Source organism: Rattus norvegicus, chromosome 13 (assembly GCF_036323735.1).
Source record: "Rattus norvegicus strain BN/NHsdMcwi chromosome 13, GRCr8, whole genome shotgun sequence".
NCBI lineage: Eukaryota > Metazoa > Chordata > Mammalia > Rodentia > Muridae > Rattus > Rattus norvegicus.
The window spans coordinates 48,521,138-48,974,700 of NC_086031.1; the positions used below are offsets into that span (position 1 = coordinate 48,521,138).

The following is a 453,563-nucleotide window of genomic DNA, read 5'->3' on the forward strand; positions in this document are numbered from 1 at the left end:
GGACATGGTTGTGCTTCTGCCAATTGACTTGGGATGTCACAGAACCGGGTCTCTCTACACTCCCCACGACCTCATAACCTCCTAATTTTTTTTTGAGGGGAGTGGGAATTGGCTTTTCTGATATGGGGTCTCATGTAGTCCAAGCAGGACTTGAACTCACTGTATAGGTGAGAATGACCCGGACTTTTCTTTTTTTTCTTTTCTTTTTTTTTTTTTTTCGGAGCTGGGGACCGAACCCAGGGCCTTGCGCTTGCTAGGCAAGCGCTCTACCACTGAGCTAAATCCCCAACCCCATGACCCGGACTTCTGATCATGCTGTCTCTGCACCTCTGGCTCCATTCTGTTTTCCCACACATTAAAACAAGCAGGAACGGGGTTGGGGATTTAGCTCAGTGGTAGAGCACTTGCCTAGTAAGCCCAAGGCCCTGGGTTCAGTTCTCAGCTTCGAAAAAAAAAAATAATAATAAAATAAAACAAGCAGGAACAAAGCTGGGTGTGTTGGCTCAGCTGGCTTCATCCCCGCACTCTGAAGTCAGAGCAGGCAAATCTCTGAGGTCTCCGGGTTAGTCAGAGTTACACAGGGAGACCGTGTTTCAAAAAAAAAAAAAAAAAAAAGGGCAAGGACAGTCCTCTTTGTTAAATCTGCACGTTACCTTGACTCTGTACCCTACCTCTACACGCCCTTCATAGGGCTGAATCACTGGATGAGCCTTGCCATGATCCTTTTGATGCTGGGAACTGTGGTGGTTTGGATAGGAACAGCCCCCACAGACTCCCAATGCTTGGCCCACAGGGAATCGTCCTATGAGGAGGTGTGGCTTTTTGGAGTAGGTGTGGCCTTGCTGGAGGAAGTGAGTCACTGTGAGGGCGGGCTTTGAGGTCTCAGAAGTTCCAATCAGTTCTCTTTCTGCTGCCTACAGATCCGGATGTAGAACTCTCTGTTCCTTCTAAAGCACAGCGGCTCCTTGCACGCTACCCTGAATGTTTCCTGCTATGATGATAATGGACTGAACCTCTGATCCTGTAAGCCAGCCCCAATGAAATCTTTTCCTTTGTAACAAAATTGTTGTGGTCATGGTGTCTCTTCACAGCAGTAGAACCCTAACTAAGACACAAGTCCTGAGGGAATGAGGGTGGAAAAGGAAAATTCTTGCTTTAATAGTTGTGTCTGAGCCAGGCGTATGCCTTTAATCCCAGCACCTGGGAGGCAGAGGCAGGAAGATCTCTGAGAGTTCAACGGTAGCCAAGGCTATTACATAGAGAAACCCTGTCTCAAACAAAACAAAACTAGAGGGGGGGGAGAGGGGAGGGAGGCAGGGAGGGAGGGGGAAAGGGGGAGGGGGAGAGGGGGAGGGAGGGAGAGAGTTGCGTCTGAGGGACTGGAGAGTTAGCTCAATTGTTGTCCTTGTAAAGAACACAGGTTCGATTCCCAGCACGCACATGGAGGTTCACCACCTTCTTCAGCAATAGACACACTTGTGGTTCACATATACACAGGCAGGCAAAATACTCTAATAATAAACCATAGAAAAAGAAAATTAGGACTGGAGAGATGGCTCAGCGGTTAAGAGCACTGATTGCTCTTACAGAGGTCCTGAGTTCAATTCCCAGCAATGACATCATGGTTCAAAACCATCTGTAATGGGATCTGATGCCCTCTTCTGGTGTGTCTGAAGACAGCAACAGTGTACTCACATACATGAAATAAATAAATCTTTAAAAAGAGAGAGAGAGAATTGAGTTTGAAACTGTTGACCCTTAACGAATCTGATTAAGGGCTCAAAGTGGCCATGCGTACGGATCCTGTCTCAAGCAGTATTACAGAAACTTACAGCAGGTGAACTTGACCCTGAATGATCTGCAGGAAGAGTCACCTGTTTCTAACCCCCCCCCGCCCCCCAAGGAATCCACAGGCAGCTGCCCCATGGAGGCCTCAGAATAGTGATCCAAGGACCAAAGACTGCTTGCCTTAGGATTGGCCTAAGTGAGAAGGAACTCTAGAGGCTCATCCAGGGCCTGTAACCTAACCTCTGTTGGAATTTAGCAAGCATGCTTCTGGCCTGAGAATGTAGCTGAGCATGCCTGGGTTCAGTGTCAATGGGTAGGGGAGGGAGAATGGGAAATAGGAAGAGAGAGAGAGGGAAAGAGAAAAGGCAAAGGGGGCTTGAGAGAAGGCTCAGTGTTTAAGAGCACTGGCTGCTCTTCCAGAGGTCCTGAGTTCAATTCCCAGCAGCCATATGGTGGCTCACAACCATCTGTAATGGAGTCCTATGCCTTCTTCTGGTGTGTCTGAAGATAGTGGCAGTGTACTCATATAAAATAAATTTAAAAGGAAAAGGAAAATAAAACAAAAATAAAAACAAAATAAAAAACAAACAAACAAAAAAACCCCACAAAGAATTGGAGGGAGAGAGACAGACCAGGTAAGAGTGTCAGGATACATGATGAGTTCAAGGGCAGCCTAAGGTACAGAGTGAAGCCACCTCAAACTATCCCACTTATTCACCCACCCCTCCAAGAAAGTATACAAACCTGAGGAGTAGAGGTGAGAGAGTCTCAAGTTCCAGTATAGCCTGAGCTACATAACCATCACAAAAAGAAAGGAGTTAGTCATAATTTGTGCTGTTCCCCTAGGGGAATAGGAGAGACCCAGCAGCCTGTATCACACCTCCCCCCTTCTCTCTCTCTCTCTCTCTCTCTCTCTCTCGCTCTCGCTCTCGCTCTCGCTCTCGCTCTCGCTCTCGCTCTCTCTCGCTCTCTTCCGAACCTTGAGCTAGAATCCCCACACATGGCCACCTCTAAGAGGTCTCTAGCACATGGGGCATGACACCTTCTTGCCATGAGTCTGGGCTAAACTGGAGCAGAGGTAGGAAGAGGAAGCTATTCTGTGAAGGTAAATCCCAGTATAATTGACCGTCTGAATAGACGCGTGAGTGAGGGCCAGAAGCAGAGCAGATGGTGAGCTCATGACAGGATTGTGAGGACCAAGTAGGTTGGCTAGGCAGACCACGAAGAATCAAGACAGAGGGGGCAGTGTACTACTGTCTTAGAACAAAGTAGCGACCTAAGGCCTGTGCCAGGGAGGTTGGTGAAAACAGGCTGTGTCCAAGGAAGAGGCAGGAGATCCCATCTCATTACTCTGATGAAGGCTGGGACGAAGAAGAGAGAAGACCCGGTTCCGAGGCATGGGAGCCTTTGAGGGCGGAGTGTGCTGGTTTTTGTTGCTGGTTGTATGTTTCTAATGCTCAAATATGTGTGCGCATGCGCGGGTTGGGGTGGGGGCGGGGACGTGTCGAGGTCAGAGAAGGAGTTGCTTCTCTCTTTCCACCTGGTAGAGTACAGTCATTAGACTGGGCTGTCAGACTTGGTAGCAAGTATCCTTGCCCAGCCGAGCCATCTTGCTGGACTCAGAATGGGCCCTGGTATAGTTATGGTCAGAGAAATATAGGCGGGGATATCCATTTTTCTGGACTTCAGCTGCGTTATTAGTAATTAAGACAGAAGACTCTAGGGGCTGGGGATTTAGCTCAGTGGTAGAGCGCTTACCTAGGAAGCGCAAGGCCCTGGGTTCGGTCCCCAGCTCCGGGGGAAAAAAAAAAAAAGACTGAAGACTCTAAGCCAGAAAGCCTGGACTCAAATCCTAGGTTTGCCAGCTACAATTCTGTGTTCTTGGCCATGGTGCCCGACTTCGGTTTTTCGCTCTGTAAAACTAGACTAGAACCATATTGCTTACCTCGGGGTGACTGGAAGAGCTGCTACACAGGGCTTAGAACAGCACTGAGGCTCAGGAAGTCCGAGGAGTTAAGCGATTATCAGTCACTGCGACTGTAGCCCTCCACAAAGGAGGAAAGGGGCCTTTCTGTATTTAAGCACTTGTTCCTCCACCACCGGTCTCCAGATAATAACCTTCTGTTCCTGTTCTACGACATCACTTCTTTGTGCTTCTCTACGACTCTTCATTCTCCCCAATTACGCTCTTTTGAAGACACTCATTCTTAATGGTTAATTATTTCAATTTTGCCGAAGCCAAGGCCTCTCACCACTTGTGTTTCTCCTCTTGCCCCCTCCACCCCCCGAGGTTTCAGTGTTCTGGAGCCCACACAGTCTGCTCTGTGCGCCCAGGCTCTGGCTGGGAGCCCACCTGAACAAAGCACCACTCAGTACCCTCTGTCCCTCCCCTGCACTCCCAGAGCCCCAGATTCTCACCCAGGCACGAAGAAGCTTTTAGGTAGGTCAGAGGGGGCTATTCATTTTATACAGGCCCAACTTTGTCCCCATTCCCAGCCACTCAGTCAGCAGTGAGACCCAAGCACTTCTCTGAGCCATGGGCAGACACTTGACACTGACCGTCTACAGAAGGAATCAAGCAGTCATTAAGAAGGTGGCCCCAGGGGTTGGGGATTTAGCTCAGTGGTAGAGCGCTTGCCTAGCAAGCCCTGGGTTTGGTCCCCAGCTCTGAAAAAAAAAAAAAAAAAAAAAAAAAAGGTGGCCCCAAATTCTTGCACTTATCTTTTTCTTTTTTCTTTTTTCTTTTTTTCGGAGCTGGGGACCGAACCCAGGGCCTTGCGCTCGCTAGGCAAGCGCTCTACCACTGAGCTAAATCCCCAACCCCTTGCACTTATCTTTTGCTATATTATAAACTACTCCGGGCTGGACAGTGGTGGTGCACCCCTTTGATCCCAGCACGTGTGAGACAGAGGCAAGCAGATATCTAAGTTCAAGGCCAGCCAGGTCTACAGAGCTAGTTCCAGGACAGCCAGGGCTACACAGGGGAACTCTGTCTCGAAAAACCAAACCACCATCACCACAAAACTACCCTGGAACTAAGTAGTTTATAACCATCGTCTTTTCCCCACTCATGATTCTGTAACAGGCAGGACTAGATGTTGGTGGTATTCAGCCTCACCTTGTGGGGTTGGGCAGGGCAACCCAAGATGGCTGTCCCCATATCAGAGACCTTATATGGAAAGGTTATGGGGAGGTCTTTCCTTTCTAGTCTCATCTTCACAGACCTTACCAGTGCAATTAGACTTTATAGGACTGAGTCCAGAGCAAAAACAAGTTATAAGGCATCTTGAGACTTCAGATTTTAAAAATAAAAATCAGAGAGAGAGAGAGAGAGAGAGAGAGAGAGAGAGAGAGCGCTCAGATTCATTGGGAAGTATCATGGATTAAATTGGGTTCTTGCGTTCTTCCAGGTTGGACAGATGGTTCAGTGATTAAGAGCACTGGCTGTTCTTGCAGAGGACTGGGGTTCAATTCCCAGCATTCACAAGGAAACTCACAATTGTTTGTAGCTCCCACTCCAGGGGATCTGACACCTTCACACAGACATACATGCAGTGAAAACATCAATGTACATAAAATAAAAGATAAGTTATTAAAAAAATGCTGGGGGGCTGGAGAGATGGCACAGAGGTTAAGGGCACTGAGTGCTCTTTCAGAGGTCCTGAGTTCAATTCCCAGCAACCATATGGGATCCGGTGCCCTTTTCTGCTGTGTTTGAATCCAGTGACGGTGTACTCACATACATAAAATAAATAGATTTTTTTTTTTTTGGTTCTTTTTTTCGGAGCTGGGGACCGAACCCAGGGCCTTGTGCTTCCTAGGCAAGCGCTCTACAACTGAGCTAAATCCCTAACCCCTAGATCTTTTTTTAAAAAATGAAAAATGCTTCTTCTTTGGAAAAACACCAAATGGCGGATGATACCGGTGCAGTGGGAGGGCCTGGAGGACCCAGGGGTCCAGGATTAGGAGGCCACTGCAGCTTCCATGAAGGATTTGGCAGCAGGCTTAGGGGTGGTGGTGCCACCCTGGGCAACTTTGCCAAGGCCACCTTTGATACCATCTCCCAAGACCTACCCCTGACCTCTGGAAAGAGACTGTGTTACTAAGTCACCTAATCAGGAATTCACTGACCATCTTGTGAAAACCCACACTAGAGTCTCTGTTCAGAGGACCCAGGCTCCAGCTGTGGCTACTACATAACAAGGGTTTTTATACAAGAAAAATAAATGAATTAAGTCTGTAAAAAAATTAAATGAAGAAAGCATCCTCTTTTAAAGGGGGAGGGAAAGAACCTAGACCTAAAGTGCACACAGGAAGAGTACCTGGGGGAAGGCTAGAACTATGCTAGGAACAGAGGCTCAGAATGCACCCCTACAAGCCAGCACCCCACAAGCCAGCACCCCACAAGCCAGCACCCCACAAGCCAGTTCTGCTCACACTCTCACCTAGGACTCCCAGCCCTAGTCATCTGTTTGAGACAGGGTGTGTCTGTGTAGCCCTGGCCACCCTCTAACTCAGGGAGATGCACCTGCTTTTGTCTCCTGAGTATTGGGATTAAAAACCTGCCTGCCTTCCTTCCTCCCTCCCTTCCTCCCTCCTCCTCTCCCTCCTCCCCTCCCTTCCTCCCTTCCTTCCTTCTTTCTCCTTCTTTCCCCTTCCTTCCTTCTTTCCTTCCTTTCTTCTTTCTGTTTTCTCTTTTGTCTGAATTTGGCTTATTTTTCACTTAACAGCAACATTTGGATTTTTTTTTTTTTTCGGAGCTGGGGACCAAACCCAGGGCCTTGCGTTTGCTAGGCAAGCGCTCTACCACTGAGCTAAATCCCCAACCCCAACATTTGGATTTTTGACCCAGAGAAAAATGATTTCCTCTCTCTGACTTTTAGAACTAAGAACCAATTTATTTTTCTTTTTCTTTGCTCTTTTTTCCTCCTCCTCCTCCTCATCTTTTTTGACAGGGTTTCTCTCTGCAGCCCTGGCTATCCTAGAACTTGCTGGCCTTGTCCTCACAGAGCTCAGCCTGCCTCTGCCTCCCAAGCACTAGGAGTAAAGATGTGCACAACCATTGGCTGAAAAAAAAATTCTTCTACTGCTTTGAGTGACAAATGCAATTTGTTTATTAGGCCTGGGAAATTGATGTAAATAGGAATAATAAATGTTTCATGTGGTAAATAGAAATCGAGGAGTCATAAACAGGGCTCAGTATGACTGAAAAAAAAAATCAAAGAGGTGTGCAGAGCACTCCAGGTGAGGGGAAACAGCAGAAAGGTATTTGTACAAGACAAACGTAGAGAGGACTACAAGCAGATTCAAAGGCAGGGTGGAGATGGTATATACGTATCATCTTGACTACAGTAGGGAAATCTGGGGAAAAGAAATTTGACATCCAAGCCCTTGGCTTTTTGTCACATCTAGTATTTTACAGAGCCTGTTCCTTACAAGTTTTAAGGACTGGGGTGAAGTTTTCTCAGGACTTAAACCCCCACCACCACCACCAAACTAGGTATTTGGAAAATGGTGAAGAGTAGAGACTGTTCTGTGTGATTGCCCTAATGTGCCGCAGAACTTGAGTGGCAATTCTGTTCACACCCACTCAATTAGAGATGGCGCTATGGAGCACTGTGGAGAAGAGACCAGAAGATTGTGGCAATCAGGGAAGCTTTTGAAGTGCTGTGGTGGGTATATACAAGTGACCTGAATCGCTCTATAGCATAGGTTCTCAATCTTCCTAATCTTACAACCCTCTAATACAGGCTCCTCACGTAGCAACCCCTAACTATCAAATTATTTTGATGCTACTTTACAACTAATTTTGATACTGTTTTAAACCATAGTACAAATATCTGATATGCAGGAGATCTGATCCTGTGAGTGTCTCGCCACACAGACTGAGAACTGCTGCTGTAGAAGGTAAGGGGGTGGCTTCTTCAAACCCTTTTTGCTTTTACATTTTCTAATGTTAAGTACAGGAAGAACTCCACTAAATGGCGCAATCTATTCGTTAAGCATGCAGTGCTGTACTCAAGTACACACGATGCCGAAGGTAGGGGCATAGAAAAGAGAGGATTGTTCTTCTGTTTTGATCCCATGATGCCAGAGTATCAATTGCTTTAGCTAGAAAGACATTGGGCATCACAGCCTGCTGTCTGCCTTAGGATTATGCAACAGCCAACTGGCTGGATGTTACCCCACACTCGACACTACACTGGTTCTCGAAAGCTGGGAGGGAGGGGGGTATGGAAGGAACTTGTCTTGGTTGGAGTTGCCATTGCTGTGAACAGACACCATGACCAAGACAACTCTTATAAGGACAACATTTAATTAGGGGTGGCTTACAGATTCAGAGGTTCAATCCATTATCAAGGCATGAACATGGCAGCATCCAGGCAGGCATGGCACAGGAGACAGAGCTGAGAGTTCTACCTCTTCCTCTGAAAGTTGCTAGGGGAAGACTGGTTTCCAGGCAGCTAGGAGGAGTGTCTCAAAGCCCACCCCCACAGTGACATACTTCCTCCAATAGGGCCATGCCTACTCCAACAAGGCCACACCTCCAAATAGTGCTATGCCCTGGGCCAAGTATATTCAAACCACCACAGAACTTGAAAATAACACTTGATAGTTTGGGGACAGGACTCTACAAAAACAATTACACACCAGTGGTTGGGACCCATGTCAAGGGTAATGCAGGCCACAATCCTAAGTGATAGTTTCTTAGAGCAGACTAGAAGCTTAGAACAGACCAAAAAGATTTACTGCTTAGAGGCTTAAAGTTTGTGAAATAAGTCAGAAACAAAAATACTGAATGCCACATGTATCACAGTGTTGCTGTCATGAGGAAGGGATGATATAGACGTCTTTGTCTTGGGTACAGTCCCACCATTACAGGTTGGCACATGGAGGAGCTGTAGACCAAGTAAGGGAGTCTCCCATTAAGCCTTTCAGTAGTTCTGGGAACCCAGAGACATCAAAAATGCCAGCTTCCTTTGAAGTGGGCACCTAGAAATAATTGCAGCTCTGACTCACCTGACTGTGGAACCCCACGCGAGGCAACCAGGTCCTCACCAGCCAGGCAGACACAGGTGGCCAAGGGACAGTGCACAGGACTGCTGTCACCTCCCTTCCAATGGCTTTGCTGGCTTGGAGTCTTATTTGGTCAATCCCTCCCTGTCTTTATCGCTGGACCATAAGTTGAAATTACTGAGAGATGATTAAGTTTCCCCCTTCTGGGGCTGGGGATTTAGCTCAGTGGTAGAGCGCTTGCCTAGCGAGCGCAAGGCCCTGGGTTCGGTCCCCAGCTCCGAGAAAAAGAAAAAAGAAAAAAAAAAGTTTCCCCCTTCCTTCTTTAATTAATTAAGGTTGGTCTCTCTTTTTTTTTTTTTTTTTTTTTTTTTTGGAGCTGGGGACTGAACCCAGGGCCTTGCGCTTGCTAGGCAAGTGCTCTACCACTGAGCTAAATCCCCAACCCCCAGGTTGGTCTCAAAGTATCCTCTCAAGTGCTGAGATTGTAGGCACAGCTGCCTCAAGCCTTCCTCTTGACATACACACACAGCGATGGAATTGTGGCCATCCTTGTGGACCATGGACCACAAGGCTTCCCATGGCCGACAGGACAACAAGAGGTGAGGACTGGATATGGTAAGCTCAAGTAAGCCTGAGCTCTGAAGCACTGCCCAGGACTTGATGGAAAGATGCTTAACTCCCTCCTCTTCCCATGGTACAAAGGACAGAGCAGTAGTATAAAATGTGATTATCTGGACTGGAAAGATAGCTCAGTGGTTCCTGCTCTTCCAAAGGTTCTGAGTTCAATTCCCACATGATGGCTTACATCCATCTGTAATGAGCTCCAATGCACTCTTCTGGCTTGCAAGCAGAACCCTGTATACATAATCAATAAATAAATCTTTAAAAAGATGTGATTATCTTGGGCTACACCAGAATCCTTGGCAGGGTTTACAACCACGGACCACAGGCAGGCCTGGTGCCCAGTGCCCTCCAAGATCTTAAGAGGGCATCAGCTTTGGGTCCTCTGCAAGAGCAAGATGTGCTGTTAACTACTGTACTGTCTCTCCAGCCTCAAGAGGGACAGCTTTTAAGAACTACTGATGCGGGGTTGGGGATTTAGCTCAGTGGTTAGAGCGCTTGCCTAGGAAGCGCAAGGCCCTGGGTTCAGTCCCCAGCTCTGAAAAAAAGAACAACAACAACAACAACAAAAAAAGAACTACTGATGTCTCTCAGCTTCACCCCAGAGCTGTGGATCTGGTCCGGTGTAGGCCCAGCTTTATTTTTTTTTTTTAAATATAACTTTCCTAAACAAAGCAGCCAGCATTGAAAAAACCACAGCCCTGGGGTCCCAGATATTTGAAGAAACAGTATGACCAGATGGTGTATACCTTAAAAATCATCCCTCTGGGGCTGGGGATTTAGCTCAGTGGTAGAGCGCTTACCTAGGAAGCGCAAGGCCCTGGGTTCGGTCCCCAGCTCCGAAAAAAAAAAAAAAAAAACATCCCTCTGCCTAACATTCCAGGCCCAAACAAAAACAGAGCTTTAAAGTATGTTCGCTAACATCTTGAAGTCAGCCAACTTGAATCCAAGTTCATGGACTCAAATTCCGGTCACTTCTTTTGAATGCACTGTGATTGTCTGCTCCCTATGCTTCACTCCATGTTGGCAATTGAACCAAGGGTCTTGTACATACATGTGTTGGATAAGCACTCTGCTATGGAGGGCCGTCTGATTCTTGCTCCATCGTCATTCCTGAGGATCCTGAGAGATACTGAGGTGGTGAGAGTTCATTCCTACGAGGGAGTCTGTGCACCCCACGTCTCAGACATGATCCCAGAGGCACACGATCCAAGTTGGCTTTGGGAGACAACCCTTCTAGCTGCTGACTGGACTCGGGTCTAGATAACTTCAACTTCTTTGTACCTGTCCAGCCTCTCACTTGAAAGAAGAGAGGATTCTGAGTGTGGCTGCTGGGCAGGAAGGAGGCTGGGCCTCTGACGGGAGCCTATCCAAGTTCACACAGCTAAATAGTGGTGTGAGCATGTCTCTGTTTCACTCACTCCGTGCCTAAATTATAAACCTCAGGTAAACATAAGATGGAGTCTGTCGTACTGCACTGCACCGAGGAAGGAAGTGCTTAGCACAGCGTCTGACACACACGGTAATTGGGATACTTCACGATGCCGACCATTTTGTAAAGTATCCCTGTGTTCTGCTGCAGAAATATGTCCATGGTCGTATGTCTGAGATGGCACACAGACTCAGAATGCCAGGGGTTGATCTAGGGTCAACATAGAGAGAGGGTGGCATCCACAGGTTTGCTGACTGGTTCACGGAGCAGCCCAAATCTAAAGGTGATGCGGTAAGCAGGGTAAGTTCCAGGGTCTCAAAGAGGAGTCTAGAGTGAGGATGCAGATGATTGGTGCTAATCCCAAAGATGGGAGGAGGAGAAAGGTGACTGACCCAAATCATCAAGGCCAAATTAATCAAATCAAGCTTTTCTATTTGTGTCCATGGGTTACCTCCCACTAAGGTTCAAAGGGTCAGCACTGGATGTGACAAAGGCTTTTCTAGCTCAGGGGTAAGGGGGTTCCAAATGGGGAATTTGGCAGGCAGAACATCAAGAGCAGAACATATGTATAACAGGCTAGTCCTGGGGCTGGGGATTTAGCTCAGTGGTAGAGCGCTTACCTAGGAAGCGCAAGGCCCTGGGTTCGGTCCCCAGCTCCGAAAAAAAAAAAAAAAAAAAAAACCAGGCTAGTCCTAATGGCCTCCTGAAACAAAGACAGGGTTGTTGCAAGGTGGGTATCGCAAGGTAGTCATAACAAGATTGTCATAGGTAATCTTATAAGCTTTGGGGAAAAGGTAGGGTTGCAAGTTGGTCATAAACAACTTTTTGAAATGAAGGCATGATTGCCATTCCTGGAACAGGCCGTGCACAACCATTTGTAGTTAAGGTTAGAGGTGGGCATAGCCTGATCCTTGAGAAACAGGTTTAACCGTAAACAGGTCTGAGCCTCGTTTGTCTTTACTAGAAGATGGCTTTTTAAGCCTCAGAGGGAGGCAGGCTGGTTCTTCAATATTTTGGGTCTTGACAGACAGGGGAAGGACACCTCCCTGGACTCTTCTGGTAGACAAGGCAGGTGCCTGGCTGGCTGAGTGTTTGGGGTGGGGCAGCTGGTGTCTGATTACCTCAGACTTGGGGCTAAGGAGAATGAGGAGACTGGAGGTTCGGCTGCCTCTGATTTGGTTGCTTTTTTTTTTTTTTTTTTTTTTTTTTCCAGCAGATAAAATACCTGCCATGTGTCAAGTCCTCTGTGAGGCCTCAGGCACACAGGGATAAAGAAAATAGACATGCCATTTCTAACCTCAGAAAGCACGTGTTTGGGGTCTAAAGAGAGAAGGGATTAGGAACCTTAAAAAGCCACACCTCGGTAAAGACCTGCAAAATAGAAGACAAGGTGCTAAGGGAGCAGGTAACAGGACCTAGCCATGGTAGCCTTGGTGGTGGCAGAAAGAAGCTGACAGACAGTAGTAGTCAGTGAGGAGGGGGAGATTCAGGCCTCAGCCAGAACATGCAAAAGAGCAAGGGCAGGGGATGAACTCACAAAAGGTGCTAGAAGAACTCTGCCACAGACAATGGTTAGCCATGAGCTGAGCAAGGAGGGGGCTGCGTTAGAAATGCCTGTAACCTGTCTGGAGAGATGGCTCAGGGGTTAAGAACAACCACATGGTGGCTCACAACCATCTGTAATGAGATTCGATGCTCTCTTCTGGTGTGTCTGAGGACAGCTACCGTGTACTCATATACATTAAATAAATAAATCTTTAAAAAAAAAGTTTGTAATTCAGCAGCTATGGGAAACCACTGAAGAATTTTAAGAGTTTCTTTTTAACTTTTATTTCTATTGTATGTGTATGGATGGTTTTCCTGCATGTATGTCTGTATATCATGTATGTACAATGCTTTGAGAAGCTAAAAGAAGGCTTTGGGACCCCTTGGAACTGGAGTAATAAACAGTTCTGAGCCACCATGGGAAGGCTGGGGGTCAAATGACCTCAGGAAGAACAGCCAGTGCTTGCTTGCTTGGTTGATTATTTATTTATTTATTTATTCATTTATTTATTTATTTACTTATTTATATTGAGTACACTGTCACTGTCTTCAGACACACCATAAGAGGGCATCTGATCCCTTTACAGATGGTTGTGAGCCACCAAGCAGTTGCTGGGAATTGAACTCAGGACCTCCGGAAAAGCAGTCAGTGCTCTTAACCGCTGAGCCCTCTCTCCAGCCCCCTGATGAACTTGGGTGACGTCATGACCCCATGAGATATATTTTTGCTTTATGATTCGGAGTCCTCGCACGTTTGTCACACTTGATTGTCACAGTAACCCTACAGAGATGTCACCTCTGCCTTACATCCCAGACCCAGGGCTCTCCCACAACTAGACCACATCACGCCCACCCTTCCTTCTGGTACCAGCTGATACCCGTCTCCACCCTCACTGATGGAAGGAAGGTGATAGGCAATGTTGCTAGTGGGAAGTCAGGGAGCCCCGCTTCTCTGTCCTATCTCTTGTGACATATTGATTCTTGACGCTCAGGTTTCTTAAAGTAGCCCAGCCAGAAGGGAGGGAATCCTACTCTGAGGCCTTTTGGTTGGAAAAAACCCACCCCTTCCTTCTCACCTGGGTGGGGATGGCAATAACAGAAATGTCCCACGTGTCTGGGCCTGTCTGAGACTTTCTTTTCAAACCCAGTGAGCAGGGCACGTAGCCGCTGAAGGCTAAGGTGGAGGATGCTCCACTCAGAGACACGGGCCTGCTTTCCTGTCTACCGTCCCCTTGGATTGCTCAGATTGGCTGGATGAAACGGTTCGAGCTTTTAATTGTTCGTACTGACATAGCATCACCACTTATCATATCTTTGATTATTTCTTCTGACTTCGGCATTCTCCCCCCAGATGTAGATATGCCTGACCATGAGACCACCGACCTGATTAGCGTTCACTGCCAGCTTCACGCAGCTTACTTCAGACCCAGCGCTTTTCAGGATGATCTGATCCATCTGCCCCTGCACAAGATGGCCAAGCAGGGTAAAGCTGGTGCAGTTCGGGGGCGTTCCCTCAGGCTCGTAGCCTAGTTCCACCTGTCCTTTCTCTAGGATGTACTTTCCATCCATGATGGAGCCTGTTCTTACTTGCACTCTGTCGAGGTTCGCTGGATTGTTCAAAATCAAGATCAAGTAGTTCCCTGTACTGACATTGTAGGACCAAAAGAAAGACTCGTCCAGAGTGTAGGCCGCCTGCGGGGAATGAACATCAGAGAACCTCATGTCTGTGAAAACAGTTCCAGTGAGGCTATCGGGACAAGGAAGATCTTGTTCCTGGTCTGTTACGTTGTTTGTGAAAGTGGAGTGAGTCAACCTATGGTAGAAGAGAAAGGGTCTGTAGAGGATTGGACTTTGCTGGGCCAAGAGGGTACAGAAATGACGGATCAGCCAGTCGAGAGGTCGCTCCTTGTGGAAGAGGAGGAGGAAACGGGTCAGGAGTGGAAGGTCCTTGCTGTGGAGAAGTTTACCCAGGATGCCCATATTAGAGAACTCCAGGAGCACCCATGTGTTGGGCTTCCTGCCGATCACCTTTGAGCGAATGTGGTCGACAAAATTGGGGGCACAAAAGACATCGTCCTCTATCAACAGGAAGTAAGGGGAGAGCTTTGTAGCAAAGCTCATGAGGAAAGCGTGATCTACATTCTGCTTGGAGTAGATCTGCCCCTGAGAGATCTCCTTCTGGACATTAGACACAGTGGGGTAGGCATCAGGTGGGGCATGGATCAGTAGTAATTGCCCTGTCAAAATCTGGGACCTGTAGAGACTTGAAATGCGGAAGATAGTTCTCTTGAGCCAGGTGGGGTCAGAGTCGGCCAGGTGGACCAGCACAGTCATTTGTCTCTGCTCAGACGTGGAGGAGGCGTGGTACAGGGAGGCCAGGGTATCCAGGAGGCCATTTTGACCGTGTCCTGACTCTGAGGTGATCCCCACTGTCAACCATGCTGAGAGGTAAAACAGGGACAACTGTCAGTGGATGGTAGTGATGAGTGCTCAACAAGATTAGAGAAGCTAATGGTGAAACCTACGGTGAGGCATGACTAGAATCTAACCTCTGTACTAAGGAAGCTGAGGTAGGAGGACCATGAGTTCAGTGAGACCCCGTCATAAATAAAATAAACCTTAGAGTCCTGGGGAATAGTCCGGGAGTAGCGGCTCATCCTCTGGTCTTCCGGAAGGCGCAAGTTTGGTTCTCTGTACCCATGTTAAGAGGCTTACAACTGCCTGTAACTTACGTTAGCAGATTCAGCACCTTCTGACCTCCATGGACACTGACTCACACACAAACAAATCTTAAAGATTAGAGGGTGACATTTGGGACTTTTTTTTTTTTACTGGGCAGAAAGAATATGCACATTGCTGCTACTTAAAAAAAAAAACAGATCAAGAGTTCTGTTTAAAGACTGATTTGTTTATCTATTTATTTTTATTCAGTTATTTATTTAATGCAAATTGGTGTTTTACCTCTAAGTCTATGAGGACATCTGATCCCCTGGAACTGGGGTTACAGACAGTTGTGAGCTGCCATGTGGGTGCTGGGAATTGAACGAGGGTTCCTGGAAAGAACACAGTGCTCATAGCTGCTGAGCTATTTCTTCCAACCCCATTCTTGGCGCTCCTAAATGTGGTCATCCGTCCAGAGATTTTAGCCTCATCTGCAACTTTATTAGACATACAGAATCCTGAGGCCATCTCCAGAATGTTTCAACTATGTCACTTGTATGTACTTAAGAGTTGAAGAAATACCAAGCTAAGTGCCCCAGAATCCCAGTGGATCCTTCTGAATATTTCTTCTAGGACAAGGTTTTTGCCAGGTGTGGTGGCTCCTTCCTTTATTCTTAGCACTTGGGAGGCAGAGTGGGGTAAATCTCAGCTTGGGCCAGCCTGGTCTACAGAGTTTCAGGACAGCCAGGACTACACAGAGAAACAAACCACCACCACCACCACCACCACCACCACCACCACCACCACCACCACCATCACCACCACCACCACCACCATCACCACCACCACCACCACCATCACCACCACCACCACCACCACCACCACCACCACCACCACCAACAACAACAACAACAAGAGAAGGTCTTTCTATGTAAACATTGCTGCCTTGGAATCACTTTGTTGTCTAAGCTGAGCTTGAACTCTCAGCAATCCTCCTGCTTCAGCTAAGTGCTGAGATTGCAGCCTTGTGCCAGCATGTCCAACCTTTCTGAGTGTTTTCTTAAACTTGAAGCTTGTGGTTAAAGAACTTGATAAATACTAGCTAATTGTTATGGTTATTATTTTTATATAAGTATATGAGTACACTGTCACTGTCTTCAGACACATCAGAAGAGGGCATCAGATCCCATTACAGATGATTGTGAGCCACCATGTGGTTGCTGGGAATTGAACTCAGGACCTCTGGAAGAGCAGTCAGTGCTCTTAACTCCTGAGCCATCTCTCCAGTCCTGTTATGATTATAATTCCTTCTGCTTTAAGCCTTTCAGCCAACTTATCTTCCCAATGATCCCTTTTAAAAAGATACATTAGAAAAAAAGAAAGAAAGAAAGGACATTCTTTAGCATCCAGGAGCCTAAGACATTTGTTTTGTTCTGATGCACTGTCTTGGTTTTTGTCACCATGACACAAGTTAGAGTTATCCAGCAAAGGGGAATCTTAATTGGAAAAGACGCCTTCATAAACTGGGCCTGTAGGCAACTTTGTGGACATTTTCTTCATTAATGACTGGTGTGGGAGGGCTCAGATCCCTGTGGGCGGAGCCACCCCTGGACAAGTGGTCCTGGGATATGGAAGAAAGCAAACAGAGCAAGTAGTCTCCCTCCGTGGCTTCTGCATCAGCTCTTGCCTCCAGGTTCCTGTGAGTTCCAATCTTGACTTCCTTGAGTTTTGACTGTCAACTGCAGGTGTAAGCAGACAGAACCCTTTTCTCCCACTGTGGTGCTAAGATACACACACACTCTGGAGAGCATCCAGTCTACACTGTTCCATTTCCCCAGCCCAGGACTTTTACCCGAGTTCTGCTACTTCTGACTATGTTGTTGGCCAGTTCCTTTCACCCCCTTTCACCCCTGAGCTTAGACCTAAAAACCATAAAACAAAAAGATTTGTGCTCTTTGATCTAAGACCCTCCTGTTTCCAATATTCTTCTTTTTTCTTAAAGATTTATTTATTTATTATATAGAGGGCATCCCATTACAGATGGTTGTGAGCCACCATGTGGTTGCTGGGAATTGAACTCAGGACCTTGAGAAGAGCAGTCAGTGCTCTTAACCCCTGAGCCATCTCTCCAGCCCTCCAATATTCTTTAATCCAGCGATTGCTTTTTCTTACAATGACTAACTTTATTCTTCCCCACAGTGGTTTAATCTTCTTTTTCACTCATATATTTTTCTTAATCATTGAATTCCTCTACCCCAAAATGCATATAGGCAACTTTAGCCACAACTCTTTTTTTAAAAATATCTCAACTAATTCCTCTTCCCTTTTATTTAAATGCTCTAAAGTTAGGCACGAGGGTACATACCTTACTCCCAGGACCTAGGACACTGAGGCAGGAAGAGTTCAATTCAAAGCCAGCCTGAGATACATAGGAAGGAGGAGGCCAGCCTTGGCCAGATATGGAGACCTTATCCAAAAGTTTGACCCTCAGAGGACCTGAGTTCAGTTCACCGAACCCAAGTGTAAAGGAATTTTAATTCAGCAACATGGCTGCTCTGACTGGAACACAGACACCCCTTTAATCCCAAGAGACAGAGGCAAGCAGATCTCTGAGTTCAAGGCCATCCAGGTTTAGGTAAAGAAAAGTTTTGGTCCAGGTATGGTAGTTGTATACACCTTTACTCCCAGAGGTCAGGAGACAGAGGCAGGAGTTCTAGTCATTTTGTCTGCGTCTGTGAGTTGATAGGCAGAGCAGGAAGAGAGAGTGGAGGAGTTGAAGTTGGTTCAGTCAGTTGAGTTCAGTTCAGTCAGTCAGTACAGTGGAGTTGAGGTCAGCTTCATTCAGTTTGTACAGTAGCTGCAGTTGAAGCCAGAGAATGAGGAGCCAGGAGGTTAGAACAAATCGCTGGAGTTAGTTTGAGTCCAAGCAGAGAAATTCAATGAGAAGCTGAGAGAAGTCAGATTGGATCAGTCAGCTTGGAGAAGAGTTTGAGCCGGAACAGCTGAGTTGAACCAGCCGGCCAGAGTTCAGAAAGAGGGAAAGGGTGAGTTTATTCAGCACTAAGCCTCTGAGATGACAATTACATCTGGCAAATAAAAGTTACATTCACACCCAAGCCATGCAGCTCACAATACCTGCACCTGCAGCTCCCAGGGATCCATACATATTCTATGCCATAATATACGTATGTATATGTACACATACTGTACACGCGTAAGTCAACAAAAACCAATAGTTGAGGCCACCCCCCCCTCCAAAAAAGGCCCCATGAGGGCTGGAGGGATGCCCCAGTGGTTAAGAGTGCCTACTGCTCAGAGGACCTGAGTTCAGGTGCTACAGCGCAGCTCGAGGGCTCACAACCAACGGCCTGTAACTGTAGCCCCAAAGAATCTGACGCCCTCTTCTAGCTTCTGTGGACACTTGTACTCCTGCACATATGCCCAGAGACAGAGACACATGTGTCCATTTAATTAAATAATAAAATGAAAGGCATGGCATGATGGTGCACACCTTCAATTCCAGCACTCAGGAGGCAGAGGCAGCAGGATCTCTGAGGTCCACTTTGTCTACATGGTGAGACCCTTTTTCAAAGTCGGCCAACAAAAGCCAAAGGATCATCTATTCCCCACCCCCACCCCATCCCGCAGAAGGCATGTAGCCAACCGTTCCAAGGGCGTAGTCATAATTGCAGATTGAACTGTTAAATTACACAAGGGAGTCACTCCTTGTTTACCCAATGCGGAGATGTATGGCATTGCAGGTAAGTGTATATACAAGGTAATGTGAAGAGATATAGTATGTGATCAAGATATTGTTTCTGCCTGTTTTTTTTTTAGTGTTTTGTATGTGGGTGTATGCATATGTTGTGTGTGTGTGTGTGTGTGTGTGTGTGTGTGTGAGAGAGAGAGAGAGAGAGAGAGAGAGAGAGAGAGAGAGAGGGGACATGCTGGAAACATGAACTCAGATCCTCGAGAGGAAGAGCAAATGCTTCTAACCACTTAACTATCTAGCCTTTATCCCCATCCATCCCATTTAAAACAACTACCTTTATCCCTCCTTTCTTCCTCATACTCCTGGTTTGTCAATGTCCTGGGTCTGGGGAGGGAGTTGTCAGGCAGATTCAAGTGTTTCTGGACACAGAGCCTTTTTCTCCTCCTGCCCTCTTCTTTCCAGGTCATCTTCCCTCCTGTGGTCCTCCTCTTCCTGTGACAGTGTCATTCCCAAGTCCCACCCCCACCCCACTCCCCATCTTCCCTCCTGTGGTCCTCCTCTTCCTGTGACACTGTCATTCCCAAGTCCCACCCCCACCCCACTCCCCATCTTCCCTCCTGTGGTCCTCCTCTTCCTGTGACAGTGTCATTCCCAAGTCCCACCCCCACCCCACTCCCCATCTTCCCTCCTGTGGTCCTCCTCTTGCTGACACTGCACTCTCCCTCTCCCTGGTACTCACTCTTTCTTCTCTGATGGATTTCTTTCAGGTACTTGGAAGTGATGCTCTGCCAGCTGTTTAGTGATTTGGAGTTCTTACTGCCATGCTTGATCACCTGGACCATTGACAAAGACCAACAGATACATGTCTTTTCACAAAACCACAGCCTTTATTTATTTCTCCCAACTTCCCATGTGCCTTTTAGGTAGAGAGAGGCCAGTGCAGTGCCTGGCCATGAGCCCAGAGATCCATGGGCTCTGGTGGAATCTGTCTTGTCTCTCGTCTTGAGAAGCATGGCAAGTGGATGTAGTAATTTACAGAACAGTGGGTAGATCCACACCCCGTTCCACTCAGAGGGAAAGCTTTGGAAGGGAAGTCCAGAGGCCTTGGGCAACCTGCCTGTCCTCAGCTCTCCCACCACATACTCCCAGTGTCCCAAAGAATAGTCACCATAGTTTTGACATCTTTGTTTTCCTCTGGGACGTGCAGGACGATGAGGAACCACAGGACCATGAGGGCCACAGAGACTCTGAAGAAATGTCTGATGAAACAGCGCATTGTGTCTGCTGGGGTCGGGCTCCTACAGCAAGAGGTCAGTGCACACACTGGGAGGGAGGCTGCTCTCCTCCCTGCCCTATCCTCCCCCGCCCTAAGATTACTGTTAATGTACAGGAGCATACACTGAGCTAGAAACCTGAGAGAACACAGCCTTGTTCCCTTCCTAGATAAAGAAGGCCACTTGTCCTCTGATGACATTTGCTGCCACTCTTCCTACATTTGTTTGGAGTTCCAACTCTCCCAGAGTTTCCCCTGCTCAGAACGGTAAGTGCTAGCAGGAACGTTATTAACAGGCCAATTTGTGCTAGAAAACAGGTGGGCGTTGTACGCTATGCATTTGAAACAGAAACAAAAACAAAAAGTCAAACTACTAGCCAGGCGGTGGTGGCTAACAGTTTGATTTTGCCATTGTTGTTTGTTTTTCGTGACAGGCTTTCTCTGTGTAGCCCTGGCTGTCCTGGAACTCACTCTGTAGACCAGGCTGGCCTCCAACTCAGAGATCCACAAGCCCCTGCCTCCCAAGTGCTACCACCACTTGGCTCAAAGATATTCTAATACATTCCTGTCTTTACTCATACTTATAGGCCCCCATTAGAGCAGGCTTCTGTTTCCTCGAGTAAGTTAAGTGAGTGCTGGGTTATTGGGACACAGCTCAGAGTCAAAGGGGTCTGCATCCAGCCCTGTTCTGGAGTATCTTTTCTGATTGCTCCTCAACTATCAGAAGCCAGGCTCCCATGTGTCTCGTCAACGAGTTCCATTCTTGCTCTGCAATACTCAGGACACTCAAAAAAGGGAAATGGTAGTCACGTGACTTCTGTGCTCCAGCGGCCCAGTCTCCTTCATTCTTAGGAATGTCTCCCACCTTGGTCGGCTTTGACATTTTTTAATTAACTAATTAACTAATTAATATTATTATCTTTTTCTCCCTAAAGACAGGGTCACTCATCAGGATAGCTCTGGCTGTCCTGAAACTGTTTGCCTCTACCTCCAAAATGGGAGGATTAAAGGGCATATGCCACCACACCCGGCCTAAATTTCTTTTTTTTTTTTTTTCTTTTTTTTTTTTTTTTGGTTCTTTTTTCTGGAGCTGGGGACCGAACCCAGGGCCTTGCGCTTCCTAGGCAAGCGCTCTACCACTGAGATAAATCCCCAGCCCCCCCCCCCCCCCTTTTTTTTTTTTGATTGTGAGTCTAGCCTTTGATGGCTGAGCCATCTCTCTCTCTGGTCTGATTTCTTTTTTTTTTTTTTTTTTTTTCTTTTTTTCAGAGCTGGGGACCGAACCCAGGGCCTTGTGGTTGCTAGGCAAGCGCTCTACCACTGAGCTAAATCCCCAACCCCTTCTTTTTTTTAAATTATGTGCTTATGTCTGCACACAAGTTAGCACAGTGCTTGTGGAGGCCAGAAGAGGGTGTTGGGTCCCCTAGAACTAGACTCGTAGGTGGTCATGAGCTCTCTGCCCTGGGTATTAGGAACTGAACTCAGGTCATCTGAGGTAACATCTCACGCTCCAGTGCTGAGCCCTTCCTCAGTTCCAAATGTTTTGATAGGCATTAACATGCATCTCTCTCCTAGGGTTTTTTTTTTTTTTTTTTTTTTTTTGGATAATAGTTACAAAACAAAACCCCTTATGCATAATAAGATACAACTTTTCTTACTTGTTTTCCTTAAGGCTTTTTGTCATGTGAGTGATTCACTTGTGAACTTCTGTATAAGATACCCAGAGGGCTGGAGAGATGGCTCAGCGGTTAAGAGCACTGACTGTTCTTCCAGAGGACCTGAGTTCAAATCCCAGCAACCACATAGGGGCTCACAACCATCTGTGATGAGAACTGATGCCCTCTTCTGGTGTGTCTGAAGACAGCTACAGTGCACTCATATAAATAAAATAAATAAATCTTTAAAAAAAAAAAAAAGATACCCAGAGGACCTATAAGATACCCAGACGACCCAGACTTCTGCAAACCATAAACACATGGACAAGTGTGCTTAATGAAAAAGGGCTATATAATTTCAGTTAAAAGACCTCGGCACAATAGACATACCTCAGTTCCCTTCGTTCCTTCCAGTGACAGCTTGGGGCATCAGGGAATTCTTTTCTTATTCAGCCCTCTCAGGTCAACACTGTTCTGGAAAAGGCAGGACAAAGAGCAAGAGGGGCTGGAACGGGAGTCAGTCACTGTAGTCACTGTAGGAGTTAGGGACAGAGCCTGAGGTCTCTGCTGCTTACTCCCCTGAGCTCAGCTCCCTCTGTGATGTTACTATTGTGTCCCAGTCCCCCACTCACAGCATCAGAGGGGCACAGGTACAGGATACATGTGATGAGTGTGTGCTTCACAATCCCTCTCTACAAATTATTATTTGGCCTGAAAAGCAGCAGCAGCTCTCCTTGAAGGGAGAAAAGAGACGCAGAGACCACAGCACAGAGAACCATGGCGCCAGCTCCATCACACGGAGCTTTGCTGTGACTCCGCCCGGTCTCTACTTCCTTCCGGGTTCTTTCCTCGCCTCCTTCCCCCTCTCACCTTCTGAGTTTGTCAGCTTTCATTCTTTGCCTTTTGCATGATCTCTTCTCCCTCTCTATTGGAACTTTGTCACTATGGAAAAAGCAGGTCTGTTATCTTCTTGTGGAAGAAAAGTCAAAAAGGATAATACTTCTCTTGAACTCATGTTTCAAGTTCTGTCCTACTTCTGTGAAATTCTGCACAGCAAGTCCTTGGGAGTGTGGACTTTAACCCACTTTGGATTCTTTCTCAGCAGATCTACATTTTTCATTCCACTCAGAACCGTTTCCTTTCTGACACCCGCCTTCCCCAGACTCATCTTTTTCCTTATGCATCAGTGCACGTGGTCTTAAAGCTTTCTTTCTTTTTTTTTTTAAGATTTATTAATTTTATTTTATGCATCAGTACACTGTAGCTGTCTCAAACACACCAGAAGAGGGGATCAGATTCCTTTACAGATGGTCGTGAGCCACCATGTGGTTGTTGGGAATTGAACTCAGGACCTCTGGAAGAGCAGTCAGTGCTCTTCACCTCTGAGCCATCTCTCCAGCCCGTCTTAAAGCTTTCTTATGTTCCTTCTCATTCTCTGGCTAATCCCAGGCCTCTGTGCGTGTGTGCGCATGTGCAAAGGTGTTACTATGTCCTCCCAACGTGACCCTTCCACATCTGCTAGGACTAACTGGTTCCAAGTCTGTACCACTCTTCTGTAAGCCAACTTCTACTTCAAAGTCAGAGATAACCTTTTTAAATTACAAATTGAGCTGGGTGTGGTGGTGCAAGCCTTTAGTCCCTCTTTAGCACACTGGGAGGCAGAAGAAGGTGGATCTCTAAGAGTTCAAGGCCAGCCTTCCCTTTCAGGAGGTAGTGAGACCTTATCTCAAAACAAAACAAAATGCAAACAAGAACCCCAAACAAACAAAACAACCACCTCCAACCCAAAAATTATAAATCAAAGGCTGGGAGAGATGGCTCAAGGGTTAAGAACACTTGCTGGTCCTGCAGAGAGCCCAGGATTGAGTCATAGAACCCACACGGTGGCTTACAACAGCCCAAAACTCTAGTTCCAGGGAATCTGATGCTCTCCTCTGAGACGTGCATGTGGTATATACATACATACATACATACATACATACATACAAACATACATACAAACATACATACATACACACATACAAACATGTAGGCAAAAACTTATACACATAAGATACTTTAAAAATTAAAATTATAAATAAAAATCCAGTGTGTAGCATATGCCTACCTAGCACTCAGGAATCAAAAGTAGGAATATAAGTTAGAAGCCGATATAGATTTCATAAGAAGACCCATCGAAAAAAAGGGAAAAGAAGCAAGGCTTTAATAATATACACCTTTAACCCAGCACTGGAGACAGAAACCGATCTCTGAATTGGAGGCCAGCCTGATTTACAATTCTAAGATAATCAGGGATACACAGAAAAAAACATATCAAAAATGCCGTAATCAATAGGTAGGTAGGTAGGTAGGTAGGTAGGTAGGTAGGTAGGTAGATAGATAGATAGATAGCACAGACAGGTAGATAGATAGAAAAAGGAAAAGTCCTAAATCGGGTGCGATCCCTTTTCCTCTTGCCATTCTCTGAGGGCCTCTCACTGCAAATAGAAGAAGGTCCTGGCTCCTGATTACAGACAGCCTGCCTGTGAGGTCTCTCTCTCTAGACTTAGAGGCTTGTTTTCTTGGAGGATGGCCGGTAAGGCCTGCAGGACTCTTGAGTCAGGGTCTTTGAACTCCTCGGTAGGATTAACCAGTGGCTGCCCCTTCCCTGCCACTGAGCCCAAGCTCAGATGCTCTCTTTGCTGCCCTGTTCCTGTCACTGGCTAATGGAGCCCAGTGCCGCTAAGTGCCACCACTGTCATCCTTCTCTACTTACTAGATGGTCTGTTATGTTTTCCTGAGCATTTGTTGCTACCAGAAATGATCATGACTTGGGGACTGGAGAGATGACTCAGTGGTTAAGAGCACTGACTGCTCTTCCAGAGGTCCTGAGTTCAATTCCCAGCAACCATATGGTGGCTCACAACCATCTGTAATGAGATCTGATGCCCTCTTCTGGGGTGTCTGAAGACAGCTACAGTGTACTTGTATACATATAATAAATAATATTTAAAAAAAAAGAAACCCTGTCTTGAGAATGCAGAACTAAAATAAAAACAAATAAAAAACAAAAAACAGGGGCTGGAGAGATGGCTCAGTGGTTAAAAGCACAGACTACTCTTCCAGAGGTCCTGAGTTCAAGTCCCAGCAACCACATGGTGGCTCACAACCATCTGCAATGAGATCTGATTCCCTCTCCTGGTGTGTCTGAAGACAGCTACAGGGTGCTTATATATAATAAATAAATCTTTAAACAAAAACAAACAAACAAACAAAAAAAAACAAAAAACAGATTATAGGCTCAGACAAACTAGGCTAGAATTGGCTTCTGTTTGGCTCGTTCATGTGAACTTGGCCAAATGACTCAGTCTTTCTGAAGCCCAGCTCCTCCCCTATCAACGAAGATGACAGATGACTATCCTCCAGTGCCTAAGGGTTCTTTTGTTGTTTAAGACAGGACCTCATGTAGTTCATGATGGATTTGACTTTTCTCTGTAACTCAGGCTGGCTTTAAACTCCTTACTCATATTGGCAACCCATAACCTTCTGTAACTCCAGTTCCAGGGCTCTAGTGCTCTGTGGGCACTAGGCACATGCATGCATGCAGGCAAAACACATGCTTACATGCAGGCAAAACATATACATACATGTAGGCAAAACACTCACATACATAAAATATTTGAGTTGGGCATAGAGGTGCATGCCTTTAATCCCAGCACTAGGGAGACTAGGGGTGGGGTGGGGTGGGGTGGGGTGGTGGAACTTTGAGAGTTCAAGGCCAGTTTGGTCTTAAATAAATAATGAAACAAATAAATAAATGAACTTCTGTTATGTGTGCTTTCACCTCTCAAGTGCTAAGATTATGGCTCAAGGGTTCTTGTAAGAACTTAAAAAGATCATCCACACAGTCATACTTGGCATGTACCAAGAACTCATTGCAACTTTATCCTCTACATAATGAATCTCTCACTCTTGACTGGGTCACACCCAGTAGCTTAGAGGCCTGCCTTGACCTCATGGCAATCCTCCCATCTCAGCCTATCAACTGCTTGGACTACAGTAACCACTCTTCTCTACCATGGCAGTCAGTTTGGCCTTCTTCCATCGGATGTTTGAGAGTTCCAGCTCCCTCATTTCTACATTGCTGTCCACATTGTACTTTTGGATACACAACCACTCAGAGAGGCTGCCTGTCTGTTATCACCAGATCCCTACTTCTCTGAAGGATTTAGAGGAAGCAGAAACAAACAAACAAACAAAATCAAATCAAAACAAAACAAAACAGAGAGAATAAATATGAAAGAGGCCTGACACCTCTCTAGGCCCTCATCAACATTGCAGTTAGGGGCAGTTGTCAGTCTGCCTCACAGTGCTTGTTAGTTCTGGATGTCCTCACTAAGGACTTGAATTTGGCTGAGGTCAGGATTCTCCTCCAGTCCTGGGAGGATGAACCATACCTGCAGGTTAGGGATGGTGAGGAACATGCTCCTCTTTGTGCCCTTCTCCCCAGGGGGCTCAGCCTTGCTCTCTTGACAATCATTTACTTGTTTGGGGACCAAGGGAACTCGTTAACCCACTGGTTTCATCTGGTCAGTGGAGAGGCCAGTGCTCCACAGTGTGGCCACACATTTTGAAAGTCTGAATTTAAAAAAAAAAAAAAATAGGAGAGCTCCAAAAATTCAAGTTAGTTGGGCTAGATTTAATTCCAAGCAGAGAGGCAGGGAGCTCTCTGTGAGTTCATTGCCAACATTATCTACATTGGAAATTCCAGGCCATTCAGGTTATATAGTAAGACCAAGCAAAACAAACAACCAGTGTGGTGGCACCCACTTGTTATCCCAGCATTTGGGAGGTAGAGGAAAGAGGACCAGGAATTCAAGGTTATCCTGGATGGTGAAGTGAGTTCAAGGTCAGCTCAAGAAACAATGACTGCCTCCCCAAAACCCAAACAAAACAAAACTTGGAAGAACTTACATCTTGGCCTTATGCTTGGCACTTATTTTGCCTAAGGTGTTGGGAGTTGGAACCCAGTCAAGGGTGGGGTTTGGGGGAGAGGCTGGGAGGGGAGTGGTATACACCTGCAATCCCAGCTCTGGGGGGCCAGCCTGTTTACAGATCAAGTTCTTAGACAGTCAAGGCTACACAGAGAAACTCTGTCTCTAAAAGCAAAAAGCAAAAACAAACAAAAAAAAAAAAAAAACCAGAGCACACAAAAAGATGTGGATCTCAAAGTGGCCCCTAGGTCTGATGGGCTGGGAACAGAGTGGGGAGGGGAATGAGCGGAAGAACACAAATGAATAAGCCTCAGCAAAGCCCAATCTGAAGAGCCACCATATAATTCCTGGCTTTCTATACCGTGGGGACAGTGTTTGGGGGGGGGGGGTGTCAGTGAGGAGACATGGGGGAGGGAGGGCAGTGGCTGAAATTAAATTAGTTAGGTATTTGAGGAAGACTCAATATTGGATAATTCCTAAGGGCCCTCTAGGGAAAGGAAACCAATAGGATTTGTGGCTACATATTGGTATCATACTCATACATCTGCATTATCTATATATAAAGAGAGAGACCGATTGAAGGAATTTGTTTAAACCCCACACATTTATTGACAGTTCTGGAAGCTGCATGCCCAAGATCAGAATGTTAGCGGGACTTTTTCTCCAAGGCCTCTCTCCTTGGCTTGTGCCTGGTGGCCTTCCAGCATTTTCACCGGCTCGTCCGTCCCTCTGTACCTTCCGTACATCATTTTAAAGTTGCCAGAACTTTAGGAAAAACCAGCCTTAGAGCAGTCTATTCTCAAACACAGTTCATCTTGGGTCTTGGAAGTCAATTTCACAAGGCTCAACCAGCATAGAGTTTCACCACTGTACAAGGGTATTATGTGAAACTATGTAGACAAAACCCTGGAGATCACTAGAGTCATGGTTTACAGCCACAGCGGCCTAGAAGGAAGTGGTGGGACCCAGGCAGAAGGTGAAGGCATGGCTGGTGGGAGATGAAGTGAGGTCCCTTCTGATACTTTTAGAAGCTAGCCTACCTAGTGTTTGGCAAAGATTAAAGGCAGGTCCCGACTGACTTTGCCATTCTCATCCTGGTTTAGCTGTTATCAGTGTGATCTTGGCTGATTAATGGGATTCTGAGTTTCTCTATTTGAAAAAACGATGGCAACAAAACCATCTACTTTTTTTCATAGGGTGGTGTGCCTAGTAGACTATGACTTACTCCTGGCTAGCAGCCCTGACTTATGCTAGAGTACTAGAGCAATAATGCAGTATTTCAGGTTTCCTTTTCTTTCTTTCTTTCTTTCTTTTTTCCTTCTTTCTTTTACTTATTTATTTTATTTTTTTTTTTTGGCTCTTTTTTTCGGAGCTGGGGACCGAACCCAGGGCCTTGCGCTTCCTAGGTAAGCGCTCTACCACTGAGCTAAATCCCCAGCCTTACTTATTTTTTTTTTTAATAAACACATTGGTTGTTCATGTCAAGGAAGAAAAATGTGGGGAAAAAAGCCTCCTTTTGCATTTAGAAAGTCATGCTATACTGAACATACAATGGAATTTAGTTGGTTGGTTAATTTTAATTAGATAGACACGGTGATGCTCTGGAAGGTTCCAGCGAGTTACATCCCAGATACAGAGAATTCTAAACATTTGAGCTATCTGAGGAACAGGACATGCTGAGAGGAATCTGGCAGTCAGTCTGGAGACCTGAGTTAGGAGTTCTGGGGGAATAAACAGAGAATGTGACTTTCACCCTTCAGGTGCACAAGATTGCTCCTTGGCTCAGAACTAAGGGAGGTTGTAGCAGGAGAATTGCTGAGAGTTTGAGGTCAGTTTGTGAATCCGAGGCCATTCTAAGCTGCATAGAAAGACCCTGTCTCGGGGTTGGGGATTTAGCTCAGTGGTAGAGCGCTTGCCTAGGAAGCGAAAAGAAAGAAAGAAAGAAAGAAAAAGACCCTGTCTCCAAAACAAACCATAAAAAAGATTAAATAATGTTCCTTGAGTCTTAGGCTTCTGAAGTGGCCCAACCGGAATGGGAAGAAGCACCTGAAACCCAAGCCTTGGTGAGGGTTACCTTGCTCCTCCCAGCCCCTGTGGGTAGGGCCAGCACCACCGTGGGAACATTCCACTTAAGAGTGTCTGATCCACACAAGGGTCTGGTTCTTTGGGTCTCACACCCAGTTACACCGATGCCGATGGTGTATGTTTTCTGGCTTTCAGCTTTCAGCTGAGCTGCTGAGTCAGCAGAGATTCCGGGAGTGGCGAGGGGCAGGGTTTGGGACAGACAGTAGCTCCGGTGCAGTGCCGGTCTAGGAGAGGTCTTCCCCTCCCTTGTATGTGTACCTCAGAAATGTGTAGGGATGAGGCTGTCGTGTTTAGTTAAAAGATGCTTCCTCAAGACCAGACCCGCTTTCCAAGGACAGAGCCCGTAATGAGACCCTTTATCATGATGTCAGCTGGGGGTGAGGACCAAGAGAGTACAGATATCCCACGGGCAAGGCCTTGCCGCTGAGAGGGAGGGATACTGGTTCCAGTGGATTTAAGCAGAGGAGGGCATGGGAAGGACGCTTTATCTCACTGTATTCACACACTGTGTGGGCTGTCCAACACTTCGCCACCGAGTTACTGAGAGACAAGTAGAGTCTTCTCTATGTCCAGCCCAAAGCCTCATCCTCAGACAATTGGAGTCACAGAAACTCAAGGCCATTTCTCCCCCACCCTCCTTTCTACAAATATTTGTGGAGCAGCTCCCACGTGCCTGGTACTGACTTTACTCCTTCCCTCTAGCGGCTTACCAAGGGGTGGGGCACGCGCTGAGGAGTTAGCAAGGGCTACGCTGGGAAACAGATGCGGAGCTATAAAACTAGCAATAAAGAGTAGCAACGAGACGTTTTGGAAAGACACAAAACAAGTAAAGCAGAGGGACGTCCCATGGTTACCCCAAGGGCACCTGACACCAAATATTCCAGAGCACGAAAGGTGCTGAGTTTAGATGTTATCACTGAACTGGAGATGAGAAACTGAGACCGTGCATCGCGGGTACTTGGGAAAACAGAAGGTGGGGACGGGAAAATACGGGTGGTAGTAGACCCGATGCACTGAAGTAAGGCCAGGGCGGAAAGAAGGCACACGGACGACTTCAGAGCCCCGTCGAGGCGGCAGCGGTGCGGAGGGGGTGGGGAGCCGGACCGACACGTGCGCTACGTGCTGCGCCGGCCGCCGCCCCTTTTTGGGCTTCTGGGGACCAGGCCTGCCCCCCCCCCCATCTGTGGCTCAGACCCCGAGCCAGGCAGGAGGGGTGGGGCGACATCGACGGAGAGCGAGAGGAAAAGTCCTCGTGTTTGGAACCCAGAAGCCTGGTCTCCACTGCACGGCGACCGGAAGGAGGACGACCAGCGCCTCTTAGACCAGCAGGCAGATTTAGGGCACAGGCTGCGCTCTTGGGGTGCAGGCCGGGGGCGGAACTCAGCCTGCTGGGGGTAGGTTGAGGTCTGACGACTGAGTAGGCGGGATAAAGACACCCATCCCTAGAGATGTATCTAGAGGCTCTCCAGCACTCATGGGGTGGTTGGGGGGACGGAGTCCGGGGCGGAGGCGGAGTGTTGTCCAAGAGTAAGGAGGGGGGGGTTCCTGGAGACGTGGCACTCCGAGCGGGCTCGGTTCTACTCCGGCCGCCGGGGCTGCAGTCCCTCTTTACCCGAGAACCTGGCGCTGTGGCTCCGCCCAGCTCTCGCTCCCAACCCTTTGGGTACCCGAGACCCGGCACCTCCAGGACGGGGTTACCCAGGTCCGGCCTCTAGGGCGTCCAGCCGGCCCTACACTAGACAATGCGGACCGGGCCCCGCCCCCGGAGGCTGATGCGGCTCGGGCCGCGGCCAATCATCGCCTGTGGCCAGGCTCTTTAAAAAAAGAAGAGCCGGCCGCGGTGTGGCTGTCAGCTGGAGAGGGATCCCTCCGCCCATGTAAACACACATCATAAAGGGCAAGGGGAAACGTCTTCCGTGGGGCGGGGGAAGCTGTTACCTTTAAAGCAGAGACCCTTCTCAGGCCCTAGGTTCTCTTTACTAGCTTGGCAACCGCCACTCCCTCCGTGTCTCTCTGGGTTGGTGTGAAGCCTATTAGTTGCTGCTTGATCTGAGAGGAGTAGTATCTCATCATTTCGGATCACTACCGGAAATGGAGGAAAGAGGACTAGTAGACCTTGAAAGTTGGGAGTGAGAGAAGATGCCTAGGCCACAGACAACTGAGACTTTTCCTAAGCTCGTATCCTCTAGTTACATACCCACAATTCATGTATTTCTGAAGTCTGAGAGTTATAACATACTTGGTTTCTAGGATGCCAACGTCAAGGGTAAAAGTACTGTGTTCTCCCAAGGCAGAGAATATGAGAGGGAATCAACTCTAGGAAGACCCTCAAATGCGCAAAGGGCATATGACACCCAGGGCCAGGGCCAAGAGGGACAATAAAGGATTTTTCTCAGTCAACATGACGGATCATCTCAAGTCCTAGTCTTTGAGGTCAGCCTGGGCTACATCGTGAATTCCAGGCCAGCTTTGGCAACAAGTATGCAGTCCTGTTTCATTTTTTCCCCTCCTCAAAACATTATCAGGAAAGAAAAAAAAAAAAACCCCAAGGTTAAAAAATATGGCAGGCTGAGTGAGGTGACTCATGTCTTTAATCATCGAATCTTTAATCACCGAATCTCCGATTTGAAGGCAGCCTGGTCAGTATGTGAGTTTCAGGCTAGTCAGAGATATACGGAAATCTTGACTCAAAAATTTGGTAAATTCTGTACTTCTTACCTAGGTTTTCCCCACGATTCTATAGCCTGCCGGATCACCTTATCTTATGGTCTTGTTTTCGGAATAGGTTACTTGCTGCTTTGGTTGCATCTCATTGGCAGCAGAAGACTCAGGCTCCAAATCCCTGTGGAGCTAAGAAAAGCTTTTCCTTCTCCAGGAACTGAACTGTTTTGGAGACCGGGTAACTGTGGAGCATATTAAAGAGTGAGACTTTTCTCCCCTTTACTGAAAACTGTTTTGTATGTTGTATTTTTTATATTTTAAAAATTGTGTGTGTGTGTGTGTGTGTGTGTGTGTGTGTGTGTGTGTGTGGGGCCTGGAGAGGCAGAAGAGACATCAGAGCCTCTGAGGCTGCAGGGAAGAGGCAATTGTGAGCTGACTGATGGGTGTTGATCTGGAAACTCAGTTTATATCCTCCAAGACAGAAAGCAAAGGCCCTTAATCCACTGAGCCATCTCTCCCGGCTTGTTTTTTGATGCAGGATCTCATTATGCAGATAGATCAGGCTGGCCTGGAACTTGTGGAGGATTGAAGGTGTGTGCCACCACATAACTTCTACTTTCTTCCTTTTGTAAGCTGAAGAACGATGGTTCGTGTGTGATGGGATACATTTGTTAAGGCAGGAGGATCAGAAGATCAAAGTCATCTTTGGTTATATAGAGAGTTCCAGGCCAGCCTTGGCCACATTAGTCCTGTTAAAAACTACACCCAGAGACTAAGAGAGGTAGCCTATTCTGAAGGGAGGGCTCTGGATCCACTGATCCCTCCTTATACAGGGGCAAGCAGTGTTTCCATGAGCTTGGTTGCTTTCTAGATTAAAGAAATCATTGTTGTGTTCAAGTTCTACTTAGGCCCTTCTGACTTTTTACAGGGCATCCCCCGTCTTTGTATTTCACGGTTACTTAATCTCTCAGCCCCTTTGTTGCTTCCTCTGAAACAATGGGACCAGTTCCAATCTCTTTACTAAAGACTTGTACCTTCTGGTCTGCTGGAAATCTGTATATCAGAGGCATCTCGAGCTCAGCCCATTCAGGAGTGAATACATCTTCCCTGGAATGACATGCGCATGGCATAATCTGGATGCTTGTCCCAGCAACACCAACTGGTCAGGCCCTTAGTATGGCATTCCTATGGTCCCTTCCTAGTCTAGCTTTTAGTTCCTACAGTTTCGTTTCAATCTATAGATAGGGGTGTTGACTTTATTTAGGCCCTCCCTTCATTCCTTGACTGGGTTATTTCAAGATCTTTTTGCTCAAGTCCAACCCTGTATATGTGTAGACTTCTGTGCAGCACCCCCACTTTCCAATAAACAGTCTGAACTGTTGGAATGGTCAAATGCTTAAGCCCCTCACAGACTAAACAATCCCGAAAAGCATTTGCACTTTACAATGTGTCTAGGATAAACAAGTGCTCGAAGAGTTATTCTCCTCATTACTATAACTTGCGTCTATCCTTGCTGTTCTTGTGTGCAAGTTGTTTACTTGGAGAATCCTCCAATTTCAGTACTCTGCCCCTCGGGTTTTACTATGCAAATCCTTCATGGCAAAATGTATGACGTGATTGATCGATTGTACCTCTGTTCTCTCTACTGGACTGTTAACTTCTTGAGAGCAAGAATTCTGAAACTTCAGTGGTCAACTGAAGCATTAAGGATAAACATCCCAGGCAGAAGGCCCCTTGCCCCTCCCGGTTAGGGGGCGGGGCGAGACCTGGCTCGGGGTGGCAGCCGGGACTTTTTTCCTCGCCGTGGCGGCGGAGGCGCACGGCGTGGGGTAGCGGCAAGACGTCGTCGGAGGAAGGCTGAAAAAGCCCTAGGTGTTGCCGTTGCTAGTAGAAGTCGGACTTGTCGCCCGAGCTGTGCGTGTGCACAGGTTTCGGACGGAGCGGAGCTCGCTGCCGCGGTTGCGGAGCTTGCCCTGTGCTCGCCCCTGCCCACGTCGCGGTGATGGAGCCGGCCACCGCGCTGCCCCCAGGCCCGCGCCCGGCGCTGCCCCTTGGGGGCCCCGGCCCGCTGGGAGAGTTCCTGCCTCCCCCCGAGTGTCCGGTCTTCGAGCCCAGCTGGGAAGAGTTCGCGGACCCCTTCGCTTTCATCCACAAGATCCGGCCCATAGCCGAGCAGACTGGGATCTGTAAGGTGCGGCCGCCGCCGGTGAGTCAGCCAAGCACCCCGGATCCTGCTCGCGGCTGGGGGAGGGAGCGAGGACGCGCGGCCCGGGAGGCCGGAGGCGCGGGGGCGGGGAGAGGTCGTCCCGCGGGCCCAGTCAAGTTTGGGGCGGCTCGGAGGGTGGGAGATATAGCGGTGGGAGGAAGGCGCCCCGGGGGCTCGTCCCGGGTGGGATGCGGGTCGTGAGGACAACCGGCTCTGGCAGGGCGGCCGGAGGGCCAAGTCCGTGCCGCTCCGGGGGTTGGTGCGCTGCACGATCCGGCAGCAGTGAGGGCTGGAGTGGTGGCAGCCGCCGGGGTGGTCGCTGGGGAGTCCTCCCGAGCCCGGCTGAGACGCGGGCGGGGAGGCAGGGCTCTGGGCCCGCACGGCTCGGTGGCAGGTCCTCGCCTCCTTCTCGGGGTGCGGGGGTGTGTGATGGGTGGGGGTGGGGGACTTGCGAGTTGTCGTGTGAGGAGGAAAGTTTTCAATATGGCGGCGGGAGCCCCTGGTCCTTTGTGTGGTGGCGGCGTCGGCCCAGAGCTGCCCTCACCTGAGCGCCCCACCCTCCGGACCCGGGTCCCCCACCACCACCTGGTCCCTCGGCCTCCGGGAGTCCCCGGGGCGAGCTGGGGCAGGGGGCGGCCAGCGCCACTGGGGGCGGGGAGGAGCTGCGAGTCCGGTCTGGAGCGGCTGGCTGAGTGGTGGTGGGGGTGCAAGGGTGTGGGGGGGCACTTTGAGGATTGTGGGGGCAGGCCAGGAAGCGGGGGGCCCTGATGGCTTGCTCGTCCTGGCGGACGCTGCCACACAGACTTCGGGCCGGACCGCTTTGCTCCCGGGGGAGGCCTGGCTGGGGCTGAGGTGCAGAGGACGTGCTTGTAGGGGAGATGTCAGACGAGCCCTTGGGATTTCATCCCGGTCCCTAGCCTTCCCTACTCGGCCCTCCGGCGGTGGCTCTAGCGCCTCGAGCTTGGGGGGCTGTGAGGGGTAGGGTGTCCCCCGAAGACAGTCCTAACGGCTGCAACGTCCGCGGAGAGCCCGGCCCACTCCTTCCCTGTCCTCCCCCCCTCGCCCCCCCCCCCGCAGCCGGAACTGGATGCGCTGCGACACCCCAGGTTTTTCCGTCTACCTTTTGGGATGACCTGAGTCTGAGTTGGCCTAAACGACCGTTGGACCGGCCGGGACGGTTGGGAAGGTTTAACTGCCTTGCCTACCGTTTAAGAATTTTCTATCTTTCCCTGCTCTCTCACAAGTGGAAGAAGACCCTCCCCCCACCCCCGCCTTTTACCCCTTAAACTTGCTCTTTGTAATGGCATTTTGAGTTGCGGGATTGTGTACGTAGACGTTCTAGAAAAGCTGTTTTCGAGAGCCCCCTGAATAAGCCTTATCTTTCCACTACTCCTACGAAAGAAAAATTAAAACACAGACAACACATTTTAGTTGCTCTTGGACAACTTTGAGGACAGAAATGAAATGCCTTAGAAAATAACTGGCCAGGCCAGCTAGTATGGGGAAAATGTTTGGAAATAGATTCATTTCTTCTGGTGAAATGGACAGGGTCGATTGTTGTGGCTTAAAGGAAGGTTTCTGTTAGTGTAGAGGCCTGAAGAAGTTACACCCTTGCCTCGTTAGACCTAAGGTTTTAATTCTAAAACATAGACCACGTTTCAAACATTGAGCGATTTAGCTTTATTATTTAGTGTATCAGGGAAGATGAATGTGACTAATTGCATGTTTGCATTAATGGGATTTTATCCAGAAATTAGGAAACTTGACTAAGTTATTAGAAACCAAAATATAAGAGGAGTTAGGTTCCTGTGAGTTGTCCTCCATGTTGGCATTGTGGCATACTAGGACTGGGGTGAGTCCTTTTTCTTACTGTCTTTGCCTTTTATAGGGCTATTTTCTTCGAAAAATAGAGTTGCTTTGGTTAGGTTTGGCTACTCATTTCCTCATCTGGGCTAGCAGCTTAATGGCAGTCTTTAGGATTTGTGCGTTTGTTTTGCTTTTTCCCATTCTGAATGTCACACATGATGGCCACCATTTTGTATTGCGAATACTATATACCACAGCCTGAGAGGAAAGGGGTGAAGAGGAGGAAATAGTGTACACAGAACTAGTGCTGCTTTGGAACCCTCCTTTGTGTGGAGGGGACTTGCTTCCTCCTTTGTTTAACAAACTCTATGCCAGTGTGGAAGAGTTTGCCAGTATTTGCTGTTAGAACCACAAAAAAGAAAATCCAGAAGTTGTAGCTCTTGAACAGAGGGGTCCTGGAACAAAGGCTTCTTAAGAGACCATAAACAGTCTTTGTTTGGGAAGTGTTTTGTGTTAGGAAAGCTGGAACAAGTGGTTTCATATAGTTGAAATGTGGCAACAAAATAAACCTTAAAAAAAATAAGAAATATTTTCCATGGTGTAGCACTTTATAATTCCTGTATCTCTAGATTTCTGTCCATTGAGTTTTGGAACTCTAATGGCTAAATTTAAGTGATTTAGAGATTGTGGTATACTTTTAGTATGTAAGTGGTAGAATTATAACAGCCTTTCTATTTCCTTTTGTTCTTTCTTAATTAGCTTTGTGTCTTTAATTAATGGTACTTAGATAGCTTTGGTCTATACCTGTTTAATAAGTGAGGGCCGTAAGCTGCCTGGCTTGTGCAAGCTTAGGGTGTTTACATTATTTTGTGTATGAGTTAACAGAAATTTATGGAAATCCAACACAGTAACTGATAAAACGATGAGTCAAGACTACGTGCAGACCTCAGGTTTAAGGACAGTAACCAATCTTACTTCAAAAGCATGTAAGGGATAGCTAAGCTTATTTTCTGAAAGTTTTACTTGTTTTTTTATTTTCTTTAAAATGCAAGTATTTCCTCTGAGTACATAAATGTTTAAGTACAAATGCTATTTTCACTGTGTAGTATTCTGCTGCTCAGTAGATATTTTTTGAATTTCTCCAGTGTGCTAGAAATGTGTGATGGTTTTGGTACCTTCATTGCTCTCAGAAACCTTACCTGGCTGCAGTTAGGCAGAATCCACAAGATTCTCCTTCAGTAATGACCAAAATCAAACACCAAATGGCACAATCAACACTTCTTTAATTTCTAACTTCCTGTGGTTGTTTTGAATCCCCCATCTCCATCTTTCTAGCCATTACATGTAATACTGTTGTAGTGAAGTCAGCATCTTCGAGGGAACTTGTTCATTCCACTTGGAGGACAAGGAGGAACTTAAAAACACTTTGTACTAATTACCACAGTGCTTGAGGGGCAGGGGCGTGTCTCACTGTAGCTTTGGCCAAAGCCTTGAACTCACAGGTCTGCAGGGATTAAAGGTGTGTGGCACCACACCTGCGCTCGAGCGCCTCTCTCTTTCTCTCTCTCTCTCTCTCTCTCTCTCTCTCTCTCTCTCTCTCTCTCTCTTTTTGTCAAGACAGTTTTTTCTGGCTATCCTGGAACCCTCTATAGACCTGGCTGGCTTGGAACTCTGAGATCCGCCTGCTTCTACCTCTCTAGTGCTGGGATTAAAGGCGTGGCCATCACTATTCATTTCGTTTTGGTTTTACATGTGTATGTGTACATTGGCACACAGGTACACAGGATGCACTGCAGTACATTTGTGGAGGTCAGAAGACAAGTTTGTAGAACTCTGGTCATTTGGGTTCTGGGATCAAATTCATGAACTTGCTTGTTTAATTTGGAGGGCAGTAAAAGTCAAGGATGTTTGGAATACAGGAGTGGGTAGGCAGTTCACCAAAATGGTGACCTGCTTTTAGAGGGTTTAACATACATTACAGAGATATGCATGTGGACATATATAGTCAGTGTAGTTTATGTGCAATTATGGCATCGTTTCATAGACTTACCAACTTTTTTTTTTTCCGTTGTGATTGATTTTTACTTTGTTTGGCCTGTATGTGTATATATATGTGACCCTGGGCATGGCTGTTGTCCACAGAGGCCACAAGAAGGCATTGGACAGACCACCTGGAACTGACGTTAGAGAGGGGTGTGATCTTGCTTTTTGGCATGGGACCAGTGCCCTTAGTTCCGGAAGCATCGTGTGGCCACTCATTGCTGTCTTAGTGGGCTCACATTCAGCTTTCTAGAAGGAATGTGAGGGCTTAGTGTGATGCACAACAGCCCGATCTACTCAGCAGTTCCAGGCCGGGCTGCTTAGTAAGAACCCACCTAGAAACAGAACAAAAGAAGGCTGGAGAGATGTTCCTGGGTGAGCATTTGCTGCTTTTCTGGGAGACTCAGGTTTGATTCCCAGTGCCCACAGCCGTCCATATCCAGTTCCACAGGATCTGTCGCTGCCTTCTGACCTCCCCAGGTAGAGGCACCCATGTGGTGCTCACATATGCATACAGACAAATACTTAACACACGTCTTAACTATTTAAGGGATGAAGAGGAGTTGCTTCTATGATTAAGAGTTATTGGGGTTGGGGATTTGGCTCAGTGGTAGAGCGCTTGCCTAGGAAGCGCAAGGTCCTGGGTTCAGTCCCCAGCCCCGAAAAAAAAAGAAAAGGGAAAAAAAAAAAGAGTTATTTACTGCGCAAACAGGAGGACTGGAGTTCTAATTCAAATATCCAGACAGCCACATAACAAATTGGGTATGGTCTATATTCCCTGGTAATCCCAGCACTGAGTGGGGAGTAGACAGAGGACTGCTGGGCTTTCCCTGGCTTCCAGCCTAGTGCAGAGAGTGATAGAGGACTGCACTTGCTGCCCTCCTCTGGTGCATGCACTAACACACACACACATCACATACATGCAGCATATTCACACATGTGCACATATACTCTTCATACAAAAAACTTTAAAAAATCACATCTTTTTTTTTCCTGTATATAAGATTTTTTTTTTTTTTTGATAAAGCCATAACTACCAGGGTAGAATTGAAGTTTTAAGCTTCTGTCCATGCCTGTGGTTGTGTGTGGGAGGAAGTGAGCAGGTGCACACATGCTTCTGGCTGCTGTAGGTCAGAGGACAGCTCTCAGGAGTCGTTTCCTCAGTCTGCTCTGCTCTGGGCCAGGTGTGGTTTCTGCCAGGTGTGCTGCTGCCCAGCTAGCTGTGGGTCCCCGGGACCAACCTCAGGTTGTTAGGCTTGTGCAACAAGTGAAAAGTGTTTTCGTCCACTGTGCCATCTCCCCATCACCATCCCCTAACTTCTTTGTTGAGTCAAGGTTTCTCTATATAAATAGCCTTGGCTACTCTGGAACTCTCTGTAGCTCAGGCTGGCCTCGAACTCAGATCCAGTTGCTTCCACCACCTGAGTGCTGGGATTAAAGGCATGGGCCAACATGCCCAGCTCTAACTTTTTTAAAAAGAAAAAAGTTACTAGTATAGAAAATAGTTGCTGTAGCTGTTTTTCTAGATAAAGTGAGGTGCAACATTCCTGGAGGGAGGCCCAAGCTGACTGTAGAGAACATGTGAAGTCTTTGTCTTATTACAGGTACACAGGTAACACTGCAGCAGGTCACAGTGAGCTCTCTAGTATTTAATGAGTGGTCACTTCCCTAGTTAAGTGTGGTTATATTGCCAGGGTTCTGGCCAGTACTTGGTTGCCTTGTTACAGTTTCCGGAACTTGTAAAGAAACTTGATCACTTTAAGAACAACTCTTAGCAGGTGTAGAGGTGTGGGTAGTGGGTGGTCGGATTTTCTGTCTGCCTTGTTCCATTGCTGGGATTGGTCGTATTTTATATCAACTAATTTGGAAGGGACTTTTGGTTAGGTTGATATTTGTATCAAGCTAGCCTGGAACTCCCAGAGCAGTCCAGGCTGGCCTCAAACTCAGTACTTTGCTTTGAGTTTTAGGGTTACCAGAGTATATTAACATACTGGTCAAACACTCCTTTAATTTTAATTTCTTTAATTTTAAAATAAAGCTGTTGCCAGTCATAATGACGATGCCTGCTTGTAAGCCCAGCATTTAAGGCTCAGGGAAGAGGGTAGAATGTTTGAGGCCAGCTGTTAACCTCTTAAAAATCTGTTTCTACCAAGAAAAATTTTTTAGGGATAAACATTATTTATCAAATCTGTTTATGTCATGTGTGTATTCTTAAAAGTCAAGTTTATTATGTAGAGGGAAGGACTATTTTAAAAGCTGCCTGGAGTTGTTTTTGAGTGCATCTGTATTTGTGCATGCAAATGACTGAGTGCTCATTTCACAGCATGTGCACCTGGAGGTTGGAGAATAACCCTGAGTGTGTGTCCATGCTTCTTGTGGGAGACAGTCTGTTATTCTCCTGTGTATGCCAGGCTACCTAAGTCTTCATACTTCTGTCTCCTTGCCCTCGTCCCATAGAAGCACTGGCATTAGGAATGCTGTTTCCACGTATTTGACTTTCCGTATGTTCCGAGGATTCGAGTTTAGATCTCCATCTTTGTGCAGCAAGCTCTTTTACCCACTGAGCCATCTTCCCAGGCAGCCCTAGAATTTTTTAATCTGATTGCATCATGACCTTGGATAAAGTCTGTTTACCCCAGTGTGTATACCTTCTCATCCGGCTCTAAAGGGATCTGACACTGACCCAGGGCCACTGTCTAGATTAATTAATGGATTGCAGGAGCTTAAATCTTCAAGTTTTTCTTTTATCCCCCTTTCACATTGCTAAGAAGAGTCCGGGAACAGATGTAGCAAGACAAAGGTCTGGGTCGAATACACATCCCTCATTTTCCTACAGAGAAGAGTTGATCTTAGTGAAACTTAGAAAGGCAAAAAGCCCAATGTCAAAGCTAGAATAAGAACTAGGCATGATGATACATTCCAGTCTGCATTAGTTTAGAGGCAGTTAAAGGCCAGCTTGGGTTACTCATTCTAGGTTACTGTTTGTTCTAGGTTAGTTTTGGAAATATAGCAAGCCTTCCCAGTCTTATTTCTAACCCCAACCTTAGAGTATACCTGGATGTGATAGGTTATTCCCAGTATTCAGGAGGCAGAGACAGAATCATGAGTTCAAGGCCAACCCAAGATACATAGTGAAACCTCTATTAAAATATCCAAACTAGGGCTAGATGGTGGTGGCACACATCTTTAATTCTAGCACTTGGGAGGCAGAGGCAGGCAGATCTGAATTTGAGACCTGCTTGGTTTACATAGTGAGTTCCAGGACAGCCTGGGCTCTTATTATACAAGAAAACTCCTCCTTGAAACAAATTGCAACAAAACCCCCAAAACTAGTCGGGGCTGGAGTGTGGAAGGTCAGCTGAAGGGCAGCCATGGGGAAGTCAGCTTTCATGCTGGGGTGAGACTTTTCAGTGATGGCTGTTTGGTGTCGTCTACATTCCTGTAAGTGTCCAATAAATTCACTGAAATAAAAAAAAAAAAAAAACCAGAGGAAACCCCCCCACCCTTGAGTCTAACAAATAGAATCTTACTGTTTATTTAAGAGGACTTCACATAACCAAGGTGTCCTTGGCCTCCCCACCTCCCAGGTATTGGATTCTAGCTATGCATTGTCACATGGCTCGCCTGTGTGTGTGTGTGTGTGTGTGTGTGTGTGTGTGTGTGTGGACTGCCTGATGCCTAAAGTGATCAGAGAGGGGCATTGTATCCCCTGGAACTAGGGTTAAAAATTGATAGGAGTGGCTTTGTGAGTGCAGTGAATCGAACCTGGTCTCACAATCGAACCTGGAAGAATAGCAAGTGCTCTTTAACTACTGGACCATCTCTCCAACCCCTATTTGTTTTTATTTTTTAAAGATTTGTGTGTACTTGTTTCTGTGTGAGTGTATGTGCGTGTATATGTGGGGATTCGTGTACTTGTGCATCTGTGAAGGCCGGAAGAGGACATCAGACTTTAGAACTTGGGATAACAGTGTTGGTGGATGCCCTGCTTGACTTGCCAGTTCTGGGATCAGAACCCCAGTCCTCACGATTTTGCAGCAAGTGCTTTAGGTGCTGAGCCACGTGCTCTAGCGCCCTTCTTTATTCTTGAGACAGGGTCTTATTGCATAGTTCAGGCTGACATCTTGCTTGATTCAAATGTAGGTTTTCCCGGTACCCGAATCTTTAATTTGAAGCCTGCCAGGTCTATAACTAAAAGTCTTTTTTGTATGTGTGTGCACCTATATAGTAACAGCAATTGAACCTAGGCCTCATGCACGCCAGGCAAGCATTGAGCCAGTGAGCTACAGCCCCAGCAAATCTCCCGCCACTTTTTATGTGTCTTAAATAATAGAGAATTTTCAATGTGGGACTAGAATTCATAATCATAAAACTCAGATCTATGCGTCTGGAGGGCTATGGATCTTATACTGCTCTGGTGAAGAACCTGATTGGTCTCCTAACTGCCTATGACTCCAGCTCCAGGAGTCCAACTCCTCAGACCTCCAAGGACACGATGGGAAGCCCCATGCATGACCAGAGCCTTAGGATTCTGTAATGGCTTACATTATTTCTTAGGAGGATTTAGAGTTTATATTTTATCTCAGGTGGATCTATGCACCTTACACTTGTTTTTTACTTGTTTATACTTTTGTGTATGTGTGTATTAGTCTTAAGCAACTTAATAATGGTGCTTTCTAGATGTATTTAAGTACTGTCAGCTGGAGTGATGGCTCGCTCATTTAATAAAATGCTTGTCTCTATGAAATATGAGAGCCTGAGTTTGAGACCAAGAAATATATAAAGCCTGGTTAGCCCATTCAGGTGATACCATTGCTGGGCAAGCAGAGAAGACAGGAAGATGCTTGGAACTCACTGGCCTGCCCAGATAGCCTAATTGTTCAGTGTTAGGTCAGCCAGAGACTCTTGTTTTAAAGGAGTTGAGTGTCCTCTCTGACCTCATGTACTCCTCAAACACCTGTGCACCTGCATACATATACACATACTCGGAAAGATACTCCGATGATGGTATTCAGGGCCTGCTATTAATGTATTACTTTGTATATTTGCACGATGTGTATGTGGGTGCACGTACCATGGCAAGCATGTGGGGGTCAGACAGCAACTTTGTCAAGTTGGCTCTCTCTTTCCCCCTTTATATGGGTTTTAAGGATTGGTTTGTATGGCAAAAACTTAACTGCTGACCCACCACTATAGCCCATGTACTAAGTTAGTTCTAAGTCTTCAAATGTTAGGTTTGGTTGGTACTGTAGTTTGGCTAGGTTCTTTTCTTAGCTGTGTTGTCCATGTGGTCATCCTAGGACGATCTGTTCATTCCTTTTAGTTTTTGTCATATTGACTTGGACCAAGTTGGAGTGTCCAGAGAACTGGTCTAAACCTAGTGTGTTTTTTAAGCACTTACTTGGAGCTATTGTTTTTTGAGGTGGGTTCTCTGTATACCTTGGCTGTCCTTGAACTCACTTTGTAGACCAGGCTGTCCTTGAACTTGAACTCACAGATTTTCCTGCCTCTGCTTGCTACCACACTTGGCTGGAGCTCCTTTTTTTTTTTTTTTTTTAAAGCATATATATAATTTAAATATTACATCATTTCCCCTTTTCTTTCCTTTCCCTAACCCCCTCCACATACCTTCCCCTCAAGTTCATGGCTTTTTTCTTTTACATACATACATTCCTAACTACATAAAGGCAGCTTGTTTAATCCATGCATATGATTATGAGTTCAGGACTGACCTTAGTATTGGATAACAAGTAGGACTTTCTTGTTGAGACTTTCCTAGTCATCTCTAGTTCTTTGTCTAGGGTTCAAGTCCACATGAAATTTTCCTTCTGTGATAGCCTGTCTATTGGTGTCATCCTTGTTCCGGTCCTGTTTAGGCAGCCATGTTGATGAATCTTTATGGGTGTAGCTTCTCTGGCATTTCTAAGGGAAGCTCTCATATCAAACTTCCTATTCTTCTAGCTCTTAAGAGGTTTCCCATTTCCTCTTAATGATTCCTGAAGCTTTTGTTAGCAGTTGTGTTGTGTATGTATCAGTTGGGGCTGGGCACCACACTTGTCCCCTGAGTTTTGATAGGTTATAGTTTTCTGTAGTGATCTCTGTTGTTTCTTTGAGAGATGAGATCTACACTGACCTTTTTATGAGTGTCCTGTGTGACACTGACATGTGTCCTGTAGGCTGCAGTGGCGAACAGATCCCTGTTACACCTACATAGTTACACGGATCTTCAGGCAGTGTCTCGTTTTCTGTCCGGCGGTTACACCAGCTCATCATTTGGAGCTGTTTAAACAGATGCAACTTCTCATTGTTGCCAGGCTGATGTGCAGGTAAAGACAAAGTGAGTTCTCTTCCTTCACATCTGTGTGTGTGTGAGGCAGGGAGGAGAGTGGAGGATGAAAGAGGTGTGTAGGGAATTTTGAAGTCTAACCTCTGCTTTGTAAAATTCAAAATATTTAGACTCTTCCTTGAGGTACTCATCCAGTATTATGATGCATTTCGGACAAATTGAAAATGGTCACCAGATCTTCCAGTGGGAGGATAGATTCAGGGATTTGTGTAGAGATTGGGCTTTGATTCTTTTTTTTTTTTTAAAGATTTATTCATTTATTATATGTGAGTACACTGTAGCTGTCTTCAGACACACCAGAAGAGGGTGTCAGACTCCATTACAAATGGTTGTGAGCCACCATGTGGTTGCTGGGAATTGAACTCAGGACCTCTGGAAGAACAGTCAGTGCTCTAAACTGCTGAGCCATCTCTCCAACCCCTCTTTTTTTTTTTTTTAAATTATATTTCAATTCTGTTTATTCTCTTAGTTCTTTCATTGTTAGTCTTATGTCTTTTCTGTTTATAAAATATGTCTTTGCTATAAATAATGGATTCATAGATTTTTATTTTTTTGGTCTTGCTTTTTTTTTAAAAAAAAGTGTTTAGGATTTGATTTTGGATTCTAAAACTTGGTGTGTGTGGTTTGTGTGTGCATGCACAAACCACACACACACATGCACAGGACATCACTAGGCATCTAGTAAATGAAAACTTTAAGAGAAAAATTTTAACAGATGGTATGCACTCATTGATAAGTGGCTATTAGCCCAAATGCTTGAATTACACTAGATGCACAGAACACATGAAACTCAAGAAGGATGACCAAAATGCGAATGTTTCACTCCTTCTTTAAAAGGAGAACAAGAATACCCTTGGCAGGGAATAGGGAGGCAAAGTTTAGAACAGAGGCTGAAGGAACACCCATTCAGAGCCTGCCCCACATGTGGCCCATACAAATACAGCCACCCAATTAGATAAGATGGATGAAGCAAAGAAGTGCAGGCCCACAGGAACCAGATGTAGATCTTTCCTGAGAGACACAGCCAGAATACAGCAAATACATAGGCGAATGCCAGCAGCAAACCACTGAACTGAGAACGGGACCCCCGTTGAAGGAATCAGAGAAAGGACTGGAAGAGCTTGAAGGGGGTTGGAGACCCCATATGAACAACAATGCCAAGCAACCAGAGCTTCCAGGGACTAAGCTACTACCCAAAGACTATACATGGACTGACCCTGGGCTCCAACCTCATAGGTAGCAATGAATAGCCTAGTAAGAGCACCAGTGGAAGGGGAAGCCCTTGGTCCTGCCAAGACTGAATACCCAGTGAACGTGATTGTTGGGGGGAGGGTGGTAATGGGGGGGAGGGTGGGAAGGGGAACACCCATATAGAAGGGCAGGGGGAGGGGTTAGGGGGATGTTGGCCCGGGAAACTGGAAGGGGAATAACACTCGAAATGTAAATAAGAAATACCCAATTTAATAAAGATGGGGAAAACGAGAAAAAGTTTAGTAGAATAAAAATTTCATGGCTTCTGGTGGCACTTTCATTATTACTACATTGTTATCCTGGACCTGGACTATTTTCAGTGTTTTCTTAGTTTGCTTATAAAAGAAAAACAATGCTGACCCATCTTTACACACTGAAGTTGGAGAGAGATACTATATGGCGGAGCTAGGATTTGAACCTAGACAATGAAAGTAGACAATTAGTGATCATTTATTAAGAATGAAGAAACAGACACAGGATCTTACTGTGAAGCCAGCCCCACCTAGGCAGAAACTCACTAATTCAGGCTGGTCTGAAGCTCTGAAGGTCAGCATGCTTCTTTCTGCCTTAGGAGTATTCCATGGTGCCAAGTGACTTTTTCTTTTTTTTTCTTTTTTTTCTTTTTTTCGGAGCTGGGAACCGAACTCAGGGCCTTGCACTTGCTAGGCAAGCGCTCTACCACTGAGCTAAATCCCCAACCCCGACTTTTTCTTTTTTTAAATAACTTTTATTAGCCTAAAATATGGAAAGCCTACAGTCAGATGAACTGGCCATCATTTAAATGCCTGTTTGGTGTCTTTTTTTTTTTTTTTTTTTTTTTTTTTTTTTTGTTTTTCCGGAGCTGGGGACCGAACCCAGGGCCTTGCGCTTCCTAGGCAAGCGCTCTACCAAATCCCCAGCCCCTTGTTTGGTGTCTTTTTAGTTTTTCAAGACTTTTTCTGTGTATCCCTGGCTGACTTGAAACTCACTCTGTAGACCAGGTTGGCTTTGAACTCTGATCCTCCGATTCTCTACTGCCATGAGTTCTGGGCTTAAAGGGGTGTGCTACCAAAACTAATTTTTATAGCCCAGGCTGGCTTCAAACTCAGTTATCTCATGCAGGAATATTAATGCCATTGTGTACAGCTCTTTGACAGCCTTAATGAATGTAGCTTTTCCCTTCTGGTCACTGAAATATAAATATGTGGAAGTCGTAAGCTACAGATACACAGCATTAGGGCCTCATTTTAAGGGAGCCCGGCTGTCCTGAACTCTAGCAGAGAGTGACTTGGGATTCCTGATTCTAATCTAGCTGCTAATGTACAAGTGTTAGAACAAAACAAAGAAGCACTCCAAGAAAGCTGGAGATTGTCAGTTAGATTCCATCCCTCCTCGGCATGGGTCTGTGTGTCCCTGTGTTCAGGGTGCGTGTGGTCAGCAGCAGCTTTGGGAATTGGTCCTCCTTCCACCTGAGGTCACCTCAGCTCGTCAGGCTCGTCAGCAAGTGCCTTTATCCTTTGACACCAAATAGGCATTTAATGATGGCCAGTTCATCTGACTGCAGGCTTTTCATATTTTAGCAGTAAATGAAAGAAGCGAGTCAGTTGACTGACAGCAGCGACATCCTTTACCAGTGTGGTGGAAGAAGGAAGCTGTCGTGGGAGGGCAGGGAGGGGCCCACTTAGATCTTTAATTGGGCGTGCTCATTACATCCTTTTCACAGGGGAACCTAGAAACTGAGTCAGGAGGAGGATGGGGAGTCTCTGAGCTATGTATGACCAGGAAACTTGTCTCAGAAAACAAGAACAAAAAACTGTCAACAGCAAGAGATACCCTGAAGCCAGTGCCTTAGTATGTTTGTGCTGCTATAACAAAATATTTGATAAGGATACATTATAAGTGGTACTACAAAGTCTTTTTAAATTGTCAAAGTGGGCAAGTGTAGATTAGGCTCTTTTCTGGGTTTCAGTCTTACAAGGGCAAGCTAGATCTCTATACTCCAGTATAGAGTATACATGTACAGAGTAGTAAATGGAGACCTACTCCTGAACCACAGGTTTCTTTTTTTTTTTTTTTTTTGTTCTTTTTTTCGGAGCTGGGGATCAAACCCAGGGCCTTGCGCTTCCTAGGCAAGTGCTCTACCGCTGAGCTAAATCCCCAACCCCAAACCACAAACAGGCTCCCAACATCGTGATTTAAACCACTCTCAAACACCCCACCTCTTAATATTATCACACTGGTATTTAGTTTCAGCGCAGGGATGCCCAGAGGGGCACAGACACTGAAACCCAGCAGTTGGGATTGTACTGAGGAGCTGGGTGTTATGGCTCTGTTTACAAATGCTTACCTGGTTTAAGCCATGGGTGGTGGTACAGACCTATAATCCCAGCAGTCTGGGAAGTAAGGCTGGATGTTTACAAATTTGAGGCCAGTTGGTGCTAGGATCCTTTGACCATTAGGAGATCTAGCTTCCTAAATTCAGGTTTTGATAAGTCTTATCACTGCCAGTGAAATGAGCCAATTCAAGCCAGATTAAAATAGATACAATGCAGGTTTATTGGGAAGCTGCTCTCAGGCCAATTGGCTGGCCCAAGGGAGAGAGAGGAGAGGGAAAAGAATGAGAGAAATAGCCCATGCAGGGCGGGGGGAGGGGGGAAAGGAGAAAGCAGGGAGCCTGGCTAGGAAGTTTGTGGTTGGGGGCAGGGTATGCCAGGTAGGGACTGAAGGATGCTGGGAGAGCCTGGGGGCCAGGTCTGTTTTGATATGTAAAATATGTACCTTAGCCCCTTGTCCTGGTGGTGTGAAACCAAACAGGTTTAAATTCAGGGCTATTTGGGATCATCCGGGTTTATCTAATTGTTAATGTTAACAATCCATCCTTAACGTTAACACTGTCATAATTGTAGCAGGGCTAAACATCTCTACTTTTTGGAAGGAACACAGTTTTTCTTTTTTTAAGATTCATTTATTTTTATTTCATGTTCATTGATTTGTGTTGTGCCTGTACATGTCTGTGTGCAGTGTCCATGGGATCCCCTGGAACCGAGGTTGGACAGTTGTAAGGTGATGAGGCCACCTGGTGCTGGGTGTCCTGGAAGAGCAGTCAGTGCCCCTGACGCGGACTCATCTCTCCAGCCCCACTGTCTTACTCACTCTACAGACTAGGATGGCTTGGAACATAGAGATCCCCCTGCCTCTGCCATCCAAGTTCTGGGATTAAAGGAGCTCACCACCACCATTGCCCAGCTTGGTTTGTACTTTTGAGTCTCGCTATATATGTAGCCTTGGCTGGCCTGGAAGTCCCTATGCAGGCCATTTTGACCTTGAGCTCATAGGCTAGACTTTCTCTGCTTCTCTAGTGCTGGGATTAAAGGCATCAATTAATTGAAAAATTTTTTTTGATAGCTTCTTATTCAGAAGCCCAGGCTGGACAGGTACTTGCTTTGTAACTGTAGGCTGGCTTTGAACTTCTTTGAGCTGACACATTTTGTCTCTCACCTTTCTGAATGCTTAGATTACAGGTATGAGCTACCAGACCTGATTTACCTAACTTGTTTTTGTTGGATATGGGTGTGTGTGTGTGTGTGTGTGTGGTGTGTGTGTGTGATGCATGATGTATGTAGGCACTTATGTCACTGTCCTTTTGTGGAGGTCAGAGGACTAGAGGACCACTTGGGGGAAGTCTGTTCTTTCCACTTTTATTGGGTTCTAGAGATTGAACTCAGGTCATCTAGTTTGCAAAGTAAGTTTTTATATGCTGAGCCATTTTACTGGCCCCTGGTTCATTTTTTTAAAGTGATTTATTTCTTTATGTGCATTGGTGTCTCGCCAGCATGTGTGTCCGTGTAAAGGTCCCCTGGAGCTGGAGTTACAGAGAGCTGTCATGGGTGCTGGCAATTGAACTCAGGTCCTCTGGAAGATCAGCCAGTGCTCTTAACCACTGAGCCCTTTCTCAGCCCCTGGTTTATTTTTTTACTTTTTATGTATTTTATATATTGTTTTAGTTTTTCCACACAGGGTTTTTCTGTGTAGCCCTGGCTGTCCTGGAACTGGTTCTGTAGATCCTGTTTTGACTACCAAACGGTAGGATTAAAAATGTGCCACCTTGGGGGCTGGAGAGATGGCTCAGCAGTTAAGAGCACCCGACTACTCTTCCAGAGGTCCTGAGTGCAATTCCCAGCAACCACATGGTGGCTCACAACCATCTGTAAAGAGATCCGATTCCCTCTTCTGGTGTGTCTGAAGACAGCTACAGTGTACTTATATAAAATAAATGAATAAATCTTAAAAAAAAAATGTGCCACCTTTTAAAAAAATTCCTGTACACAAAGTTGTTCTCCTTAAGGCAGAGTTCACGGGGTCACCATTGGACGGGAGGAAGACAGGATTTTATAAAGCTCAGGGGTAAGGGGTGTCCGAATGGGGGATTTGGCAGGCAAACAGGTTACAGGAGCAGACATCAGTGTAACAAGTAAGTTCTCACCACCTCTGAACAAAGACATTGGCACAGTAGGCATACCTAGGCGGTCATAACAAGGTGGTCGCAGAACCTGTGAAACAAAGGAAGGGTTTCAAGATAGTTCTGAACAGCTGTTTGAAACGAAGGCATGATGGCTGTTCTTGGAACAGGCAGTAGTTAAGGCTACATACAGGTGGGGATAGCTCAATCCTTGAGAAACAGGTTTAACCATAAACAGGTATTAGCCTAGTTTGTCTTTAAGATGGCTTTTAACTTTTGAAATGGAGGCAGGCTGCTTCTTCAAAGAACAACTATTAGGAGTCAGTGTTGACATGGGTCTCTCTCAGTTTTTCTCTGCAGTGTATATTCCAGGGTAGCTCACCTGACAATGGGGCAAAATTCCCGTCTCCTCCCTTCTCTCTGCAGGGATGCTGAGATCACAAATATGCACCAGCTCCTCCAGCTTTGAGTGGGCTCCTTGAATTGTGTTTATGTCCTTAGGTTTGCATAGCGTGCACATTTACCATCTCCCCTAAATGTTCTTTGAAATAAGTTGTTCAAAACTGAAGGCTTTGGGCCAGCATAGTTGCTCAGTGAATAAGGTTGTCTGTCACCAAGCCTTGCAATTTGAGTTCAATTCCCAGAACCCAAACAATGGAAGGAGAGAATGAAATCCTGCCGATCATTCCCTGAGTGGTCAGGAAAAACAGGATGGCGGCTCACTGTATGTAATCCTCGCACTCGAGAGGCCAAGGGTCGAGCACTGTGCGTTCAGGCTCAGCCTGGGCTTAGTATTGAGACTGAAAGCAAAGCAGGGAAGTTGGCGTTCCTGGGCTTCCGCTGTTATTAATTTGTACATTGTAGTTTGCACTGCTGAAGATTGAACTCAAGGTCTCTTGAATGCATGGTAAGCTACACTCGCCCATATTTGAATTACTTTTTTTTTTTTTAAGAGACAGTGCTCAAATTGGCCTTGAAGTGTTGGGATTATGGGCATGTGCCACTCTTCCTAGTTTTACTTTTTTTTAAAATAACTTTATTTTGTTTTGAGTGTTTTGCTTGTGTTTGTCTGTGCACTATAATAAGCATACCTGTTGTCTACCGAGTTCAGAAAAGGGAGTCCTATTTCCTGGAACTGGAACTGCATATGGTTGTAAGCTACCCTTGAGTGGTGGGAACAGAACTTTGGTCCTCTGCTCTTAGCCACCAAGTCTTCTTTCCTTCCAGCCTCCTGAGTTCTAATTGGAGTAAAGCTTTTGTCTCTTGGAATTTATTTTGAGAAAGAGACTTACCTGTAGCCTAGGCTATCTATCCTTTTGCCTTGGGCTTTTAATTGTTGGACTAACAGTACTACCACACCAAGGTGGGATGATGATGATGATAGTGTTATACTATTTATTATTATTATTATTATTATTGTGTGTGTGTGTGTGTGTGCACATTCTCACATTACATTACTTATCCTGGGGCACTGACATTGTGTCAGTGTTGATCAGAAACAACTTCCACTGTAAGATTTCAGATAATCAGGCTTTAATAGCAAGAACTTTTATGTGCCGAACCATCTCACTGGCTCTGGAATTTATCTTCCTCCTGAGACAGGGATTCACTATATAACTCTGTAGCTCGCTCTGTAGACCTCACTGGCCTCCAACTCCACTTGTCTCTACCTCCCAAGTGCGGAGATTGGTGTTCGCCACCACACTTGACTGGAATTTGTTAGTCACTTCTTTATTCAGTTACACTTTATTCAGTCCTGGCATCAAACTGGCGAGTCCTGCTGTGGGTGCCAGCACCCCAGAGGAGGGAATCCCCTCCCCTCAGCTACGAGACGAGTTCTCCAAAGACCACAGACAGTGACATCTCTTCATTCCTGTTAGTTACTTTTAATTCAACTGTTGAAAGTCTACAAATGAAATGGGATCTGATAGTGCTCAGCTGTAATGCTAGAACTTAAAAAGACAGAAGCAGGAAGATGCCAGGCTACATAGAAGATCCAGTTTCACAAAACAACACAAGTAGATTGCATCACAAAAAAAAAAGTGTGGCGGGTACACTGTATGTACGTGTACAGGCCCACATGACAGCAGAGATGGGAGCTGGATGGAGTGTCTTCCTCTACTGCTTTCTCCTTATGACCCTAGACATGTCTTTCACTGAGCAAGAAGAGCTGGCTTTTTTAGCTAGGCTGGCTTGCCAGGGAGCTCTGGTGATCTGCCCATTTTCATCCTGTCTATTTCATGCCTGACAATTTCAAGTGCATGCTGGCTTTTCAAACCCAGGTTTTTTTTTCAGAGGGAGCATTCTGACTCATTGGGTCATCTGCTGAGTCCCTTCATCTATCTTTTGCTTCTATGAAGCAAAACAAAGTGTTTCTAATCAATCCGTAAAGAGCAAATAATATATATTTGCTTACAGTCCTTGGGGGGCAGAAGCAGTTGGGTCTCTGAGTTCAAGGCAATCCTGTTCTACATAACGATATACACAGTGAGACTGGAGAAGAGACAAGACAATAAACATGATATTATATACTGGATGGGATGCTGGAACACAAAAGGGATCGTAGTTTTAAAAAATACATGAATAAAGGATCAAGTGTGAGATTTAATGTGGTATACTAATCCAAGATATTAGAACTAGTTTGACATAAAACTTCTAAAAAGCCTATTAAAGATGATTTTAATTGTTACGTTTTGCACTCCTCTGACACCAATTGAAGAGCTCTCAAAAGGATAAGAATAGCCGGGAAGTATAGCTCTGTGATTCAGCACTGTGGTACACATCTTAAGGTCCAGGGCCTGATAACTAGCACCACTATTAAAAGGTATATAAGGGTGGGTGTTAGAGAGGTAATTTAAGCTGTAAAGGGCACTGGCTGTTCAATACAACGGAGGCCCTTGAACAGCAGTTGCCACCAGGCATTGTATGTGTGCATTGGTTCCTACTGGAGCTGAAGTTATGAATGACTGTGAGCCACCTGATGTATGGGTAATGGGATCTGAACTCAGGTCCCCTGTAAGAGCAATAGGTGCTGGTCATCTCCTGAGCCCCTTATATTACCTTTATTCTTCATTTACTTTGTCTACGTGTGTACACATGTGCCACTGCAGAGGTGGGGGTCAGGACTATTTTCCAGAGTAGTACTCTCCTTGCACTGGGTGGGTCCTGGGATTGAGCTTACATCTGACAGGCTTGGTTGGTAGCAAGTGCTCTTGCCCACTGAGTGGTCTCACTTGTCCTAATCACTGAGGAAGCACCTAAGTTGTCTGCTGTGTGTGCTCCTTAAGTCCTTATGGTAATTTGTGTCACCCTCAGCTGAAAAGGATTGCCAATCTAGCTTAAAATACTCCCTAAAACAGATTTCCTTAGATCGTAGCAATTTTGCATTGAAGTTTTGTGTTAATTTTTAAAACCTGTAAACTGTAAGAATATGGGTTTAGGCATCTGCTCTTCCATCTACTGGCATTGGATTGTGACCCCGTGAATACATAGTTCTGATTATGAAAATAGACTAATCCAATAATGCCCATAATCTTGATGACAGAGTTTCATAGAGTGCGTGTAATTAGAAAAATGTTTTGGTCCTTACTTAGTTAATGTTACTTTTTGTACTGTTAGCAAACTGATAAAAAATAGGCTCTTTTTTTGATAAGTTTTAAAATCGTTATCATCATCAACAACAACTTTTTGAGTCAAGTCTTCTCTGTAACAGCCTGGCTGTTCTGGAACTCAGCTCTCTCTGTAGACCGTCCTGGCCTTGAACTCAGATCTGCTTGCCTCTGCCCCCTTGAGCGCTAGGATTAAGGATGGGAGCCACTAGTAGCTGGGCAAATGTTCTTATACACTGTGCTGGTCATGTTCTTCCTCCTAACTTACCAGATCCTCTCCACCTCCCTCCACCTAACTTGATGATCTTTCTGTTTTCTCTCTCCCTCAAAAAACAAAAATGAAAATCAGAGTTAAAAAAAAAAATCCCAAGTAAAACAACCCCCCGCCCCAATAAAACCAAAACCTAGTCCCCAAGTACCCACCAAAGAATCATGGATTCTGTTTTCTGTTGGCCAACTAACTACTCTTGGGCATGGGGTTGGCCTTGGAATGTGGTTGGTAAACTCAGTGACCCTAAATTGCAGAAAATAGGTTTTCTCTTTCCAAGCAGGTATCAATTGCAAATAGCTCTTTGGGTTAGGGGCCACTTTTGTTCCTCTTCCCCAGGTCTCAGTGCTGGAATCTTGTCTGTTTTGCTGTGGTGCAGATCTAGTGTGTGCTGTCAGCCTTTGAGCTCTTCTGTGTAGCAGCCTGCTGTGTTTGGAAGGAGCTGTTTCCCTGGAGTCCTCCTCCACTTCTGGCTCTTGGAATCTTTCCCTTTCATTCTTTACAGATCTCTCGTGGGGAGGGGCTTCAGACATTCCTTTTCAGACTTACATAAGTGCTCCAGATCCTCTTGCTCTGCGGTCATCCAGCTGCCCGTCTCTGTTAATCACTGCCTACTGCAAGGAGCTTCTCGGAGTTGGGCCAATGGCCTCTCCGTGCGTCTGGCAGGAGTCAGAAGGAAGGATGGAGATGTGCTAGAAGAAAGGAACTAGGAGAACCCTGGGTCTGCACCAGCATGCCTAGGAGTAGGGCATGGATGTGGGCTCAGAGGTGGGCTTCTCAGGAAACACTGTCTAGCTTCTTCTGAGCATATTTTCTCATTTGGCTAATTAATAGACCTCAAAATGATGATAGACTTTCTGTAATTAGAAACTTTTTTTTTTAGATGTACTTATTTATTCTATATAAGAACATTGTAGCTGTCTCAGACACACCAGAAGAGGACATCAGATCTCATTACAGATAGTTGTGAGCCACCATGTGGTTGCTGGGATTTGAACTCAGGACCTCTGGAAGAGCAGTCAGTGCTCTTAACCACTGAGCCATCTCTCCTGCCCTAGAAACATTTAATATGTTAAATATATGGATACTAATAGTTGGTTATCTATGAAGGAAATTTTTATGGCATTTAAGAAGACTGTGAAGCAAAAAAAAAAAAAAAAAAAAAAGAAGACTGTGAAGCATTGTTTGAACATTGTTAGCCCTCATGGGCTAACTTTTGCTTTTGAACCATTGTGGTTAAAACTGATTGTTGCTGGGCTGGAGAGATGGCTCAGCGGTTAAGATCACTGACTGCTCTTCCAGAGGTCCTGAGTTCAATTCCAGGCAACCACGTGGTGGCTCACAACCATCTGTAATGGGATCTGATGCCCTCTTCTGGTGTGTCTCTCTTCTGAAGACAGCAACAATGTATACATAAAATAAATAAGTAACTTTTTAAAAAAAACTAATTGTTGCTAAATTAGTGCTGGGATTAAGGAAGATGTTTGCTTCTTCTCAGTCCTCTTAGGGCTTGGGTCTTCAGCTGTTTGTTTTCCCAAGGAACACATTTCTGACTGCTAAGGAAAATAATGGAGCCTTTTAATAATGCAATTCTCATAATTTCTGTTTTGAAAGAGTTAAAACTTTCGTCGGGTAGTGGTGGTGCATGCTTTTAATCCCAGCACTCCAAGATGCAGGCAGAGGTAGGTGGATCTGTTAGTTTAAGGCCAACCTGGTCTACAGAGTTCCAGGAACTCAGGGCTACACAGGAAAACTTGTCTCAAACTAACCAACCAGCCAGCCAGTCAGCTAGCCAAACAACCAACCAGCCAAACAACCAACCAACCAACCAGCCGAACAGCCAGACAAGCAAAAATTTTTTTTTTCTTTTCTGAGCTGGGGACCGAACCCAGGGCCTTGCACTTGCTAGGCAAGCGCTCTACCGCTGAGCTAAATCCCCAACCCCCAAGCAAAACTTTTAAAAGCAAAGGAAATGAAAATAAATCCAGCAGGAAATTTATGTAGAACTGCTTTATAGTCTATAACTTGTTCATTTCACCTTTTTTTTTTTTTTTTTTGAGATGGAGTGGTCATGTTTTGTTTCCCTGCCAGGTCTAGTACTCATTATGTGTAGTCTAGCCTGGCCTCAAACTCACAAGACATCCTCCAGCTTCAGCCTCCCAAGTGCTGGTACGCTGTGTCCTGTACCTGGCTTCCTGTAAGTAAGCGTCTATTACTCACACTTGCAATGGGAGCTCTATATTCTGTGAAGAGTGATTCGTGGTCCACATTATTGGTAGGGGATAAAAATTTCACCTTTTTGGTTAGATTACCTAGACTTGGCCCTATGTCTTAGTTCTCTTGATAGTTGGGTACCCAAATGGGGCGTGGTTTAAACATTAGGTCAGGAGTGGCAGTGCATGCCTGAACGGCAGCAGGCAGGAAGACCTGACTTAAGGCCACCCTGCTCTGTGTCCATAGCTTTCCAGGTCAGCCAGGGCCCCAGAGTAAGAATCTGCTTCAAAACAATAACCATAAACACGACCAGCCAACCAACAGCCACAGACACTTTGAAGAGCCTTTTTATTATGTCGTACTTTGAAGTATATTTTTATTTATGACTGTTGTAAGAGGACAACTTTTGGAGTTTTGTTTTGTTTTTTTTTAAGATTAAATGAAAACAAAACAAATGTGTGTGGGGGCCTGTGTACGTGGTGTTGGTGCTGACAGAAGAGGCAGTCTACTCCCCTGGAGCTGTAGTTACAGATGTGAACTGCTGTGTGGGTGCTGGGAATTGAACTCAGATATTCTGCAGGAGTGGCAAGCAGCTTTAACCACTGAGCTTCCCTTTAACCCTTTCTTTCCACCGTGGCTCTAGGGCTTGAACTCAGCTTATCAGGCCATTTTTAGAATTTATTTTATTTGAATCTGCATAACTAAGCAACTAAGCACACATAATTTATGCTTATGGAACTTAAGTGTGTGTGTGTGTGTGTGTGTGTGTGTGTGTGTGTGCGCGTGCGCGCGCGCGCACAGGTGAGTGCAGGTATGTACTCCTGTACTGCTGTGGAAGTCAGAGGATAACGTGGAGAGTCAGTGCTTTTCCTTCTATGGTACCCAGGAACTAAACTCAGGTGTTTGTGAGGCTTGTGACAAATGCTTTTACCTACTAAGCCATCTCTGGGCCACATAAAAAACTTTTATATGCTTTTATGAACATAATCTCCTCACTCCTTCCCCAACATTTCTTGTAGCAGAGGCTGGCCTTGCACTATCCTGATTGATCCACCTCTGTTTCCTGTGTGGCACAGGAGTGTAGTGCCGTGCCCGCATGACATATCTACGTCTTTTAGGATATGCAGGCATGTAAAGAAGAGGTCAGCCAGGGAATAACCTGGCTATTATTTCTTAGTGTATAAAAGTTTGGGACACGGGGCTGGGTATTTAGCTCAGTGGTAGAGCGCTTACCTAGGAAGCTCAAGGCCCTGGGTTCGGTCCCCAGCTCCGAAAAAAAGAACCAAAAAAAAAAAAAAAAAAAAAAAAAGTTTGGGACACAAGAGCAGTAGAGCTGACTGACTCAGCAGGCAGAGAGAGGCACTAGCTGCTAGGCTTGGTCACTTGAACGCCACTCTCAGGACCCACATGGTGGAAGGAGAGAGGTGACTCCCTAAAATTGTCTTAACTTTTCTGATAGCTATATTTTATGTTTTGATTAACTGTTACCTCCTTTCCTTATTCCCTTTCCCCTCCCTCCCTTCCTCCTGTATGTGTTCCCCTCCTCATCACTTAACTGGGGTTGAACCTGGAACCTCAGGCAAGTGTTGTACCTCTGAGCCATATACCCAGCCCTAGTTTTTTATGAAAGCCAATAGCTTTTGTAAAGTATAAGAGAGCAAAGCTCTGAACAAGTCTTCCTTTTACCGTGGCACAGGGCATTAAGAAGGGATGTGGTTTTTTTTCCTATGACATCTTGTTGAGTATAATTTAACACATCAATATCTTCAGATATTGATCTAAACATAAACTTTAATCTTTTTGATTCTATGGAGTATTTTCCGTGACACCCCCCCGCCCCCCGCAGACAGAATCTTGCTATGTAGTTCCCAGGCTAGCCTTCGCTAAAGACGACCTTGAACTTCTTCTGATCCACTCTGTACTTCCCCATTGCTGGGGTTACAGGTGTCCTCACCACGCCTGTTTCATTTGCGTGCAGTGTGTGCATGGACTTGCCTGTGTTGTGTGCTTGCTGGTGCAGACTTGTCTGGAGACAGGTTTGCACTGAGGTGACTTCTGGGATCTGCCTGTCGTCACTGGGGTTACAATTGTGGGTAACTGCTGCACAGCCGTGGTTTTTGTTTTTGTTTTAATTTATTCACTTTACATTCTGATCGATGCCTCTTCCTCCTGTCCCCCTCCCCCATACACACAGTCTCTCCCATTTCCTCTTCTTTGAGGGTGGGCTCTCTGGGTATCACCCTACGCTTGCACATCAAGTCTGCAGGAAGAGTCTTGGGAGGGAAAGGATGTAAGGCAGCTCAGTTAGGGGACCGGGATCCATAGACATTCAACAGATTTAGGAACGGCCTCTACTCCAGTTGTTGGGATCTCTGAGCTGTGCATCTGTAGGCCCCATGTATGTTCTTTGGTTGATCTTCCCTAAGAGGACTCCCCAAGGGTCTCCAGCTTTTTTTTTTCTTTTCTTTTTTTGGTTCTTTTTTTTTTTTTTCGGAGCTGGGGACCGAACCCAGGGCCTTGCGCTTCCTAGGCAAGCGCTCTACCACTGAGCTAAATCCCCAGCCCCGTGGGTCTCCAGCTTTTGACTGGGCCCCCAAGGGTCCAGATTAGTCTACTCTGGTTTTCCTGTGGAGTTCCTATCCCTTCCATGTCCCTCAGTCTTCCCCCTCCTTTCTCCCAATGGTTGGCTGTGGGTTTCTGCATCTCTTTCCCCAGCTGGCAGGTGGAGCGTCTCAGAGGACAGCCATGCTAAGCTCCTGTCTGCAAGTATAGCAGAATAACATTAGTGTCGGGGATTGGTGCTTGCCCATGGGATGGGTCTCAAGTTGTGCCAGTCAGTGGTTGACCATTCTCTTAATCTCTGCTCTTTTGTCCCTGTACGTATTGTTGGCAGGATAATTTTGAGTCAAAGGTTTTGTGGGTGAGTTGGTGTCCTTATATCCATTGGGAGTCCTGTCTGGCTACAGGAGGTGGCCACATCTGTCTGCATATCCCTTACTGCTATGAATCTCAGCTAGAGTCACCCTCACTAGACTCCTGGAGCCTCCCCCATCCCAGGTCTCTAGCATGTCATTAAGATTCTCCCCTCACCCCAGCTACCAATCAGCTCTTGATCAGCTCTTCCAGCCCCCTGGCCCTCTCCCTGTCTCTCCCTACACCTTCTAAGTGAGAGTCAAGCATACTCACTTGGGCCTGCCTTGTCTAGCTTCTTTGGATCTGTGGGGTGTATCATGGGTATCCTGTACTTTATGGCTAACATTCACTTATCAGTGAGTACATACCATGCATGTCCTTTGGGCCTGTGTGTCCAGCTTTTATTGGGTTCTGGGTATCTGAACTCAGGTCCTCATACTTGGACAGTAAGCACTTTGCAGGGAACTACTTCCCAGCTGCTCCAGCCCAGTCCCGTGTGTGTGTGTGTGTGTGTGTGTGTGTGTGTGTGTGTGTGTGTGTGTGTGTGTGTGACAGTTTAGTCTTCATTGTCAAACTGAAAATCACTGGTGTGATAGAACTCTAGGCACGCCTGGGGGTGGGTTATCTTACATTAATTGTGGAAAAACCCATCTTAACTCTTAACTGTGGGCAGGACCATCCCCTGTAGAGATCTTGGACTGTGTATGTGAGAAAGTGAACTGAGCAGGGGGCTGCATTGATTTCTCTCTGCAGACTGGAGCTCCTGCTGCTTTTACTCTCCTTCAGTAAGGGTCTGTTCCTCATGGATTGTGGGTGGAGTGGGGCGGGATGGGGGAGACTTCGTTCTGGGTGATGGGATCTATACTCATGATTATGCTGTAAGCGTTCTTAAAGGCTGAGTCATCTCTCTAGCACCACTTAAGGTGGTTTTTTTTTTTTTTCCTTTATTTTTGGTCAGAGTATTTTATTGAAGTATCAGGATGATAAGCTAGACAGGAGCAAGTACTTCGCTATCTGAGCCATATCCCCAGCTTGAATACACTTCTGAGTATGAAATTGGAGTAAAGGCTGTGAATCTTCTTGAATTAACATTCTCATAATCTAATATATTATTTTACATATTTTGGTTTGTATTTAAATCAGATAAGGAAGAAAAATTACCAGTCTTTTTTTTCTGTCAATAAAATTTTGTCTTATACCATTTGTCTCTATTTGCCAAGTTAAAGTACACAATATAAAACTTAACCCATAGTCACTGTCTAGAGCTTTCATTATCCCAAACTGAAGTCAGCAGAACAGCACTTTATTCCTTCAGTTGTACCCTTACTTTAGATATTAAAGTTGTCTTCCAGTTTGCCCCATGTTTGGGAACAGTTTACCCAAACTTTGATGGGACCTCTACACTCTGCAGCTTTCCCATGTGAAGCAGACACGGCTCCCACCGAGCCACACCCTCCCTTTTTATTTTGGACATTGTTAAAGACTGAGCAATTTTCTTACCTGTATTTCCTCATTTTGCAGCTCCTCCATGATTGCAGGATGCTGTAGAGAATAGATAGACTTTAAGAATAGAGTTAGAAATTACCGTGTTGACTCTTTTACTGCAGAATTGATCCTCATAAAAAAGCATTTTCTTTCTTCTCTTTTCTTGTTACACAAGGATATCTCTATGGCCCAGGACCCGAACTCACCACTAGCTGAGGTTTTGAACTTTCTATTGTATCTAATAGCTTTTGCTTTCCCCTAGGATTGGCAGCCACCATTCGCTTGTGATGTTGATAAACTTCATTTTACCCCGCGTATCCAGAGGCTTAATGAGCTGGAGGTAATGTTCTGTCTGCCTGTCTGTCTGTGTGGGGATGAGTTGCCACTAAGATTAGAGTCTGAGTGAGAAATAGTTTATGACCATGGCCTCCAGGCAGGCTTTTGCAAACCACATCTCAGTAAAGATACTGATGTATGTCTGTTTCCTTTTGTCTGCTAAGTAATACATGGGTGATTGCATCTTTAGAATATAATCAATGGAGGTTTTGAAAATAATTAACTTTTGAGAAGAATGCAGTAGGAAAGGTTTTATATCCCTAATTTTCTTTTATACTTAAAACTTACATTTAATTTTTAATTTTCAAAAATTTTATTTTGTCTATGGATTTCATCTGCGCCATATATTTGCCTAGTACCCTGGGAAGTGAGAAGGGGCCATCACGTTCCCTGGGACTGAGTTACAGATGGTTGTGAGCAGCCATTTCTCTTAACCCAGACTTGATTTAGAAACACACTTTACCCAATGAAGAGACTGTGGCATAATCACATGCCTTTAGAATGCACATAAAGATTTTGCTCTTTTATTTTAATTTTTTGGTCTCCAGGCTGTAGACTTTGGTTGTTTGTTTGTTTTGTTTGTTTGTTTGTTTTTTTAACTTTCTGTGCATTGGTGTTTTCCCTGCATGTATATTGAAAAACCTGAAGCTGGAGTTACTGAATTTGCAGACAGTTGTGAGCTGCCATGTGGATGCTGGGAATCAAACCTGGGTCCTCTGGAAGAGCAGCCAGTGCTCTTTAACCACCAAGCAATCTTTCTAGACTACAGAAAGTTTTAAAGTACAGGGTAGAAGGGTTAGAGAAATGGTTTAGCTGTTCTGAACATTTCTTGTTCTTGCAGAGGACCCTGTTTCATTTCCTAACCATTTATAACTCCAGTTCAAGAGAATCTTGATGGTCTTATGCCCTTCAGCCATTTGGCATGCGTGTTGTACACATACATGCAAACAAAACATTCATACACATAAAATAATAAAAATAGTACAAGCTAGAAAGTACTAGGTTTTTGATAAGAGTTTATGCCAGTGTTTTACAAATTCCTTTTTAATTTTTTTTTATTTTTGAGACATAAGTAGCCTAGGCTGGCATGAAATTTACTATATAGCCTAGTGCAGCTTCTAAACTGTAGCCATCCTCCTGCCTGCAGCCTATAAGTGCTGGAGTTACAAGTAAGAACCTTTACCTCTGTTTTATGTGGTGCTGATGATTAAATCCAAGGCTTTTATATGGTAGGGAAGTGCCTCTACCAGTTGAGCTTCATTTTAACCTATTTTCAAGTTTGCAGATGAATGTCAAGGTAGTAGATATTATCCAGGTACGGTGCCCACCTTTAATCCTAGCATGAGGAGATAGGAGGATGAGTAGAGGACAGCTGGATTGGTGTAGTGGGCCAACTGGGGCATGTAGTGAGGCCGGCCCTCCCTATCTTGGGAAAAAAAATAACTTAAAACTATTGGGATTGCCATTGGGAATTACCTGAATATGGATGGAACTTCCAAATTGTCCCCTTCAGTTGGGCATGGTGGCACACACTTTTAATTCCAGCGCTTGAAAGGCAGAGACGGGAGGATCTCTGAGTCTACTGGTGTGCCAGGACTTGGTGGGAAATAAAATGTTACTACAAGCCATTTCTGAATTTAACCAATAACATTAAATTGTCCCTGTAGTGATTTGTAGTTGAGGCATTATTGTTCAGAGCAACTCTATTTTGTATGCTTTTGCCTATTTCTGTGTTGTATGCAGAAAATATTTTGACTGAAAATGTTTTAGTAAGTCCATATAGTAAAATACAGGAATCTTTTTTTTTTTTTTTTTTTTTTTTTGGTTCTTTTTTTCAGAGCTTGGGAGCGAACCCAGGGCCTTGCGCTTCCTAGGCAAGTGCTCTACCACTGAGCTAAATCCCCAACCCCAAAATACAGGAATCTTTTTTTTTTTTTTTTTTTTTTTTTAAGATTTATTTCATGTATGTGAGTACACTGTCACTGACTTCAGACACACCAGACAAGGGCATCAGATCCCATTACAGATGGTTGTGAGCCACCATGTGGTTGCTGGGAATTGAACTCAGGACCTCTGGAAGAGCAGTCAGTGTTCTTAACCGCTGAGCCATCTCTCCAGCCCAAAATACAGGAATCTTAAGCAGTGTTAAGTGACAATGGTATTTTCCACGAACAGCACCTACGTTTAATATACGACTTAGACAAGCCAACACTCTTGTACTTAATAATTTAATAAGTAGAATACTTTAATAAGTAGAAGTTAGTTTTGTTCTTAGTCTTAAGAGTCTTAAGAATGAAAAAGGTAACAGGGGCCTTAAAACAAAATGGCGCCAAGTGCAGTGGGGAGTGCCAGCTGTGGAAGCCACCCATTCCCTCCCGGTGGATGAACTCGTTCATGACCGAGAGCAAGCTCATCCTGCACAAACAGCAAGACCCTTGTGCCATAGGGAAAAACAGTAAGTGACGTTAAAATGCATCTCTTTGATGTCTAGGCCCAAACACGTGTAAAATTGAACTTCCTGGACCAGATTGCCAAGTATTGGGAGCTACAGGGAAGTACTCTGAAGATTCCTCATGTGGAGAGAAAGATCTTAGACTTGTTCCAGCTAAATAAGGCAAGTGCAGCTATCTTAACTTTTTATTTTCCCACAACTTTAGAAAGAAGCTACTTGTTTGAAATAGGTAAAATGAGTTTATATTTCTTTTTGTTGTTAAGCATATTGAGTATGAGAGCTTTGCCTGTGTAGTCTGTAAGCTTTATTTTATAGAAGATTTTGTTACATTTGAAATGTCTCAAAGGGACCTTCCCATTTTGGTTTAATAAGGAAGAACCTAAGGCTCAGGGAATTTGGCTCCGCTTCATTTTCCCAGATGTGATGGCGCACTTGGTGCCCTTTTGCTATTTAAATAGAGATTTTTAAGGTAGCAAGGAAGGATCAAATATGGGGGCCTTTGCCTTAATACAGATGTGATTGTTAGTCGTCGTCTTTGGGGAGTGAGAAGGGGCTTTGAGAGCAGTGAATGAATCCCAACAGACCACACCACACTGTCAAAAGAGCTGTTCTTATTTTCTACCTTAAAATCAATGTTTTCTTTGTTTTGACATAGGAAGTGAAAAACAACAAAGGAAGCAACTGTAACCAAAGTATAATGGGGTTCGTCCTTAGTTAGGTTCCTACCTAGGTGTGACGGAAGTACAAGTGAATCCCTCTAATCTTTTTCTTTCTAATTTTTATTTATTTTTGCTCTTAACAGTTAGTTGCAGAGGAAGGTGGGTTTGCAGTTGTTTGCAAGGACAGAAAATGGACCAAAATTGCCACCAAGATGGGTTTTGCTCCTGGTAAAGCAGTGGGCTCACATATCAGGGGACATTATGAGCGAATCCTCAATCCGTACAATTTGTTCCTATCTGGGGACAGCCTGAGGGTGAGTATGAGCTGCCTTCACCGTTGATTTAGTGCATATTTATTGCTACATTGTTTTTTGGGGGAATGAGATAGTTTTAATCAAGTTTATGTCCTTTTGAGGAAAAAAAAACCTAGGGCTTTGGTTTGGGGATCAGCTGTATTTAAAAGTTTGGCATCAGCATGAATAAGATTATAAAGGGAATATTTTTTAACTGTCGGATCCAGCTAAACTATGTATTTATATCACTATAGGAGTCAAGTACTTTTTTTTTTTTCTTTTTTCTTTTCCTTTTTTCGGAGCTGGAGACCGAACCTAGGGCCTTGCTAGGCAAGCACTCTACCACTGAGCTAAATCCCCAACCCCGAGTCAAGTACTTTAAATACCCTATTTAAAGCATCCCTCCCTGGCTGTCACATGAAAGTGTAACCTGGGAATTACGTGGCCTAACATTTGTCTACTAAGATTTCCAAGGACAGACTATTTAATAAAGGGGGAAGGACTTAGTGCTGCGAAGTGCCTTGCTTTCTCTCCAGCATTTCCTCTCTGCAAGCCTCTTTAGTTTTAGCCAAATGCTATAAAGCTATCCCACATTTTTAAAGGCTGTGGTAGAAAGGAGTGTCTTAATCCATTTGCATCCTTTGAGATACTCTAAATACTAGAGTAGTAAGTCCTATAACTTCATTTCTGTGCTGTGAAAGATTGATAATACAGGCCAAAACAGTTGCTATAAACTAGCAACACTGTAATGCTAAGTCCTAAATCATCATGTTTTTTTGTTTTCTTCTCTCTTTTTTTTTTTTTTGGAGCTGGGAACCGAACCCAGGGCCTTGCGCTTCCTAGGTAAGCGCTCTACCACTGAGCTAAATCCCCAGCCCCTTGTTTTCTTCTCTTGATTCCTTCTTGAACTTACTTTTTAGACTAGAAGTGATACTTAAAAAGGTTTTAATATTTTTGCATATTTGCATACTGGTCGTCAAGCTGAAGCTCTCTTCTATGTTGAGAAGGGTCTTATATAAGTCAAGCACTTTACCAACAGCCTTCATCCAAATCTCTCTCCCCCTCTATAAAAATAAATGTGTGTTAATGTTTTGTGAGCCTGGCTGAGGTAATTCATTTTAGACTGTTTAGCTGTATGAGTTCTTGGGAGTTTATAGTCCATTATGGCAGGGGAGCGTGGCATCAGAAGCATGATGAGTGACAGTGGTCATGCTGTGTCTGATGTCAGGAGGCAGGGAGAACTAAACACTTATCCTACTTCTCTTGCTCTTCATGCGTTGTCCACCACCGGCCCTGGGATGGTGCTGCCCACAATTAGTGTAGCTCTTCCCACCTTAATTAGTCTAGACAATTCCTTAGGGTATGAAATGTAGCTTGTCTCCTAGGTGACTGTAAATCCTGTCAAAGGGACTTTATTAGCCATCACAGTGTGCATCCTGGGCTGCTCTTGAACAGGTGATTCCCCTGCCTCAGCCTCTCAAGTGCCGGGGATTATAGTTGGGGACCATATACTAGATTTTAATCTCTGTTTTATAGTTATACCCCATAAGCATTTAGTTGCCCTATATAGATATTCTGTGGAGATTAGAGTGAATAGGGAAAGCAAAGATCATATCTAATTTATGAATCGCAGCCTTTTAGAACTTGCAGTTGCCTAGAGAGCCAGTGTAGTTAAAAAACGAAATCAAATGAACAAACAGAAGCCCTCGGCATCAGAAGTGTTATATGTAACACTTGCAGTCTTGCATAGATAGCAAGGCCCACTCTCAAGCATGTAAAGGTGGGGTATCACGTTGAGACTTACTCTATACCGCTATATTCTGAGCACTGGTACATTTTCCTTGTAGAAAGTTTTAAAAGGGGCTGAGTGCCTACCTGCTGTGCACAGGGCTTCACAGACTAGTCATGGTGGTGCACTGGAAGCAGAGGCAGGCGGATTTAATTCAAGGGTTATTGTTGGTTACACAGTGAATTGAAGGCCAGCCTAGGCTATATGAGACTGAGCCGTGTGCAGGCACAATGGAACACGGGCTCACTCTTGCATCACCGTGGTTTTTGAATTCCCTGAAAGAGGAGCACAGCGGTCTCTGTGGGATGAGGTGATTATGATGTAATGATAATCTCTTTGCAAGGAGAGATTAAAGTCTATATTAGTAATAAGACCAGTGTGTTAGGTTTGTGTTTTGAACTATTGTTTGGAACAAAAGATAGATTTTTCTTTTATTTATTCTAAAATGTTGCTCAGATTGATTTTTGCTGAGGTCTTAGAGAGCCATGAATATAGATGGTAGAACTACTAAGACCAGTGGGGAATAGAGATGAAATCTGTGATAGAATATGCGAATTAGGTCATCACTACTTGCCTAATTCCATAGAATTTTAACCTCAAATTCACATAATTTTTTTTCACAAAGTTCATAGAGTGTATAAAAAGTATACATTTTTTTGTTTCTGGAAGACAGGATCTCATGTATCCTAGGCTAACCTCTAATTTTAATGGTGTAGCAAGGATAGTTTTTTCTGATCCTTCTGCCCTTACCTCCTGAGTACTAGGATTAGAGGTGTGGTCACCACATCCAGTTCATGGTTGCTGGAGATTGAATTTGAACCTGGGGACTCAGCCTGCTACATAAGCACTCAGCCCCACCCGGACTCCTGCCTTCTTAAAAATTCATTCACAAGAACGTTGATTGAGCTACACCCTAGTTAATTCCATGTATCCCATGCCAAGCATAAATGATGTGCCCTCCCCTGGATGGACCAGATAGTTGCATTGTGGATCCTACTTTCAAAAATGCTTCTCAAGTGGCTGGAGAGGTGGATCGGTGGTTAAGAGCACTTGATGCCCTTGCAGACTATCTGGGTTTGAAGCCCAGAACCCACAAGGTGGCTCACAACCAACTGTAGGTCCAATTCCAGGGACCCTGATGCCTCCTTCCTCTGGCTTCCTCAGACATTAGTCATGTACACAGTGCACATATTCAGGCACATAAATGCTCATCCAATACAGATTTTAACAAATCCTCCTCGGGGTTGGGGATTTAGCTCAGTGGTAGAGCGCTTGCCTAGGAAGCGCAAGGCCCTGGGTTTGGTCCCCAGCTCCGAAAAAAAAGAACCCAAAAAAAAAAAAAAAAATCCTCCTCACTGAACTTACTGTCTTCTTAGGAAAAAAAAAATGCATAACTGAGAAGTTCATGTAGCTTCAGTAATAATTTCTTATGTTATGTTTTGTCATTAAATATTGTCTTTCTGTCAGCTTAGTATGAAACTGAAAAAAGAAATGAAAAGGAGCATTCCTGATAAGAACTGTATCACTTTTCTTGTCCCTGTGACTGAACACCCGTCCTTAGTAAGCAAATTAAGGCAGGAAGGATTGATTTGGTCTCACGATGTGAGGGAGGGTACAGCCATTGTATCCTGGCTGGAAGCATGGCGGCTCATGGTAGTGAGGTGGTGTGATTGGGACCCTTCACATGGTGGACCAGGGAGCAGAGGGCAAGATTATAATGGGACAGGCCTAGAGCTCATATGGCTCACTCCTGGTCAGTGTTTTCTCCAGGTAGGCCCCAACTATTAAAGGCCATGAAACCTCCCAAACAGTGCTGCCAGTGGGGGGCCAAGTATTACAAACAGGAACCTATGGAGACATTTTCATCTCTACCATTATATAAACATTTTTCAGGTTTGAAGCAGTCTCTATGAAGTTGAATGGCCTGCAACTTACTTGTAGATCTGGTTGGCCACCTGCCTCTGCCCCACAACTGCCGGGATTAAAGGTGTGCATCACCATGCCCTGCAAAGAACTAATTTTCTGTGGAGTACTTAGTACTCTTTGTCAAACTTACTAGATTTTTCAGGGATATAAAAAAATAAATGAAAATCCTAGGTAGGTAGAGAGGTAGGTAGAGAGGTAGGTAGGAAGGGAATGAGGGAGGGGAAGGAAGACTACTTTATAGTTAGGACCTATTTTCTCAAGTTAGGGTACTTTTGATTACGACTACTAGTCATGTTAGAATCGGCAGGATTTATGAAGTAATTCATTTTGATTTAGATGTTTGAGACACTATTTAGCACAGGGTTCTTGCCACAGCTTCCTGAGTGCTTGGTTACAGACATGCACCACCATGCCTGCAGGGCCTGCCGTAGCTTTTTAAAATCCTAGGAGATAAGCACTTGAAGAGTGATATTTTTAGATTTGATTTTGTTCTTTACATTTTTAAAAAGATGTTTTGTTTACTGTATAAGTAATTATAAGGGAAAGAATTCATTGGTACAACTGTTTTCTTTTTAGTGTCTTCAGAAGCCTAACCTGACCTCGGACACAAAGGACAAGGAGTACAAACCCCATGATATTCCCCAGAGGCAGTCTGTGCAGCCCTCAGAAACCTGCCCTCCGGCCCGCCGAGCAAAGCGCATGAGAGCAGAGGTGAGCATTCTGTTGGCTTGATGAGGAGAATTTCTTGAGTTTAGTGCTAGTTCATCACTAACTTTGTCTGGAATGTAAGTGCTTTGTAGTTTTGAGCCTTGGTAATCTCATAAGGGGTCTGTCTTAAGGTCCGGCTTTTATGTCAGTGATGGGGGATGGTGGTGTCCACAGAGCGGGAAGGAGCGGAAGAGTCCCCGGGTTGCTGAAAGCTGCTTAGTTGTTTCTAGTCAAAACCAAGAAAACGATTTTCATTGTGCTCCTGTGAAGGGAAAACTATGCTTGGAAGACAGGGACTTGTTCATAAGTATGGACTCGGGGACATATGTACCATGAGTGTAGGAAGGCTACCAAGGTGGCTTGTTTAGGATTTTTTCTGTTCAGAAATGAAGAATGTTCTCGCTCTCTTCCCTTAGAGAGGTACGCTTGGATTTCTGTCCAGCACCTGATAGCATGCAGACTTGAGGGACAACTAATGCTGAGGGGGCTTAGGCAGCATCTTGCTTCTGAGGCTTCCTTGACTATTTAATGATCCTCGACAATGTGTTTTCTGTAATGTAAAATTTAGAGATGCCATATTTCTTAGTAGAAGAAAGTAATCAGAATAGGAAATTATGATTATGTAAACTCCATAGACACGTTTAAAACTCCTTAATCTAAAACTAATATTCTTTGGGGGGTGGGGAGGAGAGCATATCTTGACTCTTGACTTTTGTGACAGAGTCACACTGTAGCCTTCAACTTCCTGTGATCCTCTTTCCTCAGCCTTCAGTTGCTAGGAAACAGGTGTGTCCCATAGTGTGTGATTTGTCCTGGACCTTTGTGTAAATGTCAGATGTGCCCAGTGCTGTGGATGCCTGGGGTCTGCATTGATGATTCAAATGTTATGCTAATGCCCACAGAAGAAATGTTTTTTGGCTGTGAACACATGGGAAAATTAATGATAAACACTTCAGTAGTTTTGCTTATCAATAAATGTCAGTCTAAGGAACAGGAAGGTTGAGCTTGGCTCATTTGTCCTCACTGAGAATGAAGGTGCTTTTCAGTTTTGTGTTTAGATATATAACTAACTTACTCTTGAGATGTAAATTTTTAATTCTTAGGTATTTTTCTTGAAGGTCTCTGTGTGCTATGAGTACACAGTGCCCATGGAGGCCAGAAGAGAGTGTCAGATCCCCTAGGATTGGAGTTAAAGATGGTTGTTAGCAGTCATGTGGGTGCTCCGGAGTCAGACCTAGGTCCTCTGAAGTTCTGCATTTCCTCAGCCCCAGAGGTGTAATATATAATAACAGTAACTAAAATGACTTTAGTGCAGCTAAAGGGGAGAGCGCTTCTTCTGCAGAGGACCTGGGTTTGGTTCCGAGCACCCACATCAGGCGGCTCACAATCCTGCTGTATCTTCAGCTCCAGGGGTCTAGTGCTCTCTTCTGGGCTAGGAGGGACCTACTCATACATTCAAACAAATAAAAACAAAAGCCTTTGATTTTATTCTTATTTTTTTAAAAAAGGCAGGTGTGGTGGTGCAAGCCTTTAATCCCAGCAGTCAGGAAGAAGGCGGGCAGAGTCTCTGGCCAGCCTGGTCTGCAGAGCAAGGCCCAGGCTAACCAAGGCCACCTTGTCTTTTAAAGGAAAAAGTCATTGAAGATTGTGGAAGCCAAACACAAGTACCATTACACCTTCCAAAAGTTTACATTTTAGAAGCAATAAAAACATGATGGTTTCATAATCATTTTGAGTTTAGTAATAATTAAAGCAAAGTTTCTAGAGGAAAATAAGGCCTTGTTATGTCTAGTTTGGGTACTAATATGGGTTATAAATTGATCCAGTTTCTCTCTCTTTCTTTTCCTCAAACCTATTATTGGAGAATAGTCTTAGTTTGTGTGTAATTTTAAAAATGTGATCTCCTAAGAAAAGAACAAGGTGTCTTTTGAATTACTAAGTAATAACAGAAAGAAGAAATAGTCACGTTTATGATAATTTCTTTAGGCTATGAATATTAAAATTGAGCCAGAAGAGGCAACAGAAGCCAGGACTCATAACCTGAGGCGCCGAATGGGCTGTGCCACTCCAAAACGGGAAAACGGTAAGAGCTCATCCACTGGTGAGAAGGACAGAAGGACAGAGTAAGTGATATGGGCTGTTATCTCTTGGTCACTTGGTAGGGTTGGAGAAATAAAATATATTGTCTTTAGTTGTTTAGTTTATTTAGAAATAAGAATAATTGTCTCACAATTAACAGGCGGTAGGACAGTGGAGAGTGCCTATTGGAATATAGGTGACTGTCTCAGCTGCATCCAGCTGACGCTTGGGAATGTAGTTTAGTGAGTTGACTTAATTGGTGATTTGAGTATATAGGTTCCTTTTTATTTCCGACCAGGCAGAAACTGAAGTTCAGTTGTTACTGCTTGCACGTGTTGTGGTTGTCCCTGTTTGCCTCCCCATTCTCTGTCTTCTTTTCTTAAGATAAGGTCTTACTGCATATTGTTGTCTCCCAAGTGCTGGCACTATGGGAATTGCTAGTGTACCTGACTAGAGGTAGATTGGTAGTTGATCTAGGGTAAGTACCATGTGCTGTAAGCCCAGGGGCATCTGCCAGAACAGTGTAAATGAGGTAGGTCTTCATGTGTTAGTGCAAGGGCAACATGGTATAGTGGGGAGGGAGCTGCTCTGAGGTCTCAGTTCTGGCTCAGCCACTAACTAGTCGTAAGATTACAGAGGAAGTTCTTACCTTTTTTGAGGGTCATGTTCTTTGAGGTTTTGTTATGAATGAATCACATGATAGTTCAATAACTGAACCAGGAGATCATCCTAGATTATGAGAGACAGTATATTATGTGGTAGAGATCCAGCTGGCAAGTTGGTGAAGAGAAACATGTCCTGGTCTTTTTCATTTTTTTTTTTTTTTTTTCTTTGAGACACAGTTTCAGTATGCAGCTCTGACTGGCCTGGAACCCACAGGCCTGCCTCCCAAGTGTTGGGATAAAGGAACATGCTACTGGGCCTGGGACATGGCTTACTCTTTTTTTTTTTTTCTTTATTTTTTCCAGACAGGGTTTCTCTGCGCAGCCCTGGCTGTCCTGGAACTCACTCTGTAGACCAGGCTGGCTTCCTGCCTCACCTCCCAAGTGCTAGGGATTAAAGGCGTGTGCCACCACTGCCCATCTGGCATGTCTTATTCTTAATTAAAGAAGACTTTAGCTCCTGTTTTGAAGACTTAAACTATTCATAATAGCACTCACATGCTCAACTTTCAGAGGTGGTTTTGTATTTTATCAATCAGTATTGAGCTCTTGTGAGTAGGTGACGCTAGGTGTTACTGAAGTGAAAGTAAAGGTGGAAGTGCATTGGTGTTCAGCTCTCTGTGGAGGGAGGGAGAGGATGAGGTGCTACAGGGAGCAGAGAAAGGCATAGCGCACAGAAAGAACTAACTTTGGATTGCTTCCTGCAGAGAAAGAAGTGAAAAGTACCATCAAGCAAGAACCCACCGAGAAGAAAGACTGTGTGTTAGAAAGTGAGAAGGACAAGCCCAAGAGCCGTGCCAAGAAAACCGCCACTGCTGTGAGTTGACACTTCTGTCCCTGCTGCTCCATTGTCTTACTTTCCTCCTCCATCAGTTACGAACGAACTCTAACAGGATCTCTCCCTATTTCAGGTGGCCCGGGATCTGTGATTTGTCCCAGCCTCCTGAGTAGCTGGGGCCCTATATATAAGTCTACCCTTCCTCCCTCTTTCTCGTCCTCGTTCACATCCTAGACGAGCCCACCATGGGCTCCATACAAAGCTCTGGGAAGTGAGCAGAGCATTGTGTGTGTTTGATTTTTATTTTAGCAAGTGCTCTGCCACTGAATCCCTAGCCTATTCCTTTTCCTTACCCTACCTCCCCCTCTCCCCTTGGTCACCCCATTACCTATGAGCATACACTTATGCGTTATGTAGTATTGGTTAGCTTAGGGTCAACAAAGGAAAAATAGTTTAACGTCTGCTTGGTCAATTTAGAAGTAAGGAAATACCTGGTTCTAGTAAGCATTATCAGTGTTCCCCTCTGTGTTTATTCAGTTTGTACTGAATAGTTATGAGGAGCTAAAGGGTAGATAAACTTCAAACGGCAGTTTGTACCTCCTCAAGTAGCCAGGGGAAAATGAGCACTCAGTCGGCTCAAAGTGATGCTCACATTGCATGCGGTGGGTGACTCAGGCCGGGCGGTCGGTCGGCAACCCTGGCTCTCAGAAGGCCTACACAGGAGGATCACTGAGAGCTGAAACTTCAGCATGGGTTATGTTGTTGAGCTTGTTTCAGAAAGCCAAGAACAAACAGTCTCCTTCTTGTAGTATTAGAGAGTATTACACTGACCTCCTCTGCCTGTGATCTTACTACAGGGTCCTGACAGAGTGCCTTAAACACTACTCTGAAGTAGCCAGGGCTACACAGGGAAACCCTGTCTGGAAAAAAATAAACAAACAAAAAAAGAGTAAGCCATGTCCCAGGCCCAGTAGCATGTTCCTTTATCCCAACACTTGGGAGGCAGGCCTGTGGGTTCCAGGCCAGTCAGAGCTGTACTGAAACTGTGTCTCAAAGAAAAATGAAGAGATCAGACATGTTTCTCTTCACACTATTCCTTCCCACCATATGTACAAGAAGATACAAGTCCAGACTTTTTTCTTGAATTAGGAACAGATTTAACTGGTGAGACTTGCTGTTAGTGACTTCTCAGCTTCCTGTTAGCAGGTTGTATATTAGATGGGGAGGTGGGGCCCACCATAAGATAGGATCAGAGACTCCATAGCGTAAATAAGTCTTAAATCTATAGGCTGTAAACTCAAGGCATTGGCAGGGGTCGTTCCCCTGAGGGCACTCTGTTCAAACTGCTGACTGGATGTGTATGTGACAGTTCATCCCATCTATAACTAATAACTATGCCTTATCATTTCTTCTCTCTCTCATTGGGGGTGTATAAGAAAGAAACAGGCTCACGTAGCTGACCTGAGCCTTGAACTCATGATCCGTCTGCCTTCCAAGTACTGGGATTACAAGTTTGTACCACCACTAGCTGAGGGCCCTTAGCTCAACTCTAGAATTGAACTCAAAGTGGTAGGATTTTAAAAGTTCTGCTTGTTTGGTTTTGAGACAGTTTCTCTGTGTAACTGTGGCTGGACTGGATTTCTCTCTGTGGACCAGGCTCGCTTCAAACTCAGAGATGCATCTGCTTCTGTTGTTTTGTTTTCTAATTAGCTCTTGTTTGTAATGAGGTCCTTCTGAAACTCAGACTAGCATTGAAGTAGTAGATCTTCTGCCATAGTTTCCTAGTGCCATAATCACAGGCTTCTGACACTGCACCTGCCTACAGTATTTGTTTAATGTAGTTAATTGTTTGGCTAATAATTTATTATTTATGAGAATTATACTTTTTTAAGGCTTATGTATTTTAAAATAGAGCGTTCTGCCTGCATGTATGCTTTTACACCAGAAGAGGGCACCAGATCTCATTACAAATGGTTGTGAGCCACTATGTGTGGCTGGGAATTGAACTCAGGACCTCTGGAAGAGCATTCAGTGCTCTTAACCACTGAGCCATCTCTCTAGCCTGGAGGATTATTTTTAACTTACCAAAATGACTATAGCAGGGGTAGGGGAGAGAAAATTGAGAGAGTTTGGGAGAGCACAGTTCAGAATTTGGAGAACATGATTATGAAAACTTTTTATAGAAATTGCGGATATTTGTCCGTCCATCACGTCCCCCCCCCCCCCCCCCCACGACTAGAGTAGACTGGCCTTGAACTTCCTCAGAGTGCTGGGATTAAAGGCTTGTACCACCTCTTAGAAGGTGTAGATTTTTTCTTCAAACTGTGTGTGAGCTGCAGAGATGGATTATGATTTGGTAAAGACACTTCATTCCAGACTTCAGTCTCTGGAACTTGTATTGTAGAAGGGGAGACTTCTGGCTTTTACATGTTGCCGCCATGCAAACACACACTCATTCACAAAAATGTGCGCATTAAAAATGCAAAAAAAATTTCATGCATATTTTTATGGAGGTTGGTCCGTGACTGTCTGTTAAAACACTTGCCTAGCTTGACTAGCATTGTGGAATCCAGGCGCGGTGCTCCCTGCCTGTGATCCCAGTACTTAAAGGTGGAGTCAGATTCAGAAGTTCAAGATCATCCTCCACTAAGCAATTAAGAGGGCACCTGTTTTACCTGAAGAGAAAACAATATGAAACAAGAAACTCAAATAATCAATTCTGCCCTATGTGTGCTTCCTTCACTGTAGGTGGACCTGTATGTGTGCCTCTTATGTGGCAGCGGCAATGACGAGGACCGGCTGCTCCTGTGTGACGGCTGTGACGACAGTTACCACACCTTCTGCCTGCTTCCCCCTCTCCATGATGTTCCCAAGGGAGACTGGAGGTGTCCTAAGTGTTTGGCTCAAGTAAGAATTGGTGACTGAGGGGTTGGGGATTTAGCTCAGGGGTAGAGCGCTTGCCTAGGGAGCGCAAGGCCCTGGGTTCGGTCCCCAGCTCCGGGGGTAAAAAAAAAAAAAAAAAAAAAGGAATTGGTGACTGAGAGAGAGAACTACATTTCCCTTTGCCTGTGGGCTTTAGATTCATTGATAATAATTTAAAGTCCGTGAACAAAACAAGACTTTGGAAGTGAATGGGAGTGAAATCTTCCAAAGTTCCTCAGTGTATGTGTGTTATTCAGAGGCAGAATTTCTTTTAGACAATTAGATTTTATTCCTTTAGTCACCAACAGAGTCATTGTCAAACAATGTATGTTCTTTGTAGGAATTTATGAGCATTTAAAAACTTGGATGATTTCATAGGCATAGTAACCACTATTAATGTCTAGTGTGTATTCATCCATATTTTTTCCCCCTTTCTTGCTCCATGTGTGTGTCTGTATATTGGGGTGAGGAATCTTTGAATCTGTCACTGTGCATGCATATACGAGTTCATTTGTGACAGGATCTCTGCTGACTCAAGCATATTAATTTGGTGACAGCTGACTGGCCCAGGCACTTCAGGTGTCTACCTGCCTCTTTTACCCCTACACATCAAACACTAGTGGCCTGGCTTTTGAGTTCTTAGAAACAAACTGAGGCCTTCATGGTTCTGTGGTAGGTACTTTATTGAGTAATCTTCCTAGCGCCAGACATTTTTTTCTGTTTTAAACAAATATTAGACAATTAATCTTAGAATTTACTTTTTTATCCTAAGTATTTTCAGTGTGTTGTATGTAGTGTTGATATTAATACAATGTAGCAAAATTGGCTGTTTCCCATATAAGGAAGTGCTCAGTCATTGGAATATTACATTTTAGAATTAGGTTATAACATAAGAAAGCTTTTTAGATTTTCTGTAGAACTATAGGGTAAAATGAGATGATGACCCCGTAAGGACTGGTTATTAGGCATGGAAGTCAGAAAGGTTCCATGGTGTTAGACAAATATTAATATTTAAATGTTTAAAATATTTAATACCTGTGTAGAGATAACCTTGTTAAATAGGTCTGGATATGCAAATCTATTTGACTCCATTATGTAGGAGAGTGTTATAATGCATCTGTAACCTCTTAGTGTTTTGGTTTTTGGTTTTGATAGCATTATTTTGTTATAATTAAATGTTTCCATTCTGACTGCTACATTGTTTCCATTTACTTATCTTTATTTTGATATATTTTAAGTTGATTTTATAGTTTAAACTCTTGAACATTATTCCCCTCCTTTTCAGTATTGAAGACGTTTTATCATGAAAGTAAATGAAAGTTAAAAAAGTTGTAATTGTTTAAACATTTTATTTGGTCAGTACTAAATAAAAATTACTTTATTTATTCACTGGACCATTCTCATTCTTTAGACATATTTGATTTTTCTAATAGGATGAAAAAAAAAATCTTAAAAATCTTTAAAATTGCCTTTGTGACTGACTATTGGCTAGATAGGTTTGGCATTTTCAAATGTCACCTAGAAACAGCTTTCTTCTTCTTTGCAGGAGTGTAGTAAGCCACAAGAAGCTTTCGGCTTTGAACAGGCTGCAAGGGACTATACACTCCGTACGTTTGGGGAAATGGCAGATGCATTCAAATCTGATTACTTCAACATGCCGGTCCATGTATGTAGATTTATCCTACCTTGATTTAGACCTTAGACATTTTTGTTACTAATTAATTTATTGCTTATGTGTGTGTGGGGAGCGCAGGCAAAACTGACCGTGTGGAGGAGATTGGTTCTTTCCTACTGTGTGGGCTCTAGGGAGTGGATTCAATACATCTGGTCATCTGTGATTTAAGGTTTATTTTATGTTACTTTTTGAGATTGGGCATCTTTTTTTTTTTTTGGTTCTTTTTTTCGGAGCTGGGGACCGAACCCAGGGCCTTGCGCTTCCTGGGCAAGTGCTCTACCACTGAGCTAAATCCCCAACCCTGAGATTGGGCATCATTTTATGTAGCCCCATCAGCCTGGAATTCACTCTGTAAACCAAGCCAATATACATACAACTTAAGGGACACCACCACACCTGGCTTAATTACACATTTTTTGTTTGTTTTTTGTTTTGAATGAGGTAGCTGGTGAGGAAGAGTTCCTATGGACAGTGTTGTCAGTTTCCCTGCCACTCCATTACTGGATAAAGAAAAGCTCCATTCTAACAACAGCACACACCAATTCAGAAAGTCCTTCAGTTCTTGTAGTCCAGTAGTTCCAACTTATAAAGCCAGTTACACAGAGTGGGTGGACAGCACGCTCTGTACCAATCTCTGGAGTGTGTCCTGTGTTTTGAGGACACATTTGCTACATTGTTGTCTAATCATTAGATTGTAAATGCTACAATAAGATTCCATTGTTACTCTGATTATTTAGAAACATAAGCAATATTAATATTCTATCAAATAAAATAAGTCAAAACTAAATGGTTTCCAGCATAATTCTGGATATTTAAGGTGTGATTTTTCTCATGTGTGCCATAGCAAACAGCTAATGCATGAGAACATCTGTCTAGCCTTCTTTTTTATTTTTTTAATCCATCCAGGTTTAGTAAAAAAAAAAATGTGTTATAACTTTATATTACCCAAGTTGGGTGTTGTATTTCTCAAAACACAAGCATATCTCAGAGTATTAAATTTTTTTTAAAACTTCCGCATTGCTTTCTTTGACTTCATGATCAATGAACACGAATTCTTTTTTTTAAAAAATTAATTATTTATTATATATAAGTACACTGTCTTCAGACACACCAGAAGAGGGCATCAGATCTCATTACAGATGACTGTGAGCCACCATGTGGTTGCTGGGAATTGAACTCAGGACCTCTGGAAGAGCAGTCAGTGCTCTTCATTGCTGAGCCATCTCTCCAGCCCACGAATTCTTCTTAGAGAGTTGGTTTTTTGTTTTTTTGCAAGATAAGATTTCTCTGCATAGTCTTGGCTGTTCTGGAACTCTCTTTGTAGACTATGCTGTTTCCAGCTCAAAGAGTCCCCTGTCTCTCTGCCTTCTAAGTGCTGGGATCAAACGCATGTGCTACCATGCATACCCAGCTGATTATTACAGTTCTTAGTTTTAAAATTTATGATAGAAAAGAGAGAGTTGCCTGAATAGTTTTTCACCTGCGGGAAATTATGAACAGAATTTTTGCTTAGAAGTTTATTCTGTGATTCCCATCTCTTAACTAGTCAATTTGTGAATGAATGAAAATAATTACTGTTAATTTGCTTGTACTTCAGATGGTTCCCACAGAGCTGGTGGAGAAGGAGTTTTGGCGGCTGGTAAGCACTATTGAAGAAGACGTCACCGTGGAGTATGGAGCTGATATTGCTTCAAAAGAGTTTGGCAGTGGCTTTCCTGTTCGAGATGGCAAAATCAAGATTTCTCCTGAGGAAGAGGTAGGCTTCAGCTATCAGGCTTGCTGTGTGAGTGAGACTTTTCATGGCATCCTCACTTAACCAACAAAAGCCTTGGAAATAGTTAGTGAAATTCTGTTTGGCTAGCTTGAAGTTTTTTGGTTTTTGTTTTTAATTTATGAGTACACTGTCTCTGTCTTCAGACACACCAGAAGAGGGCATCAAACCCCATTACAGGTGGTTGCGAGCCACCATGTGGTTGCTGGGAATTGAACTCAGGACCTCTAGAAGAGCAGTCTGTGCTCTTAACCGCTGAGCCATCTCTCCAGACCAGCCTGAAGTATTAATAATTACTTTCATTCAGCACGGCCTTAATTACTGAATTTATTAATTTGAAGAAAAATTAAATTGTCAAACAATCCTAGTCCTGGTCATGCCTCCCCTATGTTCCCTCACCACCACAGGGCAGGCACGACCATCTTGTCTTCTTCGTCAGTTCCTCTCTCAGGACAACCATCCGAACATCTACAGATGTAGATTCGCCTGCCTGGCTTTGAATTTCATGTTTATGTTCAGTTCATGCTCAATTTATATTCTTCTGTCTCCTAAAATAAAACAAAATGGGCAGGTAGAAATATACATATATATATTTTTTTAAGCCCATTTATTCAAAGTCACAAATCACTACAGTGCCACCTCGGCTTCAAGCCCTAAGCACTTCATTTCATTTTGAAGGCGTTCTGTAGACAACTTACAGCAATGGAATTCTAGGCCTGGAGAAATGGCCCAGCAGTTTTTTTTTAATAGATTTATTCATTTATTATATATAAGTACACTGTAGCTGTCTTCAGACACACCAGAAGAGGGCATCAGATCCCGTTACAGATGGCTGTGAGCCACCATGTGGTTGCTGGGATTTGAACTCAGGACCTATGGAAGAGCGGTCAGTGCTCTTACCACTGAGCCATCTCTCCAGCTCGGCCCAGCAGTTTTAAGACTCCTTGAGTATGTTCAAAGGATCCAGGCTGTTTGCTGCACCTAGGCCAGATTGCTCACAACTGCCTCTCTCTAGCACCCCCCTCTGACTTCCTTGAGTACCTGTACACAGGAGCCACCCCCAATAGAAATATAGTAAAGATAAGGAGGAGCAGGAGAGCCATGGTTCTGATCTGGTAGTATGATCCTCGTCTTTGTTTCTCTCGCTCATTTTAGGAGTATCTTGATAGTGGCTGGAATTTGAATAACATGCCAGTGATGGAGCAGTCTGTCCTTGCTCACATTACTGCTGATATATGCGGCATGAAACTGCCTTGGTTGTATGTGGGCATGTGCTTTTCTTCCTTCTGTTGGCATATCGAAGACCACTGGAGCTATTCAATCAACTACCTGCACTGGTGAGAATTCCTTATGGAGTCTGTGAGAAGTATCCAAGCTGGGTAGGAAGGAACATTTCCTCTTTCAGATGTGTTTCCCATGACAGAATAACAAGTTCCTTTTGTTTTAGCTTCTGTTAGGTTTCCTATCAGGTTAAGGCACTTCATTTCTATACAGTCCTCTGAAATCATACACTATTTTGCAAGTATAGCATGTTTGTAGGAATAGTATTTATGAACAAGTTTAAAAGCTCTGTGTAGCTTATGCACGCATGCACGCACGCACGCACACGTGCTCCCCCAGAATCACGCTGGCAGTTTCCCAGCTGTAACAGGAAGATGATGCTTTTTATACCTCACAGGGATGGCACTGATTAATTGGTTAATAATTTAAAGTGTTTTGAAGAATAAGGGCTCTTCAGAAATGCTAATTGCCTTATTCGTATTTGATTTAAGCATTTTTCAGCTGAATGGGCAAGGGAAAAGGAAGATGGAAGGGTGCCATTTTTCTCGGTTGCTGTAGGGAGTTGTAGTAACTGTGCTGTTTCAAACGTGATTCCTTATATTTTTAGAAAATCTAGACACTCCCACGTTAGTAGGTAGAGTGGGATCTGGGAGGATTCAGTTTTGTCTTTGTATCGGTGTGTGTTCCACTCCGACTTCTCCTGATAGCTCTTAGATTTGAACGTTGGTTTGTAGCTCAATCTTAATCAAGGTCAGGAAATAGGAAGTAGTTAGTTAACAAGTTGCTTTCTGTTACACATCAAATTGATTGGTTCTTATAATCTGTAATCTTACAATTCTAGGGGTGAGCCGAAAACCTGGTATGGAGTTCCAGGATATGCTGCTGAGCAGCTTGAAAACGTAATGAAGAAGCTGGCTCCAGAGCTCTTTGTGTCCCAGCCAGACCTCCTCCACCAGCTTGTGACGATCATGAACCCCAATACGCTGATGACTCACGAAGTGCCTGTATGTCTGCGCTAACCCCTCCACCACCATGCACTGCTTCTTGAGCACCCTTTCTTTCCTTCCCCCATAATGTAACCTGTAACAGAAGCAGCTATTCGGTGCCTTACAGCACTGTTCAGTGGGCCAGATGCTTAGACACTGAAACCCTGCATTACTAAACTGACTTGCTTTGCAGAGGAGTACAGTACAGTTCAGTAAGTTGGAGATTGTGTAACCATTCCTGTTAATGATTTCTGTACTATAAATTTTGCTTATAACTTTAGTAAACAAAAACATAAAAAGTTATCTGTCAACTCAAAGTAGTTTACTGTGAAAATGGTTAGCTAGTTACAATTAGATCTAAACTTTTAAAATTTTTGTGAACATATTTATTTATGTATTTTTTTTCTTCTTTTTTTCGGAGCTGAGAACCGAACCCAGGGCCTTGTGCTTACCAGGCAAGGCTCTACCACTGAGCTAAATCCCCAAGCCCCTTGAACATATTTATAATTATTAGAAATTTATAAAACTTATAAACAAAATATTTATAAATTTATAAAGTGTTCTTGACTGTTGAGCTATTTTTCCAGTTCTTGGTGGTAGCTTTTTATGCGTTTTTCCTCCTCTCTAAAAGAGAAAGTTGAGTAGGGATGTTTGTTGTTCGTTGGAGTGCTTGTCTAATAAGCACAGCCCCTGGTCTTAATGTCCAGTACTCCATAAAGAACGAATAGTGAATATTTGTGATCTCATTGTTAACCAAAATGGAATGCTGGGTAGGACTATTTTGATGTTGGTATTGAACCGATAGGACTTAGTCCCAGTGCTGCTTCCTAACCAGAACTGTTTTACAGTGCACGCACACGCACACACACATGCACATCACAACACACACACACACACTCCACACACACACACACACACACACACTCCACACACACACACACACACACACACACACACACACACACACACTCCACACACCCCACGCACAGGTGCTGCTGGAGCACGCGTACGTGCGTGCGTGTGTGCATCTGTCTCTCTGTTGCATTTGGGCGTTGTTCCTCAGAGACCATCCATCTTGATTTTCAGACAGGATCTCTGAGGACTCCATTTGTGGAGGGCCCACTGAGTCTGTATTCGTGGACCATAAAGTAATGATGAAAAGTATAAGACATTCTCCATACCTTTATTGTTAGCATTTTCCTGGGTTTTTCCAGTTCGTCAAAATTGGAATAAAATCTAGGGGCTAGATTTTAGGGCCTTGGGAAATCAATGGATTAATTCTTCATTCCTGGTCTGGAACTTGCTGTGAAGTCTAGATTGTTCTCCATCTCAGAGACCCGTTCTGTGCTTCATTGTGACCAAACCCTAGGAGATTCCTGATTGCATCTGTAAAAAAGATCTTTCTTGCCTCTTAGGTGGGGTCTTATTTGTGTGGTATGAACCCTGACTGTCTTCTGTTCAGGGACGGTTTAGTTCTGTTAGTGTGGTAGACCATTCCGTCTTGTGGCAGAAATCAAGTGATTCTAACAGTAATTTTTTTCTCCTTACTTTTGATAGAAGGAAGGTATGTGTGTGCGTCTGCCTGTGCGAGCGTGTGTTTTGGGTTCTGTCCTATTTGTCTAGAGAATCATCTAATGGTTTATGTCCAAATTTTCCTAGAGACCATTACTACAAAACCTTGACCTCCCCTCCCGTCTCTGTAGGTGTATCGAACGAATCAGTGTGCTGGGGAGTTTGTCATTACGTTCCCGAGAGCCTACCACAGTGGCTTCAATCAAGGCTTTAATTTTGCTGAGGCAGTTAACTTCTGCACTGTTGATTGGGTATGTGTTCATGCTATGCATCTGAGCCTTCTGAAATCGTAACCTATTTATTTATTTATTTATTTATTTATTTATTTATTTATTTGTGGAAATAGCATAGAATGCTTTAAAAACTGTCACATGGACTTGATAGTCATCTGGCTTCTATGCAAAGTCGTTTCCAATCTACAATGAGATAACACATTGACACTTGATAACACACTGTGTGTCAACTCTGACATGCACCTCGTGGGTGGGTGCACGTGTTTGGCTAAAGAAATGCAGATAGCTGGGAGTAGCCTAACAGGGTCTGGGAACTGTACTTTGCACCTCTCTATAAAAAAATCAGCATTTTTCTCTTACTGCTGAGTCACCTCTCCAATGTCAAGACACTTGTTTTAAATTGTTCACGTTTTAAATGAAGTTTTGGAGAAAACAGCAGTGCTTTTTCTCTTTGGTTTTTTTTTTTTTAAATTCAAACAATCCTGCTTCTGCAGGTTTTGGGAAACCTAACTTAGAGCAAGGATGCTAAGATGCTTCCCGAAGAGTAGGGGCTTCATAAGGCTGAAGCTTATAAAGCCTGCAAACTGGAGCAAATACCCTAGTCTTAGACTTATAGGGTTTCAGTTAGCACTGTTGCCTGAGGAATGGTACTAATATTACCAGGCACTCTTTGAATTACTCGTTAATTCATTATCAATATATCTTTTTCCTAAACCAGATTTCAACTAAGTTACCTAATGTGTTAGATCTTTAGAGCGCAATAATCGGCCCAGGGACCTCGGAATCTGGGGTTCCAGTCTAGTTTAGGGCTGATCGCTGTTTTGACCGTGAGTCAGAAGTGTGAGTGCCTGTCATTCCTCTGCCTTGCACACAGCTGCCGTTGGGCCGCCAGTGCGTGGAGCATTATCGCCTGCTGCACCGCTACTGCGTCTTTTCCCATGATGAGATGATATGCAAGATGGCTTCCAAGGCTGATGTGTTAGACGTGGTAGTGGCATCCACTGTTCAGAAGGACATGGCCATCATGATTGAGGATGAAAAGGCTTTAAGGGAAACTGTCCGTAAACTGGTAAGGTTTTTGGAAATCCAGTTCCATGTTGTTGACTATAATTTACCACATTCCTGTGCTTTTTCCTACTTTCGAACTTTACTCCTGCTTTATGAAGCTTTTCCATATTGTATTTAATGTCTACAAAAGCAATTCTAATTGACTTGTAATACTTTGTTGTTTTTATACTGACTGTATTTTATTCCTTCTATCAGTTTCTGTAAAATATGTCTGTTTCAGTTATAAAATTATTTTGTCAGTGCTGCTCCACCTGTCTGACCTCCTCCCTCTTTCCATCCCTTCTTTCCTCTCCTAATAGTGTTTCATGAATCTTAGCATGGCCTTGAACTCTCCTGATCTTCCTGCTTCTATTTTCTGAGTACTAGAGTACAAGCTTGCCTCTTTTAAATGTCATTTTATTATGTACCCTTCTAAGGACATCTGTGCACAATAAAGAACTGGAGTCACGAAGATTCTCTGTCTCATACTTTTAAAGTATCAATGGCCTCTGGATCATTTTAAGTAATTTTGCTTCTATAAAACAGAAATCTAAAGTATTGTTGGTTTATTTTTGCATATGGATGTCCAGTTGTCTTAAAAACTATTTTCTCTCCGAATGGCCTTGGTACCTTGGTTTAAAACCTGTGAATTTAACTTGTTGCCAGTACTAAATTGGTAGTTATTACTTACGTGATTCTCTCCACCGGCCCCTGTACGTATGCAAGTAGTACTGTGCATGTGAGCTCAGCGATCACACAGATCAGAATAGGGTGTCAGATGTAAGCTCAATAATATGGGTGCTGGGAACTGAACTTGTGTCCTTTGCAAAATCTGCACATTTAACGTTGCTGTCCCTCCATCCCATTAATTTTTTAAAAGCCTCTGACATAATTAGTGTGAGTCTTCCAATTTCCTTTAGGAGGCAGGGTCACAGTCAGCTTAGGGTGGCCTTGAAAGTCTTTTGGCGGGAATGTCCTTGATCTCTGACCTCCTTCCTCTGCTTCCCCAGGATTAGGATTATAGGTATAGGCTGGCATACTCAGTTTCTTTCAGTGCTGACATGGAATTCAGGGCTTGGAGCATATAAGGCAAGCATTCCACCAATCCTAACCCCTATCTTTGGTCTTTATTTTAAAAATTATTTTTATGTCTTTTAGTTCTTTTGCATTTTCCTGTTATGATTTCGATTTAGTAGATTTTTATTCTTTTGGGTCAAATACAGCTAAGCAGTGACTTCATTTTTATTTGCCACTGTGTATGGAGTCCTGGACTGTTGCCTGTGGGAGCTCACTGTGGAGCTCAGCAGGATGGATGTCTGCTGCCCCAAGATGTTTAATGTTGAAGACAGCAGTTCCTAGTGGATTTAAGTGACTTGCCAAGGTCTACATCAATAATGGTAGCTAGTGATTACCTTCACAGTACCTGCCTTAAGACCAAAATTCCAGCCTGGTGGAGTAAGTTCCTGCTTTAGCTGAAGAGCTCTTAGCAGTTTCTAGCGGCTAGAGGAGGGAGAGTGGGTTTTCTTAGGGGCTGTACCAGCGGGAGGCTGTCTGTACTCCACTGGGCCCACACTCATGTGCATGTGGAGGTACTACAAACACAAAATGACAGAAAACTGGGACAGGCATGTTGGGAGGGGGTAGATGTAAATAAAATACATTGGTAGAAAAATCTCAATAAAAATATTTCATAAAAAATAAGGTAGCAATTTCTGCAACTTTGAAAACTATCACCCCCCACCCCCTAAGGTGTGGAATTTACAAGTTAAAATTGTTCAAATTTTCATTCTGAAGGCAAATTCAGAGTTGTTTTTTGTTCTTCTTTAACCTCGACTCTTTCCAGTCTACAGAAGTCCTTTTCAGTGATCCTGATTAAAATGAAATCTGTTCATTTTTACTTTGTCACTGTTGACTTAACATGTAATTGTCAGAAATTGTTAAAATAGTAAAGTCAAACAAAGTCTAATGAGCTATAAATTGAGTTAACCAGAATTGGCCTTCTTAAGTTTGGATTTGGATCCAGATAAGAAAAGATGGTAGGAATCTGCCTTTAAACGACAAGAGATGTCGTCTCTCAGCAGGGCTTGCTGGAGTCAGATGGGAGGTGCTGCAGTTCACTTAGGAAAGACTTGCGACTTTAAAATGTTTTCTGCTTTATTTCTTAATGAGTTTATTATTTCCTGGATTACACATTCTCTGAATTATTTCAATACTGATCCCTGTAACAGCTCTCTGCATAAAGAATTGGGAGACCAGGAATTGACCGGCTTTGGCTGCATAGCCATTTTGCTTTGTTTCCTCCCTCCCTCCCACATTTTTATTTTGTTTTAAAAGTGTGTGTGTTGGTAGAAGGCATTGGATCTCTGGCCACAGCTAGAGGTACGAGGCTGTGAGCTACTTGTCGTAGGTGCTGGGAACTGAGGTCCTCTCCATAGTCCTCTTAGGAGCGGCTCTGTTTGTCTTGAGGAAAACACTAAGGATCAAGTTCAGAGCTCTGTGCACTGTAGGCCAGTGCTCTCAAGTGTCCCAGCTTTTATTTTCTTCTGTGATAGAAGCATGTGTCTTTTGCTCTTCCTCTGTGCCCTAAACTTTCTGTAAGGTAAGTTTGGTGTAAGGCTGCTGACTTCAGCAGTGTTAATAATTCAATGATTTCATAGTAAGTTATACTTGAGGACTTGCCTTACCCAAAGAGGGATTTATTCTCCTTGGACAATAGGAGTAACATGCTATTGTTATTTTTTAGATTATATAGTTCTAAATAGTGCTTATGAATTATACTAAGGCTTTTCTTTTTACTTCAGTGCATATTTGTCTTGGGTCTTTTATTATCCTTTCAGATCCTCTAATACAGATTTTATTGTAGGGAGTGATTGATTCTGAGAGAATGGACTTTGAGCTGTTGCCCGATGATGAGCGGCAGTGTATAAAGTGCAAAACTACGTGCTTCATGTCTGCCATCTCCTGCTCCTGTAAACCTGGCCTGCTTGTTTGCCTGCATCATGTCAAAGAGCTGTGCTCCTGTCCCCCTTACAAGTATAACCTGCGGTAAGTAAGGATGGGGTTTGGGAGAGCATCCAGTCAGTCATTTACTTCTCTCCTGTGTGTGCATGTGCTTGAGTGTACAGACATCCACGTGTGCGGCATGCATGTGCACGTGAGATCATAATTATGTGTGAATGTGGTTGTGGATCTAAAGGCAGCAGGAAGAGAGACACTGGGCCTAGCCTGAGCATTTGAAACCCCAAAGCCTGGTCCCAGTGACACTTCCAGCAAGGTTACACCTACTAATCCTTGCCGGGTTGCACCACTCCTTAATGATCAAGCATTCAAATATTGGAGTATACAGGGGTCCTTCCTAGTCAGACCAGCACACGTAGGTTTTGGGGATTGAAACTCGGGTTCTTGTGCTTTCAGTAAAGTGCTCTACTGGTTGAGGCATCGTCCCAGCCGACACTGAATCATTAGTCACAAGCTCAGTGACATCTCTATAGGTCTCTAAAATGTTGAGGATATAACGTTTGCTTTTCTCCACAGCCCTGTCTGAACGCTGCTTGTGTTCTTTGTCCAGGTATAGATACACTCTGGATGATCTCTATCCGATGATGAATGCGTTGAAGCTTCGAGCAGAGTCGTACAATGAATGGGCCTTAAATGTGAATGAAGCCTTGGAAGCAAAGATTAATAAGAAGAAAAGTACGTAATGCAGAAAGTGACTCTCAGTAGCTTGCAAAGTCTAGTTGGGTTATTTTGGGGTCAACTCTTTTGAAATAGCCTAATTTCACCCTTAGCTCTTATGTCTAAATAAGTTTCCAGACCCTTGGCAGTTTTTAACCAAGATGGATGAGGCGTCTAAATGGAGTCTGGGCGCATAGATTATACAAGAGGATTTTGGGACTAGAGCGGTGGCTCAGTGGGTCAATGCACATGCCACACAAGCCCAGTGACCTTAGATTAGGTTCCTGAAACCCATGTGAAGGTGGGAGGAAAGCCAACTTCACAGCATTGACCTCTGACCCCCACTTGCACACCATGCCGCACATTTCCCTTCTTCTTTGCCCCCTTCCCCTGCAAGAAAAAGAAATAAAGAACAAAGTAAACTTTTAAAAATCAAAATAGAGCTGGAAGGTTGGCTCAGAGGTTAGGCTATTCTTTCAAAGGACCTGGGTTTGATTCCAGTCATCCACATGGTTGCTCACAACAGCCTGTAACTCCATTCCCAGGGGAGACAGTGCTTCTTTCTGTCCTCTGCAGCCACTTTATACATATGGTGTATAGACATACACACAGGCTAAGTATATACACATAGAAATAAATAAGCCAAGCCGTATGTGGTAGCACATGCCTTTAAATGCAGCACTCAGGAGGCAGAGGCAAGGAGTCTGGGCCACAGACAGGACAGCCAGGGCTACCAAGAAGCCAAAATAAATAAGTGATTAAATAAACCATATCTTAAATGTTGGCTTAGCATTTCCTAGTTCTAGTCAGAGTTCAGTGTCCTGGGCTCTTATCCTTACCTTTTAAAATGGAGGAGTTTTCTTTGTATTTGTTTGCCTGCATGCATTTGTATGTGTGCCTACTCTGTGTGTGCCTGATAAACACTGAGGCTAGAAGAGGCTGGGTCCTTGGAGATGGAGTTGGGGATGATTGTGAGTTGCTGTGTGGGAGCCGTAACTGAGTAACTGAACCTGGGTCCTCCTTAAAATCAAGTACTCTTAGTGGCTGAGTCACTGCAGCCATTCTCCTCTTTTCTGATTTCTGTTTGTGTGTCCGTGCGTGTGTGTGTGTGTGTGTGTGTATGTATGTGTGTGTGGGTGCTTACAGAGGCCAGAAGAGAGTGCTGGATCCCTGGATCTGGGATTATAGACTCATGAGTCATGTGGGCTCTGGGATCAAAATGTGGCTTGAACAGTGAGTGCTCTTAGCTGCCGTGGCTCGCAGCTCAGCAGGTCACTCTCCCCCTTTTCATGGGAGGGAAGGGAGCACCACCACCACCAGTTTCTTGTCAGCTGTAAAGTGAATCGAAGAGCCGAGAATTGGGTTAAGCCACAGTAGAATCTCTATTACTTTTCTTACAAAAATCAGCAGATTTTCACTTGGAAAAAAAACCCTACACTTGTAGCCTGAAGACTCAGCTCTAAGCACACTTTGTCCAGCTACTCCCCATCCCCTAATCAGATGAACATTGCTTTTGTCTCATTTCTGGGTATAATTGACAGAAGGCCTCTCCACTCTGTAACATGGATTATGAACTTGATCCCGGACCCCAGGATGACTTGTTCTTTGTTTTAGGTCTCGTCAGCTTTAAAGCTTTGATTGAAGAATCAGAAATGAAGAAATTCCCAGACAATGATCTTTTGCGTCACCTTCGCCTAGTTACGCAGGATGCAGAAAAGTGTGCCTCTGTTGCCCAGCAGTTGCTTAATGGCAAAAGGCAAACGAGGTATATATATATATTTCTGACTGTTGGAGACTGGAATCCATTGTACCTGAGCCTAGAAACCTATTATGATTTTTGTTTCCGTTCTGGGTTTCTGTGACTTTGCGTCTGTGAGTAATGCCTGTCTGTCGTGTGGCTTCCTCGGGCCCTTGTCTTTTAGGTATCGATCTGGTGGAGGGAAGTCTCAGAGTCAGCTGACAGTGAATGAGCTTCGGCAGTTCGTGACTCAGCTGTGCGCTCTTCCCTGCGTCCTTAGTCAGACACCACTGCTAAAGGTAACCATGTAAAGATGCGTAGGAGGGCTTCTTTGTTAGTTGACATCATTATGTAACCTCTCTTGTGGTTAATTTGTCTGTTAGTCTTTGCGTGTGGGTATGTGTATCTACAGAGGCCAAAGGAGAACATCAGGTACATTAAATTCTGGAATTGACAGTGGTTTTGAGCCACCTGATGGGGGCTGGGAACTGCAATTCTGTCCTCTTGAAGAGTGGCAAGTACTCCTAACCTGAGCCGATAATTTGCACCCAACTAATTTTCATTAATTTACAAATATTTGAATGATGCATTAATGTCTGGTTATACTGGGTGGGTATAAGGAGATTATATTAAAAGGAAGATAAAGTTAAGATTTTCTTTGTGAAAGTGACCACTGAATCTAGCATGGTGACCCACAGTTCCAACATGTAGATCCCAAGGCAGGAGGACTACCATTAGTAGGAAGCAGTCTGGGCTCCATGGTAAGTCCAAGGAGCTGGACAGATATATGAGCTCTTGCTACAACTAATGGATCAGAGGCTGGATTTCCTATACCTGCAGGATTATGGCTAAGGCACTAAGGCCTGTTGGCTTCCTAGCTGAAAGAAAATGTGAGTGCCATTGAGGTTCAGGGAGAGAGGCTGCCTTGGAGAAATGGAGAATTCTTAATGCCCTCTTCTGCCCATCACAAGATGAATGCAGAAACAGATGCAGATACCCACTGAATGCACATGTATATGAACTCACATAGACGTATAAAAACTTACACGCATGCACACATGCACACCAAAACTAAAGTAAGAAAAAGTGACTACTGACCATTTCCTAGGGTTGGTATACACTTACTCTTACGCCCTCATTTTGGTCATAGCACAGTTAGTGGCATTTATGTTGCCTCATTTCCTCGAGTTATTACTGACACAATGTGGCTTGGTGGAGAAAGTCAAACCTCTTCAGGTCTTTCTTTGTTCTTGGTTTCCTGAGACAGGGTCTTTCTGTCTGTGTAGCTGTCTGGAACTTGCTTTGTAAACCAGGCTGGCCTCAGAGCTTTGCCTGCCTCTGCCTCTTGAGTGCTGGGATTAAAGGTGTGCCCTTTTAAGGTCACACAGTGAACTTCCATTTTGATGTTTGACTGCTACTGTTCGCCTTTGTTTTCATTTAGGATCTCTTGAATCGTGTGGAAGATTTCCAGCAGCAAAGCCAGAGACTGCTGTCTGAGGAGAGGCCCCGTGCTTCTGAGCTTCAGCAGTTGCTGGATGTCAGCTTCACTTTTGATGTTGAACTTCCACAGCTAGCTGAGATGCGTATCCGCTTAGAACAGGCCCGTTGGCTAGAAGAGGTTCAGCAGGCTTGCCTGGACTCCAGCTCCCTTTCTTTGGATGATATGAGACGACTCATAGACTTAGGGGTGGGGCTAGCTCCATATTCTGCCGTGGAGAAAGCTATGGCCCGCCTGCAGGAACTGCTAACAGTGTCAGAGCACTGGGACGACAAAGCCAAGAGTCTCCTCAGAGCAAGGTAAAGCAAACACAACGTAGTCTCTAAGCTTTGTGTAGTAGGTGAATGTTAAAGTGTAGAACACTTGTGCAAAAACCTGATCTGTTTGAGCTTACTTTGACACATGAGTAAAGAAAATTAGTCAGGGTTTGTGATACAAACTTTTAATCCCATCACTTGGGAGGTAGAGGCAGGTGGAGCTCTGTGAGTTTGAGGCCAGCCTGGCCACACAGTAAGTTCAGGACAGCCTGGGCTACATAGTAGATCCTGTTTCATAAGAGAAAATTTTTTCTTATTTTACTGCTTATAAAATAAGTGGTAATAGATGGAAATGACTTAGGGATGGGGTTGAATGAGATTTCCTGGTCGTCTCCAGTGATGCTGTTTTTGTAGGAAGAAAAGTTTACAATGTAAATAATAAGTAAATAAATGAATAAGTGCAAAATAAATAGAGCCCAGAGTCATGCAAGATGTCATAGAGTATTTTGAGTAGAAACAGTTAGTTATTGTTCCTATTGCTTGGTAGGTCTGGACGCTTCATCTGTTTTAGATCTTAGATAGAGGTATGACAGGCATCTGGGCCAGGGGTGAAAAGTGTTAGTCATTTCCCAGTCCTCCTTTCTGTGCGGCAGATCTTCATTGGTTCACCAGACCACATAGGCACTAAAGCGTCTAGGTTACAGATGTTGGTTTGCAGTAGTCGTCATTGAGCTGAGAGGGTGCAAATATGTTTTGCTGTTGTGCTTTGAGTGTGTCAGTGTTTTAGAGAATTTTAATTTTCTTAATTTATTTGATTCTTAACATTTTACCTACCTCAACATAGATGATATGACCAGTTATTAGTATCAGTAAGTTACTTTTTACATTAGGACTTTGTTATTACTTAAAATCAGGGACATGTAGAACTAATTGTGCTTTTAGACTCTGTGGCTGAAGAGATGAAGGTTGAAGGTGCCCCTGCCGTGCTAGACACAAGTTCACAGTTGCCTAAAACCAGCTCTGGGGCTTCCGGTGCACTCCTGCGTGCACACGGAAAATAAAATGATGGAAACCTTCCTTGTTTTCAAAATCTTGATCATTTGAAATGAGCCGTTTGATATGTAGTGATCAGTTCCATTAATACATTTTTTGTTGTTTTTGTTGTTGTTGTTGTTTTTGTTGTTGTTGTTGTTGTGATGGTGGTGGTGAATTTCTTTAGAAATGACTTTCTTAGTCTTTTGTATAAGAAAAATGTAGTTTGTGGCTGCGGTTAGGAGCACTGACTGCTCCTCCAGGGTACCTCAGTTCAATTCCCAGCACCAGTGGCAACTTGCCACTGTCTGTAACTCTGTTCCAGGGATCCATGGCACCAGGCAGGCACAGGGTGCATATACATGTGTATGCAGGCAACAGTTCATATACATAAAGAAAAATAAACCTTTAAAAAAGCGAGAGAAAAGAAAAAGAAAGTTCTGTTAAGTCTTTGTTTTGCTTTTGCAGACCTCGGCATTCCTTGAGTAGCCTTGCTACAGCAGTAAAAGAGATGGAGGAGATCCCCGCCTATCTGCCCAATGGTACAGTCCTGAAGGATTCTGTGCAGAAAGCCAGAGACTGGGTTCAGGATGTAGATGCATTGCAGGTAGGTTAAAAAGGAAAAACAATGTCCTGAGTCTGTACATGCAGTTAGCTGTGGTTTCCTGGGTAGGGCCTTCAGAGTTTGACAGCAGCGAGCAGAGGATAGGCAGGTGGAAGCAGGAGCAGGAGGCTACAGTCCTCTCAGACATGTATGACCATGGCCTGCACTTTTCTTCTGACTTCTTAGAGCGTTGTCCCTCATCTCGGTGTGTGTGTGTGTGTGCACCAGCACACTAGATTTGTTTTTCACGTGTATGACTATTGTGCCTGTATGTGTGTCTGTGGTTCACATGGATGCCTGATGTCCGATGCCTAAGGAATTGAGAAGAGGGTGTTTGGTCCCCTGGAACTGCAGTTGCTTGTGGGTGCTGGCAATCAAACCTGGGTCCTCTGAGCCATCTCCCGATACAGTTCTAGAAATCCTAACGTCTTTCTTCTCCCACTCCTTAGACACCTCCAGTGGGTCCCCTTCCTCCCCTCTCTTTTATTTACTTATTTTTTTCTTCGGAGCTGGGGTCTGAACCCAGGGCCTTGCGCTTGCTAGGCAAGCGCTCTACCACTGAGCTAAATCCCAACCCCTCTCTCTTTTATTTCTAACCCATGTATCTGTCAGTGACATCCTGAATCAGAGTAGGAGGAGAACTAGGAAATTGTATATTAGTAAGTGGGCCTTGCACATGATTCTTCTATGTGCTAAAGTTTTAAAAGCATTGGGCTTTCTAGCCTATATTTTAATTTCCTGAGTAAGTCACCACTGACAAGGGAGTTGGAATAAAATACTATCTTTTAAAATGCAAGTCAACCTTACTCTTAAGTTAGTACAGATATTTCTGTTGAAGTAAATTTCTTTGATACTGATCATAGGAACCAGTGTGACAGATGACTTTATCTATAGGTGTAAACAAACGGTTTATAGATGGGTATGAACAGACAAAAGATGAGTGTGTCACATTCTGTCGTCCTTTGGAGCCTAGAGTCAAGTGTTAAGTGAAAAACAAGTGTTGCTCACTGCTCCCGCACCCCCCCCACCCCTGCTGAGTTTAACATGGGGAAGTCATTGAGCCATCGACCGTGAGCTAGACTGAAACTTACTTTTCCTACTTTACATAGAAGTATTCTTTTCTTAATTTATTAGGCAGGAGGACGCGTGCCAGTGTTAGAAACACTCATTGAACTTGTCGCAAGAGGCCGATCCATCCCGGTACATCTGAATTCTTTACCCAGATTGGAAATGCTAGTATCCGAGGTTCATGCTTGGAAAGAAAGCGCTGCTAAAACATTCCTGCTTGAGAATTCGCCATACTCTCTGTTAGAGGTAAGTTTGCAGTGAGCATGCATGCCGGAGCTTTGATCTCTAGTTTGAACACAGTTTGTAGCATGAAAAAGTGACCTCATTGTATCTATCTTGTTGTGAGTTGTTTTTTAGCAACTTAAATGTTTTCTGTATAGCTGAGAACATTTTTTCATTAGTTTTTGTGTATGTGTGTAAGTCTCTCTCTGTTCTCAGGGAGCCTTGAGTTATGACAGTCCACTGCTCTGCCTCTTAAGTTCAGGGCTCACAGGTGTGCGCAGCGCCACGCCCGGTTGTGTAAAGGTTCCTATTTAGGTTCTAATTAGACTCTAAAGCTGGCTGTGATTCACTACCTTTGTTCTATGTGTATGCGTGATTTGCCTGCATGTATATCTGGGCACCATTTGTGTGCAGTGCCTATGGAAGGCAAAAGAAGTCTGTCCTTTGGAATTGGAGTTAAACAGCTGAGAACCATGTGGGTGCTGGAAATTGGACCCCAGTCCTCTAGAAAAACAGCCAGTGCTCTTAAGCACTGAGCCATCTCTCCAGCCCTACTGTGCCTACATTTTTAGTGAGCCTTCAAAAAAAGTGAGCCTTTAGTGAGTTTTCAAAAAAAGCTTGAGTATTTTTATATTTTCTGTAAGCTGCTGCCCATACGTTACTGTTGGAATCAGTTGGTGTCTATCATTTTTACCTATTTCATTAAGTCTGGAGTAATAGACTGTGTTTATGGAGCCTGCTTCTCCCTCCTGTCCCTTTTTTTTTCCATTTTTAATCACTTATTTTGTGTGTGTGTGTGTGTGTGTGTGTGTGTGTGTGTGTGTGTGTGTGTGTGTTACACGCATGCATGCCTATGAGTAGAGTTTTTAGAGTCAGCATGCTTCAAAGAAAATGGTTAATTGTAAGAAATATGTGTTGCACTGCTCAGGCCTTTGACGTGGCTAATCTGAAATCTGTTTGACCGTTTGGCTGTGTTTTCTCTCTTACATTAGGTTCTTTGTCCTCGGTGTGACATTGGCCTTTTGGGATTGAAAAGGAAGCAGAGAAAGTTGAAGGATCCCTTGCCAAGTGGGAAGAAGAGAAGCACCAAGTTAGAGAGTCTGAGTGATCTGGAAAGGGCTCTGACTGAGAGCAAAGAGACGGCGTCAGCTGTGCGTAGCAGGGTTTCTTTTGCTCTATTTTGGGGGAGGGTAGTGTTTTACCCTATCGGAACTATTAGGAGTAGTAGAATAGTTAGGAGAATAACTTGAAAAGTGCTTGAGTTTGCCAGAAGAATTTTTGAAAATGGTGAGGTTTAAAGACTGTTCAGATCGGTGAGGTCGTGGTAAAGCCCTTGCCTGGCATTAGTGATTGCCTGAATTGTAAGACACAAAACATCCCCCCCCACAGGTGCATAAAATTTGAAATAGCCCTGTTGTCTTAGAACTCACTATGTAAACTGTGATGTCCTTGAATTTGCCTTCTAAGTGCTGAGATGAAAGGTGTGTCACCATGCCTAGCTCAGTCTGAGTCTTGAATATGCCTATGGATTTATCTAGAAATGCTAAGGAGATGAAGGCTGCCAGAAAGTTTAACTTGTTAACTTGCCCCAGGAAGCACATCAAAAGTATATCGGGGGGCTGGGGATTTAGCACAGTGGTAGAGCGCTTACCTAGGAAGCGCAAGGCCCTGGGTTCGGTCCCCAGCTCCGAAAAAAAGAACCAAAAAAAAAAAAAAAAAAGTATATCGGAGCTGGGTGGGGTGGCACCCAGCAGGCAGGGGCAAATGGCCTTGAGTCCAGGACTGTCAGAGCTACATGAGGAGATGCTATCCCCAAAGTTAAGAAAGAGAATTATATAATTGAGTCTTGCCCACATTTTGTAAGCATTGTTGATTCAAGATAGTACCCAAGAAGGTTCAATGGTGACTAGCTGATGCTTAATGAGCAGAGTCTTGGTGAAAGGGCCCAGCTGTGTGATTGCTGGGCTTCTGAGGGTCTTTATCAAAGCAGTCTACAGAGGCTAAGACAATAAGTCTTAGCAGGATCTCTGGATTATACTGTCCGTTGTTGACTAAGACACTGTGTACTGAAACTTGACTGGAACTAGACTGAATGGACTCGTTTTTGGGCCACAGAGCATTCTCTAGTAGCTATCTGACATTGACATGAACTTGCCTTAGTTTGTTTTATAAATTTTGTTACCTAGAGTCTGTTCTTTATTTAAGACAGTCAACAGTCAAATCTTTGGAAACTTTCATGGTATGTCTGTCTGTGTCTGCCACTTGGGCGCCTCAGGTACCTCATTATGAAGACTTGAGTGAAAGTGGTAGTTCTCTGAAATCTACAAATGCCTGTGTCAACTTTGCATGCATTATCTTTCATAGGTTCTAGTGTCCTCTCCTGGCTTTGTGTACATACTCTGTGGTTATTCTATGGTCTTCACTTCCTCTCCATTGCTGAGCTTTGGAGGGGACCTTGTTAACACATAATATACACATGCATACACGTGTACATGTCTATGAAAGTTAATTTAACAAAAATAGATGTTATTTTAATATACCATAAGTTCGTTACTGATTTACTTCTATACATACTACCCACCCCCCAAAAGAAAAAACCTCCATTATTTGTGTATCTACTGAAAATCTGAAAAAAATGGAGAATTCATTCTGTCCTTATGACTCAGGCATCTCACCTGATGAATCAAGATTGATCTGGCTTGGTTCTTAAAGAATGTGCTTTCACTGGTGTATCTGTTCTCTCCTGGTCCTTTTCCTTGAGACAGTTGGCCAGTTAATCTGGACAGATCCCTGGTATCTAGTAAGCGCTTAGTCTCACCTTGTAAACGTTCCCTTTATGGATAGCTTGTAAGTGGTGTCTAGAGAAAATGTGTTCATCTGTGAAGTTGATCCTGCTTAGGTATTTTCAAGCTCCTTCATAAGTCTAAGAGGTCTGTGCCACCATGTCCAAGTTATGGAGTGCTAGGGACGGACCCCAGTGTTTCAAACTGCTAAGTACGAATTCTTTATCCACATCCTAGCTCCAGATGGTTTATAGGTTTTGTGGGGGTTTTTTTGTTTTGTTTTGTTTTTGTCAGATACTAATTTCATAGCATATTTATTGCTGCTGTGTTCAGTGCATCTAGATAAATGCCTTAGCAGTGAACAACAGTAAGACAGAGCAGCCCACTATGCAGTGGGTGCTTAAGCGCTCCCCCCCCCCCCCCCCATTGTAGTTCAGACTGGATCGAACTCTGGCTGCACTCAGTCCTCTTATCTCAGCCTCCTGAGTGTCACATTTTCGATCTTGAGCTACTGCTCCTGGCTCAAGACTTTGTCTCCTGTATGTACCTTTCTAGAAAGAAGACCACAACATCTAAGGAATGAGTACTAGTGGAGGAGGTCAGAAATGAGTAGATATAAAGTCTTCTCAGAGAAGCAGAGTCCAGGCAATCAGTCTGCAGGTTGGACTTTAGGAGACGCGTTAAGTAGTTGCTGAGAAAACACTTGTGTTTACTATGTGCAGAGCAGAGCGTTCCGTCTCACAGCTCATCATAGGCTTTGTTGGGTTGCAGCCGCTGTCCTGTTCATTTTGTGCATGCAGAAATTTAGCCACAGTAGAATGTGGCTTAGCTTGAGGCAGAGCTTGCCCTGGATTTGAATGCGGACAGTCTCCTCTGGAGCCCATCTAATTATAATTAACCTTTAGGATCTTGAGTTGTGAGGAGAGATAGTTCTCTGTGACAGTGTCTTTGGTGGCTAATTCCTTTTCAGATGGCAACTCTTGGGGAAGCTCGCCTACGAGAGATGGAAGCTTTGCAGTCTCTCAGATTTGCCAATGAAGAGAAATTGCTGTCACCTGCCCAAGATGTGGAGACGAAGGTTTGCTTGTGTCAGAAGACTCCAGCCACTCCCATGATTCAGTGTGAACTCTGCAGGGATGCTTTCCATACTAGTTGTGTGGCGGTGTCCAGTATTTCACAAAGCTCCCGAATCTGGCTTTGTCCTCACTGTCGAAGGTCAGAGAAGCCTCCATTAGAGAAAATTCTGCCTCTGCTGGCCTCCCTACAGCGTATAAGAGTTCGTCTTCCTGAAGGGGATGCACTCCGATACATGATTGAAAGAACCGTGAACTGGCAACATAGAGCCCAGCAACTGCTTTCTTCAGGGAATCTAAAACTTGTGCAGGACCAAGCGGGTTCTGGACTGTTGTTTAGCAGATGGCCAGCCTCAGCAGGAACGGCGTCAGCAGCAGACAAGGTGAATGTGCACTTTTTGGGATACTGTGGCTGGCATAGCTCTAATTCTGGCTGGTGTTGCTGGTCCCGAGCCCTTTCCCTCTGGCTCTGGCATCCTTTTACCTTACGTGGGTTCTGACAACTCTGACCATCAGGCTTATGCAGCAAGCCATCTTGCTGGTCCTGCTTTTGTTTTTTTTGAGAAAAGGTCTCAGCCAGCCCAGAATGGTTTTTTAAGTTACTGTATGTGAGGATGATCTTGAACTGCTACCTGCCTCTTGTGAGTGCTGGGGCTATGGGCGTGTGAGACTGGTTCTGGGCACTAACACTAGAACTTCCTACGAGCTAGTCAGACACTTGAGGAACCAAATTGTACCCCACTGTCAGGAGTCTTTCTTAGGCTTGCTGTTTGCTGTGCCCTTGTATACCTCTTTCAGTATCTGTTAGTCTGTATGCATGGCTAGTTTATGCTTTTTATGCGTATAAGTTTTTGCTTGATTGAATATTTGTTTCCTTTCATGTAAGTCATGGTGTGGAAAGGGAGACCAACACTTGCTTGTCCTTTTTAGCCTTTAAGGAAGAATAATGTTTGAAGGATTTGGATGCGTTTGCGTGCGTGCGTGCGTGCGTGCGTGCGTGCGTGCGTCTGTCTGTCTGTCTGTCTGTCTGTCTGTCTGTCTGTCTGTCTGTCTGTGTGCGCGCTCCTCTGTGGAGCTGCTTACCTTTGTTCTGAGACAGGGTTTCTTCGCTGGAATCCGAGGCCTGACCAGTTGGCTAGCTTGGCCGACCAGTGACCTCTGAAGATCTGCTTATCTCCTACTCCTACGGTGCTGGGATTAAGAACATAGGCTGCCACACCTCGCTTAGTGTTTGTGTCTGCTCTAGTGTGGGTGCTGCAGGAAGAGTGTGATGGGAGGAGGGGAAGGAGCATGCATGCAGTTAGAATGGCAATGGTCAAGCTTTACGTCTGGTTCCTGTTTCCTCTAGATTTATTATTTATTATTTGTGTTTGCCACATGTGTGACTGGTGCTGACAGAGGTCAGAAGACGACACTGGATCCCCTGGAACTGGAGTTATACCATGTGGGTGCTGGTTGCTCTGAGCCAACCCTGCAGCCCTTTAATCTTTTTTTTTTTTTTTTTAAAAAACAGTTCCTTTCATCCTGTGAGTCCTGGTTATTGAACTCAGGCCAGTAAGCTTAATGGCAATCACCTTTACCTGGTGAGCCATTTTGCTGACCTCCCATCCCAATATATTTCTGTAACAGATATTTACAAACTGGGTATAGTGCTATTCACCTGTACCCTTTCCGAAGGGTGAGATCACTCAAGCACAGGAGTTTAGATCAGGCTGGACCTGCATCTCTCTAAACAGCTTGAGGATAGGTATGTCCTGGTGTGTTTGCCTGAGGTCTGACCCCCAGCATCACAGAGGTGGAGGAGGAGATTGCTGTCATGGCTATGGAGTTAGGTGATCCACAGGACACGGGTGTAAGGACTGTAAGTGGCCTCCTACTTCATCTTTTCCTCTAAGTACTTCTGAAATAGCATGTGATTGCATGCTTAGTGCTGCTTGGGTAGCCAGCAGCAGAGTCTGTTGTACTTCTTGACACAGGCTGTGCTGGGAGTTTGATTATAAAGGGGAAGGACAAAGTTGTGGCTGGTTTTTGAGATAGGGTTTCATAGAGCCAGGGATACAGGTGTGAGTGAGCCTCCGTGCCTGGCTCGTGACAGTTACATGCCGTCTGAGTAGCTTGTCTTACCCTATCAAAGCTTAGTAAAGAGTTACACAAGCACTGAAAGGTGGTATGATCTGTTCGCTTGCAGAGAAAACACGGTTTGTTTCCCAACCTCTGTGAGGTCAGTCTGAGTTAACTTGGGTAGTTGAATGGCTTTGTTTCTGTGAGGGTGGAAGGCCAAAGCCTCGTATCGTAATAAGCTGTTTCTCTTCCATCAGGTGTCTCAACCTCCTGGCACAACATCCTTTTCATTGCCGGAAGACTGGGACAACAGAACCTCATATTTACACTCTCCCTTCTCTACCGGTCAGAGTTGTATCCCCCTTCATGGTTTGTATTTTATTTTACACTATTCCTAGATAGGCCTAGGCTTTGTAGTAGATGATCTGGTATTCTAAAGAACCTCGTGTAACACGAGCATTCTGGAGGCAGAGGCAGGGTGATTATGGGTTCAAGGCCTCGGGGATACAAAGCAAGGAAGACCTGTTACTGTACATTTTCTAATAATGATGTTCATATTTGAAGATCTAATGTAAATGTAAAGGATACCAGGATGCATCGGCTACTCTGATTTATTTAAGGATAAGAGATAATCCAGTGCCATTTACCACCAAGGACCATGCATTCAGGGCCCATGCTAAGTCGTAGATGCCAACCTCGTTTGCGACTTCTGGCAGATATTGAAAGTCACTCATTTTAAATCTACCTCCTTTCCTCTTCCCTTCTGGGTGGCCTTAAATTCATTCTTTAGTCAAAATTATCTCTTCTTTTAACATTGTTATTTTGTGTGTATGGTGTTCTGCCTATGGTTTGTCTGGACCATGTGCATGCAGCGCCTACAGAGACTGTCTGGGACTGGAGTTGTAGACAGTTGTGAGCCACCACGTGGGTGCTGGGAATTGAACCCAGCTCCTCTGGAAGAGCAGCCAGTGCTCTTGATTTCTGAGCCATCTCTCCAGCCCTGGAAAATGATCTTGAAATCCTGGTCCAGGCTCCTCTTACCAAGTGCTAAGATTACAAGTGCGCGCTCTCAAACCTGGCTTTCTCCTCTTCGTGTGTATGTGTGTGCAACACGGGCTTCGTTAGGTAATGTTGGCCACAAACTCCCCGTGTAGCTGAGGGTGAGTTTGAGCTTCTGATTCTATTTCTAGTTCTGAAGTGCGGGGATTAGAAGCGTGTACCACCATTCATAATCCTCGTTTCTTCAAGAGTTCTTTTTCTCGGTGTTTAGTCATGTGGTCCGAGCTCCTTGCTCTCCTCCAGTTGGTCATGCTCCGGGTGACAGTGAAATCTGTCGGTTGCGATGGAGTGGGTTTTCCCCTGTAGCCAGAAGTATTAGGGAATCTACTTTAGCCTCCCTTTGTCGTATTGTGGTTTAGGTACATTAAGTAAACCTAACAAAACTGACTACAGTTAGAGGAATGGTGGAAGGCGGTGTGGAGATGGTCTTCTGTCCCTCACAGGCTTACCAGTGCTTGTATTAAATGTCTCCATCCCCATTCTGATTGGATGTGGCTGTCAACAGGTTTGAGTCCAGAGGTGAATGAATTGCTGATGGAAGCCCAGTTGCTCCAGGTGTCCCTCCCTGAAGTCCAGGAGCTTTATCAGACTTTACTTACGAAGCCAAGCTCTGCTCAGCAAGCCGACCGAAGCTCACCAGTCAGACCCAGCAGTGAGAAGGTGAGTGAGCCTCTGAAGACCTGCCTCGGTGTTGTACTCATGTCGTTCTAATGATTTTACAGAGGCGATGGCGGTGTCTCTGAGCCACAGGAGCGTACAAGCTGTCCACCTCCCAGGTCTACTGGACAAGGACACATTGCACACCTTTGCCAGCAGTTTGAGTGTCACAGCTTAGATCGGGGTCCTCAATCTTTACATCTTTTTTTTTTCCTCTTTAAGGGAACTTTTCTTACCTCTCCCATATGATAATATTGCGAGAAGTAGGGTTATCTTCCTCTATAGAAGCATTGCTATAAGGATGAAAATATAATTGTAGCTGAAAGAGCCTTTTGTTAGTAAATATTTTAAAGATGCTAGATAAGAGATGCTTTCCATTATCCCTCCCAACAAGTAGGTGGATGCAGCCAGTACTGCAGGTGTAGGGCTGAGGGTGCTTACCCTGACAGAGACTCGGTAGTGTCTCCCATGTCCCTTTCATGTGTATTTTTGTGTGGTATGTTTATATGTGCAAACTCTCACATGTGCATGTCCAGGTGCACCCACCTCACACGTTGATTCTGAGTCGTGGATTGCTCTCCAGCCACCTGATTCTCTGAAATTGGATCTCTGAATTGGGCTCAGAGATAGCAGATAGCCAGGCAGACAGGCTACCACAGCCACTGAGTATTGACATGGATTTGGGGTCCTCTCTTGCTTTTATGGCGGATGCAATAACTTCTCTCCAGTCTCTAATGTCCCGGGTCTCTGCACTGTTAAGGAGCTTCTGCTCCCTTCTAGCTCTGGGAGGAGCCGTCACACAGAGTGCCCCCGAGAATATAATCAGGATGAAAAACATACTAGGGAAGCCTGAAGCCACAAGGAAAAAGATCCTTACGAAAGGTGCCCTGAAACACTGATCATAGCCCACCTAATCATCTCACTCCTCTAAGGGTTGTAAGAGGCGTCCTTCACAAATGCTTGGCGTAGCCCACCTCACTGAAGGATTTGGGGAAAGATGTGTCTGTGTGCTCTCAGGCCTCCTTGAAGGTTGGTTGTGTCGTTACTGCCCTTTCCCCGTGTTAGCCCCAGCTCAACACAGTGAAGACCCAGGCTGTGAAGATGGTTTCAGTGGTTCGGATCAGTGCATTCCCGGGATCCTTTGGTTTCTCATTTGCATATATTTCTCTAGTTGCATCAGTTTTAGTAACGAACAGACTGAATGCTAAAATTGAATTTGCCATCTCCCACCCAGAACGATTGTCTTCGAGGGAAACGAGATGCAATCAACAGTCTTGAGAGAAAACTGAAAAGACGCCCAGAAAGAGAAGGCCTTCCCAGTGAACGGTGGGATCGAGTTAAAAAAATGCGGACCCCTCAAAAGAAGAAAATCAAACTGAGTCACCCCAAGGACATGAACAATTTCAAATTAGAAAGAGAGCGTAGCTATGACTTAGTCCGGAATGCTGAAACTCATTCCCTGCCCTCAGACACATCCTACTCCGAGCAGGAGGACTCTGAGGATGAAGATGCCATCTGTCCAGCTGTGAGCTGCCTGCAGCCAGAAGGAGATGAGGTCAGTGAGGTTTGGGCCATAGAGGACGTGCTTTCCCTTAACTCAGAAACCCTGTAAGCTAGACCTCATCTCCTTAGGTCTTTCTCTTCCGCTTGTCTGCTTTGAGCTGATCTGAGTGGATTGCTCAGTTCTCCCCTCCTGATAATCTCTGCTTTAACATCGTCCTGGGTCTCCTCCTTTTCTTGAAGAAACTCTCGTTCTTCCCTTTTTATCTCCTCTCGCTCCTCCAGCTTTCACCTTCCCGGCGCTCAGAAGGTGGGAGGGATGCTGATGGAGTGCCCTTTGCTTACTGTCACAGGGCGGCGCTGTCTACCCCAAAGCAGAAGAGTGACTCTGCCTCCCTCCCTCGGTGGCTTTGGCGGTGGAACAGCTACACTCCTGTGGTTAGCTGTTGTGCCAGAGGCCCCAGTGCTGGGACAGTGGCAAACGGCCTGAATATCTTGAGGCTGGCCTGCCCAATTTTGAATGGCATTTTTTCCTCTGAACACCCCATCTCCCTGCTCTTTGTAACCAGGTGGACTGGGTCCAGTGTGATGGCAGCTGCAATCAGTGGTTTCATCAGGTCTGTGTTGGTGTCTCTCCAGAGATGGCAGAGAAAGAAGACTACATCTGTGTGCGCTGTACTGGAAAGGACGCACCAAGCCGAAAGTAAAAACAAAACACACACTCACTTCATGTAATTCAGGACTCCAATAAAGAAGATTTCCTCAATCTCAGCAAAGCTACAGGACTGGGATCGAGCCAGCCTGTACACGGTGCTATTTCTATTCCTTATGGGATCATTTTTCCAGAACTCTTTGAAAAAAAGAAAAAACAACTAAAAAATTTTTGACACTTTTTTGTAATTTTTTCCTTAAAAGCTGTTTGTGGTTGTTGAAGTTTAAAATGCTGACTGTTTTTTGCAGGGGTCTCTACTGATTTCGAAGGTCTTGGAGTTTGCACCTTTTTGTGTACAGCATTAACATTGTACTTGTGCCTGGGATACACCGGCCTAAGAGTCTAACTCAGTGTCAGGGCCCAGGACGGGCACCAGAATTCCAGTAGCCCTCGCTGAGCAGCCGCTCTCCTTTCTCTGTCACCACATTGGGGGACTTTTAAGTTTTCACTTTGGGGTTTTTGTTCCTTTCTTTCTCTCCTTTTCCTTTCTGGTAGGCTAGGTTTATTTATCTGAGCAATAACTTCTATGTTGGTTTCAGTGGCTGGAATTAAAACAAAACAAACTTCTAAACAGTGTGTTGGTTTAGCATTTGGTTAATGTACAGAAAGCAAACGTCTAGTTTCTGGTGTCACTGAACTAGTGATGTAGGAAGAGACTTCGCTGTAAGTAATCGCCACGGCTGTATTTTGGCTTTCTCCCTACTCAGTTCTTCCCCACCCCCATCTCACACCCCACCTTTTTTTTTTTTTTTGGTAGAATGTATCAAATGTTGCAGTTTTTATTGTGGAATAATAAATCCTTGGTCCTCTTATAACACTAGACTACAGAGCTTCTTCTGCCCTCCCCCCTGTGGGCCTGCACAACCAGAGGGGTTGTTTGCATTTGCTCCTTCCCAGGCAGCCTGCAGCAGGAGTGTGTGTGCTGGAGGAGTCTCTGTAGCCTGATTCTTTGTGGGTCTGGGCCCTCTTGTCCCACTAATAGAGAGTCCCTGTCTTCAAAGACCACAGCCAGTTCTTCAAGCCGTGTTCTTTTTCCATAATCTCTCAGAATGTTGGAGCTGTCCCTCCATCACTCCAGACTGTAAGACAGCACTCCCGTGGAATGCTTGACAGGGAAGTTTGGCCGAGAGTTAAGTTGCTGTGGCCCATCATCTTAGAGGGTTGGTTCTCTTGTATCATTTTTGGAGAACCTTGGGCCTGCCTGGGATTCCTCTGCCTTCTATGTAATTCCATCAGTCTTTCTGGTTGTGGACGGCCCATACCTGTTTGCCCCTGTTCTGTAGAGAGGAGGACTTCCTGGTGAACAGAAGGACAAGCTCTCGCTCACTCGTCTTCCTCACTGTCTATAGCCATACGCCTGATGGTGGGCAGAGCTAGCAGACCTTTACTAAAACATCAAAAAGCGGTTTGTAAAGTAGCGAGAATTTAAATGTACTGTCCCCTATGCAATCCAGATAATTAAATCTGTTTAAGAATAACTCCTAGTGGTCTGCAGTGTCCTGCAGTTGCTGTGATGTCTCTTCTTGTCTGCGGATGAAAGTAAGCTTTGAAGGGGGCATTACTGATCCTGGGGTGTGCCTTAGTGGTAGAGCACTTGCCTAGCACAAGCAAGGTCCCAGTTCCTATGGCTGGCACTGCCCAAGGAAGTAAATATGTGTCAAAGAAGGGCTGCTGCTAAAACTCAGTCTGACTTCTGAGAACTTTGACCCATCGAGTATGAGCCCTCTCTGGAGGCCTGGCTGTCCTAGAAGTCACTCTGTAGACCAGGCTGGCCTCTCACTTAGAGATCCACCTGCCTCTGTCTCCTGGGTGCTGGGATTAAAGGCCTGTTCCACCACCGCCACCCAGCTCCCTCCAGGTCTTAAAGGTTTTGCTTCTTCATTTGTGTTTCATGGGGTCCAGGCTGGCTCTGTAGCCAAGTGGTCTTGAACTTCTGAATTCTTCTGAATCCTCCTGACTACTTTATGAATCCTGTGGTTAAAACCTGTGCACCACTGTGCCCAATTTATGTGGTGCTGGGATTCAAATATGAGGCCCTTCTGCATGCCAGGCAAGCAGTCTACCAAGTGGGCTATGTATACGTCCCTCACCAGCTTTTCTTGTGTGCACCTTGTGTATTGCCTGTATCTGATATTAGCAGTCTTGCTGATAATATTGGAAGTATAAATTGTCCCCTTCCCAAGTGGGAATCGTGTTTTGTTTATGTGCGTTGATACCAAATCTGAGATGTCAGCTGTGCAAAATCAAGTGACACCCGGGATTGCTTCAGTTCTGCAAGTGCTTTCATGCAGCCAACCTTGTGCAGAAGCAAACACTGCAAATCCAGCTTTCAACTGAGGCCACCTATGTGCCTGATGCAAACTAAGGTGTTACAAAAACAAAACAAAAACATTATGTGTGAGATTTGAAGCTTGCTGATACCTTAAAGCTGTGGTTCTTAACATGTTCTTCACAACCCTTTGGCAAACCACTGTCTCCAAAAAATACATTACAATAGCATAACAGCCGAATTACAGTTACAAAGTAGCAGTGGAACTGTATTAAGGGGTCACAGCATTAGGAAGGTTGAGTACCACTGCCATGGAGGAATGTTGGGTAAATGGAGAAAGAAGATAAAACGGCCACTGAGTTTCTACCCTGCAGGAGAGAAGCCTGGAGTTATTAGCCCCTGAGTCAGGAGGATGGTTGTTGGGCAGGTAGTGAGATGAGAGAAGTGTACTAGCTAGACTGGATAGGGTGGCATTCCAGTTGTGGTGGTGGACAGAGCTACACATGCCTTCATTTGTCACGGAGCGTGTAATCCCGAAGAGGGTCTCGCCTCAGATCAGGTCCGCCTGGGTCAAGTAGCAGGGCCCTGTATAAAAGTCAAACCCTGAAAGAGAGGGATTAATATTTATTGGTTTGGTAGAATGGCTAACGTGCACCTAGTCTGTCTACCACTGAAAGCAGGGTTGTAAGTGGCCCTCACTTGTAATCCCAGCACCTAGGATGCTCAGTCAGGAGGGCTGTGGGTCTGCAGCCATGCTGGGTGACACAGTACAGCTGACTCCAAAGTACAGACAGTGAAACATGGTTTTGGGTGTTGGTGTGTGATTAGTGTGTGATTAGCTAGAGTATCCTTTTCCATGGCAGTGGTTCAGACTGGGCTTCTCGACAGGGCTGTGCTATAAAGGTCCCATGGGCTCTTTTCTCTTCCACCTTTGTCAGGCTTCTGCAGCAAGCACCTTTGTCCACAAGCTGTCGCCAGCCCTGGGGCCTTTGCGCAGTGGATTTCTACATTGCCCTCTAACCACTCATACCTGGATGGATATTTGGCAGACTTAGAAGACCTACTTGTGTCCTGCTTGGGATGGGCATGGAGAAGTTTTTGGTGCCTATGGGTGTCTTACTGGGCCCAGTCGTGCCTAGGGTTGTTAATATAACTTGGCTGTACTAGATTCCTATATATTGTAACAGGAAGTGCATCGAACAGCAGACATTTTAAAGGGACTAAGCACGAAGCCAGAGCTGCTCATTCAGTAACAGGTGACGGAAGCTGCTCTGTGCTGCGTGTCAGCCTATATTAAAATGTTCTGTTGAGCTAGGAGGAAACTCGGGAGGCCCTGGATTTGATTTTTCAGGCACATCAGAAGAAAGGTTTTCTCCTGCCACAATGCTGCAGAAACAGAATCTGGAATATCTTGCTTGTTGAGAAGAGTTTGGAAGAGAGCATTGACGAACCCCATTGTTAGCATCTTGTGGGTTACATTTGGATCTGTCCTTCCTCAACGTGACTGAAACACTGGAGTTGATGGCTTCTCTCTGGGTTGGCCTTCTGTCCTCATTCCTTTGCATGTGGCTCAAGTTTCTCAACTTTGAGAGACTTCGTAAACTTGTACAGAAAATGCTGCTTAAAATATTCTGAAGACCGGGCTGGGGATTTAGCTCAGTGGTAGAGCGCTTACCTAGGAAGCGCAAGGCCCTGGGTTCGGTCCCCAGCTCCGAAAAAAAAAAAAAGAAACAAACAAAAATATTCTGAAGAAAAGGCAACGCTGTCGTAAATCCATGTCTAAGCCACAGTCCACTTGTAAGGTACTCTTGGACTTTGTAAACAAATTTCATGTTTAAATGTTCCCTCAAATGTTCTTGTACATTTTCATCAGCACAGATGAGACATCTCAAGCCAGCCCACAGCAGAAGCAATGATCCCACTCTTAAGTTTGGTTTCTGAGAAAAAGGGTAGAGGGCTGTGTTGGGGAGGTCACGTGTGGTGGGTGTTTGGATGGCCTGCCTGCCTTGGAGTGATGACATTGTGTGATGGGTTTCAGGTGAGTAGAGACCACAGGACTGTTGTATTTATAGAAACACAGAAATGTAAGTTACCTTCAACACTTGCCTCCCAATGTGAGGCAGACCAATCAATGTATTAGTCCCTGGCAAGCTTCACGCTAGAAGTAGAACATTGTTGAGCTGCCCCGCCAGTGCTTTCTCATTGTCTTGGCTCCGCTGTGAGCACGCACAAAAGACTGGACATACGGTCTGACAGCAAATGACAGCAGAAGTTTGCATCTAATTTTAGTCTACATCATAACCATGTGTATTCATTATACTTGAAATTGTTATGGGATGAGGGCCTATGCAGACTCTTAAGTGCTCTAAGGCAAAGACCATGAGTGAAGCATACTGGGGAAGTGAAGAGATGGTGGCAAAGGAAGACCAGTCACAATCCTTGCAAGGCATCCTAAGCTCTCAGGAGACAGTGCCAGTCAGGGCGAGTGTCACGGATGAAATCTTGAGTTTATTTATCCAGGTGGCATTCAGTCCTATTAACTTCCTTTTTCAGCCTCCATAATATCTCATACAATGTAACTACTGTTGATTAAAATTTAATAGGGACCCATGCAAATTTTTGGGTTTCTTTTTTTTTTTTTAAAGATTTATTTATTTTATATATGAGTACACTGTAGCTGTCTTCTGACACACCAGAAGAGGGCATCGGATTGCATTACAGATGGTTGTGAGCCACCATGTGGTTGCTGGGATTTGAACTCAGGACCTCTGGAAGAGCAGTCAGTGCTCTTAACCGCTGAGCCATCTCTCCAGCCCCAATTTTTGGGTTTCTTTATTGTATTATAGTTCTTTCTGTGAAAAAATTTCCCACTTCAGCAGTACAAAGTCCTGGTCCAATTGGAGGCTACTTCTAATGCTCAAGGTGGAGCTCACTTAGCCCCACCCTCAAACAGTGCTAGGAGCACAGGTGACAGCGTGATTAACATGGTCCAGAGACAGCACAGACCCAGTACAGTGGGCATGTGCCCCTAGGGTTCAACCTACAGTTACCGGCCAACCATTGTTTCTGTAGATGGCCCTGGTGTTGAGGTACCTTTTAGAGAAGTCTTAAAATCTTGTGGTCATGCGTAAGTCTTGAAATGGCCACCCTCTGTGGAATTCCTCCTGGTCTGAGTCCTTTGCTTCACCGATGTGGAGAACACATGCCCTGTGCTGTGTGCCGTGGTTACTCACAGGCAGAAAGCAAGTCCTAGTTCCAGCTTTTGGTAGTTGTCTTGCCTTGGAAAACTGGCATAGGTCAGGGTGGCTTTGAGGCCCCAGCTTGTTGCCTTGCTCTGTTTCTATCCACTACATCCCTCCCCTCTCCATCCACAGAAGGAGCAAAAGCAAACAGGACTTTTCATGGGTGAAGTAGTGTCCGGAAGTAAAGGGGGTGGGGGTGGGGTGGCCAAGGTTGGGAAGGGGATGAGGGAGTGAGTAGGCTAAGGCCATGGCCCAGCTGCTGGTTTTCCAGCCTGCTGTCTGCTACCCTAGCGGTGGCCACCAGATGGTGGTATTGTTTCCTTGACTGTTACAGAGCCTCTTGGTATTTTTCAGGTTCATACCGTTTAGTGGCCAAAAGAGGAAAAACATGGGGCTGGGGATTTAGTTCAGTGGTAGAGCGCTTACCTAGGAAGCGCAAGGCCCTGGGTTCGGTCCCCAGCTCCGAAAAAAAGAACCAAAAAAAAAAGGAAAAACATTAGGCAGTTTTCAATAAGATTATCAGCAGATTTTTGTGGTTTTTTTTTTTTTTCCAGAGCTGGGGACTGAACCCAGGGCCTTGCACTTGCTAGGCAAGCGCTCTACCACTGAGCTAAATCCCCAACCCCAATTATCAGCAGTTTTAAAGGCTCCAGGTCTTTCTAGAGGAGAGAATACTATGCGTTGGATTGGTTATTTGCTTTGTTGCAGCACGATTTGACACAAGGAAGTTTATAGTTTTGAGAGTGAAGTCCACCATGGTGAGGAAGCCATCCATGGTAGCAGTTGTAGCTTGAGGCAGTTGATCAGGGTACATTTGCAGCAGGAAGCAGGGAGACTACCAATGCCTCTCTTGCATGTAATTCAGCACTTTGAACCCACTCAGACATGCCCACAGACTTGTCTCCAGGTGATTCCACACCCTGTCAAGTTTGTAGTGGAAACCGTCACAGTAGCTTTCTCCAAGTCCTAATTTAGGAGTAGATGTATGTACTGACCAGGGTAAGCACAGGTGAGAGTGGTCCTCTGGATGTTGGCATTACCATTTGGTGCCTGGCTTTGGTCAGGCTGAGGTATGCTCATGGGAAACCTCACTGTTGTTCCCCAAGAACCATCTTCATTGGAGAAGGATTGAGGACCTTACTGAGAGCTCAGAACTTCTGGGTCTTTTTTTTTTAATTTACTTTTTATTTTATTGTATATGAGTACACTGTAGCTGCCTTCAGACACACCAGAAGAGAGCATCAGATCTCATTACAGATGGTTGTGAGCCACCATATGGTTGCTGGGAATTGAACTCAGAACCTCAGAAAGAGCAGTCAGTGCTCTTAACCACTGAACCATCTCTCCAGCCTGAACTTCTGGGTCTTAGGGATGCAAATGGGAGGTGATAACTTTCTCTTTGCTGACCAGCCTGTGGAATGAACCTCAGGAAAGCCATTGTTTACGTAACGTGAACTGGGGTAGGAACCTATGTGAAGCATGACACCAGTTCCCAGGCCGTTCACTTCATATTTCCATTGTCAACGATAAAGTTTTCATTGCATTTGTGTGTCAGTGCATGAGTTGAGTCAGGACAACTTGGGGGAGTTGGTCCAACTCAGGTTGTGAGGTGCAGTGGCAAAACCATAAACCCACTGTCTCATTGGTCCCTGCTTTTAGGAAAACATTGCCCACCAGACATGATTCCTGGGGTTTAATCCTTGAAAGACGAGATAGAATTTCTTTGTAGGTAAGGGTAGGATACTTTGCCTGCATCTGTGTCTTTGCACCATGTGTCTGGGAAGGAAAAGAGGGTGTTTGATCTGCGACTGGAGCAACAGACAGTTGTGAACCATCACAACAGACAATTGTGAACCATCACGTGGGTGCTGGGGATTGCACCTGTGTCCTGTGGAAGAGCAGTCAGTGTGGTCTTCATCACTGAGCCATCTCTCCAGCTCCAGGGTGGTTATTTTAAAAAAAAAAAAAAGTGTGTGTGTGCGAGTGTGGGTGCTGGAGAAGTCCTATCTGGAACTGCAGTTCCAGGCAGCCATGAGCCCCCGTCACAGCGGTGCTGGGGATGGAACTCGGTTCTCTGGAAGAGTAAAATGCAAGTACATGGAGTCATCCTTCCTTGCAGCTCTGGGGATTTTTAAAAATATCAGTGAGACGAATGTATGCCACGTGTGGGTGGTACCTTCAGGAGCTAGAGAAGGGAGTAGATCTCCAGCAGCTGTGAGCTGCCGAATGTGGTTGCTGGGAAATGCTGGGTCCTCTGGAAGAGCAGGATGGACCCCTAACCACTGGGCCTTCCCTTCAGGCCCAAGGATGCGATTTTGATGGCAAAAATTATGCCCCTAATCATGAACTTTATACAGTTTGAAGTAAACATGTTTGTCTTCTGTGTCTGCTAGTGTTCCGGTGGGGGAGGCCATCTTCAAAGAATCTTCTTTTTCTCCTTGCTCAGGAAAATCATGGCTCTTTTCCTAGTCTGAATTAACACCAACCACAGTTAACTCTACTTTGGATCTAATGCAGTGAAACCATTGGGCAGGGTGGGAGGTTGGAGAAGAGTGGGCTGTTTTTCAGCCTTGGAAGAAGTCACAGGAAATTATTAGCCCTCAACAGAAGAGGGCAGCAGAGGACAGGACTGGTTCCTCTTCTAGGTCCCAGGGCTGGAGCTGGGCCCACAGGAGGGAAGGCAGGGTAGACTGAGGTGCTCAAGGTCACAGTATGATCCTTAGCTCTACACTGGACACCAGGATCTGTCGTTTACACCTGCACCTGCTGTTTGGGGGGAGATTGGGTTGTAGAATTAAATGAAAGGTCGGGGTTTGAGTTTGCATTCCACCAATCGATAGAAATCGGCTGGTAAGTTAATGGTGCCTGCTATGTGCCCAGCAGCCTATGTTTCCCCTGTATTCTTGGGGCTGGACAGCTACATAGATTCATGAGCTTTTACAGAACCTGGTATAGCATTTGGAGGTGCTGGGCATAAAGATCTTAGTTTCTTTGGTCATATTTTAAAAGGTCATATATAACTACACTGTCACTCTTCTTCAGACACACCAGAAGAGGGCATCAGACCCCATTACAGATTGTGAGCCACCATGTGGTTGCTGGGATTTGAACTCAGGACCTCTGGAAGAGCAGTCAGTGCTAACCACTCAGATTTGCTTGCCTCTGTCTCCTGAGTGCTGGGATTACAAGTGTGCACCACCATGCCTATTTCTTCTTGAGTTCTTGCTGTACTACACATGATGGAACTTAGAAGAAAGAGCAAGGCTTTGAAAAGGCAAAAAAAAAAAAAATTGAATTGACAGGAACTGTGTCACTGCTATCCTGACTATGTGACCTGGCTAAGGATTCTGGCCTGCCACTCAAAATGAGACCGGTATACAAGATCCTCATGGGGATGCTGGAATGAGGGCACATGCCTGAAACCCGGATACTTTGGAGGCTTTGGCAGGAAGATTGCAACTTTGAGCTTGCATTCAGCTACACATAGAAAGCAGCCTGGATTATCTAGAAAGACTGTACCAAAACCTTCCCAGCCACACAGTCTATCTGCTTCTCTCCTATCAGGTTGGTTTGTCCTGGCTCCCTCAAGCACCATTTTAGATCAGAGGTATTGACAGTGGACCGTTTCAGTACAGTGCTTCCTCAGTGGGGCCAGGTCTTGGTTCAGTAGGATTCTTTGCTACTGAGACTGGATACCAGCCTTCTGATAACAGGTATGGAGAAGGATGGAAATGGTTTCCTGCGCTAGCTTACTACTAGTAAGGGAATGGCAGGAACCTGATGTGTATTTGGGGAAAGCTGAGGAAGAATAACTTGGAATGGCTTGTGTGGTGGTAATGAGAGAGTGAACTAGTAGAACGTGTAGAGTGGCAGTCTGTGCTGTGACTACTTTGTTATCAAATTTACCTGTATCAACCCATAACCATGACTTCCTATGGGGCACTCTTAGTTTTTAGATAAGGAAATTGGGAATCAATTGTTAAGGCTAAATTGGCCAGCCCTGAGGAGGTCAACACAAGGAGATCATGGGTATTAAGCTAGCCTGGGATACACTGTGAGATTGCTCCAAAACAAAAGAAGCATAGGTTGGGGAAAGGCTACCCAGCTGGTACACAGAGTAGGCAAGAGAACCCTGACCCAGATTCTGAGCCTTTGCAGAAGGTGGCCTCTGACTCCTCTGGAGACTAGACTCTGGGAAACATGTCTCCAAGGCAAAAAACCTGGCCCTCTGCTGGGCAGTGGGTTTCCTTCCCCACTCCGCGATGGGCAAGGCTTATAAAAGCTTTTCTTTTAGGGAGCATTTTCTTAAGCTGGGTGAGTATTTCATTCCAGCCAGAAATGTAGTTGAAGAGACCCTGTAAGGCTAGGTGTCTTGCTTCAGAGGGTAGGTCTCATGCTGCCCTTGGGGCTATGGCAGGGGCCTGGCAGCCTTGCCCTGTCTTTCAGCTTCCAGACACCTTCCCCACTGTGAACAAAGTGCCTGGAGCTTCACCTGGGCCAGTTTTTGGTTATTGAGTTTTTGGCAAAAAGCAACTCAATCTAAGAAAATTAGAAGCCCTTTAAGTGATGTAAGCATCTAAGCAAAAGTGGAAAGTCTCAAGATGACTTGTCTGCCTGGGAAGGGAACCTTAGTTCCAGGCAGGTTGGGTTCCAATAGACCCCTCTTGTGTCAGAATCTTCCTTGGTCACAAGCACCTGGTTTGCTCCACAGCCAGGTAAGAGACCTACCTTGTAGGCTGCTGTGCTGCTGGGCCTGATCTGTGGGGAGGAGCAGAGAGCCAGCTTGGAGTTTCAACCTTAATCTCCCAGCCAGCAGTCTCTAGGCTGGGCTTCTAGAGGTACCGACTTTCCTCTGCAAAGACAACTTCTCTGAGGGAAATCACATGGAGTGTTGTAAGACTTGGGAGACCTACTGGACCTGGATAAGAAGTAGTCACCGTGTTGCCTGACACGGAGCACTTCCTAAGCATCCGTGCTTGCTGGTTCTCATCACTTCTAAATGAACTGATTTACCCAAGGACTCACAGATTGAGAGCCGAGCTGAGATTCAAACTCACACCATCAGGCTTCAGAACTGAAACTGGTGAATGTCCTCCCCACCCCACCCCCACACTGCCTGTGGACACTTTGATTTAGTGATTTTTTTTTTTTAAAGAAAAAGGGTTGCACTCTGTATTCCGAGTTGGTATAGAGCTTGCTGTGTAGCTCAGGCTGGTCTTGAACTCAAATCATCCCATCTCAATGAACAAAATTCCAGGAATAGCGGTCATTCCTTGCTTTTACTGTCAGTGTTGGAGGCTCGAGGCTTGGTTCCTAGAGAAGTGCTGCCCCACCGGGCTACAGGGCTACATCTCCTTCCCCGTGAGGCATCTTTTGAGAGGCTAGCAAGGGGAGGGACCTTACAAGCCCTTCAGTCAAACTGCAGAGTTTTCCTGAACTTAATTCCTTCACTGCCTTTGATTCAGTGCCTTAACAAGGAAAATCAGAGCTGGTGTGTGGATTCTAGCGTGGTCTTGCCCTGGCTTCTCTGACCTTTCAGGACTCCCCACGCACACCCTACAAAGCTATTTTGATTTTTCCTAGTATGGCTTTTTCTGAGGTAGCTAATTTTTTTTTTTTTTTTAGATTTATTAGACGTATGTGGAAGTTTTTGCCTGCATGGATGTCTGGGCACCATGTGCATGCAGTACCCACGGGGGTCAGAAGAGGGCGTCAGATCTCTAGTAACTAGAGTTACAGATGTGAGCCGCCTTGGTGCTTGCTGCGTTCTGAACCAGATTGAACTCTTAACTGCTGGGGCTGGGGATTTAGCTCAGTGGTAGAGCGCTTACCTAGGAAGCACAAGGCCCTGGGTTCGGTCCCCAGCTCCGAAAAAAAGAACCAAAAAAAAAAAAAAAAAAAAAAAAAAAAAGAACTCTTAACTGCTGAGCCACCTCTCCCGTCCCATGAACTATTTAGCCAGTGAGTCTCTTAAGGTGGTGAAAATCTCCATTCAACCATAGGGAAAGGATTTGGTGGGCTCAGAGGGCTGTCCTTCTCTGCTCAGGATCTTCAGTGAGCACACTGCATACCCTGACCCATGAGTGCCTGTGTTTATCTGCACTGCATCCCCGGGGAACATCCCTCCTACAGAGGCAGATGGCAGGTTCTTAGGGGGAATCCACAGTCTTTTGCTGCTCTTCTTATGAGGCAGTGGCTCTCACTGGGGACCCAAGGACACCTTAACTTTCCTGCTGGTACATATATCTCTCTCACAAGGTAGCTGTGAACTTGAGGTTTGTCAGTGTCCCCTCCTCATTGTCGTCCCTAGCAAGGCTCCCAAGAGCCAGACGCAGGCAATGAAGTGTGTAGTGGGCAGAAGATGGGTACGTTGATGAGTCCGGACCTCGAGAGAATTGCTCCATCTTTATTGGTGACAAATAGAGAAGGGTGGTAGGTGGGCCTGGGGAATGTGGGCCGCAGCTCTTTCCCTGCCTTCTTCTGCTGTGGTGTTTGGTGCTCACCTCCCACAGCTAGGGGTTATCTGAAAGGCAGTTAGTTCTATGATACAACCCCAATTTATGGAAGTTTTCATGGGCACTGGGATGTTAAAGCGCGAGGTTAATTGTACCGAAAGGGTTTCAGCTCAGCGCCTTTCATCCTGTCATGGTGGCGGGCTTCAAAGCCCGTGGGTGCCCTCTGCAAAGGGAAGACGTCCTGCCTTTTCTGATTGCTAATTCTGAGCCAGTTGTTCTTCACGTTCCAGAAAGCTTACAACCGGATGCATGGAGTATCTCTCTGTCTTAGCTGGTTCACCAACAGTGGGCGGGTAAAGCAGCTCGGAGCCATCTCCTGCCCATTCAGAGCGGTGAAGGAGAGCCCAGGCTCAGTCCAACTGTCTGGGCATAGAGCTCAGTGTGACATAAAGCTTGGTGCTTCACCAGGGAGCAGTTGTCTGCTTCCACAGTGTAGGGCACTGCTTGTTTTGAATCTGAGAAGATTCTTTGCACTTCCAGACAAATGAGGTGAGAGAAGACGGGGAAAGACCAAATCCTTATAGTTGTCTCCACTCCCCGGGATCTGATACACCTGCAGTCATTAGCAGCAACTTTATGAGCTTCTTCAGTAAGCTAGATAGAGAACTAAAAACTTGAAGACGTTTTCTTCCGAGGGCCACAAAGTTACACAGGACTCCTCTGCCCTCCACTCTCGTGCTGTAGTCTAGAATCCTCTCCTAGCTTGGTAGTAATGTGCTATACGATTTATTATTTTATGTGTAGGAGTGTTTTTATCTGCATACATGTTTGTACCACCTGTGGACCTGATACCATGAAGGCCAGAAGAGGGGATTGGATCCCTGGGAACTTGATTTATGGATGGTCGTGAGCCACCATGTGGGTGCTGGACACCAAATCCAAACCCTCTGAAGAGCAGTGAACGCTGTTAACTGATGAGCTGTCTTCCCAGCCACAGCAGTAATGTTTTATTATTTTGTTATACAATGAATAAATAATTATAATTCTCCCTGGGAAACTCGACCCTTGCCACTTGTCATAGGGGACTTATTGACCGGTTAATTGGCTGATTGAGGCAGGGTTTCTCTGTGTAGCCCTGGCTGTCCGAGAACTGTCTATGCAGACTAGGCTGGCCTCAAACTCCACCTGCTGCAGGGATCAAAGGTGTGCATGGCTACCCTCTGCTGGGATCTTTCTAATTAGGATAGCATAAGGATCGCATGGTGTCTCACTTTATTTTAATTCGTGTTTTACCCTTCCCCACTTGATGGCCTAATGTCTTCTGTACTTAAGGCATTTTTATGGGAGATCTAGAAATCAAGTAGACTAGTATAAGCATACTAACTTGAATAAAATATAGCTTAAACTACACTTAAGCTTGGCATGGCTACAGAATCAGTTGGTGAGCAAACCCGTGGAGCCAGGGATTGCACGTGTGTCTGTGTGTCTTTGTCTGTGTGTACGCAGTCCCCTGCTGGTTTCTCTCCCCTATGTAGGCAAAAACAGAACACAAGAGCTCAGGGAAGCAGGAGAAGGCAGAGAAACAATGGCCAAGGGGAGGCAGAGTTCCCATCCACATTGGCTCAGAACGATCTTTCATGGAGGCAGAGTCCTTGGATGGGAATGCACTTCAACGATGGGCCTGTGGTGGCACCCCATGGCATATCTTCTTAAGGAAAACAGTTGAAACGTGAAGTATCTAGGCACGCGCTGGGGGTGGAGGAGCATGTGCCTTTTAAATTCTTTCCTCTTCTAGTCTTGAAGCCTAGGGAAATGAGCAAGAGGGACAGCAAGCTGATTAGCTTTAGAACCAGACATTCTCGAATTAAATTCTTGAATTAAAAGAACATTAACGCTGTAACCAGGGACACCACACTTTCACTTAACCAAACTGATTGAGGCACCCGACTCTTCTAATAGCCTTGGGAAGCAGACTGGCTTCCAGGCTAAGCCGCTGGGTGCAGACCTGTGCTTGAGAGGAGCTGGGGTCCAGACTGACATGGGCTTCGACTGGACGAATGCTGCCAGCCCCATGGAAGAGTTGCACTACATGGGCACTGCAGTTTTTCTGACTGAAATCCTGCAGATACATGTTATCAGGAGGGGCACAGAGCTTACCCCTTGGACAAGTCCTCAAACACATCTAAGGCTAGGGTGGCTGAGCAGAGGGCAACATGATGACACCCGGTTCCACCTCACTTCCCAAAGATTCAAACTTGTTTCCTCACTTCCTCCTGCGTTGTTTCCTTCAGACAGTTGCGTGGAGGCTGTTATGGGGCTGCAGAGTGGTTTAAGAACATTCCATTGTCTCATGACAACTACTGACCTGCCACTTGTTCCCTTCCTCTGAAGAATTCTGACATTGGGTGTGTGATCCGGAAGGCCCCCTCTGCTCTGTTCTCTCACCTTTAACCCGGAACCCCCACCTGTGCTTTGCAGTCCCTCATGGTCCGTCATCCCACCTGTCATTTTCTCAAAGAGCAAATATGTATGGAGGACTGACTTCCGGTCCACTGTTTGGTATCCAGGAGCAAGGCAGGACGCTACTGCCTGTTATTAAAGTGGACTCCAAACTGGGCGGTAGTGGCGTACTCCTTTAATCCCAGCACTCAGGAGCCAGAGAAAGGAGGATGTCTGTGAGTTCGAGACCAGCTTGGTCTACAGAGCGAGTTCTAGGACAGCCAGGGCTACAGAGAAAAACCCAGTCTCAGAAACAAAAGTCTACTCCAAGAGGGTTAAAGTGGGGTGGGGGTGGGGGTCTGAAAGGAGGCTCAGTGGGTAAAGGGAGCCCAGGATCCCAGGGCTCACATGGAAGGCAGGAGCAGTAACTACTGTAAATTGGAGAGAGAGAGGGGGGGGGGGGAGAGAGAATGAACAAACAGCAAATGTAATTTTAAAAATTTAAAAATATTTTAAGAAGATTGTGCACCGGGAGCAGTCTCCCGGTGCCCAGCATCTGGGCAGGCTAGCGGTGCTGCGGTTCTTTCTGCCCTGGCTCTACAGCGCAGGGAGCTGCTTTTGGCTCAGGGCCTCGAAGCTGTTTGTCCATCAGCAACCATCCGGTAATCTCTTCACAGCAACATCTTACACTTTTAGAAAACAAATGTGTGAAAAAGCCCTCATTTAGTTGTATTTCTCTCTCCCTTACTAAGGTACATTTCATCCCCAATACTCTATTTTCACAGCCCCCATCCCGCCTCCCTCTTGCAGGGATTCTCTTCCTCATTATTCTTATCCTCTCGGAAGCCCCACTGTTCCCGCAGACCGCTATAGGTGGAGATGGCCTTCCTGCGAGGGGGAGGAAGAGGAAAGAGGTCCAGGGATCCCAAAATGGTTATGGGCGCTCTTGTGCCCAACTCCTAGCCCCGGGCTGCAGTGAGCGGTTGCGGAGGTCAGGTGGAAGCCGGCTCTTGGGAGCCAAGCCACCTGGGGTGGAGGGGACAGGACCCTTCCCCTGCCTGCTCTTCCTGTCCCGGGAGCGGCCTCCCTGACCTTGACGGGAGGCGAGGCGGGGGTGCGGCGCCCAGCGTGCTGCACACCGAGGACAGTCCCGCAGGCACGCCCGCCCCGCACCTCCTGGCGCGTGCCCGCTCTCCCGCACCGCCCGCCGGGTCTCCTCCCCTCACTGCAGCGCTCGCCGCGCTCGCGCTCGCCCATCGATCAGCCCCTCCCTCCGCCCGGTCGCAGACTGCTAAGCTCAGCAAGTCTTGCGGCAAAGGCACTTCGGAGCGGAGTTGGACCCGGGGCGGAGCGGGGACTCCGCGCCCCCAGGGAACGGCCACCGCCGCTGGACCGTAGCCAGCGCCGCATCCCTGCAGCCCGTCGCTGCTTTCCGTCGGGGACCGCGGATCTCTGCTGCCGCGCCGGGGTCGCCTTCGGGTGAGTCCCGATGCCCCTCCAAAGTTTCTCTATCCTGGCTTCTGAGTCCAGGTGCAGAAGGGTTCCGGCCCCTGAGGGTGGGTGGGGTCGCGGGAGTTTGGGGCCAAGGGAACCGGACGCCCGCACCGTCCTTTGCGGAGAGTTTTCCTAGCCTCTGGCTTGGGAGAGCCGGAGCCGTGGAGCGAGAAGCAGGCTCCTCTGCAGGTTTGCGCGGCGAGCTGTAGGGTGGAGGAGACGGGGGTCCCTTGCGCCCTCCCGCTCTGTTCCTGGCATTTCCGTCCCTGGACGCCCCCACTTGCGCCTCGCCCATCCCCCGCCTGTTTGCGCCGTCTCCAGCCTGCCTCTTTTGCCCCGGGTCAAGCTTCAGGGATCTGCGGCACCGTCGTCGTGGGAGGAGAGGGGAAGGTCGCCCGTGCGAGGCTAGGGGGCCAGAGAAGAACTCTGAAAGTGAGGGGTCCAGGGAAGCAGTCTTGGACGCGACGGAGGGTGGGGGTGGGGTGGTAGATGGAGATGTCCCTTCAAATCTCATGACTCAGCACCACCTAGGACGGCTTGTCGCTGCTCAGCCCTGGTCGTCAAGGCCCAACAAACCCATTCTTCTTTCTGGACTCTTCCTTTTTTTTTTTTTTTTTGCCACTCGTTCTTTCCACTACCACGAATTTTCTATTTTAACTTAGAGAGAGGCCGCATCTTTCCCCTCTCTCATCCCATGAATCCTCGTGCCCTGTTTTTTTTTTTCCTGCCTTCCCACATTCCACAGGTGCCTCGAGCGGCATGGGGTCTCCCTTTTTCAGTCCTGGGGTGCTGGTGGAGGTCTCTTTCCTTGGCAGGCAGCGGAAGAAGCCAGCGCAAGGACAGAGGAGGCGCTGGCCCAGCAGGACCACTGCAGTGTGGAAAGGGCAGGGGGAAGGAGACGGTTGGAAGGGGGTGAGCAGAGGAGAAAACCCTCAGGTTTTCAGGGGGCACTTGAATAAAGACTGGGGTCAGCCTGGGGAGCATGGGGTAGGCCCTCTTTTTCCTCTTCTGCTGTGGGTGTGAGGTGGCGTCTCCAACATAATAGGTTGTCCTCAGTCCAATCCCTAGCTCAAGAAAGCTGGACATTTCATCACTCGGGTGCTGAAGAGGAGCAGGACCAGAGGCCCTTAATCCTTCTAGCTTCCTCCCCGGCCCCGGGCCCCAGCCCCAGCCCCAGCTCCAACCCCAGTTTACACCAAGCCTTTGGGCTGCTTTAAAAATGAAGAAATGGGCATGAAATGTGCCCCTCAGGCTGGGCCAGAGGGGCAGGGGCAGGGGCAGGGGCAGGGCAGCTCCGATGTAATGAACCATGCCTGGCTGACACTGCAAGCTTCAGCTTGTGTCAGGGCTCAGGAGTGAGTCAGTTTCAGAGGTCCACACCAGGCACACTGCAGCCTTCAGAACTGGGCTCTGGCCTCAGCTGCCTCTGCCCTGCTCCTTGATACATCGTTGCCACATCCTCTTGGACTCCCTTTGGATTAGGGCTTTTCCTTAGCACCACACCGGCTTAAATCTCACTCTTTACCCTCTATACCTGGCCTATGGTGGCAACGGGAGCCTAGGGACTGTGGAGGGAGAGGACACACAGGTGGAGGTGTAGGGCCAGACCCTTTGTGTGAGTCAGTTTTGTTCAGCACTGCACAAGCTTTCCCCAAACAGCTTGGGGTCCTTCCTGGGGAGGGGCTGTACGAACACATTTCTTTCCACTTTGTGCCTCCAGCCCCTGCATCAACACAAAACCAGGGGAAGGGAAGGCACTGGTATCTGCAGGCTGCCTGGCCTCACCTGAGTAGCATTGGTTTTACCCCTTGATCACGGAGCACCTTTCCAGAGCAGGGCAGGATCTCCTGACCACACTGCAGCTGCAGCTCATTTTAGCCGTTCACCTTCAGGCTGTTTCCAGGTAATGCTACAAGGCTGCCCCTAATACCTCAGAGATCCAGGCAGGGGCAGGAGGGCTGGAGGTGTCTCTTCCCTGCTGGGCTACCCGATTGTCCTGGATCTGGGCATCTGACCTTGAGTGGCTTCTGTTCTATCCTTGTGCTCCCCTGTCTGAGCCCTCTCTTTCCTCTCCACTGAGCCTGGGCTGCCCTCTCAGGGGAGGGTGGCTAGAGAGACAGTGAAGTAGGCATACAGGCACACAGGAGGACAGCAAGGGGAGACCTGGGGCTGAGGCACACTCCTGGAGGACAGAAGGCTGAGCTAGGTACAATACTGACTGCTTCCTTTAGCTCTTGGATTTGTTAGGTAGACTTTTCTTGGTCTAGACAGTCTCTAGTATTAGTTAAATTTGCTTGTCTTGACTAGATATCATAGATGTATGTCTAGGTTAGAAGGATATTGCCTGGGCACTGGAGTGACCAGCCAGAGGAAGCAACAGAGGACTTAATACAGCCGATGGTTAGAACAGGAAGTACAACGCAGGGCCACAGAAAGCCAGGTGGACCTGGGCTCTAATCTCAGGGCCAGTGTAATGGTCGGTTTCGAGGGTCAGCTGGGTCGCATTAAGAAACTCCTAGGACATCAATGGGGTGTACCTCGGAGTGTTCTCTATGAGGACTTTTACACAGATTACCTTGAAGGGACAAACCGGCCTTCTATATGAGGGGCACCATCCTCTGGGCTGGGGTCCGGGGCTGAATTAAAAGAAAAAAGGAGAAGCCAATACAGCAGCAGCGTCCCCCTGCTCTCCGCTTCCGGATCTGTCCACGTGTATGTTCTCCTAGCTACAGCTCCCTGGTACTCCTGTGCCCACGGCTTCCTCACTGTGGTGGACCCTAGCCCCTGACCTCAGAGCTAAAAGCCAGCCGGCCAACCAGAAAACATAAACCTGGTTTGTACAGTGCTGGGGTTGTTTTGTACACACTAGGCAAACCTTCTGCCGACTGAGTTACGTTCTCCACCCCCAATCCCTGCCGCTCCAGATTCTGCATCCCAGCGGACCTTACTGAGTCGTTTGGCTGCCTTATCCGTTCTCACGGTTTTTCAGTATCTACCTACGACTTGGTTATTGTTTTGAGACAGGATCTTGTTATATAGCCCAGGCTGGCCTTGAACCAGCTCAGGCTGGTCTCCAACTCATTATCCTCCTGCCTCAGCCTCTTCAGTGTTGGAATTACAGGTGTATACCACCACTTGACTATTACCCGGCTTTTGTTTGTTTGATTTTACAAGGTTTCTCCATGTAGCTCTTGCTGCCCTGAAACTTGCTCTGTGGTTCAGGCTGGCCCTTAACTCAGAGATCTGCCTGCTTCTGCTTCCGCACTGCTGGCATTAAAGGTGTGCACCCCACTGCCTAGATGGCTATTACTCATTGACAGCCTGTCTGGGTCATGCTAGGTGGCTAGCATTCAGAGGGGAGTGAGCTGTGCCTGGCTCCCACACCTGCACTCACTCACTGCCACACGGGTGAAGATGTCATCACAGAGAACTCATGGCAACTGTGACAAAAGCCATTAGTGAGAGCTGGCGGGAGAACAATGCCTTAAACAGGTCTCATGTTTTAATACTTGCAGGGTGTATGTGTAAATACCGTTAATACCATCGTCACGGTAGTCCATGGCTTCCTGGACTGATGCAGTCTGACATGCTCCACTCGAGCATCCTCACTTACAACCGGTCGGTTCCTCACCATCTGCTCCGCCGGAAAGCCAGGCCAGCAAGCAGAGATTTAGCCTGGACGCCCTTGGCATCCAGGAGGCCTGTGGTAAATGACATAGTTTAAGTGGAGAAATGCCACATAACGCCCCCACCCCCACCCCCAAGAGGCAGTGTAGTGACTACAGACATCACCTGCTTCTGCGCACGCTCTGACTTCAAGCAAACTGTTAATCAAATCTTATTCTCTGTCGTCTCATGTGTGGAATGGAGCTTAACTGTCTGTCCCCAGCGTAGGGTAATGGGGGACCATAAAGGGAATGAGTGCCTGTATGTTCTGGAACAGTCCAGGGCGAGAGCTGTGTGCGTAATTTTTAGCCACGTTTGTCTGTCCTTGTCCACAACAGAGTAGACGCTCATTCCAGAACCTCCAACTTCCAGCCAGTTGTGTCTGATGCCCAATGAGCCGTTTCTTGCCAGAGCTTAATTTCCGGGAAGGACCTGTCCCAGCCACCCTTCATTCCACGTCTGGAACAGGCAGTTCGAAGAGGTCACTGGGGTGACAGGTGGCTAGATCACAGTCCTGGGGGACTGGGGTCTGGTTCTGGACTGTGGGGGGCATTCAGCTGCTATCCCCAAAAGTAAATTCCAGGTCAGGCTCCCAGATGCAGGTCAAGCAAGAGCTGCTGTGGAAGCTTGCTTCTTGGGTGGTCTCCAGGCTGGGGCACCGTACCCTGCTGCTGAATCCTGGGATTCTGGATGCCCTTCCAGCCCTGGCCACATAGGAAAGCAGGGTGTGAGTTGCACCCAGCATGCATTTTCCAAGTAGCCCCCAGATATTTATCGGCTAGTTTATCTGGGGCCTCAAGATTGCAGTTGTAGAAATAGTTATAAGAGAAGGTGGAGCCTGGGTGGGTCATGCGTGGGTGGGTCATGCGTGGGTGGCGGCGGCAGAACTCAGCCCCACCCATTTCCTTGCATACCTCCTGCCCTCCGTTTTGGCGCAGCTGCCACTGGGCCAGTCTTGCAATAAAGGAACAGGGCTCTCTCTACTTTCTACTTGGAGGGACTAAGCAACACTCTGAAAGACACAAGGCAGGAATGATCCCAGAACACCAGGGACCCATAGCGCACAAGAGGAACATTCATGATAGCCAGTGTAGGGCGGTGATGCCGCCAGAGCCTGGGTTGGCTGCCTGCCAACACCAGCTTCCTCAGTCACTGGAGCCTCCGTCCTCTCTGCAGGGCCCAAGCACTCAGCACTGGGCAGCCTGGGCATTTGCAAGGGCAGGTACTTCTGAGCGGGGCAGGGAGTCCTCAGCCATGGAGAACCCTGTCTGGGCGGCCTATAATTGGGCTGATGTGGTGGCTCCGGAGCGGCAATTAGGGAATACTGCAATTAGAGGTGGAATTTTCCCATTACCACTCCCTGCCTCTTAATAGTGAGTGCAGGTGGTTGTGACGGGTGAGGAAGGCACCGGGGAGATGGGAGTAGAAATGCGGGAGAGGGTGGGACGGGCTTTACTCTGAGGCTGGCAGGCTTGGGCGGGAGGAGCTTAACCCTCTCTATACTCTCACACTTGGGCTAGCCAGCGGGTGAGCTGGTGGTGAGGCAAAGTTGGGGCAAGGGGTCTTTGGTGTGTTACAGTGTAATCAACAGAGGCAGAGCCACTCAGGCTCAGCTTAGGTGTGTGTGTGTGCACACGTCTGCATGTGTGCATGTGCATGGGTGTGTGTTGTTCCAGATAGGGTTATTACCGTATAGCCCAGGCTGGTCTGAATACTCTGATTACAGAATATCCCGGGATGATCTTAAACTGGGCATTCCTCTTACCTCAGCCTCATTAGTATTAGGATAGCAGGTGTGAGCCATTACCCAGCTTTTTAAAAAATATTATTTTTGCTGGGTGCCCCTTTAATCTCAGTACTTAGGGGGCAAAGGCATGTAGATCCCTGTGAGTTTGAAGCCAGCCAGGTCTACAGAATGAGTTCCAGGCGAGCCAGGGCTACACAGTGAGGCCCTATCTTTAAAAAAAAAGAGTATTTTAACTGACACAGAATAATAGTGTATATTTACTGGCTAGAGTGTGGTATCTTAATATATATATCCTACAATGTGTAATGCTCGGATAAAGACACTTAGCACATGACTTGCCTCAGACTTTATTATTTATTTAGTACTATTTTTTATGTTACCTGGGTTCGCCCAGACAGCCGGAAATTTTAAGGAAAATAGCTTTTTCCATTATCATTGACTCTGGTCTGAGCTAATGGCTCAGATGTATTGGACCTCTGCTTTCTGCTTTGAAAAATAACTGGGGAAGTTTTAATGAATTTATTGGAAAAGAAATTCTTTGTGCTATGCAGCCCTTACCTTTTCCTGCTCCACCACAGCTTGCTGGAGCAGAGAAGAGCTTTGGAGGCAGCTTTGAGGCGCCTGAGGAGGGGGCCCAGTGATATGAGGGTCCTCTATGTCTTAGAAGTCTGCACTCACTTCTCCTATGTGTCATTTGCAGGAGAACTCATTTTAAAGACACATAGTCCTTCATCATCATCTTCTTCTTCAGTCTTCTCTTGCCATGTTCACAACCAACCATGGGTCCTTTTGTGCCTCATCGCTGGAGCAGCCACAGGCACCAGTGAGGGACCTAAGATCAGATGGTGGGAGGGGTGGAGACTTGGAGGAGAGAGCTGTCATCCAGTCACAGCGCAGGCATGGGGGAGGAAGCTGCACGAAAACCTATCAGGACTGGAATCCAGCTTCACCACTAGAATCCAGAGAAGTTAGAGGTAAACCTCAGGGGCAGGAGCTGTGTGAGCAGGAGCTGTGTGAGCAGGAATTGTGTGAGCAGGAATTGTGTGAGCAGGAATTGTGTGAGCAGGCAGTGTGGAGTTAATTGGTGGGGGAGGGCTCCCTCTCCCAGTGTCAGTCTCCTGTGAGGAGAAAAAGCATCACTTTAATAAGGCCGCCCTGGTTCCAAATCAATCCTGGCATTGCAGGAGGCAAGGGGGAAACACAGCCACGAAATTGGATTAGCGCTTTGATGCCGGGAACCATGCTGGCTTCGGTGGGAGGCCGAGAAGGGAGGACTGAAACTGTCAGGGATACCTGGCTCCCATTCCACCCAGTCTGATGGTAGAGGGGCAGCAGTGTGTCCAGGGGGAGGAGCCAAAGCTTTAGCCACTGCCAGGCTGGGAGATTTCCCTGGAGTAGGTGTGAGCTCCCAAGTTCCTCAGGGGCTGAGAGGATGGGAAGGAGGTAGAGAGGATGCTCGCCCCCAGCCCAGCGGGTCCCACAGCTGCACATTCTGAGGATGCTGTATAAAGGGACACATGTGGCCAGGAGTTGGGGTTGGAGGAGGGGGTGCTGTGCTGCCTGTGTGTCCACAAGCAAGTTAACTCCCGAAGCCTCAGAGGCCCCCTTAGAAGACAGAGTTAGTCACACGGGTTGCCGCTCCCAGTTGCCAAAGTATGCTCCCTGGGGGAGTTCCCAACAGGTTTTCAGAGGGTTCCTTTAAGTCAGGGCAGTTACAGCAGTAGCATCAAAGTGCACAGTGTGTTCACAGGAGACAGCTTTGATACCGAGGCAGTGGTGCATGGAGACGACTGATACCTCACGTGAGTCAAGGCCACAGTGCCAAACTGTCCAGGTCATTGTATTCTCCACAGCCTGCAAAACAAATGATCATAGAAGGAGGTCTTTGGCGAAGCTGTCAAAATACTGATTCCAGTGAGCCTAGACCCTGGAATGAATGAATGGATGGATGAATGAATCTTTTAAACTATCTTCTAAAATGAAATGAGTAGAAAGCACTTCTGTTGTCCACAGCTATCAGACCGGAAGCCCAGCGCCTGGGCTGTTTGTATTACAAGCTGAACTAGCCACTTTCTTCATGGGCCGATGTTTTCAACTTGAGAAAATGATTGACAAATACAGTCATTTGGAGTAGCTATCTGTGCAAAAAACCAAAAACAAACAGAAAACAAAACAAGCAACAACAAAAAACCCCGAGTGGAATTGAGTTTGTAATTTTAAAATCCCCAGGTATGTCTGTTACCAGTGGTGCAATTCAAGCCTTCAAGCAAAAAAAAAAAAAAAAAAAAAAAATATATATATATATATATATATATATATATATATAATTTTGGAAACCTGCTGTCATGAAAAAGACTCTTCGGGAATCTTACAGAAGACCGGTTAATATTGGCGAAGTTGGTCGGTATTTAGAAGAGCTACCCAGCTGACCAAGCTGCTGTCTTCTGTGATACACAGGAAGCGCTAGGCTCTAGAGTCTAGAGCCGTCCTTAATCATCTGTCGAGTACAAGGTTGCAGAGTCCATGTTGCAGTGACCCTAGAAACCACGACGCGGTAGATTTCGATGTCCTATCAAATCACTAGCCATAGTGATTTGATAGCCTCAGGTGTGGTGCATACCGGTAATCTCAGCACTTGGGAGGCAGAGGCAGGAAGATGAGGGGTTCAGAACCAGCCTGAACCACGTGCAACCCTATCAGAGAATAAAATAGGACTAGCCAAGTGGCTCTGTGCATAAAGGTACTGCCACCAGACTTGATGCCTTGAGTTTAATCTCTGGGACCCCCACACTGGAAGGAGAGAACAAACCTCTGAAAGTCCTCCCTTGTCTTCACGTGCGCACCACTCATAAAGCTCCCCCTGACAATACAAGTAAAATACTCAGAGTTTCACTGTTTCCCGTTCCCTTCCCTTCCCTTCCCTTCCCTTCCCTTCCCTTCCCTTCCCTTCCCTTCCCTTCCCTTCCCTTCCCTTCCCTTCTTCTTACACCCCTCCCTGTGGTAGATCAAACACAATCTGGGATGGGAGATTTCCGTTCCTTCCAAGCCAGACATTAAAAACCCTGGACATTTCTTATGTGATAACACGTCTAGATTCTTTCTCCTCTTAGAAAATAGGTTTGGAATTGTTTCCGTCCGCCAATAATGGAATAGTTTCTCAGTCTGGATTTCTAATACAGCAGCTCTCACTCTGACGCACACAAATACATGTTGTTAGTGGGTCTGCTGTATGGCCCTGGGGTAGCCTGTGTGGGAACTGGACACACACAGAAGGGCTTCCCAAGATGTAGTACCTCAGAGCAGAAGTCAGGGGCGCTCTTGTGTCTCAGATGCCCCAGTGACCTCGCAGTCTCTCTGGGAAGCCTGCATGGGAGAATGGGCAGAGACGTAGACTGCCAGTGTTGGGAAATCCTTAGAACAGTCAATCTTCTGGCCTCAGCTGGCCTCTGGGGTCCAAGTTTCATCCCATGTTGACTTCCCTTAACTTCTGCCCTGATCTGCCTTGCATATTGGGATTCTAAATGTTGGGGTTCTTTTAAGCTATCTAAAAGGGGGCAGTGGTAGTTGAACCATTAGAAACATTTTTATATATTGGAGCATAAGTCTTTGTTCTAAAGACAAAGCCCAAGTCCCAGTACTTGAGGCAGGAGTGTGAATTTTAGTCTAGCATGGGTTACATGGTAAGCAGCCCCTGAATCCAAAGAAGCAAAACAAAACAAAGGGAAAGGCTGTGTGTACACAGGGCAGACAGTGCACTGGACCATGATGAGGTCAAGATGGCCCAGGAGGCCATCTGCTGTGGATGGAGTTTTAGCTCTAACAGTGCTGGCACACAGGGAACTCAGCAAATGGTCACATCCAGGTCAACGGGCTTTTCTACTCTGTCTTTGTAAGAAGCCTCAGCTCTTACATGGAGGTGGCATTATCAAGTCAAGTGTGCCTGCCTCAGGGCTGTTCTCCTAGCCGCCCACCTTAGAGAAAGTCAGGCTGTCTCTTGGTTGGGGACTGTGGACAAATATGACCCCCTAGGCTAGTGTCATAGGGCTTTGCCTGGAATAGGTCCTGTCTACACAGTCTAGGGATGCTGAGGGGAACCCAGAACTCAGCCCTTCTCAGGAGTAAGGTTCCTGATAATAATGGGCCCATGGGGCCTTTTTTGTCCTAGCTTGCAGGAGACCCAAAGCTCCTTCTCAAGCAGACCCTCTAATGGCTTGGGAAGTAAAGTTTCAGGAAGTAAGGCTCTATCTGTTGTGCTGGTTACCCAGAGGAAGTTCTTCCTTCTATCTAGCCACACATTCTGTTGTCCTGATTGCCAATTTCCTCTTCCTGTACACCCTTCCTTCCCTCACACCTGCTGGAAGGCCTTGTATGTGGGGAAAGCTGAGAGCCAGACTCAGCAATGAATTCTGTCAACTTGGCATGTGGCCATTGAGTTTAAGACTTAGCTCCCTGATGTCTGAAGCTCAAAGAGAATTGTTCTTCCTGTGTGAAGACCAGGTAAGCTTCGTGTCTCTCCCATGGCATTTGTGGCTCTGGCCCAGAGAAGATGGGCCAGTTGGTGCAGGAAGGACAAGCCAGGGCTGGCCAGAGAGGCTGTGTAGGACAAGAGAACTACCTCCAGGTGAGGGTGTGGCTGAAAGGGGATGTGCCTTTCTCTGTTGGCACAGGGCTGTGGCCGTTGCTGCTGGCTGCCTTGGCTTGTGGCTCCTGCACAGCCTTGCAGTTGCTGCCCTGTCCTCAGTGCACCCCTCTAGGGGCTGTTTCCAGTGCTAATAGTAATCAGGAGTGGGGAACAATCAGGACAGAGCAAAAGATGAGGGGAGGGGTACTTTCTGGGTGACAAAGATCACTTAGGTCAGTGATTCTCAACTGCTGGGTCATGAACTTTTGAGGGATTGAACCACCCTTTTCACAGGGGTCGTCTAAGACCATCGGAAAACACAGGTATTTACATTTATAACAGTAGAAACATCCAGTTATGAAGTAGCAATGAAATGATTTCATGTCTGGGGGTCAGTACAACTCCATAGGAACTGTATCCAAAGGTCACAGCATTAGGAAGGTTGAGAGCCACTGGCTTAGGTGGCTTGGACTTGCCTTGTGGGAGGGGTGCTGAGACCCTGGACACTGTCCCTTGGGGGTTCTGAGTCTTCTCCCTTCTAGTGCCCCAATGCACTTCTCCTTCCTCCTGGAAGCCTTTTTTTTTCTTTTTTCTTTTTTTCGGAGCTGGGGACCGAACCCAGGGCCTTGCGCTTGCTAGGCAAGTTCTCTACCACTGAGCTAAATCCCCAGCCCCTCCTGGAAGGCTTTTGTGGCTCTGACCTGCTGAGCACAGTGAACATCAGTAGTGAACTCAGAAGTACTCGGAGGCAGACAGGTGTCTCACTAGGATGGATTATTTTTAAATTAAATTTTATTTTTCTGGCTTTATTGAGGCAAAATTGATAAATATTACAGATACTCAGGGTGTGTGATGACTTGTGTACTGGCTAGTTTTGTGTGTCCACTTGACACAAGTTAGAGTCATCAGAGAGGAGGGAAATACCTCCACAAGATCCAGCTGTAAGGCATTTTCTCAATTAGTGATCAATGAGAGAGAGTCCAATCCATGGTAGGAGGTACCATCCCTGGGCTGGTGGTCCTGAGTATTATAAGAAAGCAGGCTGAGCAAGCCATGGTGAGCAAGCCAGTAAGCAGCACCCCTCCATGGCCTCTGCATCAGCTCCTCTGCCAGGATCCTGCCCTGTTTGAGTTCCTGTCTTGATTTCCTTCTATGATGAACAGCATTATGGAAGTGTAGCCAATAAACCCTTTTATCTCCAACTCGCCTTTTGGACAGCAATTGGTAAACCCTAAGACAACTTGGTATGTGTGTACTTTGGTGACATTTCCCACTATCACATAAACTAACATATGGCCATAGGGTGATCCTATAGGGACAGAAGATGGTGCCCACGGCGCCCCTGAGACTTTCAGTTCTGGGGCACCTGGCTCTTGACCTTCTCTCCAAATGAGCCATAGGTATTTCCCAAATAGCCCCTTGTAGTGACTCCACCATGGCCTCTCAGAAAGCAAATGCTTGTCTGATTCATGGTACCCGGCAGCATTAGGTTGGGAGAGAGTTTCTCAGGTGTGCGTCTGCACACAGATACAATTAGGCAGCTTTCTGGCAGAGTGCCAACGGGCACCTCTAATCCTTGTCAGAACGTGACAAGGAGACTTTCTGGTCCCACACACCCTTCCCTGACTACACGCTGCTTTCTGGCAGGGATTGTAGGCCAGGGTCTAGTTCAGGTACTCAGCAGTTGTGTGGTCTCCTTGTAGACTTGGGAACTCTGGTTCCTCACAGGCCATTGCTGCCTCCCCAGCCCTGGTGGTGGCTCCCACCTGCTGTTAGGAGTCAGTCGCTGGAGCTTTGTCAGTTGTAGTCCTTCGTGTGGAAAGTTGAAACCGGGTTGGGCCCGCTCTTGTCAGAAGCAGTGGTTCTCTGGAAGGTGAGCGATGGTGTTGGGGACCAAAGCCTGGGGCTTCACTTATTGTTCTGGTGGCAGATGTGGTGGAGTCTGGAGGGAGAGAGGTGAATGTGAGGCTCCTGAACTTACTCTGACAGAACAGGCTTACCTGAGCTTCCTGCTTTGCCCCACAGTGGGAGATTCTTTTCTGTGTCCAAAGTTCAGCATTGTTCCTTGTTCTCTGTCCTGGTGGTGGGGCTAGAACTTGGGGACCAGGACCCAATTCTGTAGTTTCTCCCATTCTCATGGGATTCCCTTCCAAAGGTCTCTGTCACTCACTCAAGCAGGAAACGGTCACCACGCCAGCCCTCTGTGCAGAGAATGGAGTGTGTGTGTGTGCATGCCCATGCACATGGGAAGACAGCAGAGAGGCCTTGCTGGTGACCCTTGCAGCTCAAGGAACACAATGTGTTAAGCAAAAATCATACCACAACTGTTTAACTCCAGGGTTTACAGTGGAGGCACAGAGGGGACTCTGACATCCCCAGCCTTATCCCAGCATGTCAGCATGCTGTGTGGGATTCCAGGAAGTGCTGAGCTCAGAGGCACAATCTGGCTGTAGAATCCCAGAATCTAGAGTTTCTGACTCTGCCTCGAGCTCCCTAGGTGTCACCACTGTAAGAAAATCCAACTAGAAAATGTCCCAGGCTTCTAAGGGCCAGCTGTAGTTTTTATCCAGGATGCTGAGAGAGGAGTTCTAGAATTGGCCTCTCACCCCAGAGCACTAATGAGTTGGGGTAGGATGTTCAAGTAAACCTTGACTCTCTGCTCTAATTGTCATCTCTGAAGCTTAATCACCTCTGTCTGCTAACCTAGGCCCAGTCCTGGAAGCTTCCAGCCTCTGCACAAGCTTATGTAGGCCTAGACTGCTGTGAGCTTCTGAGACTTGCTGTGAGTAAGCTCACCCTTTGTTCTCTCTGATCTCTGGCTGGCTGGTTTAACTCAGCTCTTCTGGCTCAAAAGGCCTCTCCAAGCTGACTGACTCAATCTGGCTTCTCGCTTGGCCTTTCCTGAATTGCTCTGCTTGACCTCAAATTAACTCTAGTGAATTGTTCTAATCTTCTGGCTCCTTCTCACTCTCTGGCTCGTTCTGTCTTCACCTGTGTCTGCCCTGTTCTCTCTCTGCAATGTCTCTCTATAATTGTCTGGGAAAACTGGCTCTTCCCTCCCTCCCTCTGCAGTGGTCCCTCTTGTTGACCTCCCCTTTCTCTCTCTCCTCGTGAGAGTCGGACATATCCCATTCTGTCAAATCTTTCTCTGATTCTTCGCTTTGCCACTCAACTAGACACCACTTTCAAACCCGGGTGCTTCTTTCTACAAATTAATTTCACCTTTACTCTTTGGGATTAAATTGTGTACTAATTGTGTATTCCAGCCAGAGGGATACAAGCTGTGTGCTAAGGCTGAGTCACACCACAGCTAAAAACAGGCTTGCCCCAGTAAATAGCACAGTCTCGGGGCTCACAGTGTGAGCAAGTATCCTGCAACAGGAGAACAGCTCAGATCAGGGAATCACTTGCCCTCGACAGCACACAGATGATGCGTGTGGCAGGAGAGTCCCGGAGCGGCTGGGCTCAGGGAGGAAGGCTAGACTGCCCTTGCACTAGGATGGGATAAGATCAATGGTTGCAAAGGAAAGCAGGCAGATTTAGGTTAGACATTAGGCAGTACTTTCACACTCATAGCACTAAGGAATCTGGCAACTGATTAAAAGAGCGTGGTAGTGTTGACTAGATGTTTCAGGAAAGCAGAGAGAACATTTCTAGGGGAGATGCTTGCATGGCGACTGTGGCAGTGATGGCCACACAAGGCTCCCCTCAGACACGTCCATGAATCTCTTCTTGCTTTGCAGCTGAGGTCAGTGCTGTCTGGACGTCTGTGAGAGGAAGATGTTGGGCTCTCTCAGCAATGAGAATTTTAGCATAAACTATCCCCAGTTCACGTCTCTTGGTGACACATGTGGCTAACTGCAGCTGTCACATCAGTCAAGTCAAGCCCAATTACACCTTTGCTCTCTTGTCCTGCTGTGATATAAATATGGCGTCTGAGAAGTGTGTTAACTGCTGCTGGTGGAGGAATGGGTCAGCTGGCCTTCAAGACAGCAGGGAGACAGAGAGATTCATGTTTCAGACAGGCTCCTTGAGGATGTGGAAGGACTGGGCGGCTTGCAGCTCTCCTCTCAGGGGACCCTGAAGAGTTCATCTATAGATCGGCAGATGCTTTCTGAGGGAGGGTCTTTGTGTCCTTGCATTCATTTTAATTGTTGCCAGTAGTTCTGGGCTCCTCTTGTATGCATGGGTCTACCTGCAGATGCTGGAAGGACCAAGGATACACAGCAGCCTCACCGTTGAAGCCCATGCTGTGCCCCTGTACACATGATTTATGTCGTCAGGAAGTTGGTGACAAATCAATCCCACGAAAGACCTCAGGCTTCTAAAAAGAAATTGGCAGCCACTAAACACAGACGGAATCACCAAAGACCAAGCAGGTGGTGAGGCCATCTCACTCCATGGAAGGTCTGACACAGGATAGGCACGTGGAAGGAAAACTTGATAAGGGCTTTCTATAGCATGGCTTGAGTGTGTATGTAGACGTTCTAGGGAGAGCTGAGTGTGTGCACAAGTGTCAGCCAGCTAGCTTACATATCCTTCATGTCAGAGAGGGGAAAAGAGGAGGAGATGAGGAGAATAGTCCGGCTTAGTAGGGTGGGGTCTTTATCTCTGCCATGATGTTACCTGGAGATGGCTGATGTGTAGTTGAGGGTAAGCTTTGGGCACCTAGAGACTTCATGAGACAAAGCTTGCCTCAGGACAGATAGACTGTCCTGCTCATGTGGGCAGGGCCGCTCGTGTCCTCTGTCCCTCTGTCTGCTTAGACATGCAGAACTTTTGCCCTGCCAATGAGCTGTTCCCTCAACACCGGAGGGAGAGAAAAGAGCCAGAACTTTGGATGAATGTGACTTCTAGATTAATTTAACAGGAACTCTAGTCTGGAAGCTGACTTAGCTCATTCCTGTGTAACACAATTCTGATGTCACTGAAATGTTTCCAGGGGTAGAGGTGGCTCAGTGGCTAAGGGTACCTTTTGTTTTTATAGAATACGTGAGTTCGGTACCCAGAACCCACATGATGTCTCGCATCTGTCTGTAGCTCTGTTCCAGGGGACCTGATACCCTCTTCCGGCCTCTTTAGGCATCTGTCACACAGGTGGTGTACACACACTGAGACGAAACACTGATGCACATAAATCTGTACACAAATCACACTGTTTGCTGGAGAATCTCAGCACCGATGCTAGAAAAGGTGGAAACCAAGGTTGGGGAGATGGCACCCACCATCAAATGCTTGTCCTGAAAGCCAGAGGACCCAATTTCAGTCCCTAGAACCCACATTTAAAGATAAAAGGAGGGCAAGGTAGCTCACAATGAGAGACCCTCTTCTCAAAATTGAGTGGAGGCTGGAGAGATGGTTCAGCTGTTCAGAACACTTGTTCCTCTTGCTGAAGACCTAGCTTCGATTCCCAGCAGCGACCTGGTGGCTCTAAGCCATTGGTGACTCTAGTTTTGGGAAATCTAATGTCCTTTCCCATCATCCGTGGGCACCAGGCACACATGTGATGTGCATGCATAAAGGCAAAACATCCACACTCATAAAACAGTCTTTAAAAACCCAATGAAGTGGATGGCTTCTGAGGCCTCACACCCAAGGTTGACATATGACTTGTACTTATGCATACATGTGTGTGCACACAGAAGTGTGTGTGCACATAAAGTGCACAAAGCATCTATGACTTCTTCACCATCACAGAGTAGGATTGACCAGTGACCCTTTATCTTCCGAACTTGACTCCAAGGATCACAAAAGGATTGGTGCTGGTTTCAGTGGCAGTGTCCCCATGGGCTCATATGTTTGAATGCTTGGTCTCTAGTAGATGGAATTGTTTGGGGAAAGTGTATTTTCAGAGTTCTTTAGAATAGCAGAACTTATAGAATGGATCTCTCTCTCCTCCCCTCTCCGAAAGGGGATTTATCAGAATAACTTACAGGCTGTGCTCCAGCCAATCCAACAATGGCTGCTTATAAATGGAAGGTCCAAGAATCTAGGAAGTAGTGTTTAAGTCCACGAGGCTGGATGTCTCAGCTTGTTTTCAGTGCATGTGAGATCTTGAAGAAGTAGGGTCTAATTTCAGAGAAGAAGTGGACTTGCTAGTGAGGTGAAAGCAAGCAGGCAAAAAGGGACGCTTTCAGCTCTGCTTCCCTTCTGGAATTGTCTCTTGGATCTTGTCATCTTTCCCTGAATCTCCTCTAGTGCCTTGCAGGGCAGGAAGCCCCAGGAGGCTTAAAAAGCCAAACTACGGCTAGGCCTTAGGATGTTCAGCACCACGGACAGCACCCAGCGTGCTCCTCTGAACTGACTCCAGCGTTAAGCGCTGCCAGACGGAAGCTGGAGAGAAAACGGATGGTGTAACACATTACCTAGGCTAGGGGCTAGGTTCTTTCAGAGGAGAGGGGACTACTGGGATTGGAAGAGAGATTCCAGGCCTTGCAGTGTTGGTAGGTGGGACAGAGTGAGGTCTCTCCTGGTCACAATGGCTTTGCTTAATCAAAAGGCTTGGGCTGCAGTGGAAGTAGTCTTCCCTGGGAGAAGAGGTATGGTGGCAGCTTTAGGGTCAGAGCTGTCGGGGTGAGAGTGAGAAAAGGATCAGATGCTAGCTGCTATTGTGTCCTTAGGTCCCTGCTGCAGGGCAGTGCTGTATTTCTAACATCTTGACACCATGGACCACCAGGGAAATTCTAGGCAGTACTGAGGCACCTCCTATCTTGAGCTAGTATTTCTGCCCTTAAGTTCTCCTCAGAGATGCCAAGTGTGCCCGCTCCCACTTGGATGCTTACCTCATTGTCTTAGGTAGGGTTTTACTGCTGTGAACAGACACCATGACCAAGGCAAGTCTTATAAAGGACAACATTTAATTGGGGCTGGCTTACAGGGTCAGAAGTCTAGTATTATCAGAGTGGGAGCATGGCAGTGTCCAGGCAGGCATGGTGTGGGCAGAGTTGAGAGTTCTACATCTTCATCTGAAGGCTGCTAACTGGCTTCCGGGCAGCTAAGGTGAGGGTCTTAAGCCCACACCCATAGTGGCACACCTACTTTAACAAGGCCACATCTCCAAATAGTGCCACTCCCTGAGCCAAGTATATTCAAACCATCATGCTCACCTTCCTCCCCGGTCCCTGGGACATTATCTCAGTATATAGCCCCTGCTCCCCGAAGGCTCCTTCCAGCAGAAGGCACCAGTCTCCAGAGCCTGGATAAATGGATATGGCATCCAGGTGTGGTAGGACTGTCAGAGAAGTGCTTCCGGAAGGGTTTCCGGAAACACTTCCAGTACCTAATAGTTCACTCCCTACCTCAGGCCAAACTAATTCTTGGGGTGACTGGGGCTGGGGTAAGTGGGGACAGACTTACATACTCAGCACAAAAGACATATGTGCATGTGTCATTACAGTGTTCTGGAAGGGAAGAACTTGAGACTTAAACCCCTAAAGCCAGCGCTACCAATTGCTCAAGTCCAACCATTGCCAAAATAAGAGATCAGTTTGAGAGCACAGGGTGAGCCTCAGAGAGCATGCTGGGATTACAGCCTTACTGCCATGGCCTACGCTTTGACCCACGAGGAAAACTGATTTCACATCTCATCTCCTGCCAGGCCCAGGAAACACAAACTATCTGGCCACTGTATGTATGTGCACCATGTGTGTGCCTGGTATCCAAAGAGGTCATCGGATTCCCTGCAACCAGAGCTAAGGATGGCCGTGGCCCACTCTGCTAGATAGATAGTTTTATGTCAACTTGACACACAGTAGAGTCATTTGAAAGGAGGGAAGTTCAGTTGGGAAAATGCCTCCGTAAGAGCAGGCTACGGGCAAACCTCTAGGGCATTTTCTTAGTTAGTGATTGAGAGAGGCCCCAGCTCATCGTGGGTGTTGCCATCCCTAGGCTGCTGGTCCTTGGTTCTGTTTGAAAGCAGGCTGAGCAAGCCCTGAAGATCAAGCCAGTAAGCAGCACCCTTCCATGGCCTCTGCATCAGCTCCTGTTCAGTTTGAGTTCCTGTCCTGACTTTCTTCAGTGATAAACACTGATGTGGAAGTATAACCCAAATGAACCCTTTCTTCCCCAAGTTGCTTTTGGTCCTGATGTTTCTCCACAGCAATGGTAACCATGACTATGACAACCACCACGTGGGTGCTGGGAACCAAACCCAGGCTCTCTGCAGGAGCAACACAGGCGCCCTTAACAGCAGAGCCATCTCTCCAGCCCCTGTTTGACCCACGCCTACGCGGATGATTCCAACAGAGCCTCCGTCTACCTCAGCTGTGAAGCTGATGCCTCATTGGGTCCCCAGTGGGTCAAAGATACTCAGTGGATATGTAGGACCAGTGAGGGGTTTTATCTGCTGTTTTGGATGAAAGCCTTTTCCTTGAGCAGAACTCAGCAGAAGCCAGGGGACCATTTGCATGTCATGCTGTGGGAAGGACTGCAGGCTTGGGGGCCCGTCTCCCCGGCTCTGAGAACTTGTAATTCTGAAGCTTCCTTTGAAGAAAGGGTACCTCAAAACATGGCTTGTGGCTGAGTTGGTGATGGAGGTCTCACAGGGACAAGAAGTCTCGTGCCTTTTGCCCAGCCGCCTCTGCCATCTCAGCCTGTCACCAAGTGTGTTTACCAAACTGGGCAAAGTGACTGAGTGCGTCCTCCTGTCTTACAGATCCTCCTTGGAGGGTCACGGGTCCCACCTCAGCTTGATCTGTGACTTGTCTAACATCTGTTCAGCAGGGTGATGACCATGTGTACTTTCTAGAGGTGGGTCCTTGCACATGCATGAGGGGGAGCAGAGAGAGAGAGAGAGAGAGAGAGAGAGAGAGAGAGAGAGAGAGAGAGAGAGAGAGAACACGAGCACCGAGTGTCTCCTGGGAGAGTGGAGAGAGTAGGTGCGACCCCAGCTCAGGCCGCTCTTCTTCTGTGTTCCTGCCCTTGACTGAGGATGGGGATGAATAATGGATGCTGAGTAACGCCTCACTGCTCCCGTGGAGCGTTCAGAAGGCCTCTAGCAGGTTTGTGTGCTCAGGTGTCATCCTCCTGGTGGGTGCAGACTCTTGGGTTTCCTTTGCTCTTAAGGTAGGAGGCTCATCTCCCTGAGACAAGTGGCCTGTGCCAGGGACCTGAGTCAGCGTTCTCAGCCACATGAACTGGAGAGAAGGTGGGGGCTCACAGTCCATGATTCTAGGGAATGAACTTGCCCAGGGTTGAACTGATCGGTGTTGATCAGTTGGGGGGAACCCTTAGGAGGGCTGATTGGGAGCAGTGTTCCTAGGACATCTAGTGGGATGCTAGATGCCCCCCTCTGGGTACTAAGACCTCTTTAAACAGTCTCGCTATGCCATTGAGGAAAGGCTTCTCCTAGCAGAGTGCCACCCCACAGCATTGGCATAGGTCAGCTACAGCAGACTGTTGGTTTCTTCTTTCACCCAACTCCCACATCTCCCTGCTTCCAGCCTCTACTGACCCTGTGGGGATGGTGTCACTGGGATTCCAGGATAGAATTACAGCCACAGTCACCATATGCTTGGGAGGGCTGGCTGTTCCTTGGTGTGTGTGTGTGTGTGTGTGTGTGTGTGTGTGTGTGTGTGTGTGTGTATGTATGTGTGTGTGTATGCACATATGCATGACCTTATACATTGGGAGTATAGCTAGCACATTCTTACATATGTCTAGTGGTATGCCTGTCTGTGAACTCTGGGAGGGGGTTGTATGCTACTCTTCCCCTCCTTAGGAAGCAGAGGACCAAGAGTAGCCTAGTTGCTGTTACTCCTCTGACTACTAAGACTCCCGAGGACCCAAGAACACAGGAAGTTCCCTGATGGGCTTTAGAAGGCTTCCCTGCTGGATGTGTGGCCCTGAGGGCTCTTCTGTGACTATGTGTTTTTACTTCAGCGGAGTTCAAGACCACACATGTCCTCGATTCTCTGTTTGGATCATTCCTCTGCCACACTGCCCTCCTGTCTCCCATGACTGCTGGAGGCTGGGCCAAGAGGCCATCTGAAGACCGCCCTCCACAAAGGCTGAACAGCTCACTTCAGTTTGGAGAGGTGCCAAGAGAGGCTGATCTCCAGCCCCCATTTATCTCTGGCCATCAAGAGCATCTTCTGTTGTCAGGAAATTCTTCCTGCTTTCTAGTCTGAGGTCTTCCAGCTGCAACCAAATATGTCTTCCTGTCCCTCGAGGTCTCATGTAACACTGTGGGTGTGGGAGGCAGATGAGTAATGTCTGCTTAAGAGAGAGGATAATGCAATTCGGGATTTGGACTTTGGAGCCAAATCCCTCCATGCCCATCACTCATCCCCAACTTGACGTCTCTCTCCTCTCACTAGCTGGGTCCTGTCAGGGATGCTGGGGGAGAACATCCTCTCAGGAGACAGTGAGAACCAGGCAGTCTTCTCATGCATGCAGTACAACCCGGTCCAACTCCCACTGGGTCATCTCTGCTAAGGAATGTGCGAAAGCTCAGTGATCTTTGCCAGGGGCTCGGGGTGCTGTGGCTGATGGCATTAGACCATTTTGCAGCTGGCAATAGGTATGAACAGAGGTTTACCCAGTGGGCTTTGGGAGTTTGAAGAGCATGAGGAGACCATGGCCAGGTGGAGAGGTGTCAGGGAGGAGGGCTGTTAGTCTGGCCACATGCAGGGCCTCAGAGTCCTTTATCATCCACTTAGTGACCTTGCACCTTCTAGAGGGCAGGCATGTAGCTAAGTGCTGGGGATGTAAAGATGTATTGCCTGCCCCTGCCCTCCACAAGCCCATGGCCAGCATACCACAGGTAATTTCAGTGTAGAGGGACAAGTGTCACCATGAGTGTGTGGGGCACAGAGAATTTAGGGTCTGGTTCTCTCAGATGCCACAGAGCAGGAGGATCTGGTTTTGCTGCCTAGGGAAGGAGTTAGGCATCCTTCAGACGGGCAAGGAAGGGAGCCTTGTATAGAGGAACACTCAGAAGGGTGAGGGCTGGGAGCAGGAGGACACAGAGACTTGAAGGCTGGAGGAGAGGCAGGGAGCGACCAGGTTGGAGAGGAGAGGAACTTCGAAAGTCATGCTCAGTGGCAATGAGGGGAGGTGAGAGACTTTAGCGGGGCATAGAGAATAGCCTGGATGTGGTAGGCACCAGCAGAGAGGCAGAGGCAGGAGGATCTTAAATTAAGGCCAACCTGGGCTTAGTTGTCTTTACAATCAAGCACTTGGGATACAGCCAGTGGCAGGGCTCTTGCCTAGCATGCATGGGGCCAAGGGTTCCATCCCCAGGAACCAAATACTTCACTGAGCCTGGTAGCACATGCCTGGGAGCCCAGCACTCAGGAGGCCAAGGGAAGAGGACTGCTGAGAGTTCAAGGTCAGTCTGAATGACATAGCGGGTTTAAGGTAGCCAGGGTTACCTAATAAGACCTGATCTCAGGAAACAAAGGAGTGTTTGTGCAGGGGAGGCCAGCCTAGGTGTAGCCTTAGATAGTGTTAAGAACTGGGCAGGGCAGATGAGTTCCCTGTCTTTACTCAGCAGAGTGGGTTTCAAGATGTTCATTCTTGATCGAGTAGGGAGGCCTTCCCCAGATCATTCTTCTTCTGTCCTAGGCCAGTGGAGACATCCGCTGATAGAACAACTCAAGCAAAGGAAGCTATGACTTATGTTTTTCTTGTTTTCTGTCTATCCGAGATTGGGGCGGGAACAAGAAAGCAGTGGGAGGCAGGAAGCAGTGAGGATCCATGGACCAAAGCCCTAAGCACTGGGCTGTGTTCTTCTGGGCAGACGCTCCCTGCGGCAGGCTTGCCTGGCCTCTGCACTTGCACGCAGGAGTATAGAGAGTTAGACCCTTCCCCTGCCTCCCCTGCCCAGGACCAGGAGAATGCCAATGACCTCATCCCTCATCTGGCTTGCAGGGAACATGCCTGCAGTGCTAGCCGTGGGAGCCCGTTTCCCTACTTAATGGAGCTGGGGAAATGTGCACTCATTTTTCCCCTGAGCTGTGACAGGCGAAAGGAAATTTACCCTGAAATATGGTTCATTGCGGATTGAAATAAAACATGCAGTGCTCTTTGCAACAGAGAATTAGGAAGGAATCATGAGGACGTGTCACCCCCACCCCAGCTTTCGGGCTCCCCTGTTTTCTTCTCCTCCCCATGTAGGTATCCCTGTGTGTGCTGGGATAAGATTAGACGGTAACTTTCCTGAGGTAGAGGTGAAGATGGTCAAGGAAGGGATCAGATACTAGCAGACCTGAGGCCTTAGGGTTCTAGACCCATGGTGACTGGGACTCTGAAGGCAAGCACTGGCGTGTTTAAAGGCCTCTGTGAATGACTTGAGTGGACTTCAGCTATTCCTTGCATTGCTGGTAGAGCATTATTAGAGCATAGAGGGTGTTGGGGGAGCCTAGGGCAAAGGGTGCGGATCTGGTCTAAGCACTCACTTCTAGTTCTCACAACCTGCTTACACACTATCCCAGGATAGATTAGTGCTTAGTGGATGGACATGGCTCTGTTTCCTTGGGTGGTGGATGTGCTGTTGGTTCAGACAGTCACCTCATTATCAAGTTGCTTTGCAGGGCTAGACACTTGCGACCTTGCTCTGCCCAGGGCTATCTCCTTCCTGGTGACCTCAGATTTCCCCAGGAAGTCCACCTTGGTAGGTTGTCCTGGACCCCACACCTCTCCTGTCTCCCTTCTTTCTAGCTGCCACCCTCCTAGTGTGAGTTAAAGCTGGGCACATTTCCCCAGCTCCATTAACTCTTTTCTGAGGCTCCATTAAGATTCCTAAAATGCCTTTTGATCATGTCCTGACCCCTCCACCTCATGCTGTGCCCTAGCGTGGGGTTGGGGTGCTAGAGAGAGGAGGGGGATGTCAGTGTCAGGGCAAGTGTCAGCAGGACATGGAGGGGCAGACAGGAGTTTGCCAGGATACCATGGCTTGGAAGGGAAGTGTAGCAACATGTTAAGAAACATGTAAAGTCAGAGTCAGAACAGGGATCAAAGACAGAGTTTACCAACCAGCTAAGAGCGAGTTATGTCGAGGAGAGAGCCAGGGTGGAGTGGAGGACACCAAAGGCAGGTTCCTGTAACCAGAGCTCTGCATGAGTTCTTGTCTGGAAGGGACCTCTGCACTCCCAGGCTCAGAAAAGCACTATTCACGGTGGCTAAGAACCTCCTGGAGCTGCAATCACAGGCAGCTGTGTGCCACTGAACGTGGGTGCAGAACACCGAACTCCGGTCCTCTGGGAGCACTCTTAACCAGAGCTGTCTTAACCACGGAGCCATCTCTCCAGGCCTCCTTACTCTTCTACCTCACGGTCTGCTTCTTATTGAGTTGCGGGCATGGTGGCACATTTCTTACAGGCCCACATCCTGATTCTTCCCCCTGCTTCTTCTAAAGCAGAAGGGCTGGGGGTGTTGGACCGGGATCCAGGTTGTTAACTGCACAATGCTGGTTTCCACTGTCGCCCGCTTACTAGATCAGATTTGCTTTGTGCCTGGCAGGGAGGCTGGGCTATGCTTGGCTCTGAGTCGACTCCATCTCTCAGTGCTCGCCCTCCGAAGGCTTGCACCTTGGTCAGGTCAGATCGTACGCAGGACCTAAGTCGACGTGCTCCTCTACCCCCATGCCGTTGCTCAGGTGCGCTGTTCTGCTGGAATGTGGTCTAGGAGTCTTTGGGCTCAGTTAAGGTTTGGATGAAATCTCCCTTCCTCTGGAACCCTTTCCCTGCCCCAGTGGCTCACCTCCTTGGCCTGGAAGCCTCCTCCTTGTCGATTGACCTCCATGATCAATTATTTCCTGTCCTGTGATCACTCCCCCCCCCCCAATGTGTATGAGTGTTTTCCAGTGTATGTGTCTGTGCACCACATGCATGCTTAGTGCCTGCAGAGGTCAGAACAAGGCGCTGCACCCCCTGGGAACTGAGTTGTGAATGGTTGTGGGCCACCATGGAGGTTCTGGGAGTCCTCTGCAAGAGCAGCGAGTGCTCTTAACCACTGAGCCGTCTTTCCAGTCTTCTGGATCACTCTTACAGCTGGCTCATCTTGTGATCTGACTTCCTGTGTGCTGAAGTCCCAAATCCTACCTGGGGGTAGATGGTGTCTCTGCTCCCACTCTGTATACCTGCTTGAGTCCCAAAGGAGAAAGACACTGAGGGATCCATCACAGGACAGCCATGACATGCTGTACCTACTAGAATGTTCAGTTGGCCGAATTGACTTCTGGGTACCTTCTGAGGCCTGAGCTGGGGAGGAGGCAGCAGGGGGCGCTATGAGGCCACTCCTCTGAGGAGGTGTGGGCAGAGCAACCCAGGCTGGTCTAGAAGGCCAGACCACAGAGATGTAGACCAAGTACATTGGTCTCTATGGCCCTAAACTTAATGGACAATGCTTGAATCACTTGGCTGGCTGCTTGCTGAAGCACTTGATGAGGTAGGGTCACAGGCTCAAACCGGATCGCCATACGTACTCTGTGGCTCTCAAGCAAGATGTGCAGCTCACTCTGTTCCATTCGCTTGCTTCCCTGCCTCTCTGCTGAGGTGGTGCAAAAACACACAGTCAGACAGACAGACAGACACAGATACACGGTTCAGCTTGTTTGTTGAAGTTGCTAGCCCTGTGTGTTGGGGGTGGTTTTGTGTTACTCTCTGGGTTGATACAAATAACCATTACCATAGTGCTCTGAGGCCCTGAGGCCCCCTTACCAGAGGCTGTCACCTCTGCCTGCCCTGCTCCATAAGCTCTGTCTGAGAGCTTGGGAGACTTAGCTCTTGTAAGAGACCTTAGCTCTTATCTGAAGATCCTGGACTTTGGCTGAAGCATCCCCCCCCCCCCCCCACCCAGAGCTGCAAATGAAAGGCTTTCAGTGCAAGTCTCTCAGAGATTCCATTTAGTGTTTCCTGAGTGCTCAATGCTGTCTGCTGAGGCTGGAGGAGTTAAGGACCCTGCCCTGGGGACTCTCCGGTTAAATAAGATGAGACCATTCGGGCTGTGGAAGATTCCTCACAGCTGCCGGCAATCACCCCAGGGACTCTTTCTTTCTCTCCCTTCACTGTAGTTGCTGGCCATGAGGCTAGATCCCTGGACAGCCTCGGGTCAGGAGCTGGGCTGAATAGCCTTAGGGTGGTGAGAGATTAGAATTGTACGCAGAAAGGGAAGGTAGCCTGACCATGGCTAAGGTGGAAGGACTATGAAGGGGCTTGGCAAATGTACCTAGACTTCTAACTTCACTGAGATTATAGCTAGACCGACTGTGAATCAGGACATGGGCAGAGCCTGTGCTCGAGCCAGTCATACCCCTGGGTCCTGGGTACCAGGAGTGCTGGCAAGATGGCTGGTATTTTGTTCAGGGCTTTTTCTCTTGCTCCTCAACTTGCAGCTAAGCCCTGATGTCTAATTTGCTATCTATTGCTGTTTTAAATACCAGAACCAAAAGTGATGTGGGGAGCAAAGAGTTTTATCTTACAGCATAGAGTCTGTCTCAAAGAGAAGTCAGGGCAGGAACTCAAGCAGAGACTATGGGGAAAGTTGCTTCCTATGGCTTGTATCCTATGACTTTGCACAGCCAATTTCTTATAAAACCTAGGACCACCTGCCTAGGGGTGACACCGCCTACAGTGGACTGAACCCCCCTCCTCCATCAATCATTAATCAAGAAAATGTCCCATAGATATACTCACAGGACAATTAGATGCAGGCATTTTCTCAACGATGTCCTCTTCCTAGACCTGTTCATGTTTGTGTCAGGAGGAATAATACTAACCAATCGGCTGTGCCCACTGCCTCCAGCAGGCAGGGGAGGGCTGGGCATTTCACATTTCCCTCTGCTGCCTGCCCCTCCATGACTTTCAAGTCTCTGCTACCTGTGAGTCTGGTATGGGCTGGGCTCCAGCTTTGGGAGTATATTTATATGGAGAAAGGCGGTGGAGAGGGGCCAGGAGGAAGTTTGGAAGTGGTGGGCTGGAGAGATGGCTCAGCGTTTAAGCACACTGACTCCTCTTCCAGAGGTCCTGAGTTCAATCCCCAGCAACCATATGGTGGCTCCCAACCATCTGTAATGGGATCTGATGCCCTCTTCTGGTGTGTCTGAGGACAGCTACAGTGTATAAATAAATAAATCTTAAAACACACACACACACACACACACACACACACACACACACACACACACACAAGGTAACTGGAAGTGGTGACCACAACTACCTCAGCTGGGGCTTGGGGTCTCTCTTCCTTGTCCCTCACATGTGCTTCCTGACCTTTCCTGTTCTTGTCTCATGTTAGCTACCTCAGCAGTGAGCGTACCTGCCACCTGTACCAAGTGAGAGAGAGGCTGGCTCTCTCAGGAGTGTCCCAAGGGCAGATCCTCTTAGCTCTGGCTTCCGGGGCCAGGCCCTGGTTCCCTACTTCATCAACAGTTACTAATGGCCTAGATCCATTGGAATCCTCTGGATGTTCAGGTTTGGTTTCAAGAATTTTATATTTGCCGAAACGATGGATGGAACCCCGAAAGGCAGGCATCGTGGTGGGTTTGGGGATGCAGAGATGAAGAACCACAAACTCTAGTGTTTGACAGCAGGCGTCTTAGGGAAACTGAGCCTGCTTCAGAAGCGGACGCTCAGGGGAACGAAACACTGGCCAGATGGAGGTGCTGTGTGAGACGTGTCCTGTGGAGGAGTACAGCACACAGCTGGTGAACAGAGGGTGTTGAAGGCCCAGACAACCCCAGGAGAAGTGGGGTGAGTATTTGCTAAGGGTGCGACTGGTCAGGAGGCTGCCCACGCCACCACATATGGCTCTCACTGAAGGAAACTAAGTAGGCGGGAGATGGCCATACGAGCATTTCGGAAATCTCACTTGGGTGGGGTTGCGAGTCCTGCTTTGAGGGGAGCAAGGCAGACAGCATGGAAAACGGTTAAGAGTTAATTGGAGAATCTAGGTAAGAAGTGCTGCGGGCCTGGGCCACTGGGAGACAGAGTCTGCATTGGAGGGATAATTAGGAGGAATAATGCACCAAACGTAATAACCAGTGTTGAGTGAGAGAGAGGGGGAAAGGCAGCCCGGGGACAATTCCTAAACCTCAGAGCAGACGACCGAGTCTGCAGTACCTCTGGGGCAGCTGTCTCGCTTCCTGCTGCAGAGACAATACCAGAGACTGATTGTCATGAATGGGAACTGGCTTGGTTCATAATCCTAGAGGCCGCAGAATCCAGGGACGAGGTGCCGGCATCTGGTGAGGGGCTCTGTCATCTGGTGAGGGTGGAAGACTGAGAGTAGAGAGTGTAAGAGCGAGTATTGAATTTGGGGCCTTAGTCTACCCATGAGGGCAATAACCTCCTGGTATTGACATGATCTCCTCCTTCCACACTGTTGCCCTGGACATACAGTTTAGCCCATTATAGTATCTGCATGGAAGTCACATGTGCATGACTACGTATAGGTCTGGTGCTTCAGATCAGGCTGGCTCTAGTAGTCTTTCCCTTCAGGGAGTTGGGGCAGAAGAACTGGGAGGGAGGGCGGGGGTGGTGACAGGGCATCCTGAGGGGTTTCAGTGTCAGTGGGTCAAGCCATGTGAGGACAGCAGAGGAAGGTCAGAGAGAGGCAGGCCAGAGGGATCGTGGCCCTTGTCACAGTGCAAGAGAGGAACACTTCAGAGGTTGTCGAGACCTTATGGAAAGCCCTTCTGCTGGCTGAGAAGGACCAGCTACAAAATGTGTCAGATGCAGGGCTGTGGGTCAGTTATGGGCTGAGAGTGTCGGAGAGAACAGAAGTGGGTCCGTGTTTTAATTTGCAGTTGGGATAAACGGATGATTCTACGGATAAAAGATAGGGGAAAAGATGGGGAAGGTAGGGGGCAGGATCCCGACAGAGGTGACAAGCACAGAGGAAGACAGGCCTGACACAGGACTAAAGACCCGAGGGACCCTGGAGAAAGATCGAAGATTCCACAAAGGTATCGGTCTTTGCGAGGGCTGGAAGGAAGCCAGATCTCAGAGGCCACAAGAATATCATGAGCCTTGGAACAGAGAGAGAGTGGAGGCAAAAGTGGAGATCTGGCGATACCTAGAAAGAACATATCAAATCACAGACTTGGGCTGGGGAGATGGCTCGGCAGCTAAGAGTGGGCACTTCTCTTACAAAGAACCTCTTCTGGTCTCTGTGGGTACATGCACACATGCACACATGCATACATGCTTACACACACACACACACACACACACACACACACACACACAACTGAAAATTAAAATAAATCTTTAAAGAAAAACCACACAAACTCAAATCAGGACTCACATAGATCATGGAATCAGAATTGTTCTTTTAGGAGATAAGTCTTTAATTTTGTAGGTTAGACTCCTAGTCCTCCCAAGTGCTGGGATTATGGGTGTGTGCTACCCTGCTCTGCTAGGACAGAATCTTTACAGTGGTAGTCAAAACTTTTGGGGCCAGGCATGGCGGTGCATACCTGTGAATCCAGCACTCAGGAGCTTGTGAACTTGAGGCCAGTATGGGCTGTACAGCAAGATCCTGTTGCAAAAACAAAACAAAAGTCACCATGATGGCTGATTTGTACAATTCCAGCACTTGGGAGGCTGAGGCAGGAGGATTGCTGAGAGTTCAAGGTCAGCCTGGGCCACGTGAGACCCTGTCTCACAAGAACAAAACAAAACAAAAAAAACCACCAACAACAACAAAGAAACCAAACTAAAACGCCTAAAGCTGGACATATAGTTCAGTGCTTGCCTTGCAAGCTCAAGGTTGTGGGTTTGAGTCCCAGCACTGGAAAAAATAATCAAAACTATTACAAAACAGAAGGGAGAAATAAAGTGTTTTTTTTTTTAAGTTAAACTAGGTACATGCATAAACATCCATTTTAATAGAATTATTACCTGCTCTTAATGTTGTTCGGGGGTTCTATACCTTTAAAATCAGTACAGGGCTGGAGAGATGGCTCAGTAATTAGGAACATTGGTTACTCTTCCTGTGTTTGATTCCTAGCACCCACAAACAGGCTCACAGCTGTCTAGAACTCCAGTCCCAGGAGATATGATGCCTTTTTCTGGATTCTGTGGTCACTGTAAAACATGACATTCATACATGTGTGCATGCATACACACATACATGTATACATGCATGAGCAATACATGTACACACACACACACACACACACACACATACACACGACCCTCTCACTTCCCAGGCAAAGCTGATGACTGTGTGTGTGTGTTGTGTGTATGTGTGAATGTGTGTGTGTGCGTGTGTATGTGTGTGTGCGTGTATGTGTATGTGCGTGTGTATGTGTGTGTGCGTGTGTATGTGTGTGCGTGTGTGTATATGTGTATGTGTGTGTATATGTATGTGTACGTGTGTGTATGTGTGTATGTGTGTGTGCGTATGTATGTGTGTGTATGTGTGTGTATGTATGTGTGTGTGTATGTGTGTCTGTATGTATGTGTATGTATGTAAGACCCATCTCTCAGTAGCTTCTTCGCATGGTTAGTAAGCCTGTGCTGGCTGGGGGCTTTCAGTTCCTGTGGGTGGCTTGAGCTTCCTCAATGCATCGTGGCCAGTCATGAAGAATGAGTGTTCTGAGGTAACAAGGAGAAGTGTATTAGTTCCTGTTGCCTAGCCTTCATCATACAGCATATGTCCTGCCAATATCTGTTGGTCACTGAATCTGCTGGTCACTGGAAGGGGACATAAAGCCTCTTTGTGCAAGTCACATTGTAGGACCGATATGTGAGACAAGAGGTAGCAATGGCAGAGGTCCGCTACATGGATGACCGCTCAGCCTCCCTTAGCCTCTGCTCTTTAGCTAGCCTTTCCCCTCGTACCATGATGCTCATGGTGTGTAGAGCATAGCACAGCACAGCAGAGCTGGTGCTCTGGTCCCGGGTATTAGAGAAGAACTATTGGTAACATGCATCCAGCTAACTCCTCTGTGATTAAGGCTAAAATGCTAACTGGGGCAGCTTCTAATTTGATCCAAGCTATCACACCCACAAAGCCAAGCCCCGTCTGACATGAACTATGAGATCCCATGCCACTTACTTAAGCATGGGCCTCAGCATAAATGGGAGGAGAGGCGCTCCCTGCCAGCATGAACTGAAGGGCGGGGTTTAGTGTGGTGGGAGATGTAAGGTACACACAAGAAGTTTCAGGAAGGAAATACCTAGGAGAGTTCCTGCCTTTGAGAAGCCAGTGACCCATCAGGGGAGTGAGAGAGTCCTGTGGATGGTGGCAGGGTTTGTGAGTGGAGACTTGGGCTGTGGCTAGGGCGGGACACGTGATTGAGCATGAAGGGTCAGCCCTTTGGAGAGGCTGCTGTGGTCACTTGTGCCTCCAGCCCTGGAGGTCACCCTCAAGCCTCCTGACCCTTTCAGAGAGCATCAGACTCACTGACTATGCATGATTGTGGAAGCTGGATAACACAGACTCTGAATTGAGTGGAAAAGGAAGCCGGTGGGCATCTATGGCTTGGACCTCAGCCTGGGCACCTGGGCTGTTGGGAAGGCTGTCGGGGTGGGAAAGGCAGAGGCTTTGGTGAGACTGGCCTGCTCTGGAGTGGGGACAGTAGATGTGGGGGCGGGGGGCTGAGCTGGGAGCAAGTTTGCAGGCTTCCTGGTTGTGAAGGAAGACAGCTGGCTCTGCCCAAAGCGCTATGCTGGACTGAAGGAAAGGATGTGAAGTGTCTACGCCCGATTGCAGGAAGCCTGGAGAGATGTGTGCAGTGGCTGGCCAGGTCCCTTGACTGATCAGATGGAGAGCTGCCCTTTGACCCCTAGGTGGTGTAAGCTTGTTTACCTGACTACCTCGGGTGAGGGGTGGTCAGAGGAAGTGGGGGATACAGGGAGACCAGAAAAAATACAGCGAGTTCATGTGCTTTATTTCGAAAGCTGGAAATGTTTCTAGCTGGACTTTAGGACCTGGAATGCCAGCATTGGGAGTGCGAACACACATGTGTGAGCTGGATGTGCAAACGTCAGCTTGTCCCAGCGTCAGCCCTTCTGGAGAATCTCTGCTGAGTCTCCAGCTCTACACCGCCCTCCCTCAAATCCTGTCCCAGCTCTGTGTTCCAGCCTCTGGGTGATTCTGGCGGTTTTGTGTGTTTCCTCTCCTGCTCTGAGAGCAGAGCCGATTAGTGTGCAAGGCGCGCGGTCGATGAGAAGCAGCCGTTGGCTGAATGGATGACTGTAGGTTGACTGTGCGGTCATCAGACTCATTCTAATTCATGTGCCCATCACGCTCAGATATTCACAGCATCCTGTTTTTTCTTAATGTACCTGGTGCACATCACATAAGCTATCCTCCTTTAATAGGCTCTCACAGAACCGCTCTGGGGACCCGGTAATAAACTGGAAGGCAATGGCCTAGATTCCATCCTTTCTCTTAGGCACCAGCAGACAATAACCAAAGCAAAACTCTGGGTAGTGGCAAAGACCTGTCATCCCAGCACCTGGGGGTTCTAGGCCAGTCTGGGCTACAGAGTAGACCTGCCTGAAACAGACAACAAAACCCATTGAGATACCAAGGCTGACCAGGGGGCTTGGGATGTGGCTCACTGGTAGATAGAGTCATTTGTAGTATGCACAAGGCCTTGGGTTTGCTGTCTAACACTGTACTAGTATGTGGGGATCAAAGGAAATACAAGAAAAAAAGGAAAGAAAGACAGATAGGGCTGGAGAGATGGTTCAGCAGTTAAGAACACTGGTTTCTCTTCTGGAGGACGCATGTTCGATTCCTAGCACCCCCATGGCACCTCGCAATCCTCTGTAACCCCACTTTTCCGGGGAACCAGATGCCCGCCGTATGCAGGTGGTGCTCAGATGAACATGAACTAAAGATAAACAAACCTTTAAAAAGAAGAAGGAAGGAACAGCAGAGCAGGCTCTCTGGTCCCCGAGAGCCCTGGGTGACGGGAGTAGCTGAAGCCGGCAGCTGTGAGGAGGAGTTGTGCTTCTTGGAGGAAACACTTGAGAGTGGAGAGATCAGTACAAAGGATCTGAGGTGGGAAAGGCCTAGCCGGGAACTTGTCAGGCTGGTCCTGTCAGAAACCAGCATGGTGGATGGAGGGGACACTCGAGGAGTGTCCATGTCACCAGAGTTGTGTCTGAACGCTGATCATTTGGAGTTATGATCAGCAAGGGAGGTGGGGGCCGACAAGGGGGACCTAGAGGTCAGGGCATGGTGTTGGCGTTCCCCACTGAGCCCTGTGGAGTTCTTTGCTTGTCTTCAGCCGAGGAGAGACTATTTGTTTACTGTTTCTGAAGAGCCCCATGGTTGACGATGGCTGGCGCCCTGTCAACCATGTAGATATGGATGAGGATGTGAGCCTGCACGGTCCCACGTACACGCAGGCTACTACAGCTTCCACGTGTACATTTGTGTGCACAGACTCTCACACAGAAGCTCACATATTCCAGCACGCCAAGCCGACGTCTGGAAAATGACGCTTCTGCTCTCACATGTCCAGATTCACACATCTCTCCGCCCGAAGTACACACTCGCCTGCCCACACCCCTGCCCAGGTCACCCTCGAGCCTCACATCAATGTAAAGTGTGCACAGGCACTCCCACTAGGAACCAGCCAACGCCTGCTGCCCCTCAGCCAAGCACTCGCACGCACACGGGCACGCAGGCACGCAGCCGCCAAACTGCAAATGAGATCAGAGCTCCGCAAGGGATTGTCCTCTCTGCTGAGCGCGGATGTGCTAAATAAATCTCTCGGCCTCAAATAAATCCTGTACAGATGTAGAAAATGCATTAAAGGCTGGGAAACTTGCGGCAGCTCGAAACAGTGGAGACAGAGTAGTAAATCTGGGGAGGGCTGGCAGCTGAGGCTCAGGAGGCAGCTGGGTGAGGGGTAGAGAGAGTGTGGCTCCCACCTTGAGGGCATCCCAAGGTAACTATGGCCTCCTCCTTGAGTGATCTGTCCTTTCAGCTGGAGCCGGCTATCCCTCCTCCGAGGATAGGGGCGAGCATTGGTCTTTGCAATGCCGAGGCATCTGTCTTGTTTGGTTCATTCTGAGAGGAAAAGTGACCCTTGCATTGAACTCTTTCAAAGTGTTTCTAGAGGGGAGGAAGGAAAATCAGTAGGTTTTTGGTTTGTTTGCACTGAATTTAGATATAGATTGACGACTCTTTCTTGCATGTAGCTGGCATCTGAGGATGGTTTTATTATACTATTATTTTCACTTACTTTTTTTTTGTTTTTGTTTTTTTGTTTTGAGACAGAATCTTGCTGTGTAGACCAGGCTAGCCCCAACTTCCTGAGTGCCAGGATTATGGGCGTTTGACACCATGCCCGGCTCTTTTTTTCTTTTTTAAAAACCCTGACACTGGGGATTGAACCCACCCCTTGGCCACATCTCCAGTCTTTCACTTAAACACATTATGTTTTTACATTTAAATGTGCGTGTGTACTCACATGCATGTGGCTATGCCACAGTGCATCTCTGGAGGTCAGAAAACAACTCGTGAGAGTCAGTTCTCTCCTGCCATGAGGGTCACAGGGATCGAACTCAGGTCATCAGGCTTGGTGGCAAGTACTTCCCCACTGAGCCCTGTCACCAGCTCTTCACTTGCCTCTATACTTAAGAGGCTCATCACAGACACTGACCGCCACACCCAGTCCTCCACGACTGCCCACTGTTTAGTCTAGAAGACATCTCATTTCAATTTCTAAGCAAGGATGAATAGTATGTATGGCTCATTCAATCCCTGCCGCCAGTGATGTATTAGTGTCTAATAAATCTAGGCCCGTGTCTACACCATGTGACAGCTCGTTTGTCAGTTCTTCATCACAGAAATATTCTTTGAGCTCCCTGCCTCCCAACCATGGGCCCAGATGTCGGGTGAGGAAGTGAAGCAAGTTTTCACTCATTTATACATGGGCACACAGCTGGCTGGCAAGACTCGTGGGTGCACAGCTGTATGCAAGACTCATGGGCACACACCTGGCTGGCAAGACTCGTGGGTGCACAGCTGGCTTGCAAAACTGGAGAAGGCACAGCTGGCTGGAAAGACTTGTGGGCACACAGCTGGCTTCCAAGACTCGTGTGTGCACAGCTGGCTTGCAAGACTGGTGAATGCACAGCTGGCTGGCAAGTCTTGTGGGCACACAGCTGCCTGGCAAGTCTCGTGGGCACACACCTGGCTGGCAAAACTCATGGGCACACAGCTGTATGCAAGACTCATGGGCACACACCTGGCTGGCAAGACTCGTGGGTGCACAGCTGGCTTGCAAAACTGGAGAAGGCACAGCTGGCTGGAAAGACTTGTGGGCACACAGCTGGCTTCCAAGACTCGTGTGTGCACAGCTGGCTTGCAAGACTGGTGAATGCACAGCTGCCTGGCAAGTCTCGTGGGCACACAGCTGTATGCAAGACTCATGGGCACACAGCTGGCTTGCAAGACTCGTGGGTGAACAGCTGTATGACAAGACTTGTGGGCACACAGCTGTATGACAAGACTTGCGGAGCCTGGGCTGTCCTCTGAAGGTGGCTCTATGGTAGACAAAGGTTTTCTTAAGGTTTTTTTTTTTTTTTGGTTTTTTTTTTTTTGTTTTTGTTTTTGCAGTTCCTAGATGATATATCTAGAGATGAATTTCTATTTGTTTAGGATTTGTTGGCATTTAAAAATGTATAGGTTGATATCTTTTTTTTTTCTTTTCTTTTTCTTTTTTTCGGAGCTGGGGACCGAACACAGGGCCTTGCGCTTGCTAGGCAAGCGCTCTACCACTGAGCTAAATCCCCAACCCCATTATGGCACTTTTGATATCTTTTGTTTTGCTACTGATTTTTTTTCAATGTTGGCTTTTTAAATCAACAGTTGTTTTCTAGTCAGTATGTACTGATTTGTATACGTACATCTCTGTGAAGCTCGTTTTATCTCCGGCCCTGCCTGTCTTCCTAAAGGTACCTCGAGGGTCCTCACACCCTTACCTGTCTTCTCTCCTTCTCTTTTTCCCTTCCTTTTTTGTGGCAGGGGAGGGATATGGTCCTGCTATGTGGCCTGTTGCCTCAAACTCACTAAGTAGCTCAGGCTGACCTTGAACTCCTGACCATTGGCAGGCTGAGATTATAGGTGTGCACCACCATGTTTTTTTTTTTTTTTTAAAGATTTATTTATTCTATATAAGTACACTGTAGCTGACTTCAGACACACCAGTAAGGGCATCGGATCCCATTACAGATGGTTGTGAGCCACTATGTGGTTGCTGGGATTTGAACTCAAGACCTCTGGAAGAGCAGTCAGAGCTCTTAACCGCTGAGCCATCTCTCCAGCCCACCACCGTGGTTTTTGCTAGACACCCTTTTGACAAATCATTTGAGAGGATAATTTTCCATGTGTGTCTGTGTGTATGAATGTGTGAGTGTGGGAGTGGGGTGGGTCTGTGTGTCTGTGTCTGTGTGTGTCTCTGATTGTGTCACTCAGTGAACCAGGGCCTTGCATGTGTACAAGGAACAAACTCTTTGACTCAGTCACACTTAAGTGCCTTTTTTTCATTTAAATTACTATATCTTTTTTAAAAAAAGATTTATTTTACTTTTAAAAATTATGTGTACATGTGGCGGAGTCTATGTACACACAACACAGGTACCTGTGGAGGCCAGAGGTGTCAGGTGCCCTGGAGCTAGAGTTATAGGCAATTTTGGGCCACCTGACATGGGTGCTGGGTCCTTCAAGAGAAGAAGCCAGTGCTCTTAACCACCAGTGAGTGTTCTCTCCAGTCCCTTATTTACTTATTCTGAGACAGGAGGGTCTCATGTAGCCCAGGTTGGCCTTGAACTTGCTGTGTAGCCGAGGATGATCTCGTACTTCGGATCCTCCTGCCTTGCCCTTCAAGAGTGGAGATGACAGGCATTTGCCACCACAGCTATTTTGTGACGTGCTTCAGACTGAACCAGGCCTGCCAGCCTGTGAGGGACTCAGTACTGCCAGCCTGTGAGGGAATCAGCATGGCCAGCCTGTGAGGGACTCAGTACTGCCAGCCTGTGAGGGAATCACCATGGCCAGCCTGTGAGGGAATCACCATGGCCAGTCTGTGAGGGACTCAGTACTGCCAGCCTGTGAGGGAATCAGCATGGCCAGCCTGTGAGGCACTCAGTACTGCCAGCCTGTGAGGGAATCACCATGGCCAGCCTGTGAGGGACTCAGTACTGCCAGCCTGTGAGGGACTCAGCATGACCAGCCTGTGAGGGACTCAGTACTGCCAGCCTGTGAGGCACTCAGTACTGCCAGCCTGTGAGGGACTCAGTACTGCCAGCCTGTGAGGGAATCAGCACGGCCAGCCTGTGAGGGAATCACCATGGCCAGCCTGTGAGGGACTCAGTACTGCCAGCCTGTGAGGGAATCACCATGGCCAGCCTGTGAGGGACTCAGTACTGCCAGCCTGTGAGGGACTCTGTACTGCCAGCTTGTGAGGGACTCAGTACTGCCAGCCTGTGAGGGAATCACCATGGCCAGCCTGTGAGGGACTCAGTACGGCCAGACTGTGAGGGACTCAGTATGGCCAGCCTGTGAGGGACTCAGTACTGCCAGCCTGTGAGGGAATCACCATGGCCAGCCTGTGAGGGACTCAGTACGGCCAGCCTGTGAGGGAATCAGCATGGCCAGCCTGTGAGGCACTCAGTACTGCCAGCCTGTGAGGGACTCTGTACTGCCAGCTTGTGAGGGACTCAGTACTGCCAGCCTGTGAGGGACTCAGCATGACCAGCCTGTGAGGGACTCAGTACTGCCAGCCTGTGAGGGAATCAGCATGGCCAGCCTGTGAGGGACTCAGTACGGCCAGCCTGTGAGGGACTCAGTATGGCCAGCCTGTGAGGGACTCAGTACTGCCAGCCCGTGAGGGACTCAGCACGGCCAGCCTGTGAGGGAATCAGCATGGCCAGCCTGTGAGGGACTCAGTACGGCCAGCCTGTGAGGGAATCAGCATGGCCAGCCTGTGAGGAACTCAGTACGGCCAGCCTGTGAGGCAGGTGTTCTGGAAACCAAGCTCCACCCCAGCTCCATCCTTCTGATTTTTAATTTTCTCTTTCATTCAGAGATCACTTGTATTTATATCTTCAGAGAGCCTGGGGGACATTCTTAAGCTTGGGCACCCAATTCTAGTTGAAGGCTTGAGTTTACATGAGCAGAGAATGAAAAGTCTGATTCAATTCCATCTGCTTTGACTGTGGTAGGTATGTGATAGGAGATCCCCATCCTAATCCCAGTATAGGGCAATAGGTAGTTAGGAACTCTGGTGGACTCTGGCCACAGAGTCTGTTTCTCTAATCAAAGGGGCAGACGAGCTACTGAACCACAAAGCCCTGGGGCAAAAGTATCTTTCTTTCTCTTCTCTTTTTCCTTTCCTTCCCTTTCCTTCCCTTTCCTTCCCTTCCCTTCCCTTCCCCTCCCTTCCCTTCCCCTCCCTTCCCTTCCCTTCCCTTCCCTTCCCTTCCCTTCCCTTCCCTCTCTTTTCCTTTCCTTTCCTTTCCCTTCCCTTCCCACCTTCCTACCTTCCTACCTTCCTTTCTTTCTTTTTCTGTTTTTGTTTTTCTGAGACAGGGTTTCTTTGTGTAGTCTTGGCTGTCCTAGAACTAGCTCTGTAGACCAGGCTGAAGCCTCGAACTCACAGAGATCTGCCTGCCTCTTTTTCCTAAGTGCTGGGATTAAAGGCATGCACTACCACTGCCTGGCCAAAAGTGCCTTTCTGTCTGGATCTCCAGCTCTGGGCTTTCTTTATCTGTTGTATAGTGTCCCAGCATTTCTTTGGGGGTATTGTTAGGACCCCCTGTTTATTCAGTTGCTAATCATTGCCAGGCCAATCCTCATGAAGGTGAGTCTGCCTCAGGAGGTGTGTGCTTGGCCAACCATAGCCCTGTGCTGGAATCAGGACCTGTGACTCAGACCTAGGCAAGAGAACAGTCAAGCTTCTCTTTGGCTCTGACTCAAGACACATAGATGGTGGGTTGGCTCTGGGTCTCATTCATTCCCCAAGCCTCTGTTAGATTGTTTTCAAAGGAAAAGGGAGGGCCATGGCTTTGCTTCCTAATAGGAGCTTCTTATCACAGTGGTTGGGCATCCGTTGGGATGATGTAAAAGTTACTGGAGTCGAATGGGTACCTCCTGTTTCTTTCTCTTATCTAACTGCTCATTGGGCCAGCTGATGGCCAACAGAAATGTTTATCACATGGCCTTCTTCCAGTTGTTTCTTCGTTTGTCTCAGTGTTGTTATGTAGCCCAGGCTGGTTTGGAACCCATTACATAGCCTGAGCCCGCCAGGGACACAGCCTACCTGCCTCAGTGTCTTAAGTGCTGGACTGACAGGCAGGCCACCAACTACACTCACCTGGACTGGTCCTCTGACCAGCTTCACATACCTCAGCACGGACCAGGTGACAGATGGAGACCCCACTAGCCCCCAGATCTGAGTATGGATGGAGGTAAGATCCAGAAATGGGAGGTGAGTCTGGAGAGCCACGTTTGAAGTTGGCTGCCATCAAAGGTCATTGGCAGGCCATTTCTCTTGTCTCATCAAGGGTAAGCCTCGTCTGTGCTTGACTAGTCGGCCTGTGCTGATCATAGGGTAAGCCTTGTCTGTGCTTGACTAGTCGGCCTGTGCTGATCATAGGGTAAGCCTTGTCTGTGCTTGACTAGTCGGCTGGTGCTGATCATAGGGCCGAGGACACATGAAGGATGGAGTCGGTGCAGAGCGGTGACTGGGGCTGTGGGAGGAGCCTCCCCGAGACACACTGCTGCCTTTGCAGCTGCTTTCAGAGCTTAGGTCGTCAGAGGGTGAGTCACGCGCCCCATCCCACCCATGCTGTTGAGAGCTACCATTGGACATTATGAATGGCCATGGCCATGTTCTGCTCCCAGCTCTCAGGGAGTACAGTAATTAATTCTAGCAGGGACTTCATTAATCTTGATTTAGTGCCCAATGTAGTGTCCTCTTTCCCCCTTCGCCTTCATTGTCTACACAGTAAGTGACTGAAGGAAGCGCTGATTCCTAGAGAAAGGAGGTTAGGGACTGGGGCGGTGAAGCCACAGTTTAGTACCCTGGAGCCTCCCTATTCTCCAGCCAGACTAATTGTACTGCAGAGAGGTTAAAGGGGTGGATACCCGTCCTTCTCTTGACTCTCCTCCTGCCTCCTGCTCCCTTCTAGCCTTGGTTCCTAAGCCCTGAGGACAGCAGTATGTTCTAGTTCCTTCCGCCTGCTCCACCAGCTCAGGTGGGCTCCTCTGGGACTTCATGCTGAGGGCTAATCTAACATTAATCTACCATTGAGCGTCCTCCTAGACACTGACAACCCCTAGCTTGGGAGCCCTGGCTCCTATTAGGAGAGGTGTTCTTGGGGTTTTTCTCTTCTCTTATGCGTGTCGGGGAGTCAGTTGGAGCTGCCGAATGCTTGGGCAGCATGTGACCTCACTGCTGGCTGGGTCCTGGACCCACAACATCCCCCCACAGCAACCATGACGCATGGGACCAGAGAGATGGTGGCATCTCTGTGAATTGACCGAATGAGAGTCAGGTTTCATTTCTTCTCCTCAGCTATGGTTCTGAGTTCTAGTAAAGACAAGAATTACACGTTGGCTGGGATTATAGAAGTTCCCTGTTAGAAGAGTCCAGAGACGTGACTGCCAGAGTCTCCCTTTGTGTTAGGAGCTGCTTGGCCGCGGTGTTTCCATGACTTGCATGGAACTGATGTACAATGAATGTGTTAAGTAAACCCCAAACTCTCAGAATCAGTCACATGTCTCCAAGTTCTGAGGCTTAGATAAAGATGAACTGCAGACATCTGAGGGCCACAGGTCTCCCCCTCCCCCACAACTGCTCACTATGTGTCCTGGCTGGTTAGCCTTTGCTTGGTGTCTACTTCCAAGAACTGCATGTGATTTCAAAACAAAGGCTACCCACTCCCCAAGTTGATGCCTCCTGTGCTGGCTTGAATAGGTTTGGCCCCAAGGTCTGACGTGTTTGAATGCTTGACCCAAGGAGGAGGTGTGACTGTGTTGGAGGAGGTGTGGCCTTTTAGGAGGGGGTGTGGCCGTGTTGGAGGAGGTGTGGCTATATTGGAGGTGTGGCTATGTTGGAGGTGTGGCCATGTCGGAGGAGGTGTGGTCATGTTGGAGGAGGTGTGGCTGTGTTGGAGGTGTGGCCATGTCGCAGGAGGTGTGTCACTGTGGAGGTGGGCTATGCTTAAACTTAAGCTCCACCTATGCTTAAGCTCCACCTAGTGTGGAACTCCAGACTCCTCCTGGCTTTCTCTTGTCTCCTCCAGCACTATGTCTGCACAACCCCAAGCTTCCTACCACAATGATAACGGGGTAAGCCTCTGAAGCTGTAAGTCAGCCGTAATTAAATGTTGGCCTTTATAAGAGTTGCCTTGGTCCTGGTGTCTGTTCACAGCAATGAAACCCTAACTAAGACACCTCCCATCAGGGCTTTGCCTGTCTGTGAGAGATGCCCTGACCAGTGGGGGGTGGGAGTCAGACAGACTCCAGCCTCAAACCTAGCTCTGGCCACAGCACCCTTGCAATCTCACGTTAACTTATTAATCACTTTCCTTTGAAACTGGTTGAAGAAGCATCAGCCTTGCAGGCATTCTCCAAGGACTGAGTAGACTGCACTGAATGGCCAGTACCAGGCCTGGTGTAGAACAAGCATGCCACCGACGGTCACTGTCACTGTGGTCTTTTCTCCCCAATAAAAGGCCCCCTCCTCACTGTCCCAGGCTCTGGCCCTGTAAATTTTACAATTTTACCCACGGACATCACTCTCAATTTCCACTCATAACTAAATACATCTCAGTGATGTTTTAGTGTTTGCTTGAGCGATACGTTATAAACTTCCTAAGGCACTTTCATGCGTATCGCCCGTTCATCTCCCACAGCACAACAGAGGGGTTTAGACTGCATGAAAGGAAAAATTTAAGGCAGACTGTGCTGTGTCTTTGGTGCACCTTTCTGTGTGTGTGTCTGAGTGAGCAGACAGTCGTGTGTCTGTGATTGTGAGTAGCAATTGTGCCTTTGTGGGTTGTTCGCACACATCAAATCACATCTCTTTTGTTCCCACAAAAGGGTCCTTGTGTCCACTTCTGTCCTGCTACTAGAGGGGCTTTGACAGTGCTGGTGGGGAGAGCAGTCAAAACTACCAGGAACTACCCCACCTGTTTAGGGTTCAGCTAGGGGCTCGCATGGGATGTATTTCCAGTGGACACAGCACATTAGCAATGCCACCTCTTTCTGGAAGCACTACACAGACAGACACACAACTGCTCTTTGTCATCCACCCCCTACCTAGCTTTGATTGATTACAGGAAACCTTGTTCCACAAGCTCTCAGGCCAATGGGATGTTGAGTATTTGGGACCACAAATACATACTGCAGGGACTGGAGATCAGATTCCTGTCCTGGCCATCAGCTGCCTCTTTGGTGAAGCCCTACTCCTCTGTGTCTCCACAGAGACATCCTAAGCAGATGCTCCCTGTATCTGTCCATCCTGACCAGACTGCCTCCTGTCTCCCTCCAGCTCTGAGGCGAGCATGTGTCTCTGCTATTGTATTTCTTTGGGTTGGATCTTCTCTGACAGTTTTTTCATTCCTTATCATCTATTAATCAACCATTCCCTTTATCTGGTGTGGATTTTGTCTTTCTAATCACACACACACACACACACACACACGTAGACACATGCACAGATACACACACACGCAGACACATACACATACAGACATGCACAGACACAAGAGACAGACACAGACATGCACAAACATACACACACAGACACACACAGACACACAGTCACACATAGATACACGCACACAAACACACAAAGATACATAAAGACACATAGACAAACACACACAGACATACAGACACATATACAGACACACACACAGACATACAGAGACACATGCACAGACACACAAGCAAACACATACACAGATACATCCAGACACATAGACACACATACACACATGCACAAATACAGACACACACACATGCACAAATACAGACACACACACATGCACAGACACATATAGACACTCATAGACACACATATGCACAGACACAGACACTCATAGACACACATATATGCACAGACACATACATACATGCACAGACACATACAGACACTCATAGACACACACATATACAGACACAGACACTCATAGACACACATATGCACAGACACATACATGCACAGACACATACATACATGCACAGACACATACAGACACTCATAGACACACACATATGCACAGACACAGACACACATGCACAGACACATACAGACACTCATAGACACACATGGACACACACACATGCACAGACACAAACAGACACTCATAGGCACACACAGACATACACACACATGCACAGACACATACATACACACACTCATGTACAGACACATACACTCATAGACACACAGATACACACACATACACACATGCACAGACACAGACACTCATAGACACATATGGACACACACATGCACAGAAACATACAGACACTCATAGGCACATACAGACATGCACACACATGTACAGACACATACTGACACTCATAGACACACAGACACACACACACATGCACAGACACATACATACACACACTCATGTACAGACACATACAGACACTCATAGACACACAGATGCACACACATACACACATGCACAGACATATACATACATACACACAGACATGCACGACACCATAGTAAAGACTATGAGCTAAGATTCAAGTGATGTTAGACAGATGGCTGTGGGAACATGCTGTTCTCAGAGAGCCCAAGAGATTGCAGGTATGTCAGAGTATGTCAGGCATGCCCAGATACCTCTACTGTTGACCCTCAAGCCCTCCCCTTTATTCATGTGTAGGACACAGAGCGGGTTCTGAGTCCTAGGGACCTGAGACAGCCGGGACTGCTCTGGGAGATGGGTACTGTCCCCGTTTCCTGGATGAGAAACTTTTCCCAGTCCTTAGGTTTGTGGATTTTGACAAGCAGGCTTGTTCTAGCTTCTGCTGATACAGCACACTGAAATGTTAGATCACTAGGGAAATCTAAGTTAAATCAGTGCTTTGGCATTGTGACAACCTAGGTAACTTCTTTCTGCTGAGAGCTGCTGACAAACTTATTTACTTGGCTCTTTAATGGAATAAATTAGTTCCCATTTTCTCTGCTTCTAAAATTAACAATTATGAACCTAAAATTCTGTTCAATAAATACCACAGACAATAAAAATATATACTTTGTACTGGTGATCAACTAAGAAGAGAGACAAGACAGAGGGAACAAGAAAGAGAAGGGACTTTGAGGATCCCACCTCCACTCCCGCCCCACCCCCACCCCTGCCTGACCACACAGATCCTAAAGAACCCCTAAAGGAGAGAATGAAGAGATCGGGTGTCACTCCTGAGGTAATCTTCCTTCTCTCTGGCCTTCTGGGATTGCACCACAAAAGCCTTTTCAGGTGGCTGGGACCTCTCCAAAGCAGAGATGCATATCCCAAACTGTCCCTTCTCAGGGTGGCTCTGTCCAGGAGGACGCACAGTCACAAGCTCATCCGCCAGCTCCCTGACAAGTGCCTTCAGGAAGGACCTTGGTCAAGAGTCGGTATGGAAGAGGTGCTGCTGTTTTTTGTTTTTGTTTTGTTTTGTTTTTTTTTATGACAATCAGTTTAAAATTGCTGGAGATAGCATTCTGAAAGAAAATCAGAATGCTCAAAAGACATCTGTACAGTGTCTAGAGGGGACCTTTGATCTCATATTTATATAAGACATGAAAGCCAACAGTCTCAGTCCTTCTCTCTCCCTCCTGCTTTCCTCCTCCTCTGTTTCTCTTCCTCTCTCAACCCGCTCCCCACCGTGTGTGTGTGTGTGTGTGTGTGTGTGTGTGTGTGTGTGCACGCGTGCTAGTGTCTGCCTGCCTGCCTGCCTGCCTGCTTGCCTGTCTGTCTTTAAGACAAGGTCCCATGTAATCCAGGCTAGCTTTGGTGTAGTTGAGGCGACCTTGAACTTCTGATCCTCCTGCCTCTACCTCCCCAGTGCAGGGATTCCAGGCCTGCACCACCATGCCTAGTTTTTTCAGCTGAGGGCTGAGAACAGAAGCCAGGACTTCTGCATGCCCGGCAAATGCTCCTGCACCTGAACCATAGCTTCATCTCCTTGTTTTACTTTTTCCTGTCTTGCACTTCTGTTCTAGGGACAAACGAAGAATGCAGTAAAGTTTCTTGGGAGACTCTAGGTGGGAAGAGTAAGAATAGAGTGGATATGTATGAATAACTTTCAAGCTATTTTAAGCTTACGTCCAGTTGACACCCCATAGGAAGCATACTATATTCAGTAATAAGAAGCAAAGGGCTACTTGTCCCTGTAACTCTGTGGATAAACTGGCAGAAGAATCCTGCTGAGCTCAAAGTCGCAGCCCAGGGGAGGGCGGTTCCATTTTCGGTGTCATTGCAGACAGCAGAGGTAGGTGGGTGTGGACGTGCACACCTGTAATCTCAGCACGTCAGAGGTGGAGGCAGAAGGATCGAGGAGCTCAAGACTTAACTGTGTAGTGAATTCAAGGCCAGCCTGGGCTACATGAGATTATCTCCAGAAACAAAACCAGACGAATCCGGGGGTAATGGAATCTGTGTTAGAAAAAACAAACCAGTACTAACCAGAGGCTGATGGGGATGAGGTGTATGGGGGCAGTGGGCTTGCGTGATTACAGTGCTGTACGCCTTGCCTGAGGTGGTGGTAAAGTGGCCACTTACCCATAACTCATTAAATGGACACTATATATACACATATATGTACATATATACACATGTAAGTATACCTGTATGTAAGTACACACACACACACACACACACACGTATACTTATTTACTTGTGTCTGTGTGCACACAGTATGTGCTTATGTGCACTGTGTGTACAGGTGCTCGTGGAGGCCATTAGATCCCCTGGAACTTGAGTTACTGGTAGTTTCAGTTGTCTGATGTGGGTGCTAGGAACTAAACTGCAGTCCTCTGGAGGAGCAGTAAGTTCTCTTAACCTCTGAGCCATCTCTCCAGTACTCAAATGAGTGAGTTTTATTGTATGTTTGGGATGGGACCTCAATGCAGTTGTTTTGAAAGCAAAAACAGGGCCAGTGAAGACAATGGGAATCCACTGCTGTCCCACGCTGTCAGGAAACCTAAGCAGGACTGGGATGAGCCACCTTCAATCCAGCTAAGGATGGCCTGGGGCTAGGTTTTTCCAGGGGTGTCTTCCTAGGCAAGTCCTCTACTCCTGAGCTAAATCCCCAACCCCTGGAAGCCTCTTGGGGAGTTAGAAAGGGGCTGGGTGTCTTCCCTACCTCCACCCCTCCCCTGTATTCACACCTTCTGTTTAGGGAAGCCTGGGTTCACATGATAGTGGGCTCACCATTCCTACCTGTGTTGGATAAAAGGGAGACATGTGAAAGCGGAGGACTATATCCCCATGTTGCCAGCACATGGCCCAGCCCCTCCCTCGAATGGATGGAGGTGAGATTCTGCCTCAGTCCCGCCCGTCTCTGTGGCTAGGGCATAGATCCCGCAGCCTGTCTGTGTGGAAGGCAGCAGGGATCCTGGAAAGCCTAGAGAAGGGACCTAAAGCTCTCTATGTACACTCCTGCAAGGAGCAGGCTTTCTTTTCTTTCTGAACTCTTTCTGCTCTGGCTTTCACATGCTGGTGCCAGACCCAGAATCCCAACCGAAGACGTTTCTAAACGTCCTCAGATTCCCATAGCCCTATCCTGTCTGTCCAGTATCGCTGTTGACATTCTGTAAACTTGGGTGCAGTGCTCTAGTACATGCCAGGCACTGTGCAGTTGGAATATTACAGCCCCGGGTTATACAAATAAAGGGGCTAATGAGACAAAGAGGCTCGGCATGTGCGGGTGTCACAGTGAGTCACCAGGAGCCCTTTAATATGACAGCCATTTAACAGAATAGTAGTAGTAGATTTTCCCTTAGGGCCTAGAACCTGTCAACCCACAGACTCCTGGTACTGATAATGGTGTCAGTTCTGGGATCGGCCACAGAGTGGGTTTTCAATCAAAGCAGAAAGTGATTGGCTATTCCTAAAACGTTTGCGCCACTGTTCCATCGATATGCCCCTCATCTCTAAGCAGGGAGCTGCTTCTTGTAGGAGGTGGCACTTACCACAGAGTCCCACAACTGGTCAGTGTGCCGAGAAAAAGAGACCGCACGGTGCTCATCCCTAAATGGGGCATCTAGATCGCACTGTAGCGTTGGGGATCACCGGGGAAGAGGAGGTGCACGACTACAGGCAAACAATGTTTTCTCAAGCACAACAGGTCAAATGTACACACAACTCACAGAGATTGCGACAGCATGCACAGGACTTGTGTTAAGTTCCGGCCAGACAAAAATCCCAGCATAAAGGGGAGGGACGTTACCTTAGGTCCTATCAGTAGCTGAGGGGCATTCCATAGATGCTGGGAAATGGAGAGTCATTTTTCTTCTAGGGCATGACCTCTGGTAGGCAGAGCACTTTGAAGGGATTGGCCCCACACCTGAGAACATTTGAACAACAGTAATTTTACCAGGTGGGTTTTAAGATGGAGAGAACATGCAACTGCGGCAGGAGGGAGGTGGGGCGAATATGATCAAAATATATTGTATACAACTCTCAATAATTAATTAAATATAATTTAAAGTATATTCTAGGCATAATGAAAACAGTTAAGGATGAGACAGGGAAGCAGGCAGAGAGAAAAAGTGTGTTTGAGGTTTCGAAGCAGTTGGTAAGTTGTACTGGCTGGTTTTGTGTGTCAACTTGACACAAGCTGGAGTTATCACAGAAAGGGAGCCTCAGTTGTGAAAATGCCTTCATGAGACCCAGCTGCATTTTCTCAACTAGTGGTCAAGGGGGAGGACCCAGCCCACTGTGGGTGGTGCCATCCCTGGGCTGGTAGTCTTGGGTTCTATAAGAAAGAAAGCTGAACAAGCCGGGGGAATCAAGCCAGTAAGAAACATCCCTCCATGGCCTCTACATCAGCTCCTGCTTCCTGACCTGCTTGAGTTCCAGTCCTGACTCTCTTTGGTGATGAACAGCAGTGTGGATGTGTAAGCAGAATAAAGCCTTTCCTCTCCAACTTGCTTCTTGGTCATGTTTGTGTGGGAATAGAAACCCTGACTAAGACAAATTGGTACCGGGATAGTGGGGTTTTCCTGTGACAACCTGACCATGTTTTGGGGAGGACTGTGGAAGGACTTTGGAACTTTGGGCTAGAAGAACCATTGGGATGTTAGAAGTTTCTGTAGGAGCTTGGAAGATAATGTTGTAGTGCAGAAGATGGAGGTCTGGCTAGTGAAATTTCAGAGGGAAGATTAAAGACTCTTATCAGGGCTGTTGCTATTTTGATTGTGAAGATTCTGTGGTTTTGGTTAGCTGGGGCTGAAGAATCAGCTGTGATTAACAAGATACCAGAACTACTAAAGCGAACCTTTGAGTTACTGGGACTACTGGTGCTGGTCAGCTGGAGCTAAGAAATTAATGGTGATTAAGAAGAGACAGCATCGGGGTTGGGGATTTAGCTCAGTGGTAGAGCGCTTGCCTAGGAAGCGCAAGGCCCTGGGTTCGGTCCCCAGCTCCGAAAAATAGAACCAAAAAAAAAAAAAAAAAAAAAAAAAGAAGAGACAGCATCACTGAGGTGAAATCTTCTGGGAAGTGTTTTCTGAGAGCACAAAGAGGCTGTGTTCCAGAGATAGTCAAGGTTGTACCTTGTGCTGCAGCTGTACTTGGTAATGTGTAAAAGTCACCCAGGTGGTACAGGTTTTGAAGGCATGAAGGGGTCATGAAGAACAGCTGAGGCTGGGCACTGTGAGAGGCCATGGAAGGCCGTTGGTGAAGGTGCAATCGATGGCCCAGGACTGAAGGGGTCATGCAAAGGAGTTGAGACTTGGCACCATGAAGAGAGCCTGTGAGAGGCTATTGGTGAAGCCTAGCTGCAATGGAAGACAGCAGAGTTTTGGAGATGCCAGTCCCATGAGATGACCACCAAGAGCAGCAGCAGCAGTGGAGAGAACAGGCAGCTAGAGCCTAGAAGACAAGGTGTGTGCTACAAAGGGCAGAGCTGGAGAAGGGACCCAAGCCTAGGAAGGGAGGAGCCTAGAAGATCGTGAATGGATCCCAGACATTGGACAGTTAGTTTGATTTCCCTTTTGATTGTGACTGTGCCCTGATATTTTTCCCCCTTGAAGTAAGAAATATTTTAGTGGGGTCCACAGTTAAGAGACTTTGAATTTTAAAAAGACTGAATTTTAAAAGATATTGGATATTTTAAATGGATTGAACTTTTAATATGTAAAAACTGTGGAACTCAAAGTTATTTAGATCTTGGGGATGAATAAGAAAGTAAGAGTTGAGGTTTAACAGTGATGTGTTGGGCTGGAGGGATGGCTCAGTGGTTAAGAGCACCGACTGCTCTTCCAGAGGTCCTGAGTTCAAATCCCAGCAACCACATGGTGGCTCACAACCATCTGTAATGGAATCCGATGCCCTCTTCTGGTGTGTCAGAAGACAGCTACAGTGTACTCATATACAAAATAAATAAATAAATCTTTAAAAAAACAGTGATGTGTTTGTGTGTCAAGTTGACAAGGGGTCAATTGTACTGGCTGGTTTTGTGTGTTAACTTGACACAAGCTGGAGTTATCACAGAAAAGGAGCCTCAGTTGTGGAAATACCTCCATGAGAGACCCAGCTGTAAGGCATTTTCTCAACTAGTGGTCAAGATGGGAGGACCCAGCCCATTGTGGGTGGTGCCATCCCTGGGCTGGTGGTCTTGGGTTCTAAAGAAAGCAAGCTGAGCAAGCCAGTAACATCCCTCCATGGCCTCTGCATCAGCTCCTGCTTCCTGACCTGCTTGAGTTCCAGTCCTGACTTCCTTTGGTGATGAACAGCAGTGTGGATGTGTAAGCTGAATAAACCCTTTCCTCCCCAACTTGCTTCTTGGTCATGATGTTTGTGCAGGAATAGAAAGGCTGACTAAGACAGTAAGTCTGTGGGATACTTATTGGGGCATTCAGTGCTTGAATACAAAGGGTGAATGAAGAGGTAAGGGGTTGGATGAGGTTGGACTTGCCGCCTCCTGAGTCTTTAGAATTAACCATGAGTTTGCAGGAAACAGGAGCAGCTGAGTGAGGAGGCAGAAGCACCCAGCTGGCCCAGGGTGTGGGACTATGTGTGCAGGACACAGGGCGTGGGGCCATGTGGGAGACAAATGATCTGTTTCATCCACTTAACCAATGAGGTGAAAAGGGAGAAGGAACCTGGATGTACGGATACACACTCGCAATCTCAGTACTCTGCAGGAGTCAGGAGGACCAGCTACATAGTGAATTCAAGGCCAACTTTAGTTACATGAGACACTGTCTCAAGAAAGCAAAACAAACAGGGTGAACAGAATCTTGTAGAATCAAAGGAAGTCAGCAGACTCAACAACCAAGAGGGACAGTGTTGACTGGAGGTTTTTGTTTTCTTGTTTGTTTTGAGACAGAATCTCACTCTACAGCCCTGACTAGCATAGAACTCACAGTATAGACCAGGCTAGCCCTGGGGCTTCTGCTTCTCAAGTGTTGAGATTACAGGTGTGTGTCACCACACTTCACAGTTAAAGAAGCTTTAAGAAGGCATTTTGAGCCCTTTAGGGATATTTGAGTGTGAATTTTTCCTAGTGTAGAATCTGAGTATGCAAGGCAAGATGATGCCGTGATGTGTAGGGATGTGTGTCCAGCCTCCTTTAAGGTAGAGAGCTGTACTGAGATTCTTAGGAAATAGCATTGAGGTTGGGGATTTAGCTCAGTGGTAGAGCAACTTGCCTAGCAACTTGCCTAGCAAGGTCCTGGGTTCGGTCCCCAGCTCCTAAAAAAAGAGGGGGGGAAAAAAAAAGAAGGAAATAGCATTGAAAGACTCCTGGAGCAGGGAGACCCTCACTCAAGTCTCAGGGACGGGACCCCCCCAAGAACTCATGTGAGACCGTCCTTGCTGTAATCACACAAGGTTTATTGATAGGAACCAGTGCACTGGGGTCAAGACTCGTATCCCACTCAGGGGTAGAGGAGTTTGACCCCGAGTAGCTGGGAGAAGAGGTATTTAAAGGAAGAAACCACAACCTAAGGGGGTAGGGATGGCGTCATTGGAAAATGTTGAGAATACCAGTGAAAAATCACAAGGAGAAGCTTCCTGTTTCTCAAGATTGTTTTTAAGATTTTAATCTAACTTTATGGTCAGCTAGTTCCTGGGAGAGAGTTGTCGAACCGGCTGGCGTAATCATCAGTTCTGTGGTCAGTCAAGTTCCTGGAACAGCGTCACTGAACTGGCTAACCTACACTTTTGGCTCTACTCTGTTTGCTAGGGGGTCTGAATATTTTCCTGGTCCTTCAGCACGATATCCTGATTCCTTTCAAAATAACTCCAAGAACAAGACACAGAACCCCCATAGTCCCAGATGTGGAGGGTAATAGGTAAAACGAGACTATAAATTTTCATAAATGTTAGCACTCGCAGGCTCTTTCCCAATCCTATGTAAATTTTAAGAATATTTATAATGAAAGTTCATAAAGATGCCCACAAGAATAGACCATGAGCTATGAATAGACACAGAACATGGTGGGAAGAAACCTGACGAATGGCCCAGGACTGCTGTGTATGGAATACGTGTAGTGGGGCCACTTAGCCAACACAGGGAAAGGATCAGCAAGGGCTGAAGAGCACATGAACTTCAGGGGACCTCAGTGTGCTTGGGGAAAGGATTGTCAGGTCTACCTGAGAACCCAGGTGGCTAAGGGAGCGGCTTCCGCAGCCCGGCTAGGCGGTGGTGGCACAGCCTTTTAATCCAGCACTTGGGGGGCAGAAGCAGGTAGATCTCTATGAGTATGAGGCCAGCCTGGTCTACAGAGCAAGTTCCGTGTGCGTGTGCGTGCGTGCGTGTGTGTGGTGGTCTCTTGTTATATTGAAGCACCACGACTAAGGACAACTTACAAAAGAAAGCGTTTAGTTGAGGGTCTTGGGGGTTTGCTTACAGTTCCAGAGGGTCAATACCTGACCATCATGGTGGGGTGTGAGGTGGCAGGCAGGCAGCTATGAGCCTCATAGGTTTGGCCACCGTCTTTCTTTACATACCTGTAATCCAGGATTATGTAAGAATGTATCAGAGGAGTTGTGCCAGGGCTGACACCAGGCGGGGTTCAGCGACTCGGCTAGCACAGAGCACATCTGTGGACCACTGCTGTTCCCTGCTGCCATCTCCTTCCACAGACAGAGAGCAAGCGTTTCCTCTCCAGCCCCACCTGGCACCACTGCCTCTCTGGTTAGACAATCACTCAACGTGGGCCAGATACTTTGCCAGTAGTATTTTATTTGAGACGGGGTCTTTTGTAGCTCAAGCTGACCTTGAACTCACATAACCTTCTTTTTCTTTATTTATTTTGGTTTTTCCTCAAGAAAAACTTTCACTGTGCAGCACTGGCTGTCCTGAAACTCACCATGCAGACCAGGTTGGCCTCGAACTCACAGAGATCTGTTTGCCTCTGTCTCCTGGGTGCTGGGATTAAAGGCTTGCACCACCACACTGTCCTTCTGGTATTTGGACAGTTTTAGCATTGTGTGTGGTTGTGCGTGTGCCATAGTGTCAGAGGACAATTTTTAGGATTTTGTCCTATTCTGGGGGTCCTTGGGGTTCAAACTTATCATTAGGCTTTTGATGGTAAGCAGCCTCCATGGTCCCAATCTTGAATTTCTGATTGGCTTGACTTTACCTTAGTTAAGTCTGAGCTGACCATCAAACAAAGCCCGTGCCATGCCGAAAGCCTGTATTTGGTACCACAGGGCACATCTTGTGGTGAACTTGGCATGTGGCTGAAGAAGTTAGGAGCCTGCATACTCAGCTCAGAGAAGGTGGGACCCCAGGATCTCCTCAGTCACTCCACTCCACCCCCTGCTGATGATTGACATCTGTCCTATTGGCGCCTGTGTTGTGTCTGCCTGTGGTGTGGTCACGTGTGTCTCCTCACTGGAGTGGGCGCTGCCTGAGGTTAGACACCATCTCGTCATTGTTGTATGTCAGGTGGTGAATGCAGTTTCGGCGTAGGGAGCACTCTCAAGGCGTTTGCCAAGTGAATTAGTGATGGAATAAATAAGGGAAATAAATGACTAGTTCTGAAGTCGACTTTGAGCAAATCCAGGCCTCTTTTTCACACCGCCCTGTTTACAAACCGTGATGCTCCCTTTGTGTGTCCACAGACCCTCCAGAGGCTGCACTGTAGTATATCTCAGTGGTGGAGTTCTTGAGTAGCAAGCATGAGGCCCTGGATTCAGTTCCCAGCACTGAGAAATACAGTTAAAAATTTCCAGTAAGCGCTCCAGCAGGGCTGGTGGAGCAGGCCAGCAGCAGCACCTGCAGAGTGTTCTCTTGGAGCACCTGCCCCCTTGGAGCACGAAGAGGAGCTGGCAGGCTGGTGATGGATGTGGGCATGGCATGAAAAATCGAGGCCATGGGCTGAGCTCTCCCTGCCAGGCTGCTCGAGGGCTGCAGAATGGTGCAGGGCGGCCATGGGGGAATGTTATCGATGGCCTGCCACGACATTTGGGGGAATTAGCTTACCCTCACATGTAATTATGAAGCACAGAATTATACAAAGGGACAGAACCGGATGGGAGAAAGAAGAAATGGTTTGTACCCAGCAGTGACGGTAAGTGAGCCAGGGAGAAAGGCCAAGCCATCTACCTCTTCCAGGTGCTTCCTGATCTGCAGTTGGCGAGGCTAGCAGATGGCTTTGGGGGGTGGGGGAGGCAGAACCTCTGAAGGACTTAGGAGCTCGCATGCTCAGCTCAGAGAAGGTGGTTCCCCAGGATCTCCTCAGCCACTCAGCTCCACCCCCTGCTGATGATTGACATTTGTCTTACTGGCACCTGTGGTGTGACTGCCTGTGGTGGGGTCACTGCCCTAAGCCTTAGAGGGGTTTGGAACAGAAAACCCATAGGGCTTGGGTGGCCCCCAAGGATCCTCCCCCTTAGATTTCTTCTGGTCACCATCTCTGTACTCAGCTTTAGTGTCTGTCACAGTGCTTGGCAAGTGGGTATTTATTGAATGAATGCCAATAAACATATGAATTATAGGGTCCATGAGGACAAGGGTGCTTTGTTATGTTTTGAGACGGAGTCTTGCTATGTAGGACAGGCTGGCTTTGAACTTGGGATTGTCCTGCCTCAGCTGTCCAAATACTGGAATTACAGGCATGCACCACTACGCCTGGTGGGGAGTTTTGTGCCCTTTTTAATTGCTCTCTCTGTCCTCAGCATGTAGAACAGCGTCAGACGTAGCACACGCTCAGTGAGCATTTGCTGATTGACTAAATGAGTGCAAAGAGAATGGTTGCAGAAGTGTGAGACTGGCAGGGAAAGCCAGAATGCTCAATGGCAGGGGTGACGGGCTGAGGGAAGGGAGGCTGGGACAGAATTCTGCCCCTTGCAAGCATGGCTCTATGCCCATACAGTCCTTGGCAGTAGCCTCAGGACCAGCTCTTCTGTCTTTTGGGGTGATGGTTCTCAAAATGCAGCCCATAGAGTCCCAGCTCAGGCTCCTCTGGGAAGACTAAACTCAACCCTTCTTTAATTGAATCTGGAATCGAGCCTGGGAATATGCATTTTAAGGAAAATTCCAGAAGTTTTTGTTTGTTTGTTTGTTTGTTTGTTTGTTTGTTTGTTTTTGACGACTCTTAAATCTAGGAGCCAGTGAGGTATGTCTGCCTGGAGAGGGATTTCTTGCCATTCTCTGGTATTCTGGACTAGTTGTAGCCTCTGCCTACTGGGCAGATGCTTTGCCACTGTCCTGGTGAGGTAGGGGTATCGTTGTTCCTTCACATTTGAGGAAAAGGAGGCTGACTCAAAGGAGGCTGATGCGCTAGTGACATTGTCTCAGGTCACAGCAGTGACCCAGTAGCAGGGTCAGGGTGAACAACCGGGCTTTTTCTGATGTGGCTTCTGCATTCCTAGACTGATCTCTTTCACAGAACGCTCGGCCTGCTTCAGCCTCTTGTCTGGACCCCGCTGGAGGAGGACTGTCATTTCCACTGCAGTGACCTTGTGCTCTGGCCTGTTTTGATGGACACATGGGAGGTGGAGGGCAGCCCCTCTCTGCAGACAGGCGTCAGTCTGTTTTCACTGAAGACCTACATGCTAGGCCCAGGGCCGAGGGAGTCTGTGGGTTGGGGGTAAGGTCCTATAGGAAGCAGCCCTGACCCTATCGACCAGACTGTCTGTCCCTCACCCCGCCTTCCATGTCAGCAGCTGTCACCTGCTCGGCAGATGGGCCGACTGGCAGTATCCCTCCCTGGGCTGCTCTCAGATTGGCTCTGTTGTACCCTGGCTGCCCCTGAGCTACAGCCATCTGTGCCTGAGAGAGACTAAACATCACAGAAGGGCAGACAGGGCCCTCGCAGCCCTTCTAGCTTGTGGGGAGGGAGTTTGGGACCTCTTAGTACATAGACCTCTGGTACTCAGTCCAGGCACATAGCTGGGTCTGTTAAGCCTCTCTGAGGTGGAAATGCCACTAACTACACTTATCTAGCTAAGCGGTGCTGGCCCAGCCTTGCCTCTAAGCCACCTCTTTCTGTGGCTTTCTGTCTGTCAGCTAAGTGACCCTGGTGTCTCTCCACTGCAGCCAGAATCCCTGGAAACCTTTCTCTGAGGGAGTGCTAAGTCAGTTCCTGATTTAATCCAACCATTCTTCTGGTTTTATTTTCATAAGCGATTCAGTTTAGAGCCTTTGTTTCATTGTTGTATTTATGAGATAGAATCTTACTATATAACCCAGGCTAGCTTTGAACTCATGATTCTTTTGCCTTAACTGGCCAGGAACTGGGATTACAGGCCCATGTTTGGTTGCCTGGCTGTTGTTGCCTTTCTAATAGGAAATGCAAAACCTTGCATTTTCTGACTGTAAGACTTAAAGACCAGAAGAAAATGAACCCAGGCAAGCTTGCAGGAGGGAGCAGGGTCCTTGTATAAGCACTCCCTTCCCCAAACCCTGCAGCTTACAGTGTATTTGGTATTGCCAAAGAGGGCACTGCTCCCACTGCAAAGGTTCATTAAGAGAAAGAGAGAGTGATTGATCTTTGGTGAGCCCAGCCATATCCCAGCCTCTCTGTGGAGGAACCTGAAGCCCCAGCCCCAGGGACCGGGAAGCTCAGAAGTGCTCTAATTCAACAGACATTTATGTTCCATCTGTGCCTGGCTTTTAGGAAGGGAAAATCAGCTCCTTTACATTCCTCTGACCAGGAGCAGGGTCCAGGGGCTCTTCACGGCCAGGCTGGTGTCCCCGATGGTAAGGAGTTGGCATAGTCCCAGGCAATCTGGCCACCCCCTTTGGAGAGCATTTGGCTTCACATTTCCCTAGAAAATGAGGACTTTTAGGATAAAAACTAACATCAACAACCAACCAACAAAAAAAAAAAAAAAAAGACTACTGCATTGCAGTGCGGCTGAAATGCAGGCTGCCCAGCAGAGCACAGGGACTCTCCAGGCACACGGGCTGCTGCCTCCTCGCCCCCTCAGGCAGCCGCTGTCACAGCCCTGAAGCCTAGAGTTGGGGGAGGGGGCTCCGGGAACTCTGGACAGCCCAGGCAGAACTCAGGAGGTAAACAGTAGAGACCTAGATAGGGATGATATGGCAGAGGGGCAGAGGAGGGGGAAGGTGGGGAGGACAGCAGATGGGTCCGAGCTGGGAGGCAGCTCTGTGTGTCTTATACTCAGGGAACCTTCAGTTAAGACCTATGCATGCCCATTGAGGGCCCACTTAAGAGTGAGACACCCTCCTAATTCTCTCTGCGGTCTCTCAAAATAAAAAGTGGGAGGATGCCTTTTCCATCCACCCACTTAGAGTATCCCAGCTTAGAGATTCAAACGCATGGACCATAGGGGCTGAAAGGGAGCTAAGAGATCATCTTCTCTTCCCTTTATCTTCAGGAGAAGGACGCAGCTTAGCCAAGGTTGCTCAGCTGGGACAGAGCTTGTTGTAGAGCCCAGGGGCAAGGCAAGAAGGGATGGGAGCTTGCTGAGGGAAACCCAGCCAGAGGGCTCTCAACGGGGGCCAGTGGCTTCCTCCTGACTCACTAATGAAGTCATCCAGAAGCTGCTGTTCAAGGCAGCCAAGGAGGTGATAACAGGATTTGTGTGGTGTGTCCCCTTCCTCCTCCATGAGCATACACATGTGTGTACATATATGTATGTATGGGAGTAGGGATGTATACATGTGACTATGAATGTGTGTACACACAGGTACATATGTGTGTGTGCATACACAAGCACGAGTGCATACACGTGCAGACGTGTACACATGGTTAAGTGTTCCAGAGCTCACTTCCTCCCTGTGACACTGTGTTCTAGCACCACTGATGATACCGGCCAGGTGCTGGGAAACATCTCAGTCATCCAAGGGCTTCTGCAGCCCCTCCTTGACCCTTCACCCCTCTGGAAAAGTCCAGGCTCTGTCCCAGGCTTGGACTTTCAGCTTCCTTCAGTTGGGATCCCAGGTATGCACTGGGTATCAGGTGAGTGAGTGGTGTAGGTGTGGGCAGGACATACTCGGAGCCCTTTGCCCTCAGGGTTGTACAAGGGCACAAGGTGCCCAGACGCTTGCTTCTTTCTTCTCTTGCTGCCTGACCTCCAGCCACAAGCTAGTACCTTGGGAGTTACTTCTAAAAAAAGTTTTTATTATTTAAATCGTGTTTATGTACTTGTGTCTGTGTGTGTAAGGGTGTCCATGGGGGTCAGATCCCTCTAGGTTAGGTCTAGAGTTAGAGCAGCTCCCAGCTGCCTGACGTGGGTGCTGGGAATCTAACTCCAGTCCTCTGAGAGAGCTGTCCCTGCTCTGACCCACCTCTCCACCAAAAGGACTCTTGATGCTGCTTCTCTCTCCTCACAGTTAATCCAACCCCAAAGTCTGGTCTAGCTATTAGCACAGGCTAACCTTCCTAATGGCTGCAACCCCTTAATACAATTCCTCAAGTTGTGAGGACCCCCCAACCCTAAAATTATGTTCGTCGCTACTTCATAACTGCGATTTTGCTACTGTTGTGCATCGATTGTAATCTAAACACCTGGTATGCAAATGGTTTCAGGCGTCCCTTGTGAAAGGGGTTGGTCGACCATCACAGGGATTGAGACCCACAGATTGAGAACAACCGCATTACCATCTCTCCTGCATCATGCACAATCTAAATAATCTGCCCACAGTGCACGTTCTTCCTCACTGTACTCTTACTATCTGTCCAGCCTCCAAGTCAGATCAAGCCCTCCTTCCTCCAGGAAGCCACCCTGGTTTCCCTTTGTTGCACAGCGCTGTTCCATTTTTTTTTTTTTATACCACCGGTTGCATCACAGATATGAGGGCACGTGTGTGTGTGTGTGTGTGTGTGTGTGTGTGTGATGAGTGGTTGGTGTCCCCTCTGCAAGCACGCCAAGGGCTCCCTGAGGACACGGCCTTGTTTGCTTCTGCTTACCGCTGACTCCTCAGCCAAGCCTTAAGTGTAAGCTGCCGAGTGGGTGGGGAACTGGCAGGTAAGTAGAGGCAGGCTTCGTGAACAGAGGCAGGTGGGATGCGTGGCTGAGAGTTCAGCTGTAGGAACTGGCCTGAACGCAGAGTGCGGTGGCTCTGTTCCCAGCACCACAGGAAGCTGGTTCATCGGTGGGGGTATGCAGACAGCAGAAAGGCCATGGAGAATGTGTTTCCTTGGGTCATGTGACTGAAAATATTAGACCTTGGGAGCAATTAGTTAAGTTAATTGGCTCATCTATTTAAGCAGCAGCTAAAGCAACGGGGCCTGAAGACCATTTTGGGAAAGACACTCAATTATTTGCACCAATGTCACCCTAATTTCCCAGTAAGCTCGGCTGTGCCTGGGCAAGGGAAGAGGCTTGAACACTCAATTAATTTCCCCATTTGGAGGCTGGAGTGGGAGGAGGCTGGCAAAAAGCAGGCTGTTAATGCCTGGAAGCCCCAGTGGTCATCTTACTGAAGGGCACTGACCCTTCTGACACAGGCTGAGATGTGACCCAAAGACAGACCGATTTAGTCAAGGTCACCCAGCAAGTCAGAGCCGGTGACACACCAGATCCCGGGTCCCTGCCTCCCAGCCGAGGACCTCCACTTCACTGCCAGGTATCACCATGGTGACAGAAGGCTGCAGCATGGCTCACCTAGGGTAATGTCCAGAAATGAGGCCACACCTCTGTTCTGGATTCTGAGCCCGTTTCATCCAGTGCTTATTTGAAGTGGGGTTGGACATATATTAATTCCCTCTTCCTAGACTATGAGGAAAGAGGCGTTCATGCTTCCAGTTGTTCTCAGATACAAGGTCAGCATCAGTCAAAGATGATGAGGGGGTAACTGCAGAGACCCACAACCCACCAGCAGAGCCTCTGGAGACCAGTGAGGGACAGAGCAGAGGAAGTTCATGAAGCCTGGGTGTGGAGGGCAGGAGTAAGAAGCTCTGACTCAATCAGGAAGCTGAGCAGGGGAGAGGGCAGGGCGGAGACTGGGGGCAGTGCTGGGGCCAGAGGACTGAGTGCTGAGTGACCAGGTGGGGCCATGGGAGAGGGGCCATGGGAGAGGGGCCTTCGTCGTCAGAAAGTAGCACATTGGCTGGATGCTTCTGGGAAGAGGGGTGTTAGCGGTTTTTGTTTGTTTTTTTTTTCCTCAGTTACATTTAGAATGATGCCATTGAGACAGTAAGCCATACTATTATATGCAAAAAGACAAGGACATTCTGCCCTGGGAAGGGGCATGTTTCCATGGATTGTCAGGTAAGGGCTTGCACTGATGGCTCAGGAATCAAAACTCAAAGGGGCGGTGGGAAAGAGAATTAGTCAGCACCGGAGCCCAAAGATCCAGGATAGAATCCAGTTACGGGCATGGGTTTTCCCTCTAGAATGACTTTCAAAGGCACGTCTCCTGTCCAGAGCTTCTTCTGAACCCCACATCTGCATACATACGTGACGTACGTGCCTGCAGGGTGTTGATCCCTGAATGTAGTCCAGGATTCCAAACTGGACATGTCCCAGATCAAACTCAACTCCAGTCTCCCTGCACTCTGGTGACAGACTCCACCATTGCCTCAGTGATGCACTCCAGTGTCCCAGAAGTTGCCCCAGATGCCTGTCTCTCTCCCTTGCTTTCTGATGCAGCTTCTCAGTCAGCAGGGAGCCTTCTAGCCACACCAGCCCCCTCTTGGCTTTCTACTCAAAGGGCCCTGCCATGGGCCACCTGTCTTGCCTTTCCCGTAAGCATATCTGCAGTACTGGCTCTGCTCTGTCTGGGTCTCTCTGGCTGCCAGTCTAGCCCTGATATAAGCTTTCTACTGTGCCTCATTGCTCACGGCCTGACCTCGAAGGCCCTTTGAATTCAGGCCCCTGATACTCGAGTCCCATTCTGCTCCTTCTGACCCTGTTTATTCCTACAGTGTGCATGAGGCTGGGAGTCCCTGTCTTTTCAGCAGGATCAGAGCGGAAGATGAGCTCTGGGTGCCAGTTAGAGTCTGTCTGCCTTGGGAGTTTTCTCTGAGGGTCAGGCTTTCTGCTTCCAAGGACACACCCTCACCCGGTGGGTTTGCCCTTCCCTGAGCTCTTGTGCCTTTCTCTGCTAGTAAGGAAAGTGACCTCCAGCAGGTCTTCCCAGGCCTAGGAGAGTGTGTGGTACATAGTGCCTCCTCAGGAAGCTTATCCAAAGAATGTGGGACAGAAAGTTCCAGGCTGCATTCTTTTTCTCTGCAGGAAAAACCCAACTGTACTAGATGGGATCATACAGACTGTGTGTTCTGACCAGTAGATGGCGATAGAGGTCACTGCGTGAGCAAGCCCACCCCTAACCCCTTTCAGGTGGGCAGGCTTACCTGGAGGGTGGTACCCTCGATGAGGTACCTCCCTCCCACAACTGTGAGAGGCTGTCATCTTGGCTTCTTAAATTCTCTGGAGAGAGGCTCAGGGTACAGCTCCAGTTTCCTTTCCCTCTTCAAGGCCCCTCTGCCAGACACGGATTCTTCATAGGTGGCCTGGGAATTGCTACTCATGTCTAGGAAAAAGCTCTCCTTGGGGGGACATGGAGATGCTGTCTTTGAGTACAGCTGGCACTGGAGCTATGACTGGAAAGAGATTAAAACTGGCAGTATGGTCTTGGACTGTCCCTTCCCTCCCCAGGAGGTGGGTGGCTGTCAGAACCCACAGATCGGGCCTTGAATTCCTCAGGCCCTGGCTCTGGAGACTGGAGCAAGGCAAACCCTTGGCCTTTTCCTATTCTCAGCTGTGAAGCCTGGTGCTTCTGGATCTGGGGGGGCTCCTGCCTCAGTGACTAGGATGGGTGGAGGGAGGGACAACATGTCATCACTGGCGACAGTCACGGTGGCATCTGCAGGAGCTGACACTCTTTGCAGAAATCTTAATTTCTGTGTCTTTGGAAGGGAAGGACTGGAAATATTGTTTTGTCTGGATGGGCAGGAAGCCGGGAGCAGACCTGGTCACTTGCTGCGACCTCTCCCCTCATCCCTCTCCCCTTCCTCAGGGGAGACTCAGGAGCGCTAACTTCCAGCAGGGTTCCCTCTGCACTGTTCGAGCAGCAGTCTCACTACTTTGCAGGTACCAGCTGTGGTGTGCTCCTGCAGGAGGAGCCTCCAGCGCAGGCAGCACTGACAGGAAGGAGGACATCTGGGTGGCGACAGGCAGAATGCAGAGTGGGTTTCAGGGTACCCTTGTGTGGATGATCCCACCACCCTCCGTATTCCATCCAGGGGCTCTGGAAACAAAAGGCCGGGCTGTGCTGCTTAGACACAAACAATCTGCAGCTCCCTGTCTATGTGGGAGGGGCTTAGAGCTGCCTCTCATTGGACTGGAAGGGGAAAGACACTTTGCTCACTCATAGATAGTATGTGGACTTATTGAAAGTGACCTTACCCTAGCCATGGAGGAAGCAAGAACCTCTTACCCCTTCCCTGGCCACTCCTGGGTTGGCCAAGGCATGTGATCATGTTTTAGGGCTGGGTTGGTTTGAGTTAGCACCTGAGGCTGCCTCGGGGAGAACAATGGGTCACAGCCTTGCTGGGGTGAAGCCAGGTGGAGAGGGGGAGAACTGGTCCCAGCTGCAGTCCACTTTCCCCAGGAAGTCTAGAGCAGAAGTCAGGGCTCAAGAGCCACCAAGTGAGGTGTTATGGGGACTGGGGGGATGGTAGGTAAGGAGTTCGTCGTTGTGAGTGACCACCTATACAGCTTTGTCTGAATTCCCTCCCACTTACCATCCCTCAATCCTTTGGCTAACAACTCTGTTTTATAGTTAAATTCCTACGCTGCTGATGAGAAAGATGCTTGAGTGGTTTCACTGTCAAGTCCCAACCTGGATGTGTGGCAGTCTTGACATTGGATACTCAGCCTTGAGGCTACACTTGCTGAGGGTTTTCTGTGCCCAGAGGCTAGACTCAACAGGAAGGCCTCCTGTGGAGATGACAGTTAGAATTTAGGGTATGGGAACCAGAAAGGACAAGGGGAGGGGCAGGGAACCGAGGCTATCGGTGCTGGGGGTAGGGCTGGTATGAGATTGTGAGGGGATAGAGGACAGTGCCCTGCTCTAAGAGAACAGCAAACGCAAAGGTCCTGAACAGGGCAGAGCCTGGCCCTTTCAGGTCCTGCTGGGCAGGGAAGACATCTGAGAACAGGGATGTGGGCCAGGGTAGAACCAGCTGAAACTGGAGAGTGGGAAAAAGTTAGCCAAAGGATTGAGGGAAACTCTGGTACAGGATGCTTGCTTGAAGACAAAGGACAATTGGATGGGAGGAGCCACAAGGAGGAGGGGGGAGGTATAGAGAAGTAATCAGCCCACAGGGACTAGGGAAAATCAGCATCGAGAATCACAAGGCCCACGGCTGGGCCACTATGACTCCTTGGCTCAATCACCCACATTTTAGGGGACTTCTGGTCCTTCATTCCATAACAAAATATCCCTGTCTTGCCCCGAAGCTTCCAGTGATGGTCTACATGGATTAAGAGTTCAAAGCTGTAAGGTTCATTGTTACCACCCCTGCCAGGGAAGGGAGCCAACTATAGATGCCTTTCTCAGAGGACCTGCCCCATCTGCATAGGTGCCTCTGGATCCTGTCCTGGCTGCATATGTGCCACCAATAGTCCACTGTCCCTCCACCCCAGGAAGGGACAAGCGCATGGAAGCAGTCTGTAAACTAAACAGGCATTTCTAAAGTGTGTGGACATAGCTTTACAGATGGACTCCATCTCTGCTGTAGACCCCACTGCATGGGGGCAGTTTTGAGGAAGGCTCAAGGCCTCTTTCCATCCATTGACAATTTACCCATTCCCATCCTGAAGGCACGGGGTCTCCTAATGCAGGATGCTGTTGGGCACTCTTAGCTACAGGAAATCCTGTAGTCTAACCTGAGTGCAACCTACTGAGCCTCCTTCAATGGGGGACTCCAAAGAGGGGTGGTGCTACCCCCCAAGGAGGAGCAGGCCCTTTACACTTCTTCAGCCTGCCCACTTACATGGAGCAGTTCTCAGCTCTGTGGGTGGCATGGGCAGGCATGGGTACGGGAAGACTCCTAGTACTCCTTAGAGTCTGACCTTGAGCTCTTGACCCTCAGGCCACCCTTTCTGGAGAATAGACGCCTGGGAACAGCCTTCCCAGCAGCCATGGGCAGCCCCTGTCAGGTGTCCAGAAACATGCTCCTGTTCAGGCATGCTGCATGAAATCAGCTCTTCTGTAGCTGAGGGCCCTTCAGCAAGCAGCGGCCATTCTAAAAGGAGCCACTAGCCCCTCCCGAGAGCAGCAGTGTTGTGGGAGCATTGCAGCTGGTGGGGATCGACCGAGAGGGGAGGAAGAATGGGTTGATGGTAGATTGGTAATTTCCGGTCTCCCCAGGTATGCCCATGGAAAACATAACACACACACACACACACACACACACACACACACACACACACACACACACACACACACACACAATCATCACTTCCTGTGTCAGGTCCTGAACTTGATTTCTGTTTGAGTGTACAGAACAGGAGGGAAAGAGGAAGGTGTTGCCGCAGAGGGTGGAGCAAGCTGGACCCGCTAGAGCGAAGGTGGGCTGGGCCAGGTAAGCAAGCCTGGCACTCCACTTGGGGACCGGGATCCTGAGGTCTAAGCAGCAGGGGAGCTGAAGACTGAGGGTGAGGCACAAGGGTCCGACCAAGGCACTGGGGATGAGGGGGCACGATGGTTTCAAGCCTCCCTGTCACTCCCTACTCAGTGTTCCCACTCAGGGTTTGTGGAAATCCTTGCCCAAGAAGAAGAAAGCAAGATTTAGGGGCAAGTAGGAAGGGCTCCAGGATATAACCCCTTTACAGGTAGCTTTTCCACTTCCACGCTGTCCCCCCTCCCATAGCTACCTATGGAAAGACCCCGCACCCTGTCCAGACTCCACCCTCCAGAGACTGGTGCAGTGCCCCCTGGACGACTCTCTCTCTTTTCCTCCCTTTGCTGTCCCCCTTTTTGTTCCCCTTCTTTTCTTTTCTCTCTTGAGTCTGAAAAGCCTTTAATCTGTATCCCTGAAGCTCATCACCCCTCTCTCTTCTCCCCTGCGATTCCGTCAGGCGGAGGTCCCCCTTTCTCACTCCCCTCCCCCAGCCACTCTTGAGAACCGAGAAGCTCCCGGAAAAGCTTGCAGTAGCGGGGCGGGTGGGGAGTGTCGTAGGAGGGCACTGCGCGAGAGTGGTGGGGATTCTCCGCAGAGCCGGGGGGAGCCCCATGCGGTTCCGGGGTCTGAGCCGCCCAGCCTGCAACTTCTGAAATGACCGCATGCGGCTAAACCCCTCTGCCCTGTGATTCCAGGCAGCACCTCCCGGGGACTTCTCAGCTGCCCTCTGCGGACTGTCCGGGCTGAAAAACGGGGTGTGGGGTGCCAGGACAGGTTCCTGCTCCCCAAGATCCGGGATCTGGATCGGGGATCGCCTCCGAGGGGCCGCACGCGCGTGTGCAGGCGGATGTGAGGCGCATCTCAATTGGCGGGCGGGGGAAGCGGATCAGGTTGTTACTACTGCAGAGCGCGCGAGCGAGGGAGCGGGAGGAGAGCCGCAGCGCTGGCCGGCGCGGGAGTGGGAAGAGGGGACCTGGACTTCGGGGCGGCAGACTCCCGCTGCCTTCTCCACCAGCCCACACCGATCGGCTCCCGGAACATCTCCGGGTAAGAGGGAGCCCAGGCAGGGAGCCCTGCGAGGGCATCCCAAGTCCCGCAGTCCCAAGTGAGGCCACACCCAGGACACCAGCAGCCTCCCAGGGCCTGGTGTTGGACCCCTGGGATGCTGGATCACCAAATGTGACCCTGACTTTCTGGGTTTTGCACTTGCTGAGGCATAAACTAAGAGCAGGATCAGCCCTTGGTGAGATCGGGCTCCCGAAATCCACTTCTTTGTCCCAGGGGATATGTCCCGAATATCCTAGGAACCCCTCCACCTAGACCTGTTCTAGTGCTGTGCCTAGGATAACGCATCTGTGCTGGGACAGGGGGCAGCTAGGGAGCGAGGGCACTCACAGCTCATCTTGGGAAGAGGTGCCTAGAGGATGGAGTGGGTGTGTGGTGAGAGCATGTGTGGGGAGTGAGGGACCCTGCTTGCCCCCACCGCAATGAGGATGAGTTGGTGGATCCCACGTGCTCCGAGCTTTGGAGCCCCCTGGCGCAGAGTGGAGCGCAGTGGGGTGCTGGCAGGACGCAGGACTCAATGTGCTTTACACTCCTCGGTCTGGTCTATCCAGACCAGAATCTGCGGACATGTTTAGTGCCCCGTTTTCTCCTGAGAACTTTTTCATCCACCACCCAGAGCCATGGCTTTGTGCACTGGAGGAATGGGGGTTCTCAAGAATTGTGGCAAGCAGCCAGGGAAGGGAGAGTGGGCAGTAGCTCTCTCTGGGTTTGCTGTGTGACCTTGGACAACTGGTGTACCTCTGGGAGTTTCAGTCTGATGTAGGGGACTGGTGTACCACACAGGGGTGATGTAGGGGAGATGGAGAAGGGGAGGAGGAAGGCTGATCCGAGTCCATGAGTGAGTCTGCCAAGCTTTCTGTGCCTGGAAATTCACTGTCTTTGATTCTTGGCCTCTGCAGAGAGCCCTGTGCACACTTGGGAGGGTAACAGTGTGAAACTCTGACCCTAGAAGAACCTCGGGGGGTGTCAGAAGGCATTCTGACCTGTTTGCTGACCTTGAGTAACTAACTCATTTACTACTCTAGGCCTTATTCTCTAGATCTGGAAATGGGGGTTTGGGATATTAAGGATCTTAAGTTTTCCCCATCCTGATACCTCTTGTCTGAATTGAAGGGGAAGAGGAAACGGGGGGGGGGTACAGAAGGCTAGCCCCTGGGTATGTAGTTCTTTAACCTTCCAAGTGGACTGAGGCCTACAGTCCATACTTTTAGCACTGCTCCTCACAGAGTCCCTAGCCCTGACAGGCCAGTGTCAGTCCAGAACTGCTTACCCTCTGCACAGGGCTTAACTTTCTCTGGGGAGAGGGTCCCTGGGGTAGATGAGAGAGTCAGAAACCTCCCAAGGTCATACTGTCTTCTCTGCTGTCCCACTGCCTCAAGAACCCTTCCTTCATAGAAAGAGCTCCAGTGTGAGCTACACCAGCCCATTGTACAGCCCAGGCTGCCTGCATGGCTTCTCACTGAGGTCTTCCTTGGGGACTCCAGTTGAGAGGAGTCGCTAGCTTGGCACTGTGGCACTGGTGCTTCCGGAAGACTCCTGGGCAAAGACAGGAAAGTTAGGCTGAGTTTCCAGGCTTTGGTTCTCATCTGTACGATCTTATGTGACCTTGGGGAAGTCCCTTTCTTGCCTACCTCACCTGTGTATGAAGCAAGTTCAGCCAGAGACCGCCCCAGAACCCATTCATCTCTGACGACTTGGTGCTTACTGAGTACCAGAAAGCTCAATGGGAGCAGGGGTGACCTCTGGAACTCCCTGCACACAGCCCCTCCCTGCTTCTACCCCCCCCCCCCCAGATACCTTGAGACATGGTCTGAGAAACAGAGTCCTCTGCCAGGCTCTACACAGCCCTGGAGTGAGACCTGGGAGCCCCCATTCTGCTGGTTACCACTCAGTGACCTTGAGTGAGCGCCTTTATATCTTTGAGCTCCAGCGACTTCATTGTCAAAACACAGTGATAAAGGCGGTAGTGTTCTAGTGTTCCTATGGAGATTAAAGAAGAAATGTGTGAAGTGCTTAATACAGCGTGGCTCCCAGAAGAGCCGCAAGAGCCTTGGCCATTATTCATAGTATCACTCAAAGCCCTTGGCAAATTGGCAGTGGGGCAGCTAGAAGCAGTGACCAAGGGGATGGGGGTGGGAGGCTCACAGTATGCTCAACCCCAAGGAGCTCAAAGCTTCTGCGAGGTGTGGGAGTAGCCACTGTCTCATTCCCTGTCCCTCTGGCCACTGGGCACTGTGCAGTAGCAACTTGATGGGGAGGAGACACCGATGGCTTTCTTAGACTGTCATACCCTCTTTTCCTCAGTTCTGCCTTCCTCATCTGATGTCACTTCTGGTCCTTTCTGGGGTTATGACAAAATGGGCTTTTACCTCACTCCAGGAACTGACTAGAGAAGGATAAGGCTAGATGTCTCTGGAGTATGTATGTCCAGCAGCAGAGCAAAGAGACCAGCTTCACGGGGGCTCCCAGGATTCTGGGTCTGCACCAGACCGTGTGTGCGGGGTGATGGGGAGAGGGACACAGGGCCGGGGTTTACCCAGACTTGCTGTGTGAGCTTAGATAGATTAGCCTCTCCTCTGGCTCTCCTTATGTGGAGTGGAAGGCCAGTCTAGAGGAATGGGCGTTGGCTTGTTGGGAAGTTTGCTAGGATTGTTCAGGCATCTAATGTTCACTGCCCCTTGGTATCTATCTTGTGACTCAGCCTGACTTGGAGAGGTGATGACGATCCCCAGCGAGCCCTGAGGGTTAAGAGCAGAGGTTTCTTCTTAGTGCATTCTTTAGTAACTGTGATTTTAGGCTAGTTCTTTTATGGCCCTGAGCCTCATTTGTCTCATCTGTGAAATGGGCACCATGTTCCTTACCTTCGAGGTTTCTTAGGAAGAACACAGGGATAATTTATGTAAAACTCTTGGGGTCTGAGATGTTCCTAGTGTGACCATGGATGCTGCCTGGGCTTCTCTGTCGTACAGTGGGAGATCAGAGTTCTCTGTCTTGCAGTTGCCACATGCACAGGCATCCAAGAGAGAGCTGTGTCTCCTGTGTCCTCCCGCTCTGCATCCTGGAGTGTGTGTGCTGGGCCAGTCCTGGTCACGGGGCATGTGTCGGGGAAGCTCAGCCATGGGGTGGCCATCATAATGAGTGTCAGTTAAGGGCGCTGGAGGCAGAGAAACAGAGGTGCAGCATCCTCCTGTTCAAGGTTTCTGTGAGGAAGGACTCATGGAGCCAGGACATTGCTGCCTGCTGGGGGTCACTGGGTAAGGGGACCTGGGAACAAGGCATCCAGAGGGACCTCAGGGCCATCTCCATTCGTTCCTTTGATTCTGATTGGGGGGAGCACCTTGCCCAGTGTCACACAGGGTGTTAGGAGGAAGATGGAGCTGAGTCAGCACTCTGGAGCCTCAATCTAAGGCTCTTTCTACAGTCTTTTTAAAGCACAAGAGACAGCTATTTTCCGTTGCTTCTAGGGATCAGAGCACGAGGTACAGTGCTTTGATGGCCAGAAGGACATGGGTCCTGAGAAGGGATGTCCTCATCTAGACACTGAGTTCTCTGAGTCTTACAGCCCCATTTTGTTGATGAGAATGTTGAGTCCTTGGAAAAATCCAGAGCTAGCCCAGAGTTCCTCAGTGTGAGGCTGGAGCTTTGTAGGCACACCAGCCACCCCATTCTGCTCTTCTCAACCCAGACATGCGTGAGAATAAACCCTCGTGGGCTTGGAAATGGGGGAGGGGGTTGGGGGAGGAGCAAACCAAGGCTAAAGGACAGACATCTGACTCTAAGACCAGCTTTGCTTTCTTGACCCATGTGGGATGGCGGCTGCTCTGGGCCGACGGGTTGACAGCCTGCCCTGCCTCCCAGAGGAGGGAGACAACAGCCAGTGCTTTGCTCTCAGTTCCACTGGCCAGCTGAGTGAAAGAAAGTCAATATTTGCCAGTGGCAAAGGACAGCAGGACTTGGGCTGGGGCAGGGAGGGTGGAGTTGGGGACTGAGTGCTCTCATCCTTCAGGCTCCCCGTCATGAATAACACTTTCTGTGTCCAAGTGCATCCTGAGCTGATCTGGTCTGGCCCGCATGCCCACGTGCCCTCCCTGCAATGCTCTCCCCTAATACATCCCCTTTATTACAAGCCGCTGCCTCCCGGGCTTCCAGCCCCCTAGAGAGATGGGATTGGAGGCTTTTTTGTAGGAAGGTCTGACAGCAGATGGCCCATTGAGCTGCCTGCAGAAGATACTACAGAGGCACAGAAAGGCAGGCTTCCGTACCTGGATCCCCAAGCCCAGGGACAGATGTGCAGAGGCCTTGGCCGGTCAAAAAGAGAATGACTTCTTTTGGCCTTTGTCATGGTGCCTGCAATTTTTTTTCAACTCAAAATCCCACTCCCTTTTCTCTGTCCTGAAGTCCCGGAGGGGCTGCAAGAAGACTGGGCCATGCCGCCTCCCTCTACCAAAGTGACACCCGCCAACTGTTCGAACGCTTCTTTTGATTTGTGTGGCTCACAGAATCTTCACCTAGCAACTTAACAAAGGGTGCGTCTGGCGGCAGATGCCTGTTGTGTGTGGTGACAGGGTTAGCAGGATGAGCTCCTGTGAGGTGGAGGGAAGGGCTCCGACTGTGGCAATCATCAGTGAGTGGTGAATCTGCCAGATGGGCACCCATGGGAAGCGACGTATGGAGCTTGCTTACTTTTCGGGACCAGTCAGCATTGTTACTTGACCCTGAAGGGGACAGCATCTAAGAAGAGAACTGGCCAAGGCCACCGGCTCTAGGCAGGAAAGATGAAGACCATCGACAGGAGTTGCTATGTGGCTGAGACCTCCAGCTTGGACTTGAGGGTGATACACTGCTTGGGACACATTATAGTCTGGCCCTGGCCTTCCCTCTAGCACAAGGCTCTTAGCACACTTCCTTTCTGGCCCCTGTGATTCTGGGAACCCACAGGATCTCTTGTCATCTTGAACATGGCTGGACCCAGTGGCCCAAGTGCTCTCCAGGTTAAGCTAAGGCGGGAAGAGGTTCTGTGTGCAAATCCCAGCTCCTCCAGCGTTTTGTCCCGGGGGAGGGTGGGGTGGGATGGGGCGCTCTGACTAACTTTCCTTATGATAGAAATGGAAGTAACATGGTTCGAAAGCCGTAGGGTTGACATGAGGATCTAACGTATTAATATTTACCTAGATCCTGGAGGATATTAGTGACCATGAAGATAATGTAGTCAAATGCTTCAATGGTCTCTGTAGGTTGTTTGATAAAACAGAAGGGAGCAGGCCGAGGAGAAAGAGGTTTAGAGCTGGGAGTGGGTGAGGCAGGATGTGAGCGAATTTGATTTGATAAGAAGGTTCTGAAGTATGGCGGGCCCCCACGAGAAACCATGGACAAGCTACCTTATATCCTTGCCTTTATAACGCCTTAGTCTGTGAAGTGCAGTGAAGGCCGGTCTCCCCCCCTCTCCCCCAGTGTCCTGCAGTGCATGACGGCCTGGCAGAGCCACAGGGTGGCTTCTTCCTGCCTCCCCTCTGGACGCATGCAGGTATCCTGGCTGAATCCCTGGCACCAGACCCAGTGGGCTGCTGTCCCGGTGAGGCCGCTTGGCTTCTGGGTGGCTTTGGCTAAATCTGGTTGTTTCTTTTCTGGTCTTTGTTTATCTAGGGAAGCAGCCTGGTGGTTTTGTGCTCTGAAATGCGGAGGCAGGACACTGCCACATTGTTGTGGCTTGATGGCCAAGCAGAGAGCAGGGTGGAGGGGACTTCCTTCAAGCCTGGATGCTCTGGCTGAGAACCCTAGACCACCTGAGGTAGAACCAGCTCAAAGCGGGTGGCCCAGAATCAGAATCTTGGCTTTACACCTCATCCAGCATCTTTCCTGTTTGGAGAGTGAATGCCCTGTCCTTTCGCTTCCTTCTTCCTGAGGTGAAGCAAGTAGCCAACAGGATCTGACAGGCCACAGGCCTCTCATACATCTGCCAGAAACTGTGGACTGACCAGGCTGTGCACACCCAAAGCCAGCAACTGGGAGATGCCCACCGCCCCTTAACTCCCCACCCACTCATGTGACTGGCAGACTAGAAGAGGGGAGTGTATTGCTTCAGTGCTGTCCGGGGTCTTGGAAAGGACTGCCTAGGGACTGTCCCCGAGTGTCTCCCCAAATATCATCTTACCAGAAGCCCAAAATATGAGGTTGCTTGGCCAAGGTCACTTCTAAAGTCAACTATGAGCTCATGGCTTGGAGTCAGTTGTGTTTTTTTTTTTTTTCTGCCCCATTCCCCAAGCTTCACTTGATAAGGCTTCAACATTGGCTGGCACTGTGGGGTTCTCCTCTGGTGCTTGTCCCCTGCGACCTTGGTCCTGACCTTTAATCTCCCTGTATATCATCCTTGTGTAAATTGGATGTGTTTAGACTAGATAACAGGTAGAACTTGTGGCGTCCTTGGTATGGGTGTAGAGGCTCTTCCCACGACGAATATGTATGTGCATATGATGTATATGTATATGATGTACATGTATATGCATGTATTAGAGACAGTGTCTCTCCATATAGCCCAGGTGGTCTCAAGTTCACCATGTGCCCCAGACTGGTACAAGACTCACTATGGAGCCCAGGCTGGCTTCAGACTTGCTGTGAACCTCCAGCACTTCCTAGTGTCAGGGTTAGGGCCATGAGCTGCCATGCCTGGCCCTTCTAGGACATTCGAGGGCAGGCATGGTCTCCCACGGATCTGAGCTGATATAGGACATAGGGAGCCCTGGACTTGAAGTTTTAGCTGAGGTGCTAAGGGTGCCTGCCACCATCCCTGACGACCTTCTGAGCCTAAAATGATGTCGGCACTACCTGGAGGGGTTTGTAATACCCACCTCCTTCAAAATTAGAGCTCGGTTGCTCACATGCCAAACAACTTAGGCATTTTAAGCTGCCGTACACCTCGATGACGTCACCACAGCTATACTCACCTTTAGAACATTTTACCCACCCCCCAGAAGCCCCAGATATGTTGTAGTTCATTCTTCTACCCCTAGCCGGCTAGTAACCGGCTTTCTCTCTATATAACTTTGCTTCCTCTGGATTGTTCCCTACGTCAGGTCCTGCACTGTATGGCAGTGCTCCGAGGTGCCTTACTGAGGTGACCCCACACTCCCTTTGTCCCTCGTGGATGTCCTCTGGATGTGGACATGCACTGTGCTTCTGTGTTCATCAGCTGACAGGTGTTTGGGTGGCTCTTCATGGCTCCTGGACACTGCTTTGCTGCAGGAACTGGGGACACGGCTGTCAGTGCCATATTTCCATTCCTCTCGGCTATGTACCTGGTGTTGGAATTGCTGTATTCAATTACCTATTTTTAAAAAATAAATCTTTAATTATATTTATTTCCTTATGGGGGTGGCACATGTCGCAGAACTCATGTAAAGGTCAAAGGACAACTCACAAGAGTTAGTTCTTCCACATTGGGGGTTCTGGGAATCAAAATTGGGTCATTAGACTTGGCAGCAGGAACTTACCTTCTGGGGCATCTGGTTGGCCCAAAGGTTTGAATGATTGGTTTTAAGCTGTGTAGACCAGGCTGGCCTTGAACTCACAGAGATGTGCTCACCTCTGTCTCCGTGTGCTGGAGTTAAAGGCTTGTGCCACCACACCTGGTATTTGTGTATATGTGTGTTTGTGAATGTTTATACACATGTATGTGCCTCTGATACTTGTGGGGATCAGAAGAGGGCACAGATCTCCTGTAGCTGAGATTATAGGAAGTTGTAAGTTGATTGATGTGTGGATACCGAAAGCCAAGATGTGTATCTTCCGCAAGGTTAGCAAGCACTCCTAACCACCGAGCTATCTTTCCAGTTCAAAGGACTTATTCTTTTCTATTTTTTTTTCCTTTTCTTTTTTTCGGAGCTGGGGACCGAACCCAGGGCCTTGCGCTTGCTAGGCAAGCACTCTACCACTGAGCTGAATCCCCAACCCCCAAAGGACTTATTCTTAAGTGGCATGTTTATATCCTAAGGCCCTAATCTGAGTATTCATGTGGCTTAGCTCCTTAGTCAACACAAGACAAGCACTGTTATTTCTACATTTCTCCAATGAGGAAACCAAGGCATCATTTGTAAGACCTTCAGTTAATAGAGCTAGGACTTGGATGCTGGACTGTTAGGTCACGACTCTTGCCTCCATGTGCACAGAGTGGAAGAGCACTGCCAGCTCCTGCTAGGCCTTCTGTAGGGGCTCCGCGCTCGGTTGCTAAATCCTGGAATGGTGACCAGACACTGTTTCTCTTTCTGACTATGGTGTGGTTTTAGGGAATTTATGAGCCTCAGTTTAGTTCTCTTCGAAATATAAAGCATTCGACATGGCATCCAGTAAGAAGGAGGGAGGGAGGGAGGCCTGCTATTCTCCTGTGAGTCCTTTCTGTCTACCCCTGCCCCGGTCCTGTTCCCTCTGTAGCTGCTGCAGCCACCTCCTGAGGCTGGCCCAGCTCCTGGTACCGAGTGTTACGGATGCCCAGCATGTGTTGGTTGACTGGGGCATGGCTCCATATTGGCCAGTGGTAGCTACAGCGGTGATCCCCAGAGCACTTTTCCGAACCCCCTTTCTGTGAAAGTGTGACTTGTATCTGCACTGGAACCCCTTTTCAGTGGACATGACTTGGCATTCTTCCTCATCAAGCAAGGCAGCCACAGCCACATTGCATTTCCCAACCGGAGCATGCATGTCCTCCAAGAGCGCCCTTTACTCCTCCAGTCAGCTCACCTCCTGGGTTTCAGCGGGACGTGCAGGTGCTGCAGTTAGCCTTGTGTGCGGGAGGATACAGCATCTCTACAGTGGGGGAGCAAGCTGAGGGCAGAGAAGGGACCTCTCTAAGATCATCCTGCCGGAAGGAGGCAAGGGAGAGATCTGAGTAACCATCTAGTCCTGAGTCTGTGGCACCAGGCTGAGAGGAGTGGTGAGGACTTCTAAGGGGGATGCCTGGAAGACCCAAGGCTGCCAACTCTTGGCGGGCTCACTCCGACTTCCACTAGGCCTCTTGTCTCTTTAACCTTGAACAAAGTAGAGGTCCCACTTGGCTTTGTCTGTCTGTCCTCTTCTGAGCCATTGTCTTTCCTTACCCTCTCCCTCAGTTTTTTAAATTATTGTTCTGTTTTTGTTTGTTCGTTTGTTTGAGACACATTCTCCTATAGCCTAGGTTGATCTCAAATTCTATGTGGCTGGGGCTAGCTTTGAACTCCTGATTTTTGTGCGTCTACCTCCAAAGTACTGGGGTTAACAAGCCTTCACCATCACACCAAACTTGGTTTTTTGAGTGTCTAGCCCAGACTGGCCTTGAAGTCACTGTCCTCTTGCCTCTGCCTTCCCCAGCGTGCATCACCTCACGGCAGGGCTGCCGGCGAGTGTTACCCTGGCATCCTGTGTGTCAGACTTTACACAGAGGGCTTGGTGCTGACCCCGTGGCTTTCTGCATGACCGTGGAGGCCTCTGCCATGCTGCTCCTGCCTCTGGTATGCTGAGTCCCAGTGGAGCCCAGCTCCCTTCCCCCTCTGCCTGCGCACTTCCCTATTTTTAAGCTCTGTGGGCTTAATGAGCTGCGTACTGATACACATCTCAGCAGTCACCTTGCTCTCTAGCAACCTCAGAAACTGGCTGGGCTCTTCATACCTGACAGCCCTGTCCTATCTCAGGCCAGATCTGGCCAGCTTCCCATCCAGACCCAGCAATGGCTTCCAGATGGGCCGGGCAGTGGGCCCTTGGCTCCCTTGGGGGTGGCCTGCAGATCTCAGACCCTTGAGAAAGGCCCTTTCTCCTTATGCTGTGGTCTGTCTCTTTTCCCTTCTTCCCCCATGTCAGTCCATCCTGCAAGAGGACAGTGGAGCATCCCACATACTGACAGACGCTTCCCTTAGAGTATAATCTAGAGACCTAAGGGTTTGGGTAAGGCTAACTTGACAAGGCCCGGGACAGTGATGTCAGAGTTGAAAGACAGTTGAAAGGGAACCCTGATGTCCTCCAGGCCAGTCCCTTGTCACCTGTCTGGACATATCCTCAATGACAGGGCACCTGTGCCTCAGAGATGCTCCTCGATGCCTTCACGTAACAGTGCTGACCTTGCAAAGATTCTCATGTTGATTCTAAGTCAGAGGTCCCACTCCAAAATGAGGGAAGGACCTTCTTCCTCCAGTCTTCATTGTGTTAGAGAAGGAGAGGGGAGTCAGAGGAAATGTTGGTCATCTTTCTAAGGAGCCACAGCACGGTGCCTTGGGCAGGGCCAGAGGACCTCAGAGCCACGGACCAATGTAGTAGACACTTTTGCTGAAGGGACTCAGCTGGGGCAGCGGCTCCCTGGAAAGAGATAATGCTGGATGATTCTGCCTTCCTGCCACTCACAAGGAGGTCCTCCGGTCTGTGACAGAAAAGTTAGAAATGTTGAGTTACACCAGTGACCTCTGTGGATACAAGGGAGTTCTGGCTCCCCAGGGACTTGGGTCAGGTGATTGCAACACACGCACACACACGCATGTACTCCCGCACGCACACACCGAGGGCTCCAGAACACTGCTCCAAACTGGGGTGGGGGTAGGAGAACAGTGGCTTGGGAGTCAGACTACTCTGTCACTCTGTAGCTTTGGTTTGTCACACCCTCTGGCTTAGTGACTGTAAAGTGTTGCTGTAAGGACCTCCCCAGGTGGTGTGGGTGGACGTGTGCACCCTGGGGTGTGCTCTGCAGGGCAGTTTCTTCAGTGAGCATGTGACATATGACGGGAATAGACCCCTGTACACTTTCCGTGGGCAGCCCTCCTGACTTCTGTGCCTCTGGTGCAGAACAGGGAGGCCAGAGCTCTGGGCGTTTCTCCTCTAGTTAGAGAGGGACGGTTCCCACGTGTTCATCCTCCTCGGACATCAGTGTAGACGAAGTGTCACCTCCTGAGAGAGGCTCTTGTCGGGGTCACCTGCCCACAAGCCAGGTGACAAGATTACCTCTCTCACCATGCAGCCATCCAGGGTGTCAGCTCTGAGAGGTAGACTCTTGGTTCCTATTCAGGAGACGCTGATATGCACCTGCTACTCTGCTAGATGCTTGCTGCTGGCACCTGGATGCCGCCTCTGAGCCCAAATGTCTCCTTGAAACCCTTGCTTCAGAGCTGCTAACTCGGGAACCTCCCCGAGTGGGCCTCTGCACCCTTCCTTTGTGCCTCAGTGGCCCCTATATTCCCCTGTCTGGGGTTGTCCTGGAGGGCTGGAGAGAGAGCTGAGATGCTGTATGACACTGGCCATGGCTTCCTGTGTTGTGTGCTCTGTTTTTCTTCTTCCTCCTTATTGTATTTTAACCCACACAGAGCTAACAGCTTCACCAACCAAATGTAGATGTAGTGGCCATGGTGGATGAAGGAGCCAATGTTGAGATGCATAGGAAGGTGAACTGGGGTTAGGGGCAAATCAAGCAGAGGGAATTGGAGGCTTTGCCACAAGCCATACTTGACAAGATAGTCTGGGTCAGCTGAGAAAAGGAAGGTTTATGCGGGGAGGTAGAGTTTGAGACAGGGTTTCTCTGTGCAGCTCTGGCTGTCCTGAAACTCGCTCTGTAAACCAGGCTGGCCTTGAATTCAGGGATCTGCCTCTCTCTGCCTCCTGCGTGCTGAGATCAAAGGCCTATGTTATCAATGCCCGACTGAAGGAGGGTTTCTTAGTGGAAGTTTGCCAGGTTGAACAGAAGCCTGTATCCATGGCTCTCAACCTGTGGGTCATGACACCTTTTGGGGGGTTGAACAGCCCTGTTGCAGGGGTCCCCCAAGACCATCAGAACAGATATTTACATTATGATTCATGATAGTGGCAAGCCTGTAGTGATGAGGTATAGTGTGGCCCGGAGTCCCCACAGCATGAGGAACTGTGTTAAGGGGTCCCAGCATTAGGAAGGTTGAGAGCCACTGCTCTAGAAGGCACGTCCAGGGCACCGAGCCCGTCCTAGGAAATTACAGGCATCCAGTCGACTGCTAACCTTGCCTTCCCTTTTGGGTCAGGCACAGTTGTTCCTTGAAGGCCGGTCCCTGAAGTCCCCAGAACCTGTTCTGTGTGTGACATCCTGCTTCCCTCACTGTTTCCAAACCTGCTTACTCTCTGGAGGCAGGTTCTGCCCTGATGCCACTCTGCAGGTAGAGAGAAGAGGCCCAGAGAGGTTAAGAGACCCACGTAAGCCCACTGACCTAGCTGTCCCTGCCAGGTGCTGGCTCAGCCCACTTGGTGGCATCTGCTCTTTACTTGGCCCCTTGCCATCAGGTTGAATCACCCAGGATTCCAAGGTGGGGCTTTGCAGCATACATCTTCCCCCACAGTGCTCCCTCTGCCAGCCTGTTGGCGCTCTGCGCTTTCTCCAGGCCCGTTTCCATAGCTCTTCCAGCCTCAGGTCATGCAGGAGAAAGTTGGCTTCTGGGACTCTAATTATGCCCCCAGGACTTGGCATGACCCACTTTCGTTCCCGGATACTGTGAGCTGTCAGGGGCGCTGGCAGTAATGGGCATCTCTGTCTGGGCTGACATTTCTTGGTCCTTGTTTCTGGCCAGTGTCTGGGAGGAGAGTATACTCTCGAAACAAAGGGACCAGACTGTTCTCCCTTGGTGACCCTTCGCTGAATATCAGAGCCCCCGTTATGCGCCAGGACAGACTAGGATCTCTAGACTTTTGGGGACTTCTCTCACAGCCCACCCGGCCACCTGTTACTAGAAGGTGCAGCTCTCTTCAGCATTTGGGAAAGGTTAACGAGGGGGTGATGTGACAGCGCTCTCTCTTGTAACCTGCTTGGCCTCAGTTTCCTCTTCTGTCAACCTGGAGTCATCAGCGTTCCCTCGGTGGCGAAGAGCACGGACTGCACCTTAGGGTTGGTACCCCTTCATCTCTCCCCTGTGAGGCCAGCCTTCTCAGAGTGGCTGATGGAAAGAGAACCCTTGGGTGGCTGTGCCAGGGCATTCAGGGGTTCACCGTGCCATCTTGGGTACGTCCTATCGAGGAGCAGGAGTCAGGTCTGCCCCACCATCTCGCAGAGGCCTGAGTTGGCATCTCCTTGGCGAGCTGCTTTGGGATAGAGTTGGATCTTCTTCAGGGTGTGCTTTCAGCACAGGACATAGTATGTGGTTTGGGGTGGAAGAAATCGAGTATCAGAAGAACAGACATGACTTAAGTGCGCTAGGAAGGGTCAGTCTCAAGGCTGGGGAAGTTAGGCGTCAGTGAGCAACGTCATCCTGTAGGTTTCGTTGCCAGACATGGAGGGTGTGCTGGCCAGGATACTGCCCACCCTCCCCTCAGGTGAGTCACTCCAGGGTGGCCGGCTTTGCTACTACCCTGCCACCACCCTGCCACCACCCTGCCCTGATCAGTCATTCTGGCTTGCAGCCTCGGAGTCTGGCCTAGAAGTGAAACAGGTTTCCGGGAGAAGCCCTTCCTGGTGAGACCCCACCTTCTCGGTCGTCCATTGCCAGAATGTCACCAGGCTGTTTCTTTGGGCAGGGTTGGGGTAGAAGTGAGAAAACACAGGAAGAAGAAACAAGCCACTTCTTTCCCATGGCCTTTGTGGGCTGCAGGTAACTGATACCAGGTAGCAGTGGGCAGTCTCAGAGGAAGGGATATATAGAGCTGGGGGAGAAGGCTCTGGATCTGACTCCCAGCCACCTAGCTCACCACCTACCCACCTACCCACCCTTCCACCCTCCCATCCAGTTACCCATTCACCCTCCCACCCAGTCACCCATCCATCTACCCACGCTTTCCTGCACCCACCCACCCTCCCACCCATTCCCCATCCATCTACCCATGCTCTCATGCACCCACCTTCCCACCCTCCCAGTTATCTATCCACCACCTACGCTCCCAACCATCCACCCACCCACCCACCCACCTGTCTGTGTGGTAGCCCTGGCTTTCTTGGACAGAGCCCGGGCATGTGGTCAGAGCATAGCTCTGGACTTTCCTGTGGATAAGGATCGCAGCCCTGGCTATTCTGCAGCCCACATGGTGCTATTTGTGTCTGAGGATGGAGCTGTCCTACATTCAGGTGAGGTCTTCAAGGCTGCGGGCCATCTTGGCAGATGCAGAGCACTTTCCAAGGGCAGTCAGATAATATCTTCATTACCCAAGTGTAGGGCCTTCAGCTGTGACCACAGCATCTTAGGCAGGTGCTGAGTGGGAGACCCAGCTGTCCCCTCCCCCTCACTGTTTTGCCCCTGTGGCCACACTCACACCTAGAGTTATGCTCAAACGCATGGTGTCCACTTGTAGGTGGGCACACACAGCCTCCTGATAACATGTGTACCCTTCATGGCCTGAGATTGGAGCCAGCACCCCTTCTAGCTGAGGTTGAAGATGGCCTGGCACCAACGTCAGGTTCCATTACTTGGCTGGCAGAGCCACCTTCTGCAGCTTCCCTCCTCCTTCCGTTTTCAGTTCCTGGGCCGGAACCTTGCCCAGGCCTGTGGTCAGCCTGGCTCCTGGACAGACAGCAGGGGGCACTATGGGCCCAAACACTCAGTTCAAGCAGCAAGCAAGGAGAGGAGCCTTAGCCACCTTCCCTGTCACCTGGCCACTGTACCTGTCACCCAGACAGTCCTTGCCCTCCCCCCCCAGCACAGTCTCTGTCACCTGGCCACAGTCCCTGTCTCCCCATCGCAGTCCCTGTCACCCAGGCCACCCTCCCTGCTTTTAAGGCTATCCTCTCCTTACAAGTTGATACAAGTTCCCACCAGGTAGGAATACATACCACGCCATAAATATACCCCACATCCATTATACACAACACACCCACCGTACCATGTCCCTTTATGAGCTTCCCTGGCTCAAGCGCCATTCCCAGCCCATCCCCACCGACCCCTACCCATCACAGACACCATATAGCCTCCAGAGCCCCTCCATATACCACACCACATACACCCTACTTACCACACAGCATATAACCTGATGACACACCAATCGGCACACCATATACACACCACCGTACCCCACTGCCTGTCACTCATAGCCCCAGCCCACCCCATACACCTTACCATCACACCTCTACCTGCCCCCACACCCCTACCTCTGTGCCCCACCCCACTAACTACCTGCACCTCGCTTTCCACTGTACGCTAAACTTCATACACCTATAACCTGTGACACATATGTGCATACATAATACATACATATACACATACCTACACACACACTGCACACATCCAGTATATCCCACCTACCCATGTACCTCATACTCTTGCCAGCCACACCACTACCTACTTCACACACCACACACCATAGTTCTATGTCCCCGTGCCCTATTACATACTACATATGTAGCACACATTCCTACCTCCCATTATGTGCTACAGATTCACATATGACCCCCTCCTCACACCACACTCTTAGATTCCATAGCTAAACAGCTGCACGTGACACCTCACACAGTCCGTGTTTACACACCACACACCCCTCTGAAAGCCCGAGATGTTGAGCAAGGTGTTTGTGTGGTCAGAGAGGAGGAGTGTCCATTCTGAAATGAAGATAGGCCTCTGGTGTGAAGGGCAGCAGGGCAGGAGGGAGACACAGTGTGCTTCATGGATGGCAGAATGTCTCTCTCTCTCTGTCTCTCTGTCTCTCTCTCTGTCTCTGTCTCTCTCTCTCTGTCTCTCTCTGTCTCTCTCTCTCTGTCTGTCTCTCTCTCTCTGTGTCTGTCTGTCTGTCTGTCTCTCTCTCTCTCTCTCTCTCTCTCTCTCTCTCTCCCTGTCTCTCTCTCTCTCCCTGTCTCTCTCTCTCTGTCTCTCTGTCGGTCTCTCTGTCTCTCTGTCGGTCTCTCTGTCTCTCTCTCTCTCTCTGTTTGTCTGTCTCTCTCTGTGTGTGTATGTGTGTCTGTATGTCTGTCCATCCTCTGGGCTATCTTGTCCCCAGCCATACTTTCTAGATTATGACCCGGGTCAGAGAACGCCTCTACCCTGCTTGTCTCTCTTCCTCTCAGACCATGTGCCCACCAAGGCTCCCTAAGGCCCATAGCCAGTGTCCTACCCTTTGCTTCCACCTGTCCCCACTTAGCACCTAGGGGATCCCACCCTTCTGTCCTTCCAAGTGTCATGATGCCTAGGCAGCAGATGGCCAGATAGTGGGCAGTAAGGCATCCTTCCTTCCAGGAGAGCTGCCTGCAGGGGCAGGGTTGGGGGATTCTCTGTAGGCAGCTGGGGTCAGGTGACCTGGTTGGCAACTGGTTCAGCAACTTAAGTGTCTTGGCTGACAAGGTCAAGGAAGCCTCGTCCCTGTCCTTAAAGTGGTGGCTTTTCCACTCTGTCTAGTCAGGCTGAGGCCCTCACTTGAGGGGTGGAGAGGAGGCTGCAGATGGAGGCTGATGGAAACACCCACTCTGATGGTTAGTTAGCCAGGGGTACAGTAAGTACCCCACCGGACAGGCTTGGTGGGGTGTGGAAGGGGTGGGCAGGGGCAGGGAGTCCAGAGGTGACTGCCGTGGTCAGCCATGTGACGTATCAGGCTTGGGGGGACGTTCTGCCTTCAGTTTGGGTGTCTCCAAAAGGCAGGCTTGGCCATGCAAGCTCTGAGAGGCTCCTCAGTGCTCAGACCCTGGGTGTGGGTTGAGAGCTCTGAGCCTTGGGGACCACAGCGGCCCTTCAGGAGCAGAGCAGGATGGGTAACCTTTGCTTAGGGCTGTGCAAGAGCTCAGGCCCAGGGAGGCTGACAGCCCTGCCCAAGGTCACACACCGCCATTGAACATGCAGCAGGGCTCAGCCCCAGCTGTCGGATCCTGAGCCTCAGCCCGCAGCCTTTGGCTTCAGGCCATCTCCCAGGTGGCCTGAGACTTACCCATCTTGGCCTAGATGTAAAGAAAGGTGAGTGAGTATTGCTGCTGCAGCAGGAGAGATGGAAGTTAGACTCGGGGATGGAGGGGTGGGGGGTGGGGGGACCCGGGGGTAGGCAGCTTCCTATCAAGAACAGACCCTGTTTCTCTGTGTGAGGAATGACAGCCTGTTCTAAGGCAGAGGGACATGTGGCTGACCTGGGAAGGTGCACCAGGCCGGCATGCACAAGCAGCTCAAAGAAATGGGTGATTTATTTTCAATGTGAGCTAGAGAATGAACTCATTAAAACTTTATTCTCTGCCTCCCGGCACCAAATGTTGGACTGGAGCTTTGGTGCAAACTGAAGTTGTGAATTTATCCTTGAATATCGATCGCTTGAGCCTGACATCAGCGGCTACCACCCTCTGGCTGGCCGTCTCCATGTCATTACCCTGCCTGCTACAAACACTGAGCTAGGAAAGAGTAAACCAGCTGAATCTAGTCACCCCTCCCCCACCCCCTCCCCCACAACTCCCCTCCCCACCCCTGTCTCAGTCAAGGCCAGAGCAAGCAGAAAATCCGCAGAAGTCCACAGTCCCCAAATCACAGTTAATTGGTAAAGGTGGCAGTTGTGGGCGGAGTGTGCACTCACAGGCGTTTTTGCTGTACTGGAGTCAGATGTGGAAGGAAGGCTTGGTGAACTCCCATGCTGCAGGATGGGGTGGGACTCCAGGGAAGGAGCCTCCGGCAGGGCAGAGGGGAAATGGGGCCCTTGGGGGTAAGTGTGGCCCTGGTGACATTTCCAGCTGTAAGGCCTCTCAGTGTGGGGCCTGTTGCTGTCTCTCTGATGGTGGGCACCACCTCCTGGGTGGTAAGGGGTGATTCTGTGCAGATGTGTTTTTCTCGGATTCAAACACTCAAAACAGAGACTCAAAGGGGAGCATATGCCTCCATTCCCAGGGTCTCCTCAGGGGCCATGACAGCCAGTGCCATCCTGCTTTCCTGAGCACTGTGCTGTGATACGATCTCTGTGAAGGTTATTCCGTGTCCTTTCGTGGAAGCTAGCCTGCTGTGATGGTGAATGACTCTCTTAGGAGGCCTTCACCTCTGCTCCTGGACCTTCCTTGACATGCTCAGAGCTGAATGGGAACACAGCAAGGTCTTTTCATTCCCACCTAACTGCTCTCCCCAAGTCTAAGGGCATAGAGAGTCTGCAGACAGGGGCCATTGACGTGTAAGGTAGAGGAGGGGCCCTGTCCACCATCTTGGATTTCCTAGCTTGCTCTCAGGGTTCTTCTCTGCCCAACCACAGTCCTGCTTCTGGCCCCAAGAGGCAGCTTCCTGTCAGTTTGTTCCACAGAGGAACAGACAGATGAAAAGACTCTTCTGCCAGGTGGTCACCTGCTCTCCAACCCATCCACTTCAAGCCACACTAGTTATCAGACAGAGATCAGGGACCCCTGGTGTCCTAGGCTTTGCTAGGATGCAGGCTCTGCTCACCTGCCCAGTGGTTCCCTGCCTGGGGCCATGTCTACCCTGTGCATTGTAACTGACACTATGGCCAGGGGAAGGAGGGGGCCTTTTGTACCTTCTCTCCTGTTTAGTCCTCACACTAGGGCTCCATCCTCTGGCAGTTGGCCCACAGCTCCTCCCCCAGCCTTACACCTAACAGAGTGGAAAGGCAGATTTAGGCTTGAATTGTTCAGCTGAACCACAAGTGTGACCTTGGGCAGGCTGCCACTCACCTATCTTCCCAGCAGCACTAGCCAACCATGTTTGTCCTGGCCTCCTCCCACACCAGGTGAGCTGTGGTCACTAAGCCTGCTGTTGCCACGTGTTCCTAGTGGTCCCTTCACTTCCCAATTCTCTTGGCCTCTGCCTTCTCTGGCAGGTCTTTTCAAATCACATGGACACCAGTGTCCCCGTATACTCCCCCACCCCCAGTATACTCTCCCCCCAGTATACTCTTCCCCCCCCAGTATACTCTCCCCCCACTATGCTCTCTCCCCCCCAGTATACCCCCCCATATGCAGAGGACCTTGGGGTGAAGTTGCAATGCACATTGCCGGGCAATATCGCAGCCCACTGGCCCGCTGGCCTGCTGTGGGAGGTACCAAAGGGCATGTGCATGCCAGCCAGTCTCCAGGGTCACAATAGTGACCATGCATGCCTAGGAGACCCTCCCCCAACCCCTCTTCCCTCCACAGGCCTTGACCTCAGGCCCTGTATACAAGGCACTTTAGCGGGGCTCCTCTGGAGTAGCTTCCACCGGCTCTAACTAATGGGCCATTTCATGCTTCCCTGGTCAGGTGATGCCAGGCGGGCAGGAGCTCCTCTGGTCTGGGAGCGCCTGGAACAGATCCATTTATCATCTTCCACTCCTCAGCTGGATGCCTTAGGATCCTTGCTGGGTTACAGGAGCCCTGCCTCTCAGAGTGTGCCCAAGCTGGGGGCGGGGTGCAGTTAGGAGCTAGGACTAGGGGTCCAGAGACAGATTCTGTTGCCACGTTGCCTATTACCCATGTGACCTTGACCCAGTCGGTCACTTCCCTCTCTGGCCCTCCTTTTCTTATGGGAGTCGAGGCTCCAGGCTGTGTCTTCAGCCTCTTCTCTCCTGACTTCTGGGGATCTTTGGGGATGGAGACTCCGCGTCTCTCCTCTTATATAAAGACAAGAGGAAGGTGGTTTTCTGAAGTGCTGTAGACGTGGTTGGTAAGCGGCTCACACTGAGGTATCTGAGGAGAGCCGCTGTTGACCTAATGGGTAGAAGAGCTAGCAGCCAGTCTTGTCACTTAGTTACTGAGCACCTACTAAGTGTTAGTCCAAACTCCAGCGAGTTTGTGAATATTGAACTCTAGGGAGTGGAGATGGACAGATGTGGTGGATAAAATAAAGTGTCTGTGGTGAGCAGGTGGTGAAACGAAGTCTGGGAAGGAAGCATGAGGTGCCACTGTTGGGCAGAGATGCTGTTTTAAATGCAGTCTTCCGTGATGGGCTTTGCCATCCGAGGACATGAGCTATGTAGACCTGGGTGGGAAAGAGTGCGTTTTTGGAAAAGGAACAGCAGCTGTAGGGCCTGAGGTGATGTCTGGCATGTTTGGGATATGCAGGGAATCTAATGTGACCTGAGGGACGATTGCAAGACCTGCCGGAGAGACAGGGGTGAGGGCCAGTCCTGGAACATGGCCCCAAGGTCTGGCATGATGTTGTAATCATGATACAAACCAAAAGCAAGCAATTCTTGCTTGTAATCCCAGCACTGAGAGACTGAGGCAGGAGGATTACCAGTTGGCTGCCAACCTGAGGTTATAGTAAGATCCTGACTCAAAACATCAGCAAAACAAAACAAAACAAAAACAAAAAAAAAACAAAACAAAAAACAAAAAAACAAAACAAAACAAAAAAACAAAAAAAAAACCCCAAAAAACCAAAATGGCACTGTGGAGTTGTTTCACAGAATCATTCTGCCTAGTGGACAGAAAACAGACTGGGAGGGTACTAGGGACAGGAGATTTCCCCAGGGGGACTTAAGGCAGATACCTGTCTCTTTTTCCTCTTTGGCTTTCCTTATATCCACTGCTAAGACGATGGGGGATGGCATCTAGGGGACAGGGGTAGTTGGTCACTTTAGGGCTAGGCTCCTGATGATGAGTTTCTGCTGTAGTGATGGATCCGAGGGCAGGTAGACTCAAGTAGATGAGGGGCAGGCTCTGCACTGGGCATTCAGGCTGGGTTTGTGGGTCCGCAGCGTCAGCCAGTCCAATACCAGCCCCAAACCCACACTGGGTGTCATAGCTGCCTCCCGTGGTTCAGAAGTCTGGTGCCCAGAAAGACTACCCCAGGTCACATGGCTGACTGAAGTACTGGTCTGATTCCAGAGCTTGGGCCTGAGACAGGAGAGGGAGGGAGAGTGAGTGGTTCTCATAACCTCCAGGCTTCGGTTTCCTCCAGTCTGTTTTTGGGTGAAGCCCTGGACTTGGTGGATACCTTCTGGAATAGTCCAGTCCATAGCTGTGGAAAGACCTGTAGATTCTACCTGTCCCCAGTGCTCTGGTGATGTGGAAAGCCATGGTCATTGGCTTCAGGATAGCCTGGGAATGACATGGTCTGATCCAGTGACCTAAGGATCTCCTGTGAGCGCCGTGAGGCAGGAATCTGTGTTTGCTCCCATCTGCTTCAGAAGGTGGCTTCCTGGTCTGTGAGTATAGTGGAATACCGTTAGGGGTCATTTTATGACTACTTTTGAAAGGAGCCAATGGCACTTGGTTTTACCCAGTGTCTCTGGACTATATTCTCTGGTTTTGGCCATCCAAGCAGTGTTGGGTATGAGTTAGATCTTGTGGAATGGGTCTCAGACATTGACTGGTCACCCCAACAAGCTTTGTGTCAACTTACCCTAGCATAGCTTGCAGGCAGGACAGCATTGCAGATCAAAGGTTTTGTGACTGGGTTGGTGTATACATCTTCCTTCCTTCCTTCCTTCCTTCCTTCCTTCCTTCCTTCCTTCCTTCCTTCCTCCCTCCCCCCCTCCCTCCCTCTCTCCTTCCCTCCTTCCCTCCCTTCTTTCTTTCTTTCCTTCCTTCCCTATTTCTTTCTTTCTTTCTTTTCTTTTTTCTTTCCTCCCTCCCTCCCTCCTTCCCTCCTTCCCTCCCTTCTTTCTTTCTTTCCTTCCTTCCCTCTTTCTTTCTCTTTCTTTCTTTTCTTTTTTCTTTCCTCCCTCCCTCCCTCCTTCCCTCCTTCCCTCCTCCCTTCTTTCTCTCTCTCTCTCTCTCTCTCTCTCTCTCTCTCTCTCTCTCTCTGGTAGCTTGCAGAGTTTCTTGTGGAGGAAGAAGAGGCAGAAAGAATCTAGGATTGAAGGACACCAGAACTCTCTCTTTTTTTTTTTTCTTTATTAACTTGAGTATTTCTTATTTACATTTCGATTGTTATTCCCCTTCCCAGTTTCCGGGCCAACATCCCCCCCTCCCCCTCCCCTTCTATATGAGTGTTCCCCTCCCCATCCTCCCCCCATTACCACCCTCCCCACAACAATCACGTTCACTGGGGGGTTCAGTCTTGGCAGGACCCAGGGCTTCCCCTTCCACTGGTGCTCTTACTAGGCTATTCATTGCTACCTATGAGGTCAGAGTCCAGGGTCAGTCCATGTATAGTCTTTAGGTAGTGACTTAGTCCCTGGAAGCTCTGGTTGCTTGGCATTGTTGTTCATATGGGGTCTCGAGCCCCTTCAAGCTCTTCCAGTCCTTTCTCTGATTCCTTCAACGAGGGTCCCGTTCTCAGTTCAGTGGTTTGCTGCTGGCATTCGCCTATGTATTTGCTGTATTCTGGCTGGGACACCGGAACTCTTAAGTCACCTGAGCCAAGCTCATGTAAGCTCACAGAGACCGAAGCAGCAAGCACAGGGTGTGGATCTGCACACCCCGTCCTTTGTGTGTGTGATGGATTTTAGTTTTGTGTTTTTATGGAACTCCTGAGTGTGGATGAGTGAGTCTCCGATTCTTGTGCCTTCTCGTGAGCTCTTTTCCTTCTGTTGTTATTTTTTTTTCTTGTCCAACTTTGATGCGTTGGTTTTATTTTGTGTTAGTGTGTTTTATTTTGTAGCGTTTTGTTATCTCTTAGAGGTCTGCTATGTTCCAGCGAGACACAGAAAGGGAGTGACCCAGAGGGAGGCAAGTAGGGAAAAGACTGGGAGGGCCGCATGTAGGGAAACTGTAATTCAGGGTATATTAGATGAGAAGAGAATGTTTTTGATAAGAGGAGAGAAAAAAGAATATAGCAAGAGAGGCTAGAGAAATAGCTCAGCTGGGAAGAGTACTGACTGCTCTCGTGGAGAACTGGGGTTCAGTTCCCAGCATACACATGGTTGGTGACAACCATTTGTAACCTTATTTCAAGGTGATCTGACTTCCTCTTCTGGAAATACTGGAACTGACTGTAACCGCTGAGCATTGACTGTTACAACAGGAAAACAACAGAGAAAGCCTAAACCTAAGTGAGGTCACAGCTTTGAGGTTAGGGACGAATCTGTCTCTGTGACAGCTGAACTAGTCCAGCACCACAGCCCATACTCAGGGCTTAAATGTTTTATCCTCTTTATTTATCTGTGTGATTGTGTGTGTGTGTGTGTGTGTGTGTGTGTGTGTCTGTGTCTGTGTGTGTGTGTCTGTGTGTGTGTGTGTCTGTGTGTGTGTGTCTGTGTGTGTGTGTGTCTGTGTGTGTGTGTGTCTGTGTGTGTGTGTCTGTGTGTGTGTGTGTGTGTGCGTGCGCGCGCGCGTGTGTGTGTAATTACCAATTGTTTTATTCTTTGGCTGCGTCTTCCTGCTGGGTGTTTAAACCCTGCAAGGTGGCCCCAGGTTCGCTCATTTCCAGTTACTGATAAGGTCAGTGGAGGCTCCTCAGAAGTTACTCTTAGGGACTAGGTAGGAACTCCATGGCTCCTTTAGGTGGTGGTGGATTTTTTTTTAATTTATTTTTAATTTTGTGTCTGTGTGTGGGTTTGTGCAGGTGAGTGCAGGTGCCCATGGAGGCCAGAGGATGTCGGATCCCCTGGAGCTGGAGTTACACTTCAGCTGTGAGCTGCCCTGTGTGGGTGCCGCAGATTGAACTCAGGGCCTGGCAGGAGCGGTAAGCATTTTTAGGCACTGAGCTATCTCTCTGGGCCCTTGTGCCCCACCCCACTGGTGTTATCTCCTGGGATGGGTCAGAGTCTTCCTGACCAAGTAGCTTTTCTTGGAAGTGTTGGGGACCTTTTCCTCTGCGCTCATCTTTCTCTTTGTAGAATAAAACCGGTGAGTTCAGCCTGCGGACTCTCCAGGCCTCTCTGACCAGGAGACCATGGCATGTGACTAGCTGGAGCTTCGGGGTCCTTCCTGGGTTGTCCCCTCCCCTGAGACCTTGTTGACTGGGGAATACTGGCTGTCCTTTGGGTCCCTTGTGTTCTCATCTCTGTGTCCATTGAGGGTGGTTTTGAACACCCAGCCCATGACATCATGTGAAAGAAGGAATGGCGTTTAAAACTTAGCTTTTGTGTGACACCTTGGTAAAGCTCAGACGGGGACATTTAAAAAGAAATCCTGACTCTGTAAAGGCTTCTTTTTCCTGATTAGAAACTGAACTCATATCTTAATAAAATCTTAAGAGAAATGAAATCTTGGTTCTTTAGGTAAGTTTCTGTAAACCCATGCTGTTTTTAAGGTTTAAATTCCATAAAGCTCTCTGTGACGTTAACCCTGTGACATTAACCCTGTGACTGTGGCGTTAACCCATTGGTTTTACCCTAATCTCTCTCTCTTCTTATTCTGATAGTCCTTTGCCTTTGAACAGAACTTCTGTACAAAATCCTCTCTCATCTAAATAAATTTCTTTTCTCTTTAACCTTCATTAAAATATTTTATAACATACACACATATACATATAATTTTTTTTTGCTTTTAACAGAATGTCTTTTACTAATTCTTTGCCAGTTTCATACATGTAAACAGCGTATCTTGGTCATATCACCCTCAGCTATCCTTTCACACTTCTTGGGGTACCCTTCTCCACTTCAGGCCCTCCCCACTTTTTTGTTGTGACTCACCGAGCCTGTTAATGTTGCTCATTGGAATATTGACTGATTTTTGTTGACTTGATCTTGTGCAGGTCACCATAGCTAAGGTCGGTTCCCAGGAGGTAACACCCCAGGGGTGGTGCACAAGGGGCTGGAGAGATGGCTCAGTGCTTAGGAGTGCAGAACTGCTCCTGCAGAGGTCCCGAGCTCAGTTTGCAGCTCCCACATAGGACAGCTTATGTGAACCCCGTGGCCAGGTCATATCCTGAAGACAGAATTTCACAGGACATCCCCCTGTCCTGCTCTTACTTTCTGTCTTCCTCTTCCAAGATGAGATGCTCCCTGAGCCTCAGGTGGGAGTGGGTGTGTCTGATACAGATGCCCCACTTAGAGCTGAGCACCCAGTAGTCGATTTATTTTCAATACTTGTACCAGTTGTCTCTGCTGTGACCGCTACAGAAAGCAGCTTCTCTGGCCAAGGCTGGGGGCAGCACTAATCTACAAATGTAAATACTTAGAAAATGGTCTGGCATCATGCCCATATAGACAGAGTAGAGCTCCCTCGAGAGCCTATGCCCTCCGTACTTACAGGCTTTTGACCCATTTCGCAGAACCTGGTATCAGTTTCCTCCTGTGGAGTAGACCTCAAATCCAATCCAAAATTGGTTGATTATCCGTGTAACTGTCATGCCTCTATTATAGCAGTGGGCACGTCATGCCTAGAAAGTCAGTATTGTAGCATGCAGTGCTCATGGCTTGGTAATACCACTGCTGGCTTTTCTCCCCCTACCCCCCAGCGGCATAGCACATTGTGGCACTATGAAAGCCAGCTGTCTTAAGTTACTTTTCTACTGCGGTGGTAAAACACCATGAGCAAGAAACATAGCTAGAAAATGTTTATTGGGGGCTTACCATTTTGAAGGGTGCGAGTCCATGACCATAATGGTAGGAAGCATGACAATAGGCAGGCAGGCATGGTGCTGGAGCAGTGGCTCAGAAGTTCACATTTTGAGACCCAACTAGGAGCCAGAGAGAGCTAACTGGGAATGGCATGAGCTTCTGAGACCTTAAAACCCACCCCTAGAGAGACACCTCCTTTAACAAGGCCACGCCTCCTAATCCTTCCCAAACAATTCCACCAAGTATTCAAACATATGGCCTATAGGGACCATGCTCACTCAAGCCGCCATGCTAGCTGTTAGGAAGGTTTTAGGTGACCACCAGCTTGATTATCTTTGTCCTGAAACCAAGGTGTGTTAGGTTCCTACTATCTAGGTCTGGCACATAACTAAGAAGAGTGGTCACGGTGTGGTCCTATGAGGCTTTCCTGACTAACAATACCTAGGGAGACATCCCACACTTGGCACTGAGATTTTCATTAAGTAACCATGTCTTTTGGGGGAGCACTGTTCACCTATATAGGGAGGGTATCTGTGCTCAAACTCCTTTAAAAAAAAACTATATTTTAAAATAAGCTTACCAAGTAGTGGATCGCTAAAGGATTTGTCACATATCCTAGGTTTTAAGTGACTCGCTCTCCCCTGTTTATCTCCTTTTTAATTTTTTTGTTTTATTTTTCCTTACAAAATTTAGAAGACATTTTTAATGAAGCTGCTTTGTATTTTAATGAAACCCAGAAAGCTATGTCTGAAATAAAGGCAAAACATTTTATAGCAGCCATCGAGATAATACATGGGTTTTTTTTTAACCAATAAACTTAAATGAACTAATTCATTAAAGATTTAAGTATTTAGAAACTGAATTTGTTTTTTTTTTTTAAATCATTTCTTATTTAGGCTCACGAAGCTACAAATCAGGACACAGCTCTGGCTTTTACTTTGCATTTGTTTAGTGTCTGCCCCTTCCCTGTGGTCTAGGTGTATACTTCTGCGGGTGAGCGTCTCATTTCTCTGGGAGAGCTGATAGCACAGGCGTAATTCATCATTCCAGGTTGGGCTTGCGGGAGTAGCAGAGCCCATAGAGTCCCATCCCCGAAGAGGGCTGTGCCCTATTGTGAAGGCCAGGTTATTCACTCAGCGGATAGAGACTCCAGAACTAATATCAACTAAATCCCACCTGACGGAGGCTGTTAGGTTAAATATACCCTTTGCTTTTTATTTTACTGTCTTAGTTACATTATAAACTAAAAGGCACTTGGGCCAACAACACCGTTGTCTTATGGACCACGTGAACAATATAGAAGCCCTAGCCAGCAGCATACGGATACACACATAAAGACCAGTTTTAAAGGTACAGAGCCTGACATGATTGGTCAGGGGTATACACAGGGTGAACAGGCACCAATGCTACGTTCTGAAATTTATTATTATTATTATTATTTATTATTATTATTAATTGAACAAGAGTCTTGAAAGGTCTGATTTCAGAAGGGGAAGCACAGGTGAACAGGCAATATCTTTTATATTTTAATGTCAATAAAAGTAAGTTGAAATGTACCTTAAATTTTAGGGATTAGTATTACTTCAAGATTTAATAACAGCCATTTTTATTACATTTGGAGCGAGTGTACCCAGATTTTAATTTACTGCTGGTTTGGAGTGCACTGCCTATAATTTTCACTGTGAAAGGGAAATTTAATGTAAAGACCTTTGGTAAACATTTTATCCACTTTTGAAGGAAATCTATGTATCCAATGTAAAATTTCGTGGAATTTTCTTTACCTTATGACACTGGTGAATATTATTTTATATAAGGGAACAGCAAAGTCTTATGAAGAGCTGGTTGGATGTGTTGGGGATAGTGGGACTAGCAGTCAAGCCGGATGACCTGGGTCGATCCCTGGAACACACACAGTTGGAAGCGAGAACTGAGTGTCCTCTGACCTTCACGTGTACGCTGTGACACGTGAGTAACCCCATCAAACAAAGGCAGACAGGCAAATGCTTTATGAGCTGTTTAGTAGACCCAGAGGTATCACACTAATACTTTTTTCTTTTAAAGATTTACTTATTTTATGTATATGAATACACTGTCTCTGTCTTCAGACACACCAGGGGAGGGCATTAGATCCCATTACAGATGGTTGTGAGCCACCATGTGGTTGCTGGGAATTGAACTCAGGGCCTCTGGAAGAGCAGTCAGTGCTCTTCACCTCTGAGCTATCTCTCCAGCACTTCTAATAGGTTTAAGAAGCTAAAAGTGCCTACATTTTTAAGGCAGGGTACCTCTATTAGGACTTTTAACACAGTCCACAGACACTCATGTTTATACATAGGCCCATACAGTTTTAAACTCCGCATGCCAAAAGAGAAATAGAAAGTAAATTTAATGCACATTTTTAAAAATAAAAAAGCATAAGAAAAAAACTGACGCAGCTACAGGTTGAGCTGGGGGGAGGGGTTCTATAGACAATGACATGATAGTCACGTGGAGGCCACCGGAACACACCTGACACAACTGTGTTAGTGAAGTAAAAAGTTTTTTTCCTCTGCCTTTGGAGACAAAGAGGCTGAGTCTCAGGGCATCGGTAATTCCGACTTTTGTTTGTCTGTTGGTGTTTTGTCTGGTACTTTCAGTCCTGTCCCGTGAGGTTGCCACGCCAGGGCCCCTTTGTCCAGGCTGCAGTGTGAGCACCAAGAAGGCAGTGTGCAAGCACTGAATTCGTGGGTCTGAAGGTAAAGTTCCTGGGCTGAAATATTCATGTGGGCTAATGAGTTCTGGAATAGTCTTTGGGCAGTAAGAAGAGAGAGCCATAGGTCTGGCATAAGGAATGTGGTTGTACCCCTGGGAGGGCAAGCATAGGAAGGCAAGAGTCTTTGAAGTCCCCATGAGACCAGAGACAATTAAGCTAGAATACAGACTGAGGCATGGCAATTCCTGTGCACTTGTTCTTAGTCATGTTCTGGGGAGCTTTTAGAGAACACCCCAGCTTTCTCTTGAATTGCTGAAGTTCCGTGGCTGAAGAAGGAGCACGGACTCTAACCGTCCACAGTGTCCAGACACTTCCCTAAGGGGAGAGCTGTAGGTAGAGGAAAGATCGGGGAAAGTAACTGTGCCGTGTCCCACCGTCCTCCCTCTGCCGTGTCCCACAGTCCTTCTCCCTCTGCTCTGTCCCACAGTCCTCCCTCTGCCGTGTTCTACAGTCCTCCCTTTGCTGTGTCCCACAGTCCTCCTCCCTCTTTGCTGTGTCCCACAGTCTTCCTCTTTCTGCTCTGCTCCACAGTCCTCCCTCTGCCGTGTCCCACAGTCCTCCTCCCTCTGCCATGTCCCACAGTCCTCCCTCTGCTCTGTCCCACAGTCCTCCCTTTGCTGTGTCCCACAGTCCTCCTCCCTCTTTGCTGTGTCCCACAGTCCTCCTCCCTCTTTTATGGGTAAGGTGGACTGAATAAGAGGGAATGGAGGTGGTCCAGAGCGCTGCAGAGTGGGACAGAACATGTTACCTGAGTCCTGTTGCCCACCACTTCTGTTTAAAGGGGGTGGGCACTAGGGGGACGTTGCTGCCGGATGTTGCCGCCGGACATTGCCGGTTCTCTTTGCATTTCCCCCATTTCTCACAGAGAGCCACGAGAGGCTCTGTATCCTTTCTGTCAATTCTTACCAAACCTGTCCCGCAGCAGGATGATGTTATCATTTAATTTCCCGTCTTTATCTGGATTTCCCATCACACAGCTTGTACTGAGGCCAGAGAGGATTACAGGAAAAAACCGGTTCCTATCCCTACATGTTTTCAGGATAAACCTTATTCCAATACTTGAGGCTGAATGGTCACAAGGGACAGGCGTACATGAAGAGAAAACTGTTGGGGCCTCTGGCGAGAGTCCCTCCTCACGTCCACTCCAAGTCCTAAGGACATCTGATAGATCTCTCCCATCACTTGTTGCCCGGGCATCCCAAGGCAGGCCTGAGAGTAGCCACAGAAGGACCGGAAGCTCTCTCTGGTTTGGATCTATCAGCTTGTCCACACTTACTCGCTCCCCAGTCAGAGTCCGAACCCACTGTCTCTCTCAGAACTGAGTCCTGTGGTCCTGTCCCTGCTGTGACGCCTGTGGGGTGATTTCAGTTTCCTTGGTGAATTAGGATAATTCTCTCACAAAGTGGGGAGCAATCAACAATCTGTCAGAGAAGACACTGAGTTTTATGAATGGCTTTGGCTTTGTTTTTAGTTTTAAATTGCCATTGAGGAAAGAGCGCAAATGGGTAGCTCCCCCCCACCTCCTTTGGACCTCATATTCTGAAGACTGTCTTGTCACCTGGGGAATTATCTTAGCATTCTTGGGGATAAGCTACAGTAAAGGGACACCGGAGGAATTGAATGTGAATGCAGTTAGGGTATAATGAAGAAGTAAACAAGGCATTAATGTGGTGATGTGGGCGGTCACAGTTAACTAAGAGTTCCCTGGGAGTCTGCATGTGAAGCCTGTTGGATTTAGGACCCTGAGGGAGACAGAGTCCAGTGGCGTCTATGGGGAACTATGTCTGTAGGGTAAGAGCCATTGCAGTACCCTGTCCAGAGTCCTGCCTGCCATTCCAGTCACCTTGGTGGGTGCTGGGGAAGGTGGAAGGAAGGATAGAAGAGACTGAGTGACTCAACAGCCCAGGAAAGCGTGAGTGTGGTAGGGTCTCATTAGCACCCGCATGGCTGTCCCCTATATGGTCACCCTGTGGTCAGTGACCATGTGGTCAGTGGTCAGCTCCATGAAATTCCCAGGTTCAGCCAATCTGAAATGCCACTGTACTATACAGTCAACACTCAGTGTGTGCATCGTTGTCTGGCTTACATCCCAGAAGGGCGAGAGAAGAGGGCCGGGCACAACACTGGCCCTTGGCCATATGGACTATGGGAAAAAGACAGGCAGGGAGAGGCGGCCCCGTGCTACCGTCTGTGGGAGCTTGCCACAGACTTCCAAGTGCTCTGGGCAAAGAAGGCAGGCAGGCAGGCAGGCAGGCAGGCAAAAAAGGAAGGATGAAAAGGAAGGAAGGAAGGAAGGAGAAACGGTGCCTATCGTTCTTCCTGGCTGGCTTGCCAGCTGATTCAGATACAGATTTGAATCCAAGGCTGACCTGCTGAGACTTCCAGGATCTTGTGTCCCAGAACAATAAATGAGATGAGGGACACACAGAAATAGAAACAGAGTCAGTTTATTACGAGAGGAAACAGCCCCCCACAAAGGTGGAAGCAGGCTAGTGATTTGGGAAGGCAGACGCTCAAAAGTCCAGTGTTGTATTTAGGGCACTTCCATAGCACCTGCCCTCCCAACATTTGTGTATTAAGGGCATTTCTCATGCATGCCCTGCTCTGTTAGTTACACATGGCCACAATGGTGCTGCTTGCTATGTCAAATGGACAGTCACACGACCCCTTCCCTCCACATCGCAGATACCCACCACTCAACGTGGCTGTAGACCTTCACGCAAGAGCTAAATTTATAATCGCGAACCTCAGATAAATCTGGGTGACATTCGCTGCGCGACTGGTTCTTAGCCATACCACTGAAAACTAGCAATCAAAGACATGGGCGTCATCAAAATTAAAGGCTTTTGTATTTTGAAACTCATCACAGAAAATAGAAAGATGGCCCTAAGGTTAAAGAATTGTTTTGTAAATCCTGTGTCTGATGCTCCCCTGGTTCTCTGTGGGGTGAAGACACTGCGGCTGTCTCTCGCAGCCGTGTAGGTAGGGAATGCAGCCTGTCAGGCTGTAACTCCCCACTGACAGGAAGCTGAAAGCCAGAATCTGTAAAGGACATGATTCAGCAGTGTAAAGACGGATATTCAAAGGGGGAGAATGGATTCCTTAAGTGGTCCTCTGATCGCCACAGTTACACAGTGCCCAATAAAAATAAAATGATTTTTTTTTAAATTGGTAAAGGATTTGAATAGATATTTTCCTAAAGAAAATAATCAGGGCTGGAGAGAGGGCTCAGCAGTTAAGAGCACTGACTGCTCTTCCACAGGTCCCGAGTTCAATTCCCAGCAACCACACGGTGGCTCACAACCACCTGTAATGGGATCCGATGCCCTCTTCTGGTGTGTCTGAAGACAGCGACAGTGTACTCACATACATTAAACAAACAAACAAACAAACAAAATCACCCAATAGCTGATGAGTGGTGTCCAGCTGCCATTCAGACAGTAGGGAAATGCAGCTTATGACCAACAGGAAATGCAAACAAGCCACAGATCAAGACCGTGTATCTTAGGAGGGGGCATATGTGACACAGAAGCAGCCAGTGTGAACACAGCGCAGCCCTGTCCTCTCAGGATGTGAGTTGAAGAGGCACACGACCCTTTGAGAAGGGGAACGGTGTCGGAGAGCGCACAGAGCGCAGGGCAGAGTTTGGAAGCTCATCAGAGCACAGCTTTAAATGAAGACCAGAGTTTATGCTTACTGTAGCTGTGTGTGTATAGATGTGTGGTTATAGCCACACGTGTATGCATAGCATATATAGCATATATACCATGCATGGTTATACAATATGTATATGTGGATATTTATATTATACATACGTGTGTCTGTATAGTGGTGCTGAGTATAGAACTCGGGCAAGCGCGTGCTAAGCAAGTGCTACCATTTAACTTTACCTCCAGCCACAGAGCACTGGAAACTCTGTTACTCATGGGGTGAAAACCTCACGGTATCGCCATGGACAGTAGAAATTATTGAGCCATTAGTGATGAAGACAAAATGAACTCACAAAGGAAAAGATAAAGAAGAATGCCAACTCCTGCATGGTGTGGTCTAGACACGTAAGGCAGAATGGATACAGGCGCAAAGTGCGCCAAGTGTCTTAGTTCTCTGGTTGGTGGGATCGTTGAGTCCCCCCATGTCTCTGCCTCTGTCTTTCATCCCCCTCTCCTCTGGCTTCCCAACCTCAGCGAACAGCACCTCTTTGCTCTAGGGCTGTTGGGAGGAGCAGGGCTAGAGATGTGGACCTGAAAAGACCCAGAGCAAGGGCTGGAGATTAGTACAGAAAGGGAAGGGACTGGGGGTGCCCTCGTGTCATGGGGCGGGTTGAGCCATTCTGTGGAAGTCAGGGAGCATGGAGTGGACCTCAGTGAGAGCCTCGGCCTTCCTAGAGCTGTGGGAGATTAGATTGAATGACACAGGTTTTGGGGCCAGGCAGATTCTGTCAGGCTGGGTTCCCACTGGCAGCTGGGTGGTCTCAGGACAGTTCAGTGTCTCAGCCTGTTCCCCCAGCTGTTAAGTGAGAAGAATAAAGAGACAACACAAAGGGCCTCAAAATGTAGTGGCTCACACCCAGCAGGTGCCTGTCACAGTCCGAGTGTGTCCGCACTACCCTACTGAGGGCTGTTGTCTCTGCACACTCTGAACACTGTGCTTAGCACCTTTGGCTACAGAGGGAGGAGCATCCTTAGCCTTTGGCGCAGAAGCGGTTCCTGGGCCTTTGTGCAGAACATCTGGGAAAGCACCCTGCCTTCTTCCTCTCATCCCCAGCTGTCCCCTCTGCCACCATGAGAAACATCTTCAAGAGGAACCAGGAGCCCATTGTGGCTCCGGCCACCACCACTGCCACAATGCCTCTGGCACCCGCCGCACCTGTCGATAACTCTACAGAGAGCACGGGCACCGGGGAGAGCCAAGAAGACATGTTCGCCAAGCTGAAGGACAAATTCTTCAATGAGATCAACAAGATCCCTTGTGAGTGGCCCTGGTGGCCAGGAGGGTTACAGGGCTAGCCTGAGAGGCCTTTGACAGGCCAGAGGAGGTGGGGAGCCACTGGGATGGGATTGGCTGGCTTCCTTCTTTGGTCTCAGTTTGGATTTTTCCCCCAGAGGCATGGGCTGGGGAGTATGATCTGGAATTAAGGAAGCCACCAAGGGAGTTTATGTTACATGCCCCAAGCTACAGGGGCCAAGTCAACTTTAAGTATGACTTTAAAATCCCTACCACCCCTCAAAAGAGGAAGATATAAGGTGAAACAGGATAAAGACATTATTCAGGGTTTCAGCAGCATTCAGAAACTGCCTTACTTAGGAGTGTGTAAAATGAGGCTTTCTGAACTCCCGGGAAAGACTCTCTGTGTGGAACCAGGTCTGCTTGCAGGGTCAGCCACATTGGTGGGAGCCAGGACTTCAGGTATCATAGGAAGCAGGGTAGGCATTCTCTAGCCCCTCTGGCTAAGCAAGACCAGCCTTCTGGGAGAACTAGAGCTCAGAAAACCTACCTCTGAGGACTGTCCCAAGGCTGTGATGAGTATCTGCTAGTTGCGAAAAGATCAAAGTAACCAGAAAACCCCAGCAACAGCCTGAACTTATTCCATGTACACTGCGGCTGCTAGCTCAGCAGGCTGTGTCCACAAGGGAGGCAGCCAAGAGCAAGGTACACATACACACACACACAGACACAGACACACACACACATCACCTCCCTCCACACACATACACACACACATCACACTACACCACACACACACAGGGGGCAGGAGAATGGGGGAACACACACACACATCACACCACACCACACACACACAGGGGGCAGGAAAATGGGAGAGCACACACACACACACAGGGGGCAGGACAATGGGGGAACACACACACACACACACACTCACACACTCACACAGGGCAGGAGAATGGGGAACACACACACACATCAAACCACACCACACACACACACACACACACACACACATACACGGGGCAGGAGAATGGGGGAACACACACACACACACACACACACACACACACACACACGGGGCAGGAGAATGGGGGAGTCCCAGTCCCAGCCCACACACGCCCATGCTTGGGATGGGGCTGGTGAGGCTCAGAGTGTCTGTGCTGTGCTGTGTCCACAGTGCCCCCCTGGGCTCTGATTGCCATGGCCGTGGTTGCTGGCCTCCTGCTGCTCACCTGCTGCTTCTGCATCTGTAAGAAGTGCTGCTGCAAGAAGAAGAAAAACAAGAAGGAGAAGGGCAAAGGCATGAAGAACGCCATGAACATGAAGGACATGAAGGGGGGCCAGGTAGGGGGCTGGGGAGGGGCCGGGCTGAGAGATGAGGCAAGGGCCTCGGGCTCCTCCTCTGTGTGAGCCGTTCCCCTCTGCACTCTCTAAGCGGGGGCCATAGTCTCCACATGGCGCCACGTGCCAGCATGCGCTCAGCCTGGAAAAGGTGAGAAAGACGGGGACAATGTATGGACTCCCGAGGAGGCCACTGGGACTAAGTGCTAGACACCATGATGATCATCAGGAAGTCACTGTGGGTAACACTGACTCTTCCTGCCGGGAGATCTGAGGGACAGATACACTTGGCTGGGCGGGGTCCGGGCTCAGATGGGTTGGGGGCAGGTTTGAAGGCACCAAGACGGCCATGTGGAATCCATCACTATCAGATGATGATCTGTCACCCCCTGCCTGTTGGTGTTGGTCTCAGCAGGTCCCTTGGCAAATTGGTGCTTCCTCTAAGTTTAGTCTGGGGCTTCACTGTCCTCTGTTGTCTGTTTGGGGAATGACTGGGAGAAGTCTTTTCTCAAGGCTTCACACTGAAGGCTGGAAGCAGGGACTGAGCCCCAAAACCAGCCAAGGGTCATGATGGCCTTTGAATGCTCCTGTGTCTGTGTGCCTATTGGGCCTCAAAGCGTACAGTGTGTGTGTGTGTGTGTGTGTGTGTGTGTGTGTGTGTGTGTGTGTGCACGCACATGGGTATATATGTCTGCCCATGTGTTAGTATGTATATGCATGTGTGTATGCATTATGCATGCATGTGTGTTCCTGTATACATATGTGTGTGCACACATGTGCACATGGATGATGTGCATGCTTGTGTGTGTTAGTATGTATATGCATGTATGCATGTGTATATGCATGCATGTGTGTTCCTGGGCATATGTGTGTGTGTGTGTGTGTGTGTGTGTGTGTGTGTGTGTGTGTGCAACCCAGCCTGGTCTCACCAGGCAGCCACAACTTCAGGGCAGGTGTGGCTGGAAGGACTTTCTCTTATACCACTTCCTTCTCTTTCTGCCTCTCTGGACTCGCTCTGTTCCTGACTGGACTACAATCCTGGTATGTCCCATCCAGGTTGGGGAAATCTGGGCCGGGCAAAAGACTGAGAGGATTTTACAAGGAAAGTGAGCCCCTGCCCCTAGAAGCTGTTTGGCCTGTGGTGTGGTGCCTGACCCCACAGGGAGGAGAGATTCTTGCCCAAGCCAGAGTCATGTCTTCCAAGTGTGGGGCTGTGGTCTGCCTGGGGGGCCTGTGAGCTGTGGGGGAGCCGAGCCCTGCACAGGCTCAGCTGAATGTTGGTCACTGTTGCCTGCCTTGTACCCTAAGGCAACACAGGTCCAAGTCTGCGGATCTTCCCAGGGCATCCTCTGGAAGTGCTGAGTCACGCTTTGGGGCAGCTTCTGCTGCTTTGTGAAGGCCGTTCTGCCTTCTCCTTCCAACTTTCTCCCTACCTGCAGCTCTCCTAGGATGATGACGACGCGGAGACAGGCCTGACTGAAGGAGAAGGAGAAGGCGAGGAGGAGAAAGAGCCGGAGAACCTGGGCAAATTGCAGTTTTCTCTGGACTATGATTTCCAAGCCAACCAGGTGTGTGTGGCTGGGCAATGGGGATAGCGTGAGTGGAAGCCGTTACCCTAGAGACAGTCAGGCCTTGTGCCTTTCTGTGGAGCAGGACAGTTGGAAGCCACAGGGCATATGCATCTTTAACTTTCGCCATAAACCTCTACTGTGGAAGGTCTTAGATGAACTTGGCTGTTAACTTACTGGCCTGGACCCACTCCCAAGGTTCCCACTTGGGGTGAGGGTGGGGTGTTGGCAGGAACCCACTGGGACTAGATCTGGTGCTGGAGCAGTCCAGAGACTCAGACATACCCCCTTTTCCACAGCTCACCGTGGGCGTCCTGCAGGCTGCTGAACTCCCGGCCCTGGACATGGGTGGCACGTCAGACCCTTATGTCAAAGTCTTCCTCCTCCCAGACAAGAAGAAGAAATATGAGACCAAGGTGCACCGGAAGACACTGAACCCAGCCTTCAACGAAACTTTCACCTTCAAGGTGATGGAAACTGACGATGGCTCTGGCTCTCTCTGCCCCTGGGTTCTGCACTCCTTGCTCCGGTCCTCAGCCATGGCTGGATCCCTGGGCTGTGTTCAGTCTGGCCCAGCAGCAGGCTGTAGTAGCCTCCCTTCCACCTCACACGCTGGGTTTTCCAGTCTGCCTTGGTACCCTGTGAGCAACACAGGCCCACACCCTGGGATCGTCCCATAGCATCCCCCCGGGAGTGATGAAGCCACTTTGACCCTCTCTGTGCCCCACAGGTGCCATACCAGGAGTTAGGAGGCAAAACCCTGGTGATGGCTATCTATGACTTTGACCGCTTCTCTAAGCATGACATCATCGGGGAGGTGAAAGTGCCCATGAACACGGTGGACCTTGGCCAGCCCATCGAGGAATGGAGAGACCTACAAGGCGGAGAGAAGGAAGAGGTAAGGTCAGAGCGGCCAGGCTTCTCACCATTTGATGAGGTTGGCTCCGACACACGTATCACAGGGAGAGCAGTGGTTTGAGTCAGGTCTGCCGGTGAAGAGTCTAGTTCCCCGCTGTCTGGCTGATGATGATCCAAGGGAAGCTGAGGCTTTGGTGCCTTCCTCTAGACGGTACCAGCTGGGAATTAGCTGCCCAACTGAAGTACCTTGTACAGTGCCTGGCGTCTGTCAAGCAAACTGTGAAATAAGGACGCCATTATCACTTCTTCCCATCAGACTCTGTGCCTCGGTTTACCCACCAGAAAAGCCAGCCTTGATTCAATAGGACTCCCCATGTTTGGCTTGTCTTCTAGCTACAGCCATCAACCCCTCATTTGCTGTGTGCTGGAATTCCCATCTCAGCTACTTTGCCAGCACCAGTGACCTGTTTCAGCCTATGCGGGGCCCTGAGGAGGTTTGGGGATAAAAGCACTCGGCCTCCTTCTGTTGTCCGAGGTGAAGGTCTGCATACTGGAAGGAGGGCATGATTGGTTGGTCTTATCCTTACCTTGGCGGCCCCATCCCTGAGAAACTGGGTGCCGGCAGAACCTCAGGTTGGGAGTCCTGAGACCTCCCCTGCCCAGAGCTGTGCTGCTGTCTGACTCTGAGAACAGGTCTCCCTGGCAACCTGGATTTCTTGTCGGTTACAAAGTGTCCTTGTGCCTTGTCACACACGAGGTTTAAGGGACATAATACATGGGAAAGGAAGTGCTCTGAGAACCATGCTAAGCCCCACAGCTGACAGCAAAGGATGATGGGGCAGGAGAGATCAAAGAAGAAGGTCCCCAACCGCTTGGCCGCCCAGCACCTGCTTCTTGTGTCCCTTTCACTCAGCTCGGTGGGGATCTGTGCATACCCAACATCCTCCAGGTCTGCTAGGTCCCTCCGCTATGGCTTGTCCTCTGCCTTCTTGAATGTCAGCTTCCTAAGGCCGGGACTGCAAACCACAGTGTGAGGTACTGATGTTGGAAGCTGAAGACCACCTCTGCTTCAGATGTGGGGACTGGTGACTGGGCTGAAATCCCTGCTTTGCCGATCTTGGCAAGATGGGGTCAGCCACACTAGAGGCCACTGGGATAGCTGAGGTGACCCGAATCCTGCTTCTTTCCCCCAAACAGCCAGAGAAGCTGGGTGACATCTGTACCTCCTTGCGCTACGTGCCCACTGCTGGGAAGCTCACCGTCTGTATCCTGGAGGCCAAGAACCTGAAGAAGATGGATGTGGGGGGCCTCTCAGGTGATGCAGAACCACTGCGAGCCACTGTGTGGCAGCAGTGAGCCAGCCACCGTTCCGAGTCCCCTGGGGAGAATAGAAGGTCTTACCCCATTCTGGTCACAGGCTTTCCAGTCCTCCACAGATGCCTGTCCCTATCTGAGTGTCTTCCATAACCTTCTGGCCTTGCTCTGTGGGCCGAGGAAGAGAAGACAGAAAAATGTCATTCTCCAAATGAGCTAACAGCACAGAACTTTTCTCAGGAAGTGTCGGAAGTGTCAGGGCAGGGCTTAACCCAGTCAGTCTTTCTGCCATGCCATCAGAGTAGGGGACGTTTTTTTCCAGAAGAGGCTGAAGGCTCTGCCAACTCTGTTCTGGAAGTGGGTGCTGTTGCCTTCAGACTTACTTGACAGTAAATCTGGCATTGGGCTAGCCTGTGCCACAGGATGCTAATGGTAAAGCTTACTACCTCTGTTGAGCCTCCTCCGACAACGAGCCTTATAGCTGAGATTTGGCTGTCACTGATCAGACTTGTCACCTTGGGCTGATTGTTTCCCTTGTGTGTCCTCAGATTCTCATCAGCCAGGTTTGGAAGACTGGATATGCAGGGTCAGGACTCGGTTCAGTCACCTCCTAGCCCAGGCACCTGACCAGTTAGTCCCCACCCTTCCTTACAAGGTCTTTCTTTTTTTTTTTTTTTTGTGGTTCTTTTTTTCAGAGCTGGGGACCGAACCCAGGGCCTTGTGCTTCCTAGGCAAGCGCTCTACCACTGAGCTAAATCCTCAGCCCCACAAGGTCTTTCTTAAACTCAGAAATTCCCCCAACTTTGTGCACTAGGAGCCCATAAGTGAACAACAGCTAGAGACAGCCTAATGCCCTTCCTACCGGTGACCCAGATGACCCCTCTGCTTCTGGGGCTTACTGTCCCTCCTCTGGGCTTCCCAGGGGCCTGGTTCTAGCACAGTGGAGACCTTGGAGCACGAGGAGGGTTGTCGGGGCTGAGGCACCTCTTGGGTTGGGACTCTCTCTGCAGACCCCTATGTGAAGATCCACTTGATGCAGAATGGCAAGAGACTCAAGAAGAAGAAGACGACGGTGAAGAAGAAGACCTTGAACCCCTACTTCAATGAGTCATTCAGCTTCGAGATCCCCTTTGAGCAGATCCAGGTGCTTAATCCTCGAGGGCCTGGGGTTCTTGGGCTCTGAGCTAACCAGACAAGTATGGGGAGTTAGAGGTCAGCCACGGGCCGGGTGCATTCCACTGGGGAAGGATCTGGATCTGACAGTGCTGGGTGGGACCCTGCATAAGGGCCTCCATTATCTGAACATGAACTACTTTTAAAAAAGTTAGATATTTTTGTATATCCATACCGTTCACAGTATAGACTGACAGAGGTGAGAGTGTGCATTTAAAACGTCATTTGTATTTGAGGGACACTCGTGTATTTATTATGTCCAACACTTGCCTGTTTTTTTTTTTTTTTTCTTTTCTTTTCTTCTTTTCGGGGCTGGGGATTGAACCCAGGACCTTGCGCTTCCTAGGCAAGCGCTCTACCACTGAGCCAAATCCCCAACCCCCACTTGCCTGTTTTTTATTACGTGTCCACTGACATCATTAGAAGCCGTTCCCCTTCCATAGGTCTTACAGTGCCTAGAGCGTTGTGTATGTTCAAGTGCGCCTGCTGGCAGAAATATAGGTTACTTAAAAAAAAAAAGTTGTGTCTTCTACACTGACATTTAATGGCATTGGGCTGAAAGTCAGAAACCTGGAGGCACTTCCCTCCTTATCATTTGCATGCGGAGTGACAGAGGGCATGCCACGGGCTTCCACTTCTCCTCTGAAGTCCTTCCTTCCTTTGCTTGCCTTGCAGAAAGTCCAGGTGGTCGTCACCGTGCTAGACTATGACAAACTGGGCAAGAATGAAGCCATTGGAAAGATCTTCGTAGGCAGCAACGCTACAGGCACGGAGCTGCGGCACTGGTCCGACATGCTGGCGAACCCTCGGAGGCCCATCGCCCAGTGGCACTCTCTGAAGCCTGAGGAAGAAGTGGATGCTCTTCTGGGCAAGAACAAGTAGGCAGCGGCGGCTGGGGCCACGCCCCAGAGGACACTGACGAGCTCCAGAGCTATCAATACCTCAGTTATGCGACCTTAGAGGTTTCTTCATTTGTTTGCGGTGTGTCCTGTTTTCCTTTCCTTTTTCTTTTTTTGTCTTTTTAAAAACCAACTTCCTTTTGGTGGCTATGTGAAGAGTCCCCTAAGACGTGAAAGAGAAGCCTGGCTCTGTTATTGTCCCAGGAGCTGTCCTTGTTGCATGCCCTATCACGGTTTCCCCTCACCCCAAGTGGGGCCCTCTACTGTCAGAGTGGAAGCACTTCCTGCTTTTCCTGGGTTTTGGACCAACAAAGTGGCAAGCACATTCTGTGTCTCGACTGTGTGTGTGTGTGTGTGTGTGTACACGTGTGCCCATCCATCCCCACCTTGCCTCTGTTTGGAATATCTCTTCGTTTCTGGAATGAGTCATGGACAATGATGCCGTGTGAGAGAGGAAAGTCTTCAGGTACTCCGAGGTGAGGAGAGCCCACTGCTTAAGTGGTCAGAGGCCAGAAGCTCTCATAGTCCTTGCGAAAGGCCATTTGGAAGACGCAAGATGTGATACTGGATGTGTTCCGAACTAGGACCAAAGGCTTGATGCCATCCCAGACTCCCTCTTGTCAGTCATGGCTTCCCCAGGAGTGGGGCTTTGGGATCATTCATGAAAATAAACTATTTACTCGACTGGTCGGATTCAGCCAGGGACCGCCAGCTCCAGGATGTCATTCTTGTTGACGACATCAAACTTTGAAGAAACAGAAGTCCCATTACTCAGCTCTGGATCTTTGCCTCGTCCAGTGGGAGGCAGATGCTTCCCCCCTCTGCAGAGTACAAGCAGTGCGTTCATTTGCATTCACGCACCATCTGCTTTTGCCTCTGTTTCCCTTTTTGTGTAAGTGGAAAAATACCATCTGACGATAAGTGCTTTGCACAGAGCCAGAGACCTATTAGAGGGACGCTTGGGTGTTTAGTTCCCTTGAGGTCCAGGTAAGGAGGAGGTGTCAAGAAGGGGAGCGTTGGTGGACAGTGACAAGCTAGACATTGCAGAGCTCCTCACAACTCCTATTCCTGACCCTCTGGACCCTTTGACCCTCAGTGATGGTAGCCGGAGTAGCCCAGGCAGACCTTAGGAGAGGCCCCGTCCTTCCCTTCCTTAGACAGTTTTCTCAGAATGCCAGGAAACACAGCGCATTCATTTCAGATGGGTGGTGGAGAAAATGTGCTAAGGTTTGCACCCTATGTTCAGTTTGTGTTTCCTTCCTGTTCCCTAGTTGTCCCCAGCATTGATAAAAAAGCCATATATATGTTAGTCAGGCTTGGACTAAGTATCCTTCCCAACCTTCTGCCTGGGCAAGGGGCGTAGGCTCCTTGTAACCTGAGGCTGCTCCTTTCCCTTGGTCTTACATTTGTTCTCCAATCTCTCAGGCCTTTGTTCTCCTACCACCGGAAGTATACAGCTTTCCGGAAGTCGGTGGGGGACGGGGCGGGGGGGGGGGAGGATGTGGGGCACTCGATTCAACAGCAAATGTGGCAGGACTTCTGCTCTGCCCCACCTGGGTCCTTCTGCTTCTTGTGGGTCTCAGAGATGAATGGTGTTGTAGAGTTTGGCTATGAGAACCCAGCATGGAGGAGGTGTAGTGTCTTAATTTTAGTGAAAATGGGGGATATGTGGGTTTGCTTTGCTTTTTTGGTTTGTTTGTTTGTTTGTTTTGGTTTAAGTAGGGAGTGAGGTAACACTTCCACCAGAAACAGACTGTGAAGTAGGTTCGACCTGCCTCTCTTTTAGAGACCCTTCTGCTATTGGCCCTTGGTACATGGGAAGTTGTGTATTTTATACACTCTCTGTGTTTATGGTACACATGGAGAAGGGAGGACTCTGATAGGATTATGGGCTGTAGTCCTTGGGACCAGGGTTCATTCTGCTAATGGTAGAACATCGTTAGGCTATCAGGTACACTCAGAGTTCAGGTGGTTGGAGAGTACCAGGGTCCTGGCATGGACATCTGATGTCACTGGATTCCTTTCTGTAGAATTCTGGTGCTTTCCCGGCCCCTCCCCACACTGGCTCTTCTCTCACATTCCATAAACTCCATTCACAGAAACTCCCGTCAATCTTACCCTTCTTCCAGCTTTCCCCAGTCATACTTAACTCCCTGGCTTCTCTCCTATAAACCTCATCTAGCCCTTCCTTCTACAGTCCTACTGTCCTGCTGACAGAGGGAAGGACTGACAGAGGGAAGGAAAGAGAGAAGGAATAGTGGGTGCCTCTGCGGTTTGAATGTCCCTGGGCTGACACAGGCTAGGGCTCATTACTGTGGGCAGCCTGCCAGGACTTTTTAACTCTAGTTTGGAGTCAGCGTGGATGCTGGGAGTGGTTCCTCTTCAGGCTTGGGGCTGGTCCCAGACTAGCCACCCAAGCAGATGGCAGCGGTCCAGGTCCAGAGGCTAGGCAGGAACATGTTGGGGCTTCAGGTTTTCTGCACTAGGGGGGGCTGATATGACCCAGACCTCAGCACTGCATTCCAAACCTTCACTGCCACCGGGCTTCTCTTGGGATGCCAGGGTCCTGGGTTATCAACACTGAGCAGAGAGAGTCAATGTTTCTGGCTGGCGAGGGATTCTGGATACTTCTGTGGATGAAAGTTTTTATCCCAAAGAGAGGAAAGTATTTACTCGAGGGTTTGTTTGCTTTCGTTTTTAAAGAGAACTTATGACCATGACTACCCACTCAACTCCACTGAGGATCTGGGGGCACCAGTTCTCCTTGAATGATCCTCCCAGAAGCAAGGCAACCTCTGCAGTGCCTGGGGGCAGTTTTGGTGACTTAGAAACACAGGCTGGCCCAGGGACCAGGGAGCTCCCAGCCAAACAAGTGCTTGGAATGAGCAGGGTGAGGCCCAGCCAGAGACCTGTCTTTCTTCCCAGGAAGCCAACATTGTTTTGTTTTGGTAGAAGTGGTCTGTGGTGATTTTGCTGGCCCAAGACCCAGTGAAGGAGGTGGGAGGCTTTTTACCACAGGCCTCTTCATAAAGGTAGCTTTTAGAAACACGCCTCTGTGCTGGACGTTAAGGGTGGCTGATGCTAGCAAAGTGGAAGGACTCCCTCGTTCATTTAATGTCACGTCAGTTCTTGAGAATCCCAGGCCTCTGACCCCTGCCTAACCCTAACCCTAACCCTAACCCTATATAGCAGCCGTCTTCCTGAAGGTAGGGAGAGATCAAAGTTTCCCCATCCTGTGCTCAGCCTGCTGCTGTGTGTTCCTCTCTGCAGGCTGCCTGGGGTCTTTTCTCAGAGCTAGTGGGTAGCAGTAGGGGACCTACAGCCCCACGATGGCTGCCAGATTTGGCAAATACAAATACAGGATACTTGGCTAAACTTGAATTTCAGATAAGCAAATAATTTTGGAAGTATAAGGATGTCCTATGCAATATTTGGGACATACTGTACTATAAAGTGACCCACTGTTTAATGTGAAATTTAAGTTTAACTGGCTAATCCTGCACTGTGTCTGGCAACGCACCCTCTGGCTACTTCGTCCCTCTTTTCTTCAGTCCCAGGGGCCAGAGGCCGGTGACCACCGTTTTGATTTAGCCTGTCTTTTGAACTGCAATATCAAGAAGGGGACACTGTGGCTTGAAGATATAGGAATATACTTTATTTTTGAAGTAACAACAAAACAGGAACCTTCTGAAGCCATTGAGCCTCATTGGATGCCCCCCACCCCCATGTTCATTTAGTTATATATTATAAAAGAAGATGCTATCTATAAACACACGAGCAGAATCTTGTTTAATCAAGATGCATGTCTACAATTCTGTAAATAGCCGCATGGCCATGCTGAGAGCCCCCTTGATCTCCCAACCCCACACCCGTTTTACAGAACTGGCTGCTCCTTGATTCTGTGTTGTGTAAAGTCTTTGTCCTCACCTCCCCTGCAGGGAATGACCACAGTGGGAGATAATGTTCTGGCCCTGGTGCCAGCCCTGCCCAGGGAAGATGCTGAAGGATACTAGCCCTGAAGGCAGGTCTGCCTCGTGTCTGCAGGGCTAACCCTTGGGGCACGGTGCACTGTCTAGCCTGGCGTCTGGTGTCCCGTTGCTTCTGTGTTCCGTGTGTGTGACGTGATTCTTCCTTCCCACTGTCTTGAATAAACTGAAAAGCCATAAAGGGCCTCCTACTGGAGGGTGCCCTAAACTCCTTCCAGGAGCCCCCCTGTCCCTCTAACTGGCTCCCCACAGAACACTTGTGAAGGGCTCACCTGTCCGTCACCCTCTCTTGCTCCCTTAGCCCTGTGTCATGAGGACAGTTGGTGTTTCAGGGCTTCTGGTGGGGTCTCAGGAGATGCCCCTGGCTGGCTTTTGTGGCCTCAGTCTGATGGTTGAACTCTACTGAGTATAGGCAGGGCAGTGGTTTTGACTCTGTGGCTTGGATATCCTCTGAGAGGCCTGGAGGCAACCAGGGTTTTCAGAAGCAGTCAGCAGCCCAGCCTATAGTCAGGTTCTCAGTGGCAGCCTGGGATGAACAAGGCCAGCCCTGCCTACTTTTCCCTGAGCTGTCAGGACCACAGAAAGCAGTGGAGGAGTGGCCCATGGGGAAAACCTGAAACTGCAGTGGTTAAACTTCCTACCCTCTCTCTCTTTTGTCTAGCAGTGCCACAGAGCAGGGTGCTCGAGAGCATGGTGGTAGTGTGGTGGCGATAAGGGGTCACTCACAATGGAGGAGCACATCCGCTCCCAGGGCAGCCTGAGCAGGCATGGCATGTAGTGATTGTTTGGGTAGACAGGGCTGGAGCAGCTTGGGCACCCAGAGGACTCCCCAGAAGCCAGTCATGTAGTACTAATCCAGGGGACCTCAGGCAGAATTGGGCAAGTGTATTGGCCATGGCCAGGGGCAACAACGTGGGGTTGGCTGGAGACTTCCAGCCTCCACAGAAACTGAAATTGGGAACCGTGGCAGCGGAGTCATGCAAGGTGGCAGGAGCTGTGTGTGGATCTCAGTTTCACCCCCAGCTTTACTCGGCAGCTGGGAGTTCAGGGAAGCGATCTCGAAGTCCGATCATCCTGCCCTAAGTCCAGCTCATCTAAGGATTTGATTTGCTTTCTGAAAACCATAGGCCCAGAAACTTCCAAAGCTGGGGCAGAAGCTGGGTGAGCCCTGCTCCCCCTGGAATACACTGGCCCACCAGGAGCCCTCCCTGTCTCCCTAAGGAGGACACGTGTAGCCCTCCCCTTCCCTCCCCACTCTGCTTGGCAATGCTTCCTCCATTCCCTTATGTGGGCTCCACTGTTGTCTGATCTCTTGTCAAATTGTTATTTTGTAACGAGCTGCGTCTCCTTATTAAAGAAAAGAGCTGAAAGCAACCTGGGGGTGGGGAGCATTTCTTTTCTTTTTCTTTCTTTTTTTAGTGGGCCAGGGCAGGGGGCAGGGAGCTGCTGGCAAGGGCCAGCAAGGTTGGGGAGGGAGGAGAGCTGGTTTCCAGCTCAAAATGAAAGAGTCATGGCCTACTCTCTTCTGGGTTTGGGAGGACGACAGATGGAGTATCTAGTGGATCGGAGTCACAGGGGGTCTACCCGCCCAGGGTGATAAGGACTGTCCTGCATCCTTAAGTTCTCTCTAGAGGACCTGGGCTTAGGGAACAGCAGCAGTCGGACCCTGACAATGGGGAGGCTGCTGGTCCCAGAGTGTAGATGTTTAAAAAGCAGAAAGTACAAAGTCTCCAATCTTACACTGTAAAGACTGCTGTCTTTGATGATGCAGAGATAACAAGGGCCAGTAAGGCTTTGGGATGCTTAGGGACAGGGTCTGGGGCAGTATGGCCAAGACCAGGAAAGGATTAAGCTCTGTTTTAGTTCCCAGCTCCAAAGACTTTCACTTGTCTAGGACCATAATGTATGACACTTTCTCGTGTATTGTGTCAAATCCTGATGGCCAAGGAGCAGGAGAGGCAGGTGGGCAGCGCCCGTGTGCTGGCAGGGCCCGGATCTGGCTGTCGGGCTGTTTTGGCCCGGGTGGAGGCCATGGGCTAGGTGACCTGGTTGCACAGGACAGAGTTTGGGCACCTTGCTCTGTGGCTGGGAAGAACAGGAGGGAGGGCCGGTGCCCATGAACAGTAGAAGAAACTGCTTTACAGGACCTTCCCCAGCCGGTGGGGTCCCAGAGGAACCATGTCTGTGGTCTAGGAGCCTCTATATCAAGCTCTGCCTCTGCCTCAAGTCCCAAGGCCAGGGCTGAACTCTTCAACTGTGACATCATCCTCAGTTCTTCTTGCTGCTGGAGCTACAAACAGCTGGGTGACAGCAGGGGAAAAGAATCTTCCCTCCCTCCCTCCCTCCCAAGTCAGTGACCAAGGATTTCCACTTGGCGGAAAGCACACCCAGAGTCTGGCTGCCCACTCCCCAGCCTTGCCAGCAGCCTGTGCAGTGACTCCCTGAGGTAGGCGCCCTTCCATTAGGATTCAGAGCCAACCTCTAATGACCTCAGAGTTAGTTTCATTTGCATAGTTTGCAAGTGGTTTTTGGAACTTCTGAACCAATGACCTAAGGAACCCTTCCTTACACAGTGGAGGATGGAGATAATGTTGGAAGCCTTAAGAGCCCAGCACCACCACCAGCCCTTAGCCTAACTTTTCCCTGTGGGGCATGGCTATTAGGGTGTTTCTTCTCAGGGTTGTTCCAAACCTTCACTCGAGGCTTTTCTTGCTTCAGGAAATAGGTCGGGGTCCCAAGAGCCCTTCCCTGGGGAGGGTCCGTGGCGATGGTTGGGGCTGCCCGGTGGATGGGAGGTTCTATCAATGTCATGGCATAAAGTTAAAACACAGTTTTATTTACTCATTTATAAATACTGTTGTGTTTACAGGCATCATATAGATGTGAATATTATTCCCAAACTTTCAAACACAGAATACTTAATACTATATAACAACAACCAGTAAAACAAATCCATCCATCTCAGGGTTGAAAAGGCCACTCAAAATTGCATAAAAATACATTCAGTTCGGAAAGCCAGTCTGGCTCCCTCCCTCTGGAGCTCCTCCAGGTGTATTTACAGCTGACTGAAGTTAATCCTCACAGCTCAGCTGGCAAACAGTTCCACTCGGTGCGTTAAGCGTGGGTGAAGGGTGGAGAGAGGAAATAACACAATGCCCGCACTGAAGAGGTGACCAACATGGAGCTGAGGACACAGGCCCAGAAGGAAACCGTAAGCCAAAGCTGGGGTCTGAACCACTGATGACCCTGCAGAGGGAATCATGGCTCTGCTTGAAGGGACCAGCCAGGAGGGGGCTGAGGTGCCGAGGGATCAGGGGATGCTGACTAGAAGGTGGACATGCTAGATGGGCGCATCCTCTCAGAATCCTGTCCCCTGTACTGGCCTGCTGGTACCTTTACCTACAGCTGCTTTCGCATAGTCTCCCCCATCCTAGGATAAGCTGCGATCTGCTCGAGGTTTCCGGAGAACAGGGTTGAGAGCAGCACAGACGCATGCGCTTCAGAGAGAACCAAGTTGGTACCAGCCTGAAGTGTCCCTTGTTCAGGATCCAAGCTGAGTTCAAGAGCACGTTAGAGGCTCTTCTGACTCCTCATGGTCAGGCCTTTTGTGAATCTTCTCTCCTGCCTGGCTGAGTGGCTGTCACTATGCAAACAAACTCACCCAGCCTGTGCTGAGGAAACACTTCTGCCTTAAGCCGGCACCAGTCACATCTTTCAGAAAAGATGGGATGACAGATGTGGCCCGAAACAGAGGGGTCCTGTAGACCTATATAAGCCAAGCCTGGTCTCTGAGGTTTGAAAGCGAATGGGGGCTAGCCATGGGTGGTGGGCGGAATGGCATGCTGTTGGCATTTGAAAATCTGCCAGAACTCTTTCTGATTCATGGAAAACCTCTTCCCTCAAGCACCATCAAGTCCGAGTGTAGAAAAGCCAGGCCTAAGGCTCGAGGAGGGAACTGGGGGGGGGGGGGGAGGGCGGGGGAGGTGTGCTTATTTTTGAGAAGTCTGGTTTAGTATCTTGGTGACACCTTAAGGGGCCACCCAAGCAAAATTTTATTGGAAACATTAGGGGAAAATTTAGAGGCAAAAATGATGAAATGTTGTTCTGGCAGATTCCCAGTCTGGAAGATAAGCAGAGGAGTGGGAGAAGTGCTCCGGGAAGCTGGGAGGGTATTCGAGGAGCAGGAGTCAGTGCACTGGGATAAATGCATTCTCATTCTAATTGAGGAAATGCAGACCTCTTTTTGAAAGCTTCAGCCAAGTGCGTGCATGTGTGTGTGTGTGTATTTTGTGTATGTATGGTGTGTATGTGTATGTTGTATATATGTGTGTATATGTGTGTATATGTGTGTGCATGTGTGTATGGTGTGTGTGTGTATGTGTGTGTGTATGTTGTATATATGTGTGTGTATGTTGTATATATGTGTGTATGTGTGTGTATGTGTGTGCATGTGTGTATGGTGTGTGTGTGTGTGGTGTGTGTGTGTGTGTGTGTGTGTGTGTGTGTGTGTGTGTGTGTGTGTGTGTGTGGTGGTCCCGGGCTTGGAGAGACCCTCACATGTCAAGCCTGCTGAGGTGAGGCCAGACTATACTTCAGCTCTAAGAGCTTAGATACCCCTCCTGTACCATCTAGCCACGGTGGGCGTCCGGGAACTGGGTAGCAAGGCGCCCCAGGAGATTTGTGACCCTTAACCATAGCTCTCAAGGATACAACTTGAACCTACTCTCTGGCTTCTCAGGGGTCCAGCTGATTTTCCTCAGCCCTCAGAGGCCACTTCATTCCTTTGTAGCTGTGACAATGACAGCTTCTGGGCTCTAATGAAGTTGATCTATTTTTCCAATCTAATCAGAACACAAGCCATCAATAGTTGTCCCTGACAGAGTTGACTGCTCCGTGGGGTGTCAATACCCATTAGAGGAGCTGATTAAAATCTCGCTCAGCTGGAGCTGAGGGGCGAACGCAATGAGACAGAATACACTTCAGGTGCTGAAGCCTGGCTTCCTCTCTCCCAGGCTCCGGCCTCCATCCTGTTCCACATTCACAGACCTTCCTTTGCCTTTTACACACAGAGCATGCAGGCACCCAGTTCCAGGGTTTGTCCCTTTCCTCCATCCAAGCCCCAGCTGTCAGTGTCTGGTAGAGCTGGGCCCCATTCTGTGCTATGTGGCCATGGCCTCTCCCGTGAACGAGCACCTTGCACAGCTGCCCAAGGAATGCGCTCCTGCTGCTCAAGGCAGAGCTCAAGACTAGAAACCAGTTGGTGCCCAGCAGAAAGCCTGCTGCTTGGATGCCGAGAAGCAGGCTGGTCACATGGAGGACAGCAAACCTCCCCGCAGCAGCTGGTTCCCCGTGATGGACAGTGTGTCCTCTGGCAGCCTGGAACACTGCTCTAGCCATCCCTGCCAGCTCCCACCTCCACCTCTGCGGTTGGTAATATTTTTACTGAGCTCCCAGGAGGAAAAGCAGTCACACCCCTATTCAATTGTTCTCAATGTTAAACTCACTTTCCAACATGGAGGGACAGTCGCCCTTGACAGGCCAATCTTAAACAGCTTGAATTTGGGAAGAAAGCAAGACTGATCTTGAAAATTCAAAGTTAAGCACTTTTTGAATCAGAAATCTAAGTTTAAAAAGTCCTCATATTTGAAGTATCCTGCCCTCAAAGCTGCCTTGCTTCCTGGGTTAAAGGAGCCCATATTGTTTGAGTTTCCATCTTCAGAGTAGAATGGCAGCTGGGCTGCAGCTCTCCCTGGGCATGGGTCTGGACAGGACCCGCCTCTGAAAGGCAGGCAAGCAATGGGTTGGAGCTGCCTCTGCTAGGAAAGGGACAGAGAGCAGAGTGCCGCAGGGGCCTGGCATGGAGAGCCTTTCAGCTCTGGTTCCTATACTCTTCTGAGGCCTGCAGACTGTGCCTGCACTTCCTGAGTGGAAGCTGCTGGCAACCCCACCAAACAATGCTTGTGGGTCAGGGGCTGAGGACTGGGGCAGAGGCAGGAAAAGCAGGGCAGGACATGCCCCACTGCTGGACAGGCAGGAGGAGATGCGGGTCCAGACAGCTGTTCTAAAGAGTCTCTCTAAAGAGTCTTTAAAGGCAACCCTGAGAATGTGCGTGGCTCTTCCCCTAGAGACAGGGACGGAGCTGAGGAACAGCACTTCCAGGAGCTGTCTGGGAAGGGTCTGAAACCCCTGAACATCAACTAGGCAAACTCCAGCCAGAGATCCTCTGGACTGACCGACCAGCTGTTACTCTCAAAGTCGGCTGGGGTATGGAAAACTGTCCAGCGAATAAGAACATTCTCGTCCTGTCTTGATTTCCCTTGAAGACTGGTGTGACCAGGCTAAGTCCTTCCTGCATGCTTGCCTGCTTGCTTGGCTCAGTAAGCTCCAGCCACAAGGTTACTCACGAGAAGCCAGTAGGTGAGGCTGGTGGCCACTGGGGAGACCAACGGTGTGTAACTGGCCAAGCAACACGGGAAAGGGAGACTGCACACACACAACAGCCGGCCTCAGGAGGCCCATGTCTTTCTTGGGAGCTCTCAGTCAGTATGAAGAATGCAGTTCTCTTCTCTGGAAGAGACCAAATTCACAATGCTTCTAATAAAATTAGTGGCCTGAAAGGAATTGCCACGAATGGTCTGGGACCAGGTGTGCTCTGATGGGCTCTCGGCCACAGAGGCTAGCACTACTGAGATTGAAAAGCTTGTCAACAGCTTGTCACAAGAAAACAGTCCTGGCAAGAGGTGGCATCTTAACATGAAGGCCAGGTAGAGCCGCAATATAATGCCAGTTTGAGGGTTTCTGAGAACCTTCCCTACAAGGCCCAAAGGCACACAACTCTGAACACCTCCTCCTGGCCTGAGAAGGAGGAGGCTCAAACTGTTTCCCTACAATCCCACTTTCTTTTCCCAAGACTGAGGCAGCAATCCCCTTCCCCAGTATACAACCCATGCCAGGAGAGCCGGTTGGCTGACATCTTGTTGACGTCTCCTAGCAAGAATGGAGTGATTCCTATAGCAGAAGACTGGTCTCTCTCCCTGCAGGGCTCTTGTTTCACAAGAGTAGTGCAGTCCAACACAGAAGAATGGGTTGAAGTGGAAAAGAGAATCTTATGTGCTGAAAGCGTGTAAGAGGAGATACAGTTCCCATTCTGTATCAGGGACCCTGAATTAGAACTTCTGTTTAAGAGCACACAAAGTCTGCAAGGGCCACCAAAAAGGACAGTGGCGTCCTCATGAAAGAAACTAACAGAGGTAGTGTTAGAATGGTCCACATCACTAGCAACCCTCAAACAATGAGGCATTAAAGGACACGCCCTTTAATGTGAACCAAAGGACAAAATGCCTACAAAGCCACATTGTACCCATCAGCACGGGATCAGTGACAAGAGCTAGCAGTGTAACTGTGTGTTGGAATTACGGAGTACTCTATGTACACGGAGGCATGATAAGCTGAAGGGCTGCTTTTGTCTAGATTCTGGAGGATGGTAGTCAAGATGTGACAGGCATCAACATCACATCTGAGGAGGGACCCAAGGGACTAGGTAAGGAGAGATAATACCTAATGTGCTATCTCGGAAGGAAGCAGTAGGCCGCAGCTTCTACCAGTAAAAACTGTAGTAGAGGTGCCCAAACGTCAAGTATGACATGCATAACTCCCAGAGGCTGACCACAGGTCAGAGTTATGGCAGCAGGACGCTGGGCCAGGTGATCTATGGGCTTTGCCACTCTTAAGAGTCCACGAGTACTCTTCTTCATCCTCAGTCTCTACCCAGCAGCCACCTCTTCTGTTGGCTCCTAAGAACAGATCTCTCCCCTGAATATGGAAGCAAGTGACCACCATCCTCTGAGCGTAAGCACAGCGTTCCCAGTGTCCTCAGATGCTCTCCATGTCTCTCTAACCTAGCTTCCACCCCTGCTCTCTCCCAGGCCTCCTTGCAACGACTCCACTTCTCATTAGGAGCAGGGGCCTGAGTGGAGAGTAGAACAAAGCCAAAGGAAGTGAGGTGAACTGAACATCCAATACCCAGGCTTCCTTTTTCTAGAGAGAGGGTCTTGCTATATAGCTGGCCTCAAACTCCTGATCCTCCTGCCTCAGCTTCCCGAGTGCTGGGATTAAAGATGCACACTACTTGTACAACTTGAAGAGTTCAGAAAATCATTTTGTAAGCAGACAAGCAGGAGACATGAACAACGGGCTGACCCTTAAGACGTCCTCTAGCTTCGCAGGGACAGGGTCATGGCACCAAGGCCGCAGTGACAAGTTTCCAAACAGCTGAGGGTGGGAGCTCAGTTTCAGCTTTTACACCATCAGGGCGGGAGGAGAAATCACCAAAGAATAGAAAAGGAGCAAGAGAGTCCAAGGCTGCCTGGGTCTTGTGGGAGAGGGAGAAATGAGGTTAAGACTAGTCAGCGATGTCCCTAGGTCACTGATAGGAAAGTAAAAACAAGTCAGTTCCTGAGGTGAGTAAAAGACTCAGCAGCACAGAGCCACAGCCCCAGAGGCAGCCCAGACAGATCCCACATTCCGCCCTTGCTCTTGGCACCCACATAGGATCCCAGAGTGGCCACCACAAGATTCCCCTAAATCAAAGAACACTGGGTCAGTGTAAAGGCTATGGGTCAAAGCCTTACATATCTGGACCAAAACTAATGTGGACAAAGCAGCAGAAAGTTGGGGGTCACAGCTGAGCTTGGTGTACCCCACAAAGCTTTCTCCAGATTGCTTGAAATGGTCACAATCATGCTTCAGTTAAAACTGCCGTAAAACTTGGGGTAGAGGTGCGGGGGCAACGGGGCATGGAGAGTGCAGAGACAATGTACAGTGCAGAGGAGATGCCCTTCTCCAGCACATTCAGGTCTTTCAGCCAGAGGGCCAGAGCTGGAAACGGAGGGAGGGCAGCAAACGCCGTCTCCCCCCAGACCTGACCTCGTCTATTTGGACAGTTTGCTGATAACTCTGATGAGGGCACCATTTTCATCTTTCAGCCTCTGATTGTCAGATTTCAGTTCTGTCAACACCTGTGGAGACAGAGGGAAAGGTGTGTCAGAGCACAGCATAATGGCTGCCTTGACCCTCCCAGGGCCTCCTGACAGTCACGTGATCAGCTGTCACTACCTTTCTGCTCAGGGATAAAACCCCTTGGAACTTCCTATTTACTGGGTCAGAAACCTAAATCTTCAGGGGAAACACAGTTGCTCATCTTCTGAGCCAGCTTCACCAGCTACAGCATGTGGTTCTCTTCTGCCGAGCCAGTAACTGTCTGCAGTTGTCCCTGCCCTTGAACTCACCTGTAGCCTAGAGAATCTGGGGAGACTGCCAGAGCAGCTGGGGGGCACAGAGGGGAGGAGTTCGGCAAGGAGCCAGAGAGACGGTGACCTTTAAGAGTTAAAAGTTCTGCTTCCCACTTCTTGATATGAGAACAACATATCAAGATGATGGAGGTCATCCTGCTGTCTTTGGCAACCAGAATCCATCCAGGTTCTTATTGGTCACACTATACACACCTATTCTCAACATTAACACCCAGAGAACTCACAGCTACGGTCAAGACCTGGGGCCTTCGCCAGCACTTTAGTGGATGGTGCTGTCATTCTGGCAGACAGAGGCTTCGGGAAGAGGGGTGGAGTGGAGACTCCATCTGTCAGTTTTTCCATCTTGGAACACAACACACATTGTCTCTCAACTCAAAGAACACAGGAAAATCGAGTTCCAGCTTGGACACCCCAGGCTTTAATACATGATCAGGCACTTTGACAGATGTTTTGTATATCTGAAAAATCTTACTGAACTACAGTTCATGTATGGGCATTCCAGGGATTAGAAGGTAAGTACATTTTCACAACAAAGGCTCCAGAAATCTGTGTCCTCCCTGTTATGCAGATGCCCTTTCTTTACTGATCAGTCATTTCAACCTTCAGGACCCACACAATAAGAAAGGCCTTCATAAAAGGGTGGCTGGGCTCAGGAATCACAAGGCCCATGTAGTTTTATCTCTTGGCACTGCTGTTAAACTTATATTCCTGAAGGAATATAATCTTTGTCTTCCAAACCTCACAAGGACAATGCAGGTTATGTCATACAATCGTGTGTGTGTGTTTGTGTGTGTACACGTATCCCCACACCCCACGTCAGGGGACAGAGAGCAACATCTACAGTGTGGGGAGTCTGACAGTCTCACTGGCTCCCTGGGAACCGGTGCTGCAGCTGTTCTTATCACTGAAAGTGAGGACAGATGTTTGCCTCTCGTCTACGGTAGTTACTAGTTATGTACCGACGATGACATTATGCCCATCTGTGCCCAAGTCCGTAGGCCGTCTCTTCATTACAGGTGATAGATAACAAACACCAGAGCACTTGTAGCCCAGAGACAAACTCAGAAGTGGTCACTGTCAAGACCCTCTCATTGAGGTCACCTAATACCATTGGAAAACACAGGTATATATATTATTATTCATAACAGTACAGAACTACGGTTATGAAGTAGCAATGAAAATGGTATGGTTGGGGGTCACCGTAACATGAGGTATTAAAGGTCACAGCACTAGGAAGGTTGAGAGCGACTGCTAAGGCACAGTAAGTGCCGTATTCCCTCAGATGGGCCTTGAAGAGGCTGGCATCTATGACGGGGCCCCTGGGGACCCTGGGAGAGCAGGCAAGTCATCTGCAGTCAGCAGTAAGACTGTATCTAAGAGCACAACGGAGAGCTTGCCTTTGACCCTGTCCTCCCTGACTCAGCAGCGCCCGTCAGAATGGGGTGCTCAGAAACTCAGTCAGCGAGCTCTGCCCAGGTGGCCACCTTCCATCTCTGCTCTAATGCTCCGTGTCTGGGGGCTTGCGTGCCTGGGTGGGACGTCTTCATTAAAAACAAAGGTTTTTTTATGTGTATGGCTGTTTTGCCTGCACGTGTCTGTGTCTGGTGCCTGTGGAGGCCAGAAGAAGGCATTAGACTCTCTGGAACAGGGGTTACAGATGGTTTAGTTGTGAGACCACGTGGGTGCTGGGAATTGAACTTGGATCCTCTGGAAAAACAGCCAGTGCTCTTAACCAGCCCCTGAAAACCCTATTTCTAGTAGGATCGCCCAGGTATGAAGAAGCTGTGGGTTGTATTCCCTGCTTATCAGAATTGAGCTGCTTTAAAAAGGAGGTACAAGTTGTTGAGTGTTGGTGACTTTCTTTTCCTCATTAAGAACTCAATTCCTTGGGGGCTGGGGAAGAGGGACAAGACAGCTTCATAGCTGCAACGTCTAACATCTTAAGAAAACGTAAAAAAGTGCCAGTGGCGTGCAGAAAACCGAGAAAGAGCACAGACTCCAGGCTGGGGGGGGGGGGGAGTCTGTCTGACATTAAGCTGACGTCAGGGTTAAGTAAGAACATGTGTGAAGAACTGAGCATGCGTGAGGTTTTACAGAGTGCATCTTAACTCTCTAACTTCAGTTTCGCCATTCCTAATCGGTCTGATGTTTAGATACTTCAGATATACAAGATCAAGTGCACATCTTCTTACATATTACTTCTTATAGCCCATGACGATGACTGTGTTCAAGCAGAGGGTGGGGCCAGGGGTCCTAGAGCTTTAGGATGTGCCAGGGAAAGGCAGGCTGTGGGTGGGAAGGTCTCACAGTGAGCCTTCCCCATGGGAGGGGTCTTCCCTTTCTGGAAGGCACTAAGTGCTGGGAAAAGACTTGCAGGGGACGACTCAAGAGGGGTGACGGTGGGTTAAACTCTCTTGACCATACCGCCTGGAGTCAGCCGGCAGGCTTTTTGTGTTGAGGCCTGCACAGTGAGAACCTTAGACTAGACCACAGGCCACACAGGCTTGCTGTGACCACTTTGTCCCCTGAGTGTGGCCTAACACATACTGATAACCAGACACTCAAGTTTTGATTTGCTTTCAATAAATCTTAGTTTCTGGACATTAAAATCTGAATTCCGTGGGGATTTTATTTGTCAAATACAATTCTTTTGACGTCTTTTCTAACCACTGGCTGGCTGTGGGCCACCGTTTGCTTTCCCTGTTACAGGTCGTGTACCAGGGAGAGACTTTATAGTGACAGAGTCTTTGTAGACTATGCTGGCTTCACACTTACAGAGGTCTCCCCACCTGCCTCCCAAGTGCTGGGGTTAAAGGCGTGTGCCACCATGCCTGGCTGAAACTGGCCTGTGAAGCCAGGGTAGTGAGGAAGCACAGTTCTGTCTGACTCCTGTGCTGTAGTTGCTTGACAGATTGTTCCTACATTGTTTAGACTATGTGCTTAACAAATGATTAAGATTGTGCAAAATATGCAGATGGCTCATACCACGGTGTGCAGAGTGCAGACTCCGGAGACTAACAGTGTTTTAGCTTCTATTCAACTGTTTACTCTCCAAGGGACCTTGGGCTTGGTTCTGATCTGTAACCTATGCTTTAAACCTATGTTTAAGCACTGGTGCTGAGGAATCCATGAGAAAACAAAGCACTCAGCCTATGCTTCAATAAATGCCAGGATGACATCTAATTTTGCCGCATGTCCTACACTGTCTTGCAACAAATAGGGAGACCAAAAATAACTGCACCATCTTTGGGGGGGGGGGTGTCTCTATTTCATTCCAAGTCAAAATCTCCCATGCATGCCAAGACTGAACCAAGGGTCCAAGGGTCAGGACTAGGAGGATGCCCACCACACAGCTACATGTTAGCACCCTTTCGGGATGGTTGAGGCTGAGACACAGAGTTTAGACCTAACGCTGGCTGCTCACTGCCTGGCATGGTAACACATTCCTTTCCATTTTCTTTCTACCCGTGACAGCACCCATGAGAGGACATTAGCTCAGCCTATGGTAATCTGGGTGTGTCAGTACTAGTGGGTATTAGTTGCCGGCTACTGACCCCAAAGGCAAATGCAAATCGGCAGAAAAAAGGACAGGCCCTAGCAAGACTAATTAGATTGTTACTGAAAATCAAAAACTCATTCGGGGCAGTGTGGCCCCATCACACTATCTTCCAATGGGAAAACAATCTGCTTGAGATCCACAGCCAGAGGAAGGTTCTAGTTTGCCAAACACTTTTTTTTTTTTTTTTTTTTGCGAGGTGGTTTCAGCTGAAAACAAGCCCTGCTCTCACTCCACTGCCTGTCACTTCCTTTGCAAGTCAGACTCATTAGGAGGGGCCCACTTAGACCCCTGCATTCTGCCTCAAGGCCCCCACACACAGGGCAGGGAGGGAGGCATCCCTCCAGCCAGAAGACTTGGGAGGGGAATGAGACGAATGTTTCAGGAGGAGGACAATAAAGCAAAGACTTAGAAGGAGGTAAAGAATTCGGATCTAGCTCTGCCCCAGTGGTGGAATGGAGGCTGTTTTGCTGGTAACAGAGGTAGGCTTGGGAGGCGTGGCCTTAGGCCTACTTCTTCCCATCAGGAGTGCTGTCTGTCACTTGGATTAAGTTCCATCTGGTATTCAAAGGGCTGTGATTCTCAACCATGGTCACATACCCATCAGTAGGGGACCGATGCCCAGGTCTCAATCAATCCAAACCATAGAGCACTTGGTATATGGTAACAGCGCCCAGATGGATCTAACGTTTGAGAGCTCCTGTCCTTGGTTACTTTAGTCCCTAATTGGTACACATACATTTGGGTTGCTGTTGGCTGAGAAAGTGCTCTGTGCACTTCACAAAGACCCCACCAATGAAATAAGTATGTGTCCATGGATGCACACAGGTAAATGTACACAGCTGTGTATCTATGTGCAGCTGAGTCTCTAGGGGAAGAGAAGGTGATAATGGCAACTCTAACAGTGACCCCTGCTTGCCCACTACCACCCTGAACTGGGTTCTTACGTCCATCCCATTCTACAGACTCCATCTCCAGAACCAGTTTTACAGATACCTGGACGTGGAGGCGCTCATGGAAGGGATGGGTACTGGGCTTCTGGGACCAACAAGAAGAGAAAACCTGCCTGGAGTAGCGGAGGAGGGAAGTGAGGTGGACAGGAAGGGCAAGAGCTAGAGCTCCTGCGTGTCCGAGGACTCGACGGACCTGGAGAGTCTGGCCACCACTCGGGTCAGGGCCCTGTTCTCAGCCTGCAGTTGCTCGTTCATCTGCTTCAAGGTTTGAATCTGTTTTAGCTGGTGAAGGTTCTGCAGAGAGTGAGACACGAAGACAGACAAGACAGACAAGACAGACAGAGGGGGAAAGTAGGACAAAGAAACGACGTGACTTTCTGTTCCTGGTTTTAGTGTGCATGCAAAGAGGGAGTTGGGATAAGGCAGGCGTAATGAGCTCGAGCTGAGACAGGAGGAGGAAGAAGAGGAGGAGGAGGAGAGGGAGGGGGAGGGGGAGGAGGAGGGGGAGGGGGAAGAGGAGGAGGAGGGAGGAGCAGGAGGAGGGAGGAGGGAGGAGGGAGGAGGAGGAAGAGGAGCAGGAGGAGGAGGAGGAAGAGGAAGAGGAGCAGGAGGAGGAGGAAGAAGAGGAAGAAGAGGAAGAGGAGCAGGAGGAGGAGGAGGAAGAGGAGCAGGAGGAGGAGGAGGAGGAGGAAATGCACTGGAAGAGGAGGAGGAGGAGGAAGAGGAGGAGGAGGAAATGCACTGGAAGAGGAGGAGGAGGAAGAAGAGGAGGAGGAAGAGGAGGAGGAGGAGGAAGAGGAGGAGGAGGAGATGCACTGGAAGAGGAGGAGGAGGAGGAAGAGGAGGAGGAGGAGGAGGAGGAAATGCACTGGAAGAGGAGGAGGAGGAAGAGGAGGAGGAGGAAGAGGAGGAGGAGGAGGAAATGCACTGGAAGAGGAGGAGGAGGAAGAGGAGGAGGAGGAAGAGGAGGAAGAGATGCACTGGAAGAGGAAGAGCTGTCTGTGGTCTGTGGATGAGCCCTGAGCATGCTGGGATTAGCTACATCAAACCCCACAAGTGATCACTAGAAACGAGAGGCCAACAAATGGCTTGGACCTTCTGACAAATTCACATGCAGAGCCACAGCCTAGGGACTCTCCTTCATTGTCACTGGGACTGGGCTGAAGATTTGGGAGGGGATTCCTAAATCAAACATCACCCTTCTCTCTTCATCTTGTCCTCACACACTTGACCCCCACCCCTATTTGTTTTCTTGCTTAATTAAAAAACACAACCAGAGGGGTGTTTTCTTTAAGCACTTCCTGCATAGAGCATGCATTAGTAAGAAGGCTGATGTGACACCTGCCAGCTCTTTGGGTGGACCTGCAACCTGTTTTGCAGGAAGCATAGTCAACTTTCCCAGTTCTCCCTAAAGCACACAGAGCTCGTGAGGTCCTGCAACTGTCAAACGGCCTCTGACCTACTCTACATGAGTATATGTATCACGAAGTTCACAGCTAACTTGTGCTCTCTGCCCTAGTTCGTGTCGAGGCTTGGAACATAAATACGTTTAAACAGATGTATAGTTTGGGAATTATAAATGCACAAAAGCAGAGACCTTGTAAGTGCCAGGTGATGATGGAACTGGCTAGGTCACTGTGCTCTAACCTTGCCCGTGCCTCAGTGTTGCAAAGGAATAGATAACCAACACAGTCAGTCTTCCTAATATTTCACAAGTGACTCATAGACTTCAATAAAGGGATCACAGCACAGGCTGCCAACTCTGCCACGTGCCTTCCTAAGGACCCTCTGCACTGACCTGGAATCTAAGACTATCAGTCCTCTTGGAAGAGGGAAATGGCTTTGTTATGCAAGGTCTGGGTCACAGTGGTGACAGAAAGGTTCCAGGTATCAGAGCAGACTCTCGTACTACATCACAGTGAGCGAGGACAGAAGCGAGAGATTAGCGGGGTGATGGTCTGCGAGTGAACCGGCAAGGAAATGAAAGTAGCAGGAGAGAAACAGTAAAAAGAAAAACAAATGGAGACACACTGCTCAAGAGTTCTTTGCCCAGAGAGGAAGAATGACTACCCCAGAAAAGGAATGGCCCCCAGGCACCTCTGGCAACTCTAAGTATCTTGACCACAGAGGGGACAGGTAAGGGAGACCAGAACCGCCATGGAGGGCTTTAAAGACATGAGTAGAAACACGGAAACCCCTGGTAATGCCGTTCATTGGTGCTGACCTCTGATCAAAGCTTGGAATACACACACAGTCATTACAGGGAGTGGCCATTGTCTCTGAGGGGTTTCATAGCAATCCACTATAAAAGTGGCCTAGTCTGCCATGTGGACACAGGCAGCTCTAGGTGGAAGAATCTGGAAGCTATCTGCGTGGAGGGTGGTAGGGAACATCTGGTGGAGTGTTCTGCAGGAAGCAGTCATGAACACAAGCATGGCAGAGACTTGATGAGGACAAGGAGGAAGAGGAAGAGGAGGAGGAGGAGGAGGGCAGAGCATGGAGCCCAGGGTGGGGCACAGGGCAAGCTGGCTAGCATACTTCCAGAGTAAGCAAAGTGGAGTCCAGAAGCACCTTACAGGGGGATGGCTGCTGGGCCCTTCTCATGCAAGGGCCTGAGATAGGGAGGGTAGGATCTAGCAAGAAGCTGAAGCTTAGTGGAGGATGCATCAGTACAAAGTCGTTGGATATGGACACCCAAGACAAGTGCAGAGCAGCTCAGCTCAACTGACATGCACCCCTGTCAGATCTGTCATATAGCTCTACTCCGATCTGGTGGAGTAGAGTTTCTCCTAGGGAGAGGCACACTTACCTTTGTGGGTAGACACCATGACCATCTCTCAACCACAGAGCCCTCCATATGCCTGGGAGGGCCCTTCTCATGGACCTTTGTGTTTTGTTGGTATCGGGGAAAACAGGCAGTGATGTCACTTTTGGACTTGAGTGACCACTGAGCTTTCAAGCAAGCACAGGAAGTCACCCCTACACATAGCGCCCTATTAATGGCTCCAGGAGACACTGGACTGCATAATCTGAGTGCACAAACACAGAACGGGTCCCGAGGCCTGGTAAGATTCCCCAGACGTGACAACTGTACTATTCACTGACCATCTCACACAGATGTTCAGTCATCAATCCTCAGAGAGTTGGTGAGCATACGTGATAACCTAATGAAGACCTTGAGAACCAAACAGTCACATTCTTCAACTCCTTTAGAGCCAGCCACAGGATTTCATAATATATTCATAAAATTGAAGAAGGTACAGACAGAAACTTAACTGAAGCGTGACTGGGCAGTCTGAAGCACTTCCCCCTTAGGCCTGTACAAATTATGTTTAGGGCAGTACAGCCTAGGTGTTTATCCCCCATTTGGCTTTGCAAATGGCAGGAGAGAATAATGGGGACTGAGTGATGAGGTGGATTTCTAACACAATCTCAGAAGCAACTTACTCACTGATTTGGGGGCCAGTTACGATCTGGTTCTACTTGATAATTTATATATTTCTCCCTTTATGTCTATGGGCTTTAATTGCATGCATGTCTGTGCACCACATGTGTGCAGTACCAGAAGTGGCCAGAGGGGGCACTGGAACCTCTGGACTGGAGTTAGAGACGGTTGTGAGCCACCAGGTGGGTGTTGAAAATTGAACTCAGGTCCTCTGGAAGCAGCTGATGCTCTAACCTCTGAGCCCTCTCTCCAGGCTCTTAAATTTGGCAAATGACTTTTGATTAGAAGGAATAAATACTTGCATGTGTTGTAAGCTCTTGAAATGCTGAAGAAATGAATGCATGGCCTAGTTTAGAAAAAAACACAGTTTGATAGGATAAGAATATAGAAACATGCAAACCTGTGTCAACCCAAAGGATCGAGAGCAACTTGGAATACCAAAGAGCTTCTGTACTTGGCAGTTTAGTGTGTGTGTGTGTGTGTGTGTGTGTGTGAGTGTGTGTGTGAGAGAGAGAAAGAGAGAGAGAGAGAGAGAGAGAGAGAGAGAGAGAGAGAGAGAGATAAGCTCCAGGTCAGTATTTCGGTCCGTTCTTTCTGCCCCCTGCATCTCCCTTCCCTTGTTTTTGAGATTGGGCCTCATGTATCTTACACTGGCCCAGAGCTTGCTGGGTTACATATATGCATCACCATGGTTGGTTTATGTGGTCTGAGGATCAAACCCAGGGCTAACTGCATGTTTTGTAAGGATTCTACCTAGTAAGCTATATTCTTTTTTCTTATTTTATTTATTTTTTGAGGTTGTTTATTTTCTCTTCTCTTCTCTTCTCTTCTCTTCTCTTCTCTTCTCCCCTTCTCTCCCCTCCCCCCCCCCTCTGTCTGTCCTGAAAAGGTCTTCATGTAGACCAGGCTGGTCTTGAACTCACAGAGATATATATGCACGATGTATGTGCTTGGTGCTCACAGAACTAGAGTTGTGTATTATTGTAAAACATCACGTGGGTGCTGGGAACTGAACCCAGGTCTTCTGCAAGAACAGCGAGTGCCCTTAACCACTGAGCTGACTCTCTAGCCATCCATGTCTAGGCCCTTCTTACCAAGTGTATGGACAGCAGCCTAACCACAGAGTACAGAGGGCACAGCCGAGGGTCTTGGAAGATACTACAGTAAGCGGGGTGGATTTGGAAAATCCAGAAGATGAAAAAATGCCATGGTGTTTGTGAGGGTAGCGTTCTGTCTGCTCAAGAGAATCAAACACTATTCCTACTTGCTGGTATTTTTGGGTCAATTAGGAAATGTGTAGTGTCTGAAGGGTACCTGTTACTGCTTCAGATTCTACATGGCTATTACTAGTCACATGGTGGGTTGGCGACCAGGAAATGAGGGGTAGGCTTGACATTTCCCCTTCACTACAACTGTAAGGGGTAACGGGACTGAGTACAGGCTCTGAAAACTTTTCCTTGTGTGCGGTGAGGTATCCATAAGCAACATCTTTTTAGGCCATTAAAACCACCACTGTCTCTTGGGAAGTAATCCACTTGCACACCAGAGACCTCACTCACCGAGGACACTGGGGATTTGTCTGACACTGCCCCAGGGTTTCTGCCTGCTAGAAATCTACATCTGACATTGCAGTCCACTAAAATAACATTTGTGGAGGAAGGAAGAATCTGAGCAAGCTGACATGGCCATGTATCGCCATGAACTTCAGGGATGAGCTGCTCCGATATCTTAGACAGGTGGCTCCCCTAAGCAGCCCCATGTTCCTTGCTTCCTTTCCTATGGCAACGGTCTGGCACTCAACATTGGCAACAATCCATTCAGGAAGCTAAGGGAAGTAGTAATGGTTGCTGTCGGTCATCCTTGAGAAGGATGGCAGTAAGCCCTCAAGTAGGTCATGTGGAGGTATGAGTTGCTCTAGTTCTAGTGGGTGAAGGTCAAGAACTCTAGAATACTGCAGAGGAAATGGCCTAGGACAGGAAATCAATATGCAAATCAATTTTGATACTGCTATAGAATGACTCAGCGGCTTTCCTCCTGCTAGAGCTGTGTTTGGTGAGGAAAGCCTGAGGCCACGCCAGAGCGGGGAGAATTTGTCCTAGCTCTTTCACCAGTCTCCCAATGGGAAGTCTCTGCTTTGAAAACCTTGCAAGTTCGGCTTGGGATTTTTGCCTCCAGCCTGCTGGAGGTCTGCCCTGTGTCCCAGTCAGTCGCTCCTACAGGGCCCCTGCGGTGGCCACAGTAGATGCGGTATGAACTGAGCGAGCACCGAGGTGCTAAGGGGAGCTGCTCACTTCCTGACTTCCTGAGCATGCGGTTGGCAGTGACATTTAGAGCAGGCGAGCCCAGGCTCAAGTGTCTGCTTCAGCAGGCGTTCAGACAACAGGCGCGCCAAGACAGACAGACAGAGAGAGAGAGAGAGAGAGAGAGAGCGCGCCTTTACCTTCATCTCTTCCTCCATCTCCGACATCTTCCGCTCCAGCGCTCGCCTCTCCTATTGAGAAACAAGGAGCTTGTTGAAGAGAGAAAGGCATCGAGAGCTTGTTGAAGAGAGAAAGGCATCGAGAAGCTGCCTCCACATGCCACTCCACGAGCAGCTTCATGATCTTTGAGTCTGTCTCGACTAGGGCCGCCCTTTCTCCACACATGCACTGTCCTGCCACCATGGGACAGTGCTACTTCACTGACGATGGATGGTCCTATTACCTAAGTCTTCTATAAGAAAAGTAGAAGAAACAGGGGTGGCATCTGGCTAACGTCCTTTGCAAGTTAAAATTTTCAAATGACTGCAAGTAACTAGGACCCTTGCTCTCTACAAACAAAAATCCACCGCCTTTAGTATCACTCCACCTAGGTTCCCAGGGAACTTCACCTCAGGGAGCGGATGGGCGGACATCACTGCCTGCAACTTCTTCCTCCCCTTGCTTTCTCTCAAGTTAGTAACTCTTAGTTTAGCCTGAATTCATCGAGGAGCTGTTAAGCAGATGAGATGCCAAGGAGGACTAGTTATAGGCCAAGGGAACGAAACAGAAAACTTAGCTTTTCCCACAGACAATGAGAAAGACAGGAATATACTATATCCTTAGAGTCAGATAGGGGTCATCACTAAATCTAACTGGGATTCCCCAATCCAAGGATGTAAAGTCCCAGATATAAATATCTGACATCAGGTCAGGAATCTGACTAGAACGTCCTCTGCCAGAGGGCTGATGAAAGTCTGACTGCCCAGGTCTTAAATCATAAGACCTAGGTCAATGGCAAAGAGTCTTGATGAAAAACTTCCTTTAAAAAATATTTCTGAGTGTGTGCACATGTGCGTGCGTGTGTATCCATACCGTGGTATGGAGGTCAGAGAACAACCTGGGCCCAGTCCTCTCCATCCACTGCGGGTTCTGCTGTCAGGCCTCACACAGCAAGCATTTGACCGTTGAGCCGCCACACAGGCGTCTGCCTTCTTTTGAGACTAGGTTTGCTAATTTTGTGGATGGCCTGGAACTCGCTATGAAATATAGGCTGGACTTGAATTTGTGACAATCTTCCTGCCTCTGTCTCTGCCTCTCAAATGGGATTACAGGTGTGTGACCAGATAAAAACTTCCTTTCTGTCTGAGGTCATGGAAAAAGGGAGAAAGCCCTTAGACCTGTGTGCATGTTTAAATAACCAAATATCTTGGAGCTGTGTGTATGTGTGCAGTTCTGAAGGCAGAAGAAGAATGCACAGGATGACTTCCCAAGGCTCCTTCCCACCCAAAAACTGGCACGTTCAAAGTAACCAACTATACGGGAAAGCCAGACTGGTCATCAAATTACTGTCCAGAGTTAGACCAAAAAAAAAAAAAAAAGAAAGAAAAAGATTAAGCTGGGAACGGAATGTGGCAGAGCTCCTGCCTTCTTAAGATGAACTTTTTCCATTGGCACGGACAACAAAGTTAGAGAAGGTCAGAGGAAGACGTGCAGCAGGCGGCCAAGGGAGACAGATGAGCATACCCGCTTCTCCACCTCCAGCACCGAGGACCGGTCAGAGGTCTTCTCTTGTTTCTGCTGTGCAAACACAAGGACAACACCTGTTGTTTAGGCTGTCTCACGTGTAGTCAGGAGCCCCGCTTTGCTCTGCTTTACCACTACGTCCAGAAAGAGGCAGCAGGGTTCTGGGATTTCCCTTTAGCGAGAGTCTCAAGCAAACAGACTGTGAGATTTCGAACCCTGACACTTGCCTTGAACAGGAAGTGGGATGGCCCCCAGGGAGGGGAAGGTAAGAACAGTTTCTGAGGCTAAGCATGTGTGTGTACAGATGCTACTCGTAATACATCCCCAGCTCTCATCTTCCCTCTCCCAAATACTAACTCTCCTTACACCAGATTACCCCTGCTCCGCTCAAGAGACTCAGCTTCCCTTTATAGTCTGCAGGGCCCCAAACTTGAATGCAGTCCTTGGGGCACTCTTGTAGCCATCTTTCCCTGTCACTTCTGTTCTGAGCACTGAGACCATTTCCCTTCTAGTGCGGTAGTCTCCTTAGACAGCTTCAGGTGTCTGAACAGAACATTTCCACGTTTATCTGTTAGGCTTCCTTCTTAATCTGTTAAGATTTTACCTGACAAAGGATTTACAGTACATTTAGATCACTACTGACTTTCAGTTCAATCCTGCGGAGGAGTAAGATGATTTGTCCACTACACCTAAGAAGAGTAACTCAGGGAGTGGCCCTGCCTTCAGTCAAGGAATGTAGGAATCTCTAAGTCTCCTTTGGTCTTCAGGTTAGAGGACTAGGCAGAATTTCGTGTGTTCAATGGGCGTTTAGTGACAAAGGAGGATTCTCCTCTCCTGCCTAGCACAATGCCCAGACTGCCGCAGTAAGAGGGGACACTAGGCTGCCCTGCAGATGTTCCCTCCTCTTCCTTCCTTTCTTCTCAACTACCGAGTAGCTAAAAGTAACAACAAAACTTAGAATTCTGGCTCTCATCCTAGACTTTCACCTTCTGCTCTCAAGGTCATGGCTGTCTGCCTTTATATCGAATCTCCTGAGAAGTGGAAAGGAAAGGGGGAAACGTATTAGGGATCTCGGAATTTGTTTATAACTTCTTTTGTTTCTTTCCTAAGCTTGAAGAGCTGGGAAGATTTCGATATTTGTGAAGTTCAGAAAACAAAGGACTAGCTTTTTGTTTGCTTGTGTAGTTTTAAGTGAGTTGGCATTTATGTAGGATGCTGCATGTGTCCATGTGGGGACTGTCTCCAAACAAATGCATGAGGCTGACAGGCCCACCCGCCCTCCCTCCACAATCCCAGCAAACATCTCCATTTTTGGTAAATAGACTTGGTCTGTAGCACTATCATTTCTTTCTAAGCTTCAAATAGCTTGTACTTGGTAAAATTAAGTATATCCCAGCATACCTAGCAGAGCAGCTGGCTGGGTTGCGATGGCGCCCCAGGGACTGGGAAGGACCAACTAGATTCTGATCTGTGTGGGTCACTCTGAGCAGTTTGTTATGCTGGGGAAGAACTCCAGGAGCTCTGGCTAGCGTCAGCAGCCCCCACTGAGGAGCGGGGCTGCAGTGCTTTTTGTGGGGCTGCTCCTTTATGTTCTGAGAGGGGCACAGCTTCTGGGAGCAGTGTAAGGGCTGCATTTAGTACTAACACTGCCCATCTGGAAGCTATTCAGAACTAAACTAGTCTCTGACAAGACATACTGCCTAGTTTAGCAATGCGGAGGGGAAAGTGACCATAAAACGTATTTATCCTGCCCCCCCCACCTGATGGCAGGGTTATAATTTTGTCATGGACTTTTCTTTAAATCAGAGACCTTCCTTCCCACCCCCACAACATGGCTTTAAATCTAGTGTGTGTTAGCTGTAGGCCTCAGAAAGTGCAGTAAGAGCCACGTATGGCTCCTGTGCCCCTCTTTGCTGCCTTGTGCACCCCACAGGGGCTACAGTAAGATGCTAAGATAGTACTCAACCCTTCCCTGACTACATACCATGAGCCTGGGATCCCAGGAGCCTGTAATTTCATTTTTCATTTGGGTTATATCATATTACCAGATTAAGCAGCCACCTCTGGTTTTCATTTTATATTCTCATAAAGAATCCTTTTTTACCTCAGTTCTGCTTTTGAAATACTCAGTCGGCAGGCATTCTGGGAGGGAAATAACTGAACAGGCTTCCTGAACTCTGCACCAACGGAAGGCCAGCTGCTGTAGCTTTCAGCTGCAGGGCTTGTTTCATGGGCAATGAGACCATGTCCCCCAGTGGCCTCTCAGATTTGTGTAATTAAATCAGGCCTGGTGGTAAGAGGGAGTGGCTTACCCCATCTCACTGTCACCAGTTCCATAGAACCAGATGCAAGGGGGAACACCTTTGCTTCAAGGTGGAGTCCCCTGGAACCTAATCTGGACCACTTCATCTCGGGCGTAAACAAACCACTTAGGTTATTTGGGCTCCATGTTGGGTTTTCTATACTCGGTTATAGTCTAGTGCTTATTTCTCTCCACAAGGTGAGGCACAGAGGACCTGAACTGGAGCACCAGCAGGATGGGAAGAACCACTTAGAACTGACCCAGTACTGTCCCGACTGTCCTTCCGCTGTGAGAAGCTATATTAATATCAACGGCTAGCATTCAGAACATCAGTTAGTGGTTCATGGAACTAACTGTCAGTTTTCAAACTTATTCCATTATTTAGGAGCTCCCGCCTGTCGGCTTGAGGAAGTACCACCTGGATTCCATCTCCCAGCTTGTCCCCTAGATAGATAGCACCCCCTCCCCTCCCTCCCTCCCTTTCACCTTCCCCCTCCTCTTCACCCTCCCTGGCCTTGCCCACCCTTCCTTACCTGGGCCATCTTCTCAAGCTTGGCTTTGATATCAGCAAGTTCCAGCTGGGCCTCCTGAAGCTTTGTTTTCAGCTTTTGGTTTTCGGTCAGGGCACTCTCATAGAGCTGTGAAGGGAACAGAACCAAGTCACTGCATGGGCTCCTAGTAGAAGAACTCATAGTTCCGCTCTGAGCTTCCATGATCACCTAGGTGCAGAAGAGGAGGGTGGTCTATGAAGAGCCACTGCTCTCTGGCTCAGGGCAGTGGGCTCTCAGGTGCTGACACAGGAGAGAGATGGAGAGCCCCACCGTCAGGGAAGCTAAACCCTGGGGGGAAAACCACACACCCATTTCTCCCACAAGATATAAAACAGACTTATTGTTTTTGGAACTGGGTTTGTTGGGTTTTTTTTTTTTGTCAAATTTTGCTTAACAACAACAAAAAATATCAACCAAAATATTTCCTTAACCAAAATGTTTTGGTTCCCCATCACCCCCTGCATCTCAAACACCTGAAAGGGAATGTTTCCAAAGTCCAAAGAGCAAGAGCCGAGAGAAGTAGATGGTAATTTTTAAAAACTAGCACCAAAAAGTATTTGGTTGATATTCAAAACACCTTATCAAAAGCATTTGTTTCTTAAAGTAAGTCTAACTGAATAGTTCTCATGGGCTCAGACACACAGAATTATGCTTTTTACTCTTTAAAAGTAGTACATTTCTTACTTTACCCTACACTTCTGAATATTTAACTCTAGGCATACGCTCACTACGGTAATAAAAACAACACGAATAGTCTTCCGTGGGTAGAAGGTGAAGCAAACAGCTCTGAGAAGTACCGCCGTACTCCTTATTCAGAACTTTGTTTTACTACTGGTGGAAAAGGCTAAAAGTTTTATATGGCAAAAGTCAAGAATAGGAACCTGGAGAGAGATCCTACTTTTTTATAATCCCTGCTGCTGTCCTCTTCTACCCGGCTGGTCAGGCTGGCTAGACGAGCCTCCCTGGCCTCCCGACGGGCTCTTGCTGAAGCACGGTCACTGTGAGAGTCGCTGCTGGTCGGGTTACTGCCTCCTGACTCCAACCTGTAAGAGAAATAGTGAAGATGAAAGTCGGTTTTCAGAACAAAGTGTGTGTGTGTGTGTGTGAGTGTGTGTGTGTGTGTAAGAGAGAGACAGAGAGACAGATGTAGACAGAGACAGACAGAGAGAGACAGCCTAAGTCTAGTCAAGTCTAGTCTGTGCCTTTTCTAAGAGGCTAAGAACTCTGGCCAGAAACTTACCTCCCTTGACTCTCTTAGCCAGCATGCACAGGTCTCATGGACACACTGTGAGAGTGCGAATGAGCAATAACACAGATTGGGGCGAGATGCTATCATTTGCCAAGAATGGAGCTCACTTGAAAAACTGGTGGCTGGGACCATGTGCTGCTTTAAGTGTTAGAGCTTTGAAATTAACTGGAGTTGAATAGCTTCCTTCCCTAAAGAGTGTGCCTTTAAAACAAGTTTCTTGTGTCTGAAGGGCTCTTGGAAAATGATCACCATGAACCATCAATGAATCAGAAACACATGGGTTTGGAGAACGAGCCACTGGGAAGAGAGAGAAGGAATGGCACCCACAGCAGGCCACTTGGACTTCTGGGTGCACAACAGGTTTGCTGGAATGAAACATCCCAAGCAGCCTATTTTCTTCCCTGTATTCCATATCAAGACTTAGGCTTGTAGTTAAGATATCTATGCCTGGCAGGCGAGCTTCTAGAGCTGCTGGTGGCTCTATTTCCAGCACTGCTAAGAGTATCTGAGCTAATTACCAGCTAAGTGTCCTGGTGTCCTTTTAACCCTTCACACTAACTCCTGTTTCCTGTGCGCTGCTCTCTGCTCACTACTGGGCAGCACATACCAAAGCGCTGTACACTAACCAGCCCTCCAGAGCACTGGCCCCTGAACTGCTTTGGTTTGCACCATCACAGCTGTGAGACTGTCTGGTGTCTGTGGTGGCTGCCGGCAGAGCTGGCAGAGCTGGAGTAAGCACCGGGAAGGGCAGAGCAGCAGGTCCAGGAGGAGAGGGGGTGAGAGGAAGGTGGCAGCTGCACAGGGGGCTGGGCCTTTTTCTCTTAGAGACGCCAGAACCTGTGTCTTATTGCCCTCCCCACTCCCTGTGTTCACAGAAATCTCTGCACTGGTGATTTTCCTGACTATAACTGCCATTAACAGTAGGTCTCATATACTTCTGTAATGTCAAATAGCAATATGTTAAAATATATAATCCTATAAAGCCAGATGAGACCTCCATTATTTAACTCCTCCCTACACTTAGGATTCTGTGAGCACCTTCCCATAAAAATAAAAATATACTTCCTCCTTAAAAATGACTACATAGTCCATTCCTTGGTTATCTGGTAATTTAACCAAATGTCGGGTGAGAGACGCACTGCTTCACAGTCGTTAGCTGTCACCACATCTACTAACAACACCAAAACATGCAGTCTTATTTGTAAGTCTTGGTTCAGCTAGCCAATCACCTACCTTCCTTCCTTCCTATTTATTTAATTAATTAATTTATTTATTTATTTGGTGGTGGTTGCTTTCTGTTCGAGACAAGGCCTCTCACAGGCCAGAGTAGCCTCAAACTTGCTGTGTAGTGGATGTTGAACTCCTGACCCTTCTGTCTCTACCTCTTGAATGCTGGAATTACTGAGGTGTGCCACTTGCCACTTTTTTAGAAAAATGTTTAGAAATGTAGTATGTGATCGCGGCCAACTAGATTTTGAACACTTATTATGTGCGTCTATACTGCCTTCCAAAGAGACTTATCTCATTCCACCTGTCCTGTTTGCTTTCTGTATCTGTAATAAACACCGTGACCAAAAGCAACGTGGTGAGGAGAGGGGTTCATTTCACTTTATATGACAGTCTGTCATCCAAGAAAGTCACAGCAGGAACTTGAGGCAGGAGCGTCAGCAGACTAACTGGGAAACAGTATGTACTCGCTTGCTTCCAGGCTCGAGTGCTGTTATCTCTTCTTATTCAACCCAGGTCCACCTGTCTAGGGATGACAACACCCACAGTGGGCTTGGCCCTTCTGAATCAATTAGCAATCAAGAAAATGGCCCACAGACAAGCCCAAAGACCAATCTGATGAGGATAATTCTTCAAATAAAGAATTCTTCAAGTAAAGAGGGAACTCTTCTTAGGTATATCAAGTTGACAACCAAGATTTGCCATTGCACCGAGTTTACAGGAAAATGGTATTCTTATCGTCCTGTTTTAGTATTTTAAATTGAGGGGAAGGTTCAGTGTTTGGTTATTCAGTGCTTTTGTTTCTGGATGGTTAGTCACACTTTGTAAAGTGTACAGCTTTCTCTGGTCACACCTCGGGAGAATGCTCTTACACACCAGGGCTTTGACAACTGTCTAACACATCTCACAAACTTTTCACTTCCCTTTACTTTATGATGTTTACAGAAACTCTTTTCTTTTTCTCTATTTTAATTTCTTTGAGACAGGCCTTGTACTGCCTAAGTTGGTCTAGGACTGCCTATGTGGTCCAGGCTGACCTTGAAGTCCTGACCCTCCTGCTTCAGTCTCCCAAGAGCTGGAACTAGAAGTCTGAGTCACCATGCCCAGCTAGTTACAGCTATTTTTTAATGATAACAGTGTAAATTTACATAATGAAACTTGATATTTTATAATCTTTAGGGTACTATTTGGGAAGATTTTCCTTCATACAGATAATAAAATACTATCTTGTGTTATTTTTGTAGAAGGGGACTTTCTCTTTAAAATGTAACTATTTGAAATATATTTGTTCATTTCTTTAGCATGCATTGAAGGATGTGTTTTCTCAAAACAAGCAAACAAACCAAAAAAACAAAATAGTACATTTTCTCAAGTACTTTATATCCACCCATGAGATGCAAATTTATATTATATATCTGAAGGCATTGTGACACAGACTGTGTTCTGTCAGTCTCTGCTTACTTTACTTTTTATACATTTATTTGTGTGTGTGTGTGTGTGTGTGTGTGTGTGTGTGTGTGTGTGTGTGTGTGTGTGAAAACATCCATTAGGAATTGGTTCTTCAGGGCTGGGGATTTAGCTCAGTGGTAGAGCGCTTGCCTAGGAAGCGCAAGGCCCTGGGTTCGGTCCCCAGCTCCAAAAAAAAAAAGAAAAAAAAATTGGTTCTTCCCGTCTGTCATGTGTGTCCCAGGACAGCACTTTGTTGTCAGGTGTGGTGACAAACCCCTTTTCCAGTGAAGCCATCTCACCGGCCCTCTGGCCTTACTCTTGAACTGGTACACCAGTATTTTAATCATGACAATTTTATGATATATTGTGAAGTCTGCTGAGAAAATGTAGCCATTATAACACAACTGAGTTCTCTAAAGATGAGATAAAGCAAACAAAACAAAACAAAACAACAACAACAAAACCCTCCTTGCATGTTATAAAGCAAAGGCATTTTATACTGCTTGGCAAGTAAATTATTCCTTCTTGGCTGGGCCTTGGTGAGAGGACAGAGAAGTGACACATATAAATCTTAGCACACATTAACAAGTTCGAACTAGCTCAACTACCAGACAGATTTAGAGACCAATTTCCCCATGATGTCCTAGAACTACATCTGTTCCCTATCCCATCTCCTCGTGATTTCTCCGTCACAGGGATAGTGGAGAAGAAGAGGTTCAAACATTTAGTTCCAAAGACGCTGTTATTTTTATTTTCTTCTTTAAGAAGATCAGTTTTGCACCTTAGATACTGTGTGAAAAGATTATAGAGGATTCTTATTCATCTATTTTAGTAATTGCAGATCAGGCTTTTAGTTGATGGGATAAACTGTCCATAAGCACCACTCGGATATGAGATCTAGGGCTAGGTTCATTATACCGTGACAGTACCTCACCCCAGTCTCAGCTCATGGTCTCCTTGGTAACAATCCTGTCTTCTGAATTATCAGATTAGGTTAACTGCCTCTCCCCACACCCATGATACCCGCCTGCCTGTGGAATGGCACTTTCTGCATTCTCCTGAAAGGATTGTTGTTCCAGTAGATTGTAACTAGCTGCAGGTAAGGGCAGTGCCTCACTCACGCCATTTCCCAAGTGCCCACAGGGCCTGGCCCTGATGCAGGACCCCCGTCAGCTGGAAGCACACACAGTGGACTTGAAGAAGAGTGAGTTGCAGCAGGAAGGTGAGTTGAAGCTGTTTTATAACACTGGGCAAAAGGTAAGTCTGACTATTACGGTGACTGGAGAAATGCAAAGGAAGGTTACAAAGCACACCACTTAACTATTACATGACACCAAGGTTAACTAGGCATACATTCTCTCATAGGATTTAAGCATGCATAAAAAACAGAGTTCTTACCTAGAAAGTCTTTCATGCTAGAGAAAGGAGACAAAAACAAAAAGAAAAAGAAAACAGCATTAGCAAGAGACTAATTTATATATCCATTCATAAATTGTACTTTTTGAATCAGATGTGTCAACTTTCTAGTGGAGACAGGAGTTGCTAATTGAACTGACGGCACGCACGGCTGCTTGGCTCTAACTCAGAGGTCTTCGTACCACAGCTCACCCGGTCTGAGGTTTTGGAGATAGCGTCCTTTCAAATGGGCAGACCCCAAAATACAAAGTGATCAAACTCCTCTCTCTTCCAACTAGACAAGCTTGTGCTGAAGGAGGGCCCATCACTGGCTACTGTGTGACATGGAGCCATTTGACGTACAATATCCATCTCATTAATTCCCGTCAGGATCCCAGACACCCCAGCCTCCCTGAGTAAACAGTGCAGTTCGTAAACAAAACCTCAGGTCAGCTGCTGGTTCCTCCCAGATCACAGTAAAGATAGGGATGAGGGAGCTGTGGGCACAGTCCAACCCTAGTCCCTTAGATGCTGGTACAGACTTAAAAAAGAATAGTAAAGTATTTTGGGATCTCAGAAGCAAAGTATTTCGCAGATGCAAACTACAAGCATAGGCCTTGTTTAAATAAAAAGCAACAACAGTGACTATGTCTTCATCTTCCACCTAAAAAATTATAAATGACCTTGCCCTTCTATCCTTTCATAAAAAAAGAACTCAAGCAAACAAGCATTTAACTGATTTATGTGACTTTATCTACTTCCTCTTCTGAGATGTTAAGAGAGTAACAAAACCTCAAAGGACAGAAGAGAAAAGAATGAAGAGACGCAGAGTCCAGCCATATGTAAAAGGAAGGGGATCTTTCACCTGGGAGCAACACTCCATGCACTGCTTTCCCTCCGGGGAAGACACTATTTTGTCAGTCCAGGCACAGAGCAGCCTCGTACATCACACCCGAGAGAGTCTCTGGGATGTGTAGTGTCACAGCACATCTCAGAGGTAGGTGGCTTTCTATGGACTCCCTCTTCAAGTCAAAGGCTGTACTCAGAATGGTGAAAAGAGCACATCCTAATTCTGTGGGGTTTCCTGTAGCTATGGAGTAGGGACTTCTTTTATGTGTTCTTAGTTAAGTTTACACACAATTTTGTGATATATTTCTGGTTACAAATACATTTAAATTCTATTGGTCTGCCTGTCTGTCTGTCCGTCCATCCGTCTGTCGTGTGTGTATGCATGTGTGCACATGTGCTACAGCACAGGTGTGGAGGTCAGAGGTGAGTTTTCAGTAGAGCATCCTCTCCTTCCACTGAGTCTCAGGGACTGAACTTAGACCATCAGGCTTGACAGCAAGTATTGTTATCCACAGAATGATCTTGCCATAAAAACGAGACAGGTCCCATTTGAGGTAAAAGGAAACCATTTAGAAAAAATTATGGTGTATCTATAACATTCTCCTATATTTGTGATGTTCTTTGAAAACTCTAAAATTTAGTAATCTGGAGTTATGGCAATTTTTCTTACATTTTTATATCTGTTTTTGTTGTTCTGTCTTCTTTGTTTTGTTTTTGTTTTGACAGAGTCTGGTCTCAAACCCAGAGATGTGCCAGGTATATATTTCTATCAGGTTTTAACATGTCATATCTATCTGTCACTGGCCACCAACATTATTTGTTTGTTTGTTTGTTTGTTTCAGAATTAAAAACAAGAACAGGTCTGGCAGTGGTGTTGCACGCCTTTAATCCCAGCACTCAGGAGGCAGAGGGAGGCAGATCTTTGAATTCAAGGTCAACCTGGTCTACAAAGTGAGTTCCAGGACTTGTCAAATACTTGTGAATAACTGGGCTACACAGGCTACACAGAGAATCTCTGTCTTGAAAAACAAACCAACCAACAAAACAAGACAAGAAGGCAAACAAGAACAGCAACAGTAAGGACAGCAAATCCATGCTTGGCAGGCGAAGGTGTGAAGGAGCTCACCACCCAGTATGCTTGCCCGAGTGCGACTCCACATGGCAGAAGGAGAGATTCCTGAGAGCTGTCCCCTGAATGCTGAGGCACGTGGGTACACACAAACACGATAAATAAATGTAAGAGCTCAGTGTGGCAGCACAGGCCTGTAATCACGGCTGTTCAGAAGGCTAAGGTGGGTCGAGCACACATACAAAGCCTATGTGGGCTGCACAGTGAGTTCAAGGCCAACCTGGGCAACTTAGGAAGAACTCGCCCCAGAATAAAAAGTAAAAAGAAGTAGGGTATACAGCTCTGTGGAGCACTTAACCTGGCAAGACCCTCGCTTCAATTCCCAGGATGGGGGCGGGTGAGAGAGAAGTCAGGGTACTGAGTTTGCACCTTTACTAGCTTTGTGGAAGATCTCCCTACAGCCTGTGAGTGAATACCTACCTACAGGGAAATGTTAACTGTGACTTGTCAAATACTTGTGAATAACTGGGGCTGAACGTGATCCTGGCCAATGTGAAGAAACTGTTCTATACTTAAAGCCTATGGTATGCAGAGCCTTGCAGGAGAGGCCCAGAGAAAGAGGCCTAACTGGTTCCATGACACAGGGAGAGTCCTGCGAGCACACGTCAGGAGCCTGTCTGGAGCATGAGCAGGAAAACATGAATCTATCTGTGGAGGCAGCAGTGATCCCTGGGCTCCAGTTAAGAAGCTTCTAGAAAGATGAGTTCTGAGAAGATGATGGCAGACACACACACACACACACACACACACACACACACACACACACACCCCATTGTTTCAACAGGGACAACTTATTGTTATGGTGAGTGCTTTAAAGTCTTAATTTAAAAGTCTTTACCTGACATTCACCCACTCTCTTATTCCCAGTTAACATCCTTAGTGCTGACAGGGCCAGAACATGGTTACTAGTAACTAGAGCTGGCTGAATTGTTCATGGCTCTGAGTTCTAATTTTTTACTCTTCTGCCTATGAAACTTGGGCAAGTAGCCAGTAGCCCCTGGTAAGAGTTACATGTGATAACTGGGAGGAAATACATTGTTAAATGTGACAGTACCCTTGCTCTTTTCCTCTCTCTCTTCAGTTAAAAGCACATTGCTATGCTGGTGCTCATTAGTGTCCTGAAGTTAACTTGGTTCCTGTGAGCCAGGAAATTCAAGTCAAACGCAAAGCACTGCTGTAATTTCTCTCACACTCCTGGGCAGAACAGCCTTTCAACACCAGGTCCCATGCAAGCTGCATTCTACAGCTTCTCCAGAGACAGGTCTTGCCTAGGTGTGAAGGATGACTTGTTTATAACTGGGGAGACTGCCTGGCTGCCTTCTGCTTCTCTATTGTAGCATAAGCATTCTACAGTGCGCAGACTACGGTCTGCTTAACTTTCTGACCATTAAGTCAGCTCTGTCTAGCTGACTTCATTTTTCCCCAGTTGGTTCTCGGTTGGAAATGTTCCTTCAGTTCCTGCTTGTAAATAACCTGCTATGAAATAAGGTTTTTTGACATCTTCAGCTTTCATTTCTACTGTGTGAACTCTGGTACCCATCTCTACACAATTTAAATGTGTCTTGCTCCACTAAAATAGGAAGTCAGAATTTTTACTATGAATCAATCTTTGCAACTTACATATAATAAAGTGTGCTAATCACTACCAACTGGTTTACCACTGTAAGAATGAAATTAACATTTTTTTCCTTTTGAATGTTCTGGAAACACAACACTCCACATTGTCACACTGAAGTAAAGTTCTCAGTTATTTGACTACACAGTATGGCTGTGTATACTGTACAGTCACCATGAAGGATGCCGATGTAAGATACAAGTATTTAAAAATGGAAAGCCATAGAGTAGGCTAGTATTCTCAAGCAACAGCCAGAGAAAGGCCACAGGGTACCTGGATATGAACAGGTGGATTCCACGGAGGCTCACTTTTCCACAGATGAGAGCATGTGGAAAACGATAATGCCAATGTGCTCAGACTCGTGATGCCTACAGCAGTGCTTGCCCCCCCCCCCCCCCATCTTTAGAGATAATTCTCATGGACAGACATCTTGGAAGCTGATGAATGACACCCCTTCCTGCCTGGAACACTAAAAGCTAATCATAGGCATGTTAAGATTCTCTGCTGTCACTTCCTTTCTGGTATCTATTATAGAGTGTGTAAGAGAGGACTGATCTGATAGACAAAGCAGTTGATGGTCTGTTCCCACAACATCCACGCTAGCTTCTACCTGACTTTGGAGTGATGTGGGATTCTTGGATTTTTGACTGTTGCACTCAAGGCTAGCTCTAGAAATGTTCTGGAATGGCTAACCCAACACATTAGAGCCATTTCCTAAATCTCGGATTTGGGTACAGAAGAGGTAAAACAGTTATCTAAATATAAATATTATTTCAAAAGACAGGAACACAGACTTGCAAAGGAGGTAATATTCTCTTTCTTAAAGAAAAGGCTTCCTTTAAGTTTATAGCCTAAGAAGAGTATGTTTATAAATCACAAGATAAGACATCCGAACCATACAGGATTTAATGTATACTTGTCTAACTCCTGATAAAATGACTTACGTTTTTAAATAATGCTTCCTGATTTTCACTAATAAATACCTCTAGAAAATACTGGTTTACTTTGCTTTTTGATATCATAGGTGATTGGAAGGTGAATGAAAAACCAAAACCAAAACCACTGGTTATGCCCAGGCAGAAAATGCTTTGGATATCTTGGGTAAAGGGTAGAGTAACTCACTGATATAGGAGATTTAAAGTCAACATTTCATTCTGTTGTCACTCAAACTAAGCTCATTTCAGCTGTTAGGCTGACATGACTTCTCACTGTAGAAAGCTGCCTGCCAATCCTCAGACAGACCACTGAGTAAATCTAGAGATAAGTGGAGTGGCAGTGTGCCTAAATGGTCTCAGGGGAGCAGTAGGTAAGGAAGTGTCTTGAGAGGCAAGCACATCACAGACCAGGAAATGAACACCAAAGGGTCTTCCACAGAGGAGGGCAGCGAATAAGGACCTCTAAGACACAGAGCTCAGAGACCCCAGCAGAACCTCAGATACTTAGAGACTGGGTTGTGGCTACCTACGTTTTAGGAATGGCCTGGTTATCTTACTTCTGGCCTCTGAATAGTTTTTCTTTTTAAAGCATAATAGTTACATTTAGTCCACTTGAGGGTCTAGATGTCTCATCTCTACAAAATAACATTATGTATTTCAAAAACGGTATAAATCTTTACCAATTTGCAAGTTATTATCTCAGACATTTTAATCAGGAAGTTTTGGAAAGAATATCTTCAAGTGTTTTTGTTTAAGAGCATTTTACTCTACCTTTCTCTCAAGACAAATGAAAAATGTCCACTAAGATGGGTCTCTGGTCTGTTTGAACTAGATAAAAATTGTTCAGTGAAGGGATTACATCACAGCTTTAGTGGCTCGAGTGGAGGCAGCAGATACTGGGACTGGGGCTCTGGAGCAGAAGAGACTTGAAGCTATGGAGAAACCAGTAAGAGCCCAGTGAGCTGAGTGAAAAGAATGACTGGCCGGATAAAACATGGTTTGAAAAATGCCCCACATTAAGAAATAGGCTCCTTCCTTTCATGCCTCTTTAAATACTCCTTAACAGCCCTTGCTCAGGCCTGCTTCTAATAAGAGAGCAGAGTGAAGACTGCCATTAATTCAGATGGCAATCCTAGAAAGGAACAGGACCCAGGATGGTTTTGATTTCTGAAATGAGGAGGGCCTTCAAAACACCAGAGGCTAGATTAGAATATCCCCGCAAAAGCTTTTAACTTGAAAGTTATCGCAATTCAGAAAGGCACATAATTAAAACCAAACTCTACCAAGTTTAAAATAAAGTCATGGCTCAGGAAAGCTGGGCCCAAGGGAAAGGAACAGAACAAGCCACATGTCCACTGCCAAGGTTGAATGCTTTAACTCATGTTCCTTTGGAGTCAGGGTCTGACCCCACAGTGATGGGAAAAAAAAATCTTCTATTTACATTTTCCAAAGAAGGACTAAGCAGAAGGAACATTTTCTATCATGTTCTGTATTCTAGCTGAGCCACGGGAAACAAATTGAGCTATTCTGGGATGCCCCACAGAGAACCACCCTTCCATTTTAGAGCTCTCAGACTCAAGGCTGATGAGAAACAAGCAAATAGAAGTAAGCCTTCAAGGACAGAACTTAAGACCAGATTTCAAAGCCCCTGAAAAACCTAATCATAACACACTCCCATGCACACACGCACCCTGCTAGAAACCATTATGGTTTTCTTACTATGTCTAGCAAAGATTAAAGTGTTCTACCCTTGCATCTTCAGGGATGCCCTTCATAACTAAAATGGATAGGATTTCAAGGAAATTGAAACAAGGATGGTTGGTATACTGCTCTGTAGTGTTGGACTTGATCTTCCTAAGTCTGTATCCCTAGTAAAATAGTTAAGATCTTATACAATGTTAAATATACAGAGAAAAAGAACAGGTTTGTATAGAGATGTGATCGTGGGGAAGGCCAGAGAGCCTTCATACATGTGCATCAAAGCTACCAACTTCCTTGTCATCATCAGCTTCACCAGCATTAGTCTCTATTATCACCAGAACAATGATCATGAACTCGGAATCTCAAAACACACATGACCTCAGTCTTACAGGTCACAGGGCTGCACTGCTCTAATGGCTTCTTTGTTCTCTGCCTTTGAGCTCATTCTTCAGGAGACTCCCAAGATCCTGCAACTCAGGCTGCAGGTCCCTGTGGCTTTCCTGCTTTCAGCTACTGGCCACTTGGGGTCTGTGGGATTTCCGTATCCCTTCTCGCTTAGCCCCTTCCCCCTCAGTCTGGCACTGGCGCCCGGGCCCTTCCCCCTCATCCCTTTGCTCTTTGTGTCATCAGGTTCATGTGAATAGATCAGGCATGCCCACTTGGGTGAAAATCTGCCCAGCAGAAGGTCAACTGTGCACACAATGGTTTCATAACCATGGCAATCTATTATTTTCATAAATACAGCGCCAGGATATAATCCGAGAGCCATTTCTAACTTTTCTCCTTTAACAACAAAACACGGTCCAGTTAATAACATCCTAGAAGAAATATGGTCTCTCAGCTACAATGAAGAACCACATATATTTTGTATCCAAACAATTCTAAAAATACTGCCTTATGTTAGAAAAAGTGATCATCCACATGAGTATGTGAGAGACAGTGGACTTCCAGACAAGAAGTTGACAACTATAAAATCACATAAGTCTTCATCATATTAAAATCCTCATCATTTTAAACTGCTTGTTTGCCTGTACCAACTACTACATATGGAAAAAAATAGCTAACTGAGAAAGTCACCCTCACCAATTAACGCTGTCTCTATTGTAGCTATTTCTCTCTTTATTTCCATTTATTACTGGATGGGGTAGACACTGGATGGATGGCATCAGTCCTCTCCTTCCACACTATGTGGGTAACAGTGGGCAGTGCGTTACCCACTGAGCCCTCTCTCAGACCCTATACTATAAATATTTGGGGGAAATGTCACATGCTGGATAATGCATCCACATTCAGTTCTCCTTTGCTTGTTTACTGTGGAGGAATACATGTGAACATCCTATCATATAAACTTTATAACACTGCAGGCAGAAGGGAATCAAGTAGTAGTAGCTTGCATGTTTTACCAGACCTTAACATAAGACAACTGGGTTGGCAAGATGACCAAGTGCGTGAAGGCTCTTGCTATCAAGTCATGTAAAGTGATTCTCCAGGACCCACACTGGGGAAGGAGAGAACTGACTCCTGCAAGTTGTTCTCTGACCACTCCCCCCAAATAAATATAACAAGTAAAAATAAGTTTATTACATTATAGAAATACTCATCTTCTGGGGGCATTTATTAAGCTCCCAAAACATTAGGATTTTACAGTTCATAGTTTTCCTGAAGTTCCTGAAGAATGTCTGGATTATTTTGGAATTATAAAACGTACTTACCCTAGAAGGAATTATATGAATATCCCAAGTCCTCCATAAAATATTTGAAGCAAATGATTTTTTTAAAAGAGAATTCTAAGGTCCTTAGGATATATGTGTGCCTTTATAAGGTCAGGCATATTCTGTACCTCGCCATCCTTGTGCTGTGTCATCCTATGGCTTGGATACACCAGTGTGCATGGCTATCTGAATGCATATTGTAATCATTCAAAAACTGGGCTCGGTAAGACCTGACTGTTAATACTGCAGATAGTAATTCAGAAACTAAGGACAGAGCACTTGCCTAGCATGTGCTGAGCACCATCCTCACCACAGGAAAGGAGCCACACATTCTTGAGTGCCCAGCTCAGTCTTGAGTGCCCGAGTCCTAGTCCGTAGGCGTCCTGGTGGCTCTCACAAGCTCTTTAGCAGTTCACACTTTTTCAGGGTGGTAAGCTTCCTGCCACCAAAGCCCAAGAGGAATGTTTTCTCACGTTTGATGTTTTGAGGCAGGGTCTCACTATGTAGCCCTGGTGGCTTCTAACTGTGGCAATCCACTTGCCTCCCTCTCTCTCTCTCTCTCTCTCTCTCTCTCTCTCTCTCTCTCTCTCTCTCTCTTTCTTTTTTTTGGAGCTGGGGACCGAACCCAGGGCCTTGCGCTTGCTAGGCAAGCGCTCTACCACTGAGCTAAATCCCCAACCCCGCCTCTACCTCTCGATGCTTGGATTACTGACACTCAGCCATGTCTTTCTGTGCATGTGTGCACGTGTTGGGATGATCAGTCTGACACCATGCTTGGCTGATACGGATCTCTCCTTCTCCCTCTCCCTCTTCTCCTCTCTCAACATAGTAAATGCTGTAGCTTATTGGATAGTAGTCATCTAAATTTTATTTGGACCAAGCTGCTAATGAAAACTTTTAAAAGGGCTTTCTAGATTTTGAGGTCCTCAGCAGATAAGCACTTCCCTACAAAGATTCCAGCCTGCTGACCTGACCCACAGTAACAGTAAAACAGTCAAAAGGAAACAATCCCCAAGCTTAAGTCACACGAGGTTTAACGTTATTTCTCATAACTTCGACATATCATGGACTTCCTCTCTTTTTAGCTTTTTCTTTTTGCCCCACAGATACCCCAATATCAACTCATCTACTTTGGAGCTGTAGATGCCCTGGCATGTTAAACAGGAATCATTTGAACTGCCCTGGGGAAACCCATGTTCAGCTCTCATTTCAGAAGGTACAGTTTCTCACACATAGCCTCTGACTTTTCAAAAACAGTCAAATTTTATACAGACAGCGGTTTTCATTAAGTACCTGTGTCTTGCCAGCCTCACCAGGGATGTAGAGAATAAATATACAATTACAAAATCTAAGATACCACTTTGATCTTATAAGCAAGCCTATAGAAGATAGCAAGGTAAGAAATGAAACTGGTTTAATGCAATCGAGGGCCAGGTTATCTGGTTCCTATAGTAAACAAATAGGGAGAGACGCATATGGATTAGAGATCTTGGACAAGGCTTTAAGTAGGGCTTACAGATGTCCTAGCGTCTGAAGCTGGTGGCTGTTAAACATGACACAATCATGTGTGACTGATGGGGAATCTGTCGCAGGTTAGGGCTTTCCTAGAGCCACAGTTACTCCATAATGTTACTCTGCTCTGAAAGGTGATGCGCCAAGAGATTAAAGCAAAAAATAGAACTAAGAAACTATTATTCTATTTTTATTGTTCCACAGAGGAACGGAGTCTTCAAATGCACAGTTGTTTGGATTTAGGAGCTGAATGGTCTGTTAAAATGTAGGCCTCAGCAGAGGCAACAGGCTTGGAGGCCGGGCTAGAAGGTCCTTCAGGTAAGACAACCCTCAGTAATTCACACACTACTATTTATAAACTTGTTATAACTTAAAAGGCTCCAAGTTGCAATATTTGTTTAAAATTTATTTATAAAGCAAATTAATAGCACAAACAAAAGAATAAAATCACCTTTCTATGAGGACCTTTTTGAGTGCTAAAAGTGGTTTTAGAGTAACTATCTGTATATAATTAACAGATACACTAGACATGATGTGGGGTCTTTACTACCACAGAGCATGGCATATTCTTTTTCCTTAGGAGCCAATAGCTTTATTCAGAAGGGGTAAGTAGGAAGTGGGCTGGATCCACAAATAAAATGTTTTACTTGAGTGCTAAGGGATTTATTTGCTCTTAATTCTAATTTTAAACTTCCAATTTTAAAATGATATAAATTTGTCTCCTTTCCAACTATTCTGTAAATCTTCCCCCCTTTAAACTAGGTTCAATCACCCTCATCGTCTTTTCCAAACCAGGCCCAATAATACTGGCAATCACCTATGCGCTCTTTCTCCCAGGCACGGCGGTGCACTGGAGCAGCTGCACATCTTACGGTGAGGATAAAGGCTTCGGATCCTGACCTACTCAAAGCGCTAGCTTCCCTGTGCTTCCATGCTGCCCTAGTTGGTCCTTTGGTCCTCCCAAAGCTTGATGACTGTTAGAGGGATTAAGAGCAATGAATCCCTCATCACTCAAGTGAAAGATCTTATTTGTGGATCCAGCCCATTTCCTACTTACCCCTTCCAGCTCACAGCCTTATTTTTCCTTAAAGCAATACAAAGATTTTAAAGATCCACTTTCATTTACTTTATGCTTTAACTTTGATCTAAAAATACTTAACTTTTCACCCAGACTTTGAAAACAACTATTTATATGTGGATGGCATCGTGTAACTCAAGAAGCTTGCTGGATGGAGGGCTGTGATAACACCCAGCTTCTGACAGCCAACACCCAAGGCATAAAACGCCCACCAGGTACAGAACCAAAAGGGAGCTAAATAACAAAAAACCAAAAGGCTGATGAAGTCCAACTCCAATCCTCTCCCCTTGGCCTTCTGAATACAACTAATTGTCAGCTAACTATGAGACCAAGAGAAAAACCAAGGCAAGCCAATGTGAATGGTCTGTAAACTTCTTCCAACTGTAAAAACACAATTCCTGGCTATGCAACCGTTACATATTGAAAATAAAACCAGGATTCAACTGCAGACTCAGTCCCCTGCCTCTCAGCCGTGGATCCGTTGAGAACAGAAGCTCACTGCTGTGACAGAACTCTGACTCCAATGCTCCCAGGCACAGGAAGGAGACCGGGAGCCTGCTGCTATCTTACTGCATGTGGCTCCAGTCTCTGCTGCTGGTTGCCACTTCTGCTTAACATTTAGTCCTTTCTTTATGAGACCTTTATTCTGTAGACATGGTTACCTCTCATGGCTCTACTCATTACTGTCTATCTTTTTAGTCTGAAATTAGTTTATTATGCCTTGAGTTCTAGATCAACTCTAGGTTTAATATCTCTTAACTACAATGTGCAGGATTCAAAAGTATCAGATGCGTTCTCTCTCTCTCTCTCTCTCTCTCTCTCTCTCTCTCTCTCTCTCTCTGCAGATTTTGGGGCATTTGCATAAGAAGTGTTGGAGATAGATCCTCAGACAGGAAACTCATTTGTTTCTCATGTACCTTGGGCATGCAGCAATAGATGGTTTTTACTATATTTTTAGTGCATCTCCATTTCTACTGCCACATGAAGTCAGAAATGGGATTTTCTTCTTGTGGCATCATGTTGGCCCTCGAGGTGTTCAATTCTGGAGCCTTTCAAATTGTGGCTTAGGTGTGCTAAATCTACCTTGTCTGGATGCCACTACCTGAATGTCTCAAAGAGCCTCTCAGCCGTGTTTCTTCCTCAAGTCTGCCAACTCAGTTTGTTCTCTTTTCTCTGTCCCTATCCTGTATCCATCCTGCTACTCTATCAGCCCTCGAGCTTTGTCACTCCATCATCTAAACAGCAGGATGCTTCCCTGTGTGCCCTGAAGAATGTCTCAGATCTGCCACGTCTGACCCGAAACCCTGCTATTAGGGGACAACTGACTGGACCATTTCCTGCTGCCCCTGCATTTACCTTCCAATGCTTATTTCTCCAATATGCAGTCTGGATCATAGCTCTACTTCAGACTGTCAATCCTCTGTCCACAGGACAATTCCCTAAATCCTCAGAGGAATGACTAAGAGCCACCCAGCATGAACCCTCATTTCTTTCTTTTTTAATACACAAACAATCAACATGTATTTATTTAATATACATTGTAAGGGTTCAAGCAGACTTAATTAAAAAAATAAAACAAAACAACAGCACAGCTCAGAAATCAAAGGAAAAGGACAGGCAATTTAAGAAAAAAGACGACAAAGAGAGAGCTGGAGAGCTTGTGTCAGGGTTCTTGGCTGGACGCCTGCTTTGACTAGGGCTCTTGTAGGTACTTAAATGCTGTGGGGTTTTTCCAGAGCTCTGCAGCATGTGTGTTCAAAAGGCTATTGATGTTGGGTTCTCCTAGCAGGCTCTGGATGGAGAGCAAGATGGTCCTGACAGTGCAGCCCACTTATCCTTGAGGATGTCCAGGCAGATGTTGCCCTGGGTGTCCATTCTGGGCTGTTAGCAGGGTGTGAGGAACTTCACCGTGGGTGTGTTGTAAGGGTAGCCACTGGGGAACTCTAGGGAGAGTTTATACCTCAGGTGTTCATATATGGTGCCCGCTGCTCTGTGGAGGGTCCCTACTCATTTGAACAGGTTGGCGGAAATCTCTTTGTCACCAGACATCATGAGGGCCATCAGCTCCTGCTGTGGCCTCTTGCCCACAGGGCCTTGGGCAGTGCCCCTACAGGACTTGGCTCCTTTTTGAACCCAGGCTGGCAGCAGCTGGGTTGCAGTTTTGGTGGCACGGAGACAGGAGTGTGGAGATGAAAGGGCAACTTCTCATTTCTTATTATAAATATCATCTCTCATTCTAGCCATACTGACTAACTGCAGCTCTGAAGACAATGCTGTATTTCCTCAGGCCTTTTCCCTCTGCCTCTGCAGTGTGGACCTTCTTTGTCATCTAGGTTCTATTCTGCATACACAAGGATAATACATTTTTTATGTGACTCAACTAAAACACTCTGAACCGATGTCCTTATTAGAAAATTTATCTCCCTATGATATGAACTTCATTTCTCAATTAGAAAATATGTCTTTCACTTATAAATTCCAGAATCCAAAATAGGGGTTACAACATAGCAACTGCTTATGAGATGCTAACTACGGAAGGAGCACTAGTAGAGCAGATTGGCTGGCATGAGGCACAGTCTGTCATCCACATTACTGGAGCTGAGGGAGGAGGATTGCCCATGAACTGAAGACTAGCCCACAGTGAGACCACATATCAAAACAGAGCATATGACTTATTACCTGCTTCCCACGGAATCATGGGAAGTAGAATAGTAAGAGCAGGACACAGCCTTCAGAACGGAGCTGATGTCTTCAAAACTCCCAGTCTTTCTGGTCCACAAACCCTGGCTTCAGAAGCTACGTTATGTACGGATGGATTAACAGAACCAGTATGTCTACTTAGAACCTGAGTAATGGTTTCCAAGGGGACTCTACTTCCATCCCTACAGACTCTACCAGTACTGCTCAGGAAGATTCCCTGGACTGAAGAATTGTAGTTTATTGACTTTTCTTGAAAAAAAAAAAAAGGATAGTGGCTTTAATTAGGCAGAAAAAAATGGCTAACAGATTGCATCCTAATTACCCAGAAAAATGTTTCTTTCTCATTCCATGATAATGAATTATAAAGTGGAGTTTAATGAAGAAAAACAAAAAGGATTCTAGACTGTGATGCCTCAGATGTAGAATCCTAGGTGAAGAGCACGGAATGCTACTCTATAAAAGTTTGTGGTGTTGGCCAGAGGCATCCACAGCACCTCCCACGGCTGATCAATGACCTGGATTGGAGAGGGAGTGCCCTAGTCCTGAAGACCAGAGATCCTAATAAATGAGCTCTCATGAAAGCTGCACTCTTTTACCACTCGATTCATCTAATGAATTGATTAGGGCGTACATTACTAGTTTGTATGGAGATATTTCTGTAAACTCTTTCCATTGAGATGTTAGACCTAAAGCAGCCCAGACTTAACACTAATGACCTCGGGTTATAAGTACAGGTCAAATCCTTGTACCACAAATGAGCAATTAACGCACAACTGCCTCGAAAGATTCCTAGGATTCAGATGTCCAGATGCTGATTCACCTCAAGATGTAGTCAGCACAGGTGTCATCAAACGAGCACTGCACTTTGGGCTCTACTAGTATGCATACACAGATGTGCGGGTGCACATACACACATGCACACACATACATATATGTTCTATATTCTCTCACACACATGCATATATATGTTCTATATTTATATTTGTTCTCTCTCATTCTCTTACACATGCACACACATGCATATATATGTTCTATATTTATATTTGTTCTCTCTCTCTCTCTCTCTCACACACACACACACACACACATACACACGCACGCACAACTTCTTTTTTGAGGTACAATCCTGTTATATAGCTCAGGCAGACTGGCTTTAATCTTGTGATTCTTCTGCCTCAGCCTCCTGAGAGCTATTCTCAGGAGTACGTCACACTATATTAAAGGGGCACATTTTAACAAGCAAATAGTACTCTGATAGTAAATATATGTGGTTCCAATTTTTTAACTTTTTTCTTTTTAAGTTTTGGTAGCACTGGAATCTGACATAGGGCCGTGCACAGTGCACATTCTAGGCTCCATGACTAAGGTTCTTTAGGCCTGGCTCTTTCTTAAACTTATTTTGAGACATGGTCTCAGTAAGTTGCCCAGGCAATCCTTAAACCTGTTGTTCTCCTGCTTCCTCTGCCTCCCGAGCAGCTGGGATCACGTGCAGGTAGGTCTGGCTTAGAATTTAATGCTGGAAAAGCTGTTCTGAAAAGAAGCCTTAAAGGCAACTATATGAATTACGCATCTCATGTCCCAGCTGCCTCACGGTAAGAGAGGAGAGTTTCTACTACAAAGAGGCACAGTTCTGCTTTTCCAGGGTAACAAATCAGATGACAGAGCAATAGCTCATAGAGACGTTAGACCATAAAGCAAGCCAGATCAAATATTTCAGATACAATTTTAGATACAGGATATGCTGAACTATGAGATACCAAAGTACCCGTTCAGGAAACCACTTCATTAACCCACAGAAGGCTCAACCAGCAGTGCCACCAACATACCAGAGCCACTCTCAGTGAGGGCTGGAGGGATGCAGGAGGGTAAAGAGGAACAGAGGAACACTTTACCTAAGAGAGAGAAAGGCTGATGGTATGGTTTATTTTGGAGGATACACGGTTTTACATGTAGCTGAGGCTAGCTTTGAACTCAATTAGCCAACGCTAGGCTCAAATTTGTCATCTTAACGTTTTTGCCTCAGCCTCCTGAGAGCTAGGCATATGGCACCACCACACCAGGCAACAGGTATTTTTTTTTTTTTTACATGTAAGCATGTTTTGCCTGCATGTATGTATGCAGATCATGTGCTTGCCTGGTACTCATGGAAGTTACTGGGGTCTCTGGAACTGGAGTTATGGATTGTGAGTGAGTCAGCATGCGGTCTGCTGGAAATCAATTGGTCCAATATAAGAACAGCAAGTGCTCTTAATCGGGGAGCGCTCTCCAGCTTTTAAGGGAGTGCTTTTTAAGACAATGTTTAAGGATATAATTTATGCTCAGATACTATTAAAAATATGAAGGAGCAAGGAAACACCTATCTTGACTGTATTTGAGGACATGTATTTTCTTTTGCATGTGAGGGATATTTCACTGGGGAGATAGCCACACACTATTCAGGCGGCCCTGAGTGTTCTGTTGTTGGTGATGGTGGTTGGTCTTGTTTATTTGTTTGTTTGTTTTACATTTATTGACTTATTTTGTGTCAGCACATGTGTTTGTGCAGAAGTCAGAGGACAACTTGAGGGGGGTTTTCCTCTTCTTCCATCATTTCCTGGGGATCAAACTCAGGTCACAAGGCTTAGTGGGAAGTGCCTTAACCTACTAAGCCATCTTGTTGGCCTGGATTAGACTTTCTTACTATTAAAAAGGTCACAGGCTTACTAAGTACAGAAATCTGGCATTAGGCAATTCAGAAAGCATCAGATACTGCCAAGAGTTCAAAAGAAAAGGTATGTGATAAAATAGTTTCTGGTTTTGCACTCAACAAAACTCATCCTATCTTTGTTTTTACAAGTTAAAAATAATACCTATTCAGCTAGTTTCAATTTACCCATAGGGCTTCTTGGACGTTTGTTGAAGAAGAAAATGTTCATTTAAGAATTCTCTGGCGCAAGGCCTTGGGTTCGGTTCCCAGCTCCGAAAAAAAGAACAAAAAAAAAAAAAAAAAAAAGAATTCTCTGAAGACATTCTCCTTGTATGGAGCATTTATATTTAGCTCCATTAACACCACTAGAATAATAATAAAATTTTAAATACCTGTTCAAAAATTCAGTCCTGTTTTGAAGAATGTTAGGCCAATCAGGGGCTGTACTTTCTCAATGCTTGCAATCTCCATTTGGGGGAAGGGGCAAGACTTCAAGATAGAGTAATTGGCCATGTCTTTATCGTAAAGGCCTAGTCATTTTCTTTAAGAGAAATCTAAGGCCTACAAGGTCTCGAGATCTGTGGTGTTTCTGGCTCCAGAGGGCATGGCTGGAATTTAAGAACCAGTCACAAGAGAGTCAATTATGGCCTGTCAGTTGCCTCCCGTGGTCAAAGACACAGCATTCTTCTTCCCTACAATTTCAATTTCCCATGCCCCTACAGCTACCGAGGTTTAACTATTATTTTGGCCCATAGCAGACCCTTAAACTTGACCTTCAAGTCTACCTGTTTGCATTCCAGTGTTGTTGATAAGGATTTTTAAAGTACAGCTTAAAACTCTGCTGCTCTCTCCTCTAGCCCAGCAAGATGCCCAAAGGAAAGAAGGCCGAGGGGGAGAGGGTGACCCCCGCCACTGCAGCCCCAGCCACTGCAACCCCAGTCCCTAGTTGTCGTCAAGAAACAGAAGGCCAAAAATGTGGTCACAAGAAATTTGGCATTGGGTGACTCAGCTGCTTAAGTTTGCCCACAAGTGCAGGCCAGAGACAAAGCAGGATAAGAAGCACAGGCTACTGGTCTGTGCTGAGAAGAAAGCTGCTGGCAAAGGGGACATCCCAACTAAGGGACCACCTGTCCTCCGAGCAGAGGTCATACAGTCACCACCTTGGTGGAGAAGGCTCAGCTGGTGGTGACTGCCCACGATGTAGACCCCATTAAGCTGGTGGTTTTCCTGCCTGCCCTGTGTCGAAGGATGGGGTGCCCTACTGCATCATCAAGGGAAAGGCCAGGCTGGGGCGCCTGGTCCACAGGAAGACAGGCACCACTGTTGCCTTCACACAGGTTAACTCAGAAGACAAGGGTGCTCTGGCTAAGCTGGCAGAAGCTATTAGGACCAATTATAATGACAGATATGACGAGATCCACTGCCACTGGGGAGGCAACATCCTGGGTCCTAAGTCATTGCCAAGCTGGAAAAGGCAAAGGCTAAAGAACTCGCCACTAAACTGGGTTAAATGCACACCAAGTTTTCTGTATATAAATATAATTACAAAATTATCTTAAAAAACAAAAAACCCCAACTCTGCTGCTTACTATCCAAGTGATGCTAGGCAAGCCATGTCACTCTTATGTGATCCATTTAGCCCCCAGCGTGCAGGGCAGCAGAGGACCAACCTGTTACAAGTAGGCATCAGAAGAAACATGAGTACAAAACCACAATAAATGCATTGATAAGGCATATCCAAAACACAGGTACACCCAATCTTTTAACCAGGTGCCCTGATTAGTCAAACGTGAGCGTACATCAAGAGACAAATGAAATCTCATGAGAAGACTTCTACCTTGGTGACTAGTCCTAAGTGTCAACAGCCTCCAAACGAAGATATAATGGAGCCCTAGTGCCCTATGGGAATCAACACTCTCAACAGGATGGCTCACACCATCTGGTCACTGGTTATAGTAGACTGATGCTAGTGTGGGAGTCCATAGCACTGACCAGCCACTAAAACTGGGAGACGGGCTTTTATTAAACCTACCCATGTTTTGATTTCCTGTAATCTAAACCCTCACATTTTCTCGCACTGTGTCCTCTGTCTAAGGCAAGAGTGGGAGGTAGGAGAATGCCTCCATGAAAAGGGTGGAGGCAGGAAGAAAGAAGACCAAACTGCCAATGAAGGAAGGAAAAGGAGAAAAGAGGAGGACAGTTACTAACTAGGAACTTGCTGAGTGATCACAGGTATGGCCTATGTCCCTGGGAGCTGTGTGTGAGGACTGAGCATTAACCAGGGGCTCTTCACATACAAAAGTGCCATGGAGTATGGGGGGTGGGCAGTAAGAGGAAGCATTAACCGAGGTAACGGTACTGTGGACATCAACTAGGGGCTACCAAAAAGCATCCATTGGCTCCTGCCAAAAGGGCCTGAAGCCCTGTGGTAAAGGGAGGTAGTGTCTCTTTACACAAGGGGAAGAAACATTCTAGGAGCTCAGAAGACACTGCACACCACAGCCTCCCTTGGTCCTCTCACAAAAGGAAACCTGAACAAAGCAGTTTCACATAAAAAACATCTTTTTTTTTTTTGGTACTCTAGTAAGTAAATATCTCTGGTTGGAGTCCCAGACCAATATGCTGCATTCCAAATTCTATTACATGATAACGTACACTTGGAGACACTGAAAACGAAAATAAAACAGTAAAAAGAAGCTGCTGGGGTTTCCTGCAGAATTTTCCCCACAGCTCTCCAAATAAGGGAGCCCAACTGCCCTCTTCTTACGCTGTGTGTACGCTACACCACAGTCTAGCTCCTAAGAGGGAGCTGCTCCTCGCCCACTACCTAATATGCCCATCAGGGCTTCTCGCTGCTCAGCTAGTAGCATTTCTTGCTTTTGCCAGCTTTTGACCAAGGAGGACACTAAATTAGGCACCAATGTCTCTATGTTTAAACATTCAGCAGAGACAGTCACCAGAGGCAATGGAGAAAGTCTCAAGTGGCCTTGCCTAGGATGTCACCTTATCCTCGCTGGCTGTCAAAGGTCGGAGTTATTTCTTTGGCTTTTAAGCAAGAAGTTTCCTGATGGCACCTGGGAGGAAGGTTGAATGTATCCACAAGGTTAATTCATTCTAACTTTCTGCCACTTACAGAGACATAAACAGGCAAAGGCATACACTATTGTATGCATACACATCTGAATATGCATGTAGGACTTGCAAAGATGGAAATCTGTTTTACACAGCTTCATGCCATTCGGGAACTTTTTCTCTTGAAATAGTACTGATTCATAAAACACAGGAAAAACAGCAACTGACTATGGACAAACAAAAAAAAAGCAAACAAGCAAACCCTTAAGAAAATCTCCATAAGACCCTGCAATAAAACCCTGGACTCTGCTAGGCATGGTGGCATACGCCTCTATTCCCAGTGCCTAGCAAGCTGAGGCAGGTGGAGCCCTTTTAGTTTGACGAGGCCAGTCTGTTCCACATATCGAGCTCTAGACCAACCAAGGCTACCTAGTGAGACCCTGTCTCAAAAAACAAAAACAACAACAACAAAGACAGAAAAACCCCAAACACAAAAACAAGAAACAAACAAAAAAAACAAACACAAAAACCAGAAACAAACAAAAAACAAACAAACAAACACAAAACCAGAAACAAACAAACAAAAGAAAACTGAAAAAACCCAGCCCACCAACCAAAAAAATAAAACAAAATGAAAAAACTAAACAACAGATCACACAAAACAAAAAGCTCTCCAGAATCTTACTACCAAGCATTTATAACAGATCAAAAGCTAAAAGGCAGAAACCGTAGCTCGAGTTATTTAAGTCTGCTTCTACTTAAGACAGTATCGAGTACCTCGAGTCACAACCCCCTTAGGAAAGCTGGCTGGGGCTTTACTTGCAATCTCACTCTTCATTAATTCTCCAGACTCTGAAATGCCCCGTTTTCTCAGCCTCAGCCTGCAAGTTACATGTAAACACACTTCCCACCTTTGACATGCTATGATCAGACATAAATAAAAAAAGGCTTACTCGGAGTGTCTTGGCAGTCGGGGAGGGAGATGCTGGGGGCGAATCAGACTGAGATTTCCTATTCCGTGTGAATTCCTTACTTCGTGTATATAAAGAGGACATGGTTCCCGGGGTTGGAGACAGACACCCAGCCTCTGGATTCTTCACACAAAGCTGGGATCTGTCCCTGTAGACAACTTTTACAGAATTCCTCCTTTTGAGCTGATACAAGATGACTTTAGAGAGAACTAAAGGTTAAAAGCTGCCTTGCGAATCACTGTCTTGAGCTCTGAGCCAGGCAGTCCACAGTTACAGCATGAGTGCTGTGTCCCATCAGCGTTCCATGTACTTCAGTCACAAGCATGGGCAGTAGGAGGCGTGTGCCAAACGCCACCTTTTGTGCCTAGACCGAATCCATGATCCTGCTCAGGCTGGCTGGGGAATAAGACCTGAATCTGGGCTCCCGACGACTCCTGAGTGAATCCCAGAGGAATGGCGGTCCTGGCTCCTGCTGCAGAGTCTGGGGACAAGTACTGTCCCTTTATCCAGAAGGAAGAAACACACGTCCCGGGGACTCACCCAGTCTCACTCCACTGGGCTGTCAGGGTCTGAACTGCTGTGCTAAGCTCAGGTTAAATGACTAAAACACAGAGAAGGAACTAAGTGTTTGTGGGAAGGAAGCAGTCTGAGGAAGTGAAGCTTTCCTAAGTTCTTCCAGACGAGCTGCCTTTGCTCTAAACACGCAGAGTCATACGCACATCTTTCCCCTCCCTCTTCTATTTTCTGACATTCCAAATCCCCATTCGCTCAGCGAGGAATGCTGGAGAATAGCCAAGGGCAAGGATTCACTTTCAACCCAGAACTTGGTTGCCACTTGTAGAAGGAAAAGAAAGCCGCTAGCTTCTAGGAATGGAGGCTGCGGGCACGCCTAGGGCAGCCCCACAGCCTCCAGTAGAAACTACCCCAGAGCAGACAGCAGTTGCCAAGGCTCATCTCTGTAAACCCCTCTTTTGCTCAAGAGAATGGTGATTTTCAGCTCTCATATCTCTCAAGTAACAGGCCCAGACAGAAATATGAAAGTACCTTCAAGCCTTTTATGTGAAGTTTTAAAGCCTTGTCATTCTTGCACTGCAAGAAAGGCCAGCTTGAAACTCTGGGCACTGCAGGGTAAGTTCCGTAGACCAGAGATCTTACTGGCTAAGTCTCTATTAGAAAATGTGTCAGAGCTTCATGGGACGCCCCACTCAGGAAGGAGTAAGATTTGAAAGCGGCATAAAGGTGACGGGAAACAATGACTGATAGATGACAGCAGCACAGAGAAAATTAAGAGTTAACAAGAAAGGAATTTCTTTGCTGGGCGTTGAAGGAGCTTGCACTTGGCCTTGAAGAAACATCTCGTTTAATCTCTTGCTCTCTTGTCATGGCTGCACTGTCTGGGCATTTCTAGGCCAAACGCTTTTGAAGCCAATGGGTTTATCCTCAGAGTAACAACTTACTTCGCTCCAGCCTCATGGAAACTCTATCCTATTCTCCCCTCTCCACATGGAATTTATACTCCCCCCCCCTTAACTCTTCCAACTAATGACTTGCTTGCCTTGGTTGTTTTGATATCTCTTTTATTCCAAACACTAATTTTGTGAAGTTAAATAAGCAGAAGTGATCATCTACTCGGGGCGGGGGTCAGTTTAATGAATGCAGTTGGAAAGGATTTACAAAGAAGTCTTGTAAAGAAAGAAAGTCTTTCAGTGTGAAAACAGTTCCATAAGACTAGCTAATCCTACAATATGCTGGAATTATAGTTTCCGTCTAAAATGCCAATTATTGTGAGAATTCTTATCTATGAATTTTTCTTGTATTTATTTTGTCTGTGTCTGATGTGGTACTCATGTGCCATGGTGTGTGTGTGTGTGTGTGTGTGTGTGTGTGTGTGTGTGTGTATGTGTGTGTGTGAGTGTGTGTGTGTGTGTACATGTAAGTCAGAAGACAACTTGAAGGAGCTGCTTTTTTTTTCCTTCACCATTTGGTTTCCAGGGATTGAATCAGGTTGTCAAGTTTTGAATCAGATCCTTCACCCACTGAGCTATTTTACTGATCCCTGATCTGTAAACTTTAAAATATGGATATATCTTACATAGTTAACCGTGTCATTATGTTGGATGAGTATTATCATGGTTACCCTATTCTTTGACATGACAGAAAAACAAGCCCTCAGCAGTCTCAGTTTCTGGACCTGTTTCTCGAAAGTTTATAGTAACTCCACTTCCTAGCAATTAGAGAGATCATAAACCCCCTTTATTCTTTTCACCAAGACAAGGTTTCTCTGTGGTAGACCAAGCTGAGCTTGAACTCAGACATCTACCTGCTTCTGCCTCCTGAGTGCTAGGATTAAAGGCGTGTGCTACCACCACCCAGCAAACTCCATTACTCTTAAATGGCCATTCTGCCCCTTCTCATTTATATCATATATCTATTTAAGGAAGTCCTAACAGTGACAAATTCCTTTATATCAGAGAGTTTTTGTATATCCTACGTCCCTGTCTCGCCCCAACCGACTTGGCCAACATTGCACAGTCAGCTAGAAGAGCGCAGAGCACCCCCGGGGATAAGCTCTTGCCAACTCAGCTGAACACAAGCTGATGTGAAAAGACCACCTGCCAATCAAGGCCACCAGGAAGCCAGGGCCTTACTGATGATTTAGAGGATCTGTGACACTCATAGAACACACTGGATCTGGGCCCGAGAGAACTTCTCCAGAAAGCTGAATCTAAATTCTTTGTTTACTTGGTTTGTATATATATTTCATTTTTTCCAAAACATGTATTGTTCCTTTAAGATTCAAAAAACATTAATTCCCCCAAAAGTGAAAGCATCTTTGATATCCAGTGAAGAGCTGAAAGGAAATGGACTTGGCTGCAGTTATACGGAGAACCTAGTTTTCAGCCTTCGTAGTGTTACCTCTAAAGTATGGATTCAGAGTCAAACAACCAGCCTTTGTCTCTGCACTGGCCCATGTTAAATTTTAACGTCCTAGCTAAGGACATTCTTGGTATCTGTTTGGTTTCAGACCCCAGGCCAAGTGTCTGAGGTGCATAATTTACACAGCAAAGCAGACCAGGCCTCCAGGTTCTCCCAGCATCCCTCAGTCCCTACCTGGTATATCCTGCCCCCAACTCTGAACTTTCCAGCCTAGGAGCTGGACTACCCTTCTCCCAGAGGCTCTTTCCTATACAAGCTAGACATCTCTTTCTTGCGCTCTCTCTCTCTCTCTCTCTCTCTCTCTCTCTCTCCCCCCCTCTCCCTCCCTCTCCCCCCCCCATGTAAGCACACCCCTTCCTTTCTCCCTCCCTTCTCTACACAGCCCTCCCCTTCTCCATGGAGACTTCTTTGGCCTTGGTCCTTGGGACCAATGAACTTGCCCACCCAAGAGCAGCTTCCCAATAAACCTGCCTTCAATATAACCTAATCTGGCATAAATTGGCTTACTTCACCGGCAGTGGAGAAATGACCTATCAGAGCTGGTGACATAACCTTACCTTTTTTTCTCTTTCTTTTTGTCTAAAAAGACAATCAGCCCAATGGGATATCTGAGATTAAGAGCTGCCCACCTGGCTCCTCTTTGCCTCCCCAGGCAGGAATTCTTCAGTTGATAACTGAAGCTATTCTTTCTCAGAGTAGATTAGTAACCAAAGAGCCTCCTTAAGAAAATCCCAGAAACAGACTCCCAATGAGCTGAGCTCTGCAGAAGACATTTGCTTAAAAAATAACTTAATTCAGAGAGGTAGGACAAAATGACAGGCTCGATTGTTTTATTTCTTCTAGGTAAGATAAAGGGAAGGGATTGGCGAGTATAAATTAATAAATGCAATAGTCTCTAACCATAAGAACAAGCAACTAACGGGTGTGTGTTTATGTTGACATATACCAAACATGTGACCATGAAGGAAGATCCTTACTTATAGAGGCATCCTGATCAGAACTCCCATTGATTCAACACTGCCAAAACCCACAGGAAAAATTAATAGGTCAGGCCTTTTCTTGTATTTTTTCCTTATTATTCAAATCAAGAAAATGAAATGCCATAGTTTACAAGTGACATTTGAAAACTTCTTTTCGGTGATGACCTCCATCAGCGACTGTGTTCCCACTGCGATGGCTATTTTTAGGAGTAAACTTGACACAGTCTAGAATCACCTATGAAGAGAGCTTCAATAAGGCCATCTGCCAGAGCGCAGGGGCGTGCAGGCATTCGAAGTGGCGTGTAGGCATGCCTATGAGAGACTGCCTTGACGGTAAGTGGTGAGGGAAGACACAGCCTCAGGTGAGCCGCACCATTCCTAGTTGGGCCTGGGCTGTTGGAGAGAGTGAGCTGTGCACTAGCAAGTGCATGCATTCGGTTCCCTCTGTTCGTAACTGTGGATGCCATGTGACTACAGGTTTCAAGTTCCTGTCACCTTCATTTCTCCGCTATGATGAAACGTAACCTGGAATTTTAGCTTTCTCCTAAGTGGCTTTGTCTCCAGGTGTTTTATCAAAGCAGGAGAAAAGGCACCCATCATGCTGTGCTGTGCCAGAGAGCATGTGGGCTTTACAGTCAGTCATGTACCCTGGGAGCTAAACCTCTGCTCAACTACCTGACGTGGTTGGCTTCTTTAACCTCAGTGAGTTTTATTTGGGTCACTTCCAACACAATGAAATATAATGTGCAGTTATATGGTTTAGGGTTAATATAGAGAAAATTAACTAAATCATATCCAACATGACCATACTTAATACAAGGTAGTTACCACAAAAAGTGCTTGGTAATACCCATATGGGTTTATAAAATTCTACATAAAAATCATAGGGAGGCAAAAGCCTAAACATCAGCTTTCACGTTTTACGCTGTTTTTCTTTCTTAAAGAATGACTTCATTTTTAATTATGTGTATGTCTGCACATGACCACACAAGTGCAGGTATATAAGGAGGCTGGAGGTGTCAGAGTCCCTGGAGTCGGAGTCCCAAGTGGTTACAACTGCCTATGTGAGTGCTGGAATTGAACTCAGGTCCTCTGGAAGAGCAGTGCACTTTCTTCACTGCTGAGTCCTCCTCCAGCTCCTGCCTCTGCTTTTCTTAAAGCCATATAAAGACTGCTACTAGAGTGATAACAGAATCTCCTCAAGGACTTAAGAAAGAACTTCTTCCTCCGCCCACCTTGCTCCTTGTCTTACTTCCTGGAAGGTAGAGCCCGGAATAAAGGGGTGATATGGTAATGAAGCCACAGCCTGGTATAGTTAGGGGACTGCGCTTACCTAAGGATGCTGAACAAAATGTAAATGTACTAAAGATAACAGGCAATAGGCTTTTATTGTTTTTAAAAAAGATATAAATATGAAAGCCAGAAGACTTGTCTGTGTTTTTAAACAGAAGTGAAAGTGATGATACAGTTCATGGTTTTCAGTCAGACAGTTAAATGGAAATGTGTGCATGTATATATTCCCTTGCCTTTTCTTACTCAGAGGCCTGGGAAGAGAACACCCCAGTAATATTTGGAGACCAGCAGCTGAATCCTGCTGCTGAATGCTACTCTTAACTGAAAGGAACAGTTACAGTGGATGATTGAGTAAATTTTACAAGACCCCAAGTATTCCTTTATAATCACTTGTTAACCACTGAAGAGTGAAAGAGCTCATCCACAGAGACTCTGGGCACACGGCATCTTAATCTACAGTCAACAGGACAGTGTGACAGGACAACATAGTGTCATTCCTGTGACATCATGACACCATGGTGCCAAAAGGGTAGACTGCTCCACTTACACTGAATCACTGGATACACCCCAACTAACGGGTATGGAAGTCTGGCCTCTTATCTCAAACATCAATGTAGAGTCTAGGAGGGACTGACTAGAGAGTAAAACCTTGGTGGGTTCATGACTCAGGTCTGGGTCCTTTATTAGAAGTGACATTGTTGTGACAATTGGTGAGACCTAAACTTGGTCACTGAGTGAAGGCATAAAGGGTTCTTTGTCCCACTCTTAAGTATTATGTGGTTTAAAATTGTTTCAAAATGAAACAAAACAGTCTGGTTCTCACATCTTACGGGGTGTAAAGAGGACAAATGATGCCCTACCTCCAGAGAACGCTTGAGAAATAGCTTCTCACTTCAGAGGACTCTAGGATTTCACAGAACAGGGGTTGTCAAAGCAACTATTTGGGGGTACAATGGCTATAATTTGAGACTCATTAATAGGTCATAAATCAAGTTATTGGCTCACAGCCAGATCAATAAAAAGTGAAACAGACGAGTAAATTATACTGTGTTACACAGCAGGGTTATCTTTCTTGAAACGGTTGTCTTGGTGGCACAGGATACATCTATAAATGTACACAGTATGTATTGGTTGCAGGTATACAAAGGTTTGAAGGTGATGGTGTGAAGACATGGATATAACCAAAAGATTAGTACAAGTCTTTTGGTGAAGGAAAGAGCTGAACAGTTTTTAGTCAGGCATAAGGCAGGGACAGCCATCCAATTTCTGAGCTATTAAACTGGCAACGGGTATGTGCTTGAAGTGAAACTGATCCAATATTACATTTCATCAGTTAAGTTTGAAAACACTATAGTTACTACTCACAAACCCAATGTGGAATTTGACAAATACAAATTTATAAGGTAGGAGAAATGATATGGTAGCCAGTGTCAGACCGTTCTCCACACAAACATGGAGGTTCAAATGCACCCTGCGGTTCTTTATGTGGTATATGCCATGAAGAGTCCTTGAATGTCACTAAAAGTTTTTTGAGACAGAGTCTGACCTTGTATCCCTGACTGGCCTCAAACTCAGAGATTTGCCTCCTCAGAGTCCTGGGATTACAGGTGTCTGCCCCCAGTCCTGACTCGATGCTCCATTGTTTTAACTAGAGGAACTTGTACTTACCGTCATACCAAGGAAAGAATGTTGGGAATTATCACAGAACTTCCCCACCCCACCAAGCTGGCAATGAGAATCAAGTGTGGTTATCATATGAAGGGAGGGGCAGAAGCAGTTGCCTCTGTCTAGTTTTCAAGCTTCAATTAGGGAGAGGAAAGGAAGAGTTTGGGAAGTATATAGACTTAAAAAGAGAAGAAAGAGGGCAGGGAGATGGCTCAGCAGTTAAAATCTTAGCTGTACAAGCATGAGGACCTAAGCTCAACTCTAAAAGCCAGGTATAGTGGTCATCTGTAATCCTAGCAACATCACTGTAAATGGAACCTGGTGGACACAGGGCTGCCAGGAAGCAGGGGCCAGCTACACCACACCACCACATTTACACTTACGCTTACACTTACACACACACACACACACACACACACACACACACACACACGGAAGGGGGGAGAGGAGAGGAGAGGAGAGGAGAGGAGAGGAGAGGAGAGGAGAGGAGAGGAGAGAGAGAGAGAGAGAGAGAGAGAGAGAGAGAGAGAGAGAGAGAGCGCTCTTTACGGACAGAAAAGGAGAACAGGATTATTCTGTAGTGCCCCTGTGACAGTCCTATCCTTACTGGTAATTTCAGGATTGATCCTGAGTTAGTGCTTATGGCAGTAAGTATTAGATGACTTTAGTGAGAAACCAGGTCTAGTCCTAGACTCTTCTGAAGAATCTTCAAGCCTGAAACTTAGGCATCTAAAAGTATGACTTCTATTCTTCTATTTTTGATACAGTGACAAAATTTAATTTGATAACTAAATTATGATTCAAAACTATGGGAAAGTCCCCTAGGAAAGGTGAGCACAGCTTCCAGACTCCAAAGGTCTTCAAGGCCCAAAGGGGACCCCCCCCCAACGGTTCAGTAGACATTACCTCATCTGTCAAGAATTTCTTGGCTGCTTCCTGCAAATCAACTTTTAAGTAGCTTAGTTTGTAATAAAGTGAGTTGCTATAATATGGGCATTTTACCTCAGATTTAGGGAGGTACTGAGGAGTCAAATATTACCAGCCAAGAATTATAGTTTAAATAGTTTACTCTCTCTTTGGAGCTAAGAGTCAAACACAGAACAATCCTTTTGGTGCCTGTTTATGAATTTAAGAGTCAGTGAATAGATTTTTATTTTTCATTGTCAACAGATACTTTTCCTTCATTAATCCATCTAACAACCATTAAAGTGCCTATTCTGTGCAAAGTGATATTTAGGGAAATATAAAGTTCTTTATAGTATGATTCCTATCTTCAAAGAAATCACAGGAAATCTTAAGATTTATATAACTACAACAGAATCTCCTAACTGCTTAAAAAAAAAAACCCAACCTCTAGCCTCCTACACACACACACACACACACACACACACACACACACACACACACACACACACACACACACACACACACATTTAAATTATGTGTCTGTGTTGTGTGGGCTATGTGTACTTGGTTCTCACAGAGGCCAGAGGACAGCAGTGGACTCTGTGCAGCTGGAGTTTCAAGAGGCTGGGAATTGGATTAGGTCCTACAGTCCTTTTAATTGCTGAGTCATCACTCCAGGCCCGTCTATCATTTCTGACTTCATACTAAGCAAATGATATGTTCTTTGTTGTTGTTTGGTTTGGTTTAAGTGCTGGGGCTTGAACCCAGGGCCCTGTACATGCTTTGCAAGTACTCAGATACTGAATGGCATTCCCAAGTGCAATTAAGCTGCTTTTAAAATTCTTCTGATGGTCCGGAGGAGGCAGATCGGAAGCTCATCAGTGTCTGTTAGAGCTGCACTCACTGGGCTGTGCATTTACCCTGGTAGTTTGTGGGAAGGAATAGGCTCTCCCTCTCTGTTCTCCCATTTTACAGATTTATTTTTGTTATGAGTACTTTGCTTACATGTATGTACATGTACCGCACATGTGTCTCACACCCATGGAGGTCAGAAGAGTGTTGAATTCCTTGGAAATGGAGTTACACATAGTTGTGAGCTATCACGTGGGTGCTGGGAACAGAACTCCAGTCCTCTGCAAGAGCAGCCAGTGCTCTTAATCACTGAACCATCTTGAGTTTTAATGTTCTCCCATTTTAATGCCCGGCTTTGGTATAAGTGCCATGAAGACCCTGCTCTTTGGCAGAGGTGGGAGGGTTACGATGACAGCACAGTTAATAATGACTCCAGAGTGAGGAGAACACATTAGGGATTCCACCACAAACCTTTAATATGAATCCTGCTAGGATGGAAGAGGGGGCCTGGCCTTCAGTACACATGCATACACATGCACACACATGCACACATATGCACACACATGCACACACATGCACACACATGCATACACATGCACACACATGCATACACATGTATGGAAGTGTAGAACAGAGGGAACCAGGTAATTCTTTCAGTTCAAAAGAGAGCTTTTGATTGTGTTCTTTTAGAAAAGGCAATAAAAGTTAAATCAGGATTAGAAACACATCCACTGCAAAGCTTATGCACATTCTGTTGGGCTGTTGGTTACAAGGGGAGGAGGCAGTGTCATTTTAAAGTACAAGGTAGCAATTGAGAAAAAAAGTAAACAGGACCTACAAACTGCCCAGTTGGAGCTTATAAATCTTTACCTCTTGTATGCATGTACACATATTTATGTTCACATATGCATGGGGTGTGTGTATGCGTACAGATGTGTGTGGGTGTGGTAGACTCTCGTGTTCACATGAGTGTGCATGGGTGTGTATAGATGTGTGTGGATGTGGTGGACTCTCATGTTCATATGTATGTGAGGGTGTGAATAGATGTGTGTCGATGTGCTGGACCCAAGACTCATGTTGGATTCTTCCTTGATCACTTTCCACTCTGTTCATGGAGTCAAAAATCTCTCAGCTGAACCCAGACCTACACAATATGGCCAGTCTGATCAACCAGTTTTCCAGGATCTTTTGTCTTCATCTTGTTAGTGCTGGGATTACAGGCAGGTCTCCATGCCCACCCAGCATGGGCTCTGGGAATACAAACTTTGGTCTTAATGCTCTTCTGGTCCTGTGGCAAGCCCTTTAACCACCGAACCACTTCTTCAACCCCAAAATAACTTTTATTAGTCCACAAAACATTACAAATTTTGTGGTCATGTACTTAAAAAAATCATGTTTTAGTATTATTGTGAAAGTTTAAATCTCAAGAATGTATTTAAGGGTAAGATATTATAATTGGTCTATTCCGGGTGTGTGTGTCACATATACCCGCCGGCCAGCGAGCCCCAGAGACCCTCCTCTTTCTGTCCACTCAGCAGTTCTTGGATTACACAAGTATACCACAGCACCTGGTGCTGCTACTTTTTAACATGGGCGTTAGAAATCCAAACTGATTCCTTATGCTTGTCTAGCAAGAATCTTACAGACTAAGGTGTCTCCCAGCCCTGAGTTTCATGTTTTGTAGGTAAGTTTACAGTAGCAACAGCTTAGAAAGGCAAGCACTTGAAGAAGGCTAATTCTTTTTCATGTGAGCAACTGAAGCTTAATTCCACTTTCATGTGTCTCTGTAATGGTGGGTTATCATCAGCTTGGAAGATCCAGGCACTGGACCTTACCCTCATAATCAAACAACGACTTTAGCTACAGTGGTCTACGGTTACCAATTATGGTCAGAATAAGACGAGAGTCTTCTCTGGTCCTGGGAGAAGACATGAACTGCCTAGAAAACAACTTTAAAAAGTTTTTTTTTTTTTTTTTTTTTTTTTGAGACAAGGTCTTACATAGCCCAAGCCAGTCTCAAATTAGCTGATGATGACCTTGAATAGATAACAATTTAAACCTGGCTCCAGGGGCCATGAACCTTACAAATTACTGTCTAGCAAGAGGTGTTCTGATAAGGAGCAAAGACATTGGCCTTTCTGTAAGAGTCAAATCAAACAGACCCGTCAACCAAGAGAACAGGACAAAGTCCTTCAGGAAAAGCAGCTTACAAATGGTATAGAACCTGCACAGGCTGTAGACCAGGGCAGGGGCCTCTCTTGTCATTGTCTACTTCCATCCCCTAAGTGTGCTCTGCTCTGCAACTGTCTCTTTGGCCACTGACCACTCCCTCACACTCCAGGGTGTGTTCTACTTCACTCTGCCATATTATAAATCTAAATCCTGCTTAGTATAAATTCTTTCGGTGGTAATCACAAGGACTAGGAAGCCAGTATCAGCCTCTGGTGACATATTGGTGAAGGAGGTCAGTGTGGAGATTTGCTCTTCCTCTGCGTTGGCAACAGACCCTGATAAAGACTGAGCCTGAAGAATGCTCATGGTGCTCAGATAAGAAAAACACTGTCCACACTGCTGAGGGTGAACTCAATCTTCTCAATATGACTGAGAGCAACAAAAGTGAGTTGGATTTTTCTTGTTGTGTTGTTTTGGGTTTTGTTTTGTTTTGTTTTGTTTTGTTTTTTGAGACAGGGTTTCTCTGTGTAGCCCTGGCTGTCTTGGAACTTGCTTTGTAGACCAGGCTGGTCTTGAACTCAAAGATTGCCCTGCCTCTGCCTCCTGAGTGCTGGGATTAAAGGTGTGCACTTCCACCACATGGCTAACAAAGTGTTTTTTTGTTTTTTTTTTTTTTAAAGTGGAGTTTAAAAAATAAAATTAGTTAAAGAGTTCAAAAATAGGGGTTGGGGATTTAGCTCAGTGGTAGAGCGCTTGCCTAGCAAGCACAAGGCCCTGGGTTCGGTCCCCAGCTCCGGAAAAAAAAAAAAAAGAAAAAAAGAAAGAGTTCAAAAATATAAAAGTAGGGGTTGGGGATTTAGCTCAGCGGTAGAGCACTTGCCTAGCAAGCGCAAGGCCCTGGGTTCGAACCCCAGCTCTGAAAAGAAAAAAAAATATATAAAAGTAGCTCAAAATACATGACTGGGCACGGAGGCGGCAGAGGAAAGGCACTTGCTGCTAAGCCAGCAACCTGAGTTAGATTCCCCAGATCCTACATGTGGGAGGAGAGAACTAGGTCCCAAAATCTGTCCCTTGACCTCTACATGTGTCCTATCATGCTCAGGCATGTGTGGTGCAAATATACATAAATGAAGAAAACATTAACATACCATTTATCTGTGACCTTTGTTAGGACCACAGATATCCAGAGGTAGTTTTGGGTATGTATAGCACAACATTTATGAGACCATATATTTTAAATCTACCCATTTTATCATACATATACAGTACCTAAGGCACTATACAAGTCAAAGACAAAGATACTGTCTCAGTCACTGTTCTACTGCTGCAAAGAGACACCATGGCCAAGGCAAGTCTTACGAAGAAAAGCATTTTTGTTTTGTTTTTTGAGATAGAGTAGTCCTGGCTGTCCTAGAACTTGATCTGTAGACCAGGCTGCCCTTGAACTCACAGAGATCTGCCCGCCTCTGTCTGCAACATTTAATGGGGGCTAGCTCACACTTTCAGAGGTTTGGTTCATTGTCACCATGAGGGAGAACATGGAGGCACGCTTGGCACTGGAGCAGTAGCTGGGAGCTGCATTCTGACTGACAGGCAAAGAAGGAGGGAGGGAGGGAAGTGGGGAGATCGGGGCTAGCATGGGCCTCTGAAACCTCAAAGCCCACCCCCAATGACACATTTCCTCCAACAAGGCCATATTTCTACTCCTTGGTGACCAAACATTCAAATATATGAGCCTATGAAGGCCATTCTCATTTAACCCATCACAATACTTAATTATAATTTGGAATAGTTTTAAAAATGAACTTGGTGTATTACTTAATGGTAGAGTGCTTAGCATGTACAAGACCCTGCATTAGATTGTTGCCCACCTTATACAAAAAATATATGAATCATTTAAATACATCTACAGGACAAAGATACCTAGGACAAACAGGTTATATTTATAATCTCTAGGTCGGGCAAAGTAGTCTGCCAACTAAAATATTCTAAAATTTAGGGTCTTCTACTCAATAACGGTGAGTTTCTAGAAGGTGAGACCTGTAACTTAAGACTTAAAGTTATAGTCATAGAAGCATCACAACCTATGACGTAAAAATAAATTATAAATCCTATATATATACAAGTTCCAAAATCATCACTAGCCTCATTTAATTTTACACTTTTTAACTGAATTGAAAGCTTATAACTTTGGCCAAACGCTCCACGCGGCGGGAACAATGATCAACCAATGTAATGTTTTAACCCCCACCCCCACCTCTGTACAGGTGACTGGCATGCACTATCTCTGCTCTGTGGACACTGGTAACACATACGTGTTTTGTCAGTTGTCTATATGCTAGGCTTATTTCCATGTTCACGTTCTCTAAAACAGTTAAAGCTAAGTGGCAGCATCAAAAAAGGAAGAAGAGAAAGAAAGAAAGAAGGAAAGGAAGGAAGGAAAGGAGAGGGGGAGAGAAGAGACAGACACCCAAGTGAACAGAATAACCCTCCTTGACCTCCAAACAGAATGGTAAAGAAGCCAGCCGCTGGTCAGCGCAGCTTAACCTCCAAGTCTTCAACCTCTCTTCCTCTCAAACTGTTTTTTCTGAGTCAATTAAATGCTCCAGTACTTCTTTTTATCTGTCCCATTTCCACTGACAGTCAGTGCACCTACCCTAGGCTCTTCTGACAGGGTACAAGCTTTGGCTTGGGCTTTGAAAACATGGCTGTTCCTTTGGAGATGAGGCAGATGTTTCTACCTGAGAGCCATGTGATACAAACCCATAACCCTACTACTTGGAGGCCAAGACAGGAACATTGTCTGAAGGCTGCCTGGGATATACTGACGGGCAACACAGTCAGACTGCCTGAAACCACCACCACCACCAGCACCACCACCAGCACCACCACCAGCACCACCACCACGTTTCCTGCTATCCCTGAGACACAGGGAGCTCACCCAAACAAAAATAAGATAAATTAAAAGCCCCACAAACCCCAGTCACCATAAGTTGAAATGAAAATATTTCCCAGTGCTATTTTCTGTCAGATTGTTATAGTTCATAATAAAGTAAAGAGTACTCTGTGTACAGACTTTAGGACTTATATCCTCATCCCCACATCATAATTCAGAAACAACACTCCTTTAGTTAGACTTGGGGGAAGGGGGAACAATTCCCAGAGTACACAACTTAATGGTGCTGTCAACTCTCTCATCCCCACAATGCAAAGCCAGTGTAATTCTATATACACACAATCATGCTGAGCCCAACACTTGCAGAGTGTAAGAGCTACACATGCATTTCTCTAAGAAACACCACTCGAGAGGTTCATGAGGCAATGTTTGTGGAAAACAGGACCTTTGTGGAAATCAAACTAATTAGAGTCCTGGAGGCTGCCACTCAGCATGCAACCTAGGAAAGAATCGAGCGTCGTGATGCCTGAACTGAGTAGCACATACACAGCCACATGTTGTCCTCTGAGTACAAAGGTCAGGCTGAAGCTAATCCTGAGCGAAGCAGGCTCTGTTCTAAGAAGCCCTCATGGTGCAGCGTGCCCTGTGTTTGGGAAGTCACTGGGGTGATGGTAACACTGTGTACCTGGGGTTGAGATCATGAGTCAATCTCTGTACATTTAGTCAGCACCGTATTCTAATGAGTAAACTAAAGAGCAAACATCTTCACATCGCAGACGTGTATGTATTGTGTGTTGTATGCACACACGTGTGCATGTATGTTGTCTACACAAACACATACATACATACATATGGTCATAAAAGGTACCCAAAGTCCACCACTGCAAATGGAATCAACCCCAAAGAGCAGTGGAGGTCTGTTGTTGCACACAGAAAGGTCCTAGGCTCCACCCCATGAAACACATCACCTAGGCATGCCAGATGCCAGAAAGTACTTGGTTTTTGTTTCTTGCCTCCTTTTACTGTTTCTAAATAGGCAGGAATAAGGACAAACCGACATTAATTCTAGTTTTCTTCTTTCTAGTCTCTGAAATAGCTTCTTTAATTAATCTTACTCCTTGAAGGTTTGATAAAATTTGCCTTGAATAGACCACACATTTAGTTAAAAAATCAATAGTAGAAAACTTATTTTTAAAAACGTAAGAGACAGGGCAGCGGCAGACTGCAGTGTAAACCCATGTGCACTCTGCCACTGCCTGCAGTAAATGGGACCAGAAGGAACAGAGCAGGCAGTGCTTTCCCCAGCCATGAAGAACCACTGCAGTCAGCAGGGTCAGTCATAAGCACCAGTCTGCAGCCCTGCAGCTGGAAGCCAGCCATCATCAGCACAGTGGAAAGAATGCTGCACTGGGAACTCAGGGCACTTGGTGCTCGTTTATTTTCTACCATGACAGCATTACACAACTTGGAGGGCCTCAGGTTCTCATCTGCAAAGTAGGAGCTAGGCTAGAGGAGCTTTAAAGAGCCTCTGAACTAACTGACTCTTCTTCATAAACAAGCTCACACCTCCATTCTTTAGTCTGCTAAATAAATAATTTTCCAGGTAAAGAAAATACCCAAAGCATTCCTGAAACCAATCTTCAAGTCAAATGAAGTCAGAATCACCAGATACCTTGGCTTTGGGCACCATTCTGCCAAGGAGCAATATAGCAAGCTGGGTAAAGTTGTACCTAGGTATACACATAATCTAAGGTCTTCTTTTTTAAAAAATTATTTATTTTTATGTATATGGGTGTTTTGCTTGCATGTATATCTGTACACCACATGTTTCCAGTATCTCCATAGGCCAGAGGAGGACATAAGATCCCCTGGACCTGGACTTACAGATAGCTGTGAGCTGCTTGGGTGCTGGGAACTAAACCCAGGTCCTCTTTAAGAGCAGGCATTGCACTCAACTGCTGAGCCATCCCTTAATCTTCATTAAAGAGAAGAAGCAGATAAACTCACACCAAAGCAAAAATCCTACTCATGAGTGTAGACAAAACCAAGGTAATATGTCTTTTCAACAGAATGCCTTTCAACCGAAATATAATAAACCCCAAACAGAGTACAGATAGAGACAAACTGAGAAGCATGCAGCAAAGCTACAGGACAGGGTAAACCTGACCCTGCGGATACAGTTATGTGAGCTGAGATATAGAAAAGACAGCAAGGGGCGAGTTCCAAACAGACAGAGTGGATTCGAAATAAAAAATAGTGCGTGAAGTTTGTAGCTAGTCACATGCAATCTTCATGGCCCTTTAAAGATACATTAAAAACAACAACAACAACAAAACAACCCCCTCTCACATCCACAGCACTGTACAATAAACAGTAACTTGCCTCTACCATGCTACATGGTGTGGGCACTCGGCACAAAGGGAGGGAGTTCACGCTTCAGTATTTCCACACCACTGAAATAAGCAGCTGGTTAGAAGAAAGAGATAAACGTATCCAACAAAATTCTCAATTGAGGGCTCAGGAAATAACTTAGTCAGGAAAGTATTCACCTTGCAGAGCATGAGGACCTGAGTCTGGATCCCCAGAACCCATATAAAAAGCCCGGTCCTGGGGTACCGGTCTGTAATCTCGGGGAGGGGAAGGTGGGCAAGCGGCAGTAGACAGGCAGCCCATTCAGCAGCCAGCTAGTCCAACTCACTGGTTTCAGGACACCGAGAGATTCTGTCTCAAACTGAAGGTGAGAAACACCAAAGGAATGACACCCAAGGCTGTCCTTTGAGCACATCACATATGTGGATGCATGCGCCTGTGCACCCTCACACATGGACACACATACAAATAAAAATCAAACAATTCTCATTCAAGTCATAAAGACACCGCTGAGGCAGTGGTCGTCATTTTTCTAGGCATCTAAACTTAGGTAGGTTTTGAGGCCCAAAGTATTTATGAAGACAGATGACAATAATAACAAGGGATTGAGGGACATTCCTAGAAGGCAGACCATGCAATCAAAGTCAGTCACAGCAAGTGTGATGGCACATGCCTGTTAATTCCAGCTCCTAGGAGGCTGAGGCAGGAGGATAAAAAGTGCAAGGCTGGCCTGGGATATATAGACACAATCATTACAGCTGACTTTGGGTCTAGTTCACTCAGGAATAGTTTACTTATCACAAGCTTTTACCCTGCATTTTTTACATTATGTTTGCAACTCAGTTTTTGGTCTTTGTTTTGTTTTTGAGGCAATTCCATGAGTCACACAAGGTGACTCTGGAACTTGCTATGTAGACCAGGCTAGCCTTGAGCTTACTTGCCTTTGCATCCTGAGAGACAGGATTAATAATCTGTGTACCATAATCTGTAACTCAGTTTTAATAGCTATGTTATACTGAGTTCTAGACCAGGGATCAAGCCCTAAATGGCCAGTGGTAAAATAAGCTCTGAGTCATGGCATCTCACGCAGGAATGAATCACTGTCTTCTTAACTACTGCCAGAAGGCTGGACATTTAGGTTATTTCCAATGTTTTTCCAGCATAAATAGCCAAATGGACCAACTCTGTTTTATTCAACAGGGCCTAAGACTTTCTCCATCGTAGGTAAAACGTTTTGTGGCATGATCAGGTATTTAGAGATAAGTATGTACAATAAACCTTGTGGTGAATGTTCTATGCATAAATCATTATCTATGGCTGTGCCTGTGTGACTATTTTCTAAAATACATATCTGTGAACAGAAACTCTGGATAAATTTCAGGCTTCTGATAGTTTGGCAATTTACTTCATTAAAGAAATTAGTTTGCATTCTCAAAAGGAGAAGCGGAGAAGGGCAAGTTCCCTACTTCACATCTTAGCCCTTCAGTCTTTGTCTGCTGTAACTAATTTAAAAAAATCCTACTTCCGCATAACTCTCGTTTTTGCTTTTGTTTTTTTAAAAGCAAGTTTACATACTTTCTCATATGTTCATTAGCAATTCTGAAATGATATTTATTTTTTTGAGTCAGGGTCTCTCTATGTAGTTCTAGCTATAGTCCTGGAACTTGATATGTAGACCAGGTTGGTCTTGAACTCACAGAGATCAGCCTGCCTCTTCTACCTGAATGCTGGGATTAAAGTGTGTGCTACTGCACTTAAGCCCCAGAAATGATTTTCTAGTGACCACCACAATATAAATCAAATTTGCTCCTTGAAGCTCAGCTGCAAATTGCAGGGAGGGCCAAAACCCCAAACTCCCTCACAATATTTTCAAGAAGAAACTAAAGAAAAATTCAGAACAATAACAACAAAAGATCTTCAAGGAGCTAAAAAGAGCAGGGAGTGGCTTGCTCACAGAGCAAGCTACGTTGTGACACAGGTTCCTACTCACAGGAGAGAGTTCAAGCTTCCACCCCCTGACTTCTCATTACACCCGTCTGCTACACAACTGTGGGAGACAGTTCTAGAGTGATGGTCCATGTGGGACGGGGAGAGTCTGAGAGGACATGGTTCCTGTATAAGTCTTCAAATGCTTTGCTTTAGGAAGCTATACAGCTCCCTAAAGTCAGGGTTCTCTAGAGGAACAGAACTGACCGGAAGGCTCTGACTAAGGGATATTATTGACAACAAGAACTTGACTAAGCCTGACCGTGTCACCTCATTCACTAATCCAGCAAATGAGACTTCGCCACTGTTAGCCTAATGTGGAAAACGCTCCTCTGAGTATGAGCAGGCCTATTGTTCATTCCTCCAGGATGTCCTTACAGCAGGAGGTAAGAATGTGGATCTGTCATCTGTTCTCAACAAGAAAAGAAAGCAGAAATGTGGCTGAGGACTGTGAATGGAAAGCAAGTTGGGAGTACAGCATGGAACCAGCCAGTTACCACAAGGAACCAAGTGATACAATCAGCAGATCCACTCAAACTCTTCCAGCCTCGGTAAGGGTGAGTGGTAGGGGTATGTGTGCGTGTGCATACACTCGAGGGAGCGTGCAAGCCAGAGTGCCCACGTGAAGGACAGCTTTGGGTGTCAGCCCTCACCTTTCACCTTGTTTGAGACAGGGCTTCTTTGCTGCTCACTGCTCCATGTGCCAGGTTAACTGGAGCCAGAGCTTCCAGCTTCCAGCATCACAGGCATGCTGGGATTACTGATGTGTGCTACCACAGTCAACTTTATGTGGGCTCTGGGATTTGAACTCAAGTCCTGATGCAAGCACTTTACCCACTGAGCAAGTTCCCTAGCCCCAGGATTGTTTAAAACAGCAATTTATTGGAGGTCTGCCCATACAGCCAACATCTGCTAACACAAGACTATGAACATCAGAAGACCCATCAAAGTCATTACCTGCAGATGAGTCACAGAAGGGCACAGCATTCTGTGGCATTCTCCCACTCCATTCCACTCCACTGCCCTCACACCAGCAACTTCTCCTGACCAACAACTCTACTGAATACCTTTCAGATCCTCAACTTCCAGAGGGCTACTGGTGCTGTCTACGACTTGATTTCTTTTTCCTCTGTAACAGAATCTCTGTCTCCTGCAGAGAATCTAGTCTAAGTAGCCGTCCATCTCTTCATCCAGTGTCTCTATGGAGTAGCTGGGATTGCTGCCATCTATGCGCTTACCAGCTTCTTCACTGCCACGCTCAGCATTGCCACTAAAGTACCCGAGGCTAACTCCTGCCTGAGGGTGCTTTGCCTGGGCTCCTGCTTACTCTGCTTTCCTTCAGTGCTACGGCCTTACTCATGTGAGGCAGGGACTTAGCCATCTTCAATGAGCTATACATTCCATCCAAGTTCAAGTTTAACCACCACACTTTAGTACCTCTTTCACTCAGTCTCATCTAATCTCTGGCTGCAGAAACTGCCTCTGAGTAGTACTTGACCCAAGCAAGGTCAACTAGACACAGGGCATTAGGATATAAAATATCTTTCGTCTTTTGTTGTGCATGTGTGTTTGTGTGAGTGTGTGCATGCTGTCTCTGTCTCTGTCTCTGTCTCTGTCTCTGTCTCTGTGTGTGTGTGTGTGTGTGTGTGTGTGTGTGTGTGTGTGTGTGTGTGTGTGTAGAGTTCTGTTCAAGTTCCAACTTCCAAGACTGAAGCCAGGCCAGGATGGCTTGAACCATCTTAGATTAAGTTTCTGTTAAATACAGACCTTGAAGTTTTTACTCTTGGCTTGGTGGAACACTATCCCCTCCCCCACATCCCCATAGCATCTTCCCTTCTCTGACCTTTTCTCTTTTACATCTTTCATTGAGTAATTCTCCTCTGCCTACAGCTTAAATAGTGCCATGCCCAGTGGTTCACTTAGTACCATTTTAGAGTTTTATTGCTGTGAAGAGACACCATTGCTGTGAAGAAGACAACTCTTATAAGGACAACATCTAATTGGGGCTGGCTTACAGGTTCAGAGGTTCAGTACATTATCACCAAGGTGGGAGCATGGTGAGATACATGCAGACATGGTGCTGGAGAAGGAGCTGAGAATTCTGCCTCTTGATCAGAAGGGAGCAGGAAAAAACTTTGAGCCACTAGGCCTGGCTTGAGCTCAAAACCCACCTCCTAGTGACATTCTTCCTCCAACAAGGCCACATCACTCCAACAAGATCACACCTCCTAATAGTGCTGCTCTGTGTGACCAAGCATTCCCACACACAAGTCTATGGGGTCACACCTATTCAATCCACCAGAGCACCCCATAGTCATTCTGATAGGAATCCCTGGCCTTTTTGCTTGCCCCCAACCCCCACTTTCAGAACCTTAATGTTGTTGAAAAGTAATGATTCCAGGTTCTCTTTCCAAATATTTACTTCTATTAACTATCATCTCAAGCAACCAAGGTCAAAGTTTAACAGATGTTTGATGTCCTCTTATAAACCCCCAAAGTTTCTCCTACATAATTCTAATAGGTTAAAAGTTGACAAAGCAAATACACATACATGCGCGCGCACACACACACACACACACACACACACACACAAACACACACACAGATACAGATGCACACACAGACACACACACAGATACACATGCACACACAAACACACACACACACACACACACACACACACACACACACACACACACACACATCCACAACCCACCCCGACTGAAAGAGTCAAACTGTAACTATCAATTGATAGCAATGCGTAGTTTTCTACAAAGGACCCTTCCAAAGATTCTTGTGTGTAAAAGGCAGTTACTCACAGTTATCGTACATACAAGCAGAGTTTCTTGAATGTCACCCCTAGATTTTAATCTTTACTAACCAACCTTAGAGATTGGGCTTTGTGGGCTTAAGGAGGCATAGAACCAGATGAGAAAAGCAAACATAGATACATTTTAGGCTCTCTTCTTAAAAGGCATCAAACAGAAGCAGAGTAAATAAACTATGCTATTGCTATCATCATCATCACCATCGTCGTCGTCGTCATCACCACCACCACCACCACCACCATCACCACCACCACCATGCAGGGTCTCATGTAGCCCGGGCTGGCCTCTCTCTCTCTGGAGTGGAGATGATTTGCTTCTGATCCTCCTGCCTACTTCCTTGAGTGCTGAGATAATGAGTGAGCGTCGCACGAGGTTTGCTCAGTGCCGGGACTAAAACCATGAGTTCATGCACATTGGGCAGGTAGTGTACGTACTGTGCTGTACCTCTGACCCTGAGAAACTATATTTAAAGTTAAATGAAAACGACTGCCTTTTGTCTTCGTTTTCTTACCCAGAAGCCTCTCTTTAATGCTTTATCCATGGAAAGGCAAACAATATATAACTAGCAAGTGAGACGTCCCTTTCTCTGCAAACTGCTCGAAGTAAAGAATCAAGAGAATATCCAGTCAGGTCTCTGATGGCAGAAAACTGATGGAGACACACTGACATCAGCAAACACCATGTGGACCAGTCAGTAACCCATGGCAGAGACCATGGAACTGTGGCCGATCCAGGACACCAGCTTGCTTTTACACATATGGTTTGGTGGGACATAGCCACTTTCACTGACTTACATATATAACTGCTTTCCCACTGTGTCACAAGAGTTGAGCAGTAATCATATGCTAAGTGTCTCCCAAAGTAGAAGAGGCTAGACCCTTTATTAGAAGTGTGCTGATCAACAGACTTCAGAAAGGCAGTGTTGACTCTTCAGAATGGCCAGCAACCAGTCACACATGACACGTGAGCCAACGAGAGGCTGACTTGACTCATCAGTCACAGCACACAGCCAAGTCTCACCAACCTGGCACTTCTCTTTCCAAAGTCTTGGGATTCCTAGGTAAAATGCTACCTTAGAATATAAAGTTTTATTTGGTGATATAATACCAAACATGCTACTTTTCTTTTTATTACCGTAAAAAGCCTTCAGAAGCATAGTTAAGAGCTGTGAGTCCAACACTATAATAAGTACAGCCTCAGCTCCAAGTAACTGGACTGTGGGCATGGACGTGGTGCTTGGTGAAGCTGACGTAGCTTTAAAGGCACCTCCTTCCACTCTGTAGCCAACCCCATGGACATTGTGTAAGATAGAAGAGTTCAAGTGCATAACGAAACATTTAAAAACTTCTAAAACATAAAAAACACCAAACATTTTTAAAGCCCACTCTGCTAAGGCACTTGTGTGTAAACATTTACGCAGTTTAAAGGATCAAGTTTAAGGTATGAAACTCAGGTTTGCCTAAGAGATCCCTGCCACTCAATGACTGTTACCTAACTCTTTTTTTTTTTTTTTTCTTTTTTTCGGAGCTGGGGACTGAACCCAGGGCCTTCCGCTTTCGAGGCAAGCGTCTACCACTGAGCTAAATCCCCAACCCCTGTTACCTAACTCTTAAATATGCTTCATTGACAACAAGATGGTAGGAGGAAAATCAAAACTGGTAACTTATAACCACTCGTCTTTACATTTTAACCATCCAATCTTTTAGGTCATGGCTAAAATAAAATAGCACATCTACAAGTAGCATCTGTTAATGCTACAAGTTTAACATTCCTGGGAGGACAAATCTCTAAACACTCCATTTGCTGAAAAGGGGCTTCAAATCCCACACTAAGCTTTCCACCTCAATCACTGGGCTAGAACATAACATTAGTTAACCCAAAGCCATGGTTAAGGCTCTCTAGCGTGCTATCAACACAAGAAATGAATACCTTTGTAACCAAGGCGATCCTTAGACTCCGGCTCAAAGGGGAACAATTATTTCTGGAGCCGCTTATGATCAAAGCCATCAGACGACTGACTACTTTGATAAAAGACTTGAACCCAAGTACTTTGAAGACAACCTTGTGAAACTGTCATCGTGGTAATGATGGGGTTTCAGGAATGTTCAAGTAGAAAATAATCCTTTCTTAAGAACATTAAGTTGGTTTTGAATATGGACTGAAAAATAGAAACACTTTGGGAAAATACAAAGAGGAATTTAATTAAAATGTGTTTTAAATTGTTTTTACTTCTTTACTTATTAATTTTGTGTGTGTGTGTGTGTGTGTGTGTGTGTGTCTGTGTAAGTATGTGTGTAAGCCCACAAACTATGGCATACATGTGGAAGTCACAGGACACCTTGAAAGAGAGTCAAGCCTCTTCTGCCATGTGGGTTCAGGGTATTAAATTCAGCTGGCTCGGGGCTGGGGATTTAGCTCAGTGGTAGAGCGCTTACCTAGGAAGTGCAAGGCCCTGGGTTCGGTCCCCAGCTCCGAAAGAAAGAACCAAAAAAAAAAAAAAAATCAGCTGGCTCACAGTTTGGCAGCAAGGTGCCACTACCCAGAGCTCCAGCCCAGGTCATCGGCAGGCTAATAGTGCTGTCTAAATAATATGGCCACAAGGTTTTTCTTATTCTTTGTGGCAGAAGAAATTCGCTTTTTATGACAAATATTTTAATACCCTCACCTTTACCATTCTGAAATGAAGCTGTAAAATTTAACTAAAATATTAAAACAAATAAGTACTATATAATGAAATATATACCAGCATGCACACATTATTTTGATAGTAGATATTTAACCAGACACACACACACACACACACACACACACACACACACACACACACACACATATTCAGGGGGGATTATATATATAAATAAAATTCTTGGATCAATAATACTATAAGACATAATTAAGAAGCTTATAAGGATGAGGTCAAATGCAGACACAGAGCTTCTTGTAAATGCCTCCCAGTGGCACTGCCATCAGGGGTGAGGACATCTAGGTATGGTTTCTCTCTAACTTGTGTGGTGCCTGAATTTTTAGATTTGCCCCCTACCAACTGAATTTATATATAACCGACTTTAATTTCAGACTCTTCTAAGACTTCCTAGGGAAGTCTGTCTCACGTGGAGCATCACAGGACAGTACCTCTGCCTTCTCCCCGTAATTGCACACAGGGTCCCCAAACATCATGCCCTCTGAAATCACTGCACTTTACAACTGCCTCAAGAAGTGCTCCCTGCTGCTTTTGAGAACCAGTTTTATGCTTTTCCATACTTCATAAATTTTCTCTAATGAAATGTATTACCTTTTTATAAGCATTAAAAAAAAAAAAAACCTCTACTCTGAATTTCAAGCTCATGAGTATTCCCCCAACAAAACCATGAAAGTTACAGGTTCTAACAAGAACTAACGCCTTGTAGGCAACTGGAGGCAGCAAGAAGACAGACTGGAAAAAGAAAAGGTGAGGAGGTTGATTAACATTTGCTAATAGTTGGTAAATCTTCGGATAAGACATTTTGGAAAAACCCAGACAGATTACCTCGAAGGCTGGCTTATTCAATCTGTAAAAAGGTTTCTGATTAGAGGGTAGTTCACTGACATGGCATAACACTGGGTCCAAACCTACCGGTTTCCAAGGAGTACATCTGAGTTTTGATTACTGAGAGGCCCTTGGCAACGGCATGGCCTAAAATTAATGGAGCTCATAAAAGGAAGATGCCAAAAGGAACTTTGTCCTTGAGATGGTTTATGCAGCTTGGGCTAGAGCAAGGCACAAACCATATATAGAAAACTAGAGTCTGCAGTATTTTAGGAAACTACAGTTGCAAAACCTGCACAGATGCACAGTGAGAGCAAAGATGCCTCCAGGTCAGGGCGGCGGCGGCCACCAGGGAAGGCTCTTCAGGGCGCAACGGGTTGGCACGCTGCTTCCCAGGCTGCCACGGCTGCAAACTACACAAGTCCAGGACAGCGTGCTCTCCTACGAAAAGAATGCCTGCCAATACCCCCAGGACTGGCTCCCAGAGGGCTGCTCTTAGCAGTTATTGCTTATAAATCTATCCCTATTTTTAAAAAATCTTATGAACATTATCATGTTATCAAATTTCCCAGACATCTCAAAATCTCTCATTCTGGGTGCTTTTATGTATTTATTCTCTCCCTTATCTATCAAAAGATAAAGAAGTTGAGTGGAGAAAATCTGTACTTTATTATCCTCTTAACTCTGTTAAAAGCAAGAGAAAAGTCTACCAAGAAAAAAAAAGATTGTGGTTGTTATATGGTATCCTATAAAAATATTACTTTACTACATAAATAACCAGGTCTATCTGATAGCTTACCTACCGTGTCTTTAAGCGCAGGCACGAGATTGTTCCAGGCGGCAGTACGGCCTTGCCTGGGAAATACCTTACCTTATTAGGCAATCAGGCCCCACTAGAGAGGAAAAGGCAGACAGCCCCAGGACTTTACCTAAAGGAGAAGGGCCAAGGCACTGTCCAACGGCAGAGAGCTAGGTGCTTCACCAGATTAAGTGACGAGACTGAAAACTTCTGCTTGAGAGGAAAGATCCAGAAAATGGCCAGGAGCAGTTATGAGAGATTAGAGAAATAGCACAAGTTTGTCTGGAGAGAAGGGAGGAGAAAACTAGTAAAGATCTGTATAAACAGAACTGCTGGAAAAGCCACAGAAGAAAAGCAAGACATGTCAGTACTCTGGGCTCAACAGTGCAAGGTGGCTTGACCCACAGAGACATTTGTAGGCATATGATTTGTTTGGAAGCTCTTGGGATTCTGAGTGAAATTTTGAAACATTTGATCCTGTTCTTTTCTACACATGTTTTTCCTGCTAATTCAGCAATTCCTAAAAACTATTTCAAAATATCTCAAAGCCAGGCATGGTGCATGTCTATAATCCCAGTGTACAGGAAAGAGGGTAGAAGCGCCAGCCTGGGCTCTGTAGTGAGCCCTGACCTAACCTAACAATAATGAAAGGTTCCTCTAGAGCTATAGAGGAATCTGGGCTATTTCTCACATTTTTTTTCCCTAAGGGAAAACTAGGAGAAAACTAAAATACATGGTTTTAAAGGTTGATGAAAGTCCCAAAAGTCATGTTCTAGACTGACTTAGGAATTTAGGAATCACCATTAGTAACTTACATGTAGTGGTTTCATTTTTATTACATAAGCCAAACAGTGTGCGCTATAATTATTTTTAGTTTATAAATGAGGACACTGAAGCAAAGAGAAGCATCTTATCCAAAATAGCGGGGCAGTTAAGCTGGAATGTAAGCATAGGGAACTTAGTTCCTGGGTCTGGACTCAGCTTTTCTGCTCTCCTGCGTGTCAGCAGACCAAGATGCATGGTAAACAACAGATATTAACGTACAACAGAAGGCAGTGTGACAGTGTAAGTCGGGAATGGAATGCTGCCTTCTTTGCTTGAGTTCACCTCGAGGCCTCTGTTGTGACCTTTTTCTTTTTAACCATGCAGTCAGTTTCTGTATGTGTGTCAGAGGTGCAGGTGTGGGGGTCAGAGGTGCAGGTGTGGGGGTCAGAGGACAACTTTTGAGAGTGGTTCTCTTCTTTTACCATGGGTTTGCCATCACCGCACCACTGCACAGGCCCTGTTATCCTCAAAATGAGATAGATGATTAACTCAATGGCTTTAAAGATGTTCCGTTCTAAACTCAGCTATGATGGTCATTTGAACCAGCACAAACTAAATCAAACTTTAGAATTTAGTAGCATCTAGAAATGAATGTTTCTCAAAAAAAAAAAAAAAAAAAAAAGCTTCACAAATGAGAAACTAAGACAGAGCAAAGGGAACTAAGAGGTGAGTCAACTCAAGAATGTTCATGGCTTAATCTGCATTTCCCCTTGGGGCTCCTCAAGGACAGACACAATGCACTGAACAAGGCCTGCAGAGAGCTGCGGTCTTTATTTCAAAGGGTGTCAGAGGAGTCTCTGGGATATTCAGCTCTTTCAAACCACTTTGATAAAAAAAAGGACAAGCAGATTTTATGGTTAATATCACTAAACAAGTAAAAAAACAAGGCAAAGAACAAATCCAAAACAACTTATTATATTGTTGTTTATAAGTTTGGAAAAGAGCAAAATGAACTCATATTCTTAAAGTCAAGAGGCAAGACTGTTCTCCCATAATAGTTCTCAGTCTTCTTGCTTTGAATTTTGGAGTGCTCCAGGGTTTTGTCTTTGGTCCTTCTCTGGAGTTATTTTCTTGGTCACTGCATCCAATCCCATGGTTTTAGACATGATCTGTATGTTTACTGACATCCAAGTTTAGAAACCCCGCCTGGACCTCTAACCCTGACTCTAGATGTACATTTATGTGCTCTCTTAACATTTCCATGTAAAACATGTCAGTTGATCCCATAAGCACAACACGTCTAAACTCCACGGCAGAGGCCTGCTCTTCTGCCAGACAGGTTCTTGCTACAGCACTCTCCATTTCAGCTATGAGGCTCTCCTTAGAAACGACTTAACTCTGGTGTTGGCCTTCATGTCTCGTTCTTCATACTATATGCAAACCAACAGTAAATCTAGGTGGTTCCAATTTCAAAATGCATCCTGAATGTAACTCCTTAAAATATTTCTCCTATGAGCTTGGTCCTAAACCACCTTCCTTCAGTTTTCCTGTACTGTGGAACCAGCCTCCTAACTGATGTATCCCCTCAGAGAGTATTCCTCAATATGGCAGCAGAAACCATAAAACACGTACACACAACACTCTGGTGTGAAAAAAACCTACAACAGGTACCCATATCTGCAAATGAAGCCTGAAGCTGTTACAGGGACTTCATCTATTTTGTCTGCCCCTGTGTTCATTCTGCTGTGGCCACACTTGTGTTGTCAGCCTGTCCTCAAACACACAGGGCACACCTGCCTCAGGGTCTTCATGACTGCTGTTCTTTCTGCTTTCACCCTACCCTCCTATGTCCAGCATAGCTTCCCATGTCACAGCCCTTACTCTGCTTTTCCATAGCACTTAGCACTTATTTAAGTACATATTCATTAGAGGTCTCTCTTCTTGGATAGTAAATTCTCCATGAACACTGCATTTTCTTCATTGTTGTATCCTCAGAATGTAGAAAAATGCCTGAGGCACAAATGGTGCCTAAGAGCATTAGAGAAAGAACAGGAAGAGCCAATGAAAGGGAAGCAGCACAGAGTACCAAGTGGTCGGCATCAGACATTTCTGGGGCTTTTATTTCTTGTTAACATTCAGAAATAAGTCTTGCTGGCAAAGTTAAGTTGTACTCTCTTATTTACTTAGTTGGAGAGTGCTTATATTAAATGGTTTACCTCTTTTAAGAGCACCCAACCAACACATCTCTCCACTAGCAGGCTAACAGTTATCTAGAACAGGTCAATACCTCAAATCCACAAATTAAGGATGCATTTTAAAGAATGGCTGTTGGTTCAATCTACTAGTTCCATTCAGGATTAAGACAGTTCCACTGCCCACGCAAAGGGCAAAGTTTCAGTGAATTTGTGCAGATTATCATCTGATTCTTCTAAAAGATCTTTAGGGAATTACGGGTGGGGGTAGACTTTCCTAACAAAAGAATGTTAATTCTTACTTCCTGACAGAAATAGACACTGATCTATGTGGAGGGACTCTTACTCACTAAACAGCCTTGAAGTTTTGTAAGATCCTTTATTCAAGGAGGTCAAAAGCAAGTCAATTCAAACATGGAACCTACTATGTAGACATCCAAATGGATAAACAGGGTATGGCATGGAGTGCAAGTCACATTTTCATGTCTGTATCACTACTGTTTCATGAGAATGTCTCTGATGCAAGCTAGGGTCACCTAGAGATTTCATGTCTCCAAGTAACTAGCATCTTTAGGCCTTAGTTTTCTTAACTGTGAGATTAGGTTCTTGAAGTAAGTTACCTCTGAATTATCTTATAACCTATGATATAAAAAGTTGCAAGGCAAATATCTTTACTATACTGAACGAGCTTCTTCAACAATTCCTTTAGAACAAAGCAAATGTCTTTACTATACTGAATGAGCTTCTTCAACAATTCCTTTAGAGCAAAGCACTCTGTCTTTGTTTCTGCTTCTTTTTAGGGCATCACTGTGCTGCTCACGGACATCTTTCCTGCTGACTACTTGTGCCCTCTAGTGATGAAGTCAATTATACTCAGGATTGAGCTGGGAAACAGACTGCCCCACAAGAGCAGATGGGAAAAACAAGCAAACTTCAGGGCGAGCAAAAGGCAGGCCAAAGATGAAGACAGGAAAAGATGGAAAGCATCCAAACATTGTGCCTGTGGCTGCTCCATCCAGAGCAGATACTCTCAAGTGCCTGCCCCCCCACCCCCCCACCCCCCCACGACCCCCAATAGCCACCCAGACCTTTTCTGCAGTTTCCTTGGGTTTAGCTACTTATAGTCAGATTGCCTGAAAATATTAAGTGCAAATTCCAGGCTAACCAATTCATACATTTAAAAAATTGTGTATTGTTTTGAGTAGTATGATAAAATCTCACACAATCCTGTTCTGGCCTGCCTATAACATGAACTATTTCTTTGTCCAGAACCTGCCACATTCCCCCTAGTCAGTTAAGAGCATTCTTAGCAATCAGCTCAACATCTAAGACATTAGGATCCAGTGCCTATGTTCCAGTCACCCTTATTTTACTAAGTAATGTCCTGCAAATGAGAGTAATAATAGTCATTTTATTCAGTGTACAGTTACATATGTTCCATTTTATTATTGTTTACCTTGACCCACTTGTAGGTTAAATCCATGGGTATGTATGAGAAAGCACAGTACACAGACTACAGTTCTACCTTCAACTCTAGGCAGCCCCTGGGGTCTTGGAAACCATTTCCGTGGATAAAGGAGGACTGCTGTATAGAAAACATCAAGCAGACTCTGAAATATAAAGGCATCCATATAAACATTTACATTCAAGGGGTTTTGACTTAGTAAGACAAGATACCTAAACATTCCCAGAGACTACCTATTACATAATGGAGATGTGAAACAGAATTGCTTAAACACATCTGTCAAGGAGGAACTAAGATTTCAGATAACAGTCTGTCAGTTTCACTAGCTGGTGGATTTACCAGTGGGGTTGGTTGTAACCATAATCATTTACTCTACTAAGCTTAAGCAAGGTCTGTAGACTTCTTACTGTGTTCTTTACAGACACAAGAACAACAATATGTGACTGTCTTCTTCATCTACTCTGTCTGTGAGAAAATATCTGTGCTGTTCTTGGCTATGAATCTCATGTAAATAAATCTTGATTATAATGTAATAAGTACTTAAAAGAGGAGAAGGATTTTAGTGATGCCAGCAGAGCTCAGGTTACACGGACGACCTTCTTAGCCACACCATTGTTACTTGCAGGTGGTCAGACACTAAGGAATCTTCTGAAATATTTAAGAAGAGAGGAAAGAATCATATATATTGGGAATCATTTCTGTAATGGCAGAATTAATCTAAGTGCAGGGGGTTTTTTTGTTTTTTTGTTTTTTCTGGAGCTGGGGACTGAACACAGGGCCTAAATCCACTGAGCTAAATCCCCAACCGAGCTAAATCCCCAACCATTTTGCTCTAATCCCAAGTGGAGACATATGGTAGAGATAATAACTACTGAAGTTTGTTTCTTAAAATTAAATATCGCTGAATTAGTCCATAAAAAATTATAGTGAAAAATCAGAAAAATGGTTGTCTTTTAGATCAAAGAATTGACTGAAAAGAGACAACAGAGAACTTTATGAGGTGATGAAGATTACATATCTTGCCAGGTGGTAGCTACATTGGCAGATGCAGGTCAAGATTCTCAAAATGGTACATTTTACATTTATATATTTTATTAGCTATAAGTGATATTTCAGTTGACAAATAGATGTCCGAGTCTTGGGGGGAGTCAACCTTAAAAACAATAAGTATTGCCACTAGAGGAAGAGAGAGGGAGAGAGAGGGAGAGAGGGGGGAAGAGAGGGAGAGAGAGAAGGAGAGAGGGAGAGGAAGAGAGAAAGAAAGAGAGGAAGAGAAGGAAAGAGAGGGGAAGAGAGGGAGAGAAAGAAGAGAGGAAGAGAGAGGGAGAGAGAGAAGGAGAGAGGAAGAGAGAGAGGGGAAGAGAGGGGAAGAGGGGAATAGAGGAAGAGAGGGGAAGAGAGGGGAAGAGGGGAAGAGAGGGGAAGAAGGGAAGAGAGGGGAAGAGAGGGGAAGAGAAAGGAAGAGAGAGAAAGAGAGAGGAAGAGAGAGGAAGAGAGAGAGGGGAAGAGAGGGGAAGAGAGGGGAAGAGGGGAAGAGAGGGGAAGAGGGGAAGAGAGGGGAAGAGGGGAAGAGAGGGGAAGAGAGGGGAAGAGGGGAAGAGAGGGGAAGAGAGGGGAAGAGGGGAAGAGAGGGGAAGAGAGGGGAAGAGGGGAAGAGAGGGGAAGAGAAAGGAAGAGAGAGAAAGAGAGGGGAAGAGAGGTGCTGGTACAGCCTTACAGCAGATACAGTTTCACTGAACCAAAGTCACCGAGGAAAGAACTGCCCTGACGTCTCAGCAGTATCCACACTGATTAGCAACAAGGACACCTCAGCAGCCAGGCTCTCTTTTGACTAGCACATTGGATTCTGTAGAGCCGAGCCAGTTTTACTACTTAATGGAGGGACGATATGTTATAGGAAAGAGAGCATGGTCCTAAGAGTCATTAGATTACTGACTATCCTAAGGTAGAACTGTAACAATTTACCCTGGGCATTACTAAGTATTTTTTTCTGTGGGCCCATATGGATAATGCCGACTAGAATTAGCAAAGAATGAACTAGGATGGAGAAAAGATAACACATAAGGGAAGATGCAAAATGAGACTGTTTTTAAAAGCAGCCTCACCTAGGCTGACTCAGCAGCAGCCTTTCCTTTGCAGAACTCCAGGTAGTGCTGGGGAATGGCACCTCTTGGCAAATGCTTGGGCCAACCTTAGTGTGGTGGTTTGAACATGCTTGGCTCAGGGAGTAGGCACTATTAGGAGATGCGGCCTTGTTGGAAGTGCATCACTGTGGGGGTGGGCTTTGAGACCCTCCTCCTAGCTGCCTGGAGGCAGTCTGCTCCTGCCTTCCTTTGGATGAAGATGTAGAACTCTCAGTTCCCCCAGCACCATGCCTGCTTGGACACTGCCATGCTTCCTGCCATGATGATAATGGACTCAACCTCTGAATCTGTAAGCCAGCCCCAATGAAATGTTGTCCTTGTAAGAGCTGCCTTGGACATGGTGTCTGTTGCCAGGAATGGAAACACTCACTAAGACACCTAGGCACCCAGCTAGAGGTATTGTTTGCTTAGATTAACACTGGAGTCTACCTGACATATGGGAAACACTAGGAGATGCCACAAACGGTTGGATACATGGAAATTCTTTACCTGACAAAGAACTTGTGTCAAGCTTAACAGACCATGCTTTTCTACACAGACCACAAAGTCTGCTCCGTGAATTTAATTCAACAGTCTTAAAATGAAATTCCCTGAGAGGAGTTTCCCTAAAAGAGATTCTCTAAGCACTGTATCAAGATCACTTTTAATTCTTCTTACTTCATGTACATACCCTAGGCTAAGATTTTCCAGTGCCAAGAAGTTTACTACAGAGATTTTTTTTTTTTACTGGCAAAAGACATTCTATGACAACAAAATCTGCCCTGTAATTCCTAGGATCTTGACAACCTGTGCTAACCCTATGGGGATTTGTAATCTATTACTCAGATTCCGTTTAAGCACAGTTCCCCAAGGAAAACTTTCTGCCTCTAAAGCCTTTCCAAATCCCTTAAAGAAGAAAGTTGCTGGCATACATGCACAGTCTCATGCGTGCACATACACACACACACACACAGGCTCCAACGAATTTTTCTGTGTTATTTCTAAACAACACAATTCATCTTTGTAACATAGTTTCAACATCAATCAAGGTAGACAATTCTTACCTATATTATCATTAATTACCCCTCCCCTTCCCATTTGAGACAAGGTCTCACCATGTAGTCCATTCTGGCCTTAAATTTGCCATACAGGAGCTAGAGATGGCTTAAATGGTAAAGTAGACCTGAGTTCGGGATTTTAGTGCCTATATAAAAAGGCCAGACATAGCACTGTATGTCTATAATCCCTGCACTTGGCAGGTAGAATTCAGAAGGATTCATAAAATTTGTTAAGCAGCCAGTCTCGAGCAATTAATGAGCTCCAGGTTCGGTTAGAAATCCTTTTGCAAACATTAAGGTGGACGCCTTTGATCCCATACAACCTGTGCATACATATACAAATGCATCTACACCTATCCCAACACACACACACACACACACACACACACACACACACACACCCCCAAAACCAAGAACCTTGTGATCTTCCTACCACAGACTCACAAGGGATTGTAAGCACATACCACCATACTACTACTGCTTGGGATCTTAACTATTTAGATAGAACAATTATGATTTACTCCTATGCCTATATTGGTAAAAACGAGCTAGTTGATTTTCTGTAAAGATCATTCAATTTACTGAGAATAAATGTACAATACTAGACTGCATGGTGATAGAAGGCTATAATTTTATATGCTTTGAAAAGCAAAGGACATGGGTTTGTATAAATGTTTACCAAAACCAAACTCCCTCTTTCCTGTAAACAATACTTCAGTGTTTCTGAGGTATAAAAGTAGCTCAGATAGGTAGTGCAGAGTTACAAAAGGTCAAGCTACAAAAGAGGTGAGGGGCTCACCCTTACTCAAAGACAAATATAAATAACCTTTAAATGGCCTCAAATGCTATGCTCTCGATATTTATGTTCTTCTGTTGGAGAACCATTAAACTTGGATCACGTTTTTCTTTTCTTCCAACAGTTTTTAAGAACTTTATCCTATCTAGTAGTAGTCAAGAGAGAAGAGAGCAGAGCCTGTATCAGGGCAGACGGCTGGCAGCTAGCACAGCCAAATACTAGAAAGCTGTTCAAGAGGGTGAGCAGTGCCACAGCCTAGGAAAGAGCAGCACCAGCGAGAGGCCTGCCTCACTTCTCAGAGGAACGCTCATCTTCACCCTCAACACACGCATGCCCACATCTGCTCATCTCCTAACACTGTGTGCCGCAGAGCAGGCCAGCCCTGAAGGGACTGTGTGCCACTGCTCGGTCACTTACCCATGCTTCTTTGACCTCTTCAGAGACATCTGTTTCATCCTCCTGAAATGGAAAGGAGGAAAACCACAGGGATCAGAGTCACAGACCTCTGAAAACAGCAAGGTCAGTCCTACCCATTATTTGAAAGGCTACTTCCTGGCCTTTCAAATGTGGGCAATGACACTGAAAGCCAAGTGACACCACCACTGCCACCTTCAACACCTGCCACAGGCAGGGGACGTAGAAGCATCACTGTGGTAATAAATGTTGAACCAAATAGGGCAAGAAAAAGGTAATTTTCAGAAAGCAAGACTTCATTTCACTCTGTCAAAAGTCATCAGCCTACGGTCTGAAGATGCAGCTTATTAGAAGAGTGTCTGTCTAGCGTGTGCAGGGCCCTAAGTTCAAACCCCACCGACAAAAGCAAAACCGAACACTATGAATTCAGTCCTAAGACAAGGAAATGTATCTTTGCTAAAAGATAGTTTGAAATGGATGACTATACTATTATATTTCTTGTGTTGTATTTATAGTTTTACCTAACTTTCAAATTGGTCATTAGGAACCAGGGGCCTCTGGGTTAGGATGCTGGCCATTTGGCTTAAAAATGCTAGCAGCAGGCTTGAATGGAAGACTGGATGCAGCTACGGCAGGAGTGCATTAAGGTACTGTGTGTGTTTGTGGTCAGTAAGTGGTGACCGGCTTTCTATAATTTGATCCTTTACCTCCAGAAAGGTAAACCTTAGTAAGATAAATTAGTGTCAACTTATAGATTTTAAGCCCTTTGAAATGTTTTTGAACTATTTTTTTCCTAAAAAAATTCCAAAAGGATACATTTGCTTTATACATCTGAATGTTTTGCCAGCATATAAGTAAATGTACCATGTGTGTGCCTGGATCCCTGGAACTGGGGTTATTGATGGCTGTGAGCCACCATGTGGGTACTGAGAATTGAACCTGGTTCTTCTGAAAGAGCAACACGTGCTCTAATCCAAGGAGTCATCTCTCTAGCCCCCCGTTCAAAATTGTATTATCCTAGAATAGTTAGAATCTTGGTTTATAGGTGGCCTTAAGATACTGTTGACTACATGACTCTCAGGGACTTTTAAAGAAGACTGCTAAAACTTGCCAAATTTATCCACTTGTTAGCATGGTAGTTGCAAATTTCCAGCTTTCAAAATCCTTTATCAGTTACAGTGTCTCCTTTGTGCTTAGCACTGCTCTGGGCATTTAGCAGAGATACACTGAATGAGTCCCATGCTTGCAGAGTCTTCTCTTGTCTTAGTAAAAGTTCTTTGCCATCTCTTCGAGAGTCACAGCATCACATGGTGTTCTTTCTTTTGCTCTCTATGGGAAGGTAGGGAGCCACAGGTGATATGGTGTGCCCCATGCAGACTGATGTACTTACGTCCTTTGTCCAGAAATTAATGCCTGTGCCTCTTCGCCGATCTCTAAGTCGTCTCCTCTCACGGACAGACAGCCTGTTGGAGGACTGATCATCCAAATCAGCTTCTTCTTTCTCTGCTCAAAGATAACACACAATGTGGATCTTAAAAACCTGGGCCATGGGGTTGGGGATTTAGCTCAGTGGTAGAGCACTTGCCTAGCAAGCGCAAGGCCCTGGGTTCGGTCCCCAGCTCCAAAAAAAAAAAGAAAAGAAAAAACAAAAAAACAAAAAAACCCCTGGGCCATGCACTCTGAGAGTAACTTCAGAAACTGTACATACCACTCGTGTCCATTTCCTTTGCCGCTGTGGTGTTTGTGGTGGCCTCTGGGTCAGGGACTGAAGCTCTACTTGTGTGCAGTAGCTGAGAACCAGTGTATAGTGAGGGTCTTGACGCAGAAGGAGAAACTGGTGCCGTGAGTTTGTCTGGCTGAGTTGGACACCTTAGGCGATGATAAATAGGCTGGAAATAATTCATAGGATGAGATGTTAGGGGTCAAGTTCAAAGGATAAACACAGTAAGGGTCCTCAAAATGGGGCCCTTCCATATTCAGCAACTTATTACCAGGTGACGTTCAGTCAGTATCCATCAGCTGCATTGGTAGTAAGTGGTCAGCAAACAGCAGCCTCAGACACTGTTGCCAAAATGACCAAAGGCACTAAATAGGTCAGTGTTAATAAAAATTCCCTTGATCTTGAAAATGGGAAGAGCAATGGTGTTTTAAAGATGGAGTGCTCAAAGGCAGAGGACGTGGGAAATAAAGAGCTCAGGAGTGTGAGGGAGGGAACAAGGGTGAGTGAAAGCCTGAGGAGGACAGATAGAAATCATCGGATGATCCACTGACATGCCACATGACTCACTGAAAAGCTCTTTTCCTTTCGAATTTTAGACATCAAACCAAGGCCTGGCACATACTAGGCAAGGCTAGACCACCGAACTACATTCCTGAAACTAAAAAAATTTCTGGTTCCCCTGGAATTTTTGTTTTTAAGAGTTAAAACAGTTAACTGGAGATTCTTCTAGGTTCACAATGTGGAGGTTATATACCTTTAAATTTATAAACTATAAAGACAGAAACAATAAAGTAAAAAAGTTTTGGAATGAGATAGAACTTGGCTAAATGTCTATCCTCAGTAGGCAGTAACTGTGTGAACAAAAGTTAACTTCTCTGGCCTCAGCCTCCTCATCTGTAAAATAGGGATAAGCCATCCTCAGCCAGGATGGTGAGGGGCTAGTTAGACAATGTGTATTAGGCACCTGAACTCCACCTGAGAACCAGTACTCAGTAAACAATAACTTAACAGAACAACGAAATGCATGGCACTCTCAGTTCACAGGACCTAGCACTCAGAGCACCAACAAGTGAGACAGCTGCTTCTAGTCGCTACAGTAACTAACAGTCACTCGGAGCCCACATCAGGACACTTCTGAGAGAGAAGGAGTGCTGATGACAATGACAGGGAAAACAGTTGCCACGGAGACCAGGAGCATGTTGGCCCTCTCTTCGAATGTTTCCTCCCCTAGACACATGTCCACACAGATGGTAACTCCCAGGTATTTAGGAAACAAGCATTAGTGTCAAACAAGCTCCATGGGCAGACTGCCATATTCCAACCCTTACTGGTCGACTACTCCATGTGTAGAGTGAAGGTAAGTTACTCAGCCAGTAGGACTCAATTTCCTCATTTATAAACAGGAATACTAGTATCAAATCTCAGAGGGGTCTCCTGAGGATTACACCAATTAATCTATTTTAAATGCTTGAAACAGTGTCTGGCATAAAAACACTTATCTCTTAATTTGCATCTTATTACTCTATATCCTCTCTGTAAAGAATAGTAAGACATCCACTCAAAAGCATTGTTAACTACGAGGAGAAAAGTGATAACTTGAAGAACTGAAGTCCTTTGGTTTTTTTCAGCTAAACAGGCCTGCACCAAAGACAGCTATAAACACACAGTGGCTTTCAGGAATTGTTTACTTCAAGGCAGAATAGCCCTTAAGCCACCACTGATGAAGGTTCACCAAATTATTGTGCTTGTGGGGCAGAGCATGCTGGCAAAAAGAGCTCACCTCTTCATCCAGACTTCTGCCCCAAGGTTGCTGGCCCTCGCCAGCTTCCTTTGTTGGGGCTGCTGACGGTTCCTGCTTCTTGGTGCTCCCTTCAAGTTCACCAGAATCTTCAAGCTTCTCACCAGGCTGTTCCTGCGCTTGTCTCTCTGCCCTCGATCGGCTGAAAGTCTTTTCTGCCTCTTGGAGGTCTGTTAGGGTAACACCCTGGGAAAATATCGGGTGGTAAAGACAGTTTCACATTAACACACAGAATTCTTGAGCAGGGAAACTGATGCCCTCAAAACAACCCAAATGAATCTCCCAACAGAGGGTCATTTCTAGCAACATGTGTTTAAAATAAGGTGTATGGGGAACTCAGACCTAAATATGTGTACGCTCTGAGCTAATACTTTAGCTTTCCTACCTTGGTCTTCCAAAAATAGGCCAACAGTGATATCCACTGTTACAGATGTACTTGATCCATACCAACCTGCTCAGTCATTGAAGTGCACTTTACCCCCTCTCCAGATCAAATGGTTACCCTCTGAGCAGTAAATACTGAAAAAACCAAACTTTTTTTTGTCTTTATTAACTTGAGTATTTCTTATTTACATTTCAATTGTTATTCCCCTCCCCTTCTATATGGGCTTCCCTTCCCCATCCTCCCCCCATTACCACCATCCCCCCAACAATCATGTTCACTAGGTGTTCAGTCTTGGCAGGACCAACGGCTTCCCCTTCCACTGGTGCTCTTACTAGACTATTCATTTCTACCTATGAGGTTGGAGCCCAGGGTCAGTCCATGTATAGTCTTTGGGTAGTGGCTTAGTCCCTGGAAGCTCTGGTTGGTTGGCATTGTTGTTCATATGGGTCTCGAGCCCCTTCAAGCTCTTCCAGTCCTTTCTCTGATTCCTTCAACGGGGGTCCCGTTCTCAGATCAGTGGTTTGTTGCTGGCATTCGCCTATGTATTTGCTGTATTCTGGCTGTGTCTCTCAGGAGAGATCTATATCCGATAACTGTTGGCCTGCACTTCTTTGCTTCATCCATCTTGTCTAATTGGGTGGCTGTATATGTATATGCCCAAGAGAGGTATAGCTGGGTCCTCAGGTAGTTCAATGTCCAATTTTCTGAGGAACCTCTAGACTGATTTCTAGAATAAAACCAAACTTTTAAAACCTGGTTTAACAACTCTGAGATTCTACCTCACACCAGTCAGAATGGCTAAAATCAAAAACTCCGGCAACAGCAGATGCTGGTGAGAATGTGGAGAAAGAGGAACACTCCTCCATTGTTGGTAGGATTGCAGACTAGTAAAACCATTCTGGAAATCAGTTTGGAGGTTCCTCAGAAAATTAGACATTGCACTACCTGAGGACCCAGTTATACCTCTCTTAGGCATATACCCAAAAGATGCTCCAACATACAACAAAGACACATGCTCCACTATGTTCATAGCAGCCTTATTTATAATAGCCAGAAGCTGGAAAGAACCCAGATGCCTTTCAACAGAGGAATGAATACAGAAAATGTGAAACATCTACACAATGGAATATTACTCAGCTATCAAAAATAATGACTTTATGAAATTCATAGGCAAATGGATGGAACTGGAAAATATCATCCTGAGTGAGATAACCCAATCACAGAACAACACACATGGTATGCATTCATTGATAAGTGGCTATTAGCCCAAATGCTCAAATTACCCTAGATGCACAGAACACATGAAACTCAAGGATGACCAAAATGCTAATGCTGCACTCCTTCTTTAAAAGGGGAACAAGAATACCCTTGGGAGGGAATAGGGAGGCAAAGTGTAGAACAGAGGCTGAAGGAACACCCATTCAGAGCCTGCCCCACATGTGGCCCATACATATATAGATATAGCTACCAAACTAGATAAGATGGATGAAGCAAAGAAGTGCAGGCTGACAGGAACCAGATGTAGCTTTCTCCTGAGAGACATAGCCAGAATACAGCAAATACATAGGCGAATGCCAGCAGCAAACCACTGAACTGAGAACGGGACCCCCATTGAAGGAATCAGAGAAAGGACTGAAAGAGCTTGAAGGGGCTCGAGACCCCATATGAACAACAATGCTAACCAACCAGAGCGTCCAGGGACTAAGCCACTACCCAAAGACTATAAATGGACTGACCCTGGACTCTGACCTCATAGGTAGCAATGAATAGCCTAGTAAGAGCACCAGTGGAAGGGGAAGCCCTTGGTCCTGCCAAGACTGAACCCCCAGTGAACGTGATTGTTGCGGGGAGGGCGGTAATGGGGGGAGGATGGGGAGGGGAACACCCATATAGAAGAGGAGGGGGAGAGGTTAGGGGGATGTTGATATCCACCATGTGCATACTGGAGCCTACAGAAGAAGCCAGAGTGGGTGTTGGATCTTCTGGAACTCGAGTTACAGGTGGTTGTAAGCCACTCTTTAGACACCGGGAACTGAACCTGGGTTCTCTGCAAGGGCAGTAAGTGCTCGTAACTGTTAACCTAGCTCAAGACGTTTCAAGAAACGTTTCATCTATCAGAAATTACATGAAAAAATGGATGATTGTAAGATATTGTGTACACATTAAGATAGAAACCCTAGGACATGAGGAGACAGCTCGGTGGATGAATGAGCGAGAGGACCAGAGTTTGGATCCACAGACCCAGGTAAGCACACCTATGGGGAAATGGGAAGCACAGACTGTGAGGAAGGACAGATGCTCATAAAGCAAGTTCACTGCTCTGATCAGCAGTAAGCAAGAGACCCTGCTCAGTTCCAGAAGGCAATGACTAACACACGAAGTTGTCCTCTGACCTCAGCAAGAGCTTCCTTGGAAGGCTGTGAGGGTAAAAGGCATTGTGGCTAAAGGGGTCTGTCCAAAGACTCAGAAACAGGAGGTCGGGATGGTGCAGGTGTCTATCAGCAGTTTAGCAAAGATGAGGCAGTGGGAGGAAACTAAGGGCAATGAGACCTAGGGAGCAGGCAGAGACTGGGGCATCTACCACAGCAAAGAACTGGATGCTTACTTTCTGATAATTTTTCTTCTGTGGACCCTGTATCTCTTTAAAAAATAATAAAATATTTTCAAAGGTCATGTATACATTCTGAGGAGTCTGAAGATCCTTCCTAGTTCTTATGTGGACCTTGGCTCTCTCTACTGAGTCTTTTTCTACAAAATTTCTCTCCTTTTCCCTTCCTTCCTTCCTTCCTTCCTTCCCTTTCCTCCCTTCCTTCCTTCCCTTTCCTTCCTTCCTTCCCTTTCCTCCCTCCCTTCCTTCCTTCCTTCCCTTTCCTCCCTTCCTCCCCTTCCTTCCTTCCTTCCTTCCTTCTTTCCTTCCTTCCCTTTCCTCCCTTCCTCCCTTCCTTCCCTTTCCTCCCTTCCTTCCTTCCTTCCCTTTCCTCCCTTCCTCCCTTCCTTCCTTCCCTTTCCTCCCTTCCTCCCTTCCTTCCTTCCTTCCCTTTCCTCCCTTCCTTCCTTCCCTTTCCTTCCTTCCTCCCTTTCCTTCCTTTCTTCCTTCCCTTTCCTCCCTTCCTCCCTTCCTTCCTTCCCTTTCCTCCCTTCCTTCCTTCCTTCCCTTTCCTCCCTTCCTCCCTCCCTTCCTTCCTTCCCTTTCCTCCCTCCCTTCCTTCCTTCCTTCCTTCCCTTTCCTTCCTTCCTTCCTTCCTTCCTTCCTTCCTTCCTTCCTTCCTTCCTTCTCCCTCCCTCCCTCCCTCCCTTCCTTTGTATGTAGCCCAGGCTGACCTCTTAACTACCACATAGTTGAGCCTGGCTTTCAACTCCTGCTCTTACTAACTTCCAAATGCTGGGATCACCAGTGTGCCCACCATGTTTGCTTTCATTACAAGACACTTGTGCATCTTTGCCTCTTCCACTTTTAATTATATATTATTCTCTAGATATGTTTTCCTGTTTCTTCATAAATAATTTAAAACATGTAAGAACAGTCTGTCAGATAAGACCTATGAGGACAGCAAAGAGAAAGCGCTCAGCGTCTTCGTATAGCCACAGAGGACTGAAAGCAGGGTCTGGAGATGTGTGGACAGCCATTTACAAGGTGGTTTATTTTGGGAGCCATGTGTCCACTAAAAGTGAATGATAAACAAACTGTGGCATACACATACAGACTTAAGACATGGACAACATGAATGAACATAGCACTGTTAGGAGAAGTGAGCCAAACGGGGGAGACACATGCCATGTGACTTCATTTATATGATTCATAAAGCAGTCAAACTCATAAAGAGAGAAAATGGAATATTGCTTTTTTTTTTTGCATAGAGTGGTTGTTTAATGAATACAGAGTCAGTTTGGAAAAACGAAGACCATTCTGGAGATGGACAGTGCTGATGGGAATTACTTAATGACGCTGAACATAAACTTAAAAATGGAGAAATAGCCAAGTTTTCTTATGTACATTGACTAGAATAAAAGAAAAACAAGAAACAGCCATGAGCCATGGAAGATTGAGTCTATGGGAAGAACAGACACACAGACCCATTCTAGGAGGGTCAGGAAAGACAGATGCAGTCTTTCTGTTGCTATATTGTATGATGTCCCTTTCCCAGCCATCCGCTTTCTTTCTTGACTTCTACACCATCGAAATAGAAAGAACAAAGCTCCTTTCGGCCACACAGGTTTCTTGTTCATCTCTAATGCTGCTGCTGTTTCCTGGTTTTCCCTTCATTCTGTTTCAGTGTTCTCTTAGCTTCCTTCAGGGCCCTTCTGGCAGCCTTTCCTCCACATTCACGGCCATCACAGCCTGAGGTCCCGCCCTGGCCACTTTCAGTTGTGAAGACTCAATAGCTTCCTGTTTCCCAGCTTGGCCAACATCTTCTACCTACACGTAATTTCTGCAAATAGTGTAAGCTACATCACATTCCTCCTTAAACCACTTTCATGGCTCCTGTAAAGACCTTTGTTCTAACTGAAATATAACTCATGTATCATAAAACTCCCCCCCTTTTTTTTACCTTGTATGATCTGACGGTTCCTGGAATGCTCTGAGCTCTTCCACCACCACTGTTCTCAGCTCTCAGGACATTTTCATCTCCCCCAAAAGAATCCACACCCAGCAGCAGGTCTTTTCCTATTCCTCTTCCCTGAACTCCAAGCATCAACAGTCCGCCCGTGCGACCTCCCGCCCCCACCCTGGCTTTACCATTTCAGACGCACACACAACGAACTCCTAACAAATGGGCTCTTTGTGCCTGGGCTGTTTTACTTGAAATGTTTTCTCAAATTCATCCGTGCTGTGACACCACTTTAATTTTTTTATTTATATGTATGTCTGTGTGTGCGGACACCCAATGGAGGCCAGGCAAGGCTGCTAGGTCTCCTGGGTCTGGAGATGCCGCTGCTGTGAGCCGCCTGATGTGAGTACTGGGAACTGAACTCTGATCCTCTGCAAGAGCAGGCAGTGCTAACTGCAAAGCATTCTTTCCAGCTCCTGTAACATTCAATTTTAATTTCAAACAGTGTTTCCCTATATGAATACAGCACGCTTTATTCTTATTATTCATTCTTATCATGGAGTACAACACTGGGTTGGTTGTACTTTTTGGCTATTTTGAGTAATGCTGTTATATAATTCTCTATACAAGGTTTTATGTGAAAATACGTTTTCATGTATTTATCTAAGAGTAGTCTGTGTGTGTGTTGGGTCAAATGCAAAGTGTGTGTTTAACTTCTGAACTGCTATCAGTTAGAGATTCTCCATGTGTAGAGGGCTGCAAGGCCTCTTAACAGCTCTTCAGCAAAGCTGGAATGAGCGTGGAGGGATGGAGGTGAGTGTGAGTAGAGACAGCCATCACCTTGTCTGAGTGCACACCGTTCACCCGTAGATGTGACAACTGTGAAGAAGCTGCTAGAACAGAAGCATTCATCTTACCATGTTCACTACATACTTCCTCTGGGGAGGAGAAAGACAAAAGAACAGCGGGGGCGGGGTGGGGTGTCGTGCTTACTTGAGTAGACCTTCGTGTCTGCCGAGCTTGTCTGGAGCGTGCTTTCCGTAAAGACTCTGCCTCCTCATCCCGTACAGGAGTCAGATAAGACCTATGAAGAGAAGAAAGAGAAAGTTCTCCGCATCCTGAAGGGATCCTACATGCTGAGGATAAAGGTCACAATGGCTGGAAGGCTGTGTGCCTTCACCTTTGTAAGTGTGCCACTGCCCATACACTGCGCATCTGTAAAGAGAGAAGTGCGTTTTGTTCTTCCTTCTTGTCCTAACCATTTCCCTCTCTTCTTCCTTACTTTTGTGACAGGGAGCTGCAGGTCACGCTGGAGAGAGGCAGTGATAGAAAGTGTCATGCTTTGTCCCTGCTCCAGCACTTCCCCACTAAACAGGGTTGATTGGTTATGAAGCTTCTTACACACCACTCATCAAATTAAACTAAAACTTCCTATTCTTACAGGAATCCGGCTAAGGTTTGTCCGTACTGATGCATATGTCTACATGTTCACATGGAGATTAAAGGTGGATATCAAGTGTCGTTGTCATTCTCCTGTGTGTGTCATGCACCCACACATTAATGGGTACATATGCAGGAATGCAGCCATCACTGTGCACACATACCGCACGTATATATGTGTGGAGGTCAGAGACAACCTTGAGCAGCATTCCTTATCTTTACTTTACTTTAGACAGGCCTGTCGTACTACTGCAAATGATGGGCTCGTTGGTCCAGAAGCTTCTCCTGTGTCTACCTCCTATTTCCCATAGGACCATCCGGGTTACAGATCTGCATCCAGCTTCCATGTGGGTTCTGAGCTCAGGTACTCACACCTGCGTGGCAAACACTCTTACTCCTGTGTTACTTGCTTGGGCCATGCATATTGGTTTTTTTGAAATAAAGTCTTTCACTGAAACTAGAGCTCACTGATTTGGCCAGACTGGCTGGCCAGTACAATCTGGTAAACCTCCTCGCCCTGCGTCCCCAGTGATGAGATTATAGTTGTACACTAACTCACCTTTTAATGCTGGGGACTTGAACTCAGTCCCTCATGCTTGTATGGCAACACCATATTGAGTTTTATTTAAACTATGTAGCTTCAAACAAAGGCCCCAGGTTCTGTGTTTTATATTTTGTTTTTGCTTTTGGCCTGTGTAGGCATGCTAGTCAAGTACTGTTATCACTGAGGCACACACTTAGCTCAGATATAAATGTGTAAATATGTGCGCACACACAGTGGGGTATGGAAGCCAGAAGTTAGTATCACGCGGCTTCTTTACTCTCCACTTATTTTGGACCAGGGTTCTGAGCTGAAGCAGGCCCTCATGGGTTCATCTAGACTCGGTGGCTAGCAGGCCCCAGGGATCTGCTCATCCTCACTGCCCAACATGCTGGCCTATCATTGTGCCACTATAGATCTTCATGTTCACATGGCAAGCATTTTACGAGCTCAGCCATGCCTCAGACACAGTATGTATCATATGTATGTATACTATTGCATGTAATACAATATGTAGTACAATATGCATACCTTAAGATGTCTACACTCACAGTCATAAAAGGAATGTGGTCTCTAATTTTTCTTTCTAATGACCAGCTTTGTGAGTTAAGGTTACATCTCTTGGGAAGAATTCTCTGCTGATCTACTTTCTGTAATAATATGTATATGATTTGGGTTACACAATTTTTAAAATTCACTAATATTATTTGGTGGTATATAACTTTTCATAAAATCCTTATACTAAAGTCTAATTTCTATAGAAGCAGTTTTCTTTCATTCGTTTGTTTTTGTTTTGAGACAGGGTTTCTCTGTGCAGCCCTGGCTGCCCTGGAAGACGCTCTGTAGACCAGGCTGGCCTCAAACTCACAGTGATCCACCTGCCTCTGCTTCCTGAACACAGGGAATAAAGGTGTGCACCACCATTGCCCATTTAGTAGTTGTTTTCAGTAAATCAATACCTAAAGGACTTAAATTTGATCTAGTTCTAAGACTCAGGGTAGAGATGATAAAATTACCCCTGCCTTGCAGATGAGACAACCAAGGCTCACGGGAACATAAAAATAGCCAAGACCACAAGGTCATTCCCCAAAAGACATTACCATGACGCTCTCCTGCATCCAGAACTTCCCTACTTCATTCCACAATGAACCGTTTGTTTCCTTGATGAAGCATCATGCTATTCCAGCTACACGGATTTCAGCTACATGCAAACCTAGCAGCAGCAGGACGGCAGACTGAGCTGTCTGGACTGCCTTCTCCTGGCATCCTTTCTATCTCACTAATGTCGCAGTGCTCAGCAGTTTGATGGCACAGGATGATTCCTACATTTACAGAAGCTGCCATTGACACGTTACAGGCTGCTGTCAAAGAACCATAAAAATCAAACCTGAGGGACTAAATTCTCCTTTGGAGGACACTGACTCTACAGTCAGATGCTGCCTGGTGCAGAATGGCACGGGAGGCTAGGGAAGTTACCAATGTGGAACAGGAGAAAAAAGACTGCTACATTCTTCAACCTCTTGGTCACAAAATAAAGGAGGTAAAGTGTTTCTCAGGACTTTAGTCACCTTTAACCATAATGAATCCATATTTATGCTGATTGTGGAAAAATTGTCCTTGCTAAAAGCCTATTCATTGGTCTGTCCAAACAGACTCATCTTTAAATATTCCAGGGTGCTTGGTCCCAGGACCCCACCCCCCACCCAAGTACCCAAAGCCATGAATGCTCAAGTCGCATATAAACTCACACAGTATTGGCAGATGTGTTGTACAGCCTCCTTAAACATATACCTTAAATCACGTCTGGCTTACTTTCACTGTGCAATACAATGCAAATGCTGTGAAACTGGTCATCATACTGTATATGCTAAGGAATAACAAGAGAAAATTGCCTGTACATGGTGAACGCAAGTATATTTTTTTCTCCTGAATATTTTCAAGTCAGTTGGTTGAACCCACAGATTTAGAACTTGTGATACAGAACTTTGATTGTACTAAGCTTCCCATGTGTCTATGGGTTTCTACGGTCTTTTGTTCCTTAAATTGAACTTTGTATAATAATGGAAGTGTCCAATATTCAGTCTTATACAGAAGCCAGTAGTCACATGTGGCTACTAGACATTTTAAATGTGGTCAATGCAACAGAGGACATTATTTTTAACTTGATTTGTCGTTAAATTTAAACAGCAACCCCAGAATACTGACTATGACACTGGGAAGCACAGCTCTGCAGTTCTGGGACTGTTCTGAAGACACATTCTCAGCTCTCTCCTTAAATGTGTAAAATGCACAGTGAACAGAATTCAGAAAGACGGAGTGCTTGAGAGCAATTGATTACATTTTCTTCTCCAAGTCTTCATTTTTCTCCGTGCTTCCCATAGGCCACATTACTATAACCTTACGCTTTTATATGCGGTAATCTTAAATTTTATGAGCTAGTGCCAGCTCCCACCTTCAGGGTATTTATGGTACAGCAAAGAGAAAGATATTCACAGACCAGAGTACCTCAGAGCCACAGTTTTTCTAATTCCAGCATTTATATTCTCTGTATCCATATGCCTTTACCCATACCACCCTGCTTTTCCCTTTGCCCCTCTCGACACAGAGAACTCCAAGAAAACAGTTACCTCCTTGTGCAGGCCTGCATAGCAGAATGAAGGTCAAGACATGCATGGAGATGAACAGCAAGAAAGGTAAGTGGCTGCTGGGAAACGCTGCAGTCTCAGCACCCGTCTCCCTTGGAAACTAGAGAAGCCTGCACTGCTCCTGCTACAGCAAGCCAGAGGCAGAGCTTTTGTAATTTGTTAGGAAGCCTGTTCCTAGGAAGGGGGAAAAGGAAGGGGAGGAGGGCAAAATCCCAGGGCTCAGCAAGACAGTGCTACTAACAGTTCCCAAAATACCATTCCATTAGATGCATAGTTTATATACTGTACCACGCCAATCAATACTCCTTGTCATCTGACAGAAGGGAGAGGGAGAGTTCTTCTCTATGTGAGGGAAGACAGAGTGGAAGGTGCAGCACTCCCGTTCTGGCTACTTCATCTGCCCTTGGGCTACCCTAGCTGTGGCATCCACCCAAGGGAGCTGTAAATACAGCCTCACTGGAGGCTGGGGCCCAGCCAGCTGCTGCGTGTCAAGAGAGGAAAAGAGACAGATACAGAAGAGCACATGACAGACACAAGGACAGACCTCATCTCTGTCTAAAGGGCTAAGCTGGACAGGAGAAAGCTGTAAGCAGTGCTCAGGCTGAGACGCTACCTAAGGAGCAGGAGAGTTCTACATCTGAGTTTGCTTTCTGATGATAAACACTGACCAAAAGCTACTTGAGGGAGGAAAGGGTTTATCTGGCTTACAGGTTACAGTCCACCATCTAGGGAAACCAGGGCAGGAACTCGAGGCAGAAGCCTGGAAGTAGGAACTGAAGCCAAAGCCACAGAGGAACAGCTTCCCGGCTTGTTCCTAGGTACCATACATCTACCTTTTCATGTCACACAGGGTCACCAGCTTTGGGGTGGCACTGTCTTCAGTGGGCTAGGCTCTCCTCAATCATTAGGAATCAGAAAAATTCCCTACAGGCATGTCTCTAAAAGTTCCTCTCCCCAGAAACGTCGAGGTCTGTGTCAGGTTGACAAATAGCTAACCAGTCTACTAGTCTGTGGCGTATATTAAGGTCTGGTCTGATTTCACAGTTTAGTGTAATGAAGTCCAAAGGATTATGTGACACTGTGCACTCTAATCGGCACTGACATCAGAGCTGAAGTTCAAGAACCCATGCTATCACCTCATAACCAAAACAAGAGAAACAGGTACAGAGAACACAACGTCAGGGCTGGGGGGTTGAGCATTTCGGAGTCTTCTAGACTGGCACTATCAGGGACAATTTTGCATGTCCCTTCCATAAGGAAGGCAGAGTTATCTGGCCCTAAATGTCAGTGGTGTGGAGTCTTTTGTTCCTCAGTACTACGTTTTCCTGGAGAAAAGGAGTGTCAAGGAAGGGGCTACAAGCCATGCTGGGCTGTAGACAGTGAGCAGACACAACAGTACCCTCATGGCCTACAAACCTGGCTTCTCACAGAGAAACGCTGCGGACACCTTATTCTAGTCTCCTCGTTCTACAGCACACCGCTATGGTTCAGGGACTCTCTCTGCTGTACTGCCAACATGCCTATAGTTTGTGACCTGCCTCCAGTCAGCAGAGTGTAATCTCGAGTTCTCCCCATGCTGAGCTGCTGCTCAAGAAAAACCACATCAGTGTTCAGAGCCAAAGCCTCTTTCACAAAGGACAGTGCTTTACTATGTAGGTCACTTTACAATCAGTTCACTGGTCACAGCAGGTGTTACTGATGCCAAGAATGACAGATTCATGTGCCAACAAGGCCAGTGCTGCTCTACTGCATGCCTACAGGTTATGCCATCCATGGAGACCTGAGCAACCGTCTCCAGCATTTATCACCTAATGCAAAATAGAGTAGGGCGCCATCCCTGTCCTGCTGTTTAAAATAAGAAAGCCAACACACACACACACACACACACACACACACACACACACACACACACACACGGAGAATAACTCAAATCTTAATATGAAGGATGATAAATGATGGGAATATCTACATGATAAAAAAAATCACACACAAGATAAGCTAAAAGTATGTCACATATACAACAGAAAATGCCTGAACTTAAAAGACATACAACAGGGCTGGAGAGATGGCTCAGCGGTTAAGAGCACCCGACTACTCTTCCAGAGGTCCTGAGTTCAATTCCCAGCAACCACATGGTGGCTCACAACCATCTGTAAAGAGATCCGATGCCCTCTTCTGGTGTATCTGAAGACAGCTACAGTGTACTTATATATAATAAATGAATAAATCTTAAAAAAAAAAAAAGACATACAACAAAACAATGACATCAAATCAGCAAAATGTATTTTCACAAAAGTTAAAGAAACAGGAAACCAGAAAAGCCTATAAACAGAAGAGAAAATGTTTCACTAGCCCCAAGGAAAATGGTGTTAGAACCAAGAAGAAGCTACTTTTATCTTTCTTTGTAAGCAAAAAAAGAAACAATGTTTCAAATGTAACCCAGTTGTAAACAAGAGAAAAATATGCACTCACACATTAGACTCAGATTTTCCATTGGAAAGATCCAGGAGAAACGCACATATTTATACATGGAAACATGAACAAGAGCACACACAGCAGTGATGTCATTAGTACCGTGTGTGTGTGTGTGTGTGTGTGTGTGTGTGAGAGAGAGAGAGAGAGAGAGAGAGAGACAGACAGACAGACAGACAGAGACAGAGATAGAGACAGAGAGAGAGAAAGCCCATCTGTTAGCCGAGAAAACATTCCATCCACCCAATGCTAACCACCCCTCTGAAGTCCTAAGAACGTGGGCATTTATTTTTCTTTGTCATTACAGCATTAGCAGACAGCATCCTGCCTACTCTATCGGGTACTCCAAGTAATTAGTGAACTGAATTAAGGTTATGCACAAAAAATGGAATCTAGGTTATGACTCACAGTTATGTGTCTTATTATGTATAAACTTCTATTCATTTGGTAACTTACTATTTCTTAGTTTAGCTGGCAGTGCATTGGTTCATTCATTCTGGTTGTTTTCTTATCTTTCCTTCTGTTTTATCTACCCTGGATACTATATAAAATGAAGAACACTTGATCTTATAGGAAGATGTACACAGTGATAAATCAGTTTTTAAGACCAAAAAATGCCCAAAGATTCGTCTGGAGAGAAAAACCTTATATATTCTTTGAGGGCTAAGGAATGAAGCACCGCAGGAGAGTTAAGGAGTTAAGAGGCTTCCTGGGGAAAGCGGGGCACACTTCTTGGGGCACAGTCTCAGGTCCTGGTGAGGATAGCAGAGCACACAGCCTTGGGGAGAAGGGAAGGGAGGGATTACAAAAGCCACAGGTTCAATGGCAGGGCCTGAGTTAAAAGAGCACTACAGACGAAGAAGAACAGAAAATGGGAGTAGTTTAGGTTTTAGATGTACGGGGATCAAACTCAGGGCCTTGTACATGCCAAGCAGATACTCTACCATTAGGCTGCATTCCCAGATAGAAACCAGAGAATCCTTAAGGAGAAAGGGAGGGTTTGCTCCCAGGGGAATGTGAGTGGAGAAGGAAAGGGCTTCTGGCAAGTGTTTGCATTGACTCTGCCATGGTTTGTATATGCTTGGCTCAGGGAGTGGCACTATTTGGAGGTGTGGCCTTGTGTCACTGAGGGCATGGGCTTAAAGACCCTCATCCTAGCTGCCTGGAAGTGAGTATTCTGCTAGCAGTCTTCAGATGAAGATGTAAAACTCTCAGCTCCTCCTGCACCATGCCTGTCTGGATGCTGCCATGCATCCTGCCTTGATGATAATGGACTGAACCTCTGAACATGTAAGAAGCCCCAATTAAATGATGTCCTTTATAAGAGTTGCCTTGGTCTTGGTGTCTGTTCACAGCAGTAAACCCCTAACTAAGACAGGCTCTCCATCAGCAAACTCTTCTATTTGGATGCCTGAATTTCTCAATTTGGTAGCACATATGTAGCATAGCATTTTTTTTTTTAATATATAAAAGACTTTCTCTGTTTTAAAGTCCAGAAGGTAGAATGGTTTAGTCTAGTTTGTCTCTAGGCTTTTTCTTAAGGGGACTTGAAAACCCTAACAGAAAAATCCATAACAATACTTTAAAGAGATGTAGAAATAAGGGTGATGGGCTAAGGGGAAGGAGAAATAATAGCCATCCGTATTTACTTCTGTATGTCTAGAGAGTAAGCCAAGCACTTCGCTTAGCCACTATGCATCATGAAGAGCACCAAGACATCCAGGACAGAGCACTGACAGAGGAAAGTGCTAGAGTGGATCTGTTAAAGAGCAAAGAACTCTGGGAAGGGGAGGGAGACGCTCACTCATTACAAGAGAGACTTGAGAACAACAAAGGGCATCCACGAGAGAACAGTACCTGAGGGGCCATTTTTAAAAAAAATCAGTAGTGAGTTTTATAAAGTGCTACTGAGAGTTCATGGTAAAGGATGAAGAGACCCTGGAATCCAATCATTAAGAAGGACGTGGATCTCCCCTGGCAATGGGCAAAGAGACACTGTATTGGTCAGGGCAGAGCAGAGGGCATACCTGCCCTCCACCCCACAGCAAAGGTGGGCTATATACACACAAAGCCTTGCTACTACCATGCAGTATATTGAGGGAGGAGGAAGACCGACAGAATTATGGATGACCATATCACCCACAGACCTGTCCTCTAGTGCCTAGTGGATTGAGGATGTCACCCAGGGGCCTGCCAGCCATATAGCCAGTCTGCAGCAGGAGCCACCACAATGTGTAAGCATGTAGTGGACAGATGGGAGAGAAAGAGAAGTGGGGCAGCTTGAGCTAATATTATGAAGAGAGATGGAACTGAAGACTCCTTGAGGGTGGAGAGGAGGAGCCTGCTGATGGCCATGTTGCCACAGTGAGGTCCCAGTCTGAGCTGCCTGCTGATGGCCATGTTAGTATCTGTGGCTATTCAGCAGCAGGTGTTGGGGTTGATGACTATGGCTCGTATTACAACTAGAGAATAGGAGCACCCACTGGGGACCACATGGATGTCCAGGGGGTATGCAGAACTGTTCCCATCCCTCACTGGCTCCAGAGCTCTGGAGAGCAGGCCCCACCTCTCACTGACAGTAGCAGTTGGGGGAGCTGGCTCTGTACCTCACTCAGGCTACACAGTGGAGCTGGCACTGGTGGCAGAGGTGTGAATGTGGTGGCAGCCTTGAGGGTGTGAATGTGGGAGAGCTAGCTTAGCTACACACTCAAGAGAGTAGGCCCTGCATCTGGTGTGGACAGAACAGCAGAGCTATGGGTGGTAGGGCACAGGTGAGCCAACCCTGGGGGCGAGAGTGTAGAGAGCTGCCTTGAGGTGTGGCATGCGTGCACGGATGATGCCCTGACCCCTTATCACCTGCAGCTGTCAGAAGAGCAGGCCCCAGGGTCATGAGAGTGGGTGAGCTGGCCCTCTCCATCACTGGCTGCAGCACTTGGGAGAGCGGGCCTTGCACCTTGCCTGACCAGCATAGTAGGGCTGGCCCTGGTCAAGAAGGCATGGGTAAGCCATTCCCAGGACCAGAACACAGGAGACCTAGCCCTGCCTTGATGAATGTGGAGGTGATGCCCCAGCTTTTGCCCCTCACCATTTGTGGAAGTCAGGAGAACTGGCCCTGGGGTCAGGAGGTGTGTGTGTGTGTGTGTGTGTGTGTGTGTGTGTGTGTGTACTGGCCTATCTCTTGTTGGCTGTGGCACCTGGGAGAGCAGGTGCTATACTTTGCCTAGGCAGCACAGCAGTTCTGGCCCTGGTAGAGGGGCCACAGGTAAACCAACTCTGAAGGCAAGAGAAATGGAGAGCTGGCCGTGTCACTTGTCTAGTTGGGAGAGCTCATCTGTGGTAAAGTGACATGGGTGCAAGGGGGTTCCTGCCCTCATCCCTCGTTCCCTGCAGTGTAGTTAGCAGAGCTGTCCCTGAGGCCATGATAGCAGGAGAGCTAGCCTTGGACCCTCAGTGGCTGCAGCACTTGGCAGAGCAGGTGCCTGGGCAATACACTGGAGTTGGCTCTGATCATGCCAAGAGTGAGCCAGCCCCAAGGGTTGAGAGCACTAGAGGTGGCCCCACCCCCTAGAGGATGCAGCACTTGGGAAACTGGGCACCCTGACTGCAAGCACAGTGGAGCTGGCTCTTGATGCATGGGGTCAGTAATGAGTTTGTTCCATTATATAGTAATTCTGGCCAACTTTACAGATGTCAGGGTGAGCCAGCCACAAGGGTTTGAGAGCACAAGAGCTGACCCTGCTTCCTGTCGATGGCAGTATTGGGTGGCCTAGGTGGAGGAGTGCTAGAGAGCTTGCCCTGGTGGTATGGATGAGGGAGAACCATCAGGCTGACTAGCTCAGCTACCACTCAGGCTGGGGCCAGGGCTTTAAATTGGCCCACCTGAAAATCACCATCATCTGAGGGAGAAGTGAACGTCCTGCTGATCCAGAACTACAGGCTCTCCATGACACAGGGCAACAATGGGATCCAATATTGATGGTGTCAGAGAAGCCAGAAACCTCAATCCATTTGCAAGTAGATGTGAGGACAGAGGGATATACTATGGGGCGCATTGTGGCACACTCTAGCTTCCACAATGAGATATTTTTCAATGCTTTGCTCGTGTGTGTGTGTGTGTGTGTGTGTGTGTGTGTGTGTGCGTGTTCTCTCGGGGGGGAGTTGCAAGAGTAAGGAGCAGATATGAGGGGATGGGGAGATGAGTGGAACTGGGGTAGATGAGATAAACTCACAAAGAATCAATAAAAAGTTTTTAAAAAAAGAAGAGGAAGAAGAGGAGGAAGAGGAGGAATACAAGGAAGAGGAAGAGGAGGAATACAAGGAAGAGGAGGAGGAATACAAAGAAGAGGAGGAGGAGGAGGAATACAAGGAAGAGGAGGAGGAGGAGGAATACAAGGAAGAGGAGGAGGAGGAATACAAGGAAGAGGAGGAGGAGGAGGAGGAATACAAGGAAGAGGAGGAGGAGGAATACAAGGAAGAGGAGGAGGAGGAGGAAGAAGAAGAGGAAGAGGACATGGCCTTTGCCAGAGCAATGTCACTGGGTTGGCAGGTAGAGAAGAATTTCTGTTTTAGTAGGCTGAAGAGTGAGTAAGAGCTAGAAAGTAAGAGTGAAATCAGAGGGCCTTTCCAAGAGCAGCACGCAGCTAAGCAGGGTGAAGCTGTTAACATCAGAGCAGTGTGGGCCAGAGCTGAGTCCTAAGATAGGAAGAACTGCGCCTGCCAAGGACAAACCATATCTGTCCAGGGCACATTTGTCAGAGAACGACTAAGCTTGTGGTTTACTTCCCATTATTTATGAATCGAGTGTACCAAGAGCTGAACAGCTGACTTCATATAATGATGATGGTTCCTGAAGGGCACTCGAAGGGTCACTACGTTTTACTTCCATGCCAGTAATCAGTGGGCCATTTCCAGCACCAGTGTCAGGGGACCCCCAAAACACGCCCTCCATCCCATCCACCTCAGGTTAGAGGAGATAAATCAAAGAGATAATGGAAGAGTTACTTTAAGACCCTGAGGAAGAAAGATTGTTATTTAAAGAAGAACCAGGAACAGTCATCCAGGTAATTGCTTTCAGCTAAGCCCTATTTGTAAATACTTCTTGGACAGAAATTATCTTACCCAATGTTCCAGAACTCTGCCAAAGATAAAACTCTTACAGTGAGCATCATGACTCAATACTGTACTTTCCCTTCTGATTCTCAGAAGCCCTTCATTTCCCATAAGATTTGAAAGAAAATGAAAAGTATCCATTTGCTGTGTTTTCCAAAATGACTGCTCCCTAATACTCATTTCTGTGTAGCGCTATGGTCCCTTTAAAGACATTAGGAGAGCCAATCATCATGCTCATATTGGTAAGCTCTTGATGTGGAATGGTCCATCTCAGGCTAACCTTTTAGATACCTTTGTGTGGTCTTGCTGCGGCCAAAGAATGGCAGTAGAATCCTGAAGACGAGGTTTTAAATTCCTGCTTTTTTCTTCACCAATTCTGACTACTTAAAAGTTCGTTAACCTATCTGAGCCTCAACATGTACTATGGGGAAAAGCAGATGGGGCATATAATAAACTTTCAAAACCATTAATTACGGGCTGGAGAGATGGTTCAGCGGTTAAGAGCACCCGACTGCTCTTCCAGAGGTCATGAGTTCAATTCCCAGCAACCACATGGTGGCTCACAACCATCTGTAAGGAGATCCGGTGCCCTCTTCTGGTGTATCTGAAGACAGCTACAGTGTACTTATATATAATAAATGAATAAATCTTTAAAAAAAAACATATAATTTCTTTAAAAAAAAAACAAACCATTAATTACTTTAGCCTAAACCTTTCATATATATAAAAGCTGACTCAAATTCCACTTCCATGAAGCCTATTCTATTTATACTACCCTCCATCATTCACCTAGCTTTTTTCTGAAATCCTAATATAGCTGGCCAAATACAATGCTGAACTTAGGGAGAAAATGAGCATATACGAGATCCTCAAGGCTGAGAGTACAAGGTACGGCATGTCCATAATGAACGCAATGAACATAATGTTCATTATACAGTCACTGGTAACTCAGGATCCCATAGCTTTAGAATTTAATGCTACCTATATATTCCCTAACCCACACTACCTAGCCAGTTAGAAACTCAGACTAGAGAGGTTGCAAAGCTTGCCTGGGAGACATCGACTGTTTTATTGGAAGGTAAAGCATGCATCCTACTTGCAACCCAGGGAGCTTTTTATCCCGTCTGCTGCTGTCCTCTGAAGAAGTACCAGGAAATCCACAGGGCTTTTATGTGCTAGAAGCTATTTGCTTTCCTATATTAAGACATTTAAAATGGAATACGGGAGATGTGCTCCTCGGAAAATTGATTCAAACACAAACTAGAGTCTTTGATGCCATCCATCTGAGTACTTTAACTGACATTTCTCTGCTGCCACCTGAAGGGCATAGAAGATTCTTACAACTGACCTAACTGATGATATGAAGAAAATCCAGTAAAAAGCCACCTGACAAGTTCATAGTACAGGGACAAAAAGGAACAGATTACCATTTAATTGGTCAAATCTGTGAAGAGAATTCTGGGTTCAGCCTGGAGCTGGAGAGCGAAAGTAGTCAGCAGTGGTATTTAAAACGGAGGAGCTCTCGCTGACAGACTTTCTGAACACAGCACTGTTAGCACAGGCACAATGACCAACAATATAAAAATGGGACCTTGTGAAACTGAAAAGCTTCATCCTACCTCAGACACATTTGCTCAACTATGAACATAGAGCCAGAAACTGGAAAGACCCTAGATGTCCCTTAAGAGAAGAATGAGTTTGCAGGCAAATGAATGGAACTAGGAAAAAAATCACTGAGGGAGGTATCCAGACTCAGATAGAGACAGTGTGTGTTTGTATCTATGTGGAGAACAGCTGTGAACGTCAGTGATAAACCAAGTTACATTTCACAGGCCACAGATATGGGTAGAGTAAGGGACTAGATTAGTTGTTCTCAACCTTCCTGGGGCTGAGACCCTTCCTCATGTTGTGGTGACCTCCAATCAGAAAATTACTATCACTGCTACATCATAACTGTAGTTTTGCTACTTTTACGCATCATATTGTAAATATGTGTATTTTCTGATGGTCTTAGGCAACCCTATGAAAGGGTTGTTTGAACCCCAGTAGGTTGTGGCCCTCAGGTTGGGAACCAGTGGACTAGCGGGAGCAGATTGACTTTATTAGGAAAGGGAAATAGATCTGGGGTGGGGCTGAATGGGAAGGGAGAGGGAGCCATGAGAAGGATTCCAGGAGAGAATCCTTCTGATGTTAAGGGGTACTTGAGGGGAAGTTTGAAAACCTCATACAGTAGAAACTTCCTAAAATATATACATATATGAAGGTGATCTAAATGAAATCATCAAATAATGAGGAGTAAGAGTCCCAACTGGACATCGCTTATCAAACAAAATTTCAGGTGCTGGGATTGGGTTACACATAATTGAGTTGTTGGCCAAAGGGGCCCCACAGGAATCTCCAAGCAACTCAGGCTGTTGCCAAGACAGGTTGCTCTCTAGAAACAGACAGCAAGTCCTCGCTGCTGACAACACCCACACAACTCAATGGAGAAGAAATGCCAAGCTGGTGCCCACGCAGTCTTCATCCTACCTTCCAGTGTCTTTAGTACAGAAACATTCTGTACACTCTCGCAAACAAACAGAAAAACAAACACGTAAACACCAAGTCAGCCACAAACGATTTATCTACAGTGGTGTACTGCCTGCAAAGTATTCTAGAAAAATGCTGGCACAAAGCTTGTGGGAGTAACCAACCAATAACTGATTTAACTTAAGGCCCATTCTACAAGATGGAATCCATCCTGACACTGCCTGGGTGAAAGAACCTGTGACTAGATAGTGCAGAGGCGAAAGGTAAAAACAAATAATAATGGTCTTAAGAAAAAGGAAAAAATGTGGTGATGAAATGATCCCTAATGAGCTGCTATACTCTTAGATTAGGGCCTTGTTTTAGCCATCATCAGAGAAGTTTCTCTGCAACAGATGGGAACAAATACAGAGACCCACAGCCAGACGTTATCTCGAGAATGAGACCTTAGAACGCTCATCCCTAAATGGATCAAATCTCGGTCAGATCCCTCTCCTTAGAGCTCAGGGAATCCTGGAGAAGAGGGGGCAGAAAGAGTCTATGCCTTAGAGAATTCATATTCTCTAAGAATGGGAAGAAACACCAGTTCTAAGCCAGCTATTCTTAAATATCTGCATCTTATTCTTACTACCTGCAATTTCTCCTTCTCTAGCTACACTATTAAAACAACCAAGTTAACTTCCCAAAGAACCACAAGGAAAAGGAGACCATAAGGACAAGCATGATGGGGCAGATGTTGGGGTGGGCCAACTCAAAGCTGGGGATCTGGGCCAGGGTGGCGCGGACTTGGCCAGCTCTCCTGCAGTAGGCAAAGGACAGGACCAGCTCTCCCCTGCTCATCCAGGGCAGCTCTCTTATCAATCACACCACCAGGGACAACAAGGGGCAGGGACAGCTCTCTGTGCAGGCGTGGGGCAACATAACAGGACGGACAGACACATCCACTCAGCCTTTGGGGATAACACGGTAACATGGGCCACAGACATCCACATAGACCCCTGCTGCTACAGGGCCAGGGATCCAGACATAGCCCTTGGTAGCAGCATGGGCAGGGCCTCACCATGGCCTCAGGTGGCAATACAAGCTCCTCACATCAGACTGTTCCTCACCACCTGCTGTCACCAGTTCCACTTCTCTTCATAGTACACAAACTGTTCTGCTTCTCTTTCCCATCTCTCTACTACATACTTGCTTAGCACAGTGGTGTACTCCACACCGCATGGTGGCAAGCAATGGCCCCTGGGTGTCTTCTGCCCTGCCCAGGACTCATGGCAATAGGTGGGGGCCTACTAGTCTGCCTTTTTAAAAAGACAGGGTTGGTCCCTAGCTCCGAAAAAAAGAACCAAAAAAACCCAGGACCTTGCGCTTGCTAGGCAAGCGCTCTACCACTGAGCTAAATCCCCAACCCCAAGACAGGGTCTTAATATATTGCTCAAGCTGGCCTTGACTCATAATATTATTGTCTTCCAGTTTCCCATGTGCTAAGGTTATAGATGTACCCCTTCACACTCAGCAGGAATGTGCCTGCTTTGAAATGGTGATAAATAATACATTGCTACCCAAGGAACTACAGAACAGTAGGATGCTGGACAGGACCGGAAAGTATCTGCTATATGATTTGGGGTAAAGCAGGTTTCCTTTGTTCTTTGTATGTTAATGAGAGCTCAGAATATCTTCTTTGTAAGTTTGTTGTAAGGATTAGAAATAATTGATGGAAAACGAGCATTTCAAACAAACTGTAATTTACTTGACAGTATTCATGTTGTTATTTTAAAAATGTCTTTCTGTGCCTGGCTTCTCTAGACCTGATAGATTTGGAAATAAGATCTACCCAAAAGTCTAAATGGTGCACTATTATAGATTTCAGATTGTTTATTTCATTTTATTTTTAAACCCTGTATGCTGTAGGGATCCTGTGTCTCGGGCTTTGAGACTATGTTTTTAATGTGGGTTCACTTACCTATGTCTAACCTCCTTGTCTCTCAGTTACAGAGATTCCAAAACCAACACAGTAAGATGAATGTCACTGTAATAAAGCTAATCTTTGGGTTTTCTAGTGCATATAAACAAAATGCTTAATATTTTTAAGGTCAATTGTGCTGTGGCGGTGCCTAAAAACACAATGTATTCAACTTTAATTTTAAGACTTTATTGTGCTGACAAGATGGCTTAGTACATACAAAGACACTTGCCACTAAGCCTGGTGACACTGATCCATCCTCTCTGTCTGCCTCCTTCCTTTCCCTCTCCCTCTCCCTCTCCCTCTCCCTCTCCCTCTCCCTCTCCCTCTCCCTCTCCCTCCCTCCCTCCCTCCCTCCCTCTCTCTCTCTCTCTCTCTCTCTCTCTCTCTCTCTCTCTCTCTCTCTCTTTCTCTTTCTTTCTTCTGGCCGTCCTGAAACTCACTCTGTAGACCAGGCTGGCCTTGAATTTAGAGATCTACCTGCTTCTGCTTTCTGAGTGCTGGGATTAAAGGTACATGTCACCACTGCCTGGTCTTCCTCCTTTCTCTCACTTATTAATTTTGGTCTTTAAGATGGGTTTGAGACAGGCCCAGGCTGGCCTCAAGGTTGTGCTAATCCTGCCTCAGCCTTCTCAGTGCTCTGCTGTACCCTTCCTTTCACGGAAAATTTCTGAGTAGCCTTGGATACTTCTGATGCTATTTTATTTTCCATGTACAATTTGCCTACTATCATGTACACTTTGCTCTCTTTTTGTTCAATATTCGCACAAGGAAATAAAGATGTCAATAAAGAAAAAGTAGGTTTAACTTTGCTACATTTTAGAGCAAAACTGAGGAGAAATTGGGAGACTCTATAAAATCTCTTCTTTAATTGGCAACTTTCACAGCTTAGAGATAGTTTTAAGTGTTTTTAAAAATGATGGCTTAATTATTTGTTTTAAAATTTCTAACATTCTGGGGCTGGGGATTTAGCTCAGTGGTAGAGCGCTTACCTAGGAAGCGCAAGGCCCTGGGTTCGGTCCCCAGCTCCGAAAAAAAGAACCAAAAAAAAAAAAAAAAAAATTTCTAACATTCCAAAGATGGTAACATACCAGCCTACGGACAGTTTCATATCATCTGGAATAACTATAAGTTAAAGAGACACCAGGCGCTCAAGAAGGTTGGTTTGAGGGAAGATGACTCAGTCAGTATCTCTCACACCTTGAGAAGCAAGCAGAGCTGATATAATGTGGGTTATTCCGAGGGACAAGCAATTTTATCCTCTTGTGGAAACAAACTATTTATAGCCATTTATAGCCATTTCTTGGATGGATGGGAGGAAGGACATCTGAAGAAAGTAATATAAAATTCAGGGCTGGTTAGAGGGAAGGAAAAAGTAGCAGGGAGAGAAAGAGAAGAAAAGGCAGGTAAAGACAGTCACTTCAGACTTAACATCAGCCCCGGGCTTATTTATATTCTGTTGCGCAGGAAGGCTTGGAGCTTTGGAAAATGAACTTGACCACTACATGATTGTGACAGCTGCTACTCGGCTTGGCATCCCTGCAGAGCTGCCTGCCAACTGCTGGCCACTTGCCATTTCTGTCCTGCGGTCTACAGGTCAAATCATCTGGCCCTTCAGAGCCACACAAGCAGGCTGTTTTCTACAGTGCCCAGGTCAACCCAAAACTGGAGGGCTGTGACTACTGATAAATTCTGGGTTGCACAGCAAGACATGCTGGCCCTGGATTCAAACTTTTATTCTGAATGGGTATTATTTTAATTCAAAAGTTATAATATTTCAATATAGAGTAAAAGGGGGTCTAGCCAATGGTAAGTGAAGACTTTACACAGTCTTATGACTTCAACACCCCCTTTCATTAAAGTAAGGAACCTGTCTCCTGCTCCTTTCCATCATGGAAAGAAAAAAACAGCTGGACATACTACAGCTCTTTCAGGGAGGAGGGCGTTAGTAAATCACGTTGGAGAGATGGCTCAGCGGTTAAGAGCACTGACTGCTCTTCCAGAGGTCCTGAGTTCAATTCCCAGCAACCACATGGTGGCTCACAACCATCTGTAATGTGATCTGATGCCCTCTTCTGGTATGTCAGAGAACAGTGACAGAAATGACATATATAAACAGTGACAGTGCTCACATATATAAAAATAAATGAGTCTTAAAATAAAAATACATACTCACATACAGACATACAAACACACACAAACATACCCACACACACACATACTCACACAGAGACATACAAACACACATACACAGACATACACATGCAGACACATATACACATAAACATACACACAAGCACACATACACTGTACATATACAGACATACATACATACATTCACATTTACACACATATAGACACAGAGAGACAGACAGATACACACACACAGATACATGCGCACACACACACACACACACACACACACACACACACACACTCTTTCTAGAATTCTGAAAACCTACACTTGCTATGGCAATTCTCATTGGATGGACATGGCCTCCTCCACAGACTAATATCACAAGGGGAACTAGTTCCTTAAGCAAATTTCTTTTCAATTATTTCCCCCTTCCATTCCATCATAACAATAACACTTTTTCACAGAAGGTGGGCAGGCTTTCCCAGAAACCATCCCCCACACTTGCACCCGGGTTTGTACATTTAATAATGTATCAGTGGTCAACTGAGCCCAGATGCAGTGCCAGAAGGATAAAGTTAACACTGATTATTGGCCAGTTCTACACATACTCACCACGCCTTCCCAGAAACAAAACCTCTGAGGAGGGACAACTGTGAAATGGGGTGCTTAGTCCCACACCCCAGTCTAAGTGACTCAATTACAAGGCAAAAGGGGATTATTTCTGAGAGGTGGCTTTCTTCTGCTTAAGTTTTGCAGTGGCCTGCTTCAAATCCCCACTTATCCCAATGCTACTAATTGTTTCAAATTGGACCTGTGAATGAAGGCTTCAAGGGCCCACTGTGGTTTCCCAGCAAGAGTCAAAACACTTCTACAATGAGCTGATTACAGAGAAAGCTGAAGCTTCAAAGGAGAAGAATTATCACTCAGCATGCTCTTTCAGAAGAAAAATGTAGCTGTTTCAAAACATCTGATTTTTTTTCCTTTTAGTTTATGCTCATCTAGAGGGAGAAACTAAATGGCTTTAATTCTGTAAAGGCTTAAATGATATGTTTTATGTGATCAAGTCATTCCCCTGCTGAAAATTCTACTACGGTATTTCACAGCTCTGAGAACAGAAGATCAAGTTTCTTAACATAACCCAGACAAAAACTGGCTTGATTTGGTTCCTTCCTACCTCTGGAGCTCCACAATTTTCAAAGACTAGAGGAATGTTAATTTGGGGGTTTCTGCAAGGCAAGAACTACCTCACTGGGTACAGCACAGGCTACTCATTCCCAAGCCCCACCTTCAACCACTGCTCTTCCCAGATGACCAGAGAAGGCTTCTGAGTGAGCCTGTTTAACTTAGCTTAATCCATCCTTCTCCAGTGATTTGCCTTCACCTCACTCCCTTCAGCTAACCGTTCTCACAGCAGACACTTTCTGAAGTGCTACTGCGGCCTTGTTTTCCACAGCCTCAAGGACAGGAAGCTTGTTTTTGTTTCCTCTAAAATCTCAGCTCCTGCTGCTATTGATTAATTGCCAGTTGCCTCTAGTCATCTCCTGGCACCAACACAGTGTGATTCAGATTCCCCTCCTCCACATCACACAGAAATGTATACATTTCCTTTTGTGGTGTGCGTGCATGCGCGTGTGTGCACACATGAGTGCAGTAGCCTTGGAATACCAAACTGAGCATCAGAGCCCCTGGAGCCAGCCTTATAGGAAGTGAGCGGATGGATGTGGGTGCTGGGAACCAAATTTAGGTTCTTTTCAAGAATAGAAAGTGCTCTTCACAGCAAAGCCATCTCTTCAGTCCCAATTTATATATTTCTTTTTCACAGAGCTTTAAAATTACACTGTAGTATTTGATCTACCTTGTTGGCTTCTCAAAATAGATTTTCAATACTAAAGATCAGGAAACAGGTTTTCCCCCTTTGATTTCGATCTTTGTCTGACAGGTGGCAGGCAGAGTCCTTCAGTAAATGGCTGTTGGATGTTCCACGTATGCGAGTCTCCATTTAACAAGAGTACTCATAACACTATATGCTTGTGCCAGGGTCCCACGCTTTCAGGAATAAAGACCTAGCTTCTATGTTAAATTCTTGACTTGGGATTCCAAATTCTGTGTGTGGTAAATTTTTTTTTCCAGTTACATTTCTGTCCCTGCTCAGATTCTCTTCCTTTCCCTTTTTTTGAGGCACGGGATTTACAATGTACACTTCTCCTGAGCTGGACAGCCACTCCAGAATTCTAACTTGCTATCAGTTCTTGTATAGGTCTCAGCTAAGTGTGTCCTCACCAGTGACAGTAAGATCTGAGCCTCCGTATCCATGGTGCTACATATAAGTATAACAATAATTGTGGCCACCAGTCCTGACAAACTGGGCTCATGCCCCAGGACCCACACGGGGAAGGAGAGAGCTGACTTCAGCAGGTTGTCCTCCGACCTCCGCACACGTGCACGGCATCCACCGGCCCCCTTCCTCCAAAGCATGAAGTGTGATAAGTACATTTTACCACACTCACTTTCCTTCCTCTCCTCTCATTACCCCAGTGCAAGCCCAACTGATGCCTCATGCGCCTCTCTTCCGTTGCGGTCTCTTCAGTAGTCACCTCACACCCGTTATTACCCTTTCATTCCTGTCTAATAACCTCAGACAGAGTTTAAGTCAGAACTTAAAAAACATTCGTGATGCCTTATGCTTAAAATTGTCTGGTGGCATATAGCCCACAAAATGCACTAGTAGTGTATACATGTGAAATATATCCACATAAAAATGTACACACAAATGTTTATAGTAATATTATTCATAACAGCCAGCAGGCAGAAATAACGTGAATGCCATCCATCTATGAATAAACAATATCAGATGGTAGACTATAAAAAGGACCAAGTCCTGATACCCGCCTCAACATGGATGCTCTTTGAAAATATACCAGAAAGAGGCCAGTCATCCCCTCGTCTGGTTTCCACTTTACATGATAGGTTGGAAGTAAGAACAGAAAGTACAGCAGCAGCTGCTTAGGTTGCAGGGAAGTGGGTATAAGACATGCGAGAAATAGGAAATGGATTTCTATTACAGGTGATGAACGTTCAAAATTCACTGTGCCCATAGTTATACCGACTGGTCCATATTCTAAACCCTATGTCTTGAGATGGAGAGATGGCTCAGTGGTTAAGAGTAGTTGTTACTCTTACTGCCGGCCTAGGTTCAGTTCTCAGCACTCACAGGTTAGCTCAGAACTATGTAACTCTGGTTCTAGGGATCTAATGCCCTTCTTGTAACCTCCACAGGCACCAAGCACACACATGATCCACATACATGTATACACGCGTGCAAAACACTCACACACAAAAAATAAAAAAATCTAAAAATAAAATAGAACAATGTCTTGCCACTTTAAATACGGTATATGAGTTATGTCTCTATGAAGCTGTTGGAATATTTCTACCAGACCGTCATGGCTCATAGCACACAAACCCCAAATCCTCTGTACTGGCTTAGAGATGCTGGCGTGATATTGTTACCTCCTACCTCCTCCCCAAGCCTCATCTTAAACCACTCTTCCCTCAGGTTTCATTTTAAAAAAAAGGGCCTTACACTTTCTTCAAACAACCTTATTCTACTTAACACTTACTGTCTTTTCAGCTGCCATGACTTTGCTGAGAAAGTTCATCTCCTAGGGCTGAGAGAGGGCTCAGAGGTTAGGAGCCCTTGTTGCTCTTGCAGAGGATCCAGGTTCAGCTCCCAGTACTTACAACCATGGTGGTTCACAACAATCCACAACTCCACTTCTAGGTAGCCAACACCCTCTTCTGACTTCCTGGGCATCAGGCACAGGTGGTGCACATATACATGCAGGCAAAACACTCGTATACATAAAATAAAATAAACCTTTTTAAAGAGTTCTATTGTGTACTTATGGCAATCCCCCTGCCTCAGCCTCCTGAGGGCTAGGATTTCATATAATACCATAGCTTACTTCCTACACAAAATTACTTTTAAAGATTGCATAGGAGGCTGGGGATTTAGCTCAGTGGTAGAGTGCTTACCTAGGAAGCGCAAGGCCCAGGGTTCGGTCCCCAGCTCCGAAAAAAAGAACCAAAAAAAAAAAAAAAAAAAGATTGCATAGGATAACCTCCATGTTCTTTCATAGCTGCTACTTATCCTACAGACCTTTGCCTAAGCGCCACACTCCCATGGCAGCCTCCTGGAATCCCCCAGGAGACGTATTCACAAGCAGATCTCTGTTGACACACTGTTCATAACTCACACTATCTCTCTATGGCGTAGGCTGAATACCCGTGAACCAAACTGCGGGGAACCAGAAGCGTATCAGATTCTGAAGTATTTTCATAAACATAAGGAGTTACTTTGGATAAGAAATCCATATCTAAACGTAAGACTCATCTAGGTTTCAGATGGTGTGTTCCCAACAACACGCTCATGCCCTCAACACTGGGACTCCAACCACACGCAGGCCAGTGAGCAGCCATGATGGCTCACTGAGTAGGCAGTGCTGCAGACATTCAGAAGAGCGGCTTCATTAGTGGGACTGACCACTGGAGGGCATCCCTAGGAGAAGCGTCGGTCCAGCCCGTGCTCTCTGCTCTCTGACATCTTGGTTGCCAGAATGAGCAGCTTTGCTTGTCTGCACTCCCATCATGATGTTGGCCTCACCACAGGCCTGGAAACAAATTCCTCTCAGATTTTTTTTTCTTTTTTTTAGTGTCCAAAAACTGACACATCCACCCTACACACATAACACAGAGGTTATCTTATACAATCTTTAAAAGTAATTTTGTATAGGAAGTCAGTTACAGTGTTATGTGTAATCCAAGCACTCAGGAGGCTGAGACAGGGGAACTGCCATAAGTTCAAGGCAAGCTATATAGAGTTAAGTATCAGGCCAGCCAGAAAGACACAGCAAGACCTGTTCTCCAAGAAACAAAATCAATGTTGTGCATGTATGGACTGTACATCTGGATACAGCATACTTACAGTTCACTAATGTCTCCACTTAGTCGTTTTTACTCTTTTATTTGTTTTATGTAGACAGGGTCTCAGTATGTATCCCAGGCTAACCTGGAACTCACAGAGACCCTGCCTCTGCCTCCTGAGTGCTGGGATTAGTGTGCACCACCTACGCCCAGCTAGTTCTTTGTTCATAGAGTTGCTACTTCTTGAGGAAATGGACCGGCTCACGCTATCTGTCAAGGGGAAGGTGCCTGGTGGATCGCCCTGGACTGACAAAACAGCCAAAACAGAATCAAAATCTGACTCAGTTGGTAAAGTGCTTACTGTAGTTTACAAAATTCAGAGGCAAGTGGCTCTCTATGATTCTAATAGAAGCTGCAATTCCATACAGCCTGAAAACAAACATGATTTCTCCTCTTTCCAAGGGTCATAATCTTTTGGTTCTTTTTTTTTTTTTTTTTTCCGGAGCTGGGGACCGAACCCAGGGCCTTGCGCTTCCTAGGCAAGCGCTCTACCACTGAGCTAAATCCCCAACCCCCAAGGGTCATAATCTTAATGTATCTAACTTGCTTAAATTCTCTCGGCTAGGAAACACTGTGTGTGGGAAGTGTGGGTGTATGTGTTTGTATGAGTAAGTACATGTTCACATATGGTTGTGTGCAGGGGACGGTGTCTTCCTCAACTGCTTCTCCGCTTTAAGTTTTTGAGTCAGGGTCTCTCACTGAACTGGCTATGCTGCCTGATCAGTGAGTGTGGACATTACAGATATGAGATGCTGTGTCCTGTTGTTTTGTGGTTGCTGATAATCCAAACTCGTCCTCGTAATTGTACAAAAAACACTTTCCAATGGAATCACATCCCCTACCCTAAGAAACGTTTTTAAAGAGTGATTTCTTCTTTGGCTAATGAAAGGCTGCTCTTCGAAAGAAACTGACGGTACTTGCCTGTGCACCAGAGTAAATGTATGAGCACTACACAGTCACCAGTGACTTATAATATTCACTTGGCTAGAAGTCAATTAGAAGAGGACAAGTGAGAGGCGAGGGAATAGCTCAGCCCTTAAGAATACTTGCTGCTCCTCTAGAGGACCTGAACTTGAGTCCCAGAACCTGTAGTAGGAGGCTCATGGCTTCCTCTAACTCCAGCTACAGGATCTCTGACCCCTTCTTCTGGCCTCTAAGGGCACTAGCCACACAGATCCACAAGCAAACATGCATGCACACATGCAGGCAGGCATGCACCCATACACATGAATTAACATGTCTTTTTAAAAAGAAAAGAGGATGACTACTGGCTCACAACCCTGTTAGCCCAGGCCACTGATTTCCTTGACCTGTTATGGAAAGAACAATGCAGGAACATGCTGTTTTACAACACTGCTTCTCCCTCCTTCTCTAAATGTGCGCTTTGCGTTATCTCCACAATAAACAAAGAACTAAAACGTTAGCCACTGTAGCTCTTAGGGTACATTTCCTGGTGTCTCACATATACGTACATACTGAGAGAGAGAACTAAAAATCTAAACCTTGATAAAAGTTTGTTCTTTTTGTAATCTTAAAAAACCCTACCCCACAGCCCCATGGGATTTTATGGGACTTCAAGCTTGTCACAATGTTCAATGGCTCTTCCTTTTGTCACACTCCACAATCTCTTAATCCCAACAACTGAAAAGTTCTGCTCTTTTTCAAATCTACATCTGCTTTCTAGGAATTTTTCTCTAAATTAAACACTGCAGTGTGGCAGAGCATGACAGTGACCATCTGCATTCCTAGTCTCAAGCAGGCTATGGCTAGAGGGCCAAGAGATCAAAGCTGGCCTGGGCTACACAGCAAGTCTCAACAACTTAGGACAAGCGAGTGACAATCCCACATTACCATAAATGTTCTTTTCCTTCCCCAGTATTATTCTCACATGAATTAAATCTATGCACCCAGCACTGCTTCTTTGAGCATTTTATCACAGTGTTACTTTGCTACACAAAGTGATCACAGAAAAATCAGAACAAAACAAAGAATCTTTCTCTGTGCTTTAAGCTCCCCATCACAAAAGGCAAAAATATGCCTGTCAATTATAAGACAAGTAGGGAAAAAGACTCTGACTATACACACAACATAATGCTAAACAACTGCTAAACAGTCAGAAATAAGACCTCTACCAACCACAAAAACCTCCCAAGCTAAGACATAACTCAACAGTAAAATTAAGATCTGTTTGAGCTTGGGTCAGACACTTCATACCCACTTCTCTGTCTCTTTTCTCAAGGCAGAGTCCTGCAAATGCACCGGCAAGCTCATACCTCCTCTGCTCCCGGGGTTCCACAGAGGCGTCTGCTGCAGGGGAGGAGAGCACCGTGGCGGCTGGAACCCCATTGGCAGTGCTTGGTGCAGGGCGGTTGGTGATCACACACAGGGGGGTGCTGGAGGAGCCGCTGTCTGTTCTCTCTGCTGTTGAGTCAGCCTGAGATTTGTAAGGAGTCCTGGAATTAAGAGAAGACAGGAGCAAAACGAGAAGGTCAGGCATGGTGTACAGCAGACACTGGCACAGAGAAAGAAGGCACAGGTCTAATGAGAATCTTCTTGCTCAGATTTTGTTTGTTGGTTTGTTAATTCTGAGCTTGTAAATCTGGAGCAGTATGATTATACATTTAGTCTGACATCTGCCCAGACTTATTTGTTACAGGATATTTTTACATGACATTAAAAAACAAACAAACAAAAATCAGCTGTGGCCAAGGCAAGATACTGACATATGCAGGAGTGTCTTAATGACTCACCGCCACCTGACCTCCCTCCGCACATGCACAAAGAGAGAGGCTCTCACTCCAGGTGAAGAAGACACTAGAATCACTTACGATGTTAGTCTCCACCTTCCCTCAGTTCTTGGCAGGGGAAGTCTTTGTGGCAGTCCTCAGCCTAGATTTGATGATCTTCTTGAGTTCTCCATTTGAAAAGTATTCTACAACCTCAGCCTATTTGGCTCTCTCTCACCTAGTCCAGCAACTGCAGTCTTTCTTCCATTTAGCCAAGTGCCTAATTCTCTACCTTCATAGCTGCCTACGTAAGAGACCGAAGCAGAAGGCGAGCAGGATCTATATGCAACCTTAACTACAGACTGCAACAGCAGGCTGTGTGATTAGAGTCACTTCTGTGGAAAGAAGATCTTTGTTTCTTAACAAAGAGTCAGGAGCAACCACTGGCTTTCCACCCAAAAAGCTATCATTTGTGATGTCACAGCTTGTTGCTGGGGTAACAGAGATCCAAACTGATACTTGCAGAGATGGGAAAAGCAATGAGAAGCATGAATGTTAAAAATCTGTTTTTCGGGGCTGGGGATTTAGCTCAGTGGTAGAGCGCTTGCCTAGCAAGCGCAAGGCCCTGGGTTCGGTCCCCAGCTCCGAAAAAAAGAACCAAAAAAAAAAAAAAAAAAAATCTGTTTTTCACCTACTCACAGTTATTATCAGAAATGTTTACGAATAGCTATAAGCTCACTTCCAGATAATCACATTATTAGAATAAATGTAAAAAAGAAACCAAACCATGAAGTCTAAACATGGCATTAAGAAACATAAAAATATAACACTTTTGAAGATACAAACTCCATCTTAAAAAATGAGCTACTTCTCCAGGAGGAATTAATATCTCAGCATAAGATGATATTTATATTCATTTTCTTATCTAAAAAGTTGGAGATAAATAATTTCTCAAATTTATTTGTATACAGGAAATACTAATAAAACTAACAAGAGGCGTGGCCATAAGAAATGTGGGGCCGGGGGCTGGAGAGATGGCTCAGTGGTTAAGAGCACCGACTGCTCTTCCCAAGGTCCTGAGTTCAAATCCCAGCAACCCCATGGTGGCTCACAACCATCTGTAATGAGATCTGATGCCCTTGTCTGGTGTGTCTAAAGGCAGCTACAGTGTACTCATATATAATAAATAAATAAATAAAATATTTAAAAAAAAAAAAAGAAATGTGGGGCCAACCAGGAACAATGCACACCCTATAGCTCTTAGCAGGAGGAGTCTCTGAACCTAAGAACTGAGACCAGTCTGGGAAACAGACTCCACCCTCCCCACCAAAAAACAAAACAAGGGGTTGGGGATTTAGCTCAGTGGTAGAGCGCTTGCCTAGGAAGCGCAAGGCCCTGGGTTCGGTCCCCAGCTCCGAAAAAAAGAACCAAAAACAAAACAAAACAAAACAAAACAAAAAACAAAAAGATCAAGCAAACAAAACAATAACAACAACAAAAACAAACAAAAAACTCCTTTCTGTAAGCTCATACTTAACAAAAGCTCACTGAAGTTTCTTTTTGGGTTAATAATGTGTTTTAGCTTCTCTGCAGTTTCTTTTTTTTAAGTTTTATTTATTAATATGCCTGTATACACACAATATATATGTGAGGACGTCAGAGGACAACTCCTTTACATGGATTCCGAGGCTCAAACTCAGGTGACCAACCTGTGCCCAATGTACCTTTACCTGCTGAGCCATCCTGCCAAACCTGCAATTTCTTAGACTGTCGAAGTCACAGAAATTTTATTTTATTTTCCTGTGCAGTGGGATGTTACTATTGTTTGAAGCATGTTCTGACTTGACAAGCAGGCTGCTCAGAGCTTCAGGGAAAGTTCTACAACAGGAGCGGGAGCTGCACAATGGGGCCACGTAGTACAACAACCGACTTAAAGATCTTATATCTTCACCTACACAATACAGAAAATAATACTGAATCATGCAGATATGAAACCTGTCCCCAATGGTTATGTGATCTGGGCAGATGATTAAGCTTCTGGTTTACTTTCCTCATTTAAAAATACATACAGTGCTTAATACGCCAGGGGATTACTTACAAAAATATAAATGACATGAATGCCCAAGGCAGGGGTTACCTGACTAATATTCATTGCCTCCTACGAGATATCCCACGAGACACAGCGTAGATGTAGTGTTTCTGGAAAGAGTACTAATTTAGAAGTCTCTCTTTGCCTATCACGTCCTACGCAGAATGGAGCCACCATGGCTAGGGCTCTAGCAGTTACTCTGGACTGTGAAGCAAGCCCTGGAAATAAAATCCAGAAAGTAAAGAAAAAGCGCTGGATCTATTAGTGATTTTGGAGCTACTCTGAAAGCCTGTCTCTGGACTTTCTTACTTCTGAGAAAGAAGGAAGAAGCTTTATTATACTTAAAGCAATATTATAGAGACTTCCTGCTACTTGTCAGTAAACATAATCCCAGCATACGAATCCTTTTTGTAGAGAAACTAGTCCAGTGCCTGTCACAAAACGGGGTTCAACAAAATTTTGCCCAGTTTCATCTGTGATTTCTTCAGTGCTGAGGATTGAACCCAGGTCCTTTAGGCATGTAAAACCATTTGAGCTCCCATCCTCCTGTCTGCATTCTTCATCTTTAGTGATAATATACACAAGGCCAACACAGCTGTATTATTATGGGACTCTAATAAATTTTATGCAACTACACAGTATTATTAATGGGGTTATAAGCCTGAAATCTCTACATAATTATAACAGTGTTAATGATAATGCATTATGAAATAGTTCTTCCTAACCAAATTAATGGTGACTTTGCTTCAGGGAAAGACATCTAGTAAGCTGGCAAATATCACCCAAGCACCACCATAACAGGTGTTCTGGCAACAACACTACCATCATTTCTATTTCTTTATTTCTCATTCTACCACAAGACCTAGAAAGCCTTACGACCAAAACAAAACAGCCTCCAACACCCAGGAAAGGGTAAAAAGCTGTAGTGTAGCTGACGGCTGGAGAAATGGTCTGTCTGGTTTTGAGAATTTGATACTCATACAGAAGACCCTGGTTCAGTTCCTAGCACCCACTACAAGTGGCTCACAACCACCTCAAAATGGCGTTCCATGTCAAATGCCCTTTTCTGGCCTCAGCAGGCACTGTACACATACAGACAAGCAGGTATACACACAAACACATAAATTAAGTGTGTGTGAGAGAGTGTCAGCCAGGTGTGATAGTGCATGTCTTTAATCCCAGCACTTAGGAGGCATTCAGTTCTAAGCTACCTGGGTTTAGATAACGAATTCAAAGCTATTATAGGCCTACATTGTGGGACCCTGTCTCAAAACAATCAAACCAAACAACAACAAAGAAAAGGAACTGAAATCCTGACATGCTTTCACAACCACAGTCTGCTATGCTGTCGTTAGATGAATAGAAAAACCAGAATGATACGCTCCCAGTACAGTTCCTGAAAACACAGACCTCTCTCTTCTCTTGTTGCTCCCACAGGAGTACTAATTCGCATTTCTCAGAAGGCTATCAGGAGGTTTTTGCAACCTGGATTAGCTTTCCCTCTAATCTGAGTTTGTTTGTCATCTTCTAAAAGACTACATAAGATTCTTACTAGAATGTTAATAAGTAAAATATATAACAACACTTTTAATACATGATTTACTATCTTGGGTCTGACTCTAAAACTGTGATCACAACTGGAAAGGTGGCTAAGTAATGAAAGCAATCGTGCTATGTTCACCAACCCTTGAACATCAAGACAATGACGTGGCTCCAATGTTACTCAATGAGCAACTGTTGACCAGCTAGTAAACCAAAACAAAAGCATCTTCAGTAAATTCTGGTTACGGTCACAGGAATTTAAACTTGCTCCTACACTGACAAAGCCTCTTTGCTTCAGATCTCATATGTGTTTTCGGAAGCATTAACTGTGACGATGCAACTCAAATGGCTCCAAGAGGCCTTACCTGACGTGCTGCACAGATGCAGTAGTGTTTGTACTGACTGGTGCAGGGCAAGAAGAGGCAGGCTGCCACTGGCTGCCCCGAGAGGTTGATGAACCAATGGTAATGGGTGAGGTAGCAGGAGATGAATTGCGATTGGCTGAAATGTAGGGACTTGTGGGGTCACTACTTTTACCAAATGAAGCACTGCAAAACAGCATACAGTCACTTTCTTCAGGACATGCTGCTCACCCACCCTTTCCCAACACCACCTTCCCACCCACACTGTGCATGTGAAAGGAACGCAGGCCAAAGATGGCATGGCAACCTAGACGTGGAGAGGTAACTCTAGCCAGGGCCGAGTCTCCAGCAGCAATCACCCGAGAGTGAAGCAATCATCACTCTTTGAAGGATGATTTTTTGTTCTGATCAATTATTCAAAAGAATAAAGGAGGAGAGGTGGCATTCACCAACGGAGAGCAAGAAAGTAGAACACAGAACAAGAGACTATTAGAAGAGAAAATCCCCATCAAACCCAAGGCCCCACATCATGCGACACAACCACCTACACGAGAGAGAAGAAATGCTGCAAAAGCCAGAGGACCCAAGAATTGGGGGAGGTCTCAAGTTCAAAACAGAAAGCACAGGAGAGAAAGGAGCTGGTAGGGAAATGGCTTGGAAGCTGCAGATATTTAGCTTAGAGAAAAAGGTCTTAGGGAGGATGTAAAGCTTTAACTCCACAGAGTAATAGTGTGTGGGCAGAAAAAAAAAGCCAGGGTTTTTGTTTCTTTGCTTTCAACTAAACACAGTAGGGACTGCCTCACTGCAGGAAACATTGTTTGGGCTAGGAGTTTGTAAGATGCTTTCTGACTGTAACATTGCTGAGATCCTGGGGGGTGGGGGGGGCAGTGATGATAAAACGCTCTGAAACCTTCACTAGCAAAGAGGCGTTTTACTGGACTGTATGAGATCACTTCCTGGCTGAATATAAGAGATGATGCAGAAGATGTGAGGAAGACCAAGGCTTAGCACAGCAGGGTTAAGGGGTTCCTCCTTGCTCTTTCTCTTTAAAATGGTGGTGGCACACAATTCTCTCTTCTTAGGAATATCATGGTAGGGTCACAGAAAGGGAGCGCTAGAAATCTAAGGCATCAAGCAAGTTGTAGATCTTTCCTCAAAAGCTGCTCATGTAATTAAGCACAATTTTCAGCCCTTTCTTCTTGTGTTCACTCTAACTTTCCCCAAACTACATCAAAGCAAAGCGACTCAAACCCATTTGTTGATGAGTGGGCCACAAACATCAACCTCAGCCCAGGTGACTCCACATTTGGAAACTAAATTGAGTTTCCTTTTTCCTGCATCTACAACATTATTCTCTTAGAGAAGCTTTCTTTGATGCTGGATTTGACTGTAAGAGATAAGTAATATATCTTGGTAAAGCAAAGCATTTCCTTTTAAGAGAAATATGTGACCCCCTCATGAAACCCCAACCTCCTGTCTGTGTAATAGCCAGTGGGCTGGATGCGGCTCAGTTGGTCGTACTCTTGCCTAGCCTGCAGGAAGCCCTGGGGTCAGTTTCTAGCCCCATAAACTCGTAGTGATAAATGCCTGTAATCTGCACACTGAGCAGGTAGAGGCAGATAGGTCAAAATTTCAGTTATTTCAGCCACAGGGTAAGTTCAAGGCCAGCTGAGATTACATGAGGCCCTGTCTATATAAATAAATACATAAAATAAGTGCTATTGAGATCAATAAGCTGTACTTGTATACTTTCAAAATCAAGATCTTTCTTAGGATGTACCTGCTAAACTGAAGAATTAAAAGGCAGCTATGTCTGTTTTCTATTATAGCTTGTTTCCCATTTTCCAACATTGACTACTTGCTTAGAGTCTTCCTGTTGGGAAGAAATAGTTTGGATTGCAAACATCTAATCTGCTCATATAAGGCATGGCTAAAGCCTGTTTCTGGGTGGCCATCTAGAAAGCCCAATGATGAAGGCAGAAGGTGGCAGCTAGAAGGGTTAAGTGGAAGTGAAGAAAGAACTCAAAGTAAGCAATGAAAAACAGATTCTTCTACATCAGCAGCAAAATTCAAACCAAAATATTCTCGTGTCTCTTGTAGCTTAATGGTTCTGGCAGAGGTGCTTTGCTGGCTAGCTTGTGGCAAAGAAAATAACTGCAGGAAAGAGAGTATAGATGAGAGCAAAGGAAACCCATGTACCTTCTCTGCACACCAAACTTGCGAGTTTCACATCTTGATGGATCTGAGGGCCATTAAAGTCATAAAAAATAAAAACAACTCAAGTCCCTAAATTAACAGGCTCAATATGATATATCTTAAATCCAACAGAAAACTGTCCCCATTTCCCACTCCTTACCACCCTGTGATGCCCTTCCTCTCCCAACCCTCAAGTATAACATGTGATGAACCTGCCCTAGTTTTACAAAAGGGAAAGCCAGGATTAGACAGAGTGCATATGTCCCACCTTCCCCAGAGGTCACCAGATGCTGCCTCAGACTGTGGTTTTAATAGGGCTGAAGGATGGAGTATAAAGTCAGGTCTTTGGTGGGGACTGGAATGGGCTAATGTTAATTCATTAAAGAACAATTAATCTGAAATCAGTGAAAATGTTGATCCCAAGAAACCTAAAAGCCATTCATTTCTGTGGTGCTAATCAGATATAAAAGCATGCAAGCTTTGCCCATACCCCACGGTCAGAGTGAGGAAGTCACCTCCCTCCCCTCTGCAGCCGGTACCTTTTCAAGTAAGTTGACGTGTAAGTGGAAGGAGCGACTGTCTGTGGGGTTTCATTTCCCTTTGCTTCATCCCTCCACAGCTGCCTGGTGTGGGAGCCACTCCTTACTAGATTAACAGCTGACTCTCTGGAGAGGCAAGGAAGAACAACAACACAATGACTCCTACACCAATTTGGACTACAAAGAGAGAAAAGCCAATAGAATGGCAGGCTGCAAAGGAGCGAATGAGGTTTCTACAGAGGGAAAAGGGCAGGGGGCTGCTGGTGCCTCCTTATCATTACAGTATTAAGATGTCCAGAAGGGCCTGTCATAGGTTTTTACACTCATAATCGAGAACTGGGGGTCTTAATGGGTTTTAATGTTTACTGAATCACCTAGGAATATCTGCCAAAATTCAGATTCTGATTCAGCATCTCTGGGCTGCACACCTTCAAAAAAGGGGGTCTAGTTTGAGTATGCCTTAAAGTGTAGCAATATTTTTAATCTCCTTTATTCATTTAATTGATGAGGAAGGCATTAAAATTTATTTCCTTACTAATTAGAAGCTGATGCTTTCAAGTAAACGATCTATTCAATGTTTTCTATGTGGTATTCAGTACACAGGTGTGGCAGACACAGACTGCTTTTACACGACCTGCTGGGGCCCAAAAACTAACTCACACTTGGAAGGGTCAGGGTCCTACAGACAGCACTGCCTAAGCTGGAGTTATAATCTAAAGGGTGAAGGACTGGCAAAGAGAAGAGAGAAGGCCTGGAGGTATACTCTGAGCAGAGGGACAAGCACTCCATAAGGTACCCAGAACATCTGTGGGAAAAGGCAGAGGAAGAAGAGCCAGGTCACCATGACCCAAGGGCTAAAAGAAATCATGTCTGGCATGTGTTGTGATTACCTGTTCTCCTTTTCTTCAATGTCACTTGTGCCACTGAGCCTCCGGGGTACTAGTGTACTGAAATAGCTTCTGTTTTCTCTTTCCTATAAAATAAAAGAAAGTAAAATGCAAGAAAGGTTCAATGCTGACACAGCATAAGCAACTCTGGTAAAATAGCAGGACCGTGCTAGGCACAGTGGCATACTTGCGACCCCTGCCCTCGGGAGCAAAAGCAGGAAATTTCCGTTCAGGGCCAGCCAGGGCTACAGCACTGAGACTTTCCTTAAATCTCAAGAAGCCCCTGCTTGAGGATAGAAAGTGGAGAGGGGAATGGTTACATATTACATATCTCATATCTGGATTCATCTTTAATTCTATTTCCAGTAGTATCACAAAAGGTGAGCTTTCCAATGTTTATTCCTACCTTTCCTTCCGCAATATCCTACAGAGAGGGAAATAATTCTCAAGAGGAAAGTCAGAATGTTCCAGTGAAGAAAACAGCACAGCTAATACAAAGGACGGCCCTGAGGGGAGTGAGGGGCCTGAGGAGCCACAGCCCTGAGGGGAGTGAGGGGCCTGAGGAACCACAGCAGCTCCGTGTAATGCCCTGTGGGCAAAGATCTCCTTCCACCTCCAGCTATTTTTTTCTTGGGGACACATACGACCGACATCATGCAGCTCATCCAACTGCTGGCCCTCATCTCTTCTAGTAGTCTCCAGAAAAGCAAGATAGTAAGAGGACAATGATAACCAGAACCCAGATAAGAATACTGAGTAAGCCTAGTACAATCTAGAACCAAATTCTTCTTTGATGAATAAGATGGTGAACTATTTGTGAAGTTGGCCTAATCATATATTTCTATAAATTAAAAAAAAAATCACAGGTTAAACTTTTCTACCAGGCAGGGCATGGTAGTGTATACCTGGAATTCCAGCACTTGGAAGACTGATCCAACATAGCAAGATCCAGGCCAACCTGTCTTAATTTTTGATAAAGAATCAATAAGCTATTAAGTGCTAATGTGCCCTGCTGCGTTAGAGTTCAAAGTTCAACTCTGCTTCTAAGCATCAAAAGAGTAAGTGTTTCTGGTACTTAGAAGAACCATTTGGGCCATGTTCAACTTTTCCTCAGTCACTGTTCTGCTCTGGGGGGGCTGGGAGATGGAGGGAAGGAGGGAGGGAGAAAGGGAGGGAGGGGAGGGAGGAAGGGAGAGAGAGAGAGGGGGAGAGACAGAGACAGAGAGAGACAGAAAGTTGGGGTAGAGAGGAAGGGAAGGAAGAGAAGAGAAGAGAAGAGACGAGACGAGATGAGACGAGACATAAGAAAAGCTGGAAGGAAAAACTATTTTAAAGGATTTCTTTTTTGGCCAAGAAAATGCTAGCAACTAAATAACTGCTTGATGAAACTATTAGAGTGACCAGATCAACTCCTTTTTACAGACACCAAATACATATCCCAAAACTCCTCCTTTTGTAATGAGGAATTACTTTTGTTCTCCACTTAAAAACATCTTCACAGTCTGCACTTCCACAGTCAACTTGGGGACTAGCAAAAACAATTCCATTTGTTGTCGTGACTGAACTTTCAGGGAAGCACACTGCCTTGGCATCCCCTGCATGGACCCTTCCGTCCCCCATGCACCTTATCTTTGTCATCCAGCAAAGTGGAGATCCGAGGGCTTGAGGAGGAACGGTAGATGGAAGAGCCTCGGTCCCTGAGGGCCTCCCTGGGATTGGTCACTTCACTCAGCATGTTGTGGCTACCAGTTTTTCTGAGTCCCAGTCTCCATGAAGAAGGAGATTCATCTTTAGGCTCTTCTGCCTTGTTGAAAAGACCGGACAACTATAGGGGAAGAAAGAGAAGGGAGAAAAGTTCTGGTGGTCTAGTCCGCTTTGCCCTATTTCTTTTCCCTACTTGATCAAGTTCAGTGGAGCAGCCTTGGATGTACTAGAACAGAGCCCAGGCAGGCTGCTGCCCCTGTGCCTACTCACTTGGCAGATGCTAGTTCTCCCAAGGGCTCTTCCTTCAGAAGCCAGCAGTGAACTCCCATCCTTGGTGCTCCTACCCACAAGCCTGCTCCGAGAGAGGAAGGAGCCCCTTTGCTGTCCTTGTGAACCAGCACTGTCTCGGAGCACCAGCAGACTGCGCTTCAGTGATACACTTCCTCTTGACTTGCTGGGTCCCTAAAAACAAGCTACTTTTCTTCTCTATGTCTTAATGCACATATCTGTAAAACTGTGATAATGAGCGTAATTCTTCCCTCTAACGCAGTCTGAGGAAACAGGATGAGCTAATGCATAAATATACGTAACGGCAGGGTTCTTTCATGTGATGAACCAATTATTTCCTCTTATTGAAAACATTTCTTTTACTCACACAACATACTATGATTACAGTTTCCCTTCTGTCTGCTTGCAGTTCCTCCTGATCCTGCCTCCCACCTGGATCCCCTCCCTTTTAATCTCTCATCAGAAAAAAGAAAATCAGGCTCCTAAGTGCTAATCATAAAATATAATAATAATAATAACAACAAAAACTAACATATTAGAATTGAACAAAACAAACAAACAAAAGGAATAGACTCAAGGAGAAGGTGTAAGAAACAGTTCTCACACTTAGGAATCCCATAAAAACATTAAACTGGTATAATATACACAAAAAGTCTGGTTCAGACCAGTGCATGGTACGCTGTGCATGCTGCTCAGTGTCTGTCAGTTCATGTGAGCTTTGACCGTGTTGATTCAACAGAGCCTTGGTTTCTTGGTCCCCTCAATCAACCCTCTCTGGCTCTTACAAGTGTTCCTGCCTCCTCTTCCACAGGGTTACCAGAGCCCTGAGGGGAGGAATTTGAGGGAGACTTCCCATTTCAGCCTGAGTGTTCCAAGCTCTCTCATGTGATGAGTTAATTTTAAGTTAATACTAATGGTGACTTTACAAAATTCTAACTATAATATTAGGAAAATAATCTATTTGATATTAAGAAGAAATTTCAAAGAGTTTGACAATTTCATTGAATAAGAAATTTTAAAAGATAAAATCTTTAGGAGTAAAGAAGGTCACCATATTTTTTATTCTGCCTAGACAGAATATCTTTCAAAGAGATCACTAGCTCACTACCACTACCACAATTTCATTAAAAACAATTTTTTAATATAAAAAAAGGAAGCATCAGTTGAGCATGGTGACATATGCCTATAATTTTAGCATTTAGAAGGCAAAGTTTGTTAGATCAAGGTCATGCTCAGCTACACACGAAGCTTGAGGCCAGCATGGCCTATGGCTATGGAAGACCCTGTCTCAAAACCACAGGAATGGAAAGTTAAGTCTCCAGTGGACTATAGCTCATAGTAATATGCTTGTCTAGCATGTTCAAGACTTTACCATCTAGTGTCAGCACTAAAACCACAAAAACACTGCATGAACAATTTTACACAAAGCAGGGAAACAGGCTACAAATGTGGTTCAGTGGTATAGTGCTTGCTTAGTGTATACAAGGCATATCCATACAAGGTTCAATTCTGCAAAAACAGAGAAGCACAGCAGGGCAACATCATAGGCTAGCATTAGCCAGAAACCAGATTAGGGTCTTTAGGGCATAACTGGTCCTTCAGATGCCAGGAAACAGTCTTTTTGCTGGGGTCTAGGGACCTTTATCAAAAACAAAAAAAAAAACAAAAACAAAAACAAAAACAAAAATCTTGGATCTTTCTGCCAAACCCAGCTCATCTTTGCTGCTTCACCACTAAAATCAGTCAGTCACTTCCATCCACCGTCCACTCAGATTTTCTCTTGTCTCCAATCATCTGGATATACAATATTTATGAGCCCCTCCTTTTTACGAACCACTGTGACCCTACTGGAAAGCCTTCCTCCCTTCCCAGTATTATTTTATAAAAACAGAGGAAATACGTGTGTCTGTATTTCTTTTTTTTTTTTTTTTTTTTTTTTTGGTTCTTTTTTTCGGAGCTGGGGACCGAACCCAGGGTCTTGCGCTTCCTAGGTAAGCGCTCTACCACTGAGCTAAATCCCCAGCCCCGTGTCTGTATTTCTTAAGCTGGCATTGTTCTGTTATAAAAAGTAGGAAGTGCACTTACACCTCGCAGTGCCAGCATCTGAGGTGCAGCGAATGGCTGGATAGTGGGCAAGGGGAGCACTCTACATAAAGCCCAGCTAATGATTCATTCACAATGATGCTTCTTCCCAGACTAAAGAAGGCCTGGCTACACTTTGTCTCATTTGCACTAAGGAGGCCAACTAAAAACCTCTAAGGCCACAGAATTTTCCCAACTGTCCATTCCAAATACCTCAGACCTCTCTGCCAGAAGCCTACAGCTTCTGAGAAGCCTACATAAAGTTGATCCGGGAATGCCTCTGGCATTTCAACAGGTCCTTCTTCTCCCACCCTTGCCCATCACACACGACAACAACCTTACTCATGAGATTAAACCTTTCCTGAGAAATAGAAAAAGGAATAGCCATAAAAACCGTTCTGGATGCTACGTGCCTTCTACCCAGTCTGCTCTGTACACAGCTATCTTTGCTCTCACTGTGAAGAAAACAGGTAAAACAGGATCTGTCTGGCCCTGGGATACTTTCTTCCTGTTATTAGAACACATTTGTAGACATATTTGTTTGGCATTGGCTTTTTAAGGACATGAGGGGCAATGTTATGGACAGAATTTGTGTCCCTCCCCCTAAAATTCATATTGAAGCCTTAAAGCATCAGGGCTGCATCTGGAGCCTGAGCCTCTGAGGAAATAACAAAGGTTGAATGAAGGCAACAGGGTAGCTGGTGCCCTTCTCAGAGGGAGACACTGCTACCCTGTCTACATGTCAGGCACAGCAGGAAGGGGCATTAACACAGGAAGACAGCCCTTGTGAGTAACTGGATTGGCCAGCACATTGTTCTGGGAACCCCACAACTGTAAGAAGCAAATTCCTATTTTTAGAGTCACAAGTTATAGTAATTTGGTGTAAGAGCCTAATACAAACAAGATTCTGCTCCTACTGTTTTGCAAGAATGAGTTGTTGAGGCCTCTGTGCATGGCTGTGGTACAGAGAAATATAACTCAAATCAATTCCAAGTACTCACTCTCCTAGCTGAAGAGGCAGAGAAGGTGTTCTGAGCGGGGGTTGGGATCTGCTCCACGATCCGACTCTTGCTTTCAGAGTTGGAATGGTTGACAGTCACTTCTGGCTTTTTATCTGTTATTGAAGACAAGAGATGCAACAAATATAAAGATGAAAATCTTATCTTAGTGTGTATAAATCCCTTTCTACTAAGAAAAAAAGTTTTGCTATTATCAAAGCAGATTAGTAGGACCATGGAATGTCTGGACTCATAATAGAACAACTTCTAGAAAGTACATGTAGAAAAAATAAACTGAAGGGTACCTTTATCTTGGTAGGCTCCAATTTCGATAAAAACTGTCTGTGCATCAGTGCATGTGGATAGTTATACTGTAAAAACTGACTGTTGTGGAAGAATCTGTTCAGTTTTGTAGGGAACTCGGCTGGGGGACAAATGCACACAAAATGCACATAGAAAATGCACATGCTAAACTTTGCTTTCTAGGAAATTACATAAAAAAGAAATAAGACGCATTATAATAAAAACAAAGATGATATGGTTGATCCGGATCAACAGGTGCTGTAAATGTTAAAGAAGAGCAGAGCCTCTGAGGAAGAAAAATAAGGAAGCTGCTTCTCCAGTCGGTCAGGGTTCTCTAAAGAGCTCCAGAGAAAGCTGAAAGACAGACTGATGGATGGATGAACGGGTGGACGGACGGACGGACGGACGGATGGACGGATGGATTGGGAATGCTTACTCAGAGTAATGAGTAGTTCTTGGGGGTTGCAATAGGACCTAACAGTAGAACGGATTTCAGACAATGCAGATTAAGTCGCAGAACTTTAGTCATGGAACTCACATAACTAGGAGAGGCCCAGCCCAGCAGGGTCACCAACCTGGCTGTGTAAACTAATAATGAGCACAGTACCTGGACCTAGCAGCTATAATTCTGGAATTTATACTCTGAAAACAGATTCAGAGTAAACAACATGGATCCTGTGGTAATTATAAGCTACATCTGTGTGATAGTAAGTTACAGATCATATTTAAAGCTCTATTTGCTAATTAATCAGAGAATTTTAATTCTTGCGTAAAGTGAATTTTTATGATTAGAAATAGCGTTTTAAAACTACATAGCTCATTGACTATTGTAAGCTTTTTTACGTTATTAATGCTATTGTTTGGTAGCTATTATAATGATCAAGGCATTTTTTGGGTTCTTTTTTTTTTGGAGCTGGGGACCGAACCCAGGGCCTTGCGCTTCCTAGGCAAGCGCTCTACCACTGAGCTAAATCCCCAACCCCGATCAAGGCATTTTTTAAGTGCTAAGCTCAAAGAAACCTAGCACACACAGAATGAAACAGGTTACAGTACTGGTTACAGTACTGGCCTGCGGTCACCATGCATCCCTGAACCTGTAGGCTCAGGCAGCGCATGCTTCACACCAAGTCTGCGCTTGGCCAGGCGACTTGCTATGGCCTCTGAAGCGTCAGCAATTGAGACCCTCAGCTTCACTCTCTATAAGTATCTTCGGAATCCAGCGGCCATGTGAAGAAATAGGTGCAGGCCTGCTCGATGAGATGAGATCACTCACCTAAACATCACAGCAAACACCAGAAACGTGAGCACTGTCGTCAAAGGCCAAATGCGCCCCCACATGCTTTACTAGCTGAAGGCACAAGCATGAAGAAGCAGCACACCATTGCCTTAAGGAAGACACAAGCTATCCAGCTGCCCAATTACCTAGCCATAGAATAGAGTTCACAGAGAATCTTGGTTTGTTTCTAACTCCCTTTCTCTCACTGAGACAGTCTTATGTAGCTCAGTTTGACATCACACGGCTATGTAACTGAGGGTGAACTTGAATTTCTGATCCTCCTGCTTCTACCTTCCAATTGCTAGAATTACAGGTGTGTGTCAGCAGGCCAGGGTTTAGGCAGAGCTGGGGGTCTAACCCACGGCCTGAATAAGTCAGCAAGCACTCTACCAGATGAGCCAGATCCTAGCTCAATGGTTACTGTTTTAAACCATTCAGTTTGGAGGTGGTTTATTATGAAGCAATAGAGAATTGATATATAAAATATCTAAGTTGGACTAAAGAGAGAGAGAAAATAGAATTTCTAATCAAAATGCTTATACTCACCTCAAAATATAATTGATATTTTTAATAATATTAACGTGTAAGATACATGAAACTATAATTTTTATGAGGTTGTATCCATGGAGCGTTAAAATGGAAGAACTGCGGTCAATCTCTATTTTTAGTATCTACTCATGTGATAAGCAACATGAGGAAAGGCTTAGGTAAACCCACTTCTGTGCACCAGCTAATATTTAAAGAACACCTACACACAGAAGGCCACATGGCATGCAGAAAGGTAGAGAAGACATAAGAATGTCCAAACACACCCAAAGCTTGTCCACTGGGACAGCAGGAGGGTGAGGAAAAAACAAATAACTTGAATATTAAGTAACATGATAAAATTAGTGTAAAAGAATTTCAAAAAAACAGCTACTAAAATCAACAGAGGGGGAACATGTCATCTCGATGGTAAGGTAACAGAAGTTGATGTGTGCTGAGCTCTGAGACATGAGTAATATTTCAGTTGACACAGAACTACAGAACTGAGCAGAGGAGTTTGCTGGAACCATTTGGCTTCTGCTAACGCCAGGCCACTAGACCTGCTCTCTGGGGTTACTGATGATGTCCTGAGTGCTAAATGATCCCTACATGCCCCCACTGCTCAGCACTGTCGCTTCTCTGAGACAGAAAGAAATGCATGTCCTCTTGTTCATCCGTCTCCTTCTCCCTCACTAACATCACCTCCATTTCTAAACACAGGATGCCGAGATTCTTTCTCATCTCTTCTACAGTCTCTGGGAACCTCATACTTCTATACAATTTTAATTATTATTATTTTTCTGCATATGTATGTGCATCACATGCCTGCTTAGTGACCACAGAATCAGAATCCTCAGGAATCCTCTGCCTAGAGTTACAGATAGTCGTGAGCTGCTGCCGTGGGAGCTGGGAACTGAATTTGGATCCTCTTCAAGAGCAGCGAGAGCTCTTAACTGCTGAGCCATCTCTCCAGCCCCTCTTTTCTACAGTTTTTATCTTTCACTTCTTATATAGACTTTCCACTGTCCCTTTCTACCATGTAAAGTTCCACGCCCAGTGAGCAGTGCCACTGACTAGCTCTGAAACCTAGTTCACCTAACGTTATTCAGTGTCAATATCTCATTCTAAAAGAGGAGTAATAAGGATATATGCCCCAAGGTATGGTTATGGGGATTAAATAAAATTGCTTAAGTGTGCTGCAAAGTAAAAAGTACTATACAGATATAAAGTTGTATTCTAATTCCCAGAATGAGCCATAATCTTACCTACTAGTGACTGGCACTGACTGCATTTACTTCTCTCCCATGACCTGTACTTTATTACACAGTGCTTGCTATTCCCCTACTAGGTATAGTCAACAGAACCACTTAATGAATACGGATGGCTGCCATATGCTGAAGCCTGGAGTAAAATAACAAACGCGGTATTCCCAGGAAAACTGGTAAGGACTAGAACAGAAATAGGTGCACCATGCTGCAGAGAAACGGAGTAAAAAGCACAGGGTAGAAAAACACAGAAAGGGATTTGTATTACTTACTTGCTTCATAACAAAAGACCTGACAATGCAACTTAAAGAAGGTGGTGTTGTGGCTTACACTTCTGGGATATGTAGCCCATCATGAACGGAAAGCTAATGGGCAGGAGCAGAAGTGGCTGGCCGCATAATGAACAGAGTTGGACAAATGCTCAGCTAGCCTGCCCTTCTTTCTATAGTCTAGAAACCCAACCTATGGAACGGGGCCGCCCAAACTTACAGAGCATCTTCCCATCTCAACCATAACCTAATCTAGAAAGTCCTTCACAGACACGACCTATGAACCTGAGAAATCTGCCTCCAAAGTGATTCTAGACCCCAACAAGTTGATAAGAATAGCCATCCCGGGTCTAGGCTCAGGAGCTGAAGACTCAGTCCCTACTTACTGTATATACTCACTGAGAGGCGAACGGATCCTAGGGCTCTGCCTGACTGATGATATGCACTGACACACTAAGAATTTGCTAGCACCCTTAGGAGATAATAGGAGGTGAACAGGGCACTGGGAGTATATTGTCTCTGACCCTTTTCTGTCTCTCTACTTCCAGGCTGCTATACTAGGAGCAGCTCTGGTCTCACATCTATCCCATCCCATGACATTCTTTAACCACAGTTCTGAAGCATGGAGGCAGTTGACTGTGGACTGAAACCTTGAAACCATGAGCCAAAATAAATCTTCCCTCCCCTTACACAGTTCCTCTTAGGTACTTGTCACTGTAATATAAGATAATTAATACAGGTGCCAAATTGTTTTAACTTTCTGTAAAACACTTCAATCTTCTAGACCCTACACTTTCTAAAAGAATTCACCCAGCAAGTATTTTTGATGGTATGAAGAGAATTCAAAGGTAAAAATAAACACTCAAGGCCAGGAATGCTAAGGTCATATTTGAGAAAGGAAGCAATCCAATTTAGTTACAATATGCCCTTGCCTACGCAGAGCATTGGGAATGTCTGTTGGAGCCATACTCTAGAAGCCTTGAAGGCTAAACTACAGGGTTTAGAACTTACTCTGCAGACAAAAACAGAATGAGGGGGCTGGCCATAGAAGATTTGTGAACAGAAGTATACTTTAATCATGAGGGTATTGTCAACATTTTGTTCCAATAGTAGTATGGGCATGGTCTGTGTACCAGTTTTATATAAACCTGACAAAACTAAGAGGTTGGAGAAGAAGAAAACTCAATTACAAAAATGTCCCAAGCCAGGCAGCGGTAGTACATACCTTGGATCCTAGCATTTGAGAGGCAGATGAAGTCTATGTCTGTGAGTTCCAGGCCAGCCTAGTCTACAGAGTGAGTTCTAGGACAGCCAGGGCTACACAAAGAAAAACTGTTTCAGGAGGAAAAAAAAAGGAAGAGGAGGAAGAAGGAAGAAGGAAGAGGGGAGAAGAGAAGAAGAAAGAAGAAAAGGGAGAGGGAGAGAGGGAGAGGGAGGGAGAGAAGGAGGGAGGGGAAGAGAGGGAGAAGAAGAGGGAGAGGGGGAGGGAGAGGGAGGGAGAGGGAGGGAGAGAGGGGGAGAGAGGAGGAGGGAGGGGAAGAGAGGGAGAGAAAACTCCTCCCTAAGATGAGGCTATAGGCGGGGGGGGGGGGGGGGGGGGTTGGGGATTTAGCTCAGTGGTAGAGCGCTTGCCTAGCAAGCGCAAGGCCCTGGGTTCGGTCCCCAGCTCCGGAAAAAAAAGAAAAAAAAAAAAAAAAAAAAAAAAAAGATGAGGCTATAGGCAAGCCACCTGGACAAGCCTGTTGTGTAAGCCTGCTGTGCATTTTCTTAACTAGTGACTGATGGGAAGGGCCTAGCTCGTTGTGAGTGGTGCCATCCCCATCCTGGATGTGGAAGCATAACAAACAAACCCTCTCCTCTACAAACCCTCTCCTCTGCAACTTACTCTTTGTCATGGTGTTTTTTTTTTTTTTTTTTTGGAGCTGGGGACCGAACCCAGGGCCTTGCGCTTCCTAGGCAAGCGCTCTACCACTGAGCTAAATCCCCAACCCCTGTCATGGTGTTTAGGAATAAGACCTGAGGCAGGAATATAAATCAGGAAGCAAAAGCATCAGTTTGGGTGGCTTCCTCCCATTTTCCTAATATCATAGTGGCTAACAAGAAAGTGTAGCATAGAGAAAGCTGAAATATGAATTCCAGATACTGTGTGAACACTAGACTATGACAGTACTCAGTAAATAATACAAATAACAAAAAATACACATTTGTAACTTTTGGTGATGTTAATACCAGCATTTCCAGAACAAACAACAAATGATCAATAATAGATTTTTTATTTTATTTTAAGAGGCTATAGAGATGGATAAACAGTCAAAAGCACTGTCTGTTCTTCCAGAGAACCTGGGTTCCATTCCCAGCACCCACATGACATTCACAACCATCTGTAACTCCAGCTCCAGGGGATCTGAGGCTTCCACAGGTACTGCATGCATGTGGTACACAGACATGCACACAAAACACCATATACATAAAAATACTAAATTCTTGAATGGAAATCTAAGGCTCTATAAATATAAAGTCAGTTCTCCTTTACTGAAAACTTATGTGATGCTTGCCTTCTCTATAAAACTCTAACTTTCTTTTGTGACAGTTGATGAGCTTCAGACACGAAAAAGGGCAGTATTTGCCCAAGATTAAGAAAACTATCAGCAAAGCCAAACAACTAAGATACAGTTTCAGTCCTTCAACTTACCATGAACTGAAAATGTCTGGAAGCTAAAACCATGACCTAGAATCAGATGTGTATTCTCATATTTTCTTCTTTCCATTCTTAAGCAATATAATGTAGAAATCATTTACATTGTACCAGGTAATATAAGCAGCAGTAAGACAGTCTAAAATACACAGGCAGGTTTACACAGGTTCAACACAAACACTGCACAAACACACGTACGCGTGCGCGCACAAACACACACACACACACACACACACACACACACACACACACACGAGAAAGACTTGTACATCCAAATATTTTGGTTATCTCCTAGACAATCTCCCATGGGCATGAAGGATAAATGTATGTATTATTAACAAGAGTTATAAAGGTAAATCTGATTTTTCCTTTCATTAATTCCCTCACTCAGGAACTGAAGAAGCCTTACAAAATAGGAAAAAAAATAGAATTCAGTTTAGAGAAGCAGAATCACATAGTAACTACATGCAAATTTTTACCAACATGTTGAAAATATTAACCTGACAGAGAGGAGAGGGGAATGTGATCAGGCATTAGGGGAGGGGGTGGGAAGGCAGAATTGAAGCCCTGAGGGCCAGCTGAAAGAATAAAAGCAGGCAATCTTGGGAATTAGGAGTTTAGGAGGACCCTCTAGAATGTACCAGAGACCTGGGAGGTGGGAGACTCTCAGGACTCAAAGGGAGGGGCCTTAGATAGAATTCCCTACAGTGGGGAGAGGGAACTTGTAGAGCCCACCTCCAGCAGAAAGACAGGACATGAAGTGAGGTATGGAGTTACCATCCCACAGTCAACACTCTGACCCACAATTCTTCCTGTCTGAAAGAAATGCAGGGATGGAAATGGAGAGGAGCCTGAGGAAAAGGAGGTCTAGCAACAGGCCCAAAGTGGGGTCCAGCTCAAGGGGAGACTCCAAGGCCTGACACTAGTACTGAGGCTATGGAGCGCTCACAAACAGGGGCCTATCCTGATTGTCCTCTGAGAGGTCCAAAAAGCAGCTGAAGGAGTCAGATGCAGATATGTGCACCCAACCAATGGACAGAAGCTGCTGACCACTGTGGTCATCAAATTAGGGGAAAGCTGGAAGAAGCTGAGGAGGTGGGTGACGCTATAGGAAGACCAGCAGTCTCAAGTAACCTGGACCCTTGGGCTCAACTAGGCAGCACGTACCAGCTGATATGAGGCCCCCAACACATATACAGCAGAAGACTGCCAGGTCTGAACTCAGAGAAGATGCACCTAAGCCTCAAGAGACTTGGGGCCCCAGGAGTGGGGAGGTCTGGTGGAGTGGGGGGATGGAGTGACATCCTCTTGGAGATGGTGGGGGTGGGTGTGGGATGTGGAACAGTCAGAGGGTGGACTGGGGGGGGGGATAAAGTTTGGACTATAAAAAAAGATTAAAGAATTTTAAAAAAGAAAATAACTTAAATCCTTATAAACCCTATGCCTCTCAGCATACTACCTTGTTGGAATCTAGTCTCTATGGCTGACCTATCAATCTAAAGGCAGAAGGCAGGACAAAGGATTCCTTCATGCAAGACTTCTCCATGCACCTTACCATATGTCTGCATCAGAGCTGGCAGGTATATTTTAATTGAGCTCAAGGCTTCTATAAGCACATTGTCATTAGCAATTCAATTTCTTAGGAACTACTTCAAACTCTTTCTGGAAGCCTGTGAGGCCTGACCACCCCCTGACAGGCAGTGCACACGAAGGGCCTCTATCCTACCTGCCTCCTTCTCAGTTTCTGATTCAGAAACTTCATCTTCCCCTTCCTCCTCCTCCGAGCTGGAGCTGCTGGATTCTTTGTTCTCTTCCTCTGTTTCTTGGGACTTGGGAATCTCTTCTTCATAAAGCATCTTCTCTTTGCTAAATTAAAAGTACAATTTGAAAGCAAATTGAGAAATGACACAAGTCTGCTGACAGTCAGATACAATAAAGTGAGCAAATCTATAAATCTGTATGCAGAAGCAAGAGTAAAACACAACGGTCCTTCTTATTCCTGTGCATTGTCCTCTTGGACTGTGACTCTTCAGCAGTCTAAGGTTTACTACTGACGTCAGAACACGACACAAGGAGACTTTGTCATTCAACGCACAGACAGAGGAGAGCCATGAGGAGACGCTAGTAGAGCAGATAAATGGTTTAAAATCACCACACGAATCTTCATTGAGTCCTATTACATCCCACAAACCTTGCTAGGGATCGAAACAGTGGCTGACAAAGAGACAAATTCTGAGCTGAGGAAACCCCTGTATAATGAGGGGAGCAGGCAGGACTAAGAACCCCTGGGCTAGGCTAGAAGAGATGCTGCCAGCACAGTCTCCCAGTGTATGCACATTCATTCATCTTAAGGCCCAGCTCAGCGCTACTTCCCCTGCCCACAAACATCCCCATGCTTTGAAGATCATTGGACTGAATAAAACACACAATCATTTTAATATAAAAATTCTCAAGTAAAACACACACACACACACACACACACACACACACACACACACACACACACACACACACACAGCATCCAGGGCATCTCAATTCCTTGCATACAAGTAAGCTTGTATCTTACTTCTTAAAGAGTCCACTTTGAAACTTGCTATTCAGGTCTGACTCAATAAGCTTATTCCGTGTTTCCTTTTCACTTCGAAGCTGGAAATTAAGAAAATAGAGAGAAGGGGGAAAAGTTGACAATTTGTGAAAAATCAATAGTATTGAGAAGGGCCAAAATGGGACTACCCTTCTGAAAACACAAAAAGTAAAAAACAAGACATAACAAAAAAAAGACAAACACATCATCAATCTGCATACTACTTTGTCCCCAGGAGAAAGTAACAGAAGAAAATTCTTATCAAAATAGAAAAGGAAACTATGCTGCTGGAGATTCAAGAAAATTATTCCTTCAAAACCCAAACCAAACCTTAATACCAAAAAAAAAAAAAAAAAAAAGAAAGAAAGAAAAGAAAAGCCTAGCTTATAAGGGTTAAGAGCCAAAAGCAAGCTGGGAAGAATGCTTTATGATTCATACAGCAAAATAAGTTAGCAATAATTCTAAAGAAATCACAGACGCTATATGGAAATAAGCCCTGAGGGGAAAATGGTCTGGTACTTAGATGTGTACTCGAGACAAAATATATTTATATCTGAAGGGGGATGCTCTGATGCTAATGTCTTATCCCCCAATTGGCTCTTGATTTGTCAGTAAAGAAAGCCGGGGGCCAATTGCTGAGTGGAAGATACAGGTGGAACGTCCAGGTCCCAGAAGAAAAAGTAGACAAAAGGAAGGAGAGAGAGGTCTTTCTGCTATGATTTAGAGGAAGAAGAACATAGCAACCATGTGTGGTCTTAGCTACAGGGGGGTGGCCAAGGATGTTTGGCAAGGGCTAGGTGGGACAAGCCACTGAAATTTAAAGTAAGTGAAAAGACAGAGATAAAAACCTGGTAAGGATATGCTTTTCCAGTAACACCCAGCAACTGTGCCTAGAAGGCAAGTTATAAAGTAACAAATTGTGTGTGTGTATTTTATCCGAGGATTCAGGGAAGCTGGGAGAGGACTGGTAGAGTGGTGAGCTAAAGGCAGGTAGAGTAAAAGGGAAGCCAGGAGGGAGCTAGTAGGGCAACCTATCCCAGAGTAAAAGGTGGTAGCATAAAACTACATGTAACATATGGTAAGGTTATGTAGAAGACAAAGAAAAACACTGGCTCCTTTAGAATAGCAAGGTTTTGTGGGGAAGCTGAGTCTGGGTGTGTAGGCCATCATACTGGTTACTAGGAAGGCTCAGGCAGAAAGACTGTAAGTTCAGACTAGCCTGGGCTAAGGAATGAAATCAAATGGTTGAAGGAGACATCATTTATGTCTAAAACCCAATTATGTTAGTTAAAGGGCATGTTTGTCTGCAATTTTTATGTGAGTCTAAAAATGACTTCAGATGATAAGATTTTACAGAAACACAAAAACTTAACTATGCAAAGTGGAGCACTAGTCTAAGGAAGGCCGATGCTGCTATCATTGGTGTTAACACTGCCTTTGGATTGCACTCCCACACAAGTGATCCTGAATACTCAGCAGAGAAAACATGAACTGTTCGTTGTTTGTCTGAAGTTCATGTATGTAGCTTTCTAACTGAGCCTAAAGTAACAACAATGATCCAAACACCCCTCACGTCAGAGACACCAGTGTTTCACAACTAAGTCAAATAGTTCTGAATCGAAACCCACTCTATTTCCTACATTGATTGGTCCTAAACTTAAGCTCCCTCGCCCTACACTACATGCAAACGGGGGAAAACGAAAACCAGTGCTTTCTGTCCATACTAATTTTATTCCTCTGTCCAATTCCTCACTGGCAGAAAATGGGAGTGGGCCACGCTTCCCTGTGTCCTGGTGGCTTTCTGATCACACATGCAGCCCTTCTGCAGAGCACCAGGAGAAAGGCAGAAACAATCAATAAAGGTTTTGAAGTAAGCAGGAAAGAGAAGAGAACTAAATTCTGGATGTTTTCTCCAGATAAAGTAAGTGTGAATCACTACTAACCAAGTACTGTCCAACACCTTGTGACAACTTTGCAGTATTACCTCATTAAGAAAGAAATACAGGGGGTTGGGGATTTAGCTCAGCGGTAGAGCGCTTGCCTAGTGAGCGCAAGGCCCTGGGTTCGGTCCCCAGCTCCGAAACAAAAAAAAAAAAAAAAAAAAAAAAGAAAGAAATACAGTGGGGTGGTGGTGGTACACATCTTTAATCCCAGCACTCAGGAGGCAGAGGCAGGTGGACTTCTGAGTTCAAGGCCAGCTTGGTCTACAGCGCAAGTTCCAGGACAGCCATGACTATTAAACAGAGAAATCCTGACTTGAGGAAAAGAAAAAAAAAAAAGAAGGAAAGAAAGAAATACATTCCTCTCTGCAGTGGACCGTAGCTGCCTGAAGGCTATTGTATGTAGCCTTTTACAGCATGGTTCTCAAACATACTGTTGACAGTTTCTGATGGGAACAACATCTGTAAAGTATAGCTATATCCAGTTCAACGCTGAGCAAATGACACTGAACCACGGGACTGAGACACACAGAGTAACTGCTAACTGCTAGAAAAGCTGTAGAAGCATCGACCAAACTCACCACATCTTGCTTCTTCTGAAGCATCTCCAAGTGTTCCACAAGGCCTTCATCGGCCACATCGAATGGCGTCTGGCCCTAGCAGAACACAGGGCACCATGGCAGAGAGAAACAGAAGCAGAAGTCATGTGACTGTTTCAGGGTCTATTCTCTATTTACTTACTGACTTTTTTTTTTTTTTCCTTTTCTTTTTTTCGGAGCTGGGGACCGAACCCAGGGCCTTGCGCTTGCTAGGCAAGCGTTCTACCACTGAGCTAAATCCCCAACCCCTACTTACTGACTTTTATTACCTATACTATAAGCTGAATCTCCTTTGTCTGAAATGCTTAGGACCAGAAGTGCTTCGACTTTAGAATACATGCACGCACGCACGCATGCGCACACATCTTGAGACTAAGGCTTAAGTATAAACATAAAATGTATTTGTCTCACATATATTGTACAAATATAGCCCAATGATGATTTTTATAATAGTTTAAGTAACTTTGTGCTTTCGTGGTCTGGAGTTTTCTACTTGGTATTCATATCAGTATTCCTAAAGTCTGTGATTATGAATGAATATTTCAGATTTCAGACTTGGGTTGGAGATGCCCAACCTATAGCCGCCTCCCTAATCTGAAACAGCAAACCCTTCGAACACAGAGTTCTGTGGCGTAAAACGATGCAGAAATCACTACACCAGTTGTAATGCTGGACGAACAGTCTGGGGGAATCCCTATTCATACCTCTTGTAAAGTATTACTGTGATGATGAATTCAGTGAATGCTCATGGGTCACACCCACACTGAAGACTAACAGGGATGCTCTCCCTTTAAGGAGGAGGAGGGAGCCAGGCAAGTTACTTCTTTTAGGAACACGGGAACAATTGCACACTCTGTATAATCTAAGAGCGAGACTAGGAGTCAGGAGTTGTGGGAGAAAGACGGGACCGTGTGCCTGGATTCCTTTGAGACACAGGGGTAAGAGTCTCAGGGTTCTAAGTTGTTTGAAGTGAGGCTAATAGGACCACTTTTAGTCAAAATGGGACAATCGTTGCCACTACAAATTGTTCTTAAAGGAGTCCGTGTGCTGAGAACTCAGCAGTTAAAAGACTCAGAATTGAAACATAGTAAAATCTTTCGTACTTCACCACAGACAGGGACCTTGGGCCTCTCAAAGTTTATTTGTCGTCAAGAGCAAATATCTTTAGTCGTTTGCTGTTTCTTAGGGGCTGTAACACAGTAGATGCAGAGGGGGGTTGGTGGGGTTTATTCTGCTTCAGTATTAACTGTACTTCCATGGAGACGAGCAGAGGAGCGGGAGTAGAGGACACCGCAGCCCCAGCGAGGTCCTGGCCACTGACCAGGACATCAAGCCTGTGCTAGGCACCCAGCCACCTGATGTCATTGCCCTTTTAGAGGCTCAGGCTCACTAACCAGTTTGTTCCGGATATCCATGTCACAGAGGGCTTCTGCCAGGATGGAACAAGCCTCTTTCACTCCCCAGTGTGCAGCAGCATGAAGAGGAGTCCAGCCATCATGATCCTGAACATTGAGTTCATAGCCAGCCTGAATGAGAAGTCTAGAAGAAAGCCCAAAAGTACATCTATGGCCTGACTGTATACGTTTCTACCAAACGGGCTATCGCTCCACTAATATTTCAGATGCAGGCTAACCTCCAGACACCCTGTGATTTCTTCTGCCTTCTAAGGGACAGGCTACAATGCATATTACTCACTTCGGGCATTGCTTATGATCTTCACTGAACTGTAAGGTTATGCATATGGCATTCCCTACACATGCCCATGTTACACTGTGCTGGTTAGTTTCTATCAACCTAACACAAACATGTATTCTGGAAATCTTGTCAAAACTAAACACCAAGAGTCGGATAAGGCATGAATATAAGAAAAGTAAAACAGGGAAAATAGTAGAGTCTAATTCTCTTGCTTTTTTAAATTACATTTTAAAGTGATTTCTTTAGTGTGTGTGTGTCTGTGTGTATGTGTGTGTGCGCGCGCGCGCATGCACATGTTTGCATGTGTGTGCTCGGCCGTGTGTGCACATGCATGCATATGCATATGTATATATGCGCATGTTTGAGTGTGTGCACATGTGTGCACGTTGGGGGGGTACATACATGCCACAGTGCACAAGTAGAGGTAGGAGGACAACTTGGAGGAATCTGTCTCTCTAGCATGTAGGAAATTGAATTTACCTCATCAGATTTAGCTGCAGATGTTTTTACCCAGGGATGAGCCATCTACCTACATACATGCACGCACACACACGTGCATGCCTGCATGTACACAGGCATGTACTACTCTATAATTCTCTTAGTAAAGTTGGATCTTGTATACTCAAGATCTATAATTGACCTAATGAGCCCAGAAATGGTCTAAATCTTAGAACCAGAAAGGTCAAGGTCTGTACAGTCACAGAGAAGGTTTCAGGAGAACCAATGGCAAATCACAGAGCTGAAAGACATGTTTCTGTGTCGCTGTGCTTCAAGTCTAACTAACATCATGCATACATACAGGAAGAGCGACCAACAGTAAGACAGGAAGGAAGACCACCTATGGAGGAACACCAGCAAAATATAAGGAAGTTTTACAGGGCGAGAAGAATCCGACAACAAGAAAATACACCATGGTTAAAGATTTCTACTTCTAAAACTCATGTCACCGTCTTCCAGCGTACGCAGTTCCTTACCTGAGGACTTCGGAGTAACCCTTGGCAGCAGCTACATGCAGAGCTGTGGCCCCAGAGCGAGCCTGCCTCACGTCTTCTATCTTCCCACTGTTGAGCCACTGGCGGGCATCCTGCAACATCTGCTGTTCTTCCTCCTTCCTCGACTGCTCCAGATCAACTCCTGCAGGGGTCAGACACCAGACAGCACCGTATTAAAGCTCCACCCATGTCTGACAAGATGTTTCATTAGGTTAATAACACACAAATATTACCACAAATAACAGTTTCCCCTTCAAGCTGGTAATTCATCAAATCTAAGGCAATGCCATTTGTGTCACCAAATTGCCAAGGCTAAATAAGCCAGGCTCAACACTGTGTGGTGCACATTCATGAAGAGCACACACCTAACACTTTACAACAGAACGGAAAAGCCAGAGGATACACTATTTTTACTTTATAAGATTTGCATGAAGTTACAAGTGCCAAAGTCCTCTAATATTTTATATGATCTTAGTTCCCCAACACTCTGGTGGAGTAACTATAAACCTCACTTGCCATATGAGGAACTATACACAGGATGCTTTGCATATGGCCCAAACACACCGTGGCAGAGCTCCCATTAGAATTCCTAGATGCTCTTGGCACTTTTCTTTTCCACTCATTACACCACAAGAATACTATCAAAGTCTTTGTTTCAGGTAAGATATGCTGTAGAAAAGTGAACTCCTAAAGCTCATTTCCATATATATATATATATATACACTTGTATATTCTTACCAGAAGCCACATAGAGCAACCCTGAGATTAGAAAGTGATCTGAAGCCAATGCTAGTCTACTTTTAAGGCAATGTAGACTTTGTTTCCCTTATGATCGATCATATGGAGATAATCAAAGAGTTCTTCCCTTTAGCCATCAACTCCCCAATAGCTAGGCCAGTAAACATGGCCTTAGGAAAGAACATTCTTTACAAAGTAACAAAATGTTCTGAACACAAACACACCCATTCAAAAGGTTTCACGCTCATAAGTAGACTTTATCTGTGTTTTGGTCTTCTTTTGACTCCTAAATAAGCTACTGTGAGCTGCTGAAAAATCGCCTGTCTGGTGTGGGAAACGCATAGGGTGAAGAGGACGCCCACTCAGACACGGCAGAGCTACCAGGGCTGTGAAGTAAAGCACACATAAATGCTTGTTTCAACAAAGCATTCAAGGAAGAGTCAGAATTCAAAATAAACAAAGTTAGCTTTCGACCTAAAACTTACTTTTAAACTTGTATACTATAAAACATTTTAGGAGGGATGAGTGGAAGTTGGAGATGGCTCAGCAGTTAAAAGCACTGGCTACGCTTCCAAAGGGCCTGAGTTCAATTCTCAGCACCCACACGGCAGCTCACAACTGTAGTCCTATGGGATCTGATGCCCTCCTCTGTGTACAGAGGTAGACAGAACATCTATATTTATAAAAGAAATAAATCTTTAAAAAAATATGTTTTAGGAGCTAAAGAGTGGGGTGGGAGGATTAAGTTAGCATAGAAAACTCTGATTCAGTAAAGCACAAAACCAAATATGGACCTCAGCAATAGCACAACCTAGAGTAGCCACCACGTGAGGCAAGCTGTGCATAACTTCTATAAGAGGTCAGATACTTAATGTCACTGGGTCAGATTCACTAGCCCTCCAGTCTGTGATACTACTCCATTCCCTGACGCAGCACCAAGGTAGCTTTGAACAATAAACAAGCAAGTGTTCTAAAGTCACCAAAGCTTTGGACATGACCTTGGTGGCTTAGAAGAGCCTTCCCTGTCCCTAATCATCCCAGACCTGTCCAGAGGTCCATGATGGTTCTATCAGAATCCTAAGACCTGCTGTCCATGGATATTCAGTAACTTTACATGTAAGAATTTAAAAGCTAGGTGTGGTGATGCATGTTTGAAATACTGGAATGGAGAAGAAGATTTGAGGCAGCTCTCCATGGACAGCCTAGACAAGACCGTGGATAAAAAGAAAAAAAACATGACTTTGAGGTGTGTGATAGGAGAGCCCCCACCCTACTTCCTGAAATGAGTTTCTTCTAAAACTACAAAATAAGAACATACAATTTCAGGATATATTCTTCTAGGTTAGGTTTCTTACCTCAAGAAAGTTCTAGAACCACGTATGGTGAGTCACACCTATAATCTCAACATAGGGAGGCAGAGGCAGGAGGATTGTTGCAAGTCTGAGGAGAAGTCCAGGCTACAGGGTGAGCTAAGGCACATGGAGCTATGAAAACACTGCCTCTTAAAACCTCAAACAAACAAAAGAAACTATCAGAATAGTTTCCACAGTTACACTAAAGATCCTTTCAGAGGGCTTAATAAATAACTTCACAGTGCCACCTGCAGGCTTACAGGGAAAGGATACCCCCCAAAGTCACAGGATGGGTTTGGTCACACTGTATTCCAGCCTTTCTTCAGGCAATCTTGAGCCACAGAGATAACATAATGTACACACACAGAAAGGACAGACCACAGTCTTCCTCAGGTTGCTCCTAACTAGAGGACGGGTGTACAACCTTGGAACAGCAAAGACAGGGAAAGCCTGGTCATCCTTGGGCATTTGGCCTACGCTTGTGCGAGTTATTAAGGAGATGCACTGGTAATTGATGACTAGTGCTGTGAAGACAGAATTAACCCTGTCCTGTCACGTGATGATGGAGAGGGCTCATGTTCTGTAAGGGGCAGTGTGAGAAGGGCCTCTGCTGGCCGCTCAGTCCTAATTACCTTGCTTCTTTACTTGTTCCAGAAGAAGATCTTTCATGGCAGGCTCTTCTGCAAGGTCAGAAGGAACTTCCCCTTCACTGTTCACAATACCCACACTGGCTCCATGGCTAATAAAATACCTGCATGGCAAAAATCAACATGGTCTCTGTCAATCTGATATCAAGGCATACTTGGGGTTTTACATGTGGTACAGATGAGATGTTTCGTTATTCATTTATTATTCATTTTACACCCTATAGCCTTTGATATTAAGACCATAGGTTCCTCCATTTCCCAACAAGAACAACGCCAAGATTTCCTACATACCAATTCTTGCACTTCTGGAAATTCAAAGTCTTTCTAAACACTATGGGGAGCAGGGTAGGTGTACAACTCGCAGCTGTAATCCGAGCTCTTGGAAGGCAGAAGCTGGAGGAGCTCAGGATTGAGGCCAGCCTGGCCTGCATGCTGAGTTCAAGACTAACCTATACTACAGTGTGAGAGCTTGTCTTACGGGGTAAAATAGGGAAGACATGCAGTCCTCACCCCCACAACCTCCTAGGATCCAAATGAATTTTCAGAAAGAAATACCATACTTCAAGTATTATAAATAAGAACGCTCAAAAGCAATGTAACAGGATCCCACTAAATATTCACAGTGTCAGGTGGTCTATGTAGTACTGCTGTAGGTGTGAAAGCTGAAGAAAAAAGCAGGTATTAGAATTTGAACAAATTATACTTCCACAAAACAAGCCATTTATATAACTCTGCATTCATAAAGTAAGCTAAATTACTAAAGAAGAAACGTTTAAAACTAAGCAGATTCGGAATCTGCACAGAATGTTGGAGAAGAGCAAGCGATAACCTTAGTGCCTTGCCTCATCTTTTAGTTTTCAGCACTCTCCCTACTCTTTTCCCATCTCCTCCCCACTCTGCACACATATGCACACAGACACAGATCAATCTTAAACAAAAGTATGACTCTACCCTTTAAGAAACAGAGGCTCTGAGTGACATAGTTGGGGAGGACTGCTGACGAGACCAACCATCTGACTTCCATCCCCACATGGTGAAGGGGGACAAGTGGCTCTCTGACTTTTATATGCAAACCATTACACACACATACACACAAATTAAATATTTAAAAAAATTTAAAGAACCAAGGTTAAAATAGGCTAAGTAATTTTCACAGGAAAAAATGTAAGTAAGAAAAAAAGTGATTTTCTCAAAATCACATAACTAATGTATGGCAGAAACTATTAGTCTCAGTCTTTTAAGTCTAAATCAAATTAGTGTTAGGCCAGTTAGAATCCCAATAATTCTAGGAGTACTATCAGATACTCAGAGGTATTTAAAAGAGAAATAAAAACTATGTAAATTTTACTTCAATTTATTCGACAAATCAGTAAACATCAACAATTCAATCAATATTTATTAAGCTACTATGATATTCAAAAAAACACATTTTTAGATGGGTTAGACTTAAAATAAAATCAATATATCTATGCCTAGTGTATTTGAGAGCTCACAAAAGAGGGGAGAAAATCAATAAAATTGAAATTAAAAGTCGAACTTTGCTTTCTCAGTGCCTGGTAATAATAATAGGGCCTCAAAAATGTTGATATATCAACTCTACATATATACAGCCTATGGTGGTTTGAATAAGTGTGGCCCCAGTAGGCTCTTAAGTTTGAGTACTAGGTCATTAGGGAGTAGCATTTGAAAAGATTAGAAGGTGTGGCCTTGAAGGAAGTGTGTCACTGAGAGTGGGCTTTGAGGTTTTAAAAAGCCCATACCAAACTAGAGTCAGTCAGTCTGTGTGTCTGTGTCTGTGTGTCTGTCTCTGTCTGTATGTCTCTCTCTCTGTCTCTGTCTCTCTGTCTCTCTATGTCTCTCTCTCTGTCTCTCTCTCTGTCTCTCTCTCTGTCTCTCTCTCTGCTACCCGAAGATCCAGATGTGGAACACTCAGCTACCAGGCCTGCCTGGATGCTGCCATGCTTCCCACCATGATGATAATGGACTGACCCTCTGAAACTGTAAGCCAGCCCCAAAGAAATATTTTCTTTTATAAGAGCTGTTGTGGTCATGGTATCTCTTCACAGCAATAGAACAGCTCAATGGCATTTCATCCCTCAGAGACTCAGGGAAAGACACCTTACTCAACTCTAAAGCTAATTGCTGCTACTGTATTTTTAAATCTACTGAATGCCAGCATTGTATCTAATTATTCCTTCACTTCTCTATAGCTGATAGTTTTTGTTTTCTGGTTTCTTCCCCTCAAGCCAAGTGAGCATTCAACCATGCATCCTCTACACTGAAAAAAAATCAATATATAAATAGTATATACAAATGAGTACATGATAAATATCGGTTGCACTGAAATATACACTGCAATCAAATGCAATAATTTACCAGTTCCCCAATCCCTTCACATCCAGCTCCACTCCTCGGGATGAGCTATTCCTACAGCTATTCCTACAGGCTCAGAACTGCTGTTAGAGCCATACAAGTCCCTGGAAAGACCAGCTGATCATTGGTAAAGGTATTTTGCTACTGTTTCCTAACACTTATCTATTTCCTTATTCATTCCCTTATTTGTTTATTGGTGTATGTGCACATGAGCATGCTAAAGACCACAAAAGAGGGCCAATGACAACTTCCAGGAATCAGTTCCTTCCCCACCAGGTGAGCTGCAAGGATCAAACCAGGGCACTCAGATTTGGTGGCTGTGCCTGTGCTTGCCGAGCCATTTCACTGGCTCCCTTTGTTGTTCTCTTAAGGAGGGAAAAAACACAAAAGTAAAATATGTTTTCAAAAAACTCAAAATATGTTAGCATTGCAATAAACCATAACTCATGCTAAGTGCCTGGGCCAATTTGCTGCTCCTGAATTAAATACCACTAGGAATAATGCAGCTAATAGTATTCTCCTTGAACCCAAAATGAGGAAAAAATAAACTCTACACACACACACACACACACACACACACACACACACACACACACACACACACACACACACACACCATCCATACAGAGTAGAAATATGTGGCAATAAAGGATCACCAAGGATCATGAAAGAGAATGGCCGTGGGTCTCCACATAAAGCCACTTTCTCTGTCCTTCATTCCCCTCCCTTGCAGGTCATTGCTGGCAATTATCCTAGAAATAAATTTAAGGTATAAGTTCTTCAAGACACAAACAGATGCCAATGTGGAGAAAGCACACATCTGTGACCCCAGCACTTGGGCTACTGAGGCAGAAGGACTGAAGTTCAAGAGCTGCCTAGTAAATGGAGCCCAAGATCGTCCAGAGCTACACAGTGATATCCTGCCCCTCACTAATTAATTTTTTTAAAAATATTTTTACTATTTTGTATGTTTTGACCCAATGAATGCCCATACACCTCATGTGTGCACAGCCCGTGGAAGCCAGAGAGGGTGCCAGATCCCCTGGACTGTAATAGTAGAGGGCTGTAGAAAGCCATGTGCTACAGATCCAGTTCAGGTCCTATATATGAGCAGCCAGTACTCAACTTCTGAGCCATGGCTCTGTTTCAATCCCCACTTAAATAATCATGTTATTTCTCTGTTATGTTACATTGAAATATTACAAATAAAGAATAAAACAAACTCCTGTCTAATAATAATGTGTGTTACAAGGTAAACCGAGGCATGCTAACTCTAGCTCCATCCACATCGGCAGTGGATTCCAGTGGATCAGTTCACTATGGTCAGACATTTATGCAGAATTTGTGTTGGTCACTAATAAGCTTACTTCAGTCAAGGTAATATTTGATTGAGCAAAGAATTTCTAATTTTAAATTTATTTCCAAAGGAACTATGCTTGTCTTTTAAAATGAGCTAAAGGAACTGCAAAAGGCATTACAATAATTCTCTATATGCAGCTTCCCAGAAAGATAGTACCACATATTATTCTAGTTTTAAGACTCAGCTATGCAAAAAAAAAAAAAGGAAGAAGAAGAAGAAGAAGAAGACTCAGCTGGTCCTAGATAAGTGAGAAAGGAAAGAAAGACGGATTAAAAATGACTTGTTGAATATAATGAGATTTTGTGGCTCAATCTCAAACATTCCACCTGAAGGCACATTCAAGTACAAATGAGAAGCTGATAAGCCTTGTTTCTTAAATAAATGTTCTAAGTCCAAAATGGACAAAGAAGTCATCTTAGCACCTATGTACTGGAGCACTGGCATCAGTGAGTATGAATGAGAACCAGAGCTTCTGTATGGGCCTGAAATGCAGGCAGTCTGCGTGGTGAGGAGGTCACAGATCTTTACTGTTAGAGAGCAGGGAGAGGAGTGAGGAACCAGGGAAACTCTACTACTCAGAGATCTTGGCTGTGGCGCCAATCCAGTTACCTACCGTCTAAAGCGACAGCCTCGTCCACCACCTGCACTTGTGCCTCATGTGTCTCTGCTCTGACAGTCCCTGGGTTTAACTTCTCCAACTGAGAACCCCTGGGTCAAAAGGAAACCCAGCCACTTAGAGATACTCCAGGAAACCTAGGGAAATGCAGCTCTCAGACCTCTACACGGCTGTCTGTCCTTTACTTAATAAGGAAAAGAAAAGTGCTAGCCCCAATCATATCATTTAGACAGACTTAACTAATATGCTTCCCGAAAGACCACAGTCTATCCTCATTAGATTGACTTTAGCAATCAAAATTTGCCCTACAAATTTTAAAGATGTTTCAATGCCAATGTTTCTTTCCTAAGTAGAAATAAAATCCTGATCACCCTTCCATATACTATACACCTACTTTGTGCTTCCCATATGCTAGGTGCCATGTGGTCAGAATTCTTCTACCCTGTGCTGGGCAACCTGGTCCCACAGAGGTCAACAGCTACTAATGTATTAACCATAGTCATTCAACCAATGTGGAACACGCTGCCAATCACTGCTTTGCCTTGGTCCCATGTCTTCCAATTTGCCGTTTATGGCAGTGATATTTATAAAGTCAAACAAATAAACAAACAAACAAAAAACCAGTTTTATAGAAAACTTAAAAAAAAGTTTACAACTCACAAGCTGTTTAGAAATTAGCCAGACAGCGTACCAGGCTAATGCTGCCTCTGTATAGTCCAGAAATTATGAATTACATGAAAACAGAAGCAAACATTGGCGATAAGAGCTGTGCATTAGATAGGTGTCAGCTGGCTCTTGAGAGTCAATTTCCTACTGTAGTCATTTAGAGAACTTCATAACTCTTTGTGAAATTCAATTTCTGGGAAGCAGAGGAGGAATGTGCATCGAACCCACAACAGACGCTCACTCACTCTGCTATGTTGAGATAACCACAGGAAGCTGCTGCATGCAGGGGTGTCCAGCCCTCGTTGTCTTGCTGGTTTATATTGGCTCTGTTCTCCACCAGAAACTTCACCATGTCCAAATTCTCATCAATACAGGCCTGAAAAGAAAAGCCCATTGATTCATTCAACAAGTATTTACTGAGCCCTCTTATGAACAGACAGTGCTCTGGACAGCGGCAAGTAGATCTGACGCACTAGTCATTTTTCCTAGGAAGCGTCTGAACTATGACATCCAATTTAGAAGCACTATTAGATGTTATTCTCATTATTAATAGGATTAACTATGAAATGATTTCTATAGGATTGTAAATGGGTAAGCTATTGCAGCATTTTGTTATAAAAGGAAAATGTTAGAAATGTTTTCACATGCTTTTCTAAATGGCCTTAAATGATACAGGAAAGTGTATTTGTAGTTGCAGACATACTGTTCTCTGCCTTCATCACAGCAAGTAGGGAAAAACACAAGGTTGTTGTTGTTGTTTAATAAAGGGCTTTAAGTCTTTAAAAAGCTTTAAAAATAATCAAAATAAAATCTGGTTGATCCAGACATGGTGGGACACAACCAGAACTCCAGCATTTGAAAGACTACAGAAGAGCTCAAGGCTGAGCTTGGTTATATAGTGACACTCTATTTCAAAAATAAATTTAAAAAAAAATCAGGGCTAGTTCCATTTCCAGAACCTATGTAAAGCAGCTGGCATGGTGGCATGTACTTGTAATTTCAGAGCTCTGAGGCAGAGATAGACAGATTCACAGTGCTCATTGGCTGGCCAGCTTCCCCTACTACTAAGCTCCAGGCCAGTGAGACCCCGCCTCAAAACACGAGGATGGACATTACATCAGGTTGTCCTCAGGCTGCTCTAAGGTTGTCCTTAGGCTTCTACACACACACACACACACACACACACACACACACCACCACCACCACCACCACCACCACCACCACCACCACCACACCACAGAGAGAGAGAGAGAGAGAGAGAGAGAGAGAGAGAGAGAGAGAGAGAGAGAGGAGAGGCAGGAGGAAGGAAGAAGAGAAATAAAAAGGCTACTTTAACACAGAATAAAAAGGAAGCTGGCATGACAGTGCACACCTTTAATCCAGCACTGGGGAGAGAGAGGCAGACAAATGTCTTATGAGTTCCAGGCCAGCATGGTCTACATGGGAGAGCTTCAGACCAGCCAGGGATACACAGAGAGACCTTGTCTCAACAATAAAAACAAAAAAGAAAAGAAAAAAATAGTTGACAAAGATAATTACTCAGGCTCAGACATTCCCAAATAGGAAAATTCAGGACCTAGAAGGAAATAAGACTACCTCTTAAAAACTTGCCTATGGCCCAGCATAGCGGTTAAATGCCTGCATCCTAGCACTGGGGAAGCTGAAGCAGAACACAGTCACAAGTTTATAGCTCCCTGAGCTATGATGAGGAATTATAAGGTCAAAAACAAGAAAACTTGCCTGTGAATCCCCTCCTTCATGTTTCAAATAAATAGTTAAAACATTAGAATTAGAATTCATTAGCAAAATAAATTTTGTCTTTTCAATAATACTAGAAAATTGATTGTTTTCTCTTTGTGTTGACATTTGCACTAATGATGCCAAAGCCATGGTAGGTAATCTGCTGCTGGGTAAATACACCTTATTTAATCAAGGCAACTGCATCAAGAGACCACTTAACCTAAAACTGACTTTTATGAAGTGATAGAGATTGTTTAGGGGCTGGGGGAATGGCTGAGTGATTAAGATCACTGGCCGTTCTTCCGGAGGATCCAGGTTTGATTCCCAGTACCCACACGGCAGCTAATAATTATTTGTAACTCAAGTTCCAGGGGATCTAATGCCCTCTTCTGGCCTCCTCTGGCACTGCATGCACATGGTCACAGACAAACATACAGACAAAGCATCCCATACACAAAGCATTTAAGAAGATTACTAACAATTAAAACTAAGCCTTTGAAAGGATGTCTTTTTAATACTTCTGTGTGACAAAATGGAAAGCACACTTGAAGTCCTATTGAGGCTCCTGCAATCTGATGGTTGTTTCTAGGAAAAGTACTTGGGTAGGGTTGAAAGATGAATTAGCCACTTTTTCAAAATATATTATTTGTACAGAAAACAGTAACTAACAAAAAAGTATTTGTTATTCAAACATCAAAATAAACAAAGTCTCAAAGAAAATAAAGAATTTTTGTTGCTATAATAAAATTTGACCATGCAAATGAAAAACGAAATTTTGGGAAGCACAGCCACTGTCAAGAGCTCAACAGTTTCCAGATAATCTTCTGATACTTACAGTGGGATATCTACAGCAGTGGTTCCCAGCTTTGTCACGTTTTAATGCAGTACCTCATGTTATAGTGATCCCCAAACATAAAATTGTTTCATTACTACTTCATAACTGTAATTTTGCTACTGCAATGAATTGTAGTGGGAACATCTGAAATGCAGGATATCTGATATGTGACTCCCAAAGGGGCTAAAACCCACAGGTTGAGAACCACTGGTCTACAAGTGTGATCAGTTAGTAAGTATCTTATAATGAAATGTATCTACACTCAGAAGACCTACATAAATCAACGAGCCTGTGTTTTTTCAAATATTAAATACATAGTGTTAGAAAATCAGGCATCAGATTAATTCAAAAATTAAGTTAGATTAATGGGTTTTGCTGTTGTTTTGTTTTGTAGACATGGTCTCACTATGTAGCCCTGGCTGGCCTTGAACTCAGAGAGATCCATCTGCCTCTGATACCGAACTGCTAGGATTAATGCCATATGCCACCACATCCAGATGATTGAGGGTTTTAACGCAACAGAGTAAGACAGTGCATTGATACAATTTCAGTCTCCACTTCCAACTAGCATTTAACAAACTAACAATGTTGGGGATATAGTTCAGTTGGCAGAACTCTGCCCAGCATGTGCAAAGCTTCTCTCTGCAGCTTCTTCAGCATGGTGCACATCTGTAATCCTAGCACTTGAAAGGTAGAGGTAGGAGGTTCAGCATTATCTTTTGCTGCACAGCAAGTTCAAGGATAACTTTAGATACATGAGAACCAGAAAAAAAGGAAAAAGCAAATTACTTCTGCTGCTGGAACTTCTGATAACTATTTAAGAACAGTAACTGTAACTGACACTGAGCAGTCTATTAAAACACCCTTTCTGCTTCCAAGTATATATCTATGTGAGACTCCATTTTCTTTATATACTTCAGTTAAAATGCTATAGCCACTTGAGTGCAGACAGAGAGAGAGAGAGACAGAGAGAGAGAGAGAGAGAGAGAGAGAGAGAGAGAGAGAGAGAGAGAGAGAACACAATGGACACAGTTGGGGGAGGTCTGAAGCAAAACAACAATCTCTGAATTACTTCAGAGAGAGTACCCCAACTCTTCAAACCACACTCCATCCCTCTACAAAGTGCATGACACACACTGTTAAAAGATCAGCTTTTGCAGTCAGACAGAACAGGGTTCTGCTGATGCACATAGCCTTGAACTGGGGGACCTAACCAAAGTCTAGTGCACCCATCCAAGGCACTGTGAATCTACCCACCTCGGAGAGTTTGGGAATAGTTCCTGGCGTTGTTTTAAGCCAATACTTTAACAGCCACATGCACCAAATGTATTTAATCCTCACTCACCATGGCTCTCATGGCTCTTACTAGTACTTATGGAAAGAACGTAATTTGATTTAAAATGTCTCAGAACTAGCCAGACATGGGAATTTGTGTATCTAATTTCAGAAGATTCTCTAATTTTCAGAGTACTGTGGATTCTTAGATGCAGGAGTTAGATGACTGAACTAGGAGGAACCATGCTAGTGATGAGCCACAGGACTCTGCAGTGCCTCTGCTCCACCCACCTGCCTTGGTTCCAGGAGGGTATGGCCGGAGGGTGGAAGAGGGAGAGGATGCTCCCTGAGCTCTTCTCCAGTGAATAAGGACTAAATTTAGATGTCCTCTGCCCACTCCATCTGCAGCTGTGCTGCTGACTCATGACTGCAGATGGACCATGAGCGGATTCACCTGTCTGCAAACTCTGCCCATGCCTCTGCCCAGAGCTGTACTGAATTCTCCAGACAGGAGCTCATTCCTTTCCTTGGGAAGAAAGCTAAACAATCTTTGGGTGTTAACCATTATCGCTTCAAGTCAAATCGGTGGCTTAAGTGCATTTCCTCTTAGCTTGTATTCCTAAAGACACACAAAATACTACTTTAAAAAATTGTTTTAAGCTCTGAAATGGAGGTATGTACTTAATTCATAGCCCAAAAGAACTATATTCCAAAAGTTGCTTGATAAATAAAGGGTTTCACAATCACCATATAATAAAGAGGAGCTCTACTGGAAAGCACTCTCGTTTATCAATAATATGGGTACTGTGATCTTTCTACTGTACTTAACACTGCTCTCTAGATCGAAGGCTGAAGTGGCTTGGGTTGACTAAAGCCAGAGTTAATCTGGGAGCCTTACAAAACAAAGTCCTCTGGGTCCCAGAATAGCCTCCAACTGTCAGCACCACTGAGTGCTGGCTTGCAAGGCTGACCTTGCTGTTGTGTCCCAAGAGAACTCTAAGGCTACCTTTTTGCTTGCAGACAACCCTTCACAGAGTCCAGCTCTGGTGCTTATTGAACAAGCTAGGTTCAGTAGAGCCTAACTCCTACATTTGTTTTTATCCTGTGTTTGCCTCATTTTCAATAAATCCTGATGGAAAAGGTACTGTCACTTTTAGGGGTCTGGAGACACCAAAAGACAGTTGCCTCAGACTACACTTGGAACAGAGAGAAAAATTGAAAACCAGGTGCCTGATAAAGACATATCTAGAATGTATAGGGCACATTTAAAACTCAACAAAAGCAATCAAACTTTATGGGGAAAGATTTCAACAGACTTTACTCTGTGTTTAAAAATGGCCAAAAACACATGAGAAAGTACTTAGAATCACCAATCATTATGGAAATGCAAATCAATACTACAGTTGACAGGCTTTAATCCTAGCACTCAGAAAGCAGCCACAGCAGATCTCGAATTTCAGGGCAGCCTGGTCTAAATAGTGTGATCTGAAAGTGAGGCTGCACAGTCAAGAGTCTGTCTCAAAAATACTATAGATAAATTAACAGAAAATAAAGTTTTTTTCCTGGTGTGAAAAAATTAAACCTGTGTCCATTGCATTAGTGTACAATAGTATAGTCTCTACAGAAACAGCATGGTGGTTCCTTAAAACAAAACAAAACTAACAAACACCCTGCAATTACCATTTCTGTCATGTCCAAAAGTAGAGTTTGAATCATAAAAATCAAAAGACTTGAAAGCAGTGTCTCAAGGAGTACAGCCAATGCTCCTGGAAGCATTTGCTCGCCATCCTAAGCTGAAGAAATACAGATAAGACACACAATCCAAGAAGGAATATGGCCCTACCTATACCTTGGATTCAGACATCTGTTTTTCCACAACTAGGAAGAATAATTTTCTGTTGTTAGAAGCCAAGTTTGTGGCAGTATATTACAGAAGCCTTAGGAAACATCAAATTGACACAGATTAGGGAGTCCAAATCGAGAGAGTGCCTTACTCTCAACTTCTTGCTACATTCACGGACAATATCAGCAGTCACTGATTCCCTCTTTTGCAAATGAAAAGTTTCCCCCAAAGATTACACAGCTCTTCAAAATAATCCATTAAATACAATGTTTTCCTTCTTTAAATCAAGCTTAGCTCAAATCGTAAAGCCCTGACAGATCTAACCTAATGGTTCTCCCATAAACAGGGGGAGAGGCTGAGATGGGATATCATGTAGCCAGGCTTCAAATTCACTATGTATGGAGGATGACCTTAAATTCCTGATCCTCCTGCCTCTACCACCCAAGTAGTAGAAATATAGGTTTGTGTGACCACATCCAGATTTTCTGGAGGTATTCTGGATGAACACCAAAACAGAAACTATCCTTATGCTCCTGTAAGATAACTTCGTCATACGCCAAGAAATTATACAGGTTCTGTATTAGTAAGTTTGGAAATCTCCACCATCAGAGATCATACTACAAGAGGCTTTAACATACGGTCCTTAAGACTGACTGATCTGGCACTTCAGTAAGTCCTTCCAAGTACCTGTCTCCCATTCCAAACATCATATAATGTGACTGCTGCTTAACTGAGAACCATTAGAGCAGTCTACACTGTGACAGGTGACTCCAGCTGCCATCAGTCCTGAGTGGAAGACTCAGAACTCCACTGGCAGAGAATGTCTGGCTCTTAGATGGTAAGAACTATATCTGACTATGCACTCACTGGTCAGGCGGGCTCTGGACACAGATCAGTGGCCTTTCAAACACAGATGGCCAAGAGACAGCAGAAGAGAAGAATTTTCCATTAGCCAGACGTAATGGCACATGCCCCCTAACTCAGCAGTCAAGAAGGCTGAGGCAGAAGGATTGACAAGTTCAAGGCCACCCTGGCCACACAGTGAGGCTGAGGCGGCTACAGCTATATAGTGAGATTCTTTCTTAGAACACAAAAAAACAAAATCCCCCATTAACTGTCACATTGAATATGACTTTTGTTCTCAGAAGACTAGCATTTATTTCAAGACTACATGTTTATAAATTAAGACCAGAGAACATCTTCCTTCCCTTACCAACAAACACGATATGCAATATGGCCTAAGAATTAATAATACTTAAATTTCAAAATTATGAGCCTGCAAGACGACTCTGTAGGTAAGATGCTGACCGCCAAACCTGACAATCTGAGTAGAAGGAAAGACCCAACCACCACAAACTGTCTTCTGACCTCCACACTCACACACATGTGCACGCACATGTGAACACTAACACTTTAAAGTTGTTAAATAGAGTTGAAAAGATTAAAATGCCGGCACACTCTTCAAGGCCAGCACTATCCTCACATAGAAGACTCATGCTGTGACTGCCCTGTCTCTACTCTCTGCTCCTGAGAGTCCTAACTTTGAGGAACAATAAAGGAGGCCTATTAGTACTGGTAAAAAGGCCAAGGGTAATTTTTCCCCTTAGAACAATATATATATATATATATGTATATGTATATATATATATATATATATATATATATATATAAAACTTTAATTCTTCTTTTTGTTTGTTTTGTGGCACTGGAGGCCAAGTACACACTGGACAGCGGGCCCTAGCACTGCGCTCTATCGTGGACACTTTGTTCTTTGGAGTTGGTCAATGAAATGGTGCTTGATACCAAACCTGACAACCTGAGTCCAATCTCTAGGATTCACGCGTTGGAAGGAAAACCTGACTCCAGCAAACTGTTCTCTGATCTTCACACAAGCACCATAGCACTCATATACAAACACGAATAAATAAATGTAATTTTAAGGTATAATCTAATGACTTATTTAATATTGCATATTCAATTGTAGAACCAACTAAATAAATGTTTTCTATCTACCAATATAGAAGTATCTAAAATTGAGTTCATGGGCCAGGGATAAGATCCCACTTTGCTTATAAATCATGGGTAGTTCTTGATCCCATCTCCCTAAAAATAATTTTAACGCATATTTCTTGTTATTAGTCTAATCCTCCAAATATTTTCTTTGAGTAAAGTAGACAATTAAGTAAAATTGGATTGGTCACTCCGAATTAGACTAAGTATAAAATACAAACTGCAAGGAGCTCACTGAAGTGTTCTCATTACCATTCTATTTATTAGCATGAGTCTGGATTAGAAACCTCCTTCCTATCTTGGCTACCTGTCTTAGCCACAGCCCCCCAAAGGTCTATTCTTCTGCCAATTTGGCTTGTAGAATAAATTGCTGTTCCACGGAGAGGGATTTTTGTATTTAATTCCAGATCACTCTGTGCCCATAAACAAGTGTTTCACAAGCCACAGGAGTACAGCTTGAAAGCCACGGCTCGGGCAAAGATCCGTGGCTTAGGGGAAAAAAGCAGGCAACTCTGCAACCCAAGATGATAAAGCATGGAAGCCACAAAGACATAACAGGAAGTTCAGACTCACCAGTGTGAGTCAATATACACAGTTTTATCCTAAAAGGACCTATTAACAAGAAATCCTTTTCCCAACATATTTTCAATAGTTTTGTACAGCCAAAATTCTGTAATATACTGGTCGATATCACATTCGTGCCCCACATATTCCATATATCCTATACAGTAAAAGATACTAAACAAATAGTTATATAAACCTATGTAGAACACTATGCTAGTTAAATGTTAAAAATAGACTATGGAAAGGGAATTCCTGGACTCAACTCCCAGGCCTATTATTATAGTCCAGTGATCTCTTTAATAAGCTTCTTCACCTGTGAAAATACCATGTCAATAATTGTAAGGACTTTGTGGGGTCCCAATTAGGAAAGAATGCCCACCACATGGAACATGGTCACATGCCATGTAAACAGTTGCCATCATTACTAAACATCTAATAGTGTCCAAGAGTCTGTGAGGTTCATTCTTTTCCACACAAGGAAGCTAACGCATGCGCGTGCACACACACACACACACACACACACACACACGCACGCACACACACACATACACACACACATACACACACACACACGCACGCACGCACGCACACATACACACACACATACACACACACGCACGCACGCACACACACACACGCACGCACGCACATACACACACATACACACACGCACGCACGCACACACACACGCACGCACGCACGCACACACACATACACACACACATACACACACGCACGCACGCACACACACACACGCACACACACACGCACGCACGCACACGCACACGCACGCATACACACACACACACACGCACGCACGCACGCACACGCACACCCATATTACAGCAACAAGTGTAAATATACCATGAACTCTCCATGAGTTCCAAATAGACCCCATTCAAGCTTCACTAGTAATAGAAATAAATGAATGTCTGGCTACAGATGCAAGTCTACAGACACTGGCTCACATGACCAAAGAGAAGGCTAAGGATTTGCCAGTATCAGAGGTCTCATACATGAAGTGCTTTTCCACTTAGTCATGTAGCAACCATTTACAGACACATCCTACATTATTCCAGACAGTCCTTTGGAGGACATGGAGGGTGGAAATGAGTAAGGTTTTGCTATTTTGTGCAGGTAAGAGAAAAGACAGTGGTCAGATCCACTGGGACTCGTGCTGTAATATAAAATGATCAATAAGAACAAACCCTATAGTATGCTGTAAGAAGTTACTAATGGGTGGGGTGGGATATGACGGACCATGCCAGAAGATATGACTTATATGTTATGAAGCAGGATTTAACCAACTAGACAAGCAAAGATAACGACAATTTGCAAGAATAACACACACAAAGGTCTGCAGAACAGAGAAAAGTGCCAGTTATTTGGAACAATAAGAAGTTGGAATACTTGAACGCAAATGGAATAGGGACACATATGGAGATCTAAGTAAGGGTTCATTTGGCAGACTGAAAAATTTGCACATGACTCTACAGGCTAATAGGAAAGCAGTGGACCCTGGACACTGGTGGCTACCAAGGCTCTCGGGTTCTAACTGTGGTAAAGAGATTTACCTCCCTCCTTCCAGCAAGGGAGAGAAAGAGTGACCCTGCCAGAATTACACCAGAAAGTCTGATGGTAGTGGGAATACAAATTGAATTCTGCCAGGAAAAGCTCATTGTAAAGCCACCACTCAGGCCACGAATGCAGGCTACCTAGGATGAGCTACTGAAATAAGGGACTGGTAAAGGAGATGCGTGGGCTGAGAGGACGGACCTGAGAGGCCTTCCTAGCATAGAACGATCACAGCGGAGGTGAGAGAGAGCAGCACTGAGATTGTTAAAGCTTGGGGCTGGAGTTAACTGTGACGTCACTGAGTGGAGATAGTACATAAGGAAGTCTTAGAGGCTACTTCTGTTTCAGAGTCCCCTCTAGTGCTAGTTTCTTGAAGCTGAACTACATTAGGGAACTCTATCTGTGGAGCAAAATAGCATGTGCTGCTACCCTTTCCAGGTTAAATAATTCTAAAGTGAGCCTAGAGACACGGGTGCCAAGCCATCCAGCCTCACAGCTGTTCCCTGACCCACAGCAAAGTCCTGGGTGGGTCATGTCATAAATACTGTGACATGCCCTGGCAAGGAGCATTATTGTAGAGCAGCCACGACAGGGGAACTGAGGTTACGGGTAGAGGCTCTCGGCTAGGCTGAAATCTCTTTAAAGCCACAGGTTAATAATGACAGTGGTAATTTTACAAGAGGATGTCCCAATTTCTCCTCTTGACTTGAAATCTTAGGAATATAGACTGGTTGGCAAACCAAAATTGTTTTAGATGCATAGGATATTTTAAAAACAGAGGTTCTCTTGCTTTTGTTGCTCAAGCAGGGTCTTAGCAGAGAGACCAAGCCGGCCTCAACCTTGTGGAAACCCTGCTGCTGCAGCATGCTAAAATTCAGCTATGTGTCACCAGTCCTCGCTAGAACGATACTGTTTGCTTTATTTTTCAAGATGGAGTTTCTCTGTGTAGCCCTGGTGGTCCTGGAACTTACTCTGTAGACCAGGCTAGCCTTGAATTCAGAGCTCTACCTGCCTCTGTCTTTAGAGTACTAGAATTAAAGGTGTGCCCCACCACAGCTGCTTAAAAAGTCTTAGTACATTTTTCCCATATCTGAAATCTAGACATGGTAAAATATGCCCATTACTCCAGCACGTGGGTAGCTGAGACAGAAGGACCCTAAATTCTAGGTCTGACTGCCATAGTTACATTCTGTCAGAAGGTGAGATTGGGAGGAGAAGATGGAGAGAGGAAATCCAAATTGGGCAAATGCCTATAATCTTAGCACTTGTGAGGCTGAGGATGACCTTGCCTCAAAAAAGACCCAAGAATGGGCCAGTGATTTGGCTCAGTAGTGAGGGGACTCACTCATAAGCATGAACCTAAGTTTAATAATCTTTCAATTTGTCTTCTAACTTCTATAGACAGACAGACAGAAACACACACACACACACACACACACACACGCACACACACACACACACTTGTTTAATTAATGTAATAAATCCAGATTTTGATAATAAAAAGCAAAAGGAAGAAGATGTTTAGTGGATGAAGTGCTGGCTTTTGTAAGCATGAACACCTGGATTTGGGTCCTCACCAACACTCAAAAGCAAGGTCTGGTAGCTTGAGTCTGTACTACAAGCACTGGGGAGAGAGTGGGAACAGAGACAGACAGATGCCAGGGGCTTGCTGGCCAGCCACCAGTCTAGCTGAAACAGCAGACTACGGGTTTATTGAAAAACCATGGCTCCAAAGGCAAAGTGGACAGGAATAAAGGAAGACACCATTTTAGTTCCCATGAGTACATACAGAAGTGAGCATCTCACACACACACACACACACACACACACACACACACACACACACACAACATTTGCACAATGATGATGATGGCAACTACAACTACAACAAAAGAAAACAAAATCTATATTCAAAACTCCTTTTTAGCCAGGGGTGGTGGTGCAGGCCTACTCGGGAGACAGAGGCAGGCAGATCTCTGTGAGTCTGTCAGCCTGGTCTACAGAGTGAATTCCAGACAGACAGGGCTACACAGAGAATCCTTGTCTATAAAAACCAAAACCAACCAACCAATCAAACAAACAAACAAACAAACAAACAAAAACTCTTTTTTAAAACTCTGGGCTAAAGAGCTCAGCAGTTTAAGAGCTGCTCTTCCAGAGGACCGGATTCAATTCTAGCACCCAGAGGGCAGCTCACAACCATCTCTAACTCCAGTTCCAGAGGACCCAACTCCCTGTTCTGACTTCGAGGATATGCATGTATGTGGTACACATAAACATACATGCAGGCAAAACATCCATACACATAAAAATAAAAACCAACCTTTCTATAGAAGTTATGTAATGTGCATCAGTACTGGACTCAGACCCACAACTAGCAGGAGTTAATAAAGCTGCTTCTTTGAGCCTAGCACCAGGACACAAGCATTCCCTCCGTCCCCCACTCCAGCCTGCATTAGTAATTCACACTACCCACACTACCCATTGGGAATTTTCCCCAAACACAGTGAAGTGGAAAGAATTTCACAATAAACGTCCACAAACTAAATAAGTTCACTGTCAATTCTCCATCACACTTGCTTTAACCTAATCAATCCCCTTATCCACGCAACAGTTCAAACATAATTTCCTCAAATACTTCACTACACACACCAACACTACATTTCAGTATTTGTTTTCAGTATCATTTTTCTTTTTAGATAAAATTTGCATACTGGAACTGTATTTGAAAACTGAAAGTCTAGTAGTGTCTGTATTGACTGAGTTTTAACAAGTGTCCACACTGGCTCAGGTCACCCCTGCAGGTGTCTGAGCTGACCCTCTGAGGCTTCTGACCCTTTGCACAAAATAAAGTTGTTTCTGTACTACTCTAAACTAAGCATTGTCCACAACCAAGGAAATGTTGACTATGAACTTTTTAAAACTGCAGTTGACTTCCCTTAATACAGCATCTTATTCGTGAGGGGTCCTAATAGCATAAACCTTGGGGTTGGGGATTTAGCTCAGTGGTAGAGCGCTTGCCTAGGAAGCGCAAGGCCCTGGGTTCGGTCCCCAGCTCCGAAAAAAAGAACAACAACAAAAAAAAAAAACCTGCATATAACCAAGTTTACACCTGGTAATACACATTCACCTCTGCAAGTGAAAAGGAAGACATTTATGGGAAGACTTTAGAAATGTAAACAATTTGTTTGGCACCAAGCTCAACTTTGCATGCCCTGGGATGGTTAATACAAGGTGATCAGTAACACAAACATCCCTTGAATTCATACACAAAAGAGCTAGATTCCACTTTCCCTGAACAGCTTGGTGCTAAACTCACAAGGGAAGCTTCTGGAATCTAACTAGAAAACACATTCACTTCCAAGCTCAGGAATAAGAAAATAGTTCCAAGAACAGAACAATGAGGAGGAACCCAATAGCATAATACAGAGAGGCAGGCAGGAACCTGAAAAGGGTTCAACAACTGTTTTAAGGTAAAGACTTTCTGAACAGCCAGGCAGTGCCGCAGCATCCCTTTAAGGGAATGAAATGAGAAATGTCCCCGACTCCTTTGCTGGGAAGTGCTTACTTATCTGCAATCCAATCCAAGCCTCCTGGAACATGTCACCGGCAGTGGGCTCTGAGTTAGGTAGAGCTTGCCAGTACTGAATTTCAGACGCTGTTGCAGAGGTGACAATGGCTAGGGAGAGATCGTGTGTTGCCTTGCTCCTTCAGTCTCATTTATGGAGTGGCCTGGAGTGCAAGCTCTGAGCAACTGTCTATCTAGGACAGAGGTAGAGGGCAAATCTTAGAACGGAGTGGAGACTGCAAGGTACTACACAGGCAGAAGGATCTGACTTTAACATGTCATGGCCCATCCCAACTAGATATCCTGGCTGTAAGATAAAACCAAATGTAACTTCCCTTATTTCAGGGTTATGCAGAGTCACAGAAGGCGAACATAAAGACAAAATTCTAGGATAGTTAGTGCAAGGGGCATACAGTTTAGGATCAGAACATTTGCCTGGAATGCTTGGGGCCTTGTATTTAATTTGTAACACCACAAAGAAAAAGGAAGGGAGGGAGGGAAGGAAATACTTGCATATTAATTCAACTATTACAGTTAATGTTTGATCACTGTGTTGATAATAACAAATGTAGGCAGGTGTGATGGCTCAAGCCTGTGATACCAGCAATCGGGAGGTGGTGGCAGGAGGATGACTGCCATTAGTTTAAGGCCAGCCTGGATAACACAGCAAGACCCTGTCTCAAAAGACCAATAACAACATTTTTTATTTTCTTATTTTAAAAGTTCAAGGTTTATAAACGTCCTATTGAAAGAGGCAAATAGAAAGTACTTTGGGCTTTTGGAGGTCACGGGCACTCACAAACACTAAACCCAATCACTGTGATATAAAAGCAGCTATATACAATGTTCCAATAAAGTTTCCTAATCAAAATTTGAAATTCATGCATCTTTTACATATAATTTTTAAAAAACTTTCCCAATTCTCTAAGCTTATTTTAAAAATTAGCTTATAGGAGTACACCATAGGACAAGAACAACCCCCCACAAAACAACAACTAAACAGGTAGTAGGGAGTGTTTGGCCTGTATGCAGGGTGTTCCTGGCCCCTGATTTCCAACTTTGGCCAGAAATTTTGAATTAAAATGGCAGCTGTAAAACTTAAGAGAAATAATATCTAGTCTAACTTGTTAAACTTCTTCCTATATCAGTTATCTCATTGTGAAGATGGAAATAAAAATAATTACTTTCTCTCTTAGAAGGATGAGCACTGCGTGACCTAACATGGCAGGGAGCTGGAGCACTGAGAACACAACTTAGCTGCCCCTGAAGACGGCTGTTGGTGCTCCTGAACCACTTCCTCATGATGCTAGCACTTCTCCTCCAATGCCTCAGTACACACGTGTGTCCTCTTCTCTGCCTGTATCAGAGCTTCTGCACGGCTCTGAGACTTAGCCTCAATGTCACCTTTTCTAAGGAGCCTGCCTTAGCTGCTCTTCCCGTCCTTGCAAGAAGGAACCATTGTCTCCTGAGTTTTCAGTCACCGATGGCAGCCCACTGGCTTTGATGTCAGTTGCCTTTGACAGACGCCTTCCTATAGACTCTAGTGTATTATATTCCTGTGCCTAGCACATGCTCTCTGAAGAGCGTCACTAACAGTACAGAAGGTAACCCAGTACAATAATAACTAGAATAGAAACTGCCTTACTTATGTGACAAATAGGAGTAAAATTAAATATGAAATAACATCAGAACAATTCTCAATAAAATAAATCATGCTGGCACATCCAAGGTTTATCCTGATGCTGTTATTAGTTGGTAGCAAACATCTACACATTGATAATTACAATACTAACATTTAGCACTTCAAAAGCCTATCTCCAATCTAAGTACACACACACACACACACACACACACACACACACACACGTCTGAGTACAGCAGTGGAAGAAAGAGACTAACTAATGAAATCTGAAAAAGCAGTACGTCACCAGAAGTGGAGCCCTGCTCTTGAACTTGTCAGGGAATAGTCAATAGACAAAGACTTGCTTTCTGCCCTAGTCAGGATCCTAATTAAAGGATTACTTGGGTGACCTCTTGCCGTTGTTACCAGGCCAGGGTGTTCTGCCCTCTGCTTATAGCATGCCTGGTATGTCATGCTCCCATGCTCACAATCCTGTGCCACAATCTAACACAAGGTCCCTGCGTCGACTAAACACTAACAAGCCCTCCCATACTGTCTCCTAAAATCCCAAGGCTCTTTTAAAGGGGGAAGCTAAACAGTGAACCTTTCCGAAGGGCAAGCTACTGTCATCAAAACCAGTCAAATGCATGGCTATATGGACCCCAGTGAAGACTCAGGTTCCTGCCCACAAGCTAACGCCAACCGGGCAGTGAGGATATGCAATGGGCTTGGATTTCCTCAGTTGTCTAAGTTACTGTCAGTTTGTAAATTCTATACCGGCGGCTGTGGAAATAACATCAGAATTGGTTTGTTCTTAGCTTTCTATTTGGATTGTTGTTGAAGTGGTGTTGGTAGTGACGGACTTAAGATGCCCTGGCTGAGAACGAGCAGTTTCTCCAGAAGTCCCTTTCTGTTTCAGGGCTCACGATCACACACAGAAGCTGTTTCTGTCAGAGCAGGACGCTGCTATCAGCACCACCTTCAGTACTGCTTTCATTGCCAGGAAATGGCTTCTTATATAGTGTATGAACTGGAAGCTCATAATTGCTAACTCATAAAATAGCAATTTTTAGGCACTGTATTTCAACATTTTAAGTCCAATAATATGCTTCTATAGGATTGAACTTTGTTGTACTTTAGAGATTAATTTCCATGAATCATAAATTAGGGCTGGAGAGTGACTCTGTGGTTAAGAGCACTGACTGCTCTTCCAGAAGTTTTGAGTTCAATTCCCAGCAACCACATAGTGGCTCACAACCATCTGATGGGACCTGATGCCCTCTTCTGGTGTGTCTATAGAGAGCAACAGTGCACTCACATAAAATAAACAAATATATATATATGTATATATATAAAACAAATATATCAGTAAATTATAATGCCACCTTTTTTCTAAAAACAAATATCAAACTTTAAATATACAAAAACGAATCTTTCCGAAAGTACTCTATGACAGGGACAAGTTGGTAAGTGATGATAATAAAAGTGAGGCAGCAGAGGCAGGTGGATCTCCAAGTTTGAGGCCAGCCTGATCTACAGAGTGAGTTCCAGGACAACCAGGGCTACACAGAGAAACCCTGTCTCATAAAACAAAACAAGTGTGAGCAGGAACTGAAGAGATAGCCTAGCAGTAAAGACCACTGTGTCCTGCCAGAGGATGAAATGAAGGGCTGTGCTGTGAAATGGTGAGTGCACCCCTTTCCCTGTGCAGCTTTCTGTAGGGCATTTATCATAACAACAAAAAGGAAAGGAGCACCCGGCAGAGAAAGGAAAGAGAAGGAATCCAGAGTGGTTTGGAGGTAGAAAACTAAAGGAATGTCTGCAGTCCCAGCACTAGGGTGGCAGAGGCACCAGATAATGCCAAAGTCAGCACCAGCCTGACCCAAACGCTAGTCCAGGCTGTGGACTGTGGAGTGAGACACGAACATCTTATAGTATCAGAGGGAGTGGTGGGATGATAATAATGTTTACTGTCTATTAAGTACTTACTATGGGTTGAACAGTGTCCATACTTTCTACTCATTTAATCCTCTGAGTAAGCTTAGCAGACGGCTCTAACTTTTTTTTTTTTGGTTCTCTTTTTTTTCGGAGCTGGGGACCGAACCCAGGGCCTTGCGCTTCCTAGGCAAGCGCTCTAACCACTGAGCTAAATCCCCAACCCGGCTCTAACTTTTTAAAATCATATGGATAAAAATGAAGAAACAAACACTCAAATCTAGTAACTCTGGCTCAAAGCCTATATTCTGAGCTATACTTAATGTAGCACCCTGAGATCATAAAGACATTAACAAACCTAATGTTTGTGTAGAAGCTTTTTTTCCTTTCTTCTTTTTTTAATTTGATTTTTTATTTATATTTCAAATGTTATTCCCTTTCCCAGTTTCCCGTCCATAAGCCCCCTATCCCATCCCCCATCCCCCTTCTTCTTCCCCCTCCCCAACCACACCCCCTTCCTGCCCTGACATTCCCCTACACTGGGGGTGGGGGTCCAGTCTCGGCAGAACCAAAGGCTTCTCCTCCCATTAGTGCCCAACAAGGCCATCCTCTGCTACATATGCAGCTGGAGCCATGGGTCTGTTCTTATATACTCTTTGGGTAGTGGTTTAGTCCCTGGGTGCTCTGGTTGGTTGGTATGTGTAGAAGCTTTTGTGTGCGTGAGTGTGTGTGCTGTAATAAGAGACAAAAACTAGGTCAGAGTAGGCTGTGAGAAGAGAAGCAGTCAGAGGTGAGAAAAGGGAAAGGTTTGGCTGAAGGTTGAGGTATACACACAGTATGAAATGATCCTTTCAGAGACACACTGTAGGGTTTGAAACAATGTCCTCCTCAGACACTGCATACATGTGGTGCATAAGCATACATACAGGTAAAGCACCCATACACACAAAAGAAATATTTTTGAAAAATTAAAATCTAACAGGATGGTTTGTCTTCACCACCTCACTGAATGGTCTCAGAAGTTCAAGGACCATTCTGGTTCTCAGGCAAGGCATCAAAGACAGCATGGCAGGAACTCTGAAGACAGGAAGATATGGCCCAATTGGCAGGAGTAGGGTCTCTTCTGACACCTCTCTAAGGAGCAACCAGGCTGATTCCCAGGTATAAGGCTGGGAAGTAGTGAGGAGCAGGATGTGTGGCTACCAATACCCACTTCTTTGATACAAACCTACTTCCCCAGGTGAGAAACCCTGTCACCTGCAAGGCTGTTAGCTTGAGGTTCACAATATCTGAGGAGGGTGTATACAGGGATTTGAGCCACAAGGGTTCTGCCCTCAGCATCATTAATACCATCTCATAGAACTGACTTCTAGTCTTCATGGGACTGGATAATTAGGGCTAGAGAAGTTTGGTTTGGTTTGGTTTGGTTTTTAGAGCAAGGTTATCTTTTTTGTTTTATCCCTTCTACAAACCACTTGCCTTTCTGTTTCTACCATGAGTTGATGAAATCCAAGATCCTCACTAAAGCCCAGGAGATTCCATTGCTGTGAAGAGATACTATGACCAAGGCAACTCATAAAGGCAAACATTTAATTGGCTGACTTGCAGTTTCAGAGGTTCAGTCCATTACCATCATGGTGGGAAGCATGGCATCATGCAGGCAGACATGGCACTAGAGGAGCCAAGAGCTCTACACCTTGATACACAGCAGCCAAAAGGAGCCTAGACTTGTTAGATTAACACTACGTTCTGCCACGTGACTTGTTAGTTACCTCTCCTTCCTCTTGTCCTGGCACCAGCTTCTTCATCCATGGCTGGCGACTGGCTCTTTCTTTCCCAGAATTCCTCTCTGCCAGGATACCACACCTATCTCCTGCCTAGCTATTGACCATTCAGCTCTTTATTAAATCAATCAGAAAGTGTCTTAGGCAGGTGAGGAAGGACAGAAAAACATAGTGTACAAAAAGATTCTCCCAACAACACTCTACGTGTTTTCTGTAAGGTGGTTTGTACTTAGAATATCAATTATTGCCTTCCCACTGTGGATTGGTCTGTGTAGGTCTACTGTTTCATTTACAACCCCAAAAGATGCCCATACCTTGAATATATACTGTATTTTACTGTCCTCCTGTTTCTATGTAGAACTAATTTTTATTGCTATAAACAATGAATAAAGGAGCACTTCTGGGGCTGAGGGCTCAATAACAACAACACCTGCTGAAAATGTGCAGGCCTTGCTTTGGTATGAAAAATAACAGGTAACTGATGAGCATTCCCACACAAATATCTCTCTTGAAAGACAAGCTATAGTTTTATAAATTCTGCCAAATTGCCTTCTGAAGAGAATTTGCCTGGCTACAAGGCAGTATTTGGGACTATTTGTCCAAGTCTATCTCAATACCCATACTTAACAGAAGCAATTTTAAATGTTCTGCTAAAATACTAACCAAAAAAGCAGTGTTTCAATAGGTATTGTTAATAATGAGGCTGAAATAAATGCAGATTTATTGAGATATGATTCACATATGATACCATCACCTATTTCAAGTATGGTAACTCAATTATACACTAGTTCTTATAGGAGTTTTTAGTATCTATTTTAAATATTAGTATTTTGCTTGCATGTAATGTCTGTGAACCACTTGCATGCCCAGTGTCCAAGGCACTGAAAAAAGAGGGTGTCAGAACCCCTGAAACTGGAGTTATAGACAGTTTTGAACTGTGTGTGGGTGAAATCAACCCAGTTTCTCTGCAACAGCAACAAATGCTCTTACTGCAGAGCCACCTCTCCCACAACAGTCCTCCACACACATTCCTCTCTCATGTCCCCAGAAGTAGACTGGATGGGTCTACAACACTTGAAGTCTATCCTTCATTGTGTTTTCAGTAATTACTGAAATTTTTCCATGTCCTTGCTAAATTTGCTTTTTTATTTATCAATTTTATTTGTGTTGCATATGTGTGCAGGTGTGTGCATGTGTCACAGTGCGTGTGTAAAAGACAGAGAACACGTTGGGGGAGTAAGTTCTGTATTCCTACCATGTAAGTACCAGGAATCAAACTCAGGTCATCAAGTTTGTCGGCAAAACCCCTTATCCACTGAGCTATCTTGCTAGCCCATTTTATGCCTTTTTAGTCCTAGCCATCATAATGAGTAATGGCAACAGTGATGTCTCACTGTGAATACTGGTTTTGTTTTGCTGGAGATCAGACCAAGGGCTTCCTGTATACTAGCGTAGTTCTGCCATTGAGATACTCCTGCAGCCTTCTCATAGTGGTTCTGACTGCATTTCTCTGATGACCACTGGGACAGTTTATACTGTCAACTCCACCAGTTTTTGAATCACTAAGGCAAGCCTCTGAGCATGCCTACAGGGTTAAATGAGGTGAAGACCCACCTTAACTGTAGGTGGCACCGTTCCAGGGTGGGGTTGGACTGAATAAAAAGGAGGCTGAGCTAAGCAAGAGCATTCACCACTCTCTGCACTTCCTGAACGCCATGAGACAGCCGCCTCACATTCCTGCCACTATGGCTTCCTTACAATGATGGACTGTCCTCTCTAATTACAAGCTGAAATAAATAAACCCTTTCTCCTCAAGATGCTTCTTGTCAGGTTTTTTGTTACAGCCATCTACTTCACGCTGCTGCTGTGATGAGCTACTCTGACCAAACACAATTTAGGAAAACAAGGCAGTTAACTGGCTTTGACCTACCAGTCCCAATTCACCATTGCGGGACATCAAAGCAGAACTCAAGCATGAACCTGGAGAGAAGTCATGGAGGAACACTGCCTGCTTATTAGTTCATGCTTAGCTAGCTTTCTTACCCAGCACTGGACCACAGACCTGAGAAATGGTGCCTCCACAGCAGGCTGGCCCTCCTGCATCCATCAATAACCAAGACCCCACAGGTATGCCCACAGGTCAATCTGACCTTATATTGTTCCTCAGTCGGGGCTCTCCTGTCAGATGACTGTAAACTGTGTCAAAACAAAGTTAACTACAACAAGGAATTAACCAGTACAACCACTGTTGTTGAACATCTTTCCGCCTATGCTTTGGGCACTTGTATCCATCTCTTCACTGGAGATGTGACTATTGGTCTATTTTCCCTGAAATATTTAACATTTTATTACTGATTTATTAGAGTTCTTTATATAGTCTAGACAAATGTTACTATCAGCTATGCAATTTGCCACTATTTTCTCCCATTCTGTGAGCTGTTGCCTTAAAAAAAAAAAAGTGTGAGTGGGTGTTTTGCCTGTCTGGGTATTACATGCATGCCTGGTACCTGAAGAGGCCAACAGAGGGCATTAGGTCCCTGGAAAATGGAGTTACAAACAGTTGTAAACCATCATGTGGGTACTGGGAATTGAACCCAGGTCCTCAGAAATAAAGAGAAAGCTCTTTAACACTAAGCCAACTCTCTAGCCTGCCAATACGCTCTTGATAATATCCTTTTCAAGTATTAAGGCTGAGTCCAAACGATGTTTTATATTTTGTTGCTAATACTATGGTACCAAAAGTAAAAGTCCTTTTCTAAATCAGAAGTCATGGAGAACATCTCTCTGTGTTTCTCTAAGATTTTCAGGTCTTTGATCTATTTTGGGTTAAATGTTGTATATGATATTTAGAGTCTAACTTCATTCTTTTAAAGATACTATAATATATTATAAGATATTATATCATACTATTATTATTATTATTACTATTATTTGTGTGTGTGTGTGTGTGTGTGTGTGTGTGTGTGTGTGTGTGTATCTGTGGGTCTGTGTGTGTGAAAGCCACTCATGTTCAAGTGCCTGTAGAGGTCAAAAGAGGGCATCGACTCCTGGAGCTAGAGTTAAAGGCAGCTCTGGGGTCATAAATGTGAGTGCTAGGGGACAAACTAAGGACTGCTGAACAGAAGAAAGCACTCTTTTTTTTTTTAATTGTTTTTTTTTTATTCATTTATTATACATAAGTACACTGTAGCTGTCTTCAGACACACCAGAAGGGGGCATCGGATCCCTTTACAGATGGTGGTGAGCCACCATGTGGTTCCTGGGAATTGAACTCAGGACCTCTGGAAGAGCAGTTGGGTGCTCTTAACCACTGAGCCATCTCTCCAGCCCAGAAGAAAGCACTCTTAACTACCCAGCCATCACTCTCTAGCCCCCAACTTGACAACTCCATCTCTTGTACATGTAACTATTCACCTTTCCAGGAACCATTTGTTGAAATACTACTCTTTCCCTATTTACTGGTGGTGGAATACCTTTGTTGGAAATTACTTACCCACCTCAGACTCTCAATTCTACACCTGATTTATCTGTTTTTCTTGAGCTAAGGTCACAGTGTCTTGGCGTGTGGGATGTTAGGAAGCTGGAGTCTTTCTCCTTTGTTCTTGTCTGGACTGACTTCATCATCACAGTCCCTTGCAACTCCATTGGGATGTCACATTGTACTTTTCATTAACTGTATAGATAATTGCCAATGATCAACCTATTTTTTTCATTAAATAACAATTTTTAAGTTGTTGGATAGAAAGATCAATATTCTAGAAATAAGCCTTGGGAAACAAAACTTTTTTTCTAGTCTGTCACTGATCTTTCAAATATATATTCTTTATACGTATATGTATATATATTCTTTATATATATGTGTGTGTATATGTATATTCTTCCCAAACTTTACTTGCATTATAATAAAAATATCCATCTTTATTTCCTTTTAAAAATTATGCTGTTTTACATATATAATTTCGAGTAGGATTATGCTTATTTTATAATGGCCATAATAACAGCAAATACTACGAGGTTCACAGTGTATCTGTAATTACTTGAAGCCCTTTTATGTTTAACTCAATCCTGGCAGGGCTCTGCAGTACCTGCTGCTGTAGGACAATTAGGAAACTGACACATTCTGAAAACATTACTAGTGTCTCCATGATAGCTCCTGCTAGGCTTAGGGATGTGTGCTGCCATACTCGGCTTCTCAATGGTCTCTGTGAATCTTACATGTGTTGGTCATGCACAGGGCCAACTATCAAGCAATATGCTCACTAACCCCTTGATATTTTGCTACTAATCACTACAAGTTCTATGCAGCAAGTCAAGACCCTTATAACTAGCATTGCCCCTCTAGTGCTCTCAGAAAACATCAGTTAAAGAATCATACAAGTTCTCATCTGAGAAACCTGTGATATGGGAAGAGAACAGAAACGCACAGAAGCACATGGAGCAGCAAGAGCTCTCTCACTGAACTGCAGCAATAGAGAGGCACTGCCAAGCACTCTGAGTAGCACTTACAGTGGGGCGCTAACTCCAACAAGTTATCCTCTGATCTCTACACACCACTATGACATGCACACACTAACAGAATATAAAAGAACTAGACATATGAAAAATAGAAAATCCTAGGTCCTGAAATCAGTTGCTCAGAAAACAATGTCTCTGGGTGCTGAATTAATACTCATCTATTTGAACATGGCTAAATTTGCTAACAGATCCTTCATGGTCCTTTATCTCTTTTATTTTTAGCTGCTGCCCTAATGATTCTGACCTTGAACTACTGAGTTGCTATGATCTGAATGTGAATGTCCCCCATGGGTCATGTCTTGGTCCCAGGTGGTGAAGCTGCTTTGGGAGACATCCTTTAGGATATGAAGCCTAGGGAAATGGGTCCTGGGAATTCAGGTCTTGGTATATGCTCTCCGTGGCTTCTTCCTGGCAAGTTCTTCCCTGACTACCAATAACCCACGACACGAGCTGCTCAGCTCAGCTGTCATGCTCAGCTGTCATGGCTTCCCTCCATGATTGACTGAATCTCGTCAAACTGTGAGCCAAACTAAACCTTTAAGTTACATCTTGCCTGGAATTTGGTCACAATGATGAGAAAAGTAATACATTTGTCTGTGAGATAGTCAAAAGAAATGACAGTGGCAAATAATTTTAGTAGACTACATATTAACAGATACATAAAAGGATTTGGGGTAAATATCTCTTGGATCACCTACAAACCATAGAAAGTAAATCACTGGCTTTCCCATTTGAAGTCGTTAAGCTCGTTTGAAGGACAGAGTAGAATTATGCCAGTATTTGCAAGTAGTTTCCTATTAGCTTAGAACAAATACAGACAAACACACAGCCATAATTGAAGATCAATGCACAGCAACCCATCTGGAAAGGACCACTGCACTCTCCAGCCATAGGCCACAGGAGGATGCTGAAAGATGATAACACAAACCTCCTCACAGTTCATCAAAGCTACCCCAACTCTCATTCACACAATACTCAGATCATCTATACCAGGTCAAGCTGAATGACCTTTCTTTTCTGTGAAAGTAAGATAAATGGTCACTAGGGACTTCTGTCCCCACTACAGTTAATGGGGAAAAAAATAAAGGCATTATGTTTCTCTTCTTTCATCATCATCATCATCATATTATTATTACTATTATCATCATCGTCGTCGTCATCATCATCATCATCATCATTATAGAAGTCTTGCTATATATATATATATATATATATAGCCCATCATCATCATCATCATCATCATCATCATCATCATTATCGAAGTCTTGCTATATATATATATAGCCCAGCCTGGCTTCACATTTGCAATCTTCATGCTTCAGTCATTACAGAATTATTATTCTTACACTGAATAACTAACAAATAACTGAGAATTTAATAACCTTACAAGTATATATTTTTGTACATATATGTGTATGGAATAAGTACATATAATATCTGCATTTATATAAGGGATAAAAAATATACATGTAACTAGGAAATAACTAATATATGTACCATCATTGAGAGGGTACCTATAAGAAAGAATATAGCTAGACACTGGTTAAGCAAATGATTCTTTTTTAAAAAAAAGATTTATTATATATTTATGTATATGGATACACTGTAGCTGTCTTCAGACACACCAGAAGAGGGCACCAGATCTCATTACAAATGGTTGTGAGCCACCATGTGGTTGCTGGGAATTGAACTCAGGACCTCTGGAAGAGCAGTCAGTGCTCTTAACCCACTGAGCCATCTCTCCTGCCCCAAGTGATTCTTTTATATGCTGCTATCAACACAATCTAGTTATCCTAACAACTACATAAAGCCTTGATAAAGATGAAACTTTTAAAAATTATACCATGGATACTTGACATCTTTAAAAAAAATTTATTGTATGTGTGTAGGTTTTTTTTTCTACATGTGCACCGTGTGCATACTTGGTACCCATAGAGGCCAGAAGAGAGTGAGGGTGTCAGATCTCCTGGAACTGGAATTATGGATGGTTCTGAGCCAACTATGTAAATACTAGAAACCACTCTCCAGCCCTCTTAAAGAACAACAAATTTCTCAACCACTGAGTTTACACTCCAGCTCCAATATTTGATATCTTAAGTTTTTTTAGAGTGTTAGGACAGACTATGTCTCAAATAGAAGAAGCTAGGGGGAAAAAAACTAATTTATTTCAAGAAATTAAAAGGTCTTCAAAGGAATGCATTCAAGTTCAGAAAAATTAACTACCAGGATGTAAAGGAGATATCTTGGAATAAACCACTAAGCAAAGCAAGCTACTTGCTTTGAAAAGCCATCTACTGACAGTGAGAAAGAAGAGTGTTGAAAGTTGGCTCTCAGCAGAGGAAATGGGTTTAGAGTCTGAGTAGTGACTCTAGAGTGGAGAGGAACAAAGTACAAGAATCCAAACCACACTCAGAGAGATTATCTGAAACACATTTTCCTCTTTATTCACTTGTCATATCCTCACTACATGACAACTATCTACCCAGGGGCAATCATGCCTCTGGTCTGGAAGCACTAAGTAGTAACCTCTAAGGTTAGAGACAGCTGAGGCCCAGAAGTACTCGCTGCACAATCATAAGGACCCAAGTAAAGCATCAGGCATAGCGTACACACTTCTAACCCCAATTCTGGGGGTGTTGCCTGTGTGGCAAGCTCGAGACCCAATAAGAGGCCCTGCTCTAGTTTGCTTAGGGAAGGGAAGGGTTTACTGCAGCTTATACCTACAGGAAACAGTCCATCATTGAGTGAAGTCATCTCAAGCAGTAACCACGAGGAACACTACTTACTGACTGGCCTAGGGATGGTTCCACCCACCGTGGGCTGAGTCCTCCTTCCACATCAATCAATCAATCAATCAATCAAGACAATCTCTCACAGACCTGGCCACAGGCCAATCTGATCTGGGCAATTCTTCAGTTGAAGTTCCCTCTTCCCAAGTGAGTCTAGGTTGCGTCAAGTCCCCCAAAAGCAAGATGGCTGGCGCCTAAGGAATGACACCCAAGGTTAATACCTGGTTTCTACACATATGCTTATGCACAAATGGAACTGTCTCGTTTTCTAAGTTTTCTGTTTATCATACAAGCATGATTACCGAAAAAGATTTGATAAACAACCTGTACAGCACAAGGGTTCTAAGTTTCTAAACCTCAATTCTCATTGACTAGCTGGAAAGGATTTTTAAACTCATGCATTTAGATGACAGTTTGGAGACCTGGTTTAAAAGTCTTCCCTGTGTTCAAAATGTAACATTATTTTTTTAAGACAAATTCTATGTCTCAAACACAGTATGTAGCTGAGGGTGGTCTTGAACTCCTAATCTTCCTACATTCACCTCCCTAGTGTTGGGATTACAGCTGGTGTCCCCAGGTCCACCTAATACCTCTTATTTGATGGTAACATCCAAAATCAGTAATCACAACTTAGGCAACTATCACAGGCAGAGGCCAAGTGGAGGCGACAGTGGACATGCCTGTGATCTCAGCACTCAGGAGACATGAGAATTTCAAGTTCAAGGCAAGGCCAGACTAGCAACATAACAAAGTCCTGGTTTAAAAAAAATAGGACTAAACAGATTCTAAAAATAAAAATTTTGAGTCAGGAATACACATCTATAAACCTAGTACTCAGAAGGCTGAGGCAGGAGCATTAGCTGAAGTTTGAGGTCAGCCTGGGCTGTTTCAGCCAGGCCAGCACTGCATAACAAGATCCAAAAGGATCTCTGTTCCCTGTTCTAAAGACAGTCACATCTTCTGATGCTATGCCAGTGTCATCTCTTAAACACGACAGTAAAAGGTCAATTTGAATGCATTGGCCATACTGAGCATGTGGTCACCAGGAAAGTAGATACTGCCACCATCAATGCCCCCTTCATTGACTCATACGTGATCTACATGGTCTAGTCTAATGGCACATACAGCAAGTTCCATGGTACAGTCAAGGCTTAGACTAGAAAGTGTTTCTTCCAAGAACAAAATCCCAGAACCATATGTTGTCTAGTTTTATGTTAACTTGATACAATCTAGAGTCATCCCAAAAAAGAGGAGTCTCAATTGAGAAAAATGCCTCTACAAGATCAGGCTGCAGGCAAGCTTATAGGTCATTTTCTTAATCAGTGATTGATGAGGGAGAGCCCAGTCTATTGTAGGGAGAGGGAGGGAGAGTGAGAGGGAGGGGGAGGGGGAGGGGGGGGAGAGGGAGAGGGAGCCGTCTCCACCACTGGCAGAATTCTGATATAGGATAGCTCATGAGTTTAGAACAATAGATTCTTTACCCAGCCATTGAGTTACCTGGCCAGTTTTAAAATATTAAAGCTGACTCGTGATGAATAAGGTGGTCTGGAGAAAAGGCACAGCCCGGGCAGACATTGACGAAGCTAGCAGCAGGGTGGTTGGCAGGTAGAGAGCGATTGCAGCTCCTGGTGTTCGTGAAAAAAGCATCAGCTGGTAATTGGTGGAGCTGAATGAGGCAGGCGGCTGCTGATCACAGAGCATAGACAGGAGTGTGCAAAGAGCTAGTGTGTTTTTGTTTTTGTTTATTTAAATAAAAATCTTTTATTAAAGATTTATTTATTTCATGTATGTGGGTACACTGTCGCTGTCTTCAGACACAACAGAAGAGGGCATCGGATCTCATTACAGATAGTTGTGACCCACCATGTGGTGGGAATTGAACTCAGGACCTCTAGAAGAGCAGTCAGCGCTCTCAACCACTGAGCCAGCTCTCCAGCCCCCGAGCTACTGTGTTTTTAAAATTACACACTACAGGTGTGTGATGTAAAACTCTCAGAGAATCAAAACTGATATGTGGGAGAAAAATAAAATAAATAAACCTTTCTTCCCCGGGTTCCTTTTGGTCATGACATGTCATCAGTGCAATAGAGCACTTAACTTAAACAACTGCCATTTTACCTACTATGGTGAAGGTCAGAGACCGTGTGAAGGGGGGAGGCAAAAGGGTCATCATTTCTGTCCTTCTGCTGATTCCCATTTATTTAATGGATGTGAAGCACAAAACTCACTCAAGATTGTCAGCAATGTCTCATGACCACCAACTGCTTAGCCCCCAGAGCCACAGTCATTCGTGACAATTTCAGTATCACCAAAGGATACATGACAGAGGTGCATGGCATCACTGCCACCTAGAAGACAGTGGAAGGCCCTTGAGGGAAACTGGACTGATAATCATAGAGCTACCCAAAAATCATCTCTGCATCCACTGTAACAGCTAAGACCGAGGGCAAACTCATCCTAGAGATGAACTGAAAGCTCATATAATGGCCTTCCATATTCCCCCTTACAATGTGTTCATCATGGATCTGACAAGCCACTTGAAGAAAGCAGCCAATTATGACATCAAACAGCAGTGAAACAGGCATTGGAGGGGCCCCTAAATGGCATTCTGAACTATACTGAGGACCACATTATTCCTGAAACTTTAATAACAACACCCACTCTTCTACTTTTGTACTAGGGTTGACATTGCTCTCAGTGACTTACGTTGTCAAGCCCATTTCTATATGACAACAAAATTTAGCTACAGCAACAAGGTGATGGACCAAATGGTCCTCATGGCCTCCAAGCAGTAAGAACCTCTGGACTACCCACTCCAGCAAGAACATGAGAGGGAGAGAGAGGCCTTTGGCTGCTGGGGAGTCCTTGCCCCAACTTAGGCCCCCAAACACTGAGCATCTGCCCTCAATCTCCATCCCAGAACTCTAATCTATAGCTAATCAGACTTTATATATACAATGGGGTAGACAACTATTCAGGAAATAGTTAGCTATGTATTGGATTTCTTCCCACTAAGGAACATAGGTAATGAATAAGGCAGTCCAAAGAAGCCTTAAATCTAAACCCAAAGCCAACTCCTTTGTGCAATCAGTTATTTATAGGTTTTGTATGTCTGTTTTAGACACGAATGCACACTCTAGTTCTGTAAAACATGGCATTCCTCATTATCTAGAATAGTGCCTGGTAGGTAATGACTGCTCAATAAACATACTTATAGAGAAAATGATTAAATAACAAGTTGGACAACAGAACAAATTCTTTTTCCTTAGCTTTCAGGATATACAAATTCAGCTCCCTCCCACCCCAGCCTTTCATCATTTCTTGGTTTGGTTTGGTTTGGTTTGGTTTGTTTTATTTGTTTGTTATTTTAGATACATCAATTCACCAAAGGTCAGTCTTCTGTTTTCTGCTCTTTTTAGTGCTGAAAATGTTCACCTCACAGAACCTCCCTGAAGGGGTTCGTGCACCCACATGGTACACTGAGAGGAAAAAAATGAGTGAGAAAGAATTGCTGCCATCAGAGACTCAGACTGGCCCGGGAAAAGTCAAGTATGAAATTCTGTAAGACAGTATCATGTGTACTTGCTGACCTAGCAGCAAGAACAATATGCTGCGAGAAGGAAGACCTGCTGGCAGGATGGACGTCACAGAAAAAGTGAAACCGGAGCCTCACGGGATTAGGAAGAGTTACTAAGTACAGCAGCACAGAGGGACAGTCCAGGCAGAGAAGACAGCACAAAGAGTGCCGAAGAGACTGCAAGCAGCAACCGAGGAGAGTGTGGACATGGCCGGATGAGAGGAGAGAAAATGGTGGAGGCTCAAGAGTTCACTCTTTGACTCTGCATGGCACTGGTTTCAACAATCAGAGTCAAAATAACCTAGGGTGCTGGGCAAAACTCTAGCGCTCCTCTGGATCTACTTACAAGCATTAACTTTCCAGAGCTAGAACCCTGGCAACTGTACTTTAATAAAAATTCTGGATCGGTGCTACAGCTCAGAAAGTTGCCTCCAAAACTGACAACCTGTGTTCCATCCTCAGGATCCACATGGTAAAAGAAAAGAACCAACTCCTACAAGCTACCATTAACTCCCACATGTGCCCATGGCAGCATGTACCATACTACCATCTACAGACACATCTACACATGCACACACACTCACACACACACACACACACACATGCACACAAACATATACACACATACACACACATGCGCGCCCACACACACACACACACACACGCATGCATGCACAGGGTATTGTCAAATGCCTCAAATGAGAGTGTCTAATGGTATTTTTTAAAGAAGAGAATGCAGACAGAAGAGCAATAAGATTGTGATAAGAATGATTTGGCTCGGGGTTGGGGATTTAGCTCAGTAGTAGAGTACTTGCCTAGCAAGCGCAAGGCCCTGGGTTCAGTCCCCAGCTCCAAAAAAAAGAAAAAAGAAAAAAAAAAAAAAGAATGATTTGGCTCTGGAAATACAGGGACCAAGATAAACCCAACAGGACATCTGGATCGAGATGTCTAGTATGCACTAGAAATCCTTCTGGGGCAGGCAAAGTGTCAAGCCTTGAAAGGTCAAGGGCAGAGGATCTGGACATCATTAATACAAAGACTCTTAGTTGTCCTCCACACCTCCAGACTGTCTATGATACCCTTCCTCATTTCTTCCTCTGTATGCTGACACCAGTTTTCTCAGGAGAACACCAAACCAATTGTCTCTTGATTTCTGACTCTTGTGCCCTGCCTTTCTTCTGATGCGTGGCATGCATTCACACAGCTGTGTTGATATTGGAGGGCCCAGCTCACTGCAGGCAGTGCTGGCCCACTCAGGCTGCCCATCTTGAGTGCTGTAGGAAAGTGTGCAAGCATGGCAGGAGCAAGCCAGTAAGCAATGCTCTTCCATGGTCTCTGCATCAGTTCCTGCCTCGAGTTCCTGCCCCAACTTCCCTGGATGATGACTTACAAGCCGTAAGATGAAATAAACAATTTCCTCCCCAAGTTTTGGTCACGGTAACCCTATGGCCTATAGACAGCACTGGAAACCCTAGTGAAGACACAGGCACAAAGAAAACTAAACTTCTTTAAAACTTTATGTTGAGAGTACTTGTAAAATGGTAAGTTGTGGTGACTATTAAGACCGAGGAGCCAGCTCAGTCTTTTTCCTCACCTGTCTTCCTACCCCTGACCATAGCACCCGTGCATCTTACTTGATTTTGTGCTAGGAACTGCATCTAGTTCTTGATGCCTGCTACACAGTGCCCTGAGCTGCATCCCCAGCCTTCCAGCTACCCATCTCTTCTCTCCTCCTCTAATCAACGCACCCAACACAGTCATAGCAAACACTCCTTTAAGAGCACTACCTTTACATATTACTTCACTGTTCCAAAATGTTCCAACGTTCCGTACATTTACACAATAAAAACTTTTTAAGATGACCGATCTGCTAGGAACTGGGGTTTTCCAACTGAAAATAAATTCTAGCTCTTGAGAACAGTTACATCGATTTGTCAATTTACTCATTAAGCAATTGAACACCTGATCTTTTTCCATGTAATTTTGTCTTGGTATAATTCCTAGAGGGAGAAAATGTTCACTTTTTTAATGCATTGACACCTAAGATATGGTGTCATCCTATTACAACTTTAATGACCCTTTCTGAATTCTTTTACTACAAATTAACAACCACAAGCGTATTTATATAAAAAAAAAGTGATAAAGGTTAATTGCCTTAATTTTCAAAGGATTCTGTTATCTCTTTATGTAAGTCTTCATTTATGCACCAAGCCCTAAGCTATACTACGGTTTGTCCTATCCTTGTTACCATCCCCACATTCCTAACAAACCATTCAGTTTATATTTTCAGAATGCTGATTCCAAAGCTGTAACACCTGACACACAGCAAGCCGGCTGAGGTCCACAAGGACTTTCAACATCTGCGGTCATTCCTCACAGCTGCACTCCTTACACTAACACATTCCCCAAAGAAAGCCAAGGACGGAAATTCTTCAATATTATTACCAACATGTTTTACCGTCTTATGCTCTCCTAAGTTCTCTTGGCCTGTAAAAAGCATCAGAACATGCTATCTAAAGTGTAATTTCCAGTATGTTCCAGCTAACCAAAGTTTAGCCTATAGAATCTGAAACAAGAATCAATTGCTAAGAGTGGCAGCATAGTACACAAATTTCATCCCAGCACTTACTTGGGGAAGAAAAGGAAAGTGGATCTCTGTGAGTTCAAGGCCAACATGATCTACAAAGCAAGTTCCAGGCCAGCCAAAATACATGGTAAGACCCTGTCTCAAAAATAAAAATAAAAGACACAACCAAATTAAAAACCCAATTACTATGAAAAAAAGTCAAATAATTTGAGGCAAAAGAAATTACAAGAATATAATATAAACGCAGCTTCCAAACTAATTATTTTCATAGTGAATTCCAGACCAATCTGGGCTACAACATCACACCTAATCTCAAAACAAATAAATGCAAATATTTTTTTCTTTAGCTAGCATAAAGGTCCACACCCATAATCCTATCACTTGAAGACTAAAGCAGGAAGATTGCCAAAAGCTCAACCAGTCTGGGACACATTGAAATTCCAGGGGACTCAATCTCAGAACAAATCAGAGGTTAACCTGGGATTGAGAGACCCAGTCTCAACAAAGAAAAAATAAAAGTGTACGGCCACTACATACAAAAAAAAGTTGGTCCCCTACCTCATACCATATATAAAAATCAAAGACTAAAAGATCTAAACTATGCAACTTTGGGGGCATGGGGAACACAACTGTATATCTTCAAGACTTTGGATTCTTTCTTATATTTATTTTATTAACATATTTGGGTGTTTTGTCCCCATGTGTACATGTGTACCCCATGTGTGCCCTGGAAAGGTCACGAGAAAGTGTCGAATCCCCTGGAGCTGATGGCTGTGAGCCACCATGAGTACTGGGAATCTTACCCCGGTCCCCTGCAAGAGCTAACTTTCCAGCACCTGGATTATTTCCTAAATAAATGACTCCAAAAGCATGGGCATGGTATGAAGTGATAGCACATTAGGTAAGAGCAAAGCCAAGCCCCACAAATGCTTTTAACTTGCGCTCTAAGGGAGGTGTTCCTAAGATCTCTTCTGTAAGAGAGACATAAATAATGTCTGCCCTTCCACCAAGGTCCCAACAACAGACTGAGGCACAATTCCACCACAGTTCATTCACTCAGGAAAACCAAGGTGCTTACTAATTAGACTTTCTTTCAGAGCATTGGTGAGTGGTGTGGGTGTGTCTTCCTGAAAAGAAAACACCAGAAAGTCTTTACCCAGTAAGGATGATGGCTCTCCCATAGCCACATAGATGGAAATACTCCCCGACTCTTCCCAGCCTATGTACTCTAGTCCCTCGCAGAGGCCATGTGCAATTAGGGCAGAGTTGCATACAACAGGTGGTGAGAAGCAACTGGATGCTCAGGTGAGGTTCTGGGAACACTCTCTGCCCTTCTGTGAGGAGAAGTAAACAGTCAGCAAGCCTGGCTGGGATGATCTTTTGCAAGACTCCCACAGCTGAATTCACCAAGATGGCAATGGTTCAGCTCAGAGATAGTCACATACCACAGGAGTCAACACCTTCTTCTGGTCTCTGTACACATGTGTACACACATGCACATATACTCATAGATATACATACATAGAACATAGGTATGAAAAGTATGCAAATTCATGATCATTGTCAAAATTTAAAAATTTAGAGAAAATTTTTTTAAAATATCACAGCTAATCAATGCTAATATCTTACTGGAAAATCCAGGATTTAACCAGGCATAGTGATGACTCATTCCTGGAACCCCTGCAGCACAGAAGTCTAAGATGGAGGTTAGCCTGGTCTACATGGTAAGTTTCAGGCCAGCCTGGGCCTGTGACCTTTCTCTTTCATCCTTCTCAGGAGCTGGAGCTCACAAACGTGCGCCAGTGGGTAGCTCATTATCAGAAACAGCTGTACTAATATAATTCATAATAAGGGAAGTTTTATTCAGAACACCAACAAAAATAACAGATTTCTTGTTTAAAGAATATAGTTATGCAAACAAGAGAGGGAGCCAGTTGAGGTAGGTGTGCAAGAACCTTCTAACCTGTCTTTATAATGTTTCTTTTTTTTAGTCTAAAATCATTCCAAAAAGCATTTGTTAAAATTATAAGAACTATAAGAACATGAAAAAAAGTAAGGTACATACTGGGGGGAATATTTGTAATACATATCTGACCAAAGACTCATACCCAGAAAATATTAAGAATGTCTGCAAATCAGGCCAGGGAGACAGCTCAGTCAGTAAAGAGCTAACCTTGCAAGCATGAGGGCCTTGGTTCAACCCTCAGAGTTCACACGCATACATGCACGCACACGCACAAATGCATGCACAAACAGCTGCATACTTATAATCCCAGTGCTGGGAAGGTGGTGGAGACAAGGGGCAATGTATGCTTTCTCCCAGGTAGATTTCCTTTTCCTTCACCAAGACTCGTTATTTCCTGAGCACTCCCCTTCTCCATTTGCACCAAGCAGCCAATGCCCAATCTCCTCAGGTCATGAGCTACATCAACTGGAAGCATCGCCACCTCTCAGCGATCAGACAGGAGCCCTGTTGTCCCTGGTGTTGTATCTGGGTTTGGGTCTTGATGGACCCTTTTTGTAAAAAGAATTAACTGCCTTGCTGGGCTATTTTCACTTTATTTTTGTGTTCCTTTGCTCCACATCAAAACTATTCTCATCTCTAGCATAACTACAAGCCATTCCGACCTTGCCACACACATCTTTCTTTGAACTCTGGATAAAGTTCCCACAGTCCTACAACCACCACATTCTGAATACCTGCAAAAACCAGCAGCAAGGCCAAGGTCTGCCTCAAAGAAGTAGCCATAGTCCTTGGAGCTCAGGGGACCTGGACGGCTTAACATACACACTTCTTTGATGGCTCTGGGCAAGCAGGGAACCCAAGAGCAAAGTGTTCCAAGTGAGTCACTGCCTTGAACTTGCTGTAGGAGGAGGGGTCTAACCAAGTCCTGAGATACCTGTGAGTCATCTTTCCTACTGTCCTGGTGCAAAGCACTTAACTTGTTTCTAATGACCCCAATCTCTTCAGTGACCACTTCCCTCCCTCGGGCCCCAAGTTAACAACCTCTGTTCTAGGTAATCTTTTATTTGTTTATTTTTTACCCTCCAGATTTTATTCCCCTCCTGGCCTCCCCTCCGACTGTTCCACATCCCATACCTCCTTCCCTCCCTATCCATGACTGCAGTCCACACCCACAGACACCGTACTTCTCCAGCTAACAGACTGCCAGGGTTTTTTACCTGGGGAAGTGAGTTTACATCAAAAGGAGTGTTAGTGGCCACACATCTTGTTCTCCTTCCCAGGCTCCTTTCTGAGAATCAAAAAACCTGGCTTCAGGCTTATTCTGTGAATCCGTTTATCCTTTGAAAGGAGTAAGAGGAGAGTGCTGACTCAGCAGCTAAGGGCACTTAACACCCTGGAGACCCAGGCTCAGTTTCCAGCACCTACAGGAAGGCTTACATCCATCAAGAGCTCTAGTTCCAGGGAACTCAAGATCCTCTCTGAAGAAACCACAGAGGCACCGGATGCACAGACATACATGTAGGCAAATACTCATACACATAAAATAAATAAAGCTGTCAGGCATAATGGCACCTACTGTTAGTTAAAGGCCAGCCTGGTCTACACGTGAGTTCTAGACCAGCCAAGGTTACATAGTGAGAGGAAAAAAAAAAGACCCCATTTCTGCCTCATGGGTCCTGATCTCCTTTCTTTTTTTTTTTTTTTTTTTGGTTCTTTTTTTCGGAGCTGGGGACCGAACCTAGGGCCTTGCGCTTCCTAGGTAAGCGCTCTACCACTGAGCTAAATCCCCAGCCCCCTGATCTCCTTTCTTGAGAGCCTCTGCCATGCTCTCTGTCCCTAGAGCTCCCACCATGCTGTTGTCTGTGTCATTAATAACTTCTAATAAACACTCTGCTCCCAATAATTCATTTTACTGTTTCTCTTGAACCCCCATCATAGACCTTTAATCCACCCACGTAAAATACAGTTTTTCATTTAATTTCCTCTAAAGTTCCCTTAATTTTTGTAGGAATATCATCATTGTTGTCATTGTCGTCATCATCATCATCGATATAGCCAGTTAAGGAATATCATTAAGCATTTCTTTTTTTTTTTTTTTACTTTTTTTTTAAGACTTTATTACAGATGGTTGTGAGCCACCATGTGGTTGCTGGGATTTGAACTCAGGACCTCTGGAAGAGCAGTCAGTGCTCTTAACCACTGAGCCATCTCTCCAGCCCCCTCATTAAGCATTTCTAAGTGGAAAAAATGTATTTTTCCTCTTATTATTATTAGTGTGTGTATGTGTACATATATGCACATGTGTGAGCTCTTACAGAAGTGCGCTTGCCACAGTACACATGTGGAGATCAGAGGACAGATTGTGGGAATTGGTTCTTTCCTTCTACTTTATGGGTCTCGAGGATAAGATCAAACTCAAGTCCTCAGGTTTGGCAGCAAGCATCTTTAGCTGGCTCTATTTTGTCCCTCTTGGCTATTAGTTCTTGGTCTATTTATTGACTGATCACAGATATTTATTAAATTGGTCAGTGTCTGATTTTTAAATAATTTTTATCACAACCAAGAAAAAAGAATGAACAGAAAGGGACAGTGCTGTGGGGCTGGAAGGGTGAGGCTGAGGAAGGAGACTGAGAAAGGATAACACTAAAGCCCGTGGAGTACAGAAACCTATGTGAGAAGCTTCCCCAAATACACATATATACATATAAAAAGGACTTAAAATGGAGTTACAATCTAATGGGCAGAGAAACTGCCCCTCCCCCAGATACTACTCACTATCAAAAAAAAAAAAAAAAAAGCCAAAAGCCAGGGATAAGGTGTTTTCACATTGCTGACCTGTGGCATCCTATACCCCTCCACATACACAAACATTATAGGCTACTGCCATCCACAATTAAATAAATATGAGAGAATTAATACTGTCATATACTGCTATATATCTTCTTGTTATTATTTGTGTGTATGGGATGGGGTAGCGACTGGGAAGCAAACCCAGAGCCTGTGTGTACTAGGCTAATGCTCCACCACTGAGCTAACAGAACCACAGCCCCAGTGCTGCTAATTTCTTCATGGCCCATTTAACCCTCATAAGATTTATTCTTGATTGGTTACCAGGAAGGAATTGAATTTAAAGCCTGCTCCATAACATGATGGATCCTATGCCTGGTACAGTTAACTAGGCCAAAATCCCATGTCTGGCTAGGTCACGGGCCCTAGAGAAGAACCCAGTACTGTTATTATTCTGCTAAATGGACATAATACTAAATTTGACCCTAAACTTTTCTTTATACCAATAGATTGGTGCATTTCTCAGCCACATCAGTGAAGCTTCTTTTTGCAATAGACGACAAATGGTCACTGCATAGAAAATGAGAGATTGAGGTATGCTCGGTTCTAAATGGGACATCTGTATCACACTCCCTCCCCAACAAGAATCAGAGCTCATTACAACCAGGGGTCAGAAAGACTAAGGACACAGGGAACAGTAGATGTCTGTTGTGAGAAGGGCTTTGCCAGACATGATAGAACAGTTGCACACATGAGCTCACATGGTTGGGATTTCATGCACATATTTGCACAAGAAGGGGAGGGGATGCTCATGAAGTCCCACCAATAGTTGATAGCCACTGAGAGAGAAGGTTAATGGGCCCTGGGCTATGCTCCAATAGACAGTCACACACCCATGCATACCCAAGCAGCATCAGATGGACTCGGTGAGTATTAGTGTAAAAGAAAGAGAGAGAACACATGAAATTGAGAGGGGAAAAGTGCACAGTCAGGGATAAACTGGAATAAAGTATGGTTCAACATACATTACATACATGCGTAAACATTAAAGTATTTAATAAGATGGAAAACGTAACAAAGTTTTACAACTTCCAATCCCCAATGTATCAGAGAATTACCAGTGTCATTCTCTGAGTTAGTCCTGATGACATAATCCCAGCTACTTGGGAGGCTGACTGCAGGTTCAAGATCTGCCTGGGGTACAAAGTGAGTTCTAGGTTAACCTGGAAGAACAGAAGCCGGCCGACCCCATCTCCATACGGACACTCCAAGTGTCGGCCGCATTCTCTGAGACAAGCCCATCACTTGCTCACACTTGGCATGGATTCCTCCTATCTTCTCCTTCATGAGGCAGTGCCTGTGCAGGAAGCCATTCGCACAGCCAAAGGGCCCTGCTTATCTGTTTTCCGGGTTAGGACTTTCACATTTCTTTCATAAGGGACCAGGTGTCATGAGGCCAAGAAATCTTTTTTAAGATTTATTTATTTTTATATGTATATTTTGTTTACACAGTGTCTGTGCACCACACGCAGGCCTGGTGTCCACAGTGGCAAGCAGAGGCTGCTGGAACCCTTGGCACTAGAGTTACAGAGGGTTGTGAGCTACCAACCATGTGGGTGCTGGGAATTGAATCTAGGGCCTTTGGAAGAGCAGCCATTAAGAGCACTGAAATCATGTTGTTGAACTGGAATACTCCAGAATAAATGTTGTCAGGTAGGACAACACGTCAGACTCCACAGGTTGGTGGTAGATACACAGGCCCTGGCGAGGAGAGCAGTGAAGCGAGCAGGCATAAAGAACAGCAGAGGAGCTCTACCCCACCGTCGTATTGCATACTTACATGTTTACATACAGCCTGAACAGAACTCTTGGCAACACACCAAGTCTTGCACAGTTCATTCGAAACATCTAAATTAGCTCCTTTACTTACAATCCTTACAAATTAAATTTTCATATTTGTGTATGTGCGCCAAAGTGCTATGGCATGTGGGTACAGTTCAGAGAACAATTTGTGGGAGCCAACTGCCTCCTTACCTGTGAGGGTTCTTGCTGCTTTCTTTTTTTTTTTTTTTTTTTTTTTTTTTTTTCGGAGCTGGGGACTGAACCCGGGGCCTTGCGCTTGCTAGGCAAGCGCTCTACCACTGAGCTAAACCCCCAACCTCTTGCTGCTTTCTTATGGGATATTTAAAGAAACAAAAAATAGAATAGTCTGATGAATTCTCAAATAATTAACTTATGACTAATCTTGTTTCTTTTGTGAGAACCTCAACCCCTTCTTGATAGAAGTATTTTATAGCCAATTATAGACATCATCCCATTTGCAAGTATTTCAATTTACAAATTGCACAAGTATCACTAAGAAATAGGCATTTAAGTAAAATCAATCATAATTCCAATAATTTATCCAAATATCAAATATTCTCATATTCTCTCTCATTCTCTCTCTCTCTCTCATTCTCTCTCTCTCTCTCTCTCTCTCTCTCTCTCTTTGAGAGAGACAGAGAGGACAAAGAGAGGTTTGGACAACTCAGGAGAGTCTCCTCCTTAAAAATGTTCCATAGTGTTTACGTTTCTCCATTGCTAGATCTTTAAGTGCTCGCTTCGGCAGCACATATGCTAGATCTTTAAAATAAGTTTATTAGAATCAGCAGGCAGTAGTGGCACACACCTTTAATCCCTGAACTTGGGAGGCAGAGGAAAGGCAGGCAGAGCTGAGTTTGAGGTCAGCCAGGTTTATAGAGAAACCCTGCCTTGAAAAAAAAACAGAAAACAAGAAGTTTACTAGAATCATGTTTCAGGCAAGACTTGTACCTGTTGGTATGTATCTTGAGACTCTGGTATCTCTAGAGGGGAAGGATGGAATCGTGAGGAATGATAGTGTTCTTTATTATGGTGAAGTTGCACATCTGTGTGAGAACTCACGGAATTCTCAGTCAAAGGGCGAATGTTACAGACTATGCAAGCTGTCCACCAGCTAAGATAGAGTACATCTATTAATCCTAGAACTCAAGAGGCTGAGTTAGGAAAATAGCAAGTTCAAGGTCAGCCTAAATATCATACAGTGAAACTCTGCAGATGTTTAGAGCAAGTTGGAAATAACCAGAATGGTGGAAATAACACACACACACACACACACACACACACACACACACACACACACACACACACTCACTCACTTTAAAATATTTAAAAATGGCTGGCAAGACAGCTCAAATGCCTGGCATCCTGACTGGAAGCAGAGGAAGGCAAATCTCTGTGAGTTCGAGGTCAGCCTTGTCTATAAAGCAAGTTCCAAGACAGCCAGGGTGATTATATGAGAAATTCTGTCTCAAAAAAGAGCAAACAAACAAACAAACAAGATAGCTCAACTAGTAAAGGCAATTGCTACCAAGCCTGATAACCTAAGTTCACTCCCTGGAACCCACATGGTAGAGAAAGAACCAGCTCCCAGAAGTTGTCCTCCGACTTCTAAGTGTACAAACCCAGAGAGACAGAGATAAGCTAGGGAGAGGGGAGGAGAGAGAGAGGGGGTGGGAGAGGTAGGAAGGGAGTAAAGGAAAGATGGGGAAGGAGAGAATATGAATAAAGAGAACAGAGATATCTGGTCAGGGAACAAGACAAATGAGAATCAATTCCATGTGCACTTCAAAACAGGAAAAGAATCCGGTTCAATCTGGCTGAGGTGTACAGAGCATGGAAACTTGGGACTCATGCTCACAGGGCAAGGAGCCAGGTGCCCAACATAGCCTGATGCATCATATTAGAGAGCATGACAGTGTGCTACTGAAATAAGGGACGGTGACAGCTACAAAGAGTCTGGAAAGAGCCCACAGGCTTTTCCAAACCCCGGCTGCCCTGCTTCCCACAGTAAGCAGTTAAGTCAGTACCTGGGAGAGGGTGGGTAAGGCACTTCACAGACGGAAGAGACCATAGAGAAGTAAGTTACAAACTGGAATGAACGGGACTAGAAGACCAGCCCTATTCTTACAGACAAATTAGCACGTGAAATACACTCTTTTCTATTAACCTGAATGTGTGTGCATCCTAGTCTTCGTCTATCTCCCACTGAACAGAGACTGTCCTACCTTCCTCTTGTCTGCACCACTCCTCTGAACTGCCTGAAGCAGTTCTAGAACACCAGAGGTAGCCAGGCGTGGTGGTAGCACACGCTTGGAATGCCAGCACTCAGAGCAAGAGGCAGGAAGATCCCAAGTTTGAGGTGGCATGGTCTAGATAGTGAAATCTGTCTCAAAAAAAAAAAAAAAAAAAAAAAAAAAAAAAGAAAGAAAGAAAGAAAAAGAAAAGAAAAGAAAGAAAGAGAAGAAAAGAAAGATAGCTACACGAGTTGAATTCCAATCTGAGATTCCTCTGAGGGTCCAAATCCGGAATGTGTGTAACCACAAACCTCTGTCTGAAGCTAGACCACTCAAGTTCATAATTGTGAGGATACCAACACGGCAGTATTTACCCTACTAAATAAGGGGGTTGGACTATCATCACATACATTTCTTATGAATGTATATAGATAAAATGGAGGTTCCCATGCAGAAACAAGGGCTTCCAAGGACTGCATCATTAGATTAGCACCTTCCTCACTGAGGCCTCTAGGACATTTAATGCACCTACCAAATCTTAATTTACTCATCAAAATACATCTAGTCTACTACTGTAGAGATACATGTCTAGCCATGTTGACTGCTGCCCCATTCACACTGGCAAGGAAATAGAACCAGTCTAGATGCCCAACGACAGATGAATAATGGAAATATGGTAACGTGCCTCTAAGCTAGTTCCACAGGTTATGTAAGGTCACTGACATCAAACCCAATGACCTGTGTTCAATCCCCAGGAGGGACCCACATGCTAGAAGTTAAGAACCAACTCCCGGGGTTGGGGATTTAGCTCAGTGGTAGAGCGCTTGCCTAGCAAGCGCAAGGCCCTGGGTTCGGTCCCCAGCTCCAAAAAAAAAAAAAAAAAAAAAAAAAACAACTCCCAAAAGCTGTCCTCTGACCTCCACATGAGTGCAATGGCACACAAGTACACACCACACAAGTAATAAAAATTTTATTTTTATTTTATGTGGATTGGTGTGTTGCCTACATGTACGTCTGTGTGAAGGTGTCATCGGATCCTGGAGTTACACAGAGTTGTGAGCTGCCATGGGTGCTGGAATTTGAACCTGGGTTCTCTGGAAAAGCAGTCAGTGCTCTTAACTACCAAGCCCCCTCTCCAGCTCTATGATAAAAAAAAAAAAAAACTTTAATGTGATAGATATATAGTGGTTTGAATGAGGGTGGCCCTTATGGGCCCATACATTTGAATGCTTATTCCCTAATTGGTGGAAGTATTCAGGAAGGCTTACAGGGTGTGGCCTTGTTGGAGAAGGTGTGTCACTGGGGGTAGACTTTGAGGTTTCAAAAGCCCAAGACAAACAGATCCATCTGTCTGTCTCTGTCTCTGTCTCCCTCTTCCCTTCCCTCCCCACCGCCCGCCCACTCTGCCTCCTGCCTGTGGATCAGATGTAAGCTCAACTACTGCTCCAGTGCCTGCCTGCCTGCCTGCCTGCCTGCCTGCCTGCTGCCTGCCTGCCTCCTGCCTGCTGCCTGCCTGCCTGCCGCCTGCCTGCTGCCTGCCTGCCTCCTGCCTGCTGCCTGCCTGCCTGCCGCCTGCCTGCTGCCTGCCTGCCTCCTGCCTGCCGCCTGCCTGCCTGCCGCCTGCCTGCCTCCTGCCTGCTGCCTGCCTGCCTGCCACCTGCCTGCTGCCTGCCTGCCTCCTGCCTGCTGCCTGCCTGCCTGCCTGCCTGCCTGCTGCCTGCCTGCCTGCCGCCTGCCTGCTGCCTGCCTGCCTCCTGCCTGCTGCCTGCCTGCCTGCCTGCCTGCCTGCTGCCTGCCTGCCTGCCGCCTGCCTGCTGCCTGCCTGCCTCCTGCCTGCTGCCTGCCTGCCTGCCTGCCTGCCTGCTGCCTGCCTGCCTGCCTCCTGCCTGCCGCCTGCCTGCCTCCTGCCTGCCTGCCTGCCTGCCTGCTGCCTGCCTGCCTCCTGCCTGCTGCCTGCCTGCCGCCTGCCTGCCTGCTGCCTGCCTCCTGCCTGCTGCCTGCCTGCCTCCTGCCTGCTGCCTGCCTGCCTGCCGCCTGCCTGCCTCCTGCCTGCCTGCCTGCCTGCCTGCTGCCTGCCTGCCTCCTGCCTGCTGCCTGCCTGCCTGCCGCCTGCCTGCCTGCCTGCCGCCTGCCTGCCTGCTGCCTGCCTCCTGCCTGCTGCCTGCCTGCCTGCTGCCTGCCTGCCTGCCTGCTGCCTGCCTGCCTGCTGCCTGCCTGCCTGCCTGCCTGCCTGCCGCCTGCCTGCCTGCTGCCTGCCTCCTGCCTGCTGCCTGCCTGCCTGCTGCCTGCCTGCCTGCCTGCCGCCTGCCTGCCTGCTGCCTGCCTCCTGCCTGCTGCCTGCCTGCCTGCCTGCCTGCCTGCCTGCCTGCCTGCCTGCCTGCTGCCTGCCTCCTGCCTGCCTGCCATGAGAGGGTCATAAACTCCCTGAAACAATGAGCAAACCCCCGATTAAATGGTTTCTTCAATAAATCACCTTGGTCATGGTGCTTCTTCACAACAGTAGACAATAACTGATACAATAAACAACGGGATTTTACTCGGCTGTAAAGAAAAATGAAATTTAAAGGAAAATGGAATGAGCTGGAAAATATATTAAGCAAAGAGACCCAAACTCAAGATAACCGCCATGTGTTCTCTCTCACGTATATATGTGTATAAACAAGGATAAAGGCTCAAAAACCCTAGAAAGGAGACTAAGAGAGGGTGAAAAGAGAAGGGGGAGATGTTCAAAAGGGCACCTGTGGCATGAGAGCAGAAGAGGGGACTCAAGGGGACTCAGGGGAGAGGAGGAGGACTGCAGAGAGAGCACAGGAGTGAGTGGACAATCACCTCAAACACGCTTTTTCTTAAGAGGCCATCATAAATTTACTTTTTAAGTCAAAAAAAGAAAGCCATTGCGGTATCTAATACCTCGTGTACTAATTTTAAACCATAAGATTTAGGGCTGGAGAGACAGCTCAGTGGTTAAAGGCACTTGCTGCTCTTCCAGAGGCCCTGAGTTTGGTTCCCATCATCTACATCGGGTGGCTCAAAGCCAGCTTAAGCTATACGGTCCATTTCAGGCTAGCCTAAATCATGGTGTGAGACCCTTTCTGAAAGGAAAAAGAAAACAAAACAGAGAACACACAAAACAAAGTTGTTTGACTTGACACCAAATCTTTGAGCAGAATAATCTCTAACTGAATGTGTCTAGTACTGAGTACACATATTCAACCTGAATGACGTTAGCTATTGTCTACTTTTGAAGAAACCTCATAGCAAGGCAACTTATTAAATCTGGAGACATTTGTCTATTACATTTGTAGATTAAAAAAAAATTATTCCATAGCTAGCATCCCCTCCTCTCCTACTTCAATAGATTAAAGAAGGTAAAGAGTGCATCAGCGGAGAGACAGCGCCCTTCCCAATCAAAGCTGTTAGTGGAGGGAGGAGAGGCAGCAGAAGGCTATCAGTCAGCGAAGGGGGGAGGATCTGCCATGAGTGACTTCCCAGAGTGATAGTAAGTGTATGAAGGACTACACTCAGCCAGCAGAGTCACGTGGACAAGAATCGAGGGTCTGACACTTCAGTTCCTTCCATCTTCAGAACCCAGACTCCACCATGAACAAAGCAAACCGGCTCCCCTAAGTTGTCCTTTTCAATGCCACCCGAACATAATGGCACACACACACACACACACACACACACACACACACACACACACATATACACACACACACTAATCAAAATAAAAATAACAAAAGAAACACTGTTACTGAGTTATACTCTATTATACTAAAAAATACTACTACTACTAAATATTAAGGTGAAGAATGGTTGAAGACACCCAGCTGAGCTCTACCCTTCATGTGTATAGAGAAATCACCCCTCCAAGAGTTCAAACCTTTAGTTTGAATCCGATTTAAAGGTGACTGTAGTTCTTTTAGTTTTTACCACATTTTATACCCAGTTCCTTACTCGGTGGCTATGGGGCTTTGTGGTTGAGATCGGGTAACTCTCCTCCTTCCTGGATTCTCACAAACACAGGTTTTGAAGTTTCACCTTCCCCCTCTGTATATGGGAGTCACGTCATTACCAACTATACCCACTACAGAAGAATACCACCAAGGTTACATGAGAGAAGACACGTAAAACCATTCGTGAACAGCAAAGTACTACGTAAACACTGGTTGCTAGATGTAAAACTTTAGGTAGGATCCTGAATAAAACAGGCTGAGAGGGTAATTCTCTTCCATATGTTGAGAGCAATAAGAACAATCTTAAGCTATTAACTAAATATATTTAAGGAAGGGGCTTAACATAAACTTGAATTATTATTTAAAAATGGTTTTGTTTTGGGGGGTTTGGGATGTTTTACTGTTTGGTTGGTTGGTTTTTGCTTTGTTTTTATTTTTGGATTTTTTTTTTTTTGGTTTTTTGGTTTTTTTGTTTTGTTTTTGAGACAAGGTTTCTCTGTGCACCCCTGTCCATCCTGGAACTCACTCTGTAGACCAGGCTGGCCTCAATCTCAGAGATCCACCTGCCTCTGCCTCCTATGTTCTGAGATTAAAGGCATGGTCCATCACCACCTGGCAAAAAGTTGAATCTTATGTGAACACACTCACTTTTTACATACAGCAAAAGAAAAATAAGAAAGAGAACTGTGTTTGTAGCTCTGTTGGTAGAGTTCTTGCCTGGCAAACACAAAGTCCTAGGCTTGATCCTCAGTGCTTAAAGACTGGGCAGTCCCAGCACTGGGGACATAGAGACAGAAGAATCAACTACATGGAAAACTTTTTAAGTCAACCTGAACCTGAACTACATGAGGGTCTGTGTTGTTGGTTTTAAAAAAAGAGGAGGAGGAAGAGGAGGAGGAGAAAGAGGAAGAAAAGAAAGGAGGGGAGGAGGAGGAAGAGGAAGGAAGGAAGGCAGAAAAAAGAAAGAAGGAAGGAAGGAAGGAAGGAAGGAAGGAAGGAAAGAAAGAAAGAAAGAAAGAAAGAAAGAAAAAGAAAGGAAGGAAGAAGAAAGGAAGGCAGAAAAAAGAAAGAAGAAAGGAAGGAAGGAAAGAAAAAAGAAAAGAAGGAAGGAAGGAGGAAGGAAGGAGGAACGAGAGGAGAGGAGAGGAGAGGAGAGAAGAGGGGGGAGAGAGAGAGAGAGAGAGAGAGAGAGAGAGGGAGAGGGTATCCAGGTCTCAGCTCACCAAAATAACTGATAAAGTTCAAATGGGGAGAGAGGGTGGAGCTAAGACAGTCAGTATACAAAGAATATTGTTGCATAAGTGAGAGAAATCAAGGCGTTATTATTAAGCACGAAACTCTCAGATTACCTGTAACTCATATAGTCATTTCTTTTTGTGAAGATTACCATTTCTTCAGAGAGACTCAGAAATAAAATTCAAAGTCTATTCCATAAGTACCAGACAGAAATAATTCTGTCCCTGACTGAAGTAGCTAGCGCTGCTGCAGAGAAAATAAGACACCCATAACAATGAGGTCAAGGGTGTTCTAAGGGTGGCCTGGAGAAGGCATGGATCACACATCAGCAAAACAAGTGTCAAAAAAGCTGCCTGTCTTCATCCACTACTAGGGTTTCTCTTTAATTGACCTAAGACGTTTTGATAACTGGGCCACGCAAACAGAAAGTTGAATTTTCTGAAAGGGTTATCAGGCTAATGACACTAAGTGTATGAGTGGCATGATGTACAGGCACAAGACAGAAGTAAAGATGACTAGAAAGATAACACCAAGGACCAAATCATCAGTCACCATGACAACCCAGTAGGTGGAGGGAAATACAAACATTGACCAGTCACCCGGGTGACACCAGTCCTTCAAGTAAAGACCCTAACCCTGGTTATGAGTGGAAAAGGGTGGCCAAGAATGTGAGTTGACTGAAGTCTTTGCAAGAGGGCTCTGAGGTGACACTAATAATATTCTTGGTGAAGCAGCTCACAGGGTCACAGGCTTGCAGGCAAAAGACCCTAAACAACCAAACGAGATGTCCTACCTGGTGCAGGGCTGTCAAGCCGTCCACGTTGACTGTGTTGATGTCCGCACCTCTTGCCAGAAGCTTTTTCACCTCGTCCGTGTCCCCGCTGGAGCAGGCAGCCAGAAAGACCGCACCATCCTCGAAGCGGACCCTGGGGCTCCCGCGTCTGGTCTGCAGCTGGCGCCCCGCGCCCTGTCGCTCCGCGGGCTCCTGCTCTGTCAGCGAGCCCCGCCAGCGCCGCAGCTGCTCAGCCCGCCGGGCTCGCGCCGACTCTGCTCGCTTCCCTCCCAGGTGTTCCAGCTCCGCCATGGCTCGAGCTTCCGCAGCTGCTGCCAAAACTACCACCACCAGACTGTTGGTAGCCCTGTGTGGCCACCGTCGCCTCCCTCGGAGGGCTTCAGCCAGGGAATGAAGGCGGAGGCCCCCGCGCCGCCATCTTTACTCCTCCCGCTACTAGCACCGCCCACACGCTCCTTTAGCTTCAGCACGCAGGCGCTGCCCAAGCCCCGCTTCAGTACGGGACTTGTAGTAGGAGACCTGCCCTGAGGGCGCACTGGAGCCCTATGGGAACTACATATCCCTGGATGCATTAGAAACCAGTCAGGGACAAGCTGCACCCTCCTCCGAGGCTGGTCCTAGCACCTGTGCCTGGAAGAAGCTGCAACTGTCTCCCGGACCAGTGGCAACCTCTTTCCCTATGCATTTGGGGAGTTGTAGTTTTTTTATTGTTGAGATCACTAAGCTTAGCTCCCTAATTATCACTTAACACTTGAAGAGTGAAAAAGCAGCAGTAATTACCATGAAGCACCAGAAAGACGAGAATTCATGTCCCGGTTTTACATCTAGTTTTATTAACAAGTATTAGTTTATGAATGTGCGTGAAGAAACGTATACAAGTACATACAGTATTACATAAATTATTTTCAATATGACATTCATGCCAGGTCCGAAAAGTTTCCTGACTGATTGAAATTTTTCATTTCACAGATTTCACAAAAAAAAAAAAAAGTAAAAATGATTCGGTCATCATAAAGGGAAGTTTTATTATTTCCTAACAAATGAACACTTGCCCGTTGCTCCTTTTCTATTGGAATAAACTAGGAATCATATGTTAAAGAAATAAGCAACGCCAGGTAACTCACACCTATAATCCCAGCACCCAGATTACCAGGAATTTTAGAACAACCTGGACTAGACAGTGAGTTCAAGGTTAGCCTGGGCTACAGAGTGAAACTTCTCAAATCTACTCCCCGCTAAAAAACAAAACGCAAAAAAGAGAGAGGAGATAGAAAATGGGAGAGAAAAGGGAGGGAGGGAGGGAGGAAGGGAGGGAGGGAGGGAGGGAGGGAGGGAGGGAGGGAGCTGACTTGTTCTCTCACCCTTGGGAGCTTCAGATAGGAGTATAAGACTAGGAAATCAAGGTCATCCTTTGCTGCATAGGCAGTTCCAGGCCAGCCTGGACTACATGACACTTAGTTTCAATAAAACAAAAACTTTTAAAAAGTAATGAGATTTTCTTGGTAATTTGTCTACGTGGAACCTCTTCTTATTAATAATTAAAAGTACCCAACTGCCCAAATAGAACTCTGCCAAGACAATAAAAGAGATATTGATGTTGAAATAACTCAGGAACTGGGCATGGTGACACACACCTATTATCTTGGAGGATCAAGGATCTGAGACCAGCCTGAGCTGCAGAAGAAGACTGTCTCAAATACAAACGCACTGATAACTTAGGGAAGATGAGGTAACCATCGGCCTCTCTTTGCAGCCTTCCTGCCCTGTTTTAACAACATGGTCCTAGAAATAACTAACAGCTTTGTGTTTCAAGGCTGCTTTAGATTTGCCAATATACTGTCTTCTAGGAAGAACTTTTAAAGTAGGATAAAACTTTCAGGGTTCAATTATGTTCTGTTTTGTTTGGTTTTGTTTGGTTTGAGATGGAGTCTCGTTTACTCAGGCTGGTCATTTATTCTCTCTCTCTCTCTCTCTCTCTCTCTCCCCTCTCCCTCCTCTTTTCCTCCCTCACTCTCCCTCTCCTCCCTTCCTCTTTCTCCTTTCTTTCATTTTTTTATTTAAATTATTGTTTGTTGAGGAAGGTCCTCTACAGTTTAGGGTCTCTAGAACCCAGGCTAGCTTCCAACTCATGGTATTCCTCCACTTTGGCCTCCAAAGCCCCAGGAATAAGCATATATATATGGTCCAACAATAATTCAGTCTTGGGTCTGGGGATGGACCCAAATGATGGTTTGGCCTGCAAAAGGTCCCATCCTTCATAAACCAGTCAAAAACACTTGTCTGTAATTATAGCACTCTGAACATGGAGGCAAATGGATCAGAAGTTCAAAGCTATCTTTATGTGGGGGGCTTGAGGTCAACCTACAGCAAAAGAGACCCTGTCTCAAAAGAAAAATCAGTCTCAATGGTGGGAGGTTCCAGGAACAGGAAGAATACTACTTTCTTACTATAACTGCAGTATTGGTTTTTTCCTTTTTTTCTTGTGAAACTAAAAGTATAACACTTTCTTTGGCAACTTTTACAGAAAGCATAAAAGGCTTAATTCTTTAAATAATTTAAGTGCATACCTACCTATTTGGAAAGAAATGCATCTTCCAGCTCTGTGGTTAGTGAGAGCAATAATAATTAATATTATCTTAATCACTTTAACTATATCAGTCAAAAATTATACCACAAAACATCTGTCTTCATAGACCTGAGCATGTTTTGTTATTTAAAATTAAAGCTATATGTTTTTCCCCAAACCATCTTCACCCAACCAAAACTCTCAAAGGATAAATTTATACAGTCGACTCATTGAACAAGCTTGATAGCTTAAGTTTCCTAAATACTCTAAAAAAAATTAAAAATTTATGTATTGCCAGGAGCCTTCCCCAGTACACTGACAGGGTGGCCCAAAAGATGAGACAAGGGTGAGTTAGGCTTGGTGGTCAGGGGGATCCTGCAATTCTGACTGACTGGTAATCAGATTGCTTCTTTATTTAGACAGGTTTCACAGGACGAAAACAGATTAATGACTATCCAAAAAGTACAGAATATATCATTTTGCCTCTGGACATATGTTTGAATTTTCATTACATGTTAGGGGTGACAAGTTCAGTCACAATTAGAAAATAACAAACACAACAGATTTTATTTTTATTATCAGTCCTATAACTCCAATTCAAAGAATCCAAAGTATGTCTTCGTCAAGGCAAACACACTTATTATATGACAGCCTGCTTTTAGGCTGGCAAGCGAGTACCTGAACCGGTCCTTTTATGCATAGCAAATACTAACACCTAACTCCTTTTACTTTATCATTTCATCATCTACTCTAAAAAGTAGGAAAGGTTATTTTAGTCAATCTTATTTACTGAGCTCTATTCCCCCAGGGATGTACCCTGAATGACTACCCCTATAATCTTTATACTGCATTTTCAGAGAGCTCTAAGGATATTGTAAAAAGAGGCTTAGAGTCTGTTTCTAATTCTCCAGGCCAGTCAGAGCTTGCCGATTACTTCTGTTTACTCTGTACCAATTATACCGTTTGCTTAGGGGTGGATACACCAAGAAGAGTCCTGGATTCGTGGCCTCCTCTAGAAATTTCTAGCTTCTGGTTATCTGAGCTCATCACAATCTTCAGGACATAGGGAAGACTTCCACATAGTGACCAGAGAAAGTTGTTTCCCTGAAACGAGAAGGGATTTTCCTAAAAAGGACTCAGACATAATTTTCTCAGGAAAAGACATCAAATGAACCATAATGCAGAAAGTCCCTAGAATGCAGCACGCGGACACCAAAACCTAAAAGCAAGAGACAGAAGGACAGCTGTGGCAGCATAGCGCTCGGCGCAGCCTCGATGGAACTGTGTCAAACAGCTGTCCCGGCTCCATGACTTTGGTTATTTCCTATGGCTGTGCCAATGTATTGACATGGGTATGCCTACATGAGTGTCTGCACACAGGTATGTGTAAGTACACACCAGTGCCAGAAGAGGGCACCATTCAACTTGATAAATAGGTGCTGGGATCTGAACTCAAGTCCTCAAGATTGAATAGCAAGTATTCCCCCTACTAAGACAAACTCTCCATTTCTCTAATAAAATATTTGTAACTACAAGTTAAGTCCAAACAAACAATCCTGTGTACAAATTAAATACTTTTTTTATATTTTCAAAATAACTGGTCTGGAGAGATGGCTCAGTGGGTAAAAGTACTTGCTTTGTAAGCATGAGGACCTGGGTTCGAGTGCCCAGCACCAACATAAAAAGCCAGGCACAGCTGATTGTACCTATAACTCTTGCATTGGAAAACATCTGGTGAATCTCAAGAACTGGCAGGCCAGCCAGTTTACTTAAAACGATGTGCTTCTGGATCTGTGAGAGACCCTCTCCTCAAACAGTAGGGTATAGAGAAATAGAGGAAGATCCCCACCACCCTGGAGTCCACAAGAGCTACCTAGGTGCACATACTTACACACTCAAATGTGCCTCATGTAGACACAACACACACATACCACACACTACACTCACTCACTAAGTAAATAACAACTGATCCAACCCAGATTTTTATCAAGGAATAATTTTCTATATTCACACTTTAATTGCCACTTTAGAACACTCTACTTCTAAAAAACAATGACTGGCTTGCCGTGGTGGCAGAGGCTTATAATCCTATCACTTAGAGTTCTAGACTAGTCTTGGGGCCTGCTTGAGCTAACTAGGACCTTTCCTCAAATGAACAAAATAAAGTAAATAGTGATAATACCCAGGCAGGAGAATTGTGCTGAGGTTCAGAATGAGGCTTTTGCCCAAACAAACAAACACCCTCTCCTAAATAAAGGTACATGCCTTTGAACCCAGTTCTATGAGTTGGAGGCCAATTAGGGCTGCATCATGAGACCCTGTCTCAAAAATCCTAAATTAATTAATTAAAAGTTTGAAACTAGCATATAGAGCAATCTTTTTGGCCTCTATTCCCACCAGTTAACATACCTCCCTCTAGTGGACAAACGGAAACTGTTCCGCTAGAATGGGGCCCTCCCTCTTTGTCTTTTCCCTCTTTCCTTCGATCCAACTCAATGCAATCTGTGCCATTTCTCAGGGACATTTTAAACTGTTTTTCAAAGAAGGTTCCGTTTCAGTTCCGAAGACAGAACTAGTGGGCATACAGTCACTGCTGGAGTAGGTAGACCAAGAAAAGATGCCCAGAAAATTAGATATCGTTAGACGGCATGAATGCCTATCGCAGTAATTCCCAAGTGGTAAGCGAAAACACTTCACCGCAACGAAAAAATCCTAACCATGAATACAGCAGATTGAAAATCACATCAGACTGTTGCATGACTCTACAGCTCCTAAGTTTGTAACACTTCGCCTAATTCACTAGCTGCTCACTGGCTCAGTCCCACTAGTAAAGTGAGAAAGCCCAGAGCAGAGTCAGAGTCCTAGTGAACACGAGGGTCTCCAGAAGACAAAACACACCGTGTGACAACCTCCACAAGGAACCAGTTGCGCTTAACATCAATTTGGCCTGAATGCAGAAATCACCGCGGTAGTCAAAATTATATTAGCTTAGTTCACAAAGACCGATTGCTAGGCCTATGTTATGAAGCTGTCCAATAAGCTAGGAGCAGTGATAGAGAAAGGGTGGTTGTTTGGCTGGGTTTCGGTCCTGGCCCCAGGGTTCCCATAGCTGAAACCAATTCTATTTCTGCAGAGTCTCAGATCTTAAGCTTTCCTCTCTCCCAAGGACTATCCACTTCCGGCGTCCCCAGCTGGGCCATCAAAGCTGACTTGGTTATAAGCATGCACTTGGTTGTTCAGAACCGATTATCTTTCTAGAGGTGGAAGAGTGCCTGAAAGTCATTTATTCCGTGGTTGGTGAGTGACTCAGGGATCAAAAGCTGGCACAGTATGTAGGAAGAGCTGGGCTTGCTTTTCAGCACAGTGAAGGGAGAGGGGAGGGGGCAGTCCTTAACTTCCTCATAGTGCAAAGGATCTCTTGCATTAACCCCTAACTTCAGCTTCCATATGAACACGTCCAATGGTAAAGAAATTTACCCCATCCACTTTATTCTTCAGAGTCCTGATGGAATGTTTTGTCCACCAGAATTATAAATTTAAAAAATAAATTTTTTTTTCAGCTGGAGGAAATCTACGTACTTGGCCAAGGCTGGTCTCAAATTCTCAAATCTTTTTATTTCAACATGCCTGTTCCACCGTGCTCGACTAAAATTTTTTTTTTATCTTTCGACTGCTGGTCTTAGATGAAGTAGTAAAGTTTCCCCTGACATTACTTTAAGTCTGAGCGACGTGGCGCAGGCCTAATTCTAGAACTTGGGAGGCTGATGCAGGAGTGCTAAGAGTCTCAGGCTAGCCTGAGCTACACAGCAAGTTCCAAGCTAAGCAGGAGCTGCATCGCGAGAGACCCCCGTCCCAAAGAACCAAAACAAAGAAAGAAAAGCAGCTATTCAGCAGTCACTTTTCCAGACTAAGTGTCGGGTTGCCTTTTTTTCCTCCCCTGTAAGTAACTTCCAACCACAGCGTCAGCGGAACTGGGAATTCCGGAAGCGGGTGCGCGCGCGAATTTGAGCCCTGCTTGAGCGAACTCACGCTCGGAGCGCTGGCCAATAGGCGGGCGCGCGTCTCTCCGGGTTTGCTGCGGACCAATCACAGTACTCTCTAGGATGGGGGTGGAGTCATTTCAACGGTCTCCCGGGTTCAGCCTGGGCACTGCAGACACACGAGCGGAAAGCCGGGTTGCTGAGGAGTGCCGTGGGAGCCACCCGAGGGGACGTACCCGAGGTCACGGTGAGTCTGGGGAAGCCGCCCCGGGAGAGAGAACCGCCCGGAGCGCGCCAAGGCTGTGCCTCGGTGCTGCCTATCCAGGTTCTGTGCCTTGATTAATCGCCACAGGCCTGGGGCACAAAACAAAACGCCGGCGCTCTGGGGTCTGAGGCGAGTCAGCGGTACTGACTGAAGATTTATGAAGAAGCACAGAGGGTGGAAAGACTAGGTGGGGTAAGCTACTGCAGAGATGGAGGGCTGTCCTTTGATGTGGCCTCACACATAGGTGAGAAGGAATTTAATGAATAGTCAGGGCAGTTGTAAGCATACGTTTGTGGAGAGTGATTACTGGAAAAGAGGCAGAAAACGCCGGTTTAAAACAATTAAAAGGAAAACACGTTTTGGAGCTGTAGTGTAAGGAACGTTTTTGTTATGATTATTTGGTTGGGGATTTCGTTCATTTTGTTGTTTGTAAGACAGGTGTCGCTGTAGCCCAGGCTGACCTGGAACTGACTAACGCCTAGGCGCCTCCAGTTAGGTGACACCAAGCTCCTGCTCTGTGAAGAACCTTTCTTTATATTCAGAAAATACACCATAACAAGTGGCTTTTATGCCAAAGGACTTGTTGGATTTTTATTTCATGTATATGAGTGTCTGCATATACGTATGCGCGCCACGGGTGTGCCTGTTGCCCACGGAGGCCAGAGGAAGGTGTCAGTTATGAGACGTCAGATGGGTGTTGGGAATTGAACCTGGGTCCTCTGGACTCTTAACAGCTAAACCATCTCTCTCACCCCAGAGGACTTTGTGTCATAGTTACTTAGTATCAGTTGCTGTAATAGTCTGGTGGCTTCTTTGAGAAGAAACTGCCTTATTTTTTTCTCATTCTAGTCTGACTAGCATGTGTTCCACTGTGTTCTTATTTTATATAAAGATACAGATTATAATTCTAGTTTTGTTGTAATTGATTGTCCAAAGACAACGCTGAGGAGATTGTTCTCTCCTACTGTGGATTACTGGGATCAAATCAAGTTGTCAGGCCTATGCAGCAAGTGCTTTAACACCCCATCCCCCACCCCCCTGCTAAGCTATTTTTCCAGTCCCCTATATTTGTAAGAGTTTTGTTTTACTGAAACTAGGCCTTCAGATTACTGTATAAAATAGCAATGCTTTGGCTGAAAAGTCATGGGGAGCAAGCCAGTAAGCAGCACCCCTCTGTGGCCTCTGCATCACCTCCTTGCTCCAGGTTCCTGTCTTGTATGAGTGCCTGTCCTGGCTTCCTAACAATGTACTGTGATGTGGAAGTGTAAGGCAGATACTGCCCCTCCCCAACGCCCTACCCCCAATAGCAATGTAATAGAAATGATAGAGTCTGAGCACGACTTCAATCCCAGCAGAGGCAAGCCAGTCTTTGAGTTTGAGGTCAGCCTCATCTACAAAGCGAGTTGCAGGACAGTCAAAGGACTACAAAGAGAAACCCTGGTCTTTAAAAGAGAGAGAGAGAAAGAAAATTAGGATACAAAACAAAATGTAAATTAAGATATTAAATTATTCTGAGATTTTTTTCTGTTATATGGAAGGGGAGTCAAAACACCAGTTAATTTTTATGTTGTATGTATAAGTGTTTTGCATACATGCATTTATGTGGATCACGTGCATGCCTGTTGGATCCCCTGGAACTGAGGATGGATGGTTATGAGACCATGCGGGTGTTATGAGACACCATGTGGGTGTTGGGGATCAAACCCAGGTCCTCTGCAAAAGCAGCAGGTGCTCTTAATTGTGCCTGCTTCTGCGCCCTCTTTTTTTGTTTTACTTTGTTTTGTTTGAGACAGGATCTTGTATGTATCCCTGTCTGGTCTGGAACTTGACTTGTAGATCAGGCTGGTATAAAATTTTGAGTAATCCTCCTGCCTCGGCCTCTCAAATGATATTACTGCAGAATTATATCCCCACCACTGACTAAACTTTTTTTTTTTTTGGTAGCTGTGGAGATATTTTTGATCTGCATTAAATAATTAGATTTTTGTATATGTCATCAATACCTTTTATTTCATCATTATTATGGGGTGTACATCAGAGCACCTTTGGGAAGGTCAGAGGACAACTTAACAAGAGTTATTTCTCTCTCCTCTCTCCCCTAGTGTTGGGATTAAACTTGTGTACCAACACAACTTTTTATGAGGTTTCTGGATTAAACTCAGATCCTTAAAATATCAAGCATTTTAACAACTAAACTGTCTCTTTTGAAGCACACATAGGGCATTCTGAGCAAGACTCAGCAGTTTTAAAGGATATAAATAACATGTTAGAAACCAATAACAAGACCGAACGTGATGGAGTTCTAGTATATGGGGAGCTGAGGCAGAAGACTATGGGACCAACTTAGGGTTTTGTTGCTGTGAGGAGACACTATGACCAACCCCAACTTGTATAAAAGGAAAACATTTCATTGGGGCTGGTTTACAGTTTCAGAGGTTCAGTTTATTATCATGACATGAAGCATGGCATCATCATGCAAGCAGACTTAGTGCTGGAAGAGCAGAGAATGCTACGTCTTGATCCTAAGGCAGCAGTAGGAGACTGTCTTCTGCAGGCAGCCAGGAGGAAACTGGAATTCCATACTGGGTGGAGCTTAAGCAGTGGAGAACTCAAAACCCACTCCCACAGTTATACACACACTTCCTCCAACAAGGCTACATCTCCTAATAGTGTCATTCCCTGAGAGCCATGCATTCAAACACAAGAGTCTGTAGAGGCCAACGCTATTCAAGCCACTACAGGGGGAGATGGTTAATATTGTCAACTTAAGTATAGGATCTAGATCACCTAGGAGACAGACTTCTGGGCATGTCTGTAAGAAGATGTCTAGATTGAATTAATTAAGGTGGGAAGAGTAACCATAAATATGGGTGGGATCATTCTACAGACAGGAGTCCCATACTGAGTAAAAAGGCAAATGTGGGTGCAGGGTGACCAGCTTCCTCCTAGTCCTGCAGTGCTGTCATCTCCACTACCCTGGATAGACTGCATCCTCAGGCTCTGACCCAAAATATACACTTCCTTTTCTTGAGTCGCCTGTGTCATGGATTTTGCTGTAAGAAGAAGAAAACTAATACAGAGGACCCCACCCTGTGGCCCAGGCTGACCTCAGACTTAGAACAATCCTACTTCAGCTTGCTTAGTGCTCTAAGTACATACCAGTGAGTTTGTTTAAGACAGGGTCCCATATACACCACTGGCCTCAAGGATGGCAGTGTGTTGCTGATCTTCCTCCCACCTCAGCCTCCCGATTGTTGAAATTATAGTTGTGTCCTGCCCATGCCCAGCATAATATGTGCAATGCTTACTTACCTAATGACTGGTTTACTTGCAGCCTTCCCCTACCCCTCACACACACCTAGTAATGCAGGGTCTTGCTCATACTAGGCAAATGTCCTACCACTAAGTCTAATCCCCAGCCCCTGAACTGAAACAACATTTTTAATTTACATTAGAAATGAAAAATAAATAAACTGAGGTAACTGGAACAGTGGAGTTTGATTCAAAATATTCTAGATAATGAATGGAACAAATCTAGAATACTCAAAACAGATCCACACATGTTTGAATAATGAATTTATGGTAATGTTAGAAGGGTGGAGTTTCCTTTTTTCTTTTTTTTTTAAATAGTGCTCAGACAATTGGTTATTTTGGGGGGAAAATTAAAATTGGACCTTCTACCTCTTACTATGCACAAAAAACAATTACTCATAGCCAAAAGATTTAAGTAAAAAGAACAAAATTATATTTTTTAGTTATTTTTATTTTAAGTGTTTGGCCTGCATGTGTGTCTGTGTACCACCTGCATACCTGGCACCTGAGGTGTTGTGAGAGCTTGTGAGCTGCCACGTGGGTGCTGGGAATCAAACCCAGGTCCTCTGGCAACAAGTGATTATAACCACTGGACCATCTCTCCAGCCCAAAAGTTATATATTCACACATACATACATATACATGTATATGTATATTAAACATAAAGAATACATAGGAAAATATCTTTAAATGTGAGAGTATGGGAAAGATTTTAAATGGACTAAAATTAAGAATATATTCATTAGCTGGACTTGGTGACCCAGACTTCTAATCCCAACTACTTTGTAGGCTGAGGTAGGAAAATCGCAAGTTTACAGGCTTACTAGAGTGAGCTCAAGGACAGCCTGGGCAAAAGCTGAGGAAAACTTAGGAACAAAGCACTGCAAGAAAGAGAGGACGATGTGTTCACAAAACTATAGCAAAGCTAGCTATAATGTGTGATGTTGTATGTGTGTGTACAGCAAAGCAATAGTGTTCTTTAGGTGGTTGCTGGTCGAGTGGATGTGTTTGTGGTGTTACTTCAGGTGAGAGAGACCTCAGAGAAAGATTAGAATGTTAGGCGTGATTGACAGGCTGAGTTCCATGAAGGATAAAGAGAATACAGAGTCCATGATACACGGAGAGACTGGCAGACACTGAAACACTAGCTTGCACGTACCTCCACGTGTTGGCTGCTTTCCCCTGCTCTCACAGAGCATAGAGTCTGCACAGTCTGTCCAGTCCCTCACTGCCCAGGCATACTTAGGATACATTTATGAGCAGAATTGGACCCAGGCTCTATTCTTACAACTTGGTAACTTATTAATGGAAGCAGACATTCAATTTAAACTTTTACAATTATTATTATTTGTATGTGTAGACCAAAAGTTGATGCAGAAATGGAAAAAGTCAGACTCCTTTTGTCACAAAGAGGAATAAAAATCTGTTCTTCATTAAATTGAAGCTGTGCTGAAAATGCTAGTCAGTGTGGCTATTTCATGGTTCCTTCTTTTCTTTTCCAGTACACCCCACCAGCCCTTAGTGTGGAGCAGGGAACTGTTTATGGTTCCTTTCACTTGAAACCATGCAGAGAGCTTCACGCCTGAAGAAAGAACTGCACATGCTAGCCATCGAACCTCCCCCAGGCGTCACGTGCTGGCAGGAAAAGGACAAAATGGATAATTTGCGAGCTCGTAGGTATCCCGTCGTGCCTGCCCTGTTGAAGATTGTTCTGAATTTCATACATTGATATATATTAAAGTAGTGCGTAGTAAGGTGAAAGGTCCCTGCAGTCTTCCTTCCTCAGTTGATTGCTTGGTGTTTGAGTTCTTATGTCTTGTACTGGTTTGTAATTAAGCTGAGTGTTGGTAGCACATGCTGACAATCCCAGGATTCTGAAGGCTAAGGCAAGAGAAAGGATTGCTTCAAGTCTGAAACCAGCTAGGCTACAGAATGAGATTTTTGTCTCAATAAGGATTTTGTTGGGTGGTAGTGGGACAAGGACAGTGGATCCATATGGTGGAAGGAGAAAAACAGCTCCTATAAGTTGTGCCTAACAGAGCCAGAAGAGGGCATCAGATCCTCTTGAGTTAGATACAGGCCGCAGTTGTAAGCTACCTGATACGGGTGCCAAGATTGGAGCTCTGGTCCTTTGGTAGGACATTGAGCACTTTAACTGAGCACCTCTCTAGCCCTTAGTCCTTGAACTATAGATCTTATTAGGTTCATTTGAAACAGATTCTGTTGTTGTTTGCTTTTGGAAAAGGGTCTCATGTAGCCTAGATTGGTCTCAAACTTTTGATATACCTGGGATGACTTTGACTTTCTAATTCTCCTGTCTCTGCCTTTGAAGTACTAGAATTTCAACCTGTGCCACCATGTGTGGCTCATACACTGTTTCCTGATCAACTTGGGGTTTATATGCTAGGTCAGTGCTCTACTAAGCTAAATCCTCTTGTAACTTTTCTTCCTTTCTTTTCTCAAGAAATACTAGGTGGAGCCAATACACCTTATGAGAAAGGTATTTTCACACTGGAAGTTATCGTTCCTGAAAGGTGAGTGTGAATTAGAGTCAGCTTATAAGGTAAGGCACAGCCACTGAAAGACAGACAGTACACTATTTAGGCCATTAAGTGTAGCAGTTAAGAACCATGACTAGGACTGTGGTATGTTGTTTTTGTCTCTTTGGAGTTCAGTTTTCTTCTCTATAAACTATGGACCACATTGGAACTGAGCCCCTCCCTTTCCAAAAAATGTAGTAAATATATTTTTTATATAATATAGAATTGACCCTTGTAGCCATTTTAGGTGTAAATTTAACATTATTGTGGTTTTTGTTTGGTTGGTTGGTTGCTTTGGTCTTTGTTTTAGATTTTAGAGGCAGGATTTCTCTGTGTAGCCCTGGCTGTCCTGGAACTTGTTCTGTAGACCAGGCTGGCCTCTAACCCAGAGATCCACCTGCTTCTGCTGGGATTAAAAGCAGTGCCACCACCACCTAGTATATTGTGTAATCATTAATATTAAATCTAGAACTTATTCATCTTCCCAAACTGTAACTTCATATCCATCAAAAATCCACCCCCTCCAGTCTTCCCTGACACCAACCCTTGGCGCCCACCATTGTTCTCTCCACCTTGGTCAAGTCAAGGCCCCTTCAGTCAAGTGAGGCTCCAGTCAGGTGAGTTGGAGCTGGAGTTCTGTGTAGAGTGAAGAGGGATGAAATGAGGATCTTAACTATTAACACTGGAAATGTCTGTACCATGGTGGGAGCCTGGACAAACTTGTCAAGCCTGAATGAGTAGCTTAATAATTATGTCAGATCAATTCTGAATAGACTAGAACTTTGCAAGGTTTGTTTGTCCCTGAAGAGATCTGATACCTGAATCCAATGTGGAAGTCCAGGTGGAACCTGTTTGAAAAACACAGCTGTAAAAATACTTGGACACAGGGACTGGAAAGATGACTTAATGCTGTTCCTACAGGATCTGGGTTCAGGTCCCAGCACCCACATGGCAGCTCCCATCTGCCTATACCCCAGTTCCAGGGGCTCAGACACCCTCTTCTGGCCTCTGAGCACCAGGCATGTTAATGGTATACAGGCACATATATGTGCCGGCATCCACACATAAAAGTAAATAAAATCATCCTTTTTTTTTTAGTTTGGAGACAAGGAAGTTTGAATGATAACTGGGGAATTCTTTTTAAAAACTTTCACAGATATATAATGGTATCATAATAGGACAGTGTTCTTATACTTAATAGATACTTGATAGTATTTAGCAGGTCAGGGGGTTATGAGTGTTTTTAGTACCATTATTTCAACTTTTTGATTGCTAATATTTTTGATTACTGGTGAATTGGGGAATCTGCCTTCCAAATGCTATCTTTCTAAAATTTTCCAATCCATCTTTATTTTTGGTAGCTACTACTGAGCAAGGAAGGCTTTAAGGTGTAGAATGAGCTCCCAGCCCTAACTGAGATGCTAATAAAACTGATGGCAGTTGATAGCTCGGGGATGGAGAGTCACTTTTCTTTAAGGCCTCCCTTTGTAACCGTGCTGTCTGGTGGATGGCTCCACACACATGAGTATGGGCACCGTAAATTGTAAGGCTCAGTATAGCCATGAAGCAGCACTAAAACAATTTTCTCCTCTTACACATTCGCAGGTACCCATTTGAGCCACCACAGATCCGATTTCTGACTCCAATCTATCATCCAAACATTGATTCTAGTGGAAGGATTTGTCTAGATATTCTCAAATTGCCACCAAAGGTGAGGAAAGGTTAAAGAGTTGACTCTGACATCTGTTTTCTTGACATTGGAAAGGGGAAAGCAAACTGCGCATGGCAGCTCATGACTGTAATTGTAGCACTCTGGGAGGTGAGCTGTGTGAGTTCCAGGACAGCTAGAGGAACCCTGTCTCAACAACGAAAAGAAGGAAGGAAGGAAGCTAAGTGAGACATTAAAGAAAAGAAAAGAAAGGAAAAGAAAAGGGGGGGGTGCAAGAAGATTAGGAATTAAAGGTCATCCTCACTGATGTAGCAAGTTCAAGGCCAGCCTGGGTTACATAAAACCCTGTCTCAAACAAGCAAACAGAAACTCCTTAGGTTATATAGTGTCACATTCTTTTTGATTTTTTGAGGCAATGTCACTTAGCCAAAGTTGGCCCTCCACCTCCTGGTCCTCCTGCCTGTACCTTATAAGTGCTGAGATTATAGGCATGGGTTACCATGCCTGGCTCAACAATGTCACACTGTCACACAAAAGCAATTGTTCATTTGTACATAGGGTGCATGGAGACCGTCCCTCAACATTGCCACTGTATTGACCTCTATTCAGCTGCTCATGGCCGAGCCCAATCCTGATGACCCACTAATGGCTGACATTGTACGTATCCCCATTCTTTCAGCAGCTATAGCCTACTTTATCTGTACCTCTAATATTTCAGCTGGTGCTCATCACAGAAATCAGTTTCTCTGTTTTAACTCTGAACTCATTTTAGTCTTCAGAATTTAAATATAACAAGATCGCTTTTGTCAAGAAAGCAAGACAGTGGACAGAGACTCATGCAAGACAGAAACAAAAGGTATGCTATTGGCTAATGTGATCAGTTTGACTAGTATATCTATGGGATGAGAGGGGAATGAGCTCCCAGCCCTAACTGAGACGCTAATAAAACTGATGGCAGTTGATAGCTCTGGGGATGGAGAGTCACTTTTCTTTAAGGCCTCCCTTGGGTTAACCACACACGTAAGTATTATGTGGGCAGTACAAATTGGACTTGGTATGTTATATTTAAAAAGAAAAGCAAGGCCCAGCATGGTGATGCGTCTTTAGTCACCTCACTCAGGAGGCAGAGGCAGGTCAGTCTCTGAGTTGGAGGCCAGCCTGATCTACAGAGTAGTTCCATCCCAGTCAAAAAAATTTTAATTAAAAATAAAAAGAGGGCTTAATGTTGGAGAAAGATAGGGGATGGGTCTGGGAGTAGGCGGGGAGAAATAGGGAGTGAATGTCATCAAAATACATTGTATGAACTTCTTAAAGAATTAATATAATATATACATACTATAATGTATGTCCTAGGGCTGGAGAGACAGTGTAATGGTTAGGAGGGCATGCTCCTCTTTTCCTGACTCTTAATTCAACACCCAACATTCCTGTCAGGAGACTCACAACTGCCTCTAACTCCGGCGCTTAGGGGCCTGACACCCTCTTCTGGACTCCACGGGTACCTGCTCTCCTGTGTACACAAACCCACACACAGACACATAATCAAAAACACACTATGTCTTTTTTAAAAAAAGAATACAGATCTCTATCCCAGATTCACTTAGATAGAAATGCCTAAACAATATTTATTAAATTTTCTAAATCCACACTGCTCTGGAATGGGAATTGGATTCTTTCTACTGTAACCATCTAATTCTTATTCATCTTATTCAGCAGAGTGCTTAGCTGCTCATCTAACAGTCGTCATCTTCTGACAACACTAGAGGGCAGGCAGCATCTGCCTGATTGTATTCTTGTGAATAGCAGGGATAGAAGTACAGTGACTCATGCAAGTTTTTCTGATTTGTCCTTTTTAACATTGAGCCAGACACTAGTTAAACAATAATGAGAAGGCAGGCTTAGGAGGGAATGTTTTATTTCTTATGGGACCACATTCATGGAAAAGGGGGTATTTAAGTTGATAGTGTTTTGGTTTGTTTTTGAGATAAGGGTTTTTTTGTTTGTTTGGGTTTTGTTTGTTTTGTAATCCTAGCTGGCTTGAACTTACTATGTAAGCCAGGCTAGCCTAAAACTCAGTAATCCTATCTTAGCCTCTTGATTATTATTGTTGGTTTTTTCTTTGTTCCAGTTTTTTGAGACAGGGTTTTTCTGTGTAGCTGTGGCTGCCATGGAACTCAATCTGTAGACCAGGATGGCCTTGAACTCAGAAATCTGCCTGCTTCTGCCTCTTGAGTGCTGGGATTAAAGGTGTGAGTCACCACTGCTTGGTACCTCTTGGCACCTCTTGATTGTTGTAGACATACATCATTATACCTAGGGTTTTTTTGAGTTGGTAAAGTTTGAAATGAAAAAATAAAGTATGCAAAAAATATTTGACAAAGATGCTTTTGAAGGAAATACATTCTCACTAAAATCTTAAAACAAAGACTATCTGGACATAGCATTTCAGAGCTGTTTTCCATTAACGCTGTGGATGTTGTGTTTCGCTCCCTCCCTCCTTCGCAGGCTGGTGAAGAGGAGGTAGGCATCTCATCGGAGGTTGGTGACTCTGAGGAAAGCCACTCCACACAGAAAAGGAAGGCCAGGCCACTAGGAGGAATGCAAAAGAGGTTTTCTCCTGATGTTCAGAGAGTCTGTCCTGGTCCCTCTTAGTTACTGGCAGTCTGTGTCAAGGTGGTCTCCTTGCTTGCTTCTTTTCAATGTTTTTCTTTGTGTTTGATGACAAATGTTTGTATCCTTACAAAAGACCTCGTATGTTTACGAATTCTGCCATGCAGCGATTCTTTAAGAATAGTTTGTTTTATTTATCTTGTACATATGTATTTAGAAAACTTTTAAACTTGAAAAATAAATAATACTTAATGTTAAGTGTGTGTTTATATGAAATGTGTGTCTGGGAGTGAACTGGTTATATAGTACTATATGATCAGAATGTTAAAATGTTTTGTCAACTTACCATCACTTGAGACACAGAGTGTTTGAATACATGAAAAATCGCTGTTAAGAATCATCGCCCTAGGCTTTGGGGAGTGTGGTTTTTCAGAAGCCTTAAACTGTGGACTAAGTCAGGGTGCATTTTGCCAGTGCTTAGTCGTTCTCAGCTTTCACGCTGAGATTTATGTAGCTGGGAATTACTACAGTGTAACTTTCATTTGTTCAACAAATTGGTTGTATGTTGAGACAGAGACTTGCTGTGTAGTCAAGGCTGACCTCAAATGCACAGAGGAGTGTCTCTGCCTCCCAAGTACTGGGTTACAGGCATATGCCACCATGCCTGGCCTGTGACATATTATACTGCATGGTTAGTTGCCAGACTTGAATCCCCTATCGTGATTTCATAATATACTTATCTTGTGGTGGATTTGGGGTCTTACCTGGCCAGCACTTTATCCTCCCAGTCCTGTTGTCCCGTTAAATGACAGAGGTAAAAAACTGGAGCATAAATCAGTTGATGCAGGAAAAGGGCACCTACACTGTGAGTACAGGGGATATAAAGGCTGGACCTGCCTCAACAGAGACTCTGTATCCCAGTATAGCAGTGATGGTTTTATATATAAGATAATGCCACAATAGGAAAAATGCATCTCTGAGTAAGTGTGTGTTCTGCATCTGCTGTCCCTCAGTAACAAGCTGCTCTACGTGATCTGACTTATACAGAGAAAGTCGATGTGAATTTATCTGCTTATTAATGACAAGTAACATTTGCTGAGAATGCACATTTCTGATTTCTACAGATTGGGATTGAACTCACGGCCTTGCATATGGTAGTCAGATGTTGTATTGCTGAGTTACTAGATCACCTACCCTTACAGATTTCTTTCCTAAAATATATTTAATTTTATGTGCAAATGTGTTTGTGTATGGTTGTATGTGTGTGTACCATATGATGCAGGAGCCCAAGGAGCAACAAATCCCCTGGAACTGGAGTTACAGATGGTTGTAAATTGCCCTGTGGTGGTAATAGGGCAAAACCAGGTCTTCTGCAGGAGCAGTAAATGCTCAACTGCTGAGCCATCTTTCCAGCCTCCATTACATAATTCTTGAGCCCACTTCTTAGAGTCAGTTATTATTCTCTAAATGCTAGAAATTAATTTTCTCCCAGATTTGTATCTTACATTCATTAGGCAGACTTGGAGCTCTTACACCATTAATATGTCAGTTATGGGTGATTTCAGCTGTTAGTGGCATCAGGCTGGCAATTATAGAATCCACTGTCCTCCTAAATGGAAAGGAGTGGGGTAAGTGGATTGGTGGGTTCAGAGGCTCAGCAGTGTCAGGAGATCTTGGCCACCCCATCTGCTTTATATAGTACCAGCTCTCTGTGTCTGTTTACCCTTAAAGTTCTCTAGGGTGAGTGACAGTCATTCTTTCTTATTCACATCCAGCAGGCCCTGGAGCTCTGCTTTCCGTTGAACAAAAATCTCATTGGTCTGCCTTAAGAGCAATCACTGTGCCAGAGAAATGCTCTGCGATGGTCAGTTTGGGCTAAACCAGAGACAAAAGGAAAGGAAAATCATGTGTCATAGAACAAAATCCGCTACACTGATTTATCACCTAGGCTAGTCGACTCCACAAGTCCCCTCTCACTCTGCTGCCAACATCCTAGTGTAAGCTGCCATCGTCTCTCACCTGTACCGGGGCCCATAGCCTTCTGGGTTCCTCAGCACTTATTCTATGGTGCTCCCAGATGCAGAAATGATCTCGTGACAGTGTAAGTCTGATTTGGCTTCCCTCCTAAAGCCCTCCAAGTGGCTTTCCTTTGCAGTGAAGATAGTAACAACAACAACAACAAAATTAATCTACTTCCCTGACCCACAAGCCCTTCATGCTTTATCCACATTGCACCTCCTTCCCCTGTAGACACCTACACCTCCCATGGTAGTTTAACTCAGGGCAGCCTCAGAAGTTTGTTGGCCAATAAAGCAGCTCTAGAGACTTGGGTACTCCCCTACCCCCCACCCCGCTCATAACTCATATTCAACTAGTTTTCTTGATAGCCTAAGAGAATGTTTGTGCTGTCTGACTTCATGTCCTGGGGATAGAGTGGGAATGGAGGGGACTTTTCACAAAACATAACAGAGCTGAAAGTTGAAGTCATCCATCCACCTCTAGTGATTATATAGCACAGGCTGGGGAAAAAAAAATGACATCCCCAAAGATTAGAAAAGTCCAAATTCCTTCGCTTGATGGCTGGGAAATGGCTGAAAACATGGGTGAATTCAAGATGGAGTCGAGGGGTTGGGGATTTAGCTCAGTGGTAGAGCGCTTGCCTAGCAAGTACAAGGCCCTGGGTTCGGTCCCCAGCTCTGAAAAAAACAAAAAAACAAAAAACAAAAAAACAACAAATCAAGATGGAGTCGAATTCAAGCCATCCTCAGCTACATAGCAAATTCGAGACCAGCTTGGGCTACAAGACCTTGTCCCCCACCCCTTTTTATTTAATTTAGTCTAGAAAGAAATAGGAAAAAGAAAAGCCAATTTCAGCTCTGATGGGTACTGCTTACCAATTTAATACTCCTAATATTAGACCTTCCTGTGGAGGTTTTGTCTTTTATTGTCTATGGTAATGCTAAGTTCAGGCCCCTAAGACCTACAGGTAGCCCCTGCGACCCAACCCCCAGTTAATTGTGATTGGTAAATAAAGATGCCAACAGCCCATAGCTGGGCAGAAGAGACATAGGTGAGGTTTAGGTTTCCCAGACGAGGGAGCATGAAGAATGTACAGGAGGAGACAGAAGAGCCACAATGGGATAGCCGAGCCATAAAAATGTAGCCACATGGGCTGGCCAATTGGAGTTAAGAGCAACCCATAATAACATAATAAATAAGAACTCAGGGTTCTCGATAGGAAATATTGATAGGAAAGTAGATTCTGACAGCATGGAGGGTGGACAGCTGCCCAGATACTGTGCAGCCTAAGGCCTATTAAATATAAAGGCTGTGCGCGTGTTTTATCTGAAAACAATCTAAGGCAGAGAGGAGTCCCTGGGCCAGGATTTTAAGTATTATCAAGTACACCTTCCTTCTGGCTTTTCACCTGTGTAAAATAGCCACCTTGTGGAACTCAGAGACTGTTGTGAGCATGGAATGAAGTGATGCTTGTAGAGCATCCTGCATGGGGCCCAGCATGGCTGACACTTGTACAGTACTTGCAGGGGCATGGAGACAGTGAGCCAAGCATAGGTGAGCCCTGGGGAGCTCCCATGGCCTACTTGCCAGTCTGCTTTGTTCCTGGGACAACAAAACTGAGCTGTGTTTTTTAACTTCAAACCCCTAATTAAGGAGGAGAGATGACATCCATGACTGATCATATAAACACTGCAGATTCCAAGTTTCCCCTCCCCTCCCGCCCCCCACCCAGTCCCCCACTTCACCTCTCCCCGAAAGCTATCTAAATAAGAACAGATTTTACCACCCACCTTGTGGGCAGGCAGCTGAGGCTAGGACGAGCTATTTATCCTTCGGGAATTCAACACATACAAATAAAGTTCCTTTTCCAGCCAAGTGTGTATTTTTCCATCAGTGTGCCCCCTGCCCAGGTTGTCTTGTTTAGGTTGGGGTAGCCTAAAGAAGGGATTGACAGACGGGGGTGTGGTTTAGCCAGGCTAACTGGCTGCTGGCAGCTTGCGATCCAGGCCTGAGCAGGGCTGCCATGGAAACCCAGGAGAGGCGGAGCAATGGTCAACACAGGCTATGCGTAGAAACAACATTCCACTTTGCTGCTTAGCAAGTGTCACCCCTGCCTCCTGCCATCCCCTCCTACCCCCCCCCCCCCCAGAGTGGCCATCCCTCTAACAAGTAGTTTATATCAGACATGACAGTCTGTCTAGTGTCTTGCATCCTTCCCAGTCTACGCTGGGACTTTACCTTTTATGTCCTTATTTTCCTGACATTACATCCCACTAGCCCATCCCTTCCCTATCATCACCGGGCTTCTTTACCCAGGATCCTGGAATTATTTAATCTGGACAAGCGGCTCCTCTCAGAGGAACTTCTCAGACCTCCCACCAAAAGCACTTAGGGGTTGAGTTCTCTCCATCTCCAGGTTTCTACTAAACAGAGTCACTGCCAGGTTCTAACTCTTTACATTAAAAAAAAAAAAAAAACCTTTGGGGGTTGGGGATTTAGCTCAGTGGTAGAGCGCTTGCCTAGGAAGCGCAAGGCCCTGGGTTCGGTCCCCAGCTCCGGAAAAAAAAGAACCAAAAAAAAAAAAAAAAAAAAAAAAAAAGAACCAAAAAAAAAACCTTTGATCTCTCCAATAACCTGCAGCATTTCCCTACTATCGTTCTCATTTTACTGATAACGCAACTGAGCGAGGTTAAGAAAAACCTAAGGACAGTGGCTGCTCCCTGCACTTCTCCTGAGGCTAGCATTCAGCAAGCAGTTGTACAGCTCTGGCACTAACTGCAAACTCCAAACAGGGCAGCGCCCAGTGGCTTTGACTACCTTCTCAACTGCTCTTTCCACTCTCCCCTGCCTCCTCCTTCAGCATCCTCTAGCCTTAAGCTACTCCTTAGGGGTTCCCACCCAGCCCCATGTTCACATGATAGCTGTCCTGGCTTGTTTATGTCCTCTTGACAAGCTAGTCATCAGAGGTGAGGGAGCCTCAATTGAGAACATGCTTCCGTAAGGTCAGGCTGCAGGCAAGGCTGTTGGGCATTTTCTTAGTTAGTAATTGACGTGGGAGGGGCTCAGCCCACCACTGGGGATGGTGCCACCCCTAGGGTGGTAGTCCTGTAAGAAAGCAAGCTGAGCAAGCTATGAGGAGCAAGCCAGTAAGCAACTCAGCTTCCAAGTTCTTGCCCTGTTTGATTTCCTTCAACAATGGACTGCAATGTGGAAGTGTAAGCCAAATAGTTTTCTCTCTATCTTGGTTCAGTCGTGGTATTTCATTGCAGCAATGGCGACCCTGACTAAGACAGTAGCTTATCCTGACTGTCGTGAGAATCCTCTATGACCACCAAAACTCCAGTAGATGCTTTCTACTACCCTATGGTTGGTTGCTAAGACAAAGGCGTTCACCTTTACTAGGCTTGGGTAGGAGCTGACAGGTGGGACTTGTTAAAGGAAACTCTTGGACATCTTGCCATGCAAGTACCAAAAATCCCCACACATGCAGACAAACAGCATTGGCTCACTGCCCGTGAAGTCCAGGAGTGTTTTTAGGCGTGGCTAGTACAGAAGTTCCAGTGTTTCTGTCAGGAGCCATTGTTCTCCAGGAGCCCAGTCCCTCCAGTGCCTGTGCAGCCTCCCAGGCCCGCAGCTCCAGGGACAGAACTTCTTATCACTCCAAAGTTCTTGGATCAGATCTTACTACAAAACTTGGTTGTGAGCCCTTCTTTTGGCCAATCAGTGAGGCTAAAGATAACACTGAGAAGGTCCGGATCACATTCCCACCCATGAAACCTGGAGTGAATCCAACCACATACTGGGGGGGGGGGGGGACTTCCTGGAGGAAATTGTTTCCAGAAGGAAGGAAATGGTTACTGGGCAGGAAACATCTACTCTAAAACAGGGGTAACTAGAACAGCATCATTTCAATCATGATAGCCAGGAGAGAAGAGTCAGACAAGCCAGAGGGAGGCATTGAATCCCTGGGAACTGAAATCGTGGGCGATTTGTGAGGTGTCATGGTTGTGCTGGGAATGGAACCTGAGTCCTTGGTAAGAATATCAAGGGCTTTTAACCTTTAAGCCATCTTCAGCCCCTCACACCATCCTATAAACCCAAAGATCACAACACAGACCTGGAAAATGGACAGTGACGGTTTTTAGAGACAGCACTAACTCAGACAAGAGTATAAGAACATAGGAGCGGCAGCATGGCTCAGTAGGTGAAGTCATGTGTCACCAAGCCTGACAACTGAGTTCGATTCCCAGGACCCGTATGATGGAAGGAGAGAACTGAGTCCCTTTCATCCTCTGACCTCCATATAATCCGTGTACACACACACACACACACACACACACACACACACACACACACACACCAACCAAAAAGAAATGGGGAAAAGGAGGGTAGAAGATTATAAAGGGGTCTGGAGAGACGACTCAGCAGTTAAGAGCACTGGCTGCTCTTCCAGAGATCCTGAGTTCAAATCCCAGCAACCACATGCTGGTTCACAACCATCTGTGATGAGATCTGATGCCCTCTTCTGGTGTGTCTGAAGACAGCAACAGTGTACTCAGATACACTAAGAAAAATTACAAATGAATTAGTTCAGACATAAAGTTTTCTGTTGTTCTGTCTTCTCTGTATCTTCTGGCCAAATTGAGGAACAATCTTTAAGGATGTATTTAGTTATGTTAATCTGGCTAGAAAAATTTCTCTAAGACATGGTCTCATATAGCCCAGGCAGACTCCTGATCCTCCTGCCTTGTATGTCCCAAGTGCTGGTTTACATCCATACACCACATGCTTCCAACTTACTTTGTCCTCCCCTCAACAGAAAGTTACCAAGCATTTCTCTCTGGTTGATCCTGTAAGAAAGAACTGAGGATACAGTGAATGAGGCCAATGGGCTCTCTTCAGAGATTCTGACCTCGCCTCACGGTGCCAAGCTCCAGCTTTCCTCCATGCCCTTTCAATCCTGGGGTTTCTACTCCAAATGAGGCTACACCTTTCCCAGTAGCCTCTCACAGTGCCACGCCTCGGCTGCTCTCTATGACCCCTTCGTGCTCTCAAAACCAGGACCACCTAGGATACTCCTAGCTGCCAGCATGGGATGCAGAATTGGACCCCTTTGCACCACAGCTTCTGTCTGACTCTGAAGACATAGTCCCAGAAAATGTCACTTCAGTGATGCTATTCTCTCTCTCTCTCTCTTTTTTTTTTCTTTTTTTTCAGAGCTGGGGACCGAACCCAGGGCCTTGCGCTTGCTAGGCAAGCGCTCTACCACTGAGCTAAATACCCAACCCCACTATTCTCTTCTTAATCCCGGATAAGTTTTCAACCCTGGCTGGCCCTGACAGTCCCAGCAAAGCAAAGGTTCACTTACATACACAAACAACCCCAAGAGAGTCTTTTCATCCCTCTGAAATGTCCCAGTTCTGGCCTCCCCATCTGCATGGCTCTCAGCATCCTTGTTGTCTAAGTTCCCACAATAGCTCATTATGCTCTGAGCACTCAATGGTTTTTCCAGACCACAGTAGTAACCATTTCCACAATCCTTCCAAAACAGTATGACCAAGGATGTCACAGTGATAGTCCATGGTCCTGGTACCAAAGGCTGTCACAGTGATAGCCCACGGCCCTGGTACCATTTCTGTCTTAGTCTGTTTTCTATTGCTGTGATAAGACACCGACTAAAAGCAACAAAGGTTTGTTTGGCTTGCATGTCCCAATCATATTCTATCATTGAGGGAGGTCAAGGTAGGAACTCAAGCAAGACAGGAACCTGGAGGAAGGAACTGATGTAGAGACCATGGGAAAATGTTTCCTACTGGTTTGCTCTCTATGGCTTGCTCAGATTTCTGTCTCTGTCTCTCTGTCTCTGTCTGTCTTGCTCAGATTTCTCTGTCTCTCTCTGTTTCTCTGTCTCTGTCTCTCTGTCTCTGTCTCTCTGTCTCTGTCTCTCTCTCTGTCTCTCTCTCTCTCTCTCACACACACACACACACACACACACACACACACACAAACACACACACATTATTTATATCTTGTACCGTGTGTTTGCCTGGTGCCCACAGAAGCCAAAAGAGGGTTTCAGATTCCTTGGAACTGGAGTTACAGATGGTTGTAAGCTATCATATGAGTGCTGGGAATTGAACCCAGGTCCGATGAAAGAGCAGTCAGTATACTTAACCAATGAGCCATCTCTTCAGCCCTCCACTAGCTTTCTACAACCCCATGGTGGGATGGGTGCTTCCCTCATCAATCATTAAATAAGAAAATGCCCTTACAGGGGTAGTTTATTGACCTGTAGTGGCCAATATTATGCAAACATTTTCTCAACTGACACATTGAGGCTCCCTTTTCCCAGATGATCCTAACTTGGGTCAAGTTGACAAAGACAAAAATAAATTAAAAAAAAAAACTAACCAACACAGAAAGGATATAAAATGCTATGGAAAAATAAAAAGGCTTTATATTGATATCTGAACTATAATTGACTTTTTAAAAAGCAGAAGCTTTCTTGTGGTATGCTGCACCCCCCCCCCAAAACCCAAATACATATGTTTTTTTAAATATGGATTATAAAAACTCTGAGTTAGGAATCTGACCAAATAGTAGATATTTGCCCAGCAAGCAGAGGGCCACGGTTCAATTACCAGTATTTAAAAAAAAAAAAAAAAGGTGGGGGGACCCAATAACTAGGACTGGAGCTCAGTTGGTAGAATGTTAGCTGAGCAGGCACACTGCTCAGGGTTTGATCCCCAGCACTGCATGAATATGGAGAATGTGTCCTTAATTCTGGTACTGGGGAGGTAACCACAGGAGAATTATCCTCTGCTAAACACAGCAAGTTCAAAACCAAGGTGTGCTATAATGAGACTCTCAGAAAAAAAAAGAAAACAAGCCTACGTGTGTGTGTGTGTGTGTGTCTGTGTGTGTGTATGTGTGTGTGTTTGTGTGTGGTGTGGTGTGTGGTGTGTGTGTGTGTGGTGTGTGGTTTGTGTGGTGTGTGTGTGTTTGTTTGCATGAGCATATGAGTGCACACACTCATGTCTCTGTGTGTGCGTGTGTGTGTGTGTGGTGTGTGGTGTGTGTGTGTGTATGTGTATGTGTGTGGTGTGTGGTTTGTGTGGTGTGTGTGTGTGGTGTGGTGTGTTTGTGTGTGGTGTGTGTGGTGTGTGGTGTGTGTGTGTGTATGTGTGTGTGTTTGCACGAGCATACGAGTGCACACACTCATGTCTCTGTGTGTGCATGTTCATGTGTGTGCATTCTGCATGCCCATTCTT

The 453,563-nt window shown here is 45.8% G+C and overlaps 5 protein-coding genes, 1 long non-coding RNA gene and 1 pseudogene across 35 annotated transcripts; 4 read left to right on the forward strand and 3 right to left on the reverse strand.

Annotated features, from left to right (window-relative positions):
- The first annotated feature begins 381 nt into the window (after window positions 1–381).
- Window positions 382–21,965, forward strand: LOC134481561 (uncharacterized). 6 transcript variants are annotated; one of them, XR_010057204.1, is made up of 7 exons: window positions 382–1,023; window positions 7,620–7,695; window positions 13,552–13,665; window positions 13,755–13,886; window positions 19,984–20,086; window positions 20,220–20,316; window positions 21,722–21,965. It is a non-coding gene; the product is annotated as an uncharacterized LOC134481561 (long non-coding RNA). The 6 variants fall into 6 exon arrangements; XR_010057206.1 differs by having other exon boundaries at window positions 7,640–7,695; XR_010057203.1 differs by lacking the exon at window positions 13,552–13,665.
- On the reverse strand, window positions 13,655–34,819 carry Mgat4e (MGAT4 family member E). Of its 5 annotated transcripts, none has more exons than XM_063272086.1 (6): window positions 34,750–34,819; window positions 22,575–22,646; window positions 22,095–22,178; window positions 19,945–20,074; window positions 19,516–19,609; window positions 13,655–14,844 (listed from the first exon to the last, which is right to left on the reverse strand). In XM_063272086.1, exons 4-6 carry the CDS (start codon window positions 20,050–20,052, stop codon window positions 13,700–13,702), a joined length of 1,347 nt encoding a protein of 448 aa, XP_063128156.1. In that variant the 5' UTR covers window positions 20,053–20,074; window positions 22,095–22,178; window positions 22,575–22,646; window positions 34,750–34,819; the 3' UTR covers window positions 13,655–13,699.
- On the forward strand, window positions 33,230–104,584 carry Kdm5b (lysine demethylase 5B). Of its 2 annotated transcripts, none has more exons than XM_063272298.1 (27): window positions 33,230–33,629; window positions 60,261–60,338; window positions 62,826–62,952; window positions 63,593–63,759; window positions 68,030–68,164; window positions 70,148–70,244; window positions 71,610–71,719; window positions 74,429–74,587; window positions 76,149–76,268; window positions 77,875–78,033; window positions 79,204–79,385; window positions 80,171–80,333; window positions 82,019–82,138; window positions 82,995–83,189; window positions 86,031–86,212; window positions 86,736–86,860; window positions 88,457–88,607; window positions 88,765–88,879; window positions 90,022–90,377; window positions 91,836–91,974; window positions 93,106–93,285; window positions 94,254–94,412; window positions 97,015–97,500; window positions 99,436–99,547; window positions 100,743–100,897; window positions 102,129–102,449; window positions 102,964–104,584. In XM_063272298.1, exons 1-27 carry the CDS (start codon window positions 33,426–33,428, stop codon window positions 103,099–103,101), a joined length of 4,635 nt encoding a protein of 1,544 aa, XP_063128368.1. In that variant the 5' UTR covers window positions 33,230–33,425; the 3' UTR covers window positions 103,102–104,584. The 2 variants fall into 2 exon arrangements, with proteins under 2 accessions (XP_063128368.1, NP_001100647.1); NM_001107177.1 differs by having other exon boundaries at window positions 33,260–33,629; window positions 62,826–62,948; window positions 63,589–63,759; window positions 102,964–104,576.
- A 13,912-nt stretch (window positions 104,585–118,496) lies between these two features.
- Syt2 (synaptotagmin 2) lies at window positions 118,497–228,677 on the forward strand. Of its 6 annotated transcripts, none has more exons than XM_039090349.2 (9): window positions 118,497–118,990; window positions 215,982–216,185; window positions 217,342–217,508; window positions 218,954–219,073; window positions 219,373–219,540; window positions 219,804–219,971; window positions 221,129–221,246; window positions 222,256–222,389; window positions 223,094–228,677. In XM_039090349.2, exons 2-9 carry the CDS (start codon window positions 215,999–216,001, stop codon window positions 223,298–223,300), a joined length of 1,269 nt encoding a protein of 422 aa, XP_038946277.1. In that variant the 5' UTR covers window positions 118,497–118,990; window positions 215,982–215,998; the 3' UTR covers window positions 223,301–228,677. The 6 variants fall into 6 exon arrangements, with proteins under 6 accessions (XP_038946277.1, XP_038946276.2, XP_063128105.1 ...); XM_039090348.2 differs by lacking the exon at window positions 118,497–118,990 and adding an exon at window positions 181,686–182,149; XM_063272035.1 differs by lacking the exon at window positions 118,497–118,990 and adding an exon at window positions 182,138–182,222.
- A 1,441-nt stretch (window positions 228,678–230,118) lies between these two features.
- On the reverse strand, window positions 230,119–427,796 carry Ppp1r12b (protein phosphatase 1, regulatory subunit 12B). Of its 15 annotated transcripts, none has more exons than XM_063272303.1 (25): window positions 427,332–427,796; window positions 380,527–380,657; window positions 375,252–375,370; window positions 372,512–372,671; window positions 371,237–371,381; window positions 369,825–369,899; window positions 367,286–367,365; window positions 366,446–366,585; window positions 358,390–358,502; window positions 354,939–355,139; window positions 353,318–353,400; window positions 352,428–352,553; window positions 349,696–349,878; window positions 345,247–345,426; window positions 320,154–320,244; window positions 314,208–314,411; window positions 312,416–312,596; window positions 312,098–312,210; window positions 310,711–310,752; window positions 256,728–256,744; window positions 252,303–252,447; window positions 251,387–251,491; window positions 248,552–248,605; window positions 247,009–247,059; window positions 230,119–236,320 (listed from the first exon to the last, which is right to left on the reverse strand). In XM_063272303.1, exons 1-25 carry the CDS (start codon window positions 427,620–427,622, stop codon window positions 236,234–236,236), a joined length of 3,117 nt encoding a protein of 1,038 aa, XP_063128373.1. In that variant the 5' UTR covers window positions 427,623–427,796; the 3' UTR covers window positions 230,119–236,233.
- On the reverse strand, window positions 268,768–276,660 carry Ube2c-ps4 (ubiquitin-conjugating enzyme E2C, pseudogene 4; annotated as a pseudogene).
- Window positions 427,797–434,028: 6,232 nt separating the features above from the next.
- Ube2t (ubiquitin-conjugating enzyme E2T) lies at window positions 434,029–444,531 on the forward strand. The gene is made up of 7 exons (NM_001108344.2): window positions 434,029–434,124; window positions 438,957–439,127; window positions 439,919–439,988; window positions 441,600–441,705; window positions 442,222–442,320; window positions 442,436–442,519; window positions 444,169–444,531. Exons 2-7 carry the CDS (start codon window positions 439,019–439,021, stop codon window positions 444,313–444,315), a joined length of 615 nt encoding a protein of 204 aa, NP_001101814.2. The 5' UTR covers window positions 434,029–434,124; window positions 438,957–439,018; the 3' UTR covers window positions 444,316–444,531.
- The last annotated feature ends 9,032 nt before the right edge of the window (window positions 444,532–453,563 follow it).

Coding starts and splice junctions, on each gene's coding strand:
- Mgat4e (XM_063272086.1), bottom strand. CDS start 20,052: ATGCGCTGTTTCATCAGACATTTCTTCAGAGTCTCTGTGGCCCTCATG. Junction 19,610..19,944: donor ACAAAGATGTCAAAACTATG/GTGACTATTCTT, acceptor TCAATGGTCCAG/GTGATCAAGCATGGCAGTAA. Junction 14,845..19,515: donor AATCCATCAGAGAAGAAAGA/GTGAGTACCAGG, acceptor TTTACCTCTCAG/CATGGTTGACAGTGGGGATC.
- Kdm5b (XM_063272298.1), top strand. CDS start 33,426: ATGGAGCCGGCCACCGCGCTGCCCCCAGGCCCGCGCCCGGCGCTGCCC. Junction 88,880..90,021: donor GTCAGACACCACTGCTAAAG/GTAACCATGTAA, acceptor GTTTTCATTTAG/GATCTCTTGAATCGTGTGGA. Junction 102,450..102,963: donor TGCAGCCAGAAGGAGATGAG/GTCAGTGAGGTT, acceptor CTTTGTAACCAG/GTGGACTGGGTCCAGTGTGA.
- Syt2 (XM_039090349.2), top strand. CDS start 215,999: ATGAGAAACATCTTCAAGAGGAACCAGGAGCCCATTGTGGCTCCGGCC. Junction 219,541..219,803: donor ACGAAACTTTCACCTTCAAG/GTGATGGAAACT, acceptor TGTGCCCCACAG/GTGCCATACCAGGAGTTAGG. Junction 222,390..223,093: donor TCCCCTTTGAGCAGATCCAG/GTGCTTAATCCT, acceptor CTTGCCTTGCAG/AAAGTCCAGGTGGTCGTCAC.
- Ppp1r12b (XM_063272303.1), bottom strand. CDS start 427,622: ATGGCGGAGCTGGAACACCTGGGAGGGAAGCGAGCAGAGTCGGCGCGA. Junction 366,586..367,285: donor CAAAGTGGACTCTTTAAGAA/GTAAGATACAAG, acceptor CTTTTAATTTAG/CAAAGAGAAGATGCTTTATG. Junction 310,753..312,097: donor TTAATTTCTGGACAAAGGAC/GTAAGTACATCA, acceptor TTTCCATTTCAG/GAGGATGAAACAGATGTCTC.
- Ube2t (NM_001108344.2), top strand. CDS start 439,019: ATGCAGAGAGCTTCACGCCTGAAGAAAGAACTGCACATGCTAGCCATC. Junction 439,989..441,599: donor GAAGTTATCGTTCCTGAAAG/GTGAGTGTGAAT, acceptor ACACATTCGCAG/GTACCCATTTGAGCCACCAC. Junction 442,321..442,435: donor ACCCACTAATGGCTGACATT/GTACGTATCCCC, acceptor AACTCATTTTAG/TCTTCAGAATTTAAATATAA.